The sequence below is a fragment of the Cryptomeria japonica genome, chromosome 5 (assembly GCF_030272615.1).
Source record: "Cryptomeria japonica chromosome 5, Sugi_1.0, whole genome shotgun sequence".
NCBI lineage: Eukaryota > Viridiplantae > Streptophyta > Pinopsida > Cupressales > Cupressaceae > Cryptomeria > Cryptomeria japonica.
In genome coordinates, this window is record NC_081409.1 from 777918359 (window position 1) to 778495074 (window position 576716).

Below are 576716 nucleotides of genomic sequence, written 5' to 3' on the forward strand. Positions count from 1 at the left end.
ATATGTAGCTCTAATCGAGCACTCTTTATTATTGCAGTAGTGAGGTTGTGGGTGCCATCCCCACCGCAGTTTTTCTCTCTAACCAAGAGTTTCTGCGTAACCAAAATATATGTGTTATGGAGTGAATCATGTATGATTGTTACTTATTTGTTTTAGCTTTATGTTTTGTTACATCAGTTTTTGGTTTATGCATAATAGTAAAGATATTGTTGATAAAAGGATTTGAAGTACTGATTCACCCCTACCCTCTTAGTACATTAGCTTTCCATATTGGGCCTAACAATTGGTATCAGAGCTTGAATCTTGGAAAAGGGTTTAATTGCCTAAAGAGAAAGATCTTATCAATGGAAGGCAACAACAAATCTTGGAGGATTGTGTATCTGTAAGAAGAATTGGATCATGCTAATCAAGTGATTGCAGACATGCAAAGGCAAATGCAAAAATCTCTGAAAGTAAGAAGAAGATTATCATATGACTTGCAGGATTCTCAAGAGTTAGTGGAACAAATTGAGACATCATCTGAGAACAGTATATCTGAAGAGACTGAAGAAATGATTGGAGCACTAAAAGAAAAGAACAAAGCATTGACTGATCAACTAAAAGCAATGAAAAGAGAACATGAACATTTTAGTACACAGATGATTGAAAATCTAGAATCATTGAGGATAGCTGAGGACAAAGTAAGAGACCTAGAAAGAGAGAAACAACAACTTGAAGCTCTAGTATCTGATAAGGATAATGAATTCATAAGGTTGACTAGGATTCAACAAAATCTGTCAGATCAACTAGGTTATGCACATCATGAAGCAAATCTAAAAGATGATGAGAATCAAGCATTGAAACTTGAAGTATCAAGGTTGAGCAATGAACTTGAAACAAAGAAGAAATCCAAGGAAACACTAAAGAAGAGTTATGAAGCATCAAAGATGTTGGATGAGCAACTAAATACAAGATGACCCTACAATGAAGGAGGACTCGGTTACAAAGCAAAAGACTCTACTGAGAAGGGAATCTGCACTACCGAGAGAGGAAAATCATCAAAGCAAGATGGAATCAAAAAGAACATCAAAAGAAAGAAGCCTATTTGCAACTACTGTGGAAATCAAGGTTATATTGCCAACATATGTCAAATTAGAAAAGGTAAGCAACCGAATGCCACTAAGACCAATGGTTATTGTTACAATTGCAATAAATATGGTCACACATCTAATCAATGTAGGACAAAGTCTATTAAGAATTATCAGAAGGCAAAATTCAAAGGGTTTTTAAAAAACTGCAATAGATATGGACATAGTACTGAGAAGTGTTGGTTTAAGCAAAAGAACCACTTGTGGTCTGCACATCGAGCAAATACTAGAGGTTACCGAACTCACACAGATCCTTACTGACAATATTCTGCAGTACCATGGGATTACAATACAAGGATATGGTGTGAATGTTGTGGAAGATATGGACATATAAGTGCCAACTGCTTTATAAGGTTTGGAATGAACAATCGAAGATCATGGAGAAATCCTGGTATGGCATGTTTTCATTGTCACAAAGTTGGACACTTGGCTAGAGATTGTAGAGATCAACCTAGAGAAGACACTAAGGAAATAAAAGAGAAATTAAAGATGATTTGGAGAAAGAAGGAAAGTGTGTCAAATAAAGAAAGCACCTTACCTACCGAGTTAGGTGCTCCCACTCCAAATTAATCGGTAAAGGTATGAAGGGACTGCATTCTCACAAGGTTAAATCTTAAACAATTCCTATTTTAGTATGTACTGAATTCAAAATCTGCATAGTAAGATGTAGTAGTAAGTTTGAAATTCTATCAACGTCTTTTGGAGCACTTTACAGGAAATCTGTAAAGTCAGTGAATTCAGGAAGCCTGTCAAGTCGGTATATGAAGGAAATTTGGTTACTCGGTTAAAGTGCAAAAAGGGAAAGAAAGTTAAGTAGAACCGAGTGCATTTAATGTCTTTGACCTAACTTGCACGGAGCTCGATAAGGTTTATTATGTACTTAAAGCATTCTTCAAGGTCATTTTCATTCACCAAGTTTTTGAGAAGCAGAGCAGAGCGAATCAAGGTGATCAAACCATCTTCAAAGCGAAATCTAAGGTATTTACATCAAATCTCATCGCATTGCTAAGCTGGTTTACCGAACTCATTAAGTTGTTATTATCTGCTGAGTGTGAAGCGTCTACCATTTGTTAAGTTCTCAAACCCTAAGGTTCCTGTGTCAATTTTTATCTAAAATCAAAATGGCACCTAAGATCCAAGACCCCATTGTTGTCAAGAATGTAGAGAAGCCTTCACTAAAATACTCTTTGACTCCCAAAATTGCATCTGAACTGGATGACAAAATTTCCTTTTCACTCATCCCGAATCGAGTCTTGTTAGTCGAGGATGTGAGATTCTTCACCAAATGCTGTGTTGAAGAACTCAGTCATGTTGAGATCAAAGATGCATATTATGAATTGTGCACAGATGGTAAAATGGATAGCAAGTATGAGCACATCAAAATCAAGGGATTGACTAAAGCCCTAACCTATCCCCATGTGTTCAAACCCCAGTGGGTCAAGTTTGTACTAAGCTGAGTGCATGATGATTTCATGTGGCTACAAGAGCAACCATTTAAGATCACTAAAGAAATCATTCATCTGATCACCAGTTATCCTATCTATGATCATGCCCGAGCACAGATAATGATATCACAGAAAGAATTGATCAATTTTACTGGAGTATAATCTGATTGTAGAGGTCTGAAGTTCAACAATGTCACTGATCCTGAACTCAAATTTGCCATTAGAGTAATTGGTTACTGTTTCTTCCAATCAGCAAGGGAAAACAGTGTACCCTGTGCAGCAGTGGACTTAGCATACAAAATTGTTAAGAAAGGCATGAAAATTGACTTGTGTGAAGTATTATTGAAGAACTTGTTTGAAAATTTGAACACAATTAGGAAGCCGAAGAAGAACAACTCAGAAAATACTCTAAAATTTGGATCACTACTTGTATGTATGTTTTTCTACTTTGAGAAGTTTTTTCCAACAGTTGGTAAAGTTGTTTGGGAACTACACCGACCAATCACCCATCAGATCAATGACTTCATCATGAAGTTAGGTGATAACTTTAATGATATAATGGATGATTACTTCAGCAAGTTCCAAGAGAAAATGCATAACAGGTACCGGATTCCACCCCATCTAGTAGAAAAATACAAAGATGAAATATGTTTTGAAGTCGACACCAATTACTGTTATGTGAATGTTGTGGAACCGAGGACTCAATCTTTGCCACCTATGGGTTATGAGGTTGATTTTGATATCACACAATAGCAAATTGATGCATTTATGACACTACCAAGGCATACTACCAAGCTGAGGTATGGAACCTATGAAGAGGTGAAAGAAAAAGTAAAGATGAGCATTGTAGAACCCAAAACTACAAGGAAGGCATCAAAGATGATTAAGGCATTAAATGAGAAATTCAGAGAAGAGTCTTCCTCCACACCTGTCAAAGGCATTCTTGCCATCACCGAAGAGGAGACAGAAGCCCAAGAAGCAGCCATAACACTTAGCATCGAATTGCCTAAGGGAAAAGTGTTGAAGAGAAAAAAAAATAGGACACTTCAATGGCCCTACCAACTCCTCCAACAAAGAGACCTAACACAAGGGCATCTACTGCATCACCGAGTAAGAAACAAAAGACTGTTGCCATTCCTAAGGTAACTAGAACTTACAAGAAATCTACTCGGAGACTCATTTTGCCAAAAGAGTCGAGTGATACTAAATCTGAAGATGCAAGTAAATTTCAGATTGTGAAAAGCAAGAAGGTAAATGTACATAGTGTAGAAATTTTTTGTAATAATCTAAAGGAATATGGTGGATTTGGTGGATTCAGATTTGTCAAGGGTGAATTCACAAAGCTGGTTCCCACTTTTGCCAACAAAGGAATTTGGCGAAAGTGGGAACTTCAATTTTCTAGGTGTTCGAGCGAAATAGTGGTATTCGCTCGAACTACCCCTAGGAGTTCGAGCGAACCACGTTGCAGACCTAGGTTCGCTCGAACCGCGAGTGACTTTGTACGGGTCAAAATCAAGCCTATTGGTTTGAGCGAATGGGGGTTCGCTCAAACCATAATGGATTCGAGCGAACCCCATTCGCTCGAAGTACTGTTCATTCGAACCCTCTAATTTGAGGTTTCTCCCAAAATTTTTTAGAATTTTGAAGAATTAATGACTTCGGAGCTCTGGTTCAAAGCATGAATTAAATAATATTGATAACCCAAAAATATTAGATTGTAGTACTCGGAGCAAGCTTTCCAATGAGTATAATTTTGTTATATTTTGAATTTATTATGTTCTTGTTTTTTTAATTTTATGGAAAATTGGTTTTTCATCAAACATGAACTTCTCTGTTCAATGCATTGGGAAAAATAAAAAACTAATTCAAAAAAATTCTAAAAAATATCTATGCCCCTGGTATTGATGTCTTCTTTCTAACAAAAAAAATAAAATTGAATTTTGATTTATATAGAACAAGTTATGTGTTCAAACGTAAACCTATGTCTAAATTATGACTAGTCAGACTTCAAAACTTTATAAAATGAAAAATATAGAACATATCACTATAAAACCAAATGCAAGACCTGGATATTGATGTTACAAACCAAAATTCAAAAGAATTGAGTTTTTATCATTTATAGAAAAAAAGTTATACGTTTCGGGAGGCAACTCACTCTTAAAAAATGTAGTTTGTTGTAAAAAACTACTTTTCGAGGGAGATGGAAATTTTTTTTAAAAATCCATCAAAAAAAATTGAAAAAAATGTATATAGAATCTACAAACAAAATGCTACAAATCACTAATTTACATCATCTTCAAATTTTTAATAGTGTAAAATTTATAGTTCTCGAAAGTTGAAGATTATTTTAAAAATGTACATCTCAGTGTCAAAAGTGGCAAAAAAGTGGGAACCATTATTGTGAGTTCACCCTCAAATATGAATCCAGATCTGCTGATGAAAAGACGCAAATTGAAGAAGTTGTCATTTGCACATTTTTAAAATTTTGAGTGGTCCCATTAGAAGTACGTAATTCTATTCCTAAGGAATTATATCCACATATTGAAACCAGATGGCAATATGCCCTAGACTCGGAGAAACAAATCAGAGAAAGAATTCTTGTGCATCTCTTTCTTGATATGTCGGTTGATAAAATAAAAGAACATCTGACAAACAGCCAAACACAATTTACAGTAAAACAAAAGGCCTTGAAATTGATGAATGGCCTGTATATAGAAGTGGAGAAGGAAACAAAAGAGCAATGGCAGGACATCTTTAGAAGAAAGAATGCTGGTGAACAATCTACAGTGGAAATAGTCGATGTCGCTGACCAAGAGCCTGATGTCGCCGACCAAGACCCTACTAACACCATTCAAATAGATGAAGATATCATGGATGCAGAGGCACTTGAACAAGAAATGATAGAAGGCAATGCTTATGCAAAACTTGTCTCCGGTGAATCTGTTTTGGAACAAGTTCAGCCTTACCCACCAATAAATCAACCTGCTACAACAGAAGCTCCTCAGGATACAGATGAAGGCACCGAAGGTCAAAAGTCTACAGCAGAAGGTACTTCACAAGAACAAACCTCTCAAGCACCTTCTAGCATGGAAAATGTTACAGCTGAGACACCAAGCACCGAGACACCGAAGGACACTACCGAGGCTAAAGAAACCGACCAAAGTGTTGTCTCTACCGAGCAACCTACCGAGGGTCCTCAAGCCTCTCAAGCTATTGTAGTGGTTCACCCAGTGAAAGGTAAACAAAAGAAGCTGAAAAAGCATAGTTTTAAAATAGATTTATCGAAACCGATAGTGTTGCACAATGTAGACATCTACAAATTGAAAGGGCAAGAACTCACTGAATTCGGTGAACTGTGCAAAGCAAAGGCCGAATAGGAGAAGCAACTAGCCATACAAAAGAAGAATAAAGTACTTCAGAAGGTAAAGACCTTACTATCAAATATGCTACCTTTAGCTACAGTATCAACCAATGCAGCCATCCATATTCAATTGGATGAACTCCTAAATCAGATTAAGACATCTGGAATAGATGCATCCGAATACTTGAGCAAACTAAAAGACAAGGAGCTAACTACTAAAATGATAGAGGATGTACAGAAATCCATTGTTGTTGGCAAGGTAAAACTTGTCAAATTTATTGCTGGGTTGTCCCCTCAACTCAAGCACATTCTTTCATTATTTCAAAAACTCTACACATTTTCATTATTCACTAAGGACATTAAGAATAAAACCGAAGCAATTGAGAAAGAGATCACCAATCTCTCAAATAAGTTGACCCCCGAGCCCAATTCAGTTCAGAATTTTTATACTTAGCTACAACAGCTCATGGCTCAATAGTTGGAAATGAGGAATGAAGAATACAAGATCAAGATGGACATAATGACACTTCAAACATTATTCTTTCCTCATCTTTCATCTATTCAAGAACAGCTCAACCGAGCCACTTACCTCTCTACTACACAAGAGGGAAGCACTTTTGATGGCTTAATTTCATTATTGGCTGATATTAATGCACATAATTCTTTAATGGATAGTGTAAAGGATGCACTCTCTATCGCTCTCACCGAAGCCAGGACAAATTACAAATCCATTTTTGATCAGTTGCCACCTCCAAATGGTAACTAAATTTTGATGTTTGTCAAAAAGGGGGAGTATATCATCAGAGTATATATAGCATCAAAGTACATAGGGAGAGTGTATAGTATTCAAAGTATCAAACAACCAGAGTGTAGTATACAGGGGGAGTATACCGAGCAGAATGAGCAGAATAAGAAGAGTATCCAAGAGTGGTGAACCGAGCCATGAACATAGGAAAGAACAGTGATTACAGAGTATTGATCACTGAGCACACATAATCAAAGTTTTGTACAACATATTGATAAGGGGAGTATATTTGATTATACTATTTCATTGACTAATGTATATACTGTATGTTTAGTCAAATTTTTTAAAGTATACAGATTTTTGAGTAATGACTTTGAAAGTAGTTTTGTCAAACATCTCAACTAATGTCAAAAGGGGAGATTGTTACTACTTATCAAATTGCCATTAGCTTTATATCTAAAGTCATTCTATATACTCTAGTCAGTTACAAACGGAAAATAGTCACAAAGCCCAGTATACACCGAGTTGTCTACCGAGCAGTAAAGATAATACACCGAGTTGATATACACCGAGTGAAACATGTTACAAAATTCATTGAACCTGGACACACATATGAAAATGTGTTACAAGATCGAGGCACATACAACCATTATCGCATTGGAAATTGCACATATAGATTTTGTATAATTTTGAGGTCATCTAACCAATGAAATATTTTGCATGGTTATTCATTCGAGAAATCATGTTTGTAAGATCGAAGCAATGAATCAAATCACCGACATAAGAAATCTATTTATATAGCATGAATTTAGGGTTAGACATATATATGTGAATGAGAGAAATGTGTGTGCATATGTGTATGAAGCAAGACTTATGTGATACATGAGAAATCACAAAGTATTATGACCGTTACAGAGACATAGAGGTCACCAAGAAGGTTTTTAGAGAACAATCAAAGAACGTAGTAAATAGAAGGGTTTACCGAGTTACTTTATGAGTTACCGAGGTATGCTATAGGCAAGGTAATCTTATTTTGAGCACATAGAATCTGCTACAGTATTTTAGATGTAAAGTTGAATATATTTGTAAAGTCTTGTTGTCATATTTTGAAGTTGTAAGAGAAACCTTTAATAGGGTAAAAGACTCTAATCAAGTCTATAAATTGTAAAGCCTCTACCCAGGTGCAGTATTTATATAAAGTGTTGTAAAATCCTTTAGCAAGGTAGATCTAACAAATCTTGTTACTCCTAACAGGGTAAGCTATCAAAAATAGCTAAATATGTAGCTCTAACCGAGCACTTTTTATTATTGCAGTAGTGAAGTTGTGGGTGCCATCCCCACTGGAGTTTTTCTCTCTAACCAAGAGTTTCTGTGTAACCAAAATATATGTGTTATGGAGTGAATCATGTATGATTGTTACTTATTTGTTTTAGCTTTATGTTATGTTACAACAGTTTTTGGTTTATGCATAACAGTAAAGATATTGTTGATAAAAGGATTTGAAGTACTGATTCACCCCTCCCCTCTCAGTACATTAGCTTTCCATATTGGGCCTAACAACCTTGTGGTTTTTCATGTTTGATCTTGTTCATTAGCATTTGATCTTTTTTGCAATGACCAAACCACTCTTGATCATATAAATTAATGTAATTGAGTATTAGAATTCATGCAAATACAACTTAGAAGATCTATCTTAAGATTTGGAGGTCTGGAGTTTTCTGATTCTGTAATTGAGCATGTATGTAGCATGCCAGTAAGTCGTATCTTGTAGCCCAGATGTTGTCGGTTATTTGTAATCATTTTTCATGATCTAATTCATTCAATTCTGCATTGCCTTCATCACCTTGTCTTTCTTTAATTGTGTTTACTCTTTCTGCACAGTTCGGATAGATCTTATTGAGGTCCCTCCTAAGCACGACTACACCAAGTGGTATCAGAGAAAGTTGTCGTAAAATTTTGTTGTGGGGTGGAGGATTGTGGATCCGACATGCAACTATAGAGGATTGCTGTGAAGATGGCACGAAGAGGAAATAGGAATGGTGGAGCAAAAGGGAATGCACACCCTGCTGTGATGGAAATGTTGAGAGGAACTACAGCCTAGTTCAAAGTTGTTGAAATAGCCCAGAGGAGAGGTTGATATATTGAAGATGTAAGTGAAGATGAAGAAGAAGAAACATCGGCATAACAAGTTGCAAACCCACCGGTGATTGATCCAGATGAAGAAAGGTTCTTGAAGGTTTTGAGTAGGGAGAAAACTAAACCACATTTTACCCCATCGAAGTATGATGGAAAGTTTGATTCAGATGAATTAATGGATATAATCTTAGAGATGGAGAAGTATTTTGATTTTGAGAACACCGTAGAAGAAAGAAATGTTAAGTATGCCTGTACTCGGTTGAAAGGTCATGCATCTCTTTGATGGGAACATTTGCAGGTTGGTAGACAGAGAAGAGGAAAAGAGAAGATCAAATCATGGGAGCGGATGGTTGCCAAGTTAAAATCAAAGTTAATGGCAGCTAATTATCAAGTAAATCTATTCTAAAAGTTACAGAACTTGAAGTAGAAAGAATCTAGTTTGAAGAAGTTGATTTTCCAATAATATCAGATCCAAACATGTGTATGATGAGGTTGAACAAGTTGTGAGATATTTGAATGGATTGTGGATGTCTATACAAGATGATCTTAGTTTGATCAAGTTGCAGAGTGTTGAAGAAGCTTACCAATATGCCTTGAAAGCATAAGAGAAGTTGAATGAAAGACATGAGTAGAGACAGAAAGGTAGAGGTGGAATTTTTTTCGAAGGAAGATTTCAAGGAGGAAGAGGATATTCCAGAGGAAGAGGAACCTGTAAAAATTAGAACAAGGACAGAGAAGTAAGCAAAGATGGTAATTCATACTGGAAAGATAACAAAAATTTTTACCAGAGAAGAGAACCTGATGGTTACTGGAATGAGGGTTTTGGAAAAGATGACAGAAGACAAGATAAGAGAGTGTTTAGAGGTACTTGATTTAAGTGTGGAGGAGAAGGACATCGTTCTTTCAAATGTAAGAAGGCAGAGAACACTGGGAGAACAACATTGGTAGAAGAAATCCCCACTAGATCAGCTAACAAACTAGAAGATGGAGAACTATTGATGATGAGGAGAGCTTTGTGTCAAACCGGAGAAGATGAAGAGCCCTTGTAGAGGAGAAATTTGTTCAAAACTAGATGTAAAGTATCTGGTAAGTGTTGTAAAGTAGTTATTGACAATGGTAGTTCGGATAATCTTGTTTTAGAAGAGAGTGTGAATAAATTGAAGTTGGAAAGATTGAAACACCCTAAGCCTTACCAAATAGCTTGGATTCAAGATGATCATAAGTTGATAGTGAGTGAGCAATGCTTGGTGAAATAGAAATTGGGAATTATCATGATGAAGTTTTTTGTGATATTATGCCTATGGATATTTTTCACCTTTTGTTTTGTAGACCTTGGCAGTTTGATATACAAGCAATACATGATGGGAGGAAGAACATATACACTATTGTGGCAAATGAGATGAAACAAACCTTGTTACTCATGGAGGAGCCCTACAAGAGTGAATCATGTATGAATGCTAGAATCTGTTTGGTGGATGAAATGAGACATGAGAATGTATGTTTTTCCTTACTTCCTAAGAAAATCGGGAACCCAGAGCACGAAGAAGAACGACCAGAAGAGATAAAGAGTTGTTCATAGAGTATGAAGACATCAATTCAGATAATGTGCCTGATGGATTACCACCTATAAGAATTATTAGTCATTGCATGGACCTGATTCCTGGAGCTAGTTTGCTTAACAAAGTTGCACACCGGCAGAGAATTAAGAATTGAATAGACAAGTGCAGGAATTGTTGAAGAAAGGTTTGATCAAAGAAAGTTTGAGTCCTTGTGTAGTACCAACAGTGTTAGCACCTAAGAAGAATGGAGAATGGAGGATGTGTACCGATTCCAGAGCAATAAATAAGATCATAGTGAAGTACTAGTTTTGTTTGCCTAGGATGGATGACATAATGGATTGTTTGAGTGGAGCCAAATATTATACAAATATAGACTTAAAGAGTGGATATCATCATATTAGAATCAGAGAAGGAGTTGAGCGGAAGACAACATTCAAGACAAATGGGGGATTGTATGAATGGTTGGTGATGTCGTTTGGGTTGACTAATGCACCAAGTACTTTCATGAGGCTAATGAATGAGGTATTGAAGAAATTATTTGGTATATTTGTTATTTTATATTTGGATGATATTTTAATTTTCAGTAAGACAAAAGAGGAGCATTTATTACATTTAAGACAAGTTTTGTAGAGGTTAAGAGAAGAGAAGTTGTTGATAAATCATAAGTGTACTTTCATGAAGGAAGAGTTAGTCTATTTGGGATTTGTGACATCTGCGGATGGATTGAAGATGGACCCTGAGAAGGTAAGAGAAATTGTTAAATGGCCTACACAAGAAAGTAAGAGGTAAGATCATTTCATGGATTGGCTAGTTTCTAGCAAAAGTTTATCAGAAATTTCAGTTCAGTTTGTAGCTCTATGAGTGAGACAATGAGAGGAGATAGGAAAGAATTCAAATGGACAACTGGAGCAAATAAGAGATTTGAATTATTGAAGCAGAAGGTCACTAAGCAACCTATGTTAGCTTTACCAGATTTCAACAAAGTATTTCAAGTAGATTGTGATGCAAGTTGGAATGTAATTGGAGCCGTGTTAAATTGGGAAGGAATAGTAGTAGCTTATTTCAGTGAGAAGTTGAATGATGCAAGAAGGAGATATTCGGTGTATGATCAGAAATTTTATGCCATAATTCAGGCCTTGAAGACATGGAGACATTACCTATTGCTTAAGGAATTTGTGTTGTATTTTGTTCATCAAGATTTGCAGTATTTGAACAGTCAAAGTAAGTTGAATCAGAGACATATGAGATGGGTAGAATTTTTGCAGAGTTACACCTTTGTGTTGAAGCATAGGAGTGGGAAGTCAAGAAAAGTTGTTGATGCATTGAGTAGAAGGAGGAATTTGCTGATAGACATGAGAGTGCCAGTATTAGGCTTTGAAGAATTGAAGACCTTGTATGATGATGACCCAGATTTTGTAGAACCTTGGAAAGCCTATAGAACACTGGTTATGGAAGATAGAAGAAAATGGTTGGATTATTTCATTCAGGATGGGATATTACTTAGAGGAGTTCAGTTGTGTATACCTAAGATTGCTATGTGGGAAAATCTAATATAGGAGAAGCATAGTGGAGGATTAACCAGACACTTAGGTGTTGACAAAACAGTGGCGTTAGTGAGTGAACATTAATTTTGGCCTCAGAATTATAAGGATGTTAGGAGATTTGTCTAGAGTTGTATAGTTTTTCAAGTTGCAAAAGGTAGTAGTCAGAATGTGGGACTATATAAATCATTGACAGTACTAAAGAGACCTTGCGAAGACATAAGCATGAATTTCATACTTGAATTACCTAAGACACAAAGAGGAAATGTTTCTATATTTGTGGTGGTGGACAGATTCTCGAAGATGGCTCATTTCACACCTTGTAAGAAAACATCAGATGCATTGCATGTAGCTAACTTATTTTTCAAGGAGGTAGTAAGATTACATGGACTACCTAAGATCATAGTTTCAAACAGAGACACAAAGTTTGTTGGTTATTTTTGGAGAACACTTTAGAAGAAGATGAACATAAATTTGAAATTCATTTCTACTTTTTAGTCATAGACTAATGGATAGATAGAGATAGTAAACAGGAGCTTGAGAAATTTGTTGAGATGCTTAGTTGGAGAGAACACTGGAAGTTGGGATTTGATTCTTGCACAAGCAAAGTTTTCCTACAATAATTTAGTAAATAGGAGTATTGGAATAACACCTTTTGAGATTTTTACCGGATCACACCTTAGAGGTATATCAAAATTGAGAGATATTAGTAATAAAGACAATCAGAGTGTCTAGAGGCAGAAGAATTTGCAGATCACATGAAGACCTTGCATACTTAGGTTAAGAAGCATTTGGAGGATATGCACAACAAGTATAAGGAGGAAGAAGATGAGAAGAGAGGACATAAGGAATTTGATGGTTTATTTGAGAAAAGAGAGATTTCCAGTTGGAACCTATAACAAGTTGTAGATGAGGAAGTTCGGACCTTGCAAAATCTTGAGGAAGTTCAGTTTCAGAAATGCATATGAAGTGCAACTACCAGATTGTTTGAGTATTTCACCTATATTCAACATTGTAAATATACACCAGTATCATGAATCAGAATTTAATGAGGGTAGTATTGCAGACTAGGAGAAGAAGTTGCCCCAGAAGGAACCAGATGAGATTGAAGACATTTTGGATAGTAGGATTGGGCGTAGTACCCAGAGCAGTCAGTACAAGGAGTATCATGTGAAGTGGAAGGACAGACTAGTTGCAGATTCATCTTGGATTTCGCAAGAAAAGGTGGACCACCTCAGTTTTCTTCTGACCCCAACAAAGTGAGCGACTCACTTTTTTAAAAACCCTAGATGTCTGATGTAGGAGCATCCCCAGTTCTTGGCAATCTTGCATCAACCAAAAACATTTATTTTTAGTTTGTTTTTTGTTTTGCAGTTTCAACATTTCTTTATGTATTCTCTTGCATTTTCTCATCGGATCTTGTGGAGCTAGATTTTTCTTGTGGACATGATCATCTTCCTTATTCTTAAATCGTGGGACATTTGGATTTTTTTCTAGAAATTTATCACTTCTAGATTCCAATATAGTTTTCTAGCTTAAGAACATCGGAACCACTTGGACCTATTTTCAATTGGAAAATATTATGGATCCTTTATGTAGCTTGTGGAGCTTCAGTTCAGTGATTGTAATGTTCCTTGACGTGTGGTCGACCTTCCCTTGGATCTGCACTTCATCCTTTGTATTTTTTGGAGGACTCTCCTTGGTGTTGGACGACCTTGTGGTTTTTCACGTTTCATCTTGTTCATTAGCATTTGATCCTTTTTGGGCTGATCGGATCACTCTCGATCATATAAATTAATGTTATTGAGAATTATAATTCATTCAATTAGATCTTAGAAGATCTACCTTGATATTTGAAGGTCTGTAGTAGGCTAGTGAGCCGAATCTTGTATCCTGGATGTTGTCGATTATTTGTAATCAGTTTTCATGATCTAATTCATTCAATTTTGCATTTCCTTCATCACCTTGTCTTTCTTTCATTGTGTTTACTCTTGTTGCATATTCTGGATAGATCTCATTGAGGTCCCTCCTAATTATGATTGCACCACTTTTAGATAGTTTTCTCACTACTTTCCCAACAATGTTTTCTCTTTCCACTTTTCCACCAATACCTCTGATTGCATTGACAACCTCCTTCACTCATTGCATGTAGCCTTCTATGTTCTCATCTTCAAACATCCTCAGTGTCTCAAATCTATTTTTTAGTTTCTACAATTTAGCTTGCTTGGTCTTCTCATTTCCTTCATAAATACTCTTCAACTTATCCCAATTTTTTTTTCCACAATCCATCCATCAATCTCAAAAAACATTGTGTCACTCAAACTACTAACAAGTATATTGATTTCTTGCCATTATTTTCATGATTCATGACCTCATCTAGAGTAGTAGGACCACCTTATGGAGCAGTATAACTAGTCTTGATAATGCCCTATATCCCAAGTGGCGAATAATTCAAATGATATTCCATCCACAACTTCCAAGAAAATTAATTTGTGGCATCAAACCTCAATACCTTCAAATAGACTTCCTACACCATCTCAAATATCCCTCAAGTTATTAAGTTTATCTCATAGGAACCTTACTCTAATCCCAATTGTTGAACACACCACAAGATTGAGATGGGGGGAGTGAATTAGTACGGACCTTAAAAGTGCTCACTTATAATCATTTAAACTTCATACCAAAACTAACTTACCTCTGCAAATATGAAACATGAAAGCACAAAGCACAATACACACAAGAACACTAGATTTACGTTGAACAAGGGAAAAACCATGGTGAGAATTACACTCACAATATGAGTAAGTGATTACAATATTTTAGGCTCAAGGCCACAGAGCTCACTACACCAGATTGGACTTACAAAACTAAGGCACACAACCTTAGGGTAATATACAAAGGACTTTCTATATTGAGACGCACAATCTTAGGACAAGATACAAAGAGTCGCTAAAGGACTCACTATCTTTTAGTAGGTATAGGGAATGGTAAATTGTAATGAACAAGATCTCCTAATCATGAAACTGCTATTGAATCACTATGTCAAGTAAACAATATCATGGAAAATATCTCTGACTTCATTCATTGTCTTTTGCATTGAAGATATGATCATCAAAGCTCATAACAAACTGAAATTTGCACTTTTGAAACTTGCATATCATTCACATCTAATTCACAATAATCCACACATATTCCATACCTCAACTTGTACATCTGCACATCAATTTATACAAGATTATATATTGAAACCATTAAAATTAGGTCGGCTATACATATAATAAATATGAATTACATAAATTTGGCCATTGAGACCAAACATACATAAAGTGGTCCACTCCAAGAGATAAAGGGGACCCAAACACATCACAACATATCTTCCAAAGTTGGTTCCAATTAACCTCACATTCTAGAACATCTCGAAATAGACATAAATTGTAACGTGTAGAACGAAAATGAAACATGTTAATCAATTGTCCCAAAACATGAGCCAATGCAAAATACTCAATGCAAATCTACACATGCCACTATGAGACCCATATCAAAATTTTATCTCAACCTCCAATGCATATCCTAACCAAAAGACCATGATTCAAATATGATACACCACTTGAGTTAGCGAAAGATCAACACAGCTAACAACACAGAACACTATAAAACAACATAACTTCACTTTCCAATCAAACCTACACTAGAAAAATGAATTGGAACACTACACAAACCATATAAATGTGTTCTCTAAGCTGAAACTTGAATCACCATAATGGAACAATGCAAAGCATTCTCCAGACTAGTCCTAACAAACAACCTTACTATCAACAACTCACCACAACTAGCTATATCATCAAAGCACTTGAGAACCTAGAAGAATTATAGGGAAGCATTCACAGAACATAAACATTATATCTAAAACCACTGGCCATGAACATGAAGAACAAGAGGAATGCATATTATTCTTCCATAAAGATATTTAAATATTGTTTCCTGCATATTGCGACTTCCACAACACTAGCCTTTTGGAGACACCTCATACTTACTCAACATCACCACAAAACAACATAGCAACATTTAAATACTCAGTTTTGAACCATTTACAACATCCACATCACACACAGTGACATCAATAAAAACACTAGACAGGTTGACATCAATGACAACATAAGCAACACAAGTCAAGTTTCCAACATTTATAAACTATAAACTAATAATGAAATTGATGTTAGATTGATTGTAATCTAGATTCATAAATTATGTAACTTTAATAGTTTTTTCTTGTATTATTTATTTATTTGATGATGCAATTATCCATGGATTCCCACCATTCTAATATTCTCACAAAATGAAAATATAATCAAATTTCTAATGATTTCCTATGAAAGTAGCTTGACAATGATCATGAATCTTAAAGTTATCCGCAAACAAAGAAATGATGGCATACAGAATAATGGCATAAAGCTTGGAAAATCTATGATTGATCATGATATTCTTCTCTTTATAGAACTAAGAGATTTTGGTCTAAGAAACATTGTTGTTCAGACAATTTTGAAACTATGAAATAATCAATAGTCATTTTCAAAGATACATGTACAAGGATATATCTTTTTGAGAATCTTCTTTAACAAACTCTTTATGGATTTGAGGTTTGGGGACATTCTCTCAATGGAATCAAATGGGCTTACTTAGAAAGATTATAAAGCTTACTCCTTGAAAAAATTATTCAATATAAAAATACAATTCTTAAATGCATTATACAAGATAAATTCAGGATAAATTCAACCACTCAAGTGCATTATAGTTTGACTTGCTATAGAAAATACCTCCTACTTATCAAGACAAATTCAACCACTCAAGTTGGTTAATATTTTTAAGGTTGTTATTTATTTGCACAAACTATGAGATTTTATAGGTTTTATGAAGGGTAACTTGAGCTATCCTAGTATGCTTATTTACACTCTTTGAAGTTCTTAGAATAGGAGAATTGTTTTTTAGTTGATTATTGTGAGATATCTTTTACAAACTATTAGTATTCGTGTTCATAAATTTCCATAAATTTTGGTTTCGGTGGAGGGACCCAAGAATAGGTTAGAAAGAGATGACAACAAATGTGTTTGAGAGGGCATTTATAGGATCTCCATCTAGCATACTAGGATTTATCCCCTTGGCCATTTAGTCCAAAATTGAATCATTATGCATATGTGTTTCTATAAATTGCAATGAAGAGATTATCCTCCTAAACTATTTATGAAACCATTCCAAGAGAAGAACATGTGTCTACTTTACTTTTCGGATCCAAAGATCTTAGGGATCATTTTATTTTCAAGTACACATGTTTTTATGAGATATAGAGATGATTTTGATGTTTCTTTATGGACTCAAATTAGTCTTTAGAAACTTTGTTTTAGATTTCAGATAAGAGGTGCTTGGAATTATACATTAGAAAAGTTTGCATGTTTAGATATTGTCACTTGACTAAAGGGTTCAAACAAATGGATGATTTTGCTAACATCAAAACTATAACCTCCCTCTTCAAACCAACTATCTTTTTTAATGGCTCAACACATCCATTTAATATTTCTTACATACTAGACATAATCAAAGATTGTGGCTTTTAAAAAATGATAAGAAGGAAAATTAAGTGTTCAACCAAGGGATAGTAAATTGTGAAATATATGTTCTAATAGAAATATTGATATATTGCAATTTGTTTCACAACTCACATAGCTTTGAGTTTCATATTGAAATAAATTACTTCAACTTTGTACAGATTGTTTTAAATTTTGTATAAAGACATTTTCAACACAATCTCTTAATTTATTATTCTAAACTTAATCTTTGATCTCATTATCATTTATGTCCATCTTTATAAATATTAATAATTTCAAGAACACCTACATTATAGAATAATATCAAAACACTTAACAACATATAAATCTATATAAATAAATATAATCAGTTGTCACATGCATTATATACTGATTATGCACATGCACAATACACCACTCGGATAATTGTTCTAATTAACTATAATACAAAATTATAATAATAAAAAGTCAATTCTCACGATTAAATTACATTGTTAGAAGGTTAATCAATCTCAACATTAAAATAATTTAGGGTTAAGAGAAATGACTTTAACAGCACTTTCTCCATTGTCTCAAAAGTTTGTTGATCTAACTTTGCACTTGCTAGATTTGTTGGGGCAAGCTGTTAGACTGAAAAGTTGCCAGCAAAATAATGTAGAAAAATTTTCCATTTGGACCATGCAATCAATAATGCCATCAATCTCAGAAACATCCTGAATAGAAATTGTAGCATTCAAATCAAAACCAGACGAAGTAGCCCAAAGATTACCATCAGGGACAGATGAAATAGCCGAAAGATTACCATCAGGAACAGATGAAGTAGCCGAAAGATTATCATCAGGAACAGAAGAAATGGCTGAAAGATTACCATCAGGAACACATTGAAGTAACAAATACAAAAGCAAACTAAAATGCAAATAACAAACACCCGAATTAGCAGCACCTGCAATTCGGTTGGGTGTGGAGCTGTATCCCGAAAAAGCTGCACTGAGGTTGGTTGTGGAACTGGAGAGGAATCTTGAACCAAGGAAAGTTCAACCAGTTCACGAAATTTTTGATATCTGATCTCCATATAGTGAGTATCATATTTATTGGGATAATACCCCAGCCAGATCTCGACCTCCACAAACCACTTCAAGGTTCCCCTCTTTAAATTTCTGTCAGATCTGAGCCGCCACATCATGGGTGGCCCGCACACATCTTGCTCAAATCTAACTCCTCCATCTTGTGTGAAGGGTCTATCCGGTTCCATTCCTTGTGCCAAAGCTTGACAAGCTTTGTAACCCTGGTTTCTGTTGCGTGGCTCAAAATCAACCACATCTTTTCCATAATTGTCACGCAGAGTAAACTCCAGAGTTGCTGCTGTGGTGGTGCTTCTTCGGTCATTGCGCCAATTTTTCCTTTCATGGTTCGATGTGATTGTACGGCCATCCCTGAACCCGAAACTCAGCGAGGACGTCACACCCAGTTGAAAATTAACGGCAATCTCATTACTTCTCGCTTCAGAACCACTTACACGAGGGTTTTGCGAAGATGTGCCCAGAGAAATGTCATGGACCCCAGAATTACAGTCTTCCTCTGGCCCCATTGTTATCCTGATCTTTGCCGGAAAATACCATTCCTTTTCCAGTTTCCTAGGAATTGCCTCATAGGAATCCAGCTGTAAGGATTTGCACTTCAGATTATCGATTTTGAGCTCAACTTTTATGCAATCCTCCATGCTCACAACACTGTCTAAGCTAAAAATGCATTGCAGCAGCTGATGATTCAGAGCGTATTCGAGACTCTCGTCTGCAACCCCATAAAAGCTCTTCCTCTCCATTTCAGAGCGTTGGCAGTAGCAGTGGATTCTCCAAGAGTTGCTAACCATTGAATCGCTAAGCCTTGAACAGTATGAAAGATTTAACCCATGAATGCTGAGAGAAGCCAAAGATTTCATCAGACTTTCTGTAGCCTCTGCTCCAATTTCATGGAGCATTTCATCCACTAATTCCTTCAACTTATGTTGGTGTTTGTTACGGATAAGACGAGAATGACATGCAGCATAAAAGAGAATGTTAAAGGCTGCCTCGTATACCCGTGCTTTGCTGATCTTCGATCGCAGCGACTCCTCAACTTTGCTGATCTTCAAGTGCATAAAATCTTCGTCGTTAATTCCGAGGAATGCATAAATGCAGAGCCTTGAGAATAATGGAAGCAAATTCTCTTGCATCTCCTCTTCACTGCATTCTTTAATAATACAGGTTCCTAAATCACCAAGGGGCACAGATTCATGCCACAAACCCAGAGAGACATGTTTTCCACTGAATAAAGCGCAGAGGGCAATCTTCTTTCCTGAGCTAAGCACATCCAGCTCAAGTTTTGAAGTGCTACCATTATTCAATTTAGTTTTCAGGGCATATATCCAACGATAAACATTCCCACGCTGCCTGCTCGATATTACTGAATCCATATCGTACGACAAACAGACTGGAGGGCGTGATGAAATCTTGGACGAGTTGTCCACAATTTTACTACACTCGCAACAAAACCTCAAAACTTTGGTTTAACATTATCGTCTATTCAACCTATTTATAGCCATTTTCCTACACAGTTTCTCAATCTTATGATATTGTTATCATATTCAACTGTATAGTTTTTGGTCAAATTTATTGACTTATGATTTATGAGTCTTGGGGAGCACTCATTGTATTTAGGTGATATTCAGAGAGAAGTGAAGCATTGGACTTTCCTGGGAAGGTCACTCATCCCAATACTATTTCAATTCAAGTACATTTAACCATGAAATTTACTCAAAAAGATTAAATCCACTCAGCTTACAACCCCATTTACAAACTAACAAATTTCCAACCCTATTTCCAACCAACCCCACTGTGTAGTTTCATACCTTGACAATAACTTCTTGGAAAGTTCCGTGTAGTTAGCCTCGACAATAACTTCTTGGAACGTTCCGTGTAGTTAGCTTCGAGGAATTTCCTTTCAGGTTGAATGTACGGAACAGTGTTCATTCATTCCAAGCCCAATGGAATGAATCTGCACCTTACACGTTTCGAATGCACGCCAAGCTCTCTTCTCACTTGATAGACATTATCTGCTGGTAGACAGACTCTTGAAATCGAATAAGTTACCTAATATTTCTTGGAAACTTCTATGCTCTTTGGATCCAACCGCGTAAGATTTGTTCTACGCTGTTGAATCCGAAAATCACGCACTAAATTATTAAAATCTGATGTCTCCTGTTTGACCATACAACACATATTCTTCATTTAACTGAGGTTTCATAGTACTTTCTTTGAACGTTCGGTGAAGCTATAGCTTTTAAAACTTTCCGTGTACAGTGCACCGCAATGAATCTGCACCTTACACGTTTGGAATGCACTCAGAGATTCTTCTGTGATTTTTAGATTTTACCGAGAAAGACTTGTTTTAAGCAGTTGATTAAAAAATCACACGCACTAAATTATAATAATCTGATGTCTCCTGTTTGATTTCTTCATATGACTGAGCTAGTTTCATATTTTGACTATTCCTATCAAATTGAATATACAGGACGGTGTACTTGTACCGCAATGAATCTGCGCCTTACACGTTTGGGTTCTTCTCTGATTTTTTGGAATCAGCAAGATTTGTTTTACCCAGTGCATTAAATTATAACATCTGATGTCTCGTGTTTGACCATACAAAACATATTCTTCATATCGCAGAAAGCTGCATTGATAATACTTTCTTGGAACGTTCAACGAGACTATAACTTCCATATCAAATGGAATGTATGGAACGATGAACGTTCACTGCAGCTTACACGTTTGCAATGCACACCGACCTCTCTTCTCACCGTCGGCCGCCCTAGTCCACTTGCACAGGACAAAATGTCTATACAGTTTATAGGATGACCTTTGACTGTATTTATTAATTAATTGAAAAGGTATTGTATTGTAATTTTTAATTAATTAATAAATATGATCAAAGATATATTCTAAATGCTCGATAATTGTTCAAAGAGAAGTACTTTAATTTCTAATTTATAAATTCTTAAATGTCTCATCTATCCCTACTTTTAATTGTGTTTATTAATTTTTAAAATTTAAAATATAAAATAATTTTGAATGTTAATTAAGTAATAATTATGATTAAATTTGCATTTGGAGTGTTGGGTAGATTTTATTGTAATATATAGTGTTAAGTTGATTAATTTGGAAAGAGGGATGAATATAAAAGATGTAGTGATGTATGTATTTTGAGTTTGCATTTTTCAAGTTTTTAAATGGTAAGCTAACATTTTATTAAAATTTAAATGTATATTTTTATATGTGGGGATAAAATCTAAAAAATATTGCTTGGAAATTTCAATATTAACATTATTACCACATGAGTTACTTTTTTGTTGAACTGTCTTTAAACATAAAAAAAAAAGAATAAAACATGTGCATCAAAGCATGTACAATTGATCATCTTAGTTGTCACCATATGGTTGGTTGTATATGACTTGTAAAATTAGAAAAAAAAATACCTTACAATAAATTTTACTATTACGATAGTAAAATTTTTAATCCTATGTTCATCCCTATTTAGTTTTGGATGAGAGGATGTCTAAATAGGAGTACATAGTTATACGTGTCACACTTTCACGATAATCTTAGTTCCTTCCTTGATCCCTATCCACCTTCATTCAATGCAGACATTTCCAAACCTATGACCTTATTCCCACTCTATCTACACTTATCCCCACATGTTCCCAATATTTATTTATTCATATTTACATATAATTATTCCCAAGCCCAAGATTTGGCATCACCTATCTTAAGTCATTTTCACAATGTATGGGAGTAATCTATAACACCATTAAGGAATCCTAGAGGATAAGAGAAAAATACACATAGAATGCATGGAAGTTTTTTTTTTGAAGTAATTAAGTGTCAACATGCATATTGTATACAATTATAATTCTCAACCTCAAGATAAGGTCAACTAATTTGGTAACGAATATACACATGTGGAAGGATAAACTCTAGAAACTCCAACCAAATTAACCCAAGTCACCTATAAGGATTCACTAACATCACTACCTTAGTAGCACATACGCGACTTGGCTAATAAATAGTGACCAACTAGGAGATGACTAAATCAACCTCCAACACTAAACCAATCACATTTACATTCATTTTGAAACACCAACTAAAATGTTCCTATGATAACATCATGATACATCAAGAGTGGATAAGCATAGGAGATTGTTCTTTGTGCCTGATTCCAACATCGATGCACATAAAGCAATACCAATCCATATCCAATAACAATTATTACAACCATCTCAAACTAGAGTATCCAAATTGTGTTTACATAATTACATTGCATTGAATATTTTACATAGCTTACAAGAACAAGAAATAAAGAGCATGAAAGGGGAAAGAGAGGGAGAGGAGATAAACTCTCAATTCCAATTATTCAAGTCAAGTCCTTCTATCCCTAACGGTGGTTGTCCATGCCGCCCGGCCATGTGGAACCCTTAGGTCCACCCCACAATGTTCATGGAGATAGTCACATGAGCCATAAAATCATACAAATCATAAAATAGTGAGTAATAGGCTTACGCAAATATAACATTCAAAAGGAGAACACATTCAACATGAGAAACTCAACCCAAAGTAAGAACAACAATGTAACATTTAAGAGAGGAAACACCATCAATACATTAATCACATCATAGAGAAATAGTCGAATATAAAAAAGGTGCTTAAGAAACAATAACCAACAACCCAAAGAGAGGAATAATCCTCAATTGAAAATAATAGGGACAGGGAGGCACCATCAAACACAACACCATATTTTCCTTAGGGCATAAATTGCAACAAGATAACCAAAATATCAAGCAACAATGAATCCATAGGGTGCTACTTAAACTATGAGGACCTATATTCTAGAGTACAAGTGTAGGAAGTTTCATCATGTGTGCTCAAATGGATAGAACCACACAGAACCAAGTAGTCCTATCATACTGACAAGGAGACTCAGTCATGCTAGATTAATGCCCCATGGATAAGCAAGCCTTCCCAATACATCCTTAGCCTCATACTAGCTCAAGGCATACAAGGGGCATCCAATTATCTTACCATTAATGTTTTATCCCAACCCAAATTTTTATTATATGTTATCACTCGTCTTACTCTCACTCTCCATCGAGTTACCCTGGAAGCCACATTGGGCTCCAAACCCATTGAGAACCACCCCTATAACCCACTCTAGTGCCTAGTGCTAGGGTTCATCCCATTAAACCAAATGAGGAATCAAAATAATATAATGTCACGATTCACTTTCCATAAACTCAATAACATCAAATATCTCTTTTACATAATGCCATTTCATCCAAATAAAAGGCATACTCAATTGCTCATACTACTAAGAGAACGAATCCAATTTGATCAGAATTTCTGATGCAGGAGCATCCCCGATCTATGAGAAATCTTGCATCAACCAAAAATATTTCCTTTCAGTTTAGTTCTTGTTCAGTTCAGTGTGCACTTTTATGTGTTCTTATTGGTAGGTACCGGTTATTGCTTTCTTTTCATTGTAGATCCTATACAAACCTGTGTCACACTTTTACAAAGGAAAAGGCTATCACAACAATAATTGTTCAATTTCGTCCCCATAAAAGTGTCATTTGTGTTTTGAATTTGAAGATGATGTGAACTGATTAAATGTGTAATTTTTTTTGAAATTTAAGTGTACTATTTTTCAAATAAAAATTGTCAATAATTTATATGTTTTTTTCGCTGTAAAGTCCATTTTTTTATTGTTGAAAAACAGGGGGTTTAGTTCCCACCTCAAAATAAAATGTATATCAACTTCTTCTTCTTCTTCTTCTTTTTAATTTTTTTTTTTTTATTTTTATTTTTATTTTTTATTTTTTATTTTTTATTCTGATTTTGATATCCGTTATAGATCACATATTTATACCGTGCATGAAAAAAATAAATTAATTTTTTATGTATATTTTCTTTGTTATAGCATTTGGAAGTCGAATACACCAAAATTTGACAGTTTTTGTCTCCCACCATAATTTGTCTATTTAATTTATGATAATAAAAAAACTAAAAATACTCTTTTGGAGAAGACTCTCTCTTCTAGTGAACCATATTTTTTTCAAATTTTTTTGAATTGATTCGATATATATATATTTTTTTCAAAGAAACCTATTATTGAACAAAAGAATACCTAGTTGTAGTATTTTTAATTTTTTAATTGTATCCCATTAAAAAATCCAAAAAAATCAAGTGTAAAAATAATAAGAGTATTTTTTGCAAAAATCATTTTTGTTTCTCAAATAAAGTGGCATTTTGGAGCGAGCAGGAAGATTATAAAGGGGCGAATATTTTTAATTTTATAAAGGGGCGAAGATTTTGATTTTTTTTCCGGAAGGCGTCTACCCTTTCCAAGTATGTTATCCAAGTATGTTATTTTAAATTATTTTTTCAATCATGCTTAATTTACAATATTAGATGTTTTTTTGGAAATTAAATATTTTTAAATTAAATTTAAAACTTTATTTTATTATTCGTTAATTGTGCTTCAATCATTTATTTTCAATTATATTATCTTTAATTATTGTTTCAATTATTGTTATTAAATCATGTTATTAATATTATTAAATCATGTTCATTGTACATTGCATAGTCAAATGTAGAATCCAAGTAAACTTAATTTCTTACTCTTTAGATCAATGCTCTTATTTCTTGAATGTTGTTTTCTCATTTTCTAAATTTACACATGTTTCATTTATTCAATTTAAAAAGTTTAAGAAAACAAAATTATTTATACATTTCATTAATCCCATTTAGTTAGTTAAGAACAAGGAAAAGTAACTAGATATAGCTTATTTACTATATGAGTAGATTAATTCTTATAAATTTACATACCTAAAATCTAACTAAATATTGAATTTGTAAAATATATTTAAACATTTTAATAAAATTGAGTACATATATTCAACACTATTTAGTATTGAATTATATTATATTTTATTTCCTAATACTTGATTCAAATTCTCTATATATTAGCTAAGTTATTTCAAGCAATTAATGATATAAAATCACATTCAATGTGCATTGCATATATTCAAATGTATCTAATTGAAGTATACTTAATTTCTTACTTTTTATCAATGCTCTTTAATTTCTTGAGCCTTATTTTTTCATTTTCTAAATTATAAAAATTTGACTTCAAGTCAAATGATCTAAATGGATGAAATTTAGACATGTTAAGTTTAAGAATACAAAATTATTTATACATTTCACTAATTACATTTTTTTTGTTAAGAACTGAGAAAAAGTAACTAGATATATAACCTTTTTAGTTCAAAGCACTAAATTTTGAAGATTTGCATATTTGCATGTTTTTGTTTTTAGGTTCAAAGAATGAAACTTTGAAGATCTAATTATTTTTTGCAATGAGGAATAAGAGGACTAGATCAAGGTTGTATGATCGTAAAAGGGATGATAAGATGAAAGGTCATACAAAACATAGTCAACAACAATCCGTTGTTGTTCAAGATCAACATGATGATGTTGAAGAAACATCTACTTAGGTACGATATGAATTTTTTTTTTGGTATGCAAAATTTGATGGAAATGGATGAGGATAGTCTTTTTAATGAAATTCCATCTAAAGGTATGATACCTGAAAGCACATTAAAATTGCACTGTAAGAAGTTGTGGGATGATTATTTTAAAAATAAGTCTATTATTGGAAGAGCACAATTATTTGCTAAGCTATTTAGGAAAAGGGAAATGAAACCTGTTTTGGAGTTGTTGGGTGTTGGTAATAAGAAAATTTATCCCGGTGCATTATTAAATAAACTATAATTGAAATTTTACAAGAAGCATTGAATTGTATTGACAACACAAGTCGAGGTGTTGATTTAAGTGCTACACATAGAGAATTGATGACTATGATTACTAGTAAGAAATTGACTTATAGAAAAAAAATTAATGCAATTTCTCAATTAATGCATGTATCTAGAAGAACTATTGAAAGATACATTAGGAAGAGAAATATGTTAGATGAAAACATTGAAAATAATTGGGTAAATATCTGTAGGGTTGCTAGAAAAGACAAAATTTCTGAAGATGTAAAAAGATGGGTCATTGATTATTGGACCAACCAATATTGTGTTTCTTCCAATAGAAGGGACACTATACATGTGATAGATTAAGATGGTAAAAATATTACACATCCAAAACATTTCTTAGATACAACACAAAGTGAATTGTTTGAAGCATTCAAGCAAGAATTTTCAGATGTAAAGATTTGCCAAAGGATGTTTGAGAGATTGCGTCCTTGCTTTGTATGCATAAATAAGGTACGTGAAACTTGTTGTTGTCAAAATCATGTTGAATTTAATCTATACTTGCAGATATATAAGAAGTTCATGGCAACAATTAGTCCAAATCTAGTCATTCCTACAAGTACAACATAATTTGTTAAGTCTATTTTATGTGATAAATTAGAAGATTCAGATGAGTTCAAAATACAATGTATAAAAGGTGAATGCAATGATTGTGGATTTTTGAGTAAGTTTGTGTTGCAAACTGAGAATATTGATATTCATGCACTAGTTATATGGAAGAGATTTGGATATGAGACATACCAAAGTAAGTCAAAAAAGTAATATATATATATATATATATATATATATATATATATATATATATATATATATATATATATATATATATATATATATATATATATATATATATATATATATATATATATATATATATATATATATATATATATATAAACATGCAAAGTAGTATGAAATGTAGATCTATTTAACACATACACATATATGTCTATCTATCGCATGTACACATGTATTAAATGTCTAGTACACATACACACATGAAATATGAAAAATAAATATCTAGTACACATACGCATATGAAATGTGTATAGTACACATGTACAAATATGAAATGTGTAGAAAATGTGTGCACATGCACCTATATATATTAACAATGGGTCACTCTGGGCCCTGTCCTGAACCATGTCCCGATCTATGCGCCTACAATAGAGTATGCACGCATAAAATCATACATTAAACATTTAATTAATGTACTAGAGTAAATTTTTTATGTAACATAGATTAAGAGCATTTGAACGTAGACAAACATACCTCTGAAGAGTCTCTAACATCACCACCATGTGCATGCAGGATTCTAGGACGTCTATGTGATGAGGAGCTCAACCTGAGTGATAGTGGTGCATTCAACAATGTTGAAATCTTGTTAGATATACATACACATATATTTATAACTTGGAACCTAACCCTTTAAATATAGAACTTAAATATTTAAAAGAAAATAATAATTTAAAGTTATAATGTATGCATGTGTCTCCTGATGAACAGGGTCGATGGCAATGTGCAAATCCTCAAACATCGCCCCATGCGCCTGCAATAGAGTATGCATGCATAAACTCGTATATTAAAAACATTTAATTTGAATACTAGAGTGAATTTTTTTAAGCAACATATATTAAGAGCATATGTATAGACAGACATACCTCTGAAGGGTCTATAACATCACCACCATGTGCATGCAAGATTCTAGGATGTCTATGTGATGAGGAGCCCAACCTGCGTAATAGTAGTGCATCTTGCAATGTTGAAATTTTGTTAGATATACATATACATATATTTATAACTTGGAACCTAACCTTTTAAATATAGAACTTAAATATTTAAGATTGAATTAATTTAAAGTTATAATGTATACCTGTGTCTCCTGATGAACAGGGCTAGTGGCAATGTGCAAATCCTCAAACATCGCCCCCTACACCTGCAATATAAATTACACATGAACTCACATGTACATTAATTAAATATTCATTATTAAGTTTTAAATATATATGTATATATATATAATTTATTTTAAAGATCAAATCGAATCTACTTGAACATGTACATGTACATGGTTGTAGATAAACATACCTCGAGGTCTCTAACAACTCTATCGCGTGCATGCTGGACTCTAGAATGTTTGCGTGATGAATGGCTCATCCTGCGCAATGCTCACTCATCCTAGACAATTCACACATTTTGTTTGATATATATATAATTTAAATCACTTGAAATTATTTAATCAACACCTAGATATCCATTTAAATAGAACTTAAAAAACAAAAAATAATAATTTAAACTTTATATATACCTATGTCTCTTGATGAACAACTAGGTCAGTGGCAACATCCAAATCTCCATACATCGACACTAATATGATACCCTATATAGTTCAAAAAATACAATCCAATATATATAATTAATTTAATCTATGCAGTTCATGTGTACAATCAAGTAGCTATATAAATTTTCTAAATTAAAATTAGAAAATTATATATTATAATTCATAACTCTCCTGCAACATGTAAGACTTGTCTGATCCTGTTGATGTCAGAATCATGCAAGGAGCCCACTGCAACATGATCCCCCTCACTGTCTGGCTCCATAAACATGGTAGTGAACATCCCCAAAAATCCAGTACTAGGTACTGTGGCTCGATCAACTGATGTATAAACAAAAGGAGGAGGTGTATCCTGACCAACTGTTGTATGCTAGGGCAAGGTAGTAGGATGTGCAGCAGTAGTAGGTTGAGAATCTATATGCTCATTACCACGGCTAGAAGAACCCAGTCTACCAAGTACATGCAGGTAACAAATGATGGGGAATCCTCTAGTGGGATCCCATACTCCATAGAAATGACCTGATATGAATCCAAGAGATCACTGGATAAGCATGCACTCATCTATCGTAAAGGATCTATGTCATGCTTGCGTACAACATCGATCAGTGATGGTATGTCTACTCGAACATATGGATCATCACTCACTGATGCCTCATGAATGCTAGTATGAGAGCACAACAAATATCTACTCATCCGATTTGATGTCTCCTTATCCACCTGTGTGGCTATAGTAGCAATATTGGAAAACATGGATTGTCGAGTGTCATTTGGTACACAATCTGCAGCATGTTCTAGGTCCGCACTCTTGGGAAGAACCACAAGGTTTGGACCAATCAATGCCCATTTATTAATGGGTGGGGGTGTACCTAGTCATCTAAACCTATCTGAAAATCTTCCCTTCCCTTGCCCAACATGTTTCCAAAAATCGGTGTAATCAACTTCATCCAACAAATGAAACTCTGCAAATAATTGTTTGCAGAAATAAAGGGGAAACTCATCCTTTTGGGGCCACCTATGATGAGTGGCTAACCATCTAGGATAGATAAAAGGTTCTACTAGTGCATCCGTGCACCTGGTAGGTATATAACCCTTCACCCTACCAAAGGCCTGATAATGAGGAAACATGGTTTTCACATCAGCTGTGAAAATCATATCATTCATTGTGTCCCATTTCTCCATACCACGTACTCTATGTGAAAGGGTCTATAGAATTCCTCTGTGTTGACCTCGTCATATGGATTATAATTGTCAACGAGGTCAATCATATGAAGTAGCTCATGTCTAATAATCTCACCCCTTTGTTTATTTGTTTGATCACGCATGTTTCCCAATGTGATATTTAAATTATCTAAGGCACATTGGAGTGCCTCTAATGTCTGATTGTAGAGTTGTTGTCTCTCCTATGGAGTTGTGGCAGACCTATGTGACGTCTGGTCACTCCCACGAGGATGAACACTAGGGTCAAAACTACTACTGTTATGTGATCCAGGCTCATCAGACATGATGTGAGTGGGTAATGTATATATATATATATATATATCTGCACATGTGCAAGTATGTAGTACACATTAAACAATAATTGAAAAAGTATACATACATTTAAATAATTTTAACAATATTCAAACATGTAAATTAAAAAAATTAGATATACACAAAAGAAATTTAAACGTCATAAATGCATCCAACTTAAAATTTTCTAGATATAAAGGCAAATTTAAGATAAATTTCTAGATCTATGCACAAAAGAAATTTAAACAACTATAAATTTAATTTTAAATTTCAATATATGTCTAATTTACAATTACATATATTTGCATACACAATAATTACTTTGAAAATTTATCAAATTACATATATTTGCTCCACCACTTGTGCTTTTCCTGTCATCTATATTGCCTGCCCAATCAACATCAGTATAAACTTTTAAATCAAAGTCATTTCCTTTATGATATACTAAGCCATAATCCTTAGTACCTTTCAAGTATCTGAAAATTTTCTTGATTGTTGTCATGTGTGTTTCCTTGGGATTTGCATGTGCTATATCTAGCCTGCTGTGAACAACATATTGCAACTTTCCAATCATAGATCGGTAAAGTGTCTCATCAACAGATGTAGATTCATCATTCTTTGATAGTTTACAGTTGGTAGTCATAGGAGTACTTACTGGTTTTGAATCCTCCATTCCAAATTTCTTCAAGATTTCCTTTATGTACTTGGATTGAGTAATGAAAATTTCATCTTTCATTTGCAGTATCTGTAGACCTATAAAATACTTTATCTCACTGATTAATGACATCTCAAATTCTTTGCTCATTTCATTTCCAAAGTTCTTGCATAAAGAGTCATTTCCACAAAAGATAATATCATCAACAAATATGGCTGAGATCAGTATTCCATTTTCATCATTCTTCATGTACATATTGTTGTTTTCACTTGTCCTTATAAAACCAATCTTGATTAAATAAGAGTGCAATCTTTCATACCATTCTCTCGGTGCTTGTTTCAAACCATACAAAGCTTTGTTCAATTTACATACCTGATCTTTATTCTCTCCTTCAACAAATCCTTTAGGTTGTTCAATAAAAACTTCTTCTAATATACCATTCAGAAATGCCGATTTGACATCCATTTGATATACTTTGAAATTCTTGTGAGAAGCATATGCCAACAATGTTCTTACTCCTTCAAGTCTTGCCACAGGTGCAAAAGTCTCACCATAATCAATTCCCTCTTCTTGAGCATAACCTTTGCAAACTAGTCTTTCTTTATTTCGAATGACCTCACCTTTTTCATTCAGCTTGTTTCTGAAAATCCACTTTGTACCGATTACATTTTTTTCCTTCGGTCTTGGGACCAGTGTCCATGTGTCATTCTTTTTGATTTTATCAATCTCTTCTGTCATAGTATTTATCCAATCTTCACTATTAAATGCCTCTTTCACTATCATTGGTTCAAATTCAGATATCAGACATGCATTTTGTCTCAGTTTATTCCTTGTCATCACTGGATCATTCTTATCTCCTATAATCTGACTTGATGCATGGTTTCTTCGTACATACTTGGCTAATATAGGCTCGGTAGATTCTGTATGATCTTCTTCATCACTCGGTAACTGGACATTCTCTTCACTTCCTTCAGCAGTGTTCTCGGTAGGACTTCTTGGTTGGACATATACAAATCCTTCATAATCTTCTGGTTCTTTGGAGTTTCCTTCATCATTTCTTTCTGCAAATTCATTAATTTTCACATTTGCACTTTCTACTATTTTGTTAGATGATTTGATCAGACATTTAAATGCTTTGCTTCTAGAAGAATAACCAAGAAATGTTCCTTCTTCACTTTTCTGATCAAACTTACCATTTATGTCATCTTTGTGAACATAATATCTACTTCCAAAGATTTTAAAATAACTTACATTAGGTTTCTTGTCATACCAGATTTCATATGGTATCTTCAAGGTTCCTTTCTTCAGTTGTACTCAGTTCAGGGTGTAAACTACAGTGCTGATTGCTTCTCTCCAAAATGTTTGAGGTACCTTCTTTTCTATCACCAAGGTTCTTGCACAATCCACAATTGATCTGTTTCTTCTCTCGGCTATCCCATTTTGCTGGGGTGTTCTCGGTGCAGATACTTGCCTCTTTATACCATGGTATAAGTTGAATTCATCAGAAGTGAACTCACCTCCTCTATTAGATCTAAGACATTTCAGTTGTCTTCCTGTTTCATTTTCAACTCGTGCCTTGTACCATTTGAACATTTGAAAAGCTTTTGATTTTTCTTTTAAAAACATTACTGACATCATTCTTAAGTAATCATCCACAAATAATATGAAATACTTATCACCATAATAACTCTGAACTTTCATAGGACCACAAAGATCGGTATGCACAAGATCTAAAATTCCCTTAGAAGTGTAGGACTTACTTGTAAAGCTTGATCTTGTCATCTTACCCATTTAGCATCCTTGACATATAGCATTCTCAGGTTTCTCAAGACTCGGTGGACCTCTTACTCGGTGCTTCTTACTTATTTTGATCGGATTATCAAAATTTACATGACAAAACCCTTTTTTCCATAACCAGGTATCATCTATCTTTGCATATAGACACTTATTCCAAGTTGAGTCAAGGTGAAATGTGTTACCTTTTGTTTGTATCCCGGTAGTTGCTAACTTTCCATGCTTGTCATGAACTTTGACAATTCCTTTCTGAAACTCTATTTGGTATCTTGTATTGTTTAGCTGTGCTACACTCAACAAGTTGTATTTCAAACCTTCAACCCAATAAACATCATTACATTTAGCATTGTCAAGAAGTGTTATAGATCCTTTACCTTTTACTAGACATGGTGCATCATTACCAAATCTTACATAACCTCCATCATAATCTTCTAACATAACAAACTTGTGTTTATCACCCGTCATGTGATGTGAGCATCCACTATCTATGATCCAAGAATCATTAGTATTTATGTGAGATATTAAAGCTTTTTCTTCGTACCTTTCTTCATCCGATCCATCTTTGATAGCCATATAAACAACTTCCTCTATATCAGTTTCATCTGATTTATCATCATTAGATTCCTCATCAGCTATTAGACATGTCTTTTTATCTCTTCTTCTGAAGTCTTGGTGTCCTCTGTAATGATTATCTTTCTGTCTGTCATCTCGGTAATCTCTCTTTTCATTGGATTCTTTGTCAGGACAATTAGAAGCCATATGTCCTATTCTATCACAGTTAAAACATTTCAAAGGCAACTTTCCTTTGTACTTACCTTTTCCTCTTGGTAGCCTTCTGGCTAATAGTGCTTCAAACTCTTCTTGCTTTCTGATTTCTTCATAAAGTTTGTGTACCTCCTCCATGTTTTTGTGAAATCTTTCACTTGCTCCACTATGATTCCCTTCAAAGTACTTATACTTTCTATCATTGTAATCATCAGATTCATCAAGATGAAAAGAACTAAATGCAGACTCAATTTTATTTACTGAAGACCCACTGTTATCAAAGTTACTTAACTCAAATGCATGTAGCTTACCAATAGTAGCATCCAAAGAAACTGGCATATTGGGTACAGACCTCAATTCATTGATTTGAGAGACTTGGATTGCATAAGCAGATAGAAGGGTTCTTAATAGCTTACTTGTGACATCCTTCTCTTCAATGGTTCCTCCTGCTCCTTTGATTTGATTGACAATCTCCTTTAACCTTGTACTGTACTGAGTTATGTTCTCACCTTCATTCATTATCATAGATTCAAGTTGTCCTCTTAGACTGTCCACTTTTGCTCTTTGAACATGTTCATCACCACCATACATAGATATGAGCTTGTCTCACATCACCTTGGCATCATTGCAGCCTTCTAGATCATTAAACTCTGAGTTGGTCAATGCAGATGTTATTTCAATCATTGCTTGAATATGTTCTTTCTTTTCCTTTATCTCTTCCATTGTCAATGGATAGGTGCTAGGTGTAATGAAATCATTCTCCAGATAATATACAACATATTCTCCAATTCCTGATAGGTGCAGCTTCATCCTTTTTTGCCATGTAAAGAAACTTGACTTGTTCAGCTTCGGTGCATCCCCCTTATACATCTTTGGATCTTTTTTCTCAAGTAGCTTTAAAATTTTCTTCTAGAGTCCAAAGCTCTGATACCAATTGATAGTTCTGATACTAATTGTTAAGTACAGATGCCAAGCTAACAAGATGAGAGGGGGGGGGGTGAATCATACAAACTTAAACTTCCATGAAATCAACAGATTCATCCTCAGTAGCTTTAACAGATATATGTAACCAAAACTGTAAAACATGCAAACTTAAGAACACATAATCATAACAACACTCATAACACCAGATTTAACGTGGAAACCCAAATAGGGAAAAACCACTATGGGATTTCGGACGCACTAAGAAATATACTCTTCTAGAGTATGCTCGGTTAAAAGCAAATCCTATTAATGATTACAAACACATTGCTAGATGTGACCCGGTTAAGGGATTTCCCTCAGATCTATTAGGATCTTCACCTTGTTAGAGGTGACCTTGTTAAAGGGTTTCAAACACTCAATCAGAATGTCACCTTGCTAGAGGATTTACAAATAAGACTGCTAAATCCACTCGGTTAAGAGATTTTTGATCACTTACAAATAAATAATAGTAATGAGTATGTTTGCAACTTTGCATCTAAAATGCTAAAGCAGATTCTTATTTGCTCAATACAATCTAATCATAAGACTTATCTTGTCCCTGTATTGGGCTCCTTGCTCTGTTATTCAAACAGGTCTTCAAGATTTTGTGCTCGATAATCACTATGTAGCATCCCTGTGCTTACACTTGCCCGCATACATTGTTTATCAACAGTACCTTATTTATAAACAATTTGCTAACCGCTTAATCTCCTTGATCACATTTCTCATGATCAATCATAGCCATCAGATCTTCAATCTTGACCAGGTTCAATTTTGATCGGAAAACATTTTACCTTGCCTTGGAACTTGCATACATTTCTTGGAACTTGTGCTAGGGTATTGCGGTTCATTCTGAGCTGTAGATCTTCCTGCAGAACTTCCATTGCCATAGATCCTTAACAAACTTCATACACGTTGTATCAACCATTTATTCATAACCAGCTCATCAACTTCCATCATTAAATAATGCATGTATACATCCAATGCATTCTTTTATTACTCAGTTGCAACTCGATAAATACTAAACTTCACTCAGTAGACATTATGCCTTCATTAACCGATAGCGATAACCTTAGGGTTTACCGACTAGGTTCCTTAGGGTTTACCGACTAGGTTCCTTACTCGGTAACATAGTATAGTATTAACCTTAAAAACAATAGCATATGTAGGATATCAAAACAATCTAAACAAGATGATCTTATCATTGTCTGACTCTATAATAGTTTCCCATTGAATAACTTATTCCTCCCCTTATTCATCACATTCTTTCTATGTCTTTTACCGACATCTTAATTCTCTTAGATATGGCAACATCATACTAAATCAGAAAATCAATTTCTTGACATCAATGACAAAATAATAATATGAAGATAGTAAACATCCTTAATCAGTTATATCCATAATTATCAATAACCTTCTCAATATCCTAATTGAAATGCCAACAATCTCTTATTGTCTGTTATAATCCCAACAATTTCTTATTGTCTGTTATAATGCCAACAACCATTTGGTCTTATGTGATCCTAATAGGTCCTAAAGGGTGCACATGTGTCGTAAGGGGCCTTGTATGGTCCTAAGGGGTCACCCATGTGTTAGAACACATGTGTGACCCCTTAGGACAACATAAGGCCCCTTGCGACACCATTTGGTCTTATGTGGCCCTAATAGGTCCTAAGGGATGCCCATGTGTCATAATGGGCCTTGTGTGGTAGTAAGGGGTCACCCATGTGTTAGAACACATGCCTGACCCCTTAGGACCACACATGACCCCTTTCGACACCATTTGATCTTATGTGGTCCTAATAGGCCCCAAGGGATGCATATGTGTCGTAAGGGGCCTTGTGTAGTCCTAAGGGGCTACCCATGTGTTAGAACACATGCGTGACCCCTTTGAAGCATATAAGATCCCTTTCGAAACCATTTAGTCTTATGTAGTACTAATAGGTACTAAGGGGTGCACATGTGTCATAAGGGGCCTTGTGTGGTCCTAAGGAGTCACCCAAGTGTTAGAACACATGCATGACCCCTTAGGACCACATAAGACCCCTTGCAACACCATTTTCTCTTGTGTGGTCCTAATAGGTCCTAAGGGGTGCACATTTCTCATAAGGGCCCTTATGTGGTCCTAAGGGGTCACCCATGTGTTAGAACACATGTTTAACCCCTTAGGACCACAAAAGACCCTTTGCGACACCATTTGGTCTTATATGCTCCTAATAGGTCCTAAGGGGTGCACATGTCTCATAAGGGGCCTTGCGTGGTCCTAAGGGGTCACCCATGTGTTAGAACACATGTGCGACCCCTTCGGACCACATAAGACCCCTTTTGACACCATTTGGTCTTATGTGGTCCTAATAGGTCCTAAGGATGTCTCGTAAGGGGCCTTGTGTGGTCCTAAGGGGTCACTCATGTGTTAGAACACATGTGTGACCCGTTAGGACCACATAAGGCCACTTGCAACACCACTTGGTCTTATGTGGTCCTAAGGGGTGCACATTTTTCGTAAGGGGCCTTGTGTAGTCCTAAAGGGTCACTCATCTGTTAGAACATATGCGTGACCCCTTAGGACCACATAAGACCCCTTGCGACACCATTTTGTCTTATCTTGTCCTAATAGGTTCTAAGGGATGGAGATGTGTCATAACAGGCCTTGTGTGGTCCTAAGGGGTCACCTATGTGTTAGAACACATGCGTGACCCTTTAGGACCATATAAGACCCCTTTTGACACCATTTGGTCTTATGTGGTCCTAATAGATCCTAAGGGGTGCACATGTGTCGTAAGGGGCCTTGTGTGGTCCTAAGGGGTCACCCATGTGTTAGAAAAGATACCTGACCCCTTAGGACCAAATAAGACCCCTTTCAACACCATTTGGTCTTATGCGGTCCTAATAGGTCTTAAGGGGTGCACATGTGTTGTAAGGGGCTTTGTTTGGTCCTAAGGAGTCACCCATGTGTTAGAACACATGTGTGACCCCTTAGGACCACATAAAAATGCTTGTGACACCATGTACTCTTATGTGGTCCTAATAGGTCCTAAGGGGTGCTTATGTGTGGTAAGTTACCTTGTGTGGTCCTAAGGTGTCATCCATGTGTTAGAACACATGCGTGACCCCTAAGGACCACATAAGACCCATTGTGATACTATTTGGTCTTATATGGTCCTAATAGGTCCTAAGGGGTGGACATGTGTCATAAGGGGCCTTGCGTGGTTGTAAGGGGTCACCCATGTGTTAGAACACATGCATGACCCCTTAGGACATCATAAGACCCCTTTTGACATGATTTGGTCTTATGTGGTCCTAATAGGTCCTAAGGGATGCAGATGTGTCGTAAGGGGCCACCCATCTGTTTTAACACATGCTTCACCCCTTAGGACCACATAAGACCCCTTGCCACACCATTTGGTCTTATTTAGTGCTAATAGGTCCTAAGGGGTGCACATGTGTTGTAAGGGTCCTTATGTGCTCCTAAGGGCTCACCTATGTGTTAGAACACATGCATGACCTCCTAGGAACACATAAGACCCCTTGCGACACCATTTGGTCTTATGTGGTCCTAATAGGTCCTAAGGGATGCAGATGTGTTGCTCAGGGCCTTGTGTGGTCCTAAGGGGTCACCCATGTGTTACAACACATGTGTTACCCCTTAGGACCACATAAGACCCCTTTCGACACCATTTAGCATTATGTGGTCCTAATATGTCCTAAGGGGTGCACTAGTGTTATAAGGTGCCTTGTCTTGTCCTAAGGGGTCATGTATGTGTTAGAACACATGTGTGATCCCTTAGGACCACATAAGACCCCTTATGACACTATTTGGTATTATGTGGTTAAAATAGGTCCTAAGAGATGTAAATGTGTCGTAAGGGGCCTTGTGTGGTCCTAAGGGGTCACCCATGTGTTAGAACACATACATGACCCCTTAGGACCACATAAAACACCTTGTGATACCATTTGGTCTTATGTGGTCCTAATAGGTCCTAAGGGGTGCACATGTGTCGTAAGGGGCCTTGTATGGTCCTAAGGGGTTACCCATGTTTTAGAATACACGTGTGACCACTTAGGATGACACAAGACGTCTTTCAACACCATTTGGTCTTATGTGGTCCTAAGGGATGCAAAAGTGTCATAAGGGGCCTTGTGTGGTCCTAAGGGGTCACCCATCTGTTAGAACACATGTGTCACTCCTTAGGACCATATAAGAATCCTCACCACATCATTTGGTCTTATGTGGTCCTAATAGGTCTTAAGCGGTGCACATGTGTTGTAAGGGGCCTTGTGTGGTCCTAAGGGGTCACCCATGTGTTAGAACACATGCATAACCACTTAGGACCAAATAAGACCCCTTGGGACACCATTTGATCTTATGTGGTTCTAATAGGTCTTAAGGGATGCAGATGTGTTGTAAGGGGCCTTGTGTGGTCCTAAGGGGTCACCCATGTGTTAGAACACATGTGTGACTCTTTAGGACCACATAAGACCCCTTTCGACACCATTTGGTCGTATGTGGTCCTAAGGGGTGCACATGTGTCATAAGGGGCTTTGTGTGGTCCTAAGGGGTCACACATGTGTTAAAATAGATGCATGACCCCTTATGACCATATAAGACCCCTTGCGACACCATTTGGTCTTATTTGGTCCTAATAGTTCCTCGGGGATGCAGATGTGTCATAAGGGGCCATGTGTGGTCCTAAGGGGTCACCCATGTGTTAGAACACATGCGTGACCCCTTAGGACCACATCAGACCCCTTGAGACAACATTTGGTCTTATGTGCTCCTAATAGGTCCTAAGGGGTGCACATGTGTCGTAAGGGGCGTTGTGTGGTCCTCAGGGGTCACCCATGTTTTAGAACACATGTGTTACCCCTTAGAACCACATAAGACCACTTTCGACACCATTTGGTCTTATGTGTTCCTAATAGGTCCAAAGGGGTACATATGTGTTGCAAGGGGCCTTGTGTGTTCCTAAGGGGTCACCCATGACTTCAAACACATCTGTGACCCCTTAGGACTACATAAGACCACTTGCGACACCATTTTGTCTTATGTGGTCTTAATAGGTCCTAAGTGATGCAGATGTGTCATAAGGGGCCTTGTATGGTCCTAATGGGTAACCCATGTGATAGAACATATGCCTAACCCCTTAGGACCAAATAAGACCCCTTTCAACGCCATTTTGTCTTATGTGGTCCTAATAGGTCTTAAGGGGTGCACATGTGTCGTAAGGGACCTTGTCTGGTCCTAAGGAGTCACCCATTTGTTCGTACACATGTGTCACCCCTTAGGACCACATAAGATCCCTTGCGACACCATTTGGTCCTATGTGGTCCTAATAGGTCCACACATGTGTCGTAAGGTGCCTTGTGTGGTCCTAAGGGGTCACCCATGTGCTAGAATAGGTGCATGACACCTTAGGACAACATAAGACCCCTTGCAACACCATTCGGTCTTATGTGGTCCTAATAGGCCCTAAGGGGTGCACATGTGTGGTAAGTAGCCTTGTGTGGTCCTAATGGGTTACCCATGTGTTAGAAGACATGCCTGAACCCATAGGACCATATAAGACCCCTTTTGACACTATTTGGTCTTATGTGGTTCTAGTAGGTCCAAAAGGGATGCAAATGTGTCGTAATGGGTAGTGTGTGATCCTAAGGGGCCACCCATCTATTATAATACATGCGTCACCCCTTAGGACCACATTAGACCCCTTGGCACACCATTTGGTCTTATGTGGTCCTAATAGGTCCTAAGGGGTCCACATGTGTTGTAAGGGGCCTTGTGTGGTCCTAAGGGGTCACCCATGTGTTAGAACACATGCATGACCCCTTAGGACAACTTAAGACCCTTTGCAACACCATTTGGTCTTTTATGGTCCTAATAGGTCCTGAGGGATGCAAATGTGTTGTAAGGGGCCTTGTGTGGTCCTAAGGTGTCACCCATGTGTTAGAACACATGTTTGACCTCGTAGGACCACATAAGACCCTCTTCGACTCCTTTTGGTCTTATGTGGTCCTAAGGGGTGTACATGTGTCGTAAGGGGCCTCGTGTGGTCCAAGGGGTCACCCATGTGTTAGAACACATGTGTGACCCCTTAGGACCACATAAGACCCCTTTTGATACCATTTAGTCCTATGTCGTCATAATAGATCCTAAGGGGTGCACATGTGTTGTAAGGTGCCTTGTGTGGTCGTCAGGGGTCACCCATGTGTTAGAACACATGCGTGATCCCTTAGGACCACATAAGACCCGTTACCATACCATTTGGTCTTTAATGGTCAAAATAGGTCCTAATGGATGTAAATGTGTTGTAAGGGGCCTTGTGTGGTCCTAAAGGGTCACTCATGTGTTAGAACACATGTGTGACCCCTTAGGACCATATAAGACCCCTTGTGACACCATTTGGTCTTATGTGGTGCTAACAGGTCCTACCGGGTGCACATGTGTCGTAAGGGACCTTGTGTGGTCCTAAGGGGTCACCCATGCATTAGAAAACATGTGTGACCCCTTAGGACCACATAAGACCCCTTTTGACACCATTTGGTCTTATATGGTCCTAATAGGTGCTAAGGGATGCAAATGTGTTGTAAGGGGCCTTGTGTGGTCCTAAGAGGTCACCCATCTGTTAGAACACATGCATCACCCCTTAGGACCACATAAGACCCCTTGCCACACCATTTGGTCTTATATGGTCCTAATAGATCCTAAGGGGTGCACATGTGTCGTAAGGGCCTTGTGTGGTCCTAAGGGATCACCCATGTGTTAGAACACATGCATGACCCCTTAGGACCACATAGAACCCCTTGCGACACCATTTGGTCTTATGTGGTCCTAATAGGTCCTAACAGATGCATATGTGTTGTAAGGGGCCTTCTGTGGTCTTAAGGGGTCACCCATGTGTTAGAACACATGTGTGACCCCTTAGGACCATATAAGACCCCTTTTGACACCATTTGGTCTTATGTGGTCCTAAGGGGTGCAAATATGTCGTAAGGGGCCTTGCGTGGTCCTAAGGGGTCACCCATGTGTTAGATCACATGCATGACCCTTTAGAACCACATAAGACCCCTTGCGACACCATTTTGTCTTATGTGGTCCTAATAGTTCCCAAGGGATGCAGATGTGTCGCAAGGGGCCTTGTGTGGTCCTAATTGGTTACCCATGTGTTAGAACAAACATGTGACACCTTAGGATCACAAAAGATGCCTTGAGACACCATTTGGTCTTATGTGGTCCTAATAGGTCCTAGGGGGTGCACATGTATCGTAAGGGGCCTCGTGTGGTCCTAAGGGGTCACCCATGTGTTAGAACACACGCATGACACCTTAGGAACACATAAGACCACTTGCGACAATATTTGGTCTTATGTGGTCCTAATAGGTCCTAAGGGGTGCACGTGTTTTAAGGGACCTTGTGTCGTCCTAAGGGGTCACCCATGAGTTCGAACACATGCGTGACCCTCTAGGACCACATAAGACTGCTTGTGACACCATTTGGTCTTATGTGGTCCTAATAGGTCCTAAGGGATGCAGATATGTTGTAAGGGCCCTTGTGTGGTCTTAAGGGGTCACCCATGTGTTAGAACACATGCGTAAACCCTTAGGACCACATAAGACCCCTTTTGACACCGTTTGGTCTTATGTGGTCATAATAGATCCTAAGGGGTCACCCATGCGTTAGATCACATGCATGACCCCTTAGGACCATACAAGACCCCTTACAACACCTTTTGGTCTAATGTGGTCCTAATAGGTCCTAAGGAGTGTATATTTGTCATAAGCGGCCTTGTGTGGTCCTAAGGGGTCCCCCATGTGTTAGAATAGATGAGTGACCCCTTAGGACCAAACAAGACCCCTTGCGACACCATTTAGTCTTATGTGGTCCTAAAAGGTCCTAAGGGGTGCCCATGTGTCGTAAGGTGACTTGTGTGTTCCAAAGGGGTCACCCATGTGTAAGAAAACATGCGTGACCCCTTTGTTACACATAAGACCCCCTTTGACACCATTTGGTCTTATATGGTCCTAAGAGGTCGTAAGGGGTGCACATGTGTCATAAGGGGCGTTGTGTTGTCCTAAGGGGTGACCCATATGTTAGAACACATGTGTGACCCCTTAGGACCACATAAGACCACTTGTAAGACCATTTGGTCTTATGTGGTCCTAATAGGTCCCAAGGGGTGCACATGTGTCGTAAGGGACCTTGTGTGGTCCTAAGGTGTCACCCATGTGTTAGAACACATGCGTGACCCCTTAGGACCACATATGACTGCTTGCAACACCATTTGGTCTTATGTGGTCCTATTAGGTCCTAAGGGATGTAGACGTGTCGTAAGGGGCCTTGTGTGGTAGTAAGGGGTCACCCATGTTTTACAAAACATGCATAATCCATTAGGACCACATAAGACCCCTTTCAACACCATTTGTTCTTATGTGGTCATAATAGGTCCTATGGGGTGCACATGTGTCGTAAGGGGCCTTGTGTGGTCCTAAGGGGTCACCCATGTGTTAGAACACATGCAAGACCCCTTAGGACAACATAAGACCCCTTGCAACACCATTTGGTATTATGTGGTCCTAATAGGTCCTAAGGGATGCAAATGTGTCGTAAGGGGCCTTGTGTGGTCCTAAGTGGTCACCCATTTGTTAGAACACATGTGTCACCCCTTAGGACCACATAAGACCCCTTGCCACACCATTTGGTCTTATGTGATCCTAATAAGTCCTAAGGCGTGCACATGTGTCGTAAGGGTCCTTGTGTGGTCCTAAGGGATCACCCATGTGTTAGAACACGTGCCTGACCCCTTAGGACCACATAAGACCCCTTGCGACACCATTTGGTCTTATGTGGTCCTAATAGGTCCTAACAGATGCGGATGTGTTGTAAGGGTGCTTCTGTGGTCCTAAGGTGTCACCCATGTGTTAGAACACATGCGTGACCCCTTAGGACCACATAAGACTCCTTTGGATACCATTTGGTCTTATGTGGTCCTAAGGGGTGTACATGTGTCGTAAGGGGCCTTGTGTTGTCCTAAGGGGTCACCCATGTGTTAGAACACAAGGATGATCCCTTAGGACCACAAAAGACCCCTTGCAACACCATTTGGTCTTATGTGGTCCTGATAGTTCCTAAGGGATGCAGATGTGTCGTAAGGGGCCTTGTGTAGGCCTAAGGGGTCATCCATGTGTTAGAAAACATGTGTGACCCTTTAGGATAACATAAGACCCCTTGAGACACCATTCAGTCTTATGTGGTCCTAAGAGGTCCTAAGGGGTGCACATGTGTCGTAAGGGGCCTTGTGTTGACCTAATGGCTCACCCATGTGTTAGAACACATGCGTGACCCCTTGGGACCACATAAGACCACTTGTGACACCATTTGGTTTTATGTGGTCCTAATAGGTCCTACGAGGTCCACATGTGTCTTAAAGGGCCTTGTGTGGTCCTAAGGGGCTACCCATGTTTTAGAAGACATGCGTGACCCCTGAGGACCGCATAAGACCCCTTGCGACACCAGTTGGTATTATGTGGTCCTTTTAGGTCCTAAGGGATGCAAATGTGCCATAAGGGGCCTTGTGTGTTAGTAAGGGGTCACCCATGTTTTAGAACACATGCAGGACCCCTTAAGAGAACATAAGACCCCTTTTGACACCATTTGGTCTTATGTGGTCCTAATAGGAGCTAAGGGTTGCACATGTGTCGTAAGGGGCCTTGTGTGGTCGTAAGAGGTCACCCATGGGTTAGAACAAATGTCTGATGCCTTAGGACCACATAAGACCCCTTGCGACACCATTTGGTCTTATGTGGTCCTAATAAGTCCTAAGGGATGCGTATGTGTTGTATGGGGCCTTGTGTAGTCCTAAGGGGTCACCCATGTGTTAGAACACATGCATGACCCCTTAGGACCATATACAACCCCTTTCGACACCATTTGGCCTTATGTGGTCATAATTGGTCCTAAGGGGTGCTGATGTGTCATAAGGGGCCTTGTGTGGTCCTAAGGGATCACCCATGTGTTAGATCACATATGTGACCCCTTAGGACCACACAAGACCCCTTAGAACACCATTTGGTCTAATGTAGTCCTAATAGGTCCTAAGGAGTGCACATTTCTTATAAGGGGCCTTGTGTGGTCCTAAGGGGTTACCCACGTGTTAGAATAGATGTGTGACCCTTTAGGACCAAACAAGACCCCTTGTGCCACCATTTAGTCTTATGTGGTCCTAAAAGGTCCTAAGGTTTGCCCATGTGTTGTAAGGGGCATTGTGTGTTCCTAAGGGGTCACCCATGTGTTAGAACACATGCGTGACCCCTTAGGACTACATAAGACCCCTTTTGACAAAATTTGGTCTTATATGGTCCTAATGGGTGCACATGTGTCATAAGTTGCGTTGTATTCTCCTAAGGGGTCACACATATGTTAGAGCACATGCGTGACCCCTTAGGACCACATAAGGCCAGTTGCAACACCATTTGGTCTTATGTCATCCTAATAGGTCCCAAGGGGTGCACATTTGTTGTATGGGGCCTTGTATGGTCCTAAGGGGTCACCCATGTTTTAGAACACATGTGTGATGCCTTAGGACCACATAAGACCCCTTGCAACACCATTTGGTCTTATGTGGTCCTATTAGGTCCTAAGGTATGTAGATGTGTTGTAAGAGGCCTTGTGTGGTGGTAAGGGGTCACCCATGTTTTAGAACACATGTGTGACCCCTTAGGACCACATAAGACCCCTTTCAACACCATTTGGTCTTATGTGGTTGTAATAGGTCATAAGGGGTGCACATGTGTCATAAGGGGCCTTGTGTGGTTCTAAGGGGTCACCCATGTGTTAGATCACATGCATGACCCCTTAGGACCACATAAGACCCCTTGTGACACCATTTGGTCTTATGTCATCCTAATAGATCCTAAGGGATGCATATGTGTCATAAGGGGCCTTGTGTGGTCCTAAGGGGTCACCCATATGTCAGAACACGTGTGTTACGGGCTTAGGACCACATAAGACCCCTTGCCACACCATTTGGTCTTATGTGGTCCTAATAGGTCCTAAGGTGTGCACATGTGTTGTAAGGGTCCTTGTGTGGTCCTAAGGGGTCACCCATGTGTTATAACACATGCATGGCCCCTTAGGACCACATAAGACCCCTTGCGACACCATTTGGTCTTATGTGGTCCTAATAGGTCCTAATGGATGCAAATGTGTTGTAAGAGTGCTTGTGTGGTCCTTAGGGGTCACCCATGTGTTAGAACACATGGGTGACCCCTTAGGACCACATAAGACTCCTTTCAACACCATGTGGTATTATGTGGTCCTAAGGGGTGCACACATGTCGTAAGGGGTCACCAAGGTGTTAGAACACATGCATGATGCCTTAGGACCACATAAGACCCCTTGCGACACCATTTGGTGTTATGTGGTCCTAATAGTTCCTAACGGATGTAGATGTGTTGTAAGAGGCCTTGTGTGGTCCTAAGGGGTCACCCATGTAAAGAATCTACAACATTCATCAAAGTTTCTATCATAACCATCTTCACCCTGCCATCTTTCCCTATCATCTTCAACCATATCTCTAACAAAATGATACTTAACATCAATGTGGTTGGTCTAGGCATGAGATGTCAGGTACTTAGCTAGGAAGATCACACTTTGACTATCATAATAAACTATCATTGCTCCTTGTTTTATTCGATTATTTGAACATGGACTCTTAAGCCCAATGGTTGTTGACATTTGCATGAACATTACATTAATGATTTGTTATGTTGTCATTGATGTCAATAAACTGGTAATGTTATTGTTATAATGATGTTTTGTAACCGGTAGGAAGAGCTAAGTGAAAGGAACTGTAACTAGTAGGTATGTTTGTGGAGTGAACAGGTATTGCTAAGTATTGGAGAGTTGAACCGGTAAGCTGAGCCTGTTGTTTTGATAAACCCTAACCGATTAAGTCTGGTCAATTGGTTATATTGGTTTATGATCTAATGATGAGTGGTAATTATTATCACACGTATGCATATTGTATGAGGAGAGTTTCAAAGATTTTTTGGCGCATTGAGTTAATGTTTTTTATCTTGGGAATGAGAAAGTATATTGAATGTAATGCAAAGTGCATGATGAGTTATTGAGTTTGACGAAGTGGTGATCAAGGAGTGATCAAGGCTTTTTTGAATAATGTGCAGAGATTGTTATGTAGTCCAACGGTCATACTTGAACCGACGTGTTTGTAATCTCTATGAGAGAATTAGGTTTTTGTTGTGTTACCAACCTAATTGATTTGTTTATAAGGTCAGTGACTTATTTTTGTTTAGTGTGTTGACAGAGTTGAATTGAGCGTGTGGTTTCCAAACCAGATGATGTATCTGCAGTTTACGTAAAGGTAGATAAGAGCATGAAAAGGATTTGAACAAGCAAGTGTAGTTCTATTCTAATAGATCAACAAACTTCTGTTGGTTTCTTACAATTACAGCAGTAAAATCCCCTAACCGGGTAAGCTCTAACAAGCTTTATGTTATTCAAATCCTCTAACCAGGTGATCCCTAACAAAGGTTACTCCTCATGAGGTATTTCTTCTAACAAGGCATCATATTCAATCCCTTAGCTGGGTGGTCCCTAAAAGGATTTGTTCTTAATGGGACCTTTTGTAAAAGTTTTAACAGGCTTGGCTCCTAACAGGGTGAACTTCAGAAGAGTTCAGATAGTTATGTTGTGAGTCTCATCTCACTATGGTTTTTCCCATTTTGGTTTCCACATCAAAAATATTGTGTCAAGTGGTGAATGTTTTTGTGGTTATGTTTCTATGGTTGAATTGCTTAACTACTTATTTCACTTTGATAAGTTATGTTAACTGGTAAAAATTTAAAATAAGGTTTTACTTATGTCAAGTAAAAGTATTTGGATGATTGCGAGTTTCAAGTTGTTTAATGTTATCTATTGTAATAGTCAACCAGTTTACCTTGACAATTTCATTATGACAGAGATATTGGATTTATAGTTCAGTGGTTTAACTTGTTAGTTTCTAAGTTTACTTGAGAGGTTATTTCTGAGTAAGGTGAAAGTTTATCAGTTTTCTATCTACTGATTCAACTTCCCCCCTCTCAGTAGTTGACCAGATCCTTATTCTTTCATCATACCATCAATTGGTATTATAGCACTTCTCATTTCCTCTGAGGTCTAAGCCTAACAACTTGAGGCAAAGATCTTGTTGAGAATGATGAAGAAGGAAGGTCTAAAGTTTAATAGAGAGAACTACAGAATATGGAGTGATGAAATGAAATTTTATATCAAGTCTTGAAAATAAATACTGGGAACATGTTAATACTCACTATGTTGTGCCTAGTGGGATTATGATTGATGATCAGAAGAAAGAGCAACAAGAAAAGAACCAAGCACTAGAGGCTATTATCAGTTCATGGTCTGATGCAGAATATGTTGATGTTCATGGTCTGGAGATTGCACATGAGGTATGGAAGAAACTTGAAGAGATTTACAGTGGTGATGAACATGTGAAGATTGCCAAGGAAGAGAGTCTAAGAGGGAAATTTGATGACATGTAGATGATTGAAGGTGAGAATATCCAATAGTATGGTCAGAGGATAAAAGAGATCATTGGAGAGATCAAGAGTGTTGGTGGTAAAATGGATGATGCCAGAGTAGTTAGTAAGGTATTGAGAACCCTGCTATTGGTGTACGTTATCCAAGTTGCAGCCATTCAGGAGCTAAAGTCTATTGACAAAACCAAGGTAACCCTTGACTCCATTATTGGTAAGCTTACTACTTTTGAACTAAATGGTTATGATGGTTGTATTCGGTAATCTAAATCAGCATTTAGAGATTTTGTTTCTAACCCATCTATGAGGAAAAGTAGAGATGTTAGTCACTATCATGAATATAGATCCAGTAGAGAAATTGATGATGAAGACAGTTTGGTTGAGATTGAAGCATTTTTGGCCAATCGATTGCCCAGAGGTACCGATAAATACAGAGGTAAATTACCTTTGAAATGTTTTGCTTGCAACAAGATTGGACACATAGCTGCTAACTATCCTAATGGTGATAATGAGCACAAGCGAGAGAAGTTCAAGAAGGACAAGGGAAAAAGAAAAAAAATTGTCTTATTGCAGTTGATGGTGGTATCAGTGATGAGGAATCTGAAGGTGATGCTAATGAAGACATTGTCTTTGTAGCCATTACATAGGAGACATCTGATAAGAAAGATTTAGTTTCTCGCATGGATAATTCTGATGATTGGATCATTGATAGTGTTTTCTCACATCACATGACCAGTGACCAGAGCAAATTTCTTTCTTTGAAGGAATTTGATGGTGGATTTGTAAGATTTGGTAATGACTCACCCTACATGGTTAAAAGTAAGGGAACTGTTTCTCTTAATGGGAAGAGCAGTGCAAGAAATGTCTAATGGGTTGAAGGTCTAAAACACAATCTTTTGAGTGTTGTTCAACTCAATGATAGAGGATACCCATTGGAGTTTAAGAATGATATGTATAAAATATATGGGAGAAAAGGTGAACTGAGTGCAACTGGCAAGCAGACTAAAGGTAACCTATTTCACTTGAATCCTAAAGTCAACAACTCATTAATTGCTAAAATGGATGATTGTTGGCTTTGGCATAGGATATTTTGTCATTTGAATTTTGACAACATTGTTAAAGTGAGTAAGTCCAAAACAGTGAGAGGTTTGCCTCAATTAGACAAACCGGTTAATGCACTATGTAAGGAATGTCAATGGGAAAGATGACATCCTCAACTTTTAAGAGAAAGTCTTTTTCAGAAGAGCATTTGTTAGATTTGGTTGATACAGACCTATGTGGACCAATAAGGACTAAAAGTATTAAAGGTGATAGATATTTCATGATCTTCACTGATAATTGCTCAAGGATGATGTGGGTCACATTCTTGAAAGGTAAAATAGAGGAATTTGGTAAATTAAAGGCATTCAAGGCCTTAGCTAAAAAGGAGAGTGGTAAGAAGATAAAGTGTCTGAGGACTGATCAAGGTGATGAATTTAGTTATGAAGAATTCACTAGATATTGTGAAGATAATGGTATCAAATGACAACTTTCTGCACCAAGGACACCACAACATAATGGTATTGCAGAGAGGAACAACTGGTCAGTTGTTGAAGCTACTAGGATGATGTTGATACAAGGAGGTGTAGCGAAAACTTTCTGGAGAGAAGCTGTGAGCACAACTGTCTCCACAATGAATAAGATTTTGGTAAAAAGAGGTAAGGATAAGGCTCCTTATGAATACTGGTATGGTAGATCACCTAATATTGGTTATTTTTAGATATTTGGTAGCAAATGTTTTATTAAGAGAGGTGACTATTTTAGCAAGTTTGAGGCTAAAAGTAATGAAGGTATATTTCTTGGTTATTCCACCAAGAGTAAAGCCAATAAATGCTACAACAACCAAACACAAAGAATCATTGAGAGTTTTGATGTTCGAGTGGATGAGTATCCCGAACTCTCAGGGGAAACCAGTGTGGAGAAAAAGGATGAAGGTCCTTGAATTTTGTTTTTCGAACTAGAACCTGTGAAACCTAAAACCGGTAAAGGAAATATTGATATACCGATTCAATCGGAATAGGTAGACTCAGAAGAAGAGGATGATAATGAATAAGATGAACCTGAAGATAATGTTCATATTATTATGAGGTATGTGAGACTCAATAACAATCTTGATGAGATTATTGGAGATAAGGATGCTGGAGCACTAACTAGAAGAAGAATTAGAGAGAATTCTTGCATGATCTCCACTATTGAGCATAGAACTGCTAAGGAAGCATTTGGAGATGATCATTGGGTTAAAGATATGGAGGAGGAGCTAGATCAAATTTAGAATAACAATACATGGACTCTAGCACCCTGACCAGTGAATAAAAATGTGATAGGTACAAAGTGTGTTTTCAAGAATAAGCTGAATGAAGATGGTGTAGTAGTCTGAAACAAAGCTAGATTAGTTTGCAAAGGTTATGCATAAGAAGGAGAAGATTATGGTGAGACTTTTGCATCAGTTGCTAGATTGGAAGGTGTCAAAACTTTACTAGCTTTTGCAAAACATGAGGGATTCAAAGTATATTAGATGGATGTGAAACCTACATTTTTGAATGGAATACTGGAAGAAGAAGTATACATTGAGCAGCTAGATGGTTATGCTTTAATTGATAAAAAGGACATGATATGTAATTTGCACAAGGCACTATATGGATTAAAGAAAGCACTGAGAGAATGGTATGAAAGGCTTCATTCACACCTAATGAGGATAGGTTTTCAGAGAACCGATGAAGATAGAAACATATATCTCAAATTAGAAGGAGATAAGATACTGGTTAGTGAAGTGTTTGTGGATGATATCATATTTGGTGGAAATGATGACATAAGAAATGACTTTGCAAATAAAATGAAAAGTGAGTTTGAAATGTCTCTAGTGGGAGAGATAAAAAATTTCATAGGTTTGCAAATACAGCAAATGAAGAGTGGTATTTTCATTACATAGTCTAAGTATGTGAAAGAGGTGTTAAAGACACTTGGTATGAGTGACTGTAAACCAGTTGGGACACCAATGGTTACAAGTTGTAAGTTTTCTAAGGAAGATGATTCCACATCTGTTGATGAAAAAAAGTACAGGTCAATGAATGGAAAATTGCACTATGTTGTTCACAGCAGACCGGATATAACTCATGCGATTGGTCTAGTTGCTAGATTTCAGAAGAATCCTAAGGAAACACATTTGATAGAAACCAAGAGGATATTCAGATATTTGAAAGGTATTGTTGACTATGGATTATGGTATCCATATGAAGGAAACTTTGACTTGAAGGTGTATACAAATGCATATTGGGCAGTTAATGTTGATGACCAGAAAAGCACAACCAGTGGAGCATTCTTTCTCAGAGGAAGAATTGTTTCATGGAGTAGCGAGAAGTAGAGTTGTATTTCACAGTCTACTACTAAAGCTAAGTACGTTTCTTCTTATATGAATTGTACCCAAGCTATTTGGATGAGACACATTTTGGAAGGTTTCAAGATGAAGTTTACAGAACCTATAAAGATCTTATGTGACAATACTAGTGCCATAAATATTTCAAAGATCCATGTCATGCATGAATGAACCAAGCACATTGAATTGAAGTATCATTTCTTCAGAGAAAAAGTGCAGAGTAAATATGTGATCTTAGAGCATGCTAATACCAAGGAGTAGCTTGCAGATATCTTTACTAAACCTCTGCCTAAGACTACTTTTGAGTATCTTAGAAGTCAGCTAGGGGTTGTACCCCTTCATGAGGTCAATTAAGCATGATGTAGATTACATTAGTCCTAAAGCTACTTGCAAAAAATTTCAGCAGGATTGGCGTAGGAGTGGAGTTATTCCACGGGGGGAGCATCAAGTTGCAGATTGTTGATGTTCATCAGTGAGTTTGACATTGTATATTTTACTTTCAATTTGGCATTGTTGTCAAAGGGGAGAATAACTATGTGATTTTTCGGAGGTGAAGAATTATAATGTAAACCAGGATTCCTATTCACATTACAAAAAACAATGGTATTGATATTTGTATTGCCATCAATGCTAAAGGGGGAGATTGTTGACATTTGCATGAAGATTGCATTAATGATTTGTTATGTTGTCATTGATGTCAATAAACTGGTAATGTTATTATTATAATGATGTTTTGTAACCGATAGGAAGAGCTAAGCGAAAGGAATTGTAACCGGTAGGTAAGCTTGTGGAGTGAACCGGTATTTCTAAGTATTGGAGAGTTAAACCGGTAAACCCTACCTGTTTTTTGATAAATGCTAACCGATTAAGTCTGGTGAACTGGTTATATTGGTTTATGATTTGATGACGAGTGGTAATGATTATGACATGTATGCATATTATATGAGGAGAGTTTCAAAGAGTTTTTGGTGTGTTGAGTTAATATTTTTTATCTTTGGAATGAGCAAGTAAATTGCATGTAATGCAAAGCGCATGATGAGTTACAGAGTTCAATGAAGCGGTGATTAAGGAGCGGTCGAGGCTTTCTTGAGTAATGTGCAGAGATTGTTATGTAATCCAACACTCATACCTGAACCAACTTGTTTGTAATCTCTATGAGAGAATTAGGTTTTTATTATGTTACAGACCTAATTGATTTGTTTATAAGGTCAATGACTTGTTTTTGTTTAGTGTGTTGGCAAAGTTGAATTGAGTAGTAAAATCCCCTAACCGGGTAAGCTCTAAAAAGATTTGAGTTATTCCAATCCTCTAACCAGGTGATCCATTAGCTTAGATTCTAAATCCTTTACATAGGTTACTCCTTGGAGGGTATTGCTTCTAACAAGGCATTATAGTCAATCCCTTAACTGAGTGGTCCCTAACAAGATCTATTCTTAATAGGACTTTTTGTAAAAGCTTTAACAGGCTTGGCTCCTAATAGGGCGAACTTCAGAAGAGTTCAGATAGTTATCTTGTGAATCTCATCTCACCATGGTTTTTCCCATTTAGGTTTCCATGTCAAAAATATTGTGTCAAGTGGTGAATGTTTTTGTGGTTATGTTTCTATGCTTGAATTTCTTAACTACTTATTTTACTTTGATAAGTTACGTTAATCGGTAACAATCTGAAATAAGGTTTTACTTCTGTCAAGTAAAAGTATTTGGATGATTGTGAGTTTCAAGTTGTTTACTGGTATTTGTTGTAACAGTCAACCGATTTATCTTGACATTTTTATTCTGACAGAGATATTGCATTTATAGTTCAGTGGTTTAACTTGTGATCAGTTTCTAGGTTTACTTGAGAGGTTATTTTTGAGTAAGGCAAAATTTTATCAGCTTTTCTATCTACTGATTTACCTCCCCTCTGAGTAGTTGATAGGATCTTTATTCTTTCATCATACCATCAATGGCTTCTTTAGCAGTATGAGTAGCTTCCATATACTCTATTTCAGTAGCGGACAAAGAAACCATGGCCTGTCGCTTACTCATCCAGCTAATTATACCACCAAATAAAGTCGATACATAAGTACTAGTGGATCTTTTGCTATCAATATCACCTGCCCAGTCTAGATCCACATAACCATGAATATCAAGGAAAATCATACCTCCAACCAAATTACCATGATAACATTAAGAATACTTTGAGGTACCCTTCAAATATCTGAAAACTCTTTTGACTCCATCCTAATGAACTCTACCAGGATTAGACATATATCTGGAAATAACTCCCACTTCTTGGGCAATGTTTGGTCTAGTAATGACAATAACATATATCAAACTTCCAATTGCACTTTGGTAAGGCACTTTGCTCATTTCTTCCATCTTCGATGGAGACATAAGACAATCTGCAACTTATAATTTCATTCCATCTATAATAGGAAAACACAACAGTCTACAATCCTACATGTGGAACCTCTGTAACACTGAATTCACATACTTTCTCTGGCCTAACCATGTCATTCTATTCACTCTATCTCTTTTAATTTCCATCCCAACAATGTGCTTTGCTACACCAATATCTTTCATTTCAAATTTAGTAGTGAGCTGAGACTTTAGTTTTGAAATCATACCTTTCTCTTTACCAATGAATAACATATCATCAATATACAATACAATGTACATGAAATGATCACCATCAGATTTATAATACACACAATGATTTGATTTAGAATGCTCAAATCCCAAAATCAATACATATGTATCAAATTTCGAGTACCACATCCTATGACTCTGTTTGAGATCATACAGAGATTTCTTTAATTTACAGAACAAATTACTTTTACCTTTCACCACATAGTGCTTTGGCTACATCTTATAAATATCCTCCTCCAAATCTCCATGAAGGAAAATGGTTCTTACATCCATTTTCTCACCCTCTAAATTATAATCAACAGAAATAGAAATAAAAAATCTAATGGATGTGATTTTTGCAACAGGAGAAAATATCTCATGATAATCAACACCCTCAACCTGAGACTAGCCTTTTGCAACCAACCTTTCTTTATACTTCTCAATGCCTCCATATGAACCAACAATTTTCTTGAACACCCATTTACAACCAACAAGTTTTCATCCTTCAAGAAATGGTACAAGATCCCATGTATCATTCTTTTTCAAAGCTGCCATTTCTTCTTTCATAGAAATCTTTCAGTATTCTACATCATTCACACCTAATGCCTCTTATACAGATCTAGGTTCATCCACATTAGTATTCAAAGAAAAAATACATCTCCAATAATCAGGTGAATACCTTCTAAGTGGTTGTCTATATCTTGTAGACCTTTGAACAAGATGAGTTGGTGGTTCTTCCTCCTCTTATAAAGATTCAGAGATGAATAATCTCTCCTCAACTTCTTGCCTATCTAGGGGTCTCAATTCAACTTTTTCAAGAATAGAAGTAATTGAATCACATCTTCCTATTTAGTTTGTTTTGTCTACAATGTAATAGAAGGAGACTTAATTTCTCTAAAAATAATGCTCCTACTATGTATTACATTCTATGCAACAGGTTCCCAAATCTTGTCTCCTTTCATACTATAACCGTACTTGATGAAAATACATTTCATAGCCTTGTTTTCTAGCATTGTTCACTTCTCCTTTGGCACATGTGCATACGTCTCTCAACCAAAAACTATAATATTTCTCAATGAAAGCTTATGACCCGACCATGCTTACATAGGCATTTTATCAATAAGAGTTGATGTAAGAGACCTATTAACTAGATAGAAAGCAGTGGCAACAGCTTCAACCCAAAACTTTTGTTCTAGACCATCACCACTTAGCATACTCCTAGTCTTCTCCATTAGTGTCATGTTCATTCTTTTTGCAACTCCATTTTGTTGTGGAGAATATGAAGTTGTCTTCTGTCTATTAATGCCACAGTCTTTACATAATCTATCAAAATCATCAGAGAAAAATCCACTACCATTATTAGTCGTCAAACATTTAATTTTCTTTCCATTCTACAGCTCAACCATTGCTTTAAATTCTTTAAATCGATTGAAAAATTAAGATTTACTCTCTAAAAAGTATACCCATGTCCTATTAAAATCATCAATAAATGAAACATAATATGTGGAATTTCTAATTGAAGGAATATTTCTAGGACCAAACACATCAGAATGAATAAGATCCAAAAAACTACAAGATTTATGATAACTCAAGTAAAATTGAACACGGTTTCATTTTTCATAAATGCAATGGTCACATAAATCAAAGTCTAGATTACAATCATTCAAACCTTCAACAAGGTTTTTATTTTTCAAGGTCCTTAGACCCTTTTCTCCAATGTGGCCTAGTCTCTGGTGCCATAACATAGTCTTCTCTATAGGTAAATTTTCTTAAGAAGAAAGAGAACATTTAGGTACCCAAAATCCATGTCCATCCACTGAAGGTGAAACCCTCAAATATTTCGACGAAGTATCCAAAGATTTACTTTTTATAGAAGTGTTATTACATTCAACAGTGTGTGCCTCTAACTTATACAAAGTGTCAAACTTGACACCTCTAACAATCACCATAGCACCCTTAATCATCTTGCTTCCTACATTAAAAAAGACCACCTACACACCCTCATCTATATGTTTTCTCATAGATAATAAATTGCATTTTAATCCAAGGATATGCAACACACTATCAATCCTTTTTATTCTACTATTAAAAAATCTAATCCTAACTTTACCACATCGAACAATATCTAAATGTGAATCATCACCCAAGTACACCTTACCTCCATTAAATTCTTCATATTCAGGAAAACCAATCTATTGTGAAGCAATCACTGGTTAGGAGGAACCTCAAAGTGATCAATCTAGACTAGTCAGCAAGAGTAAACACAATGGAAACACAAAGATATGATGGAGGCAATGCAGAACATATTGTATTATAACATAAAAATTAATTACAACCAACCAATAACAATCAGGTTACATCATAACCAGCTCATAGGCCTGCTAGAACATGCTCAATAGAGAATAGGTCACAACCGGGACCTTGAATCTTAAGATCTATCTTCTACGATTAGTCTAGCTACTTGATTCTTCGATTGATTAAATTATAATGTGCAATTGCAAATATATATACAATCCAAAGGATCCGGTCAGCCCAAAAAGGGATCAAAACCCGAAGAACAAGACCTAACATGTAAAATCAACAAGGTCGGCCTCCACGAAGAGATTCCTCAGGAAAATCCAAAGGATGAAATGTAGATTGTGGGAAAAGGTCAACCAAACACCAAGGAGCATCAAAATCAATTCCCAAGGCTTCGTAAGCTTCAGAAGGGGTCACGATAGATCACCAAAATAGGTCCAGGTAACCGATAATAGGAAACTATCAAGGAAACCGATAGCGATAACTTTCTAGAAAAATGATCCAAATGCGATGTGGTTTGAAAATAAGAAAGATGATCAAGTCTTCAATTAGAATCCCACTCCATAAGATCCGGTCAGCCAAAACTAGGACACATAGAAAGAAATGTTGAAACTACAAATAGAAAGAAAATGTTTTGGTTGATGCAATATTGATATGAATTGGGGATGCTCCTACATCAGACATCCGAGGTTATTGAAAAAGTGAGCCTCTCACTTTGTTGGGGTTAGAGGAAAACCAAGGTGGTCTACCTCTACCTAGGAAATCCAAGATGAATCTTCAATTGGTATGTCCTTCCACTTTGCAAGATACTCATTATACTAACTGCTCTGGGTACTACACCCAATCCTACTATCAAAAATTTCTTCAACCTGATCCAGTTCTTTCTTGGGAAACTATTTCTCCAAGTCTACAATACTGTCACTGAATTATGGTTCATGATACTCAAGAAGATTTGCAATGTTAAACACAGGTGAAATACTTAGACTATCCTGTAACTCCACTTCATATGCATTTCTAGAAATCAACTTCCTCAAAATCCTACAAGGTCCAAACTTCTTCATCTGCACTTTGTTATAAGTTCCAACCAGGAATCTTTCTTTTTAAAGATATACCATCACTTTATCACCAACTTTAAATTCTTTATGTCTCCTCTTCTCATCTATCTTTTCTTTATACTTGTTGTTCATTTCCTCCAAGTGATACTTAACTTGAATATGCAAGGCTTCCATGTGATCTGCAAAGTCTTCTCCTTTTGAACTTCTCTAGTCTTCACTATTGATATCCCTTAGTTCTGATATACCTCTAGGATGCACTCTGGTAACAATCTCAAAAGGTGTTCTTCTGGTACTCCTATTTACTGAATTATTATTGGCAAACTCTTCTTGTTCAAGGACCAAATCCCAACTTCTAGTTTTATCTCCAACTAAACATCTCAACAAATTTCTTAAGCTCTAGTTAACTACTTATGTTTGTCCATCAGTCTGTTGGTGAAAAGTAGAACTGAACTTCAAATATATCTTTATCTTCTTCCAAAGTGTTCTCCAAAAATATCCAACAAACTTAGTGTCTTTGTCTAAAACTATGCTCTTAGGTAATCCATGCAATCTAAGTACTTCCTTGAAAAATGGGTCTTCTACATGTAATGCATCTGATTTCTTCTTACAAGGTATGAAATGAGTCATCTTCAAGAATCTATCCACTACCACAAATATAGAATCATTCCCTCTCAGTTTTTTAGGCAATCCAAGTACAAAATCCATGCTTATATCCTCCCAAGGTCTTATTGGTACTGTCAAAGGTTTATACAATCCCACATTTTGACTACTACCCTTTGAAACTTGATAAACTCTACAACTTTGCACATATCTCTTAACATCCTTATGAATCTGGGGCCAAAAATACTGCTCACTCACCAATGATACTATTTTGTCAATGCCAAAATATTCAGCCAATCCTCCACTGTGTTTCTCATTTATCAGATTCTCCCTCATAGAACTCTTAGGTATGCACAACTGAACTCCTTTGAATAACATCCCATCCTAAATGATTTAATCCAACCACTTGCTTCTATCTACCATAACCGGTTCTCTACATGCTTTCCAAGGTTCTACAAAATCCAGGTTATCATCATACAAAGTCTTCAATTATTAAACTCCTAATACTGTCACTCTCATCTCTATCAGCAACTTTGTTAGATTTTCCACTTCTATGCTTCAACAAAAAGGTGTAACTCTGCAAGAACTCTACCCATCTCATATGTCTCTAATTCAACTTACTCTGACTATTCAAATACTGCAAAGCTTGATGATCTGTATACAACACAAAATCCTTAGGAAACAAGTAATGTCTCCACTTCTTCAAGGCTTGAACTATGGCATTAAAATCCCGATCATACACTAAATATCTCCTCTAGGCATCATTCATTTTCTCACTCAAATAAGCTACTTCTCTCCCTTCCTGAGTCAAGACTTCTCCTATTGCTATTCAACTTGCATCACAATCCACTTGAAATACTTTATTGAAATCTGGTAAGGCTCACTAATACATTTGGCCTAACATTCCGACGGAGAAGGTATATTGTGACCAAATTTAATTTTTTTTTTTAAAATGTCCGAATTCGTTGGAATTCCAGCAATAATTTCACATTTGGTTTCAACGGAGAGGGAATTACTAATGAAATTTGATTTTTTTGAAAAAAAGTGTCCGCGTTCGTCGGAATTCCGATGACCATGGGTATTACTTAAAAAAAAAAAAAAACCGCAATTCATTTTCTCAATCAATCCCACGCAAGCTTGGCGTCGACCTCTAGGAACCCTGCATGCAATCTCCTAGAAGGTTACGCTCTACTTCGTATGAATTTTGCATATGAATTTTCATTTTAAATTAAATCTTTGTATGCCTTAATCTTTCTATCTTGAATATACAAACCCTGGTGCCCAATTTGCTCAATCTAGCTACAACCACCTGACATAGTTTCTTCTGATACACCCACCTTAATAGATGCCTCCACAAATATAGTGGATTGAAATCAATTAAAGAGGGGAAGAGTGGATAGAGATATTTCTAGAGGAGATGGGGTTGTGGTGATCATGAGTCCATAAGAGCGAAGAGGAGAAGAGCGGACACATGATGGAGGAGGTCGGCAAGTGTCCCAACTAAGTGTTGGAAGAGTCAAAGGAAGAAGACTTTTGATGTACTTGAACTAGTAATGGGGTTATTATAGATTGTTTAGAACCTAGAAGAGTATTTCAACTATTTAACCCTATTTTGTCAGCCTATGCTCACAAATTTGCCTACCCATTGTGTCTGGTGCAAGAGCACCCGAGAAAAAAAAAACAATTGGCACCACCCAAAAATGATTTCCATTTGTTTTGAATTGTTTTTTTTGTGGTTTTATCATCTTTCTTTAACTTTCATAGTTTTTCGAAAGCGTGATTGATACAAGAAATTCAAACTGCAATGATTAAATCCACACAACTCTTATATGTTGGAATTCCATTGTTTATAGACTTTGTTTATCTCTTTCTCATAAGATTGGGAGCTTTCATATAGGGTATGATCATTCTTCGAAACATCAAAGAGAAATTATTTAGCTAATATTTTAATTGCACCTACACTATTGACATGTCTGTAAAATATGAAAGAAAAGATATGGCATGAAAGTTGCTCACGTAATGTCTTCAAAGAAATATATTTCAAGATTGCAGGATATGCACAAGATGGAATGACAATTGGTAGATGTAAAATCCATACTCCACAACCTTTGATAATATCCTTTCTTCCAGTGCCAAAATGTGAGGTTTGTAATACGATACGACATCCATCAAAGCATAATAGAGAGGAGATTTGTAACAAGATGGCAGATCAAACAATGTAGGAAATCATCGATTAAAAATAAATACAAGATTGCAGTTTATAGAGTTTAGTAAAAGGGGAAATAAACAAGCATAACACTACTTTGGAAGGCTGCAGAGATGGTGTGTGGCATAATATAGAGATAGGCTATACAAGAAACAAGAATTGAAAAGATGTAAGGTTGAGCCATAGAGTAGGGTATGATATCCATCAAAGCGCAAAGGTTTTTGAAACTCTACCATAAATATAATTTCCATGTGTTTGATCGAATCAATAACTATCTAAAAAATTGAAATTCTAGGGTAAGACATTAAATGTGAAGACAGAAAGCACCTAAAAAGGCATCGAAGGTGAAATGAACCACTAGAGGAATTATTGTAATTCAAAACATGAAAGGGAATCAAATTGGAGAAGATACAATATAAGAAGTATCGACCAAGGATGTGGAGGTGTGTGGACATCAGCCAAGATTTTCGAAGAGAGATAGAGGTATTGTAGAGGGGATTGATGTGCTTGGAGATTGTTAATTGCATATTTGAATAAATATTTTGTTGTAATCTTTATGTCAATTCAATTTGTGTGCAAAGAATCTATACATTTGTGCTAATTATTATTTAGTTTCTAAGTTAGGTAGAGGAATATTTATGTGCTTGCATCAAATGGTATAAGAGATTGAGATCTTGAGTGTGTAGATAACATTGAATGTCACAACTTATATTTTCCAAATTTCCTAACAAAGCCCTACAAACAGACCTAGGTGAATCTCTGTTGAAGGTCTCAGGAGATGTAATCTACACAAAAATATCAAGATATATATATATATATATATGCACCACTGGAGGAAATAAACCACAATAGCTTTGAGCCACTCCGAGGAGAGCTCTTGAAGAGAAATAATGATTATAAACTAGAATATGCAAGGGTTGCAGAGAAGAAGCTTGATGTCTTTAAGTATTTCTTGGACTTCACTCAAGAACATGAATGAGTCCACTTGTTTCTAAGCCACCTACATGATAAATTCCTATACCTAGACAAACCATAGAAGATCACAAAGAAATATAGTCAAGAGCTCATTGGGTTGACTACAGGAATTGTTGTTGGCTCTACTTAAACAACAATGTAAGCAACCCACAAAGGGAGTTTCAACTATTTTTTCTACAATAACATATTAGTACACAAAAACACTCTTCATAATGATAACCATAAAATTACAACACATTTTCACACATAACTATGCAAATGTATACTATCTATAATTCATAAAATGGCATAATTTAGTACTTATAAAATAGTCTTATCAGTTAGAAACTATCATGGTTTTAGAGTAAATATTTGCAGTAACTAGAGTATAAAATTCTATCAAGCCAAATAAAAGAGTCATTAAAATAGGCTCATAAAATTGATCGTGTGTTTCTTTATATGATTATCATTGAAATGTGGTGTTACATTGCAGAGTCAATATGTGAAACAAGGGTATTCTTGGGATGGACACACTAACTAAATTTGTCTAGCTAGATGTACTAAAATATATGAGATCTTGTTCCTTGTTGATAGGGAGAGTAAAACTAGAGGTAACTTGTCACACTTGGTAAGTAGAGACTGAAGATAATAATTAGGATTTGAATCAAGGACCATTTTAATTACTTGCATCCCTTTAGTATATTGTACAAATTCATATGTCTTCCAATATAGAAACTTGACGAAGATCTTTTATCAAAACCTTTGAAGATGAAAACAAAATATTTTGAGATTCCTCTAGAGATAGTAAATGTGAAGGCATTCCACACTTAAATTCCTCTTGACTTACCTCCAAGTTTTTCTTATGTTTTAATTGTATGGTCATAAAGTATAAATTTCAAGTTTACAAGTTTGAAGTTTGTTTCCAAGTGTCGTTTCAAGTCTAGTTTGTCCAAAAGTTTCCTATTTTATAGGTGTGAAGTCATGCTTGTGTGTCTGATTTGGAAGTTTTCTAAAAAAGAATGATATTGAACAAAAGCACAACTAGATTGTACAAAAGTATAGAAAAATAGTACGAAAGAATCATTCAAGGTTACAAATGCATAAAAGAATTGGACAAAGGAGAAATTCTAGGTTGCATATGTGCTTCTTCCCTTGAGACATTGAGCTTAAAATGCAACTAACAGCCCTCTTAGATGTGCCATCAAACGTTAAAATTAAATTATCCATTGGAGAAGGAATTCACTTGACCCTATTGTTGCTTTTGTACCACTAGTGTCTTATTCACCAAGCTTGAGAGATTCAATCAATTGCTGAGAATATCCATATCGTTATGGAGATGTTCCCTACTTATCGTATGATTCACCAAGGCATTTGTCTCAGCCAGAGATCTATTGATGATTCTATAGACATTATCTATTGGTTTCATGCTAATTTGGATTTTCTTTTAGTTCTTTCTAGCCAAAAAGATCCACAATCATTAGTAGAACTATTCTAGAGATAGCCTAAAGTGGAAGTGGTGTTGCAATGTAGAAAACATCTCAAGTCATCTTAATGGAAGTTATAGACAAGAGTTATGGCCTTGACAAATGGGGGTGCCAAATAAATAATTTTCCAACAAACATTTTCAATTTTCCATTAGCTTTGTCCTTATTTGAATGCTCATTTCAACTTCGAAGGACACTAGTTAGTATTAGGTGTGATGATTCTTTGGTTCCACCAAGATCCCTAATATACTACTTTTAGTAAGTTTTTCTTTTTTTCAAAGCTATATAGTGTTAGGATTCCAACAGATACTGAGAGGGGGGGGGTGAATCAGTATCTAACTGGTGAATTGAATTTCTTAACTTAAAACATGTAGAAAATATTATAACAGTGTACCGATATGCAAGAAATAATGCAATAAATAGAATTAAAGGCATCCATATGAAAAGCACACCATAACACAAGGATTTAATGAGGAAACCCGGTGTGGGAAAAACCTCGATGGGATTTCTGACCCACAATATTCACTTACTGGCCAATAAGAGAATATTACTTACAAGAGGGGCCTGCAAATGCAGAAAGGCCAACTGCCTAGAGCTCACTACTCAATGGGAAGTCTCACTAACTTACAATGTGGATTATACAAATCCAATATCTTGTACTTCTTTACAATAGCATCTATAATGCTTGATCCAGTACCGGTTTCTGCTCTATTCTTTACATAAAACCTTTAACCTATATTTCGCATAATAGGTCTACCTAATATCTTTTTCTCATCACTTCACTTCCAAAATGTCTAGAATGATCTCTCTTATATATAAGAGTCATTTTACATCTTGCCAAGTTGGCTTACAAAGTTTTTACAATAATAAAAAAAATTATAATATATCAAAAATCCTGTTGGCCTCTGTGCTGGTATGCTTCCTTTCTCTGTCGGTGCCAATGGTCTGAGTGCTGGTGTAGAGTCTGATCTTGCTAGTGTTGGTGTAGTGTAATGCCTTGCCGGTGCCATAGGATTGTAAGGTTGTCATCAATGACAAAACCTTCAATCACCTACAATGTATCATTGGAGTGTGCATATGCCAACATATAATGGTTGAATTTGAATCATGTAACAATAATAGAAGGCATTCATATCTACTACAAAGTTAACCCATTTTGTAAACACACACGATTAAAATAAAGATCATTTTGTTTAGCTATGTTGTAATTATCAATTTTGTGTTTTATTTTGTTCAATTTTTACAATTGGTACAATAAATTTCTCAACTAGTGTATTGATCCCCAAATTACTAGCCTACTTTAGATAAGTGCTATCACAACCTAGTTGCTCTTGCATGTACCATGAAATGCAGTCAGATATTGGATATTTGAATTAAAAATGAGATTCAATGATATTGAAGAACTAGCTACTAACTCCTCGAATTCCTTCAAGTTGTTGATCTAGGTGGCTTGAGGAAAACAAAGATCAAGGATGGTGAACCAATTTTTGTTGATGCTCTGAAGTAACCAGAATAAGTAGTGGGCCCCATTGGAAAGGTCATTTGGCAATTGGACTCCCTTTAGAGCCTAGGTAAGTTGTGACATCCCTAAGTTTGATGGGAAAATTGATGTACATGTTGTTGATGATTATATTTCTAAATTGGAGATGTATTTCTTTGTAATTTCTTAGATTAGAGAAAATTATGTCTGCCGTACTTAAATTAGAACTCCAGTTCAACAATATTTGATTGATAGCTTGCTAGCCAAGGAGGAGTTGAAGTAACTACACTTGATTTAGTGATGGAGGTGAATTTCAGTTTGGGTGGTTTCATGGAGGTCATCAAGGAATATTTTTCCAAAAGATACAAATGAAGAAAAGTAAATTTTGTGGCAACTGTGAGAGAAAATTTGTATTTGACTACATCAATACTTAACACACATTGTGTTCAAAACTTGGCATCAAGAACTCTAAGAAGCATTGGTTCTTTACAAATTGTAATGTCTAGCATCCATCATCAATACATCAAGATAAAAATGACATCTTTAAACGTCAAAATATTGGTTGAAGGTAAACTCAACCCCAAAGGTAAGAAAGGCCCTTTTGTGGGTGCCAAGGCAAAGGGAGACAACAACAATGGGTTTGTAGTCAGGCCATAGAGTAAGGATGTCTTGTCACATAAACAATCATAAAAGAAGATTGATAAGAAGAACCAAAAGGACATATGCAAGTAGTGCAGGACTAAAAAGAGCCCATGCATATTTATGACTTGCTCTAGGAAGAAGGCTAGCTTAGCATAGTCACAAGAGTTGGACAAATATTTTTACATCATTACTTGTAGATCCATTTGAGTAGAGAGAAGAAAACCAGATCATGGATATAGGTTCACATGCCATTGCAAAGGTCCTACAACTACAAGAAAAGGAACACTTATTCCACCTACAAATGTGGGTGAATGGGAAGGCCCCATGTCTCATCATTGATAGAGGAAATTAAAAGATTATGATCTTTGTTGAGACAATCAAGAGGTTGAAGTTACAAACAATACCTCATTTGCATCCATATGTCATTAGATGGGTGATTCAAGGAAGAGACATTTATGGAAGTTGATAGTGTTATCTATCCTATTTTATCAAATTCTTCAAAGGTGAGTTGATCTATGATGTGGCACTCTTGGATATCTATGATGGGGCAACTCTACATGTACAAGAACCATGTTGTTTCTAAGGCTAGAAATTTGAGTGTCATTGTCAAGCTATGCAAAAAGTATTGAAAACCAAATGTGTCTCCCACAAAGTTAGGGTTCCTAACTATGTGAAGTAGTTTTTATGAGTAATTGCTCAAATTGGGAGATTTTTCCTATTCATTATTAGACCTAAATAAGAATGGAAAGTTGCAATAGATACATGTGATCAAACACAAACAATAACTACACAATAGAAGCAGATGGAGCATATGCTCTCAAGGTACAAAGACGTGTTGATTTTGTTGATGGGTGAACCTTTGCATTGTTAGGTAAAGATTTCAATTGATAATATCCTTAGCACACCACTACTAATTTGGCCACCATATAAATGACCATTTTTTGACAATGATGATTTCTAACATAGTATGTAGGTACCTAAAATTTGATAAAGATTTATGCTATTGTTTAGGTCTGCATACAATGAGAGGACTACATATTGGAAGGAGACAATCATCCATATTATCACAAGCTTTTGCAGCTCATGTAGACTCAAGGTGAGTTGCAAAATGACCATCAAAGGTGCTCCATGTACCTATAATGGTGAGCCATTTCTAACATAGTGTCACCTGAGACTTTTTCTATTTACCATAACAAGATATTTTATAACATAGTGGGTAAGTACCTAAAATATTAAAAAGAGATATATGCTATCATTTAGGTTTGCATACAATGGAAGGATTACATTTTGGGTAAGGATATAGTCATGCATACTTATTGCAAGCCTCTCCAGTTCATGTAGACTTGAGGTGAGTTTTAAATTTACCATCATCAAAGGTGCTCCACGCACCTACAACATTTTTCTTCAATTGAACATTTGACACAAGAACGAGAGTATTGATAAAGTTGTTGACTACTTGACTTGTCTTTCATCTACAGATTTGATAACAACACTTGTTTCTTGCAAGCATGAAACATTATAATGACCTTAAATTAACATTAGAGATCTTGAATTATTTGACATATACCAAAAATTCATAGCTAGGTGGTAGGTTCTTTATTTTCACATAGAAAATGAGCTCCTATGCCACATGAGACACATTTTTATTCCCACTAAGGAACCACCAAAGATGATTTGGGACTTTCACTATACCTAGGTGAAAAGATAGTGCTACTACTAATTTTACAAAATTATTCCTATTGTCTACAATAAGGTCATAGAAAGTGTAGTTTCAATTGACATATGCAAAAAAAGAAATTGTAGATAAAGAGAAAAACAAATGACTAGGGCTAACCTCCTCCTCTTAGTTTTCTTGTTATAATTATTTTTTTGTTTTGAGCTTTTGTCTTGTTTGGACTTTGGGATGTGACTCTTTCCACTTACCTTTCTTTTTGTGAATATGAATAACACTATTTTGGAAATGATAATATAGATCCTCATCCATTAAAAAATAATTATAATGGTAAAATTCATAGACCTTGTGTAGGGTCCTCCAAGCCTAGAGTAAGGAGTTTGAAGCCTAGATACATTGATTTGCCCTTGTTGCCATCAATGAGTGTTGACCCAATAGAATTCTTGAGACTAATTTTTTGGAAGTGTGGCATTGTTGAGAGCCAACACTTGGGTGTGAACCCTGTCTTCACAAATTATGATCAGTTTCCATGATAATTGACCCTATCCTCATGGTGTTGGCTCAATTCATATTATTTTTCCCAAGCATAGAGGACAAGTAATGTATCCAAGGGTGTCTAGAAGAATGGAGTGTATGATCATTGAATTTGTATGTTGAAACCATTATACATGCCCCTCCATTGAGGGTATTGAGGAAGATTGGGAATAGTGTGTTTTGGTGAAGAAACTTGATGTGAGAAGTTTGATGCAAAGGCAAGGGTAGAAGTTAGTATTTCATATTAGGACAAAAACCACATTGATTAGGCAAGTCAAATAAGGTCTCTCCAATGTTTAGGATACACAAGGGCAACATTAGTCATGTAAGTATGCATGAGCATGGGAATGGATAGTTACTTTCCTTTTAGACTAACTTGGGTCTATGACTCTCAATGGTGTTCATCCCAAAATTATATATAATATCATTCACTTGCACCCAAGGTGTGACTGAGAATTTTGTCTTACTTGTCACTGATTTGGACAGTATTGAGAGGATCCTATAAGGATGACTATCACCAGACTCTCGATGACTTCACAACATTGATAATGAATTCAGATTAGACACTCATGGATTACCCCATTAGACATTAGTCAACTTAAGATATGATACAAGGATTGCATACCACAAAGCCATTAGCATATCACCTACTCTAAATCACCACAAAGCCATTAGATATGTTTTGAGATGAAAAAGAAGAGTTAAATGGTTCTGGTTCAATTTTCATTATTTCTATGTTCAAGTAACTTATTTTGGTATATTATATAGAAATGTCATTTCATAACTAACATTTCAACTTCTATATATAACTAGTTCTGTAGCCCGATTTTTTGCTTGTGAAGAAAGACCATGTCAAATAATATTAGTGAACAACAAAATAAGGAGACAATTGCTAGATTGTGGTCTAACTTGAAAATAAAATGTGATGGAAAATGTTAGTCCCTGCAAAATTTGTAAGGGATTAAAGACTAGAAGACTTCTAATCAAAACATCTGAAATATTGTAGGCTGCATGGTCACATTGAAGGGGGACATGATTATCATCCATTGGTAAGTTTTTCATTATATAATTTTAACAGTTTATATACATAAGAAATCACTTGATGATGATATCATGATCATGGTTTATTTATGTTGATCATTTTTATATAGGTCGAGAACCCCAGAGCACATGATATGGATCAACACAACCCGAATAATATGGTTTTCGAAGTGGAGGAACATGGATGTGTGAATATCGAAGCTGAAGATAATGATCCCATGAAAGATGATGATCATGAGACACAAAACACAATTGAAGATGATGGTACAAATACATTGATCCATGACACATTTAGTATTGGCGCAACTGATCATGATGATCAAGATGATCTTGATGTTTTTCATGATTTACCTATACTTGAGAAGCCATATGAGGCCCTTTGTGAAAGCTCCTAGACAACTCTTCTCTCTGTTGTATTTTTGTTGGTGAACTTGAAGGTTATGAATTGTTTATCCAACATAAAAATCTCATGTATGTTAAGGTATGTCATATATGTCATTATATTTAATAAATGGTGAATTATGTACCATTAATATTATTTATATTAACAAATTATATTAGTAGAGAATGAATACTCTTTATTCTTCAAACAAATATATAATTCATTAGTAGAGAGGTTGCAATCTCTAAAACTCAAGGTAAGTGGGGATAGCAATCTGATATTTTCTTTAAGGCCTAGCTCCTGCTCTCTAAAAGTAGCTGTAATACCCTAAAAATGGTCATCTAAACCATAGGCCCCTAATCTCGACAATGTCACCAAGGTCCTAACCAAAGGCAATTAAATTAATCTTGAGCACACAATTAATTCCTAAAATCATCAAATGTCACATGGCAAATCAATCACTCAATATTAATTAAATATTTATTTAATTAATTAAATCATTCCAAGTAAATCATTTTAAACAATTATCTTATTTATTTTAATTAAATATCTTAGCATATTTAATTAAATAAAGCAATTTGCCATAAATCTTCAAAAAAGGAAACACATCAAGAAAGAGGAATTAATTTAATTAAATAAAGAAATTTGCCATAAATCTTCAAAAAAGGAAACACATCAAGAAAGAGGAATTAATTTAATTAAATAAAGCAATTTGCCATAAATCTTCAAAAAAGGAAACAAATCAAGAAAGAAGAATTAATTCAATTAAATAAATCAATTGAGCACAAATCATCAAAAATGGAAATAAATCAAAAAAGGAATTAATTGACAAAAAAGAATTAAAATTTGAGAAAAGAAATCAATTGGAGATAATCTTGAAAAAAACAAATTAAAAATTGATAGATAATCTCAAAGAAAAGAATTAAAACAATTAAATATTAAAATTGAATGAAATAGAGAATAAATCAGTTTTTTCCTGATTTTAGTCTTAATTTTAGTTCAATTTCCTTTAAATCAGTTTTGTCTTGATTTAATCTTATTTTTAGTTCAATTTCCTTTAAAACTGAGAAAAGCATCCAATCACATCAATTCACTTGGATTGTACTTCCTCTTGGAAAATCTTGACCGCTCATCATCATTTGATCTCAACCATTGGTTTCTTTCTGAATTTTCTATAAATTCAGGCTCATCTCTCATTCAAAGAGAGGCTGGAGAATATATTGTTATTATACTGTTTTTGCTCTAGGATTTCATTGAATATTGCATATTAATTATTTCATATTAATTAAATCATTTAGTTTAATATTGCAAAAATATTGTTAGATTAATATTGCATCCATCTATCATTCATCATGTTCATATAGATAAAATCCTTCGTCTTGATGTTGTCTAGTCACTGGTATTGCTTATAATCTGAGAGCAATCTTATACTTGCATCTTTTAGAAGGCAATGGGTCGATTTGTTATGGTTTATTTATTCATTGATTATATCTAATTAACCATGCATGTAATGACTTAATTGAAGTGTTGTGTCTTGCAGATATAGATTCTCATACCACTTTTCACACACACAGTTGCAACATGATCTATCAACTCCTATACTTTAGGAAGATCAAGGTAAGTGGGGATAGAAATCTGTGCTCTCTAAAAATATCCACACATCTAATCAAATTGGCTCTATAGAATTTCATGTGTCATCTCAACAATCTCTACTCTCATCATGACTTGGTCTCACTCTCCCTTGAGTGTAATAACTTTCACCATGGGATGATATTTGTATGTAGTCATTGCCTACACATTTGATACTCTTTAATATTTTTTTAGAAATGAGTGTAGATAGCTTTATAGTCCTTTGACTCTATCACACCCTAGACTCCTCATATGTCACTCAAATATGTGAGATAGGCACAAAAATCTCTAGGTGTCGACCAACAATTTGTTGTGATGTATATTCAAGTTGCACTTCTCTCTTCAACTATATAATGGTGAATATCTTAGTGATGAGTCAATTGATAAACCTGAGCCACTCTCATTTCCTTATTACAAAATGTAAATAAATATTTGTATTGGTATATTATCATGTATCATAAGAACAATGCATGAAAGAAATTATATTCAAAACATACCATGTATATAAATAAAAACATCATAAATGGTATATCACATAGTTCCTTGATCTAAGAGTTTGGATCTTCAGTAAAAGGTGGCCTCAAAAGAGCTACAATGGTAGTCATAGATGATAGAGTAGAGGATCTCACAATGGTTGCACCGCTCGACCCCCCTCTCTCCATTTAGCTTAGCATGTTTGCCAATATAGATAGTGATATTAATCTAGGTTATAATATAGGCCTCTCATCTACTAGATTCTCCTTGTTGTTGACGCTCTACTCCTCACTGAACCCCTATGAACTAGGATATCATCTAGGATAATCCATGAAAAAATGGGTGTTAATCCAATAGTCTTCTTGTTTTTTTAAAAATAATTTGAACGTCATTGGAATTTTGACGGTAAAGACTGACGTGTCTGACGGGCATGCTATATGCCCGATGATGGGTGGAAAATACCCTCATAATTCTGACACTAAGGATGAAAACTTCCGACAGGCGTGCTATATGCCCGACGACATTGGCTTGTTGGAATGGCGGTCACATTCACCGTCGGACGTGTCCCGATTTTCTTTAGAATTTTGACGGCCTAGAGTAATGTCAGAACATTCGATGACAACCTTTTGACAACGATTTTGGTCGGTTGTCCGATGAAATGCAGTCAAAAATCTGATGAATTACCATCAGAATTCAACCCCAAATGTACTAGTGGCTAATACAGGTTTCTCAATCACTTTCTGCTTCAATAGTTCAAAACTTTTGTTTTCTTTGGTGGTCCACTTGAATTCCTTTCAATCTCCCCTCATGGTCTCAGTAATAGGGTTACAAACTGAACTGAAATTTCTGATAAACTTCTTGTAAAAACTAGCCAATCCATGAAATGATCTTACCTCTCCAATGGTTTCTGGTATAGGCCACTCAACAGTTGCTTTCACTTTCTCAAGGTCCATCTTCAAACCATCCTTAGATATCACAAATCCCAAATAGACTAACTCATCCTTCATGAAAGTACACTTCTTGATATTTATCAGCAACTTTTCTTCTCCTAACCTCTGCAAAACTTGTCTCAAATGCAACAAATGTTCCTCTTTTGTCTTACTGAAAATTAAAATGTCATCCGAATATACAATAACAAAATTACCCAAGAATTTCCTCAATACCTCATTCATCAGCCTCATGAAAGTACTCGATACATTAGTTAACCCAAAAGGCATCACCAACCATTCATACAGTCTTTCATTTGTCTTAAATGTAGTATTCCACTCATCTCCTTCTCTGATCCTAATCTAATGTAAAGTATTTGGCTCCACTCAAACATTCCATTATGTCATCCATCCTAGGCAAAGGAAACTGGTATTTCACTGTGATCTTGTTTATTTCTTTGGAATCAGTACACATTCTCCACTCTCCATTCATCTTAGGTGATAATACTGTTGGTACTACACAAGGGCTTAGACTTTCCTTGATCAAATCTTTCTTCAATAGCTCCTGCAATTGTCTATTCAGTTCTTCATTCTTTGTTGGTGTCATTCGATGTGCAGCTTTTTTAAGCAAACTAGCTCCAGGAACCAAGTCCATGCAATGACTAATACTTCTCACAGGTGGCAATCCATTAGGTACATTATCTGAAATGATGTCTTCATATTCTTTCAGCAAATATTTTCTCTTTCAATTGTTCTCCTTTCGGTTCCAGTTTCTCAGTCTTCTTAAGAATTAAGACAAAAAAACACATTCTCATGTCTCAATCCATTCAATAATTTCCTTCTATCTACTAAACAGATTCTACCATTCGTATAGACTTCATTTTTTAGAGGTTCCTCCAAAGGCAGCAAGGTTTGCTTCATCCCATTCGCCACAACAGTGTATCTATTCTTGCTCCCATCATGTACTTCCTTCCTATAGGACTGCCAAGATCTACCCAACAAAAGATGACAAATATCCATAGGCATAATATCACACAACTTCATCATGATAATTCTCAATTTTCAATTTCACCAAACATTTCTCACTTACTAACAACTTATGTTCATCCTGAATCCATGCTATTTGATAAGGCTTAGGGTGTTTCAATCTTTTCAAATTCAACTTATTCACCATCTCTTCTGAAATAAGATTATTTGAACTACCACTATCAATAACAACTTTACAACACTTACTGGATACCTTACATCCGGTCTTGAACAAATTCTTCCTCTGCAAGGGCTCTTCATCTCCTCCGATATGAAACAAAGCTCTCCTCATCATCAACAATTCTCCATCTTCTGGTCTATTGTCTGATCTTGTGGGGTTTTCTTCCACCATTGTTTCTCTTCTAGTATTCTCTATCTTCTTACACTTGAAATCATGATGTACTTCTCCATACTTATAGCAAGTTCCTATGAATGTTCTCTTGTCTGGTCTTCCAAAATTCTCATTCCGGTAGCCATCTGGTTCTCTCCTTCGGTAGAAATTTCTATCATCCTTCCGCTATGAATTACATTCTTTGTTCACTTCCTTGTCCTTGTTGTGATCTGTACAGGTTCCTCTACCTCCAGTATATCCTCTTCTTCCTTCAAATCTTCCTCCGGTAAACCTTCCACCTCTGCCTCTCTGCCTCTACTCATGTCTTTTGTTTAGCTTATCTGCTGCCTTTAGGGCATATTGGTAAGCCTCTTCAACACTCTCCAATTTGATCAAACTGATTTCATATTGTATAGACATCAACAATCCATTCAAATATCTTGCAACTTGTTCAACTTCATCATCAACATGTTTGGATCTAATATTCAACTTGTAAAATGCTTTGGTGTATTCCTTCACACTAGATTCCTTTTGTCTCAAATTCTACAACTTCAAAAACAAATTCACTTGATAATCAAATGGCATAAGCTTTGACTTCAACTTAGCAATCATTTGATCCCATGTCTTAATCTTCTCTTTAGCTCTTCTCTCTGTTGGTATTGTGGTATGGTTTTGCCATTGATGTCAACACCTACTAAAGCAATAGCACTCTAGAGATCCAGCAGCATTCACCAACAAACAAGTAACTATTGCACAGTTACTGGTATATGGTTCACCGACAGGATATAATGATCACCGACAAACAAGTAACTATTGCACAGTTACTGGTATATGGTTCACTTGTAGGATATAATGATCACTGGCACTTGGAATGATATGGAAGACACTTGGTAATGTCAAAGACATCATGTGGACACTTTGTTTTGAAGAATTAATCATTGGTATAATCATATTTGCATATTTGCTTTTACTGGCAAATAAGTCCAAGGTTACCTAGGGTTACACCGACAGGTTTATCTTTTCCAGATCAGCATGGCACGCTATGGAGATGATTTATTATTGTTGTAAATGCTTTAAGCCGACATGTTTAATTAGTTATTGCATTGGATATTATATTGTTTGTAAAATTTTTAATTGTAATATCTAGTATAGCCGACCTACTAAAATTGGTCTTAGGTTATGGTATAAATGTAAGATCTTATTTGTAAGATCAAATGTGGGAATGCGAAAAAGAACTAAGTGAAGGTATATGCAAGATTAAGTAGAGCTATACACGAACACATCATTTGAAGGAGAAGATAGGTTTTTGTGGAAGCATATCAGCATTACACTGGTACTGGATCAAGCATATGAAGATGCTATTTTGTGCAATACATTCTTATTAGATTTAATCATCCAACTGTAGTCAGTGTGACTCAGATTTTGTGATTGAGCAGTGAGCTCTAGGTTGTTGGCCTTTCTGCATGTGCAGACTCCATTTATGTGCACTTACTATCTGCATTAGTATCATCTGATTGTGGGTAAGGTTTCCCACCAATGGTTTTTGCCCTTACAGGGTTTTCACGTACAAATATTTGTGTTATGTGTTGTGGATGACTTTGTGTTTATGTTTCATGCATTAATATTTACTGGTATAGCAATTAACTATTAACACTGTCTATCAGCATACTTAACTGGTTTACTGGTATTAAGCATTAAGTTGGTTGAGTTGTTTTTGGTTTGAATTTATTAGACAATTGATTCACCCCCCCCCCCTCTCAGTTGTCTCTGAGACCTAACAATTGGTATCAGAGCCTAGTCCTCTTTTGCAGAAGTTTAACAACTTGAGGAGATCCAATGACTACTAATTATTTCAGGAAGGACAATCCTAAACTTGATGGAACCAACTATGGGATATGGAAGATTAGGATGGAGACACATCTGAATTGTATTGGTAAAGACATCTAGGAAGTTACAAAGAATGGTTATACTGATGTTGTAGCTGTTCAGACCACTCCAACTACCTTAGCTAAAGATGAGGAGAATGATTGCAAAGGAAGAGAAGCACTTTTGAGCACTTTATCAGATCAACAAATCATGGGATTATCAGATAGGTCTACTGCTAAAGCTATTTGGGATCATTTGGAAACACTGAATGAAGGAGATTCCACAATCAAGATTGCAAAACTTGAAAGCTTCCGAGTCAGGTATGAACATCTGAAAATAGAAGAAGATGAAAGGATTTATGCTTTTATGGAAAGAGTAAATAAAATTGTTTTGGGTATTAAATGTTGTGGAGGAACATTGAGTGAGGATGAAATTGTTTCAAAAAAATGAAGAGGATTGCCACCGTTATATAAAATGAAGGTTACTACTATAAATGAGTTGAGAACAATGCCTAATACATCAGTAACTAGGGATACATTAATTGGAAAACTTTCAGCCTTTGAAATTGAGGAATTTGGTCATGTTGCTACTATAAAGACAAATTTGGCCTTTAAAGCATCAACATCATCTGCTCCATCATTTGACAAATCAGATTGGAAAGCCTTTTATGAAAGAGAACTTGAAGAAAATAGGAAGGAGAATGAAGAACTCGAAGAACTTGAAGCACTATTTGCAAGGAAAATGCCAAAAGGTCCAGTTGGTAGTAAATATGAAGGTAAAGCACCCTTTAAATGTTTTAAATACAATAAGATTCGTCATATGGCTTCGAGATGCCCTGATAGACATGCTAGACTAAGAGAAGAAGTAGAAGAACATACAAGCCTAATGCTGAATATCAGAGATACAGATTTAAGAAGAACAAAGACAAATCTTGTTACATTACTGATGAAGGTGTAACTGATGATTCTTATGAGGATCCAACAGACAATGGATGGGTTTTTATTGTTATAACAGAAGATCAACTAACACCTACTGCTCAACTGGTAGAACAAGCCCTAGCAGCTAAAGTTGAAGTAAAGGATGAATGGATCATTGACTCAGGATGCTCACATCATATGATAGGAGACAAAGGTAAATTCTTGAACTTTCAAGAATACAATGGAGGTTTAGTAAGATTTGGAGATGACAAAGCCTGTTCAATCAAAGGTAAGGGTACAATATCTCTTGATGGTAAGCATAACACTGACAATGTCTACTATGTTGAAGGATTAAAGCATAATCTTTTAAGTGTTGGTCAATTAGTTGAGAAAGGATTTTAGTTACAATTTAAGAATGGAAAATGCAAAATCATGAATAGAACTAGTTTAGAAATTCCAACCGGTAATTAGACTAGAGGTAATATCTTTCATTTGAATAACAGTGAAAAGGCATGCTTAATTGCACATATAGATGAAAGTTGGTTATGGCATAAGAGACTCTGTCATGTAAACTTTGATTGCATGATAAAGATCAGTACTTCTAAGGCAGTTAAAGATCTACCTAAAATTGTGAAACCTCAGAATACAATATGTAAGGAATGTCAATTTGGAAAACATGTTAGAGCTAGTTTCAAAAGTATTCCAGAAAAATCCAATAATGCTCCTGATTTGAATCACACTGATTTATGTGGTCCAGCTAGAAGTAAAATATTACAAGGTGATAGATATTTCATGCTAATTATTGATGATTATTCTAGAATGTGTTGGGTTACTTTTCTCAGAGAAAAATCAGAAGCACTTGGAAAGTTCAAACTGTTCAAAGCAATGGTTGAAAATGAAACCGGTAAGAAAATCAAATGTTTAAGATCATATCAAGGAGGAGAATTCACATCTAAGGACTTTAATAAATTTTGTGAAGTGAATGGAATTAGAAGACAGCTATCAGCACCTCAGACACCACAGCAAAATGGAGTTGTTGAAAGGAAAACCATAACTATCTTGGATGCAGCAAGAAGTATGTTATCTGAAGCAAATTTACCATATGTATATTGGAGAGAAGCAGTCAGCACAGCTGTTTGTACATTCAACAAAGTTCACATCAAAGGTGAAACTGGTAAGACCCCTCATGAACTATGGTTTGGTAATACTTCTACCCTTAAGTATTTCATAATTTTTGGAAGTAAATGTTATATTAGAAGAGATGAGTATATTGGCAAATTTGATCCTAGAAGTGATGAAGGAATATTTCTTGGTTATTCATCTAAGAGAAAGGCATATAGATGTTTTAATAAAAGATTGCAGAAAATTGTTGAGAGTACAAATGTAAAAGTTGATGAACAATTCAGAGGAACTTCAAGGTATATAGATTCTGAATCGGAAATAGAAATTGTGACAAATGAACCTATAATAAATCCACCGGTACAGAATGAAGATTCTATTACCCCGATACCTTCAGAGGATTCCACAGTAATTGAAGAACAACAACAAACTAAGACACCCTGGTATGTAAAATTGAATCATTCTGAAGATCAGATAATTGGAAGAAAATTTAAAGGAGTTATGACAAGAGGAAGATTGGCAAATGAAGAGGTATGTCTTATTTCTCAAATTGAACCATCATCTGTTAATGAGGCATGTGAAGATAAATTTTGGATTAAATCTATGGAAGAAGATTTAGAACAAATTGAGAAAAATAACACTTGGACATTAGTTCCTCGGCCTAAAGATAAAAATATAATTGTAACCAAATGGGTATTTAGAAACAAACTCAATGAAGATGGTAAGGTTGTCAGAAATAAAGCAAGACAAGTGTGTAAGGGATATTCTCAGAAAGAAGGAGTTGATTACAATGAAACCTTTGCACCAGTAGCTAGAATTGAGGCAGTCAGATTATTCTTGGCTTTTGCAGCTCACAAGAACTACAAAGTTTATCAAATGGATATTAAATGTGCATTCTTTAATGGACATCTTGAAGAGGAAGTCTATATTGAACAACCTGGTGGATTTTCTTTAACAGATGACAATGATATGGTTTGCAGGTTAAGAAAAGCTTTGTATGGATTGAAACAAGCCTCAAGAGCTTGGTATGAAAGATTGGATAAGTATCTTTTAAAGATTGGTTTTTCTAAAGGAAATGTAGACAACAATTTATATTACAAAATAACTAATGATGATATCTTGATTATAGAAGTATTCATTGATGATATAATCTTTGGAGGAGAAGATGGATTATGTAAAGAATTTTCTATTAAAATGCAGCAAGAATTTGAAATGTCTATGATTGGAGAAATAAAATTCTTTTTAGGATTGCAAATTTCACAGACTGGCAAAGGTATATTTTTTAGTCAATCCAAGTACTTGAAAGAGTTACTAAAGAAATTTGGGATGGAGAACTCTAAACCGGTAAGCACACCTATGACTACAAATGACAAATTATCTCAAAGGGATGAATCTACACCTGTTAATCCAATTAGATACAAATCTATGATAGGAGGTTTATTGTATTTGACACAAACCAGACCTGATATTATGAATGCAGTATGTATTGTTTCTAGATTTCAAAGTAATCCTAAAGAAAATCATGAATCAGTAGTAAAAAGGATTTTTCGGTACTTACAAGACACTGCAAATCTTGGATTATGGTATCCTAGAGATGAAAATTTTGATCTATGCGCATACATAGATGCAAATTGGGTAGGAGATGTGGATGATAGAAAAAGCACCATCGGTGGAGCATTCTTTCTTGGAAAGAGATTAGTCTCTTGGTTGAGTAAGAAATAGAGTTATACATCTTTATCAACAGCAGAATCAGAATATGTTGCAGCAGCAACTAACTGTACACAGGTACTATGGCTTAAGCAAATGTTGAAAGACATAAAGGTAAAATGCAAGGAACCTATTACCATATATTGTGATAACACTACAGCAATTGATATATCTAAGAATCTGGTATTACATTCTAAAACAAAACATGTTTCTATCAAACTGAATTTTCTAAGGGAAAAAGTTGAAGAAAAAGAGATAAAACTTGTTTATGTGAATACTAAAGAACAATTTGCAGATATTTTCACAAAACCTTTGCCTAAGGAGACTTTTGAATATCTCAGAGATCAACTTGGAGTCATACCACCACCAGTAGAGACTTAGATAGCTGATGATTGTCATCAACTGACAGAATTAAAAGTCAAATCTTTTACTCTAGTCTTTGATGAGGAAGCTACTTCTCAGGGGGAGTAGTTGGTATATTGAATTGATTGGTATTTTGTATATGAACTTGGTATTATTATAGCTTTGGCATTTGATGTCAAAGGGGGAGAGATATCTATGGAAAAACACATTATCTTTTAAGAGAGCTTTGAATAACACACGTTGCTCCCAGGGGGAGAGATTGTTGTTTGAGAAAGACTATTACTCTCTCTATTCTAGTTATGATCTTTTTGGAGAGATTGTTGGTTTTTGGTTTTTGGCATTTCTGTTTTGGCACTTTGATGGTTTTTCCATCTTGTGTTGCCATCGATGCCAAAGGGGGAGATTGTTGGTATTTTGGTATGGTTTTCTCACTGATGTCAACAACTACTAAAGCACTAGCACTCTGGAGATCCAGTAGCATTCACCAGCAAACAAGTAACTATTGCACAGTTACTAGTATATGGTTCACCGGCAGAATATAATGATCACCAGTGCTTGGAATGATATGGAAGACACTTGGTAATGTCAAAGATATTGTGTGGACACTTTGTTTTGAAGAATTAATCATTGGTATAATCATATTTGCATATTTGCTATTACCGACAAATAGGTCCAGGGTTACCTAGGCTTACACTGACAGGTTTATCTTTTGCAGATCAACATGGCACACTATGGAGATGATTTATTATTGTTGTAAATGCTTTAAGCCGAGATGTTTAATCGGTTATTGCATCAGATATTATATTGTTTGTAAAATGTTTTATTGTAATATCTTGTAGAGCCGACCTACTAAAAATGGTCTTAGGTTATGGTATAAATGTAAGGTCTTATTTGTAAGATCGAAAATGGGAATGCGAAAAAGAACTAAGTGAAGGTATATGCAAGATTAAGACGAGATATACACGAAGACATCATTTGAAGGAGAAGCTAGTTTTTTGTGGAAGCATATCAGCATTACACCGGTACTGAATCTAGCATATGAAGATGTTATTTTGTGCAGTACATTCTTATTGGATTTAATCATCCAATTGTAGTCAGTGTGACTCCCATTTTGTGATTGAGCAGTGAGCTCTAGGCTGTTGGCCTTTCTGCATGTGCAGACTACATTTATGTACACTTACTATCTGCAGTAGTATCATCTGATTGTGGGTAAGGTTTCCCGCTGTGGTTTTTCCCCTTACAGGGTTTCCACGTACAAATATTTGTGTTATATGTTGTGGATGACTTTTTGTTTATGTTTCATGCATTAATCTTTACCAGTATAGCAATTAACTATTAACACTATCTACCGGCATACTTAACTGGTTTACCAATATTAAGCATTAAGTTGGTTGAGTTTTTTTTGGTTTGAATCTATTAGACAACTGATTAACCCCCCCCCCCCCCTCTCAGTTGTCTCTAGGACCTAACACTAGCTCTATCAACTTGAAAACACTCCCACCAAAGAGATGCATGACCTTTCTAATGGTATGATGAAAGAATAAGTATTTGGTAGAATACTGAGAGGGGGGGTGAATCAGTATATTGAAAAACTGATACAAAGTTCCCAAACTCAAACTCAGTCAAACAAAGTAAACATATCTTAGTCAAGATCAATATTCATAAGAATACATGACATCAACTGGTTTAATTGTTATGACAACTTTAATAGTAAACAACTTCAATCTTGTAAACATCAACAATGCTTAATCATAACTCAACATATTCATCTCTCAATGCTTCTACAAAACATGCCTTAGCATAAATTAACCAAATCAACAAGTAAGATCAGAACCACAAAAGCATTCACCACTTGACAGAAATGTTTATACATGGAAAACCCAAATAGGTAAAAACCACGGTGAGATGAGACTCACAATGATAGCTATCTAAACTCTTATGAAGTTCGCCCTATTAGTAGCCAAGCCTGTTAAAGCTTTACAATAAGTCCTATTAATAACTATTTCCGGTTAGGAATCACCTGGTTAAGAGATTTACAAATATGCCTTGATAAAAATCACAATATCCTGTTAGGAGTAACCTCGCTGGAGGATTTAAGAATCCAAGCTAATGGACCACCTTGTTAGAGCTTACCCGATTAAGGGATTTAACTTCTATTGTAATTGTTAGGAAAAAATAGGTTTTCTTGATCTGTCTGAGTAGCACTACATTTTCTTGATCAGATCCTTCTAAGCTTCATTTTTCCTTCACTCAAAGTGCAGATCCATTCACTAGTTAGGCAACTACACACTCAATAGGTTTTCATCAATCTTGCCAACAACATTTACAAACAACTTCATCGACCTTAAATTGAAATCAATTAGGTCGGTAACATAGCAAAAAACTAATTCTCATCATCGAGATTACAAACAAGTCGGTACAATCTTGATCATTAGAAATCATGACAATCTCTTCACATTCTTCAAGAAAATTCCAACTGCTCCATGATCATCGCTTCATCGGACTTTGTAACTCATCATGCGATGTGCATTAGACGCAATCCACTTTGCTCCTTCCCAGAACAAAAACAAACACGCCAAAACAATTTGAACATATCCTTGTACAATGATCAGACGTGTCTCCATCATTACCACTTATCAGATAATAAACCATCAAACTTGATCAGTTAGGGTTTAACAACTGATAGGGTTTACTGGTTACATTACATAGAAAGGTTTAACCCTTAACACCGGTTCACTGGTTCAACTCACAAACTTTACATACTGGTTTACAACATCTTCCACAAAGCTCTTCTTATCGGTTACTTGCCAATATCAAAAACAAAAATATCAGCAATAACATGAATACCATTACCGGTTCAATTGACATCAATGACAACATATGATTAATGCAATCTCTATGCAAAATAGTAACACACTCAAAATGCCAACATTATCCCCATTTGGCATTGATGGCAATACAAATATCAACACTGCTGATTGTTGTTGAGATTGGTGAATAGGAATCCTGGTTTACATTACCAAGTATTCACCTTGCTTTGTCTATCTTTAGCCTGCCGCTGGTTCACCTAATCAGACACATAATTCTTCTCCCCCTTTGACAACAGTGCCAAAGTGAAAGTAAAACATGTAATTATGCTCTCACTGTGTATGAACATCTTTCTGCAACCTGATGCTCCCCCTGTGGAATACATCCATTTCTTCATCAATCCATGTAAAATTCTTTAAGTGGTTCAGGGACTGATGCAATCAGCATCATGCTCAACTAACTTCATGAAGAGGGACAACCAGTGCCTCTAGACAGTCATTTTGCCAACAATGCTTCAAGTTCCACTAAGTTGTCTTCATCTTCAGCATCTCTGTTGGATATAGATTCATAGTTATGGCCGGTATATCTACTTCTCATAGATGGGTTAGAGACAGAAAATCTAAATGCAGATTTTGATTTCTGTACACTACCATCATAGCCATTTAGTTCAAAAGCAGTAAGTTTGCCGATAATAGAGTCAAGAGTTACCTTTGTCTTGTCAATGGATTTCAACTCCTAAATAGCTGGAAGTTGGATAGCATAGACCAGTAGCAGGTTTCTCAGTACCTTACTGATTACTATAGCATCTTCCACTTTCCCTCCTACACTCTTTATCTCACCAACTATCTCTTTAATCCTTTGACCATACTATTGGATATTCTCGCCTTTAGACATTCTCATGTCGTCAAACTTTCCTCTTAAACTCTCCTCTTTGGCAATCTTAACATGTTCATCACTGCTATAAATCTCTTCTAATTTTTTCCATACTTCATATGCAGTTTCAAGACCATGAACATCTACATATTCAGCATCACACAGGGAATTGATAATAGCTTCTAATGCTTGGTGATTTTCTTGTTGTTCTTTCTTCTGATCATCAGGGGTCCAGTAGGTGTAGTATACTTTTTTTTCTATATGATCGCAAAAATGACTACCAAGACTCTTAATGTAAATCTTCATTTTGTCACACCATGGTCTATAGTTATCTTTGTTGAACTTCAGACCTTCTTTCTTCATCATGATCTACAAGATCTTTTCCTCAAGTTGTTAGGCTTTTAGATTAAGAGGATGATAGGGAGGCTACCTTGTTTACCATCAATTTGGTTCTTTGATGGTTTGCTTCTATCCCTTTTCGGGTTCCAAGTCTACCCCTCTAGACATCTAAGGGCTTCCCTACCATTTTTTTGCTTATCTCACCTTTCTCAAGCTCACAAAGTAAGCTTGTTCACTAAATCCTTGCAGGGGTGAAGGACACACACATTCTTTCTCTCTTTGCAAAACCACCCATCTTGTTTGGTTTAGCAAACTTTCCCCCTTTGGTTACACAATGTCTCGATTCTAGGCTTGTAGCCTTCTAGATCTTCTTCCAGTTCTCAGTAGTTTCCTTCCCCTGCAAGTTATCTCCTTCAAATTACTAATACCTAGCCAGACTATCACCAAGATCACCTAGGCTCAGTATGCAGAAATGGCGATTGCCATTTCCTGGTCTCTTTCAAATGAAAACCTACTGTACATATCTGGGTCTGCTTGACAATCTCCAATGATCTTGTGGAGTTTCAAGTCAGAGCCATATGATTATTGAAAACAGGGAATAAAAACTTAAAGGGAAAGCTCTATTTACAATTCCCGAATTTATTCACGGGTTCAAACTAGTGACTAACAAAATAGAAAAAAGAAATAATTACATTAATAGCATTAGTGAAACGAATAGAAATTAAACTCTAATTTAAAACTAGAAAATGGATTTCTCTATTACATTTTAGCAAAACCAATGTGTTCTCCGAGGCAATTGACAAACAATGATCAATGATTAATGATTAACAATTCAACATTATCCTCTTACAGATGCCCGTTGGGTTTTTTATACATTCCATCCTCTATTGGGAACTCCTCCTATTAGATGAGATAAATCTCGTTGCCAATGGCTTTCTAATCGCAACTGTTTCACAGGTTCCATCGGAACATCGAGGTAACATCCAAACAAGGTTACCGATGTTCGATGAAAACCTCCAACTCTTCGCACTTCTTATCGGGTCTTTGGTGTAACACCAAAACAAGGCTACCGATGACCGATGACAACACACACCGCTTTGCACTTTCCATCGGATCATTGGGGAGACTTCAAAACCTTACTTCCGATGGCTGATGACAACTGTCCGTGCTCCACACTTCCTATCGGGTCATCAGGAAGACTTCAAAACCTGACTTCCGATGGCCAATGAAAACTTGGCAAGCGAGGCAGTCTCATCGGGTCATCGGTGTAGTGTGAAAATACTCTCCCCAATCTCCGATAACACCACCTTCGAATGTTCTCTAACTCCAATGCTTACTCATTGGGTCATCGGGGTAATGTGAACCCGATCCTTCCGATACCCGATGGCTCCACTCCACACCTATGATTTCTCATCGGGTTGTTGGAGTAACTTGAAACTACTTCCTGCGATACCCGATAACAATACTCCGAGCACTGATGACTTATCGGGTCATCGGGGTAAGTGTGAACCACTCCTGCTGATACCCAATACAACCACTCCAAACTCTGGCGAACTCATTGGGGTAAGACTTGTCGATCGAGGTAGGTCTTGCCGATAAGAAAATTTCAAAAACTGCAAATTAAAATAACCATACAAAATGGACTAGAGCCAGTCCTTATGTATTTACATGACTTCTGGAAGGTCTCACAAGCCAAAATTGGTTAATGACATTTCAACCCTTAGGTGCTCCTCCACCAAAGGATCTGAGACTCGGTGATAACAATTGATGGTATGATAAAAGAATAAGTATCTGGTAGAATACTGAGAGGGGGGGTGAATCAGTATATTGAAAAATTGATACAAAGTTCCCAAACTCAAACTCAGTCAAACAAAGTAAACATATCTCAATCAAGATCAATATTCATAAGAATACTTGACATCAACTGGTTTAACTATTATGACAACTTTAACAATAAACAACTTCAATCTTGTAAACATCAACAATGCTTAATCATAACTCAACATATTCATCTCTTAATGCCTCTACAAAACATGCCTTATCAAAAATTAACCAAATCAATAAATAAGATCACAACCACAAAAACAGTCACCACTTGACACAAATGTTTATACATGGAAAACCCAAATAGGTAAAAACCACGTTGAGATGAGACTCACAAGGATAGCTATCTGAACTCTTCTAAAGTTTTCCCTATTAGGAGCCAATCTTGTTAAAGCCTTACAATAAGTCATGTTAAGAACTAATTCTGTTTAGGAATCACTCGGTTAAGGGATTTACAAATATGCCTTGATAAAAAGCACAATACCCTGTTAGGAGTAACCTCGCTGGAGGATTTAAGAATCCAAGCTAATGGACCACCTTGTTAGAGGATTTAATGAGTAACCAAGCTTGTTAGAGCTTACCCAGTTAAGGGATTTAACTTCTGCTGTAATTGTTAGAAACAACAAGTTTTCTTGATCTTGCCAACAACCTTTACAAACAACTTCATCAACCTTAAATAGAAATCAATTAGGTCGGTAACACAACAAAAACCTAATTCTCATCATCAAGATTACAAACAAGTCGGTACAATCTTGACCGTTAGAAATCACGACAATCTCTTCACATTATTCAAGAAAATTCCAACTGCTCCATGATCATCGCTTCATCAGACTTTGTAACTCATCACGCATTGTGCATTAGATGCAATCCATTTTGCTCCTTCCCTAGACAAAAACAAACATGCCAAAACAATTTGAATATATCCTTATACAAGGATCACACGTGTCTCCATCATTACTGCTTATCAGATAATAAACCATCAAACTTGATTGGTTAGGGTTTAATAGCTGATAGGTTTTACTGGTTACATTACATAGAAAAGTCTAACCCTTTACATCGGTTCACCGATTCAACTCACAAACTTTAAATAGCGGTTTACAACATCTTCCACAAAGCTCTTCTTACCGGTTACATGCCAATATCAAAAACAACAATATCAACAATAACATGAATACCATTACCGGTTCAATTAACATCAATGACAACATATCATTAATGCAATCTCTATGCAAAATACCAACACACTCAAAATGACAACACTTTCAACCAAGTAAAGGCATATTTCACCTTCCTCTCTTATGCAGTGTTTTAAAAATTGAAATACTTCTCCATCTCCAAGATCTAATCCATCAATTCATTTGAATCCAACTTCCCATCATATTTTGGTCAAGTAAAATGATGTTTAGTATTCGGCTACTCAAAACCCTCAAAACCCTATTCTCATCTGAATCAACCACCGGTGGGTTTACTTGTTCTATCAAGGCTTCTTCTCCTTCATCTTCACTTACATATTCAATATGTCAGCCTCTTCTCTAGGTTGTCTCAATGGCTTCCAACTAGGCTTCTATACCTCGCAACATTTCCATCACAAGAAGGTCTACATTTCCACGTGCTCCACCATTCCTAGCTCCTCTTCACGCCATTGTTCGCACTAGTCCTTTGCAGCTGCAGGTCAGATCCATAGACTATCACCCTACAACAAAAATTTCAAGACATGCAACCTATGAAATGAAACTTCCCTCTAATACCACTTGAAGCAGTCACCGGTTAGGAGGGCTGTCAAAGAGATCAATCCATATTGGTCAGCAAGAGTAAACACAATGGAAACACAAATATATGATGGAGGCAATGCAAAACAGATTGTATTATAATATAAAAATTGGTTAAAACCAACTAGTAACAATCGAGTTATAGTATAATCGGCTCACAGGCCTTCTAGAACATGCTCAAAGTACAAAATAGGTCACAACTAACACCTTGAATCTTAAGATTTGTCTTCTATGCTCAGTCTAGATACTTGATTCTTTGATTGATTACATTCTAACATGAAATTACAAATATATATACAATCCAAATGATTTGGTCGACCCAAAAAGGGATCAAAACCCAAATAACGAGACCTAATGTGTAAAATCAACAAGGTCAGCCTCTACCAAGAGATTCCTCTAGAAAATCCAAATGATGAAGTGTAGATCATGGGAAAAGGTCAGCCACATGCCAAGGAACATCAGAATCAATGCCCAAGGCTCCACAAGCTTTGAAAGGGGTTCCTGTAGATCACAAAATAGGTCCAAGCAATTGGTAATAAGAACTACCAACCAGCAACAGGAAACTATCAAGGAAACCGATAGCGATAACTTGTTGAAAAAATGATCCAAATGCGATGCGGTCTAGAAATAAGAAAGATGATAAATTCTTCAAGTATAATCCAACTCCACAAGATTTGATTAGCCAAAACCAAGACACACAGAAAGAAATGTTGAAAGTACAAATAAAAACCAAAATAGAAAAAAAAAATTTTGGTTGATCTGCAATATTGCTATGAACCGGGGATGCTCTTGCATCATATCAAAAGATGCACCTAAGTCAATTAACCATGCATCATTACCTACATGAGTAGCCAAAGCCACAATGAGTGCATACCATCTTCCTTCTTAGACCCAGAATCAGAATCCTACTTATTTTTCTTCTTTTCTTCTTTGTAATCCTCATGGATGTTTCCTAGTTTACCATAATTCTAGAAAATTACTTTGGATTTTCTAGGATATTTTGATCTACCTTTGGACTTGGATTTATTATGCTTCTCATTATTCTTGCCTTTTTTCTTATGTCTTCCATGAACAATTAGGGCTTCCTTTGAACTAATGGATACCTTCCTTCACATATCTTCAGCAAGTAGGGCACCCACCATATATTCAGACTTTAGAACAATAGAAGTGCTATCGATAGCCATAACAAGAGAATTCCACAAATCAGACAAAGAACAAAGCAAGATTTGGCATTTCTCCTCTTTATCCATCTTAATAGCAGTAGATACCAATTGAACCACCAACATATGAAATTATTCCAGTTGGTCTACAATTTGTCCACCCTCATCCATATTCAAGGAATATAATTTCTTCCTCAAGAAAATCTTATTTAATAAGGATTTCTCTTGATACATCTCACCAAGTTGAGTCAATGGCTTCTGTGCAGAGTTCTCTTCATGGACATTCATCAGAACAAAGTCTACCAAGCACAGTCATATTAGACACTTGACTTTATAGTCCATAACATCATATTGAGTAGCTACAATAGGGTTTGAGGGTCTTGAGATATTCACATCAACAACATCCCACAACTCTCAACCTATTAATAGATCTTCCATTTTCAACTTCCACATTTCAAAACTACTTCCATTAAATTTCTCGACCTCTATTCTCCTTGGTGACCTAGCAATCTAAAACTTCATGCAAAAAGATCAAAAAGTGTCTTCTACACAATCTCCCAATCAAACCTAGATTAGTTCAGAAAGCCCAACAAACCACAACTGAAACCAAAGGTGATTGGGCTCTAATACTACTTGTAAGGAAGTTAAGTAGCATAACAACTTCCTACACTAACCTTGAGAAGATAATGATGCAAAAAAATTACATATTGTTACAACCATTACAGAAACTTAATAGGAATAGACATAATAATATTCATACCATAAAACAATGATTTATGTGGGAAAACCCTTTTGAGAGAAAAACCCCACACTCCAAAAGAAGCTCAATATATTATTCAAAAATCAATAACATATTAAAATATACTTGCAAAGAAAGCTCTTTTTAGGAGTACCACTAATTAGAGATTCAAAGGTAACTCAATAGCCATAAGACTCTTACACACAACCTCTATCTCATGCACCTCATATATAAGAGATACAATACATGAAACCATCAAATGGTATTACAAAACCATGGGCTAAAACCACCCAATAAAATATAGCTGACCTTATCTCCAATTTACATGCCCTATGACGTGTCAAAACATATATATACATGTGTCCCTCCCTTTTACAGCTCATTATGTGTCTGGTCCATTTTATATTTCTTATTTCAGGAGTCCAAACTTTTGGAGGCCATAACTTGTGAATCATGTGTCCGATTGACAAACCGTTTGAAGTGCTCGAAAGCTCATGAAGTACTCTATCACATCATAAATTTCTATTCCATTTATGCCCACTTTGAGGGTATTTTGAAGGGTCTAAAATCCTCAAAATTAAATTTAAATCTTTCATTACACTCCTTCAAAGTGGAAACTTAAATATATTCAAAACTAGTTGTGATCTTACGATGAAAATTTATCAGTATGCTTATCTAGCCAACTAGAAGCTTTGGATAGAATTTTGCACCATTTTGGACTCAAATGAAAACTTACTATAAATAGTAACCTCATGTAAATGCAAGGTTGAGACACCATTTTCCCAACACTACTATCATGGATTCTCTAGCTTTTGGTGCTCCCTTTCAACAAGGTAATGTTGCTTCTATTGGTGACCCTACTATTGGTGCGAAGGTCTCACTGATACCTTCCTTTTTTAAGGAACTTATGTCACGGAACAACTTTCTACACTAACATTGAGAGGAGAGTAATGCAAAAACTTTCACAGATTGTTACGATAGTTACAGAAACTTAACACAAATAGACACAACCACATGCATACCACAACACAACATAGTGATTTACATGGGGAAAACCCTTTCAAGAGAAAAAACCCACACTCCAAAAGCCACCCAATATATTATTCAGCAATCAACAATAGATTATAATATACTTGCAGAGAAAGATCTTCACGGGAGTACCATAATTCAGAGATTCTGAGGTAACTCAATAGCCATAAGAATCTTACATACAACCTCTATCTCATGCAACTCATATATAGGAGATACAATACAAGAAAAGATCAAATGATATTACAAAACTATGGGATAAAACCACCCAATAAAGTATACCTGACCTTATCTCCAATCTAGATGCCTTATGACATGTCAAAACACTCATCAACATGTGTCCCTCCCTTTTATAGCTCATTTATGTATCTGATGCATTTTATATTTTCCTATTTCAGGACTACAAACTTCTGGAGGCCGTAACTTGTGAACTGTGTGTCCTATTGACGAACCGTTTGAAGCATCAGAAAGATCGCAAAGTTCTCTATCACTTTGTAAATTGATACACCATTTACACCCACTTTTTATGTAATTTGGAACCTATAATTTCCTCAAAATTAAATTTAAACCTTTCAATGCACCCTCCAAAAATGGAAACTCTAATATCTTCAAATCTACTTGTGATCATGCGACGTAAATTTATCAAAATGCTTATCAAGCCAACAAGAATCTTTGGTGAGAGTTTTGCACCATTTCATGCTCAAACAAAAACTTATTATAAATAATTACATCATGTAAATGAAAGGTTCGGACAACATTTTCCCAACATTATCCCACTTTCCAAACACATTGCAAGAGCAAAGGGAGTATTCTAAATGTTAAACAAGTGAGGAAATCGTTGGTGCCTTCCTCATAATCCTCCCAACTTGCACTATCATTAGAGTATTTATTCCATTGGACCTTACATTGACTAGCTTCTATGTTATGTAATTGAAGCTTATGTACATCGAGCACCCTAACTGTCTTGATCATGACCACACCTAGGTCCTATACCTACAAATAATTCTAATAAATCATATTTGCAAAATCAAATATATAGTTTCTAATGTATAAAATATGAAATACATCATGCAATTGAGCAAGAGGTGGTGGTAGATAAATTCTACATGCAACTAGGTTGATTATTTCTAGTACCTCAAATGGTCCTACATATCAGACTGCAAGTTTTGGTGATTTCCCCAAAAAAATGGCAATTTTGTGGGGTTTAATCTATAGGAGTACTTTCTCACCCACTTCAAATGGTCTGAGAGTTTTCTTTTCATCTTCATAGATTTTTTGTCAATCGTTATCTTCTGCTAACTTTTTCTGATTAGCTTTACATTCTCTTCCATTTCTAAGAGTAATCTAGGATCGAGGGTTATCCTATCTTTTAGCTTGTCCCAATGTATAGGTATTCTACACCTCCTTACATATAGTGCCTCAAATGGTGCCATCTTCAAGGATGACTAGTAGGAGTTGTTGTAAAAAAAATCAGCTAAGGGAAGGTAATATTCCCATTTGTACTTTTGGTCCATGCAATACATTCTATGTAGATCTTCAAGAACCTAATTGACCATTCTATCTGGCAATTTGTTTCTAGATGATAGGTTTACTAATGATTAGTTGAGTACACAAGGTTGCAAACAAGTTTTTCCATAATCTAAATGTCATTCTAGCATCTCTATCCGATATTAGCTTTTTGGTTACTTTGAGTATTCTAAATATTTCTTGAAGAAATTTATAAATTATAGTGAGTGGTCCATCTATTAGGTTTCTTGGTATAAAGTCGACTACCTTGGTAAGCCTATCAAACACTACAAGTATAGCATTATGTTTGTTTCTAGACATGTTCAATCCTTGCACAAAGTCCATACTGATTATTTGCCACTTCCATTTTGGCACAATGTTGGGCTATAACAAACATGTGAGGTGTTGATTCTCTTCCTTGACCCATTGATATTCTAAATAACTAGCTAAAAATTCGGTAGCATCCTTTTTCATACCCTTCCCAAAATATAGATGTTAAATATCGACTAATATTTAAGTATTTGTTGGGTTTCCTGTGTATGGCGATGAGTGCACCTACCTGCATACTAGGTTTCTTAGTTCCAGGGATTCAAGAAGATTCATTATGACTTAATACTTTATTAATCCATTAGATTCAATTAAAAAATCCTCATATCTGAGGACTTGAGGTTTAATTTGTAGGGATTATTTTACCTACTAGTAATTTTTGTCACCATAATTTATCTACCGAAGCACTCAGTTCTTTTATATCTATATGAACTGTAGTCAAAACATTTATATGGCATCTATTTGTTAAACATTTTTTATGGCTCCTGCCCATTCTTTCACCCATTCTGGTTTGAACGCCCCTTGCACTCGTTCTACCCACCCAAATGTTGATATTTGGTGGCTACTCACTGTGATTTTTTTGGGGACATTCCCTCAATAGTTAGTGGCTTGAGTCCCCCTCCCCCTCGTATGGTTTGCTTTGCCCTAACTATGGATGGTGTGCTCTATCCCCCTCCCATGGATGCCCTTTCGGAGGGTGCTACTTTTAAGGAAGTTAAGTAGCGGAACAACTTCCTAAACTATCCTTGAGAATAGAATAGTGCAAAAATGTTTACATATCATTAAAACCATTACAAAAACTTAACAAAAAAAGACATAATAACATTCATACCATAACACAATCATTTACGTAGGGAAAACCCTTTTAAGAGAAAAATCCCTCACTCCAAAAGAAACTCAATATATATTATAAAGCAATAAATAAAAAATTGCAATATACTTGAAAAGAAAGCTCTTCGTAGGAGTTCCACGAATCAAATATTTAGAGTTAACTCAATAGCCACAGGACTCTTACACACAAACTCTATCTCACACACCTCATATATAGGAGACACAATAGAGGAAACCATCAAACGATATTACAAAACCATGGGCTAAAACCACCCAATAAAGGATTGCATACATTATCTCTAATCTAGATGCCCTATGACATGTAAAAACACACATAAACACATGTCCCTTCCTTTTACAACTCATTTATGTGTCTGATGCATTTTGTATTTCCTATTTCAGGAGTCCAAACTGTCGAAGGCCATAACTTGTGAAACGTGTGTCGGATTGACGAGCCATTTGAAGTACCAGAAAGCTCACAAAGTGCTTTATCACCTTGTAAACTACTATGTCATTTATGCCCACTTTTCAGAGCATTTTAAAGGTTCTAAATTCCTCAAAGTTTAAATTTAAACCTTTCATCGCACCCCTCCAAAATGGAGACTTTAATAATTCAAAACTAGTTGTCATCTTGTGACGAAACTTTATTGGTATGATTATATAGCCAACCAGATGCTTTGGGGATAATTTTGTATCATTTTGTACTCAAATAAAAACTTACTATAAATAGTAACCTCATGTAAATGCAAGGTTCAAACACCATTTTCCCAACATTGTCCCACTTGTCGAACACATTGCAAGAGAGAATGGAGTATATCAAGACAATAAATTAATTTCTAGGGGCCATGAGGCCCATAGACTCAGAACACCATCTAAAATTCTTTGTGCTCCTAGCCTTAGTTAAAGAATCTACAATATTCATCAAAGTTTCTACAGTAACCAACTTCACCCTACCATCTTCAACCATATCTCTAACAAAATGATATTGAACATCAATGTGTTTGGTCCAAGCATGAAATGCCAAGTTCTTAGCTAGGTAGATCGCACTTTGACTGTCACAATAAACTGTCATTGCTCTTTGTTTTATTCCAATATTTGAACAATCTCTTAAGCCAAATGGCTTCTTTACAAGCATGAGTAGCTTCCATATACTCTATTTAATAGTGGAAAAAGCAACCATAGCCTGTCGCTTACTCACCCAACTAATTGCACCACCAAATAAAGTAAACACATAAGCATTGGTGGATCTTTTGCTATCAATATCACCTACCCAGTCTAAATCCACATAGCCATGAATATGAAGGGATTTCACGTCTCTAACCAAATTGTTGGTATTTTGGTATGGTTTTGTCATTGATGTCAACACCTATCAACATATCAACTCTAGCACTTTGGAGGATTGAAAATGTTCACCAGCAAGCAAGTGACTTTATGCACAGTCACCAGTATCTGGTACATCGACAGGATATATTATTCACCGACACTTGGAATGACATGGAAAACATCTGGTTATGTCAAAGACATTTCTTGGACACTTTGTCTTGGAGATTTGTTCATTGGCATATTTGTATTTGCATATTTGTTATTACCCAAAAATAGGTCCAAGTTATACACCGATAGGATTATCTATTCCAGATTAGCATGAGACGCTATGGAGATGTTTTATTATTGTTGTAAATGCATCAAGCCGACATGTTGAATTGGTTATTGCATCGAATATTATTTTATTTGTAAATTGATTTTATTGTAATATCCTTTAGAGCCGACCTACTAAAATTGGTCTTAGGTTATGATATAAATGTAAGATCTTATTTGTAAGATCGGACAAGGAATGTGGTAAAGAATTGTGTGAAGATATATGCGCGAATAAGAAGAGCTATACATGTAGACATCATTTGAAGGTTGAAGGAGGGTTTTTGTGTAGACAATCAGAACTACACCGGTACTGAATCCAGCATAGAAAGATGCTAATTTGAGCAGTACATCCTTATTGGATTTAACCATCGAATTGTAGTCAATGTGATTCTTATTTGTGTTTGAGTAGTGAGATCTAGGTGCTTGGCCTTTCTGCATGTGCAGACCCCATTTGTATACACTTACTATCTGTAGTAGTATCATCTGATTGTGGGTAAGTTTTCCCACCATGGTTTTTCCCCTTACAGGGTTTCCATGTACAAATATTGGTGTTATCTGTTGTGGATGACTTTGTCTTTTTGTTTCATGCATTAATCTTTATCGGCACTGTAATTAACTGATAAAATTGTACCGGTATAAAAGACTGGTTTACCGGTATTAAGCATTAAAGTTGATTAAGTTGTTTTTGTTTGAATTTATTAGACAATTGATTCACCCCCCCTCTCAATTATCTTCGAGACCTAACAATTGGTATCAGAGCCTAGTCCTCTTTTTGCAGAATTTTAATAGCTTGAGGAGATCCAATGTCTACTAACTATTTTAGGAAGGATAGTCCTAAGCTTGATGGAACCAACTATGGCATAGGGAAGATCAGAATGGAGACACATATAAATTGCATTGGAAAAGACATATGGGAAGTTACAAAGAATGGCTATACTGCTCCTACTCAGAATCAACCTAATCCACCTAACTTGGCTAAAGATGAGGAAAATGATTGCAAAGAAAGAGAAGCACTTTTGAGCGCATTATCAGATCAGCAAATCATGGGATTATCAGATAGGTCTACTGCTAAAGCTATTTGGGATCATTTGGAAACACTGAATGAAGGAGATTCCACAGTCAAAATTGTAAAACTTGAAAGCTTCCAGGTCAGGTATAAAAATCTGAAAATGGAAGAAGATGAAAGGATTTCTGCTTTTATTTAAAGAGTTAATGAAATTGTTTTAGGTATTAAATGTTATGGAGGAACCTTAATTGAAGATGAAATTTTTTCAAATGTTTTAAGAGGATTGACACCGGCATATAAAATTAAAGTCACTACTGTAAATGAGTTAAGAACAATGCCTAATGCATCAGTAACTAGGGATACATTGATTGGAAAACTTTCAGCTTTTGAAATTGAGAAATTTGGTCCTGTTGCTACTATAAAGACAAATTTAGATTTTAAGGCATCAACATCATCTGCACCACCATGTGACAAGTTTGATTGGAAATCCTTTTATGCAAGAGAACTTGAGGAAAGCAGGAGAGAAAATGAAGAACTTGAAGAACTTGAAGCACTATTTGCAAGAAAAACACCTAGAGGTCCAGTTGGAAGTAAGTATGAAGGTAAAGCACCCTTTAAATGTTTCAACTGTAATAAGATTGGTCATATGGCTTCTAGATGCCCTGATAGACATGCTAGACTAAGAGAAGAAGCTAGGAGAACATACAAGCCTAACCCTGAATATCAGAGATATAGATTTAAGAAGAATAAAGATAAATCTTGTTATCTTGCTAATGAAGGAGTGACTGATGATTCTGATGAAGATCTGGCATACAATGGATGGGTTTTTGTTGCTATAATAGAAGATCAACCGACACCTCCTGTTCAATTGGTAGAATAGGCCTTGGCAGCTAAAATTAAAGTTAAGGATGAATGGATCATTGATTCGGGATGCTCACATCATATGATTGGTGATAAAAGCAAATTCTTGACTTTTCAAGAATAGAATGGAGGCTTATTAATATTTGGAAATGATAAAGCTTGTTTGATCAAAGGTAAAGGTACAATATCTCTTGATGGTAAGCATAATACTGACAATGTTTACTATGTTGAAGGTTTAAAGCGTAATCTTTTAAGTGTTGGTCAATTAGTTGAGAAAGGATTTCAATTACAATTCAAGAATGGAAAATGCAAAATTATGAACAGAACTGGTTTGGAAATTGCAACCTGTAATCAAACTAGAGCTAATATCTTTCATTTGAATAAAGTGAAAAGACATGCTTGATTGCACATATTGATGAAAGTTGGCTATGGCATAAGAGACTCTGTCATGTAAATTTTGATTGCATGGTAAGAATTAGTACTACTAAGGTAGTTAGAGACTTACCTAAGATTGTTAAGCCTCACAATCTAGTATGTAAGGAATATCAATTTGGAAAACAAGTTAGAGCTACTTTTAAAAGTATTCCAGAAAAATCCAATAATGCTCTTGACTTAATTCATACTGATTTACGTGGTCCAGCTAGAACTAAAAGTTTACAAGGTGATAGATATTTCATGCTAATAATTGATGACTATTCCAGAATGTGTTGGGTAACTTTTCTCAGACAAAAATCAGAAGCACTTGGGAAGTTCAAACTATTGAAAGCAATGGTAGAGAATGAAACCGGTAAGAAAATCAAATGTGTGAGATCAGATCAAGGAGGAGAATTTACATCTAAGGAATTTAATGCATTTTGTGAAGTGAATGGAGTTAGAAGACAATTATCAGCACCCCGGACACCACAACAGAATGGAGTTGTAGAAGGAAAAACAGAACTATCTTGGATGCTGCTAGAAGTATGTTATCAGAAGAAAATATACCACATGTATATTGGAGAAAGGTAGTAAGTACAACCGTCTATACATTCAACAAAGTTCACATCAAAGATGAAACCGGTAAGACCCCTCATGAACAATGGTTTGGTATTACTCCTACTCTTAAATATTTCAAAATATTTTGAAGTAAATGCTATATTAGAAGAGATGAGTATATTGGAAAATTTGATCCTAGAAGTGATGAAGGAATATTTCTTGGTTATTCATCTAAGAGTAAGGCATATAGATGTTTTGACAAAAGATTGCAGAAAATTGTTGAGAGTACAAATGTGAAGATTGATGAACAATTTAGAGGAACTTCAAGGTATATAGACTCTGAGCCGGCAATAGAAATGCTGACAAATGAACCTACATTGAACCCACCGGTACAGAATGAAGATCCAGTTACACCAGTATAATCTAAAAATTCCACTGTAACTGAGGAACCGCAGCAAACAAAGACACCTCAGTATGTAAGACCGAATAACTCTGAAAATCAGATAATTGGAAACAAGTATAAAGGAGTTATGACAAGAGGAAGACTGGAAACTGAAGAGGTATGTCTTATTTCTCAAATTGAACCATCATCAATTAATGAGGCATGTGAAGATAAACACTGAATTAAGTACTTGAAGGAGTTAATAAAGAAATTTGGGATGGAGAACTCTAAACTGGTAAGCACACCTATGACTACAAATGACAAATTATCACTAAGAGATGAATCAACACCTGTTAATCCAACTAGGCACAAATCTATGATAGGAGGTTTACTGTATTTGACACAAACAAGACCTGATATTATGAATGCAGTATGTATTGTTTCAAGATTTCAGAGTAATCCTAGAGAAAATCATGAATCAGTAGCAAAAAGGATTTTCCGGTACTTACAAGGCACTACAAATCTTGGATTATGGTATCCTAGAGATGAAAACTTTGAATTATATGCATACACAGATGCAAATTGGGCAAGAGATGTGGATGATAGAAAAAACACCACCAGTGGAGCATTTTTTCTTGGAAACAGATTAATTTCTTGGTTGAGTAAGAAACAAAGTTGTACATCTTTATCAATAGCAGAATCAACATATGTTGTGGCAGCAATTAACTGTGCACAAGTACTATGGCTTAAGAAAATGTTGAAGGGCATAAAGGTAAAATGCAAGGAACCCATAAGTATCTATTGTGACAACACTGCAGCAATTGATATATCTAAGAATCCGATATTACATTCTAAAACTAAACATGTTTCTATCAAACTAAATTTTCTAAAAGAGAATGTTGAAGAAAAGGAAGTAAAACTGGTTTATGTGAATACTAAAGAGTAGATTGCAAATATTTTCACTAAACCTCTGCCTAAGGAGACCTTTGAATTTCTTAGAGACCAGCTTGGGGTCATACCTCCACTAGTAGAGACTTAGATAGTTGTTTATTGTCATCAACCAATAGAATTAATAGAAAATCTTTTACGCCAGCTTTGATGAGGAATCTACTTCTTAGGGGGAGTAGTTGGTAATACTGAATAAGTTGGTATTTTGTATCTGAAAAATGGTTTTTATATTACTTTGGCATTTGATGTCAAAGGGGGAGAGATTGGTATGGAAATACACAAGGAAAACACATGTTACTCTCAGGGGGAGATATTGTTACTTCGGGAGAGACTGATTACTCTCTGTATCTAAATTTTGATTTCTAGTTACTCTTTTAGGAGATTGTTGGTTTTTGGTATTTGGCATTTCTGTTTTGTCACTTTGATGGATTTTCCATCTTGTGTTGCCATCAATGCCAAAGGGGGAGATTGTTGGTATTTTAGTATGGTTTTTTCATTGATTTCAACACCTATCAACACTTATCAACTCTGGCACTTTGGAGGATTGAAAATGTTCACCAACAAGCAAGTGACTTTATGCACAGTCACCGGTATCTGGTACACTGGAAGGATATATTGTTCACCAACACTTGGAATGACATGGAAAACATCTGGTTATGTCGAAGACATCGCTTGGACACTTTGTCTTGGAGATTTGTTCGTTAGCATATTCGTATTTGCATATTTGTTATTACTGGCAAATAGGTCCAGGTTATACACCAGCAGGATTATCTATTCCAGATCAACATGACATGCTATGGAGATGTATTATTATTTTTGTAAATGCATCAAGCCGACATGTTGAATTGATTTTTGCATCAGATATTGTTTTATTTGTAAATTGATTTTGTTGTAATATCCTTTAGAGTCGACCTAGTAAAATTGGTCTTAGGTTATGATATAAATGTAAGATCTTATTTGTAAGATCGGATGAGGATTGTGGAAAAGAATTATGTGAAGGTATATGCAAGAATAAGCAGAGCTATACATGCAGACATCATTTGAAGGTTGAAGGAGGGTTTTTGTGAAGACAATCAGAACTACACCAGTACTGAATCTAGCATAGAAAGATGCTAATTTGAGTAGTACATCCTTATTGGATTTAACCATCCAATTGTAGTCAGTATGACTCCTATTTGTGTTTGAGTAATGATCTCTAAGCGCTTGGCCTTTTTGCATGTGCAAACCCCATTTGTATACACTTACTATCTGCAGTAGTATCATCTGATTGTGGGTATGGTTTCCGATCGTGGTGTTTCCCCTTACAACAGTTCCACATACAAATATTGGTGTTATGTGTTGTGGATGACTTTGTCTTTATGTTCATGCATTAATCAATACCGGTACTGTAATTAACTGATAAAACTGTCTACCGGTATAAAATATTGGTTTACCGGTATTAAGCATTCAAGTTTATTAAGTTGTTTTTATTTGAATTTATTAGACAACTGATTCACCCCCTCCCGCCCCTCTCAGTTGTCTCCGGGACCTAACACAAATTACCTTGATAACACAAAGAATACTTTTAGGTACCCTTCAAATATTTGAAGACTCTTTTGAATCCATCCTAATGAACTCTACGACGATTAAACATATATCTGGAAAGAAGTCTCACTACTTGGGAAATGTCTAGTCTAGTAAATACCACAAGATACATCAAACTTCCAATTGCACTCTGGTAAGGCACTTTGTTCATGTCTTCCATTTGCGATCGAGACATAAGACAATCTACAACTGATAATGTCATTCCAACTGTAATAGGAACATACAATGGCCTACAATCTTGCATGTTGATCCTCTATAACACTGAATTCACATACTCTAGCCTAGCCATAGCATTTTGTTCACTCTATCTCTTTTAATTTCCATCCCAATAATATGATTGCTACACCAAGGTCATTAATTTCAAATTTAGTAGTGAGTTGAGACTTTAGTTCTTAAATCATACCTTTCCCTTTACCAATGAATAACATACATCAACATACAATGCAATGTACAGGAAATGATCACCATCATATTAATAATAAACATAGTGATCTGATTTAGAACACTCAAATCCCCAAATCAACACATATGTATCAAATTTATAGTACCACATCTTAGGACTATGTTTGAGCCATACATAGATACCTTACTCCACATCTCTTCACCAAGTAGGGCACCCACCACATCTTTAGACTTCAAAACAATATAAGTACTATCGATAGCCATAACAAGAAAATCCCACAAATCAGACAAAGAACAAAGAAAGATATGGCATTTCTCCTCTTTATCCATCTTAACAACAATAGATATGAATGGAAACACCAACATATTAAATTCTTGTAATTGGTCTGCAATTTGTTCACCTTCATCAATATTCAAGGAATACAATTTCTTCCTCAAGAAAATCTGATTTGATAAGGATTTCTCTTGATACATCTCACCAAGCTTAGTTCATAGCTTTTGTGTAGAGTTCTCTTCATGGAAATTCATCAGAATAAAGTCTACCAAGCACAGTCTTATTAGACCCTTGACTTTACAGCCCATAACATCATATTGACCAACCATAGTAGGGTCTGAGGGTCTTGAGATATTCACATCAACAGCATCCCACAAATCTCAACCTATTAACAGATCTTCCATTTTCAACTTCCACATCTTAAAATTACTTCCATTAAATTTCTCCACCTCTATTCGCTCTGGTGACCTAGCAATCTAAAAATTCTTGCAACAAGATCAAAAAGTGTCTTCTACACAAGCTCCCACTCAAATCTAGATTAGTTCAGAAATCCCAACAACTCACAACTAAAACCAAAGGTGATTGGGCTTTTATACTACTTGTAAGGAAGTTAAGTAGCAGAACAACTTCCTACACTAACCTTGACAAGAGAATGATGTGAAAACTCTTACATATCGTTACAACCCTTACAGAAACTTAACAGAAATAGACATAATAATATTCATACCATAGCACAATGATTTACATGGGAAAACCCTTTTAGGAGAAAAACTCCACACTCCAAAAGTAGCTCAATATATTATTCAGCAATCAATAATAGATTACAATATAATTCCAAAGGAAGCTCTTTGCAAGAGTACCACCAATCAGAGATTCAAAGGTAACTCAATAACCATAACTCTTACACACAACCTCTATCTCACACACCTCATATATAGGAGATACAATACAAGAAATCATTAAAAGGTATTACAAAACCATGGGCTAAAACCACCCAATAAAATATAGCCAACCTTATCTCCAATCTAGATGCCCTATGAAGTGCCAAAATACACATCAACATGTGTCCCTCCCTTTTATAGCTCATTTATGTGTCTGATGCATTTTATATTTCCTATTTTAGGAGTCCAAACTTTTGGAGGCCATAACTTGTGAAATGTGTGTCTCATTCATAAACTGTTTGAAGCACCCAAAAGATCATAGAGTTCTCTATCACATCATAAATTTCTACGCCATTTATACCCACCTTTTAGGGCATTTCAAAGGGTCTAAATTCCTCAAAATTAAATTTAAACCTTTCATTGCACCCCTTCAAAATGGAAACTTTAATATCTTCAAAACTAGTTGTGATCTTGAGATGAAACTTTATTGGTATACTTATCTAGGCAACCAGAAGCTTTGGAGATAATTTCACACTATTTCATGCTCAAATGAAAACTTACTATAAATAGTAACCTCATGTAAATGCAAGGTTGAGACACCATTTTCCCAACACTACTATTATGGATTCTCTATATTGTGGTGCTACCTGTCAACAAGGTAATGTTTCTTCTATTTGTGACCATTCTATGGGTGTTAAGGTCTCACCCAGACCTTCATTTTGTAAGGAAGTTTAGTAGCAAAACAAATTCCTACACTAACCTTGAGAGGAGGGTAATGCAAAAACTTTTACAGATCATTATGAGAGTTACAAAAACTTAAGAAAAATAGACATAACAACATATATACCACAACACAACAATAACAATGATTTACATGGGGAAAACCCTTTCGGGAGAAAAACCCCACACTCCAAAAGTCACCCAATATATTATTCAGCAATAAACAATAGATTATAATATACTTGCAGAGAAATCTCTTCATAGGATTACCACAAATTAGATATTCAGAGGTAACTCAATAGCCATAAGACTCTTACACACAACCTCTATCTCAGAAAGCTCATATAGAGGAGATACAATACAAGAAACAATCAAACACTATTACAAAACCATGGGCTAAAACCACCCAATAAAGTATAGTTGGCCTTATCTCCAATCTAGATGCTTTATGAAATGTCAGAACACTCATCCACACATGTCCTTCCCTTTTACAGCTCATTTATGTGTCTAATGTATTTTATATTTCCTATTTTTGGACTACAAGCTTTCAGAGGCCATAACATATGAACCATTTGTCCTATTGACAAACTGTTTAAAGCGTTGAAAAGCTCGCAAAGTTCTCTATCACCTCGTAAAATACTAATCCATTTACGCCCACTTTTTAGGGTGTTTCAGAGCCTCTAAATTCCTCAAAATTAAATTTAAACCTTTCATTGCACCCTCCAAAAATGAAAACTTTAATATTTTCAAATCTAGTTGTGATTTTATGACGTACCTTTATTAGAATGCTTATATAGCCAACCAAAAGCTTTGGGGAGAATTTTGCGCCATTTCGTGCTCAAACAAAAACTTGCTATAAATAATAACATCATGTAAATGAAAGGTAGAGACACCATTTTCCCAACATTCTCCCACTTTTCGAACACCTTGAAAGATCAAAGGGAGTATCAATGCAATAAATTAATTTCTAGAGGCCATGAGGCCCATAGACTTTGAACACCATCTGAACTTCTTTGTGCTCATAGCCTTAGTTAAAGAATCTACAACATTCATCAATGTTTCTACCTTAACTAGCTTCACCCTACCATCTTCAACCATATCTTTGACAAAATGATACTAAACATCAATGTGCTTGGTCCGGGCATGAAATTTTGGGATCTTAGCAAGGTAGATCGCACTATGACTATCACAATAAACTATCTTTGGAACTTGTTTTATTGTAATATATGTTCAACATAGTCTCTTAATCCAAGTGGATTATTTACAAGCATGAGTGGCTTTCATATACTCTACTTCTATAATGGACAAAGTGACTATAGTATATTGCTTACTCATCCAACTAATTCCACCACCAAATAAAGTAAACACATAAGCACTAGTGGATCTTTTGCTATCAATATCACCTACCCAGTCTGAATCTACATAACCATGAATATCAGAGGAATTCATGTCTCCAACCAAATCTCCATGATAACACAAATAATACTCTAAGGTACCCTTCACATATCTGAAGACTCTTTTGACTACATCCCAATGAACACTACAAAGATTAGACATATATCTGGAAAGAACTCTCATTGTTTGGGAAATGTCTATACTTGTAAATACCATAGCATACATCAAACTTCCAACTGCACTCTAGTAGGCACTTTTCTCATGTCTTCCATCTTTGATGGGGATGTAAGGCAATCTAAAACAGATAATTTTGTTCCAACTATAAAAGAAACACACAATGGTTGACAATCCTGCATGTTGAACCTATGTAATACTAAATTCACATACTTACTCTGACCTAGCCATAGCTTTCTATTCAGTCTATCTCTTTTACTTTCCACCCTAGAAATGTATTTTTCTAGACCAAGATCTTTCATTTGAAATTTAGCAGGAAGTTGATACTTTAGTTCTGAACTCATACCTTTACCTTTCCCAATGAATAACATATAATCAACATATAATGAAATGATCACCATTAGGTTTATAATAAATAGAGTGATCTAATTTATAACATTCAAATCCTAAACTCAACACATATGTATCAAATTTATGGTACCATATCCTAGGACTCTGCTTGAGGCCATACAGAGATTTCTTTAATTTACAAACCAAATTAATTTTACCCTTGACCACATAATGCTCTAGGTGTGTCATATAAATATCCTCCTCCAAATCACCATGAAGGAAAGTAGTTTTCATATCCATTTTCTCAACCTCTAAATCATAATCAGCAGCAATAGAAAACAAAAATGTAATGGATGCCATTTTTGCAATAGGAGAAAATATCTCACCATAATCAACACCTTCAACCTGAGAGTAGCCTTTTTCAACCAAGCTTTCTTTATACTTCTTAATTCTTCCATGTAAACCAATCTCTTTTTTGAACACCCATTTGCAGCCAACAAGCTTCCATCCTTTAGGAAATGGTAAAAGATCCCATGTATCATTCTTTTTCAAATATGACATTTCTTCTTCCATATAAATCTCCCAAGATTTTGCATAATTCATACCTAATGCCTCTTCTACTGATATAGGTTCATCCACATTAGTATTCAAAGCAAATATACATCTCCAATCACTAGGAGAATACTTTTGAGTTGGTTGTCTATGGCTTGTATATCTTCGAACAAGTTGAGTTGGAGGTTCTTCCTCCTCTTCTAAAGATTCAAAGATAGATGAGCTCTCCTCAACTTCTTTCCTATCAAGGGGTCTTGATTCAAATCTCTCAAGAATAGAAGGGAATTGAATCATATCTATATGCTTAGTTTATTGTGGCTGCAATGTAATAGAATGAGACTTAATTTCTCTAAACATAAGACTCCTACTATGTATTACCTTTTGTGCAACAAGGTCCCAAACCTTATATCCTTTCACATCATAACTATAACCAATGAAGATACATTTTGTAGCCTTGTTCTCCAACTTTGTTCGCTTCTCCTTTGGCACAGGTACATATGCCTTACAACCAAAAACTCTAAGATATCTCAATGAAGGCTTGTGACCTAACCATGCTTCTATAGGCATTCTATCAACAAGAGCTGATGTAAGAGAACTGTTAACTAGATAGACAGCAGTGGCAACAACTTCAACCCAAAACTTTTGTTCTAGACTAGCACCACTAAACATACTCCTAGCCTTCTCCATTAATGTTCTATTCATTATTTCTGTAACTCCATTTTGTTGTGGAGAATACAGAGTTGTCTTCTATTTGTAAATACCAAAGTCTTTACAAAATCTATCAAAATCATTAGAGAAAAATTCACTACCATTATTAGTCCTCAAACATTTAATTTTCTTTCCAGCGTGCAACTCAATGATTTCTTCAAATTCCTTGAAAGAACTGAAAACTTCATATTTACTCATTAGAAAGTATACCCATGTCCTTCTACTAAACTCATCAATAAATAAAACATAATATGTTGATTTTCCAATCGAAGGAACATTTACAGGACCAAACACATCTTCATCCAATTAGTTAAATAATTCATTAATTGTTTATTTAAGCTAATTAATCTTATTCTTCTAGTTTCATATATCCTCATCATCTTACTAATTATTCTATTTTCAATTCCATCATCATTTAATCATTTAAACCATTTTCTAATAATAATTAAATATTTATTATTTGATTAATTATGATTTTAATCCTTCAATTTAAATAATCTTTATTATTTAAATAAATTTATTTTCTATTTCTATCTCTATTCAATTAATCATTTAACCCTTTTCTAAATATTAATTAAATATTTATTATTTAATTAATTATTATTTTAATCTTTAATTTAAATAATCTTTATTATTTAATTAAATTCAATTTCTAAATAAATAAATAGTTTCTTTAAATTATTTAATTAGCTAATTCCTCAAATTTCAAATCCCCAAAATCATACTTCTTCTAATTTCGTTTAATTTCATATTTCTTCTAATTTTGTTTAATTTCATATTTCTTCTAATTTCGTCTAATTAAATTAATTCTTCTAATTTCTTCCAATTTCAAATACATGTGCATGATTTCAAAAATCAAATTGAAAATCAAAGTCATGTTCTAAATTTAGTCAAATAACAAATTGAATTTAAAATAAATTCAATATTTCAATTAAATCTCATGCAAGGATTAAATTGAAAATCAAAGTCAAAATGCAAGCACATGCTAAATTAATTAATTCAATTATCTTTTCAATTCCTATTTCTATCTTTTAGTTATCTTTTTCTAAATAAAGCTCTCAAAATGCTTTCAATCAATTAACTATTTCAGTTTCTTTAATTCTGTCCAATCATTCTTTTTCTATCTTCTAGTTAGCTTTTTCTAAATAAACGTTTCTTTGTCATCCTCTTTATTTCCTCCAATCATTCTTTTTCATCTTTCAATCTACTTTTTTCTTAATCAATTATCTCCTTTATCTATTCAATCTATTGAGTTTCACCTCCAAATCAACAGTTCAACTATCAATCAACATGTGAGATCACCTGAGTTCCACCTCTTGATCAATGTGTTCCACCTTTGAATCAATCCTCTCCAAAAATATATAAATTGAGCATTCAATATTCACTCTCAACAATCACGAACTTTGAATCTTTATGTCATTTGCAGGTTGCCAGCATGATATCTGAGAGCACCCATACCACAAAGAGAAGAAGAGCAATGGAAGCAATATGCAATCATGGGATAGGGAGTTTTTATTGATATTTTTTATACTCCTAATTGTTTGATTGTGTTATTTCATTGGTTTTTTTTAGGATTCTTTAATTAGGATAGTGATTCGTGATTTCCCTCTGATTTCTGATTGAATTTACATGTTGAATTTTACATACGATAGTATCCACCTCAATTTCCTCACTAGACAGATCAGATGGTGCAATAGGTTCCCACTCATATTCATGTGAATCAGTTTCCCAATCACTTTTCAGGACTATATTATTGTATCTAATAGGGATCTCATCCGGGTTGAAATGTTTGTTGATAGTTGGTGTAGTACTCGTTGTTACTTTTGAACCGGCTTGCGCTTGGTTCACTTTTGTTGTTGTACTAGCATGCATGCTATGGATCCTTTTGTATGAAGCCTCTTCCCTTTGAATATCTAGCTCCTCTTGTTGCTTTTCGTACTCTTTTTCTTCTTGTTTCCTTTTTACTTCTTTGGTTGCATAATGTAACCCTTCTTGCCATAGGTCGTCGATGCTTTCCGATCTCTTGTTTCTTTGCTGAGGTGGTCGATGCACCACGTTGTGTGTTGACTTTTTAATATTTTTTCTAATAGTACTTGCGGTGATCTTGGTCTTCTTCCGGAGAAGTGTGTTGTTTGTACCCTAGTCCTAATTTATCCTTTGCATCCTTAGAGTATGGTTGAATGGGTTCAATAATGCCTTCTTGACGCCTATTGATAGGACCTTTTCCCTTGTATCCCATCCTTTGCATGATGTCAAACCCATTACTATATTGTTCTATTGGGATAGTTACCTCTAAGGCCACTACTTGTGCTTCTTCCTCATCCTTGTATAGCCAACTAAGGATATCTTTGTGCTCTGGTTCTTCTACTAAAGTCCCTTCTTGAATGAAGGTACCATCAATTTCTTGATGGGTTGTGTTGATTGTTGTGTTAATGTTGAAGGTAGTCCATGTGATCTAGGTGATAAGGATAGAGTTTCAAAAGAATACTCCCCCATTCCTTTGTCCTTGATGTGCAGTTTCTTCTCAAAGTCTAAAGACAAGGACTTGATTCTATCTTGGTTATTTGATGATGTGGAGGCTAGAGATTCCCTATTGTGTGGTACAAGAACATTTGTGCCACTTTCTGTTGGCATATGGACACTCCAATGAGACATTGTGTGTGATTGAAGGTTTTGTCATTGATGGCAACCTTGCAATCCTATGGCACCGGCAAGACATTATACCAGCAAAGCATTACACAGGCAACCTTGCAATCCTATGGCACCAGAAAGACATTATACCGGCAAAGCATTACACAGGCAACCTTGCAATCCTATGGCACTGACAAGACATTATACCGGCAAAGCATTACATAGGCAACCTTGCAATCCTATGGCACCGGCAAGACATTATACCGGCAAGACATTACTCAAACAACAGTGCTCTGACATCAACAAAATCAATCTACACCAGCACCAGCATAGAAGATGTACACCGGCACAGAAGGAAATATGTATACCGACACAGAGGCCGACAGGATTTTTGATATATAATATTTTATTTATCATTGTAAGCCGACTTGGCAAATTGTAAAATGACTCTTGTATATAAAAGAGATCACTGTAGGCATTTGTAGGACATGGATAGAAAGCAATAAATAAATTATAAGGCAGACCTAATGTGTGAATTGTAGGTCAAGGGTATATGTAAAGAACAGAGCAAGAACCGGTACTGAATCTGGCATTGAAGATTCTATTGTAAAGCAGTACAGAATATTGGATTTGTGTAAATCCTCATTGTAAGTCAGTGTGACTTCTTATTGAGCAGTGAGCTCTAGGCAGTTGGCCTTCCTGCATGTGCAGGCCCCTATTGTAAGTAATATTCTCTTATTGGCCAGTAAGTGAATATTGTGGGTCACAAATCCCACCGAGGTTTTTCCCACACCGGGTTTCCTCATTAAACATCTTGTGTTATGGTGTTCTTTTCATGTGGATGCTTTTGATTCTGTTATTTGTATTAATTCTTGCATACCGGTATACTGTTACTTTATATTCTGCATATTCAATTTCAAGAAAATTTCATTACCGGTCAGATACTGATTCACCACCCCCTCTCAGTATCTGTGGGAACCCTAACACTTTCAATGTGTTGCATTACTAAAAGGTATTTGTGTCCACTGAAACAATTATTTCTTGCCCATCAAAAGAGAACTTGATGCATTGATGGTAGGTAGAGGGAACTGCTTGCATTTCATAGATCCATGGGCAACCCAAGAGGATGTTGTAAGGCAATTCTATGTCCAAGACTTGACAAACTATTTCTTTTAGTATTGGTCCCACTTGAATGGGTAGGACTACTATTCCCTTTGATGATATTTCCTCATCATCAGATGCCTTGATGGTGATTCTTCTTTTTGGATCAATTGCTTGCTTTGAGAAGCCCAATACATGGATTAGCTTTAGAGTACAGATATTTAAACCTGCTCCTCCATTCTTGTGTATTAGTACTTCAAAATGCAAAGGGGTATTATGTTGATGACTCAAAGAGACATCATCATGCTCTGAAAATGATAAATTATGAGGCACGGTCAAATGCACCACCATGGCTTGGAATAGATTGAGACCCAAATTTGTTGGGACCATGGTATCAAGATCTTTCTCTAAGATGTCTTTGTGTGCTGGTGAAATTTTCAACAGTTCTAAGATAGAGATTTGGGTTGGAGTCCTTTGTAGCTGATCTACCCGACTATATTGAGTTTTAGGAGGAGTAGTTGACCTTGATGTGCTCCCCTTTAAGACATAGTTTTGGGCTCTTGTTATTACATTTACCAGCATGTACTCTTGTTTGTCCTTGATGTTTGTGACATTCACTTGGTTGTCATATGCTGATATGTGATTGATAACATTATCATAGATATGATTGATGTGGGCCCCTTTATTTTTTGATGTTGATGCTCACCCCTTGTTGTGGTTGGGAAGGGGATCTTTGAATGTTGTGTGATCATTGTTAGTCTTGTGGCCATGCACTGTTATGTCTCCCTTGTCTAGCAAGTCTTGAACTAGGTTTTTCAACCTCATGCAATCATTCATTCAATGCCCCTTGTTGTGGTGATACTCAAAAAAGTGTGAATCATTCTAGCATGATGGCTTAACTTGTGGTTCATAAGTGCATATGGTTGGCAATGTGATGACTTTTTTTGCCAATAGTTTTGAAAATGCGGACTCTAGGGTATTCCCTAATGGTGTAAAATTTCTCCAATAAAAGGAAGATTTAGTGTTGTTTCCTTGATTATTGCTTCTTTGGTGGTTGTTGCCTTGGTTGGTGTTGTTGTTTTGGTTGTTATTACGCTGAAAGTTGTTGTTGTTCTGGTTATCATTTCTTTGATTATTGTTAGGAGGTGTAACACCTGACAAGTTGAGCACTGGTTGTTTGGGCTTGATATTATCTACAACACCATCATTCACCACATTCTTGTTTCTAGTCCAAAACATTGACTTGTCCGTGTTGTTATAGTGGTTGTTGTAGGTTTTATTGTTTGATGAACTGGTACCATCCTTAGAGAATTTCAAGGTCCCTTTTTGGATTCAAGCTTCCTCTACTTGAATGCCATTTTTGATTAGCTTCTGGAAAATTGGTATACATTGTAATTTTAGCTGATATCTCATTTCATCATTCAAATTGTCTATAAAAATTTCCATTTTCTCCTTTCCAGGTATATCACGTGGGTACCTTGAGACCATACGTCTCCATCTTTGTAAGAACACCATGAAGATTTCATTTTTATTTTTCTTTGTATTTCATATGTCAAGCATGGTAACCTCATGTTGGATATTATAGGAGTATGTTGGCAATCGACACTCAATTGGCTAGTTTCAATATGTTGTCATTGATGGAAACATGGCGACTTGTTCCAGCTTCATATTCTGGGTTAGTTGTGTATCAACAAGAACATCATAGACACTTCACCGACACCGGTAGGTTGGATAGATTTATGTGGTTGCTGGCAATGCAGGTCGACATGGTTTAGAATCAGGTTATCAGTATTGGAGGCTGACATCTTTTAGATCTGACATTGTCAATTTTTTTTGATATTCATGTATTTATGTTAACTAGCCTACATGTATATTTATATTGTAATTATCTTTGTAAGCTGACACAAGGCATGATAGATTGTAAAGGGTATATAGGCCAATTGATTAGATCATTTTGATATCATCATAGGAAAGTGTGTAAGGTTATGGAATGTAAAGGAGATGTGAAACATATGAGAGAGATCATGTATGTGAGGATATTTATGTAAGGGGTATTCCAGTAAAGGGTTTAGGGTTTCAGACTAGAACAAACAGAACTTAACCGAAACTATATTGAGCATAGAAGATGCTAACTTTATAGTTCAATCATTTCTCTGGATTGTAGTCTATATTTGTATGTAGTCAGTGATGCTCCTTTTGTGAATGAGCAATGTGCTCTAGGTTGTAAGCCTTCCTGCAAGTGCAGACCCCTATATTTTGTAATATCTCTTCATAAAGCCAGTGGATTGATATTATGGGTCACAAATCCCACTGTGTTTTTTCCTCTTTGAGGTTTTCCATGTATAATTTTATGTGTTATGGTATTCATTTGTGTGATTGGCCTATTGTTTACTTTAATTATTTCAATCTTATATGTATCTCTTTACCGTTTGGTGAATGCGTGTTTTAATAAGGGTAAAATTAGACATTCTGGTAGAACACTGATTCACCCCCCCTCTCAATGTTCTTGGATTCCAACAATTGGTAGCAGAACCATGTGCCTCGAAGGATGTTTAACAGCTTGAGGAAGATCCTGAATCCGGAATCCATGGATATGAGTTTGGAAAGACAAATTGAGGTAGCACTTGATGATTATGATGTTGAAAGGATGAAAAACTTGAAATTACAAGATGAATTGAATTCTGCTCAGGAATTCATTCTTGTCCTACATGAGAGGTTGTCATTTGTTCAAGCTAGGAGGAAGTAACTTTTGTAAAATCAAGATGATAAAGATAAAGATGCACTTAAGGATCAGTGTTAGAAGTTGAGTCAGGAGAACATGGTCATCAGAAATGAAATGCAAGCTATAACTATGAGAATGTCTAAGGAGATTCAAGACCTGAAGAAAAAGGAAGAAAATCTTGTTGTATCTCTGAAGAACAAATTTGAAGAATGTGGTAGGTTGGTTTATGAGAATGATATATTGAGAACTTATTTAGTACAATCTCAGAGTAAAGAACAAGAGCTTGAGAGACAAATGATAATTCTAAGAGAGGATCTAACTATTGCAAGTGAGTATAAAGAAAAATTCAAGATTAGTTCAGCACAACTAGATGAGTTATTGAATAGACAAAGGCGGAATGGAGATTCCAATGGACTTGGATTTGAACAAGGACAGAGTTCCGGTACTGCAAATAAAGGTCAAAATCATAAGGCATTGGTAAGGTAGTTTAATGCTTATAAATTTAATGGTAAATGCTTTGTTTGTAATAAATTTGGTCATATGGCTAGGCAATGTAGAAATACAGCAAATCAGAACCCTGATTCTACTCCCAATCAATGTTCTAAATGTAATAAGTATGGCCATAACACAAAAGATTGTAGATTGAATGTTAAATGTTATTCATGTGGAAAATTTGGACATATGCCTAATTAGTGCAGGTCTAGAAATTATACCAGTTTTAGCAAAGCAATTCAAAGGAACAATGTTACATGTTATGCATGTAATGTGGCTGTACATATTGCTAAATTCTATAAAAGCATATATCCACCAGTTGGTAATGGAGGATATAATGAGAAAGAGAAAGAAATCTAGCAAGATCATACCTAGAGATGGGTCAAGAAGTCAGAAGAACAATCAATAAATGCACCAGTTACTCAACCAACAGAGGAGGTTGCTTCTACACTGACATGAAGCTCAAATGGTAAGTAAGTTAGATGCCTTAGAGGTAGGCAAAATTCATGAAGATGTTGCATGTGCCCCGAGAAGAGGTTCTAGAAGATGTTCTAGACATTGTCCATATGCTTATTTGGCATGGAGATGTTTGATCGAGATCCAATATCTTCTACCAAAAGTTATTGATGTTAATGAAAGATTACGGTTTCTCAGAGGATAAAAGGTTGAATTCACTTCATTTCTGATCACTTTGCATTCAGAGAAATTTAGAGCGATTTAGAAGAAGTCTAAGGCAAATCAGTGTGATCGATATCATCTTGAGTGATTTAACCAACGATTGGAAGAGGTCTTTAGGGTCTTTCACTGACAACAACTCACAGGTATTTATCTACAATCTTGGAAGCATGGTCATCATTTGTACCTAAGTTTGTTTCAAATCCAACTATTTTTTAGGTCAAGGACCGTCCCAAACTGATTTTCAAGCGATATCTACATGTTGCTACCCTAGATGATTTAGTTGGTGCTTTTTCCCATGTTCCAGAAGGAATTGTGTATGTTGAAGATGTAAGAGCCTACATTCACTATCATATTAAGGATTTGGGAATGCCTGATATCACAAGCATGTACATGAATGATTTAATGGGAGATTCTCAAAATATTAAACCTTAATACCAACATATTGTTGATCTAGGGTTTACCGGTATCCTAGATATTCTAGAATTTGAAGATGAAATTGTTAGGTATATTTTAAGAAGAGTGCATAGAGATTTTCTCTGGTTGGATAGACCTATAATATTACAAAGGAGGCCATCAGGGCAATCATCGGTTTACCGCAGGTTGGACAATGTCTGGAGAAGAAAGTTTCAAATGATCAGGTTAACAAGATTACTAGTGCAACATCAGACAAAGGATCAAAAAGAATCAATATTATCACTGACACAGATATCAGATTCGGTAGCATGGTCATTGCTTATAAGGTAATTCAATCGAATTGACTAAATTTTGTTTCTAGCTCATGTATTCATGCAGCACATAAGATGATGAGAGAAAATGAGAAGTTAGATCTCTATGGATGGATGTTAGATGGGTTGTTAATTAACCTAGGTAAAATCAAAGGAAAAAAAAGGGGACATTCCGGTATGGGAATCTTATTGTTTGTTTAATGTTATTTTTCATCAATGAGACTCCCAATTTCGGGAAGAGAAAATGGGAATTTGGTATCCCAATAGGGAGGCAATTAAAATAGTCTATTGCTACATTTGGTAGTCAAAGAGATGACAAAGTATGGGGTTACTTTAAAACATTTCAAAAGGCTATGAATTCTAGGATGAGGGTTCCTAAGAACATTGTCAAGAAGTACTCAACCGACATATGCTTCATGGTCAAGAAAGATGAAACTTTGATGGAAGTTGGAAAACCCCGAAATATTTGGATTGAGGAAATGGGTTATTAAGTTGATGCACTTATCCTTGATGCTTATGCACAAATTCTAATTGAGGCACCTATTGATGAAACTATCAAAACTGTTGGCCCTACTAAACAAAAGAAACAAGATGTTGAAACTAAGTTCAACTTGAAGAAGATAGAGAAGCAGGAAGGAAAGGCAAGTAAATTTGTTTAAAAAGTTTCACATGACATTAAAAAATTGATTGATGTTGTTCCAGAGAAAGACAAGAAGAGGAAAGAAACAAAAATATTCATTGAGCCTATTGCAACAGAGTCTGCATCTGATCATGACATACCCTTGATATTCAAAAGGGTGATAAGGAAGAAAACTGAAGAAACTAAGGTAGAGGCTAAGAAACAACCGGTTAGGAAAGTTACTATCAAGGTATCAGCAGAGTAGATATCTCCAAAAGAAGCACCTTCAACCCCATCCGATACGGGAAGAAGGAAGAAGAAGGATGACATTGATCTTGCAATTGAATCTGGTAATGTAACTATTATTCCACCAAAAAATTGTACAGAGTTAGTTGATGAAATTACTAAAGATGGTATGTTAAAGAATGTACAGTTTTATTATGAACATTTGGATAATGATGAACAAAGAGAAGTAGAGGAAGCACTTTTGTTATATTTGGATATTTATAAGAATCCCTATTAGAAAATGAAGACTAAATACTGACACAGTTGTATGATATGTTAGATTATAGAAGACTATCATCAATGCAGGAGGACAACCATATAAAGATTCAAGAGTTGTTATATGTTTGTTTTTCTATTGCACCAGAGGAGATGAATAAGACACTTGAAGTTGCAGATAGGAAAATCTTTAACAACAAGCATAGACTAATGAGTCTTATGTTAGGAAGGGTCAATGAGATAATCAAAGAGACCCACAAGGCATGGGTTAAGTTCTTTGAAGAGAACAGTGGTTTTTATACTTCACCAGAATCTAAGATAGATACTGCAGACATCCCAGTTGAAGGGAAGGGTGAAGGTATTATGGGTACTTCTGATGGACTTAAAAAGCACTGAGAGGGGGGGGTGAATCAGTGACACCAAAACAAGCACTACTTCAAACACTAACTGATAGATGAACTTAACCAAGCATTTAAACAAAATACATTCTATCAAAAATGAAATAACAACATCCACAATAAGTAAAACATCCACCATGACACAAGTGTTTATACGTGGAAAACCCAAATAGGTAAAAACCATGGTGAGATGGAACTCACAAGTTAACTATCTGTAGTAATAGATAACTGACCAGTTAAGGTCTTAGAAAGTGCTCTACTAGGAGCGAATCCCATTAGAGATACCAAGATTTATTAGAAGCTTATACCCTGTTAAGAGTACTACCCTTTTAGGAGTAACCTTGTTGGAGGATTTGAGAATCCAAACTAATGGATCACCTTGTTAGAGGATTTGTACAATGAAGCTTGTTAGAGATTACCTAGTTAGGGGATTTGATTTTGTTGTAATGATTAGAAAAAAACAAGAACGGTTTGATCTGTTCTGAGTAGCACAATGTTTGCTTGATCAGATCATTCTAAGTACATTCAACACTGCGCTTCATCTTAACACTTATTGCTCTTCAACAAAAGCTTTCACTCTTTATGAATATATGTATTTGCTTAATCTCCTTTCTATTACTATCAGTTATCAGTTTCAAATTATTCACTAAGATGTCTTTAAATAGACATACAAATCTTATGTTGGCCTAAGGAAATCAAAACACAATTTCCTAGGTGCAATGCATCTAGACAAGTAAACATAACTCATCACAAAAATGACCGCCAAGAAAATGGTGTTGGTAACTCATCACAAAAACAGATACCGGTTAGAACAGTCAATACCGGTTGGAACAAAACATGTGAACCATTTTCCTAGAATCTTTCGCTTGATCTCCATCTTTATCATCATCTTCATTTTGATGCCAACTTAATGAAACCACTAGTTATCTCTTAAGCACATACTATTTGACACAGAGTACCTGTTAGAGATAAACCTTTAAACATACTGGTTGACAGTGTAAACCAATTGAAGTTACAGTAGTAGTCAATGTAATCATATGTGTGTGTGAGAGTGTTTCATCAATGACAACAAGTGATGAATACATTACAATTATCATCAGGCCAACAATCTCCCCTTTTGGCATTGATGGCAACACTTGGAAATTTTTTAGAGTAATAGAATACCGCTAAGTGTGCATACACAACATATTTACACATGTTCTCATACTCCCCTTTAATGAAATACTCCCCCTTAATGCATGCATAAATACAAAATTTACAAAAATACACATACATATTATTACTCCCCCTTTCACAACAATGCCAAAATGATAAAGTAAAATCTATACATATATAGAAAATCTATATCAAAGTGTTCAACATATATTACAACTTAAAAAAAGTTTCATGCATTGGCTAATCTCATAAAAATATCATTGAAGTTTTGCTTCATCTGGGATAAAGCATTTTCCCATGATTCCAGTATGTTAGCGGTATACTCAGATGTAGACACTAACTGGGAATATAATTATTCCATTGAGTCTGGCATGCAGGTTTCAGGAGTAGCAAGAATAGCTTCTGCATTGGAGTACGCTCTCTGAAGAATGTCGATCTATGAAGTGAGTTGACTCTTGAGCTCTTTTAGAGATCATAATCTATTAGCCTTCTCATTATAATTCTTGTTCAATCTGTCATGCAAGTCATCTACAGACTAGTTAAAGGAATGAATGGAGTCTTGGAGTGGGACATATGCCTTGCATAACCTTTCCAATTCTTGCTCGGTTTCAACTTGACTCTTAGAAATGTCAGAATAAAAAAAAGTAACATTGGAGGTAGAGGCAAGATACTTTCCTCTAGATTCAATAGCTTTCTTCAATAGACTTCCATTATTAGATAGAGCCATTTTGCCACTTTCAATGTTCTTTGCCAATTTATCTCCATATTTCTTCTTGTGGCTCTTCTCAGCAGACATTTGAGAAGCATCTTCAAGCGGCTTGATTTGATCAGATGCATCTACAACTAACTGACCAAGTGTGTTGATGGGTGTAGGAAGATGTGCAACAGCTATTTCCGATAGTAAACCAGACAAAATTTCTACTACATTCTAGATTGTCTCTGTTTCAATCCTTTTCTCTTTCAATCTCTTCTTGTGTGCTCGAGATTGCATAACATTAGCAATCTTCATCATTTCTGATGTAGTCAAGGTGTTCATGTGAATGGGTCCGGAAATACTTAAAGAATCATCATCATCATCTTCAAGTAGTTTCTGCTTTGCCAGTTCAGGGGGTACACTTTTAATGATAGCTCTCTCTATGTTCAACTCTGTTGTTTCTTTAGGTAACTGAGTGACAACTTTCTCAGTAGACTCCTTTTGAGTATTTTCAATGACCGGTGGAGATTGGGGTTTCTCTAGTTGTTCTATTGTCAGTTCATTGTCCACTGTTATTTGAATACTTGGTTGTTCAACTAATGAAACCTGTGCCTCAGTGATTGTAGTAGGCTCCATATCTGGTGTAGTGATGTCTCCAAATAGATCTACTCTATCCTGAACATATTCATCAACAAGAATAATGGATTCATCCTTCTTCTTGATTGGATAGACTATGTCAGCTTGAACAATCTCCTCTTCATCCATTTTCGGTCAAGGAACATCATCTGTAGTATCATCCTTATTGCTAGAATGGACAACTTCTTTCCTCTTTTTGATTACATAGGCTAGTTGATGTGTCTCAGACTCAATAACTGACCTTTTTGCATTAAGAATCTTCAATCTTCTCATTTTAAAATCAAAATATACTTTGTATTGCTCAACTAAAGCACTAATTTCATCTGATGATAAATTGGGAAAATATTGTACAAATATTTTATCCATAATCTTCTTTTCCAATTGAATTTCTTCCTCTCATTTATCTAAAAGAGTATTATACAAAGAGATTGAAATATCTTTTTCCAAGTCATGCAGAAATCTATTGTAATGACCCGAATAATTTAATATCTATTGGATTACTTGCTTCTTTTCATCTTTAGTGAAAGAATCAAAATATTCCTTGACATTGTCAAACCTATTTCTTCCTAATGTCTTCATTGTCCTCTCAAAAACTATGTCAAGTTTCTAGGTAGCAATATCTATAGGTGTAGTTGCCTTCGGCACTACTTTACCTTCTTGGGTGTTCATGTTGGCAATATTGCATTATAACAGACAATGAAATATTGTTGGCATTTCATAAGGATATTGAGAAGGTTGTTGATGATTATGGATGTAACTGATTAAGGATGTTTACTGTCTTGATATTATTATTTTTTCATTGATGTCAAGAAATTGATTTTCTAATTCAGTATGATTTTGCCATATCTTGAGAAGTATCATATGAAGAATAGAAAGATGTCGGTAAAAGAAACAGGAAAGAATATGATGAGTAAGGGGATAAATAAGGTATTCAATGGGCAACTATTACCGAGTCAGACAATGATGAGATCATGATGTTTTAGATTGTTTTAACATCATACATATGTTGTAAATTGTAAAGGTTAATACTATACTTTATTATCAAGCAAAGAACCTAGTCGGTAAACCCTAAGGAACCTAGTCGATAAACCATAAGGTTATCACTATCGGTTAATGAAGGCAGAATTTCTACCGAGTGAAGTTTAGTATTCACCGAGTTGTTACCGAGTTGTAACCGAGCTATAACAAAATGCATTAAATGTTTCCATGCATTATTTAATGAAGGAAGTTGATGAGCTGGAACTGATTAAATGATTGGTATGCCATGTATGAAGTTTGTTAATGAACCTAAGGCAATAGAAAGTCGGCATGAAGATCTATAGTGTAGATTGAACTGCAATACCCTAGCACAAGTTCCAAGACTAATATGCAAGTTCCAAGGCAGGGTAAAACGTTTTCAGATCGAAAGATGCATTGAACCTGAACAAGATCGAAGATCTGATGGCTATGATTGATCATGGGAAATGTGATCAAGGAGATTAAGCAGTTACCTAATTGTTTATAAATAGGAAACTATTGATAAACAATGGATGCGGGAAAGTGTATGCACAGGGATGCTACATAGTGATTACTGAGCACAGAAGCTTGAAGACCTGTTTGAATAACAGAGTATAGAAGCCCAGCAGATGGACAAGATTAGTTCTATGTCTAGATTGTATTGAACAAATAAGAATTTGCTTTAGCATTTTAGATGTCAAGTTGCAGATAGATTTTATTACTGTTATTTTGTGAAAGTGTCAGAAAATCTCTTAACCGAGTGGACTTAATAGTCTTATTTGTAAAACCCTCAAGCCAGGTGACATTCTGATTGAGTGTTTGAAATCATTTAACAAGGTCACTTCTAACAAGGTGAAGATCCTAACAAATCTGAGGGAAATCCCTTAACCGGGTCACATCTAGCAATGTGTTTGTAATCTTTAACAGGATTTTCTTTTAACCAAGCATACTCTAGAAGAGTATATTTCTTAGTGGGTCCGAAATCCCATAGTGGTTTTTCCCTATTTGGGTTTCCACGTTAAATCTGGTGTTATGAGGTTTATGATGTTTATATTCTTTTGAGTTTGCATGTTTAACAGTTTTGGTTATATTACTGAAATATATGTAACCGAGGTTGAATCTGATGTTTTTATGAAAGATTAAGTTTGTATGATTCACCGCCCCCCTCTCATCTTGTCGGCTATTGGATCTATACTTATATTAAGTAACATAACTATCAATTGGTATCAGAGCTTTGGACTCCAGAAGGAAAGTTTAAAGGCACTTGAGTTAAAGATCTAAAGATCTATAAGAGGGATGCACCAAAGTTGAACAAGTCAAGTTTCTCTACATGGCAGAAAAGGATGAAGCTACATCTATCAGGAGTTGGAGAATATGTTGTATACTATCTGGAGAATGATTTTGTTACACCGAGCACCTATCCATTGACTATGGAAGAGATAAAGGAAAAGCAAGAACATATTCAAGCAATGATTGAAATAACATCTGCATTGACCAACTCAGAGTTTAATGATCTAGAAGGCTGCAATGATGCAAAGGCAATGTGGGATAAGCTCATATCAGTATATGGAGGAGATGAACATGTTCAAAGAGAAAGAGTAGATAGTCTAAGAGGACAACTTGAATCTATGAGGATGAATGAAGGTGAGAACATAACTCAGTACAATACAAGACTAAAGGAGATTGTCAATCAAATCAAAGGAGCAGGTAGAACTATTGAAGAAAAGGATATAACAAGTAAGTTGTTGAGAACCCTTCTACTAGCTTATGCAATCCGAGTCTCTGCAATCAATGAATTGAGGTCTATACCTAATATGCCAGTTTCTTTAGATGCTACTATTGGTAAGCTACATGCATTTGAGTTAAGTAACTTTGATAACAGTGGATCTTTGGTAAATAAAGTTGAATCTACATTTAGTTCTTTTCATCTTGATGAATCTAATGATTTCAATGAAAGAAAGTATAAGTACTCTGAAGGAGATCATAGTGGAGCAAGTGAAAGATTTCGTAAGAACATGGAGGAAGTACACAAACTGTATGAGGAAATCAGAAAGCAAGAAGAGTTTGAAGCACTATTAGCCAAAAGGTTACAGAGAGGCAAAGGTAAATATAAAGGAAAGCTACCTTTGAACTATCCTAACAAAGATTCTACTAAAAAGAGAGATTACCGAGATGACAAACAGAAAGAAAATCATTACAGAGGACACCGAGACTTCAGAAGAAGAGATAGAAAGACATGTTTAATAGCTGATGAGGAATCTAATGATGATAAATCAGATGAAACTGATACAGAGGAAGTAGTTTATGTGGCTATCAAAGATGGATCAGATGAAGAAAGGTATGAAGAAAAATCCCTAATATCTCACATAAACACTAATGATTCTTGGATTATAGATAGTGGATGGTCACATCATATGACAGGAGATAAACACAAATTTGTTATATTAGAAGATTATGATGGAGGCTATGTTAGATTTGGTAATGATGCACCATGTCCGGTGAAAGGTAAAGGATCTATAACACTTCTTGACAATGCAAGATGTAATGATGTTTTTTGGGTTGAAGGTTTGAAATACAATTTGTTGAGTGTAGCACAGCTAAACAACATAGGTTACCGAATAGAATTTCAGAAAGGAAATGTCAAAGTTCATGACAAGAATGGAAAGTTAGCTGCTACCAGGACACAAACAAAAGGTAACACATTTCACCTTGAATCAACTTGTAACAAGTTTTTGCATGCAAAGATAGATGATACCTGGTTATGGCATAAAAGGTTTTGTCATGTAAATTTTGATAATATGATCAAAATAAGTAAGAAGTGTTGGCATTATGTGAACCGGTATAAGGACATAATTATATTGTATGTTGTCATTGATGTCAATATGTGATATGAAGTGAACCGGCATATGTGATATGTGAGAAGAGAGAACCAGCATATGTGTGAACCGGTATATATGCCAAAGTGAAGCGGTATATTTGTTCAAGATGAACCGGCACATGGAAGCACTGTGTGACTACCAGTTGGTAGGTAGTTTCCACTTCAAGATTTCTAGTTGGAGTACCTCAAGCCTGTGTGACTCAATCAGTGATCTTTGTGTGATGAGTTAGCAGTATAATGGAGAACAAGTCAAGTTGCCACGAAAGCTTTGTGCACGTGAAGGATCTTGCATGAAGAAGACTATTCCTATCTACCTCAAGAATGTGCGAAGTTTGTCAAACGGTGTTAACGCGTGATGGGTTATCAGCCGCCATGAAATCGGCGGATAATGGACGATGGAGAATGTATTGAGATCGATTCAAGATTGTTTCATTTAATGGAGTATGATTCAATGGTCAGGATTGAACCGCCTGAATTGCTTAACCTAACAGGTTTAGGGTTTAGGGTTTTTGCTACCGACCTGTATGTTTCCTATAAGGTCGATGTTGTGTTTCTTTCTAAGGTTGTTGGCAAAAGTTGTGAGTGTGTATCCAAGGAAAGTGATATGTGATTCTTGCTAGACCAAAGGAGAGAAGAGATACCTGCAAAGTGAATGTGCAGATGGTGAAGAGGAGCCAAAATGGATCTGCATTATCATTGAGTGTTGTTACCAGATCATTGTAATTCCTGTTGATCTCTAACCACTTCAATAGTCGTGAAATTCCTTAATAGGGTAGCCTTAACTGGCTTGATACAAATCCCCTAATAGGGTAGCTTTAATCAGCTTGATTCAAATCCCTTAACCGGGTAACTTGAAGTTAATGAGTTCTGGGTAGCTATAGAGCTCTAGAGATCCTTTATCTATTGAGTTCTTGAAATCCTCTAACAAGGTAACCCTAACCGGGTATTGTAGCCATCCCTTAACCTGGTGATCCCTAACAAGATTGGTTCCTACTACAACCTATTGTAATGTCTTTAACCGGACAAGGCTCCTAATAGAGCGGACTTCTAAAGAGTTCAAAAGCAGATTGTGGGTATTCATCCCCACCGTGGTTTTTCCCAGTTGGGTTTCCACGTGAAAAATATGTGTGTCATGTGTGATGCTTTTGTCTTGTGATTCTTTGTTATTACCTATTGAACATATGATGGTTCCATGTTTTATGCCTATCTATAAAACATATTGAACTAACTGTTGTGAAGATAAGATGATAGTTTACCTGTTCGTGCATGAGGGTGTAATGGTACTATAGTATTGAGCTAAGAGGAAAGCTCAGTGAGTGACCGCTTTATGATTGTTTTAGTTATTCTGGGTCTTACCGGTTGCACTCTGTTCCAGCCAGTATCACCGCTTGCCAGTCATTTGGAGTATTTGTTGTCAAACCAGTTTTGGACTGTATTTTTGTTTGTACTGATTCACCCCCCCTCTCAGTACCAGTTTGGTACTATTGGTTCATCATTGAGTTATCAAGAAGCACTGAGTAAGAGTTCTACCGAGTCTTGAAAAACCTGAGAATGCTATGTGTCGAGGATGTCAGATGGGCAAGATGACAAGATCAAGCTTTACAAGTAAGTCTTACACTTCTAAGGGAATTTTAGATCTAGTGCACATTGATCTTTGTGGTCCTATGAAAATTCAAAGTTATTATGGTGATAAATATTTCATATTATTTGTGGATGACTATTCAAGGATGATGTTAGTAATGGTTTTAAAAGAAAATTCAGAAGCTTTTCAAATGTTTAAATGGTACAAGGCAAGAGTTGAAAATGAAATAGGAATGAAATGTCTTAGATCAGATAGAGGAGGAGAGTTCACATCTGATGAGTTCAACTTATTTTGCAATGATCATGGTATTAAAAGACAAGTCTCTGCACCGAGAACTCCATAGCAGAATGGAATAGCTGAGAGAAGAAACAGATCTATTGTGGATTGTGCTAGAACACTAATGATTGAAAAGAAGGTACCACAAACATTTTGGAGAGAAGTAATAAGCACAACAATTTACACCTTGAACCGAGTACAATTGAAGAAAGGTACTTTGAAGACACCATATGAAATCTGGTATGATAAGAAACCCAATGTAAGTTATTTTAAAATATTTGGAAGTAGATGCTATGTTCACAAAGATGATAGAAATGGCAAGTTTGATCAGAAAAGTGAAGAAGGGACATTTCTAGGATATTCTTCTAGAATCAAAGCATTTAAATGTCTGATCAAATCATGTAACAAAATAGTAGAAAGTGCAAATGTGAAAATTGATGAATTTGCATAGAGAAATGATGAAGGAAATTCCAAGGAACCAGAAGATTATGATGAGTTTGTCTATGTTCAACCAAGAAGTCTTACCGAGAAGACTGTTGAAGAAAATGAAGAGAATATCTAGTTACTGAGTGATGAAGAAGATCATACAGAGCCTATCGAGCATGTATTAGCCAAGTATGTCAGAAGACATCATGTACCAAGTCAAATTGAGATAGAACACATGTTTGATATCTGAATTTGAACTGAGAATAGTGAAAGAGGCATTTAACAGTGAAGATTGGATAAATGTTATGACAGAAGAGATTGATCAAATCAAGAAGAATGACACATGGACACTAATCCCAAGACCTAAGGACAAAAATATAATCGGTACAAAGTGGATTTTCAGAAACAAGCTAAATGAAAAAGGAGAGGTCATTCGAAACAAATCAAGACTAGTTTGTAAAGGTTATGCTCAAGAAGAAGGAATTGATTATGGTGAAAATTTTGCACCTGTTGCTAGACTTGAAGGAGTAAGAACAGTGTTGGCCTATGCTACTTTCAAAAATTTCAAGTTATATCAAATGGATGTCAAATCTGCATTTCTGAATGGAATATTAGAAGAAGAAGTTTTTACTGAACAACCTGAAGGATTTGTTGAAGACAACAATAAAGATCAGGTATGCAAATTGAACAAAGCTTTATATGGTTTGAAACAAGCACCTAGAGCATGGTATGAAAGATTGCACTCTTATTTGATCAAGATTGGTTTTAAAAGGACAAGTGAGCAACAATATATACATGAAGAATGATGAAAATGGAATACTGATCTCAGCCATATTTGTTGATGGTATTATATTTTGTGGAAATGACTCTTTATGCAAGAACTTTGGAAATGAAATGAGCAAAGAATTTGAGATGTCATTAATCGGTGAGATAAAGTATTTTATAGGTTTACAGATACTAAAAATGAAAAATGAGATTTTCATTACTCAATCCAAGTACATAAAGGAAATCTTGAAGAAATTTGGAATGGAGGATTCAAAACTAGTAAGTACTCCTATGACTACCAACTGTAAATTATCAAAGAATGATGAATCTGCATCTGTTGATGAGACACTTTACTGATCCATGATTGGAAAACTACAATATGTTGTTCACAGCAGACCAGACATAGCACATGCAGTAGGTATAGTTGCAAGATCCTCTGCACATCCTAAGGAAACACACATGACAGCAATCAAAAGAATCTTTAGATACTTGAAAGGCACTGAGGATTATGGCTTAGTATATCAGAAAGGAAATGATTTTGATTTAAAAGTTTATACTGATGCTGATTGGGCAGGCAACATTGATGATAGAAAAAGCACAAGTGGAGGAGCTTTCTTTTTAGGAGAAAGACAAGTGAGTTGGCTTAGCAAGAAACAAGGATGTGTTTCACAGTCAACAACAGAAGCTAAATACGTTGCTGTAGCATTGACTTGTACCAGCATTGCATGGATTAAACAATTGTTGGAAGGTATAAATGAGAAAGCTACCGAGCCAGTAGCTATATTCTGTGACAATACTAGTGCCATTAATATTTCAAAGAATCCTATTATGCACTCTAAGACAAAGCACATATCTATCAAATATCACTATCTTAGAGAAGAAGCTCAAGAGAAGAAAGTGGTGTTGGAGTATGTTAGCACAAAGAAACAAATAGCTGATATCTTCACCAATCCACTATCAAGGGACACTTTTCAATATCTCAGAAGTAAGTTAGGGGTCCTACCCCTATCTTCTACTCACTGACCGAGTTCGGTGAAAGAATCAATCTGATGACTCTATCAAATATCTTTTAGGAGTTGATGCTGATTTATACACTTTAGGATGTTTTCTAAAGGTGTACAAGAATTATTCCAGGAAATAATAGAGGGAACAGGAACTGAAGACCAAATGCTCTGACCGAGACTGAATTGATACACAACAACAAGAAATCACTTCATACAGATAGAAATTATGTTTTAGTTATTTACTTTTTGGCATTGTTGTCAAAGGGGGAGAAGACTAATATCGGGGGAGAAGACTACAGATTGGAAAGAAGACTGAAGAAAGCAGGAGAAGTCTAATGTATGGGGGAGAGAATTTCAACATTTCAAAATCACAGCAATCCGAATCTTTTAAGGTCAAATCAATTGGTTTTGCCATCAATGCCAAAGGGGGAGATTGTTGGCATTTCATAAGGATATTGAGAAGGTTGTTGATGATTATGGATATAACTGATTAAGGATGTTTACTGTCTTGATATTATTATGTTGTCATTGATGTCAAGAAATTGATTTTCTAATTCAGTATGATGTTGCCATAACTTGAGAAGTATGATATGAAGAATAGAAAGATGTCAGTAAAAGACATAGGAAAGAATATGATGAACAAGGGGATGAATAAGGTATTCAATGGGCAACTATTATGGAGTCAGATAATGATGAGATCATGATGTTTTAGATTGTTTTAACATCATACATATGTTGTAAATTGTAAAGGTTAATACTATACTTTGTTATCAAGCAAAGAACCTAGTCGGTAAACCCTAAGGTTATCACTATCGGTTAATTAAGGCGGAATGTCTACCGAGTGAAGTTTAGTATTCACCGAGTTGTTACCGAGTTGTAACCGAGCTATAAAAGAATGCATTAAATGTTTGCATGCATTATTTAATGAAGGAAGCTGATGAGCTGGAACTGATTAAATGATTGGTATGTCGTGCATGAAGTTTATTAATGAATCTAGGGCAATAGAAAGTGGGCATGAAGATCTACACCGCAGATTGAACCACAATACCTTGGCACAAGTTCCAAGACTAATATGCAAGTTCCAAGGTGGGGTAAAACATTTTCACATCGAAAGATGCATTGAACCTGAACAAGATCGAAGATCTGATGGCTATGATTGATCATGGGAAATGTGATCAGGGAGATTAAGCAGTTACCTAATTGTTTATAAATAGGAAACTGTTGATAAACAATGGATGTGGGCAAGTGTATGCACAGGGATGCTACATAGTGATTACCGAGCAAAGAAGCTTGAAGACCTATTTGAATAACAGAGTATAGAAGCCCAACAGATGGACATGATTAGTTCTATGTCTAGATTGTATTGAACAAATAAGAATTTGCTTTAGCATTTTAGATGTGAAGTTGTAGATGGATTTTATTACTGTTATTTTGTGAAAGTGTCAGAAAATCTCTTAACCGAGTGGACTTAACAGTCTTATTTGTAAAACCCTCTAGCAAGGTGAAATTCTGATTGAGTGTTTGAAATCCTTTAACAAGGTCACTTCTAACAAGGTGAAGATCCTAACAGATCTGACGGAAATCCCTTAACCGGGTCACATCTAGCAATGTGTTTGTAATCTTTAACAGGATTTGCTTTTAACCGAGCATACTCTAGAAGAGTATATTTCTTAGTGGTTCTAAAATCCCATAGTGGTTTTTCCCTATTTGGGTTTCCACGTTAAATCTAGTGTTATGAGGTTTATGATGTTTATATGCTTTTGAGTTTGCATGTTTAATAGTTTTGGTTATATTATTGAAATATATGTTACCGAGGTTGAATCTGATGTGTTTATGAAAGATTAAGTTTGTATGATTCACCCCCCCCTCTCATCTTGTTGGCTATTGGATCTATACTTATATTAAGTAACAAAACTATCAGTTTGGTTGGTTGCTTTTTCTATCTTTGGTTCTTCTTCAGAATCTATACCCTCAGACTCTGGTTGCAAGATCAATTTCTGATTTATTTTCTTTGGTGCACTCTCCTTCTTTACATATACTTTAGGTGTCGATTCCTTCTTGGTTAGGACACTCTGAGTCACCCTTGTGGTCTTTTTCGCAAGAGATTTTTCATCAGACTTCTTTTTTCTTTCCTTTCACATTAGCTACAGGTGTGGTACCGGTTTCTGTTGGTGCAACTTGGACTACCACAATGTCCAATTTTGCCTTATTTTTATCTTTAGGCGATGCTAACAGGGTATTAGCATAGCCGACCAACAAATCATGATTAACCTCATAGCTCATATCTTCCATCTCTTCCTCTCTAGGTTCAATTGCTTGCATCAAGCAAAAGTCAATGGTAACAGTGAAGACTATGTCTTTTGCAAAGTGTTTTACCACATCTTCAGGTAACCTCACTCTCATGCTCATTTTTTTCTGAAATTCATTAAAATACTTATTCACGATAGTTGAAAAAGTATTCTTCATAGCCTTAATGTTGGTCTTGATCTGTGCATTGACCAATAGGTCTTTGGACCATTCAATGTCTCCAATACCCGGTAGGAAGTTCTGAAAATAGAAAAATAACCCAGCTAATAGCTGACCATATTTGAACTTTTGTGTGTTGTCCTTCTTAATCGATTGCAAATTTTGAAATACTTGCACTCTAATGGCTTTACAGAAATCAGAATCTGCATTATCAACAATCATTCTATGTGCTGTGTGAATTGCTACAGATGGAACACTGTTAAGTCTACTGGAGTAAAATACTTGGTAGCCTATCACCATTTCTGCTAGTTTCACTGCAGGGTCTCTAATATTGTTGATAGAAAAAGCACTCTTATCAGATATAGAACCGGTTAATTTGAAAACAATATCCTTTGAAATTCTTCTTAGCACAGGAATTTCACCAGTTGACAAATAACCCGTTACAGCCCTAATAGCTTCCTTGGTTATTGTATGAGTCCTATCCAAATATATATTCTCTCCATGGACTCAACTCAAAATGATTCGTATGTGTTCTTCCTCAAAATCTTCAAGAAAATAGGCGGCATTATGAAAACCCTAGCAAATTTTGTTTCAATGTTTCCGCTCTTATCACAAAGTGATTTCAACTATGTATAGATGTGTAGAGTTCCTAAATATTCTATCTTGCAATCTATATAGCTGGACAAGTCACCTTTGACCACAACACCGCTTGACACTTGTGACAATGAATTATAAAATATAATTTCATCTGCCTTTAGAGCTTCCTTAGGCTCAGCAATGATCATCAACCTCTCTATAGACTTAGAAGTAGATGCCATTCTAGATAAACAAGTTTCAAAGCGGTATACTCAAAGAAATACCTTGTACCTTGTGTGTCGCTCCGTTTCCCGATTGAAATGCCCAAATGCACACCTGTTCGCCTCTCTTCAACTTTTGATTCAACTTAATCTCTCTAAACACAAAGCAATTCACCAATTAACACCAACACAATTTTGTTTGGCTCTGCAATCACTTCAAATTTCTTTCTCCTAAGAGTTAGGGTAAGAAAGATAGATTAAAACTTGCTTTTATCCCTTTTTACCAACTGTAATAAATGCTTGTACTTTAGGTTACAAACCCTAATTTCATAGCTTAAGTGAAAAATCGGTTGATAACACGTCAACAAAAAGTCACCAAAATTCATTATTCAAAATTTTTTTCCCACTCATTTTACAAGGGGTCTGGAGATGTTTTACCATTGAACTCCCCTTAGTCATGTAAAACAGGCTTAAGTCACCGATGTTGGGTTTTCTTCACTAGGTGAAGGAACAGTTTCTTCTCCAGGTGAATCATCACCTTTCTTTTTCCAAATTTGATTCATATCTTCTCTGGTTTCCTCAACATCAACTTTCTGCTTGCCTTTCTGATCCTTGAAAGAGTTGACCGGTCTGCTATTTCTTGATCTACAAAACTTTGCTAAGTGCCTTGGTTTGTTGCAATGGTATCAAACCATACTAGATGATCTTTAGGGTCCTGCATTTCCTCTTCTTGTTCTTCTTTTGTAGTTCATAGCCACATGACCAAAGTTATTACAGAAGGTGCAAACAACATTTTTTACCTTCTCCATCTCGAATGGACTAAACTAGTTGCCATAGGACCTTTTCCAGTTCATATTTACCTGGTTATCAAAGTTCCTTATCTAGTCACCATTTGGTCTAGGATGCATGTGTGGTAAAGGATTGTTTTCTCCATATCTGCACTCAACATGTCTATGCCCATACATTCCACATGTGTAACAATGAACTTCAAACTTTCTAGACACATACCTAGCATTAGCATTGTAATATGTATTTCTATTAGGTTTGTCTCTACAGACATTTGCAGTATGACCATGCTTATGACAAACAAAGCATACAGGATTAAAAACCTTCTTACCGGTAGTCTTATTGACTTTAGGAGAAGTTTTGTTCTTTGTACCAGAGGATTCACCATTTCAGTTGTATGAAAACCAAGTTCAGAGATATCACCCTTCATTCTCTATGATTGAATTTTTTCTTCTAGCATGGTAGAAATTTTGACGAACTTCTCCACTTTCTCATTGGCTTTAGTAAGCTTTTTGACAAGATCTTCATTATTCTTAGACAGGTTCTCTTTTAGAGACAATGCCAACTCAAGGTCTAGCTTTAGGTTCTCCTTTTATTCTGTTTCAACAATCAAGTTCTCATGCATAGTGTCTTTTTCCTGTTTGATCTTTATGGTCTCTTGATCTCTTTCCTTGATAAGATCTTCAGTAGCTCTCCTAGCTTCCAGTTCCTGACTCATGCGGATCGTGAGACCTTCTAGCTCCCTTCTTAGATTCAGTTTCTCACCGTTCACCTTTTCAACTTCATCTGCTAAAGATTCAATATTGGCTTCATCTGAATAACTATTATCAGATAGCTCTCTCCTTTTGACTTGAGAGACTTTTTGTTTGCCCCTAAGGGATTCAACTTCATTTCTACTAGCTTCTACCTCTCTAACCATCTCAAAGTAGCTTTTGTCCCCCATGGTAGTTTCAAGACTCCCTTCTAAGTGGTTAGGCTTCAAAGAAGTTAGGATCTGATACCAATTGATAGACTTGAAAAGCACTAAGAGGGGGGTGAATCAGTGACACCAAAACAAACACTACTTCAAACACTAACTGGTAGATGAACTTAACCAAGCATTTATACAAAATACATGCTATCCAAAATGAAATAACAATGCCCACAATAAGTAAAACATCCACCATAATACAAGTTGTCATACGTGGAAAAGCCAAATAGGTAAACACCACGGTGAGATGGAAATCACAAGTTAACTATCTGTAGTAATAGATAACTGACCGGTTAAGGTCTTACAAAGTGCTCTTCTAGGAGTGAATCTTGTTAGAGATCCCAAGCTTGATTAGAAGCTTATACCCTGTTAAGAGTACTACCCTGTTAGGAGTAACCTCGCTGGAGGATTTGAGAATCCAAACTAATGGATCACCTTGTTAGAGTATTTGTACAATGAAGCTTGTTAGAGCTTACCCGATTAGGGGATTTGATTCTTGTTGTAATGATTAGAAAACAACAAGAATGGTTTGATCTGTTCTGAGTAGCACAATGTTTGCTTCATCAGATCATTCTAATTACATTCAACACTGCTCTTTATCTTAACACTTATCGCTCTTCAACAAAAGATTACACTCTTTATGCATATCTGTATTTGCTTAATCTCCTCTTTATTACTATCAGTTATTAGTTTCAAATGATTCACTAAGATGTCTTTAAAAAAACATACAAATCTTATGTCGGCCTAAGGAAATCAAAACACAATTTCCTAGGTGGAGCGCATCTAGACAAGTAAACATAACTCATCACAAAAACAGATACCGGTTAGAACAGTCAATACCGGTTTGAACAAAACATGTGAACCATTGTCCTTGAATCTTCCATTTGATCTCCATCTTTGTATTCATCTTTATTTTTATGCCGACTTAATGTAACTACAAGTTATCTCTTAAGGACATACCGGTTGACACAGAGTACTGATTAGAGATAAACCTTTAAACATACCGGTTGATAGTGTAAACCAATTGAAATTACACTGGTATTCAATGTAATCATATGTGTGTGTGAGAGTGTTTCATCAATGACAACAAGTGATGAATACATTACAATTATCATCAAGCCAACAACTTCACCCTCAATTTTGAAAAACATTAAGATAGTGTAAATTGAGCCCTTGGTAGATACAAATGTACAGACAAATTTTGAGATATCTGAAAACACAGAGAGTGTAAAGGTTGATAATGAATAGGTTACTAATGTTGAGGACAACAATTCTCTGAATCAGATTGTACAGGATGAGGATAAAGTTCCTAGGGAGGAACCAACAGTTACTGAGACTGCACCAAGTGGCGAAGCCACCGATGCAAGTCAGGAAGCTATAAAGGTTAAATCATTAGAGGAGAAGAAACAGGAATCCATCAAGGAACTGGTAGTGAGTCCATCATTGTTGTCAATTGACACCTTGCAGGTTGAAAAGAAAAGCATAACCGAGATGAGTTCTACTGAACTCATGATGATGGTTGCATAGAAAATGATGAAGGAAGGATCTATGGATAAAGGTGTTATTGATCAGTCTATCACTATTTTGCATAGACTTGTCCCAGAGTGTAAATTTAGCAATGAAGCGAGCCCATCCGATAAGCTTAAGATAATCACTAAACTCGTTTCAAAGGATTTTCAGTCTTTGTCACAGATATCAAACTAGCAAGCACTGGAGAGGTTCACACAGGTAAAGAGAGATACATTTGATCAAATGACTGAGTCTGAAAGGAAGGCAATCAATGACAAGTTGAAATTGATAGATAATTCCTTAAGGCAGTGTAAAAATATCTATAGAGAATGTTGTAGCATAGGTCTTCTCATAGCTGAGTCAGATAAAAAGATTAAGCACATTCAAGAGGGGATTATAGGTATAGCCAATTCTTTTGATGGATTGAATTCATTGACTACATCCATTGATGGTCAGATTATGGTTTTGGAAGCCTAAGTTTTCGATCTTGAGAGGGAGAAAGAAAAAATCATAAGAAGAGCCAGAAGTCTTAGAGGTTTGGTGAGTCCCCAGTTGGATTCACTAAATGTACATAAGAAGGAGTGTATAGATCTGGTTGGTAAGCCCACACCGACAGAGCTTAATGGGAAAGAGTCATTTACCCATATGATAAATGGACTTGTATCTATTTCTGACACTTTCAAATCTGGTTGGGATACCTATCTTGAGCTATTGGAGAATGCCTATCTAGATATTTTCAAATACATTCAACTTCGGTAAGGTATTTTTGGGATATTCATTGTACAATATTTTACATTCTTCGTCCCAGTTTTTGGTACTTTTTAGTATTTTTGATGGCATTGATGTCAAAGGGGGAGAGATATTAATGTGAAAAACAAAAAGAGGGAGTTGTATACATTAGGGGGAGTATAGGTAGAAAATATTCAAGATATTCAACTCACGGGGAGTAGGCTCATGATGGAACCGATAGTTAAAAACTATGATCATTTTTCACAAGAGTGTTTCCATCAATGCCAAAGGGAGAGATTTTTGGAAATTGACACTCAACTGGTTGGTTTCAATATGTTTTCATTGATGGCAACATGACAACTTGTTTCGCCTTCATATTTTGGGTTAGTTGTGTACCGGCGGGCACATCACATACACTTCGCCAACACCAACAAGTTGGATAGATTTCTTTGGTTACCGGCAATGCAAGATGACATGGTTTAGAATCAAGTTATCAGTATTAGAGGCCGACATATTTTAGATCTAGCATTAGAATTTTTTTTTGATATTCGTGTATTAATGTTAACTAACTAACATGTATATTCATATTGTAATTATCTTTGTAAACTGACATAAGGCATGATAAATTGTAAATGGTATATAGGTCAATTGACTAGATCATTTTGATATCATCATAGGAAAGTCTGTAAGGTTATGAAATGTAAAGGAGATGTGAAACATATGAAAGAGATCATGTATGTGAGGATATTTATGTAAGGGGTATTCTGGTAAAGGGTTTAGGGTTTCAGACCGGAACAGATAGAGCTTAACCGAAACTCCATTTAGGTATAGAAGATGCTATCTTTGCAGTTCAATCATTTCTTTGGATTGTAGTCTAGATTTTTATGTAGTCAGTGAGGCTCCTTTTGTGAATGATAACTGTGCTCTAGGATGTAAGCCTTCTTGCAAGTGCAGACCCCTATATTTTCTAATATCTCTTCATATGGCCAGTGGATTGATATTGTGGGTCACAAATCTAGCTATGGTTTTTCCTCTTTGAGGTTTTCCATGTATAATTGTGTGTGCTATGGTATTCATTTGTGTGATTGGCTTATTTGTTGGTTTACTTCTTTCAATCTTATATGTATTGGTTTACCGGTTGGTGAATGCATGTTTTAATAAGGGTAAAATTAGACATTCTAGTAGAACACTGATTCACCCCCCCTCTAAGTGTTCTTGGATTCCAATAGAGTATTATGTGATGAATTTGTTCACTAACTCATCAAATGACCTGATAGGAGGTGTAAGTTTTGATAGCCACTGCATTGTTTTTCCTCGCAAGCTTCTTGGAAATAACCTCATCATGTAGGTATCATTGTGAGAAAACTCCAAGCTCATAGTGCAAAATTCCCTAACGTGATCACGGGGATCACTATTAATATTGTATTTGTCATACTTTGATATTTATGAGCTTGGTGGGAATGGCACCATGTGTAACCTTCTATCAAATGGATAGGGACAAATATCCATTAAAGAATATCTCATTGTAGTCCCTCATCGCATGTCTTGTATTTTTTGTTGGAGGACTTGGAGTTGTTGCGTGAGGTGAGCTAAGGGAATATTTTAATTGGCGGTCCCTTGATGGTTGGCATCTTTTTGTTCACCATTTTTATCATGATCACGGGTATTGTCTTGATCAAGGGTGTCATCTTGATCATGATTGTTGTTGTCTCCTCCTAATGTGTCATTAAATGTATAGGTCCTTGACCTTGTTCTTGGAACTCTCTCATTAGAATTCCTTGAATTCTCCATGTCAAATTCCTTAGGAATATTGACTCCTTTACTAATCAACATGAGGAGGTATTTTTGTTTGTCGCACTCTATGAGCCTTTCCATGAGTTTTTGGAAAGTGGCGCTTTGCCAGAATTGCTAAACAAGGTCCTCGGTGATCTCATTTTCCTCCATTTGTGTGTACTCATAGAAAATATTGGGCTCTCTAAAATTGATTCTTTATTTCGGTTCTGAGTCCCACTCTTTATTCTTCTGAGATCTAGTGGAAACGAGCATTGGTACGTTGCTTAATAAAATTCCTCTATTACAAAGAGGATTTGTCCTTCTTCCTCTTCTCTTATAGGGATTGGTGGCTCTAGTTGAGCTTCATTGTATGCGATATAAATTTTAGGAAAGAAGGCGGGATTTATCTTTCCCCCTCTGTTGAGCTTTTGATTGAATGCAGTCTTTTGAGTGAAAGATCAACTCCTTAATGGTTCTTCATCAAATTTGGTAGATTTTCCTTGAGGATACAAGCGCATATGATGCAAAAATACTCTATGTGAGAGAAAGAGTTGGTGATTGATATAGAGAAATTTTCTCCTTTTGATAAGGGCCCTAGGACTTAGTTGTCTCTTCTTCAACTTAGTCTTTTGATGAAGACTTTTTCTTCTCAAAATGTGGGGAGTGATCATTTGATGTTGGATGTGGATACTTCATTTCTAAACTCAAGCTTACTTGTCAAGTAGAGGTATATTTTGATTTGCCCCCGCAACAAAGTGTGTCAAATGATATGAGTCAAGTTTCACGATGCAAAAACTTAATTTGACAACTTGAGAACCTAACTAGGCATTGCTTTGATAAGATTTGTTGGATGGTGGAACCTTTGATCACTCTACTTGATACTCCTTAATCTCGTTGGATGAAATCTTGGCTTAAGATAGTTGAAGATTTGATACCATTTCTAGGTGCTAGTTGGATTTGAAAATTCTCCTCTCTAAGCTTTCTCTTTGCTCTTTATTTTTGAAACTGATTGTTGTATTGGTTGATTTGTAACTTGCAAGATATTTCAATTTCCGTGACAAGAAGACATAGCACACATGAAAACAATAGCCATCCCTATGCTAAACATTGAGTGTATGTTCTTGTGAGGATGTTTTCAATCCTCAATTTTATCACTAGTTTGATTCACAATAAAAGACACATCAGATATACACTTTTTTCAAGGGTCATCAACAGTATCATAGTCCACTAGTCTCGATACTCTGTCAGCTCAAACAACCTTGTCCCCCCCTAGAGGGCACCCATTTTTTTGCCTTTTGCCAAAAAGTAACCCAAAGTAAATTGCTTCACAATTGGGTAGTTATCTTGGAATATATATGGTGAGTAATCTTGGGGGAGGGTTCTTCCCCACCCTTGCACTATGATATTGCCAATGTTTTGCAACTAACTCGGCTCAAAGTCTCTATTTCTATGGTGTTTAGTAAGGGCTTCCGTTTGAAGATATCCTTTGCAATCTAGTAAGCACGATTGAGGCCTATAGCCCAACAAAGTATCAAACAAGATGCAGTCACACAAGTGTGATTGAGACCTCAAGGCCCTACAAAGTGCTTGATATGAGATAACTCAAAAGAGAACTCAAATATTCTCTGTCCCCTAAGATTTTCATCTCAAAAGGTGATTTGATTATAGTGAGTTAGAATAATTGGCTTTAGCCATACTCACTTGGGTCATTCTCTTCTCACTAGCCCCCTCAAGGCGTTAGGGAAGACAGGCCCTCTAAAGGTTGTAAAATGCTTGAAGGTAAAGAAAGCATGCAAAAGAGTGGGTTTGGCTTTTTGGTCACCCAATTAAGGGGAGACCATATACCTACCACTCAAGACAAAGAAGACAAATTCCCTTTAACCTTCAAAGAAATTATTTTCTAGATCCTAATTGGAGATGCTACTCCAATCAAACATGGTGTTCTTTTTAATCTTGCAAGTAAATGTTGATTGTGAATTTTAACCTTTGCAAGAAAGTAGAAAGTTTGTCTTGTTCTTTTTAGAACCCAAATTGAAATGTGAACTTTAACTTGCAAAACAAATGTTTGAAGTTTGTTATAAATTTTATCCTTGCAAGTGTAGTTCTTTTTAATTTTCCAAATGAAAATATGTGGTTCTTTTTAGAGAACCAACTAAAGATTGTGAGGTTCTTTTTACCTTGGAAAGAAAATGAGTTCAATTGTAACCAACTTTGGGAAAAAAGTTAGAAAAACTAAAATCAAATCCTAATTTAACTCCTTCAAACCTGCAAGAAGAAAAAGTTAGTGAAATATTAAATCTTTTGGTGGGCTTGCACAAGCCTAATTTCAAATCTCAATTACAACTTTTTTTTTCACTCCTGATCCTGAAATGCCCTGAAATTTGACTGTCTTAAATTGGGAAGATCCTCCAAACACTAGATTTTGAATTATAACTCTTGGAGGTCTGAAACCCTTCTCAAACATCCTGACAATATATATGGAATATAACTTAAAGTATAAGTGATTCTTCTCTCACTTATACTTAAATGTTATATTCCATATATATTGTTCGTCCACAAGCCTAATTTCAAGCCTTGGTTCATATTTCTGGCTCTGTCTCAAATTCGCTAAAACAAAGATCAAATATGGTAATTCATATGTGCTAAAAGATAGACCAAATGTGCCAAAATACATATCAAATGTGCTACAAAATTAAACACACGTGCTAAAAGAACTATCAGATGCACCACGTAAAGGATTAAATGTGCTAAATAAAGTTACATATGTGCTCAAATATCTATCATATGCGCTACATAATTCATGATATGCACTACAAAATTGATCATATGAGCTAAAATAGAGGTTAAATGCATTAAAAGAGCTATTATATGTGCTCAAAAATGGATCATATGTGCTAAACTATGGTTAACATTTCTGCACATGAACTTGCTGAAAAATGTTAGAAATTTGAAATTTTTAGGGGTCTAGCCCCATGGTGGGAACCAATTAATGTATGCTGGAAATGTGGTCTTCCACCCGCAAGAGGGAAAACAGCTCAAACACACTAATGAAGAATTGCATTACATGGTTAGAAATCAAAACACATGAATAGATTAAAAACTCTAAAATTTCCTCATTGTCCTCTATCTCTAAAGATCTCTAAGATTCAAGGTGGCCCTCACTTGGAAGAGGACTTGATCCTCAAGATGACAACCTAGAGAATGAGTTATATGAAAAATGATACCAGAATCGAAATGGATACAACTAGGACTCTAGTGAGTGGCAAGAGTTGAATATGAAGATGAAGGATGCAAGCTAGGTGATTAAGATGATGCTAGATGAGTTAATTAAGCTATGTGAGTATGCAATGCTAGAAAAGATGTGGAATTAAGCTAAAAGATGAGCTAAAATGAATCTAAATGCTATGAGATGGATGTTTGATGCTAATGCTTGGATGCTTGAAGATGGAAAGATGAGCTCCTTAACCTACAAAATGACTATAATTTTGATGCACAAGATTGCTAGATTAATTGAAGAAGGAATGGGCTCTATTTATAGACAAAATAGAGAAATGGATGGTTGAGATTGAGTAATCTCAACAAGGGTTATGATTGAATGTTACCAATCCATGAGAGAGATTCAATCCAATCCCAAGTTGACAAATGTCAGCTTGAGATGGCTTGAGAGGATGCTAAGAAAGCATTAGGGATAACCTCAAGGAGTGACATCAATGGATAATGTGTTTAACCAAGGAGTCTTCCACACATTTGGAACACTTTCCCCATTTTTAGGGAAATTACTTCCCTAAATTTGGGGATGTGACAAGATTAAGGGATAAAGCATGATTAGGATGGGATTAGGAGGTTTCTAGAAGGATGATTAGAGGGATAATGGAAAATGTAGGATTTTGCAAGTGGGTGAGGGAAAATAAGACTTTAGAAAATTAAAATGATTTAATTTAGCCAAAAAGTGATGCAACTTGCATTTGTAGGGTTTTACAAGTGGGGGAACTATTCACAAATAAATAATGATTTGTTTATTTGCAAAGGGGATTTTTAATTAAATGTGAATTTAATCAAAAGGGGAAAAAAGGATTTTAATCAAATAAATAAGATATATTCAATCAAATGGCTAAGGGTACTTAATCAAACATAAGTTTAATTAATAGGTTAGGTTAGAACAAGGAGATTTAATCAAATCTTTAATTTGATTAAAAGGTCAATTAGAAGAATAGGGATATTAATTAAATCTTAATTTAATTAATTGGAAGAATTAGGGATAATTAAATGAATAAAATTCACTTAATTCACTATGCAACTTTTAGGTGTCTACATTTTGCCCCTCTTTGAGTTGACATGTGACCACATGTTGATTCAAAGAAAAATTCTCAATTTGTCATCAATACATTTTTGATATGATGTTGTTTCCCAAAATTGTCGATATGATGCCTCAGATATGAAAAACCGATTTAGATATGAGACGCTGATATGGAATTGATTGGATGATATGGAACTAATTATGATGATGCCCCCTCAAGAGATCATTTGGGCCTCAAGGGTATGAATGATCTCTTGAAAGAAGAAGAATCTTATACGAAAGATAGAATAGTGAATATATTGACAACATGCATGGGTTTGATTGGATTGATCAGATTGACCAAATTGATTGGATTGATAGAATTGATCATATTGATAAGAATGAGATCAAGTCTGGTTTCAATATTCTAGGGTTTGAAATGAAGATTTTAGGGTTTCAAACGAGCTATTTAGGGTTAAAATAATAGATTTTAGGTTTTCAAAGTAGTTGTTGAGGTTTTCACAATAGACATATAGGGTTTCAAATGAATCATTTAGGGTTTTAAAATAGCTCTCCATGGTTTCAATATAGTTATTTAGGGTTTGAAAATAGCTATTCAAGGTTTCAATTTTTTTTTTACTTGATTAAAAATATTAAATTTCAATATATTTTTAATCAATTGAAAAATCAATAAAAAGATATTGAATTATATTGTCATTGATATCAATAGTTGAGAAGATGCATTGGACAAAGCTGCAGAGATGATAAGTGTCATAGAGAACAAGTATAGCTTGACAAAGAATGTGCAAATTGATAGCCTCACCCACTAGATAGAGATGCAGAGACATTTTTTGGGTAGAGATGCAGGATGATTAGAGCCCTAGATGAAGGTCACATTAATAGAGATGGTATTGTCTCAGGTTGGAAAAGTTGAGCAAAGAAGAATAGTGAGAACAATACAAGCAAGCAGGACAAGCATGAAGTTTGCTAAGGTATTTAACAAAAGGCCACAAATAAGATAAAGAAGACAATTTGGGTAAGCTAATTGAAATTGCAATTGGATAAGTAAACAAAGGAAATAGAGCTATGAAGGCACTGGACAAACTGACTTGACTCAAAAAAAGTGTTGTTACAGTATATCATAACATAGTGCATTAGTCGCACACTATTCTAGGGATAGCATATGTAACATATTGTATTTATCGCCTCAATTATCATTGTTTCATGGGTCAATGGACTATGTTGACCAAGGTTTCTTTGTAGCTATGACCAGAGAAGTAGATAATAAAACACCACAGCTATCATTATTTCATAGGTCAAAAAACTATGTTGACCAAGGTAGCCGTGAAACCGCAACAAGTGCATAACACTCATTATCGTTGTTTAGTGGGTCAACAAACTATGTTAACAAAGGTGTTGGCAATATGATTGAATTGATTATGTGTTGCATTGATGTTTTGTCATTGATGTCAACACTATCTGTTATGGTTTGTGATCGGTAGAAGAACTTGTGTTGCCGACAGAAGGCACTATCAGTTTGATACGACCGACATATTTCATGTTTTATTTGATTCTTCTAGAGTATGTTTTTGTCAGTTGGTTTTGACTTGATGATTGGATGCTATCATACACTCTACTAAACCCTTACCAGTATGGTTTAAGGTTTTACCGTTAGAGCTTTTTACTGAAGATCTTTGACAGGATTCATAAGTGGTGTTGGTGCGGCTTCTAGATCGAATTCAGGATGCAGGAGATGATCTTTGTTCGTGCTTCAACTGATTGGAGACATTTCTTTGGCATGGTGAATATATTTGGGTTTGGTGCCTATCTAGGTTATGGATCGGTATCATGTTACGTGTTCTCTACACGTTACTAGGAGGATTTGTCGATTGGTTAATGTTGTTTTTGTCTTAAGCCGACATGGCATATCATTGTAATAAGGAAATATGTAATGATCTTATTGTAATATCTTTTTGGTGGCTGACCTAATTGTTTTAGGCCTTAGGGTTTGTATAAATAAAAGATAGAAACTCTTTGTAGAGTATTATGGCTATTGTAAGAGGTCATGGTCAAGGAATGTAATGTGTGAATAATGTAATATCATTCAGGCGGACGATTTGGTCGATCATTGGAGATCAAACTGGGTTTGTAAGAGGATTTAGTCCTCCTACATTGAGCTTAACTGGGACTGTAATCAGGCATGGTAAGTGCTATCTCTGGCAGTTCATTCTTTTGGATTGTTGTCCAAACATCTTGAGGTGGTTTTAACCTCTCGGTAGTCAATGAGACTCCTTTGTAATGAGCAGTACGCTTTAGGATGTGTTCCTTTCTGCAAAAGTATTATCTCACTATGGGTAGGCTTCCCACCGTGGTTTTTCCCTTTTTGGGTTTTCCACGTACAAATCATGGTGTTATGTAGTATGGCTGCATTGTGTTGATTCTTTGTTTTATTCTTAAGTTTTAATGCTTATCGGTATCTATTTATGTTATTCTGGTATGTAAGTTTATGTGCTCTTGTTTAAGGTTATAAAGTGTTTGGATTAATATGATTTGTTGACAACTGATCCACCCCCCCCCCCCTCCCAGTTGTCCACTGGTTATTCTAACAATTGGTATCAGAGATTTGGTCCTCTTTGTAGAATCTTGACCGCTTGAGGTAGATCCTATGGCAGCTAACACTTCAAATCCACCAGCAACTATTTTCAGAAGAGAAATTCCTAAGATTTATGGAACAAACTATGGGATATGGATGATCTGAATGAAGACTCATCTAATATGTCTTGGTAAGGACATTCAAGAGATCACAGAGAAAGGATATACACCTTATGATCTAGGATCTGGCAATCCTGCTCCAGCAAACTTGGATAAAAATATTGATAATGATTGCAGAGCAAGAGAAGCCCTCTTGTGTGCACTCACAGTTTAGCAAATCATGAGATTGGCTGATAAATCATCTACGAAGGTTATGTGGGATAAATTGCAAACTCTAAATGAAGGCGACCCTACTGTAAAACTTGCTAAACTTGATGGTTGCTGGGTAAGATATGAGAACTTGAAGATGGACGATAATGAAAGAATTGCTGCATTTATAGAAAGAGTAAATGAGATTGTCATGGGAATTCAATGTTGTGGAGGATCTCTGAGTGAGGGTGAAAGTGTTTCCAAAGTCTTGAGAGCCTTACCAATGGATTACAAGATGAAGGCTACTGCGATTAATGAATTAAGAACAATGGCAAACACTTTTGTTAATAGAGATATTCTAATTGGGAAATTATCTTCTTTTGAGCTTGAAGAATTTGGACCCTCTGGAGCTGCAAAATCTGAACCTACTTTTCATGCATCATCATCTACCAGAAAAAGTGATTGGAAAGCCCTATATGAAAAGGAATTGGAAGATATGAGGAAAGAAGATGAAGAATTTGAGCAACTTGAAGCCCTACTTGCTAGAAGAGTACCTAAAGGACTGACAGGAAGTAAGTATGAAGGAAAAACACCTTTTAAATGTTTTGCATGTAATAAGATTAGTCATTTTGCATCTAGATGTCCTGAAAGGAATGCAAGATTTGAAGAAAGATTTAAGAAATCATTCAAGCCTAATCAGGACAAATATAGATTCAAGAAAAACAAACTATGCTACATAGCGGATGAGGAAGGAGTAAGTGATAACTCTAAGGATGAACTGGCAGGAGACTCTGCTAGTGGTTCTGGCAAAGGAAAGGATTGGGTATTCTATGCTATGAAGGAAGATGAACCTGAACTTGTTATCATGAATGAGGAAAAGGCCCTGGCAGCATAATTTAAAGATAAGGATGAATGGGTAATTGATAGTGGATGCTCACACCATATGATTGGAGATAAAAGAAACATTTTGTCCCTACAGAAATACAATGGCGGTCAAGTCAGATTTAGGGATGACAAAGCATGTATGATCAAAGGTAAAGGTAATATTTATCTGGATGGAAAGCATAATACTGATAATATCTACTATGTAGAAGGTTTAAAGCATAATCTTTTAAGTGTTGGTCAATTGGTGGACAAGGGATTTCTTCAATTCAAGGATAGAAAATGCAAAATCATTAGTAGGTCTGGCTTGGAGATTGCAACCGACACTCAAACTAGAGACCTAATATCTTTCACCTGAACACTGGTGATAAGACATGTTTTATTGTTCATATTGATGAGAGTTGGTTATGGCATAAAAGGCTGTGTCATGTTAATTTTGATTGTATTGTTAAGATTAGTTCAACAAAGGCAGTTAGAGATATACGTAGGATTATGAAGACTCATAATCCGGTATGTAAGAAATGTCAATTTGGAAAGCAAGCTAGAAATTCTTTTAAGAGCATATAGGATAAAGCTAATGATTTATTTGATTTGATTCACACTGAGTTATGTAGTCCATCAAGGATCAGAAGCTTTGAAGGTGATAGATACTTCATGCTAATTATTGATGATTATTCTAGAAAGATGTGGGTGAATTTTTTAAGGGAGAAGTCTGAAGCTTTTGAGAAATTCAAGATCTTTAAGGCAAAGGTGGAAATAAAAACTGGATTGAAAATCAAATGTCTGAGATCAGTTAAAGGCGATGAATTCACATTTCATGAACTTAACAGTTTTTGTGAGACAAATGGGATTGGGAGACAGTTATCTGCACCCTAGACTCCTCAGCAGAATGGAGTAGTGGAAAGGAAAAACAAAACCATTTTGGATGCTACAAGAACTATGATGAGAGAAGCCAAATTGCCTCACCTCTATTGGAGAGAAGCAATAAGTAGAGGAGTCTACACATTCAACATAGTTCATATCAAAGGTAAAACCGGAAAGACTCCTATGGTGACAAGTGAGAAATTATCTATCAAAGACACATGTGCACTGATAAATTCAACAAGGCATAAGTCTATGATTGGTGGCTTGTTATATCTAACTCAGACTAGACAAGATATTATGAATACAGTAAGTATTTTGTCAAGATATCAAAGTAATCGTAGAGAAAATCATGAATGTGCAATAAAGAGGATATTCCAGTATTTGCAAGCAATAACAAAATATGGCTTATGGTATTCTAGAGATGACAACTTCACTTTATGTGCATATACAGATGCAGATTGTGCAGGAGATACTGATGACAGGAAGAGCACTTCTGGTGGAGCTTTTTTTCTTGGAAAGAAATTGGTTTCATGGATCAACAAAAAATAGACATGCATTTCTTTATCTACTGCAAAATTTGAATATGTTGCAGCAGCAACTAATTGCACTCAGGTCTTGTGGATGAAACAAATGTTGAAGGATATAAGGGTAAATTGTAGTGAACCAGTAGTTATCTATTTTGATAACTCTGCAAGTATTGATATGTCTAAGAATCCGGTATTTCACTCTAAGACTAAGCATATATCAATAAAATGCAGCTTTGGTTTTCTCATATTTTTTATGTCTATGTCATATCTTTGGCATTGATGTCAAAGGGGCAGAGTTATATGTGAAAAATAATATCATGTGGAGAGATTCAGATCAATTTCAGATTGGACTGTACTCCTCAAGGGGAGTTGATGGAATTTTTCAGTTTTTCATTATTATATCTTCTATAAGAGATGTTTGGCATTTCTTGGCACTTAGATGTTTTATTTTTCACATCTAGTGTTGCAATCAATGCCAAAGGGGGAGATTGTTGGTAATACGATGGAGTTGATTATGTGTTGCATTGATGTCAACACTAGTTGTTATTGTTGGTTACCGGCACCGACAGACAGATTTGGGTTATCGGTAGAAGAACTTGTGTTACCAACAGAAGGGACTATCAGTTTGATACTATCGACATGTTTCATGTTGGGTTTGATGCTTCTAGAGTATGTTTTGGTTAGTTGGTTTTGACTTGGTGATTGGATGCTATCATACACTCTAGTAAACCCTTACTGGTATGGGTTAAGGTTTTACCAGTAGAACTTTTTACTGAAGATCTTTGATAGGATGCATGAGTGGTGTTGGTGCAGCTTCTAGATGGAATTCATGATGTAGGAGATGATCTTTTTTTGTGCTTCAGCTGATTGGAGACGTTTCTTTGGCATGGTGAATCTATTTGGGTTCGATACCTATCTAGGTTATGAACTAGTATCATGTTATGTGTTCTCTACATGTTATTGGGATGATTTGTGGATTGGTTAATGTTGTTTTTGTCTTAAGCCAACATGGCATATCATTGTAATAAAGAAATATGTAATGATCTTATTGTAATATATTTTAGGTGGCCGACCTAATTGGTTTAGGCCTTAGGGTTTGTATAAATTAAAGGAAGAAACTCTTTGTAGAGTATCATGGTTATTGTAAGAGGTCATGGTCAAGGAATGTAATGTGTGAACAATGTAATATGATTCAGGCAGAGGAGTTGGTCGATCATTGGAGATCAAACTAGGTTTGTAAGAGGATTTAGTCCTCCGACATTGAGCTTGACTAGGACTGTAATCAAGCATGGTAGGTGCTATCTCTGGCAGTTCATTATTTTGGATTATTGTCCAAACATCTTGAGTTGGTTTTAACCTCTCTGTAGTCAGTGAGACTCCTTTGTAATGAGCAGCATGCTCTAGGCAGTGTGCCTTCCTGCATGTGCAGGCCCCTCATTGTATCACATACTTTCTGCAGAAGTATTATCTGACTATGGGTAGGCTTCCCATCGTGTTTTTCCCTTTCTAATTTTTCCATGTACAAATCATTGTGTTATGTGGTATGGTTGCATTGCATTGATACTTTGTTTCATTCTTAAGCTTTAATGCTTACCGATATCTGTTTCTGCTATTCCGATATTTAAGTTTATGTGCTCTGGTTTAAGGTTATAAAGTTGTTGGATTAATATAATTTGTTGACAACTGTCTCACCCCCCCCCCTCAGTTGTCCACTGGTTATTCTAACAAAAGGTAGCTACGAAAGTATGACAAGTGCATAACACTCAGTGTTAGTCAACTACCAAAAACACCATCTCATCACTACGCTCATAAGTCCAATATGGATACCTCCTTCACATTAATTTTTTGTATGCATAGGAGTAATCTAATGGGTCCCACCATCCACTATGTTGTTGAGTGAGTTATAAGGGTTAGGTGGACAGTTCTTTGTTGATAGGTCTATGTAGCTAAAAGGGCATGTGTATCAAAGAATATTTTTCAGTCTGAATGATAAACAAGAAAAGGAGTAAATGTTGAGTAGATTTGTAGTTGAAAATATATTTTCAAAATGGAGGTTGTGTGCAAATTCAAATCAGATTGTAGATATTGCTAAGCAAAGAAGGAAAGAGACATTTAATGTGGATGGCTACAAATCTGAAATGAGGAGACAAAATGAATTATTTGGTAGCTGGAGCATTTCTTAAATTTATTTTTGGAGGGAAAACCCCTGGGAATGTAGATTACCACTAAGTAAAGTTCATGGGCATGAGTATTTGTTGAATGAATGTGATTTGTAGGCATGCAAAGAGGTGGAGAAGTGTAAAAAAGTGCACGATACAAAATAGTGAAGAAGAAGAAGGCCACAGAGAAGCATATTTAGCACGTGCGCATAACACAATGCCAAAGTAGGCATAAACTTGAAGGAGGATACATGCTAAATGATCAAAGGTGAAGAGAGGAAAAGAGACAATTGAGAATGAAAGTGGAGAGCAGAGCAACAAAGGACTAAGAAGAATTATCGGATGCACTCTTTTTGAAGGTCAAGTGAATGGTGGTGAAGATAGTAAGCATCACAAAGGAGAGATCAAGAGGAAAATTTTTTGTGTGAGCAAAAAAGACACATAGAACAAGTTACAGAGAAAAGAAGTGAAGAAGGTGTTGTTATGCAAAGAGCTGAAAAAGAGGAGGAGTAGTGTGCAGAAAAGAAAGAGGGATGTGAATGATGAAAGTGAAGAGAAGGTGTGTAGAAGGGAGAAGAAGATACAGAAAAATAGAATATACAGAATAGAGTATAGAAAATAGAACACACAGAAGCAAATCTAGAACATTTGCATTGCACAAAGGTGTGTAGAAAATAAGGTGCTATTGTGCATAGAGAAGTGTAGAAAAGAATTGAAAGCGAAAACCATAGTGGGTTATACACACTGAGTGAAGAAGAGAGAAGGAAAAGGATAAAGACTTCATAACAGAGAGCAGAGAACTAAGAGAAAATATAGAAGCAAACAAAAGTGCAGAGTAAAGACTAGAGACTAGAGAGAAAAGACTAAAGAGTAGAAAACACAGAGGGTTATACACATAGACTGGACTAGAGAAAGAGGTCTAAACATACCAGAAATTAGAGAGTTGTGTGTAGAGAAAAGAAGAGGACAAAAAGCAGAGGATAATGATTGATAATGAAGACCAGAGAGTAGAGGATAAACAATGTGAGTTAATGATTCAAGACAATCTCAAGTGCATAAAATATTGTGGGTTACAAAACATCATTTGTAACAAGTTACTTAATTGTAACTAAATATTTAATTATTGTAATCGTCTGATTTGGTACTCAAATAGGGGGTTGGTGCTCCTTTGGGTTGGTGCCCAAAAATGTGTAATCAAAATTTTACTTGTGAGGTTGGATTAGATCAGTAGAATCTAGTAGCACTTTTCACTGAGGTTCCACATCGTGGGTTTTCCTTGTATATCATGTGTTATGAGTTTTCCTTGTCTGTGTGAATATGTTTAATATCTCTACTTATACTTTCTTGATTATTGTTATTAGAGATTTGGTTATTTAGAAATTTCAAGTTTTTGTTGCCACTAATTCACCCCCACCCCCCACCTCTCAGTGGTCCACTTGTGTTCCTTCAGGAAGACCTCCATTCATGGACACATGTTAGTTTGACTATAAATGATTGGCTCAAGACCCATGATTCCGCACTCTAGAAGTCAACAATGACCTAACTAATGTCAATATGTGATTCACTATTGAGCTCATTGGATGCAAGCCATGCTACAAGAAAGATGATGGAGAAAACATAGTCATTTCACTTTTTTCTTTTTTTATTCACTAATTTCAGACCTTTGTTCAAAACAAACTTGTTGGAGAATTTTGAGCACCCAACACCTTAAAAAATGTGATCTACCAAACATGGGACTCACTATTGTGGGTTCACTCCTACGCACCCTCGTGTTCGTTATTTTTCTTAAGAGTCAATTCATACATTGGATACATTGTCACCATGGTCTTATATACTCTAGTGTATAACATTCATTGCTATACCAGATTAAGGTTTTATACTCAAAGTTTCCATAACGCATCCTCATCGTCATTTTATCCATAATCATGCTTTTTGCAATTGTCTTTTAAATTTTCCTAATCCTTTTCTTTCATCATTTTCCACCTTCAATGTGAAATTTCCTTCATATCTCTTATTCTCAGAGACCACTCATGCTATCTTCACATGAATAATCTCTCAAAGAGGAATAACCAATTATGTTACTTTTCTAAATTATCATTCCTTAGCCAATTGATGGCATATCATCACCTTAAATCCATATAATATTAATTTTTCTTCTCAACTAGTTTTCTATTCTTTCAAATATTATCATTTCAAGCATTATCTCAAAGAAGAACATAATATAAACACACAAAGTATTCTACCGAACACCAACTACTAATCATACCATTAATTTAAATCTTTAATTCAAATCTATGATGTATCTGACTTATATATTTTTCATAGAATCTTAGATCTAATTCTCAACCTAATTTTAATTGACTCGTTACATCTGCATATAATATTTTAGTATAAAATATTGCTCAAGCACTTCTCGTCTCCACCCACCTTAACATAAATACTATATCTATGGAATAGTCTACATACGACATGGACCTGTGAGCAGACGGACAAATAATGTACTCAATATTATAATGCAACTGGGGTCTTTCAACCACTGCAAGGTAAAGATGGTAAAGACAAAAAATCTGTTGTTAGAGATTCGCACTTATCTTCAATATTATCGATCTGTTTATATATGCACTACATTGATTGACTGTTAACATCCAAGCTACTCTTAACATTTGTTTGAATATGTCTATGGCCTTGGCTCCAGAAAATCCGTATGGAATTGAGCTTGTTGAACATGATGGTTTCTTCTACCAGCCCAGAAGTCTGAAAGATGTGATGAACATGAAGACACAGTTCAAAGCACGGAAGGACGATGTGTTTGTGTGCTCTGGAATGAAAACGGGAACCACTTGGCTGAAAGCTATTGTTGCCAGCATTATGAGCGAAAGCAAGAGCCACGTTTTGAAGGAAAAGGGCGTCCATGACTTGGTTTACAACATAGAAAGAAGTTATATATCACGATCAATGCCTAATGCAAATACCTCCACTATAATCGCAGAAATGCCTTCCCCAAGGTTGCTTAGTACCCATCTGCCTTACTCTGCTCTTCCACCTCAAATCACGTCTTTGGGCTGCCGAATGATTTATATTGCTCGAAATCCCAAGGACACTTTCGTTTCCCACTGGAAGTACTTGCCTGCACTACAAGCTGTCTTCAATACTGAAACCACAGCTCCAGTTTCTAAGGAGGTATTCTTTGATTCCTTCTGTAATGGTGCGTCTCTCTTTGGTCCTTTTGTTGATCATGTCTTGAGCTTTTGGAATCCCAGTAGGAGACAAAGTAACATCTTGTTTTTGACATACGAAGATATGAAAGCAGATTCTTTGTCCCACGTCAAAAAGATTTCGGATTTCTTAGGCCAATCTTCTTTGACAGAGGAAGACATTCGTTACATAGACAGTCAGTGCAGCTTTCAATCTCTTTCCACTCTAGATGTTAACAAAAATGGCAAAACGACTTACAAAAATGCCAATGTAAACAATCGATCGTTTTATCGTAAAGGTGAGGTGGGTGATTGGAAGAATCATTTCACGCCAGAAATGAGTAGTCGTATCAATTTGGTAGTGGAAAATAAGTTTCAAGAAGCCGGCCTGTTCCTCAAGTATGAACTCTGACATCCAGAAACCGTCTCATCCAAGTGTGTACACCTTCTGCTCGGCTTGTCCATGTTTTTTTAGAGTGTAAATAAGTTATTCTAGAATGAATAACAATGTACCCTTTTTGTCTTTTTAACTACAAGAAAGCTTGGTCTATGTATCATACCGAATAATAACCTTTTTTAATTGTGAGTAAAAAAAATTTCTTATTTGTTTTTTATTTGATTGTGTTTGTATTTTTTCATCAGTATTTTGGGTCACACTAAGTGTTCCATCATTTTAATCTTCTAGCTTTCTAACATCCTGATGATGGATCAAGAGTGTGATCCAAAACATTGATGCAAAAATACAGACACAATCAAATCCAGAAAGAATAGCAAAACGCATAACGGATTGTGGAAAACTGATATCTTTGAGTAAAAATTTTGTTACATTACTTGTCTAATAATGAGAAAGAATATGTTTTTGAATTTTAGGCAGAGGTTAGCTCATTCAATACCTATTGATTCTCATTTTAAGTAGTCTATTTCATGGGTTGAACTCTTGATTTGTCAACAATATATCCATTGCACATTGTTCAAGTGATTATAAGAGGGCTTGCCATCTGAAGAGCTACACTCCCCTCTGCTTATCTCTCTCTCATTTTTTCTTGATTAAAAAGAAATAACTCAAATCTTTGTTAAAGATAGTTCCAATAAAATTTAAGACATTCATTGCTCCATGGTCATTAGAAGTGTGAAATTTCAATACATAATTATTGTTTTACTTACAATTTCCTTTCGCCATGTGTAACCATAGGCAAATTTAAAATTTACTCCTAGCAAATGAAAATTGATCCAATTTAATTATAATTTATTTCACAACCATCATCTTACAAGATTTCAACACATTTTTGTTATCAAAAAAATTTGTTCATGTACTTGCTAGGTGTAAAATCTATATAGTGAAATGATAAAGATCATTTTTCTACTTGAAAGGAGGCTACCCTTATGAATGTTCAATAAAAAATAATATAATAACACAATAAATATAAAAGACTCGTTACAATTTTTAATTTGAAAATGAGTTTTTCCCGATCCACTCACGAGAGCTAAGTGAATATTAAAATAATCAATATGAAAAGGAATCTACTCAACAAAAATATATAATATTATGATTTATTCCATAAACAACATTTAACAAGATTTCAACACATTATTGTCATCAACACTACTAATTATGTGTCTTGTTGTAAAAGCACACTATTAAATATTTTTATCTAATTTCATTTTTCAAAATAAACACAAGAAGTTGTACATATCTGAATTCTATTTATTACTTGTTTTCATGTAAGCCCAACACAGATAATAGTGGCGCTCTCTCCTCTCATTTGTATAGATTATTCTATTGTGTCTAATATAACAAATCTCATATGTTGATATAACTAATTGACATTCAACTCTTAGTTTTTTTTGGATCACTGAGATAGTATCTATCTCTGAATGTGTTTAAGCTTGTAATTCTTAATTAGTAACTTTATTAAGTAGTTTGAGTATTATTAATTCAATTTCAAGTGTACAATGACTTCCGAATTGATACAATTTGAAATGCGAAATGAATAAACCTACTTTTACAATTTACATTCCAATATGGACATCACACAAATCGTTCCAATCTCCAAAACTAAAGTTTCATTTCACCAAACTACTCTAGCCTTTAGCGTCACAATTTTCTCTTTGATACAGTCTGCATTTTCCTCTTTGAAAACACGAAAAGCTCCTTCCATAATAGCACCTCTCACAACATTTAGAATGGAGTCTTAAATCCTTCTTTAATCTACTGCAAATTTGCAATTTATTCAATCCAAACATTGCATGGTATCCCACTTCTACTGTCAAAAAAAAATCAAAAGTTTGTTTAAATCTGCATTTTAAACTTCCAATAAAGAAGGCATTAGAATCATTAATCTTCCCCTTTTTTCCCATCCTTGGCATTTCATTTTCTTGTTTTTATTATACATCTTTGTTTTTTCCAAAACTTAGTAAAGTCTTTCATTATATGGAGCCCATTTTCTGACTTCAAGCTTGGCTTTTCATTATCCCTAGCATAGGCGCCCAATCCCCTCTAAAATTTGTATTCTTTAATTCCTCAAACAATTCTAATCATGTTCTGGGAGCAACAATCAAATAGAAAATTGGTTCTCATTTCCTTCTATCTTGTTCTTTACATTGGCAAAACAATAAAATGATTCCAAGACCCACTCCTTTACATATTTCCTGGTGAATTGAAAGGCACCAAAATAAACCTCCAATGCCCTTTCTTGTAAGTTTTAACATATTTAATTTCGAGAAAAATAAATTATTTGCCACCATATTTCAATGCCTCCTAAAAAGATATTTTAATAGAGGAATTCTAAAAATATTTTCAGATATTTGTAATTCCCTCTTGTACATTTTTTTCGATGCAGATTGATTTTGGGTATAAGGCATGAGTTGGAGAAGTTAAATATTAATAATATCGAAATGTCGAAAAACCTCCAAGATAAGTTTTACCATAGCTCTTGAATGAAGGCTCATTTCCATCTAAAACCCAGTAAAGATAAGAGAAAATAACTTGTTGATAAGTTAAAGGAGAAAGAAAGTCAAAGCATTGATGAAGAAGCCCTGAAGTAGAAGACTGCAAAAGCACAAGCATATCTTTTCAATGGATTCATAACTCTCTTTGAGGATCTGTAGAAGGTTGGACAAATCACTTGAACACATTGAAGAACGCCTATGCAGATATCTTTAAATTTTTGTGAGATAAGTCTGTGTGTATATAGAAATCTTTGGCTTGAATTTTTGGGTTCCAGTATCCTACCTTTGCCATTGATGTCAAAGGGGAAGTGTATAGGAGTGAAAAATGTTGATCTAAGGGGGAGTTCTTTAATTCTTTGATTCTTTGGAATCTGGTGATTAGATTTCTAGTTGTAGTATATTGTTAATTGAGAGGATTTGGTTAATATTGAGAGGGGGGGTGAATCAGTATTAACAACAAACTGAAATCTTAAACCAAACTGGTCAATACTTCACCAAAACAAATCATAATCAGTAATAAACATTCACCATATGAACATGTTTTTCATGTGGAAACCCAAATAGGGAAAAACCACGATGGGAATTGGTACCCATAAAAATTGTGCACTCTTTCGGAATGCGTCATGTTAGAAGCCTAGCCCAGTTCGGAGCTTACAATGATGCCCGATTAGGACCAAACCATGTTAGGAGTCACCCGGTTAAGGGATTTACAATATGAGCTCTAGTAAAATCTTCGACCTGTTAGGATCGACCTCACAAGAGGATTTAAAACATAGATGATGAGCCACCCTATTAGAGGATTTACAATGTAATGCCTGTTAGGACCTACATGGTTAAAGGATTCTATCTACTACAATAGTTAGGAAACAATAGTGAATGATCTGGGTATAGCACTTAACTTCTTGCTTGATCAGATCCGATTATCCTCCAAATTTGCAACACTCTGGCAGACTTTTGACACTCTGGTTGAGCTTCCCAATCTTCTCAAAACCACTGACACAACAAACATCATCTAAACCAACATAAATAACTTTTATAACTAGGTTAGTTACTAAACCCTAGATACATCAAAAATTTACAATACATTTCATCTCGGATCATATCAGATCATCATACAAATCATTACAACATTTTTCAAGACAATATCAACCATTTAATGATCATAACATGACACCGCACTTCAATCTGGTAACTCATCAATCCCTTGTCACATTCTGCTAAGTAATTCACTGCTTCCCAAGAAATTTTTTCTTTGTACAAGCCAAAACAATATCTTATCACTTCACACAGATTAAGCAACGTCACCATTGACATATTAACATGAAAAATCTCACCACTAAACCATAAAACATCACCGGTTAGGATATCTTGTTACTGGTTCTTAAACCCTACTGACAATATAATAGTAAATTACAAATATGACTTCCGATCATTCAAACATGATGTGTTTCCGGTTATAAGCTCAATACAATGATATAAACACATGTTCCAAACCGCAACAACTTACTCAACATGGATCTATACTGCAACCATCTCCTTCTATGTTCCAGCTTACCGGTTAAAGTCATATTTGCCAGTTCGCTATCAACTTCATATTTTACCTTACCAACTCAATCCATTACCATTGTCTGTTAGTCTACACAAGTAAACCTAGATGACCGATGACAAAGAAAACATGGGGTGGCTGCAAGAAGTTGAGTCCCACTTTTGGGCAAAAAGTGGAAGTGTTTTCTCTATTTTTCATATTTTCTGTCGATTGATGTCAAAATTTGAGGCACGTAGAGATTGAATCTCATGAGACTTCACGAATAGAAAACGTAGTGTACAAAGTCTACTTTTCAAATATGTAATTTATTTCAATACCCACATGGTAAAAATTGCTTTTTAGTAGGCATGTTTATAAACCACTTTTTCAAAATGCCTGTTTCAAGACCATACCACACATGTACGACCACCATTTTTTGAAGCAAATAAATGAATTTTTTCAAATCCTTCTGGGAAAAGATACCTAAGATACCAAATATTGGTGAGAATATTTTTCCTTATATTTTTATTGAATATATATTTTTCAATTAATTTTTAATTGACTATAAAGTACATTTTCAAAACGTCAAGTGTACGACCACCATAATTTGATGAAAAATTCATATTTTTAAATTTATTAATTTTATACTTCAAAATATTGTATGTATATTGATTTCATCTAATTTATTTTTTTTAAACTTAAAAACAAAAAAGTTATTAAAGTTTTACTAAACCTCGGTATTTTAGGTTTAGGTACCACTTTTAATTAATAAATAATGCAAAAATAATAAAAATAATCTTATCACTATGAAATTTATATTTTTGAAATTAAGACACTGAGAAATTTAATGGGTTTTTGTTTCATCAAAAACTTCGATCAGGAAAGCCCTCAAAAAATTTAGGCAAGGCAAAAATATGATATTCTTTTGCCTTAGCCATTTTTTGGAGGTTCAAGCATAGGCTTCATCCCACCAAGCCTAACCCAAAGCCAAAACCGAGGCATAGGGTTTTTTCTCACTCCACCTTTTTTGAAACAGGCGCACGTTATTTAAAATTTAAAAACTGGGTACCCGTTTAGAAATTTATAGCATTTTAAGAAACATGTGCCCATTTTTAGAAACCTGCACCCATTTTAAAAAAATGTGTACCCGTTTTCAAAAACGTGTGCCCGTTTCTAAAATTCATGCACTTGTTTTGTGTGGGGGTTCGATCCTAAATGAGAACCCATTTTTCAAAACGTGCACCCATTTTATTTCTATGGTTCGAGGCCTCAAAGCTAAACGGGTGCTCGTTTCTTAAAAAACAAGCACTCGTTTCTTAAAAAACAAGCACTCGTTTCTTAAAAAATGGGCGCTCGTTTCTAGTGGCAAATTGTTTTGCTCGTGGACTTCCACATCATTGCGACCCAACTTCTTGCACCCAACCCATGAATAAACATAGTTGTCATAGTTTCCATCAATGACAACACAAATAACTAATCATGTCATTAAGTCAACATTCTCCTCATATATCAACAGTAGCTGGTCATCAACACATCTCATCATCAATTATGCCAATCATGCCAACATTCTCCCCCTTTGCCATTGATGGAAACACCAACATAAACACCAACATATTCAACTGTCAACTGCATTGTACTATTACACATCTTGTCCCCCTTGGGCTAATATATATCTTCTTCCCCTTTGACAACAATGCCAAAGGTGCATATGCATTGCTGGTCTTCATATATGTTGTTGTTGTTGTCTCCAACATCTCTGCTAACCATATCTAAGCTGCTCCCCCTCTGAAGTAGCCTGCATCTCATCAATTCTCGATGAAAAATATTCAATAAGTCCAATGGATTGATGCATCTCATGCATTCTAGTTTTTCTTGTGTAGGGGTCTAAACCCTAGTTTACCTCTGAGGTACTCAAAGGTTGTCTTCAACAAAGGTTTTGTAAATATGTTTGCTAGCTGCTCTTTTCTTATCACATATTCCATGTCGACTTGTTTCTCCTGTACTCTCTCCCTCAGAAAGAGATATTTTACTTCTATGTGCTTTGTTCTTGCATGTAACACAAGATTTTTAGAAATATTAATAGCACTAGTATTGTCACAATAAATTATTACCAGTTCACACATATCATGCTTGAAACCTTCCAAAACATGTCTCCTCCAAATAGCCTGTGTACAATTCATTGATGCAGCCACATATTATGCCTTTGTTGTTGACTATGATGCACAAGTTTTACCCTTTTTACTTGTCCAAGCAACCAATCTACCTGCAAGAAGAAAATCTCCAATGGTAGTGTTTTTCCGATCATCAACATTGCCTGCCCAATCTGCATCAGTAAATACTTTCAAAGAAAAATCACTTTTATAGGGATACCATAAAACATAATCTATTGTGCCTTTCAGGTACTAGAATATCCTTTTCACTGCTACCAAGTGAATCTCCTTGGGATTCTTCAAAAATCTAGAAACCAAACCAACATTATGTGTAATATCAAGACTATTGTGAACAACATAATGCAACTTACCAATCATGGACCTGTATTATTTTTCATCAATAGAGGGTGAATCATCTTGTTTGGATAATTTACAATTTGTCACCATTGGAGTACAAATCTGTTTACAATCTTCCATGACAAAAAATTTCAATACTTCCATTATATATTTAGTCTGATAGATAAATATTCCAGCATCCAGTTGTTGGACCCGCAACCCAATGAAAAATTTAATCAGATAAATAAGAGACATCTCAAATTCTTTCTTCATTTCCTCAGAAAAATCCATACATAAATCATCATTACCACCAAAAATTATATCATCCACAAAAACTTCAGCTGTCAACATTTTGTCTCCATTAGTCTTAAGATAATTGTTACTATCCTCACTAGTATGCTGGAATCCAATCTTGATTAGGTGTGCATGCAATCTCTCATTCCATTCTCTTGGTGCCTATTTCAAGCCATACAGTGCCTTGTGTAATTTCAAAACCATATCTTTATCCTCAGACAAAGCAAAATGAAGTTATGATGCTTGCCACCCTGCTGGTCATTCTCTATCAGAATGGTTAAAATATTATATGAAGAAATGATCCCTTCCAACTAGAAGACTAAAAGTCTAATCTTGCAGAGGAAATTCGATTGATTGGCCAAATACTTTTGGATCTTTACATCATTTTTATTCATCGAAGAATCAAAATCCCAGTTATCCTCAAACTCCATATTTGTCTAGACGATGTTGCTTTTCATTTGAACAATCCCTTTTTTGCCAAATTGTCTTAAGCTTATGCTTGAATAATCTGCTTTTCTATGTAAACTTATTCCTCAAGGATACCATTAAGAAAAGTTGGTTTAACATCCATTTGATAAACTTTAAAGCTCTTAAATGCATCATAAGAACGTAGCATTCTTATACCTTCCAATCTCGACACCAGTGCAAAAGTGTCTCAATATTCTTCTCCTTCTTTTTGTGCATAGCCTTTGCAAACAAGTCTTTCTTTATTCCTTACAACCGTGACTTCTTCATTCAACTTGTTTATAAAGACCCATTTTTGGCCAATAACATTCTTGTCTTCCAATCTAGGAACAAGTGTCCAAGTCTTGTTTTTCTCTATTTCATTTAAGTCTTCATTCATTGCATTAATGCGATCATCATCCTTCAATGCCTCTCTCACTGTTTTAGGCTCAATAGTAGAAATCAGACAGGAATTTTCTCTGATTTTCCTTCTAGTCAGTACACCAACATTTTTATCTCCTATAATCTGGTCTTCTAAATGATTTAGTCTGACATACCTTGGCATTATCGGTTCAGGTGTTGTGCCATCTGCTTCATGTTCATCATCTTCTTCATCACTTTCTTCATTTACTAGTTGAGCACCTATTTTTGCATCATTCTTTTCATCACTCTTCTGCACTTTTGGTTCTATAAACACAAGTTTTTCTTCATCATTTTTGGTTCAATTCTACTGGTCTCATCAGGTTTCTCAGAGAGTTCATCAATTTTAATATTTATACTCTCAATGATCTTAGTTCTCTTGTTATAACATTTAAAAGCCTTACTTTTTGTAGAGTAACCAAGAAATGTACCTTCATCACACTTTGCATCAAACTTTCTAGTGAAATCATCTCCCTTAATAAAACATCTACTCCCAAAAACGTTAAAGTAACTTACATTAGGAGTCTTGCCATGCCACAATTCATAAGGTGTTTTATCATTACCTTTCTTGTCAAGTACCCAATTCAAATTATAAACAACAGTGCTAACTGCTTCTCTCCAAAACATCTTCGGTACTTCACGTTGATTCAACATTGTTCTTGTTGTTTCAACTATAGTCTGGTTCCTTCTTTCTACAATTCCATTATGTTGCAGTGTCCTTGGTGCAGATAGTTGCCTCTTGATTCCATTCTCATCACAATATCTCACAAATTCATTAGATGTGAATTCTCCACCCTGAACAAATCTCAGACATTTTAAATTCTTGCAAGTTTCCTTCTCCACTAAAACTTTGAATGCCTTAAACCTGTTGAAAGATTCATACTTTTCCTTCAAGAATGTAATCCACATCATTCTTGAGTACTCATGAGTAAATATCATGAAATACTTATCACCATGAAAGCTTCTAGTCCTCACAGGTCCACAAAAGTCAGTGTGAACTAGATCAAGAATATGCTCAGAAGAGAAAGACTTACTCTTAAAAGATACATAAGTCATCTTACCCATCTGATAGTCCTTACAAAATACATTGTCTAGTTTCACAAGCTGGGGCATACCTCTCACAATACTTGATTTTCTAACCTTTATCAAATTGTCAAAGTTCACATGACAAAACCTCTTGTGCCATAACCAGCTATCCTCAATCTTAGCCACCAAACAACTATTCACATTAGTATTCTAATAAAAAAGATTATGTTTTGTCTTATTTCCAATAGCAATCAATTTTCCATTACTTCCAAAAATCCTGCACACTCCATTCTTATATTCAAAGTGATATCCTTTGTCATTCAACTAACCAACACTCAATAGGTTATGTTTTAATCCATCTACCCAAAAGACATCATCCACATTACTCTTTTCATTTAATGAAATAGATCCTTAACCTTTAACCATGCAGGGTGAGTTGTTACCAAATCTTACTACACCACCATCAAAGTCTTCAAGGGATATGAACTTGTTTCTATCACCGCTCATCTGGTGTGAGCAACCACTATCTATTATCCATTCATCACTGCTATCCATAAGTGATACCAAATATTTTTCATCAGTTAGATCTTCCTTCACAACAACAAACACTATCTCCTCATTGTCATCTTCTTCTGATTCTTCATCAATTACTCCTTCATCAACTGTAACATAGCATTGTTTCTTGCCTTTTCCCTTGAATTTCTTAAACTTCTCTTTCTTATCAATGCTAGGACAATTAGCAGCTATGTGTCCAATTTTATTACAAGAGAAACACTTCAAAGGTAATTTACCTTTATACTTATCGGTGCCTCTAGGAAATCTTTTATCCAATAGTGCCTCAAGTTCCATCAGATGATCTTCATCATCACCATCTCCTTTGCTACCGCTATGTAGTCATGATTATAAAAAATATCTTTTCCTTTCCTTACAGATATACTAGTTATAAAATCTTTAAAAGTGGATTCAGACGGTTTTGAAACACTATTATCAAAGTTATTTAATTCAAAAGAAGTCAATTTTCCAATAAGAAAATCAACAGTGACTTTATCTTTAGAAATAGATCTCAATTCTTGAATTGCAGAAACTCTAATAGCATATTATGGTAGGAGAGTTCTAAACATTTTACTAACAACAACATCATCATCAATCTTACCTCTGGCATTGTTAATACCACCTATAACTTCTTTAATCCTTTCACCATATTGTGAAATGTTCTCACCATCAACCATTTTCATATCATCAAATTTGCCTCTTAAATTTCTTCCTTTGCTCTTTGTACATGTTCATCACCTCCATAAATAAAATCTAGTTTCTCCCATACCTCATATGCAGTCTCTAATCTATGAACATCTATATACTCGTAATCAGATAAAGCACTTACAATTGCTTCCAAGGCTTGAATTTTTTCTTGTTGTTCTTTAAGCTCATCTAGTGTCAAGGGGCTGGTAGTAGAAGCAACATACTTGTTTACCACATGTTTCCAATACTCTGAACCCAATCCTTTAATTTATATATTCACTCGGTCTTTCCATATCTAGTAGTTGTCCTTGGTAAACTGGGGACCCTCCTTCTTCATCATCTTTCTTCAAGATCTTTCTCTCAAGCTGTTAAGCTTTATGCACACTAAGGACCAATGCTCTGATACCGATTTTTAATTGAGAGCATCCGATTAATACTGAGAAGGGGGTGAATCAGTATTAACAACAAACTAAAATCTTAAACCAAACTGATCAATACTTCACCAAAACAAATCATAATCAGTAATAAACTTATTTACTAGTACCTGTAAGCACTCATAACCATCTACTAAAAATATTTATCAAACTGCTCATTTAAGTGTTCATCAACATGTATAACCTGAAAGTAAATCATAACAACACAAAAAAAATATTCACCATGTGAACACCATGATTTTCACATGGAAACCCAAATAGGGAAAAACGATGGTTGGAATTGGTACCCACAAAAATTGTGCACTCTTTCGGAATGTGCCCTATTAGGAGCCTAGCCCGATTAAGAGCTTACAATGATGCTCAGTTAGGAGAAAACCCTACTAGGAGTCACCCGGTTAAGGGATTTACAATATGAGCTCTATTAAAAGTTTTGACTTGTTAGGATCAACCTCGCAAGAGGATTTAAAACTCAGATGATGAGCCATGTTGATAGAGGATTTACAATGTAAGGCTTGTTAGGACCTACCTGGTTAAGGGATTTTATTTGCTGCAATTGTTAGGAAACAACAGTGAATGATCTAGAAATAGAACTTAACTGGTTGCTTGATCAGATCCAATTATGCTCCAAATATGCAACACTCTAGCAGACTTCTCACACTCTGGTTCGGCTTCACAATCTTCTCAAAATTGTTGGCATTTTGCTTAGAGATTGCATTAATGATATGTTGTCATTGATGTCAATTGAACCGGTAATGGTATTCATGTTATTGCTGATATTGTTGTTTTTGATATTGGCTAGTAATCGGTAAGATGACCTTTGTCGAAGATGTCTTAAACCAGTATGTAAAGTTTGTGAGTTGAACCAGTGAAACGATGTAAAGGGTTAAACCTTTATATGTAATATAACCAATAAACCCTATCAGCTATTGTATATGGTGAAAATGGATAACAATAATAACAATATTGAAAGGCTAAATGAATTCAACCACAAAATCCTAGCCTAACAATCAAGAAAGATCCACCATAACATATGAAGATTACCTAAGACAATGCAAATCAAATGAAATCACAAAGATTATACCATTACATGTCCAATAGGGTTTTGATCTCCATTCTTCCTATCTCCATTGATCTTGCTTGATATATTTGCTCTCAGATTTTATGTGCACAAGAGCTCAACAAAGAACAGAATGTGGTTGCAAGTAGGATCGTAGTATAGTCAAGTCCTTAAGATCAGTGACTAGGATGATTGATTAGAATGCATCGAATGATTAGGGTTTGATAATGAAGGAAGCATCTCCTTATATAGAAGACACTATAAGAAATGGAGGGATAAGATTGAGAGGTGTAAAAGGAGGTCGGCTATGATTAGAGGGTAGGTAAAAGAAATAATAAAATAATGAAAAAGGTAGGTAGTGTATGAATTAAGAGATGAATGACATGTGTCATGGGTAGAAAAGGTTAATGAATTAATTAAATAAATAAAGATTTATTTAATTAATAGAAGAAGTGGGATCAATTAAATAAATAAGAATATTTTTTTAATTTAGGAAGAGGATAATTTCATGATTTCTAACGGTTAAGATTGTATCGACTTGTTTGTAATCTCAATGATCAAAATCAGGTTTTTGTTGTGTTACCGACCTAATTGATTTGTATTTAAGGTTGATGAAGTTGTTTGTAAAGGTTGTTGGCAAGATTGATTGAAACTAGTTGAGTGTGTAGTTGCCTAACCGGTGAATGGATCTGCACTTTGAGTGAAGGCAGATTGAAGCTTAGAAGGACATGATCAAGCAAATGTAGTGCTACTTAGACAAATCAAGAAAACTTGTTGTTTTCTAACAATTACAATAGAAGTGAAATCCCTTAACCAAGTAAGCTCTAACAAGCTTGGTTACTCATTAAATCCTCTAACAAGGTGGTCCATTACCTTGGATTCTTAAATCCTCCAGTGAGGTTACTCCTAACAAGGTATTGTGCTTTTCATCAAGGCATATTTGTAAATCCCTTAATGGGGTGATTCCTAATGAGAATTAGTTCTTAACAAGACTTATTGTAAAGCTTTAGCAGGCTTGGCTCCTAACAGGGCAAACTTCAAAAGAGTTCAGATAACTATCTTTGTCAGTCTCATCTCACCGTGGTTTTTACCTATTTGGGTTTTCCACATATAAACATTTGTGTCAAGTGGTGAATGCTTTTTTGGTTGTGATCTTATTTGTTGATTTGGTTAACTTCTGATAGGGCATGTTATGATGAAGCATTATTGAGGTTTACAAGATTGAAGTTGTTTATTGTTAAAGTTGTCATAACAGTTGAACTGGTTGATGTCAAGTATTCTTATGAATATTGATCTTGACTGAGATATGTTTAGTTTGCTTGATTCAATTTGAGTTTGGGAACTTTGTATCAGTTTTTAAATATATTGATTCACCCCCCTCTCAGTATTCTACCAGATACTTATTCTTTCATCATACCATCAATTGGTATTAGGGCGTGTCAGGTCCTCTTAATCTAAAAGCCTAATAGCTTAAGGAAAAGATTTTGTAGATCATGATGAAAAAAAAAGGTCTAAAGTTCAACAAAGATAACTATATAATATGGAGTGACAGAATGAAGATTGACATTAAGAGTCTTGGTAGTCAGTATTGGGATCATATAGAAAATAAGTATATTACACCTACTGGACCCCTGACTGATGATCAGAAGAAAGAACAGTGAGAAAATCACGAGGCATTGGAGGCTATTATCAGTTCCCTAGGTGATGTTGAATATGTAGATGTTCATGGTCTTGAAACTGCATATGAAGTATGAAAGAAATTAGAAGAGACTTATAGCGGTGATGAACATGTCAAGATTGCCAAACAAGAAAGTTTAAGAGGAAAATTTGATGACATGAGAAGGTCAGAATATCCAGCAGTACGGTCAAAGGATTAAAGAGATAGTTGGTGAGATAAAGAGTGCAGGAAGGAAAGTGCAAGATTCCGTAGTAATCAATAAGTTATTGAGAACCCTGCTATCGATCTATGCTATTCGAGTTGTGGCTATTTAGGAGCTGAAATCCATTGACAAGACAAAGGTAGCTCTTGACTCTATTATTGGAAAACTTACTGCTTCTGAACTAAATGGCTATGATGGTAGTGTACAGAAATCAGAATCTACATTCAGAGCTTCTATCTCTAACCCATCTGTGAGAAGAAGTAGAGATACCAGCCATAGCTATGAATCTAGATCGAGCAGAGATGTTGAAGATGAAGACATCTTAGTGGAACTTGAAGCATTGTTGGCAAAACGACTACTTAGAGGCACTGGTAAATATAGAGGTAAGCTACCTTTAAAATTTGGGCAAAACGACTACTTAGAGGCACTGGCAAAATGACTAGTTGTTATTGTTGGTTACCGGCACCGACAGACAGATTTGGGTTATCGGTAGAAGAACTTGTGTTACCAACAGAAGGGACTATCAGTTTGATACTATCGACATGTTTCATGTTTGGTTTGATGCTTCTAGAGTATGTTTTGGTTAGTTGGTTTTGACTTGGTGATTGGATGCTATCATACACTCTAGTAAACCCTTACTGGTATGGGTTAAGGTTTTACCAGTAGAACTTTTTACTGAAGATCTTTGATAGGATGCATGAGTGGTGTTGGTGCAGCTTCTAGATGGAATTCATGATGTAGGAGATGATCTTTTTTTGTGCTTCAGCTGATTGGAGACGTTTCTTTGGCATGGTGAATCTATTTGGGTAGGTACCTATCTAGGTTATGAACTAGTATCATGTTACGTGTTCTCTGCATGTTATTGGGATGATTTGTGGATTGGTTAATGTTGTTTTTTTCTTAAGACAACATGGCATATCATTGTAATAAAGAAATATGTAATGATCTTATTGTAATATATTTTAGGTGGCCAACCTAATTGGTTTAGGCCTTAGGGTTTGTATAAATTAAAGGAAGAAACTCTTTGTAGAGTATCATGGTTATTGTAAGAGGTCATGGTCAAGGAATGTAATGTGCGAACAATGTAATATAATTCAGGCAGAGCAGTTGGTCGATCATTGGAGATCAAACTAGGTTTGTAAGAGGATTTAGTCCTCCGGCATTGAGCTTGACTGGGACTGTAATCAAGCATGGTAGGTGCTATCTCTGGCAGTTCATTATTTTGGATTATTGTCCAAAAATCTTGAGTTGGTTTTAACCTCTCTATAGTCAGTGAGACTCCTTTGTAATGAGCAGCATGCTCTAGGCAGTGTGCCTTCCTGCATGTGCAGGCCCCTCATTGTATCACATACTTTCTACAGAAGTATTATTTGACTATGGGTAGGCTTCCCACCGTGTTTTTCCCTTTCTGATTTTTCCATGTACAAATCATTGTGTTATGTGGTATGGTTGCATTGCATTGATACTTTGTTTCATTCTTAAGCTTTAATGCTTACCGATATCTGTTTCTGCTATTCCGGTATTTAAGTTTATGTGCTCTGGTTTAAGGTTATAAAGTTGTTGGATTAAAATAATTTGTTGACAATTGTCTCACCCCCCCCCCCTCAGTTGTCCACTGGTTATTCTAACAAAAGGTAGCTACAAAACTATGACAAGTGCATAACACTCAGTGTTAGTCAGACTACCAAAAACACCATCTCATCACTACGCTCATAAGTCCAATGTGGATGCCTCCTTCACATTAATTTTTTGTATGCATAGGAGTAATCTAATGGGTCCCACCATCCACTATGTTGTTGAGTGAGTTATAAGGGTTAGGTGGACAGTTCTTTGTTGATAGGTCTATGTAGCTAAAAGGGCATGTGTATCAAAGAATATTTTTCAGTCTGAATGATAAACAAGAAAAGGAGTAAATGTTGAGTAGATTTGTAGTTGAAAATATATTTTCAAAATGGAGGTTGTGTGCAAATTCAAATCAGATTGTAGATATTGCTAAGCAAAGAAGGAAAGAGACATTTAATGTGGATGGCTACAAATCTGAAATGAGGAGACAAAATGAATTATTTGGTAGCTGGAGCATTTCTTAAATTTATTTTTGGAGGGAAAACCACTGGGAATGTAGATTACCACTAAGTAAAGTTAATGGGCATGAGTATTTGTTGAATGAATGTGATTTGTAGGCATGCAAAGAGGTGGAGAAGTGTAAAAAAGTGCACGATACAAAATAGTGAAGAAGAAGAAGGCCACAGAGAAGCATATTTAGCACGTGCGCATAACACAATGCCAAAGTAGGCATAACCTTGAAGGAGGATACATGCTAAATGATCAAAGGTGAAGAGAGGAAAAGAGATAATTCAGAATGAAAGTGGAGAGCAGAGAAACAAAGGACTAAGAAGAATTATCGGATGCACTCTTTTTGAAGGTCAAGTGAATGGTGGTGAAGATAGTAAGCATCACAAAGGAGAGATCAAGAGGAAAATTTTTGGTGTGAGCAAAAAAGACACATAGAACAAGTTACAGAGAAAAGAAGTGAAGAAGGTGTTGTTATGCAAAGAGCTGAAAAAGAGGAGGAGTAGTGTGCAGAAAAGAAAGAGGGATGTGAATGATGAAAGTGAAGAGAAGGTGTGTAGAAAGGAGAAGAAGATACAGAAAAATAGAATATACAAAATAGAGTATAGAAAATAGAACACAGAGAAGCAAATCTAGAACATTTGCATTGCACAGAGGTGTGTAGAAAATAAGGTGCTATTGTGCATAGAGAAGTGTAGAAAAGAATTGAAAGCGAAAACCATAGTGGGTTATACACACTGAGTGAAGAAGAGTGAAGGAAAAGGATAAAGACTTCATAACAGAGAGCAGAGAACTAAGAGAAAATATAGAAGAAAACAAAAGTGCAGAGTAAATACTAGAGACTAGAGAGAAAAGACTAAAGAGTAGAAAACACAGAGGGTTATACACATAGACTAGAGTAGAGAAAGAGGTCTAAACATACCAAAAATTAGAGAGTTGTGTGTAGAGAAAAGAAGAGGACAAAAAGCAGAGGATAATGATTGATAATGAAGACCAGAGAGTAGAGGATAAACAATGTGAGTTAATGATTCAAGACAATCTCAAGTGCATAAAATACTGTGGGTTACAAAACATCATTTGTAACAAGTTACTTAATTGTAACTAAATATTTAATTATTGTAATCGTCTGATTTGGTACTCAAATAGGTGGTTGGTGCTCCTTTGGGTTGGTGCCCAAAAATGTGTAATCAAAATTTTACTTGTGAGGTTGGATTAGATCAGTAGAATCTAGTAGCACTTTTCACTGAGGTTCCACATCGTGGGTTTTCCTTGTATATCATGTGTTATGAGTTTTCCTTGTCTGTGTGAATATTTTTAATATCTCTACTTATACTTTCTTGATTATTGTTATTAGAGATTTGATTATTTAGAAATTTCAAGTTTTTGTTGCCACTAATTCACCCCCACCCCCCACCTCTCAGTGGTCCACTTGTGTTCCTTCAGGAAGACCTCCATTCATGGACACATGTTAGTTTGACTATAAATGATTGGCTCAAGACCCATGATTCCGCACTCTAGAAGTCAACAATGACCTAACTAATGTCAATATGTGATTCACTATTGAGCTCATTGGATGCAAGCCATGCTACAAGAAAGATGATGGAGAAAACATAGTCATTTCACTTGTTTCCTTTTTTATTCACTAATTTCAAACCTTTGTTCAAAACAAACTTGTTGGAGAATTTTGAGCACCCAACACCTTAAAAAATGTGATCTACCAAACATGGGACTCACTATTGTGGGTTCACTCCTAGGCACCCTCGTGTTCGTTATTTTTCTTAAGAGTCAATTCATACATTGGATACATTGTCACCATGGTCTTATATACTCTAGTGTATAACATTCATTGCTATACCAGATTAAGGTTTTATACTCAAAGTTTCCATAACGCATCCTCATCGTCATTTTATCCATAATCACGCTTTTTGCAATTGTCTTTTAAATTTTCCTAATCCTTTTCTTTCATCATTTTCCACCTTCAATGTGAAATTTCCTTCATATCTCTTATTCTCAGAGACCACTCATGCTATCTCAAAGAAGAACATAATATAAACACACAAAGTATTCTACCGAACACCAACTACTAATCATACCATTAATTTAAATCTTTAATTCAAATCTATGATGTATCTGACTTATATATTTTTCATAGAATCTTAGATCTAATTCTCAACCTAATTTTAATTGACTCGTTACATCTACATATAATATTTTAGTATAAAACATTGCTCAAGCACTTCTCGTCTCTACCCACCTTAACATAAATACTATATCTATGGAATAGTCTACATACGACATGGACCTGTGAGCAGACGGACAAATAATGTACTCAATATTATAATGCAACTGGGGTCTTTCAACCACTGCAAGGTAAAGATGGTAAAGACAAAAAATCTGTTGTTAGAGATTCGCACTTATCTTCAATATTATCGATCTGTTTATATATGCACTACATTGATTGACTGTTAACATGCAAGCTACTCTTAACATTTGTTTGAATATGTCTATGGCCTTGGCTCGAGAAAATCCGTATGGAATTGAGCTTGTTGAACATGATGGTTTCTTCTACCAGCCCAGAAGTCTGAAAGATGTGATGAACATGAAGACACAGTTCAAAGCACGGAAGGACGATGTGTTTGTGTGCTCTGGAATGAAAACGGGAACCACTTGGCTGAAAGCTATTGTTGCCAGCATTATGAGCGAAAGCAAGAGCCACGTTTTGAAGGAAAAGGGCGTCCATGACTTGGTTTACAACATAGAAAGAAGTTATATTTCACGATCAATGCCTAATGCAAATACCTCCACTATAATCGCAGAAATGCCTTCCCCAAGGTTGCTTAGTACCCATCTGCCTTACTCTGCTCTTCCACCTCAAATCACGTCTTTGGGCTGCCGAATGATTTATATTGCTCGAAATCCCAAGGACACTTTCGTTTCCCACTGGAAGTACTTGCCTGCACTACAAGCTGTCTTCAATACTGAAACCACAGCTCCAGTTTCTAAGGAGGTATTCTTTGATTCCTTCTGTAATGGTGCGTCTCTCTTTGGTCCTTTTGTTGATCATGTCTTGAGCTTTTGGAATCCCAGTAGGAGACAAAGTAACATCTTGTTTTTGACATACGAAGATATGAAAGCAGATTCTTTGTCCCACGTCAAAAAGATTTCGGATTTCTTAGGCCAATCTTCTTTGACAGAGGAAGACATTCGTTACATAGACAGTCAGTGCAGCTTTCAATCTCTTTCCACTCTAGATGTTAACAAAAATGGCAAAACGACTTACAAAAATGCCAATGTAAACAATCGATCGTTTTATCGTAAAGGTGAGGTGGGTGATTGGAAGAATCATTTCACGCCAGAAATGAGTAGTCGTATCAATTTGGTAGTGGAAAATAAGTTTCAAGAAGCCGGCCTGTTCCTCAAGTATGAACTCTGACATCCAGAAACCGTCTCATCCAAGTGTGTACACCTTCTGCTCGGCTTGTCCATGTTTTTTTAGAGTGTAAATAAGTTATTCAAGAATGAATAACAATGTACCCTTTTTTTTTTTTTTAAAATACAAGAAAGCTTGGTCTATGTATCATACCGAATAATAACTTTTTTTAATTGTGAGTAAAAAAAATTTCTTATTTGTTTTTTATTTGATTGTGTTTGTATTTTTTCATCAGTATTTTGGGTCACACTAAGTGTTCCATCATTTTAATCTTCTAGCTCTCTAACATCCTGATGATGGATCAAGAGTGTGATCCAAAACATTGATGCAAAAATACAGACACAATCAAATCCAGAAAGAATAGCAAAACGCATAACGGATTGTGGAAAACTGATATCTTTGAGTAAAAATTTTGTTACATTACTTGTCTAATAATGAGAAAGAATATGTTTTTGAATTTTAGGCAGAGGTTAGCTCATTCAATACCTATTGATTCTCATTTTAAGTAGTCTATTTCATGGGTTGAACTCTTGATTTGTCAACAATATATCCATTGCACATTGTTCAAGTGATTATAAGAGGGCTTGCCATCTGAAGAGCTACACTCCCCTCTGCTTATCTCTCTCTCATTTTTTCTTGATTAAAAAGAAATAACTCAAATCTTTGTTAAAGATAGTTCCAATAAAATTTAAGACATTCATTGCTCCATGGTCATTAGAAGTGTGAAATTTCAATACATAATTATTGTTTTACTTACAATTTCCTTTCGCCATGTGTAACCATAGGCAAATTTAAAACTTACAATAAAATGATTCCAAGACCCACTCTTTTACATATTTCCTTATATATTGGTGAATTGAAAGGCACCAAAATAAGCCTCCAATGCCCTCTCTTGTAAGTTTTAACATATTTAATTTTGAGAAAAATAAATTATTTGCCACCATATTTCAATGCCTCCCAAAAAGATATTTTAATAGAGGAATTCTAAAAATATTTTCAGATATTTGTAATTCCCTCTTGTACATTTTTTTCGATGCAGATTGATTTTTGGTATAAGGCATTAGTTGGAGAAGTTAAATATTAATAATATCGAAATGTCGAAAAACCTCCAAGATAAGTTTTACCATAGCTTTTGAATGAAGGCTCATTTCCATCTAAAACCTAGTAAAGATAAGAGAAAATAACTTGTTGATAAGTTAAAGGAGAAAGAAAGTCAAAGCATTGATGAAGAAGCCCTGAAGTAGAAGGCTGCAAAGAGCACAAGCATATCTTTTCAGTGGATTCATAACTCTCTTTGAGGATCTGTAGAAGGTTGGACAAATCACTTGAACACATTGAAGAACGCCTATGCAGATATCTTTAAATTTTTGTGAGATAAGTCTGTGCGTATATAGAATTCTTTGGCTTGAATTTTTGGGTTCCAGTATCCTACCTTTGCCATTGATGTCAAAGGGGAAGTGTATAGGAGTGAAAAATGTTGATCTAAGGGGGAGTTCTTTAATTCTTTGATTCTTTGGAATCTGGTGATTAGATTTCTAGTTGTAGTATATTGTTAATTGAGAGGATTTGGTTACTATTGAGAGGGGGGGTGAATCAATATTAACAACAAACTGTAATCTTAAACCAAATTGGTCAATACTTCACCAAAACAAATTATAATCAGTAATAAACATTCACCATATGAACATGTTTTTCATGTGGAAACCCAAATAGGGAAAAACCACGATGGGAATTGGTACCCATAAAAATTGTGCACTCTTTCGGAATGCATCATGTTAGAAGCCTAGCCCAGTTAGGAGCTTACAATGATGCCCGATTAGGACCAAACCATGTTAGGAGTCACCTGGTTAAGGGATTTACAATATGAGCTCTACTAAAAGCTTCGACCTGTTAGGATCGACCTCACAAGAGGATTTAAAACTTAGATGATGAGCCACCCTATTAGAGGATTTACAATGTAATGCCTGTTAGGACCTACATGGTTAAAGGATTCTATCTACTACAATAGTTAGGAAACAATAGTGAATGATCTGGGTATAGCACTTAACTTCTTGCTTGATCAGATCCAATTATCCTCCAAATTTGCAACACTCTGGTTGAGCTTCCCAATCTTCTCAAAACCACTGACACAACAAACATCATCTAAACCAACATAAATAACTTTTATAACTAGGTCAGTTACTAAACCCTAGATACATAAAAAATTTACAATACATTTCATCTCGGATCATATCAGATCATCATACAAATCATTACAACATTTTTCAAGACAATATCAACCATTTAATGATCATAACATGACACCGCACTTCAATCTGATAACTCATCAATCCCTTGTCACATTCTGCTAAGTAATTCACTGCTTCCCAAGAAATTTTTTCTTTGTACAGGCCAAAACAATATCTTATCACTTCACATAGATTAAGCAACGTCACCATTGACATATTAACATGAAAAATCTCACCACTAAACCATAAAACATCACCGGTTAGGATATCTTGTTACTGGTTCTTAAACCCTACTAACAATATAATAGTAAATTACAAATATCAGTTCCGGTCATTCAAACATGATGTGTTTCCGGTTATAAGCTCAATACAATGATATAAACACATGTCCGAAACTGCAACAACTTACTCAACATGGATCTATACTGCAACCATCTCCTTCTATGTTCCAGCTTACTGGTTAAAGTCATATTTGCCAGTTCGCTATCAACTTCATATTTTACCTTACCAACTCAATCCATTACCATTGTCGGTTAGGCTACACAAGTAAACCTAGATGACCGATGACAAAGAAAACATGGGGTGGCTACAAGAAGTTGAGTCCCACTTTTGGGCAAAAAGTGGAAGTGTTTTCTCTATTTTTCATATTTTCTGTCGATTGATGTCAAAATTTGAGGCACGTAGAGATTGAATCTCACGAGACTTCACTAATAGAAAATGTAGTGTACAAAGTCTACTTTTCAAATATGTAATTTATTTCAATACCCACATGGTAAAAATTGCTTTTTAGTAGGCATGTCTATAAACCACTTTTTCAAAATGCCTGTTTCAAGACCATACCACACGTGTACGACCACCATTTTTTGACGCAAATAAATGAATTTTTTCAAATCCTTCTGGGAAAAGATACCTAAGATACCAAATATTGATGAGAATATTTTTCCTTATTTTTTTATTGAATATATATTTTTCAATTAATTTTTAATTGACTATAAAGTACATTTTCAAAACGTCAAGTGTACGACCACCATAATTTGATGAAAAATTCATATTTTTAAATTTATTAATTTTATACTTCAAAATATTGTATGTAGATTGATTTCATCTAATTTATTTTTTTTAAACTTAAAAACAAAAAAGTTATTAAAGTTTTACTAACCCTCGGTATTTTAGGTTTTGGTACCACTTTTAATTAATAAATACTGCAAAAATAATAAAAATAATCTTATCACTATGAAATTTATATTTTTAACATTAAGACACTGAGAAATTTAATGGGTTTTTGTTTCATCAAAAACTTCGATTAGGAAAGCCCTCAAAAAATTCAGGCAAGGCAAAAATATGATATTCTTTTACCTTAGCCATTTTTTGGAGGTTCAAGCATAGGCTTCATCCCACCAAGCCTAACCCAAAGCCAAAACCGAGGCATAGGGTATTTTCTCACTCCACCTTTTTTGAAACAGGCGCACGTTATTTAAAATTTAAAAACTGGGTACCCGTTTAGAAATTTATAGCATTTTAAGAAACATGTGCCCATTTTTAGAAACCTGCACCCATTTTAAAAAATTGTGTACCCGTTTTCAAAAATGTGTGCCCGTTTCTAAAATTCATGCACTTGTTTTGTGTGGGGGTTCGATCCTAAACGAGAACCCATTTTTCAAAACGTGCACCCATTTTATTTCTATGGTTCGAGGCCTCAAAGCTAAACGGGTGCTCGTTTCTTAAAAAACAAGCACTCGTTTCTTAAAAAATGAGCACTCGTTTCTTAACAAATGGGCGCTCGTTTCTAGCGGTAAATTGTTTTGCTCGTGGTATTCCACATCATTGCGACCCAACTTCTTACACCCAACCCTTGAATAAACATAGCTATCATAGTTTCCATCAATGACAACACAAATAACTAATCATGTCATTAAGTCAACATTCTCCTCATATATCAACAGTAACTGGTCATCAACACATCTCATCATCAATTATGCCAATCATGCCAACATTCTCCCCCTTTGCCAATGATGGCAACACCAACATATTCAACTGTCAACTGCATTGTACCATTACACATCTTGTCCCCCTTGGGCTAATATATATCTTCTTCCCCTTTGACAACAATGCCAAAGGTGCATATGCATCGCTGGTCTTAATATATGTTGTTGTTGTTGTCTCCAACATCTCTGCTAACCATATCTAAGCTGCTCCCCCTCCGAAGTAGCCTGCATCTCATCAATTCTTAATGAAAAATATTCAATAAGTCCAATGGATTGATGCATCTCATGCATTCTAGTTTTTCTTGTGTAGGGGTCTAAACCCTAGTTTACCTCTGAGTTACTCAAAGGTTGTCTTCAACAAAGGTTTTGTAAATATGTTTGCTAGCTGCTCTTTGCTTATCACATATTCCATGTTGACTTGTTTCTCCTGTACTCTCTCCCTCAGAAAGAGATATTTTACTTCTATGTGCTTTGTTCTTGCATGTAACACAAGATTTTTAGAAATATTAATAGCACTAGTATTGTCACAATAAATTATTACCAGTTTACACATATCATGCTTGAAACCTTCCAAAACATGTCTCATCCAAATAGCCTATGTACAATTCATTGATGCAGCCACATATTATGCCTTTGTTGTTGACTATGATGCACAAGTTTTCCTTTTTACTTGTCCAAGCAACCAATCTACCTGCAAGAAGAAAATCTCCAATGGTAGTGTTTTTCTGATCATCAACATTGCCTGCCCAATCTGCATCAGTAAATACTTTCAAAGAAAAATCACTTTTATAGGGATACCATAAACCATAATCTATTGTGCCTTTCAGGTACTGGAATATCCTTTTCACTGCTACCAAGTGAATCTCCTTGGGATTCTTCAAAAATCTAGAAACCAAACCAACATCATGTGTAATATCAAGACTATTGTGAACAACATAATGCAACTTACCAATCATGGACCTGTATTATTTTTCATCAATAGAGGGTGAATCATCTTGTTTGGATAATTTACAATTTTTCACCATTGGAGTACAAATCGGTTTACAATCTTCCATGCCAAAAAATTTCAATACTTCCATTATATATTTAGTCTGATAGATAAATATTCCAGCATCCAGTTGTTGGACCCGCAACCCAATGTAAAATTTAATCAGATAAATAAGAGACATCTCAAATTATTTCTTCATTTCCTCAGAAAAATCCATACATAAATCATCATTACCACCAAAAATTATATCATCCACAAAAACTTCAGCTGTCAACATTTTGTCTCCATCAGTCTTAAGATAATTGTTACTATCCTCACTAGTATGCTGGAATCCAATCTTGATTAGGTGTGCATGCAATCTCTCATTCCATTCTCTTGGTGCCTATTTCAAACCATACAGTGCCTTGTGTAATTTCAAAACCATATCTTTATCCTCAGACAAAGCAAAATGAAGTTATGATGCTTGCCACCCTGCTGGTCATTCTCTGTCAGAATGATTAAAATATTATATGAAGAAATGATCCCTTCCAACTAGAAGACTAAAAGTCTAATCTTGCCGAGGAAATTCGATTGATTGGCCAAATACTTTTGGATCTTTACATCTTTTTTATTCATCGAAGAATCAAAATCCCAGTTATCCTCAACCTCCATATTTGTCTAGGCGATGTTGCTTTTCATTTGAACAATCCCTTTTTTGCCAAATTGTCTGAAGCTTATGCTTGAATAATCTGCTTTTCTATGTAAACTTATTCCTCAAGGATACCATTAAGAAAAGTTGGTTTAACATCCACTTGATAAACTTTAAAGCTCTTAAATGCATCATAAGAACGTAACATTCTTATACCTTCCAATCTCGACACCAGTGCAAAAGTGTCTCAATATTCTTCTCCTTCTTTTTGTGCATAGCCTTTGCAAACAAGTCTTTCTTTATTCCTTACAACTGTGACTTCTTCATTCAACTTGTTTATAAAGACCCATTTTTGGCCAATAACATTCTTGTCTTCCAATCTAGGAACAAGTGTCTGTGTAGGGGAAAAAGCGAGACTAGGTTAACATGCCCTAATCCTACTTTTTGACACACATTACGGAATACGAAAGAGCATAGAGGTATCACACAATTGGCTACTTGTTTTTGTGAAAGAGAGAGCCATGGGCTGCCTATTAGGGTTTCTATTCCTTTGTTGTAATTGAAAGATAAAATGATGCAAGTTCAATCCTTAACCCCAAAGTGCAAGGATGAACTAATAACAAGATTGCAGAATTGAACTTAAACTATGGAAAGCTGTAAATACAAAGATAAGACAAGAATGCAAATGCGTACCCGAAGTCAAAATCTGAGTGGAAATGTTTGGGACGGGGGCGCGGGCGCCACTGTCCTGATTCTGCCTCTGAAACTGCCCCCGAAACTGCTGTTTTGCAACCTTGAAAACTGCCGGAAATGCCAAAAATTGCTGTCTGTCAAGAGGACCAGGGCGCCCAGCGCCTCTGTGCTAGGGACCAGGGTGCCCAGCACCCCTGTCCTGGCAGGACCAGGGCGCCCCACGCCCCTGTCCTGGTCTTCTGCTCCGAAACTTGGTGTGTGGTTCCGTCTCTGTCTGCTTCTTTCGGATCTGCAACTTGCGGCGTCGTCTGAATCCCGAAATCTGCACTTATATTTGAAAAAGGTTTTTGGGCGGCTATATAGGGTTTTGCCATAGTCAAAGCCCCGCTTCAGTGATTTCCACCTCCACGAATAGCCAAGTTGTATTGTAAATGTATTGTGTGTGCAGACCTTGTGTGTGTGCAAGATCCTAAAATGCAAGTAAGCAAACTAGAGCAACCTAGAAAGTAAACCCTAATTGCTTGTAAATGACAATGTAAATGCTCCAAATCAAGATGCCAAGTGATCTAAAGCATGAATGCAAGTGACATAATGAGGCTTATGCAAAGACATGAAAACAACATTAAATCATACCCAACCCCAAGGGAGGGGTACAAGCCAATCTTCTATCGGTGATCCCTTATTGCTCTTCAATGCCTTCAAAGCCCTAAGTGGATGAATGGATTTGATGAATGCTTAGAGGATGAATGTTGAGTGTTGCTAAAGTCTTCAAAGATCTGCCCTTTTGCTGCATATGAGGTTCCTGAAAACAAAATTCCGATCCCTTCAAATGAAGAAAGAGAGCTCTTATGTATGAAACCCTAGGTCTTAATTCCCACTTTTGGCCAACCTAGAGATTGAATATCCCGCCAATTTCTTGGGGTTAAGCTTTATTTTATGATTGGATCGCGCTCCTAAAATTTCGGAAAAAATGTCTGGGACTGTGTGCACTCCGGGCGCCACGGTCCCGACAACTTTTCACCAAATTTTCAGGGTCGTCGGATATGATGATTTTAGAGCGAATCCCAAAGTTACAGGTGATTTCGAGATGTTTTGACCCTCGAAATCAAGCCCCCAAGCTCAGAATAGGGCCTAATTAGGGTTTTTGATTAAGTGATGTATTGGAGGAATAAAATGAAAGGGGCACGCTTTAATGAAAGGGCCCGACTTTATGATGTGGAAGATGATGAAATAGAACCTTTAGACCTAATTAATTTGATTAATTAAGTGCTAAAGGGGAAATGCAATGCAAAATGCAACTGCGCCAAGGCGGGTGCTAAACTAGATGTGAAATTGTACTGCTTTAGCAAGTGCGTACAATTTATGATGTTACATTTAGCCCCCACTTTAGCGGTCATATGAGTACTACGTGTATATGCAAGCTAAAGTACAGAAAAGTAAACATTATTTGAAAAATGATATATCCATAAGTCTGTCGAACGAAGCCCCCAGTGGTATCTGTAGTACACAGTTAGGAACCGCACCCTACAAAACACACGTTAGATCACAAAATCACCTAATGCTTACTAAGGAAGGTGATGAAATTTGCGAGTAGCTATATGCCCCCCCCTGTTTCAGCTTGCTTATTAGGGAGGTGAAACAGGGTAACATGTTTACTTACGACAAATTGTGTAAGAGAGTATTGATGAGGGATGTTCACTAAAAAGGCTTCATCAGAGCACTTTTTGGAACATCCCGAGAGTAGGGGAATGAAAATACGATTCCTACGCAACAAACGGTTCAAAAATTGCATCTCCCAAACTCAAGTTATGATGAAATGAGTGAAAGAGGAAAATTAGGGTTTTGAAAGTAAAGGTAAAGGAATGAAAGTATATACCTTGAAAGTGACTATTGCTTTTGTCATTTTGTTGATTTCTGATTACTGTTCAGTGCAGTGGAGCCCACATAGCCATCATCATGCCTTCATGATGACCGGAGCATCCTGCGAGGATTGAGATCATGCGACAGGCCGTGATCGACGACAAGCGACTGGACGAGGTGAGTTGACTAAACGTTGACTTTTGATTTTCTGCATTTGACTTTCTGTGATCGTTTGCGGGCCCTGGAATCTGACTCTGGCCCCACCAAGGGTGCCATGGTCCCTGTGGGGCGCCATGGTCCCTTCAGGGCGCCATGGTCCCTGTGGGGCGCCATGGTCCGTGACAGGGCGCCATGGTCCCAATCAGGACTTGGCGAGAGATGTCAAGGTTAGCATACGATGTTCAACAGTTTGCTTGAATGATTTTGATGATTGAGTACTGATTATAGTTATGTTTTTGTGATGCAGGGTCTCCCGTACATGAGAGAGCACACGGCAGGGCAGATTCTTCGTAGTTTGCGAGATCAGATTCCTCGGCTTACTCAGGCAGAGAGAGATACATTGTCTATAGTAGGTTTGTGGTCTATGATTCTTATGCCGGCCATTCGATTTCATCCCGCGATGCTGATGGCACTCATGGAGCGATGGGATCCTGACACATGCACGTTCCAGCTTCCAGTAGGGGAGATGACGGTGACACTTGAGGATGTGTACCGCATTCTTTGCCTACCGATCAGAGGAGCTACCGTGACATATGCGGCCGATCCGTCAGTAGAGGACCATCAGAGGGAGCAGGTATATTTCATAGGGAGAGTCATGCCGAGTGAGACGAGAGGTCGCATCATGGTCAGCTGGCTCTTACATCCTACAGGAGAGGTACCCCTTGTGAGACGTCTTATGATAGCCATCATTGCACTAGCTGTCTGCCCTAATGGGCGAGGTACACACATGCATGGGGGTCTCACATGGTGCATCAGGGCTATGGAGAGACACAGGAGAGTATATGCCTGGGGTCGGAGTATGCTTGCACATCTCTATCATGACCTCGAGGAGTATGTTTTTGGACAGGGTTGCAGCTTGATGACATGCACACTTCTATAGGTGTGGATATTTGAGCACTTTATATGCACCAGGCCTGTCGGCTATCCGATGAGTGCGGCTAGCGAGCAACCTAGGGTATTTGCTTATCCACTTACCAGCGAGTGGAGATTTGGAGATCTATTGTATTAGAGAGTGACATTTGACAGATTGACAGCTGAGGTGACTGTGTGGAGACCATATCTGCGGATGCACAGATGGGATGGGATGGAGAGACAGTTAGCATGCTTACAGAAGAACCGTCTACTAAGAGGGTGATATCCACACATCATAGTCCCATTCTACTTTGACCGAGTATGGAGGCAGTTTGGGCTAGAGCAGTGTGTTCCAGCCGATGTACCCATCTACACTCGACACTCATGAGTCCTTCCCAGACCCAGAGCAGTAGCGAGACCGACGATGGACGATATCGAGATCACAGATATAGAGGGGTCCGACCAAGATGTGGTCACTAATTATGCCATAGATCCCGGGGCACAACGCAAGTATCTCTCATGGTTTATGAGATCATACCCGGGGCCTATCTTTCCACCAGATCACTCGACAGGCCATCCAGGTCCATGGAGGCATGGAGATCGAGATGAGGATCAGGGATCCAGATCGGAGGAGCCAGAGGAGGGAGAGGGTCATGAGAAGGCAGGAGGTCCTGATCCGCCTATAGGAGATCAGCCTAGTGCCGAGGAGGAGGAGAACGAGGATGACGAGGAGGAGGAGAGAGATGATGAGGAGGAGGATAGCGATGATGAGGAGGAGGATAGAGATGACGAGGAGGAGGAGTCAGATGCAGCTCCCCATCATTCAGGAGATGATACCATAGCCCTAGATCCCCCCGTTATTCCCCAAAAGGGGTAACACGAGGTGATACGGAGACCTATACCCATCGCCCACAGATCATTTGAGCGTGGGGAGCCTAGTAGTTCCCAGTCACAGATGCTACCATATCACGATCCCTACTGGCATGAGGGAGATCCAGGTATAGTAGGTTTATATTGAGTGATTTAATGTTTTGATAATATAAAATGGTACTAACACAAATTCTATTCTACTACTATAGCTAATGTGCAGGAGTGGCGTTCTCTGATCCAGCAAGCAGTGATAGATATCTCCACGATGGCACAGATCCCTAGTTCCTCACAGGTTGCTTATAGACCTCAAGGGAACGCGGGTCGGCATGATGATTTGTTTTCCCCATTTCGAGTACAGGTAGAGATATGGAGGGAAAGAGAGCGGGCTCTATCAGAGGACCTTCAGTGGGCACAGCATGATCTAGCAGCAGCTCAGGCCGAGGCTACCTCGTATCGCGCGATCCTTATGGATAGGGATCATAGGAGTTCCTCTCGGAGCCATTCACGATCTATATCACGGTATACCCCTATGGGTCCACCTGCACGGCCGGATCAGGAGGGAGCATCTAGTCGTCACTCTCCAGCCACCAGCCCTAGGGATAGGAGATGATCTTATGATGTAGGGTAGGTCACATTTTGGATGTATAGTGACCTACCTTTGTATATTGATCCACATATATATATATATATATATACATGCTTCTTTGTCTCAAACGTGTTATCTTAAATGCCTAAAACAATGTATATTTTGCTTTGATTAATGCTAACACATTTGGTAGATGTACATGTATGTTCTGAATTTAATTTCCATGTGATTGATTTCTCAATGCTCCATGATTAAATTGATACATGTGTGACTTAATTAAAATATTTGATCAAGTACTACATTGATGATAAGGAAGAAAGTATGTATTAAGCCTACGAATCATATAACTAATGTGATTTAATTTGAATTTAAACACAACATGACATGACTCAACTTAACACATAAAAACATTGTATAATATGTCAACATAATGAAAAATGTAAATCTTTTGCGATTTACATAAATGAATTCAAGACAAACCATAAAGTAAAGAAACACGCTTGTCAGGAACGAAGCAATATAGATTAAACAAAACATCATTTAATTCTATTTTCTCTAACAAAGATATGCTAACATATTATCCAATTTTGAAGAAGTGAGAAAGGAAATAGATGAATGATAAGGAATGAGGAACTAAGCATAGTATCTACGCAAATGCATAGCGTTTATAGGGTCTTTAAGAGGCGTACCGTCTACATCCGCTATTTTGTAAGCACCTGATCCATAATCTTCAATAACGATATACGGTCCAAGCCAATTAGGACTAAATTTTCCCTTTTCTTAAGGTAAGGCATTCACATTGCGTTGATTCTCATAGAGGACTAAGTCACCTACTGAGAAGGAACGTTGAATAACATTATCATTATAGCTTCATTGTAGAGTTTTGTGATACGCTTGAATATGCTCAAGAGCATTTATATGTTGTTCATCAAGCATCTCAAGCTGTTGAAGCCTTTGTTCTCTGTAAGAGTCATCATCTACTATACCTTTGAGAGAAACTCTAAGTGATGGAATCTCTAATTCTAAAGGCATAATAGCATCAACACCATAAACAAGATTATAAGGAGTAGTTCCTGTAGCAATTCGTACACTCATTCGGTAGGCCCAAAGAGCATAGATTAGCTGAGTACTCCAATCCTTACCATGCTTATTCACGGTTTTACGAAGAATTTGTTCAATTATCTTATTGGATGATTCGGCTTGACCATTTGATTGAGGATAGTATGGTGTAGAAAATCGATGTTTGATATGATACTTCTCGAGGAATCTCTTCACGTCCTTGTTCTTAAATGATGTCCCATTATCAGAGATTGTAGTGGAAGGTATCCCAAATCGAGAAATAATGTTTTCTAGAAGAAATCGACAAATCACTTCAGCAGTAGTAGAGCGAAGGGGAATAGCTTCTACCCATTTTGTAAAGTAATCTGTTGCGGTTATAATGAAAGTATGTCCTTGAGATGAAGGAGGAGAGATTTTACCGATAAGATCCAGCCCCCATGCAGAGAAAGGCCAAGAAGCTACATGAGAACGAAGTTCTTGGGCAGGAGCATGAATCAAATTATTGTGTTGTTGACATTGATGACATTTCTTAACAAATGAAAAAGAATCCTGCTGCATAGTTTGCCAATAATATCCCATATGGAGCAATCTTTGAACCAAGGATTTGCCTCCAAAATTCCCCCCACAGGCACCTAAATGCGCCTCTTCAAGAGCAATAGGGATTTCCGATTTGTTAAGACAATGAAGGAGAAGACCGTTATAACCCCTTCGGTAAAGAACATTAGAAAGAATGATATATCTAGCAGACAACTTGCGAACTCTAGCCCTGGTGTTCCTATTGGCAGAATCAGGAAAGGTACCATCGGTCAAGTATCTTACGATATGCGAGTACCATTCATCTGAGTCTATAAAGTCGCAACATGTCACTAGGATGGAATCTTTTACAATAGCTGGAGAAATAAGGTTGTGAATAACAAATTTAAGATCAACCACAGGGTCCTCTAAAGATACAAGATAAGCCACACATGCCATTGCGTCCGCATGTCGATTATCTTTTCGAGGAATAGGTTCTATGGTGTAAGAATCAAATTTTTGTAACAAAGAGATAGCAAGGTCTTTATATTGTGATAATTTGTCTTGTTTCGCTTGATACAGTCCTATTACTTGTCTTATAATCAGTTGAGAATCTCCAAAAATATGTATGTGTTTTATATTCAAAGCCAAGGCTGCCTTTATTCCTGCTATAAGAGCCTCATACTCAGCAATGTTATTGGTACATAGAAAATTGAGACGGTAAGATAAGGGAATGGACTTCTTTGTAGGAGAAATCAGAACAACACCTGCCCCCGATCCCGTACGACACTTAGAGCCATCAAAGTATAACTCCCAAGTTTCATCTTTCTCTGTACAAAGGATGAAGTCGTCAGGAAAAGACTCAGGGTTAGGGAAGGAGAAAGGTGAAGGGGCCTCAACCAAGTGATCGGTCAACGCTTGCCCTTTAATTGCCCTTTGTGAAACAAATTTAAGGTCAAATTCAGTTAACATCATAACCCACTTAGCTAGGCGTCCTGATAAATCAGTTTTAGAGAAAAGATGCTTCAAAGGATCAAACTTTACCATGACATGGACTTCTGAATTTAAAAGATAATGTCTCAATTTCTGAGTTGCAAACACCAAGGCCAAGCATTGTCTTTCTATCGTAGAATATCGGGTCTCATAATCGAGTAAGGTACGACTTATATAATAAACTAGACAGTCCTTACCATCTTTATCATGTTGTGCCAATAATGCTGCGAGAGCATGAGAGGAAGCAGCTATATAAAGAAGAAAGGGCTTAGAAGATTCGGTGGGTTGAAGGATAGGAGGATTAGCCAAATACACTTTTAAATCTTCAAATGCTTGCTGACAATCTTCATTCCATTGAAAAGTGATATTCTTTTTGAGAAGTTGAGTAAAAGGAAAAGTACGATCCGCAAGTTGAGATACAAACCTACGAATAGCTTGAATCTTTCCTTGTAAGCTTTTGAGTTGAGACACATTTCTAGGAGGTGGCATGTTGACAATAGCATCTATTTTCTTAGTATCCACCTCAATCCCACGATGTGAAACTATGAATCCTAATAGTTTTCCACTATCCACACCAAAAACACATTTTCGGGGATTCAAGCGCATGTGATATTTACAAATCCTTTCAAAGATTTGATGAAGGATCTTAATGTGATCTATGCGGAGAATGGATTTGGCTAAAACATCATCAACATAATCTTCTAAAATCTTATGCATGTAATCGTGAAAGATAAGGGTCATCGCTCGTTGATAAGTTGCGTCGGCGTTTTTAAGTCCGAAAGGCATCATTATCCAACAAAACGTACCCCAAGGAGTGGTGAAAGCGGTTTTGAATTGATCTTGAGGGTTAATGTAAATTTGATTGTATCCTAAAAAACCATCCATGAAGGATAACAAGGCATGTCCCACCGTAGAATCAACTATCATGTCAATGTTTGGAAGAGGGAAATCATCTTTTAAAGAAGCTTTATTTAAATCTCGAAAATCGGTACACATTCTTATTTTATTATCTGGTTTAGCCACAGCGACAATATTTGAAATCCACGGGGAATAATCAATAGGGCGGATAAATCCAGCCTCCAATAACTTTTCAATCTCAGCCTTAACAAGCAGAGCCACCTTAGGATTCATTTTTCGAATCTTTTATTTCACGGGCTTAGCATCAGGAACTAAGACAATATTATGAGTGACAATCTTAGGATCTATACCAGGCATGCCAGAATATGTCCAAGCAAAGATCTCAGGGAATTCACGCAATAAATCATCATATTGTTTTTGTTCCTCTTCATCCAAACATTTTCCAATTTTAATAACTTTTTCTTCATTGCAAGGATCCATCTTAACATCAGTGGTGTCACTTATGAGAAGATTACTTTGTTGAGGAGTATCCTTTAACTGAGGGAATTCTTTCACAATCTCATCATTATCAATCTCTTTTCCAAAGTAGGCTTCAGTGTTCAAACAATAAGGGAGTCCCCTATTGTGATGATAACGAGGAAGAGTATCATATGCTCCTAAAAACTCAGCTAAAGCATCATCGGTAAGAAAAACATCCAAAGCATAGGCACACGAAGGATCCTCATCAATATACTCGGGGTGTTGCATTGATAGAGATGTAGAAATAACATTAACACTAGTACATGGTCTCTTAGAAGCTTTAGTGCGCTTGCAGGGATTATAGCCAAGTCCAAAGGCATAATTGTGAAGATTATTCTCTAGAGGAACCTTTATCCCTTGTTTGTGAGCGCCACAACCATTTCCATGATACCCATGCTTAGCAAAAATGCGAAAACCACGACCATAACGATCAGCCATTTCAGAAAGAGAAGGTGGTTTTTCATAAGACAAAGAATCAAACCCTTTAGAATTGGAAGTGCGAGGAGAAGAAGTTTGAGAAGTGGCCACGAAGTTATTACTCATAGGTTCAGGTAATGTTGATTGATTTTTAGCTTCTTCCTCCTTTTCAGCTTTAAGCTCTCTAGAAGGAACCTTATATTCACCTACAAAGGTGGGATTAAAATCAAGAGATCCCCAATCATCTTCTGCGAGAACCTTCTCAGGATCAAAATCCTTCTTATGTGTAGTTTCAAGTCGAGAAGAGTCTTCTTCAGGAGCTCCAGACTCATCCAAAGAATTTTGATCATCAGAGAGCGAGGATTCATCGATAGGTATCTTGTTTAAAGAGTCATCACTAGACGAGGATGGCTTAGAAGAACCCCCTTTGGAAGTAGATGTTTGTAAACAAGCTTGGAAATTAGTATCACCTATCAAGGTATATGTCTTATTGTTATAGATAAATTTAACTTGTCTATGCAATGTAGAGGGGACAGCTTGCATACTGTGAATCCAAGGTCTCCCTAATAGCAAGTTGTATGTTGGATTTCCCGACATAACATGGATAGGAGTAGGCAAAGTAACAGGCCCCACTGTGAGAGGTAAGGTGATAATACCTAATGAAGTCTTAGCCACATTGTCAAAGCCTCGGATAGGATGAGAATCAGGCTCAATTAGGGATGTATCCACATTCATCTTATGCAAGAGATTAATGCTACGCACATTAAGACCAGAGCCATTATCTACTAGCGTTCATCTTATAGCAGTGTCATTTATGATAACCACAATCATCAAGGGATCATATTGATGTTGAATTTCACTAGTGGGCAACTCATCTTGAGTAAACACAATATGAGCTTTAGGATTCATCACAGAGTTAACCAAAGACACTATATTACTAGATGTATTCGGTGGAGGAACATTCAAATCTTTCAAAGCATCTTGTAACATTCTATGATGAGCAGAAGAAGTTTGAATCAAATCCCAAAGGGATATCTTAGCAGGGGTAGCTTTAAGTTGTTCTATGAGATCATATTCCTTACTAAGAACTTGTGAAATACGTGGAGCTTGTGGAAGAATTGGTTGAGGATTAGGAAGAGGAGCTGGAATAACCGGAGGAGGATTAGGTTGCCTATTGTTTCTAGTATGATAAGTATGAGCAACCACATGATAACTCTCTCTAGTTAATTGCTTGGCATAATTATAAGGACTTATAGGTTTTCTTCCTTGCACAGTGATGATAGGTTTATTCAGAGTATGAAAGGAATCATGATCATACCCTCCTTGGACAGTAAGGAGAGGTGATTTAGGAACTTGAAAGGTGGGAGAAGGACAAGCACCTTGGACTTCAAAGAGAGGCTTATTATGCTCATTCAAGTTTATCATGTTAACCAATTTAGAAGCCTTGTTCTTGTTTAAAGATTTCGATAAAGCCACAAAGTCATCAAGAGCATCATCCAACAAAGCATGATCATATCTATTAAAAGGTTTATCTTTTGATTCAAAAAGAGACATCTCCTCATAGAGGGGATTATTGAAAACAACCATGTTACTAGATTCAGTGGAAGAGTTGATAGGAATGTACCCTTGAGAGGAATCATTCAACTTATCTTTCTCATCACACCTAAATGGCATAGTAACAAGGTTTATGAGTCCTTGGTAAAATGAAGGTTTGGCATCTTTAGGGTTCAAAAACTCATCTAAAGCTTCATCTAATTCATCTTGGCTATACTCATAATAATCATCATAAGCATGAACATTTTGTAAATAAAAGTCTGACATTTTGAAATAAAAGTTGCATGAAATTTAAACACACAATGCAAAGAAACACACTCTTTTTTTTTCTTTTTAATGAAAATGAAATGAAAACACACTAAATCTAGATCTAGATCTAACAAATGCAATGCAAGAGGAAGCAATGATAGATTCACGTCAGGTTCACCAAAATGTGTAGGGGAAAAAGCGAGACTAGGTTAACATGCCCTAATCCTACTTTTTGACACACATTGCGGAATACGAAAGAGCCTAGAGGTATCACACAATTGGCTACTTCTTTTTGTGAAAGAGAGAGCCACGGGCTACCTATTAGGGTTTCTATTCCTTTGTTGTAATTGAAAGATAAAATGATGCAAGTTCAATCCTTAACCCCAAAGTGCAAGTATGAACTAATAACAAGATTGCAGAATTGAACTTAAACTATGGAAAGCTGTAAATACAAAGATAAGACAAGAATGCAAATGCATACCCGGAGTCAAAATCTGAGTGGAAATGTTCGGGAAGGGGGCGCGGGTGCCACTGTCCTGATTCTGCCTCTGAAACTGCCCCCGAAACTGCTGTTTTGCAACCTGGAAAACTGCCAGAAATTGCAAAAATCGCTGTCTGTCAAGAGGACCAGGGCGCCCAGCGCCTCTGTCCCAGGGACCAGGGCACCCAGTGCCCCTGTCCTGGCAGGACCAGGGCACCCCACGCCCCTATCCTGGTCTTCTGCTCCAAAAATTGGTGTGTGGTTCCGTCTCCGTCTGCTTCTTTCGGATCTGCAACTTGCGGCGTCGTCTGAATCCCGAAATCTGCACTTATATCTGAAAAAGGTGTTTTGCCTTAGTCAAACCCCCGCTTCGGTGATTTCCACCTCCACGAATAGCCAAGTTGTATTGTAAATGTATTGTGTGTGCAGACCTTGTGTGTGTGCAAGATCCTAAAATGCAAGTAAGCAAACTAGAGCAACCTAGAAAGTAAACCCTAATTGCTTGTAAATGACAATGTAAATGCTCCAAATCAAGATGCCAAGTGATCTAAAGCATGAATGCAAGTGACATAATGAGGCTTATGCAAAGACATGAAAACAACATGAAATCATACCCAACCCCAAGGGAGGGGTACAAGCCAATCTTCAATCGGTGATCCCTTATTGCTCTTCAATGCCTTCAAAGCCCTAAGTGGATGAATGGATTTGAAGAATGCTTAGAGGATGAATGTTGACTGTTGCTGAAGTCTTCAAAGATCTGCCCTTTCGCTGCATATGAGGTTCCTGAAAACAAAATTCTGATCCCTTCAAATGAAGAAAGAGAGCTCTTATGTATGAAACCCTAGGTCTTAATTCCCACTTTTGGCCGACCTAGAGATTGAATATCCTGCCAATTTCTTGGGGTTAAGCTTTATTTTATGATTGGATCGCGCTCCTAAAATTTCGAAAAAAATGTCCGGGACCGTGTGCACTCCGGGCGCCACGGTCCCGACAACTTTTCACCAAATTATCAGGGCCGTCGAATATGATGATTTTAGAGCGAATCCTGAAGTTACAGGTGATTTCGAGATGTTTTGACCCCCGAAATCAAGCCCCCAAGCTCAGAATAGGGCCTAATTAGGGTTTTTGATTAAGTGATGTATTGGAGGAATAAAATGAAAGGGGCACGCTTTAATGAAAGGGCCCGACTTTATGATGTGGAAAATGATGAAATAGAACCTTTAGACCTAATTAATTTGATTAATTAAGTGCTAAAGGGGAAATGCAATGCAAAATGCAACTGCGCCAAGGCGGGTGCTAAACTAGGTGTGCACTCTAGAAGTCAACAATGACCTAACTAATGTCAATATGTGATTCACTATTGAGCTCATTGGATGCAAGCCATGCTACAAGAAAGATGATGGAGAAAACATAGTCATTTCACTTTTTTCTTTTTTTATTCACTAATTTCAGACCTTTGTTCAAAACAAACTTGTTGGAGAATTTTGAGCACCCAACACCTTAAAAAATGTGATCTACCAAACATGGGACTTACTATTGTGGGTTCACTCCTAGGCACCCTCATGTTCATTATTTTTCTTAAGAGTCAATTCATACATTGGATACATTGTCACCATGGTCTTATATACTCTAGTGTATAACATTCATTGCTATACCAGATTAAGGTTTTATACTCAAAGTTTCCATAACGCATCCTCATCGTCATTTTATCCATAATCACGCTTTTTGCAATTGTCTTTTAAATTTTCCTAATCCTTTTCTTTCATCATTTTCCACCTTCAATGTGAAATTTCCTTCATATCTCTTATTCTCAGAGACCACTCATGCTATCTTCACATGAATAATCTCTCAAAGAGGAATAACCAATTATGTTACTTTTCTAAATTATCATTCCTTAGCCAATTGATGGCATATCATCACCTTAAATCCATATAATATTAATTTTTCTTCTCAACTAGTTTTCTATTCTTTCAAATATTATCATTTCAAGCATTATCTCAAAGAAGAACATAATATAAACACACAAAGTATTCTACCGAACACCAACTAGTAATCATACCATTAATTTAAATCTTTACTTCAAATCTATGATGTATCTGACTTATATATTTTTCATAGAATCTTAGATCTAATTCTCAACCTAATTTTAATTGACTCGTTACATCTACATATAATATTTTAGTATAAAATATTGCTCAAGCACTTCTCGTCTCCACCCACCTTAACATAAATACTATATCTATGGAATAGTCTACATACGACATGGACCTGTGAGCAGACGGACAAATAATGTACTCAATATTATAATGCAACTGGGGTCTTTCAACCACTGCAAGGTAAAGATGGTAAAGACATAAAATCTGTTGTTAGAGATTCGCACTTATCTTCAATATTATCGATCTGTTTATATATGCACTACATTGATTGACTGTTAACATGCAAGCTACTCTTAACATTTGTTTGAATATGTCTATGGCCTTGGCTCGAGAAAATCCGTATGGAATTGAGCTTGTTGAACATGATGGTTTCTTCTACCAGCCCAGAAGTCTGAAAGATGTGATGAACATGAAGACACAGTTCAAAGCACGGAAGGACGATGTGTTTGTGTGCTCTGGAATGAAAACGGGAACCACTTGGCTGAAAGCTATTGTTGCCAGCATTATGAGCGAAAGCAAGAGCCACGTTTTGAAGGAAAAGGGCGTCCATGACTTGGTTTACAACATAGAAAGAAGTTATATTTCACGATCAATGCCTAATGCAAATACCTCCACTATAATCGCAGAAATGCCTTCCCCAAGGTTGCTTAGTACCCATCTGCCTTACTCTGCTCTTCCACCTCAAATCACGTCTTTGGGCTGCCGAATGATTTATATTGCTCGAAATCCCAAGGACACTTTCGTTTCCCACTGGAAGTACTTGCCTGCACTACAAGCTGTCTTCAATACTGAAACCACAGCTCCAGTTTCTAGGGAGGTATTCTTTGATTCCTTCTGTAATGGTGCGTCTCTCTTTGGTCCTTTTGTTGATCATGTCTTGAGCTTTTGGAATCCCAGTAGGAGACAAAGTAACATCTTGTTTTTGACATACGAAGATATGAAAGCAGATTCTTTGTCCTACGTCAAAAAGATTTCGGATTTCTTAGGCCAATCTTCTTTGACACAGGAAGACATTCGTTACATAGACAGTCAGTGCAGCTTTCAATCTCTTTCCACTCTAGATGTTAACAAAAATGGCAAAACGACTTACAAAAATGCCAATGTAAACAATCGATCGTTTTATCGTAAAGGTGAGGTGGGTGATTGGAAGAATCATTTCACGCCAGAAATGAGTAGTCGTATCAATTTGGTAGTGGAAAATAAGTTTCAAGAAGCCGGCCTGTTCCTCAAGTATGAACTCTGACATCCAGAAACCGTCTCATCCAAGTGTGTACACCTTCTGCTCGGCTTGTCCATGTTTTTTTAGAGTGTAAATAAGTTATTCTAGAATGAATAACAATGTACCCTTTTTGTCTTTTTAACTACGAGAAAGCTTGGTCTATGTATCATACCGAATAATAACTTTTTTTAATTGTGAGTAAAAAAAATTTCTTATTTGTTTTTTATTTGATTGTGTTTGTATTTTTTCATCAGTATTTTGGGTCACACTAAGTGTTCCATCATTTTAATCTTCTAGCTCTCTAACATCCTGATGATGGATCAAGAGTGTGATCCAAAACATTGATGCAAAAATACAGACACAATCAAATCCAGAAAGAATAGCAAAACGCATAACGGATTGTGGAAAACTGATATCTTTGAGTAAAAATTTTGTTACATTACTTGTCTAATAATGAGAAAGAATATGTTTTTGAATTTTAGGCAGAGGTTAGCTCATTCAATACCTATTGATTCTCATTTTAAGTAGTCTATTTCATGGGTTGAACTCTTGATTTGTCAACAATATATCCATTGCACATTGTTCAAGTGATTATAAGAGGGCTTGCCATCTGAAGAGCTACACTCCCTCTGCTTATCTCTCTCTCATTTTTTCTTGATTAAAAAGAAATAACTCAAATCTTTGTTAAAGATAGTTCCAATAAAATTTAAGACATTGATTGCTCCATGGTCATTAGAAGTGTGAAATTTCAATACATAATTATTGTTTTACTTACAATTTCCTTTCGCCATGTGTAACCATAGGCAAATTTAAAAATTTACTCCTAGCAAATGAAAATTGATCCAATTTAATTATAATTTATTTCACAACCATCATCTTACAAGATTTCAACACATTTTTGTTATCAAAAAAATTTGTTCATGTACTTTCTAGGTGTAAAATCTATATAGTGAAATGATAAAGATCATTTTTCTACTTGAAAGGAGGCTACCCTTATGAATGTTCAATAAAAAATAATATAATAACACATTAAATATAAAATGCTCGTTACAATTTTTAATTTGAAAATGAGTTTTTCCTGATCCACTCACGAGAGCTAAGTGAATATTAAAATAATCAATATGAAAAGGAATCTACTGGACAAAAATATGTAATATTATGATTTATTCCATAAACAACATTTAACAAGATTTCAACACATTATTGTCATCAACACTACTAATTATGTGTCTTGTTGTAAAAGCACATTATTAAATATTTTTATCTAATTTCATTTTTCAAAATAAACACAAGAAGTTGTACATATCTGAATTCTATTTATTACTTGTTTTCATGTAAGCCCAACACAGATAATAGTGGCGCTCTCTCCTCTCATTTGTATAGATTATTCTATTGTGTCTAATATAACAAATCTCATATGTTGATATAACTAATTGACATTCAACTCTTAGTTTTTTTTGGATCACTGAGATAGTATCTATCTCTGAATGTGTTTAAGCTTGTAATTCTTAATTAGTAACTTTATTAAGTAGTTTGAGTATTATTAATTCAATTTCAAGTGTACAATGACTTCAGAATTTACATTCCAATATGGACATCACACAAATCGTTCCAATCTCCAAAACTAAAGTTTCATTTCACCAAACTACTCTAGCCTTTAGCGTCACAATTTTCTCTTTGATACAGTCTGCATTTTCCTCTTTGAAAACACGAAAAGCTCCTTCCATAATAGAACCTCTCACAACATTTAGAATGGAGTTTTAAATCCTTCTTTAATCTACTGCAAATTTGCAATTTATTCAATCCAAACATTGCATGGTATCCCACTTCTACTGTCAAAAAAAAATCAAAAGTTTGTTTAAATCTGCATTTTAAACTTCCAATAAAGAAGGCATTAGAATCATTAATCTTCCCCTTTTTTCCCATCCTTGGCATTTCATTTTCTTGTTTTTATTATACATCTTTGTTTTTTCCAAAACTTAGTAAAGTCTTTCATTATATGGAGCCCATTTTCTGACTTCAAGCTTGGCTTTTCATTATCCCTAGCATAGGCGCCCAATCCCCTCTAAAATTTGTATCCTTTAATTCCTCAAACAACTCAAATCATGTTCTGGGAGCAACAATCAAATAGAAAATTTGTTCTCATTTCCTTCTATCTTGTTCTTTACATTGGCAAAACAATAAAATGATTCCAAGACCCACTCCTTTACATATTTCCTTATATATTGGTGAATTGAAAGGCACCAAAATAAACCTCCAATGCCCTTTCTTGTAAGTTTTAACATATTTAATTTTGAGAAAAATAAATTATTTGCCACCATATTTCAATGCCTCCCAAAAAGATATTTTAATAGAGAAATTCTAAAAATATTTTCAGATATTTGTAATTCCCTCTTGTACATTTTTTTCGATGCAGATTGATTTTTGGTATAAGGCATGAGTTGGAGAAGTTAAATATTAATAATATTGAAATGTCGAAAAACCTCCAAGATAAGTTTTACCATAGCTTTTGAATGAAGGCTCATTTCCATCTAAAACCTAGTAAAGATAAGAGAAAATAACTTGTTGATAAGTTAAAGGAGAAAGAAAGTCAAAGCATTGATGAAGAAGCCCTGAAGTAGAAGGCTACAAAGAGCACAAGCATATCTTTTCAGTGGATTCATAACTCTCTTTGAGGATCTGTAGAAGGTTGGACAAATCACTTGAACACATTGAAGAACGCCTATGCAGATATCTTTAAATTTTTGTGAGATAAGTCTGTGTGTATATAGAAATCTTTGGCTTGAATTTTTGGGTTCTAGTATCCTACCTTTGCCATTGATGTCAAAGGGGAAGTGTATAGGAGTGAAAAATGTTGATCTAAGGGGGAGTTCTTTAATTCTTTGATTCTTTGGAATCTGGTGATTAGATTTCTAGTTGTAGTATATTGTTAATTGAGAGGATTTGGTTAATATTGAGAGGAGGGGTGAATCAGTATTAACAACAAACTGAAATCTTAAACCAAACTGGTCAATACTTCACCAAAACAAATCATAATCAGTAATAAACATTCACCATATGAACATGTTTTTCATGTGGAAACCCAAATAGGGAAAAACCACGATGGGAATTGGTACCCATAAAAATTGTGCACTCTTTCGGAATGCATCATGTTAGAAGCCTAGCCCAGTTAGGAGCTTACAATGATGCCTAATTAGGACCAAACCATGTTAGGAGTCACCCGGTTAAGGGATTTACAATATGAGCTCTACTAAAAGCTTCAACCTGTTAGGATCGACCTCACAAGAGGATTTAAAACTTAGATGATGAGCCACCCTATTCGAGGATTTACAATGTAATGCCTGTTAGGACCTACATGGTTAAAGGATTCTATCTACTACAATAGTTAGGAAACAATAGTGAATGATCTGGGTATAGCACTTAATTTCTTGCTTGATCAGATCCGATTATCCTCCAAATTTGCAACACTCTGGCAGACTTTTGACACTCTGGTTGAGCTTCCCAATCTTCTCAAAACCACTGACACAACAAACATCATCTAAACCAACATAAATAACTTTTATAACTAGGTCAGTTACTAAACCCTAGATACATCAAAAATTTACAATACATTTCATCTCGGATCATATCAGATCATCATACAAATCATTACAACATTTTTCAAGACAATATCAACCATTTAATGATCATAACATGACACCGCACTTCAATCTGATAACTCATCAATCCCTTGTCACATTCTGCTAAGTAATTCACTACTTCCCAAGAAATTTTTTCTTTGTACAGGCCAAAACAATATCTTATCACTTCACACAGATTAAGCAACGTCACCATTGACATATTAACATGAAAAATCTCACCACTAAACCATAAAATATCACCGGTTAGGATATCTTGTTACTGGTTCTTAAACCCTACTAACAATATAATAGTAAATTACAAATATGAGTTCCGTTCATTCAAACATGATGTGTTTCCGATTATAAGCTCAATACAATGATATAAACACATGTTCCAAACCGCAACAACTTACTCAACATGGATCTATATTGCAACCATCTCCTTCTATGTTCCAGCTTACCGGTTAAAGTCATATTTGCCAGTTCGCTATCAACTTCATATTTTACCTTACCAACTCAATCCATTACCATTGTCGGTTAGCCTACACAAGTAAACCTAGATGACCGATGACAAAGAAAACATGGGGTGGCTGCAAGAAGTTGAGTCCCACTTTTGGGCAAAAAGTGGAAGTGTTTTCTCTATTTTTCATATTTTCTGTCGATTGATGTCAAAATTTGAGGCATGTAGAGATTGAATCTCACGAGACTTCACTAATAGAAAATGTAGTGTACAAAGTCTACTTTTCAAATATGTAATTTATTTCAATACCCACATGGTAAAAATTGCTTTTTAGTAGGCATGTTTATAAACCACTTTTTCAAAATGCCTATTTCAAGACCATACCACACGTGTACGACTACCATTTTTTGACGCAAATAAATGAATTTTTTCAAATCCTTCTGGGAAAAGATACCTAAGATACCAAATATTGATGAGAATATTTTTCCTTGTTTTTTTATTGAATATATATTTTTCAATTAATTTTTAATTGACTATAAAGGTCTTTTTCAAAACGTCAAGTGTACGACCACCATAATTTGATGAAAAATTCATATTTTTAAATTTATTAATTTTATACTTCAAAATATTGTATGTAGATTGATTTCATCTAATTTATTTTTTTTAAAACTTAAAAACAAAAAAGTTATTAAAGTTTTACTAAACCTCAGTATTTTAGGTTTAGGTACCACTTTTAATTAATAAATACTGCAAAAATAATAAAAATAATCTTATCACTATGAAATTTATATTTTTGAAATTAAGACACTGAGAAATTTAATGGGTTTTTGTTTCATCAAAAACTTCGATCAGGAAAGCCCTCAAAAAATTCAGGCAAGGCAAAAATATGATATTCTTTTGCCTTAGCCATTTTTTGGAGGTTCAAGCATAGGCTTCATCCCGCCAAGCCTAACCCAAAGCCAAAACCGAGGCATAGGGTTTTTTCTCACTCCACCTTTTTTGAAACAGGCGCACGTTATTTAAAATTTAAAAACTGGGTACCTGTTTAGAAATTTATAGCATTTTAAGAAACATGTGCCCATTTTTAGAAACCTGCACCCATTTAAAAAAATTGTGTACCTGTTTTCAAAAACATGTGCCCGTTTCTAAAATTCATGCACTTGTTTTGTGTGGGGGTTCGATCCTAAACGAGAACCCATTTTTCAAAACGTGCACCCATTTTATTTCTATGGTTCGAGGCCTCAAAGCTAAACGGGTGCTCGTTTCTTAAAAAACAAGCACTCATTTCTTAAAAAACGAGCACTCGTTTCTTAAAAAATGGGCGCTCATTTCTAGCGGCAAATTGTTTTTCTCGTGGACTTCCACATCATTGCGACCCAACTTCTTGCACCCAACCCATGAATAAACATAGCTGTCATAGTTTCCATCAATGACAACACAAATAACTAATCATGTCATTAAGTCAACATTCTCCTCATATATCAACAGTAACTGGTCATCAACACATCTCATTATCAATTATGCCAATCATGTCAACATTCTCCCCCTTTGCCATTCATGGCAACACCAACATAAACGCCAACATATTCAACTGTCAACTGCATTGTACTATTACACATCTTGTCCCCCTTGGGCTAATATATATCTTCTTCCCCTTTGACAACAATGCCAAAGGTGCATATGCATCGCTGGTCTTCATATATGTTGTTGTTGTTGTCTCCAACATCTCTGCTAACCATATCTAAGCTGCTCCCCCTCCGAAGTAGCCTGCATCTCATCAATTCTCAATGAAAAATATTCAATAAGTCCAATGGATTGATGCATCTCATGCATTCTAGTTTTTCTTGTGTAGGGGTCTAAACCCTAGTTTACCTCTGAGGTACTCAAAGGTTGTCTTCAACAAAGGTTTTGTAAATATGTTTGCTAGCTGCTCTTTGCTTATCACATATTCCATGTTGACTTGTTTCTCCTATACTCTCTCCCTCAGAAAGAGATATTTTACTTCTATGTGCTTTGTTCTTGCATGTAACACAAGATTTTTAGAAATATTAATAGCACTAGTATTGTCACAATAAATTATTACCAGTTCACACATATCATGCTTGAAACCTTCCAAAACATGTCTCATCCAAATAGCCTGTGTACAATTCATTGATGCAGCCACATATTATGCCTTTGTTGTTGACTATGATGCAAAAGTTTTCCTTTTTACTTGTCCAAGCAACCAATCTACCTGCAAGAAGAAAATCTCCAAAGTTAGTGTTTTTCCGATCATCAACATTGCCTGCCCAATCTGCATCAGTAAATACTTTCAAACAAAAATCACTTTTATAGGGATACCATAAACCATAATCTATTGTGCCTTTCAGGTACTGGAATATCCTTTTCACTGCTACCAAGTGAATCTCCTTGGGATTCTTCAAAAATCTAGAAACCAAACCAACATCATGTGTAATATCAAGACTATTGTGAACAACATAATGCAACTTACCAATCATGGACCTGTATTATTTTTCATCAATAGAGGGTGAATCATCTTGTTTGGATAATTTACAATTTGTCACCATTGGAGTACAAATCAGTTTACAATCTTCCATGCCAAAAAATTTCAATACTTCCATTATATATTTAGTCTGATAGATAAATATTCCACCATCCAGTTGTTGGACCCGCAACCCAATGAAAAATTTAATCAGATAAATAAGAGACATCTCAAATTCTTTCTTCATTTCCTCAGAAAAATCCATACATAAATCATCATTACCACCAAAAATTATATCATCCACAAAAACTTCAGCTGTCAACATTTTGTCTCCATTAGTCTTAAGATAATTGTTACTATCCTCACTAGTATGCTGGAATCCAATCTTGATTAGGTGTGCATGCAATCTCAGACAAAGAAAAATCAAGTTATGATGCTTGCCACCCTGCTGGTCATTCTCTATCAGAATGGTTAAAATATTATATGAAGAAATGATCCCTTCCAACTAGAAGACTAAAAGTCTAATCTTGCAGAGGAAATTCGATTGATTGGCCAAATACTTTTGGATCTTTACATCATTTTTATTCATTGAAGAATCAAAATCCCAGTTATCCTCAACCTCCATATTTGTCTAGACAATGTTTCTTTTCATTTGAACAATCCCTTTTTTGCCAAATTGTCTTAAGCTTATGCTTGAATAATCTACTTTTCTATGTAAACTTATTCCTCAAGGATACCATTAAGAAAAGTTGGTTTAACATCCATTTGATAAACTTTAAAGCTCTTAAATGCATCATAAGAACATAACATTCTTATACCTTCCAATCTTGACACCAGTGCAAAAGTGTCTCAATATTCTTCTCCTTCTTTTTGTGCATAGCCTTTGCAAACAAGTCTTTCTTTATTCCTTACAACCGTGACTTCTTCATTCAACTTGTTTATAAAGACCCATTTTTGGCCAATAACATTCTTGTCTTCCAATCTAGGAACAAGTGTCCAAGTCTTGTTTTTCTCTATTTCATTTAAGTCTTCATTCATTGCATTAATGCAATCATCATCCTTCAATGCCTCTCTCACTGTTTTAGGCTCAATAGTAGAAATCAGACAGGAATTTTCTCTGATTTTCCTTCTAGTCAGTACAGCAGCATTTTTATCTCCTATAATCTGGTCTTCTAAATGATTTAGTCTGACATACCTTGGTATTATCGGTTCAGGTGTTGTGCCATCTGCTTCATGTTCATCATCTTCTTCATCACTTTCTTCATTTACTAGTTGAGCACCTATTTTTGCATCATTCTTTTCATCACTCTTCTGCACTTTTGGTTCTATAAACACAAGTTTTTCTTCATCATTTTTGGTTCAATTCTACAGGTCTCATCAGGTTTCTCAGAGAGTTCATCAATTTTAATATTTATACTCTCAATGATCTTAGTTCTCTTGTTATAGCATTTAAAAGCCTTACTTTTTGTAGAGTAACCAAGAAATGTACCTTCATCACACTTTGCATCAAACTTTCCAGTGAAATCATCTCTCTTAATAAAAAATCTACTCCCAAAAACTTTAAAGTAACTTACATTAGGAGTCTTGCCATGCCACAATTCATAAGGTGTTTTATCATTACCTTTCTTGACAAGTACCCAGTTCAAATTATAAACAACAGTGCTAACTGCTTCTCTCCAAAACATCTTCGGTACTTCACATTGATTCAACATTGTTCTTGTTGTTTCAACTATAGTCTGGTTTCTTCTTTCTACAATTCCATTATGTTGCAGTGTCCTTGGTGCAGATAGTTGCCTCTTGATTCCATTCTCATCACAATATCTCACAAATTCATTAGATGTGAATTCTCCACCCTGAACAAATCTCAGACATTTTAAATTCTTGCATGTTTCCTTCTCCACTAAAACTTTGAATGCCTTAAACCTGTTGAAAGATTCATACTTTTCCTTCAAGAATGTAATCCACATCATTCTTGAGTACTCATGAGTAAATATCATGAAATACTTATCACCATGAAAGCTTCTAGTCCTCACAGGTCCACATAAGTCAGTGTGAACTAGATCAAGAATATGCTCAGAAGAGAAAGACTTACTCTTAAAAGATACATAAGTCATCTTACCCATCTGACAGTCCTTACAAAATACATTGTCTGGTTTCACAAGCTGGGGCATACCTCTCACAATACTTGATTTTATAACCTTTATCAAATTGTCAAAGTTCACATGACAAAACCTCTTGTGCCATAACCAACTATCCTCAATCTTAGCCACCAAACAACTATTCACATTAGTATTCTAATAAAAAAGATTATGTTTTGTATTATTTCCAATAGCAATCAATTTTCCATTACTTCCAAAAATCCTACACACTCCATTCTTATATTCAAAGTGATATCCTTTGTCATTCAACTAACCAACACTCAATAGGTTATGTTTTAATCCATCTACCCAAAAGACATCATCCACATTACTCTTTTCATTTAATGAAATAGATCCTTTACCTTTAACCATGCAGGGTGAGTTGTTACCAAATCTTACTACACCACCATCAAATTCTTCAAGGGATATGAACTTGTTTCTATCACCGCTCATCTGGTGTGAGCAACCACTATCTATTATCCATTCATCACTGCTATCCATAAGTGATACCAAATATTTTTCATCAGTTAGATCTTCCTTCACAACAACAAACACTATCTCCTCATTGTCATCTTCTTCTGATTCTTCATCAATTACTCCTTCATCAACTGTAACATAGCATTGTTTCTTGCCTTTTCCCTTGAATTTCTTAAACTTCTCTTTCTTATCAATGCTAGGACAATTAGCAGCTATGTGTCCAATTTTATTACAAGAGAAACACTTCAAAGGTAATTTACCTTTATACTTATCGGTGCCTCTAGGAAATCTTTTATCCAATAGTGCCTCAAGTTCCATCAGATGATCTTCATCATCACCATCTCCTTTGCTACCGCTATCTAGTCATGATTATAAAAAATATCTTTTCCTTTCCTTACAAATATACTAGTTATAAAATCTTTAAAAGTGGATTCAGACGGTTTTGAAACACTATTATCAAAGTTATTTAATTCAAAAGAAGTCAATTTTCCAATAAGAAAATCAACAGTGACTTTATCTTTAGAAATAGATCTCAATTCTTGAATTGCAGAAACTCTAATAGCATATTATGGTAGGAGAGTTCTAAACATTTTACTAACAACAACATCATCATCAATCTTACCTCTGGCATTGTTAATACCACCTATAACTTCTTTAATCCTTTCACCATATTGTGAAATGTTCTCACCATCAACCATTTTCATATCATCAAATTTGCCTCTTAAATTTCTTCCTTTGCTCTTTGTACATGTTCATCACCTCCATAAATAAAATCTAGTTTCTCCCATACCTCATATGCAGTCTCTAATCTATGAACATCTATATACTCGTAATCAGATAAAGCACTTACAATTGCTTCCAAGGCTTGAATTTTTTCTTGTTGTTCTTTAAGCTCATCTAGTGTCAAGGGGCTGGTAGTAGAAGCAGCATACTTGTTTACCACATGTTTCCAATACTCTGAACCCAATCCTTTAATTTATATATTCACTCGGTCTTTCCATATCTAGTAGTTGTCCTTGGTAAACTAAGGACCCTCCTTCTTCATCATCTTTCTTCAAGATCTTTCTCTCAAGCTGTTAAGCTTTATGCACACTAAGGACCAATGCTCTGATATCGATTTTTAATTGAGAGGATCCGGTTAATACTAAGAAGGGGGTGAATCAGTATTAACAACAAACTAAAATCTTAAACCAAACTGATCAATACTTCACCAAAACAAATCATAATCAGTAATAAACTTATTTACTAGTACCTGTAAGCACTCATAACCATCTACTAAAAATATTTATCAAACTGCTCATTTAAGTGTTCATCAACATGTATAACCTGAAAGTAAATCATAACAACACAAAAAAAATATTCACCATGTGAACACCATGTTTTTCACATGGAAACCCAAATAGGGAAAAACGATGGTTGGAATTGGTACCCACAAAAATTGTGCACTCTTTCGGAATGTGCCCTATTAGGAGCCTAGCCCGATTAAGAGCTTACAATGATGCTCAGTTAGGAGAAAAACCTACTAGGAGTCACCCGGTTAAGGGATTTACAATATGAGCTCTATTAAAAGTTTTGACTTGTTAGGATCAACCTCGCAAGAGGATTTAAAACTCAGATGATGAGCCATGTTGATAGAGGATTTACAATGTAAGGCTTGTTAGGACCTACCTGGTTAAGGGATTTTATCTGCTGCAATTGTTAGGAAACAACAGTGAATGATCTAGAAATAGAACTTAACTGGCTGCTTGATCAGATCCAATTATGCTCCAAATATGCAACACTCTAGCAGACTTCTCACACTCTGGTTTGGCTTCACAATCTTCTCAAAATTGTTGGCATTTTGCATAGAGATTGCATTAATGCTATGTTGTCATTGATGTCAATTGAACCGGTAATGGTATTCATGTTATTGCTGATATTGTTGTTTTTGATATTGGCTAGTAATCGGTAAGATGACCTTTGTCGAAGATGTCTTAAACCAATATGTAAAGTTTGTGAGTTGAACCAGTGAACCGATGTAAAGGGTTAAACCTTTCTATGTAATATAACCAATAAACCCTATCAGCTGTTAAACCCTAACCAACCAAGTTTGTTGGTTTATTATCTGATAAGCAGTAATGATGGAGACACGTGTGATCATTGTATGAGGATATGTTCAAATTGTTTTGGAGCATTTATTTTTTGTCTAGGGAAGGATCAAAGTGGATTGTATCTATTGCACAACACATGATGAGTTACAAAGTCCGATGAAGTGGTGGTCATGGAGCGGTTGGAATTTTCTTGAAGAATGTGAAGAGATTGTCATGATTTCTAACGGTTAAGATTGTATCAACTTGTTTGTAATCTCGATGATCAAAATCAGGTTTTTGTTGTGTTACCGACCTAATTGATTTGTATTTAAGGTTGATGAAGTTGTTTGTAAAGGTTGTTGGCAAGATTGATTGAAATTGCATAACCGGTGAATGGATCTGCACTTTGAGTGAAGGCAGATTGAAGCTTAGAAGGATATGATCAAGCAAATGTAGTGCTACTTAGACAAATCAAGAAAACTTGTTGTTTTCTAACAATTACAATAGAAGTGAAATCCCTTAACCAAGTAAGCTCTAACAAGCTTGGTTACTCATTAAATCCTCTAACAAGGTGGTCCATTACCTTGGATTCTTAAATCCTCCAGCGAGGTTACTTCTAACAAGGTATTGTGCTTTTCATCAAGGCATTTTTGTAAATCCCTTAATGGGGTGATTCCTAATGAGAATTAGTTCTTAACAAGACTTATTGTAAAGCTTTAACAGGCTTGGCTCCTAACAGGGCAAACTTCAAAAGAGTTTAGATAACTATCCTTGTCAGTCTCATCTCACCATGGTTTTTACCTATTTGGGTTTTCCACATATAAACATTTGTGTCAAGTGGTGAATGCTTTTGTGGTTGTGATCTTATTTGTTGATTTGGTTAACTTCTGATAGGGCATGTTATGATAAAGCATTATTGATGTTTACAAGATTGAAGTTGTTTATTGTTAAAGTTGTCATAACAGTTAAACTAGTTGATGTCAAGTATTCTTATGAATATTGATCTTGACTGAGATATGTTTAGTTTGTTTGATTGAGTTTGAGTTTGGGAACTTTGTATCAATTTTTCAATATACTGATTCACCCCCCTCTCAGTATTCTACCAGATACTTATTCTTTCATCATACCATCAATTGGTATTAGGGCGTGTCAGGTCCTCTTAATCTAAAAGCCTAACAGCTTAAGGAAAAGATTTTGTACATCATGATGAAGAAAAAAGGTCTGAAGTTCAACAAAGATAACTATATAATATGGAGTGACAGAATGAAGATTGACATTAAGAGTCTTGGTAGTCAGTATTGGGATCATATAGAAAATAAGTATATTACACCTACTGGACCCCTGACTGATGATCAGAAGAAAGAACAGCGAGAAAATCACAAGGCATTGGAGGCTATTATTAGCTCCCTAGGTGATGTTGAATATTTAGATGTTCATGGTCTTGAAACTGCATATGAAGTATGAAAGAAATTAGAAGAGACTTATAGCGGTGATGAACATGTCAAGATTGCCAAACAAGAAAGTTTAAGAGGAAAATTTGATGACATGAGAAGGTGAGAATATCCAGCAGTACGGTCAAAGGATTAAAGAGATAGTTGGTGAGATAAAGAGTGCAGGAAGGAAAGTGGAAGATTCCATAGTAATCAATAAGGTACTGAGAACCCTGCTATCGATCTATGCTATTCGAGTTGTGGCTATTTAGGAGCTGAAATCCATTGACAAGACAAAGGTAGCTCTTGACTCTATTATTGGAAAACTTACTGCTTTTGAACTAAATGGCTATGATGGTAGTGTACAGAAATCAGAATCTACATTCAGAGCTTCTATCTCTAACCCATCTGTGAGAAGAAGTAGAGATACCAGCCATAGCTATGAATATAGATCAAGCAGAGATGTTGAAGATGAAGACATCTTAGTGGAACTTGAAGCATTGTTGGCAAAACGACTACTTAGAGGCACTGGTAAATATAGAGGTAAGCTACCTTTAAAATGTTTTGCATGAAACAAGATTGGTCATATAGAAAAAAATTGCCCTAATAGTGAAAATGAATACAAGAGAGAGAAATTTAAGAAGTAAATGGGTAAAGGAAAGAGAGATTGTCTTGTAGCTATTGAGAGTGGCATTACTGATGAAGAATCAGATGATGATGCTAGTGAAGATATTGTGTTTGTAGATATTAAGGAATAAATATCAAATCAGAAGGTACTAGTATCCTGAATGGATAACTCTCATGATTGGATCATTGATAGTGGTTGTTCACATCACATGACCAGTGATCGAAGCAAATTTTGTTTCCTGAAGGAATTTGATGGTGGTGTTGTCATATTTGGCAATGACTCGCCCTATATGGTCAAAGGTAAGGCAGTTATTTCTCTTAATGGGAAGAGTAGTGCTGACGATGTCTACTGGGTTGAAGGCCTAAAGAACAATCTTATAAGTGTGGCACAACTTAATGACATAGGATACCCACTAGAGTTTAGAAATGGAATGTGCAAAATCTTTGACAACAAAGGTGAATTGATTGCAACCAGGAAACAGACCAGAGGTAATCTATTTCATCTCAATCCTAAAGTTAGATACTATTTGATTGCAAAAATAGATGATAGTTGGCTTTGGCATAGGAGATTTTATCATATAGATTTTGATAATATTGTTAAAGTAAGCAAGTCTAAGATAGTAAGAGGTCTGTCACAACTAGACAAACTGGTTAATGCTCTTTGTAAAGAATGTCTGCTACGAAAGATGATTTCTTCAACTTTCAAGAGAAAGTCCTTCTCAGCAGAAAACTTGTTAGATTTAGTTCATACAAATCTATGTGGACCAATAAGAATAAGAAGCATTCAAGGTGAAAGATACTTCGGGATCTTCATTGATGATTGTTCAAGGATGATGTGGGTCACATTCTTGAAGGGTAAGAATGAATCTTTTGGTAAATTCAAGGCATTCAGAGCCTTAGTTGAGAAAGAGAGTGGCAAAAAGATAAAATGTCTAAGAACAGATCAAGGCGGTGAATTCACTTCTGTGGAGTTCACTAAGTATTGTGATGATAATGCTACCAAGCGGCAACTTTCTGCACCAAGGACACCACAACAAATGGTATATCAAAGAGAAACAATCGGTTAGTGGTTGAAGCTACTAGGACTATGTTGATACAAGGAGGTGTAGTAAAAACATTTTGGAAAGAAGTTGCAAGTACATATGTCTACACAATGAACCGAGTTCGAGTGAAAAGAGGTAAGGACAAGATGCCATATGAGTATTGGTATGGGAGATCACCTGATGTTAGCTATTTTAAGATATTTGGAAGAAAATGTTTTATTAAAAGAGGTGATTACATAAGAAATTTTGAAGCTAAGAGTGATGAAGGTATATTTTTTGGCTATTCCACCAAGAGTAAGGCCTATAAATGCTTCAGCAACCGGACATAGAGAATTATTGAGAGTGTTGATGTTCATGTAGATGAATGTCCTGAAGCTTCAGAAGGAACCAGTTCTAAGAAGAAGGATGAAGATGCTTGCATTTTTCTTTTGGAACTTGAAACTATTAAATCAGAAAACGATAAAGCAAATCTTGATGTACTTGTTTAACTGGAACAAATAAATTCTAGGGAATATGATAATGAAGAAACTGGACCTGAAGAGAATGATCATGTTATTCCTAGGTATGTGAGATTAAATCACAGTCTTGAACAAATAATTGGGGATAAGGATGTCGGTGTACTAACTAGAAGGAGAATAAGAGAGAACTCTTGCATGATCTCCACCTTTGAACCTAGAAGTGATAAGGAGGCATTTGGTGATGATCATTGGATGAAAGTTATGGAGGAGGAGTTGGATCAAATTGAGAAGAACAACACTTGGACCCTGGTACCTTGGCCGATAAACAAGAATGTCATAGGTACTAAATGGGTGTTTAGAAACAAATTAAATGAATATGGTGTTGTAGTTTGCAATAAGGCAAGATTAGTATGCAAAGGTTATGTGCAAGAAGAAGGAGAAGATTATGGAGAAACTTTTGCATCAGTAGAAAGACTGGAAGGTGTCAGAACATTACTTGCATTTGCAGCTCATAAGAAGTTCAAGGTATACCAGATGGATGTTAAGTTTGCATTCTTGAATGGGATACTAGAAGAAGGGGTTTATATAGAGCAGCCTGATGGTTATGCATTGAAAGATAAGGAAGACATGGTATGCAAATTGCATAAAGATTTGTATGGATTAAAGCAGGCACCCAGAGCATGGTATGAATGACTTTATACTCATGTGATGAAGATAGGCTTTACTAGAACCAGTGATGACAACAACATTTATCTCAAGTCTGAAGGAGATGAAATACTAGTCAGTGAAGTATTTGTAGATGACATTATATTTAGAGGTAATGATGACATGAGTAATTGTTTTGCAGATGAAATGAAGAATGAATTTGAGATGTCATTAGTAGGGGAAAGAAAAAATTCATAGGCTTATAGATACAACAGATGAAGAATGGTATTTTCATTACTCAATCCAAGTATGTGAAAGAGGGTTTGAAGACTTTCGGTATGAGTGACTATAAAAGAACTTTTAGATATTTGAAAGGTACTGTTGACTATGGGATATGGTATCCATATGGTGGAAATTTTGATTTGAAAGAATACACAGATGTTGATTGGGCAGGAAATATTGATGACCAGAAGAGTACTATCGGTGGAGCATTCTTTCTAGGAGGAATGCTAGTTTCATGGAGTAGTAAAAAGCAGAGTTGCACTTCACAATCTACTATTGAAGCTGAGTATGTAGCAGCTTATATGAAATGCACACAAGCTATGTGGATGAGGCACATTTTGGAAGGTTTGAAGATGGAAATCTTATAACCAATAAAGATTTTGTGTGATAATATAAGTGCAATAAACATTTCTAAAAATCCTGTTTTGCATGCAAGGACTAAGCACATTGAATTGAAATATCACTTTTTGAGGGAAAAAGTTCAAAGTAAAGATGTTATCTTGGAGCATGTTTCTACTAAGGAGTAGCTTGTAGATATCTTTACCAAACCTCTTCCTAAGACCACTTTCGAGTATCTTAGAAGTCAATTGGGGCTTGTCCCTCTTCATGAAGTTAGTTGAGCATGATGTTGATTGCTTCAGTCCCTGAACCACTTGCAGAATTTTACATGGATTGATGAAAAAGTGGATATATTCCACAGGGGGAGCATCAAGTTGAAAATGATGTTGATACATGGTGAGAGCAAATTTACAAGTTTTACTTTCACTTTGGTATTGCTGTCAAAGGGGCAGAAGAACTATGTGATTGAGGAGAAGAATTATGTGTCTGATTAGGTGAACCAGCGATAGGCTGAAGGCAGACAAATCAAGGTGAATACTTGTTAATGTAAACTAGGATTCCTATTCACCAATCTCAACAGCAATCAAAGGCGTTGATATTTGTATTGCCATCAATGCCAAAGGGGGAGATTGTTGGCATTTTGAGTTTGTTGGCATTTTGCATAGAGATTGCATTAATGATATGTTGTCATTGATGTCAATTGAACTGGTAATGGTATTCATGTTATTGCTGATATTTTTGTTTTCGATATTGGCTAGTAACCAATAAGAAGAGCTTTATGGAAGATGTTGTAAACCGGTATGTAAAGTTTGTGAGTTCAACCGGTGAACCAGTGAAAAGGTTTAAACCTTTCTATGTAATGTAACCAGTAAACCCTATCAGCTGTTAAACCCTAACCGATCAAGTTTGTTGGTTTATTATCTAATAAGCAGTAATGATAGAGACATGTGTGATCATTGTATGAGGATATGTTCAAATTGTTTTGGCACGTTTTTTTTTTGTCTAGGGAAGGAGCAAAGTAGATTGCATCTATTGCACAGTGTGTGATGAGTTACAAAGTCCAATGAAGCGGTGATCAAGGAGCGGTTGGAATTTTTTTGAAGAATGTGAAGAGATTGTCATGATTTTTAACGGTCAAGATTGGACCGACTTGTTTGTAATCTCGATGATGAGAATTAGGGTTTTGTTGTGTTACCAACCTAATTGATTTATATTTAAGTTCGATGAAGTTGTTTGTAAAGGTTGTTGGAAAGATTGATTGAAACCAGTTGAGTGTGTAGTTGCCTAACCAGTGAATGGATCTGCACTTTGAGTGAAGACGGATTGAATCTTAGAAGGATCTGATCAAGAAAATGTAGTGCTACTTAGACAGATCAAGAAAACCTATTATTTTCTAACAATTATAGCAGAAGTGAAATCCCTTAATTGGGTAAGCTCTAGCAAGCTTGGTTACTCATTAAATCCTCTAACAAGGTGGTCCATTATCTTGGATTCTTAAATCCTCCATTGAGGTTACTCCTAACAAGGTATTGTTCTTTTCATCAAGGCATATTTATAAATCCCTTAATCGGGTGATTCCTAACCGGAATTAGTTCTTAACAAGACTTATTGTAAAGCTTTAACAGGCTTGGCTTCTAACAAGGCAAACTTCAGAAGAGTTCAGATAGCTATCCTTGTGAGTCTCATCTCACCGTGTTTTTTACCTATTTGGGTTTTCCACGTATAAACATTTGTGTCAAGTGCTGAATTCTTTTGTGGTTGGGATCTTATTTGTTGATTTGGTTAACTTTTGATAAGGCATGTTATGATTAATCACTGTTGATGTTTACAAGATTGAATTTTTTTACTGTTAAATTTGTCATAATAGTTAAACTGGTTGATTTCAAGTATTCTTATGAATATTGATCTTGACTAAGATATGTTTACTTTGTTTGACTGAGTTTGAGTTTTAGAACTTTGTATTAGTTTTTTAATATACCGATTCAACCCCCTCTCAGTAATCTACCAGATACTTATTCTACCATCATACCATCAAAAACCACCAACACAAGAAACATCATCTAAATCAACATAAATAACTTTTACAACTAGGTCGGTTACTAAACCCTAGAAACATCAAGAATTTACAATACAAATCATCTTGGATCATATCAGATCATCATACAGATCATTACAATATTTTTTCAGACAATATCAACCATTGAATGATCATAACACAACACCACACTTCGATCCAATAACTCATCAACCCCTTGTCGCATTCTACTAAGCAATTCGTTGTTTCCTAGGAAATTATGTCTTTGTATGCGTCAAGACAATATCTTATCACTTCACAAGGATTAAGCCATGTCACCATCAACTTATGAACATGAAAAATTCACCGCCAAACCATAAAACATCATCGGTTAGGAGATGTTGTTACCATTTCTGAAACCCTACTAAAACCCTACTGGAAATATAACAGCCAATTACAAACATGACTTTCGGTCATTCATACATGATGCGGTTCTAGTTATCAGCTCAATACAATGATATAAACACATGTTCCAAACCACAACACCTAACGCAACATGGATCTCTACTGCAATCATCTCCTTCTCTATTCCAGCTTACCAGTTAAATTTTGTTAGTTCACTGTCAACTTCACAGTTTACCTCACCAACTTAATCCATTATCATTACCGGTTAGGCTACACTAGTAAACCTAGATGACTTAGATGACAAAGAAAACATGAATAAACATAGTTGCCATAGTTGCCATCATTGATAACACAAATAAATGATCATGCCATTAAGTCAACATTCTCCTCAATATATCAATAGTAACTGGTCATCAACACATCTCATCATCAGTTATGCCAATCACGCCAACATATATATGTTTTGGTTTTGGCCAATACTTAGTCATTTCTCACTAAGTGTTGCCATCAATTCTAAAGGGGGAGATTGTTGGGAAGAGACACTGCATGTATGTTCAGATGTTGTCATTGCTGGCAACTCATATCCATTTTGGCATCTTCACTTCATGTTCTCTTCATTCTGGAAGATTGATTCAGTTTGGTAAGGTCTTGTGAGAATAGTGTATCCAACAAAGTGTACAATTTTTGTTTGTGGATTATTTTGGTAAAGTATTTTGCCTTGCAGATCATGGAGATGCATTGTGGTTGTGTAATATGACTTATTCTAGGTTTGTGGCCTCTAGTGATGAGTTTTGTGTCAGTTGGAAGATCTGGTAGATTGGTTTTTTGTAAGAACGATGGTTATCAATAGTAACATGTGGAAACTCAGTATACGGATCTTACAGATCAATTTTTATGATTGATTGTATGTTCGAGCTTGATAAGATGACTTGTGGGAAGCATGTGGATAATTTATTTTGGTCTACATGGACTTTTTGATCAGAATGGCTTGACTTGTATACATGTTTCATCTTTTGTGACGTGTCCTTGAAGAGAACATGGTAGTGACCTGAATTAGTGATGTGGATATATAAGACAGGTTTAAATGATCATTTTTTATATTGGTAGTTTTGTGCGAAGTATATATGAGAGATTATGTAAAGTTTAACATGCACATGGTGAATATTTGTGCTCCAGTACAATACAAAATATCAGAACAAAATAGTGTTGCAGAGCAGAGTAAGTATATGTGTTTCTGTGCTTAACTGAAACTATTTTTGGCATTTGAAAAGGCTATTCTCTAGTTCAGAAATTTCGGTCATCAATTGTAATCATTTTTTAAGGTACTGAGCCTTCCCTAAGGGTTGTAGCTCTTCCAAGTTTTGTAATTGAACAGTGAGCTCTAGGAAGTGTACCTAAATGCATGTGCTTTCCCCTTATGTAATATTTTTATTCTTTTAGTAGAGTATATCAATATTGTGGGTTTGAATCCCACTGTGTTTTTTCTCTTAACCAAGTTTCCACGTAAAAATCTTGGTGTTATGGTGTTGATGATCTTTGCTTTGTGTTTCTGCACTTTACTTTTCTTCATATGCATTAAGTGGTTTAAACATCAGGTTAACAAAGTTGAAAATTGCAGAACAATGGTTCACGCCCCCTCTTAGTGTAAATTTATTCCAACAAAGCTCCCCTCTGAGAAATTTCATCTCATAAGTAATAAAATTTCATAATCAATATTTACTAAATTAGCCCAAAAAAATAGATAATTTTAAATTCTCCCAAAAGATGAAGAATCTTGATACAAAATTTGGTAAAATTGAGTGATATACGTCTACGAATATCTCTATAAAAGGATTTTGTAACAACTACAATGAAACTATAGAAATTATTTTTTTTATGAAACCACCAAATAATAAAATCTCCCAAATGGTGAGAAAATTTGACTTTTCTTGTGTTTGTCCATTAAAAAAAATAGAATTAAGAATTGACTCCTAAACATATTTTTTCTCATCTTTTATAGATCTTGAAATTTTGAATGTAGTGTAGTTTTCCCAATCATTGAACTTTCACTATTATTCTCATCATATGGAATAATGGATCTTTCACTATCATTTTCTTCTATGGATAAAAACTACGATTCTTCATTCGAGACAATACCATCTTCATCTTTAGAAGATTAGGTCTCCATTGTACAATAACCTCTTTTAGGGTAATCTTTGTCATCTACTCATTTTTTTTCTACCATCTCTCCTATAATTATCTTTTCTCTTATTATTATCATCTGACTTCTTATAGTTATCATCCTTGAAACTACATCTCAAAGCATGATGATCAATTCTTCCACAATTAAAATATTTAAAGGGAAACTTACCTTTGATTTTCCTAGATCCTTTCTTTAGTCTTCTCACAAATTTTGCTTCCACTTCATCCATGTCATTGAAATTTCTAGATTTAAGTTATCTTCAATCTTCTTGGTATCTTTGATTTCTAGTTCCTTCTTCTCATTGTGTTTCTCACAATCTTTTGAAATCTGAATGGTAGAGAGTGATCCATAAAGCTAATCCAAAGTATTTTTATTTAAATCATGACATTTTTTAATGGCAAACTTCTTAGGCTTATAGCTTTAGATAATTCTCTCACTACTTTTCCAACAACATTTTTTCCTTCCACTTTTCCACTAATACCTCTAATTGCATTGACAACCTCATTCACTCGTTTCATGTAACTTTCAATGTTCTCATCTTTAGACATCCTTAGTGTCTCGAATCGATTTTTTAGTTTTTACAGTTTAACTTGCTTGGTCTTCTCATTTCCTTCATAAATACTACTCAATTTATCTCAAATTTTATTTTCACTTCTGCATCATTAATCTCAAAAAAAAATTCTCACTCAAACTACTAACAAGTATATTGATTGCCTTGCCATTATTTTCATGATTCTTGACCTCATCCAAGTAGTAGGACAACATTATGGAGCACTGTAACTAGTTTTGATAATGTCTTATATCCCAAGTGGAAAATAATTCAAATGATATTCCATCGGCAACTTCCAAGCAAAGTAATTGGTGCCATCAAACCTCAATTCCTTTAAATAGACTTCCTACGCCATCTCAGATATTCCTCGAGTGATTAAGCTTATCCCATAGGAACCTTACTCTGATGTCAATTGTTGAACACACCACAGGACTGAGAAGGGGGAAGTGAATTAATACAAACCTTAAAAGGGCTCACTTATAGTCTTTTAAACTTCAAACCAAAATTAACTTACCTTTGCAAATATGAAACCTGAAAGCACAAACCACAATACACACAAGAACACTAGATTTATGTGGAAAACCCACCAAGGGAAAAAATATGATGAGAATTACACACAATATGAATAATTGATTACAATATTTTAGGCTCAAGGCCACAGAGCTCACTACACCAGATTGGACTTGCAAACTAAGGCACACAACCTTAGGTTAACACACAAAGGACTTGCTATATTGAGACACAATCTCAGGGCAAGATACAAAGAGCTGCTAAAGGACTCACTATCTTTTAGTAGGTATAGGGAATAATGAATTGTAATGAACAAGATCTCATAATCATGAAACTATCATTGAACAAATTTGTCAAGCAAACAATATCATGGAAAACATCTCTAACTTCATTCACTATCTTTTGCATTGAAGATATGATCATCAAAGCTCATCACAAACTGAAATTTGCACTTATACTGCTTGCATATCATTCACATCCAATTCATAACAATCCACACATATTACATACCTCAACTTGTACATCTGCACATCTATTTATACAAGATTACACATTGAAACCCTTAACTAGGTCTACTAGAGTTATAATAAATATGAATCACATAAATTTGGCCATCAAGACCAAAAATACACAATGTGGTCCACTCCAAGAGATAAAGGGGACCCAAACACATCATGAAACATCTTCCAAAGTTGGTTCCAATTAACCTCACATGATAGAACACCTCCAAATAGGCATTGATTGTAATATGTATAATGACAATGAAATATGTTAATCAGTTGGCCCAAAACATGACCCAACGTAAAATACTATAAGACCCATATCAACATTCTATCTCAACCTCCAATGCATATGTAAAATAAAAGACCATGATTCAAATATGATACAACACCTGAGTTACGCAAAGATCAACACAACTAACAACACAGAATACTATAAACAACATAACTTCACTTGCCAACCAAACCTACACTAGAAAATAGAATTGGAACACTGCACAAACTATATAAATGTGTTCTCCAAGATGTAACTTGAATCGCCATAATGGAACAATGTATCCAAAGCATTCTCTAGACTAGTCCTGACAAACAACCTCACTATCAATAAATCACCACAACCAACTATATCATCTCAGCACTTGAGAACCCACAGAGGCTTCACTTAGTGAACCTAGGTTATAGCATGTGTGTTCATGGCATACTAAAGAATCCCCCTATTTTCAAAAAATATTGCCCTCAACTCCTTTTTTTTTCACCCCCTCCCAATACACAACCCGAATTAAAAGCCCCCCTATTTTCACCAAATATTATATTTTTTCATACTCAAAATTAACAACGCCCCTATTTTCACCGATAGGAAATATATTGCACCCTATTTTTTTGGGATATTAAACTCCCCAATATGAATGCATGTGATATAATTTTCCCTAGACAATGAAGCCCCTATGTGAGAACCTAAAAACATGATAGGGAAACATTCATAGAACATAAACATTATATCTAGAACCATAGGCCATGAACATCAAGAACTAGAGGAATTCTGATCATTCTTCCATAAAGACATTTAAATATTGTTTTTTGAATATTGCAACTTCAAAAACACTAGCCTTTCGAAGACACCTCATACTTACTCAACATCACCATAAAAAAACATAGCAACATCTAAATACTCATTTTTGAACCATCTACAACATCCACATCACACACAGTGACATTAATGACAACATAAGCGACACAAGTCAAGTTTATAACATTTATAAACTAAAAACTAATAATGCAATTGATGTTGATTGATTTCAATCTAAATTCATATATTATGTAACTTTTATAATTTTCTCTTCTATTATTGATTTATTTATCGATGTAATTATCCATAGACTCCCACCATTCTAATATTCTCACAAATTGAAAATATAATCGAATTTATAATGATTTCCTTTGAGTCTAGCTTGACAATGATCATGAATCTTAAAGTTATCCACAAACAAAGAAATGACGGCATGCAAAATAATGACATACAGATTGGAAAATCTAAGATTGATCATGATATTGTTCTCTTTATGGAACTAAGATATTTTGGTCTAAGAAACATTATTGTTCAGATAATTTTGAATCTCTATGAAATAATCAATAGTCATTTTCAAAGATACATGTACAAGGATATATCTTTTTGACCATCTTATTTAATAAAATTTATGGATTTGAGGTTTAGGGACATTCTCTAAATGGGATAAAATGGGCTTACTTACAAATATTATAAATCTTACTCCTTCAAAAAAATTTCAATATAAAAATATAATTCCTAAGTTCATTATACAAGATAAATTCAAACACTCAAGTTGGATAATATTTTTAAGGTTGTTATTTATTTGCACAAACTATTAGAGTTTATTGATTGTATGAAAGGTAACTTGAGGTATCCTAGTATGCTTATTTACACTCTTTGAAGCTCTTCAAATAGGAGAAAAATTTGAGTTGATTAGTTTGAGATATCTTTTACCAACTATTAGTATTTCTGTTCATAAATTTCCACAATTTAGGTTTTGGTAGAGGGCCCCAAGAATAGGATAGAAAGAAATTGTAAAAAATGCATTTGAGACAGCATTTATAGGACCTCCATCTAACATACTAGGATTTCTCCCCTAGGCCATTTAGTCCAAAATTGAATCATTATACATATGTGTTTCTATAAGTTGGGATGAAGAGTGTTGGTATTTTGGTATGGTTTTGTCATTGATGTCAACACCTACTAATAACTTATCAACTCTAGCACTTTGGAGAATCAGCAACATTCACTAGCAAGCAAGTGACTCATGCACACTCACCGGTATATGGTACACCGGCAAGATATAATGATCACCGACACTTGGAATGATATTGAGAATACTTGGTTATGTCAAAGACATTGTGTGGACACTTTGTTTTAGAGTTTTGTTTAGTGGCATATTAGCATTTGCATATTTGATGTTACCGGCAAATAGGTCCAGGTTACGCTGGCAGGTTTATCTTTACCAGATCAGCATGACATGCTATGGAAATGATTAATTATTGTTGTAAATGCATTAAGCCGATATGTTGAATCGGTTATTGCATCAGATATTGTATTATTTGTAAAATGTTTTTATTGTAATATCTTGTAGAGATGACCTACTAAAATTGGTCTTAGGGTATTGTATAAATGTAAGATCTTATTTGTAAAATCAAATGTGGAAAGCGAAAAAGGATTGTGTGAAGGTATATGCGAGAATAAGCAGAGCTATACATGTAGACATCATTTGAAGATTGAATGAGGGTTTTTGTGAAGACAATCAGAACTACACCAGTACTTAATCCAGCATATGAAGATGCTATTTTGTGTAGTACATTCTTATTGGATTTAACCATCCAACTGTAGTCAGTGTGACTCCCATTTTGTGATTGAGTAGTGAGCTCTAGGCGCTTGGCCTTTCTGCATGTGCAGACCCCATTTATGTACACTTGCAATCTGCAATAGTATCATGTGATTGTGGGTAAGGTTTCCCATCATGGTTTTTCCTCTTACAGGATTTCCACATACAAATACTGGTGTTATGTGTTGTGGATGACTTTGTCTTTATGCATTATCACTAATCCTTACCAGTATAGCAATTAACTGTTAAAACTGTCTACTGGCATATTAAACTAGTTTACCAGTATTAAGCATTAAGTTGGTTAAGTTGTTTTGGTTTGAATTTATTTGACAACTAATTCACCCCCCCCCCCTCTCAGTTGTCTCTGGGACCTAACAATTGGGATTAGAGCTTAGTCCTCTTTTACAGAAGTTTAACAGCTTGAGGAGATCCAATGTCTACTAACTATTTCAGGAAGGACAGTCCTAAACTTGATGGAACCAACTATGGCATATGAAATATCAGAATGGAGACACATCTAAATTGCATTGGAAAGGACATCTGGAATGTTGCAAAGAATGGTTATATTGTTCCTACTCAGAGTCAGCCCACTCCACCCAACTTAACTAAAGATGAGGAAAATGATTGCAAAGCAAGAGAAACACTTTTGAGCACACTATCAGATCAACAAATTATGGGACTATCAGATAGGTCTACTGCTAAATCTATTTGGGATCATTTGGAAACACTGAATGAAGGAGATTCCACAGTCAAAATTGCAAAACTTGAAAGCTTCCGAGTCAGGTATGAACATCTGAAAATGGAAGAAGATGAAAGGATTTCTGCTTTTATGGAAAGAGTAAATGAGATTGTTTTGGGTATTAAATGTTGTGGAGGAACCTTAAGTGAGGATGAAATTGTTTCAAAATTTTTAAGAGGATTGCCACTGGCATATAAAATGAAAGTCACTGCTATAAATGAGTTAAAAACAATGCCTAATACATCAGTAACTAGTGATACATTGATTGGGAAACTTTCAGCTTTTGAAATTGAAGAATTTGGTCTTGTGGCTACTATAAAGACAAATTTGGCCTTTAAAGAATCAACATCATCTGCTCCATCATTTGACAAATCTGATTGGAAAGCCTTTTATGCAAGAGAACTTGAAGAAAGCAAGAAAGAAAATGAAGAACTTAAAGAATTTGGAGCACTCTTTGCAAGAAAAATGCCTAAAGGTCCAGTTGGAAGTAAGTATGAAGGTAAAGCACCCTTTAAATGTTTTAACTGCAATAAGATTGGTCATATGGCTTCGAGATGCCCTGATAGACATGCTAGACTAAGAGAAGAAGCTAGAAGAACATACAAGCCTAACCCTAAATATCAGAGATACAGATTTAAGAAGAATAAAGACAAATCTTGTTACATTGTTGATGAAGGTGTGACTGATGATTCTGATGAGGATCCGATAGACAATGGATGGGTTTTTGTTGCTATAACAAAAGATCAACCGGCACCTACTGCTCAACCGGTAGTACAGGCCTTGGCAGCTAAGGTTGAAGTAAAGGATGAATGGATCATTGATTCAGGATGCTCACATCATATGACAGGAGACAAAGGTAAATTCTTGAACTTTCAAGAATAGAATGGAGGCTTAGTGAGATTTGGAGATGAAAAAGCTTGTTTGATAAAAGGTAAGGGTACAATATCTCTTGATGGTAAGCATAACACTGACAATGTTTACTATGTTGAAGGATTAAAGTATAATCTTTTGAGTGTTGGTCAATTAGTTGAGAAAGGATTTCAGTTACAATTGAAAAATGGAAAATGCAAAATCATGAATAGAACTGGTTTGGAAATTGCAACCGGTAATCAGACTAGAGGTAATATCTTTCATCTAAATAACAGTGAAAAGACATGCTTAATTGCACATATTGATTAAAGTTGGTTATGGCATAAGAGACTCTGTCATGTAAACTTTGATTGCATGGTGAAGATCAGTACTATTAAGGTAGTTAGAGATTTACCTAGAATTGTCAAACCTTAGAATACAGTATGTAAGGAATGTCAATTTGAAAAACAAGTTAGAGCTAGTTTCAAAAGTATTCTAGAAAAATCCAATAACTCTCTTGATTTAATTCACATTGATTTATGTGGTTCAGCTAGAACAAAAAGCTAACAAGGTGATAGATATTTCATGCTAATCATTGATGACCATTCTAGAATGTGTTGGGTTACTTTTCTGAGAGAAAAATCAGAAGCACTGGGAAAGTTCAAACTGTTCAAAGCAATGGTAGAAAATGAAACTAGTAAGAAAATCAAATGTCTAAGATTAGATCAAGGAGGAGAATTTACATCTAAGGAGTTTAATACATTCTGTGAAGTAAATGGAATTAAAAGACAACTATCAGCACCTCAGACACCACATCAAAATGGAGATGTTGAAGGAAAAAACAGAACTATCTTGGATGCAGCAAGAAGTATGTTATCAGAAGCAAACCTACCACATATATATTGGAGAGAGGCTGTCAGTACATCAATCTATACATTCAACAAAGTTCACATCAAAGGTGAAACCGGTAAGACCCCTCATGAACTATGGTTTGGTATTACTCCTACTCTTAAATATTTCAGAATTTTTGGAAGTAAATGTTATATCACAAGAGATGAGTATATTGGCAAATTTGATCCTAGAAGTGATGAAGGAATATTTCTTGTCTATTCATCTAAGAGCAAGGCATATAGATGTTTTAACAAAAGATTGCAGAAAATTGTTGAAAGTACAAATGTAAAGATTGATGAACAATTCAGAGGAACTTCAAGGTATATAGACTCTGAACCAGCAATAGAAATTTTGAAAAATGAACCTACTATGAATCCACCGGTACAGAATGAAGATCCAGTTACCCTGGTATAATCTGAGGATTCCACAGTAACTGAGGAACGGCAGCAAACAAAGACACCCCGATATGTAAGACCGAATCATTCTAAAGATCAAATAATTGGAAACAAGTATAAAGGAGTTATGACAAGAGGAAGATTGGCAAATGAAGAGGTATGTCTTATTTCACAAATTGAACTATCATCAGTTAATAAGGCATGTGAAGATAAATTTTGGATTAAAGCTATGGAAGAAGAATTAGAACAAATTGAGAAAAAATAAGACCTGGATATTAGTTCCCCGGCCTAAAGATAAAAATGTAATTGCAACCAAATGGGTATTCAGAAACAAACTTAATGAAGATGGTAAGGTTGTCAGAAATAAAGCAAGACTAGTGTGTAAGGGATATTCTCAGAAAGAAGGAATTGATTACAATGAAACCTTTGCACCGGTAACTAGAATTGAGGCAGTCAGATTATTTTTGGCTTTTGTAGCACATAAGAACTATAAAGTATATCAAATGGATATTAAATGTGCATTTTTGAATGGAGATCTTGAAGAAGAAGTGTACATTGAACAACCTGACGGATTCTCTTTGACAGATAACAAAGATATGGTTTGTAGGTTAAGAAAAGCTTTGTATGGATTAAAACAAGCTCCAAGAGCTTGGTATGCAAGATTGGATAAGTATCTTTTAAAGATTGGTTTTTCTAAAGGTAATGCAAACAACAATTTATATTATAAAGTGAATAATGATGACATCTTGATTATAGAAGTATTTGTTCATGACATAATCTTTGGAGGAGAAGATGGATTATGTAAAGAATTTTCTATTAAAATGCAGCAATAATTTGAAATGTCTATGATTGGAGAAATAAAATTCTTTATAGGATTGCAGATTTCACAGACTAATAAAGGTATATTCTTGAGTCAATCCAAGTACTTAAAAGAGTTACTAAAGAAATTTGGGATGGAGAACTCTAAATCGGTAAGTACACCTATGACAACAAATGACAAATTATCACTAAGGGATGAATCTACACCTGTTAATCCAACTAGATACAAATCTATGATAGGAGGTTTACTGTATTAAACACAAACCAAACCTGATATTATGAATGCAGTATGTATTGTTTCAAGATTTCAAAGTAATCCTAGAGAAAATCATGAATCAGTAGTAAAAAGGATTTTCTGGTACTTGCAAGGCACTATAAAGCTTGGATTATAGTATCCTAGAGATGAGAACTTTGAATTATGTGCATACACAGATGCAAATTGGGCAGGAGATGTGGATGATAGAAAAAGCACCACTGGCGGAGCATTCCTTCTTAGAAACAGACTAGTTTCTTGGTTGAATAAGAAACAAAGTTGTACATCTTTATCAATAGCAGAATCAGAATATGTTGCAGCATCAACTAACTGTACACAGGTACTATGGCTTAAACAAATGTTAAAAGATATAAAGGTAAAATGCAAGGAACCTATTACTATCTATTGTGATAACACTATAGTAATAGATATATCTAAGAATCTGGTATTACATTCTAAAACCAAACATGTTTCTATCAAACTGAATTTTCTAAGGGAAAATGTTGAAGCAAAGGAAATAAAACTGGTTTATGTGAACACTAAAGAGCAGATTGCAGATATCTTTACTAAACCTCTGCCTAAGGAGACTTTTGAATATCTCAGAGATCAGTTTGGGGTCATATACCCACCAGTAGAGACTTAGGAAGTTGATGATTATCATCAATCGGTAGAATTAATAGAAAAAACTTATTTCGGCTTTGATGGGAAGCTACTTCTCAGGGGGAGTAGTTAGTATGGTAAATTGATTGGTATTTTGTATATGAACTTGGCTTGGTAAGAACTTTGGCATTTGATGTCAAAGGGGGAGAGATTGGTATGGAAAAACACAAAGAAAACACATGTTTCTCCCAAAGGGAAAGATTGCTATTTGAGAGAGATTATTACTCTCTGTATCTATATTTTGATTTCTGGTTATGATCTCTTTTCGAAGATTGTTGGTTTTTGGTATTTGGCATTTCTGTTTTGGCACTTTGATGGTTTTTCCATCTTGTGTTGCCATCAATGCCAAAGGGGGAGACTGTTGGCATTTTGGTATGGTTTTGTCATTGATGTCAACACCTACTAAAAACTTATCAACTCTAGCACTTTGGAGAATCAGCAACATTCACTAGCAAGCAAGTGACTCATGCACAGTCACCGGTATATGGTACATCGGCAAGATATAATGATCACCGGCACTTGGAATGATATGGAAAACACTTGGTTATGTCAAAGACATTGTGTGGACACTTTGTTTTGGAGTTTTGTTTATTCGCATATTAGCATTTGCATATTTTTTGTTACCGGCAAATAGGTCCAGGTTACACCGACAGGTTTATCTTTTCCAGATGAGCATGGCATGCTAAGGAGATGATTAATTATTGTTGTAAATGCATTAAGCCGCCATGTTGAATCAGTTATTGCATCGGATATTGTATTATTTGTAAAATATTTTTATTGTAATATCTTGTAGACCCGACCTACTAAAATTGGTCTTAGGGTATGGTATAAATGTAAGATCTTATTTATAAGATCAAATGTGGAAAGCGAAAAAGGATTGTGTGAAGGTATATGCGAGAATAAGCAGAGCTATACACGCAAACATCATTTGAAGATTGAAAGAGGGTTTTTGTGAAGACAATCAGAACTACACCGATACTGAATTTAGCATATGAAGATGCTATTTTGTGCAGTACATTCTTATTGGATTTAACCATCCAACTGTAGTCAGTGTGACTCCCATTTTGTGATTGAGTAGTGAGCTCTAGGTGCTTGGCCTTTCTACATGTGCAAACCCCATTTATGTACACTTACTATATGTAGTAGTATCATCTGATTGTGGGTAAGGTTTCCCACCATGGTTTTTTCCCTTACAGGGTTTCCACGTACAAATACTGGTGTTATGTGTTGTGGATGAGTTTGTCTTTATGTTTTATGCACTAATCCTTACCGGTATAGCAATTAACTGTTAAAACTGTCTACCGGCATATTAAACTGGTTTACTGGTATTAAGCAAATTAAGTTGGTTAAGTTGTTTTGTTTTGAATTTATTTGACAACTGATTCATCCCCCCCCCTCCCAGTTGTCTCTAGGACCTAACAAAGAGAACATCCTCCTAAACTATCTATGAAACCATTAGTCTAATCAGCTAAGGTCGACCTTGGCTAGATGAGAATCTAATCTTATTAACTAAAAATCAAGATAAGTCAGCCCATTCCAAGAGAAGAACATGTGTCCACTTTACTTTTTGGATCGAAAGATCTTAGGGATCATTTTATTTTCAAGTGCACATATTTTTATGAGATAGAGAGATGATTTTAGTGTCTCTTTATGGACTCAAATTAGTCTTTAGAAACTTTCTTTCAGATTTCAGATAAGAGGTGCTTGGCATTATACATTAGAGAACTTTGCATGTTTAGATATTATCACTTGACTAAAGGGTTCAAACGAATGGATGATTTTGCTAACATCAAAATTATATCCTCCCTCTTCATTCCAACTATCTTTTTTAATGGCTCAACACATCCATTTAATAGTTCTTACATATTAGACATAGTCAAAGATTGTGGCTTTTAAAAAATGATAAGAGGAAAAATAAAGTGTTCAACCAAGAGACAGTAAATTGTGACATATATGTTCTAATAGAAATATTGATACATCACAATTTGTTTCACAACTCACGTAGCTTTGAGTTTCATATTGAAATAATTTACTTCAACTTTATGCATATTCTTTTGAATTTTGTATAAAGACATTTTCAATACAAGCTCTTAATCTATTATTCTAAACTTAATCTTTGATCTCATTATCATTTATGCCCATATTTATAAATATTAATACTTTCAATAACACCTACATTATAGAATAATATCAAAAACACTTAACAACATATAAATCTATATAAATAAAGATAATCAGTTGTCACATGCATTATATACTGATTATGCACATGCACACTACACCATTCAGATAATTGTTCTAATTAACTATAATACAAAATTATAATAATAAAAAGTCAATTCTCAGACTTAAATTACACTGGTAGAAGGTTAATCAATCTCAACATTGAAATAATAATTTAGGATTAGGATAAATGACTTTAACAGCACTTTCTCCATTGTCTCTAAACTTTGTTGATCTAACTTTGCACTTGCTAGATTTGTTGGGCAAGCTGTTAGACTGAAAAGTTGCCAGAAAAATAATGTAGAATTTATTTCCATTTGGACCACGCAATCAATAGAACCATCAATCTCAGAAACATCCTGAATAGGAATTGCAGCATTCAAATCTAAACCAGACGAAGTAGCCCAAATATTACCATCAGGAACAGATGAAATAGCCGATAGACATCAGGAACAGATGAAGTACCCGAAAGATTATCATCAGGAACAGAAGAAGTGGCCGAAAGATTACCATCACGAACACATTGAAGTAACAAATACAAAAGCAAACTAAAATGCAAATAACGAACACCCGAATTAGCAGCACCTGCAATTCGGTTGGTTGTGGAACTGGAGGTGAATCTTGAACCAAGGAAAGTTCAACCAGTTCACGAAATTTTTGATATCTGATCTCCATATGGTGAGTATCATATTTATTGGGATAATACCCCAGCCAGATCTCGATCTCCACAAACCACTTCAGGGTTCCCCTCTTTAACTTTCTGTCAGATCTGAACCGCCATGTCATGGGTGGCCCGTACACATCTTGCTCAAATCTAATTCCTCCATTTGTGTGAAGGGTCTATCCGATTCCATTCCTTGTGCCAAAGCTTGACAAGCTTTGTAATCCTGGTTTCTGTTGCGTGGCTCAAAATCAACCACATCTTTTCCATAATTGTCACGCAGAGTAAACTCCAGCGTTGCTGCTGTGGTGGTGCTTCTTCGGTCATTGCGCCAATTTTTCCTTTCATGGTTCGATGTGATTGTACGGCCATCCCTGATCCCGAAACTCATCGAGGACGTCACACCCAGTTGAAAATTAACGCCAATCTCATTACTTCTAGCTTCAGGACTACTTACAGAAGGGTTTTGCGAAGATATGCCCAGGGAAATGTCATGGACCCATTGTTATCCTGATCTTTGCCGGAAAATACCATTCCTTTTCCAGTTTCTTGGGAATTGCCTTATAGGAATCCAGCTGTAAGCATTTGCACTTCAGATTATCGATTTTGAGCTCAACTTTTATGCAATCCTCCATGCTCACAACACTGTCTAAGCTAAACATGTATTGCAGCAGCTGATGATTCAGAGCGTATTCGATACTCTCGTCTGCAACCCCATAAAAGCTCTTCCTCTCCATTTCAGAGCGCGGGCAATAGCAGTGGATTCTCCAAGAGTTGCTAACAATTGACTCGCTAAGCCTTGAGCAGTATGAAAGATTTAACCCATGATGCATCCTGAGAGAAGCCAAAGATTTCTTTAGACTTTCTGTTGCCTCTGCTCCAATTTCATGGAGCATTTCATCTGTTAATTCCTTCAACTTATGTTGGTGATTGTTGCGGATAAGACGAGAATGACATGCAGCATGAAAGAGAATGTTAAACGCTGCCTCGTATACCCTTGCTTTGCTGATCTTCGATCGCAGCGACTCCTCAACTTTGCTGATCTTCAAGTGCATAATATCTTCGTCGTTAACCCCGAGGAATGCATAAATGCAGAGCCTTGAGAATAATGGAAGCAAATTCTCTTGCATCTCCTCTTCACTGCATTCTTCAATAAGACGGGTTCCTAAATCACCAAGGGGCACAGATTCATGCCACAAACCCAGAGACACATGTTTTCCACTGAATAATGCACAGAGGGCAATCTTCTTTCCTGAGCTAAGCACATCCAGCTCAAGTTTTGAAGTGCTATCATTATTAGTTCCTGCCTGCAGGAAACTATAGCGGAGGGTTTCTCCACTAACTGGTGATTAAACTCACTAAAAGCAACCAATCAATAATAGCTCTTTTTCAAATATTCCTTCATTTCCCTATGTTCACATTTTAAAGTTGCACATTTTTTACCTGAAATATCAAGGGCAAGTTTTTTGGCACCTGCTGAGTGGAGTTTGTGGCGGTTTGCAGAGGGCTGCTCAGATTTCGATGAGAGAGAACGCACGATTGCAGAGGCATGCACGACTTCAGAGGAGTCTACAGAAGCAGGGTTGCAGGTAACATTTGGCTGTTACGGTTATAGCTGTCTCTGCATGCTGGTTTAAAGTGGAAGATCGGGCATAGGGTGGAGCGTCGGCTCTAATTAAAAATGGGGCAAAACCTTTTCAAAATGCAATGGTGGTTAGCATAGATTGTGCTGGTTACTAGGGACGCACCAAATGTGAAATTCAGAGCAATAGTTCTAACTTCCTGGTATTGGATCAACTATCAAATAAACAACGGCGGAGATCAGTGGCGTCCCCTGAATTTTCATGCTCTCGTAGAAAATATCATTACAGAAAGAAAATGATAAAGAAGATATATTGTGCTTGGAACAGGCTCCGTGCAACTCATCAATGCTGCCATTCATAGCCTTTCACCCACAAATGCTTCAAATCTAGCAAAAGTTGCAGTTGTTGCACCCTTTTGCAGTGTAATATTTCAAATCTCTTTTATGAATAAACCCTTATTTTCAATAATTTAGTGATTTTCTTTCTTTTTTGTGTCAAGATTCAAGTCTACCCAAAAATGTACACAACGATTCAGTAAAGTTCAAAAATTTGAATTTTAAGAGGGGAATCCATAAAATATTTCTTTGGAAATTTCAACATATGAGACATCTTTGTTTGGTATCCAGGAGACGGGAGGGTTTTTACAAAATGAACAAAATGCTTCAATTCAACGACATTCATCAAATTTGTAACATCTCTGAACAATCCAGACACTCTTCTGGATGAGGCTATTTTTAAAGGCAAGAATGTAAAGACAGTTTACGATCATGTGTGTATTGGCCTCAGTTCATTGCAATTTCATGCCTAACAAATGAGGATATAATGCTTTTTCACACTTTTCAAACTTATTGGACACACAAGTAGAAGGCTAAGGTAAATTATTTCATTCATCACAGTTTTTGCAGTTTCATAACATATTGTTTAGCGTAGTGTTTTTCCTTTGCACGTAAATACACAGCAAAAATGTGCAGTAAGCAGCAAAAATTTCTAAGGATTTCTAGTTAAGGGGTATCTCTTTCCTTAATTCTCCCATGGATTTGATAGGACACAGCTAGGAAATGTTACACTTGCATCTTCTTGGACATTTGGAGAGATCGCATGCACCAAATTAAAGGTTTTGGTTAATTCTTTATATTATTAATGTTTCCTTGCAGATATGCAAGCATTTCCTCTTAGGGATGTGATTATGGCTCCATAGAAACCCTCATAAAGTTCTAACTTTGGCTGAGTGTTCCCAATTGCTTTGAATGATTCTATAATCTTTGCATTTGTCTATTTCAAATCTACATATATCCTCCTTTTCTTTTTACTGGTTTTTGGAAAATTTGTTTGTTCACTTTATGTAATGGTGCTTCTTATGTGAATATTTGAGATGAAGACCCTCCTAACATGTTATAAAGGTCACGTAGAGTTTACTGAGGGCACACCTTTGAATGTGCTCTTAGAAGGAAGTTGGGATGCTACAAAGCTTCTAAAATCAACTTGATTGACAGTTTCAGCAATTGGAACTGGCTATGGCTCTCGACTTGGAAGGTATGCTATCTGAATTATTTATGAGTCTCTCAAGTAGAATAGTATAGCCTTAATTATACTATTTACAATGATTTACTGAAAGATTACTTACAAAAATTCACTTCTCCCTGAAATTTATTTATAAGGAAATCAGTATATGATATAGGGAGGGGACATGTAAAGCCATGTCATTATCCCTTAGTTAATCTCACAAAAAAAGTGAATTACTCTACAGTTGCACAAATTTCCAGTCAAAAGTATTGTATGGGACAGTGTATATGCAGTCGGCGCTTTATGGAATGTCCTCCAAGATCTCCATTGAATATGCACATTACACGATTGAAAATTTGTGCAACATTAGTGAATTCCCTAAACAAAAAGATATCTGTTTACATTACTTTTGGGATCATATCTTGTGCACATTATCCAATTTAATATGTTTTACTTAAGCTAGCTCCAGAAGCATTAATTCTACCAGCTAGTCTTGTACACTACCATTGGATTCTTTCTTTCATCTTACAAACTAACAAAACTCATAATAATCTATAACCTTGCATGCACGTCTGCTCTTGTAACACACAGTCGGTCCACATTTTCAGTCACTTCTGAGTTTTTTTAGCTCATCAAGGAATTTTCAATTATAAATTCAAAATGTGATTATTGTCTAGGCCTTCCTTCCTTAATTCATCTATGCTTGTCATCATTTAAACTGTGGTCTTCAACCCATCACTCATGTAAAGTAAAATTCTGAAGGGAAGATGAAAGAAAGAATTCAATGGTAGTTCGAAAAACTGCCTTGTAGAATAAGTGCTTATGTGTGGAGTTCAGGTGGAACATGTTAGACTGGATAATGTGCAGAAGATATGATCCCAAAAACAATCTAAATAGACCTTTTTTAGGGTGTTTACTATAGATGGAACAAAGGTATGTACTGTTAGAGCAATAGTGAGAAATCCAAAGTATGTTTTATATTATCTATTATGTTTGCCTGTACTTGTTCTTCTTTACTGTATCTTAATTTATCAGAGGATTCTTTTTATCAAAACCTAGTTTGAAATAACATTCTTGAAAGTTGCTGACTAGTTTGGTAGACCTATAATATTCTTAAATGTGTATTTGTCCCATGTCAAGGTTGTGTTTGCAGTTTTTTTGAGTTGTAGGAGAGCAGAATAATTGCAAATAATTACTCAGTAATAGATTTTACTTTATCTTTTGAACAAAGAAAGATTTGGTGAGTCCAGACATCTTGTTTGTTTATATTCATTCAGAATGGTATGCTGTTATATATTATCTAGTCAAATGAGTTTTTACAGCTCATAAAAGATGGAATGTAATAGATATAAGATATATGTACCAGTCTCTCATGTGGAATAGTATAACCTTAATTATACTATTTGTAATGATTTACTAAAAGATTACTTAGTTTTTGTATAGGGTAACCGTGTACAAGATTATTGTTGCCTAATGTTTGGAGCTCTTCATATTGGAAATAAACAAATGCAAAGATCTAAAATGGGCATCATAATAGGATCAAAAATATTTAATTCTATAATCTGAAATGGGCATGTAGCCACAACAATCTGTGAGATGTAGAGAGAGGTAGGGCTTAGCTCAAGTATGAGGAAATAAAGAGGAATGTTGGTATAAGCAGGACATTATCGAGGTACTGTGCATATTTACACTTTAGCCCGATTAATTACCGTCTTTTGTAGAGAAGATGGAAACAAACATCTTTCAACATATGTTAGATGATATAGGAGATGAAATTGAGATTGTGTGTCTGGAAGCCATTCATTTTCAGCTACTCGCTCTTTTAATTTCTGTGGTGAATTGGTTTGCCAAAGTACACTTTAGTGCTTCTAAATTTTTATATATCTCCATTTCAGCTGCCATGTAAAAAGGCTACCAACCTTTTTGGAAAATCTGTTCAAGTCTCTATTGGGTGTCTCTACCTTTGGATCTAAACACTGGGTGGAGCAATATTCAAATGGTCTTAAGCAGGAAGTGTTTCAAATGATATCACCTCCTTTCTTTCACGGAGAAGGGTTTCTTTTCCAAGACGTCAGTCATTGCTTCAAAGTTTCAACTTGACTGCTCTAGCTAGACAATGTGAAGCAGCTGGATGCATGCCATTTATTCTAGCTTTAGTCTGTGCAATACTAAGGTGGAAAACATATTGTTCTGTCTTTAGCCTACCCCTGCTTTAAATATATCTTTTTTGGAAAATTAATTAAATTCATTATTTGATATCATCAAAAGTGGGATAATGAAGAGGAAAACAATGTAGCTGGATTGAATTTTTTAATGCCAATCATTGACAAATTGGCATTTGCATATTTTCAACTCCTTTGCTACATTGCATGACTATTTTCTTGTACTTTGTATCATTTAGGGTTTGATATGTGTGATGTTTCAAATACTAGGGTTAGATTTCCATCTCTATAATCAACAACTATCCTTTAATATGTATATTTTTTGCAGTAAACTTTATTTTATCCTATTTGGTCTTGTTATTCTTATTGACGATACAAGGGAAGTAGTTATGTACCCAAAAGGGCACTGGATTTTGTCTCTGAATATTGGCTTAGTTATTGATCAATACCTTTGGGCTGCAGAGGAAGTTTGTAAATTTGGACACCAAGCTACTTCGTTTTGCTAAAAGTAGATACCCAAGTATGTATATTGCATAGGTTCCAAAAAAAAAGACTCCATACAAGAAATCAAACTCTTTAGAAGAATTTAAGAAGAAATGATCTCTTAAAATAACAATACCAAGTTCTTGAGGTTTTGAATTGCTTACAAGGTCATGATACAGAGTTGACTAGCAGAGAAAGATACACAAGATTATGAGGATAATCAATCACTAAGTGACTCCTCTTTTCACAAAAATATTTCTAATACAAGGCTACAACACCTACTTTCATTGGAAATGGAGGAAGCAATAGATATTGCAACAAGTTGGCCACCACAATAGAAGTGCGAGAAACCTGATCTGTTAGTCGTAGAACAAGGGGCAAGTGCCATAATGGAAAAGTTGTGTTCTAGAACCATGTCAGTTATTGAGCTAAATATGCCACATATTTTTTTGTGTATTTTAAAAAAGTGGCCTATTAACCTTTTCTATTCATTAGCCATCTTAGAATGTCAGATCTTCCAAAGACATTGAATTGTTAAGATTAAGTTTACACAAGATACATTAAGCAATGTATTTGATTATGAATGGCATCACCATCTTTTTTACTACCAAAAAATGTTATAGTGATATATTATATTGGATTACTTAGATATATTTGGATGTGTTTCATTGATTGTATCTCCTTTGTGTAACATGTTCGAGTACCATAATTTCATCTTCTTTATGTTATTGTTCATATTCTTTCATTCAACAAGATAGATTTACAAAAATATCTCAATTTTTTTAGATTTAGTCCGTATGCAACAAGTTTGATATCTTCCATAGGCAAAAGTTTATAATTATGTATTCTATTAGCCAAACATCTACAATAGATGCTAACATTATTTATTGTTGAGATAGAATAATAGGTCAATGTTAAAAAAAAAATTCCAAATACAATACTCCAGACTCCGCCAATAACACAACAACAATACAAAAACTGCTTTTCCTACCAGCTTCTAGCAGGAACTTCGCTGCTTTGCAGCTCTTGTTCAGTTTAGTTTTCAGGGCATATCTCCAACGATAAACATTCTCACACTGTCTGCTCGATATTGCTGAATCCATATCATACGACAAACAGAGTGGAGAGCGTGATGAAATCTTGGACGACTTGCCCACAATTTTACTACACTCGCAACAAAACTTCAAAACTTTTGCTTAACATTATCGTCTATTCAACCTATTTATAGCCATTTTCCTACACAGTTTCTCAATGTTATGATATTGTTATCAGATTCAACTGTATAGTTTTTGGGTCAAACTCATTGACTTCTGATTTATGAGAGTACTAGTTCAAGGAATTCATTTCTCATGAGAATGAATGGTACACTTAGCACTCATCGCATTTAGGTGATGTTCACATAAGTGAAGCATTGAACCTTCCCGGAGAGGTCACCCATCCCTGTACTACTCCAACTCAAATGCATTTAATCATGAAGTTTACTCCAAGATTAAACCCACTCAGCTTGCAACCCCATTTACAAACTAACAAATTTCCAACCCTATTTCCAATCCCACTGAGCAGTTTCTTCATGCCTTGACAATAACTTCTTGGAACGTTCCGTTTAGTTAGCTTCGAAAATTTCCTTTCAGATTGAATGTACGGAACAGTGTTAATTCACTCCAAGCCCAAATGGAATGAATCTGCACCTTACACGTTTCGAATGTACGCCAAGCTCTCTTCTCACTTGATAGACATTATCTGCTGCTAGACAGACTATGCTCTTTTGATCCAACCGCATAAGATTTGTTCTTCGCTGTTGAATCCAAAAATCACGCACTAAATTATTAAAATCTGATGTCTCCTGTTTGACCATCCAACACATAATCTTCATATAGCAGAGGTTTCATAGTACTTTCTTTGAACGTTCAGTGAAGCTATATCTTCTAAAAATTTCCGTGTACAGTGTACCGCAATGAATCTACACCTTACACGTTTGGAATGCACTCCAAGAGATTCTTCTGTGATTTTTAGATTTTACCGAGAAAGACTTCTTTTAAGCAGTTGATCAAAAAATCACACGCACTAAATTATAATAACCCGATGTCTCCTGTTTGACTATACAACACATTTTCTTCATATGACTGAGCTAGTTTCATAATACGTTCAGTGAAGCTATAGTTTCTAAAAAAATTCCTATCAAATTGAATATACAGGACAGTGTACATGTACCGCAATGAGTCTGCACCTTACACGTTTGGATTCTTCTATGATTTTTGGAATCAAGCAAGATTTGTTTTACCCAGTGCATTAAATTATAACATCTGGTGTCTCGTGTTTGACCATACAAAACATATTCTTCATATCGCAGAAAGATGCATTGATAATACTTTCTTGGAACGTTCAACGACACTATAACTTCCAAAATTTTCCTATCAAATGGAAATGTATGGAACGATGAACGTTCACTGCAGCTTACACGTTTGGAATGCACACCGACCTCTCTTCTCACCGTCGGCCGCCCTACTCCACTTGGAAGATACTCGGTAGTTACAGGGCAAAATGTCAATACAGTTCATAGGATGTCTTTTGACTGTATTTATTAATTAATTGAAAAATTAAAAAGCTATTGTATTGGAGTTTTTAATTAATTAATAAATACAATCAAAGGTGTATTCTAGATGCAGCATAGTTGTTCAAAGAAAAGTATTTAATCTTTAATTTTTAAATTTTTAAGTGTAAAATATAATATACTTTTGAATTTTAATTAAGTAATAAATATGATTAAAATTGTATTTGGAGTGTTAGGTAGATTTTATTGTAATATATAGTGTTAAGTTGATAAATTTGGAAAGAGGGATGAATATGAAAGATTTAATCATGTATATATTTTGAGTTTGTATTTTTAAGTTTTTAAATGGTAAGCTAACTTTTTAAAAAAATTTAAGCATGTTTTTATATGTGGGAATCGTAGACACCTAAAATTGTCCTGTTTAATTAAATAAATATTTTACCTTTATTTATTTAATTAAATCATTTAACTTTTTGTAGCCCTTTCCTCATTTAAATAAATATTTTTATTTATTTAAATTATCTTTCCCTAAATTATATAAATATATTATTTATTTAATTGGTCCCACTTTTTCTATTAATTAAATAAATCTTTATTTATTTAATTAATTCATTAGCTTTTCCTCTATGACACATGTCATTTATATATTAATTTTCCTCTACCTGCCCCCTTCATTATTTTATTATTTCTTCTACCTACCCTTTTATTCTAGCCGACCATTTGTCTTTTCACCTCCTAATCTTATACCTCCATTTTCTAAAGTGTCTTCTATATAAGGGGATACTCTCATCATTATCAACCCTAATTAGTACTTTATGCAATCCAAACTTCGTGCAATCAACCGACTTCACAACCACAATCCATTCTTTGTTGAGCTCTTATGCATATACAAAATCTGAGAGAAAATATATCAAACAAAATAAATGTAGATAGGAGACAATGGAGATTAAAACCCTACTTGTTATGTGAAAGGTATTATTGTTCAATTTGTTGATTTGCATGTTCTTAGGTATCTTCATTGGTGTATGATGAATATTTTATTGTAGGACTAGGGTTTGTTGTAGTTGGATCTTTGTGATTTTGCAATAGTTTTTCATCATTTAAAAGGATAAAATCCTAAAAATATCATTTGGAAATTTCAATATTAACATTATTACGAGGATGAGTTAACAATAATGGTTCCCACTTTCACTCACGAAGGAAAAACATGATGGTGAGAAACAAAATTTGGAGGGTGTTTGTACAACTACCCTTTGGAGTTTGAGGGAATCCCCCACTTTGCTCAAACCTACCTTTTTGAGCGAAACCCCTTCAACAATTGTTTTTGTTGATTTTTAATTATATTGGGGGGCTTCACTCGAATCCCCCTTCGCTCAAACCCCTGTTCGTACGAACTACCTTTTCTGAGATCTCTCCCCAAATTCTTCAGAAAACTGAAATATTTGGGCCTTCAAACCTCTAGTTCAAAGCTCAAATGAAATAATCTTGATAACCAAAAAATTATAAGATGGTAGTTCCCAGAGCAAGCTTTCCAACGCGTATAATTTTATTACATTGTGAATTTATTATATTCTTGTTTTTTTAATTTTATGAAATATTGGTTTTTCACCGAACATGAACTTCTTTGTTCAACACATTGAGAAAAATAGGAAACTAATTCAAATAAATTCTAAAAAATATCTATGATGTAGGTATTGATGTCTTCTTTCTACCAAAAAAAACATATTGAATTTCGATATATATAGAACAAGTTATGTGTTCAAACCTAAACCTATGTCTAAATTATAACTTGTTTGACTTCAAAACTTAATAAAATAAAATAAAATTCAACATATCACTATCAAACCAACAAAAACCCCTGGAAATTGATGTTACAAACCAAAATTCGAAAGAATTGAGTTTTTATCGTTTATAGAAAAAAAGTTATGCTTTTCGGGAGACACGTCACTTTTTAAAAATGTAGTTTGATGTAAAAAACTGCTTTTTGAGGGAGATGGAAATTTTTTTAAATGTTCATCTCAGTGTCAAAAGTGGCAAAAAAGTGGGAAACATTATTGTGAGTTCACCCACCACATCAGTTATATCTTTGTTGAACTATCTTTAAACATCCAAAAAAATAGATTAAAACATGTGCATCAAAGCATGTACAATTGATCACCTTATTTTTTACCATATGGTTGGTTCTATATGACTTGTAAAATTAGATATTTTTATCTATTTTTAAATAGAAACGCAATGCTTACTAGCGTGTAACTTTACATATAATTTGTAAAAGTAAGATAAAGGGTCCCTATTATGCAACACCATAGCAACTATTAATGTCTAGGTCAATATTAGGATCTCTCCCCTAACATTTTTATAAATTTCAACTTATATAAGTATATTAAAAAAATAACTTAATTTAATGTTATAATGCTAAAGTAAAATAAAGGGCCCTTGTTGCTCAACACCATAGCAACTATTAGTGTCTTGGAGAGTATTGGCCCCTTTCTCTTGATGCTTTTAGAAATTTGATAACTTATTTATCTAAATTAGGAAAAAATACATTACAATAAATTTTAATTTTATGACAATAACATTGGTATTCCTATGTTCATTCCCATTTAGTTTTGGGTGAGAGAATATCTTAATATGAGTGCATAGTTATGTGCGTCACACTTTCGTGTTAATCTTGGCTCCTTCCTTGATCCCTATCCACCTTCATTCAATAAATTGCACACATTTCCAAACCTATGACCTTATCCCCACTCTACTACACTTATCTCCATATTTTCCCGACATTTATTTATCCATATTTTTATATAATTATTCCTAAGCCCAAGATTTGGCATCACCTGTCTTAAATTTTTTTCACAATGTATGGGAGTAAGATTTTGTAAAGCTACCAAGGAACCCTAGAGGATACTTGAAAAAAATACACATAGAATGCATGAAAAAATATTTGAAATAATGAAGTGTCATCATGCATATGATATACAATTATAATTCTCAACCTCAAGATAAGGTCAACTAATTTGGTAATTGATTATGCACATGCAGAAGAATAAAATATCAAAACTCCAACCAAATTAACCCAAGTCACCACTAAGGATTCCATGACATCACTACCTTAGCAATGTATCCAAGACTAGGCTAATAACTCATGACCAACTAGCAGATGATTTGTTAACACTATTTTTTCTAAATTAGACTGTGTGAGTATTTTTTTATATTAAAAAATACTCACAAAGTCTAATCTAGAAGAAATAGAACTAACAAATTATCTATGGATTGTGGAAATCTAATATTATTAACTTGGAGATGACTAAATCAACCTCCAACACTAAAGAAATCTTATCTACATTCATTTTAAAAGACCAACTGTGAATTAACTTCATGGTAGATCAAGAATAGAGAAGCATAAGAGATTGTTCTTTGTACTTGATTCCAGCATTGGTGCATGTAAATCCATATCCAGTAACAATTATGAAAACCATCTCCAACTAGAGAATCCAAATTGTGATAAGATAATTGCATTGCTTTGAATATTTTGCATAGCTTACAATAACAAGAAATGAAGAACAGGAAAGGGGAAAGAGAGGGAGATGAGATTAATTCTCGATGTCAACCCTCCAAGCCAAGTCCTTTGAGAAATGCCACTCGGCTGTGTGGAACCCTTAGGTCTACCCCACCATGCTCATCGGGATAATCAAATGAGTCATAGAATCATAACAAGCACAAAAGATAAACTAATAAGCTTATACAAATGCAACACTTAACAAGGAGAACACATTCAACATGAGCAACTCAACCCAAAGAAAGAACCACAATGTTAATATTCAAGATAGGAAACACCAACAATGCATTACTCACATCATAGAGAAACAGTCAAATATAATAAGATTCTTGAGCAACAATAAGCAGCAATCTAGAGAGAGAAAGCATCCTCAATTGATAAAAATAAGGACAAGGAGGCACCATTAAGAACAACACCAAATTTTCCTTAGAGAATAAATCAGAACAAGATAACCAAAAGCTCAAACAACAATAAATCCATAGGGTGTTCAAACTAGCAGGACCTACATACTAGAGTTCAATTTTAGGGAGTTTCATCATGTGTACTCAAAGGGATGGTACCACATAGGACCATGTAGTCCTCTCATAGAGATTAGGAGAGTCAATCATGCTAGATTAGTTCCCCATGGATAGTCAAGTCTTCCCAATACATCCTTATCCTCATACTAGGGCTCAAGGCATGAAAGGGGCATCCAATTATCTTATCATTAATGTTTGATCCTATAGCATCATAATTTGTATCTATATACAATTTCATCCTCACTTAGACCTCACCTTGGTGTTCTATCTTTCAGTGTCTGATATCTACTTTGATTCTACTCACACCTTCCTAAAATCTACATTTTCAACTCTCTTTTTGATCCATATTCAAATTTGAGTCCTAATTAACAAGACCAAGGCATTGAGGGCACCATTGTCCTAGCTCAAGACCATGGCCCCCCACCACCCTAGTTCTCCTAATTAGGACCCAAATTTGGTCCCATCAATAGTCACTTCAATTAGGTGGGAAGTTAGGTCCCGTATCAGCTTGCTCCAAAAATTCAAATAATTTTTGGATGATTAAGTATAAAAGGAGGCCTACCCCTCTCATTTGAATTCTAAGATGGATGGATATCTCTCTTAATTCAATTCAATTGAGAAAGCAATCAATCATCCATCCAACATTGAACAAGAGGTCAAGTCAAGTTCAAGGATTCAAGATGGCATCCATGATCAACCTTCCATGAAGAAATTCCACATGACATCCTAAAACCTTGACTTGAGGATTCAAGCAAGCTTCATCAAGCTATCAACTTCAATTACAAGAATTCAAATTCAGATCCAACCTTTCCCTCAAAAGGAAAGTATTCTGCTACAATTCAATTCTATTTCTATTTCAATTATCATTTCAATTTCAAGGTCAATTCCTAAACCTAGGTTTGAACCAAGGTAAACCCATGTCCACAACCCTTTTCTCTCTCTGTTTGTATAAAATTGATTAAGGTGTTGTGATCAAATATTTTGATGGAAAAGATAACAATAGGTAGGTTCAGCTATTATAAGCACTAAAAACAAAGGACCAGGTATCCCCACCACCCTAGTCCCTAAAATTTTGTCTTGTCTTCTAATAGTGGATTTTATGTGTCTCCCTAATCTAGAAAACATCCTGCTTGCCTACTTGAAAGTTGCAGGACTAGGTCACCCTACTCTCCTAGTTCTGACAATTCTACCCAAATTTTTGGCTATATGTTTTGATTCACTTTCTCTTCTTAGATCTCTGTCTATGGCTTTGTGTGAAGTATAGAAAATTATATTATCATTTTTTTGCTTCAATTGTCTTTTGTTTCACCCTAGAAATTTATAATTCAAATCCAATTTTGACTCCCTAAAAGGGGATATAATAAACAAGTCCAATCAACATCCTAACACTCTTCCCTAATTAAATTATGGCTAGATCTACTGGGTTCTCAATTTCCCCTTTCAAATGTAACTTTGATCTTATAAAATTGGTGGTCTTATTATCCTAATTGGTGAAACCCTAATTCCAACCTACATTACAAATCCCAACCCAAATTTTAATTATGTTATCACTTGTCTTACTCTCACTATCCATTTGATTATCTTGGAAGCTACTTTAGGCTCCGACCCTGAATGAGAGCTATCCCCAAGACCCACTCTAAACCAAATTTTTTCCCTAGCCCACAATGAGAGCCATCCCTATGACCCACTCTAGTACCTAATCCTAATGTTAATCCCATTAATTTGAATGAGGGATCAAAATAATACAATATCGCAATTCACTTGCTGCAAACTCAATAACATAAAATATCTCTTTCACATAATTCCATTTTATCCAAATAAAAGGTATACTCAATTGGTCATATTGCTTAGATAATGGATCCAATTCAATCCCAATTTTAAACTGCTTACAAAACCATTATTCTACAAACAGATTATTACCATTAAACTATCAAAATTCACCTCATTAAAATCGGTTGGACCAAAAGCTAGTCATGGAGGTCATCCAAGCTCTAAGAAAGAAATAGGGAGAACATAAGAATCAAATGTGTGATGTCGGTGATCAAAAACACATTATTGGTGATGAAAATTTCAACACTAGTTATCAAAAGCGTAGATCTGAGCATCAAAAGAACATATATAGGTGTCAAGAACACTGATTTAGACATCAATTGCAATTTTACAAGTAGTTTGAAAAAGAATAGCTTTAACCTTCCGAAAGTGAATCGTTAAGCATCAATTGCACAACTCAACACTAAATGACCTCTAAAGACCCCAAAAATTTAAAGTGATCAAATAAAAAATCCAAGAAAAACCGTTAGAAAAAATGTGCCCGACATCATATTTCTAAAATAAAATCCATAAAAACATCTCAAAATTATATTCAAAATTACCTTCCCCCAATCCAACAAAAATTTGATAGCATTTACACATGTAAAACTATATTTTCCAAAATTGAAGACATACAAGATAAGCAGTTAACTAGAAAAATTCAAGTTTTCAAAGAAATGCTTTAAACCATCCTACTAAACATTCAAAACAAATTAGAAGCCATTTCATTGAAAAACAAGGGAGAAATGTGAAATCCTAAACTCATTGGAAGGGAATTTTAACATTGCATGCATTCTCATATATTCGAATGATGTGATGTCATCCCCTTCACCTCTAATATCAATTAAAACATGATAATAATAACTTCATATAATTAATTGAATTAAATAACAACATCAATATTATTTCACTATGATAAACATATAATTATTCCCTAAACGGTCAACATCATAATCTCATCATCATGACAATGTAATGAATCTAAGATGAATATCACCAATTGTATCTATGAGCATTTAATCTATTAAATGAAATATAATAATGTAATAATTATTTGTTACTTCTAAATTAACCAACCAGATTAACATCACTTGAACTCATTCCAATCATTAACCAAACTAGCATCTCAAATATGGCAACAACTGCCAACAGATCTAGTAGCTAAATCAAATATGCAATAAACAATAGCACAATGGTTCTGATAACTAGGCACTGGAAGGAAGAACACATCTCAATGTAGCAGTATAAATCAGATCACCATGAATCAATCCAATACATCACTAGTCTAATACAATCATGGAAAATATATCGAAACAAATCATAAGATATACACTCAAAAACATATACTGCAACAATGAAGCATCCAAAATAAGATCAAAGCACCACAAGAAGATCCACACCTAAACTAAAAATGACACAACCACAAGAATGAAGCCAGATCCTCATCAAGAAGAATACAATGCAAAAAAGAAAACAAGAGGGGCATTATATAATCTCACACTATGAATCTAACTCAAAATTCAAAATTTATAATTCTAGTTTCCAACATAGTATACATTTCTAGGATGATTCATTATGTTTTGAGTATTGAAACATACTCATTTGGAAATTAATTTGTATCCTTGAATATCTTATAATATATGATTATAATGTTTTTATTGTAAGCATCAAAGGACATTCACCAGTAACACTTATAGTTGGACCATTATATGGAATATTGATTTTGCATTGTAATCTATGTTTATAGCACTTATACACATTTCATTGTTTGCCAATATTTGTCACATCCATGAATCTAGTTCCATGAAGTTTTATGTAAAAGAAATTGGCCCTTACAATCTAGCGATTTGTTATTATCCTTGGTTTCTTAACCTTTTTCACATGCACACACACATATTGTTTATGCATTTTAAGAACTCTCACTTTTTCTATTATAAGTTAAAATATATATTTAGTCCCATTATCGTTTTTGTCTATATTTGTGGATGTTAATTAATTTAAATTTAATAGTGACCACATCATTTAATAATATAAAAATACATAGCAACATAAAAGTATCTCTTAATAAGCATAGTCAATTGTTAGGTGCATTGTGCACCATTCAAATGATTATTATGATTATGTATGAATTCAAAATATTAATAACAATTCAATTCACACATTTAATCAAATTGGAAGTAGTTTAATTAATCTAAATATTAAAATAATAATTTCAGATCAATTAAATGCCTTTAAATATCAATTCTTACATAATGGACCAATTTTGTCAATCTAATTTTGTTGAGTATGTCATCAAAGTAAAAATTAGCCATTGAAATAACATACAAAAATTTCCCATTTGGATAAAGATGTAAAAATAAGTCATATGTTACAAGTAATTATACTCCCTATGAAGGTATTTGGATTGCCTTATCATCAATAAACTCTTGCAGTTTTAGACCTTGTTTCAAAAAAAGGTTGAAAGTGAGAGTTTTGTTGTAAACATCCCATGTAACCTTTCTTAAGATTCAATTGTTTGGAAGAAGGGTAACTCTTAGATCCATATGTACTATAATAGCATGGGGGAGAGAGGATTTGTGTTAAACCCTCATCCTATGATCTAATGAAGAAAAAATCTATCACTTGGCATATTTTAAGGAGAGAAAGGATAACTAATTTCATGGAGAGGGTCAATGGCTTTAGGCAATTTTTGTTGATAAAATTTTCTTGATCATGGAAGGGTCCAAAAGAGTTAATGTAAACTATATTAGCTTCAAGATGACAAAGGAATGTATAATATCTTAGGTCCCAGAGACAACTAAGAGGGGGGGGGGGTGAATCAGTTGTCTAATAAATTTAAACCAAAAACAACTTAACCAAACTTAATGCTTAATACCGGTAAACCAAACTTTATGCCGGTAGACAGTTTATCAGTTAATTGCAGTACCATTAAATATTAATGCATGAAACAAAATGGCAATGAAATCCACAACACATAACACTAATATTTGTACGTGGAAACCCTGTAAGGGGAAAAACCACAATGGGAAACCTTACCCACAATCAAATGATACTACTACAGATAGTATGTGTATACAAATGGGGTTTGCACATGCAGAAAGGCCAAGTGCCTAGAGCTCACTACTCAATCACAAATGGGAGTCACACTAACTACAATTGGATGGTTAAATCCAATAATGATGTACTGCTCAAAATAGCATCTTCATATGCTGGATTCAGTACCAGTGTAGTTTTGATATGCCTTCACAAAACCTTCCTTCAACCTTCAAATGATGTCTGCATGTATAGCTCTGCTTATTCTCACTTAAACCAAATTACAATCCTTCTCACATTCGCATACCGATCTTACAAATAAGATCTTACATTTATACCATAACCTAAGACCAATTTTTGTAGGTCGGCTCTAAAAGATATTACAATAAAAATGATTTACAAGTAAATCAATGACCAATGCAATAACCGATACAACATGTCGGCTTGATGCATTTACAACAATATTAAATCATCTCCATAGCATGCCGTGCTGATCTGGAATAGATAAACTTGTCGGTGCTTATCCTTGACCTATTTGCCGATAACAACAAATATGCAAACTCGAATATACCAATGAATAAATCTTCAAGACAAAGTGTCCCGACAATGTCTTTGTCATAACCAAGTGTTTTCCATATCATTCCAAGTGTCGGTGAACAATATATCCTACCGGTGAACCAAATACCGGTGACTGTGCATAAGTCACTTGCTTGCCGGTGAACATTGCCAATTCTCCAAAGTGCCAGAGTGGATAAGTGTTAATAGGTGCTGACATCAATGACAAAACCATATGAACACATCCAAAATACCAACAATCTCCCCCTTTGGCATTGATGGCAACACAAGATGGAAAAACCATCAAAGTGCCAAAACAGAAATGTCAAATACCAGAAACCAAAAACCAACAATCTCCCAAAAAGAGATCAAAACCAGAAATAAAAAATTTAGGTATAGAGTGTAATCAATCTCTACCAAAATAACAATCTCTCCCTCTAGGAGTAACATGTGTTTTTCCATATCAATCTCTCCCACTTTGACATGAAATGTCAAAGCAATACAAAAACCAAGTTCAAATACAAAATACCAACTTATTCAGTATACCAACTACTCCTCCTAAGAAGTAGCTCACCTCATCAAAGCCGGAATAAAAGATTTCTCTGTTAGTTCTATTGGTTGATGACAAACATCAACTGTCTAAGTCTCTACCGATGGGGGTATGGCCCCAAGCTAATCTCTGAGATATTCAAAATTCTCCTTAGGCAAAGGCTTAGTGAAAATATCTGCAATCTGCTCTTTAGTATTTACATAAACTAGTTTTACTTCTTTTGCTTCAACATTCTCTTTTACAAAATTTAGTTTGATAGAAACATGTTTAGTTTTAGAATGTAGTACCAGATTCTTAGATATATCAATTGCTGCAGTGTTATCACAATAGATAGTTATAGGTTCCTTGCAATTTACCTTTATGTCCTTCAACATTTGCTTAAGCCATAATACCTATGTACAACTAGTTGCTGCTGCAACATATTCTGATTCTACTGTTGCTAAAGAGGTGCAACTTTGTTTCTTACTCAACCAAGAAATTAATTTGCTTCCAAGAAAAATGCTCCATCGGTGGTGCTTTTTCTATCATCTACATCTCCTACCCAATTTGCATCAGTGTATGCACATAATTCAAAGTTTTCATCTCTAGGATACCATAGGCCAAGATTTGTAGTGCCTTGTAAGTACCGGAAAATCCTTTTTACTGTTGATTCATGATTTTCTCTAGGATTACTCTGAAATCTTGAAACAATACATACTGCATTCATAATATCAGGTCTTGTTTGTGTCAAATGCAGTAAACCTCCTATCATAGATTTGTACCTAGTCGGATTAACAGGTGTAGATTCATCCCTTAGTGATAATTTGTCATTTGTAGTCATGGGTGTGCTTACTGGTTCAGATTTTTACATCCCAAATTTCTTTAGTAACTCCTTCAAGTACTTAGATTGACTCAAGAATATACCTTTATCAGTCTATGAGATCTACAATCCTAAAAATAATTTTATCTCTCCAATCATAGACATTTCAAATTCTTGTTGCATTTCAATAGAAAAGTCTTTACATAATCCATCTTCTCCTCCAAAGATTATATCATCAACAAAAACTTCTATAACCAAGATGTCATCAATAGTCACTTTATAGTATAAATTCTTGTCAGCATTACCTTTAGAAAAACCAATCTTCAAAAGATATTTATCCAATCTAGCATACCAAGCTCTTAGAGCTTGCTTCAACCCATACAAAGCTTTCCTTAACCTGCAAACCATATCTTTGTTATATGTCAAATAAAATCCATCAGGTTGCTCAATGTAAACTTCTTCTTTGAGATCTCCATTCATAAATGCACATTTAATATCCATTTGATATACTTTGTAGTTTTTGTGTGTTGCAAAAGCCAAGAATAATCTGACTACCTCAATTCTAGCTATAGGTGCAAAGGTTCCATTGTAATCAATTCCTTCTTTCTGTGAATATCCCTTGCACACTAGTCTTGCTTTATTTATGATTACCTTACCATCTTCATTAAGTTTGTTTCTGAATACCCATTTTGTTCCAATTACATTTTTGTCTTTAGGTCGGGGAACTAATATCCATATGTTATTCTTTTCAATTTGTTCTAATTCTTCTTCCATAGCTTTAATACATTGTTTATCTTCACATGCCTCATTAATTGATGATGGTTCAATTTGGGAAATAAGACATACCTCTTCATTTGCCAGTCTTCCTCTTGTCATAACTCCTTGATATTTGTTCCCAAATATCTGATTTTCAGAGTGGTTCAATCTTACATACCGGGGTGTCTTTGTTTGTTGATGTTCTTCAGTTACAGTGGAATTTTCAGATGATACCGGTGTGACTAGATCTTCATTATGTACCAGTGGGTTCAATGTAGGTTCATTTGTCAGTATCTCTATTGCTAGTTCAAAGTCTATATACCTCGAAGTTCCTCTAAACTGTTCATTAATTTTCACATTTGTAGTCTCAACAATTTTCTACAATCTCTTGTTAAAACATATATATGCCTTGCTCTTAGATGAATAACCAATAAATATTCCTTCATCACTTCTAGGATCAAATTTGTCAATATACTCATCTCTTCTAATATAGCATTTACATTTAAATATTTTGAAATATTTAAGAATAGGAGTAATACCAAACCATAGTTCATGAGGGGTCTTACCAATTTCACCTTTGATGTGAACTTTGTTGAATGTGTATACTGTTGTTCTTATTGCCTCTCTCCAATATACATGTGGTAGATTTGCTTCTGATAAAATACTTCTAGCTGCATCCAAGATAGTTCTATTTTTCCTTTCTACAACTCCATTCTATTGTGGTGTCTAGGGTGCTGATAACTGTCTTCTGATTTCATTTACTTCATAGAATGTATTAAATTCCTTATATGTGAATTCACCTCCTTGATATGATCTTAGACATTTGATTTTCTTACCGGTTTCATTTTCTACCATTGCTTTGAATAGTTTGAATTTCCCAAGTGCTTCTGATTTTTCTCTGAGAAAAGTAACCCAACACATTCTAGAATAGTCATCAATGATTAGCATGAAATATCTACACCTTGTAAGCTTTTAGTTCTAGCTGGACCACATAAATCAATATGAATTAAGTCAAGAGCATTATTGGATTTTTCTAGAATACTTTTAAAAGATGCTCTAACTTGTTTTCCATATTGACATTCCTTACATACCAGATTGTGAGGTTTAACAATCTTAGGTAAATCTCTAACTACTTTAGTTGTACTAATTTTCACAATGCAATCAAAATTTACATGACAGAGTCTCTTATGCCATAGCCAACTTTCATCAATATGTGTAATCAAGCATGTCTTTGCATTGTTGTTCAAATGAAAGATATTAACTCTAGTTTGATTACCGGTTGCAATTTCCAAACCAATTTTATTCATAATTTTACATTGCCCATTCTTGAATTGTAACTGAAATCCTTTTTCAACTAATTGACCAACACTCAAAAGATTATTCTTTAAACCTTCAACATAGTAAACATTATCGGTATTATGCTTACCATCAAGAGATATTGTACCTTTTCCTTTGATCAAACAAGCTTTATCATCTCCAAATCTTACTAGACCTCTATTATATTCCTAAAAGTTCAAGAATTTACCTTTATCACTAGTCATATGATGTGAACATCCTGAATCAATGATCCATTCATCCTTAACTTCAACTTTAGCTGCCAGGGCCTACTCTACTGGTTGAACAGTAGGTGCCAATTGATCTTCTGTTATAGCAACAAAGACCCATCCATTATCTACCGGATCCTTATCAGAATCATCAGCGACTCCTTCATTAGCAAGATAACAAGATTTGTATTTATTCTTCTTAAATTTGTATCTTTGATATTCAGGGTTACGCCTGTATGTTCTTCTAGCTTCTTCTCTCAATTGTGCATGTCTATCAGGGAATCTTGAAGCCATATGGCCAGTCTAATTACAGTTAAAACATTTAGAGGGTGCTTTACCAACTGGACCTTTAGGCATTTTTCTTGCAAACAGTGCTTCAAGTTCTTCAAGTTCTTCATTTTCTCTCCTGCTTTCTTCAAGTTCTCTTGCATAAAAGGATTTCCAATCAGACTTGTCAAAGGATGGTGCAAATGATGTTGATGCCTTAAAAGCTAAATCTATCTTTATAGTAGCAATAGGACCAAATTCCTCAATCTCAAAAGCTGAAAGTTTTCCAAACAATGTATCCCTAGTTACTGATGTATTAGGCATTGTTCTTAACTCATTTATAGTAGTAACTTTCATTTTGTAAGCCTGTGGCAATCCTCTTAAAACTTTTGAAACAATTTCATCTTCCCTTAAGGTTCCTCCACAACATTTAATACCTAAAACAATTTCATTAACTCTTTTCATAAAAGCAGAAATCCTTTCATCTTCTTCCATTTTCAGATTGTCATACCTGACCCAGAAACTTTCAAGTTTTGCAATTTTGACTATGAAATCTCCTTCATTCAATGTTTCTAGATGGTGCCAAATAGCTTTAGCAGTAGATCTATCTGATAATCCCATGATTTGCTGATCTGACAATGCGCTCAAAAGTGCTTCTCTTGGTTTGCAATCATTTTCTTCATCTTTTCCTAAGGTAGGTGGATTAGGCTGACTGGGAGTAGGAGCAGTATAGCCAATCTTTGTAACTTTCCACATGTCCTTTCCAATGCAATTCAGACATGTCTCCATCCTGATCTTCCATATCCCATAGTTGGTTCAATCAAGTTTAGGACTGTCCTTCCTGAAATAGTTAGAAGACATTAGATCTCCTCAAGTTGTTAAACTTCTACAAAAAGAGGACTAAGCTCTGATACCAATTGTTAGGTCCCAGAGATAATTGAGAGGGGGGGGGGGTGAATCAGTTGTCTAATAAATTTAAACCAAAAACAACTTAACCAAACTTAATGCTTAATACCGGTAAACCGAACTTTATGCCGGTAGATAGTTTATTAGTTAATTGCAGCACCAATAAAGATTAATGCATGAAACAAAAAGGCAATGACATCCACAACACATAACACTAATATTTGTACATGGAAACCCTGTAAGGGGAAAAACCACGATGGGAAACCTTACCCACAATCAGATGATCCTACTGTAGATAGTATGTGTATACAAATGGGGTCTACGCATGCAGAAAGGCCAAGTGCCTAGAGCTCACTGCTCAATCACAAATGGGAGTCACACTGACTACAATTGGATGGTTAAATCCAATAATGATGTACTGCTCAAAATAACATCTTCATATGCTGGATTCTGTACCAGTGTAATTCTGATATGCCTTCACAAAACCTTCCTTCAACCTTCAAATGATGTCTGCATGTATAGCTCTTCTTATTCTCACATATACGGAATTACAATCCTTCTCACATTCGCATACCAATCTTACAAATAAGATCTTACATTTATACCATAACCTAAGACCAATTTTTGTAGGTCGGCTCTAAAAGATATTACAATAAAAACAATTTACAAGTAAATCAATGACCGATGCAATAACTGATACAACATGTTGGCTAGATGCATCTACAACAATATTAAATCATCTCCATAGCGTGTCGTGCTGATCTAGAATAGATAAACCTACCCGTGCTTATCCTGGACCTATTTGCCGGTAACAGCAAATATCCAAACTCAAATATACCAATGAATAAATCTTCAAGACAAAGTGTCCAGACAATGTCTTTGTCATAACCAAGTGTTTTCCATATCATTTCAAGTGTCGATGAACAATATATCCTATCAATGAACCAGATACCAGTGACTGTGCATAAGTCACTTGCTTGCCGGTGAACATTGCCAATTCTCCAAAGTGCCAGAGTTGATATGTGTTAATAGGTGTTGACATCAATGACAAAACCATATCAAAATATCCAAAATACCAACATAATAGAGGTCATAAAATTATATGTGGAAGGTTCAAAGGTTATCAAGGATAAAAAACCAAAAATAAAGAAGAAATAGAAGCTCCCTTGTGAGGAAAAGAGAATCTTATAAGACTTTAAGTGAACTATCTCAAAGAATCACTATCTAGATCTTGAGATGAGACAATTAAAGAAATATATTATTTTCAAAGGTACACATGTATTTGTTCCTAACATTTTACTTTCCTTAATCATTTCAAACATAGAAGGATTCTTAGCCTTCTATTTTACCTACTTATGTCCTTGGAATTTACTGTATTTGATGTTTGGCTAAATAAGGCTAGATCATTGCTCCATCAAAGCTTGATTTTCTTGGTTTATTTATTTGGTAAATTCAAAGTGGTGCCTAGGCAAGCTTCCATGAAGGTTAATATTGTGGAGTACTCTTATTATGCTCATGGATCCTCTAAATCATCTTTGGGAAAGGAAGGATCTATTGTAAAATACATCACTACTAAAATCCCCTCTAATAAGGAGGTGGATTATGGACCTAAGACTATGACTAGGAAGGGAAAGTCTAATTATGTTGGCTAGGCCTTCGATTGAAGGTTAGCTGTTAAAAATATTTTTAACTAAATACCTTTTTTCAAAAGCATCTTAAATATATTGTTAAATATTATTTTTAGGTGGTTGAAATGAGCATGACCTTTGTTTGAACCCCCCTTGGAAAACATTCATTCAAAGGGGTCCTAGGAGGCTCAAACAAAGATATGTTTATTCAAACCCCCTAAATTTTCTCATTACACCCTTTATCTTTAATTTTTAGCATATTTTTGGTGTTTGAGGCCCTGTTTGATTATCAAATTGGAATCAACTTGACAAACCCAACTGCAGGATCATAATTCTCAAAATAAGCTTTCTATCAAGTATGGTTTTCACATATTTTGATTTTATTATATATATATTTTTAGTTTAATTAAACATAGATTTTTCATCAAGCATCAAGCTCTCTATTCTGTGCATGTATAAAAATGGTAGATTAGCAAAAAGTCTAAAAAATACCTATGCAATTGGTATTGATGTCCTTGATCCAACCAAAAAAAAAATTATTTTTTGATAAATACAAAAAAAGTTATGTTCCATATAATACACTTATGTCTAAATTGTAACTGGTTTGACTTCAAAACTTAATTAAAAAAACAAAAGAAAAGATGTTATGAAACCAAATACAAGCATTAGATTACGTGGTTACAAATTTAAAATTGAAAAAAATAGAATTTTATCCTTCATAAAAAAAAGTTATGTTCCATATACTACACATCACTCTTTAAAAATGGTGTTTACTATTAAAGCTAGTTATCGAAGGAGATGGAAAAAGAAATTCATTTTGATTCCAATAATTAAAAATAAATAAAAATTAGAATCTATATACAAAATGTGACAAATCACTGGTTTGCATCATCTTCAAATTTGATCAGAAATAGTTTTGAAATATCAGAAAAAAAATATTTTCATATTTTTTTCTAGTTTTTGACATGTTAGTAATTGGGATTTTTTAAGGCCTTTGGGGCATTTTCAGCCCTTGAAATGTTGGTCGGTCCTTTATAGCATTACCATAGGCACACTCTTATAGGACTTGGCCTCCAACTCTTAGAGACCTTTCCAATGAGTTAAACGGCTCGCAGTTTTGAGGCCTGAGTAGAAAGTTAGGTCTAGTCAAAGTTAGGACAAAATTGATATAGTTTTTTGAAAATTTCATAGTTTTTTATTTTATTATGTAATAAGCAAATATGACTGTTGAGTTTCGATTCTCAAGGGGTTTTGGTAACCCTTGGAATCTCATGAATTGTTATATGTTGGATTTTTTAATAGAATGAACCACTTTTTGGCTTGCTTCAATTCCGTGTTTACCTTGTTTGTGTACGCAAATCTACAATACCGTAGGTTCTCACTGAGGTATTGTCATCTGGAATCCATAATTTGGATCAAAATTCCTCACGGTTTAGCAACTATTGATGTCTGAAAGTGAAGATTTAGTTCAAAATGTTTAGTTGCACTTACTAGCCAAACTTGACATTAAAACAAACATTTTGAACCAAATCTTCACTTTTAGAAACTTATAGCTGCTAATCCATGAGGAAGTTGAAAAATGATGCAAACTAGTGATTTGTCACATTTTGTCTATAGATTCTAAATATATTTTTCTTTAAATTGTTGGAGTCAAATTCTACTTCTTTTTCCATATATTTTGATAACTAGTTTTTAAAAGTAAACACCATTTAAAAAAAGAGTGATGTGTACTATAAACCGCATAACTCTTTCTCTATGAAAGATAGTTTTTATTTTTTTTCAAATTTAGATTTGTAACTACGATATGTAATGTATGCATATGGTTTTATAATGTTTTATTGAATATATTTTTAATTAAGTTATAAAGTTAAACCAATTACAATTTAGACATAGTTGTGCTATTAGGAGTATAAGTTTTTTTGTATGTACTGTAATTCAATTTTATTTTTTTGTTGGATCAAGAACAACAATAGAAATTGCATAGATATTTTTTTGAATAAAAATAATTGATAATTATTTTTCCACATGTGCAAAACAAAGAGCTTGTTTTCAGTGAAAAAACCTATGTTTAATTAAACTGAAAAAATATATTTTATAAAACAAAAATATATTAAAACTATTGCTGATGCAAAGGTTCCTTGAAATCCAAAAATTTGAAGAAAATTAAAGATGAAGGGGGCAAGGGGAAAATAAGGGGGTTAAAATGAGCACCCGTTCAAAGCCCCTTTAACCCCTTCATTTCAAATGAAAGGTGTTTCAAATAAATAGGTATTCATTTGAACCCCTAAAAAAAATATTATTATGCTCTTAAAGTTGTAGGGGGGTTTTGCATATATAATTTAGTTATTAAAGTGGATTATTTGAAGATGGAATATAATCTCCAAAATATTATCCTCAAATAGTTTATGAACAAAAAAGAGAAACTAAAAATTAGATTAAACCAACTACATCAACAAATTAATGGGATCTTCCCAATCTAGAGTTAGAAAGGAGTTTATTAAAGAGGATAACTAAAAAAACTCTTAAGGATGTATATGATTTTAAGAATTGTATAAAATATTTTGAATCGTATTTTTCAAGGCTAAAAAGAGGCAACAAATAATTTTAAGATATTTCTAAATAATCACATCTTCTTTACACCCATATCAAAATTTAATAGCTAGCATCATAATAATTGAAGAGAAAATTGACCCTCAAGAGGGACCAAGTAAGAGAACCAAGAGCCATTTGAAAAAATAAGGGCACAAATATTAGCTTGGATAATAAAATGATGGAGGAAAATTTAGAATTTTTTTAGGAAGGAACATAATACAATTAACTTCTTAAATGATATCTTATCAATCTAGCTATAAGCTTGGTGTTCCAATTGTTATTATGATGTCAAAAAAAAATTTGTTGGTTTTTATCTCCATTTCCTTTTTTCTTCTATTGAATTGTTATGTTCTTTTGTTATATGTAACCTTTCTTATTTATGTTTTGGCTATCATGTAATGGTTGAGGATCATTCAAAAACATAATTTTTTTGCTAATAAGAAAACTATTCTCCCTATAAAATATTATTTCGAAAAATAATTATAAAAAAAAAATATATATAAATAATAAACACTCACTTTAGAACGTATAATTGGTTGGATATAAAGTTGCGTCTCAAACAATCTACAATAAAGTTTGGATATGAGTATTGAACAAACTATGTCATGGTAAACTCACTATTTGTTTTCATTAGGATTGACTTTACCTTTTTATTCTTAGTATGTTTGTTATAATTTTGGTGGCATATGCATCTAGGTTTATTAGTATTGTTTCATTTTATAATGGTCAATATTGATCCCTTTGACAAGATCCTTTCATCATCCAAAATATGGTTTTATTTCAAATTTTACCATTCATCCATTTCTTGAATATAATGAATAATAGGATGTTGGAAATGTGTGGTATTTATTTTATCTTTAACCCAAAATGTTGATCAATTGATTTATTAATAAAGAAAACCTTCTTTATAGATTTTTATTGTGATGTTTAAAAGAGTATTTGAGTGGTGTTTTTGGTGTAGCAATTTTACTAGTTAGTAGAATCATAGAGAAGGTAAAGACACAAGAGCATAAATTGCGTACACTCTTCATATGTTTTGACCCCTTTCTAAGACCCATTTTCTTATCTTTATATTATTGTTGACCATTTCATATGCTTCTATTGTGCTCCTAATATTATAGTGTGTATTGGGTTATGAGTAGTTGGCTTGTGGCTACCTTAACTATGAAATAAGATATATAAATATATGTCTATGTAATGGTCCATCCTAGGGGCTAAATTATCTTGGGTTCTAGTCAAGACATAATTAGTTATATATAAGAGCTATTCAATAACTATTAGCATCATGTTGAGGATTATGTTCTTATTGAAGAATATTAGAGGCATCCCCCATAAAGCAGATTAGGAGCTTACCCCATCAAAAGTGGCATATTATTATCAAACATTTTTAGTATATTTTCTATTATATTCTTCTATTTAATAATTTATTTTTATTTCAACTTGTGGTATCAAAGTATGATCTTAGTATTGTAAAGACAAGTATTTTTAAAAAAAATTGGAGGCAATTTTAGGAAGCACATATATCTTTATGATTATAGAGAATTTTTTCTTTATTTATAAAGCTAAGTAGTTATTAGAAAATTAGGTTTATATTAGGGTGAGTGCTTAATTATTTCCAAAAGCTAAAAAAATAATATATAAAATATTATTAGGAAAAGTTGTATCCTACTAAAATTCATATTTGATGTCATTTTGATTATAATTTAATAATTTATTTTAAAATCAGGGTTTCCATCAGAATCACTACATAAGTTGTAAATTATTGAATTTAGTAGAGTTTATTTTGTGAAGTGAGGTCTTGACATTGGTACATTATTAAAAAGTAAGATTAATTTGATTTATTTTATATGAATTATTGTGAAATTATTTGTTAGACCATGGTGAAGAATTCAACAAGATGCAGAAGAGATGATCTCATCACTTTGAGAAATACTATTTATAAAGAGGATGGGTTAGTGGAAGATATGAAAACCATAATCATTGATATAATAAGAAAGTAATATAAAAACATGAAGGATCAAATCAAGTTAGTAATAGTGAATACAATGAAAGAGTTTGCAAAGAGTTTTATGAACTCTAAGAAAATGGATTCTCATCATATTATTTTTGAAGAATATGAAAAATAAGAAGAAGAAGGATAAGGAGAAGATAATGTAGAAATATAAGATCAAGAACATGAAAAATAAGTAAAAGGATTAGATGGAGAAGGAAGAGTAGCAGGGTAAAAAAATTGGTCAAATTGTAGTCACCTTAAATAACCAATATCCTAGAGCCAATAACATCTTTCCATGCATTATCACATATATGAGTAGTTGGTTTGTTGCCACCCTAACTCTAAAATAAGTTATACAATCAATATTATAATCATATATAGGTAGATAGGTCATCGTAAGTGCTATAGCTAAGAACATCTAATTAGCTTGGGTGGTACCCAAGGTATGATTAATATATATAGGAGCTAGTGGATAGTTATTGTTGTTGAACACTTTCAAATGTTGAGAGGGTGGGTGAATCAACATATATTAAAAATTAAAAAATTTAATATCATTTATCATTCATTCCATTTACCACATGTGCAAAAGTAAAGAACTAAAAATAATAATAGTAAACACACATGAACACCAAGATTTTATGTGGAAAATCCATAGTGAGAAATATCCCACTATATAAAAATAGGTTACAATGTTTTAGGCTCAAGGCTAAGGAATCTCATTGCTACTAATATGGACTTGAAAGACTAAGCAACACAACCTCGAGGCAAGATACATGGGAGTTGCATTATTCAGACACACAATCTTTAGGCAAGATACAATAGATACTTGGAAACACTAAATATAACTTCTAAAAGGCAAGTTACAAAGCATATGATTATTAAGTATAAATATGATTGAACTATTGAGAACCACATCACCTAATATGTTGATTGCACTCCATTATTAATACACATCTAAAACTTCCTCCATTACTACTCAACTATGCTTGTTCACCTTTATAATTACACAATATCACTCAATCACATCACAACTTCTTGTCTTACCTCTTCCAAAAATATTTCATCCTTAATATACCATTCATAGTCAAGATAACATCAATTAGGTTGACCTAATTTTATGTAACATGTAGATAAAAATAGTTGGCCCAAAAATAATCTTTAAGGCAATATGAAAGGTAGAATGAGAGATATGAAGAATTACCCCATGTTGAAACACCTTCCTATCCATCCCAAATCAACACCTATAGTTTTGCACATTACCGCATGGACCAAAACATCATGGGTCAACTCCAAGAGATAAAACCGTTAAAGCTCACTAACCAAACTAACTCAAAACATGATGCAAACCATCAAAAAAACTTTTTGAGGCACCACATAGCATCATCAAATAGATAATATCCAAATAATCAAACTACACCATCATAAATACTAAAGGAAGAGGAATGCAACACATTCTTGTAAGCTATCACTCAGTCACTGTACAAGTTGATACACATACCAACATAACTTTAACTATAGATCAAATGAGAACCTAAAAAGTGAGATATATCAAGAATTTACATCCACCAACATTATATTGAAACCACAACAATTAATGAAACAATGTGGCACAAATGTGAACCAAAATTATGAACATACTCTAACATAATATTTACTAGAATAATCATACTTAGTCAATACCAATTGCAGACCATTGAGTATTGGAATCAAGGAACACTGAGAGAGGGGGTGAATCAATGTTCTACCAGTTATTAAATTTTTTGACTTAACCTTCAACCACCGGAAGCATATAAGAATGAAACTGAAATACAGAAACTCAAAACAATCAACCACAAAATCATAATACCAGGATTTTCATGTGGAAACCCAAATGGGAAAAACCATGGTGGGATTTGAACTCACAATATTGTTCTATTATGGCCAATAGAAAAACAAAATTAGATGAGGGGGAATGCACAAGCATTCAGGCACACTGCCTAGACCTCACTGCTCAATTACAATAATTCCTACAACCCTAGAAGGCTCACTACCTTACTAATCAATTATAGTGATAAAAAAAATGAAAGAACTCCAAAATAGAATCTAACAATGCGTAGATGAGTTTCAGTTAAGTGCCAAATCTCTGACTGTATTTTCTCTGCAACACTACTATGTTTTTTGTCTCAGTCAGCTACCAGATCAAGAATGTGCACATGAAACTACACTAAAAATGATTCTCGATCACCACTTTCTCACATACAATCATATCATACACCAAAAAGATCTTCTACATCAGTCTTATATATCCACAATCACAAAATAAACAATTATCAAGTCAGCATGTTGATGTTACATGTAGAATTGAGTTGTCTTGATCGGATCACAAAAAAAAAAGTGGATCACCAAAAAGATGATAAGATGATGTCTCTATGTTGGCCTTATCATCCCATGTATGATTCATAACACCACAATCATCGGAAAGCTTCTAGACCAAAACTGCTCTGCCCAACCTAAAATATTGGTTAATTGGATTACTGGTTAATAAACCATAATAACTCCCGGATATCAAAATCCATGATTACTGGATAGGATTATCATGAAGAGTTTCCATCAATGACAACCCTAAACCATTAATCAAGCACCAAAATTCACCGGATGAGTGTCAATTGCCAAAAATCTTCCCCTTTGGCATTGATGGCAACATTTGTGAAAAATGACTAAGTGTTGAAACCTGTACACCAGATCAAAATTTCTATCAAAATTTCTAAGGCTCCCCCTTAGATTAAGAACTCAAAAACCTGTAACATTCTTTGTACATTTTTCACCTCTCCCCCCTTTGATAGCAATGCCAAAGATGGGGTTTTGTCCAAAACTTATATACAGGGATATCTATCGCACACTTTACACAAACATGAAGATATTAGAATAAATGATCTTAAAAAATCCTAAGTGAGTGTCCCACCCATTGTTCAATTTATCCAAAACTGTGATGAATGCACTAAAAAAATAGGCATGAATCTCTACATCATTCAATTTAGATGGAATAGGTTGTACTATAGCCTGGCAATCAACTTTATTGCCGATATGGTGTCCAACCGAGGAGCACTCAGATTCTAGAGTTCACCAACTCTCCTCAAAATCATATCCTTCTTTGCATTAAGGCTCAAGAGTTGATCATTGATATCCATTACCTACCCTTCTATACTGTTGGTTAGGGATATATTATTAGAATCAAGACTACAATTTAATACTAGCTAGTTTACCCTTACAAATATCAATTTTCTTATCTATATCCAGTGCAAACTTTGGAAAAATAAGATAATACTTATATATTTTATTGCCTTTAGTTAGTGCCTCAGAGATTGTCTACAAATGTTTATTCAATCTTACTCTATAATCCTCTATCATTTTCCAGAATGTTTGCATATGAACCTCCTTGAATCTATCTCTCGCTTAGTGGTAGACTTCCCCAAAGAATAAAAATTGGTATTCACATTGTTAATCAATTGCAATAATTTACCAGAGGGGATAGAATTGGGTTCTAGTTGCACACCCACAACCACCTTTCGCAATAAATCAACCGACATCAGAATAAGCTTTGTGTCTTCACTTTTTGGTTTGACTAGGTCTTCAATGGTCTGAGCCAGTACTGCTCCTATAAGCATCAACTTCTTAGCTAGTGACATTTGTCCAATATCAAGAGGAGCATCAAGATTGATTGATATTTGGGGTAAGGTTCATGTCTCTTTGACTGGAGGAGTGTCAATTGTCAGAGCATCAACAACTCTCTTTCCTTTATCTACCTCTATATCTCACACCTATGTCTTCTTTGGCTCCTATACCTCAGCATCATTCCCTTTATCATGTGCATCGGTGTTGCCACTAGGTGTAGTGTCATCTTTTTTAATCACAGAGACTTCTCAAATGTTCTCTACCACCGGAGGATTTACACTAATCTCAACATCAAGAGTTACATGGTCTTGATCCTCCGTATGTCCCTAAGTATGAATTTCATTCTTCTAATCACTAGAGACACCTTCCTTTACTTCCAGATGGGAAGTTTGAAGGGCATCACTATACAAAGGGTTGTTCTTCATGATCCTTCTCCAGATTTCTTTAGTTTCCTTCCTTACCTCTTCAACCTTGCCAATCATTAACCTGTTAACGTTGTTCCTACTTCTAAATTATTTCTTATTTTTTCTCAATGAGCCTTTTGGCTTCATCTTGGGAGATACAGGTGTAGAAACTAATCAATTCTCTCTCTTTCATTTCTTTATCTATCTTACTAGTTGTCAACCTCATCTCTTCAATAATATTATATAGATCCTTAGGGATACTACACTCCAATTCAATCAAGGATTTACTAAAGTTGTGCAAGGACAAAATGACAACTTCCTCAACTTTTCTCTAATCTACCTCGACTTAATTTTTATAGTATGCACCAATGTTCTTCAAATTTTCATCAATAATTATCTCATCAATCAATTGATCTATTATCAATGGAGAAAAAAATGTATATTTACCTTGCAAATCATCGAATTCAAGATAATCATCAAGTTTTGTTCTGATCTTCCTTCCCCTCTTGGGTCTTCCAGTAAGGGAAAGTTCAGATTTAGCTTTCTTACTCTGCACCTCACTATTGGATTGTGGTTTCCTAATAACCCTAACAAACTCTCATTTATTATTCTCCTTTTCTACTTCTTCATCTGATTCAGTCTCAGATGCTACCAGAGTTACAACAACATAGGTTCATTTGGGTTTCTCCTTTTTCTTCAAAACTCCCTTTCCAGATGAGCTTTGTCATGTAGATGGTATAATCTGAGTAGGGGCAGACTTGGTCTCTTTTGGTTTTTCTTTAGAGGGAACTAGTTCAACCTTAGGCTTCTTAGATTCCTCCTCGGCTTGCATCTGAGTATGCTTCTCCCTTTCTTGCTTCAGTGCATCTTGAGTAAATCCCATCTACAAAACCACTTCCTCAACCATTTTAGATACTTTTCTCTTTCTTGCAAGCTCTGTGAACTTCTTGTGCAACTCCATATCCTTCTCCTTAAATGCACCAAACCTTGGTTCATTGGGGTCCACCATTTTTCTCAAAAGGTGTTGAACATAAACTTCAAGGGTCTAAGAATCCACCTCATAACCCATCGATAAAATCTAGAGTATCCTGGACTCCAAAGCTTCCATGTGATGTTGGTCTTTGTCTACCATGAAGCAAGTAGTCTTCTCATACTTCTCAACAATCTCTTTGGGAATCCTTTCTCTATCTTTCATCCTACCTTGTAAAGTTTTGAGAAAGCTCCATAGGAAAGCAATCTGAGTCTCCCTATTTCCCAATCTTTGCAACCCTTGTTTGATCTAAGCAGACACTGGTAAATCAAATTCCCACTACACTCTTCCTATACTGAGAATTTGGTTCATGATGTATAGTGCTAGATAGACAATTAGAGAACTGAACTTAAATACATTCTTCTCATCTAATTTTATCTTCTTCAAGTTTCTCAAGAGCTCCTCAAGAAGAACTGAACAATGGTCGTACTGCATGTCCTCTTTCACCATCTAATGTGTTGCATAAATAGCTATTCTTGAGATTGAATTCAGTCTACCAGACTGGTAGACCTTGTAGCCAATGAGCATAGATAGAAATCTCACATCATGCTCTTAGATATTATCAATAGTCATAGATCTATTATCAAATTGTGGCATTGGTTGCCTTTTTCACAGTTATGTTACCTACCTTCCTCATATTAGGTTTGTCATCGGTTTGATGCATACATGTGACTGCATGAATGGCTTGCTTGGTGATTTTGTAAGGCTTGTCTAACTAGATAAATTCATCCCACACACGGCTTAGAATATATCTAACCCACTCATCTTAATTGAACATGGGGAAATGCACAAACTGCATGAAACCCTTCCTCTGCAATTGTACATATTCCAATTCAAGATTTCCATTTAGTCCCAGAGGTGTTGATTGTAAATTTCTAGAATCACCTCATTACTAGTTTCTTCAATATTGCAACAACTATAGGCTCTTACATCATCAACATACAAAACATCGTAGGGCACAAATGAGAAGGAACTATTTGGATCATCCTCAACTGACTTAAATGGGTGCTTCTTAAATTGCATCCTTTCTCTTTCAGAAACCTCTACTACCAAAGGAGTACTAACAGAAGATGATGACATTCTGATAAATTTTATTGTTAAGAGTGTTCTTCTGTGAATACCTCTTGTGTCTGTCAGATGCACAAATACTCTTTGTCGAATTTTCTTTAAGCTCTTAGATCACCTTGATAACTAGTTTTCCTTGCTCTGCTACTTCAACTATTCACTCGCATTGTGAGAAATGATTCACATTTGCCTTTTTAACTTCACAAACCCTAGTTTTTGTATGTGTGAAAAGTGAACCTATATCTACAAGCTGAAATACACAACACTTCAATTAAGTCATTAGATGCATGGTTAGTAAACCAATAATCAATGAATAATCAACCATTACAAAGTGAGCCATTGCCTTCTAGTAGATGCAATTTTAGATTGCTCTCAGATTGCTAAGCTATCTAGTGCTAGACAACACCTAAACGAAGGATTTTTAATCTATATGAGCTAAATGGATGCAAGATTTAAGCTAGATATGCAAGATTGATCTAACATGATTTAAGCAATATATGAATATTTAAGGTAAATGATTTAAGCAATATGAAATAACTAATATGCAATATCTCAATGCAAATTCTCAATGAACCTAGAGTAAAAACAACATAATAACAATATATTCTCCAGGATTTTTGAATGAGAGATGAGAGTCGAAATTTATAGAAAATTCAGATAGAAAAAAATGGTTGAGATCAAATGATGATGAGCCATCAAGATTTTCCAAGAGGAAGCACAATCCAGGTGAATTGATGTGATTGGGTGCTTTTCTCAGTTTTAAAGGAAATTGGACTAAAATTAAGATAAAATCAGGAAAAAACTGATTTATTCTCTATTTCATTCAATTTTAATATTTAATTGTTTTAATTCCTTTCTTTGAGACTATTTATCAATTTTTAATTTGTTTTTCAAGATTATCTCCAATTGATTTCTTTTCTCAATTTTTAATTCTTTTTTTTGTCAATTAATTCCTTTTTTGATTTGTTTCCTTTTTTGAAGATTTGTGGCAATTTTTATTTATTTTTCAAATTAATTCCTCTTTTTAATGATTTAATGGAAAATTGATTTATTTAATTAAATATGCAAAAATATATTTAATTAAAATAAATAAGATAGTTGTTTAAAATGATTTACTTGGAATGAATTAATTAATTAAATAAATATTTAATTAATATTGAGTGACTAATTTTGGCATGTGACATTGATGATTTTAGAAATTAATTGTTTGCTCAAGATTTATTTAATTGCCTTTGGTTAGGACCTTGGTGACGTTGTCGAGATTAGGGGCTCATGGTTTAGATGATCATTTTTAGGGTATTACATTTTCCCCTCTTTGAAGTAATGTGCGAGTAGCGCGTTGGTTCAAAAAAAATTTGATGTCTAGGAGATACCAGTTTTGAACTTGATTGATCAGGAACCAGATGAAGAGCAAGGTATTCAGCTTGTTTTGGAGCCCGATCCCGAACTTGATTTAACTAGGACTGATGAAGAGCACAGATACCAAACCTAAACTTGATTGATCAAGAAGTGGATCTTACAGATCTAGAACTTGATTAAACTAGACACAGTGAGCGAAGAGAAAAACCGATCTTGAACTTGATTGATCAAGATACGATGAGCGAAGATAAACTATCCAGCTTGATTCGATGCGATGAAACTAAAAACCTTCTTAGATTGAGTGTCATCAAAGATACTCTTTAAACCCTTGATTGAGTTTAAACGAATAATCAGCTTGATGAAAAGTGATAAAACTAATTAACGTTAAGAGACTGATTTAGACAAAGATAATGTCAGCTTGATATGAAGCGATAAAACTAATATGCCCCTAATGATTGATTTGATGAAGCTTAGCTACTTGACTTGTAACGAATATTTTTGAAATAAATTCTCGACTTTTAGGTAATGAGTATGCCCCCCTCGGGAGTGAAATCAAAAGATAGTGAGGGTTGCGCAATGACAGTAGGCAATTTTTTTTGTAGTGATGATAAGTTATTTGAGCACAAAGATTAATGTTGAAGATTAAAATTAGAGTTAAAGTGAGAATTAAATTGAGATTTAGCATTGATTAACGAGAAATTGAGCATAAATTGAAGAAGAGAATGAGCAGTTGATGAAAGCGCTCAGTGGTCAACATCGTGAAATTTTGATTAGAGAGTTGATGTCAGATTTTGATTTCGATCCCGAAAATGGACTCAGGATAGCCAATTTATGAGCTCTTGATTTGATTTCATCGTAATTGTGTTGATTTATTATGAGATGTTTTTCTATATGCTTTATTCTATATGTATGCATATATTTCTAGTATCATGCAAATGGAATATGGATGTTTATTTTTTCTTCTTTTTATGCAAATAAATGAGGAGAATGAGTAACTAGTAATGAAAATGTTTATTTTTCTTCATGCAATAATATGAATGCAAATAAGTGTAAAATGAAATGTATGGATCTATAGAAGATGCTCATTTATGAAACTAACATCTCAATACACAAGTACTCGATCGAAGAAACGATGATGAAAAAGCGACCACTTAGCTGAGGAATGGTGAAGCTTCAAACTCATTCAAAAGATAAAGAGATCATTGTTATCATGCCGAAATCACTCGAAATGCATAAAATTTAGAATGATTGCAACCTAAACCTAGTCACTAGATTTGGAATGCTTAATTTTCATTACTAAGTGTTTTACAAACATATCAGGCAAAATAGAGTTCCTTCCTTTTCATATGCAATATTAATTATCTTGTCCACAATGACCCTTTGTTCATTCATATCCTTGGACAGATTACGCATGCATCCGGATTGCACATTAAATAAATTCCCTCAAAATAGACAAAGAAATGACTCCAACCTTCCTATAGCATACAAATAAGTGGAGTCGAGGTATGTGTGGTGATTTCACCTTGATGTGAAGGCAATTATCATAGACACCCAGCTAATTAGATGTTTCCAGATCATCGAATTCATTCCTACAAGAAGAAAACAATGAAAATAATTATGCCTCCATGATGAATACTAAGAGGGGGGGTGAATTAGTATACCAAAAAATATTGAACTTAAACTTTTAAATAATTTAGCAGTTAACCGGTATAACAGATTTACCAACAAACTAGTTAAGACAAATGCAAGCCAAACAGCAAATAAAGCATTCACCCACAAGAGCACAATCACCATAACACAAGAGGTTTTGACATGGAAAAACAAATGGGAAACCACAGTGAGAAGAAACTCACAAGTAACTATCTGTAGAATAGAAACCAAACTAGTTAAGGTCAAACCGCTTAAGGTGATACAATGTTCTTCACTAGAATAGATCATGTTAGGAATCTAGATCTCTATTAAGAGATAAGTCCTATTAAAGACTACCTTGTGAGAGGATTTTAGATTCACAATTGTGAACCACCTTGTTAGAGGATTTACAAAGGCTTTGCCAGGCCTACCCAGTTAAGGGTTTCAGACTTGTTGAAGATGTGAGTAATCAACAAGTGAGTGATCTAGATACTAGCACAACATGCTTGGTTAGATCTATGATAGCTCATTGTTAATGCACATTTAGCATTACTTCAGTCTTCAATATCTCCACACTCTGTTTCTACACACAGGCCTAATCTTCTCTTCTATGATCTCACATACAAAAACCTCATCAATTACTAAAGCCTTAACAACTTCTAAAACCCTAGACATGATGTCCTTATAAAGGAATCTGATTTCATGTCGGTCCAATAGGATTACATTGCAAGTTCCTAGGTTTAGTGCATCTAGACACATTTGGTAACACGACACAAAATCACCTCCAAAGTGTCGGTGGATGATAACTCATCACAAAAATACCAGTTGGTAACTCATCGCAAAGTAATACCAGTTCAAACATTTTACAAATTATCGTTGTCAAAATGAAGAATGGGAAAAGTGTCAACTGCTGCTTTATTCCTTCGTTCTTCTTGAGATCCTTGAACCGCTTGAGGTCTTCATACCGCTTTGGGTGTTTAGTCAATTTGTGACCGGTTAACACCTTCTATAAAACACCGATAGTATAAAGAGTATAATGCATAATACCGATTGGAACAATGACCAGTTGAGCATAACTCATACACAAGGAAGTGATCATAAAACAAGTGTGTGTCCATCAATTACAATCACAACATCATCAAAATGCCAACAATCTCCCCCTTTCGCATTGATGGCAACACTTAGGAAAAAATTTGACATCTAAGTGTTTTACAACAAAAAAAAATGTCATAATCAAAATTACTCCCCCTAAGCATATACACTATCCCTTTTTGCAGAAAATACAATGTATACTACTCCCTTAAAGAGATAACATGCAAGTATACAGAACATTCATCAAAATTTTCAATACTACTCCCCCTTTGCCAACAATGACAAAGTAATGCATAACAGCCCCTGTTTCTCATTATCATTAAAATAAATAAGTCTTTATGACAATAATGAGTGAAACTTATCAAAAACTGATTTAAAATCTTGTATAAAAGTCTTCATGGATAATGACCATGACTCAAGTAATCAGGTAGCCACCTCACTTTCTTTCTACATCTGTGATACATGTTCTTCCATGGCATCAATTGTACTCATTTCTTGAGTTACCGTCAATGCTTCCAGATTGAGAAAGCACTTCTGAAGAATTTGCAGTCTAGGTAACAAAACTAGTTGAAGTTCCTGCAAATCTCTTGTCCTGTTGCTAGTCTCCAACTCAATCTTGGTAGACTAAAGCTGATACTAGTGAACGATTTGCCCATATGTAGTAAAATAATCATACGGGGTCTTAAAGTTGCTTATGTATGCCTGAAAATTGGATTGCAGTCTGTCCTTTAATTTTGTGCAAGCACATCATCACAAAATAGATGGGTTTGGCTTATTTTTCTCAGCAGTAGATTTCCCTCATCCATAGCATCTCTTATATCCTTCTGCTCTTTTTGAAGTTGAGACCGGAGCTCATTCAGTCTCTTTACTAAGGTAGTGTTAAGTGCCTTTTGATGCTTCTTATGTGCATTAGCTTCAGTAACATCCTCCAGGCATTGTACGTGATCCTCTACAACTGTACATAGAAGTTTTAGTTGGGCCAGAGAGGAAACAGTACCAAGAATCAAACTCGTAAGGGTGTCAATCGCAGTGTGAATGACATCCTACTCCTTTTTCCTTCTCAATGCTTCTTGTCTTTCCTATGCTAGCTTTATACCTTGCAGCAGCTCCGATTCATCGACAGATTGGAGGTCAAGAGGACTGGTGATTTCGATTGGTTTGGCTTGACCACCGGTTGCCTTTGGAGTCTCCGCTTGCTTGTTCTTTTCTACTTCCTTCTTCTCTTCCACTCTTTTCTTTTCCTCTTCTTTCTCCCTTTTCTTTGCTTGTTTCTTTTCCTCCTCTGCTTTCCTTGTCTCCTCTTCTTTCCTCTTCTCCTCTTCTTTCCTCTTCTCCTCTTCCTCTTCTTTCCTCTTCTCTTCCTCTTGTTTCCTCTTTTCTTCCTCTTGTTTCCTCTTTTCTTCCTCTTTCTCTTTGTCGGCCTTTTCCTTGTCCAATTTCTACTTCTCTTCTTTTTCTTTATCTTGTTTCTCCTTGTTTTCTTTTTCCTTATCAGCTTTTTCCGTTTCTACATCTGGAGTGACGTTTTCACCATCCAAAGCATCAACATCAATAATGTCCACCTGTTCAATGACTGGTTCTCCTTCACTGTCATATACCTCATCTAGTTTTCTACTTTCCAGTTCCTGTTCGGCCTTCTTGTTGGCCTTAGACACTTGATGCAACCAAACAGTAGCTTTGGCATGCAGATGAGTGTCATCCTCTACTTCAGAGGTTTTTCCTTCTAGCAACCTGAGTATTCTTCTTCTCATGAAGAAGAGACCTTTATGAGTGGCCATAATCTCATATAATTCAGAATTGGAGGCTTCAGGAAAGTACTGAGCAAATACTTTCTCCCTTATTTCCTGTTCTTTTTCTATGGCAATGTTGCATTTGTTGTCCAAAGAATTGTACAAAGAATCAGGTGCCTCTGATCTAATTTCTGATGGCGTCCGGTCATTTATACATAGATAATTAATGACTTCCTACTCTATTTCCTCTTTTTCACTATCGGTAAAATCATCAAAACACTCCTTCAGATCACTAAGCAATTTTCTTCTTACATTCTTGATAGTCCTTTGACAATGTGTCATTGACTTATAAGAAGAGATGTCAATATTTACCAGTGCAGATGATGCAGGTGTATTGCCAATAGTTTTTGCCTTCTTCCTTGTCTGCCTGGTCTTCTTAGGCTGCACATCTGATTATGTATCCTCAAACCCAGGTGAGTTGCTTTTATTCTTCCGCTTCCTTTCAAATACTTTAGCAGGTGCAACTTCCAGTTTCTTCTTGGCAAGTGACCACTTGGTCACTTTTGGGATGGCTGAGGTAACCAATGTCGATGTTGCTGGCACTACCTTTCCCTTTTTCATAGAAGGTTCTTCAACCGATGTTACACTTTCCAAGTAGGTGTCGGTTCGCTTATTCTTTGCATTTAAAGGAGAGGCAATCAGGGTAGAGGCATACCCATCCAACATGTCATACATTACCTCATATCCCATAGGTTCTACTTCTTCCTGTCTGGGCTCAACCACCTCCATTGTGCACTCATTTACTCTAATGGTAAAGTAGATGTCCTTTTCATACTTCTTAACAATATCGCCAGATATCCTCATCCTTTGGCTCATCTTCCGCTCGAATTCATCAAAATATTTATTCAAGAATTTAGGATATCTGGTTCCCACCACTTGGAGACTTTCCCTAATTTTTTTGGTGACCGGTTGGTCAACAGACCATTGAATATCACCGACTCCCGGGAAATAGCCTTGAAAGTAGAAAAACAAACCCACCAAAAGTTGTCCAAATTTGAATCTTAGGGCACTGTCCTGTTTGATAGACTTTAAGTTTAATAAAAGTTACTTCTGCAAACAGGTGCATAGATCAAATGAGGCATCCTCCATGATCATTCTGTAGGTGGCATTAACCACAGCAGCAGAGATAGAGTTTAATCTGTTGGCATAAAACATTTGGTATCCAATCACCATGCAAACATATTTATCCAATCATCCTTGATGGAGTTGATGGTCATTCCCTGTTGGTCGCTCAAAGAACAGGTGAGCTTAGTCATTTCATTCTTGATAACCTTCCTTAGAGTTGGCACCTCACCAATGTTGCAGAAACCGGTGATGGCATGAATTTCTTCAGGCATAATGTCATGCATCCTTTCAAGATACATCTTGTCACCATGTACTATGTTTAGGATGATGCGGATGTGGTCTTCCGTGAACTCTTCAAGAAAGTAAACCGCATTGTGAAGTTTCTTCTTCTCCAAAATGTTGTATTCTGGTTTGATCTTCTTGTCATCCCCATAAAACAGACTTAGCTAGGAATCAATCGCTAAGTATCCTAGGTCTTCTAATTTGTAGTCGATGTACCCTGAAATATCTCCTTCGACAATGACTCCGGTAGGTATTTGGGACAGGGCATTGTATTTCATCTTTCTTTGAATGAAATTAGATGAGTCCATAGGTACACTAGAGCCAGAGTGTGATGCAGAAGCCATGATTTAACTAATAAACAAAATTTTTGAGAAATACCTTCAAAATTTCAAAATTTAGGGCTTGACAAATGCAGCTCACACTACACCACTTCGGTTGCTTGGTTACTGCTTGGTGTTCTTTACTTGATTGATTGTAAATCTCTCTTGATTCTTCTGCAAGATTTGAAGTCTCTCTAAATCTCAAGTCGAATCGCCTTTTGTCGCTCTAGTTTTGAAAAAATCTTCGCTCAAAAACTGATAAGCGAAAATGACTTTGAAAATTCCTTTTAAACGAATTCTTCACCTACCATAATAAATTCTCCACTGCTAGGGTATAAACCCTAATTTTTCCTTTTACCACTTCACAATCTTCTACTAATTGATAGGTAATGTATGTTGGTTCAGGTCTTTTACTGATATAAACTGGGGGTTCGAAACATTTCACCGATTTGTTCCCCCTAAGCTTTTACGAAGCTCAGTTTGTCGATTCAGAGACTTCTGTACTAGGTGCATAAACTGGTTCATCTTGTGACACTTCTTCAGGTTTCTTTTTCCATGTTGTATTCATTCCTTCTTGAATGGTTTCAACATCAGTCTTCCCTTCTAGAGTAACCGGTATATCATCTAATAGGTTCTTTCTCATTCTACAGGTTCTGGCAGGGTGTCCCGGTTTGTTGCAATGATAGCATACCATTCCAAGTGTTCTCCATGATCCATTGTTCATTCTACCATTCTTCCTCCTGCATGTTGTAGTAGTGTGACCACTACCATGGAAAATCAAATAGGTTCCTCTCCAACTGATTGCCACTTGATAGCCACCACCACCTAACTGATGGTTATAGGCATTATACCAGTTTGGATTCTGATTCACAGATGATTTAGGAAAAACTCCTTGAGTCCTTTGATGATATCTCCCAGTGTTGTGCATAATAGACCTGCATTCAAATTCTCTATGCCCAAACTTTTTGCATGCATAACAGTTTCCATTGAATCTATTGGATCTAGGCTTATCATTTAGAAAATAAGGAAAATTATTGTAGGCCTTATTTCTACACACATTAGCAGTATGTCCTCCCTTGAGACAATTAAAGCAAATAGGTTTAAACTTTTGCTTACCCTTTGATGTTGGTTGCTTCTTTGATGCTCCATCTTTTGTTCTAGAGGTCTCACCTTCCTCATAACCAGAAAAACCAAGTCCAGTGGTATTCTTTACCGGTTTTGCTGATTCAAGCTTTTGTTCTAGCTTAATAGTACTCTTATTGAATTTGGCAAGTATTTCCTTTGACTCAGTGAGTTCCTTGGAAATAGTAGCATTGGATTCCTTCAAGGTTGCATTCTCAAAAATAGCCATGTTTATCTCACCATGCATTTCTTCTTTTTCCACTTTACTCTCTTGGAGATGAGCAGTAAGGATACGGATTTCTTGCTTCAGCTTGGAGATCTCATGATCTTTGTCTTTTACCAGATCTTCATCTTTCCTCTAGTTCTCAAGCTCTTGACACATTCTGATAGTTAGTCCTTCCAGTTCCCTTCTCAAGTTGGCATTAGATTCATTCAGTTTTTCAACTTCTTCAACTAGGGCTTCCACGTCTGCTTCATCAAAAAAACTATTTTTGGTAAGCTCCATCAATTTCTCAGCATGCTCTCTTCTTTTCATTAGAGAGACTTTATATTTGACTTTGAGTTCATCAAAAGTTTTCTCAGTCTAAGTGAGATGCTGAGTAAGTTCCCTCATAGTCTATTCCCCCTATATCTCCTTCCAAGTGGTTAAACTTATAAAACAGTTGGCTCTGATACCAATTGATGAATACTAATAGGGGGGGTAAATAAGTATACCAAAAAATACTGAACTTAAACTTTTAAATAGTTTAGCAGTTAACTGGTATAACAAATTTACCAACAAACCGGTTAAGACAAATGCAAACCAAACAAAAAATAAAGCATTCAACCACAAGAGCACAATCACCATAACACAAGAAGTTTTGACATGGAAACCCAAATGGGAAAAACCACGGTGAGTAGAAACTCACAAGTAGCTATCTACAGAATAGAAACCAGATCAGTTAAGGTCATACAATGTTCTTCACCAGAACAGATCCTATTAGGAATCTAGATTCATGGTTATGAACCACCATATTAAAGAGTATCTTGTGAGAGGATTTTAGATTCACAGTTATGAACCACCATGTTAGAGGATTTACAAAGGCTTTGCCAAGCCTACCTAGTTAAGGGTTTCAGACTTGTCAAAGATGTGAGTAATCAACAAGTGAGCGATCTAGATACTAGCACAGTATGCTTGGTTAGATCTATGATAGCTCATTGTTAATGCACATTTAGCATTACTTTAGTCTTCAATATCTCCACACATTGTTTCTACACACAAACCTAATCTTCTCTTCTATGATTGCACATACAAAAACCTCATCAATTACTAAAGCCTTAACAACTTCTAAAACCCTAGACATGATGTCCTTATAAAGGAATTTGATTTCATGTCGGTCCAATAGGATTACATTGCAAGTTCCTAGGTTCAGTGCATCTAGACACATTTGGTAACATGGCACAAAATCACCGCCAAAGTGTCAGTGGATGATAACTCATCACAAAAATACTAGTTGGTAACTCATCACAAAGTAATACTAGTTCAAACATTTTACCAATTACCAGTTGTCAAAATGAAGATTGGGAAAAGTGTCAACTGCCGCTTTATTCCTTTGTTGTGCTTGAGATCCTCGAACCACTTGAGGTCTTCATACCGCTTTGGGTCTTCAGTCAGTTTGTGATCGGTTAACACCTTCTACAAAACACCGATAGTCTAAAGACTATAATACATAATACTGGTTGGAACAATTACCGGTTGAGCATAACTCATACACAAGGAAGTGATCATAAAACAAGTGTGTGTCCATCAACGACAATCACAACATCATCAAAATTCCAACACCCCAATCCTTGCTCCTCTTAGTCAAGATATACTTCCTCGAGTTACTCAGAGGGAATAATAAGCAAAGCCAATGTAAAAGACAACACACAAAGAAAATTTCATGCACATCTCAAACAATTTAATGATTGTTTTCAATAATCTTGTTTTGCTTGTGTACTCAATGATAAAACTCTTCAGTAGTTGGGAGACAGGTGATTGACTCAGAGTGGATGACCAGGTACCACTGACCGAAAGATGACTTGGTTGATACTGCTTAGGATATATAAATTACTCAGTCGATTACCCTAAGACTAGGACATTGATTGGTTTCAATCCATGAGGGTTCTAAAAGAACTAGGATGTCATGAAAGTGACTAAAAGATATGTACAAGCGAAAGCAAAGATGCAGGAAAGCAGGAATGAAAATAGGAAATGCCAATGTTGCGTTGATAGATTGAGCGCTTGAGTACAAGACGCGTCTATTTACCAGGTTTTCACCTGCTTGGCAAAGGCTTTTTGTTTTTTTTTTAAGGACTTTTTCTAATTTTTAGGATTTTCTCCAGGACCTTTTCTGATTTTTAGGATTTCTTTAGGACTTTTTCTGGTTTTTTAGGATTTCTTTAGGACTTTTTTTTATTTTTTAGGAGTTTGTTCAGAATATTTTATGATTTTTAGGAGTTTGTTTAGGACTTTTTTATGATTTTTAGGAGTTTGTTCAAGACATTTTATGATTTTTAAGAGTTTGTTAAGGACATTTTATGAAAAAAAAAATTTAGGATTTTCTCAGTTATGCACCCAATATGCAGACCTATATGACATGATGATCTCTAGAATGCATGTGGAGACAAGGAATTTTCAATATGACCTATGTTAATGCAATATGCATGATGAAGATGCATTTCCTATTTGAACAAGGATGACCATGTTTGTTTAGCACTTTTTAATACATCAATTGAATTAGAGGTACAAAACATTTTATAGATAAGCGGTCAATTGATCCTTAAGGTCCCTTGGAACATCCAAATTAACACACTTATTGACTAGGATTTATATATGGAGATGCAGAAAACTTTCCCCATTGGTTCTTGAAACTTTGATCTTCTTTTGCCCATGTGAGTGCAAATGAGTTAATTCCTACTCTTGTGTTCACTAAAGATCCTTAGCATCCTATATGAATAGCTACATGGATTATCCTAACTTCAAAATCATCCCGAATAGAGCCTCACTGCCAGCAAGCTTTTAGAGCTCTGATGAGGTTATAGACTTTAATTTCTCGAATATTTCTCCATTGCTAGTAGGCGTCCATAGCCCTGATGAAGTTACTCGCATGTTCCCATAGTCACGCTTTTTGTCGCACTTGTATGTGTGATATTTCAATTATATATCATTTCTCTTTTGCCTTGAGATGAATATTTGGCATAGCACTTTTCTTTCTTTATTGTCTTGCCTTGACTTGTAAGTAATGAAACCTACTTAGGTGTGACAATTACAGCGGCGTTCAAGTAGAATATTAGATTTTTCACTAGTCATGTGATCAACTAGGTGTCTAGAATAAATTAGATATTTTATTAATGTGTTTGAGATATAGCAATTGATAGATTTTGGGTTAACAAGTCTCAAATAGTGAAATCACTACCCAACCATAAGTAAAGTGTCGTCATAGGGTAATGTTGAAAAATGAATAACCTTATGACCTCAAGGACTTCATGTCTGAATATTTAAGAAAGGAGACAACCCTTGTTTCTCTTGAATGCAAACAAATGATAAAATTGGACAGTTGCCTTATTTTATTGATGCTGCTATATGCAAATGCAAAAATTTTATGAATGCGATGCATTTGAAAAAGAAACTATATGCAATGCAGTGCTTTTAAGAAAATGATATGCAGTGCAAAAAGAAAAATTGAAACTAACCCAACCCTTAGATATATATCATTTAAGGTGCACATTGTTCATAGGGTCAGGGAGTTTTGTGTAGGTAGTTCACTGGTCTAGCATAAAGATGTCTTTCCAAGGACTCAGCTAAGTGTACATGTCCAGCATCTCCAATATTGATTTCCTTAATTTTTGGATTTTGCGATGAAACTAGGGTAAAGTCTTATGCAAAGGATTGTATAAGGGGTATGGAAGGATGAAAAGGAGGTATTGGATAATGGAGCAGATATTGAAAGTTTGGTGCATGAACGAATGGAAACATTTGTAGGACCACCATTGGTACACATCTTGAGGGATAGTGGATTGATGGATGAAAAGTGGATCTCAGATTTCGAGATTTGGATGGAGGAGCAACTAGGGATTTTTGGATATAAGGATCCAAAATGGATGAAAGAGGTGATGGGGAAATAGATTTGGAAGGTTTGGATGGAGAAACAAAAATCTCGGCTGTTGATTTGGATTTTTCTTTAGTCTATTGTGCTTCAAGGAGACACTTAGGGATCCACATGGTTTTTGACTTTTCATGCTTTTGTAATTTCTTGGAACGCATTGCTTCTACAAGTGCCTTAGGAATCCATATAGATTTTGATTTATCTTTCTTTTGCTTAGTGAGCCTTTGTCTCCTTCTAGATGGATGGAAGGTATTAGAAGATGTACGCTTTTGTTGATCTTGCACAAGGGATGGAGTCATATAGGGTCCTAAAATGAATGGAAGAGATGAAGGGGAAGGTGTGTACTTGTATTTTGGTTTAGTAGGGATACCACCATCTTGAGGAATGTCACTGAGGTCATGACCCTTAATATTGTCTTTGACATGGATGGTTTCTTGCTTGTGAAGGTCTACCCCTTTACGTTTATAAATATTTTAACTTGTAGGATCCTGAGAGGGCTTTGTAGGCATGACAGATCCTTGAGGTGAATGTGAAGGATTATGACAAGGGGATAAAGGGATACTTTGATCTTGACATGGAAGAGGACCATTGGATAGAGTAGGAAGAGTGTTTGAATCTTCATTTTGAATAGGATCATTTGAAAAGGTGGAAGAGGCCTCATGATCTTGCTCAGGAAGGATGATTTGCTCTTGATATGGAAGGGGATCACCTTGGAAGAAATGGAAAGGTATAATGGGGTCACCATGGGATTCTAGGGAGGTAAGATCCTTTTCAACCATTGGATGGGATTGAAGAGTTTTGGTGACTTGATCTTGATCTATGATAGGACTTGTTTCTTCATTTTTTAGATTATCCTCTTGACATGGAGGCACTTCTAAGGAAGGGGTGGGATTGTGCATAGGCATAGGGGATTCTTGGAAGGTCTCTATATTTTGGCATGATGGGGAAGTATTTTAGAAAGGGCCTTCCAGAGTGGGTATGATTGTAATTGGAGTGCATGATGGCATAGGATCTAAGATTTTAAAATCTTTAGAGGAACTTGTATCAATATTTCCATTAACCTGGATTTCCATAGGAGATAGCCCTTGAACATAAGCATGAGAAGTTTCATAGTTTGAAGGAGATGGTATGGATTGTTGTTGAGATGCCTTAGGAGATGGAGGCATCAAGGAAGAGATGGAGGATACATGTGGGCCATTGCTAGACATAAGTTCATGATTTTGATCATGCTTAGAAGTAGTTCCTTCTTTTTCTTTAGGTGAGTCATCGGGATCTTCAATTTTAATGACACCATTATGAATGAGATCTTGAACCTTATGTTTTAATTTGATGCATTTCGAAGTCTTATATTCATTTTGTCTATGATATGCACAATACTTACTCACAAATTCACATCCCCATGTGGTCTTTTTAGGCAATATGATAAGATTATTCTCAAGAATCTCTTTCAAAGTCAACTCAATAGATTGCCCCAAAGGTGTGAACTGTCTATCTAGAGGATATTTGGAGGAAATTTCTTTATGTCTTGGTGAAGTTTTCTTGTGAGCTTTTTTGAGATTTGGCTTTTGCTTGTTAATTATTTGTTGGTTTTCGATAGTCAAATCATATAATCATTTTACCATTCCTTGAAGTTTCTCACTCTTGATATCATGCATTTGTTTTTCAAATGGAGTCATTGATTTATTATGTTGGATTTTCATGTCATATATTTCCTTCTTGATATCTTGATCCTTTTGATCCAAGGTAGCCATGGGAATTGAAGCTAAGGTAGCCATTTACAGTTGATAGAGAGAGGTGTTACAGATGTCAAGGTAACATCAAAGCTAGTTGTTCATTTAGTGTAGTGATTGAGGGAAGTAACTAAGATCTAGTCTAGTTTCAAGAATGATTTACCCTATGTAAGACCTTATCTAAGTTAACTTAGGTTTGATAAGATTTTGTTTGAACTATCTTAGAGATGATCGACAAAATCATGAAAAGCAACGGCAAGGGTACACTATCAAGACTGTTTATGCTCAAGATGATGATAACTAGTTTTATGCTCACTATAGACTGGTTTAGGCAAGTTTGACTATTTGGTATTGATAAAATCAAGAATTTGTACGAAAGAGGATTGGACAGAGACAAGTTTCTGACAGACAGAGTTTTCAATGATTGTCAAGGACCAATTTTTGACAAGGGCTAAGTTTTTGATGACTGACAGGGACTAGTTCTAGACTAGAACATATTTTTGATCACTAAGTTGTTGATTTGTTTGATTTGTTTTCTGTACTTTCAGTATTTCAATTTTAGTTTCAGGAATGAAAACACATAAAACATGCAAGATTTATAATAATTCAATCACAGCACGCTAACCCTATAGAAGTTGGCTTAGAGAATAAAATATTTGCTTGTTGACTTAGGTACAAACCCAATAGCTTATCAGAATATGGCCGATAAGTCTCACGCAATGATCTATCATGTGTAAGACATTTGAAATAGATTAGAGATGATCGATAAAATCATGCAACACAATGATAGGGGTACACTATCAAGACTGTTTATGCTTGGGAGGATGATAACCAATTTTATGCTCACTGTAGACTGGTTTAGGCAAGTTTGACTGTTTGGGACTGATAAAATTAGGAATTCGTACGACAGAGGATTGGGCAGAGATGATTTTCTGATAGACAGAGTTTTCAATGACTATTGAGGACCAGTTTTTGACAAGGGCTAAGTTTTTGATGACTGACAGGGACCAGTTTTGGACTAGAATAGATTTTTGATCACTGAGCTGTTGATTTGTTTTCTACAGTTTCAGTATTTCGATTTTAGTTTCAGGAATGAAAAAACATAAAACATGCAAGATGTATAATAATTCAATCACAACACACTAACCCTATAGAAGTTGGCTTAGAGAAGAAAATCTTTGCTTGCTGACTTAGGTACACACCCAATAGCTAATCAGAATATGGCCGCTGAGTCTCACACAATGGATTCTCAATGCCATATTAGTCGACTCTAAATGCTAATGGGGACATAATATGCAAAGTGTCTTGGGAGAGTTACTATCTCTCTTGCACAAAGATTATCCCCCTTTTAGAGGTGAATCGAGTAGCCTCTATCTTATAGTTCTTAGTAAGGGTTTCATTCAAGCGTGATTTAGATACAAACCCAGTAGGATGTTGAAACCATGTAGTCACGCAAGCATGATTTAGACCGTGATGCCCTACAAGATGCTCAACATGAGACATTCCTCATAAATGAAGCAGTGCCACCGATTATTTTGTCTCCTGGGACTTTCACCCTAGAAGTGTTTTATTATAGTGAGTTGGATTCCTGGCTTTGGTCGGACTCACTTGGGGCATTCCCTCTCACCAAGCCTTAGGGGTTTCTTGGGACGCAGGCCCTCTAAATGTATCAATAGATCTCAAACTCTAATAGAAAAAACCTCAAGGTCTGGATTTCTTATTGTCAAAATGGACAAGAGCATACTCTCCTACTCTAGATTTCTCCCAAAAACACATAAAAAAAAGTTCTCTCCCTTATAGAAATTGAAGTGTTCCTAAAAAAAGTTAAGAAGACATAATGTTCGTTTGTATCTCTGGAGGCAACCTACAAAACAAAAATATCAATAGTTCAAGTTTAGAATCTTTGGAAATCATATGTTTAATGATTGTATTCTTTGTTAAGAGAACTTGCAAACATTAAAATCCCAAAATTAGTTGCCAAAATAACATTAAAAAAAAAAATCATCAAAAAAAAATTCTAGCATGCAAACTGTAAATTAAACTAATCTAACAAGAATTTTCATTTTTTATGACTATCCTAGTTATGACAGTTTTGATAGTACTGCACTCTATCATTTATAACTTTCCAACCAGAGATAATTAGGAAAATTTCTTTAGTGGAAATGTGGAAAACTTGGTTTGACACAACATATCAAAATTTGGTTTAGATCCAATTGTTAAATAAAAATTTATTCCCTTCGAACAGAGACCATGTTTTACTATCATAGCAGAATAAGTAAAATGATAGTACTACACTCTGTCATTAATAACTTTCAAATCAGAAATCCTTAGGAAAATATCTTTGGTGAAAATGTATAAAACTTGGTTTTCAACAACATATCAAAAATTGGTTTAGATCAAATGGTTCAATAAAAATTTATGCCCTCCAAACAGAGACCAATTTTGATTGTCACAAAAGAACAAGCAAAAGGAAAGATTTTTATTTGCAAATTTAATACATGTTTATTAGTTATAAAAACTAAGCATTAAATTTGTTCAAGAAACATCAAAAATATTGTAGTCTAGGGTTCGATCCCCATGGTGGGCGCCCTTAATGTGTGTGTGAAAAGTGAACCTATATCTGCAAGCTGAAATACACAACACTTCAATTAAGTCATTAGATGCATGGTTAGTAAACCAATAATCAATGAATAATAAACCATTACAAAGCGACCCATTGCCTTCTAGTAGATAATATTTTAGATTGCTCTTAGAAGGCTAAGCTATCCAATGAGTAGACAACACCTAAATGAAGGATTTTTAATCTATATGAGCATGAATATGAGCTAAATGGATGCAAGATTTAAGCTAGATATGCAAGATTAATCTAACATGATTTAAGCAATATATAAATATTTAAGCTAAATTATTTAAGCAATATGAAATAAATAATATGCAATATCTCAATGCAAATTCTCAATGAACCTAGAGCAAAAACAACATAATAATAATATATTCTCTGGATTTTTGAAACCAACGGCTAAGATCAAATGATGATGAGCGGTCAATATTTTCCAAGAGAAAGCACAATCTAGGTGAATTGATGTGATTGGATGCTTTTCTCAGTTTTAAAGGAAATTGAACTAAAATTAAGATAAAATCAGAAAAAATTTGATTTATTCTCTATTTCATTCAATTTTAATATTTAATTATTTTAATTGCTTTCTTTGAGATTATTTATCAGTTTTTAATTTGTTTTTCAAGATTATCTCCAATTGATTTATTTTCTCAATTTTTAATTTTTTTTCCTCAATTAATTTCTTTTTTTATTTGTTTCCTTTTTTGAAGATTTGTGGCAATTTTTATTTATTTTTCAAATTAATTCCTCTTTTTAATGATTTAATGGCAAATTGATTTATTTAATTAAATATGCAAAAGGATATTTAATTAAAATAAATAAGATAATTATTTAAATTGATTTACTTGGAATGATTTAATTAATTAAATTAATATTTAATTAATATTGAGTGATTAATTTTGCCATGTGACATTGCTGATTTTAGAAATTAATTGTGTGCTCAAGATTTTTTTAATTACCTTTGGTTAGGACCTTGGTGATGTTGTCAAGATTAGGGGCTCATGGTTTAGATGACCATTTTTAGGGTATTTCAGTTTCAGGTTGACATAAATGCATTGATAAGGTTCAATCAAATGCCCTGTTCAACATCAATCAACTCATCGGATGATCTAGAGATCTGAATAATCATCTGCAAGCATCTGGAATCAACCATGATCGATCACAAATCTCTCTAATGGGGTTCCTCAAGAATTTTCATGAAGATGTCACCCCCTAAGGCCAAATGCCTTAGTTACTGGATGAGGGTTCTGCACCAGATTCGGGAACAGATCCACTAGCTGATTCATCCTTTCTAACCCACATCTTCTCATGCTCATCTTTGATCTCCTCTACCTTCGCCTTTCCTTTATCATTAGTTGTGTTCTTGTCTACGGGAGCATTCTTCTTGATTCTACAATATTTTGCAATGTGACCTATTTTATTGCATGAACGGGAAACAAAATTCTATATAGGTCTAAAGTTCATCTTATTTGGTCTTGTCATGCACTAGTTAGAGATATGTCCAAACATCCCACAAGATTAGTATCTTTTATTATAAAAAAAAATTATTCATTACTACTCTGCACATGTTTGACTTGTGACCAAAATTATTTCACATTGATCGATAAAGGTAGGACTATTGTTCACATTATTCATTCCATTATTCATCTTACTTTTGTATTAATTTTTCATATGACCAAATTTATTGCAAGTAAAACATCTATGATTTAATTTATGAGCATTAGGTTGTCTTACCAAAGGGTTCTTACTTTTAGGTTTAGCATTGTCTAGTCCAAATCCAAGTCCTCATGTGTCCTTCCCATGTCTTTGACATTCCAGCATCTAATCAAGCCTTGTTGAGATAGAAATGAATTTGTCTTTGTATTCATTTGCAGTAGAAATTTTATCTCTTAGGGCAATAATTTGTCTTTCAAGTTCTTGACCATTATTCCTTGATTGTGTCAACTCCAGCTTCAACTGATCATTCTCATAGGTAATCCTGAAGCATTCATCTGCTTTGTCCTTCAATGATTGAGTCAAATTCTCTTCATTCTTCTTTTGATATTCAATCTTCTTACTCATCTTCATCACAATGGATTGCATCCCATTCTTCAACACAACAATCTCTCTCTCAAGCTTGTCAAGTTTGTCTCGATTCCACATTCATTGATCTTCTTTCTCGTTTAGTGTGTCCATCAGCTCCTTCCTCTTGTCTCTTGAAGTGTTCACTTGACCTTTCAAATCATTAATCAAGTCTTCTAATATATTCAGGTTTCTCTTTAAGGTATTGATATCATTTCTTGTTGTATCAAGATCCTCAACTGCCACAGAAAGTTGTTTCTGAAAACCAAAATCCATTGACTCAATCTTCCAAACCTTCCTAAAGTGGTTAGGCTTCCTCAAAGGAACAAGGCTCCAATATAAATTGTTGGAATCAAGGAACACTGAGAGGGAGGGATGAATCACTGTTCTACTAGTTATTAAATTTTCTGATTTAACGTTAAACCATCAGAAGCATAAGCATGAAACTGAAATTTAGAAACTCAAAACAATCAACCACAAAATCATAACACCAGGATTTTTATGTGGAAACCCAAATGGGAAAAACCACGGTGATATTTGAACCCATAATATTACTCTACTATGGCCAATAGAAAAATAATATTATATGAGGGGGAATGCACAAGCATTCAGGCACACTGCCTAAAGCTCACTGCTCAATTATAATAAGGCCTACAACCCCGAAAGGCTCACTGCCTTACTGATAAATTATAGTGATGAAATGCAATGAAATAACTCCAAAATAGCATATAACAATTCCTGAATGAGTGCAGATTATGTACCAAATCTTTGACTATATCTTCTCTACAAGTCTTCTTTATTTTATGTCTCGATCAGCTACCAGATCAAGAATGCACACATGAAATTGTGCTACAAAGGATTCTTGATTACCATTCGCTCACATACAATCATATCACACACCAAAAATATCTTCTACATCGATCTTATATATCTACAATCACAAAATAAATAATTATCAGGTCAGCCTATTGATGTAACCTGTAGAATTGAGTCGGCTTGACTGGATCACCCAAAAGATGATAAGATGATGTCTCTATGTTAGTCCTATCATCCCATGCATGATTCATAACACCATGATCACAAAAAATATTCTGAACCAAAACTATTGTACCCAACCTAAAATACCGGTTAACTGGATTACCAGTTACTGGACCACAATAACTCCCATATATCAAAATCTGTGATTATTGGATAGGATTCTCATAAAGAGTTTCCATCAATGACAACCCTAAATCATTAATCAAGTACCAAAATTCACTCGATGAGTGTCAATTTCCAACATTGAGATCTTCTCCAAATCTCTACAAGAGCCATAATACAACTGGAATAGAATTTAAATTATCCACAATTAATTTCCACACATTCACATTGTTAGGTCCCGGAGACAACTGAGAGGGGGGGGTGAATCAGTTGTCAAATAAATTCAAACCAAAAACAACTTAACCAATTTAATGCTTAATACCGGTAAACCAATCTTTTATGTCGGTAAATAGTTTTATCAGTTAATTGTAATACCGGTAAGGATTAATGCATGAAACAGAAAGACAAAGTCATCCACAACACATAACACCAGTATTTGTACGTGGAAACCTTGTAATGGGAAAAACATGGTGGGAAACCTTAGCCACAATCAGATGATACTACTACAGATAGTAAGTGTATACAAATGGGGTCTGCACATGTAGAAAGGCCAAGCACCTAGAGCTCACTGCTCAAACACAAAATGGGAGTCACACTAACTACAATTGGATGGTTAAATCCAATATGAATGTACTGCTCAAATTAGCATCTTTCTATGTTGGATTCAGTACCGGTGTAGTTCTGATTGTCTTCATAAAAACCTCCTTCAACCTTCAAATGATGTCTATGTGTATAGATCTTCTTAATCTCGCATATACCTTCACACAATTCTTTTTCACATTCCACATTCGATCTTACAAATAAGATCTTACATTTATATCATAACCTAAGACCAATTTTCGTAGGTCAGCTCTAAAGGATATTACAATAAAATCAATTTATAAATAAAACAATATCCGATGCAATAACCAATTCAACATGTCGGCTTGATGCATTTAGAACAATAACAAAACATCTCCATAGTGTGTCTTGTTGATCTTGAAAAGATAAACCTGCCAGTGTATATCTTGGACCTATTTGTTGGTAACAACAAATATGCAAATACCAATATGCCAATAAACAAATCTTCAAGACAAAGTGTCCAAATGATAACCAGGTGTTTTCCATGCCATTCCAAGTGCCAGTGAACATTATATCCTACTGTTGTACCAGATATCGGTGACTGTGCATAAGTCATTTGTTTGTCGGTGAATGTTGTTGATTCTCCAAAGTGCCAGAGTTGATAAGTGTTAGTAGGTGTTGACATCAATGACAAAAGCATACCAAAATACCAACAATCTCCCTCTTTGGCATTGATGGCAACACAAGATGGAAAAACCATCAAAGTGCCAAAACAGAAATGCCAAATACCAAAAACCAACAATCTCCCAAAAAGAAATCATAACCAGAAATCAAAATACAGATAGAGAGTAATCAGTCTCACCAAAATAACATTATCTCCCCCTAGGAGTAACATGTGTTTTCCTTGTCTTTTTCCATACCAATCTCTCCCCCTTTGACATCAAATGCCAAAGTAGTATGAAAACCATTTTCACATACAAAATACCAACCAATTCACTATACCAACTACTCCTCTTGAGAAGTAGCTTTCTATCAAAGTTGGAGTAAAAGATTTCTCTGTTAATTCTGTCAGTTGATGACTATCATAAACTATCTAAGTCTCTACCAGTGGGGGTATGACCCCAAGCTGGTCTCTGAGATATTCAAAAGTCTCCTTAGGCAGAGGTTTAGTGAAAATATCTGCAATTTGCTCTTTAGTATTCACATAAATGAGTTTTATTTCTTTTTCTTCAACATTTTTGATTGTTCTGATACTTAATGTAAGTACAGATCCAATAGCCAACAAGATGAGAGGGGGGGGGCTGAATCATACAAACTTAATCTTCCATAAAAACATTAGATTCAACCTCGGTAACATATACTTCAGTAATATAACCAAAACTGCTAAACATGCAAACTCAAAAGCATATAAACATCATAAACCTCATAACACCAGATTTAACGTGGAAACCCAAATAGGGAAAAACCATTGTGGGATTTTGGACCCACTAAGAAATATACTCTTCTAGAGTATGCTTGGTTAAAAGAAAATCATGTTAAAGATTACAAACACATTGCTAGATGTGACCTAGTTAAGGGATTTCCCACAGATCTATTAGGATCTTCACCTTATTAGAAGTGACCTAATCAAAATGTCACCTTGCTAGAGGGTTTTAAAAATAAGACTGTTAAATCCACTTGGTTAAGAGATTTTCTGTCACTTCACAAAATAACAGTAATAAAAATCTATTTACAACTTCACATCTAAAATGCTAAAGTAGATTTTTATTTGCTCAATACAATGTAGACATAGAACTAATCTTGTCCATCTCCTGGGCTTCTATACTCTATTATTCAAATAGGTCTTCAAGCTTCTGTGCTCAGTAATCACTATGTACCATCCCTGTGCATACATTGTTTATCAATAGTTCCCTATTTATAAACAATTATCTAACCGCTTAATCTCCTTGATCGCATCCCCCATGATCAATCATAGCCATCAAATCTTCAAACTTTGACTAGGTTCAATGTATCCTTCGATCTGAAAATGTTTTACCCTGCCTTGGAACTTGCATACATTTCTTGGAACTTGTGTAGGGTATTGCGGTTCAATCTAAGTTGTAGATCTTCATGCTGATTTTCCTTTGCCATAGATTCATTAACAAACTTCATGCACAGCATACCAATCATTTAATCAATTCCAGCTCATCAGCTTCCTTCATTAAATAACGCATTTTACAATTTAATTTATTATGTTATAGCTCAGTTACAGCTCGGTAACAACTTGGTAAATACTAAACTTCACTCGGTAGACATTCTGCCTTCATTAACCGATAGCAATAACCTTAGAGTTTACCGACTAGGTTCCTTAGGGTTTACCAACTAGGTTCTTTGCTCGGTAACATAGTATAGTATTAACCTTACAATTTACAACATATGTATGATGTTAAAATAATCTAAACATCATGATCTCATCATTGTCTAACTCAGTAATACTTGCCCATTGAATACCTTATTCATCCCCTTATTCATCATATTCTATTTGTGTCTTTTACTGACATATTTATACTCTTCAAATCATACTTCTCAAGATATGGCAACATCATACTGAATTAGAAAATCAATTTCTTGACATCAATGACAAAATAATAATATCAAGATAGTAAAAATCCTTAATCAGTTATATCCATAATCATCAACAACCTTCTCAATATCCATATTGAAATGCTAACAATCTCCCATTGTTTGTTATAATGCCAAATGCCAACAATCTCCCCCTTTGGCATTGATGGCAAAACCAATTGATTTGATCTTAAAAAGATTTAGATTGTTGTGATTGTGAAATGCTGAAATTCTCTCTTGCTGTCATCAGAATTCTCCCCCATACATTAGACTTCTCATTTTTTTCTCCAGTCTTCTCTCCTTCAGTTTCAGTCTTTTTAATCAGTCTTCTCCCCCTTATATTAGTCTTCTCCCCCTTTGACAAAAATGCCTAAAAGTAAAGAACTAAAACGTAATTTCTTCCTGTATGAAGTGAATTCTTGCTTTAATGTGTCAACTTAGTCTCGGTCAGAGCATTTTGTCTTCAATTCTTGTTCCCTGTATTGTATCCTGCATCATTTCCTGTACACCTTTAGAAAACATCCAAAAGTGTGTAAATCAGCATCAACTCTAAAAATATATTTGATAGAGTCATTGAATTAATGCTTTCACCAAACTCGGTTAGAGAGTAGAAGATAGGGGTAGGACCCCTAACTTACTTCTAAGATATTCAAAAGTGTCCCTTGGTAGTGTCTTGGTGAAGATATCTGCTATTTGTTCCTTTGTGCTAACATACTCCAACACCACTTTCTTCTCTTGAGATTCTTCTCTAAGATAATGATATTTGATAGAGATGTGCTTTGTCTTAGAGTACATAATAGGATTCTTTGAAATATTAATGGCACTAGTATTGTCATAGAATATAGTTACTAGCTCGGTAACTTTCTCATTTATTCCATCCAACAGTTGTTTGATCCATGCAATGTTGGTACAATTCAATGTTGTAGCAACGTATTCAGCTTTTGCTGTTGACTATGAAACACATCCTTGTTCTTGCTAAGCCAACTCACTAGTCTTTCGCCCAAAAATAAAGCTCTTCCACTTGTGCTTTTTCTATCATCAATGTTGTCTGCCCAATCAACATCACTATAAACTTTTAAATCAAAAACATTTCCTTTCTGATATACTAAGCCATAATCCTTTGTGCCTTTCAAGTATCTAAAAAAAAATTTGATTGTTGTCATGTGTGTTTCCTTAGGATCTATAGAGAATCTTGCAACTATACCTACTACATGTGCTATGTCTGGTCTGATGTGAACAACATATTGTAGCTTTCCAATCATGGATCGGTAAAGTGTCTCATCAACAAATGCAAATTCATCATTCTTTGATAGTTTACAGTTGGTAGTCATAGGAGTACTTATTGGTTTTGAATCCTCCATTCCAAATTTCTTCAAGATTTCCTTTATGTACTTGGATTTAGTAATGAAAATCTTATTTTTCATTTGCAGTATTTGTAAACCTATAAAATACTTTCTCACCAATTAATGACATCTCAAATTCTTTGCTCATTTCATTTCCAAAGTTCTTACATAGAGAGTCATTTCCACAAAATATAATATCATCAACAAATATGGCTGAGAGCAGTATTCCATTTTCATCATTCTTCATGTACATATTGCTATTCTCACTTGTCCTTATAAAACCAATCTTAATCAAGTAAGAGTGCAATCTTTCATACCATGCTCTAGGTGCTTGTTTCAAACCATATAATGTTTTTTTCAATTTACATACCTGATCTTTATTATTGTCTTCAATAAATCCTTTAGGTTGTTCAATAAAAACTTCTTCTTCTAATATTCCATTCAAAAATGCAGATTTGACATCCATTTGATATACCTTGAAGTTTTTGAAAGCAACATATGCCAACAATGTTCTTACTCCTTCAAGTCTAGCCATAGGTGCAAAAGTTTCACCATAATCAATTCCTTCTTCTTGAGCATAACCTTTGCAAACTAGTCTTGCTTTATTTCAAATGACCTCTCCTTTTTCATTTGCAGTATTTGTAAACCTATAAAATACTTTCTCACCAATTAATGACATCTCAAATTCTTTGCTCATTTCATTTCCAAAGTTCTTACATAGAGAGTCATTTCCACAAAATATAATATCATCAACAAATATGGCTGAGATCAGTATTCCATTTTCATCATTCTTCATGTACATATTGTTGTTCTCACTTGTCCTTATAAAACCAATCTTAATCAAATAAGAGTGCAATCTTTCATACCATGCTCTAGGTTCTTGTTTCAAACCATATAAATCTTTGTTCAATTTACATACCTGATCTTTATTCTTGTCTTCAACAAATCCTTCAGGTTGTTCAATAAAAACTTCTACTTCTAATATTCCATTCAGAAATGCAGATTTGACATCCATTTGATATACCTTGAAATTTTTGAAAGCAGCATATGCCAACAATGTTCTTACTCCTTCAAGTCTAGCAATAGGTGCAAAAGATTCACCATAATCAATTCCTTCTTCTTGAGCATAACCTTTGCAAACTAGTCTTGTTTTGTTCTGAATGATCTCTCCTTTTTCATTTAGCTTGTTTCTAAAAATCCACTTTGTATCGATTACATTTTTGTCCTTTAGTCTTGGGATTAGTGTCCATGTGTCATTCTTCTTGATTTGATCAATCTCTTTTGTCATAGCATTTATCCAATCTTCGCTGTTAAATGCCTCTTTCACTATTCTCGGTTCAAATTCAGATATCAGACATGTGTTCTATCCCAGTTTCTTCCTTATCATCACTGGATTATCCTTATCTCCTATAATCTGACTTGGTGCAGGATGTCTTCTGACATACTTGGCTAATACAGGCTCGGTAGGCTTTGTATAATCTTCTTCATCACTTGGTAACTGGATATTCTCTTCATTTTCTTCAATAGTTTTCTCGGTAGGACTTGTCGGTTGAACATAGACAAATTCATCATAATCTTCTGGTTCTTTGGAATTTCCTTCTTCATTTCTTTCTACAAAATCATCAATTTTCACATTTGCACTTTCTACTATTTTGTTAGATGATTTAATCAGACATTTATATGCTTTGCTTCTAGAAGAATAACCTAGAAATGTTCCTTCTTCACTTTTCTGATCAAACTTGCCATTTCTATCGTCTTTGTGTACATAGCATCTACTTCCAAAGATTTTAAAATAAATTACATTAGGTTTCTTGTCATACCAGATTTCATATGGTTTCTTCAAAGTACCTTTCTTCAGTTGTACTCAGTTCAGGGTGTAAACTGTTGTGCTTATTGCTTCTCTCCAAAATGTTTGTGGCACTTTCTTTTCAATCATCAATGTTCTAGAACAATCCACAATAGATCTGTTTCTTCTCTCAGCTATTCCATTCTGTTGTAGAGTTCTCGATGCAGAGACTTGTCTTTTAATACCATGATCATTGTAGAATAAGTTGAACTCATCAGATGTGAATTCTCCTCCTCTATCTGATCTAAGACGTTTCAGTTGTCTTCATGTTTCATTTTCAACTCTTGCCTTGTACCATTTAAAAATTTGAAAAGCTTCTGATTTTTCTTTTAAAAACATTACTGACATCATCCTTGAATAGTCATCCACAAATAATATGAAATATTTATCACCATAATAACTTTGAACTTTCATAGGACCACAAAGATCAGTGTGCACAAGATCTAAAATTCCCTTAGAAGTGTAAGACTTACTTCTAAATCTTGATCTTGTCATCTTACCCATCTAGAATCCTTGGCACATAACATTCTCAGGTTTTTCAAGACTTGGTAGACCTCTTACTCGGTGCTTCTTACTTATTTTGATCAGATTATCAAAATTTACATGACAAAACCTTTTATGCCATAACTAGGTATCATCTATCTTTGCATACAAACACTTGTTCTGAGTTGAGTCAAGGTGAAATGTGTTACCTTTTGTTTGTGTCCTGGTAGCAACTAACTTTCCATTCTGGTCATGAACTTTGACAATTCCTTTCTGAAATTCTATTCGGTAACCCTTTGTTGTTTAGTTGTACTACACTCAACAAATTGAGTTTCAAACCTTCAACCCAATAAACATCATTGCATCTTGCATTGTCAAGAAGTGTTATAGATCCTCTACCTTTCACCGAACATGGTGCATCATAACCAAATCTTACATAGCCTCCATCATAATCTTCTAACATAACAAACTTGTGTTTATCACCTATCATATGATGTGAGCATCTACTATCTATGATCCAAGAATCATTAGTATTTACATGAGATATTAGGGATTTTTCTTCATACCTTTCTTCATCTGATCCATCTTTGATAGCCACATAAACTACTTCCTCTATATAAGTTTCATCTGATTTATCATCACTGGATTCTGATAGTTCTGATACTAAATGTAAGTACAGATCCAATAGCCAATAAGATGAGAGGGGGGGGTGAATCATACAAACTTAATCTTCCATAAAAATGTCAGATTCAACCTCGATAACATATACTTTAGTAATATAACCAAAACTGCTAAACATGCAAACTCAAAAGCATATAAACATCATAAACCTCATAACACCAGATTTAACGTTGAAACCCAAATAGGGAAAAACCATTGTGGGATTTTGGACCCACTAAAAAATATACTCTTCTAGAGTATGCTCGGGTAAAAGCAAATCCTGTTAAAGATTACAAACACATTGCTAGATGTGACCCGGTTAAGGGATTTCCCTCGGATCTATTAGGATCTTCACCTTGTTAGAAGTGACCTTGTTAAAGGATTTCAAACACTCAATTAGAATGTCACCTTGCTAGAGGTTTTTACAAATAAGACTATTAAGTCCACTCGGTTAAGAGATTTTCTGTCAGTTTCACAAAATAACAGTAATAAAAATCTATCTGCAACTTCACATCTAAAATGCTAAAGTATATTCTTATTTATTCAATACAAACTAGACATAGAACTAATTTTGTCCATCTGCTGGGCTTCTATACTCTGTTATCCAAATAGGTCTTCAAGCTTCTGTGCTCGGTAATCACTATGTATCATCCCTATGCATACACTTGCCCGCATAAATTGTTTATCAATAATTTCCTATTTATAAACAATTAGCTAACCTCTTAATCTCCTTGATCATATTTCCCATGATCAATCATAGCCATCAGATCTTCAAACTTGTCCAGGTTCAATGCATCTTTCGATCTGAAAACGTTTTACCCCACCTTGGAACGTGCATATATTTCTTGGAACTTCTGCCAGGGTATTGTGGTTCAATCTATGTTGTAGATCTTCATGCTGACTTTCCTTTGCCATAGATTCATTAACAAACTATATTTACCTCATACTAATCATTTAATCAATTCCGGCTCATCAGCTTCCTTCATTAAACAATGCATGTAAACATTTAATGCATTTTGTTATAGCTTGGTTACAACTTGGTATCAGCTCGATAAATACTAAACTTTACTTGGTAGACATTCTGCCTTCATTAACTAATAGTGATAACCTTAGGGTTTACCGACTAGGTTCTTTGCTTGGTAACATAGTATAGTATTAACCTTACAATTTACAACATATGTATGATGTCAAAACAATCTAAACATCATGATCTCATCATTGTCTGACTCAGTAATGATTGCCCATTGAATACCTTATTCATCCCCTTATTCATCATAATCTTTCCTGTGTCTTTTACCGACATCTTTATATTCTTCAAATCATACTTCTCAAGATATGGCAACATCATACTGAATTAGAAAATCAATTTCTTGACATCAATGACAAAATAATAATATCAAGACAGTAAACATCCTTAATCAGTTATATCCATAATCATCAACAACCTTCTCAATATCCTTATTGAAATGTCAACAATCTTTCATTGTCTGTTATAATGCTATATTGCCAACAATCTCCCCTTTTGGCATTGATGGCAAAACCAATTAATTTGACCTTAAAAGATTCGGATAGCTGTGATTCTGAAATGCTGAAATGCTCTCCCCCATACATTAGTCTTCTCCTCTTTTCTCAGTCTTCTTTCCAATCTGTAGTCTTCTCAGTTTTCTCCCCCTTAAATTAGTCTTCTCCCCCTTTGACAACAATGCCAAAAAGTAAAGAACTAAAACATAATTTCTTCCTGTATGAAGTGACTTCTTGTTGTAATTTGTCAATTCAGTCTCGGTCAGAGCATTTTGTCTTCAATTCTTGTTCCCTATAATGTTTTCCTATAATATTTCTTGTACACCTTTAGAAAACATCATAAAGTGTGTAAATCAGAATCAACTCCCAAAAGATATTCGATAGAGTCATCGGATTGATGCTTTCACCGAACTCAGTCAGTGAGTAGAAGATAGGGGTAGGACCCCTAACTTACTTCTAAGATTTTCAAAAGTGTCCCTTGGTAGTGGCTTGGTGAAGATATCTGCTATTTGTTCCTTTGTGCTAACATACTCTAGCACCACTTTCTTCTCTTGAGCTTCTTCTCTAAGATAATGATATTTGATAGAGATGTGCTTTGTCTTAGAATGCATAACAAGATTCTTTTAAATATTAATGGCACTAGTATTGTCATAGAATATAGTTATTGGCTTGGTAACTTTCTCATTTATACCTTCCAACAGTTGTTTGATCCATGCAATGTTGGTACAATTCAATGTTGCAACAACATATTCAACTTCTGTTGTTGACTGTGAAACACATCCTTGTTTCTTGCTAAGCCAACTCACTAGTCTTTCTCCTAAAAAGAAAGCTCCTCCACTTGTGCTTTTTGTGTCATCAATGTTGCCTACCCAATCAGCATCAGTATAAACTTTTAAATCAAAATCATTTCCTTTCTGATATACTAAGCCATAATCCTCTGTGTCTTTCAAGTATCTAAAAATTCTTTTGATTGTTGTCATGTGTGTTTCCTTAGGATCTACAGAGAATCTTGCAACTATACCTACTGCATGTGCTATGTTTGGTTTGCTGTGAACAACATATTGTATCTTTCCAATCATGGATCGGTAAAGTGTCTCATCAACAGATGCAAATTCATCATTCTTTGATAATTTATAATTGGTAGTCATAGGAGTACTTACTGGTTTTGAATCTTCCATTCCAAATTTCTTCAAGATTTCCTTTATGTACTTGGATTGAGTAATGAAAATCTCATTTTTATTTGTAGTATCTGTAAACCTATAAAATACTTTATCTCACCAATTAATGACATTTTAAATTCTTTGCTTATTTCATTTCCAAAGTTCTTGCATAAAGAGTCATTTCCACAAAATATAATATCATCAACAAATATGGCTGAGATCAGTATTCCATTTTCATCAGTCTTCATGTACATATTGTTGTTCTCACTTGTCCTTATAAAACCAATCTTAATCAAATAAGAGTGCAATCTTTCATACCATGCTCTAGGTTCTTGTTTCAAACCATATAAATCTTTGTTCAATTTACATACCTGATCTTTATTCTTGTCTTCAACAAATCCTTCAGGTTATTCATTAAAAACTTCTGCTTCTAATATTCCATTCAGAAATGCAAATTTGACATCCATTTGATATACCTTGAAATTTTTGAAAGCAGCATATGCCAACAATGTTCTTACTCCTTCAAGTCTAGCAATAGGTACAAAAGATTCACCATAATCAATTCCTTCTTCTTGAGCATAACCTTTGCAAACTAGTCTTGTTTTGTTCCGAATGATCTCTCCTTTTTCATTTAGCTTGTTTCTAAAAATACACTTTGTATCGATTATATTTTTGTCCTTTAGTCTTGAGATTAGTGTCCATGTGTCATTCTTCTTGATTTGATCAATCTCTTTTGTCATAGCATTTATCCAATCTTCACTGTTAAATGCCTCTTTCACTATTCTCGGTTCAAATTCAGATATCAGACATGTGTTCTGTCCTAGTCTCTTCCTTGTCATCACTGGATTATCCTTATCTCCTATAATCTAACTTGGTGCAGGATGTCTTCTGACATACTTGGCTAATGCAGGCTCGGTAGGCTCTGTATAATCTTCTTCATCACTTGGTAACTGGATATTCTCTTCATTTTCTTCAACAGTCTTCTCGGTAAGACTTCTTGGTTGAACATAGACAAATTCATCATCTTCTTCTAGTTCCTTGAAATTTCCTTCATCATTTCTTTCTGCAAAATCATCAATTTTCACATTTGCACTTTCTACTATTTTGTTAGATGATTTAATCAAACATTTAAATGCTTTGCTTCTAGAAGAATAACCTAGAAATGTTTCGTCTTCACTTTTCTGATCAAACTTGCCATTTCTATCATCTTTGTGTACATAGCATCTACTTCCAAAGATTTTAAAATAACTTACATTAGGTTTCTTGTCATACCAGATTTCATATGGTTTCTTCAAAGTACCTTTTTTCAGTTGTACTCAGTTCAGGGTGTAAACTGTTGTGCTTATTGCTTCTCTCCAAAATGTTTGTGGCACTTTCTTTTCAATCATCAGTGTTCTAGAACAATCCACAATAGATCTGTTTCTTCTCTCAGCTATTCCATTCTGTTGTGGAGTTCTTGGTGCAGAGACTTGTCTTTTAATACCATGATCATTGCATAATAAGTTGAATTCATTAGATGTGAACTCTCCTCCTCTATCTGATCTAAGACGTTTCAGTTGTCTTCCTGTTTCATTTTCAACTCTTGCCTTGTACCATTTAAACATTTGAAAAGCTTCAGATTTATCTTTTAAAAACATTACTGGCATCATCCTTGAATAGTCATCCACAAATAATATGAAATATTTATCACCATAATAACTTTGAAACTTCATAGGACCACAAAGATCAGTGTGCACTAGATCTAAAACTTCCTTAGAAGTGTAAGACTTACTTGTAAAACTTGATCTTGTCATCTTACCCATCTGGTATCCTCAGCACATAGCATTCTCAGGTTTTTCAAGACTCAGTAGACCTCTTACTCTGTGCTTCTTACTTATTTTGATCAGATTATCAAAATTTACATGACAAAACCTTTTATGCCATAACTAGGTATCATCTATCTTTCCATACAAACACTTGTTACGAGTTGAGTCAAGGTGAAATGTGTTACCTTTTGTTTGTGTCCTGGTAGCAGCTAACTTTCCATTCTTGTCATGAACTTTGACAATTCCTTTCTGAAATTCTATTCGGTAACCCTTTGTTGTTTAGTTGTACTACACTCAACAAATTAAGTTTCAAACCTTCAACCCAATAAACATCATTGCATCTTGCATTGTCAAGAAGTGTTATAGATCATTTACCTTTCACTGGACATGGTGCATCATTACCAAATCTAACATAGCCTCCATCATAATCTTCTAATATAACAAACTTGTGTTTATCTCCTATCATATGATGTGAGCATCCACTATCTATGATCCAAGAATCATTAGTGTTTATGTGAGATATTAGGGCTTTTTCTTCATACCTTTCTTCATCTGATGCATCTTTGATAGCCACATAAACTACTTCCTCTGTATTAGTTTCATCTAATTTATCATCGTTAGATTCCTGATCAGCTATTAAACATGTCTTTCTATCTCTTCTTCTGAAGTCTCAGTGTCCTTTGTAATGATTATCTTTTTGTCTGTCATCTCGATAATCTCTCTTTTCAGTAGAATCTTTCTCAGGACAGTTAGAAGCTATATGTCCTATCTTATCACAATTGAAACATTTCAAAGGTAGTTTTCCTTTGTACTTACCTTTGCCTCTCGATAACCTTCTGGCTAATAGTGCTTCAAACTCTTCTTGCTTTCTGATTTCTTCATACAGCTTGTGTACTTCTTCCATGTTCTTACGAAATCTTTCACTTGCTCCACTGTGATCTCCTTTAGAGTACTTATACTTTCTTTCATTGTAATCATTAGATTCATCAAGATCAAAAGAACTAAACGCAGATTCAACTTTATTTACCGAAGATCCACTGTTATCAAAGTTACTTAACTCAAATGCATGTAGCTTACCAATATTAGCATCTAAAGAAACTGGCATATTAGGTATAGACCCTCAATTCATTGATTGCAGAGACTCGGACTGCATAAGCTGGTAGAAGGGTTCTTAACAACTTACTTGTTATATCCTTTTCTTCAATAGTTTCATTTGCTCCTTTGATTTGATTGACAATCTCCTTTAGTCTTGTACTGTACTGAGTTACATTGTCACCTTCATTTTGTTAGGGTCCCCACAGATACTGAGAGGGGCGGGTGAATCAGTATCTGACCGGTAATGTATTTTTCTTAAAACTGAATATGCAAAACATAAAGTAACAGTATACTGGTATGCAAGAATTAATGTAAATAACAGAATCAAAAACTTCCACATGAAAAGAACACCATAACACAAGATGTTTAACGAGGAAACTCGGTGTGGGAAAAACCTCGGTGGGATTTGTGACCCACAATATTCACTTACTGGCCAATAAGAGAATATTACTTACAATAGGGGCTTGCACATGCAGGAAGGCCAACTGCCTAGAGCACACTGCTCAATAAGAAGTCACACTGACTTATAATGAGGATTATGCAAATCCAATTATCTGTACTGCTTTACAATAGCATCTTCAATGCCAGATTCAGTACCGGTTCTTGCTCTATTCTTTACATATACCCTTGACCTACAATTCACACATTAGGTCTGCCTTATAATTTTCTTTATGCTTTTTATCCATATCCTACAAATGTCTACAATGATCTCTTTTATATACAAGAGTCATTTTACAATTTGCTAAGTCGGCTTACAATAATAAACAAAATATTACATATCAAAAATCCTATCGGCCTCCGTGCTGGTATACATATTTTCTTCTGTGCCAGTGTACATCTTCTGTGTCGGTGCCGATGTAGAGTGATCTTGCTGATGTCGATGCACTATCTTGCTTGAATAATGTTTTTCCAGTATAATGTCTTGCTGGTGCCATAGGATTGCAAGGTTGCCTATGTAATGCTTTGCCAGTATAATGTCTTGCCAGTGCCATAGGATTGCAAGGTTGCCTGTGTAATGCTTTGTCGATATAATGTCTTGCCGGTGCCATAGGATTGCAGGGTTGCCATCAATGACAAAACCTTCAATCACACACAATGTCTCATTGGAGTGTCCATATGCCAACAATCTCCCCCTTTGGCATTGATGGCAACACTCATGAGAAATTTCAAAAGATATCCAAAAAAAATGTGTAGACCAAAAATGTTACCAAAAATGTGAGAGCTCCCCCTGAGCATGTGATCCCTGTGTTTTGAATTTTCTCATCCTACTACTCCCCCTTTGGCATCAATGACAAAGGTTAGTAGATTTTGTAGTTGTACTAATCCATAACCTCAACCTTGTAGTTGGGTAGTTATTATCTGAAGAATATCTCCCAAAATTAAGTTTATACCATCCATAAACTTCTTACTGTCTTTTATTGTTGTCTCAGTTCTGTATAATGTACCGGTGAGATGCTGCAAGTGCTCTGCCGGTGTTTTGCTTCCCTGTGTTAGTTCCTCTAAGATTTCCTTCCGCAAAGATGCTAAATAGTCCAATCTTGGACTTAGTTCAGATCTCAAGAATTTTGCCTTGTTTATTATTTTCTCTTTCTCTCTTTCTAATTTGAGCAATTCTTCCTCAAAATTTGTTATCTTTTCCTAAAAAACTGATAATGTATCAGGTGAGTTAACAAAATTATTTGCATGTTTATTGATCTCTTCCTGTACCTTGCTCATCTTTTTGTCTACATCTATGGTCAAAAAGTTTATCTTACAAGTGTCTTTGTACAGAGTTTTGTACTCTTTCAATAAATTGCACAGTTCCAGTAGAAGTGTGTCAAATTCCCTATTACACTTCTTTATTCCTTCCTCAAATAATTTTTGTTTCTCTTTTTCTACAATTTCCTTTACAGATTCTACCTTTGTTTGCTCAAAATTTCCAGAAATATATTTACAAAGTGTATCCAACTGGCCTAAAGAATCTTTATTGTTTATATTACAATTAAGAGCTATTGATTTCAGAAATGGAATTGAATCATCTATTGCTTTATAAGCTTGTGAGCTATAATCAGTTATTTTCTTGATAGATTCAAGTAATACCTCAGTCACATTTGATGGTGACCCAACAAACTGAGTGCTGGTGGAAGTGACCATGCTAGCATTGACCTCTAGTAGGTTTGTTTGTGTTTCCATCTCTTTAAGCACTGGTTTTCCTGCATCATTTCTTACCAGTGGTATCTGTTCTGGAGCCTTTAGCTCTGTTGGTTGCTCTGTTTGTGTTTCAGATTCCATCTTTTTCTCTATATCTGTTGTCGGTTGCTCTGTGTTTCCTGTTGTCGGAGGCTCTTTGGCTATACCTGATTTATCTATTGTATCCTTATCTACCACTATGTTCATCTTCTGAGTATCAACATTCACAGTATATAGGACTTCAGGATTATGATTATTATCCTCTATATCCATACTCTCAGCTGTCGGTTGATCTTCAGTGATTGTTGTTTTTACCGGTGGAGTATTTAAAGGAGGTGGGGGTAAGTTGTCTCTAATCTTGATACTTGGTGGTCCACCAACTTTACCTTTCCCTTTGTCCTTCTGATATACCAGAATGGGCTTGGGATCCCTATATTCTTCTTGTTTTTCTTTTTCAACCAAGAATGTATCCCAATCATTTTCTATTTCCTTTGAAACTTTTGTAACTCTACCTACCATTAGTGAAATTTGCCAGTGTGCAATGGAAAAAACTGTCCGATTGGCCTGAGCTATCAGATCATCAATTTCCTTAGGTGAGTTAACCGGGTATACTGCAAGTAATTTTTCTATTTTAATTTTCTTATCCAACTCAATTATTCCTTGCCTTCTAGCCTCAAGTCTTTTATATAGATCATCAGGAATTTCATTTAGGACTTGCATCAAAAACTTTTTATACATGTCCATGTGTAATATAACACTCTCCTCAACTTGTCCTTTCTCATCATCTGATAGGGTGTCATAGATTTTCCCTATGTTTTTTAATTTACCTTCCTCTATGATCTCATTCAGTAATATGTCAAGAGGGGCCAAGTCAGTGTTTGTCTTCTTCTTCTTTTTGGGGGTCAGCTTCTTCTTAGGTTTGACTTTCTTGACCGGAGATCTCATGGCTTGTTGCTTCTATCTTGTCCTTCTAGGTGAAGGAGTGGTTGCCGGTGAGGGGTCTCTTTTCCTAAAAGCTCTTTTGAAATTTGCTGGCATATCTCCTTCTGAGGAAGTATCTACTGGTGATAGATGAGTTTCAGGTTGTTGGGCTGCCAACTCATCTTCAGTTATGTCGGTTTTCTTTAATATGTCTTCTTTTATGATTTTTACTTGTCTGGATCCTTTCCTCACAAATTCCTCAACCTTTTTCACTCTCTTCTTAGATTGAATTTGACTTTCGATGGTCTCAGCACTACCAAATACTTCTTCCTTTGGTTCATTGGGGGCTTTCAGAAGTGCTTTGGCATAAGTTTCCACTATGTGGTCATCTGTTTCATACCCCATCTCTGTTACCCAGGTTGTCCTTAGGATGACTGCTTCCATCCAGATCTCATCCTTTTTTATTACAAAACATATATCATCCTTGTATTTGTTGACAATTTCCTGTGATAGTCTGATTCTTTTATTCATTCTGACCTTTAATGCTTGATAATACTCATTGATATTCTTTTCTTTGTTTTCACCCATGTTGTTGAATAAGTTAGATAATTGTTTTCCTATAGGTATGTCAAATCCAAAATCTTTGTTGCTTATACTGGGAGCCTGTTTGGTTATATGTAGCATTAAGCATACAAGTAAATTTCCAAATCTAAAGGTTCCTTTCTTATCCTTCTTGATTTTTGCTAAATTGTCAATTAACTCATCCTTTAACCATTCACAGATATCAATTTTTACATTGTCCTTAACCATGTCATAAGCACTCTTTATGCATAAACTGGAAACTGAGTTAAGCCTATTAGCATGAGTTGCTTCGTAGCCTAAAATCATGCTAACAAATCTAACATTTGTATCGGTCACATCATTAACCCTCAATGATCTCTTGTCGGATGTTGCACCAGTTAAGTTTGTTATTAAGTCATTGGAGACCTTCTTGGTTTTGTCAGGTCTGTTACTGGTGGAAGGTAACCCTGTTACTACTTTCACAGCTTCCTTTGTAATTTTATGCACTGAGTCAAGCCAAAAGAATGAACCATGTACCCTGCTTAAAACTATCCTAATCACTTCCTTGGGAAATTCAGGAATGCAGAGGATTTTAGTGAATCCTAGGGTTTCAACAACTTTATGTTCAGGTTTCACATTTCCAGAATTGTCACATATAATAGACTTATACATGTTTTTGATTTCTTCATCACCTAATTCCTCTATGTTGCAATGAATATACATTCTAGGGTCTTCTGCATAAACAACACCTTTTGGAATTTGGGAAAAAGCACCTGTGTTGTCATCTTTCTTAGCTACTTCAGGAACTAGCTGAAACATGGGCCTAGGTCATTTTATAACTTTGACTACTATAGGGTTTGCTATGAATTCAGGTTCAGAGGAGGATGCCATGATGATAAATACCTTTTTCTGCCTTTGGATGGATTGATTGCTGAAGTGCTTTGCCTCTTTGCTCGGAATGCCTTAGCTCGGAAATCTTTGCGCTCTCTGAAAGTTTGAATTCACGATGAAATGAAATGGAGCCAAAAATCTTATTTTATAAAGTCTTTTCTGCTACCTACCACATTAATTGCTTGTCGGTAATGTATTAGCTTAACTTTATTTGCCGGTAATGAATGATTTTCAACTTTTTTTCTCTAACCGAGGGAATAATAGCACATGAGTCATTAGATTGCCAAACCCTCAAGATAATTTTCTTCAATTTGACGAAGAACATCCTGCCGGTGGAGCATTGTTCTGTCCTACCGGTGGAGCATCATATTGTCCTGTTGGGGGAGCATTTGTTGGTTCTACCGATGGAGGAGTATCCCCAATATTTAGATCACCTTTTCTAATCCATTGCTTAACCTCTTCAACCTTTTCTTTACCTTTCAAATAGTACTTTTGTTGTCTACCGGTGTACCTTTACTTCTACAAAATTTAGCAATATGACCAATCTTGTTACATGCATAACAAGTTACATTATTTTTTTGAATAGCTTTCCCATACCCTATGCCGGTTTGTGTTCTGCATTTATTTGATAAATGACCAAATCTTCCACATACATAACATCTTACATTCATTCTACAGTTTTCAGCGTTATGATCAATTTTGTTGCATTTGGAGCATTGACCAGTGGGAGGATTGATATTTTGATAATTCCTAGATCTACATTCATTTTCCCTATGACCATATTTATTGCAGTTAAAGCATTTTCCATTGAATTTGTAAGTATTAGAAGGTCTTACCGGTTTGCTGTGATCTTGGGTATTTGTAGTACCGGAGCTTTCTCCAACTTCAAATCTAATTCTAGAAGTGTCACCTTTGGGTTTTTGATTCTTCAATAAGGTACCAAGTTCTTCTGAGCTTTTCTTGAATTTTTCTTTGTGTTGATTTGCAGTTTCCAATTCCCTTTCCAAGATTTCTTTTTGTGTCATTAGTTCAATCGAGTCATCCTGAGTATGCATCAGATCTGTTTTCAACATGTCATTTTCATAGCTAAGTCTTGTGTTCTCATTTGCTACATCACTTAGTCTCCTGGTCAATTCTTCTTCATTATTCTTTCTGTCCTCAATCTCTTTGCAAAATCTCAGTCATATCCTGCATTTCATTTTTTGTTGTCATGATCTCTTGTTTCAATTTGCTTATCATATCATTTAGTGATTCATTTTCACCATTCTCATTTTGCAATTTTTCACAAAGTTCTCTTCTCTTATTTCTTGTAATAGTAAAATTTTCTTGAAGTGCCTGAATAATGTCCTGAGCTGCTTTTAAATCATCTTCTAATTTGATATTTTTCAACTTCTCTGCATCATAGTCAGTAAGAGCTCCTTCAAGTTGCTTCATCAGATTTTCCATCTTTACCAGTGTCAAGATCTTCCTCAAGCTATTAGGCTTCTGAAAAAAGAGGACCAGGCTCTGATACCAATTGTTAGGGTTCCCACAGATACTGAGAGGGGGGGGTGAATCAGTATCTGACCGGTAATGTATTTTTCTTAAAACTGAATATGCAGAACATAAAGTAGCAGTATACAGGTATGCAAGAATTAATGTAAATAACAAAATAAAAAACATCCACATGAAAATAACACCATAACAAAAGATGTTTAACAAGGAAACCCGGTGTGGGAAAAACCTCGATGGGATTTGTGACCCACAATATTCACTTACTGGCCAATAAGAGAATATTACTTACAATAGGGGCCTGCACATGCAGGAAGGCCAACTGCCTAGAGCACACTGCTCAATAAGAAGTCACACTGACTTACAATGAGGATTATGCAAATTCAATGATCTGTACTGCTTTACAATAGCATCTTCAATGCCAGATTCAGTATCGATTCTTGCTCTATTCTTTACATATACCCTTGACCTACAATTCGCACATTAGGTCTGCCTTATAATTTTCTTTATGCTTTTTATCCATATCCTACAAATGTCTACAATGATCTCTTTTATATACAAGAGTCATTTTACAATTTACCAAGTCGACTTACAATAATAAACAAAATATTACATATCAAAAATCTTGTTGGCCTTTGTATCGGTATACATATTTTCTTCTGTGCCGATGTACATCTTCTATGTCGGTGCCAGTGTAGAGTGATTTTGCTGATGTCGGTGCACTGTCTTGCTTGAATAATGTTTTGCCGGTATAATGTCTTGCTGGTGCCATAGGATTGCAAGGTTGCCTATGTAATGCTTTGTTGGTATAATGTCTTGCCGGTGCCATAGGATTGCAAGGCTGCCTATGTAATGCTTTGTCGGTATAATGTCTTGCCAGTGCCATAGGATTGCAAGGTTGCCATTAATGACAAAACCTTCAATCACACACAATATCTCATTGGAGTGTCCATACACCAACACATTCATCCTCATAGATTCAAGTTGTCCTCTTAGACTATCTACTTTTTCTCTTTGAACATGTTCATCTCCTCCATACATTGATATGAGCTTATCCCACATTGCCTTTGCATCATTGCAACCTTCTAGATCATTAAACTCTAAGTCGGTCAATGCAGATGTTATTTCAATCATTGCTTGAATATGTTCTTGCTTTGCCTTTATCTCTTCCATAGTCAATGGATAGGTGCTCGGTGTAACAAAATCATTCTCCAGATAGTATACAGCATATTCTCCAACTCCTGATAGATGCAGCTTCGTCCTTTTCTGCCATGTAGAGAAACTTGACTTGTTGAGCTTCGGTGCATCCCTCTTATACATCTTTGGATCTTTACCTCAAGTGCCTTTAAACTTTTCTTCCAGAGTCCAAAGCTCTGATACCAATTGATAGTTCTAATGCTAAATGTAAGTATAGATCCAATAGCCAACAAGATGAGAGGGGGGGGTGAATCATACAAACTTAATCTTCCATAAAAACATCAGATTCAACCTTGGTAACATATACTTTAGTAATATAACCAAAATTGTTAAACATGCAAACTCAAAAGCATATAAACATCATAAACCTCATAACACCAGATTTAACATGGAAACCCAAATAGGGAAAAACCACTGTGGGATTTTAGACCCACTAAGAAATATACTCTTCTAGAGTATGCTCGGTTAAAAGCAAATCCTATTAAAGATTACAAACACATTGCTATATGTGACCCGGTTAAGGGATTTCCCTCAGATCTATTAGGATCTTCACCTTGTTAGAAGTGACCTTGTTAAAGGATTTCAAACACTCAATCAGAATGTCACCTTGCTAGAGGGTTTTACAAATAAGACTGTTAAGTCCACTCGGTTAAGAGATTTTCTGTCACTTTCACAAAATAATAGTAATAAAAATCTTTCTGCAACTTCACATCTAAAATGCTAAAGTAGATTCTTATTTGTTTAATACAATCTAGACATAGAACTAATCTTCTCCATCTGCTAGGCTTCTATACTCTATTATCCAAACAGGTCTTCAAGCTTCTATGCTCGGTAATCACTATGTAGCATCCCTGTGCATACACTTGCCTACATACATTGTTTATCAACAGTTTCCTATTTATAAACAATTAGCTAACTGCTTAATATCCTTGATCACATTTCCCATGATCAATCATAGCCATCAGATCTTCAAACTTGTCCAGGTTCAATGCATCTGTCAATCTAAAAACATTTTACCCCACCTTGGAACTTGCATATATTTCTTGGAACTTGTGCCAGGGTATTGCGGTTCAATCTGTACTATAGATCTTCATGCCAACTTTCCTTTGCCATAGATTCATTAACAAAGTATATTTATGGCATACCAATCATTTAATCAGTTCTGGCTCATCAACTTCCTTCATTAAATAACACATGTAAACATTTAATGCATTCTGTTATAGCTCGATTACAACTCGGTAAATACTAAAATTTACTTGGTAGACATTCCACCTTCATTAACCGATAGCGATAACCTTAGGGTTTACCAACTGGGTTCCTTAGGGTTTACTGACTAGGTTCTTTGCTTGGTAACATAGTATAGTATTAACCTTACAATTTACAACATATGTATGATGTCAAAACAATCTAAACATCATGATCTCATCATTGTTTGACTCAGTAATAGTTGCCCATTGAATACCTTATTCATCCCCTTATTCATCATAATCTTTCCTGTGTCTTTTACCGACATCTTTATATTCTTTAAATCATACTTCTCAAGATATGGCAACATCATACTCAATTAGAAAATCAATTTCTTGACATCAATGACAAAATAATAATATCAAGATAGTAAACATCCTTAATCAGTTATATCCATAATCATCAACAACCTTCTCAATATCCATATTGAAATGTCAACAATCTTTCATTGTCTATTATAATGCTATATTGCCAACAGATTCCTCATTAGCTATTAAGCATGTCTTTCTATCTCTTCTTTTAAAGTCTCGATGTCCTCTGTAATGATTTTCTTTCTGTTTGTCATCTCGATAATCTCTCTTTTCAATAGAATCTTTGTCAAGACAGTTAGAAGCCATATGTCCTATCTTATCACAATTGAAACATTTCAAAGGTAGTTTTCCTTTGTACTTACCTTTGCCTCTCGGTAACCTTCTGGCTAATAGTGCTTCAAACTCTTCCTTCTTTCTGATTTCCTCATACAGTTTGTGTACTTGTTCCATGTTCTTACGAAATCTTTCACTTGCTCCATTGTGATCTCCATCAGAGTACTTATACTTTCTTTTATTGTAAGCATTAGATTCATCAAGATGAAAAGAACTAAATGCAGATTCAACTTTATTTACCGAGGATCCACTGTTATCAAAGTTACTTAACTCAAATGCATGTAGCTTACCAATAGTAGCATCTAAGGAAACTGGCATATTAGGTACAGACCTCAATTCATTGATTGTAGAGACTCGGATTGCATAAGCCGGTAGCAGGGTTCTTAACAACTTACTTGTTATATCCTTTTCTTCAATAGTTCCACCTGCTCCTTTAATTTGATTGACAATCTTCTTTAGTCTTGTACTATACTGAGTTATGTTCTCACCTTCATTCATCCTCATAGATTCAAGTTGTCCTCTGAGACTATCTACTTTTTCTCTTTGAACATGTTCATCTCCTTCATATACTGATATGAGCTTATCCCACATAGGCTTTGCATCATTGCAGCCTTCTAGATCATTAAACTCTGAGTCAGTCAATGCATATGTTATTTCAATCATTGCTTGGATATGTTCTTGCTTTGCCTTTATCTCTTCCATTATCAATGGATAGGTGCTCGGTGTGATGAAATCATTCTCCAAATAATATACAACATATTCTTCAACTCCTGATAGGTGCAGCTTCATCCTTTTCTGCCATGTAGAGAAACTTGACTTGTTCAGCTTCAGTGCATCCCTCTTATACATCTTTGGATCTTTGCCTCATGTACCTTTAAACTTTTCTTCCAAAGTCCAAAGCTCTGATACCAATTGATAGTTCTGATACTTAATGTAAGTACAGATCTAATAGCCAACAAGATGAGAGGGGGGGGTGAACCATACAAACTTAATCTTCTTCCATAAAAACATCAGATTCAACCTCGGTAACATATACTTCAATAATATAACCAAAACTGCTAAACATGCAAACTCAAAAGCATATAAACATCATAAACCTCATAACACTAGATTTAACATGGAAACCCAAATAGGCAAAAACCACTATGGGATTTCGGACCCACTAAGAAATATACTCTTCTAGATTATGCTCGGTTAAAAGCAAATCCTATTAAAGATTACAAACACATTGCTAGATGTGACCCAGTTAAGGGATTTCCCTCAGATCTATTAGGATCTTCACCTTGTTAGAAGTGACCTTGTTAAAGGATTTCAAACACTCAATCAGAATGTCACCTTGCTAGAGGGTTTTAAAAATAAGACTGTTAAGCCCACTCGGTTAAGAGATTTTCTGTCACTTCACAAAATAACAGTAATAAAAAACTATTTGCAACTTCACATCTAAAATGCTAAAGAAGATTCTTATTTGCTCAATACAATCTAGACATAGAAATAATCTTTTCCATCTGTTGGGCTTCTATACTCTATTATTCAAATAGGTCTTCCAGCTTCTATGCTTGGTAATCACTATGTAGCATCCCTGTGCATACATTTGCCTGCATACATTGTTTATCAATAGTTCTCTACTTATAAACAATTAGCTAACCGCTTAATCTCCTTGATCACATTTTCCATGATCAATCATAGCCATCAGATCTTGAACCTTTCACCAGGTTCAATGTATCCTTTGATCTAAAAATGTTTTACCCCACCTTGGAACTTGCATACATTTCTTGGAACTTATGCTAGGGTATTACAGTTCAATCTAAGTTGTAGATCTTCATGTCGATTTTCCTTTGCCATAGATTCATTAACAAACTTCATGCACGACATACCAATCATTTAATCAGTTTGAGCTCATCAGCTTCCTTCATTAAATAACGCATGTAACCATTTAAAGTATTCTTTTATAGCTCAATTACAACTCAGTAACAACTCGGTAAATACTAAACTTCACTCGGTAGACATTCTGCCTTCATTAACCGATAGCAATAACCTTAGGGTTTACTGACTAGGTTCCTTAGGGTTTACCAACTAGGTTCTTTGCTCGGTAACATAGTATAGTATTAACCTTACAATTTACAACATATGTATGATGTTAAAACAATGTAAACATCATGATCTCATCATTGTCTGACTCAGTAATAGTTGCCCATTGAATACCTTATTCATCCCCTTATTCATCATATTCTTTCTGTGTCTTTTACTGACATCTTTATACTCTTCAAATCATACTTCTCAAGATATGGCAACATCATACTGAATTAGAAAACCAATTTCTTGACATCAATGACAAAATAATAATAACAAGATAATAAACATCCTTAATCAGTTATATCCATAATCATCAACAACCTTCTCAATATCCTTATTGAAATGCCAACAATCTCCCATTGTCTATTATAATGCCAAATGCCAACAATTTTCCCTTAGAAAATTCAATTTGATAGAAACATGTTTGGTTTTAGAATGTAATACCGAATCCTTAGATATATCAATTGTTGCAGTGTTATCACAATAGATAGTAATAGGTTCCTTGCATTTTATCTTTATATCCTTCAACATTTGCTTAGGCTATAGTACCTGTGTATAGTTACTTGCTGCTGCAACATATTCTGATTCTGCTATTGATAAAGATGTACAACTCTGTTTCTTACTCAACCAAGAAATTGGTCTGCTTCCAAGAAAAAATGTTCCGCCGGTGGTGCTTTTTCTATCATCCACATCTCCTGCCCAATTTGCATCTATGTAAGCACATAATTCAAAGTTTTCATCTCTAGGATACCACAATCCAAGATTTGTAGTGCCTTGCGAGTACCAAAAAATCCTTTTTACTACTAATTCATGATTTTCTCTAGGATTAGTTTAAAATATTGAAATAATACATACTGCATTCATGATATCAAGTCTTATTTGAGTCAAATATAGTAAACCTCCTATCATAGATTTGTACCTAGTCGGATTAACAGATGTAGATTCATCCCTTAGTGATAATTTGTCATTAGTAGTCATAGGTGTGCTTACCGGTTGGTGTAGGAGCACCCTTCCAATCTCTCCCTCCTTCTTGTTTTGTTGGTATTATGCTTCTTATGAAGCCATTGTATATAAAATAATGAGCCAAGTGATCATAGGTCCTAGTTAGGGTCCTAGAGGAGATCTTAGGGGTCATAAGTCAAGAATGAGATTTTCTTGAAAATGGAGGGTATGTGTGTCTTTGTGGTGTTTAGGGGTCCTTCATAACATGGTGGTGTCCTTAGGTTGGCCCAATGTGGGTTTAGGAGTCATGAAAAGCAACATTGAGAAAGTTGCATGACAACTTTTAAAAGTTGTCAAGCAACTTTTCCACCAGGAGGTCTAAATCCTTAGTTTGGCATGGACAAACCTAATATGGGCACATAGACCAAGGCAAAGGTGGTATAATTATTTTAACACCCTAATTTAATGGGTTGGATGTCAGAGATTGTACAGCCCAAGTAAGAAAAGCTTGACTGTGATTGTTTGTTGGTTACCAGTTAGTTTGAATGAAGCTACTGAGCAAGTTAATGGATTGATTTGCATGAAAAACTATGTGAAATGTATTCTATGGTGTAAATACTTCCATTTTGGGTGATTATATTATCTTTTTATTTGTCGGTTGAGTGTGTTTGTAAATAGTTTGTAAATTGCAGTCTCACTGTCTAGTTTTGGACTGGTTTGTGCAAATGAAGTCATAACTCCATTCCCCATTGTGGAACCACCATGAAACCATGGGGAATGGAAGTGAAGACCCTATAATATAGTCCCATGCAAGAAGGGCCCTTGAAAATGCAAGGAATCCATTTGAAGACCCATTCCTAGGCGAGACTGGACAGTGCCCGGTTAGGAATGGTTGTTGGTGCAGAGGTCTTGGAGAGCAAGGTTGGTCAGAGGAGAGTGCACCCATTGGAGGAGGTGTAGAGGAGTGAGTGAAGCATCATTGGTGTGAAAGAGGAACCTCCAACAATCCAAAAAAGGTGGCTAAAACTCAAAACACTCACTGTGACCCAGGCAGACCCTAAAAACCCTCTCAAAAACCCTTGAAAACCTTAAAATTCACCTAGGATAGTGTACGGACACTTGGAGGCCTAAAACCTAGAAAATCCTTGAGTCCTTGCTAAATGAATTGCAGTCCATTTTTGGAGTTTGGGTTTTTTGTGCATCGTTTGTGAGAGGGAGCCCTAAACGACCAGGTAGGAGGCCTAATTGGCTCTAATCCTTGTAGCGCTATTTCAAGGCAAAAACCCAAATTAGTGAAATCGGTAAGGGGTTAGAATCTTGAAACCTCTTGGGGGCACATGAATGGGTGGAAAAACTATGAAATTGACTTGAAGTAACCTTGCTGAGACCTTGGAAGGTGTGGAACAAGCTTAGTCCTTATTAGCCATAGTAAGGGGTTTTGAGTCTCATGAGTAGGTGAGACCTTAGGAGTAGCATTTCAACTCATTGGTGGGTGGATTGGGAAAGGTCAAGGGATTCCACAAGCAAAGGAAGTCCTAGAGACCCTAGGGTGTGAAGAGAAGACCAAGTGATCCAAGAGAAGGATCCAAGAGCATAGACTGGGCTAGTCTATCCCAAACCCCATCCCATCATAGGTTTAGAGTTTTCCATCCCAAATTTCTTTAATAACTCCTTCAAGTACTTGGATTGACTCAAGAATATGCCTTTATCAGTCTGTGAAATCTATAATCCTAAAAATAATTTTATTTCTCCAATCATAGGCATTTCAAATTCTTGTTGCATTTCAATATAGAAGTCTTTACATAATCCATCTTCTCCTCCAAAGAATATATCATCAACAAAAACTTGTATAACCAAAATGTCATCAACAAAAACTTCTATAATCCATCTTCTCCTCCAAAGAATATATCATCATTTGTCACTTTATAATATAAGTTGTTCTCAGCATTACCTTTAGAAAAAACAATCTTCTAAAGATACTTATCCAACCTTGCATACCAATCTCTTGGAGATTGCTTCAACCCATACAAAGCTTTCCTTAACCTACAAACCATATCTTTGTTATCTGTTAAAGAAAATCCATCAGGTTGTTCAATGTAAACTTCTTCTTCAAGATCTCCATTTATAAATGCACATTTAATATCCATTTGATATACTTTGTAGTTCTTGTGTGCTGCAAAAGCCAAGAATAATCTGACTGCCTCAATTCTAGCTATCGGTGCAAAGGTTTCATTATAATCAGTTCCTTCTTTTTGAGAATATCCCTTACACACTAGTATTGCTTCATTTCTAATTACTTTACCATCTTCATTAAGTTTGTTTCTGAATACCCATTTTGTTCCAATCACATGTTTGTCTTTAGGCTTGGGAACTAATATCCAAGTGTTGTTCTTCTCAATTTGCTCTAATTCTTCTTCCATAGCTTTAATCCAGTGTTTATCTTCACATGCTTCATTAACTGATGATGGTTCAATTTGAGAAATAAGACATACCTCATCATTTTCTAGTCTTCCTCTTGTCATAACTCCTTTATACTTTTTTCCAATTATCTAATCTTCAGAGTGATTCAGTCTTACATATCGGGGTGTCTTTGTTTGCTATTGTTCCTCGGTTATAGTGGAATTTTCAGATGATACTAGTGTAACTGGATCTTCATTTTGTACCAGAGGGTTCAATGTAGGTTCATTTGTTAGTATTTCTATTGCTGGTTCAGAGTCTATATACCTTGAAGTTCCTCTGAATTGTTCATCAATCTTCACATTTTTACTCTCAACAATTTTCTGCAATCTTTTATTAAAACATCTATATGCCTTACTCTTAGATGAATAACCAAGAAATATTCCTTCATCACTTCTAGGATCAAATTTGTCAATATACTCATCTCTCCTAATGTAGCATTTACTTCCAAATATTCTGAAATATTTAAGAGTAGGAGTAATACCAAACCATAGTTCATGAGGGGTCTTATCAATTTCACCTTTGATGTGAACTTTGTTGAATGTATAGACCGATGTACTTACTGCCTCTCTCCAATATACATGTGGTAGGTTTTCTTCTGATAACATACTTCTAGCTACATCCAAGATAGTTATGTTTTTCCTCTCTACAACTCCATTCTATTGTGGTGTCTAAGGTGCTGATAACTGTCTTCTGATTCCATTCACATCACAAAATGCATTAAATTCCTTAGATGTAAATTCTCCTCCTTGATCTGATCTCAGACATTTGATTTTCTTATCAGTTTCATTCTCTACCATTGCTTTGAATAGTTTGAACTTCCCAAATGCTTCTAATTTTTCTCTGAGAAAAGTAACCCAGCACATTCTAGAGTAGTCATCAATGATTAGCATGAAATATCTATCACCTTGCAAACTTTTAGTTCTAGCTAGACCACATAAATCAGTATGAATTAAGTCAAGAGCATTATTTGATTTTTTTGGAATACTTTTAAAAGTAGCTCTAACTTGTTTTCCAAATTGGCATTCCTTACATACTGCATTGTGAGGTTTGATAATCTTAGGTAAATCTCTAACTTCCTTTGTAGTACTGATTTTTACCATGCAATCAAAATTTACATGATAGAGTCTCTTATGCCATAGCCAACTTTCATCAATGTGTGCAATCAAGCATGCCTTTTCACTTTTATTCAAATGAAAGATGTTACCTCTAGTTTGATTACCAGTTGCAATTTCCAAACCAGTTCTATTCATGATTTTGCATTTTCCATTCTTAAATTGTAACTGAAATCCTTTCTCAACTAATTAACCAACACACAAAAGATTATGCTTTAAACCTTCAACATAGTAAACATTGTCAGTATTATGCTTACCATCAAGAGATATTGTACCTTTACCTTTCATCAAACAATCTTTATCATCTCCAAATCTCACTAGACCTCCATTATATTCCTGAAGGTTCAAGACTTTACTTTTATCACTAGTCATATGATGTGAGCATCCTGAATCAATGATCCATTCATCCTTAATTTTAATTTTAGCTGCCAAGGCCTGTTCTACCGGTTGAATAGTAGTTGTCGGTTGATCTTCTGTTATAGAAACAAAAACCCATCCATTGTTTGTTAGATCCTCATTAGAATCATCAGTCACTCTTTCATCAGCAAGATAACAAGATTTGTCTTTGTTCTTCTTAAATCTGTATCTCTGATATTCAAGGTTAGGCTTGTATGTTCTCCTCGCTTCTTCTCTTAGTCTAGCATGTCTATCAAGGCATCTAGAAGCCTTATGACCAATCTTATTATACTTAAAACATTTAAAGGGTGCTTTACCTTCATACTTACTTCCAATTGGACCTTTAGGCATTTTTCTTGTGAATAGTGCTTCAAGTTCTTCAAGTTCTTCATTTTCTTTCCTGCTTTCCTCAAGTTCTCTTGCATAAAAGGCTTTCCAATCAGACTTGTCAAATGATGGTGCAGATGATGTTGAAGCCTTAAAAGCTAAATCTGTCATTATAGTAGTAATGGGAGCAAATTCTTCAATTTCAAAAGCTGAAAGTTTTCCAATCAATGTATCCCAAGTTACTGATGTATTAGGCATTGTTCTTAACCCATTTATAGCAGTAACTTTTGTTGGCATTTTGTGAACCGGTATGAGGACACAATGGCTTGTATGTTGTCATTGATGTCAATATGTGATATGTGAGAAGGGAGAACCAGCTTATGTGTGAACCGGTATATATGCCAAAGTGAAGCAGTATATTTGTTCAAGATGAACCGACATGTCAAGGTGAACTGGCATGTAGTTATGGGAACTAGCACATGGAAGCATTGTATGACTATTGGTTGGTAGGTTGTTTCCACTTCAAGATTTTTTGGTTGGAATACCTCAATCCTCTGTGACTCAATCGGTGATCTTTGTGTGATGCGTCAGCAGTATAACGGAGAATAGGTCATGTTGCCACATAAGCTCTATGCACGTGAAGGATCTTGCATGTAGAAGACTATTTCTATCTACCTTGGGAATGTGTGAAGTTTGTCAAACAGTGATAACGTGTGATGGTTATCAGTTGCCATGAGATCGGTGGATAATGGACGATGGAGAATGTCTTAAGATCGATTCAAGGTTGTTGCATTTAATATAGTATGATTCAACAGTCAGGATTGAACTGTTTGAATTGCTTAACCTAACAGGTTTAGGGTTTAGGGTTTTTGCTACCGACCTGTCTGTTTTCTATAAGGTCAATGTTGTGTTTCTTTCAAAGGTTGTTGGAAAAAGTTGTATGTGTGTATCCAAGGGAAGGGATACATGATTCTTGCCAGACCAAAAGAGAGAAGAGATACCTGCAAAGTGAATGTGCAGAAGGTGAAGAGGAGACAAAACGGATCTGCATTAGCATTGAGTGCTGTTACCAGATCATTGTAATTCTTGTTGATCTTTAACCACTTTAACAGTTGTGAAATCCCTTAACAGGGTAGCCTTAACTGGCTTGATACAAATCCCTTAATAGGGTAACTCAAAGTTATTGAGTTCTGAGAAGCTATAGAGCTCTGGAGATCCTTTAGTTATTGAGTTCTTTAAATCCTCTAACAAGGTAATCCTAACCGGGTATTATAGCTATCCCTTAACTAGGTGATCCCTAATAGGATCAGTTCCTAGAGAACCTATTGTAATGTCTTTAACTGGACAAGGCTCCTAACAGAGCAGACTTCTAAAGAGTTCAAAAAGAAGCTTGTGGATATTCATCCCCACCGTGGTTTTTCCCAGTTGGGTTTCCACGTGAAAAATTTGTGTTTCATGTGTGATACTTTTATCTTGTGATGCTTTGTTATTACCTGTTGAGCATATGATGGTTCTAAGTTTTGTGCCTGTCTATAAAACATATTGAACTAACTATTGTGAAGATCTGATGATAGCTTACCTGTTCACGCATGAGGGTGTAATAGTACTATAGTATTGAGCTAAGAGGAAAGCTTAGTGAGTAACCAGTTTATGATTGTTTTAGTTGTTTTGGGTCTTATCGGTTGCACTCTGTTTCAACCAGTGTCACTGCTTACCAGTCACTTGGAGTATTTGCTGAAAAAGCGGTTTTGGATAGTATTTTGCTTGTACTGATTCACCCCCCCTCTCAGTACCAGTTTGGTAGTAATCATTCATCATTGAGTTATCAATTGGTATCAAAGCATCCTCCAGGTCCTCTGTGTTTTAAGCTTAACCGCTTGAGGTAAAGGTCCCAGTGAAATGATGAAGAGGGAAGGTCCAAAGTTTAGCAGGGAAAATTTCGGTATATGGAAAGATAGGATGAAGATATTCATCAGAAGCATGGGTGCTCAACACTAGAGTTATGTTGAGAATGTCTATGTTGTCCCTACCGGTACTCTCACTGATGACCAAAAGAGAGAGATACAAGAAAATGGGCAAGTCATGGAAGCCCTTATTAGTAGTCTATCTGACATTGAGTTTATTGATGTTCAGGACAAGGTAAATCCCAAAGAAGTATGGGATGCTCTTGAAAATATCTATGGTGGTGATGAACATGTAAAACAGGCTAAGCAAGAAAGCCTGGGAGGGAAGTTTGAAGATATGCAGATGGTTGAAGGTGAGACCATTTAGTAGTATGGAATAAGGATCAAAACAGTTGTTGGAGAAATCAAGAGTGCGGGTGGGAAAATAGAAGATTCCACTATGGTAAGCAAAGTCTTGAGACCCCTGTTGCCAGTCTATGCAATAAGGATTGCCGCTATTCAGGAGCTGAGATCAATAGACAAGACTAAGGTATCCTTGGACTCCATCATAGCCAAGTTGATAGCCTATGAGCTAAATAGTTTTGATGGTAGTGTTCAAAGGACTGAATCAGCATTTAAAGCCTCTGCTCTACCATCCAGAAAAGGAAAAGAAGCTAGCACTAGTGATGAACCTAGACAAAGCAGAGAAATGAATGATGAGGAGATTGTGATGGAATTTGAAGCTCTTCTTGCCAGGAAGCTTCCTAAAGGAACCGGTAAATACAAAGGTAAGTTACCTTTGAAATTCTTTTCTTGTAACCGGATAGAACATATTGCTATAAACTATCCTAATGGTGATAACAAGGACAAACTAGAAAGTTTCAGGAAATTCTAAGGAGGAAACTGGAGAAACTGTTTTGTGGCAATTGATGAAGGTGTCACAGATGAAGAGTCAGAGGATGAAGAAAATGAAGACATTGTGTTTGTTGCTGTGAAAGAAGATGTGTCAAACAAGAAGGCTCTTGTCTCCTGGTTTGATAATTCCAATGAGTGGATCATTGATAGTGGTTGTTCTCATCATATGACAGGTGACTGGAGCAAGTTTCTATCCTTGGAAGAGTATGATGGTGGTGTGGTTCGCTTTGGTAATGATGCACCATGCATCGTCAAAGGCAGAGGGTCCATCTCTCTAAATGGAAAGAGTAGTGCTGACAATGTGTACTAGGTTGATGGTCTCAGACACAACCTTCTAAGTGTTGCCTAGCTAAATGATAGTGGCCTCACTCTTGAATTCAAGAATGGAGTCTACAGAATCAAAGGAAAAGATGGTGAATTGGTGGCCACCAGCATGCAGACCAAAGGTAACCTATTTCATCTGAATTCAAATATAAGTACATGTCTTATGGCTAAGTTTGATGATAGCTGGATATGGCATAGGAGACTCTGCCATGTAAACTTTGATAACATTGTGAAGGCTAGTAAGATCAAGGCAGTTAGAGGGTTGATGGTGCTAAGAAAACTAGACAATACCTTGTGCAGAGAGTGTCAATTGGGGAAAATGTCTTCCTCAACCTTTAAAGGTAAATCTTTCACTGCTGACAACTTGCTTGATCTTGTGCATACTAATTTGTGTGGTCCTATGAAAACTAGAAGTGTGCAGGGTGATAGGTACTTCACGATTCTCACTGATGACTGCTCAAGAATAATGTGGGTCACATTCTTGAAAGACAAGTCTGAAGCCTTTGTGAAATTAAAAGCTTTTAGAGAATTAGTGGAGAAGGAAAGCAGTAAAAGGATCAAGTATCTCAAAACTGATCAAGGAGGGGAATTCACTTCCGATGAATTCAACAAGTATTGTGAGGAATTTGGCATCAAGAGGCAACTATCTGCCCCCTGGACGCCACAGCAGAATGGCCTAGCAGAGAGGAATAACTGGACTATGGTTGAAGCAGCTAGAACCATGTTTATTCAAGGAAAGGTAGCTCACACCTTTTGGAGAGAAGCAGTGAGCACTGTAGTCTACACAATGAATTGGGTACTCATCAAGAAAGGTAAGGACAAAGCTCCATATGAGTACTGGACCGGTAAGACACCTGTGGTTAACTACTTTAGGGTTTTTGGTATCAAATGTTACATCAAGAGGAGTGAACATCAAGGCAAATTTGAAGCTAAATGTGATGAGGGAATATTCCTAGGATATTCAACCAAAAGTAAAGCTCTCAAGTGTTACAACAATAGGACTCAGAGAATTATGGAAAGTATCAATGCAAGAGTTGATGAATCCTCTAAGAAAACTAAGGAAACTGATAGTAAGCAAATTGTAAATGAACTGGTTGCAACCCTCCTGGGAACCAGTTGTCAGTCAACCAAGTACTAGCAATAGTGTTCCTAAACCGGTGATTGTTGATACTGATGAAGATGAGGATGAAGAGGAAAAGAAAGAAGAACTAGTAAAGACCATTCCTCGGTATGTCAAGCTAAATCATGATCCTAAGTAGATCATAAGAGATGAGGATGCGAGAATCCTTACAAGAAGAAAGATCAGAGAAAACTCATGTATGATCTCTGAATTTGAGCCTAAATCATTCAAAGAGGCTCATAAAGATGAAGACTGGATCAAGGCAATGGAAGAGGAACTTGACCAGATAGAGAAAAATGGTACATGGTCCTTGGTACCCAGACTAGAGCATAAAAATGTCATTGGCACCAAATGGGTGTTCAGAAATAAGCTGAATGAGGATGGCACAGTGATTAGGAATAAAGCTAGATTGGTGTGCAAAGGATATGCTCAAGAAGAAGGAGAAGACTATGGAGAGACCTTTGCTCCTATAGCCAGATTGGAAGGAGTTCATATGCTTCTTGCATATGCAACTTTTAAAGGGTTCAAAGTATATCAAATGGATGTAAAATCTGCATTCCTAAATGGTGTACTTGAAGAGGAGGTGTATAGTGAGCAACCAGATGGGTTTTCCTTATCTGAAGACAGTGACATGGTATGTAGGCTACATAAAGCCTTATATGGTCTAAAGCAAGCACCTAGGGCATGGTATGAGCACCTACATTCCCATCTTGTGAAGATAACAATATCTACTTGAAGTTTGAAGGAGATCAGATCTTGATCTGTGAGGTTTTTGTTGATGACATTATCTTTGGTGGAGATGACAAGATGAGTCATGAGTTCACTGATGAGATGAAGAAAGAGTTTGAGATGTCACTCATAGGGGAGATTAAGTTCTTCATTGGACTGCAAATCCAGCGGATGAAAGATGGAATCTTTATCACTCAATCCAAATATGTCAAAGAGGTGTTGAAGACCTTTGGCATGGAAGATAGCAAACCAGTTGGTACACCAATGGTGACTGGTTGCAAATTGTTAAAAGAAGATGATTCCGCACTGGTTGATGAGAAAGAATACCGATCAATGATTGGTAAATTGCATTATGTGATGCATAGCAGACTGGATATTGCACATGTAGTTGGCATTACTACAAGGTTCCAAAAAAGTCCAAGAGAATCCCACTTGGTTGCAGTCAAGCAGATTCTTAGGTATCTGAAGGGAACAGTTGAATATGGATTGTGGTACCCATACAACAATGATTTCATTCTAAAAGTATTCATAGATGTTGATTGGGTAGGAAATGTAGATGACTGGAAAAGCACAACCGGTGGTGCATTCTTTCTCGGTGGTAGACTGGTCTCATGGATGAGTAAAAAGCAGAGTTGTATCTCTCAGTCTACAGTGGAAGCAGAGTATGTTGCAGCTTTCATGAACTGCACTCAGACAATCTGGATGAAGCATGTTTTAAATGGCTTCAAAATCCCTGTATCTAAACTGGTAAGTATATTCTGTGATAACACAAGTGCTATCAATATTTCAAAGAATTCAGTTTTACATTCTAGAACCAAGCATTTTGAGCTCAAGTATCATTTCTTGAGGGAAAAGGTTCAGAATAAAGAGATTGCACTAGAACATGTTTCTAGTAAGGAGCAGTTAGTAGACATATTCACCAAGCCTCTCCCAAAGACTACATTTGTATGTTTAAGAGATGAATTGGGGGTATTGCCCTTTCAGGAGGTGAACTAAAAGTATTTGTTCCACATCAGTCAGATGTTGCATAGTGAAATTTTTGTTGACTGATGTGTTGAAGAATGCTACTCCTCAGGGGGAGCAGCATAATGGAATAGAGATGCTTGTGCCTCCACTTTGGCATTTTTGTCAAAGGGGGAGAAGGAGTGAAGCAGAAAAGATATCTGGAGAAAATGGGGGAGAATTTGTGAAGCGGAGAGATATCTTTGTATATTGCCATCAATGCCAAAGGGGGAGATTGTTGGCATTTTCTGAACTAGTATGAGGACACAATGGCTTGTATGTTGTCATTGATGTCAATATGTGATATGTGAGAAGGGAGAACCAGCTTATGTGTGAACCGGTATATATGCCAAAGTGAAGCGAAAGTGAAGCGGTATATTAGTTCAAGATGAACCGGCATGTAGTTATGAGAACCGACACATGGAAGCATTGTATGACTACTGGTTGGTAGGTTGTTTCCACTTCATGATTTCCAGTTGGAATACCTCAAGCCTATGTGACTCAATCGGTGATCTTTGTGTGATGAGCAGCAGTATAACGGAGAACAGATCGTGTTGCCATGTAAGCTCTGTGCACATGAAGGATCTTGCATGTAGAAGACTATTTCTATCTACCTTGGGAATGTGCGAAGTTTATCAAATGATGATAACACATGATGGGTTATTAGCTACCATGAAATTGGTGGATAATGGATGATGGAGAACATCTTAAGATCAATTCAAGATTGTTGCATTTAATGTAGTATGATTCAACGATCAGGATTGAACTGTTTGAATTTCTTAACCTAACAGGTTTAGGGTTTAGGGTTTTTGCTACCGACCTGTCTGTTTCCTATAAGGTCAATGTTGTGTTTCTTTCAAAGGTTGTTGGCAAAATTTGTATGTGTGTATCCAAGGGAAGTGATACATGATTCTTGCTAGACCAAAGGAGAGAAGAGATACCTGCAAAGTGAATGTGCAGAAGGTGAAGAGGAGCCAAAACGGATCTGCATTAGCATTGAGTGTTGTTACCAAATCATTGTAATTCATGTTGATCTTTAACCACTTCAATAGTTGTGAAATCCCTTAACAGGGTAGCCTTAACCGACTTGATACAAATCCCTTAACAGGGTAACTCAAAGTTATTGAGTTATGAGAATCTATAGAGCTCTGGAGATCCTTTAGCTATTGAGTTCTTTAAATCCTCTAACAAGGTAACCCTAACTAGGTTTAACCCTTAATCGGGTATTATAGCCATCCCTTAACTGGGTGATCCCTAATAGGATCGGTTCCTAGTAGAACCTATTGTAATGTCTTTAACAAGACAAGGCTCCTAACAGAGCAGACTTCTAAAGAGTTCAAAATCAGCTTGTGGGTATTCATCCCCACCGTGGTTTTTCCCAGTTGGGTTTCCACATGAAAAATTTGTGTGTCATGTGTGATTTTTTTATCTTGTGATTCTTTTTTATTACCTGTTGAGCATATGATGGTTCTGAGTTGTGTGCCTATCTATAAAACATATTGAACTAACTATTGTGAAGATCTGATGATAGCTTACCTGTTCATGCATGAGGGTGTAATGGTACTATAGTATTGAGCTAAGAGGAAAGCTTAGTGAGTAACCAGTTTATGATTGTTTTAGTTGTTCTAGGTCTTCCCGGCTGCACTCTGTTTCAACTAGTATCACTGCTTACCAGTCACTTGGAGTATTTGCTGACAAACCAGTTTTGGATAGTATTTTTCTTGTACTAATTCACCCTCCCCTCTCAGTACCAATTTGGTACTAATCATTCATCACTGAGTTATCAACTTTCATTTTATAAGCCAGTGGCAATCCTCTTAAAACTTTTGAAACAATTTCATCTTCACTTAAGGTTCCTCCACAACATTTAATACCTGAAACAATTTCATTAACTCTTTCCATAAAAGCAGAAATCCTTTCATCTTCTTCCATTTTCAGATTTTCATACCTGACCTGGAAGCTTTCAAGTTTTGCATTTTTGACTGTGGAATCTCCTTTATTCAGTGTTTCCAAATTATCCCAAATAGCTTTAGGAGTTGATCTATCTGATAATCCCATGATTTGTTGATCTAATAATGCGCTCAAAAGTGCTTCTCTTTCTTTGCAATCATTTTCCTCATCTTTATCCAAGTTAGGTGGATTAGGCTGATTTAGTGGAGTAGTATAGCCATTCTTTGTAACATCCTAGATGTCCTTTCCAATGCAATTTAGATGTGTCTCCATTCTGATCTTTCATATCCCATAGTTGGTTCCATCAAGTTTAGGACTGTCCTTCCTGAAATACTTAGTAGACATTGGATCTCCTCAAGCTGTTAAAGTTCTGCAAAAAGAGGACTCAGCTCTAATACCAATTGTTAGGTCCCAGAGACAACTGAGAGGGGGGGGTGAATCAGTTGTCAAATAAATTCAAACCAAAAACAACTTAGCCAATTTAATGCTTAATACCGGTAAACCAGTCTTTTATGCCGGTAGACAGTTCTATCAGTTAATTGCAATACGGGTAAGGATTAATGCATGAAACAGAAAGACAAAGTCATCCACAACACATAACACTAGTACTTATATGTGGAAACCCTGTAAGGGGAAAAACCATGGTGGGAAACCTTACCCATAATCAAATGATACTACTGCATATAGTAAGTGTATACAAATGGGGTCTGCACATGCATAAAGGCCAAGCGCCTAGAGCTCACTGCTCAAACACAAAATGGGAGTCACACTGACTACAATTGGATGGTTAGATCCAATATGAATGTACTGCTCAAATTAGCATCTTTCTATGCTGGATTCAATACCAGTGTAGTTCTGATTGTCTTCACAAAAACCTCCTTCAACCTTCAAATGATGTCTGCGTGTATAGCTCTACTTAATCTCGCATATACCTTCACACAATTCTTTTTTGCATTCCACATTCGATCTTACAAATAAGATCTTACATTTATATCATAACCTAAGACCAATTTTAGTAGGTTATCTCTAAAGGATATTACAATAAAATCAATTTATAAATAAAACAATATCCGAAGCAATAACCGATTCAACATGTCGGCTTGATGCATTTAGAACAATAATAAAACATCTCCATACCATGTCGTGTTGATCTGGAAAAGATAAACCTATCGGTGTATATCCCAAAACCTATTTGCTGGTAACAACAAATATGCAAATACCAATATGCCATTCCAAGTGCCAGTGAACATTATATCCTGTCGGTGTACTAGATACCGGTGACTATGCATAAGTCATTTGCTTGCCAGTGAATGTTGTTGATTCTCCAAAGTGCCAGAGTTGATAAGTGTTAGTAGGTGTTGACATCAATGACAAAACCATACCAAAATACCAACACACATGAATTGTAAACTAATCCTTTATTACTACACTAGCTAAACATGTATCTAAACCAAAGATATCAATGTTTGATAGCTAAACACACATCCAAGTCAACAAGTTTGACATTATTGATGGCACAAACTCACATTTACTATAATCTCTAGCTTTGTCATTGATGAAAACACTTGTGCCAACACAAAGCATATCACTTATCTTATCCCTCTATAATATATTCTCTCACCCTTTGACATCAAGGAAAAAGGGTGTCTCCTGAACACAACACAAACTCAAACAACAAAACTTCAATAATACTCCCGTATCTAAAACAATTCCTAAAAAATGAAATACAACTGAAAGCCAAAACTATACTCCAATCATCATGTAGTATTCATATATATACAAGAGAAAAAATATATTATTAATTGGATCTTAAGAACCTTGTAGAAGTAGAGGCATGATGCCTTTATAAATAAGCTTAAGCTGCATACAAGTTGTAACACCTTGCTAGGGAACTCTAGATAAATAACAACTAATAAAACAAAACACAAAAAATAATTCTTTTTTTAAAAGAAGACATGATACATCAACCATCTCTTAACTTAATACAACACTAAGTAAATTTAGTACATAATATAGGTGAATCATAACAATGTATAGTGGAAAACTTAATCACATCCTATAACAATCCTCTAAGGTTTCCCTAATGTCACTACTAAGAAACACTTACTAACATGCATTAAACACTACTAAGTTAATCACATGAAGATAATTTTACTCCATTATATTATTCTAAGTCACATAAACATTCCTAATAGGATACATCGACTTAAAACTTAATCAAATAAACTCCTAACCATTAATCATCTTATTCATCATATAAAGGCCTATGCTAAGTTTATTTTAAAGCACCAAATGAAAGATTCATGTAGTGTCCTAAATTGTACTCCCTTTCAATTTGGACTTAGGGCTCTCACCTTAGCGCCTACATCTTTGTGCTTGACAAAGACCTATTTATGCCCCCACCAAGCAATAATGGTCATATTATATCAATTTATCTTACCGGGCCCCTTAACCTTGGCCCAATTATGTGGTAGGATCAGGGCGTAGTGCCTTGGTCCTCCGTAATTGGGGCCCATTTTGAACTCTTTATATCCTATCCAAATTTTGGGCACAAAAGCTTTCCATGTGTCGGCCTATGTCAAAAAATTAACATAATTGATGATGGGCAAGTGCATAAGGAGGATTTCCCCTGTCAATTGGATATAAGAGGTATAAGTGGATAATTGGGAGCATTATTTTAGGTCCCATTTAAACATTTACATCTATATTCTTTTTTAATCTTTCCACACATAATACAATTAGGCCCTTTATCCTGAGTATACCCCTTTTTATTCCCTCAATTAATCAATTCATTAAAGCCATAATCATGTCCTTTTTTTATCTTCAAGGCTTGATTTCACATACCTAAACATATTTAATCATCGCACCCACTTGGGGATCACCTTATCGTCACAATACCTTGCATCCCTAAAAATTTGGAAAAAAGTTGCTTGAACCAATGTGAATCACATCGGTCCCTACTTTTTCTCCCTAATTTTTGGGATCATGTTTTGGTGGTATTATAATGTTTAAACCTGACTTAGTGAGAAGATATATCATTTCTAGGTTGGCCTATGATCAAAAACAAAGTTAGGGTTTCATATACATAGCCTTTCCTTTCCTCATTTGAAGGTAAAATACATAAGCAATTGAAGGAGCCTCTTGTGAGGTGAAAGTGTAGAGTATGTGAACTCTTCTGAAGCATTCATCAAGTCTACATCAACTAATTTCATTCAATCATTGTGGAGCAACTTTACATCATTCATTGTGTGTGTGTTAGGGTTTTGTCATGTGTGTGCCATTTCATACAACATATGTGATTACATTCAAGAAAAAAAGCATCATCATCATTCATTGTAGATCTGAGGTATACTTTTCCTTTATTTATTTCACTCATTTGCAATATTTCATTCAAGGTCGATTCCAAACTGGGGTTTGACTTAGGCAAACCCCTATTCCCAACCCCTTTTCTCTTCTTTCTATGTGTAGGAAATAGGTATGGAGTTGTACTGTTCAGATTAAGCTTTATTCATAGAGACATATCATCCCCCTTTGGCATGCAAAAAGTTCATAGGACTGATGCAATGTACCATGGTTTTGGCACTTTTGAGCAATTTTGAGGAAGTTTTGATTTCCCTTATATTACTCAGATCCAAGTGCATGGGAAAATCCAACATCTGTAGCTCATTGTTTTCATGTTTTTACCTCCATTTTCAAAATTTTATCTAATTTCAGCACTTCAACTTACAAAAGGGGAACAAACATTCAATCCAAATTCACTTAGGATTTAGTCTTGATTTGATTCGTGACTAGATATAGTGAATTCTTCATCTTCTTTTGAATGTAATGTCCCTAAGTGAAAAATCTAGTGGCTTCCATTCCTTGGGTGGAAACCCTACTAATTTTTTTCATATTGCAATTCCTATGATAACCTAAATTCATTAAGAATAAGAACATACATATAATACACATGAGTATATTGACTTACAAGTTATCCATTAATACAAATGCATATATCATAATAGTACTTTTACACTCTTTTCCACTAGGAGTATCCAATTACAAATATCATTCAATTACAAGTATAAACATAGAATAACATATCTTTTTCATCACTTCTAGAAGACACATATCCAATACAATTATGATGGTAGAACAATCTGCATTTGAAAGTTAAAACACTAGAATACAAGATAAAATCCATCCAGGTGCATACCAACAAGAACTCCAAAAATAATCAATAGATGGTAAACACTACCACCGAACCATGTGGAACCCAAAGCTCCACCCCCCATGCTAGAGATAGTCACAAGGCCTCAAACAACAAGAAATGAGGTTAGGGATAATAGAACTTAACATACACCACAACCGAGATACACAAGACATAATTGCTCAAGATAATAACATAATGGATAACTACCAAAAAGACTACCAAATAACTCCCAAAGGCTTCTGTAGAAAATTTGGTACAATAGGATACTAGGATACATTAGGAGAGAGGATCATTGCATAGCCTCAACATGGTTTATCTTAGTACTCTTACCCTCTCCTAAATCTAGACCCTGGTACCCATTGATAACTCATGTGGTACTATACAATTCTTTCCTAATGACAAGGTATTGCAGATTCATGTCGATTCCAAACATCTCTTCAGATAGACAAGCCTTCCCAATCTCATCCTCTATCTATACAAGCATACGAGGCTATGAGTGGGGCACCAAAAATTATCTTATTGGTGTGTAAAACCCAACCCAAATTTTTATTAATGTTATCACTTATTAATCAACTCTCCTATGGGCTATCATGGCTACCTCTTTGCGCCTCAACCCCCATAGAGAGCCACTCCCCCTTAATGCACCTAGATAACCTATCCTCTATGGCTCAAAATAAGAATCACAAAACATATGATATACAAATAGGAACATCAATGTAACAACAAAAAAATAGGGTTTCCACCATAGAAAGAAGAAACCATGAATTTTGACCTAAAGACAATTACATTCAAAAGATACTTCCAATCCAATAGATCTAGTCACAAACCGACAAAGATTGAGACTAAGAATTATGATTCAATTGGGGGGGAGGGTTAATGATGTGAGTTAAGAAGCCCTCTTTTGTAAGTTGAATTACTAAAATTAGGTTAAAAGTGCTAGAAATGAAGGTAAAAATATGAAAATAAGCTACAGTCATCAGACAGAGCCAAAAACCTAGATTTGAGTAATGTAAGAAGATACAGACCTATTACTAAAAAGAGCCCCTACAATGTTGGGATCATGATGCTTAATGCCCTAGTCCTCTAAACTTTTTAGACTCCAATTAGGAATTGATTTGTCACTGTAAATAATACTTATTCTGAAGATCACAACTCTGTACCTATTTCCTACACACAGAAAGAAGGGGAAATAGGTTGGAAATAGCGAATTTCCTAAGTCAAGCCTTGGTCTAGGAATTAACCTTGAATGAAATATTACAAATACTAAAATAAATGATTGAAAGATATACCTCAAATCTGCAGTGACTGATAATGATGCTTTGTTGCTTGAATGTAACCACATATGTTGTATTAAATGGCATGAACATGACAAAACCCTAATCACACACACATTCATTCATATAAATGATGTAATGTTGCTTCACAATGGACAAATGAAGAATATGCAGCCTTGAAGATCTCTACAAATGCTTGATGGTGAATGCTTTAATACTAGAATGATAGATCACTTGATGCCTTGTTATTTTAATTTTGTCCTTCTATGATTCCAAAATGAGAGGGGAAGGCCTCCTTATATACTTGCTCATTGAAAAAATCTTAATTTTCCAACACTGACTGACATGGAGATCAAGTTCCGGCTAGCTCATTGTGCCCATTAAGAAGGGCTAAATTAAGGTCCTATTTGAGAGGACCAGGGCTCCACACCTTGGTCCTACCCCATTTTAGGGCTAGAATCAAGGGACAATGTGATGTGTAAAGTGAAAATGAGGCTATAATTGAATGGTATGATCAAAATTAGGTACTAGTCTAGCTTTGGGACATGAACGCTGAGAGGAGGGCCAAAATGTGGACTAAACTGTAAGGGAGCACAATATAGGATGCTAGATTTAGCCTCCACTTTAGCGAGAGTATGAGACTATGCAAATACTCACAGTAAAGTAGATGAAAGAGAGGAGAAATTAGGAGCATGATCGCAAGGAGTATAAGACATCACTAATTTTGAGGGACCAAACCCCCAATCTTAGGATCTTAACTTTCTCAAACATATGCAAGGGCATACAAAATAGGACAAAAATAAAAAACACAAAAAAAGGCTAACAAAGAAACAAGGACAAAAGGGCGAAAGACACAAAAGATAAAGACCAAAGACAAGACCTCAAGTCAACTAGCCGAAGAGACCTCGATATCAAAATGTCTCAACCACTAATATCATTTTTGAAAAATGACATCTCAAGAACACAAGTGACCACATAAAAGATCAAAGAATGCATCATCCATGAACCATCAATAGCAATGCTATGAGCTCATAAGATGAAGGAAAGAGACATGGATACATTCTAGATGTGTTTTCTAGGTAATCCATGAGAATAATGTTGAGAAAGGACATAGATACCTTCCCCTAGATATGTTTTTCTAGGTGATCCATGTTGGGGAGGAGATTGTGAATAGTCTAGCCATGTTCTGCTAGTTCCACTCATCCATGTGTGTGTGTGAGAGTAATGTGTGGTTTCAAGTGTATAACACCTTGTATAAGAGTGTGTTTCCTCTGGTTTCAAGCATGCTTCAACCTATTTAAGACATATAATGCAAATGCAAATGCCAAGGGGCGAATATGTAAATGTCAAGGGGCAAATGTTTTGTTTCGAGAACATCTCATTTTTTAGAGTTATTCTCTAGTTTCAATAATGTGTAACCCCATCTAATACAAATACTTGCTTGGTTTTGAGGACATCCTATTTAAGGGTTTGTTTTCTTTGGTTTCGGGAATGTACACCTCATCCAAGACATATAACAAATGCTATGTCTACTTTCAAGCATGAAGCATCTCGTTTAAGAGTTTGTTTTCTATAGTTTCAAGAATGAAAACCCTATCTAATACATACAAAAATATAATACAATATGGTACAAAGAGGGCAATATGGTACACCCCCTTAAGATGTCACCATAGCCCTATTTTGATGTCTTAAGGAAGCTAAAAAAAAGTCTAGTCACTTCAACACAAAGGGGATATCCTTTAGGCAACAATGTCATGAATCCAAGATAAAGAGGGAATACTCTTATCAGCAAGGATAAGATAGTTGAAAAGAGATACCTTACAACAACTATAAAGATGATCCTTGGAGGAGAGGAGATCTTTTCTCAAAAGACATCTATCTCCAAGAGGAGTTTCTTCAACAAACATAGTGTCTTCTAGCAAAAGAAGGGAAGGAGAACAAGAATACATACCTTCACCCTATTTCTAGGTGAAAGTGATTCCTAATGAAGGATGACATACTTTTGACCCAATGTGAGAGGGTAAGTTTATATAAGATATGCATTTCTAAGTGAAGGAGAGGTTACAACCAACAACTTACACCTCTTATATAAGAGAGAATCCTTGAGAAAACAACAAATTTACACAAAGAAATGACATCAAATCATAAGCAAACACCACTCAACAAAGGAAAAATAGATCCCTAGAAAGGAGAGAGAGAAAAACAAATCATTGCACCCCAAGTGTTGTTAGGACTGCAAAAATTTTGCATTTTTCTTGTCTTTTCATAAGGAGTTTGTTAGTAGGTTATCAAAATTAAGTCCATGGATTGGGTTTTATTTTTTTATTTTTACTTGCAAAGGGTTTTTGCTAAAGTTGTAATTATTTCTTTTATGGTCCCTTTGTATGTGTCCCCTAGTCATATTGTTTAAACAACCTCCTGGATCCTTGTTTTAATTTACATATGGTCAATTTAGTGCATTATGTTTCATGTCCTACTTCCCCATGGGTTGATTCTGTGCCTCAGTATTCATATGGTGGGCTTGCGGCTACATCCTAAGTGTTTCAAGTTAATCCCATAGCCCTGCATTATGTTATCCCTTAAGCATTGTAGTTATGTGGGCCTGTGGAAATCTTTAATGAGTTACCTATTAAAGTAACGCTACATCCCCGTGAGGTCATTTTGCATAGAGACTATCAATCTTCGAACCTGCGAAATGATGAGTTGATGTTCTCCTTGTTGGAATTACATGAAGATTGCATTAATGAAGTATAAGTGTTGTCATTGATGTGAATTGTAACCAGTAATAGTGTTGTATTGCAACTAGTAGTGATGTTGTAATGCAACCGGTAGTTGACCAGTGAAGGAAACGGGTATTACTATTGAAGCAGTGAGATCAACTAGTAACCCTAACCGATAAAGTTTGGTGAATTGGTTGTGTTGATCTATGATCGAATGGTGATCAGAGGTGATTGTGCCATGTATGCATGATACACATGATGACTTTCAAAGTGGTTTTGGCACATAGAGATAACTGTTTTATCTTGGGAATGAGCGAGTGCATTGCATGAAGTGGAAAACACATGATGAGTTACAAGATCCAATGTGTGGTGATCCAGGAGTGGTCAAGGTTGTCTAGAACAATGTGCAGATGATTACTATTTAACCTAACAGTCATGTTTGAACCAATTTGTTTGTAATCTCTATGAGATCTTAGATTTTGTTATGTGTTACCAACCTATTGTTTTTCTTATAAGGTTGATGAGTTGTTTTGTAGTACTATTGGTAATTTTGGTTAAGTGTGTTAGTGTGATTGATTGTCGAACCAGAAAGAGTATCTGTAGAATGTGTGAAGGCAGATATGAGCATAAAAAGGATCTGATCAAGCAGAGTAGTGCTATTACTAGATTACCAAAGAGCCTATTGTTCTCTAACAATTACAACACTTAAATCCAGGGATAACTTTAAGAAACCACCCCTCATGCAAAATTTTAAAATCCTAGCGAATCAGACATTATTTTTGCGGCAAAAATTTCAAATTGATGGCGATTTTTTTTTCAAATTTGGAAAAAAAAATTATTTGTATTAGCGATTTTATCTTTGGGGTTTGAAAATTCCATAAAATCCTGGTGAATAATTCATTATTGTGTGGGGAAAATAAATAATGGAGGAGGCAAATGTTTTTTATTTATAGGAAAAAATAAATGTGTATGGGCAAAAAATTCTACTTCGAAAGAAAAATTATTTAAGTGTAGGCAATTTTCGTTATCTATTAATAACCATTTTTGTTATCTAATTAATGCAACATCACGTCGAGTCCATAATCTACATGATATATTGATAAGCGTGACTTTATCAACACGTCACACATACCTAAAATCCCTCAATGATTTAAAATAATTCAATGATCGCATATCAATGGCTGAAGTTTTATTTCAGCCCAAATTTATGAAGAGAAATTAGTTCTCCAAAAAGTCCTCAAAGTGGAATTGGAGATAGTAGGCACGAATCAAATCTTATCCTAATAAATTATTGACATTTATTAACATCTTGTCACTAACATTCTCTAACTACGATCCACTCGGCACGCACGATTTCCAATCTGGTAATTGGTAGTGGTTTACGGTTGTTTCCAATTTTGCACACTCATGCATTTATGAGAAAGATTTACTAAGAGATATGCTTTTGCAAAATAGTAGGTGAATTGATTCCTCCTAGCCAATAAATATTTATATGGCTATTGGTGAATTATGTTCATCTATTAAGACAACCTCGGAAAGTGTAGGCGAAAATATTGAATTTACCGTGTGGGAAATGTAGATTCAATTGGCAAAATCTTGATAGAGATACAATTAAATACATAAAACAATGGGCAATTGGGTCATGCATTTTATGAATATTTATAAAGTTTGGGCGACATGGCCACCCCCGATCGATGCAATATATTTGCCATTTTCTAGGTCGCCGACGTGAAATATTCGCCATTGGCGAATATTCGCCACTAAAGTAAACCCTGCTTAAATCCCTTAATCGAGTAAGCTTTAATAGGATTGGTGTTTTCTAAATACTCTAACCAGGTGATCCATTATTGTGGATTTGAAATCCTCTATTGAGGTTACTCCTAATAGGGTATTGCCTTTACAGGGTATTGTAGTCAATCCCTTAACCAGGTGGTCCTTAACTGGATTTGTTCCTAACAAGACATTTTTGTAAAGCTTCTAACAAGGCTTGGCTCCTAACAGGGAAAACTACAGAAGAGTTCAGAATACTTGTGGGTGTAGACACCTAAAATTGTCCTCTCTAATTATATAAATATATTTATTTATTTAATTACTTTAGCCTAATTCTTCTATTAATTAAATAAATCTTTATTTATTTAATTAATTCATTTATCCTCTTCTAGCCTTATTTCTCATTTAAATAAATACATTTATTTATTTAAATTATCCTTTTCCTAAATTAAATAAATACTCTTATTTATTTAGTTGATCCCACTTCTTCTATTAATTAAATAAATCTTTATTTATTTAATTAATTCATTAACCTTTTCTACCCATGACACATGTCATTCATCTCTTAATTTCTACACTACCTACCCTCTCATTATTTCCTTATTTTCTCTACCTACCCTCTAATCCTAGCCAACCATTTATCTTTTACATCTCTTAATCTTATCCCTCCATTTCTTATAGTGTCTTCTATATAAGGAGATGCTTCCTTCATTATCAAACCCTCAATTATGCACCCGACTACTCTATGCTTTTGAACTTTTATATGCAATCAAGCCTACTTGCAACCACATTTCTATTCTTTGTTGAGCTCTTGTGCACACATAAAATTTAAGAGCAAATATATCAAGCAAGATCAATGGAGATAGGAAGAATGGAGATTCAAACCGTATTGGACATGTGATGGTATAATCTTTGTGATTTCATTTTATTTGCATTATCTTAGGTAATCTTCATATGTTATGGTGGATCTTTGTTGTTGTTAGGCTAGGGTTTTGTGGTTGAATTCATTTAGTCTTTCAATATTGTTGTATCCATTTTCACCATATACATTTTGGCATGCCCATGGGACTCTTGTCCCTTTTACATTTAACATCTTTTGTTGTAGATTTTGTGCTTTTGAAGTTACAGATCTGACATTTCCAGCATTTCAACATTTTTGCATCTGTGCACTTTTGGATCGCGTTTTTGATTTTTTGTTGTGTTTGTGACGTCTGGAATCGCGTCTGTGTCTTCGACATTATTTTATTTTTGTAGATTACAAAGCCACGTCTATGTTCCCTAATCGCGTCTGAGAGGCATCTAGACACGTCTATGTTTGCGAGTTGTGCTTGTGTTCAGGAGCCACGTCTATGTCATATCTAGGCGTATTTGTGTATTTTTATAGCTTTTATGTTACTGATAACTGCATCTATGTTTAGTTTTTGCATTTCGGTTTCTTTGATTTAGTTTTTTGTTATTTGGGTTTCAGATCTGGTTTATTTTGAGCTAACATCTTCAGATCTACCTAACAAAATTGGTGCAGCTTGTCTTGAAAGCAAAATCATTTGGTCGAAGGCCCCTATTTCACAAAGTCTTTTGGATCTGAAAATTTACGTAGCTTGTGTGCTTGCAGGAAGGGGTGATCATTTGAAACAATCCAAACTACTAATAGATCTTTGTTGTAGGACCTTGGCAAGGGTTTTTTATCTTTATTATGTGTCTTGTTTTCATAGACTATCAAACACTTCAATTGGTGCACTAAAATTGAACCAGTGTCTTTTGTGTCTTGGGAAATAGGCTCTTTTTGTTTAATCTCTAGAGGGCTTGTCTCCTCGTGTGGTCATTAGGACTACTAGTGAGGAGAGAACGACCCAAGTGGTAGCAAGGAAAAGCCATCCTCTTTCAAACCACTATAAACAATTGTATTCATGGTGAAAACTATGGATAATGTGTGATGATTAGTTCATACCGACACTATGTCTCCCCATAAACCCGTTTGATCAAATTTATTTGATCAGTTGTAGGGCGTAACCCCTATCAGCTGGGAGCCTTCTGTATTTACAGAGCTGAAAGTGCCACATGTATGGCCACATGAGCAGATGCCCTTACTAGCACCTTTTTGTTTTAGAAGCCAAAATCCTTCTAGTTGTTGGGTCAGGAGGTCGGACCTCTGGAGCGACCCACACACATACGGTTCTTAGTAGAGATACAAAGTTCACCACAGGGGAGTTTTCATGGGGACTGATGCTTGGCTGCCCCAAGAAGTGAGTGTCAAGGGTGGAGCTAGTGGGGTCAAACATCTAAGTATTCGCTCTGAATATCGTAGCCTTGAGGGAAACCCCATGTGGGATCAACAACTATTGTCCTAGCCAACCATAAGAATTATGCTTGTCTTATTTTGAACAATCAAACATTCAAGACCAAACATCAAAAAATTGTGTCTTTTGTATCTTCAAGTGTATGCAAAACAATTTTACATCAAACAACACACTTTTCTTTGAGTCATTTTGAGTTTAAACACTTGCAAACATTGAGTTTTCATCAACACTGTGTCCTCTTGTCATGAAAAATAGTCAAAAATTTCAGATTTGGTCACAACAAGTCACTTCATAGATTGGAAAAATTGCACAAATTTTTCAGAAATGCGTCTGTGTCTGACAGAACCATGTCTGTGTCATCTAACCACGTTTGCGAAGGGCAGAAATGCCTGTGTTGTCTTGAGAAACATCCATTTACAAAATCTCAAAAATGCATCTGTGTCTGACAGAACCACGTTTGTGTCATTTAAGCACATTTGTGAAGTATATAGACATGTGTCTGTGTTTAGAATTGAAAAATTTTTACAATCCAGCAAACTAGAACAGTTAGTTTCAGACTTATTGAGCTTCCTAGGTTATCTCACTGGGTTTCACAAAATCCATCATTGCTTTACACCTTACATTACATTCACATTTGTCTAAACTTGAGTCAAAAGGTCACTTGCTTGTCCTCATCATACTTTGTCAACACACTACATACAACAAAATTTTGCTAGGTGGTCCCTCATCAAGGTCTATCACCTTTGGGTCTCATTTGGTCTTACTTAGAGTCAAGGTCAACTTACCTCATCAAGAGAAACTATCATCTCTTTGGAAGTCACACCTACTCTACTACATACATACTTGGTCTTACACTTTGGACATTGCAAGTACACTTCAAATTCATTTACATTCCATCCAACTCTTGGTCTTCCATACTATTTACATCTTTCATCTAGTCTCACACATCTTGGTCAAGACCTAGTTCATGGTTGAAACTCATTCCCAAAAATCTAGGAGAGAAGATAACGAGGCTCAAGAGTCCACAAACATGAGTTCCTATGAGTATGACAATGATATCTTTTTCAATTCCGATCATACTACATTAACTGACATGGATGCTTATAGAAACATTCCAAATATTGAGAACATGAAAAACACAAACAACAATGACACAAACAATGACAATATGGACAACATTTTAGTACATTCAGCAAGAGTGGAAGACTCCATTATGGATCCCTATTTTAATTGATTGGTTGAGGAAATAATGAGGAGAGATAGACAATACTTCTTACAAGTGATGGCACAAAGTGGAGCCAAGATCCCTCATGATTTTGACATGTCTCAAATAATGGAAAATCGACCTTTGCAACAACCTTACCTCAACATGGATCAAAGGAGGCCTAATAGTGGAGGCAATAGAGGACCACATCTTGTGCCTAAATCACCATCATCTTTGTTTCAAAAACCTTGAGGTCCTATACACACATGGTCAAGCATATGATACTCACCTTCGCAGACCATTATAGAAGTCTTATGCAGAAAAATATACTCAATCACATGCTAATGCTAAAGACCTACCACCAAAGCAATTAGATATTCAAAGGCATGCTCAAAATTTGGACACAAGGAAACCCCGCATCAAATTTGGGGGCAACACTGTAGAATAAACTCATGACATGCCTATAGAGTATGGTATACATGGACAAAGTAGATATTCCATTCCTCACGATGACTCTATACCAAGTGGTCCTTATACGCATACGCAACAACATTATAGACCTCCTCCATATGAACATGTGTATGATCAATAGCATCCATATATGCAAGATGCTCCTCCTCTAGCCAGTGGTTCAGGCATGGGGTATGGTCCAAGAAGTCAATCTCCACCTAAGAACAATTTGGAACAGTAAATCAAGGACTTACAAAAGAAAATGGAGGACACAAATACATTGAAGCCAACTTACACAATGAGAGACATATGTCCCTATCCATTTGACAAAAGCATTCCAATGCCTCCATTTCCTACACACTTTGTGACACCTAAGTTTGATAAGTACAGAGGAAAAGGGGATCCTAAGGCACACATAAGACAATTTTTCACAGCCTACATTGAGGTAGCAGCAAAAGAGACATATTTGATGAGATTATTCCCACAGAGCTTAGGTGATCAAGCTATGGAATGGTTCTCCTAGCTTCCACCTGGAATTAAGTCTTGGGGTGACTTAGCAAAGGCATTTATCCAACATTTGTCATACAACATAGAGATAGACATATCAGTCACCAATTTGTGCAACACCAAGCAAAAGGATGGAGAATCTTTTTCATCATTTTTTACAAAGATGGAGAAATCTAGCTAGCAGATGCTCTTGTGAAATTCCACAAAAACAAATGGTAGAGATGGTCACCCAGAATGTTAACAAAGGCATTGGTTATGACCTAAGAAAAGATTGTTTTTCCACATTCAAGGACATTATTGAAAAAGTCTTAGCAACAGAGAAAGTCCTAATTGAGCAAGGCATTGTCAAAATATTCAAAGAAAACAAAGAGGACTTTAAAGTAAAAGACAAGCCAAGATTTTGGAACAAAAACAAGAACACAGTTAATGATGGTGTTGTTGATGCCATACAATGTGACCTAAAATCATTTTTTGGGGATCAAGCTCTACAAACAATCAAGTGAATACTCAAACAACTTCAAAATCATGAAGCAAGTACACCCCATTGGGAGAACCACTGGAATCAGTTTTCAAGAAGCTAGTGGCAAACAAAATAATAACGATTCTAGATTTGCCTCCATATGAGCCAAAGGTTAAACAAAATTGGTGGAATGATGATGAGTATTGTGAATTTCATAAGAGAAAGGCTCATAAAACAAGAAATTATCATCAATTGAAGAACATCATACAGGATCTCATTGATAGAGGTGACATTGAGATTGAGGGACACTCATCCAATAAAGAACATGAAATGTTTAAAGAACCATTCCCAAAGCATGACAAGGGAAAATCTAAAGCCATAGATGACCAAACCAATTATACCAGAGCATCCTATAACTATGATTCAATGGTCAATCACATTTCGATGGACAATTATTTCTCTACCATTATCACCAAGGACAAAACACCTAAGAATTCTACCCATAGACCTAAGATTGTCCTAAAAGGCATTAGATCTTCTTCTGAACCTACCTTTGAATGTAATGTTACAACTTGTCAAGGTAAATACACTTTGCAAGGTGCTCCAGCTAAAAACACAGCTTCGACATCAGCCAAACCTAAGTATGACCTTGTAGAAAAGTTAGGGAAGACACCCACACTTATTTCCATCCTAGAGCTTTTATGCATATCCCCTGCACATAAAGCTATTCTTGACAAAATCTTGAGAGACACTCCTATTCCTACTGATCTGAACGTGGACCTGTTTCAATCCATGGTGGGATACCTTTTCATTCTACACTCCCTGACATTCACAGAAGCTAATGACACCTCCATGAGCCAACCACATAATGCACCTTTACACATTGAAGCCTTCCTACACAAACATCAAATAAAATGAGTCCTGATAGATGGAGGAGCTAGTCTCAATATATGTACTTTGAACACAATAATACAATTGGGATATTCTGACAATTTGTAACTGCTACAGACAAAATTACCATCAAGGCATATGATGATGAAGAACGCTCATCCAAGGGCACAATCACCTTACCTCTCAGAGTTGGGCCAGTTACAAAGGATGTGGTTTGTCAAGTCTTAGATCTGGATCTCACATACAATATATTACTAGGACATCCTTGGATTCATGAAATAAGGGCAGGCCCATCTACATATCACCAATGCATTAATTTTTCTTACAATGGAGTTGAAATAACATTTAATGGTGATCCTAATCCATTCATATACTGCAATAACTTAAGACCAAAAACTGAGACAATCATTCCAAGTAATAGGGAAGTTGTCCCTTCTTCTACATACATTGATCCTAAATCATTAAAACCTTTGACATCAAAACAAGGTGAGCTTGAATAGAAATTTTAGGACAAGGGCATGGGTGAATACACTTTGAATCAAACCATGTGCTTACAACAAGTTATGAGTTCACCAAAAGAATATGGATGACCACATCCTACTAAGTAGGTATCTATCATTATACTCAAATGGGATCCTACTATCTTCCAAAAGTGGGGTGAAATGGAAGAAGAAGACTTATACAAAATTCTTTACAAAGACCCTAAAAATGATACACAAGATCACATCAACATACCATGTGAAAAGTATGGCAAAGGATTCAAGATCCTACAAAAATTTGGGTATGATGGTAAAAGTCCTCTTGGCTTAAGAAAGGAAGGCATCATTGAACCTTTACAACTAGAATGAACATTCAAAAAGGAACGCTCAAAAGGACTTGGTTTCATGTCTTCCAAGGAAAACATTCGAAAGACAAGAGAAGCATTACAAATCAAAGCTACCAGAAATCAACAAGAGAATCACTATTCCACAGACTCCAATGAATGGAATGAGATTCAGACAAATCCTCTAGTGACTATGAACTCACCGAGACATTTAGAGAACCAGGTGAACCCATAGAAGAAGGGGAATTTTATAGAAAATTCAAAGTTGGTCAAGAAACAACCCCTGAGGATCCCACACAGTCCTTGCCTCTAGGTTCTAGGTCGAAATCACAAAGAATGAGAACACCTATACCGGAATGTGCTACTAGTGATGACAATTTGGATTTGTTCACAATCGAGACAAATGAGGAGAGTGCCAATGATGACCTCGATAACTACCTCGACATACCTGAATATAACTATATCTTCACCCTTAGCCCCACTAACTTCGAAGACATCAAAGGCCTTCCCCTTGTTCACCACCAACTTATTGACTGGGACCATGAAGAACCTGCACAGTTCGACACATTTAAAAATGATGAAGCCTTTATTGATTATCTAGGCATATGACATGATCTTCTCCCTGGGGACCATAAGACAGGATACACTATAGAACTCAATAGTGTGGCATATTTTGGTAAGGGTGTTGGGCCTTCTTGTCACAAAAACATAAAAATAAAAACAAATCAAGGGTCTTATGGTGAAAACCACATTGTGGCACTGTCTGACCCCAAAAAAGTAAAAAGAAAGGACATGTCTGAGGGAGAAAACCTCTTTGAGGCACCTAAGGATGGAAGGCTCGACATTCTCCCAGCATCATATGAAGAAAAATCATCTATGTTGGTAGAGGAGACCATCAAAACAAACATTGGTATAGAAGAAATTCCACATAACATATTCCTAGCTCAATCCCTGACAGAGACAGAAAGATCAAAGTTCGTAAATTTCTTCATAGAGTGATAAATCAATTTTGCATGGTCATATGCTAATATGCTTAGATTGGATCCAGATTTGGTAATGCATCATTTGACAGTTAAACCGGGGGCAAAACCAGTGAAATAGAAATTAAGAAAGATGCATCCACAAGTGGCATTATTAGTCAAAGTAGAGCTTGAAAAATTATTGAATGTCGGATTCATATGCCCAATTGATTATCCTGAATGGATCTCCAACTTAGTGCCTATCAATAAACCAGATTGTAGCATTAGAATATGTACAGATTTCAGAGACATCAACAAAGCTTGTCCTAAGGATGACTTTCCATTACCAAATATTAACTTGATTGTAGATCTCATAGCAGGTCATGTGATGTTATCTTTGATGGATGGATTCTCTAGTTACAATCAAATAAAAATCGCATCTGAGGATCAGCACAAAACAACATTCATTTGTCCTTGGGGAACTTTCTATTGGAATGTCATGCCCTTTGGGCTAAAAAATGCAGGTGCTACATATCAAAGAGCCATGACTACTATCTTTCATGATCTCATGCATGTTACTATGGAATATTATGTTGACGACCTCTTGGGCAAATCAATAGACAGAGATACACATTTGGATATACTTTCAGTCATTTTTGATCAGTTGGAAAAATACAAAGTAAGATTAAACCCCAAGAAATGTGTCTTTGGAGTAACCTTCGAGAATCTCCTAGGATACATTGTCTCAAAAAGAGGAATCAAGGCCCATCTAGCAAAAGTCAAGGCCATCCTAGAGATGCAACCACCAAGAAATATCAATCAACTTTGATCTTTGCAAGGGAGACTCCGGTCTATATGAAGATTCATAGCACAACTTGCAGATAAATGTAATCCTTTTCAGCACTTGCTACACAAAAACATCAAATACTCAAAGATTATCTTTTGAATCCACCAGTATTGATGCCACCAATTCTAGATCAACCTCTATTACTATACATATCAGCTATTTCAATAGCACTGGGGGCACTCTTAGCACAACAGGTTGCTGAGGGCAAAGAAAAGGCAGTCTACTACATCAGTCGCACATTGGTGGGATATGAGCTAAACTACACACCAATTGAGTGTGCATGTCTCATTTTGGTCTTTGCTTCATAGAAACTATGAAATTACATGCTAACTCATAAAACTAAGTTGGTCACAAGGATCGATCCATTGAAATACCTTCTCAATAAAGCAACACTTACTGGGCGACTAGCCAAATGGGTGATGCTCCTGAGTGAATTCAACATTGAATATGTGGAAAGAAAAGTAATAAAAGGATAAGCTATCGCAGAGCAATTAGCAGATGCTCCCATGATAGATGATGTTCCTCTAACTTTGGAATTTCCAGATGAATCCATCTTAACAGTGTCACACACAAAGCCTTGGCAGCTATACTTTAATAGCTCATACACACAGCATGGTGCAGGAGCTGGCATCCTCTTCATAACTCCTCAAGGGGATTCCATACCAAAATTATATCGATTATCATTTCCTTGCACTAATAACATAGAAAAATATGAGGCATTAACAACTGGATTATGGATTGCAGTTCATTGGAAGATCCAGGAACTTCATGTTTTTGGGGACTCTCAACTTGTAATTCATCAAGCAACTGATGACTACCAAACAAAGGATGAGAAATTAATGCCTTACAAAAGAATGATGGATGACCTGAAACAACATTTCATGAAGATAGACTTTGAGTAGATTCCAAGAGAGCAAAATCAAGCCGCAGATGTCGCGGCTACAATTGCTTCACTAATTGATCTACCACAGAATGAAACTTGCTATGAGTTCTTGGTGGATAAAATTTTGGTTCCCTCATATGAGATCACTCCTACTAAGATGATATGTGTCGTCAGTCCTGATTCCCCGTTATATGGTTCCATTTTCATATAGCTTCATGACAATACCCTTCCTCCTGACTTATCCAATAACCAATGTCGCACTTTCATTCACCAATCATCTCAATACATCATTTTAGTTGATATCCTATACCATTGAGGTCTAGATGGCACTCTTCTTAGATGTTTAGAAAGGGACAAAGCTCAGATTGCGTTACGTGAAGTTCATGAAGGGATATGTGGTCCACATTCTAGTGGTCCTACCTTAGCCAAGAAACTCATCAGGACTGGATATTACTGGCCCAATATGAAAAAAGACTCATATTAGTTTGTCAAGAAATGTAAGTAGTGTCAACTTCATGGAGACCTCATTCATGCGCTAGCACAAGAACTTCAACCAATTGAGACTCCTTAGCCCTTTTGTCAGTGGGGACTTGATCTCATAGGCAAGATTCATCCTCCTTCCTCCAATGGTCATAAATTCATCATCACTACAACAGAGTATTTCACAAAATGGATCAAATTCATGCCTCTTACACAAGTCACTGGAAAACAAATTGTTACATTCATTCTCAACTATATCATTTGTCGATACCGTATTCTTGTTTCCATCATCACCGACAATGGGTGTCCCTTCAAAAATTAGAATGTTCGTGAACTTTGTGATCACTTCCATATTACCCATCGTTTCATCACACCTTATTACCCCCAAGGTATCAGTCAAGCTGAGGCGTCTAATAAAATAATCCTTAAAATCCTAAAAAAGACAGTCGACGACACTGGCTACAATTGGCATATCCAACTTAATCCTGCACTCTGGGCTTACCACACAAGCATCCACACACTTATAGGAGCTACCCCTTATTCACTTATCTATGGTGCTAAAGCTATATTTCCTATTGAGGTCAAGTTACCTTCTTTACGAGTCTCTTTGTAAAACTTTATCAGTGATGAAGACTACAGGGTCTCTCGCTTACAAGAACTTAACCTATTGGATGAACGAAGACAAACAGCTTTAAATCATCTCAAGGCTTATCAATAACGAATGAGTCATAGCTACAATCATAAAGTCAAGCCTCGCACATTTGAGGTAGGTAACTTGATTCTCAGAGAAAATCCTAAAAATCAGCAAGATAAAGAGAAGAAGGTCAAGTTCAAACAAAACTAGCTTGGTCCTGACATCATCACAACAACATATGGATCTGGTGCATATTAGCTCTCAACCACAAAGGGTGAACCTTTGGAGGATCCTATTAATAGCATTCACCTTCACAGGTTTTACACATAGCTCTTCAGAGTATCCTAATTCAAAAATACAAAAAAAAAATGAAAAAAGTTTCCAAAATACAAAAAAATCATAAAAATAAAAAATCGTTACTTGGTGAAGACCTAGCAAACAGGAGCCTTGTGACACAAAAAAAAATCAAAAAATTTGATTAAAAAAAAAAACAAAAACATTTTGTCCAACAGTGAAAACCACTTCGATGGCGCCCTGGGCAAGTACCATGGTGAAAACTGGGTCACCAGTGCCATGTGTAGAGACATTGCTCCTCCCTCCTTCGGGATTCACTTTCATCCTTTCACTTTGCACACACTCACAACCTATTCATCCACAATAAACTTAACACATTCCCATCATGGCTTGTTATTTATCTACCTAATATTGGTTAGCCATTCATAATAAACCTTCCTTTTCACCCTTTTCCATCCATAATAAATCAGCTCCTATCTGTGGCTAAGGCAAATCCTACGTCTAGTGATGGGTGTGGAACTGAGAGCATCACATGTTCTGAGGAGTACAATTTCTTCTAGTTTTCTTCAGTCTATCCATGCACAATCTGCAATAAAGTAACATTTGCATCACCAATCCACAATAAAGTTTCATCTTCTCCGCAATAAAGTATTAGTTTCATGGATTCAGTCAGTTTTAGATGAGACACAGTAGAAACAATGGGCTTCAACAAATCAAATCTTTCAATAGACTCAGACAACATTATGATTCAGTGTTGTCTATCCTTTTGTGAAAGTAAATATTGTGACCACAATCAAATAGACTTATACAAGTGACAAGAGACACTAAACTTGAGGACTACAGTAGATGTTGGTGTCGAGTCTTGCTTTTCTTTTGATTTTAATTTTCTGGTGACATGTCTTTTAGCTTTTCCATGATGTCTCTGACTAGAGATTCTATCTCCAGGATGTCTTTGACTAGAAAGGCAAGGATTGGGTATCGTTACCTATTTTCTTTGTTGTCTGTGGATTGTCTCTTAGTAATGCTATGACTTGTCCAAGGATATGAGGACACTGTAAGTCTAGTGTGAACTGGGGCATTCTATGTTTGTGACTGTCTAATCTCCATGCAAACAGGTACAATGACTTTCTGGGTCGAACACATGCCTTGATCATCATAACCTATTTTCCATAATAAAACTCAATAATGATAATGCACAAGAAGCTCTTTCACTTCCATATCTTCTATCTTTCATCCCCCTTTCTTGATTGACTTCCATCATCCTTCCTGAGTCTGTGTAGCCTTCTATCACATGACTGAGTATAATGACACACCAAAAACATTTGCATTTCATGTAGTTGCACCTGCACTACCACATGTTAGCATTTCATACATACATTTAGATATCACAATTCCATCATATCCTGCACACAACACATGTTAGCACATTTTACATTTTCATCATGTAAATAGTCATTTGCATTATCGTATTCATCTGCATTTCATACATCCACAATTTTATATGCATAACATATAAAAAACATAAAAAATAAAAAATATTGCATTTCATTATGTACATATTCGCATCCATATCATAAGCATCACATAGAAACATACATCATGAAACATCTCATCACATAGATACACATGCATATAGTTGTTGCAAAGATGAATCATCTCATATATATATAATCATAAGTGTCATAATACAATGATGTCAAAATCATATGGCTACAATCACCTGAAGGTGTCATCATACAAAATGGTACCAAAACTGATACATAGGGAGCCCTCTAAGGCTATGATGAACTCCCTCCCTCGGAGCCGCCTAGCCTCAACAGAGTCTGATCCCTGGAAGGACCTACCCTGGGATCATCTCTCTTGTCCCCTCTATCTAGTGGTGGAGGAGGACCCATGACCCCACCGCTCAATGCCTGTCTCCTGTCCCTCCCTCCAGTGGTCGTCGCTGTCTGCGATGGTCTACAGAAGCTCCTATTCCACTGCTCTAGTGGCACAACCCCATAGTATATGTCTCTCTAGTAGCCTATCTCCTCCTCAGCTAGAACATAAGCATATCCATCTCGTGTGACCTCTATCGCCTGCCTCCCTGCCCTTAGTGCTGTCTCAGCCTCTGTGTAACTCTGGATAGCCTGATCTCTCTCCTGCTCAGTGTCCCTTAGCTATCTCCTTAGCCTATCCCTCTCCCGCTTAAGATCCTGGATCTCATCTACCTATCCCTGGAAAATCTCCCTCAACTCCAATAGCTCATCCTCCTCCTCTCCCCCTGTACCTATGGTTGTACCTATGGCAGCCCCTACCCTTATACCTGTGGCTGCTCTTGTGGCTACCCCTACCCCTAGCCCTGTCCTCATCCCTGTCCTTGTCCCTGTACCTGTCTGGGACCCTATGTTGCTGGCACCTGTAAGGGAAATCCACCTCTGCCTCTCACCACACAAGTCTATCTCTCCTCTCCACCCTCTCTCTGTAGAGCCACTCTCCTCTCTCCTATCACACCCTGCCTCCTCCGTCGGCCTCTACCTCCGCCATCTCCATCATCATCCTCATCACCCCTACCATCTCCATCTATCTGCTCCCCTGGGTCTGTCAGTCATGGAAATGGATGCTCATCCCAATAAGCAGTATACTCTGCATCCATCCATGCATCCTCTATCTCCACCCACATATCCCAAGGCAAGGGAGTCATCTCTGCCAGCTACATCACTGCCTGATCATATGACAATAATGGCCCAAAGTGTGCCTAATCCCTCACTATCCGAGCATACATCCTGGAACCCCGTGGCATCCACTGAATCCTCCCAAATTGCCTGCAAACCGTGTCAACCAACTGCCTCTCTAGTACATAGGGTGTCTGCCCAATCAGATACCTGCTCCTGAATGTGTATGGTAGCTCCATGGCATCATCCTCCCACTCCTCACACTCTCGGTGTGGTCTCCATACCATAGTTTCAATCTCATCGATGACCCAGTGCTAGTACTCCAATCTCCCGATCCATGGCTGAGATGTAATCATATCATATAAATGGACAAAACTACGCCCATGGCCCCTACCTCTGAAATGAATCGGTCGGGTAACTGGCAGATGCTCATAAGCCCATACCTACAATAATGCCACTCCGCAGCCCAATCCTACGGATCTATGGTATACAAACTGATGAAGCTCATAGTACAAATGTGCCAACACACACGGTCCCCAGGCATATCTGGTATGCTGTGTCTCCAATGTGCTCCCCCAACCCACAGCAAATCCTCATGTCACCCTATCTGGACATAGGAACCCACTAATCACTCCTTCCAATACTGCTACTAGTGCCAATCCAGTCTATGTCATCGTGTCCCAAGCCACATGTCCTGCCCTCATCTCTAGTCCTATATCTTGAAACACTCGTCTTAGTGCATCCTTGTCTCCATCTCAATCGTAAGGAACAACTCCCCATCAATTGGTATCCTCAGAATCCTATAAACATCCTCTAAGGTGACTGTCATCTCACCCATTGGCAAATGGAAACTACAAGTCTCTGAGTACCATCTCTCAGCCAACGCAGTTAGCAACCACATGTTCACTTAAAACTCAGGCACATACAAAATATGTCGCAGGCCCATAGCCTGAACTGCTGCTCTCTCCTCGACTGTCAGCTCTGCTCGCAAATTCTGAGTCGATGAGAATCTCTCTCATGACTCTAGGATAGGTAGGTCCTCCTACAGTCAAGCAAATCAATGGTGTCAATCATAGTGGCATTCCCTGTTCATCACAAAGTGTTTCTTTTTATCCTAGTGGCACTCCCTATTCATCATAAAGTGTTGTTTTTTATCCCAACGGTACTCCCTATTTATCACAAAGTACTACGTGTTTGCACTCCCTAGTGTATCCTCTTGAATAGTTTCCTAATTGGCAACATATGTTCTATCACAGAATTGTCAATCCTAGCCCTATTTTCTATCCTAAGCTTCCCTAGAGGACCTGCTTGAGTGTATCCTCTCAGTAGCTTATCTAATCGACAATGTATGTTTATCATAGAACTGTCGATTTGACCTAGAAGACATAAACACGCTTTCATGACACAAACACGCATTCATGATGCAGACATGCCTTAACATTTTTAGCCTACTTGACATTTTTTCTAGACATACCTAAATGCGCATTTATTTCTCTACCTAGCATGCATTAATGACAACATTTATTGCAACAAAGTACAAAGAGGTTTTGTGGTACTTACCGGCTCTCCTGCATCTGCTAGCCTCTGAAATTGGCGAATGCAATTGAATCTGTGCACCAATGCCATCGCTACTGACTGTTGACTGCTCTCGGCTCTCTCTCTGCACTCTGATCTCTTGGATTTGTGGATGACAATGAGGATGTTTTTCCCTTGTAGTTTATTTTATAGACTACCCTAGCCCTAGTCTCCCAAGTCAGCCTTCATTATCCCGTGACTCTGTCACTTTATCCAGTCAGTCCATTCTAGCCTTTCTTTCTTATCGAGAGATTTTCTGTGATCTTTCCAGACATTTTCATCCAATCTCTTGAGGGGGCATATCATTCCCATCTTAGGGCAACTTTCTATTAGTTCATCTTATCTTCTTTGAAACAACCCAACAAGTTGCATTGTCTCAAAGAGGGGCAAAATGTAGACACCTAAAATTGTCCTGTCTAATTAAATAATTATATTTATTTATTTAATTACTTTATTCTAATTCTTCTATTAATTAAATAAATCTTTATTTATTTAATTAATTCATTTATCCTCTTCTAGCCTTATTTCTCATTTAAATAAATACATTTATTTATTTAAATTATCCTTTTCCTAAATTAAATAAATACTCTTATTTATTTAATTGATCCCACTTCTTCTATTAATTAAATAAATCTTTATTTATTTAATTAATTCATTAACCTTTTCTACCCATGAAACATGTCATTCATCTCTTAGTTTCTACACTACCTACCCTCTCATTATTTTCTTATTTTCTCTACCTACCCTCTAATCCTACCCGACCATTTATCTTTTACACCTCTTAATCTTATCCCTCCATTTCTTATAGTGTCTTCTATATAAGGAGATGCTTCCTTCATTATCAAACCCTCAATTACGCACCAGACTACTCTATGCTTTCAAACTTTCATATGCAATCAAGCCTACTTGCAACAACATTTCCGTTCTTTGTTGAGCTCTTGTGCACACATAAAATCTGAGAGCAAATATATCAAGCAAGATCAATGGAGATAGGAAGAATGGAGATTCAAAACCTATTGGACATGTGATGGTATAATCTTTGTGATCTCATTTGATTTGCATTATCTTTGGTACTCTTCATATGTTATGGTGGATCTTTGTTGTTGTTAGGCTAGGCTTTCGTGGTTGAATTCATTTAGTCTTTCAATATTGTTGTATCCATTTTCACCGTATACAGTGGGTATTCATCCCCACTGTGGTTTTTCCCATTTAGGTTTCCACATCAAAATTCATTGTGTCAAGTGGTGAATGGTTTTTTGGTTATGTTTTGATATGGTTAATTTGTTTAACTAGTAAAGCCACTTAGATTTTTTAAGATGACCGGAAGTCATCCAAAATGTACTATTACTAATGTTAGTAAAGTGGTTTGATATTTTAGTTAAATGGTATATGAGTTTCAGATTTGTTATACTATTATATTGGTATTCTAGTTAACTGGTGAACTTGACAATGCAGTTGCAGTTTATAGTACAGTGTTTAAACCGATTAGTTTAGTGATTGATTTATGAGTTGGGTTTGAGTTTGGTGAAAGTTTAGTTTTTTTTCTATCTACTGATTTAGCCCCCCTCTCAGTATTTGACTAGATCATTATTGATTCATGATATCATCAATTGGTATTAGAGCATTTCATGTCCTCTTGTGTATAAGCCTAACAACTTGAGCTAAAGATCTAGAAGAACATGATTAAGAAAGAAGGTTTGAAGTTCAATAGGGAAAACTGCAGAATCTAGAGTGATAGGATGACGATATATATCAAAATCTTAGGAAGTCAATATTGGGAACATGTTGCTACCAAATATAGCTTGCCTAGTGGGATTTTGTCAGATGATCAAAAGAAAGAGCAATCGGAGAATAATCAAGCATTGGAGGCCATAATCAATTCCTTGTCTGATTCAGAGTATGTTGATGTCCATGGTTTGGAGATTTCTTATGAAGTGTGGAAGAAACTTGAGGATATCTATAGCAGTGATGAGCATGTAAATATTGCCAAAGAGGAGACTCTGAGAGGTAAATTTAATGACATGCGGATGGCTAAAGGTGAAAATATTCAGCAGTATGGTCAAAGGATCAAGGAGATAGTCAATGAGATCAAAAGTGTTGGTGGTACAATGGAGGGTACCATAGTGGTTAGAAAGGTGTTGAGAACCCTTCTACCAGTCTATGCTATCCGAGTTGCAGCCATTCAGGAACTTAAGTCTATTGATAAAACAAAGGTAGATCTTGACTCCATCATTGGTAAACTAACTACATTTGAATTAAATGGTTATAAAGGAAGTGTTCTGAAATCAAAATTTTCATTTAGAACTTCAGTTTCTCAGCCACTAGTAAGGAAAAGTAGAGAAGCTAGTCATAGTCATGAGTCCAAATCCAGTAGAGAAGTTGATGATAAAGACAGTCCGATTGACCTTGAAGCATTGTTGGCCAAGCGGTTACCGAGAGGTACTGGTAAGTATAGAGGTAAATTACCTTTGAAGTGTTTTGCATGTGACCGGATTGGACATATTGTTTCTAACTATCCAAATGGAGACAATGAGAAAAAACGTGAGAAGTATAACATTTACAAAGGCAAAGGTAAAATAGATTGTCTCATTGCAGTTGATGGACGAATAACAGATGAGCAATCTGAAGAAGATGCAATTGAGGACATTGTCTTTGTTTTCATTAAAGAAGAGACATATGATTAGAAGGCATTAGTCTCTCACATGGATAGTTCTGATGATTGCATTATAGACAGTGGTTGTTCACACCACACGACCGGTGACCGGAGTAAGTTTCTTACTTTGAAGGAATTCGATGGAGGTGTTGTGAGATTTGGAAATGACTCACCCTGCATGGTAAAAGGAAAGGGAACCATCTCTCATAATGGAAAGAGCATTGTAGATGATGTCTACTGGGTTGAAGGATTGAAACACTATCTTTTGAGTTTTTCTCAACTCAATGACAAAGGTTATACACTGGAATTCAAGAATGGGATGTGCAAAATCTATCGAAGCAAAGGTGAACTAATTGAAACTGGCAAGAAGACAAAAGGTAACTTGTTTCACCTAAATTCTAAAGTCAATAGCTGCTTAATTGCTAAAGTAGAAGATAGTTAGCTTTGGCATCAAAGATTTTTTCATGTAAATTTTGATATTTTGTAAAAGTCAGTAAGTCCAAATTGGTAAGAGGTTTACCTTAGTTGGACAAACCGGTGAATTCTCTGTTTAAGGAATGTCAGTTAGGGAAGATGGCATCCTCAAATTTTAAGAGAAAATCTTTCTTAGCGGAACATTTGCTAGATTTGGTTCATACAGACCTCTATGGACCAATAAGGACTAGGAGTATTCAAGGTGATCGGTATTTTATGATCTTCACTGATGATTTCTCAAGAATGATGTGGGTCACATTATTGAAGGCATTTAGAGCCTTAGTTGAAAAGGAAAGTGGAAAGAAGATAAAGTTCTTAAGAACTGATCAAGATGGTGAATTTACTTCAGTGGAATGCACTAGATACTATGAAGACAATGGAATTAAGAGGCATCTTTCTGCACCTAGGGCACCATAGCAGATTGGTATTGTAGAGAGGAACAATCGGCCAGTTGTTGAAGTTGCAAGAACTATGCTAATACAAGGAGGTGTAGCTAAGACTTTCTGGAGAGAAGATGTCAGCACAGCTATCCACACAATGAACTAGATATTGGTTAAAAGAGGTAAGGATAAAACTCCTTATGAATATTGGTATCGTAGATTGCCTAATGTCAGTTAATTTAAGATTTTTGGGAGTAAATAATTTATCAAGAGAGGTGACTATGTTGGTAAGTTTGATGCTAAGAGTGATGAAGGCATATTTCTTGGTTACTCCACCAAGAGAAAAGCCTACAAATGTTACAACAACCAGACAAAGAAGATCATTGAAAGTGCTAAGGTCTGAGTGGATGACTATCCTAAATATACAGGAGAAACTAGTGAGGAGAAGAAGATAAACCTTACATTCTAATTTTGGAGCTAGAACCGGTGAAGCTAGAAGTTGGTGAAATAAATAATGTAGCACTAGTTCAACTAGAACAGGTAGATTCTATAGAAGATGAAGATGGTGAGGAAGAAGAACCTGAATCATGATCATGTTATTCCAAGGTATGTAAGACTCAATCATAATCCTTGTTAGATTATTGGAGATAAAGATGTTGGTGTATTAACCAGAAGAATAATTAGAGAGAATTCTTGTATGCTCTCCATTATTGAGCCTAGAATAGCAAAGGAAGTTTTTGGAGATGATCATTGGATCAAGGCTATGGAAGAAGACCTTGACCAGATTGAGAAGAATAATACATGGACCCTAGTACCCAAACCGGTGAACAAAAATGTAATAGGTACTAAATGGGTATTCAAAAATAAATTGAATGAAGATGGAGTAGTAATCAGAAACAAAGCCAGACTGGTATGCAAAGGATATGCACAAGAAGAAGGAGAAGACTATGGCGAGACATTTGTACCAGTTGCTAGATTGGAAGGTGTTAGGACTCTACTTCCATTTACAACATATAGAAGATTCAAAGTATATTAGGTGGATGTGAAGTCAGCATTTCTAAGTTAAATACTGAAAGAGAAACTCTACATTGAACAGCTAGATGGTTATGCTTTGACTGAAGGAAAGGATATGGTGTGAAAACTACACAAGGCACTATACGGTTTGAATCAAGTACCTAGGGCATGGTATGAAAGACTACATTCTCACTTGGTGAAGATAGGATTTTAGAGAACCAGTGAAGACAACAATATATATCTCAAGAATGAAGGAGATAAGATACTAGATAGTGAGGTATTTATGGATGATATCATATTTGGAGGCAACGATGAAATGTGTGATGACTTTGCAAATGAGATCAAAAGTGAATTTGAGATGTCTCTGGTAGGAGAGATAGAATTTTTTATAGGTTTGCAAATTCAATAGATGAAGAATGGCATTTTTATTATAGAGTACAAATATGTGAAAGAGGTATTGAAGACAATTGGAATGGGAGACTGTAAACCAGTTGGGACACCAATGGTTACAAGTTGTAAACTGTCTAAGGAGGAGGATGTTGCATCCATTGATGAAAAGGAGTAAAGTCTATGATAGGGAAACTACATTATGTTGTTCACAGCAAACCGGAGATTGCTCATGCAGTTAGATTAGTTGCCAGATTTTAGAAGATCCCGAAGGAGACACACATGGAAGAAACTAAAAGGATATTCAAATATCTAAAAGGTACTATTGATTATGGATTATGGTATCCATATGTAGGTAACTTTGATTTGAAAGTCTATACAGATGTAGACTGGGTAGTAAATGTTGATGACAAGATGAGTACAATCAAAGGTGCATTCTTTCTTGGAGGAAGGCTTGTATCTTGGAGCAGCAAGAAGCAAAGTTGTATATCACAGTCAACTGCTAAAGCTGAATATATTACAGTGTATATAAATTGTAGCCAGGTAATCTAGATGAAACAAATTCTGGAAGGTTTTAAATTGAAAATATTAGAACCGATAAGGATTTTCTGTGATAACACTAGTGCAATGAATATTTCAAAGAACTCAGTGTTGCATGCTAGAACCAAGCATATAGAGCTTAAATATCATTTCTTGAGAGAGAAAGTGTAGAGTAAAGATGTGTTACTAGAGCATGTATCTATTAAGGAACAACTAGTGGATATCTTTACTAAACTATTTCCTAAGGCTACTTTTGAGTATCTTAGAGGTTAGCTAGGGGTTGTACCCCTACATGAGGTCAATTAAGAAGATGTGGAAGACATCAGTCCCAAAGCTTATTGAAGATCTTGAAGAAGGATTGTTGTAGAGTGGAGCTACTCCATAGGGGGAGTAGCTAGTTGCAAAATAGTGAAGTATGACATTGTATGTTTTACTTTTACTTTGGCATTGTTGTCAAAGGGGGAGAAGAACTATATGATTGATAGGGAGAATAACTGTATCTAGTTACCACCTAAAGACATCAAGACTCAATTGAAGGAGAGTACATGGAAAAATGTAGACTGGGATTCCTATACCTATGTATGTGCAATACTCTCAATCATCACAATCAAATGGTATTGATATTTGTATTGCCATCAATTCCAAAGGGGGAGATTGTTGGCATCGCATGAAAATTGCATTAATGAAGCATGAGTGTTGTCATTAATGTCAATTGTAACTGGTAATAGTGTTGTATTGTAATCAGTAGTGATGCAGTAATGCAACCAGTAGTTGAGCAGTGAAGGAAATAGGTATTACTATTAAAGCAGTGAGATCAACCCATAACCCTAACCTTTTTATATGTTGAACCCTAACTGATGGAGTTTGGTAAATCAGCTATGTTGATCTATGATCGAATGGTCATAGGAGATGATTATGCCATGTATGCATGATGCACGTGATGATTTTCAAAGTGTTTTTGTTATGTGAGATAATTGTTTTATCTTGGGAATGAGCGAGTGCATTACATGAAGTGGAAAATGTGTGATGAGTTACAAGATCCAATGTGCAGTGATCTAGGAGAGGTCGAGGTTGTCTAGAATAATGTACAGATGATTACTATGTAATCTAACGGTCATGTTTGAACCAATTTGTTTGTAATCTCTATGAGATCTTAGGTTTTGTGATGTGTTACTCACCTATTGTTTTGCTTATAAGGTCGATGAGTTTTTTTGTAGTAGTGTTGGCAATTTTGGTTAAGTGTGTCAGTGTGATTAATTGTCGAACCAGAAGGAGTATTTGTAGAATATGTGAAGGCAAATAGGAGCATAAAAAGGATCTGATCAAGCAGAGTAGTGTTATTACCAAATCAACAAAGACCCTATTATTCTCTAACAATTACAACAGTTAAATCCCTTAACTTGGTAAGCTTTAACAGGCTTGGTGTTTTCTAAATCCTCTTACCAAGTGATCCATTAGCTTGGATTTGAATTCCTATATAGAGGTTACTCCTAACAAGGTATTGCCTTTAATAGGGTATGTAGTCAATCCCTTTACCAGGTGGTCCTTATTAGATTTGTTCCTACCAAGACATTTTTGTAAAGCTTCTAACAAGACTTGGCTCCTAACAGGGCAAAATTCAGAAGAGTTTAGAATACTTGTAAGTATTCATCCCCACCGTGGTTTTTCCCATTTGGGTTTCCACATCAAAAATCATTGTCTCAAGTGGTGAATGGTTTTGTGGTTATGTTTTGATATGGTTAATCTATTTAACTGGTAAAACCACTTAGATGTGTTAAGATGACCGGAAGTCATCTGAAATGTGCTATTACTAATGTTAGTAAAGTGGTTTGATGTTTTGGTTAAATGGTATATGAGTTTTAGATCTATTAAACTGTTATATCGATATTCTAGTTAACCAGTACACTTGACAGTGCAATTGCAGTTTATAGTACATGAGAAAAGATAGACATGAAGGCTAGTGTCTAATCAAATGTAGACTCAATAATCTAAAGGGAAGTTTGACATGAGTCAATCAGAAGGTCAGGAGATTGGAGGAATAATATTTACGACATGAGGAAAATAAAATCATGGAAAAATCTCCTATTCAGTATAAACCTGGGATGAGAGTGAAAAGTTTATGTTAGCCTTAGGAATAGGGAATTCAAAGTAGCAATGGATCAAGTTGCATGAGTATGAATGGTTAGAATTTTCTGAATTTGTGGTTGGGAAGTATGAGGGGGATTTTAAAGCATAAATCCTAAATTATAGTTTGCATGTGTGAATAGCTCGGGATAGACTTTTGTTATAATTCCTTAGGGTTCTTATAAATTTGGCAAGTTTGCATTTCAACCATTGGACATAATGAAGATTATTCTGTAAGATTGTTTGGAAATAGTTTTAGAGTTAAGAAAGTCATTTGTTAAGAAAGATTGTGCATTCATCACGTATAGATTTTGTGATACCGAGTGGAGAACATGTCATTGAGCCTTTTTATAACCAGGGGATTTTGAAAATTTGTTGAATAACTAGGGGGGTCTTGAAATGCTTTTTCAATCACAAGGAACCTTTCAAGGGTTATCCATATTTTTTTCCTTCACCACCAAATGGAAATGAGGTAGCAGAAGAGGGGATAGAGGTGATAAAAGCATGAGGTGGATGGTTCAAATGTAGTACTTTGTTGATTATGAGAGATTATGGAAGTTGCGACCCTTCCTCTGATTACAATATTTCTCTGTAAGCTCATCTTTCCATTTGGATGGCTTCCAGTCTAGAAGTATGAGGTCCTCCTTTAGTTTTGGGGATGCTCCACTTCTTTTGTCATGGAACTCCTCTTCAAGGGTGCAGAGTTCCTCTGGTAGTTGAAATGGTGCAAATCATGCCTCCATTGAGACATCTACAATGCAATGGTGACACATCTTAAAGATGGTTAAGCTGCAACAATGTGTATTCTCCACCAAATGATCTTGGATGCACAAGATTATTCTTTGTCTTGTTTATATTGGTATAAAATTCTCTTTTCCATGATGGGTTGAATGATGTGTCAAATGAGAGAATAGCCAAATTTAAATATCCTATAAGTTGTGCATTCCTTTCTTTCCTATAAAAGGAATACCAATATTGTCAATTTAGGGTTCTAATATTTTCACATCTTAGGGATGGGTAGTGATAGTCTACTATCAATTTAGGGTTCTATGAGTAATGCTATAGAAAAAGAGATATAACTCGTACTTTGTAAACTTCAATTAGTAATGAAAAAATATTTTTGATTGTTACATATTATGTCTCCTATATGTTTTCTCAAATTCATGTAAGTTGATGTATTAAGGATGTGTTGGTCTACCATAATATTTTCTATTTATATATAAGCTTTCTTATGGGCATCCTTCAAGGAATGAATTAAATTATATGTGTAGATTGAAATGAATTTGTAGAAGACTTGTGGGACTAACAAGAACGAGAGTGTGACAAATTAATGGGATTGTGTTAATGTTAGGCATTAGCATATTGTAGGTTCCCTAATTTGATTTTTTCTTAATAGATGCGGGTGTGGTTTTATCCTCAATATGAGTCAATACCTGAAGATAGGAACTGGACTATAGTTTATCCCATAGATGTCTCAGATTTATCCTACCAATCAAATTAATCTTTCTATTAAGCCTTTCCTCCCTTATTAATTATTCTAAATTTATTTGTTTTTCAGCTTTTCTCAAAGAAAAAGTGAGTGGTATTAAGCTTGAATCTGAAGTGATGCATAAAGTGTTCTAATGAATCTAAGAATAATCCATCTTCCATAAGTTTATAGTTCATTATTTTTAAAAGGCTATTATTAATGCAGACATGGAATTAGGAGTACCCTCTTGAGTATGATGGAGCTTTAAGTGAAGAAGGCTATGAAAGCCTTGTCATGTTCTATTGTCTTTAGTCTGTCAATAGTACAGGTTATGAACTCTAGGTTTTCTATCATATATCCTAGAAGTTTTATTTCTCCTTAGGACTGGAGGTATCAAGAAAAATAGGCAACAAAATGGTGACTTTGCTGGGGAGATAAGTGACAAATTCATTTGGCAAGGAGTCGGTAATGTTTAGAAATCTGAAATTTATTCAAGATCTGAAACTTTCAACTTGGACAAGGTTATATTTTCAGCTGATTTGGAGAAGAACATGTGACTCTGTTGCTATGAGAGACCCAGAATGAAGATGTGCTTCATATGGCTTCAAGTTGTTTGAAAATTTTCCTCTACAAGGAGGTGGCAAATCTAAAGAGAGAAATTTTTATTTGAAGAATATCCTCATTATTTCCATTTCGAAAAAGGACTAGTAAATTGCTACAAACTTCTAGGTACTCTCAAAAAAAATTAAGAAATGGATGTTTTGTTTGAGAATGTAAGATGATAAATGTTCCCTTCAAGTGAATTTAGCACCAAGTTAGGGAGAGAATAAAAATAGTTGTAGCATACTCCTGGATTGTTATTTTCTTTCATTGTATCATGAGAAGAAGTGTGTATGTTTAGTATATTTATATTATTGAATGAGGTCTTAAAGTCATGTTTTATATATCATGCAAATTTAAGACCTCTTGATTGTATGGGACAATTATAAGAGCATTAGTTAGGGATCCATACATTATTCTAAGTGCAACCATGGTTTGTAATTAGCCTCCATTATGTAATATAAAAATATATTTCAAAATTAGAAGATACAAGGCCTTAAAATTTAATGGTATCCATGGTTTTCCAAATCCCATACCAACTGAAATCAGAAATGAGCTACCCAAGTTCGGTGGACCAAAGTTTGAGATTGTAAAGATGCATCTTCAGTGGTTCAGTGACTTAATGGATGATTATGAAATAGGCTATGGGGATGTGATTATGAGATTATTTGTACAATCTTTGAAGGATGGGGCCAAAGATTGTTTTTCATATTTGTTACCAGATCAATCATCACATGGCAAGAGTTCAATTTAGTTTTTAGTGATCAATTTGGTGAAATAATTTGTGAGAGTTTGGTTATCAATGAGTTCGTGGATATCCATATCAGAAATAGTGAATTAGTTCTTGATTTTAACTTGAGATTCATGATGACACTAAAGAGGATTCCTAAGAAGTGCATACCTTAGGATGCAATGGCTCTATGTGTATATTTGGGTGTATTTGATAACCTAAAATGAGTTATAGATTGAGGAACGAAGATAAAACAAGTTGGCATGGTGCCTTTCAGATTGTTATGAATATGGAGATGGTTTCCAGGTTTGGGATGATTAGATGGCTCAAGCCCATGAACAAGTCCTTGTATGCAAGTGAAAAGTGCAACCCAAAGGTTGTAAATAATTTTTAGAATATTGACCAACTTACTGTCCCAAATTTAGTCCCATCTCAAAGTGTTGGTAGTCTTTTATCAAATGATGCTCAAGGGCCACAATATGGAAAAGCATATGTTGATGGAGAAAATATGTCCCAAGAAACACTTTTTTTCTCATATGCCTAATCAAAATTGTGCAAATAATCAGCAACCCAATGTTTATGTGTTTGAAAGAAATTTTCTAGATGAGTGTCAGCTTATTGTTTCCAATCAAATAGAATCCATTAGCACAATTGAGAATGGCTATCAAGTCTTGTGTCACCAGTATGAAGCTCTTGTTGATTACATGGTACATATGAAAGAATTGATTTATGAAGAGACAAGGAGGTATGCGAGTAATGAACGTGTTGCATCAATTTAAATTTAGGGGCAGTAGTGTGTTGATAGTAATTCATGTGAAATGTTCAAATATGTGATTGCAATGAAAAAATGCATACATTTGAGTCTGGATAGGAGTTGATAAGTGGTAAGCTAGTAAATGTCTATGATGAGATCCTTGATTTTGATATTATTGATACATCTTGTGTGCCATTACATACTAATGAAACTCATGATTTTTGTTCTTCCAGTATGCACAACACTTGAATTTAAGAAACATATAGGAGACAAAATATGTAGCAATCATAAATATTTTTTCATTACTAATTGGAGTTTACAGAGTACAAGTTATATCTCTTTTTTTACAGCATTACTCAAAGAACCCTAAATTGATAGCAAACTATCACTACCCATCCGTACGATGTGAAAATATCAGAACCCTAAATTGAGAGCCTTGGTATTGTTTGTATAGAAAAGAAAGAAATGCACAATCTACAAGTTGTTTACATTTGTCTATTCTCCCTTTTGACACATTATTCAACCCATCATGAAAAAGAGAATATTCTGCTAGTATAAACAAGACAAAGAAGAATCATGTGTGACCAAAATCATTCTAGTGGAGAATACACTTTATTGTAGCTTAACAGTCTTTGAGCCATGCCACCATTGTGTTGTAGATGTCTCAATGGAGGCATGATTTGCATCATTCCAAATAGTAGAGGAAATCCACACCCTTGAAGAGGAGTTCCTTGACAAAAGAAATGGAACATCCCCAAAACTAAAGGAGGAACTCATTCTTCTAGATTGGAAGCCATTGAAATGGAAAGAGGAGTTTATAGAGAAATATTTTAATCAAAGGAAGGGTCATAGCTTCCATAATCTCTCAAAATCAACAAGGTGCTACATTTGAACGATCCACCTCATTCTTTTATCACCTCTATCCCCTCTTCTGCTACCTCATTGCCATTTGGTGGTGAAGGAAAAAATATAGATAACCCTTGAAAGGTTCCTTGTGAATGAAAAGGACTTTCAAGACCCCCCTAGTTATCCAACAAATTTTTAAAACCCCTTGGTTATAAAACAACTCAATGACATGTTCTCCACCCGGTGTTACAAAATCTATATGTGATGAATGCACAAGATTTCTTAACAAATTAATTTCTCATCTCTAAAACCATTCCCAAAAAATTTTGCAAAATAATCTTCATTATCTCCATTGGTTGGAATGCAAACCTACCAAATTTATAAGAGCCTTCAGGAACTCTAACAAAAGTCTATCCCAAGTTTTTCACACATGCAAACTATCTTTTAGGATTTATGATTTAAAATCCCACTCATACTTCCCAACCACAAATTCAGAAAATTCTAACCATTCGTACTCAAGCAACTTGATCCACTACTACATTGAATTCCCTATGCCTAAGGCTAACATGGACTTTTCAGTGACTCATCTCAAGTTTATGTTGAATAGGTTATTTTTGCATGATTGTATTTTCCTCATGTCATAAAGTTCATGCCTCGAAGCTCCTCACCTTTTGATTCACTCACGTCAACCTTCCCTTTTGATTATCGGGTCTGCATTTGATTGGACACAAGCCTTCATTTATGTATTTTCTCATGATAGCTATTGAAATCATGAGGAACTATTTTTGCAATTTAAATTTCAATCATTGATTCCATCCATGCAATTCAATCAAACAAAATTGATAGCTTTGAAATCCACGTGGAATTCCACTAATATATCTGGGATGCCATGCTTTTAGTTTGAAAAGTCACAAGAATCCTACCGCATGCCATCAAGCCCTTAATCTTCTTCAGTGTTTCCTTTATGGGGGTGTGAGATACACATTTCCTGACTTTGATTTCACCCATGGCCCTTTGATCTCCTCAAGTTTGATAGAATTCACATGTAGGGTTGTGGGATGCAAAAGCCCAATTCGATTTCATGCATTTTATTCATTCCGCAAACCCGTTGACTACATCTCCTTATGCTATGCCACTCTACAGGAGTGGAGAGTATCATATTCCTAGGTTAATGCTTGGACGATCTTTACCCTGCATGCCCACTTCCTAAGAAAAGGATCATAAAGGTAAATGGTGGTAATGTGGGTTCATCCTTGTTTCCGTGCCTCTTCATTTCCTACTTCTTCTAACCCCGCAGAGATGTCGGGTACATCAACTCATCATTCTGCAGGTCTGGAGCTTGACATTCTCTATGTAAAATGACCTCATGGGGATGTGAGGTTACTTTACTAGGTAACTCATTAAATATTCTCATAGGCCTGCAAAACTACGATGCTTGAGGGAGAAGACACTGTGGGGCTGCGGGGTTAACTTGAAACACTTAGGATGTAGCACCTAGGCCCTCCATATGGATAGTGAGGCATAAAAGAAACCTATGAGGAAGTGGGACATGAAACATAGTGCACAAAATCTACCACATGCAACTTAAAACAAGGGTCTAAGGGGTTGTTAAAACAATATGGCTAGGGGACACATACAAAGGGACCATAAAAGAAATAATTACAATTTTCGCAAAAACCCTTTGCAAGAAAAAACTTAAAAAATAAAACCCAATTAATGGACTTATTTTTTACAACCTACTGACAAACTCCTTAGGACAAGACAGGCAAAATGCATAATTTTTGCAGTCCTAACAGTGGCTTTTATTGGGGACAATTGGGAGGGAAAGGTAGAGGATTTAGAGTCTGGTTCAAGATAGACCATGTGCATACTCCATTGGGCTCATAACCATTGTGTATATTTCAGTTTGGAAATCTAACATCAATGTTCATTGGGTGGCCCTAGGCCACCAAATATGTAGAGCCAAAATTTACCTCTATCAAAGGTATGATTTTCATCATATAGCAATATGACCAATCAAAAAGTGTCATTACCAACACTTACCCATACACATTACAAATGACACCATTCATCCACCTACAATACTTATCATTGTTAGCATAATTAGCCTCAATGGGTGTTATAAATTTTTGCTCATACTAAAATATATTATATGAGATATACTTTTCATACCCACAAGTCCATGCAAATTCATACTCAATGTGGAGTTCTTAATTTTCATTAGCACTATCATGCCTTATGAAATTTTCATCTAGCTGATCTAAAAACTAAAAGCATTCAAGTTCCACCACATGAATAGGATCATTAGACTTTACCTCATTGAATTCATCCTTGTTTTCTCCCATCTCACGAGCATACTCATTATTGACCCTATCTCCTTCATACAAACCATCTTGGGCAAGGGTGCATATATCTTCTTGGTCAACTCCAAGGCATCCATCAGTGTAAAAACTAGATTCAAGCTTGTACGCATCATGCTCATCTCTATTAGATTCAGTACCACAATCATGATCAAGATCATAAAAAAATGACAAATGTGACATGTCAATTTCGTCAACATCATTATCCCTTTCACACAGTAAGATAATATTTCCACCATCTGAAAATGCCTCATCCTCATATAATGGATTTGTAAAATGATGAAAAATTTCTTCAACTGCTACATGGCAAGACATTGTATGACTTATTTATGTGGTTTCATCAAACAAAGGATTTGAAAAAAATTAAAAATCATTCTCAGATTCATCATGACAAGGTACAATTTGATCCTCTTCTATTATCTCTTCATAAAGTGAATTTGAAAACTCTTGAAATTAACCTTCAGGTGCACACAATGCCATTATTTTCTAATCACAAAATTCATCCTCACTTGTATCAAGTGACACCTCTCCTTGAGACACATTTATCTCCTCTAGTGGTATGTTGTCATAACTTTGAAAATAAGATTCATTACCGACATAATCAACATCACAAGCAGAAAGGATATGAGGGAGTTGAACATTCTCATCCATTTGCATTATGTTATCATCTTGACATTAGAGAAACACTCATCATATCCCATCTCATTATCCTCACAAGTAGGAATGACATTAAGAGTCTCATGACTTCTATTCTTATTACCAATGAGGCCTTCAACATCACAATTACACTCGGGGATTACAAATGACCTCGAATCTAATTTATACAAAGCTAATGTATTAAGGATGTGTTGTTTTACCATAATATTTTCTATTACTTTGTAATTTTGCCTATGGGTATCCTTCAAGGAAGGAATAAATTCTATTTACAGACTACAATGTATTTCTAGAAGACTTATGGGATTAACAAGAATGGGAGTGTGACGGATTAATGAAACTATGTTAAAGTTTTGCATTAGCATATTGTAGGTTCCCTAATTTGAGTTTTTCTTTATAGATGCAGGTGTTTTTTAATTCTCGGTATGACTTTGTACTCGAAGATAGACACTAGACTATATTTTATCCCAGAGATGTCTCAGAGTTATCCTATCAATCAAATTAATCTTTCTATTAACCCTTTCCTCTCTTCTTAATTATTCTAAATTTATTTTTTTTCAAATTTTCTCAAAGACAAAGTGTGTGGGATCAATCTTGAATCTGAAGTGATGCATAAAGTGTTCTTATGAATTTCAGAATAATCCATCTTCCACAAGCCTATAGGTCATTTTTGTTAAAGGTTATTATCAATGCAAGTGTAGAATTAGGATTTCCCTCCTGAGTATGATTGAGCTCAAAGTGAAGAATGCTATGAAAGCCTTGTCATATTGTATTTCCTTGTCTTCAGTTTGTACATAGTGTAGGTTATGAACTCTAGGTTTTCAATCCCATATCCTAGAAGTTTTATTTCTTCTTAGGACTAGAGGTATCAAGAAAAATAGGTAACAAGTGTAAGGACAATGATAAGAAATACACAACCTCTAAGGAGAGATTAAACATAATCAAATTCACATTGTACTTACATGAAGGGATATTCAATGCAAGAAAATATATTTATATATGTAAAATGCAACTCTAAAGAAGAGGTAAATTGTGCAAGACCACCATGACAACTTCATGCCTCCATGAGGCAAATCTTGGGTTGTGATTCAATTTTAGTGTTTCAACATTGTACTAAGGTCTAAAAGACCATTTAAAACATTCTTGTAGTGATTTGGAGTCTTAGAGAGTCTTTTAGGGTCAATTTTGTAAAAGTTGCAAAAATCTTGTCAATGTTGTCATAGGGATATTAAGAATCGGTGAATTACTCCCAATGGAATTTAATCATTGTATTAAGGTCTATTATACTTCTTTAAATATATATGTAATTCTTTGGAGGCAAAATATTCTTCGTTATGGTCATTAGCAAGTTTTGTTAAAAGTTGTCAATGCCATTTTGAAGCAATTTTTTAGAAAATGGTTGGAAAAGTTAGGTTTTGGTGGTTGGAGGTTGTAACCACTTGAATAGTAATAAATAAGCTTGGTACATGCCATCCAAGGTTGGTTGGTGGATGTATTGAAGGAAATAATAATAAACCTGTTGAATTCCCTACGTTTTTACTATTTTTTGGACCTTTCAGTTTGATTCTTTGTACTCTTCATTGTGAAACTCATCATAATTTGATGGGAAGTCAGCTGAATGTGATAGGGAAGTGAATTAAATTTATTTTGTCTTTAGTGGTATTTAATTTCATTTTGTTTTAAAAAAGATCATGATTTTTCTAAAAACTGTCAAAACCCTACATAGGGTTTACTGACAGGAGTAAATAATCAATAATTTAGTTTCCCATGCATAAAAATTCACCCAAATGTATGGGAATATTTTTGTTCATGCTATAAATCATATTATTTTGTGTGTAGGGCTCCAAATAGGATTTGTCATGTGTTTGGGCATGAGGACAGTTTGATATCTCCTTGTATTAGATAGTAGAAGGGCAATAAGGGTGAAGAAGTTGGTTGGAAGACCAAGTGAATAGTTTTGGTGAATGGTTGGTGGTAGAGAGAGGAATGTTAGGACCCTACAAATCCTTTGGAAATGGTTGAAAGGCATAACAAAAATAACTAGGCTATATTGAAATGATAGTCTTAAATGTTGACTGTCATAGTCACAATTCTCAGTCATGTGTCTGCCACAAAAAGTGAACTAGTAGAATTTAGTAAAGGTTGAAGGTCTATATCGAGTTTTCAAGGGTCCTAGAGACTCATTCCATCTAGATTTGGGAGATTGCAACAAGTTTTTGAGTCATTATTGATGATTGTCCTACTAGGACAGAGTTGGTAGTTTCAATCACTTGAGAGCAATCCTAGTTGATGGTGTTGGAGACACTTTGAAAACCCCTTGGTGTGTTTGGTTGTGATTTGGTAATGTATTATTCCCACATTAGAGTGAATTCATCAATCTTTGTGATCCATGTTTATGAGTCTCAAAAGAATCAAATAAGAATAGTCAATTAGGACAATCAATGTCATGTTTGGTTCCCTTAAAGTAAATGTTGTTCAAAGTTGATGCTTGTGATCTATTGAAGTATGGTGACCTTATGAGGGGTAATTTAGAGTTTGAGGAGAGTGATAGTGGAGATATGAGCCCACTATTGTGAAATATGCCTACACTGTACTGAGTTAAACCCTACCTACTGCATTAGTAATTTTCGAAGAGAAAGAGAGGGAAAGAAGGAAAGATCATAGATTCCCCTAAGGAGGGATTATTCATAAGAGACATACCATTTAATGCAAGAAAGGATATCAAAAATATGAAAAATGAAACCCATAAAGGGAATATTGATACTTTAGATAGAGAGAGGAGGATAAGATTCTTTCTCCCCAAGTATAGAGGAAAGAATGGACCATGTTGTTGCCACTAGATGTTTGGAATTAAAAAAAAAAGTATCACCTCTTATGATGAAAAGCCCCTAATTAATTTAAATACTTGTTTCATAGGGTGAGAAGAAAAATGGAGGTTGAGAAGAGTGCTAAGGAACTCCTTTCTCACGAAGAAAGAGAGAAATATCAATGGAAAGATTTATTTCAAGTTTATCAAATTGTCCTTGAACAAATTTCTTAAATGCTTTATATTATCCAAGAGAATGACAATATTTATGATGAAAAAGACAATTCTCATCACCTTATTTATTCTTTTTTCTAAACTTTACATAAGGGAAAATAACATTCTTGTCATATTTCAATCTCCAAAAGATGTTGGTAGCTAATTTCTCTTTGTCATCAATAGGATTAGGCTTTGTTTCTTGTGATGTAGAATTAGGATTGTTAGAAGAAGAAGGATTGTCATCTATGATTTTAAATTTGCCTCTATAAATGAGTCATTTTATTCCATTCTAAAAATTAGCACAATCATTGGTAGTGTGATCAGTAGTTTGGTGATATGAACAAAAATGAGGTTTTGAAGAAGAAGCACTTTTAGAGTTGCACGAATGGCTTCTTTTCTTGCAAAATGGTCTTTTAAGTCTTGAATCCTAAGGAGGTTTCCCATAGGAGATTAATGATCATTTCCTAGGCCATATGTGGTTATTTGTGCAAGTGGGTTTATAGGGACTTGAATTCCTTGTTCAAATTTTCCAAGTCCTTGTCCTCTAAAACCTTGTTTTGATATTATGTTAAAGCCACTCCTATAAGAATATTTTAATTAAAAAGGCAGAAGAACATTATAATAAATTTATTTGAAGTTCATAGTGTGTTTTTAGAGGGAACAAAGGGATTTTTAGATGAAGAAGGAATATCTTGTAGAGAAGGATTTTCCTTTCTTTCATCATGCATATCTTCTTTGGTAGATTGGGGAGGAAGATCCTTATCATCTAAAGCCTCATCTTTACTTAATGTTATGTTAGAATATAGATCAGGAATAAAATACATAACATCATATTTTCTAAAAATATTTTTATAATTAAGATAGGCTCTAGGAGAATAAGGAGAATCTAGAGAGATGGAAACACCAATATTTTGATCTTGCCCTCCTCGCACTCGGGTATGTGTATTACTATAAGATGTTTCCATGTTTCTCTTCAATGCTTGTACCCTATTAGAGAGATCATTGATAGGAGTATTATCTTGTTCTTCATTCACATTAGATACCCTAGGAGGGGTACAAGTATGAGGATTTTCATTAGCATCTCTAGAATTGGGATCTACAAAAGCTTTGAGGTGATCTACATATGAAATAAATTTTCCCAAAAACATGATCATAAGAAAACATGAACTATAAATGAAATCTTTGAGATCGAATTGATTAAAAGGAAGGAAATTTTAAACTCAACAAAAATAATATGACAAAGTGCTATGAATGAAACCAAGCAATGTGAAATGAAAAAAGCCATTATCCAACACATGATTTTAATAAATATAAGTAAAAAGTAAGGTAATAATATATGAAATAGAAAATAAATTAGATCTATCTTGTGCCATTATGAATGTTCTAAAATTAGATCTAAAAATTGATGTGAAGAATGAAGCAATGCACAAATCAAATTAACCAAAAAAATAAGGGTTTTCATGAATTAAACTTCTAAATTTATGAAATGAGATCTATGAAATTGAATTTGAATTTTGAAATTTTTCTAAGTCAGCTAAAAAAATTAATCCAATTTAAACAATCCACAAGCTCAATTTTAGAATTCAAAATTAGGGGTTTTGTGAAATTAACCTCTAAAATTTTGAAATTCAATTGGAAAATAAACTTGTAAATGTAAATTTTAATTTTAAATTGCATAAGCACTCAAATCTGAAAACACGAATCAAAATTAAAGGTGTGAGGAGTTGGGTTCACCAAAATGTAATGGTGAAAAATTAGGGTTTCCACCATAGAAAGAAGAAACCACTAATTTATGACTTAAAGACCATTATATTCAAAAGAGGGTTCTAATCTAATAGATCTAGTCAAACCAGCAAATATTAGGACACACAATTTTAATTGGATTGGGGGGGTTGATGATGTGAATTAATAAACCCTTTTTTGTAAGTTGAATTATTTAAATTAGGGTTAAAGTGTTGGAAATGAAGGTAAAAATATGGAAATATAAAACTATTATCATCAGATTGAACCATGAATGTGGATCTGAGTAATGTAAGTAGATTCAAACATGTTCCCAAAAAGAGCTCCTAAAATGTCAGGACCATGGTTCTCGGCGCCCTCATCCTCTGAACTTTTGGTACTCTAATGGGGGATTGATTTGTCATTGTAAAAAAATTAATTTCTAAATATCACAACTTCGTACCTATTTCCTACATAGAAAAAGGGGAAATAGATTGGGAATAGGGGGTTGCCTAAGTCAAACCCCCATTTAAGAATTAACCTTGAATGAAATACAAAAATGAATGATGAAAAGATATACCTCAAATCTACAATGACTGATAAAGATGCTTTGTTTCTTGAATGTAACAACAAAAATATGAAATGGCATGAATATGATAGAAACCTAATCACACTGACATGCTTGCATATAAATGATGTAATGTTGCTCCACAATGGACAAATGAAGAATATGCAGCCTTGAAGATCTCTACAAATGCTTGATGATGAATGCTTGAATGCTAGAATGTTAGATTGCTTGATACCTTGTGATTTTAATTTTTTCCTCCTATGATCCTAAAATGAGAGGGGAAGGCATCCTTATATACTTGCTCATTGAAAACATCTTAATTTTCTAACATGGGTCAAGATGAAGATCAAATTCTTGCTAACTCATTGTGACCATTGAGAAGGGCCAATTTAAGGTCCTATTTGAGAGGACCAAGGTGCCATGCCCTCGTCCTACCACATTTGAGGGTCAAAATCAAGGGGCCATGTGATGTGTAAAGTGAAAATGAGGCTAGAATTGAATGGTATGAGCAGAATTAGGTCCTGCTCTAGCTTTGAGACATGAATGTTGCTTGGAGGGCCAAAATGTGGACTAAATTGTAAGGGAGTACAATTTATGATTCTACAATTAAGAATCCATATACATGAATATATTGCACAATGGCAAATAAGACTTGTAATCAAAGACCAATCACCAGGTCAAGTCCTAAAATGAATTATAACCTCAAAATCATTGTTCCTTCTTATAAGACAAATCAAGAAAGGGCATATGAACACCAATCTAGCCAAAATAAGTTTAATCAAACATAAAAATCCAAAATTGATAGGGTCCACAATCCCCCTAAGCCTCTGGAACCGACTGGGAGTCAAAATTGGCCAAAATTGCAAACCAAATCAAAGCCAAAAAAACCTGCATAGTTGCTCGGAAATGCAAAAAAATAAAGAAAAACATAGCATAAAAGTCAAAATTGAATTCTGACAGAAATCCATTTGAAAAAGACCTAATACCATCCTAGAAACATAAAAAAAAGAAACATAGGGAACCATACAACATTTTCAATCAAGCATAGAGTAAAATTGATCAACTAAAACAATCAATCCCCACACCCAATTTAAGCATATAGCACTCTTCTCAAAACATGAATAAATAAATAATTTTAAACAATAAATATAATCAAAACAACATTCTTAAATCCCCCTTTATAATATTTTGTAAACAAAACTATAAATAAAACTGAATTCAAAACTTGGAGATAGAAACCATGGGGGCTCCACTTAGTGAACCTGGGTTATATCACGTGTGTTCATGGCATGCAACATACTCCCCCTATTTTCAAAAAAATATTGCTCTAAACTCTTTTTTTGTCACCCTCTCCCAATACACAACCTGAATTAAAAAACCCTGTATTTTCACCAAGTATTGTATTTTTCATAGCCCGAACTAAAAACCCCCTATTTTTACCAAATAGGAAATATAATCTTTTCAATTTTCTGGATATTAAACCCCCCAATATGAATGCATGTGATATAATATTGCCTAGCCAGCAAAGCACCCGTGATAGAAACCTACTTGAAACCTATGAAGAAAGATAGAAAAGAAAGAGAGAATTTACAAACAAATCTCTGAAACATGAATCCTCTTCTAATCAACAACAAAATTTCATCAATCAAGCCCAAATCAATCCAATCCAAGATCCAAGAAAAACTCAAAAAGGCAATCCTCCAATTAAAATAGAAAAATTGCAAACCCTTCTCAAAAATTCACCATCCAAAATTCTCCTTCAAATTCTCCACAATTTGCAATCATAATTCTTCTTTGAAAACTTCGTGAAAAGAAAACATAAAATAAAATTATATATATATCAACCTAAATAGAGCTTCACAAAAACATGCACAAATGAAAAACAAAAACCTAATTTAAAAATCATATAAAATATCACCTAAAAATATTAAATCAATAATATTAAATTAACTTCCAAATAAAAAACCTCATTATAAAACAATTGAAGAGTAATATTTAATATTAAAACAACAAAAACAGGAAAATAAATAAATAAATATTCTACGAATTTTCACATGCGATGGGTGACAGAAGGAAGATGGGCTCATGGGAAGATGTGGCTTGGGATGATCCACCACATGTTTCGCAGTGGGTGTATACCAATGGTAGATGGGAGGATAGGGCATTACAGGTAAAAAGGAATGGGGATTTTAATTTGTTTCGGCCGGTCTCGAGGTATTTTCATGGTTTTTTCAGAATAGATGCAATTTTTTCAGTGGAGACAAAATAATAATGGGAGGAGAATTACTCAAGGTCGGTTCAATAATGGGGTAATGCAAGGAAAGGTTGTAAAAATGTTTAAGGGGAAATGGGCTAAAGGTTTGGGTGAGAAGTGAATATTTGCTCAAGTGGTTGGTTTGGCGAATGTAGAACATGCAGTTAGGGCTTATGTTTCTTCACAACAAGTGGGGAGGAAGGTAAATCTAAACCCTAAGGAAGCTAGTCTGGAGAAGGAAAAGGTAAGTATGATTCCTATTGTTCCTATCCAGCCTAGGGTTTTATCATCGTAGGTTTGGGCTCTGATTCCCTGCATTGATCTTTTGGGTTCTTTTGTGGACAAGAAAGTGTTTTGCTTACACACTAATGCTATTTCTGGGGAAATTTGGGTTGACCAGATAAGCCTGTTAAAACATTATCATAAATTGCAAAAATGAAGGGCAGATATGCATTATTTTCAATTATTGATTGCAAATACTTTTATTATTGTTTTTTATTCTTCTTCTGTTAGAGATAAAGTTTTGAGATCTTCGCATCACTGGTTTGGGAAGCACTTAATCTTTGTTTCGGCTTGGAAATCCTTTTTTGTTCCTCCTTCATCTGGTTTTAATCTTATACCGAGGTGGTTTGGTTTACCTAAAATTCCCTTTGAGTTTATGGACCCAAATGTCCTCGAGAAAATTGGGACTACATTTGGGACTTTTTTGACTTCTAAAATGGACTTTGTGGAGGGGGAGGTTCTAGTAAAAATTTGTGTTTTAACTAACCCTAATAATTTGTGCCCCCATACTTGTAATATCAAATCACATGATGGTATTTAGCGTCAAGCTATTGATAAACTGGATTCGGAGCTTTGTAATTCTCCTATACTTTTGGATTCTCCTTTCCTTATGGATTTTAAGAAAAACTTGGACACGTGTGGCTCAACCCCTAAACCTTCTAATAAAATTTCAAATTTTGGGGGTTTGGAGGTAGGAGTTGATCATACACCGACTGTGTTTTGTCTTGAAATTTTTAAACAACACATATAGGTTAATGACAATAATACTCATAAGGGGGATTCGGAAACTTTTGAACTTGTGAATTTAGATAAAAATGCAGTGGTTTTGGAAATTAATAAAGAGGCACCCACCATAGTTCCTAATGATGCTTTTTTAGCTCAAGAAATTTAAAATTTAGTGTCTAATAATTCATCGTAGAAGGTTGAAGTTAATGTGGATAAGGACAATGTTTTAGGGATTAGTGGCATGCTTGAGGTTATTATACCAGATGAAAATATGGTTCATCAATTCTCTAAAATTTTTAATAATCATGTGCGTCAGATAGATGAGGTTTTCACTAATAGGGTTATCTGTTCAATTGAGAACGATCTAGAGGGTATAACCTCGACTTTCCCAATCTAAGCTTTGATTAATCCTTTTGATATTTTGGCTACTAAGGAATGAGGTTCTGATGATAACCCATCCATCCTAGCTTTTCCTCAGTCATGTAGGAGTTTGTCAATTGTCCAAACCAATTTGCTTCTATCACCTTCATTGGTTTCTCCTAGGAGGAGTAGGCCTTCGAAGAGTCTTAAGACTCAATTGGAAATTGATGCTAGGATACAAAAGACTTTGTCTCTTTCTCCTAGTGATCAAGGGAAGCAGCTAGTCTCTCTGGGAAGACCTAATAAATCAAGTTTGAATCCTCCAAGCGTTCAAACTAAAAGGAGTAAGAAATTTGTGACTAGTCCTCCTGTGACTAGATCAGGGGTTGTGAAGCATAACTTGTAGGGTTGCTTTGGGGAAAGCAAAAATTCTCCAAATCATGGGAAGAGGGGAGCTTCGGTGTTCCCTCGAGGACAATGAGAATAATTTCCTAGAATTTTAGGGGCTTAAATACCCCTAACAAGGAACACTTAATTAAGTCTCAGATGGACTTAGTTAAGTTTTATATTGCTATGTTGCAAGAAACAAAGTTGTCAAAGGAGTCTGCTCCTTTGGATTTTTCCTCCTGGAAAAGGTAGAGTTTTCATTCTTCTCCAACTTCTGGGGCTTCTGGATTTTTGGCATTGCTTTGGAATAATTATGATATTGAGGTATAGTTAGTAGCATTTGCTACAAATTAGATGTTGTGTTTAGTGGTCACTAAGGTTTCGAAGGTTAAATTTTGGCTATTTAATATCTATGCTCCATCAGGTATTCAAGGTAAGTCTAAACTATGGGGTGAATTAAAGAGAATTTCTTCTCCTTTAAAGCATGGGCCCTTGGTCATCTTTGGGGGAGATTTTAATGCGATGATTGATTTGGGTGAAAAAAGAGGTGGGGTGTTTCCTAATAAAAGAATTATGGATGATTTTGGGAATTTCATTTTGGATATGAGTCTTTTTTACTACAAATCTCAAAATGGGATTTTTACTTGGACAAATATGAGAAGGGACTTCTCTCAAATTGATGAGAGATTAGATAGGTTTTTTCTATCTGAGAACTGGATAGATTCAAATTTTTAAAAAAATTCTTCTATTCTCCCAATTTTGGGTTCTGATCATTTTCTACTTTCCCTTATTGTTCTTGTAGATAGGGCTCCTTTTAACTCTTCATTTAAGTTTGAACCCATGTGGTTTAGGGATTCTTCTTTTTTGCCATTGCTTATGATTGGTGGAATTCTTCTCCCTTCTGTTCTAGGTCTCGTATGTTTCAGCTTGTCAAGAAGTTAAGCATTGTGAAGAAGAACATTAGGGAATGGAATATCATGCACTTTAAGAACATTTTTCAGGAGAAACAAAGAATTCAAGATATGATTGAATGTCTTAATTCTCATGTTCTTCAACATGGCATGATGCCTCCTATGTATGATGAATTCAAGTCTCTGAAAGTTGAGCTTGAGGAAGTGTTATCCAGAGAAGAAATCTGTTGGAGACAAAAATCTAGGGAGGTATGGCTTTCGAATGGAGACAAAAATACAAAAAAAAATCATTCTTCAACAAAGATAAAAAGATGGAGAAATAGGATATCTTGTATTGAGTGTCTAACTGGGAATTTATTGATAGAACAAGAGGATATTGCTTCTGAGGCAATGAGGTGTTTTAGGTCATTATTAACTTCAGAACATGGAAATCTTGAAAATGATATTATTTCTAATATTCATTCTTTAGTCTCATTGGAGGAAAATAAGATGTTGATGTCTCCTTTTTCTTTGGAAGAAGTTAAGAATGTTGTCTTTGCCATGAACCTGAATAAAGCTCCGGAGCCAGATGGTTTCACTCCTTTATTTTTTAGAAGTGTTGGGATTTTGTGGGCAATGATGTTTTATTGGCCCTTGAGGAGGATAGGTAGGTTTGTTTTAAAAGAGCTTAATACTACATTGATTGCAATTATTCCTAAAAATGAGGTTACTAAGGCATTTGCTGATTTCTACCCTATTGCATTATGTAACACTTTATATAAGATATTTACTAAGGCAATTTCCCTACGATTGACTAAAATTATTCCTAGGATTATTTCTTTCGAGAAGGGTGGTTTTGTTCCCGGAAGAGAGATGGCAGAGGGTACAATTGTGGCACATGAGGTGCTGCATTCTAGCTCTACCCAAAGAATCTTGACCATGATACTTAAACTAGACATGATGAAGGCTTATGATAGAGTTGAATGGGGGGCTTTATGTGTTCTTCTTGAAAAATTAGGTTTCTCCAAAGCTTGGGTTAAATGGATTTGTGCATGTATTTCTTCTACAAGATTTTTGGTTTTAATCAATGGCTCCCCTTGTGGCTTTTTCTCCTCCTCTCAGGGTTTGAGATGGGGGGATCCCCTTTATCCCTTCTTGTTTATTCTCCTTGCTAAGACTTTTAGTTGGGCTATTAGGGCTACTAAATTGGGGGGCTTTGGAAGGGAGTTAGGATTCAGAATGTTCCACAAACTATTTCCCATTGTCTATTTGTTGATGATACCCTGTCATTTGGTCAGGCTTCGTTGGGTGAGGCTAATGTTATTAAGGGGATAATTTAGAACTATGCATCTTTTTCTGGTCAAAAACTAAATGTTGATAAGTCAAAGATTTTCTTCCTTAATACATCACCACTGGTTGAACATAGATTGCAGTCTTTTTGGGGATTTAAATCTGGAAATCTTCCTTGTACTTACCTTGGTATTCCCTTTTTTATTAAGCAGGATAAGGTTGATTTTTGGGATAAGATTATTTCGGTTATTTCTAAAATAATTCTATCTTGGAATCATAGGTGGTTAAATTTGGATGGTAAAATTGTTCTAATCAAGTTTGTTTTGAATGTTGTTCCCATTTATCTTATGTCTATTTTGAAGTCTCCAAAAAAGGCTATTGTTAAGTTGTAGGATACTCTTAGAGATTTCCTTTAGAATATTAATAAAGATGGAAAGAAAAAACTCCCTTTAGTAGTTTGGGATAAGGTATTTTGCTTAAGGAGTTGGGGGGTTCAGGTATTGGGAGCTTGGAAAATCAAAATTTAGCCTTAGATGCTAAGTTGGTATGGATATTCTATGATAAACCTAATTCCTTTTGGGCTCAACTTATGTTTGCTAAATACTTAAATAATGGACCAAGAGAGTATATTTTTAAAGTTTCAAGTTTGCCTTCTAGTTTTGCTATTTGGAATTTTCTATGTAAGTATAGATCTGTTATTTTGCCTCGTCTTTCATGGGTTGTCCATAATGGTAGGAATGCCAGATTTTGGGATGAAGTATGGAATGGACACACTCCTCTAGTGAACATCAAGGATCATTCTCCTCGAATTACTATTCTTTCTTCCCTATGGGGTGTCTTTGTGGCAGATTATTTTGAGAATGTGTCTAGTGGACATGTTAAGATAGCTAGATGGAAGTCTATTGCATTTTTAGATGTTGGCCAAAATGTGAAGTTAGAATATGAGAAGTTGTTGGGAGGGAGAATGGTAATCCTTTCTGATTCTGAGGATGAACTTATTTGGTCAAGGAATATCTCTGGTAAATATATGGTTAGAGAGGGGTACAACTCTCTTATGGTTGCTAAAAATATATCTTCTTGGCCATACAAGTTATTCTAGCATGTGTCTTGTCTCCCAAAAGCTGGGGCTTTTGCTTGGTTGGTTGTTCAGGATAGGGTCCTTATGGGTATGAGATTGGGCAGGCTTAGTATTACTACAGTATTCCCTTGTGTCCTTTAGAACAAAAACTTAGAATGTTCCTCACACTTGTTTCTTCATTGTGATTTTGCTTATGAGTGTTGGCATTGGTTGTTTGAAAAGTTAAATCTATCATTTGTTATTAGTAAGGATTTTATCTCCCATTTTAGATCTTAGCCCCTCCTATTTGCTTCATCTTTTTATCCATGTCTTTGGGTTATTTCTCCTTCTATTGTAATTTGGAATATTTGGTTAGAACGAAATAACAGGATTTTCAAAGAAACAAGCTCTCCTGTGGATGAAGTTTTATTGAGAATTGAATCTTCTATTTCTAAAGTTGCATTGTCTTATATTTACAAGAATCTAGAAAATCTTACTTCTTTTTCACATTGGGATAGTAGGGTAACTAGGGTTTGGAAGATGTCAGTTTTACCTGTGCATGGTTCAGTTTTGAAAAATAATTATGCTACATGTAAGATAAATTCATCTTGTTAGAAACCTCCTCTGCAAGGTCATTTTAAATTGAATTTTGATGGAGCCTCTCATGGGAATCCTGGTCGGGTTGGGGTAGGTATGGTGATTTTTTATCATAACTCATGATTTATTTAGGCTTAATGCCATGCAATTGGTTTTAAGACTAATAATTTTGCAGAATTTCATGCTTTATCTTTTGGATTGGATTTGGCAATATCTCTAGGAATTAAAGATTTAATAATACAAGGTGATTCCATGGTTACAATTCAATGTGTCATGAAGAAGAAATCAAATTATTGGCAATTACAGTATACTCTTGATCACATTTTACAAAAACTAGATTTTTTTATTCCTTTGTTATTTCTCATTGTTTTAGAGAAGTGAATAAAGTTTCGGATTTCCTGGCTAATCTAGCCATTGATAGTAATACTAATCTGCAAAAGCTATGCTTTGAATAAATTCCATCGGTGGTCTTGGAATTTTAAATTTTATAGCTTTTTCCCGCTTTCCCCTTTCTTTGGAGGTAGTCATGTTCACTGACCTACGTGGAGGTGTTCAGTGTACATTTTAACTGATGGCTTTATCCATCTTTTATGATGTATGGTTTGTACTTGATGTAGGCAATATGGATGGGTATCTGCAATGATTGGGGGTGTTGACTTGGTGTTGTATTCAATGGGGCTTGTCTTGTCATTTATCGCTTGCACGATTGGTAACATTTCTTTGGTTTGAGGTAAGTGATGGGAGCTATCATTATTCGATATGTCAGGATCCTTTTGTATGTATTTGGGATTCTTTTTTATTGCTACGATGTTGGGTTATTTGTGATATACTTTTAATCAGTGGATTTGGTATGTTGTTGGCACTATAGCATTGGATATTTGGTACTATTTTGTTTTTATCAGCCCCCATTTTATGTTTACATCATGGTTTGAGGTGCCTTCATTTAAAAAATTTTAGTTTTTACACAAGCTGGTCATTTAGTGCTTTGGAAGGGTGTTTTTATCATGATTATTAGGAAATGGCTATTTATTTTCATATACAGTGCATTTTGGGTCTATAGTTTTGTCGACAGTAGTTTTTATTTGTTCTTTCTTTTCTTTGCTTCTCATCTGCATCGGTGGGGTTTTTTTTTCTGAAGCTTTGGCCAACAACAAAGGTAATTACTATTCATGTCTTCTCCTTTATTTGGGTATCACATTCATTTTGTGTCTCCATTGGCAGAAGTAGTGGATAATTATGGGTATTGTTTTGAAAAACTTGCTAGAGTTTTTGTTTTGCATTCTACAGAATTGGAGTCTGAAATTCATAGGGTGGTGGGGAATCATTGGCTGTGTTCTCATGCTTATATCTATTTCTCTGAAGTTGTGTCTAGATTTCTCACTATATGTTTTGATGTATTATTGGATAAAAAATTGGTTCGGCTTCTAGGAGCTAAATTCTTGGCTCCTGCATTTCATAATTTGGGTATTATTGAGCCAGCTTTAGATAATTACTTGTTTGATATGGGTTCTTTCCCTTATGGTGGTTTTCTTTTTGGTCAAGATTTATTGGATAATGGGTGGTGTGGGGAGTTTTTATTTGAAGTTAGAATGGGTTTAATTTGTGGCAGCATTGATGATGCTTTGAAGGCTTTGGAAAGGTTGGGAGTGTTTGTTCCTTCTCAGATTGTGAATAGGGCTCTTGATGTGCTAAAGGCATTACATGTTTTGATTAATTTCTATTTTTTTATGTCTTCCCCTCCTCTTCCTATAGCTCCACTATAGGTTGTTGTTCCTTATGCATTTATAGGCATTCCTCCGAAGGAGAGCTCGAGCTCTTGGAATTTGGTATAATGTTATATTGGTGTTTTTCTCCATGGGTTTTTTGATATACTCTTTTTGCAAGGAGGATGATATTTGGTTTCTGGTGCTTGGAATTCTCTTTGTTTCCTTTGATTGGTATCGGCTATGGGGTCTTCATTCATATATGTAACTGATTAACTCAGCCATTGGGCTCTATGTAACTGATGAGTTTTGCTATGACCACACCTTGCTGGCAAATTTTGGGTTGGGGACTTTGGTATAAACTGATGTGTGAGATATTATGGGTTTATTTTATGGTCCTTGACTGGAGGTTTTCTTGCCAGGGTTCTTTCCTCCAGTATTCTCTTTGAATCCTGTGTAAAAAAATAATAATAAAAACAAAGTTTAGTGGAATTTTCCACTTTTATGGAAAAATAATATATTGAAACAATAAAACCCTAATTTAAAAATCATAAAAAATATCACCTAAAGACATTAAATCAATAATATTAAACTAATTTCCAAATAAAAATCCTCATAAAAGAATTAAAATTAAAAACTCCCCTAAAGTCCAAGGGGTTGAGCTTAATTGGTTAAAACACTGGGTTCTCACTATGGAGACGCAAGTTCAATTCTCAATAGGGGCATCTAAAATGAATTCTAAGTTGTGACTCTTGGCCTTCCATAAAAATGGGGAAGGTCTAGGGTCAATCTAATCAAACATAATAATAATAATAATTCAAAAGACTGCAGCTTCGGCCTATTGCCTACCAAAAAACAATCCCCTAATTCCACTAAAATAGAACAATCAATTCCACAATAAAAGCATCATTTCCACTCAAGATAACTCTCACACTAAAAATATTCACATGCACAATAATAAATCATCTAATAAATTATATCCAATAGTAGGAATATATTTATTAAATCAAATACAATTAAAACAATAATAATTAATAATTAATTATTAATAAATTTATAACACTCAAGTTATAACTAATATCAATAATCAAGTTAACATAAAATCTCACACACTTATGTAAATCATAAAATAATACCAATATCAAAATAAGACTTACAACAGACATCAAGGTGATTAGGTATTTTCTATATGACAAATCTGACAGGATAAAAATATTTAGACTAGATAATTGCCCCTAGGTTAGGACAATAGCTAGGGCTAGATCTACATTTTGGGCATTGTTTTAACTCCTATACCATCATTGGGATTTAAATACATACTTAGACTTGTGGAAACAGGTGGAGTCGATGTTTGGTACCTGCAACCTACACAAAACATTTTGCATACAAACACACATGTACACACACACACTGTCATGCCCAAACTTTTGGGCAAAAATGGAACAACAATTTTTTTTTAAAACATCCTAATAAAACTAAATGTGCTAAAATAAAGATGCAATAATTAAGTCTTGTCTTAACTATGATTTAACTCTTGAATTAAAAGAGTTGTTTACTAAAGTTAATCTAATTAACTTAATCATGCATGCCAAAATAATTAAATGCGGAAAAAAACTCTCCAAAAGTATCAATACTATTCCATTAATTAATATCTTAATTTAAAGAAATAGTCTTTAACTAAATTAGACAAGAGATATAAAAAATCTCAAATAATCATTTAAATGCTCTAGGAATTAATTAAATTAATTCTAGCACTTAGATTATTAAATAAAAGGAACAATAGAGCAAGTGATAATAAAACAACTAAATTCGACTATAAGATGTTAACTAAATCCAATAATAAAAAGTTTCAATAATTAGTGTTGACCAAATAAATAATTCCCCTATAGGCTAAATGTTTTCATGAGTTTGTTATTAATACTTGTTAATAAAAGTAAACCAAAAGAATTTAACTTAAACGTCTTATACATATATATACATACATGTTTGTATATAGCATATAAAATATATATATAAGCATAGATATACTTGAATTTAAATCTAAACATACACATTCATATATATATATATGAACTATTAAAATTAATTTATTTAAGATTAATGATTAGATAAAACTATAATCATATAATTCCCAAATATACATGGGGATACCCTATTCAAATTTTTAATAGGGTTCCCCCCCTTTTTATTTACTTAAACATTAAAATATACACAAGAAAACCTAAATTAAAAGTTATAAAACTAAAATTCCATCCTATATCTTTTAACTTCTTATCTACCCTAATTTCTACCCTAACCCGAATCGGGTAGGGTTTTGTGTTATGTAGGTTTCAGGATGGAGCAATGGTGGAGGGGCAAATTAAATCGCAGTGGCTGCGGGAGGGATTAAACACAGAGGGCGGTTTGTGTAAAGCAGAAAAATCGAACCCTAGTCGTTCTCCCCTCCCCAACTCCAAGGAGAGAGAAGGGAGAGTCACTAGGATTGATGGTTTTCACTTAGGAAGGACTTTACATTCAAAAGAGGGGTTGAAACCCACAAGATCCAATCCCATGCAATGCAAGATTGGATTCTATATGAGTTTCAAGGGTTGTGACAGCAAGGCTACCCTCTTTTGTAAAGAATGTAGATAGAAAGATTGAACTAGGAATGCATGTAGAAGCAAGAAAGATTCACTTATAAATAGAGATAGGGATATGATTTGAAGCTGCGGACCTGGAATTAGCAGTAAAATGTCGAGACGGCGCTGTCCTGCAAATTTGAGCAAAAGTTGATGGGACAATGGCGCCCGACGAGCACACGGTCCTCCGAAAAATCCGCGAAACGAAGGGGGATCTGTTCGTCTCTACACAAGGATTCCAGATCTTCAATTACAGCCGCATACCTGCAACCTTGTTGTAAGGATGTTTGTATCCTTATATGCGAAGGTATAGATGTTGTTGTATGTTGTATGTTGTATGTTGTAGTATGTAATGTGTTGTAAGTGATCTCCTCTTCAATGGTTGAATCCTTGTCTTGAATGCAACACTTAGCCTTGAATGGAGACTTAGAATGATCAATTGCTTGAAGGAATGCTTGAATGCTTGAATGCTTGAATGCTTGAATGTCGTTTCCACCTTTTTCCCCTCTTACCAAAATGGGAGAGGAAAAGTAGTTTATATACTTGCCAATTAGGGTTAAAAGACTGATTTTCCCGACCTTAGGCCGACCAGGAAATGTTATTTTCCAATTTGCAAACAAAAAGGCCCGAAGTCTCATAGGAGACCGGGCCCAAAATAGGGCCAGGGACCAGGGCACTGGGTGCCATGGTCTTGGGGGACCAGGGCGCTGGGCGCCATGGTCCTGGGGGACCAGGGCACTGGGCGCCCTAGTCCTGAAGGACCAGGGCGCTGGGCGCTCTGGTCCCACCTCCCGGGATAGCAGGGTGCAAGGAGGATCAGGCCAGGGTGCTTGAAAAATGCAGTTTTTGGTGTCGTGAGCAAGTTTTGGGGTCTCCATTCTGTAAGGAAGTTAAGTAGCGGAAACAACTTCCTACACTAACCTTGAGAGGAGGGTAATGCAAAACTTTTTCAGATTGTTACAACAGTTACTGAAATAGAAATAGATATAATAGCATTCATACCACAACACAGTGATTTACGTGGGGAAAACCCTTTCGGGAGAAAAACCCCACACTCCAAAAGCAGCTCAATATTTTATTCAGCAATCAAAAATAGATTACAACATACTTGCAGAGCAAGCTCTTCGCAGGAGTACCATTAATCAGAGATTCAGAGGCAACTCAATAGCCATAAGACTCTTACACACAACCTCTATCTCACACACCTCATAAATAGGAGATACAATACAAGAAACCATCAAACGGTATTACAAAACCATGGGCTAAAACCACCCAATAAGGTGTAGCCGACCTTATCTCCCTTCTAGATGCCCTATGACATGTTAAAGCACACATCAACACGTGTCGCTCCCTTTTACAGCTCATTTATGTATCCGATACAAATTATTTTTCCTATTTCAGGAGTACAAACTTCCGGAGGCCATAACTTGAGAACCGGGTGTCCGATTGACGAACCGTTTGAAGCGCCGGAAAGCTCGCGAAGTGCTCTATCACCTCATAACCCGCTTCATTGGTTACGACCACTTTTCAAGGCGTTTCAGAGCCTCTAAAGTCCCCAAAATTAAGTTTAAACATTTTATTGCACCCCTCCAAGACGAAAACTTTAATATCTTAAAAACTAGCTGTGACCTTGCGACGCAACTTTACCGGAATGCTTATCTAACCAACCAGAAGCTTTAGGGAGAGTTTTGCACCATTTCGTGCTCAAATGAAAACTTACTATAAATAGTAACCTCACATAAATGCAAGGTTGAGACACCATTTTTCCCAACAAATCTCCCACTTGTCGAACACCTTGCAAGAGCGGAAGGGAATGTCAACACAATGAATCAATTGCTAGGGGCCATAAGGCCCATAGACTCTGAACACCATCTAAACTTCTCTGTGCTCACAGCCTTAGTTAAAGCATCTGCAACATTCATCAAAGTTTCCACCTTAACCAGCTTCACCCTACCATCTTCGACCATATCTCTAACAAAATGATACTGAACATCAATATGTTTGGTCCGGGCATGAAATGTCGGGTTCTTAGCTAGGCTAATTGCACTCTGACTGTCACAGTAAACTGTCACTATACCTTGTTTTATTCCAATATCTGAACACAGTCTCTTAAGCCAAATGGCCTCTTTACAAGCATGAGTAGCTGCCATATACTCTGCTTCAGTAGTGGATAAAGCAACCACAGCCTGTCGCTTACTCATCCAACTAATTGCACCACCAAACAAAGTAAACACATAAGCACTGGTGGATCTTCTGCTATCAATATCACCTGCCCAATCTGAATCCACATAACCATGGATATCAAGGGAAGTCATGTCTCCAACTGAATTACCATGATAACACAAAGAATACTCTGAAGTACCCTTCAAATATCTGAAGACTCTTTTGACTGCATCCCAATGAACTCTACCAGGATTAGACATATATCTAGAAAGTACTCCCACTGCTTGGGCAATATCTGGTCTAGTATAGACCATAGCATACATCAAGCTTCCAACCGCACTCTGGTAAGGCACTCTGCTCATGTCTTCCATCTCCAATGGGGATGTAGGACAATCTGAAACAGATAGTTTCGTTCCAACTGTAAAAGGAACACTCAATGGTCTACAATTCTGCATGTTGAACCTCTGTAACACTGAATTCACATACTTACTCTGGCCTAGCCATAGCTTTCTGTTCACCCTATCTCTTCTAATTTCCATCCCAAGAATGTGCTTTGCTGCACCAAGATCTTTCATTTCAAATTTAGCAGCGAGCTGAGACTTCAGTTCTGAAATCATACCTTTCCCTTTACCAATGAATAACATATCATCAACATACATTGCAATGAATAAGAAATGATCACCATCAGATTTATAATAAACACAGTGATCTGATTTAGAACGTTCAAATCCCAAACTCAACACATATGTATCAAATTTCTGGTACCACATCCTAGGACTTTGTTTGAGGCCATACAAAGATTTCTTCAATTTACAAACCATATTACTTTTGCCTTTCACCACATAGTGCTCTGGCTGTGTCATATAAATATCTTCCTCCAAATCACCATGAAGGAAAGTAGTTTTCACATCCATTTGCTCAACCTCTAAATCATAAGCAGTAGCAATAGAAAGCAAAAATCTAATGGACGTCATTTTTGCAACAGGAGAAAATATCTCACCGTAATCAACACCCTCAACCTGAGAGTAGCCTTTTGCAACCAACCTTGCTTTATACTTCTCAATGCTTCCATCTGAACCAATCTTTTTCTTGAACACCCATTTACAACCAACAGGTTTTCGTCCTTCAGGCAATGGTACAAGATCCCATGTATCATTCTTTTTCAAAGCTGCCATTTCTTCCTCCATAGCAATCTTCCAGGATTCTGCATCATTCATACCTAATGCCTCTTCTATAGATTTCGGTTCATCCACACTAGTATTCAGAGCAAAAATACATCTCCAATCATCAAGTGAATACCTTTCAGGTGGTTGTCTATGTCTTGTAGACCTTCGAACAAGCTGAGTTGGAGGTTCTTCCTCCTCTTCTGAAGATTCAGAGCTAGACGAGCTCTCCTCAAATTCTTGCCTATCTAGGGGTCTCGATTCAACTCTTTCAGGTGTAGAAGGAAGTTGAATCACATCTTCTTTTTTAGTCTGTTCTGGCTGCAATGTAATAGAAGGAGACTTAATTTCTCTAAAAATAACACTTCTACTGTGAATTACCTTTTGTGCAACAGGGTCCCAAAGCTTGTATCCTTTCACACCATAACTATACCCGATGAAGATACATTTCACAGCCTTGTTCTCCAACTTTGTTCGCTTCTCCTTTGGCACATGTGCATATGCCTCGCAACCAAAAACTCTAAGATGTCTCAATGAAGGCTTGTGACCTGACCATGCTTCCATAGGCGTTTTATCAACAAGAACTGATGTAGGAGACCTGTTAATCAGGTAGCAAGCAGTGGCAACAGCTTCAGCCCAAAACTTTTGTTCGAGACCAGCACCACTCAACATACTCCTAGCCTTCTCCATCAGTGTCCTGTTCATTCTTTCTGCAACTCCATTCTGCTGTGGAGAATACGGAGTTGTCTTCTGCCTGTTAATTCCACAGTCTTTACAGAATCTATCAAAATCATTAGAGCAAAACTCACCGCCATTATCAGTTCTCAAACATTTTATTTTCTTTCCAGTCTGCAACTCAACCATTGCTTTAAACTCTTTAAAATGACTAAAAACTTTAGATTTACTCTTTAGAAAATAAACCCATGTCCTTCTACTAAAATCATCAATAAATGAAACATAATATGTGGATTTTCCAATCGAAGAGACATCTATTGGACCAAACACATCAGAATGGATAAGATCCAAAACACCACAAGTTTTATGAGAACTTGAGTAAAACTGAACGCGGTTTTGTTTTCCATAAATGCAATGCTCACAGAAATCAAAGTCAAGATTACAATCATTCAAACCTTCAACAAGATTTTTATTTTTCAAGGTCCTTAGACCCTTTTCTCCAATGTGGCCAAGTCTCTGGTGCCATAACATAGTCTTCTCTGTAGGTAACTTTGCTTCAGACAAAAGAGCACCCTTAGGTACCCAAAAACCATTTCCATCTGCTGAAGGTGAAACCTTCAAATCTTCCAATGAAGTATCCGCAGATTTACTTTTTACAGAAGTGCTATTACACTCAACAGTGTATGCATCAAGCTTATACAAAGTGCCAAGCCTGACACCTCTAGCAACTACCATAGCACCCTTAATCATCTTACATCCTGTTTCAGAAAAGACTACCTGCACACCCGCATCTATCAGTTTGCTCACAGATAACAGGTTTCGTTTTAATCTAGGGATATGCAGCACACCATTAATCCTTTTTATTCTACCATCAGAAAACCTGATTCTAACTTTATCTCGACCAACAATGTCTAGATGTGAATCATCACCCAAGTACACCTTACCTCCATTAAATCCTTCATATTCAGAAAACCAATCTCTATTGGAAGTCATATGAAAAGATGCACCTGAGTCAATTAGCCAGGCATCATTACCTGCATGAGTTGCCAAAGCCACAATAAATGCATCGCCATCTTCCTTGTCGGACTCAGAATCAGAATCGAACCTTTTCTTTTTCTTCTTCTTCTTTTCTTCTTTGCAGTCCTTACGGATGTGACCCGGTTTACCGCAATTCCAACAAATGACTTTGGACTTTCCAGGAGATTTCAATCTCCCTTTGGATTTGGACTTGTCACGCTTCTCATTCTTCTTGCCTTTCTCCTTAGGTCTTCCACGAACGGTTAGGGCTTCCTTTGAACTGATGGATACCTTCCTTTGCATCTCTTCACCGAGTAGGGCACCCACCACATCTTCAGATTTCAAAACAACAGAAGTACTACCGATAGCCATAACAAGAGAATCCCATGAATCAGGCAAAGAACAAAGCAAGATCTGACATTTCTCCTCCTCGTCCATCTTAACACCGACGGATACTAATTGAGCCACCAACATATTGAATGCTTCCAGGTGGTCCGCAATTCGTCCACCCTCTTCCATCTTCAAGGAATACAATTTCTTTCTTAAGAAAATTTGATTTAATAAAGATTTCACTTGATACATCTCACCAAGCTTAGTCCATAGCTTCTTTGCAGAGTTTTCTTCATGGACATTGATTAGAACAGAGTCTGCCAGGCACAGTCTGATTAGACCCTTGGCTTTTCGGTCCATAACATCATACTGAGCTGCCGCAGTAGGATCTAAGGGCCTTTGGACATTTGCATCAACAGCATCCCAAAGATCTCGATCTATTAGCAGATCTTCCATCTTCAGCTTCCACATCTCAAAATTACTTCCATTAAATTTCTCCACCTCTATTCTCCCTGACGAACTCGCCATCTGAATATTCCTGCAACAAGATCAAAAAGTGTCTTCTGCACAAGCTCCCACTCAAATCTGGATTAGTTCAAAAAAACCCAACTGCCCACAATTGAAACCAAAGGTGATCAGGCTCTGATACCACTTGTAAGGAAGTTAAGTAGCGGAAACAACTTCCTACACTAACCTTGAGAGGAGGGTAATGCAAAACTTTTTCAGATTGTTACAACAGTTACAGAAATAGAAATAGATATAATAGCATTCATACCACAACACAGTGATTTACATGGGGAAAACCCTTTCGGGAGAAAAACCCCACACTCCAAAAGTAGCTCAATATTTTATTCAGCAATCAAAAATAGATTACAACATACTTACAGAGCAAGCTCTTCGCAGGAGTACCATTAATCAGAGATTCAGAGGCAACTCAATAGCCATAAGACTCTTACACACAACCTCTATCTCACACACCTCATAAATAGGAGATACAATACAAGAAACCGTCAAACGGTATTACAAAACCATGGGCTAAAACCACCCAATAAGGTGTAGCCGACCTTATCTCCCTTCTAGATGCCCTATGACATGTTAAAGCACACATCAACACGTGTCGCTCCCTTTTACAGCTCATTTATGTATCCGATACAAATTATTTTTCCTATTTCAGGAGTACAAACTTCCGGAGGCCATAACTTGAGAACCGGGTGTCCGATTGACGAACCGTTTGAAGCGTCGGAAAGCTCGCGAAGTGCTCTATCACCTCGTAACACGCTTCACCAGTTACAGCCACTTTTCAGAGCATTTCGGAGCCTCTAAAGTCCCCAAAATTAAGTTTAAACATTTTATTGCACCCCTCCAAGACGAAAACTTTAATATCTTCAAAACTAGCTGTGACCTTGCGACGCAACTTTACTGGAATGCTTATCTAACCAACTAGAAGCTTTAGGGAGAGTTTCGCACCATTTCATGCTAAAATGAAAACTTACTATAAATAGTAACCTCGCATAAATGCAAGGTTGAGACACCATTTTTCCCAAAACATTCAGGTTCAGTGTTGCGTCGCCATCGTGAAGACCCAAATGCGGTCAAAATTGCAAGTGTCGCAATTTTAGGACGCTACATTTAGCCCCCACTTTAGCGGGAGTATAAGCATACGCTCATACTTCTGGTAAAGTACAAGGAAACAATATTGAAAAACTTTCACCACGTCAAGGAGGCGAGATACACCAAGCCCCCAGTGGACTAAGGATCTTACGACTTCAATTGACAAAGTAAAAGGGAAGATCACGAGGGAGAACCATGACTATCAGTAGTAAGGTTCCCTCACTATGAGTCATCCAAGAAAGATATCAAAAATTTTCAAGGCAAAGCTAAGTTCGCCAAGAAATTTTCAAGTATCTTGAAAAGATATGAACAGGATGTATGCCCCCCTACGTTAAAGCGATCGCACACGCCTCATCGGGGGTGATAGCTTTAAGGTAGTGATACATATAAGAATGAGAAAGGAGCACGTTATCACAAGGATTTAGCCCCCAAGTGTGAGATAAGCCCAAGGATAATGGACACAAAACACAAAGAACAAGGTGACTTCGCTTTCCTCGGGGTCAGTATGTTGTATGATAAGTCATGTATATCATATGTATGTATGCATAATTGTTCTTCATTCCCCAATCAAGGAAGGTCACCTAGAAGAAGGGAACACATGTGTCTTTTGAGTCAACATGAGAGAGACCAAAAGAGATCTCAATGTTTTGCATCGTCCTCAAGTAGACAACACTAAGGACAACAAATAGAAGAATGAGAATAACATATAGAAGAAGTAACAAAAGAAATAGAGGAGAGAATCTGCTATGCTAATGAAACTAGTCTAGCACGTCATCTACCCCCCGATCTTGCTGATCAATGTTTCGGGAAGGTAGGGAACATGCTAGAGGAGGAACATCCAACATAGCAGATGGAGCTATCACAAGATCCAAACAAGGGCTATGTTCATATCCCAAGCCACGGTGTTCTTGTCTAGGAGCTAGGATAAGTGCTTTAGAAAATGCGTTAGATAAATGGTTATCAGTATCAACAAGTTCATATTCACTATCAGAAGCAAGAGAAGTAACATTTTCATCATGAATAACATTTTCATCTATATCATCATCAAGATTTATAAAAATAGGATCTTTAACTCGTACAGGATCAAGACCATCATGCATCTTATGTTTAGGAGATTTTGGCTCAATTTCCGGCTGAGGAGAAAATGGAATAATACTTGTTGAAGGTGTTTTTTGGGATTGCAAAGTTTGAGAGGCGGCTACCTGAGCTCTAAGATGACGCTTTCATCGGCGTTCACGTGCAGAACAATTTCATCTAGTCTTAGTAGGAAGTTGCAAAGATTGAGGAGGAGGAATGTTCTCATCCTTATCACTTGGGTGTTTAGGTTGTGGTCTCTTAGGTTGAATAATAGGAGAAGAGGAAGGTCTCTTCTCTCTATAAAAGGAAGGAGGAGGAACTGCTCCATATAAGGGAGGAATATTTGGTTTAGGAAGGAGACCAATTCCATCATGACGAGGAGGTATAGGTCTACCTCTAGAAGGTTTATTAGATATAGGCATAGTCACATCCATAGGAATAGGTTGGGAATCTTCTTGAGGCAAGACATTAGTTTTATCTTTCAAAGGAAGAGCTTCCTTCTCAAGAATGATAGGAATGTCAAGTTTGGGTGTTCTAGGTTCACTTAGAGATAGGATCATATCTTTTTTCCACTTTTGATAAGATTTGAAAAGATGATCACTTCGCGGAGGAAGAGATTGAAATTGTTTAGGCCAAAAATAATCAATAGGAACGCTAGAAGTTCTCTCAGCTGGTTTAAAGAGACTATGATTGACAGTAACAACTTCACCATGATGGGGAAATTTCAAACACTTGTGAATAGGAGAAGCAATAGCTTTCATGGAAGATAACCAAGGATAGCTAAGCTTCGCACGAAATTGTTTGGAAGATGGAATAATAGCAAAGTTCACATCAAGGGATTTGTTACGGACCTCAATAGGTAATGTAATAGAACCAATTGCAGGAGAAGAAAATGCATCAAATAGTTTCACAACCACATTTGCTTCATCATAGATCACTTGATTCAATTGCAAAGTAAAAAGAAACTCTTCAGTAATGACATTAACCATGCAAGAAGGATCAATAAGCACTCCACGGCAAGGTGTATTTTTGACTTTTGCAACTATATATAAAGGACCGTCAGGTGCCCTGATAGTTTCACTAGAATCAAATGTGATGGAAGGTTCTTTAGGGATTTTCTGCTGCTCCACAAAGTTAATCACATTCGGAGTCATAGACACAAGATCATCAGGTGAGACAGAGGAATCAGTAGTATCAATTGCATTAGAGGTATGAGAAGGCAATGGATCAGTAAAAATCTGAAGATTTTGGTTAGGAGGAGCTACAGATGTATTGCCTTTATCATTCACTCCAGAAACAAAGATAGTATTATTATCAATCAAATCTTGAATTTTACCCTTTAAAGCAAAACATTTTTCAGTATCATGCCCAGGTTGACGATGAAATTGACAAAAAAATTTGTTATCAAAATAGGGTGAAGTAATCTTTGCAGGATCTATTTGCCTTATAGGAGGAAGAGTAAGCACATTTTGTTTCAATAACTTGTTCATAATACTATGCAATGATTCATTCAAAGGAGTGAACTTTCTTTCTTTCTTGAAAAACTTAGAAATAGGAAGCACACCTGATGCTGCATTCACATTGTTGTTGATGATGTTTTCATTGAATTTAATGGACTCTCTGTTCGGTTTAAACTTCCCAAATGGTTGTTGACTACTATCACCCTTATCACTCGAAGCCATAGGATTTGCTTGTTCCATTTGGCTCACCGTCAGTTGATAATTGTGAAGAGTCACGTACAACTGTTGGAAAGAAGTAAACTCAGAAAACAGGAGTTTTTCTCTAATGTCTTTTTGTAAATTAGAAATAAAGATTCTTTGAATGTCATTGTCAGGCACTGGAAAATAAATTTGAGCATACAAATGCTTATATTTACCAATGAAATTAGTCACTTTTTCTTTAACACCTTGTTTACAATGCATTAAATCAATCAAAGTAACTTTAGGACTTATATTGTTTTGAAATTGTTGAATGAAAGCATTTGCAAGTTGTTCGAAAGAAGTAATAGAATAGGAAGGCAACGAGCAATACCATTGTAGGGCTTTGTCTCTTAATGTTCTAGTAAACAATTTTGCAAGCAACCTTTGGTCATAAGAAAAATCAGTACATATTGTTTGAAAGGTCTTAACATGTGTTAGAGGATCACCCTTACCATTATAAACCTCCAAACGCAGAATTTCAACATGTTTAGGGGGAATAGCTCGAACAATGTCAAAAGAAAGTGGACTCGCAACATCAAATGTGGGCACACTAAACTTAGATTGATTCATAGAGGCAATTTGTTGCTGTAAAGAAGAGACAGTTTGTGCAAGATTGTTAATGGTCGCTTCAGTCGAAGAGTTCATATTAGACGTGTTAGATTGTGATGGAGGTGTTATGTTATTGAAAGAAGGTAAAGAGTAAGGTGGTGGGACACTATGATAGTTAGTCATAGGAGATGATTGGACAGGAGGAACACTACAAGGAGGAATGGAATGATTAAATGAATTGCCCCCTTGCGTCATGTTCATTTGTGGAGATATAATAGGAATACTCACTGAAGGAATGAATGAAGAAGTTGGATTGAATGAAGGAAGAGGGTTGATTGAAGAAGAAGGATTACCCCCATGATTAGTGATCATAGGAGGAATGTCTTGTATTGAAGTAGTCATTATGTTTGATGTAAAAGTAGGTATACTAGCAATAGGAGTCGTCAAAGGAATAGAATGATTGTCTTGAGTAGGAGGTTGTGTATAACCTAAGGTTTCGGCACAACTTTTCATAGGCATCACATTTGAATCCACAATGTGTGCAATACCACGCAAAATATCAATTCCATTCTTATCACTTTGAAGCATACGTTTTAGACCCTCAATTAAAGGAAGAGCTTGACTATCAGGGTATTCTTGAGACATCCACTATTGAAAATCGTCAAATTGGTTATCCAATTTTGAAAGTTGTTCTACAGAAACCTCATGGAGAGCTTCTTCATCATTAAGAGGATTAGAGGAATTACCCATGTCCTCGTTAAAAAGACCATTCAAATTAGGTTCCATCTCCTCAGTAATTAAACCTTGGAAGGACTTAATTCTAAGGCTTCGTCTAACGGGAATAGTGTAAGTAGGGCTTATCGTTGTAAAACTCATGCACTAAAGAGAGAGAGAAGATTTTGAATTTTAGAGGTAGCAAATTTCAGTAAAATCAGCCAATCTCCTAGATTTATGCTGTTAAATACAATCAGGACAATCTCCTGAAATTTCGGAAAAAATGTTCGGGACCGTGGCGCTCGGGGTGCACATGGTCCTCGCAACTTTTTTCCAAATTTTCAGGGATGAAAGATATTGTGATTTTATTGCAGAATCCAAAGTTACAGCCGATTTGGAGATGTTTTGATCAGTGAAATTGTCGGACAAAGGTTGAATCAAGAGGGTTTCAAAAATTAGGGTTTTGACACTTAACCACTTAATTTTCAAAATTAACGCACAAATATGAATTGATAATTTGTAATAGAAGGGCAGATCTGAAACAAGCATTAACAATTAAACATTTCACAAGTTTAATTACTTAAAAAGAAAATTTAGGGTTTTTATGCAATTAGCCTCTAAAATTTTGCAAAAGATCAAACATGGAAATGTAATCAAGGAATCCAATTTTCAGATCTAACTATGAATAATCAGAAAGGATGTTCACGTCGGGTTCACCAAAATGTAAAGCGGAAAAATCGAACCCTAGTCGTTCTCCCCTCCCCAACTCCAAGGAGAGAGAAGGGAGAGTCACTAGGGTTGATGGTTTTCACTTAGGAAGGACTTTACATTCAAAAGAGGGGTTGAAACCCACAAGATCCAATCCCACGCAATGCAAGATTGGATTCTATATGAGTTTCAAGGGTTGTGACAGCAAGGCTACCCTCTTTTGTAAAGAATGTAGATAGAAAGATTGAACTAGGAATGCATGTAGAAGCAAGAAAGATTCACTTATAAATAGAGATAGGGATATGATTTGAAGCTGCGGACCTGGAATTAGTAGTAAAATGTCGAGACGGCACTGTCCTGCAAATTTGAGCAAAAGTTGATGGGACGATGGCACCCGGCGTGCACACGGTCCTCTGAAAAATCCGCGAAACAAAGGGGGATCTGTTCGTCCCTGCACAAGGATTCCAGATCTTCAATTACAGCCGCGTACCTGCAACCTTGTAGTAAGGATGTTTGTATCCTTATATGCGAAGGTATAGATGTTGTTGTATGTTGTATGTTGTATGTTGTAGTATGTAATGTGTTGTAAGTGATCTCCTCTTCAATGGTTGAATCCTTGTCTTGAATGCAACACTTAGCCTTGAATGGAGACTTAGAATGATCAATTGCTTGAAGGAATGCTTGAATGCTTGAATGCTTGAATGCTTGAATGTCGTTTCCGCCTTTTTCCCCTCTTACCAAAATGGGAGAGGAAAAGTAGTTTATATACTTGCCAATTAGGGTTAAAAGACTGATTTTCCCGACCTTAGGCCGACCAGGAAATGTTATTTTCCAATTTGCAAACAAAAAGGCCCGAAGTCCCATAGGAGACTGGGCCCAAAATAGGGCCAGGGACCAGGGCGCTGGGCGCCATGGTCCTGGGGGACCAGGGCACTGGGCGCCCTAGTCCTGAAGGACCAGGGCACTGGGCGCTCTGGTCCCACCTCCCGGGACAGCAGGGTGCAAGGAGGATCAGGCCAGGGTGCTTGAAAAATGCATTTTTTGGTGTCGTGAGCAAGTTTCGGGGTCTCCATTCAGGTTCAGTGTTGCGTCACCATCGTGAAGACCCAAATGCGGTCGAAATTGCAAGTGTCGCAATTTTAGGACGCTACAGTTTGATGCAGGGGTGGGCTACTTTTAGAGGTGGCGGGTAGCACCACCCGTAGCGGCACCATGGGCACCACTATGGTTCACGGCCTGCAGTGACGCCATGGCGTCCCTACGAGACGTGGCTTGCAGTGGCGGCCATAGCCACCCCAGCGGGTCGCGGCCCGCTGCGGCACCCTTGTGGACCTCGACACCTCTGTGGGTCATCACCCACAGAGGGCCCGCGCCACCCAAGGAGCCTGTGGGAGCCTCGGCTTCGAGATAACCCTCGAGGGTTGTTGCATTAATTTTTTTATATATTTTTTTTTGGTTAAGTTTTGTTTGAAACAACAATATATCAATACATATATATTTATATATATGTATATCAATACATACATATATATATATTCTCATTTTAAAATGTATATATTAAAATATACAGGGGTTTTAAAAGACTGGTAAATAAATAAGGAAAAATAAAAGATATACATTTCTCTTTTAAATAGATTTAAAATATGATCCATTTAAATATGGATACATTAGATTTTCTACTAATACAAGGCATTTTAAACTATCCATATTTCTTTTTAAACTTAGAAATATGAATAAGAAATATTTCCTTTGGTCTAAATCCTATTTTTCTATAAGCATTAAGGAGCTTATAAAATATTAGAATAAATGTATTTCTTTTTTTTTTTTAGACCTATAGTGAACTTTAGAGAGGTTAATTTATCTAGGTTTATTTTTTGCATTATTGAAAAGGAAAAATAACAGAAATAAATAAATTACAGCAGCAACTATAATGCCCAAAAATTATTTAAAACATTATCACCATGTTAAATGTAATATTATTAATCACACTAAAAAGGATATGCTTGCCAGTGCATAACTTGGACCTATTTGTTGGTAACAGCAAATATGAAAACCCGAATAGACCAATGAACAAATCACCATAACAAAGTATCCAAACAATGTCTTCGACATAACCAAGTAGTCTCCAAGTCATTCCAAGTGTCGGTGAACAATATAACTTGTCGGTGAACCAATTACTGGTGACTGTGCATAAGTCATTGACTTGCCAATGAACATAATCAAGTGCTGATAAGAGTGGACAAGTGTTGATAAGTGTTGACATCAATGACAAAACCATAACAACATATCCAAAATACCAATAGGTTGTAGGATATTAAAAATGAAGTGGTTGGCACTCATTTCTACTGGTATTCCTTGCTCATGCTCATGCACGTGTTCTTATATTGAAATGCGGATTACTTTGAAGGCACTGTGAACCTCACAATAACTATTGACAATAATGAAATTCCAATACAACTTTGGAGCATGGATATGTCTTGGGACAGACGGGAGGCAAGCTTTGTGAGGTTTGAAAACAACTTTTCTTCTAGGTTGAGAAAAAGATTGATAGTGAACCCACCAAGGATCCCCATGGAGCTGCATGATTTTGTGAGACCTAAGAAGAGGTTGCCACTTCTGAAGATTGAGCACAATTGAAGGGATTTTATCCCTTATCCTGTTAGCACTGTTATTAGAATTTATGGTTTCTCTAGTCAACCACATGTTTTCCCTTTTAATGTTCCTTTAAGGATGGGTTTTACTAAAGTAATGTTGCAGATAGGGTGCATCCATGATAAGGAATCAAAGGGAAGAAGCAAAGGAACAATTTTCCCTGATTATACTATCTTCCATATTTTGTGATTTTAAAAGGAAGATGTGAGCATTTAGACAAGTTTTTTGCACCATATAATTTAGGGGTTAGCATAGGCAGACATAGTGACTCAGAGGGGTTTTACAACATATTCAGGATGAGAATAAAAGGAGGCCCTTTTCCCCATGAGCATAATTTTCTTGAGGATATAACAAGAAATGAGTTTTATCTCATGATGCAGGATTGGAGGAAAGAGAAATGGATATCTTTAAGGAAGCTATGGGTTGTAGTTCAAAAAATGGATCCAAGTTATGATCCACTAAAAAATTTCACTCCATTTTGTGCTAAAGTTGATTTTGTTATGAAAAATTTTGACAAATTGATTATTGCATTAAAGGAGAAGAGGGAAAAACTTGAAGAAGTCCATGGTCGACAAGTTGAAACAAGATATGTACAACATCCAATGCCTATCACATCAGAGGAATCAGCCTTGATTCATCAAATGAGAATGTGACAGCTAGGCCCACAACCTCCTCTACCTCAAAGAATAGATGGCCTAAGGGAAAAAAGACATGTTGATGAGCCCTCTCAAAAGAGAGTAAGGGAAGAAACAAGTAGTGAAGAATAGAGTAGCAGTGACAGTGAACAATTGGTGAGGAGAAAAGGTAAAAAGATAATGAAGCTAGAGCCTCTCCCAAAGGTGCAAGTTAAGCCTTTTAAAGGAGTTAAGATCATTGATCTTGAATATTCATACAGAAGTATTTCACCATCACCTGTGCCCTCTTCACCTCTAAGGAAGGTTGAAGAACAAATAAAGGAAGATATTTTTATAGTAACAAGTGCAGAGATGCAAATTGGTATTCATCTTGTGCCTCCTAGTCTGGAGTTGGACCTCACTCCCTTGGATATTCAGGACAGAGCTTTTAGGAATGTAAGGAAGGAGGCATGTGATAAATTTCTTGAGGATGATGATTTTGTGATAATCTCGGCCTTTTTGCAATTAGTATGGAAAATGAAAATAGAAGAATTTAAGAAGAGAAGTGTTGAGAGAAAATGTTAGAGGCCTGATAGTTCTAAGCATGAAAATTAGGGAGAAGTCAAAAATGAGATGATGGAAGAGTTCAAGAGAATTACTGCAGATGAGGGCTGGATGATTGTAAATTAGGTTGGAGTCTTAATTTTACCAGAATGGAATATAACAGATGTAGTGGCCTTTCATGCAATTAGGAAATCAAAGGACCAACGATTAGGAACAGAGGAAGAAGCAAGGTTTCCATTAAGAGGATCGGATTTTGTAGATGATTATGCAACTTTGGCTATATGGGCATTAGAGGAAGGACCTAGAAAGCCTACTATTAGTGACATAAATCCCAACTTAAAAGGAGGCCTTATCATAAAAAGAGCATTTGAAACACCAAGTGTGAAATCTACAAATTTGAATATTGATGTCTCCAAATTGGCTCCTGAGTCTACAAAGAGGGAAGCCTTGGAAAAGGCAAAGCTAATGAGAAGATTTGATAAGCTTTTCAATGATTATAATGCAGTTCAACAAAGGTGTGTAGAGTTGCAAAACAAGGTGCAACTTATTGAGCAAGGACATATTGGAGTATCCTATTTTGCACTTACAGGGACATCAACACCATCAACATCCAGATCTTCACCTATTACCCATGAAGAAGTAGCAGTTCAATTAGGTAGCAATGTTGATGTTCCCAATATATCATTAGTATGATGATGAAGAGCCTGAATCAACTAGATATATTGAATTAGAAAATAAGCTTTTGGAGAGGATTATTGAGTTAGAAAATAAGCGAAAGGAATTAGGAGATAACTCATCTTGTCAATAAAAGGAGATAGTTAGCTCAGTGCTAACTCATTTAAATGAAAAGGTTGATAGTAGACTTAATAGCATCCATTTTTTGTATTCTTTATTGTTTGATGCTATTCAGAATTTTGATAAAGATAAAGAGATGGTGGTTCCCTTGTTCACAAAGTGGTTGCAAAGAGGAAATGAGCTTAGAATAATTTTTATGGCTTCCAAATATCATGCTAAGAGGCCACGTACACTCAAGCCAACTAATTTATTGGTAAAATCAATGCAGGAGGCCAAAATTTTGCTAGAAAATATAGAAAGGAAGATAATAGAGCTTATGAGAAATTTCAATGAACTGAATGAAACACTTCTTCCAGATATTGAGGATGAAAATGGGGCAGTTAAGCCTCTACAATTTTGGAAAGAGGAGGTAGAGAGAGTCATCAACACCCAAGTGGAGTTAATTTATGAAGGGTTGAACATTGATATGCTGGAGGATAGCATGGACAAAATAATTGCCATAGGAACATTTTTTGAATCTTTTGAAAGAGAGGCAAATCAAGTAGTCATTAAATACACTCCATATAGGGAAAAAGTTGGTGCGGTCATGAGTTATAAATGGCCATTTGATGAAGAATACAACAGATGGAGTAAGACATATTTCAATGAGGAATAAGGGTTGTAAGTTGTTTGATATAGCTGTTTGGTTGAACTGTTTTTGTCTTTTAGTGGCATTATTTTTTGAACCAGAACAATAGCAAGGGCAGTAAAATGCATCAAGAATATCAGAGAAGCAGATGCAGATTTTGATATTGGTTACAAGTCTAATCGAGTGGAATATTTTTGTAACAAGATTCAAGTATGTTTGATCTTTTTGATGACATGTGTCTCTTGGCTTGAATCTTCTTTCTCCCTTATTTTTATAAAATGGAAATCAAGACCAATAGAGGGGGTTCCAAAATTTCTTAATAGGGTCTCTTGTGTAGGTTCGGTCTACAGGATTAGGTTCCAGTTTTGAGAAGTCATGAGTAAAATAGCAGAGAATTGTAATGTCATTTTGCAGAGCAAAATATAAGATAGTTACCAATTTTAAATTTCAAGTGGGTTTTTCTGTAGATGAAATATATTCAGTTATCTAATAGAAGATATCCTTTAAAGTTAATACAAATATAATTTCAAATCCTTACTCTCATGTGTATTATTTTATCTTATTTTGAGTTAATGGAATCAAGGGTTTCATCTACTTGTTGCATTGTTATGGTGTATGTAATTTTTCATTTCATGCTTTAATCCAAGGGGTTAATTAAAATGCTTGAATGAGATTATAGAAAGATAAAGCTTTTATGAGGATTTGATAAGTAGTTTGGGTAAGAAATTACAAAAGGGATGATATTGTAAGGCAGCATCATTTAAGATTTAAACAACTATAAGATAAATTTCTATCAAATTTCAGTAATATTTCATAGACTCAGAACCCAATGGAGTAAGGCACTGGTCTTTGCTAGCATGTGTCATATATTTAGCAGTTTTCTGTCTGTTTCACTTGTGGTTTTTCACAAATCATTAAAATCAAGACATATTTCCAAGTTTTATGTATGTTTGAGTTGTCCCACTATCTCATGCTCCAAATAAGGTTGAGGATCACTGAAGAATTCCCCATTCTTGATCATTCTCCCTATTGTTGAGCTTGTATATGAGATCATCTACTTTAATTGTAACATAATTCATGAGTGAGGCACAGAGGTCACAAATTTTCTAAGGGATCACCGTCTCAGGTCTTGCAGAGCCCAAAGTGTAGAAGGATTAGCAAAAATCCTTGTCACTTGGTCCAAGTTCTTGAGGATTTTAATAGTTGGAGTTGGATTCTCCATGAGTATTTGAAGAATGAATGTTGTTTCCGTCTCTCGCAATGTAAACCCATTTGGGAACCAACAAACTCTTCTTTAGCCTCAATTGCTACATCTTTAGTTTGCTTGACCATCCTATGACAGTCATTCAAATCCACTCCCATTATGATGTTTACTCTTTCTTTTGTTCTAAATTTTATATTAAGAGCCTACACAATCTTGGTTCTATTCTCCTTAGATAAAGAGATTCTCACCATGTATAATGTCTGTGTCATCACATTGGACTCTTTTATCATTGCATCCATCCATCTTGCTATCATACCTTCTAATAATTGGTACGGGAGCACTTGAGAAATTTTTTTGTGTAGGTTCTAGGAGTTTGAAATCATGTGATTTTGGTTTTTAATAAGGTCAATAGGTTTTTTAATATGTGCTCAGATGTTGTAAGGACCCTAGGAGTTATTGTTTGGCCAATGTTGGCCTATGGGCTCTTAAGGATGCCAGATAGAGCATTTGGTAGAATAAGTTGGTATTGTGTTAGAATAGGTTGGTTTGATGAATTTTAGGAGGTTTATAGGGTCATTTAAACCTTTTAGGAAGTGACCTAGGTTTGATTTTGGCAAAAGTTTCTTAACTATGTAAAAGTTGTAAGAAGTTGCAAAATTTGCTCATAGCAACTTTGCAACATTTGCATTTTCCAAACACCAATGGCTAGTTGGTTGTCTTTTTCAGTTAAAGACATTTTTAACCAACCCAAGGCCAATATAAGGCCTGGGAAAACTGATGAGAATGTAGGTTTAAAGATTTGAATGAAGAAATGCAAGTTTAGCCTTTCAAAAATTATGTTTTCAATGAGTAGAAGTTGAGTTTAACTATATTTGTATGGTCTGTATGGTTTTTCAAGCCCAGACCAAGCCATGAATTGTTAGACCAGAGACATACCTTTCATTTCATGGTGATTTGAGGTTTTTAAGTGTTATTGTTTGTAGGTTTTATCATTTTTGTTGCAGGCGGGTCTTATAGACCTTAAAACAAGGGTTTTGAAGACTCTATGGCTCATACCTAGCATTCCATGGTGGAACTCCATACTGAAACCTTGTGGAATGCTAGGAGGAATTGTAAAGTATGCTTTCAATTTTTTATTAAGTCAAGGGATGCTAAACTCCATATTTTCCACCATACCCTAGGCTTGGCACGTTGAGTTGGCAAGCAATGGGGATCATGGACAACAAGCCCTAGATGGGTAAATCCATTGGATGGATTTGATTCCATGTTGGATTGGACATCCTCATGGGTGTACAAACCTAAGACAATCATCAGAATCCTTGGCCATTTGGACTAGTGAAGGCATTTGAGCAAAACCCTATTTTGTAGGCTTAAAAGAAGGGAATTCGGCCTAAAAAGGGTTAGGTGGGTTAGAAACCAAACCCATATCCAATTTTGTGATATTGTATGCTTCCAAAAGGGTATCTTAAAGGCTAAATATTTCATATTGATGTTTAGGACTTCGGGTAGATAATTGCAAAATACCTCACCGGTAGGGCTAATTGGTCTAGGTCTCCTAGTAGGCCTTAAAGAGAAAATTGGTCCTTAAGCTTGGAAACGGTAATCTCCAAAGACCTAGATGAAGGGATATGGTTAGAAAAAAAAAAAAAAAAATCAACCCTATGTGAGTTGGGAATGTGTGAGAGAAGACCCTAAGGTAGAGGGGGTTGGCTCTTGGTGAAGGTGTGAGAAGGTGTTGAGTAGGAGAATCTCAATTAAGGAGTGTTGGACACTCATAAGACAAAAGGTGGTCACCATAGACTAAGGACCTTGGGAAGGTCATTAAGGGTGCGCCCTACAACCGTTGGAAGGTTGGGATAGTGTGGAACCATTGGATGGTTCAAGAGACTACCTAGGCAGACATCAAGAATAAGAAAACCCTGTAAGAGTGGGCATCCCCTCTACAATAGATTGATATTAGAGCCACTTGAGTAAATAAAGTGGTGTATGTTAGACCAAGAGGTAGAATCAGAAGCCAGTAGCATGCCACCTAAGGCAATGAGTCAAGAGGTTATTAGGAAGTTGGTCCAAGACATGCTTAGTGAAGATTGGGAGCAAGACAGCAAGAAAGGTAAGGGCAAGATCATAGAGTGGGGTGATGAAACTAATGATGAAGATGCAGATGTGATAGGAGTGGTGATAGAAAAGAAAGAGTTGGAGAAAGATCAGCAAATCTTCTTGGATGCCCTTAAATCACTCAACAAAGATAGCTTAGATGGTTTACCAGTCTAAAGTGGAATCCTAAATGGAGAAGAGCTATTGGATTGGATAGAAGCTTTGAGCAATCATTTTGAATACAAGGAGGTCACAGAAGAAAAGAGGGTCAGTTTGGCTAAGACAAAGTTGAAAGAATCAGCTCTAGTGTGGTGGAACATGATGCAATAAGAAAGGAAACAAATCGGGAGAAAGAAGATCAACTCTTGGGAGAGAATTAAGATTAGAATCAAAACTCAATTCCTACCTCTAGATTATGAGGTGCATATACACAAGAAGTTTATGGGTTTGAAACAAAGGGAAATGGATGGGAGTACTTACACAGAGGAGTTCAATAAACTAACTCTAAGAGCAAGGAAACAAGAGGAAGAAGTGGAGAGGATAGAAAGATACCTAAATGGCCTTAGACAAAACATTCAAGATAAAATTAGCATTATGGCACCTGAGATAGTTCATAAGAGTTTTCAGTTGGCCTTGAGAGCAGAGGAAAAGATCAAGAGGAAAAGTGAATTCAATCAAAGAGGAAGAGGTGGTAGATGATTTAGAGGAAGAGGCACCTTTGGAAGAGGACATAACTCTGGAAAGAGTGAATAAATCAATCAATCTGAACATAGTGGGGATAACTTTAGAAAGCATGGTCAGTTCAGAAGCAACTCTAGAGGAAGAAACAACCTTAGGGTAGATTTGGTACTCAAGGAAGAGGACCCACAGTCTTCACTGGTAAATTCTTTCATAGTCATCAAGTGGGCCACAAAATGAACCGGTGTCCTGAAAAGACTTCAAGTTATTATGTAGGTGAAATGAGAACTCAGTTTGTGTAGGAGAAAGACAATCAAAGTGTTACCTCACCAATTAGCAAAGTCAGACCAGTTCTAGATGGAGAGAACCTGATGTTAAGGAGAACCTTGTTGAAGGTATCACAGGCCAAAGAACCTACTCAAACAAATACACTCTTTAAAACCACTTGCAAATCATATGGTAAGATTTATAGGGTCATAGTGGATTCAGGATCTACTGAGAACATTGTAGTAGCTTAGATGGTTGACAAAGTCAAGTTGAAAAGGTTTCCACATACCAATCCTTATAAGGTATCATGGTTGAGTAAAGGACATCATGTGTTAGCTGATGAGCAATCTTGGATAGACTTTGAAATTGGAGAGTATAAGGATAGAGTAATATGTGATATACTACCCATGGATGCATTCCATTTATTTCTTGGACACCCTTGGCAATATGATGTCAAAGCCATACATGATTGGGAGAAGAACTCTTATGTTATCACCAAGGAAGGGAGGAAGTTCCAAATGTATGCTTTGGTTGTTCAAGGAGAAGAAAGACATGTAGGTTCAAGTGTTATGTTACTTAGTGGGAAGGAGTTCCTAAAAGAGTTGAAGCATGAAGGGAGCCAAGGATGTGCCATCATAGTGAAAACAAAAGAAGAGGCAAAGACTGAACCCAAACCAGTAGTACCTCAAGAAGTGAAGACCTTGTTGGACTGGTATAAAGACATTGTTGTAAATGAGATACCAAATGCTTTACACCATTAAATATATGTGAACCATCAGATAAACCTCATACCTGCAGCTATCTTGCCAAACAAAGTTGCTTACAAAATGACACCTACTCAAAATGAAGAAATAGAAAGACAAGTGCAAGAATTTATAGATAAGGGGTTGATAAAGAAGAGTTTAATCCCATGTGTGGTACCTACTATTTTGGTACCTAATAAAGATGGCAAATGGAGAATGTGCACCGACTCAAGAGCCATCAACAAGATTACCATCAGATATTGGTTTTCAATGACAAGAATTGAGGACCTAATGGACTACTTAGGAGAAGCTTGTTACTTTTCAAAGGTGGATTTGAAATCAAGCTATCATCAAATAAGGATCAAACCTAGAGATGAGTGGAAAATAGCCTTTAAGACTAATGAGGAGCTCTATGAATGGTTGGTGATGCCCTTTGGGTTCACAAATGCACCTAGCACCTTCATGAGACTCATGAATTAAGTGCTTGCAAAGTTTATTGGTAAATTTGTGATTGTTTATATTGATGACATTCTGATTTTTAGTAGGTTAAGGGAGGGGCATATCAGACATTTGGATCCTCTTGAGGAAGCTACATCAATAAAAGTTGATGATCAACTTAGACAAGTGTGAGTTCTTCAAAATTGAACTAGTATATCTTGGTTTATTAGTTTCTCAAGGTTATTTTAAAATGGATCCAACAAAGTTAGATGCAATAGTTAATTGGCCTACTCCTAAGCAATAGGAGATGTGAGAAGTTTTCATGGGTTAGCTTCATTCTATAGGAAGTTTATTAGAGGGTTTAGCCATGTATGTGCACCCATATTGATAACCATCAAAGGAGGAATGAAATGTCAATTTAAGTGGACTAGTGTAGAACACAAGGGGTTTGAAGTCTTGAAACAAAAAGTAGTAGAACTACCTTATCTTAGGCTCTCTGATTTCAATCGGCTCTTTACAGTGGAGTGTGATGCTAGCAAGTTGGCAATAGGAGTAGTTTTGAGCCAAGAAGGTCATTCGGTAGTATTTTTCTGTGAGAAGCTCAATGAGGCAAAACAAAAGTATTCTACCTATGGCCTAGAGTTGTATGCCATTGTAGAAGCCCTTAACAAATGGTGGCATTATCTACTTCCCAAGGAATTCATAGTTTATATTGACAACCATGCACTTAGCTTCTTGAATGGACGTGAGAAGTTACATCAAAGACACATCAAATGGGTTGAGCACTTGCGGGCCTATACCTTTTCCATCAAACACAAGAAAGGAGACACCAATAAGGTAGTGGATGCCTTAAGTAGAAGAGTTCTTACCATCCAAGAAGTGCAGCTCCAAACTATGGGATTAAATGATCTCAAAGACCTATACCAAGGTGACAAGGATTTTGGTGAAGCATATGAAGTTTGCACCAAGTTTACTAATGTTTGGCATGTTGCATATTATGATTTCATGTTGCATGAAGGCCTTTTGTCTAAAGGACACTTACTTTGCATACCTCGGTGCTCTATGAGAGAGAATATCATCAAGGAGAAGCATCAAGGCAGCTTAGGAGGACATTTTGGTCTTGACAAGACCTTAGAGTGAGTTGGATGATTTTATCATTGGCCTAAACTTCAGTCAGATGTTAGAAGGTTTGTGGAGCAATACCCCATATGTTAGAGAGCCAAGGGAACCTCCAACAAGGTAGGTTTATATCAGCCATTGGCCTTACCAACCAGACCTTGGGAATGTTTGAGCATAGACTTTGTACTTTGTTTGCCGAGGAATCCAAGAGGGTATGATAGTGTTTTTGTCATAGTGGACAGATTCAGCAAGATGGCACACTTTGTGCCTTACAAATGCACAAATGATGCCACTTACATAGCAGGGCTATTCTTCAAGGAAGTTGTGACGATTCATTGCTTACCACTTAGCATTGTGAGTGACAGAGACACTAAATTTGTAAGTCACTTTTGGTGAACCTTATGGAAGAAACTAGGCACAAAAATTTCCTTTCCATCAGCATACCATCCACAATCAGATGTTCAAACTAAAGTGGTTAACAGATCCTTAGGTAACTTATTGAGATGTCTCACCAGACAATATAGACAAGCTTTGGATCTAGTATTGGGTCAAGCGAAGTATGCCTACAATGACTCAGTTAATAGAAGCACAGGTCAGAGTTCCTTTGAAATTGTTTATGGATGTCATCCTAAGGGTATCTTAGAACTTAGAGACCTCAGTCCTATGGACCATAGAAGTGCACAAGGGGAAAACTTTGTAGAGAATATAAAAGAGATACATGAGCAGGTCAAGAAGACATTGCAACAACACAATGAGAAGTACAAGGCACTAGTAGATAATAAAAGAAGAGAAGTACACTATAAGGTTGGTGATCTATTGTTGGCCTACTTGAGGAAGGAGAGGCTACTAAAGGGACAATGTAGCAAGCTATGCATGAAAAAGATTAGACCTCTTAAGGTGATGCATAAATTTGGCAATAATGCATATGAGTTAGAGTTACCTCCAAACTTAGGCATATCCCCAATCTTCAATGTATGTTATTTGTATCCATACAAAGGGTCTCAAATAGCTACAAATCAAGAAGAACCTACTTTTATAGAAGATGTAGACTGGTTACAAGATTTACCTCCAAGCCAACCGGTCACATTGGAATGCATTTTGGATTCTAAGGTTGTGAAAAAGACTAGGAGAGGAGTCTATAAAGACTATCTTATCAAATGGGTAGGGCTGCCAGTGTCAAAGGCTACATGGATGTCAGAGAGAGACAACATACATCATGGTACCATTGTCCAAGCTTTATCCACTCAAGAGACTTGAGTTCTTCTTACCCCCGGAGCATGGTGTAGGAGCACTTGAGCAATTTTGTTGTGTACTTTCCAAGAGTTTGGAATCATGTGATTTTGGTTTTTAATAAGGTCAATAGGTTTTTGAATAAGTGCTCAAATGTTGTAAGGACCCTAGGAGTTACTGTTTGGCCAATGTTAGCCTATGGACTCTTAAGGGTGCCAGATAGAGCATTTGGTAGAAGAAGTTGGTGTTGTGTTAGAATAGGTTGGTTTGATGAATTTTAGGAGGTTTTGAAGGTCATTTTAACCTTTTAGGAAGTGACCTAGGTTTGATTTGGGCAAAAGTTTCTCAACTATGTAAAAGTTGTAAAAAGTTGCAAAAGTTGCTCATAGCAACTTTGCAACATTTGCATTTTCCAAACACCAACATCTAGTTGGTTGTCTTTTACAGTTAAAGATATTTATAACCAACTCAAGGCTGATATAAGGCTTGGGACAACTGATGAGAATGTGGGGTTGAAGATTTGAATGAAGAAACACAAGTTTAGCCTTTCAAAAATTATGTTTTCAACGAGTAGAAATTGAATTTAACTATTTTTTTACAGCCTGTATAGTTTTCCAAGCCTAGACCAAGGCATGAATTGTTAGAGAAGAGATATACCTTTCATTTCATGGTGATTTGAGGTTTCCAAGTGTTATTGTTTGTTATTTTTGTTATTTTTGTTGCAGGCGGGTCCTAAAGACCTTAAAGCGAGGGTTTTGAAGACTCTATGTCTCATACCTAGCATTCCATGGTGGAACTCTGTACTAAAACCTTGTGGAATTATAGGAGGCCTTGTAAATTATTCTTTCAATTTTTTTTTAAGACAAGGGAGCCTAAACTCCATATTTGCCACCATACCCTAGGATTGGCACGTTGAGTTGGCAAGCAATGGGGATCATGGACAATAGGCCCTAGATGGGTAAATCCGTTGGATGGATTTGATTCTAGGTTGGATTGGACATCCTCATGGGTGTACAAACTTGAAATAATCATCAGAATTCTTGGAAATTTGGACTAGTGAAGGCATTTGATCAAAACCCTATTTTTTAGGCTTAATAGGAGGGAATTAGGCCTAAAAAGGGTTAGGTGGGTTAGAAACCAAACCCATATCTAATTTTGCGATATTGTATGAAGCTTCCAAAAAGGGTATTTGAAAAGATTAAGATTTCATACCAGTGTTTAGGACTTCGAACAGATAAGTGCAAAATACCTCACCGGTAGGGCTATTTAGACTAGGTCTCCTAGTAGGCCTAAAAGAGGAAATTGGTCCTTAAGCTTGGAAATGGTAATCTCCAAAGATCTAGATGAAGGGATGGGGTTAGAAAACAAAATAAAATCAACACTATGTGAGTTAGGAATGTGTGAGAGAATATCCTAAGGTAGAGGGGGTTGGCTCTTGGTGAAGGTGTGAGAAGGTGTTGAGTAGGAGAGTCTCAATTAAGCAGTGTTGGACACTCACAAGACAAGAGGTGGTCACCATAGTCTAAGGACCTTGGTAAGGTCATTAAGGGTGTGCCCTACAACCTTTGGAAGGTTGGGATAGTGTGGAACCATTGGATGGTTCAAGAGACTACCTAGGGAGACATCAAGAATAAGCAAACCCGGTAGGTGTGAGCATCCCCTCCACATCAATAACTCCTTAGGCAACGTGTTAGTAATATCACTAATAGTTTTATCAAAAGTGATCAAATTTTTTATAATAGCCTTTTCTATAAATTCTCTTTTCTACTAGAGGGACATCATTGTGTAATCCTCTAATTATATCTAAAGAATCTTGTACACAAATAGTATTTACAAGATTGTCAATGTCAAGCAGTTAATAATCAGCATCAGCTGGAGGGGTTGAAGTCTTCTTCTTCTTTCCCTTGGTCTTCAGAGGTTCTTTCTTTTTCATTTTCTTTCTCCTCTTGGTTGGGCTCTCTATTAAATAGACCAAAGTTATCTTCCTTTGACTAAGAAGATCAATGTCATCTTCTCTCCCATCATCTTCAATTTTGTTTTTTTTCCTTGCAGACCTCTTCCTAATTACAAACTTGTCTTTTTCAACTTCTTCATATGTACTGTTACTCTTGACTTCCTCAAAAACAATCTCTAATCCTTTTTCTAGTTCTTTGTCCTTTCTTTTCACATGTCACAAATATAGAAGAGGTTTCAAAAGAACCAATATTTAGTGGAGGAGAGGCAGAAATTGACCTAGTCCTCCTCAGTGTCTGTTTTCCAAACACTTCTTCAACTATAGTCTGATTTATCTTTTGGTAAATACTCTCCATTCTATTTGCATTACCTTTCTCAACTGTCTACTCAAAGTGATTATTTTGTTCAAGATCTATGTAGAAATTATAAACCTCTCTTTATTTAGATCAACTGTAACTTCAATAAAGTATCAAATTATACAATCCTCAGTTTAATAATCTCTATGTGATAGTAGTCCCTATTCACCAAAAAAATGATTTCATTTGTGTACTTCTTAATCAATTCATCAGGGATCCTCTCTCTAGCTTGCATCTTGATTTGAAATTTTTTGAACCAGCCCCAATATTACTTGTTTTTTTCATCTAAATCATTGTTAAAGCTTCTAATAGATGATATTTGATTTTCACTCCAATAAGATGGAAGTTGTCCCACAACTTATTCCCTATTACCCAGAAGCTCATTCGTAAACATTAAATCCAAAAATATGATCAAAGACCCATACCTTAATGGGTACATTGCACTCTTGGTCTTCTCAAAGTTGTATAGTGATTGTAGTCTCAAAAGTTCACATAGATTGAAATTATTACCATGAACCACCATTTGATATATTGCATAGATTGCCATGATGGTAGCAGAACCCTCCTAGTTCTAAGAATCTTATATGTCACTCCCTTAGTAACATAATTGACACCTGGATCAATTATATCTTTCAATCTCATAGATCTCTTGTTAAATACTGAGCCAGTCAACTATGCTACCATGTTATCTTCATCATATCCATTACTAAGATAATACCAGAGGAGCACAATATAGTCAAGGCCCTAATGGCATCCTTCATGATTCTATGAGGCCAGTTAAGAAATATCACATCACTGTGAATCTAACTCAGTTTAATCTAAATCCATGCATGCTCATAGTTGAGGTGAAGGAATTATTTCTAAATGTTCAAACCTAACTTTGAAATATGCTTTTACTGGGGCTTGAATGTCATCAAATCATCCTCTACTAACTAATTCCACAAATCATTAAACTTTAAATTGCATACCGATGTCATGGGCACATGGATATAAGCCTTAATATCTTCAGTGTAAACTACATCAGTTGAGACCATTGAAAAATCTCATTCCTTGTCTCTTACCATAGCCACAAATGGATAAGGCTTGAATATCAATTATGGCTTCAAATGTGGATAAACAACAATTATTTTAGTCATTTTGTAGCACACAAACTAAAACTAATAACTTGGGGCTTGTAGAAAAAACCTTGAATCACATAGAATAGCTCTCGAATTCACAAGATCACGAGTGATCAAAATGAATTCAAAAAGTCAATTTGTCTATTGCATCCACCTACTTAGGATATTTCAACATAAATGCATTTTATTGTTACACTCAAAAATCTGATACTCTATTTTTCCAAAAATCTCAAACATCTTTGTGATAACCATAGCCATTCAAAATGCTCTAAAAATGTCTTCACACCATCTTCCAAGCTGAAACTAATTCAACATCCAAATTACATTAGATAATGCATATTCTCTAGTTTCTGGAGGAAGGATCTACACCACCAGTAGGTACAAATCTATCCATATCCTTTCCTTCCACATTGCTATCAAATTTATTCACATTCTGACCTACTTTGATACTAAAATGAACATTTTGAAAAAAACCTTCACTTTTTGACACCTATAACTACTAAACCATAAGGAGTCTGAAGACGATTTAAACTAGTGATTTGTGAAATTTTGTCTATATATTCTAAATATGACATAAACTAGTGATTTGTAAAAAAAATATTATATATTCTAAATATATATTTTTCAAAGAAAATTGAATCAATAGGTATTCATTTTTCGATCTCCTTCAATAACTAGTTTTTAATAGCAAACAACATTTTTTCTACAAATGATAAAAACTTGATTCTTCTAAATTTTGGTTTGTAACATCATTACCTAAGGCATGCAATTAGTTTCATAATGATATGTTGAATATTTTTTATTTTATTAAGTTTTAAATTCTAACTAATTATGATTTAGACATACGTGTATGTTTGAACTCATAACTTGTTCTCTATATATCAAAATTAAATTATTATTTTTTATTAGAAAGAGGATATCAATACCTAGGGCATAGATATTTTTTAGAATTTTTATGAATCAGTATGTACTATTCTTCCAAATGTGTTGAATAGAGAAGTTGATGTTTGGTGAAAAACCTATGCTTAGTAAAATTAGAAAAAAAAATCATAATAAAATCAATATGTAACTTTTAAATTCTAACTAATTATAATTTAGACATACGTGTATGTTTCAACTCATAAGTTATTCTCTATATATCAAAATTAAATTATTATTTTTTATTAGAAAGAGGACATCAATACATAGGGCATAGTTATTTTTTAGAATTTTTATGAATCAATATGTACTATTCTTCCAAATGTGTTGAATAGAGAAGTTGATGTTTGGTGAAAAACCTATGCTTGGTAAAATTAGAAAAAAAATCATAATAAACTCAATATGTAATAAAAATATAGTAATTGGAAAGCTTTATTTGAGAACTACCATTGTGCATTGTGGGTTGTTAATATTGTTCCATTTGAGACTTCAACCAAAGGTGTCAAGGCTTAAAAAATATTAAATTTGTAGATATTGCAAGAGAGATGTATAGAAAGCATGTTTTCTCAAACACCCCTTTGGCCGAAGGGGGTTCGCTCGAACTCTATGGCCTTTGATCAAACCTGTGTTCAATCAAACATCTCTGACATAAATATTTTTGTAATGGACGTGTTCATATGAACATTTCTTATTTTAACTACCAACATTCGTATGAACATGGTGTCTACAACGTAAAAAACATTTGGGTAGGGTGATGGTAAAGGGAAATGAAATGGATGATAGGATGGAATGGGGAAATAATTTATGCAAAGGATTGGATGAGAGGGATATGATGATGGTACATAGGTGTTGGATAATGAATATGATATTGGAAAATTTGTGCATGGGTGGATGGAAATATTGTCAAGATCAATGTTGGCACACACCTTGAGGGGTGGTAGAGTGATCGCTCGTATAAGTGGGTTTTGGATTTTGAGATTTTGATGGACGAGTAGTTATGGATTGAGGGAAATGAGGACCCAAAATGGATGAGGGAGGTGATGGAGATCTAAGATAGTGTATTTTGGAACATATACCCAAAATAGATTTGAAAGGTGAGAGATATTTAAATGGAGGAATGAAGGAAGCCTTTGGAATAGCATGTTTGGATGCCAATTTTAATTTTCATTTACGATACAATGCTTCTATGAGTGACTTGGGAATCCAAATGGGTTTTTTTTGCTTTCTTTTGTGGTTCTTTGAAATGCGTTGCTTCTATGAGTGACTTAGGAATCCATATACTTATTAATTTTTTATTTTTTCTTGATGGGCCTTTGTGGCCTTTTGAATATTTCTTTTTGCTTTTGGATCAAATTTTTCTTTGAATTGATATGTATTTTAGATTGAACATGTTGATCCTTGGATGTATGTGGATTTTTGGAATTATGGATTTAATGCTTGGCATCCAAATTACTTCCAAGAGGAATGGGATTCATGAATAGATAGGAACGATCTATGAAAGCATTCAGAATGGGTTCATGTAGATGGATGGTTTGAAGTTTCTCAACTATGTGTGCTTATTTTGATATTGTTTATGATAGAGTAATTGGATTGTGAGCCAAGGGTCATATGGATAGTGGATGGAGGGATAGAGGGTCCTAAGATGGATAGAAGGGAGGAAGGCTTTGATTTTGGGATATAAGGACCCAAAATAGATTTTAAGGATAGGGACTATGTATGCTTGGATTTAGATGGAGGAATGTGGGATTTAGTAGGAGCCCCAATGATTTGAGAGTGATTTATGTAGCCAAGGCCATGGGAATCAATATTTCATTTGATATAAAGGGGTTCTACGACACCTTATTCATGTAGGCCTTACCATTTGCCTTGATAATGTTTATTTTGACAAATCCTTTTAGAAATGAAATGATTGTTATTTTTAAAAAAATATGCAAGTCCATTTTGAGAGAGATATGGTATGGAAGGAACGACAAGATTATGAAGTAGATTGAATCAGATGAAAGTGGAGGAACCCATTTGATAAGTGAGGGATTCATGACTAGCTTGGGTAGAGGTGATAGGATCTTGAGGAGGAATAGGGTCATGAGGTGGATATGAAGTGATACCTTGATATTGACCTGGAAGAGGGTCATTGGAATTCATACTTTGCTCTTGATTTTGAATTGGATCATTGGAGGGATGGAAGAAATATCTCGATCTTTCTTAGTAGGTGGATTATAAATGGGACTTGGAAGGAGACTTTTATCTTAAATTGGAAGAGGATCATTATGGATAAAATACAAAAGGATGAGGGGATCTTCATAAGAATCTCTATAGGTGGGATCTTGATCAAAAATTGGATAGGACTCGAGAGTCATGGTATCTTGATCTTGATTTACACTGCGACTTGTTTCTTTTGACTTTTGATTATCCTCTTGACATAGGGTATGAGTTTGGATATGTGTGGGACATTCTTGGAATGAGTCCATATTTTGGCATGATAGTAATGGATTTTGAATGGGACTCTCTGGTATAGGTTTGGCTAGGAATACTATGAGACAAGGGGTACATAAAGCCCACCCACCCCCTTAAATATATATTTTCTAGTTTTTTATTTATTTTTAATAAATAAATTTATTTTAGCAAAGTTTTTTCTAATAAATTTATATATTTGATGACTATATGACCATGCAACCTAGGGAATAGGGGAGAAATTATATTTTTTTAAAGCAATCAAAATAGGCCAAATTTTATGTCAATCATCGCTTCTTGGGCCACTTGGATCAAGTGGTGAGGTTTTTTTTGTCCCAAGGGGTAATCTATGATACTTCTTGAGCCATAAAACCCTCATGATGAACACCAAAAATAAACTATTTTTCAAAACTTCGATTCAAACCCTAGATCTACAAAAATTGACCATAAATAATATATACCCAATTATGGAAAACAATAATGTACAAAATGTGTCTCATACCTTGAAATGTCTAAAATATTGCATCTATTGTTATGGATTCAAATTTATATCAAATCTACTCAAAAAAAGGGTTATTGCAAAATAGGAACCTCTAAAACCCCATAACTATAATCATGATCTAATATCGAATGTTAAAAAAAATGTAAAAGATGACCAATCAATTTCCTACATAGCCCCATGAGAGACAAGAATCCATGCAAGTTTACAAACTAACCATATGTAAATATTAAAGGCATACACAAGATATACCTTGGGAAAATAGTCATAGAGGCAAAAGCCCAAACTCCAAAAGTATTTATGCTTAATATATTATTCAGCAATAAAAATATTACATTATACTTACAAAGTTTGTGAATAATTTTGAAACATGAACCCTCTTCAATGCATCCTCCATTCATCCAATCATGTACATCCACACATCCAATGTCATGCTTCACATATGCTCCTTAGAAGAAAGCTCAATACAATGATAGCCAAGCCAAAATTGCCAGTAACCAGTTGACCTCAATCAATAAACAAGTATTTTAAATGTACTCAAACTCACACAAATATAACCAAGTAGTAATATAAAACCATGTGACCTAGAGCCACAAGTACACAATACCATTGACCCCACATTTAATTTTTTGGTATTAAGTTTCCTAACTATTAAATATTGTCTACTATAATGGAAGAAATATTCTACCTCAAGGATGATGGATCCTCAAGGACAAACTATCCATCTAATACCTCCTCGAACTGGTGCTAAGATGAGCCAGGGAATAAAAATAAGAGATTTAAGCAGTTAACCACAATCTGAGGCTCTCAAATGATTCTGTCAGTTAACCACAATCTGAGGCTCTCAAATGATTCTGTCAAGTCTTTGTCCAAAGGAAGAGCGTGCAAGCCTAGGACACCAATGCAACACGTTGTCCTCCTGTATGGGTGAGGTATAGAGTTCATACACAAAATTCCAAGTGCGATTATAATACAATAAAAATACATAAAATAATGAAGCTAAGATAGTAAATGCGATATACAAAATAACCAAGATGAAATGGAAGGAGAAAAGGGAAGGAAATAGACAAACAAGAGTTCCATACTATGAAGCCTCCCGCAAGTTAATCTCCTCTTCATAGTGTTTTACCTACACACATGCAAGAAAGAAAAATGTTGGGGGTTGTGTTTTGGAGCCTATCTAATTCAAACCCTATTTTGGTGTTTCCACCTTCACAGATAACCCAAGAAACCACAGAAATAATAAAGTGATAAAGGTAATTGAAAATATGCAACAAGAGATTGGTAAAAGATATTAGAAAATGAAAGAAAGGGATTAAGAAAACTCCCCTTCCATAAACGATTGTTGTAAATGCTAGCATAGAGTGCTTGAAATACTACAACAATGGTAATGCTTGTAGAATGTTGTCCAAAGATAACCTCCAAGAGCTTCAACCTACAAAAGATCATTAGATTTCCAAGAGAATTCTCCCAAATGCCTTTGAAATTGATAGATAAAGGTCTTGGAAGGAAACTAGATGTCGATGGGCGCATACAGAGGTGTTACGATTCTTTCTGGGCATAGGTGTAATGCTCAAATGGCCACCTACAGACTCTCAGATTTGCAAGACACTAGCGCACCACATGGACGTCTCCAGGCTATTCCTATGTCCTTCGAGGTAACAGGTTGGCGGCATCGGTGATACTTTGGCCAGAGCTGACAAGGATGGTTTAAATGGACAAAAGGATAGGATGGTGAAGCTCGACCTCCAATGGAATGGAGGAAGATGCCATTTGTCTCACTAATCACAAGGGATAATATTTTTGACATTACATTTTGCCCCCACATTAGCAAACATGCCCTTGTCAAGGGATGCAAAGCTAAAGTAGAGGAAGATACAGAAAAAGTCGCAACAGGGAGGCAAATTTTCATTGATCAGATGAGGTTACCCCCATTGAGATGATGCTAAGATTTAGAATAGATATTGGTACTTGGTACATCACAAATATGCTAGTTGTAGACTATCCTGATGGATGGTAAGGTAAAGGAAAGGATAAGATAACGTAACAGAAACAAACCTCACCTTGGAGAAAAGTCCCTAGTTGCGGAAACATCCGAGATAAGGAGAAATCATTGGTATAAGATACGCTGGTATGGGTAGAAAAATTCGTTATGCTAGATGGACATACGATAGGGCGAGATATGCTAGTATGGATAACCATACGATAGGGTGAGATGATTGCCAGCATGGATAGCGACATTCTAGATGACCATGCAAAAGGGCAGATAGGAGATAAATTTGTCAGCATGGGTAGCAACATACTAGATAGCCATGTCATAGGGCAAATAAATTTGGTAAGTAGTAGATTGGCCCCTACAAAGGAAAATAGGAGAGAAGAACAAAGAATGGTTTGGCCCCCATTTAGGCGATCTTGGAAAAAGATCAAGTGGTTTGGCCTCCACCTACGCAAGCATTAAAAAGAAACTATTAAAGGAAATAAATGCAAGAGCTGAAAGATAAAATGCAGCTATGGTGGCCCCCCCTAGAATTATATGCATGGAAGGCATGTAATTCTAAGGAGAAGAGAAGTTGTGGCATGTCAATATAGCGAGATGTTCCCATGGAATGCCACCAAGATAAAGTGGCAAATAGATATCCACAACATCAAAAGATGCAATGCAAGAGGACAGGGGGATTCGATAGTCTAGCATCAAAACCCACAACAATGTCAAAAGGATATATAATATCACTGCGAGATGGGTGTATCATCACAGTGCCAAATTTCTTGGATCTAAAGAAGAGCACATGAAGACAAAGATAAAATAAAAATTTGTGTCAACATGGAAGAAGGAAAAGAATGCCCCCAACTCTTAGCGTCATTCCCAAATGGCGATTTGCAAATACAACAAATAGAAGAAGGAGATAGACAAATAGAGGAATGTGTATGATAGAAAATCCCTTGTATTCGAGCACCTACCGAGTAACTCAGGTCCTTCAAGGGAGCACAATGGATAAAGACAATCAACCACCCATATCCAAGTACCTACAAAGTAACTTGGGTCCCACAAAAGGGAACAAATAGATAGAGCTAGCATGAGGGAACACAATCACGTAAACATGCAAATAGATGTAGAGAAAAGATAAAAATCCTAATGATCAACCATTAGGAGGGGATCGTACTACAAGAGATCATCATCCTCCCAATCTAGATCATAGGGAGAAGGGGGGTAGGCTCGAAGAGGGACTCGCAATGGCCACACTAGGCAACTCACTAGCAGCGAGAGAAAGAGACAAAGCAGCAGCGACATCTTCATCTATAGGCTCAGAGGAGGCAAGGGTCAACGATTGCGTGAAGATTGTAGACAAGGAGGGGATGTCCTCCAAGGAGGCAAACATGCAGGCTTCTGTGGAGGAATTAGGCAACTCACTTGGAGAGGATGAAACAAGAACAGGACTACCAACCTCTAGAAGACGGGCAATAATAAATTCATGAGAAGGTGGGGCCTTCTTGATGATGCACATAGAGACAAGCAAAACATCTGACACTGAGTCAGGCAGAGGAAGGGAGGAAGAACATACTTGTGAAGACTTGCATCATCAAAACTTGGGGATAGGGTAGTGTTTGAAGTTGTGCTTACATAGGATATGAGTGTCAAGCCTCCTATCAACTATAGAAGGCTGAAGAATCCCAAAAAAACTCGGATGTTAGAGCGGTGGAAAAATAGATGGGGCAGAAAAATTTGTGCTAGGCACCACCTTCATGTGCAATATATTAAGTGGTCAAGACAAGGGAGGCATGTCTAACAAAGAAGGGATGAGAGTTGGCTCCAAGGAAGGAGTGAAGAAGACTTATAGTCGCTTAGGGGGAGGTTGGTCAAAAGAACCTAAAGCAGCAAGGAGAGAGACAAAACAGATGTTGAGATGAGAGAAACCGAAGGGATAGGCACTGAAGCAACAACATTGGGTATCAAGGCCACACCAGTAGACTGCAAGGCAGCATCACGCTCTCGATCTTGAGTCCATCAGAAACATTTACGCTCACATGTATGTTGGCTCCAATGGATGTGAGGACCACCAATCAAAGCCAAAGAGGGTTCAGGAGCATCATGATCCATAGGAGAGGCCTTCAGAATTGTCTCAAGGATGGGAGAAGGCCTAGCCGATGAAACAAGAGGTCCATCCTAGAGAGGCACCACATACATAGCAACAGGCACCCAACCTTGTTTCGCTCAAGGAGTGATCAGAGGAATAAAGGGTGTTGATGTGGGATGTAAAGAAGGTGCAAGTGGAGATGAAGAAACACAATAAGAGTGTTTCCCTTTCCCATAATGAGAGGGTCTAGGAATATCATCCATTCTTAAGAGCTCGAAGGGAGGGCAAGCTACGGACTTCAACAACATGGGCGCCTTTCCCTTGGTTGTGCTAGGTGTAGTTGTAGGAATAGTAGACATCGTTGGAGGCTATGCAGTCTTAGGCAGACACGAAGGTCTATTCGAGGGAGAAGGTTTACCTTTGGCCCCCGATGATAAGGAGACATGAGGCACTACCCGCTCCAAGACCAGAATCCATGGAGGAGGGTTTGATGCAAGAGGTGGTGATGAAACACTAGGTTGCACAGATGTAGGGGCCAACTCCCCTATCTTATACTGATAGTAAGCATAGTACATTAAATCTCCATAGGGAAGCATGGGCCCCACCAGAGCAGGCCAAAAGTTATCAAATGAAAAATCCCCATGGACGATCAAGGGTCAATATCCAGTAGCCTGGATGACATGCACCATGCTCTCATGGGGAACTTAATATATTTATGGACAACGAAAGGGACTGCCTCCATGATAATAATAAACCAAGGGATACCGAGCTTAACTTGGAAGAGGTTCAACTCGGGGATGATCACAAACACAGAGGACACCACCTTAGGTCGTACGTGAACCGTCAAGGTGATACTACCCAATGGGGAGATAGAAAACCCATCATGCATCCTCAAGGTTGTGCGACAATCATCACATGACATCCTATGCCAACCATTCACAAAGAGAGTCTCCTATGTGATAATGTCAACTCCACTTGATGGATCAACCATCACTCCTATGACAGTTTGACCATTCGACTTGGCAAGGACATAAAGAGAAGCAAGTTCTTTGGAATACGAGGCATCCAAAGGGCTGAATGACAAGGACAAACCAAATAACTTCCTCTTCTGGGTCGGAGGTGTATTGATGGTGGTGATGGTGACCATATTCACATATGGACCATCATCTAAGGAATGATCTAGTGTAGAGATAAAGTTTTCAAAATATGGAGGGAAAGGATCTATATAACTTTGCAAGTTTCTATTAGTTTTATCAGCAAACTTATTTGATTTGTGCTTCCACGCATCCACCTTGATTTCACCACTGTCGATGTTGTCTTGGATAACATGTCAAAGATGATAACATCGCTTAGTATCATGACCAAGTACATCGTGATAATGGCAGAAATTCAATCCGTCATACCAATGGGGGTAGGGTCGACTATGAGACAACAGTTTAATTTCCAGAAGGGTGATGAAGCTATATTTCAACAATAGTTACATTATGCTCAAGTAAGAGTCATTCAACTTAGTGAAAACTCTATTTTGTTGTGGGGCTTGTGCAGTAGCCATTGAAGGAATATCTGCAACATTAGCGACAACTATATTCTTTTGGGACCCATCCATGGACGTGCCTACAAAGGACCCACTATGAGGGTTTGAAGAGGCATCTCTAAACTGTCACAGAGTGTGCTAGTAGTCAGTGAGAGCAGCACCCATGTTAGAAAAGTTATGATATCAATTAAGGGATAGTTTATCCCTCGATGTCAGTTGCAGATTGCCAATAAAAATCCTTTGTAGATCACTATCTGGAAAGGAAAAGGGGATCTTAGTGGAGATATCTTGATAACTCAAAATGAAATATGTGATCTTCTCATTAGGTTTTTGTTTACAATGAACAAGGTAAGCAATAGTGACCCTGCTGCTGATATTCGCCTGAAACCACTTGAGAAACAAATCCATAAATTGATCAAAGGTATGAATGGAATGGTCAGGTAGTGAGATATACCATTCTAACACTATCCCCTTGAGGGAACATGAGAACAACTTCAACAGAACAAAGTCTAGATAATAGCAATCACTACACATAGTCATGAAGGAATCTATGTGCACATTCAGATCTCTATAACCATTGAACCTATTAAACTTCATGGACTCAGTGATAGTTGGAAGGATAGTATTCAAAATGGTAATTTCAAGGGGAATATTCCTGTAAGATGCAAGCACAAATGATTGACCAGAGGCAGAGGCTAAGTTCATCAATTGCAACTCCAACTACTCCATGTTCTTCAAGATTGTATTCGGGGTAGGATTAGAAGGCGGAGGAGGTGGAGGTGGGTCAGATCCACCGCCACCTCCACTGGAACCTCCAAAAGGACCAGTACAATAGTGATAGCAGAATCATGATCAACAACAAGAGGAGAAGGTGGCAGAGAGTTTGTTGGGGAATTTTTTTGGGAACTTGCGGTTGAAGAGCCACCCATCAAAAGGGATCCTAAGAGTACGGAAAGTCAGAAACTCATTCGAATTAGGGAGAGCATCTTTATTCATCATGTCAAGTAGAGGAGGACTACAACAATCAAGGGTAAAGCTCCTCCTAGAAGACCTCCTAACCATAGCTCCTATTACAGTTTAAGTCGTAAAGATCATAGACAAGTTACACAACATTCAGGACCACACCACAGGGACACGGAAAAGTTGGAATGATAAAGATGGTTTAAGTAAGATGCAAATGCCAAAAGGAAATACATAAATTTTAGCAGATGCAAATGCTTGTTTTTGTTTTTGTTTTTTTAAATTAGATTTGTAAACTTTTGAAAAAAATAAAAAGATTAATGCAACTAGATGAAACAAAAATTAAATGATGCAAAGGACAGTAATGGTTCACGTCGGGTTCACCAAAATGTAATGGAAGAAATTTGCTACCTCAAGGATGATGGATACTCAAGAACAAACTATTGTATGTGTGAAAAGTGGATCCATATGTGTATCTATATCTGAATACACAATACCTTAATTAAGCCATTAGATGCATGGTTAGTATAACAATAATTAATAATGAACAAAAACCATTACAAAGAAACCTATTGCCTTCTAGTAGATGTGAATTTAGTCTTGCTCTCCAATTTCACATACAATACCAGTGACTAGACAATATTTAAACGAAGGATTTAATCTATATGAGTATGAAATTGAGCTAAATGAATGCAACATTTAAGCTAGATATGCAAGATTAATCTAACATGATTTAAACGATATTAAGCTAGATGATTTAATAAGTATGCAATAACTAATATGTAATATCTCAATGCACAAATCTCAATGAACCTAAAGCAAAAATAGCATGATAACAATATATTCTCTCGGATCCTTGAATGAGAGATGAGAGCTTGAATTTATAGAAAATTCAGAAAGAAACCAATGGGTGAGATCAAATGATGATGAGAGATCAATATTTTCCAAGAGGAAGAACAATCCAAGTGAATTGATGTGATTGGCTACTTTTCTCAGTTTTAAAGGAAATTGAACTAAAATTAAGATAATATAAATAAAAAACTAATTTATTCTCTATTTCATTCAATTTTGAAATTTAATTGTTTTAATGGCTTTCTTTGAGATTTTTCTTCAATTTTTATTTTGATTTTCAAGATTATCTCCATTTGGTTTCTTTTATCAATTTTTAATTATTTTTTCCAATTAATTTATTTTTTGATGATTTAATGGCAAATTGATTTATTTAATTAAATGTGCTAGGATATTTAATAAAATAAATAGGATAATTGTTTAAAAAAGATTTTCTTGAAATGATCAATTAATTAAATATTTATTTAATTATTTCAGAGTGATTAATTTGCCATGTGACATTGGTGACTTAAGAAATTAAGTGTGTGCTCAAGATTAATTTAATTGCCTTTGGTTAGGACCTTGGTGATATTGTTGAGATTAGGGGCCCATGGTTTAGATGGTCATTTCTAGGGTATTACCCCTCTTTGAATTAATGTGTGAGTAGTGCGTTGGTTCAAAAAATAGTTGATGTCAAGGAGATACCAGTTTTGAACTTGATTGATCATAAACCAGATGAAGAGTGAGGTATCAAGTTTGTTTTGAAGCAGTGAAACCGAATGGAGTTGATTAAAGTGAAGTTGATCCCAAACTTGATTGAACTAGGACCGATGAAGAGCAAAGATACTGAACTTGAACTTGATGGATCAAGAAGTGGATCTTACTGATCTAGAACTTGATTGAACTAGACACAATGAGCGGAGATAAAACCGATCTTGAACTTGATGGATCAAGACATGATGAGCGAAGAAAGACTGTCCAGCTTGATTTAATGCGATGAAACTGATTAATGTTACAAGACTATTTCAGATAAACACAATATCAGCTTGATTTGATGCGATAAAACTGATATGCCCCTAGAGATTGATTTGATTTAGATGATTGAGAAATATCAACTTGATATGAAGTGATAAAGCTAAGATACCCCTGGCAATAAGGTCTTGTTTGATGTTCCGTAAAGATTAGTTGCTCGACTTGTAATGAAGATTTTGAAAGAAATACTCGACTTTGAGGATGTAACCACTGATGATGATGTCATGAGTATCCCCCTAGGGAGCAAAATTGAAAGATCCGCAGGTTGCATAGTGATTTTAAGAAATTTGATAAAAATATGAAGTGATTAATTATGTGAGCGCAAAGAATGATTCAGAGGGCCTTTTGAAGATTTAGCATTGATTGAGAAAATTGAAGAAAAGAATGAGCAGTTGATGAAAGCGCGAAGTGGTCTTAGTTGTGCGAAATTGACTAGGAAGATGATCTTGGATTTTAATTTTGATCCTGAAAATGGAATGAGGATCATCAATTTACCTTAGGGTACAAGTTTGGTGTTCATCAGAGCAAGTTAAAAAATTAGGGTTTTGGCTATATAAGGGATCCATGTGTCATTTTCAAGTCATTTTCACCTTTCCAAGTTTGAAATTTTAAAAGCCCTCTGCTAAGAAAAACGGTCATTCTGATCCAAGAGCATCGTTTTGAGCACCAGAGAAGACATAATCGACCACGGAACTACGACCCGGCGGTAAATGATCAATCTTAATCCTGTTTGATTTCTTAAATTTTGAATTTTGGTTGATTTTTTTGCATTTTAGAGTCATTTAAAGTCATGTGCCTTGGTTTATCATGCAGGCTAAGACCACTTTTCATATGATAAACTGTCCCTTTTGTGTTTTGTCGTATGGGCATATAGGGTTTATCATCTAATGTGGGCCCATGTCTCATACGAAAATGTGCTTGAGTGCCCATTTTATCATGTGATGTATCATGTTTTATCGTATGGTGATAGTTTATCGTGCTATGTGTAATCTTGATTCGTATAAGTTTCTTCCTATCTGTGAAAACTTGTATGAAAAAAACAAGCATGTTTGAGGGTCACAACATCAATTTTTGAGTTTGCATTTTGTATATTTGGATTTGCAAACATGTTTAGCATATTTTTAGCACAATTTGGATCACGTGCTGACACTGTTTATGTTTGATTTTGAAGATTTAGTTGCCAAATATCTTGTTTCGATGTGTTTATCCATCGACGATGGGGTTAGTTTGTAGTTTATCAGACGCAGATAAGGCATGTATTGATTTGTGCAGATTTGGATACCTTCTTCACATGCCAAATATCCATGTGAATCATGGGATGCTGACTACATTAGTAGAGTGGTTTCATTCAGAGAATAATACCTTTCATCTACCCGTGGGAGAGATGATGATCACACCAGAGGATGTACATCAGATTCTCAAGATTTCATTTGTTGGCGACAAGGTCGATTATGATTCTGCTCAGTGGTTGGGTATCTTAGCATTGAGATGGATATTTCACAATGAGACTATCCTTGAGCGGGCTATCACATGGGATGTTATGATGAGCAAGTATAGTAAGAATTTTCTACTGGCATGCATTTTAGCAGGTATCATTGGTTGTTTTGTTATGCCGGATAGGGGACAGTAGGGTTTTCTTTGTGGCTAGGCGAGGATTCTTAAGAGGTTGTTGACTCATCTTGAGAGAGTAGGGTGGGGATCTTGTTTGCTGGCCCACATGTATCATGAGATACACAAGGTTGTGTATCGAGAGGGGAAGAGCATGGCAGTAGGTGTTTTATTTTTACAGATATGGGCATGGGAGCACATCCCAATATGGAGGCTGATAGTAGATGATTCTAGAGAGCCGCACCATCTCATTGTTTATTGTTATGCAGGATACGTTACTCAGCCCCATCTGGCCAAGATGAACTACTGGAGGAGACAGTTGGATGATTTGATTGTGGTAGTATGGAGACCATATAGGGGTCTAGAACTGTGGGGTGACTGGAGAGCATAGAGGAAGGACATTTTCATAACTAGACCTCTCATCAACCGATCAGTGTCTATTATTGAGTGGTTCATAGTATTCAGGGTGATGAGGCAGTATGGGAGACCACGGGGTATATCTCCAGAGTTCACAACCTATGCTTGGTATGGAGAGGAGGAGAGACAAGGATGGGCTCTGAGGTTATCATATGCGCTGAGAATGCAGGAGTTAGTCCGTTTACAGTGACAGAGATGGGATTATTTAGAAGATGTTGTAGATGTGGGGGTATTGCCCCAATACAGGGATTGGTTCTAGTGACATCCATTTCCTAGATTCATAGATCCCACAGAGCATGTGCCTCTCATAGACAAGGCTGAGGATGAAGCACTAGCATAGGTATAGGTACCACATCAAGTATAGGGATGAGGATAGGTGCAAGGACTGAGAGAGGATGCACCTAGGCAGGCAAGATGTGATCTTGGTGCTAGTAGCAGTAGGGTGTCAGTTGGAGTGAGACAGTGGCAGAGAGGGGAGGGTGGATCTCTAGGGGTTGTTAGTGTTGAGGCTAGCAGTGCCAGGGCGAAAGAGGGTGGAGGTGAGTAGGAGAGAGAAGCTCCTAGGTAGGTGAGGCAGTGGAGGGATGAGCAGGGAGGCGAAGAGGGAGGCAGAGAGGCTGGCGGAGAGAAGGGGTACCAGATGTAGCACGGTTGTTGAGATCAAGGTTGGTAGGCTTGTAGTCACAATTGACAGTGGTGTAGACACAGCTGGTAGAGCAAGACCAACAACTTACAGAGGTCAGAGCAAAGTGTGATCGTCATCTTGCTGAGGTCAGAGCAGAGCATGATCAATGACTTTCTAAGTTTAGAGCAGAGCGGGATGCACTTCAGGAAGAGGTGTTACATCAGACAAGATGGGCAATGTATTATGTTGTATCTTATAGTGTAGTGGTCCCAGTAGCACAACGGGTTGTCTCGTATTTGCAGTATATGGCTTGATCTAAGGGAGCTAGGGTACCCAGATAGGACGTCAATCATCAGGCACCACCTCCTCCACCCGGCGATGAGGGAGAGGCAGAGAACTAGGTTTTTATAGCTCCTATATTTTGTTATATACCCCAGTTTTTGTAGCATATATGATTCTTGCTCTGATGAGACATTGTATATGACAGTGGACATCACTTGTACTCTAAGACATTGAGATTATGCTGACATATACGAGATCTTGATTTGATTTCATCATACTTGTGTTGATTGATTATGAGATGTCTTTTTATATGATTTATTCTATATGTATGCATATCTTTTAAGTATGGATGTATGTAATGGAGATGAATATGGATGTTCATTTTTTTGTTTCTTTTTCATATGCAAATGAATGATGAAAATGAGTAACTAGTAATGCAAATTTTTAGTTTTTCATGCAATAATATGAATGCAAATAAGTAATAATGAATTGTATGGATCTATATAAGATGCTCATGTATGCAACTAACATCTCATTACACAAGTACCCAATCGGAGAAAAAATGATGTAAAAGAGACCACTTAGCTGAGAAATGATGACTGCTTCAAACTCTCATTCAAAAGATAAAGAGATCATTGTTATTATACCAAAATCACTTTAAATGCATAAAATTTAGAATAAATGTAACCTAAACCTAGTCATGGATTTGGTATGCTTAATTTTCATCACTGAGCATTTTACAAACACAGTAGGCATAATAGAGTTCCTTCATTTGTATATGCAATATTAATTATCTTGTCCGCAATGACCCTTTTTTCGTTCATATCCTTGGAAAGATTATGCATGCATCTAGATTGCACATTAAAGAAATTCCCTCAACATAGAAAAAGAAATGACTCCAACCTCCCTGTAGCATACAAATAAGTGGAGTCAAGGTATGTGGCGATTCCACCTTGATGTGAAGGTACTTATCATAGACACCCAGCTTAATAGATGTTTCCAGATTATCGGATTCATTCCTACAAGAAGAAAATTAAGAAAAGTATTATGCCTCCAATCCTTGCTCCTCTTAGTCAAGATAGACTTCCTTGAGTTACTCAAAGGGAATAATAATTGAAAACCAATTTAAAAGATGACACACAAAGAAAATTTCATGCACATCTCAAATATTCTAGTGATTGTTTTCACTAGTCTTATTTTGCTTGTTTACTTAGTGATAAAACTCTTCAGTAGTTTGGAGACAGGTGACTGACTCAAAGTGGATGACTGGGTACCACTGAAAGAAAGATGACTTGGTTGAATTACTTAGGACATGTAAATTGATCAGTCGATTACCCTAAGACTAGGATATTGATCGATTTCAAGTCATGAGGGTTCCAAATGAACCAGGATGTCACAAAAGTGATTAAAAGTTATGTACAAGAGAAAGCAAAGATACAAGACTTCAGTATAGGAGGTAAGACTAACCCGGACAAAATATAGCAGCCATACAGATCTATGTCATTATTTTGATTTGTGTGATCATTGATAGGAATGTCTGGTTTCAAAGAGTAGGTACCCTGTATAAGACCGATCTATCTGGTTTTGAGTCTACCCTTCCTTGTATAAGACATGTTGATGTTTGATAGAGTTTGATAGATTGATTAACATGACATGTGATAAGTTTGATTGCAAACCTTGAGAGTTTGTATGTGGTTGATTTGGTTTGAAGGATAGTCTATTCTTTCTTGCTTTGATTTTTTAGTTTTTTTATTTTTATTTTGTGAGTTTTTTATTTTTAGGATTTTGTTCAAGACATTTTATGATTTTTATGATTTTTTCAGTTATGCCCCCAGTATGCAGACCTATATGACCCCCAGTATGCAGACCTATATGACATGATGATCTATAAAATGCATATAGAGACAATGATTTTTTGATATGATCTATATTAATGCAATATGCATGATGAAGATGCATTTCCTATTCCAACAAGAATGGTCATGTTTGTTTAGCACTTCTTAATACACCAATTGAATTGGAGGTACAAAAAATTTCATAGATAAGTGGTCAATTGATTCTTAAGGTCCCTTGGAACATCCAGATTAACACACTTAGTGACTGGGATTTATAAATGGAGATGCAGAAAACTTCCCCATTGGTTCTTGAAACTTTGATCTTCTTTTGCCCATGTGAGTGCAACTAAGTTAATTCTTGCACTTGTGTTCACTACAGATCCTTAGCAACCTAAATGACTATCTACATGGGTTATTCTAACTTCAAAAGCATCCCGAATAGAGCCTCGCTACCAGCAAACTTTTAGAGCTCCCATGAGGTTATAGACTATAATTTCTCAAATATTGCTCCATTGCCAGCAGGCATTCATTTCCCTGATGAAGTTACTCGCATGTTCCCATAGTCAAGCTTCTTCTTTTTTTCACATTTGCATGTGTGATATTTCAGTTATATCTCATTTCTCTTTTTCCTTGAGATGAATATTTAGCATAGTATTTTTTCTTTTTTTCCTTGACTTGTAAGTAATGAAACCTACTTGGGTGTGACAATTACAACGGCACTGAAGTAGAATGCTATATTTTACACTAGTCATATGATCAACTAGATGTCTAGAATGAATTAGAGATTTTATTAATCTGTTTGAGATATAGCAATTGATAGATGTTGGGTTAACAAGTCTCAAATAGTGAAATCATTACCCAACCATAAGTAAAGCGTCATCACAGGGTAATGTTGAAAATGAATGACCTTATGACTTCAAAGACTTCATATCTAAATATCTAAGGAGATGACCCTTGTTTGTCTTGAATGCAAATAAATGATAAACTTGGAGAGTTGCCTTGTTTTATTAATGTTATATGCAAATGCAGAAATTGTATGAATGAGATACATTTGAAAAAGAAACTATATGTGATGCAGTGCTTTTAAGAAAATGATATGCAGTGCAAAAAGAAAATTCTAAACTAACCCAGCCCTTAGATATGCTATCATTTAAGGGGCATGTTGTTCATAGGGTCAAAATTTTTTGTGTAGGTAGTTCATCTATCTTTGCTTGAAGAGATGGATAAAGATGTCCTTTCCCATAGGAAATAAGGACTCAGCTAAGTATACATGTTCAGCATCTCCAATGTTGATTTCCTTAGTTTTGGATTTTGCGATGAAACTAGGGTAAAGTCTTATGCAATGGATTAGATAAGAGGTATGGAAGGATGAAAAAGAGGTGTTGGGTAATGGACCAAATATTGAAAGTTTGGTGCATGAGTGAATGGAAATGTTTGTGGAATCACCATTGGCACACATCTTGAGGGATGGTGGATTGATGGACGAAAAGTGGATCTCAAATATTGATATTTGGATGGAGGAACAATCAGGGATTTTGGGACATAAGAATCCAAAATGGATGAAGGAGGTGATGGGGAAATAGATTTGGAAGGTTTGGATGGATGAACAACAATCTTGGTTGTTGATTTGGATTTTTCTTTAGACTATTGTTCTTCAGGGAGACGCTTAGGGATCCACATGGCTTTTTATTTTTCATGCTTTTGTGGTTTCTTGGAACACATTGCTTCTACAAGTGCCTTAGGAACCCATATAGCTTTTGATTTTTCTTTCTTTTTCTCAGTGGGATTTTGTGTCCTTTTAGATGGATGGAAGGTACGCGAAGATGTATGCCTTTTTTGATCTTGCACAAGGGATGGAGGAATATAGGGTCCTAAAATGGATGGAAGAGATGAAGGGGAAGGTGTGTACTTGGATTTTAGTTTAGTAAGGGTACCAACATTTTGAGGAATGTCACTAAGACCATGACGCTTAATAGTTTCTTTAACATGGAGAGGTTCTTGCTTGTGAAGGTCTACCCCTTTGCGTTTATAAATATTTTGACTTGTTGGATCATGAGAGAGATTTATAGGCATAATGGATCCTTGAGGTGAACATGGAGGATTATGACAGGGAAATGAAGGTATACTTTGATCTTGACATCCAAGAGAACCATTGGATAGAGTAGGAATGGTGTTTGACTCTTCATTTTGAATAGGATCATTTGAAAAGATGGAAGAGGCATCATGATCTTTCTTAGGAAGGATTATTTTCTCTTGAGATGGAAGGGGATCATCTTGGAAGAAATGGAAAAGTATAGTGGGATCCTCATGGGATTCTAGGGAGGTAAGATCCTTTTCAATCATTGGATGTGATGGCCCTTGAGATATCCCTTGAGGCTCAACATGAAAAGTTTCATCATTGGGTTCATTATTTGAGGGATATGATATAGACTCTTGTTGAGAAGCCTTAGAAGATGGAGGCATCATGGAAGAGATGGAGGCGACATGTGGGCCATTTCTAGGCACAGGTTTATAATTTTGATCATGCTTGAAAATAAAATTTGGTTTCTCCTTAGGTGAATTTTTAGAATTTTTAATTTGGGTAAGTGCACCAAGATGGTGATCAAAAAGGGGGGTATAAGTGGCCACTTTTTTTCTGAAAATAGGTAAACCTGAACTTCAAAGAGCTATTTGAAGGTCATGCACTCAAAACTAGGAGTTGAAAAAATAATAAGAATTGTAGTACTCTCAATCTAGTTTCTAAACTACTAATTTTTTTTAAAATTGGATAATATTAAGAGGGTCAAACAATTTATGCATGAAAAACTGTTCAAGATTTTTTCAGAAAAATATAACATAGCTGTTTTCGTGCGCTGCACAAAATATATAGTTAAATTTAGTATTTTGCAAAACCCTTTGGTAGGATGATAGGTAAGAGTCTGATCTAGAAGTTGTGTATTTTTTTGTAATTTTTCATTGAGTATTTTACTTTTTATGATTTTTCAAAGTGACCGCATCCTGAACAATTTGGTACTTGTTCGTGTGCTGGGCATAACTTGCATCAAAATAATCAAAAATGCAATTTTTTTTTTTTAAAGTGTATAGAATCTAGTGTAGAACAATAATATATAACTTATTTTGAATTTGGTCAAGTATATCAAAATTTATTAAACAAATGGTAGACATATGTCTGTGAGGACTGTCAAGGCACTGATAAAGAAAATTAAAGTTTACTATGCTAATGTTGTCCAAAAATTTAAAAATTTATTTGGTCAGAAAACTAAGAAGATGTGTGAGATTATGGTGGTAATTTTAGAGATACCCACTTCATCATTTGTAAACCTAATACAATGAAGTCAAGAAATCATGGTGGAGGATGAAAAAATGTGTAAAGGAACAAAAAAGGGGGGAAAATGGGCTTGCAAGCCTTAGGGTCATTTTCCAACCCTCTTACCAAGCCAAAACCCGCATGGGTTTTGCAGAACTAAAAGTACTATTCACAGTTCTTCATAACCCATATGGGTTATGAAGAAATAGAAATATTTGTTTTTGTTTCACAAAACCCGTACGGGTTATGAAGAACTAAAAACATTTTTTTTTGGTTTCACAAAACCCGTATGGGTTATCAAGACATAATAATGTATGCTTGTAAACTTAGCATTTACTACACATGTTTTAGACATACCTAGATAATATGTATTTATGTATATATATATGCATATCTATAGTTATATATACATATATTTATATAGATATCTGTATATATGTTTGTATACATGCATGTACCTCTTCTTTTCCTCTCTCTATCTCATCTTACTTCCCCCATCATTGTCTTTGTCTATTCTGAGCCCTAATTATCTTCCTTGTGTTCTATCTCATCTCTCTCCCCCTCACACTTCTCTATTTTTTGATTCTCTCACCCTTTTCTCCTTCTTGTTCTCTCTCTACCTCATCTCTCTCTCTCTCTCTCTCTCTCTCTCTCTCTCTCTCTCTCTCACTCACACACACGCGCACACACACACACACACACATTATCCTATCCTATTCTTAACCTCTCCCCCTTCTCTCTCTTTCTCTCCCCCTCCCTCTCCCTCTCCCCTCTCTCCTTCCCCCTTTCGTTATCTTAAATCTCTCTTTCTCTCCCTCTCTCTCTCCTATACTCTCTCTCTCTCCCTCTCCCTCTCTTTATCCTATTCTCACCATCTCTGCCCTCCCTCTCCCTTCCTCTCTCCCTCTCCCCCTATCCTTTTCCCAATCTCCCTCTCTCTCCCTCTCCCCCTCTCCTTTCCCCAATCTCCCTCTCTCCCTCCCCCTCTCCTTCTCTCCCTCTCCTTTTCCCAGTCTCCCTCTCTCTCCCTCTCTCTCTCCCCCTCTCCTTTTCCCACTCTCCCTCTCTCTCCCCTCCCTCCCTCTCTTTATCCTATTCTCACCATCTCTGCCCTCCCTCTCCCTTCCTCTCTCCCTCTCCCCCTATCCTTTTCCCAATCTCCCTCTCTCTCCCTCTCCCCCTCTCCTTTCCCAAATCTCCCTCTCTCCCTCCCCCTCTCCTTCTCTCCCTCTCCTTTTCCCAGTCTCCCTCTCTCTCCCTCTCTCTCTCCCCCTCTCCTTTTCCCACTCTCCCTCTCTCTCCCCTCCCTCCCTCTCTCCCTCTCCCTCCCTCTCTCTCCCTCTCCCCCTCTCCTTTTCCCAATCTCCCTCTCTCTCCCTCTCCCCCTCTCCTTTCCCCAATCTCCCTCTCTCCCTCCCCCTCTCCTTCTCTCCCTCTCCCTATCTCCCTCTCCCTCCCTCTCTCCCTCTCCCCCTCTCCTTTTCCTAGTTCTACATAGCCTGTACAGGTAGAACTAAGGCCAAAACTTATAGTTCTACATAACTCGTATGGGTTATGAGAAATTGTGAATGTTGACATATAGGGTTTCCATAATTCGTACGGGTTATGGGAAAATCTTTATATATTTTAGTCCCAACGGCCTAAAAAATAGCATTGCAAGTTGTTTGAAGGCCCCACTACTTTTGCACATGATTTTTTGGGACAGTAACAATCAGGTTTTCATATTCTTTTGTCACTTTTGCTTTGGAATGATTGATTTTTAAGTTATTTTATAATTGTTACTTTAGATAATAACAAAATCATGATCATTTGTTGTTTTTTTGCTTTGATTATTATTTATTTGTCTTGTATTTTGGTTTTTTTTAAAGTTATTTTATTATTGTTACTTTAGATTATAACAAAATGATGATCATTTGTTGTTTTTTTGCTATTTGATTGTGGATGGCCATCATGATGTTATGTGTAGGACAATGGGAAAGAATAAGAGAGTAACAAATGAACAAAGAGAGGTAGCAAAGGAAAGAGAAAGGGAGTGTATGAAGAGATTACGTGAAGGTACGTCATCTAATGCACCTAATGAAAGTGATGAACATTCAACAATTGAAATTGATATGATTAATGCACCAAATCAAAATGATCAACATATACCAATTCAAATACATATGATGAATGCACCTAATAAATGCAATGAACATAGACCACTTGAAAATGATTCGGTGAATGCACATGTTAATGAAATTGAAGAACATTTACCATTTAAATTTGATGTGATCAATGCACATAATGCACCTAATCAAAATGAAGCGCATGCACCAATCTTAAAACCTCTTAGAATAATTTGTAGAAAACCAAGGTTCCTAATAGATATTGATGAAAATATTGTGAAGCCAATGCATGATAAAATTTCCGAAAGAGCTTGTAGAAGAATGGTTAGAAGAATTTGGAATAACTATTTTGAAAACTTAAATCAAAGTGGAAGATGCCAATTAGTTGTTGAAATGATTAAAAATCTGAAATTTAGAGAGACAATGAAAATTTTGGGGTTAAGAACATCCGAAAATAATAGTGAAAGAACCATTGTGAGAAATCTTTTTGATGCATACCAAGCCATTGATTCAAAATCACGCACTAAAGATGCTAATGTTACTCGTCGTGTCCTCACATCAACCACAATGGGAAAGGAAATGAAAAAATCTCATTTAATAAGCAAAACAAGCAAGTCATTAAGGATAAGTAGAACCACATTACACTATGCCTTAGAGAGGCCAGAGAAAATTGAGGATCCTAACAATAATTCTCTTTGGGCTTTCTCTGGTAGACTCCCACGCAAAGACAAGGTTGTTGTTGATGCACTAAGAACATTAATTGAGAGATTTTGGCATGACAACACAAGGGTTTCACCCAACCAAAGAGATGTTGTTAGAAGGCAAATTGGAATTAGTAATCATGAGCCACATCCAAAACACTATTTAGATACAACTCAAACACAATTTTATGAAAGGTTTCTTCAAAGCTTTCCTCAGATTAAAATTAGTCAAAGATTTTTTGAGATGACAAAACCATTTTATGTTAAGATTAATCATGCACGTACTACATGTTGTTGTAGGGTCCATGTTGAATTTCCCATGCATTATGATATTTATCGCTATATCTGTTGTACTTTGCACACTAACGATGTTTTGCAGGAATGTGGTCTACAAGCACCTCCTTCGTCACCGAGAGAATTTATTTCAAGTGTACTATGTAGATGAGATGACGGGTGCATTTATTATAAGATGATGTGTTTGAGAGGTTTTTGTCCTACATGTGGTGGTTTGCAACAGTTGCATAGATGCCTACATCTAGATAGCACACATGAAATTGGTAAGGAACTAGTTTCTATTGGAAAATATAAGTCAGTAACATATGGTGTTAAAGATGGAAAAGAATTAAAGAGGTGTGAGTTAGTGAAAAGGGATATATGCGTAGCTGATTTTATGAAGATGTTTCAAGAGAAACTAGTATATGAGTACATAGGTCACACACATAGAGCTAGATGGTTAGATGAGCAATTCAAGTTGTGTAAGGACACTTTCCCCCTCGGCACTATTGTCTCTATCATTGATTTTGCTGAGAACTATACACTAAAGCCGCAAAATGAAGTACAATCTATGTATTACCACTCTACACAAGTTACAATTTTTGTACACATAGTATTCATGCATGCACATGATAGCACCAAGGAGGATAGAAAGGTTATAAGAGAATAAAAATTCTATATCAGCGATGATCGTACACATTCCTCAGAGTTTGTGCAAGGATGCTTTACAGTCTTCTATGATAGCTTAAGGGAAAGAGATATAAGATACAACCAACACTTAATATGGTCGGACAATTACACCGCACAATTCAAGAATGCAAGGATGTTCTACAGGTTGACTAGGATGCATGTGACAAGTGGTGTGCAACATTTTTGGAATTTCATTGAGGCAGGGCATGGAAAGGGAGAGCATGATGGTGTGGGAGCATGTGTGAAAAGAGCTCTTACCAGAGAGGAATTGAAGTATGAAGGTGGTGCAATGTTAATAGATGCAAAAACAATTGTGCAATGGTGTAGCTCTACGATGGGACCAGGTAATGCAGATAAGTCTATGGTTTCTAGATATTTTTGGTTAATAAGTGAATCTAAAATTGAAAACTATCTAGATTGTTGTACACTTACTGGATCAAGTGACATGCATTCATTTAGAAGTTCAAATGCAACATCACTAGTTATTTATACTAGACATATTGCATGATTTTGCTCTTTGTGTATGCATTTGTTTGTGGGATGAATGTGAATCAAAAGAGTGGGTTGACCAATGGTCTTGTAGACCTTTGCAAACCCTAGATACATATCAACTTCCTAGAGCACTACAAATGAACCGGATTGAAGCATCCATGGATTTTGACCATGTATCAGACATAGTTGAACCAGGTAACTTAGGTTGCAATTTGCTACAATTTTAAGCTTAATTTATTAGTATTAACTTATGTTGATTTTGGTATTAACTTATATCCTTCTATTAAATGTAGGTCATGTATATGCAGTTATTGGGGATGAGAACAACGAAGAAGGAACAGATTACTTTTTGTGTCGTTGTATTGAGGCCAAAAAGAAATTGACTTCTACAGTGGTTGATGGAGAGGGTATTGAGTACCCAATAGGATCCGTTGTTGTGACAGGGACATGGCTTAGAAGATACCACATTGTTGTGTCGAGTTGTATTGAGACCTCTTAAACTCATTTATTTAGCAATCGTTGTATTGATTTTGGCATTATTCTTCTATAAAATGCAAGTACCATATCAAAAATTCTAATGCCTGGTTGTTTGAGGACTTTGAGACACATAGACATATTCTTCATTACTCAAACCTTCTTGTTGCAACAAATATTCATTTGATTAAATATCGTGGTATACCTCTTAACAAGGATTTGTGGAAAGTTCATGAATTAGACCATGAGGCAATACTTGAGACAATAAGGGTTAGAGCTGATCCAGAAGGTTCACTTGATTGATTTTGGGCCATCTAGAAGAATAATTCTACAATATGGTAGAATAATTTTGACAATTTTGTATATATCTTTTGCGAAACGTTGTAACTTCACTTTTTTGGATGTACTCTACATGCATATGAGCTGTAATATGCATATGAGCTATAATGTTCATATGTAGATGCCAAATTTTGTATATAAAAACATCAATGAGTTGTAATGTGCATATCTAGATGCTAAAATTTGCATAAAAAAACAACAATGAGTTGTAATTTGCATATCTAGATGCTAAGTTTTGTATAAAAAAATAACAACGATATGTAATTTTCATTTTTACATGCAAAATTTTGTAAATATAAATAGTAATGAGCTTGATAGTTTATATAAGATGCTAGATTTTATATATGAAAGTGTCCATGGGGCTGATTTGCAAATTTTCAATATGAATATGCAATTTTTTTTTCCAAGTGTTTTGGGAAAGTTTTGAGTTATTATTGAATTACCTGATTTGAAGGGATAGTATGAATGGTCTAAATCTGAGATAGGATTTTGGTAGGTAGTGACAACACAACCCCATAGGTTCAAACAGATCATCCATAAGTGCCACGGTCTCCGAGTTACGCTACGTCAAAGTTTGACCATTTTTTTCGCTTTGAGTGCTCAAGAGAAAACGTCGCTATGAGGTGGCTCATAACGATCAGACATCTTGGGGAGTAAGACAAGGGCACACCTAGCATAAACACGGCCACCTAGATGTGCTCACCCTGATGGTTCATTCCCACAACAAGCAGAACGAAAGATGCACTATTTTGCCACCTCTCACTAACGGTTTTTTATGCGACAGAAAAAATCTCACCACAAGAAAATGAAATGGAGTTGCCCAAAACTGAGATAGGATTTTGTAGGAAGTGATAACATCACCCCATAGGTTCAAATGGATCATCCATAAGTGCCACGTTCTCCGAGTTAGGCTACGTCAAAGTTTGACCATTTTTTCCACTTTGAGCACTCAAGTGAAAACATCGCTACGAGGTGGCTCGTAACGATCGGATGCCTTGGGGAGCAAGACAAGGGCACGCCTAGCATAAACCTAGCCACCCGAATGTGCTCATGCTGATGGTTCTTTCCCACGACAAGCAAAACGAAAGATGCACTATTTTGCCACCTCTCACAGACGGTTTTTGATGCGACAGAAAAAATCTCACCACAAGAAAACAAAATGAAGTTTCCCAAGATTGAGATAGGATTTTGTAAGCAGAAATAACATGACCCCATAGGTTCAAATGGATCATCCATAAGTGCCATGGTCTCCGAGTTAGGCTACGTCAAAGTTTGATAGTTTTTTCCGCTTTGAGCGCTCAAGGGAAAATGTCGCTACGAGGTGGCTCGTAATGATTGGATACCTTGGGGAGTGAGACAAGGGCACACCTAGTATAAACCCAGGCACTCAGATGCGCTTGCACTGACGATTCGTTCCCACGACAAGCAAAATGAAAGATGCACTATTTTGCCACCTCTCACTAACGGTTTTTGATGCAACAGAAAAAATCTCACCACAAGAAAATGGAATCGAGTTGCCCAAAACTGAGATAGGATTTTGTAGGTAAAAATAACACAACCCCATAAGTTCAAATGGATTGTCCATAAGTTCCATGGTCTTCGAGTTACGCTACGTCAAAGTTTGACCCTTTTTTTTGCTTTGAGCGCTCAAGGGAAAACGTCGCTACAAGGTGGCTCGTAATGATCGGACTCTTTAGGGAGTGAGACAACAAAACACCTAGCATAAACCCAGCCACTTGGATGTGCTCGCACTGAAGGTTCATTCCCACGACAAGCAGAACGAAAGATGCACTATTTTGCCACCTCTCACTGACAGTTTTTGATGCGATATAAAAAATCTCACCATAAGAAAATGGAATCGAGTTGCTCGAATTCAAGATAGGATTTTGTAGGTAGAAATAACACCACCCCATAGGTTCAAATGGGTCATCCATAAGTGCCACAGTCTCCGAGCTACTCTACGTCAAAGTTTGACCATTTTTTCCACTTTGAGCACTCAAGGGAAAACGTCACTACGAGGTGGCTCGTAATGATCGGACGCCTTGGGGAGAAAGACAAGGGAACACCTAGTGTAAACCCAGCCACCCAGATGTGCTCACACTGATGGTTCATTCCCACAACAAGCAGAATGAAAGATGCACTATTTTGCCACCTCTCACTGACAGCTTTTGACGGTTTTTGATGCAACAGAAAAAATCTCACCATAAGAAAATGGAATCGAGTTGCCTGAAACTGAGATAGGATTTTTTAGGCAGAAATAACATGACCCCATAGGTTCAAATGGATCATCCATAAGTGCCATGGTCTCTGAGTTACGCTACGTCAAAGTTTGACCATTTTTTTCGCTTTGAGTGCTCAAGGGAAAACGTCGCTACGAGGTGGCTCATAACGATCGGACGCCTTGGAGAGTGAGACAAGGGCACACCTAGCATAAACCCAACCACCTAGATGTGCTCGCACTGACATTTTGTTCCCACGACAAGCAGAACGAAAGATGCACTATTTTGCCACCTCTCACTGACAGCTTTTGATGGTTTTTGATGCAACAGAAAAAATGTCACCATAAGAAAATGGAATCGAGTTGCCTGAAACCAGGATAGGATTTTGTAGACAGTGATAACATGACCCCATAGGTTCAAACATATTGTCCATAAGTGCCATGGTCTCCGAGTTAGGCTACGTCAAAGTTTGACCTTTTTTTCCACTTTGAGCGCTCAAGGGAAAACGTCGCCACGAGGTGGCTCGTAACGATCGGATGCCTTGGGGAGCGAGACAACATGACCCCATAAGTTCAAATAGATTATCCATAAGTGCTTCAACTCTTCTTTTATAGGTGATGAAATGATGAACTTCACTCCATAAGCATGAAATGATGAAATTAAGCATGAAATGTCTTAATTGGTTCTTGAAATGATGAACTTCACTCCATAAGCACGAGTTTATGAAATAATAACTTCACTCCAATCTCTTCGCGCACAAAGGACTCAAAGAAAATTCACTCAATCAAAATACAGAATATCAACATTACCGGTATCAATACTTGGGTATACATAATATGAGCAATAGATAGTTTAAAAGTATATGCCATATGAGTTACAAGTAATGAACAAATTGGATCACATTTCAAGACATATACACGACTAACAAATGTGATCACATTTCAATAGCAAATAACTAAGTTTCAAGAATATCATGTTTCATATATATCAATGAAAAAATTGGATTGAATATCAAGTTTCATATATATCAAAATGAACAATGATCAAGTACATATATCAAAAAATGGCATAGATGCCAAATCAATAATAGTTACAAAAATGTACCATGTGCCATGTCGGTCAAAGTCGATATATACATATACAAATGTTGAATATATAAAAAATTGGCTCTTCAATGACCACAACTATAACTATATGTCTCTATCCATATCTATGACTATGGCAGATCATCAAAATCGAGCCTCTTCGAAGCAGTATGTGGCTGAAAAAGGACAATTCAAATGTCTAATCAAATATATTTTCTCAATATAACATCAAAATAACTAAATACTACTCTCTAAATTGTTTGAAGTTGAAATGTTGATTACCTCATCTTTGTCTTCTACAATTCGGTGAGGCTGAGGATCCATGGGATGTCCTGCAAGAGACTGTAACTAGTAAAACAACATTAATACATGTTAATGACATATATGTCAAATAACACATAATAACTAAAAATGAATAGACTAAAAAACTAAAGCATACCAAAGCCTCAGATGGATGTGTTGTGGTCGTAGAAGGCAAAGTCACAGATGAATTAGTTGCGACCATTTCCTATATCCATGGTAAGTGATCCAAAAGGAGTTAACTAGACGGTTTCAACTCCGTTGTGCACTTAGTGAAAAGGAGTTGATCTAAGACAGACATACCTTTTCCCTTGGTTGTGTTGGATCCCATAATATACGTGTAGGACTTCTACTAAAATGGAATGGTAGAATAATAGTAGGAAGTTTGCAAGGGGCCTATAATAGTTTAAAGACAATCATACAAGTTAATAACCCAAAGTTGTTGACAAACTAGATAAAACAAATATTTTTAACATATGTAGAAAAAATGCACACCGAAGCCTCGTATAGTTCTCCTGTAACCTTAGGAGGCCTTGTCGAATCTAATGCAGCTATTACCATTTCCTGTATGAAAAATGATAACATATGATATAGACGTAAAAGGATTTAGTTATTTTAAACAAGCAAGAATGCAATCCAAAGTGAATATGAAGATATCACCTCTTCCCTCTACTAAACCTCATTGACATCAGGTGCATTCATTAATTCTGTAAACCCCATATGTTTCTATATATAGAAAAAATAAATTAAGTGCATTTATCAATATCTACATATACATGTTTAATCATAATACATTTCAACAATTGAATTTAAATTGTAGTGAATTACCTTCTGTCGTTTGGGTGTCCGAGAGGATATCTTTTTCTGCCTTGAAGTGCTAGAGGATGGCTTTCTCACACGAGATGTCCTCGAGGCACGTGGGGTAAACTAATGGAAAAAATTAACATAAGGAAAAAGAGCATGTATTTAATATATCACTTAAGTAAAAAATATATAATCTAAATGGTACCGCATAGCTATCTTGGCCAAAGTCAATGGCTGAAAGCGTGATATCATCAAGTTGGGACATCTCAGCCACTGATAAGCCCTACAAAATACCAAGTAATGATACATATAATTAACAAAATATATTTTGAATCCAATTTATTATTATATTTTTAACAAATTTACAAATCTTTACCTCTGGTGGCGAAACTACTCATGACCGCGGAGTCCACTGAATAGTATGTGGTTTACTCCCACCACCTATTGCACCCTGCAATGCATTTTATTTATATGTCACTTTAAATTGTTCTAAAAATAAAAATTCATTTCTTTTTATAAGATTTAGTCACTTAATTGATAACATGTCATAAACAGAATTAAACACACCTATGTCTGATAGAGAGGGTACAACATATTGAGAAGTTCGTCAGTGAGGGCCACATCCTCTATAGTGGAAGCATGGCATCTACTCTCGCAACATGTACATGAATGAGATGTCCCACCATCCTCATTTGCGTCAGTGTCTACACTAGAACATACACCCTGGTAGGTGGGGCACATATGTTGAATGGGTTGGCTCGTGCCAAATGATGCATGAGGTGCTGCTGATGAAGGAGGTGCCGCTAAGGAAGGGAGGTGATGCTGATGAAGGACGTGTCACTGATGAAGGAGGTGTTGTAGGTGCTGGTACATCCTCTGCTCCAACTAGCTATGTCCCATGCTGAACAATGACATCAGTCAATGATGCAGCTGCCTAAAGAGTCTGTAATTCCATAGAATCCTTCAAGGATATAGGGACAGTGACATGAACCATGGGTTTAGGAGTTGTACACCTCCTATGTTGTGGATCTACCACCCTATGGGCCCCAGGTCTATCCTACGCAGAGCCTCTCCCTCTACCCTAAAATTGTCAGATGTCAAAGTAATTCGGCTTCTCACAAAGGATAAACTCACAATACAACTTTCTCAAAAAATATAGAGGCACCTCCCAATTATTACAAGGTGGTTGGTCAAAGACCATATACCACCTATCCCAAAAATCATCTTTCAACCTAGCATGAACACACCAATGTATAGGAAACTGAGTCGTATTTAGTTCTAGGTTGTTACTGGTAACAAGATCGGTGAAAAGAGCACATATGTCAGCTTTAACTATGCCCTTTTTCTTCACTTGATCATATGACAACCCATCTGCATAAAATGTTCAACATCTATCCCTCCATGAACCCCATTTCATAACCTCCCTAGATACCTCATTTGCACTATTAGCCATTGTTTCTAGTGTTCTGGCAAGGGTTGAGTGGTGCTCAAGATTAGAGGTCCTCAACCTATTCACCAATATAGAAATTTGGGCACTATTTTGTGTAAGGCGATTGATGAGATCCTCTTGTGTGGTATCTACATGATCTAATGGAGGACGTGGAGGGTTTTGGGGTGGTGGTGGTTGTTGAGGAGCAGAATTTTCAGAATTTTGAGGGTTTTCTTGTTGCTCTTGTGCAATGTTAACATGGTTTTCTTGTGTTGCTTGTGCAGGAGGAGGTCTTTGTTGTCTATTTCATTTTTCGGGATTGCTTGAAGAATCTGACATCAAATTAATAAAAACAAAACTTAAATCAATTAAAAAACCCTAATTTAATTAAAATACAAAGAAAAATAATCAAACAAATCAAATCTTACCTGTTCAATGGGGCGCCATTGTTGAAAATTGCTTTTGATGATGGGAAAATAAAAAATTGTTGCAAACCCGTGTGGGTTCGATGCTTTTTTTGGCTTCTCCTTGCTGTTGTTCCATGGGTTTTGGCATTGAAAATGGCCAAAACCCGTGGCCTAAACAAAAGAAATATGTTTCTCAAAACCCGTATGGGTTTTGAGAAACTTTAAAATTGTTTTTTCTCTAGGCTTGGTGTTACCAAGCTTAGCACGTTTTTGAAATTTTAGAACCTGTACGGGTTATGAAAAATTTTGTTTTTTTTTTGGCATGTGGCCACTTTTCTGTTCACCATCTTGGTGCACTTACCCATTTCAATAACACCATCATAAAGGAGGTCTTGAATTTTATGTTTTAATTTCATGCACATTGAAGTCTTACGTTTGTTATGCCTATGATATGCACAGTAATTACTCAAAATTTTACATCCCCATGCGGTTTTGTTAGGCAATATGATAAGATTATGCTCAAGAAGCTCTTCCAAAGTTGCCTTGATAGATTGTCCTAAAGGTGTGAATTATCTATCTAGGGGATAAATGTCTCGTGATCTTGTATGAGATTTGGATTTTGATTTTCAATTACTTTTCATTCCACCTTATGTAATTGTTTTAGCATTTCTTGAAGTCTAGTGTTCTTAATATCATGAATTTTTGTCTCAAGAGGAGTCATTGAATATTTTCATTGAGCTTGAATGTCATATATTTCTCTCTTGGGATCTTAAATTTGTTGTGCTAAGGCAACCATTTGCTTCTTACTTTTGTCAGAATTTTTAGAAGAGCTTTTGGTTTGAGCAAGCATTTACAACCGACAGGATCGAGAGCTAGATGTGATGCAGAAGTCAAGAACAAAATGAAGCTAGTTGTTCATTTGGCGTAGTGATTTGAGAGAAGTGACTAAGACTCGGTCTAGTTTCAAGAATGATCTATCCTGTATAAGACATGATCTAAGTAACTTAGTTTGATAAGTAGTTGATTCAACTAGCTGAGAGATGATCGACAAAATCGTGCAACACAATGGCAGGGGTACACTATCGAGATTGTTTATGCTTAGGATTATGATAACTAGTTTTATGTTTGTTGTAGACTGATTTGGGTAAATTTGACTAATTTGACTGACAAGATCAGGAATTCATGCGACAGAGTTTTCAAACTCAGATGACAGTTTAGCTGTTTCTAGATGATAAAGACAATTTTTTGTATGAGTTGCTGCCTGATTTCATACGATAGTTGGGCAAACTCTAGACGATAATCTACTAAATGTGATGTATATTAGTACAATAGATTGTAAAAGGCCAGATGACAGTTCTTTGGACTCGTATGACAGTTTTAGCAGAGCTAGACAACAAACTATTAAGATCAATGAAGACTCGTACGACAATAGGTATGTAGCAGGATGACATTCAGCAGACTCGTACGATAGAGGATTGGACAAAGATGAGATTCTGATAGACAGAGTTTTGATGATTGACAAAGACCAGTTTTTGATAAGGACTGACTTTTTGATGACTGACAGAGACCAATTTTGGACATGGATAGAGTTTTGATCACTAATTTTTTGATGTTTTTGATTTGTTTTCTCCAGTTTCAGTATTTCAGTTTTAGTTTCAGTTTCAAGGATGAAAACACAATAAACACGCAAGATGTATAATGACTTCAATCACAACATGTTAACCCTACAGAAGTTGGCTTAGAGAAGAAAAATTTTGTTTACTGACTTAGGTACACACCCAATAGCTAATCAGAATATGGTTGTTGAGTCTCACACAATGGATTCTCAATGTCGTATTAGCCTACTCCAAACACTAATGGGGGCACGCTATGGCAAGTGTCTTGGGAGAGTAACTATCTCTCTTGCACAAAGATTATCCCCCTTTCGGAGGTGAACCGGGAAGCTTCTATCTTATAGTTATTAGTCAAGAATTCCATTCGAAATTACCCCTTGGAGTCATGCAAGCATGATTGAGGCCTATATCACAATAAGGTACTGAAACAAGTTGTAGTCACGTAAATGTGATTGAGACCGTGAGGCCCTACAAAATGCTTGATATGAGAGTTCTCAAAGAGAAAACTCAAATAATCTCATCCTCTGAGACTTTAATCACCAAAGACCTATTTATTATAGTGAGTTGGAATGCTCAGGTCCATTTGTACTCACGTGGGTCGTTCTCACAGGGTGTTACTTTTTCCCACTGTGACAGGCCCGCTAAAGATACACAAATCTCAAAACTTAGAAAAATATTTGAGGGTCTAGATTTATGATTGTCCATAAAAGACAAGAGCATACTCTCCTACCTCTTGGATTTTTCTTCAAGTACAAAAGACAGATTTATTCATTAACTAGATATCAATTTAAGTGCCTAAAAAATTAAACTTTAAAGAATACATGATATTTGGTCGATTCTTTTTAGGCAACCTGCAAGAACAATGCATTAGTAGTCATTTTGCTTTTGATTCTTTGACAGGCGTATGTTTGGTTGATAGATTCTTTGACAAGCATTCTACAGAAAATCAGTTAAGCTTTAAAAATCTTAGGCAGACAGAAGACAGACGAGGGTTAGTGTTAGTGTTAGTAAAATCCAAATTTAATTCGCGAAAAACCTTGGAAAGTATACTATTTTTGAAATGATAAAACAGAAATCTGAATGACAAAGTATACCTTCCCATACGAGAATTCTCATAGACCTGAACGACAAAACACAGAGTCAAATAATCAAAGCAAAAACTTGTACGAGTATTCTAATAGGACCACACGATAAAAGACAGGTCTTGATAGAATGTCGTACGATGAAGGACATATACTCATACGATATTTCGTAGAGATTGTACGAATGAGACCTGAAATATAAAAATGTGATTTTGAGGCCGAAGGATTGAATTATGAGCCCCACGGTGGGTGCCAAAAATGTGTGTGTGAAAAGTGGATTTGTATCTATATATGTATCTGAATACACAACACTTTAATTAAGTCATTAGATACATGGTTAGTAAATCAATAATCAATAATGAACAATAAACCATTACAAAGTGACCTATTGCCTTCTAGTAGATGCGAGTTTAGTCTTGCTCTCATATTTCACATGCAATACCAATGACTAGACAATATCTAAACAAAGGATTTAATCTATATGAGTATGAAATTGAGCTAAATGAATGTAAGATTTAAGCTAGATATGCAAGATTAATATAACATGATTTAAACGATATTAAGCTAGATGATTTAATAAGTATGCAATAACTAATATGTAATATCTCAATGCACAAATCTCAATGAACCTAGAGCAAAAACAACATGATAACAATATATTCTCCAGGATCCTTGAATGAGAGATGAGAGCCTGAAATTCAAAAAGAAACCAACTGCTGAGATCAAATGATGACAAGCGGTCAAGATTTTCCAAGAGGAAGCACAATCCAGGTGAATTGATGTGATTGGCTGCTTTTCTCAGTTTTAAAGGAAAATGAACTAAAATTAAGATAAAATCAGAAAAAACTGATTTATTCTCTATTTCATTCAATTTTGAGATTTAATTGTTTTAATTATTTTCTTTGAGATTTTTCTTCAATTTTTAATTTGATTTTCAAGATTATCTCCATTTGATTTCTTTTGTCAATTTTTAATTCTTTTTTCCAATTAATTCTCTTTTTGATGATTTAGTGGTAAATTGATTTATTTAATTAAATATGCTACAATATTTAATAAAATAAAGAGGATAATTGTTTAAAAATGATTTTATTGAAATGATCAATTAATTAAATATTTATTTAATTAATTCAGAGTGATTAATTTTCCATGTGACATTGGTGACTTAAGAAATTAATTGTGTGCTCAAGATTAATTTAATTGCCTTTGGTGGTGATGCTGTCGAGATTAAGGCCCCATGGTTTAGATGACCATTGTTAGGGTATTACAACTATCCCTTTGATACCTCCTCGAACTGGCGCTAAGGTGAGCCAGGGGATAAAAACAATAGAGTTAAGCAAATAACCACAATCTAAGGGTCTTGGATGACTCTGTCAAGCCTCTGTCCAAAAGATGAGCATGTAGGTTTGGGACACCAGCACAACGTGTCGTCATCCTATACAAGCGAGGTACAGAGTTCGTACAATAAATTCCAAGTGTGATTATAATGCAATAAAAGTATAAAAAATAATGAAGCTAAGCTAGTAAATATGATATATGAAATAACCAAGATGAAATGGAAGGAGAAAAGGGAAGGAAATAGACAAACAAGAGGTCCACGCTATGAATCCTCCCACAAGTTAATCTCCTCTTCACGGTGGTGTACCTACACACATGTAAGAAAGGAAAATATTGGGGGTTGTGTTTTGGATTCTTCCTAAGTCAGAACCCCATTTTGGTGTTTCTACCTCCACGGACAACCCAAGAAGCCACAAGAATAATAAAGTGATAAAGGTAATTGAAAAGATGTAACAAGAGATTGGTAAAAGATATTGGAAAGTGAAAGAAAAGGATCAAGGAAAGTCCCCTTCCAAAAATGACTTCTGGAAATGTTGGCGTAGAGTGCTTGAAATATTGTGATAATTGTAATGCTTGTAGAATGTTTTCCAAAGATAACCTCCAAGACCTGCAAACTACCAAAGAGCATCAACTTGTCAAGAAAATCCTCCCAAATTCCTTTAAAATTGATAGATAAAGTTCCTAGAAGGAAACTAGACGTCTGTGGATGCATACAAAGGCATTACGATTCCTTTCGGGCACAAGGATAATGCTCAAATGGCCACCTACAAACTATCAAATTTGTGGGATACTAGCGCGTCACGTGGATGTCTCCACGATGCACCTATATTTTCCCGAAGGTGACAGGTTGGTGATGTTTGTGATACTTCGGCCAGAGCTGACAAGGATGGTTTGAATGGACAAAAGGACAGGATGGTGAAGCCCAACCTCCAATGACATGGAGGAAGATGCCATTTATCGCACTAATCACAAGGGATAAGATCTTTGACATTACATCTCCATGTGAAACCCACACATAAATATCTAACCCAATGTTAATTTTTAAGTGGGCACAAATAAATACTTAATGTAGCTACACATCTCCTAAATGCACTACAACAAAATATTTATTTGACATAATCAAATTAAACCAATATTATGCAAGTTGTACATCACTTATTCCTTAAAAATATGGCTTTAATAAATCATTTCCAAAATAAATTCCAAACTATCTCAACCTATGGGAAAGTACCTAACTATTTTAACAAAAATATTAAATAATAATCACAAATTCTCTAAGATGAATTTTTATTACAATCTGTAAAGTCTATATTCTAGCAACCCCTTGTAAGGTTTATAGTAAAAATGTAGAACATGGAAGAAAAAAAATTTAATTGAAGGAAACAAGCACACATTCTCGAAAATATTTTTGTTTTTAAATAGTTCCTAAACTAGTTAGAACTCCATCAAGATGAATTGTAACATTCATGAGGGTGTAGCTTTTAAGTTGAGTTCTCAAGTTCCTAAACTACCATCTCCTTGAGCTCCTAAATTATAAAACAACAATCCATGTCAATATAAATCCATGATGCTCCATCAAATTGTCATGTGACTGAGTGTAATATTCAAGATCCATAAAATCTTAAACTATTTGAAAAAATATTAATATTGAGTTTACAAAATATCCTTTTCATCTTGAAAAAATAAGCTTCATGCAATATATGAATTCTTTAATGTTTTTAACATTTAAAGAAAATAATACAAAAATAAAAAAAATCATAAACATCTCTTAATAAGAAGTTAGTAGTGAAGAGCTATTAAAATAACTATTCATCCCTAGTAACTTTAAAACAATTATTTTTTAACACAAGTTAACTTCATTTAATTTATTTTATATTTTTCTTTTTGAGAACATAACTAACTCACATTCTACGAGTCCATGTTACCCTTTTTATATAATAATAACATTTAATTTTACCTTTAATTATATATATATATGATCTTATTACATTTCCTTTATGAGTATAATACATTCTCGAGTTGAGAATTTACTTATATATCTTCTACATTTGTTCTTTTCTCTTTAGCTTTAATATCTAAAATAAAACTTAATAGAGTTTAAGAAATAATTTGACTAGGATTAGAAATAATATTATTGTATTTAGAAAAAATATTGTTTAATAAAATATCTTTATCATTATTGTGTATCAGTCTTTACTTCTACTTGTTATCTAGTTAGATACCTCAAATTGCTTATATGGTTTGGCATGGTGATTATATCTCTCATCTTCAATCTCAAATAGATGAAGCTCTTGGAATAACTTTGTGTTGATTGCTTTTGCTCCAAAAATAATATTCAAATTATTCTAAATTGTTGCTAGCTATTTTTTTAGATCTACAAGATATAATTGGGAGTCAAAAATTAAAATGCCAACAATAACTTTGACTTTATAATCTCTATTATGTCAATCCAAAAACTTATTTGCATCTATAGGTGCCTTCTCAATACTAATTTATATTTCCCCTAAACTTTTAGTTATTAGTTGTACTTTAATTTTTACCTCTCAAGTATGAAAATTGAATCCAAAATATTTGTCTAATTAAATCTTCATTCTTAAAAAAAATCAACAAAATAACAATATGATCAAATTAACCTTATTTTCATTAAATCTAAAAATTCCAACTAGTTGCCCTTTAATAAATACAACATTCCTTTTAAAATAAACTTCTTAAACATTATGGTCTACAATGTATTAGTCCTCTTTATGAACGTTCATATTCAATGTAATAGAGATCACTATCGGTTATTTTATATAAGATGATATTTATTTATGAAATACGCCACATTCTCTTCACATTTGGAAAACCCACAAACATTAGATAGTCATAGTGCATGGAAATAACAAACCAAAGGCAATTAAAAACATTGATTGCACCTTGTAAAAAGAATGCACACCTCAATTTAGAATTTGAAGTGACTAGAAAATTCTACATCGTTGGGCAAGCAATGATTATTTGTCGTGCTAAGAGTATCTCATATTATATCTCAGTTTATAGAAAAATAATAACTATTTTAGCAATAAAACAAAATAATAAACTACTTGAAATCAATAAGATGACACACTAATATTTTGGTTGTGATATTCATCACTTGACCAGCTTGTTTAACTTTAGAAAAATGCTTCTTACAAGAGACTATAAATATACCTTAATAATAATGCCTTCTAGACACAAATTTAAAAGACAATACCCTCGGGACCCATCCATGGACGTTCCTACAAAGGACCCACCATGAGGGTTTGAAGAGGCATCTCTAAACTGTGACACATTGTGCTAGTAGTCAGTGAGAGCAGAGCCCATGTTAAAAAAGTTCTAATATCAATTAAGGGATAGTTTCTCCCTCAATGTTGGCTGTAGATTGCCAATAAACATCCTTTGTAGATCATTATCTGGCAGGGAAAAGGGGATCTTAGTGGAGATAGCTTGATACCTCAAAATGAAATCTGTGATCTTCTCATTAGGTTTTTGTTTATAATGAACAAGATCAGCAATAGTGACCCTGCTACCAATATTCGCCTGAAACCACTTGAGAAATAAATCAATAAGCTAATCGAAGGTACAAATGGAATGATCAGGTAGTGAGCTATACCATTCTAACACTATCCCCTTGAGGGGACGTGAGAACAACTTCAGCAGAACAAAGTCTAGACTATGGTAATCACTCCACATAGTCATGAAGGAATCTATGTGCACATTCAGATCTCAATCACCATCGAACCTGTTAAAATTCATGGACTCAACGATAGTTGGAAGGATAGTATTCAGGATGGTAATTTCAAGGGGACTCTTCCTGTAATACGTAGGCATAGATGATTGACCAGAGGCAAAGGCTAAGTTCATCAGTTGCAACTACAACTACCCCATGTTCTGCAAGATTGTATTTAGGAAAGGATTAGAAGGTGGAGGAGGTGGAGGTGGGTCAGATCAGTTGCCACCTCCACTGGAACCTCCAGAAGGACCAATGCAATAGTGATAGCAGAATCATGGTCAACAACAAGAGGAGAAGGTGGCAGAGAGTTCGTTGGGGAATTATTTTTGGGAACTTGCAGTTGAAGAGCCGGTCATTAAAGGGATCCTAAGAGTACGGGAAGTGAGAAACTCATTCAAATCAGGGAGAGGATCTTTATTCATCATGTTGGGTAGAGGAGGACTATAATGATCAGGGAGAAAGCTCCTCTTGGAAGATCTCCTAACCATAGCTCCAATTGCAGTCTGAGTCATAAAAATCATAGATGAGCTACACAACGTTCAGGACCATACCATAGCGACACAGAAAATTTGGAATGATAAAGCCAGTTCAAGTAAGATGCAAATGCCGAAAGGAAATACATAAATTCTATTGGATGCAAATGCTTTTTTTTGTTTTTGTTTTTGTTTTTTTTAAATTAGATTTTTTAACTTTTGAAAAATTTAAAAGATTAATGCAACTAGATGAAATAGAAAGTAAATGATGCAAAGGACAGTCATGGTTCACATCAGGTTCACCAAAATGTAATGGAAGAAACTTGCTACCTCAAGGATGATGGATCCTCAAGAATAAACTATCCCTCTAATACCTTCTCGAACTAGCACTAAGGTGAGCCAGGGGATAAAAACAACAGAGTTAAGCTGATAACCACAATCTGAGGGTCTTGGACGACTCTGTCAAGACTCTGTCCAAAGGACGAACATACAAGTCTAGGACACCAGTGCAACGTGCTATCATCCTGTACGGGTGAGGTACAGAGTTCGTACAGGAAATTCCAATTGTGATTATAATGCAATAAAAATACAAATAATAATGAAGCTAAGCTAGTAAATGTGAAATATGAAATAACCAAGATGAAATGGAAGGAGAAAAGGGAAGGAAATAGACAAACAAGAGGTCCACGCTATGAAGTGTCCCACAAGTTAATCTCCTCTTCACAGTGGTGTACCTACACACATGCAAGAAAGGAAAATGCTAGGGGTTGTGTTTTGGATTCTTCCTAAGTTAGACCCTTTGTTTTGGTGTTTCCACCTCCACGCACAACCCAAGAAGCCACAAGAATAATAAAGTGATAAAGTTAGTTGAAAAGATGCAACAAGAGATTGGTAAAAGATATTGGAAAGTGAAAGAGAAGGATCAAGGAAACTCCCCTTCCATAAAAGCTTATTGGAAATGCTGGCATAGAGTGCTTGAAACGTTGCAACAATGGTAATGCTTGCAGAATGTTTTCCAAAGATAACCTCCAAGAGTTTAAACCTGCAAAGGATCATCAACTTGTCAGGAGAATCCTCCCAAATTCCTTTGAAATTGATAGATAAAGGTCCTAGAAGGGAACCGGACGTCAATGGATGCATACAGAGGCATTACAATTCCTTCCAGGCATAGGCATAATGCTCAAATGGCCACCTGCGGACTGTCAGATTCGTAGGATGCTAGCGCGTCACGTGGACATCTCTCTGTCATGCCTATGTCCCCAAAGGTGACAGGTTGGCGACGTTGGTGATACTTCAGTGAGAGCTGATAAGGATGGTTTAAATGGACAAAAGGACAGGATGGCAAAGCCCAACCTCCAATGACACAGAGCAAGATGCCATTTTTCACACTAATCACAAGGGATAATATTTTTAACATTACATCTCCATGTGAAACCCACACATAAATATCTAACCCAATGTTAATTTATAAGTGGGAACAAATAAATACTTAATGTAGCTACACATCTCCTAGATGCACTACAACAAAATATTTATTTGACATAATCAAATTAAACCAATATTATGCAAGTTGTACATCACTTATTCCTTAAAAATATGGCTTTAATAAATCCTTTCCAAAATAGATTCCAAACTATCTCAGCCTATGGGAAAGTACCTAACTATTTTTAGCAAAAATATTAAATAATAATCACAAATTCTCTAAGATGAATTCTTATTACAATCTGTAAAGTCTATATTCTAGCAACCCCTTGTAAGGTTTATATTAAAAATGTAGAACATGGAAGAAAACATTTTTTATTAAAGGAAACAAGCACACATTCTCGAGAAGATTTTTTTTTAAATAGTTCCTAAACTAGTTAGAATTATATCAAGATGACTTGTAACATTCATGAGGGTGTAGCTTTTAAGTTGAGTTCTTAAATTCCTAAACTACCACCTCCTTGAGCTCCTAAATCGTAAAACAACAATCCATGTCAATATAAATCCATGATGCTCCATCAAATTGTCATGTGACTAAGTGTAACACCCAAGATCGATAAACTCTTAAACTATTTGAAAAAATATTAATATTAAATTTACATCATATCCTTTTCATCTTAAAAAAAAAAGCTTCATGCAATATATGAATTCTTTAATATTTTTAACATTTAAAGAAAATAATACAAAAAGTAAAATAAAAAAAGGATGCTTCTAATACAAAGAACCATCTCTTAATAAGAAGCTAATAGTGAAGAGCTATTAAAATAACTATTCATCCCTGGTAACTTTTAAACAATTATTTTTTAACACAAGTTAACTTTATTTAATTTGTTTTAGATTTTTCTTTTGAGAACATAACTAACTCACATTCTACAAGTCCATGTTACCCTTTTTATATAATAATAACATTTAATTTTACCTTTAATTATATATATGATCTTATTCCATTGCCTTTACGAGTATAATACATTCTGGAGTTAAGAATTTACTTATATATCTTCTACATTTGTTCTTTTCTCTTTAGCTTAAATATCTGAAATAAAACTTAATAGAGTTTAAGAAATAATTTGATTAGGATTAGAAATAATGTTATTGTATTTAGAAAAAATATTGTTTAATAAAATATCTTTATCATTATTATGTATCAGTCTTTACTTCTACTTGTTATCTAGTTAGATACCTCAAATTACTTATATGGTTTGACATGGTGAGTATATCTTTCATCTTGAATCTCAAATAGTTGGAATAACTTTGTGTTAATTCCTTTTGCTCCAAAACTAATATTCAAATTATTCTAAATTGTTGCTAGCTATTTTTTTAGATCTACAAGATATAATTGAGAGTCAAAAATAAAAATGCCAACAATAACTTTGACTTTATAATCTCTATTATGTCAATCAAAAAACTTACTTGCATCTATAGGTGCCTTCTCGATACTAATTTCTATTTCCCTTAAAATTTTAGTTATTAGTTGTACTTGAATTTTTACCTCTCAAATATGAAAATTGAATCCAAAATGTCTGTCTAATTAAATCTTCATTCTTAAAAAAAAATCAACAAAATAACAATATAATCAAATTAACCTTATTTTCATTAAATCTAAAAATTCCAACTATTTGCCCTTTAATAAATACAACATTCCTTTTAAAATAAACTTCTAAAACATTATGGTCTAGAATGTATTAGTCATCTTTATGAACGTTCATATTCAATATAATAGAGATCATTATCGGTTATTTTGTATAAAATGATATTTATTTATGAAATACACACCAAAAACATGTAGAATGAAGCTACACCACATACTCTTCACATTTGGAAAACCCACAAACATTAGATAGTCATAGTGCATGGCAATAACAAACCAATCTACATAGTTCTTCATTACTTCACCACTCAACCAAGCAATCTATGTGCATATTTGTTGGTTTTTTAAAACTATTAAGCCTTCCCATAAAATAGCCTTACACCAAAGGCAATTAAAAACGTTGATTGCACCTTGTAAAACGAATGCACACCTCAATTTAGAATTTGAAGTGACTAGCAAATTCTACATCGTTGGGCAAGCAAAGATTATTTGTAGTGCTAACAGTATTTCCTATTATATCTCAGTTTATAGAAAAATAATAACTATTTTAACAATAAAACAAAATAATAAACTACTTGAAATCAGTAAGATGACACACTAATATTTTGCTTGCGATATTCATCGCTTGGCCAGCTTGTTTAAGTTTAGAAAAATGCTTCTTACAAGAGACTGAAAATATACCTTAATAATAATGCCTTTAAGACGCAAATTTAAAAGACAATACCCTCATTACTGTCAGCACAAGCCCCACAATGTCAATAACCACATTGAATCTGCTTAGAGGGACAAATTTTCTGGCATATTAACCATTGAGGAGTCTGTTAATCCCATTTGTAGCTTCAATGTGAAGAATAATTTTCTGGCATATTAACCATTGAGGAGTATGTGGCAAGAACTATACTGATAAGCCTAATCACAATGATCATTAGCAAGTTTTACTTCACTAAATATGGTTAAAATGTCCTAACATCATGTATAGATGCCCATCATTTTAGCCCAAGATGCTAAATATTTTCTTTACCCTGTGGTTTGGAACATCTTAGAAAATTGTAATTTTGTTGTCATTTATTTTCTGCTCATAAGCTCAGTGTTACTGCTGAAATATTGATTCCATTCTTTTTATTTTATTATGGCAGAGAGCGGAGCACAAGATACTGTCATCTAAAAATGGGCGCCCTGAGTAACCAACTTCTCCAGTTCTATTCCAGTGCAATTTTTTTATTATAGGGAACCATATGGAAATTTATGTTCCTCCTACATTCTTCCACCTCTTGGATCAAATGATCCTTGTGGCTAGTTTTATTCCTCTGCATTCTTTCACCACTTGGATCAAATCATTTTTGACTATATGCCCAAGGGTTTGATTTAAATGATCAAAAATACCATTTTGTCCCTGAGCTTTATCAAAGTTTAATAGGAGAATAATTCTTTTAAGATCCTCCTTAGTTACTGCGTTTCTTGGTATAGGATTTCCTGGGCTTGAGTTGCTTCATGCTAGTTGTTGTCAGTGTTCAAGGTTGACCTGAAATAGTCTATTGGTTGGTTGTCATCTTTTATGGATTTGTCCATTGTTAACAACATTATATACATTGGCATTAATATGATCTTTATTCACAACTGTAGATACAAACCATGTCGGCATCTAGTCTATTTAATAATATTGAAAATTTCATTATTCTTTAATTTTGTATTGAATAAACGTCTATATTACTATTTAAAAAATATTAAACATATATTAAAAAATGAATTGAAATAGTCACTCCTAGAGTTCATAGGAGACAGCAGTCTGAAGTATAAAAACATAAACAAAATCACTGGGTGGTGAGAATAGTAGCAGAGGGAGGAGCAGGACTCCAGTTTATTTCATCGGGCAGGGTCCAGAGGGTCTATGGGAGAGCCTCACCCATTGTTATATTTATCTTTATCTTTTGCTTAAGTAATATGAATAGACAAAATTGCAAGAGTAATTCGAGAGAATTTGTTGTAATCAAATCAGTTAGAAATACTTATGCCAGGTCATCCAAAATTTTGAATATCAAGAATTTTATTATATTTTTTTTCAAAAAACTTATATGTAACATGTCTTATATAAAGCTTAATGTATGTGAGATTTAAGCCATCTGTGTATTCTATGATCCAAAAGTTCACCGATAGCAATTATCTCATCGAATTTTGGAAGTGTTAACCGTGACAAACCAATTATAAATGCAGAATGCTATCTATTATTCTTGAATCAGGACACTTCTCATCAATCAATATCATATCAAATTTTGGAGCTATATGTTTGTTGGCTTTTTCCCTGATGTTCCACACGTGAACAATCCTTCAGTAGACTCCCTCACTATCATACCTACTGTCTTGATAAGATATGAAAGAACATATGTTCTCTCAGTGTGTACTGATCACTTAGCTAAGGCAAACACAACTACAGCACAAAATTAATTGAAAGGGAAACACAATCTCAGATGAGATTTCTTCATCCCATGTCTCAATCTTGCATGGAGAGAGAAACTCATGCATGTTTTGGAAAACCCCCGCAACATAGAGCAAGTCTTTTTCTCCATCAAGAAACATAAACATCAAAATGGCCGACAAGTTAGCAAACAATGCTTTTCAAGTAAAGAGCACTGTACCTGTCACATTTTTGTTGACAAAACTTGCCTTTATCCGCACATCCAATTGATGTTGGCATTGCAGCAAGCAACCACCCAACATAATTCAATTGATTAAAAGCCAAGACCTTTTCTAAGGTACATTTTCCCATGTATAAGTGATCATGACCCTCGAGCCTTTTTTCACCATTTAGCCCCCACTCAACGATGGACAACGTACACTACATCTATATCCATCACTTCTTCCTATCACCTTTTTACTTCTTGGTATATATCTTATCACATTTTTCTCGCTATTTTCATGTAAACCTTACACTTTTTTTAATCGTATTAAGATTAATTTTATTAATATGTATATGTAAGAAAAATATATCAAAATACAATATGTAGGATAAGACCTCACACATCTACAAATAAGTAGGAACATATAATTTAAAACGTCTAATGTTACAAACTATTCTTGGATGCCATCTGTAATGCCCTACATTTTTGCTCAAGCTATAAGTGTAACAAATGAATTAAAATATTTTTTTATTATCAAAACCAACACATGCATGTCACTATTGGCACTAATAAACTATTTAGATTTTCAAAATGACAACATTACAACTAATTTCTAAGGTTACAATACCTAATGTGTAACTCAACTAAGTCTAATAACCAAACATAGACCAATATCAGTGAAAGACTTACACTACTATTGAGAGCATTGGTGCTTGAAGTTGTAGATTCTTAAAACCCCAAAGATAAGTCATATCTAAGTACCAAGGGTGTCAAAATTATGATAGATAGCTTACAATTGATGAGCAAGAAGTAACAACAATAGACCACTTCATAATGAGGGGCGATTCCATCTTTGGCTTCAATTTCTAGTAGGCTTAAGGAGATAATCCTTGAGGTGTTATTCTTAAGATAACTAAAGAGAAATTGTCAAACAATGGACCTAGAGATAAACCATATACAATGTATAAGAAACTTCAATTTGACTACCACTAATTACCTATATAAGTATAGCCTATCATAAACAAGGACTGCACACCTCTATATGAAAATAAACAAATAATGTAGAGACCAGAGATGCATTTTTCTTAACCCTTTGATATTTTCAACCTTTAATCTTACTTCATACATGGATGTGATGAGAACAACAATGTGCATCTCATTGTGAATGATATTTGTAAGGAACGCGTGTGATTTATACTATTAAAACAATGAGATCATGTAATATTAAAGTTCAACTAACACTAAAATGGTTAAGGACTAGTGTTTTGTTATTTTGAATTTTCTACGATGATGGCATGTTGAATACATAGAAGATGGGTGCCTTTATTTTGTATGAGAGTCTATATTTTAGAACTAAAAGATAACACAAGATTAACCTAAGGGAAAAAACCTTGATGAAGATGGCAACAAAGAATATATTTCACAATCATATATATAAGCTAGGTTCTATTGGCATTACGGATGAATTGATTATGTGTTGCATTGATGTTTTGTCATTGATGTCAACACTAGCTGATATGGTTGGTTACCGGCAAACAAGTTCTGGTTATTGGTAGAAGATCTAGTGTTACCGGTAGAAGAGACTATCTGTTTGGATTAGTGAAGTATATTTGATTTCATGTGTTATATGCTCCATGAGCATGTTTCAGTCAGTTGGTAATGGCTTGGTAATTGGATGCTATCATACACTTTGGTAAACCCTTACCAGCACTGGTTTAAGGCTTTACTGGTAGAGCTTTCATTGAGGAATCATGACACGATGCATAATTGGTGTTGCTGCACCTTTTTCATGGATTTCAGGATGTTGAAGATGGTCTTTGATCGTGCTTCAACTTCTTGAAGACATTGCTTTGGCATGGTGGACCCAGAATAGGTTTGGTACTGTAAAGCGGAAAATAATCGAACCCTAGTTGCTCTCCCCTCTTCCAACTCCAAGGAGAGAGAAGGGAGGTTACTAGGGTTGATGGTTTTCACTTAGGGGAGACTTTACATTCAAAAGAGGGGTTGAAACCCACAAGATCCAATCCCACACAATGCAAGATTGGATTCTAAATGAGTTTCAAGGGTTAAGACAGCAAGGCTACCCTCTTTTGTAAAGAATGTGCATAGAATGATTAAGCTAGGAATGCATAGAAAGTGAGAAAGATTCACTTATAAACTGAGATAGGGATATAGGATGAAGCTGCAGACCTGGAATTAGCAGTAAAATGTCGAGACGGCGCTGTCCTGCAAATTTGAGCAAAAGTTGACGGGACGATGGCGCCCGGCGTGCACACGGTCCTCCGAAAAATCCGCGAAACGAAGGGGGATCTGTTCGTCTCTGCACAAGGATTCCAGATCTTCAATTTCAGCCGCGTACCTGTAACCTACACACAGAAAAGCGAAGACGATTGGGGGGTTAGGGATTAGGGGTTTGCCCTTAGGTCAAACCCCGGTTTTGGAATTAACCAAGAAATGAGAAATGCTGTAAAATGTCAATGATTGTAATGTAAAACAAGTACTAATACCTTGTTCTAAGGACGTTTGTATCCTTATGTGCGAAGGTATAGATGTTGTTGTATGTTGTATGTTGTATGTTGTAGTATGTGATCTCCTCTTCAATGGTTGAATCCTAGTCTTGAATGCAACACTTAGCCTTGAATGGAGACTTAGAATGATCAATTGCTTGAAGGAATGCTTGAATGCTTGAATGCTTGAATGTTTGAGTATCGCTTCCACCTTTTTCCCATCCATCCAAATGAGAGAGGAAAATGCAGTTTATATACTTGTCAATTAGGGTTGATAGACTGATTTTCCCGACCTTGGGCCGACTAGGAAATGTTATTTTCCAAATTGCAAACAAAAAGACCCGAAGCCCCATAGGAGACCGGGCCCAAAATAGGGCTAGGGACCAGGGCACTGGGAGCCATGGTCCTGAGGGACCAGGGCGCTAGGCGCCCTAGTCCTGAAGGACCAGGGCGCTGGGCGCTCTGGTCCCACCTTCCAGGACAGCAGGGTGCAAAGGAGGATTAGGCCAGGGTGCAAGAAAATGTAGTTTTTGATGTTGTAGACAAGTTTCAGGGTCTCCATTCAGGTTTCGTGTTGTGTCGCCATCGTGAAGACCGAAATGCAGTCGAAATTGCAAGTGTCGCAATTTTAGGACGCTACATTTAGCCCCCACTTTAGCGGGAGTATAGGCGTACGCTCATACTTCCGGTAAAGTACAAGGAAACAACATTGAAAGACTTTCACCACATCAAGGAGGTAAGATACACCAAGCCCCCAGTGGACTAAGGATCTTACGACTTCGATTGACAAAGTAAAAGGAAAGATCACGAGGGAGAACCATGACTGTCAGTAGTAAGGTTCCCTCACTATGAGTCATGCAAGAGAAATACCGAAAATTTTCAAGGCAAAGCTAAGTTCGCCAAGAAATTTTCAAGTATCCTGAAGGGATAGACAAGGTGTATGCCCCCCTACGTTAAAGCGATCGCACACACCTCAATGGGGGTGATTGCTTTAACATAGTGATACACATAAGAAATAAGAAGGGAAAGGAGCACATTATCACAAAGATTTAGCCCCCAAGTGTGAGATAAACCCAAGGATAATAGACACAAGACACAAAGCACAAGGTGACTTCGCTTTCCTTGGGGTCAGTATGTTGTATGATAAGTCATGTATATCATATGTATGTATGCATAATTGTTCTTCATTCCCCAATCAAGGAAGGTCACCTAGAAGAAGGGAACACATGTGTCTTTTGAGTCAACATGAGAGAGACCAAAAGAGATCTCAATGCTTTGCATCGTCCTCAAGTAGACAACACTAAGGACAACAAATAGAAGAATGAGAATAACATATAGATGAAGTAACAAAAGAGAGGAGGAGAGAATCTACTACGCTAATTTAACTAGTCTAGCACGTCATCTACCCCCCGATCTTGCTGATCAATGTTTCGGGAAGGCAGGGAACACGCTAGAGGAGGAACATCCAACACAGCAGATGGAGCTATCACGAGATCCAAACAAGGGCTATGTTCATGTTCCAAGCCACATTGTTCTTGTCTAGGAGCTAGGATAAGTGCTTTAGAAAATTCATTAGATAAATGGTTATCAATATCAACAAGTTCATATTCACTATCAGAAGCAAGAGGAGTAACATTTTCATCATGAATAACATTTTCATCTATATCATCATCAAGATTTATGAAAATAGGATCTTTAACTCGCACAGGATCAAGACCATCATGCATCTTATGTTTAGGGGATTTTGGAGAAAATGGAATAATGCTTGTTGAAGGTGTTTTTGGAGATTGCAAAGTTTGAGAAGCAGCTGCTTGAGCCCTAAGACGACGCTTTCGTCGGCGTTCACGTGCAGAACGATTTCGTTTAGTCTTAGTAGGAAGTGGAGAAGATTGAGGAGGAGGAATGTTATCATCCTTATCACTTGGGTGTTTAGGTTGTGGTCTTTTAGGCTGGGTAATAGGAGAAGAGGAAGGTCTCTTCTCTCTATAAAAGGACGGAGGAGGAACTGCTCCATATAAAGGAGGAATTTTTGGTTTAGGAAGAAGACCAAGTCCATCATGACGAGGAGGTATAGGTCTACTTTTAGAAGGTTTATTAGGCATAGACATAGTCACTTCCATAGGGATGGGTTGGGAATCTTCTTGAGGAAAGACATTAGTTTTATCTTTCAAAGGAAGAACTTCCTTCTCAAGAATGATAGGAATATCAAGTTTGGGTGTTCTAGGTTCACTTAGAGATAGGATCATATCTGTTTTCCATTTTTGATAAGATTTGAAAAGATGATCACTTCGCGGTGGAAGAGATTGGAATTGTTTAGGCCAAAAGTAATCAATAGGAATGCTAGAAGTTCTTTTAGCTGGTTTAAAGAGACTATGATTGACAGTAACAACTTCACCATTATGGGGAAATTTCAAACATTTATGGATAGGAGAAGCAATAGCTTTCATGGAAGATAGCCAAGGATAGCCAAGCTTTACACGAAATTGTTCGGATGAAGGAATAATAGCAAAGTTCACATCAAGGGATTTGTTATGGACCTCAATAGGTAATGTAATAGAACCAATTACAGGAGAAGAAAATGCATCAAATAATTTCACAATCACATCTCTTTTGTCATAGATCACTTGATTCAATTGCAAAGTAAAAATAAATTCTTCGGTAATAACATTAACCATGCACGAAGGATCAATAAGCACTCCACGACAAGGTGTATTCTTGACTTTTGCAACTATGTATAAAGGACCATCAGGTGCCCTGATAGTTTCACTAGAATCAAATGTGATGGAAGGTTCTTTAGGGTTTTCTCGCTGCTCTACAAAGTTAATCACATTCGGAGTCATAGACACAAGACCATCAGATGAGAAAGAGGAATCATTAGTCTCAATCGCATTAGAGGTATGAGAAGGTAATGGATCAGTAAAAATCTGAAGATTTTGGTTAGGAGGAGCTACAGACATGTTGCCTTTATCATTCACTCCAGAAACAGAGATAGTATTATTATCAATCAAATCTTGAATTTTACCCTTTAAAAGAAAAACATTTTTCAGTATCATGCCCAGGTTGACGATGAAATTGACAAAAAGCTTTGTTATCAAAATAAGGTGAATTTATCTTTGCAGGATCAATTTGCCTTATAGGAGGATGAGTAAGCACATTTTGTTCCAATAACTTATTCATAATACTATGCAATGATTCATTCAAAGCAGTATACTTTCTTTCTTTCTTGAAAAACTTAGAAATAGGAGGCACACCTGATGCTGCATTCACATTGTTGTTGATGATGTTTTCATTGAATTTGATGGAATCTCTGTTCAGTTTAAACTTTCCAAATGGTTGTTGACTGCTATCACCCTTATCACTCGGAGCCATAGGATGTGATTGTTCCATTTGACTCACAGTCAGTTGATAATTGTGAAGAGTTGCACACAACTGTTGGAAAGAAGTAAACTCAGAAAACAGAAGTTTGTCTCGAATATCTTTTTGTAAATTAGAAATAAAGATTCTTTGAATATCATTGTCAGGCACTGGAAAAGAAATTTGAGCATACAAATGCTTATATCTACCAATGAAATCAGTCACTTTTTCTTTAACACCTTGTTTACAATGCATTAAATCAATCAAAGTAACTTTAGGACTTATATTGTTTTGAAATTGTTGAATGAAAGCATTTGCAAGTTGTTCGAAACAAGTAATAGAATAAGAAGGCAACGAGCAATACCATTATAGGGCTTTGTCTCTTAATGTTCTAGTAAATAGTTTTGCAAGCAACCTTTAGTCATAAGCAAAATCGGTACATATTGTTTGAAAAGTCTTAACATGTGTTAGAGGATCACCTTTACCATTATAAAGCTCCAAATGCGGGATTTCAACATGTTTAGGAGGGATAACTCGAACAATGTCAAGAGAAAGTGGGCTCGCAACATCAAATGTGGGCACACTAAACTTAGATTGATTCATAGAGGCAATTTGTTGCTGTAAAGAAGAGACAGTTTGTGCAAGATTGTTAATGGTCGCTTCAGTCGAAGAATTCATATTAGATGTTTTAGATTGAGATGGAGGTGTTATGTTATTGAAAGAAGGTAAAGAGTAAGGTGGCGGGACACTATGATAGTTAGTCATAGGAGAGGATTGGAAAGGAGGAACACTACAAGGAGGAATGGAATGGTTGAATGAATTGCCCCCTTGCGTCATGTTCATTTGTGGAGATGTAATAGGGACACTCATTGAAGGAATGAATGAAGAAGTTGGATTGAATGAAGGAAGAGGGTTAATTGAAGAGGAAGGATTGCCCCCATGACTGGTGATCATAGGAGGAATGCCTTGTATAGAAGTAGCCATTATGTTTGATGTAAAGGTAGGTATGCTAGCAATAGAAGTTGTCAAAGGAATAGAATGATTGACTTGAGTGGGAGGTTGTGTATAACCTAAAGTTTCAGCACAACTCTTCATAGGCATCACATTCGAATCCACAATGTGTGCAATACCATGCAAAATATCAATTCCATTCTTATCACTTTGAAGCATGTGTTTTAGACCCTCAATTAAAGGAAGAGCTTGACTATCGGGGTATTCTTGAGACATCCATTGTCGAAAATCGTCAAATTGGTTATCCAATTTCGCAAGTTGTTCTACAGAAACCTCATGGAGAGCTTCTTCATCATTAGGAGGATTAGAGGAATTACCCATGTCCTCGTTAAAAAGGCTATTCAAATTAGGTTCCATCTCCTCAGTAATTAAACCTTGGAAAGACTTAATTCTAAGGCTTCGTCTAACGGGAATAGTGTAAGTAGGGCTTATTGTTGTAAAACTCGTGCACTAGAGAGGGAGAGAAGATTTTGAATTTTTAGAGGTAGAAAATTTCAGTAAAATCAGCCAATCTTCTAGATTTAGGTTGTTAAATGCAATCACAACAATCTCCCGAAATTTCGGAAAAAATGTCAGGGACCGTGGCGCTCGGAGTGTACACGGTCCTCGCAACTTTTTTCAAAATTTGCAGGGATGAAAGTTATGATGATTTTAAAGCTAACCTGAAAAAATTGAGTGATTTTACGATTTGTAGATAAGCCAAATTAAAGTTGCAATCTCAAAATTGAACCCTCCCCAGATTGTCGAAAAATGCAAAATTTGAATTTTGAAAAAGAGAGGGAAACTGAAATTTTGAATTTTATGATTTTAGAGGGAATACCAAAAGCAATGCAAGTTTTGAATTTTAAAAGTTAACTCAATTTCACACAAAATTCAATTTTGAAAGCGGAAATCAAAGTTGTTTTAATTAAGCACTTGATTTCAAAAGTCACAAATTGCAAGAATTTGAGTAAAGTACTGAAATTTTGAATGAACGCCAAAATGAACACCAACACACTTTTCAAATTTAGGACAGTAAGAAACACAATTTCGACATGAATTTCAATTTCAACAATTTTTTGAATGATTAGGAGCCTTAAACCAAGCAATCACTAGACCAACTTTGACTATAATTTTGAAAGTGTTATAATTGATAAAATCAGCCAAAATTCTGGATTTTAGCAGAAAAATACAGTAAGATCTAGCTCCTGAAATTTCAGAAAAAATGTTGGGGATGATGGCGCTCGGAGTGCACACGGTCCTCGCAACTTTTTTCCAAATTTTTCAGGGATGAAAGATATTATGATTTTGTTGCGGAATCCAAAGTTACAGCTGATTTGGAGATGTTTTGATCAATGAAATTGTCGGACAAAGGTTGAATCAAGAGGGTTTCAAAAATTAGGGTTTTGACACTTAACCACTTAATTTTTAGAATTAAAGCACAAATATGAATTGATAATTTGTAATAGAAGGGTAGATCTGAAACAAGCATTAACAATTAAACATTTCACAAGTTCAATTACTAAAAAGAAAATTTAGGGTTTTTATGCAATTAACCTCTAAAATTTTGCAAAAGATCAAACACGGAAATGTAATCAAGGAATCCAATTTTCAGATCTAACCATGAATAATCAGAAAGGACGTTCACGTCGGGTTCACCAAAATGTAAAGCGGAAAATAATCGAACCCCAGTTGCTCTCCCCTCTTCCAACTCCAAGGAGAGAGAAGGGAGGTTACTAGGGTTGACGGTTTTCACTTAGGGGAGACTTTACATTCAAAAGAGGGGTTGAAACCCACAAGATCCAATCCCACACGATGCAAGATTGGATTCTAAATGAGTTTCAAGGGTTAAGACAGCAAGGCTACCCTCTTTTGTAAAGAATGTGCATAGAATGATTAAGCTAGGAATGCATAGAAAGTGAGAAAGATTCACTTATAAACTGAGATAGGGATATAGGATGAAGCTGCGGACCTGGAATTAGTAGTAAAATGTCGAGACGGCGCTGTCCTGCAAATTTGAGCAAAAGTTGACGGGACGATGGCGCCCGGCGTGCACACGGTCCTCCGAAAAATCCGCGAAACGAAGGGGGATCTATTCGTCTCTGCACAAGGATTTTAGATCTTCAATTTTAGTCGCGTACCTGCAACCTACACATAGAAAAGCGAAGATGATTGGGGGGTTAGGGATTAGGGGTTTGCCCTTAGGTCAAACCCCGGTTTTGGAATTAACCAAGAAATGAGAAATGTTGTAAAATGTCAATGATTGTAATGTAAAACAAGTACTAATACCTTGTTGTAAGGACGTTTGTATCCTTATGTGCGAAGGTATAGATGTTCTTGTATGTTGTATGTTGTAGTATGTGATCTCCTCTTCAATGGTTGAATCCTGGTCTTGAATGCAACACTTAGCCTTGAATGGAGACTTAGAATGATCAATTGCTTGAAGGAATGCTTGAATGCTTGAATGTTTGAGTATCGCTTCCACCTTTTTCCCATCCATCCAAATGAGAGAGGAAAATGCAGTTTATATACTTGTCAATTAGGGTTGATAGACTGATTTTCCCAACCTTGGGCCGACTAGGAAATGTTATTTTCCAAATTGCAAACAAAAAGACCCGAAGCCCCATAGGAGACCGGGCCCAAAATAGGGCCAGGGACCAGGGCGCTGGGCGCCATGGTCCTGAGGGACCAGGGCGCTGGGTGCCCTGGTCCTGAAGGACCAGGGCGCTGGGCGCTCTGGTCCCACCTCCCGGGACAGCAGGGTGCAAAGGAGGATCAGGCCAGGGTGCAAGAAAATGCAGTTTTTGATGTTGTAGACAAGTTTCAGGGTCTCCATTCAGGTTCCGTGTTGCGTCACCATCGTGAAGACCGAAATGCAGTCGAAATTACAAGTGTCACAATTTTAGGACGCTATCAGTACCTATCTAGGTTATGGACCGGTATCATGCTAACGTGTACTCTACACGTTACCGAGATGTTTCAAGATGATTTATGGATTTTTTATTATTGTTTTGGTCTTAAGCTGACATGGCATATCATTGTAATATGGAATCATGTAATTATCTTATTGTAATATCTTTTAGGTGGCTAACCTAATTAGTTTTGGCCTTAGGGCTTGTATAAATAAGAGGTAGAAACTCTTTGTAAAGTATCATGGTTATTGAAAAGGTCATGGTCATGGAATGTAATGTGCGAATATTTTAATATCATTCAAGCAGAGGAGTTGGTTGATCATTTGTGATAGAATTGGATTCACAAGAGGATTTAGTCCTCCGGCACTAGGTTTAACCGGGACTGTAATCAGGCATGGTAGATGCTATTTCTAGCAGTTCACTCTATTGGGTTGTTGTCCATTTATCTTGGGATGGTTGTAGCCTCTTTGTAGTCAGTGAGACTCTTTTGTAATGAGCAATACGCTCTAGGCAATGTGCCTTCCTGCAAGTGCAGGCCCCACATTGTAACACATACTTTCTATAGAAGTATCATCTGACTATAGGTAGGCTTCCCACCGTGGTTTTTCCCTTTCTGGTTTTTCCATGTACAAATCATGGTGTTATGTGGTATGGTTTCTTTGCATTGATTATATGGTTAATTGTTAAGTTGTATTGTTTATCGATATCTTTCCATATCGGCATTTGTATGTGCTTTACTGGTACTTGATTTGTTTAAGGTTGTATTGTGGATTAAAAGTTATAATCTGTTAACAACTGATTCACCTCCCCCCCCTCTCAGTTCTTCACCGGTTATCCTAACAATTGGTATCAGAGTTCTGGTCCTCTTTTGCAAAAGATTAGCCGCTTTAGGTAGATCCTATGGCAACTATTTTCAAAAGAGAAATCCCTAAGATTGATGGAACAAATTATGGGATATGAAAAATTTGAATGGAGACTCATCTTAGATGTCTTGGCAAGGATATTTGGGAGAACACTAAGAAAGGATAAACACCTTATGATCCAACATCTGGCAATCTTGCTCCTGTAAACCCGGATAAGAATATTGAAAATGATTGCAGAGCTAGAGAAGCCCTCTTGTGTGCACTTACTGATCAGCAGGTTATGGAATTGATTGACAAATCATTGGCTAAGGTTATGTGGGACAAATTGCAAACTTTGAATGAAGATGATCCTACTATCAAAATTGCTAAACTTGATGGTTATCGGGTAAGATATGAAAACTTGAAAATGGAAGATAATGAAATAATTGCTTTGTTTATGGAAAGAGTAAATTAGATTGCTATGGGAATTCAATGTTGTGGAGGATTTCTAAGTGAAGATGAAATAGTTTCCAAAGTCTTGAGAGCCCCTCCACCGGCTTACAAGATGAAGGAAACTACTATTAATGAGTTAAGAACAATGGAAAAAACCTCAGTTAACAGAGACATTCTGATTGGGAAATTATCTGCTTTTGAGCTTGAAGAATTTGTATCTTCTGGAGCTATAAAATCTAAACCTTTTTTTCATGCATCATCATCAACATCTACCAACAAAAGTGATTGGAAAGCCCTATATGAAAAAGAATTGGAAGACATGACGAAAGAAGATGAAGAACTTGAGCAACTTGAAGCCTTATTTGCTAGAAGAATACCTAAAGGACCATCTGGAAGTAAGTATGAAGGAAAAACACCTTTTAAATGTTTTTCATGTAATAAGATTGGTCATTTTGCATCTAGATGTCCTGAAAGGAATGCAAGGTTTGAGGAAAGAGTTAAGAAATATTTTAAGCCTAACCAAAATAGATATAGATTCAAGAAGAGTAAACACTGCTACATAGCAGATGAGGAAGGAGTAACTGATGGCTCTGGAAATGAACTGGTAGAAGACTCTGGTAGTGGATCTGGAAATCGAAAGGAATGGGTGTTTTATTCTTTGAAGGAAGATGAACTGGAACCATCTATCAAGAATGAAGAAAAAGCCTTGGCAGCAAAAGTTGAAGATAAAGATGAATGGGCAATTGATAGTGGATGCTCACATCATATGACTGGAGATAAAGGAAATTTTTTTGTCCCTACAAGAATACAATGGTGGTCAAGTCAGATTTGGAGATGACAAGGCATGTATGATCAAAGGTAGAGGTATTATTTATTTGGATGGAAAGCATAACACTGATAATGTCTATTATGTAGAAGGTTTAAAGCATAATATTTTGAGTGTTGGTCAATTGGTTGATAAGGGTTTTCAACTTTAGTTTAAAGATAGAAAATGAAAAATCATTAACAAGACTAGTTTCGAGATTGCAACTGGTATTCAGACAAGAAGTAATATCTTTCACTTGAACACTGGTAATAAGACATGTTTGATTGCTCATATTGATGAGAGTTGGCTATGGCATAAGAGGTTGTGTCATGTTAGTTTTGATTGTATTGTTAAGATCAGTTCAACTAAGGCAGTTAGAGATATACAGGTAAGATTATGAAGCCTCATAATCCGATATGTAGGGAATGCCAATTGGGTAAGCAAGCCAGAAGTTCTTTTAAGAGCATACATGATAAATCTAATTATGTACTTGATTTGATTCACACTGACTTATGTGGTCCAGCAAGGATTAGAAGCTTTCAAGGTGATAGGTATTTCATGTTGATTATTGATGACTATTCTAGAATGATGTGGGTGACTTTTCTAAGGGAGAAGTTTGAAGCTTTTGAGAAATTCAAGATCTTTAAAGCGAAGGTTGAAACTGAAACTAGATTGAAAATCAAATGTCTAAGATCAGATCATGGCGATGAGTTCACTTCTCATGAATTTAACAGTTATTGTGAGACAAATGGAATCTATAGACAACTATCTACACCTAGGACTCCTCAGCAAAATGGAGTAGTTGAAAGAAAGAACATAACCATTTTGGATGCAGCTAGGTCTATGATGATGGAAGCCAAATTGCCTCATATCTACTGTAGAGAAGTAGTGAGTACGGCAGTCTACACATTCAACAAAGTTCACATCAAAGGTGAAACCAGTAAGACCCCTTATGAACTATGGTTTGGACATACACCTACTGTTAAGTATTTCAGAATTTTTGGAAGTAAATGTTATATCAGAAGGGATGATTCAATTGGAAAGTTCGATCCTAGATGTGATGAAGGGATATTTCTTGGTTATTCAATTCAAAGCAAAGCATATAGATGTTATAACAAAAGATTGTAGAAAATTGTGGAGAGTGCTAATGTGAAAGTGGATGAACAGTATAGAAATCATTCTATATCATATGACAAGGAACTGGTAGTGGAAATGATCATAACTAAACTAGCAATGCCTCAACCGGTACAAGAAGATGAGACAGTTACACTGGCACAATCAAAAAATTCAACTGTGACTAATGATCAGAGTAGTGAACCTGAAGTTCAAAAGACACCTAGGTATGTAAGATTAAATCATTCTGAAGATCAAACTATTGGAGATAGAAACAAGGGAGTTATGACTAGAAGAAAACTGGCAAATGAAGAGGTATGTCTTATTTCTCAAGTTGAACTGGCAACTGTTATTGAAGCTTGTAAGGACAAACATTGGTTAAAGGCTATTGAAGATTAATTAGATCAAATAGAGAAGAATGAAACTTGGTCTTTAGTTTCCCGGCCTAAAAATAAGAATGTTATTGGAACTAAATGGGTTATTAGGAATAAACTGATAAGGATGGTCAAGTTATAAGGAACAAGGCTACATTGGTTTGTAAAGGATATTCTCAAATGGAAGGAATTGATTATGGTGAGACATTTTCACCTGTAGCTAGAATTTAAGTTGTCAAACTATTTCTTGCCTATGCAGCTTATAAAAACTATAAGGTTTATCGAATGGATGTTAAATGTGCATTTTTGAATGGTGAGATTGAGAAAGAAGTTTACATTGAGCAACCTGATGGATTTTCACTAACAGATGATAAAGATATGGTTTCCAGATTGAAGAAATCTTTATATGGATTGAAACAGGCTCCTAGAGCTTGGTATGCAAGGCTGGATAGATATCTTTTGAAGCTTGGTTTTACTAAAGGCAGTGTTGATAGTAATCTATATTATAAGATCACTGATAATGATATTCTGATTATTGAAGTTTTTGTTGATGATATCATTTTTGGAGGAGAAGATAAATTGTGCATGGAATTTGCTAACAACATGAAGAATGAATTTGAAATGTCCATGATTGGTGAGATAAAATTTCTCTTAGGTTTGTAGATTACTCAAACTGACAAAGGCATCTTTATCTGGCAAACTAAGTATCTAAGGGAAATGTTGAAAAAGTTTGGTATGGATAATTCCAAACTGGTAAGTACTCCTATGGCTACAAGTGAGAAATTATCTATCAAGGATACTTCTACACCGGTAAATCTGACAAGGTATAAGTCTATGATTGGTGGTCTGTTATATCTAACATAGACTAGACATGATATTATGAATGCAATAAGTATTGTTTCAAGATATCAAAGTAATCCTAAAGAAAATCATGAATGTGCAGTAAAGAGGATATTCTGGTATTTGCAAGGAACAATAGAATATGGTTTATGGTATTCCAGAAATGATGATTTCACTTTATGTGCATATACTGACTCAGATTGGGCAGGTGATACTAATGACAGGAAGAGCACTTATGGTGGAGCTTTCTTTCTTGGAAAGAAATAGGTTTCATGGATCAACAAAAAATAGTCATGCATTTCTTTATCTACTGTAGAAGCTGAGTATTTTGCAATAGCAACTAATTGCACTCAAGTCTTGTGGATGAAGCAAATATTAAAGGATATCAGGGTAAATTGTAGTGAACCGGCAATTTTCTACTGTGATAACTCTGTAGCTATTGACATGTCTAAGAATCTAGTATTTCACTCTAAGACTAAGCATATTTCAATAAAGTATAACTTTTTGAAGGACAAGGTTGAAGCAAAGGAAGTCAAATTGGTTTATGTGAACACTAAAGAACAGATTGTAGACATATTCACTAAACTGTCATCTAAGGAATCATTTGAGTATTTGAGAGACAGGTTATGGGTTTCTGCCCCTCCATCAGAGACTTGATTGATGAATTTTGTCATCAGTCTAGCATGGATTACAAAAGACATTATTCATTTTGGCACTGATGAGTGGTGCTACTACTCAGGGGGAGTAGTCAGCTTTGAGATTCAGAGGTTTATATATCATTGCTTTGATATTTTTATCATATTTTTGGCATTGATGTCAAAGGGGGAGTGATAGTAATGTGAAAAATAATTCAAAACCTTACAGAGATATCATTCATAGGGAGAGAGCTATTGATTTTTGGTTGTCTTCCACGGGGAGAGACTTGTTTGGCATTTCTTGGTACTTGGATGTTTTTCACATCTAGTGTTGCCATCAATGCCAAAGGGGGAGATTATTGGCATTATGGATGAATTGATTATTGATGTTTTGTCATTAATGTCAACACTAGCTGATATGGTTGGTTACTGGCAAACAAGTTTTGGTTACTGGTAGAAGATTCAGTGTTACCGGCAAAAGAGACTATCTGTTTGGATTAGTGAAGTATATCTGATTTCATGTGTTATATGCCCCATGAGCATGTTTTGGTCAGTTGGTATTGGCTTGGTAATCAGATGCTATTATACACTTTGGTAAACCCTTACCAGCACTGGTTTAAGGCTTTACCGATAGAGCATTCATGAGGAATCATGATAGGATGCATAGTTGGTGTTGGTGCACCTTCTTCATGGATTTTAGGATGTTGAAGATGTTCTTTGACCGTGCTTCAACCGCTTGAAGACATTGCTTTGGCATGGTGGACCTAGAATAGGTGCAGTAGCTATCTAGGTTATGGACCGGTATCATGCTAACGTGTACTCTACACGTTACCGGGATGTTTTGAGATCATTTATGGATTTTTTATTATTGTTTTGGTCCTAAGCTAACATGTAATATGGAATAATGTAATGATCTTATTGTAATATCTTTTAGGTGGCCAACCTAATTGATTTTGGCCTTAGGGTTTGTATAAATAAGAGGTAGAAACTCTTTGTAAAGTATCATGGCTATTGAAAAGGTCATGGTCATGGAATGTAATGTGTGAATATTGTAATATCATTCAATCAGAGGAGTTGGTCAATCATTGGTGATCGAATTGGATTCACAAGAGGATTTAGTCCTCTAACATTGAGCTTAACCAGGACTGTAATCAGGCATGGTAGATGCTATTTATAGAAATTCACTCTATTGGATTGTTGTCCATTTATCTTGAGATGGTTGTAGCCTCTCTGTAGTCTGTGAGACTCTTTTGTAATGAGCAGTATGCTTTAGGCAGTGTGCCTTCCTGCAAGTGTAGGCCCCTCATTGTAACACAGACTTTCTGCAAAAGTATCATCTAACTGTGGGTAGGCTTCCCACCGTGGTTTTTCCCTTTCCAGTTTTTCCACGTACAAATCACGGTGCTATGTGGTATGGTTGCTTTGCATTGATTATCTGGTTAATTGTTAAGTTGTATTGTTTATCGGTATCTTTCCATACCGGCATCTGTATGTTCTTTACTGGTACTTGATTTGTTTAAGGTTGTATTGTGGATTAAAAGTTATAATCTGTTAACAACTAATTCAACCCCCCCCCCCTCTCAGTTGTTCACCAGTTATCCTAACAGGTTCTATGCATATAGATTGTGGGTAGATAAAACTATAATATAAAAATAGTTGAACATATCTTAATAATACATAAATATTTACAAGTGTAAACTTTCTATGTTATTTTGATAAGATGTCTTGCAAAGGATTTGTGAGGAGTTTTAAATTACTCTAGCTAATAAGCTAGTCAAGAGAAACATTTAGATTAGAAAATGTGACCAAGAAGATCAGTAAGACTATCTAAAGATTGTACAAAATGTTCATGAAGAAAATGCGATGGTTAGAAATTGCATGTTTAATCAAATGTGTCCACTGATCATCAAGATGCATATCCAATATGTAGAGAATACAAAGTCAAGACATTGATGAACTAGGGAAAATATGCCTAATTTACATTACAAGGGTAAATATGTCATATCCTCGTAACTATGAATGAGAAAGGACACCCAATAATGTGTATAAATGTGAAATTAAGTGTGAAGCACTAAGGCACAACAACAAATTAAATGCAATAGTTAATGTGCAACTAGACTAATAAAGAAAATTAAAATAGGAAAACTGCATTGTAAGTTCACACAAGGCTTAAGGAAAATAATTGAATCATACTCAATTATTGCAAATTTACAAAATAACATTAGATACTTAGACATAATCTTTTAATTTTGAGTAGAGAACTGACTACCATAGGGATAGCCATAAGTCCACACTTCCAAATATAGATTGGAAATTTAAAAATGGAGTTTGGCAATTAGGTGTATAATGTTTGTTGGGTAAGTTGTTCAAAATCTATTTTAGCACATGTGTGTCATCCATAGAAAAACATTGATGATCATATGTGTAAAGTGAAAAATTCAAGGCTTAGCAAATTCACCACATGGAAATGGGGGAATCACTAAGCCGATTTTCACTTGGAGAACTTTACTTTCAAAAGAGGGGATGAATCTACTAGATCCAATCCTAAATGATGCAAGGACTTAATACTAAGTAGATTGATTGTGTTTGGAATGTTTTTGACCCTCTTTTGTAAGTTGAATAAGGTGCTAGAAATGAAGACAAAATAAGTGGAAACAATGAGCTACAAATTTAGGATTTCGTCATGCACCTAGATCTGAGAAGTTTGAGATGATTCAGAGCTTCTCTATGAAATCTACCAAAAGTAGCAGGGACCGTGTGTTTGGACCAGGTCACCCACCCTCTTGGTCCTTTGAACTTTCCGCGTGTCAAAAAGGGTTTTTCTGTCTCTACAAATAAAGCTTAATTCCAGAGGTACATCTGTGCACTTGCTTCCTGCACATAGAAAGAAGAAGAAAGGAATTGGGAATAGGGTTTTGCCTAAGTCAAACCCCGGTTTGGAATCAACCTTGAATGAAATACTATAAATGCTTGAAATAAATGATGGAAAGGTATACCTTTATATCTGCAATAGATGATGATGATGATTTGATTCTTAGATGTAATCACATGTTTTGTATGAAATGGCATGAACATGACAAAACCCTCACACACACATGCTTGCAAATGAATGATGTAATGTTGCTCCAATGGATAGATGAAGAATATGAAGCCTTAAGGAATGCTAGATGATGAATGATTGATGCTTGAATGCTTGAGATCCAATTCTGCATTCATGAATGTATATCCAAATGAGAGAGGAATACCTCCCTATATACCTGTCTGTCATCAAAATTATTAATTTTTTGACATAGGCCAACATGAGGAATTAATTTTCCTCTCAAATTGAGGATAGGGCCTAGGGGCCAAAATAGATCCCAATTAGGGAGGACCAGGGCGTTGTCTGTCATCAAAATTATTAATTTTATGACATAGGGCAACATGAGGAATTAATTTTCTGCTCAAATTGAGGATAGGGCCTAGGGGCCAAAATAGGTCCCAATTAGGGAGGACCAAGGTGTGGCGCCCTGGTCCTACCCTAATTTAGGCTAGGAACAAGGGGCTATGCAAGGTGCAAGATGAAAAATGAAGCTTGGTTTCATGGGGGAGGCATAAATAGGTCCCAATCAAGCATGGGGATTAAGACCGGTAAGGTGAGGGCCCAAAATATGGTCAAAATTATGAAGGGTGCAATTTTAGGACACTGTATTTAGCCCCCACTTTAGCGGGAGTATAAGATTATACAAATACTCATGGTAAAGTAGAAGAAAATGAGGAATGCAGAGAAAAATCACAAGGAGTATAAGATATCACTAATTTTGAGGAACTAAGACCCAAACCTTAGGATCTCAACTTACTAAAACATATGCAAGGGAACACAAAACAAGACAAAAATACAAAAAAAGGCAAAGACACAAAGGCACACAAGACCCAAAAGCTAAAGGATAAAACCAAGACCTCAAGTCAACTAGCCGAAGAGACCTCAATATCAAAACATCTGAACAACTAATATCATTCTTGAAAAATACCATCTCACGAACACAAGTGATCACATAAAAGAGAAAAGAAAGCATCATCAATGAACTATCAATAGCAAAGCTACGAGTTCATGAGAGGAAGAAGAGAGAGCATCAATACACGCTAGATGTGTTTATCCAAGTGATGCATGAGAAGAATGATGAGAGAGGGCATGGACTACTTGCCCCTAGATATTTTTATTGAGGTGATCCATGGTGAGAAAAGGACATGGACAACTCACCCCTAAATTTTTTTATCTAGGTGATCTTTGTGGGGAGGAGAGTAAGAATAGTTTAGCTATTTTTAGCTAATTTCGCCCATCCTCATGCATGTGTGCAAGTGATGTCTAGTTTCAAGTGTATAGCACCCCATGTAAGAGTCTTTTCTCTATTTTTTAGTGTGCTTCAATATGTTTAAGACATGTAATGTAAATGCAAATGCCAAGGGGTGAGTGTGTGTGTGTGCGCAAATGTGTAAATTCCAAGTGGTGAAGATACATATTTGGTTTTGAGGCCATCCCATTTAAGACTTTGATGTTTTCGATGATGTTTAACCCCATTTAAGACATATATCAAATGTTGTGTTTGTTTTAGAGTGTGAAGCATCTCTCTCTAAGAGTTTTTACTTTGGTTCTGAGAATGAACACCTCATTTAAGACATGCAAAAATCATATGCAAGAGTTATAGTACAATATGGTACAAGGGGAGTGATGTGGGTGCCCCCCCTTAAGATGTCAACATAGTTTTATGTTGATGTCTTAAGAAAGATAGAGACAAGGATACCTTACCTTCAACACCAAAGAGATATCCTTTAGGCAATAATGTTATAAATCCAAGCTAAAGAGGGAATACTCTTCAAGAAAGGATAAGATAGTTGAAAAAGAGATATCTTGCAAAAAGTGTAAAGGGAATCCTTGGAGGAGAAGAGATCTTTTCTCAAAAGACATCTACCTCCAAGAGGAGATATCTTGAACAAACATAACATCTACCAAAAGAAGGGAAGGAGAACAAGAATTCATACCTTCCTCCTATTACTAGGTGAAAGATATTCTTGATGAAGGATGACACACTTTTGACCCAATGTGAGGGGTAAATTTATGATAGATATACATTGCCAATTGAAGAAGAGGTTGTAGTCAAGGACTTACACATCTTGTATAAGAGAGAATCCTTGAGAAAACAATAAATTTACACAAGGAATGACACCCAATCATGAACAAACACCACTCCACAAAGGAAAAGTAGATCCTTAGAGAGGAGAGAGAGATGAGGAGAAATCAATCATTGCCCCCCAAGTGTAAGGACAATGAGAAGAATTACACAATCTTTGAAGGAGAGATTAAGCATAAGAAAATGCACAATAAACTCACATGAATGAATATCCAATGCGAGAAAAGACATAAGTTTATGTAAAATGCATCTCAAAAGAAGTGGTAATCTTCAAAGAGAGAGAGAGAGAGAGATCACATATTCCCCTAAGGAGGGATTATTCATAAGAGACATGCCATTGAAAGAAAGGATATCAACAAATGAAAAATGCAACCTCTAAAGGTAATAGTGATATATTAGATTGAAAGAGAGAGGGTGAAAAATTCATCCTTTCCCCCAAGCAAGAGGAGAAATGGGAAAATTACACATCTTCTAGAGAGAGGTTATTCATAAGAGATGCATCATTTCAAACAAATAATAGGTCCTAAGCAAGGGAAAAACATGTGCTCGCATGAAGGATAACTCTATGCAAGAAAGGATATAAGAAATATTATATTACATAAAATATAATAAATATAACTACAATTATCATTTTTAATATTGATTATTTTTTGTAGAATGGCGGCATTTGAAGGCAGCAAGAGCGACAGCGACAGTAGGAGTAGGGATGCCGATATGCAAAGTTTGGGTGTTTAGGCTACGAAGATTCCTAATCAAGACAAAGTCACCCCAAAGATCAGTTCATGGAGCGATGAAGCAGATATTTCCTTTCCCATTGAAGTAGGTAGGTTTCAACCCTCTCAAAAACAGGCTAATTTTGGGAGAAAAGGCATTTTCCATGGAGACAAATATTCTAGACTGCAGATGAATTATGGAAATCTGTATTCGAGTGGCAACCAGTGCCCTATTGATCCACTTAAATGGAAGGAAAATGGTTTCATCTAGAATAACAAAGGTTGGTTTCGCAAGGCCAAGTATCCTGCTTCCGAGTTCCCCCGAAACTGGCAACCATCACCTGAATCTAGCATCCTTGGTGCAGCAATCGAGCACAACAATCCACATTATGAACCCACTCTGGTCCCTCTAAAATCTCATGGTAAATTCCAAATGCAGAATAGGCGCTTCGGGAAAAACAACTCTAGGGCGGACCATGCCAAGTTTTGGAGATCCAACTTTCATCCTAAAAATTGAAACCCTTGTTCGGATCAAGTGGGAAACCCTAATTTCTGATGATGGACCTTTCCTCCTCTTTGTCCCCATCATCCTAAACTAGTAATAAAAACTTCAAGACCTACTATCTTTTTGGATGAAAATAGAATTAATTCTGCTAGGTCGAATTTCCTTGAGTTTTGCTTTTTCATCAAGTGGGGTGGTGGAAAACGAGTTAACGGTAACTTTTAATCCTAGTGTAGAGCACAATGGGGAAAGGATATTAACATCAATATTCTCTCAAATGACTTCTATATGATCAAATTTATGAGTAATGAGGAGAAATGGAAAGGTAACAATAAAGGTCCATATATCTTGGATGGCATTGAAGTTCACATCATTGAATGGCAACCCAATTTCAATCCTCGGACTCGTATTACCGGACAGTAAGGTATGGATAAGATTCTATAATTGTCCCTCATATTACTAGCATATTGATGTCATTAAGGATATATGCAAAGATCTTGGCACATTTGTATCGATGGATGACATTTTGGAGGACAAAATATGGGGAAGCTTCCTTAGAATATGCATTTGCACAAATCAAATCACCAAGATCCCCAATGAAGTTAAAATTATTGGTGTTGGGAAGTTCTGGGTCCAAAAGATTGATAGAGAAGATCAGTTGCATATTTTCCCTAGATGCTTCTCCTTGGATCATACCGGCTTAGGTTGTGATGTTTCGGCTATGATACAGAGAAGTTATTCTTGTATGCAAGTTCCTATTGAAGAAAATCTGCAATCGGAACCTCCTATCTCCACTGATACTGGGGAGGATTTTTGTAATGAAATTCATAAAAATGAGAATATTCCATTGACTGAGGAAACTCCTTTGAACAAAGCTCCTCCCTCACCTGATCAAAGGGAGAGCCAACAAGATCTTCTCATGCTTCTGGAAAAGACTAAAACCTTACAGGCGGATATTGAAACTAAACTAGTGGATTTGCTACCACCCTCTCCTCTTGAGACTGGGAGTCAGCTAGTAATTGAAGACTGCAAAATTCACACTCAGGAGAAGGATGCTACTAGAAATCTAGGGGAGATGGGAGATAATATTTTCTCTTCATTGGGTATTGAATTGGAAGATGGTGAAATTGAGTCTTCCTCCTTGAAGTGGGAAGAAGACTTTGAACCTGACTCTGATCTTATATTGGAGGATTCAACAAAAGGTTTTGGGAAGTCAAATTCAGCCATTGACAAACCAAACTTCAAGCCAAAAGGAATGCAGGGGTGCAAGTCAAAAAAATAATGCTAGCAATTGCTAGTGTAGCTAGTGGTCAAACCAAACTTAATTTAGGGAAGGGAAATGCCCTTCCCCAAGAGAAATGAAACTCTTATCTTGGAATGTCAGAGGCATCAATGCCCCTAACAAATGGCACTTGATTAAGCACCAGATTGATGACACCAAAGGAGATATTTGGCTACTACAAGAGACTAAATGGAGTAAGGCTGAGATTAATGCAAAAATGAGAGTTTGGAAATAGTGGAATGGTCTGTTTAGGCAATCGGATGGAGCCTCTAGTGGCTTGGGAATCATTTGGAATCCCATGAATGTTAGGATCTATCTTGTTGGGGAAGATAAGTATTGGAAACATTGTTTGGTAACTATCCTAGGATGGAATGATAATTTCAATCTTTTTAATATTTACGGACCATCTTCTGCTGGTGATAAACGTGCTCTCTAAGATCTTTTAGCCATCAGACTTTGCAGTATTACTGAAGGCAGTTGCGTGGTTGCTGGAGACTTCAATGCATTCCTTTCTGGTAATGAAAAAAGTGGAGGCATTTAGAGGACTGGTAAGTCCTAGAAGGATTTTTTAGAATTTGTTGAGAAGAATCATCTAATAGACATTGTTCCTAAAAATGGAATTTTCACATGGATGAATAGGAGATCAGGATTTACTAATATTGTTGAACGGTTAGACGGGTTTCTTGTTACGGGTGATTGGCTAGGACAAAATCTTGTATTAGAGTCTTCGATTCTCTCACTTATTGGATCAGATCACTACTCGATCTGTCTGGAGGTCACCAAGGGACAATCAGAGGGAGGTACCCCTTTCTAGTTTGAGAAACTATGGTTTAGAGTGCCTGAGATATATGATCTTATATCTATTTGGTGGAATGAACCGATTCTAGGGAATAATTAAAGATTATTCATACTCAATAGGAACCTCAAGTATAATAAGGTTAAGATCAAAGATTGGAATATGAGCCATTTCAAGAATATTCATATGGATAAGTTAAGAATTAAGGCTGAGTTGGAAGATGTAACCAATTCTATTATTACTTCAGGAATGAATGAGGATTTATTTAACAGAGAAAAATCCCTCAAATCTGATCTAAATGAAATTCTCCAGTGTGAGGAAATCCATTGGCGACAAAAATCAAGGGAGTTATGGCTTAAGGAAGGTGACAGAAACACCAAATTATTCCATAGATCGGCCATTGCCATTCGCAATAGAAATAGAATATCGGAAATTAAGAGACCAGATGGATACATTATCAGGAACTATGAGGACATTATGCAAGAAGCTGTAAGATTGTTTGAATGTTTAATGAATGGTGCTCACCAAAATGATCATGAAGCAAGAGTCAGACTTCTTAACTCAATCCCATCCATAATATCTGATAGTCAAATGCAACTCTCTTTAATCCTATTTCAATTGATGAAGTAAGGAAAATTACCTTCCAGCTGAATACTGATAAGACTCCTGGCCCTGATGGCTTCCCTGCAGCTTTCTTCCAACAATTTTGGGATATCGTCGCTCGAGATCTACACCTAGCACTAGAAGAATCAAGAAAGAAAATGACTATGTTAGGTGCTATTAATCATACCTTTTTGGCTTTAATCCCGAAAAAGAAAAACCCTCAACAGATGAGTGATTTTAGGCCCATTGCTTTATGCAAAATGGTCTATAAGATTGTAACAAAGATCATAGCCAACAGATTGAAGCCCCTCCTTAAACACATCATATCAAATGAACAAAGTGGCTTTGCCTCTGGAAGATCCATTGTGGAAGGCATTATCATTGCCCATGAAACGCTTCACACAGCTAGGAAAACCAAGGATTCATGTATGATTTTAAAACTAGATATTCTGAAAGCTTATGATATGGTGGACAGGGGTTTCTTGATTGATGTATTAAATAATTTTTGTTTTTGCAAGGAATGGATCACATGGGTCACGAGTTGTTTATCATCCCCCAAATTCTTCATTTTGGTTAATGGCTCATCTCATGGCTTCTTTTCCACATCAAGAGGAATACAACAAGGTGATCCAATGTCACCATTTTTGTTTATTATAATGGTTGAAGCCTTAGGTCGATCAATAAGAGCTCTTCAACAAGATGCTCGATGGCTTGGAGTTAATGTGGCAACAGGGGTTGAAAAAATGACTCACTTGCAATTTGTCGATGATACCATTCTATTTGGCTCGGCTTGTAGGAGAGAGGCAAGGACAATTAAACCATGCCTTGATGATTATTGTATGGCTTCAGGGCAGAAAATCAATTCTAACAAATCTAAAGTGTTTTTTGTCAACACTCCAATTAACTTGCAAGGTGTCTTATCAAGGATTCTTAATCTCAAATTTGCAAACTTCCTAGGGAAATTTCTTGGAACCCCCCTCTTCATTGGTAGTAACAAAACTTGCTATTGAAAGCATCTTATTGATAAATGCAAATCCAAGCTTGCAAATTGGAAAGGCAAGTGGTTATCTTATGCTGGGAAACTCACTATGATAAAATGGGTCCTCTCTACGCTACTGGTTTTTTCCATGGCATGTTTGAGATTACCGATGGCTATTGAAGATGAATTGATCTCTATAATGAGAAATTTCCTTTGGAATGGCTAGGATGACAAAGGTAAATTTCCTCTAGTAGCTTGGAAAAAGATTTGCCAACCAAAAAAGGCAAGGGGTGCTGGCATTCGACAAATTTTGATTATGAATTTAGCTATGGGTGCTAAACTGGTTTGGGAAATTTGCAGTGGTGGTAAACAAAAATGGGCAAGGATTCTAAAACATAAATATTTGGACTCCCTGGTGCCAAAAAGGATTCTCACTATAAACAACCCCCCCAGAAGTTCAGCCATCTGGAATTTTATTGTGGAAAGCAGGGAAATCATGAGTGATCAAGTTACCTGGGATGTTAGGAATGGGAGGGATGCCTCCTTTTGGATTGATTCTTGGGCTGGTGAAGCTACCTTGTGTCTCAACCCTTCTCTTCATCCTATCATGGTTAAAACTTGTCGCCTCTGGGGTCACAACTTCTATGATTATGGTTACCCTATCCAAGAAAATGGCATTGCTAAGTGAAAATGAAACTCCTTGGATCCCTTGGACTTAGATCAACACCAGAAAGACTTGTTTTCCGACATTCTTGACAAAAGGGTTATTTTCCCTTCCCCTGAAAAAGGACATTATTAGGTGGTGTGGTTCCTCTGATGGTAAATACAAGGTATGTTTTGGTTACAAATTGAAAGAAGCGGCTATAGACAAAAAAGATTGGCCTATTAATCTTTTTTAGCATCGACATCTCCTACCCAAAGTAGGTTCATTTGCCTGGCTAGCTTGTCAAAGAAAGAATCTATTCAATGGGCATCAATGGACCTAGTAGATTAATTTTATGTCAAGAGAAAGAAGAGATTGTGGATCATCTGCTTCTCCACTGTGTGAGGCCCTACCCCGACTCAGTTTGACATTTTCAGTTATTTGCATATTGAGACTATTATGGATGCCTTATTTTATGCTTTATGGACTTAGAACTTATATGATTCCATGATTTGGATCACACTGACATTGTTGATGTTTTATTTCATGCATGATGATTATGAAACTTTAGATATGTTACTAGAATAGAATTACACTATGATGGTGAATGTCATTATTGGAAATTTGCAGGACTTCATTTTGATGATAGAAAAATGATGCTTATCTATGAATGGTTCAATTTTGGGAAATTATGTTAATTGCTTATGTGAAATCGAATTTGAAACAAATGAGATATTGAATTATTGTTGTCAAATGTATGAGTATTTGATGTGTAATGAAATCCGTGTATTTGATTTTGTATAATTGTGATTATTTGGAGTACTAATGTGTTAATTGAGATGCGCAGGAAAATTATCCATGTGACCATGGAATTTAATGGAGAACCAAGCCTAGACCAATGTACGTTTGTTAAGCCGGGAGTTGTCTATTTGGAGAGACAACACCCCTTTGTAATGTATTTTATTTGTGAAGTGTATAATGCTTGAGTGTTAAAATTAATTTGTATGTATATGTGTAAACCTACAAGAGACAAATTCCATGTGTGATTTTTATATTGTATTTTTATTGTGTCACTTGACACATGTGCTGATTAAGTGTCATTGATTTTGACTTGTCTCTTGGAGGGAGTTTTGTTTCTACCAAATCCATTCAAAAACATGAGTGTGGTCCCAAATTTGCCTTGGGTAGGGAGTCTTGGGAGTGGTCAACTCAAGTTTGACCCGTAGGTAAACTTCAGTTGGGTTTCCAAAGGGTTTAATGGACTCCTAAGGTCAGTTTTAGGGCTTTTCCAAAGGTCCAAAGGGTGTACCTATGGGTTAGGGGTATTTTGCAACATGTGGCTTCTCCCATGTGACTATTTAATCACTTCAAAAAGTGGTGTTTCCAAGATGAACGAAAATTCAACTTAGAAAGTTCCTCCTAGGATAGAGAACCTTCCCTTTAGAAGTCAAACTCTCTTCCCCATCTTCTTCCACCTTTTCCCTTTCCAATTTTGGTAATGTGTAAGAGTTTGGGAAGGGCAACCAATGGGAACTCACACCTCACCCAAGGGGTTGGGAAGTGTGTGAGAGGCCTTCTTAGGCAAGAATTTGGAAACTTAGTGAGTAATCACCCACTCTCCATTCTTGGAGATTATGCTTGTTTGAAAAAGTTAGTAGGAGATTTAGCACTTTTGGTGGAATTTGGAGAAAGTTAGTGTGGAATTGGGCAGCTCATCCCCAACTAATTTTAGCAAACCTATTGGCAGAATAAGGTTGGTTACTTCTTACTTCCTCTTATTATGTTGTATGTGTTAGTTTATGTTGTTTGTAAAAGAAAAGAGTTGCTTGTAATGAGAGTGTTTTATGAAGTATTTTGTTGAAGTTAAGAAAGTGTAGTTTTCTTTTCTATGTATTTTGTTTTGTGTTCTTGTTGTTTTGGGAGTGTCCAAGATCTCCTACTCTTGGGAGGGTAGGAAGATCTTGGGGTGGAAGGAGTATGACAGCCATGGGTGAGAGGCTCTCCTTATGGAGAGTGTTCTCAAGGGTGTCCTTGGTGACCCTTGATGCATAGCCTTGTGTATGCATTTGGGGGTCATAAGGGGAGCAAATATGGCCTTGAGCCTTTTGGGGGGCATAAGGATTGTGGAAGTATTTTGCTGCATTTGTATTGCCATGAGGTGGCTTGTGTAGTTTTTTTTGGCATGCATTCTCCCCATTGGTACTTGGTCCACTTCCACCCATGGAAGAGTCACCATGAAAGTGGTGAATGTGCAGCTTGGGAAGGGAAAGTTGAATGTAAGTGTCTTCCTATGTTTGTTGTGGAGTTGCTTGTTTGTAACCCGTCTAGTGCTTGGTTCTCCAAGCTCGGGGGTGGCTTCTAGTAAGCCTAGGCTGGGAGGTGAGCTTCCCATGGTCAAAAATGTGTTTTATTGCAGGTTGCATGGGAATGGGAAAAGATGGATTAAAGAGCTATGTGGTTGTTTTATGTTGCAGAAAGAGTTACTAGGACAATGTATTCACTATTGGGGGTTTGTAAAGGGAAGAAAAAAGTGAGCTAGATTGTGTGTATTTACAAGGAAAGAATAATTTTTGTAACCAATATTAGCTTGTAAAAGAAAGAGAAAGTCATTGTGTGGTTATTTTCAAAAAAAAAGGGAATGAAGCAATGTACTTCTATTATCATGAAAAGGAAAATGCAGTTTTAAATTTCAAAACCCCTTTGTAACCATGCTCATTTGTATTTATATCTGTTAATGAAATACATAGTATTTTTCCCTACTTTGGTAGTATTGCAAAAAAAAAAAGAGAAAGAAATGTGTTAGTTGCATTTAAATCTTCATGTTTTTCATTTAAAAAAAAAAATATATATATATATAGATGTACCTTTGTGAAACCTGAAAATAATATTAGTTGTAAATCCATATTCCTTTTAGTTGAACATGCTGCTGTAAATTTATTTAAAAAACAGTCTTTTATTTTTCTGTTTATTGCAGCAAAAGAAATTTAATAAGAAGTCTATTTCTTGTAATTAGTCTTAGTTATTTGGCTTTCAAAATAGGATATATTCTCCTTATTTTAATTTCTGCAAATCTCATTTGGAAAAAAAAATATCCTTGTACTTAGAGATACACCAAACAATAATATTATTCTTAAAAGGAAAGCCTATATGGATCTTAGTTTTAAAGAGTGGCAAAAAATATATATATATATATATATATGTTTATTTATTTTCATTTATTCTCCTTGCATGCTATTCTGTTATTCTGTTAGGTAACAGATAAAGAAACAAAAAAAAAATGTGCCTTACTAAATCTATTTCACATTTTATATATATATATATATATATATAAAGAAATAAAACTGAATCATGTCTGATAAGAAATTTTATTGCATATAAATCTGTTATAGAAAGAAGATTCAATGATATACACATAAAAACATACATATATATATATATATATATATATATATATATATATATATATATATATATACAAATACAAATACATATTGATGCCCTCCTAAATGGCACAATGTTAGCTTAAGATCAAACAACACAAAAACATACAAGACGTTAGAGTTAATCAATCAAAAACTAAACACAAATGAAGGCATTCCAAGAGAGATACTAAAAACACATGCTAATGAATCTAACTAAAGAAGTAAAACAATGAGACATCTCCAACTGTCTCCTAGCATGGCCTTAGCTTCTTCTCCCTTTTTCCTCTCCTCTCCAAGTTCCAAAATAGTGTAGCTCTCAGCAGCTTTTTGCACTATGGATGCTTATGGAGGATTGAGATTTATAGAATAGCTCCAAACATGAAATGAAAAGCTATTTTTAATGCTAAAATGATTGATTTTACCAAAAAGACAAGATTTAGTTATGCTATGCTAAATGCTCTCTAAAATGGCTATAGTCTAAATGCTTACAAGTTTTCAGGATCTGGATTATGAAGGAATGGGCTCTATTTATAGGAAAAATGGAGCAATGGATGGCCAGGATTGAAAGGTTTAATCAAGGGTCAAGCTTGAAAGTTGGGGATCCATGTGCACAATTTGCACCAATGAAATGGTGACAAGTGTCAAAATAAGATTGGGTTGAGAGAAAGGGGTTGGAGGCATTGAATGCCTGAGAAGACCTCATGGTTACCTAGAAGGTAAGGGTCAAGCCTAAATTAGGATTACCCACTGGATTAGGAGTTAATGCAAGGATAAACCTTTGTGCAAATGATTAAGAGATAATCATGGTCAAAGCATTAAAGGCTTGATGAGACCCTTGGGTAGGGTAGAGGTTGAGTCAAAACAAATGTTTTAACCATGTGGGAGGGTTGAATTAACCATTAATGGTTATTGGAGACTTTAGGGATTAAGTGGTTGAAAGTTGGAAGCCTTCAATGGTTTTCAAAGACTTTGAGGATTTAAGTGGTTGAAGGTTGAAAACCTTTAATGGTTATCAAAGACTTTGGGCCATTTGAGAAGTGACTCCATTTTGCTTAGGAATGTGACAATAATTAGGGGATGGATTAGGCTAATTAGGAAGGGGTTAGAAGAATCTAGAAGGGGATTAGATTTTGCAAGTGGATTTGGTGGGTGAGGGAAAATAGGATTTTATTTAAAATAAAAATTCATTTATTTCAAAATGTGTGCAAGTTGCATTTGTAGGAAAATGCAAGTGGGGTGGGGATAATGATTTAAATAAATGTTTTATTTAATTTATTTAAAAGAGGAATAGGGGGATTTAATTAAATAAATAGATTTTATTTATTTAATTGATTGTGAATTTGATTTTAATGAATTAATTAAAATAAATTGAATAATTTATTTAATTAATAGAAGAATGTTTGGGGATGAATTAATTAAATATTAATTTAATTATTTGATGGCTAGTGGATTTTTAATCAAATAAATACGAAATATTCATTTAATTAAGCTGGACAGATTTATGTGACTACATTTGCCCCTCTTTGAGACGGTGCGGTTTATCGCGTCGTTTCAAAGAAAGAAAAACTGGTGTGAAGAAATGCCCCATAAAATGTTAATTTAATGGGTGGTATGCCCCCTCGAGAGATGGGCCGAAAATTTTTGAAAAATCGGGCGATCTCTCGAAAAAGAATGAAAAGTGGAGGGGAGGTAGAATAGAAGAAATTAGCAACAACAGTGAAAGAATGGAAGAAAAATAGAGTGAATACGTAGAAACAACAAGCCAGCGAGTACCCTGAGGTCATGCAAGAGATACATAGCAGATGTAGTGTGGGGTTTGGATTGATGCTATACAATTGATCAAAATTGTTTGGACAATCTGGTGCAATCGGTTTAATTGCCCCGGTCAAGTCAAAGCGTGACAGTTGATGTCAGTTGGTCGCTTGGACATGATAAAGTCTTAGTAAGTGAATCAAAGTGACCTGATGTGACTTAGACAATTGATGTAATTGCCCGATGAAGTCAAGGTATATGAAGCAAAATACTCGTTGAGACGTAGACAATTGATGTAATTGTCCGTTGGATTGTGTTTGATTGGTTGATCAATTGATAGTGTGTGCATGTGATGGATGGTTGTGGGGAATCATGGCAGCCCCGTTGAGACTAGGTCATTATGATAAATGCCTGATGTAGTCTAGGATTACCATAATCGATTACCTGTTGAGACCCGAAGATACTTGATCAAAGTATCTGTTGATAGTCTAGGTGTGTGTGAGTCGATGTATCTGTGTAGATAGAGTAACTGGCTTGGCTTATTGGATGACTGAGGATGGGAAACACAATCCCTCCTATTTAGAGATGGATGGTGATGAACGTGGCTTGATTAGGTTGATTGAGAAACGATGTAAGGTATGTGATGCTGATTATCGAGATGGGGAGGGTGAGGGGGGGGGGTTCGATGTTAGATAGAAGAAATGGAGAACCTATGACTCATTCCTATGGAAGAAGAGGAAAATAGAGTATGCATTATTATGACTATGTATGCATGATATGTAGCTATTATGAATGTATGGATGGGTGGAATGCAACGAAATGCAATATATACAGATGAGATGAGATGACGATCCATAGTGCTCTTTTTTTCATCATTGAGCTTTAAAATGTTGGAAGAGAATACAAGCATCTTGACATAATGATTCAAGATGACCTGAGTATTCCTTTCATGGATTTTATATAGCAAGTTAATACAAGCGACTTGATATAAGGGATCAAGTCGACCAGAGTATTGCTTGCGGAACAGACAAGGATTATCTCCTTTCGTGTATGACTTGGATCGTCCTCCTTGATCTTAGGTTGATCAGATCCTGAGACAAGCTCATACCGTACTAAGAAAATAAAACCTTTATCCAATTTGGAGGAAGAGGAACCAAAGAATGAGCATTGTACCTGCAACCAAACAGTATATACATAAAGAATAAAGAATAAGGATCCTTGGTAATGGTTCATGCTCATATGGTCGAGGTATACGCTGTAGTCAGCAAGCCGTAATGATCTATGACTACATTTGGCATAAGATCACGTAGCTTGGTGAACTTCCCACGTAGACACCATTAGTACATGCCCCAGAACTTCATCGGAAATAATGCGCAAATGATACAAAACAATGCTGCAAGATCCCGATACAGATAAACAAATGATTGTACTCATAAATCAACCAAGTATTTGATAGCTTAACATAATTTTCTTGTCAAAGAAAATGTCACTTTTGTCTTTGTTTTGGTAAGGAATGATGCATCCTTGTTTAAGGACAGTTTCTGATTTGTTGGATGTGGATTGTGTGGTCGATTGATAAATGGTCATTGTGTGAGTATTGTGTTAATGTTGGTTTTGCATCTGCTCGAATGAATATGTACAAGGTGTTGTCATGTTTTTTGGGTGATTTTCGATGGTTTTTCGATGTTTTTGGATTTTGTGTAATAGTTTTTGAATGTTTTTTGGATTTTGTGAGTCATTTTTGAATGTTTTTGATATTTTCTGGGACATTTTTGAATGTTTTTGATATTTTTGATGATTGCCTGAATGAAGAGCGTAATGACACATAAGACAATGTAGAATCCACTTCCATCAATAGGTTAAGGGTATTGCCCCCAGTTTTTAGACCTGACTATGAAAAGGTGGGATGCTAGACGCATGGAGTACTTTCTTAATGACAGATGAATAACAAGCCATGGCTTTGGATGGATGGATGTATGTATGAAGTAAATGTGATCGCAACAAGTCTGAAAAGATAATGGAGCCATAGCCCTTACGAGTGGCGTCTGTTTGCCAGGTTTTCACCATCGTACTTACCCAAGGTGCCACCGAAGTGGTTGTTCACCGTTTGGATGCATGATTTTTCTTTACTTTTTTTTGTTTTGAATGGTTTTGTATTTTCTTTAGGACATTTTCTGAATGTTTTTGATATTTTCTGATATGTAGGGGAGCCTGATGCTCTGTATACCTTAGGTATAAAACCGTTTGAGGTGCATGCTATTGATTGGATCTGCGAGCGGTTCTCCGTCTGATGTAGCCAACTGATATGCCCCGGACCCGAATACAGCAGTGACAACATATGGGCCCAACCAGTTTGATTCAAACTTGCCTTGATGTTCTCTGTTTGGTTGGTTGCGAGGATTTTCTCGAAGAACAAGATCACCTACCTCAAATGTACGAGATCTAACTCGGTGATTGTAGCTTCTACTCATGCGCTGCTGATAGGCTTTGAGGTGATTGTATGCAGCTTGTCGCTTCTCATCTAGTAACTCTAAGTCCTGAAGACGAGATACTCTGTATGCTTCATCATCGATGAGATTGTGCAATGAAACTCGTAAGGATGGTATCTTGAACTCAATAGGTAAGATAGCTTCAGTACCATAGACCAATGAATAAGGAGTTGCACCTGTAGGGGTCCGAATGCTAGTTCGATATGCCCATAGCGCTGGATTCAATTGAACATGCCAATCACGGCCGACATCATTGACTGTCTTCTTTAGGATCCTCAATATGTTTTTATTGGATGCTTCGGCCTGACCATTGCCTTGTGGGTAATAGGGAGTGGAAAAGCGGTGTTGGATATGAAATTTCTCACAAAGCTCACGGACATCCTGATTTTTGAAAGGAAGACCGTTATCTGTGACAATGGACATGGGCACACCATACCGGCAGATGATGTAATTGAGGAGGAATGAGGCGATCTTCTTGCCGGTGACTTGGGTAAGTGGAACAGCTTCGATCCACTTGGTGAAATATTCGGTGGCGGTAATAATGAATTTATGGCCATTGGATGAAGATGGATGAATCTTACCCACAAGGTCAAGGCCCCATTGACAAAAAGGCCATGGTGTTGTGATTGGTTGCAGTTCCTGGGCGGGTGCATGTATCAGGTCACCATGAATTTGACATTTCTTGCATTTCCTGACAAAGTAGTAGGAATCCTTTTCCATAGATGGCCAATAGTATCCAGCTCGCATGATCTTCTTGGCTAGTGATGGACCACTTGAGTGAGTCCCACAAATTCCTTCATGTACCTCTTCCAAAACCATTGTTATCTCATCCTGTTCCAGACATCGAAGGAGAGTACCATCAAGACTACGTCGGTATAGGGTTTCGGCAATAATGGTATATCGAGCAGTTTGGCGAATGAAGGTTTTTCGTTGGTTATTTGATTGGTTGGGAGGAAGGGTATGATCGCGGAGATAGGTGTAGAACTCACCGTACCATGGGGATTCGGAACCAACAAGGCGACATATAATTTCAAATTCGGGGATATCATAAGCGGGGATCCAAAGCTGTTCTACCAAGAACTCGTAGCATGTTGAATTATGTGGAAGATCTAGTAGAGATGCGATGGTAGCCATGGCGTCAGCAGCTCAATTCTGATCTCTTGGTATCTGCTCAAAAGTGATAGTAGTAAATGATGTCTTTAGAGTGTCCACCATTTGCTTGTATGGCATGAGTTTATCATCTTTGGTCTGATACTCATCTGTTGCTTGTCGAATGACTAGTTGGGAATCGCCATATACTTGCAATTCTTTTAATTTCCATTGTATGGCTAATCTGAGTCCTGTGATCAAGGCCTCATACTCTGCTATGTTGTTTGTGCATGGAAATGTGAGCCTGTAAGACTTCGGGATGCTATCACCTTGAGGTGTGATAAACAGAATGCCTGCCCCCGAGCCGTGCCTAGTGTATGAACCATCAAAGTATAATTTCCATGGTTGTACTTCTGTGATCATGAATATCTCTTCATCTGGAAAATTGGAAATGAGAGGATGATCGCCTATGAGTGGTGCATCGGCCAACTGATCTGCAATAACTTGACCTTTGATAGCTTTACGATCCACGTACTCGATGTCAAATTCACTTAGAATCATCACCCATTCGGCCAAGCGACCTGTCAATGCTGCTTTGCTAAGTAAATACTTGAGTGGATCAATCTTTGCAATGAGTTGTACCTTGTGTGTTAATAGATAGTGCCTCAGTTTAGTGGCTGCCAAGATTACTGCTAGGCAAGCTCGCTCAATAGGTGTGTAATTGAGTTCATAGCCCACCAGTGTGCGAGAGATGTAGTAAATAGCACACTCTTTTCCTTCTGCATTATGTTGTGCCAGTAGTACACCCAATGTTGTACTTGTTGCTGAGATATAGAGCAATAATGGTCTACTTGGATCTGGTGGCATCAGCAATGGTGGATTCATGAGATAGTCTTTAAGCGCCTGAAATGCTTGTTGGCATCTGTCATCCCATTGAAAGTGGATGTTCTTGTGTAGCAGGTGTGTGAATGGGTGACACTTATCAGCCAATTGTGCAATGAATCTGCGGATAGATTGAAGCCGTCCTTGTAGTGTTCTTAGCTGACTGATATTCTTTGGAGGTGGCATGTCCATGATTGCTTTAACCTTTGCTAGATCGACCTCAATGCCTTTGCTTGAGACAATGTATCCTAGAAGCTTCCCGGAGGTCACTCTGAAGACACATTTCTTTGGGTTGAGTCGAACATGGTATTGTTCCAGTCTATCAAAGGATTTATCTAAGATGTGAAGATGTCCTTCTCTAGTAAGTGATTTTGCTAGTAAATCATCCACATAATCTTCCATTATAGTATGCATCATGTCATGGAAGATGGTGGTCATTGCTCTTTGATAGGTCGCTCCTGCATTCTTTAGACCAAAAGGCATTACATTCCAGCAGTATGTGCCCCATGGACATGTGAAGGCTGTCTTATGTTGGTCCTCTGGTGCGATCTTTATTTGATTATATCCTGAAAAGCCATCCATGAGTGAAAGCATGGCATGTCCTGCTGTCAAATCTACTATAATGTCGATATTTGGTAGAGGGAAGTCATCCTTAGGACATGCCTTATTCAGATCTCTGAAGTCTGTACAAATGCGGATGCCCCCTTTTGGTTTGCCAACTGGTACAATGTTGGAGATCCATTCTACATAATCAATTGGTCTAATGAAACCAACATCCAGGAGTTTCTTGAGTTCTGTTTTGACTAGCATGGCAATCTAAGCATGCATCTTACGAAGCTTCTGCTTGACAGGTTTGGCTCCTTTTGCTACTGTGAGATGATGCATGACTAAATCAGGATCAAGCCCAGGCATGTCTGCATATGACCATGCAAAGTTGATCTGGTGCTGCTGGAAGAACTCGATAAATTGAGGTTGTTCCTCTGGAGTGAGAAGAGATGCCAGATGTATTATATGAGGGTTTTCAGGAGTCCCCACATTGTATTCTTTGGTCTCCTCAATGAGGATCGTTGATCGTTCCTGTTGTGTACTAGCAGGGAGAATGTCAAACCCTTCATCCTCAAGTGCCTCAGAGAGGTTTTCACCATTGGATACGCTCTTTCTTTTTACTTTTGTTGGATCAAACAGTGCCACAGTGTGGTTTTCACTGGAAGATCCATGTTTTAATGTTATATTTTTGTAGCTGAAGGGTTTGGCATCCGCCCCGAAGTATGCTGCGCTATTAAGTTCAATGGCGAATCCAGCTTTGTGATCCCCGCTTGGTAGATTATCCCTTAATTCCAAAAAGTCAATGATAGCCTCATCGTTTTGGAAGAGGTCAAGACATGGGGGATTTGGTTGGTTCCATTCGATGAGTTCAGGGTGGATAATGGGCATTACTTCATCGATTAAGTTAAGTGCGGGAGATGTATCAGTGAGGGTTAAGACAGTGTGGTGAAGGTCGTTGATGGTACTCTCCCTATCAGAATCCGGCGTAGGATGATACGTAGGGTCTGTGGAAGATGTTTCCAGCTCAGGTACCCAAGTGGTCTTTATCTGTGCTTCTCCGTAAACAGGAATGTCTTTGCGTGGCGGAGGTGGTGACGTGTCTTCCTCATCTGAAGTGTTAAGCTGTACAGAATCAAATTCCCACTCATGTGAGTCGGTCTCTGAATCACTTTCCAACATCCGATTGCTATACCATACTGGGATGTCGCTGGAGTTGAATACTGCAAGTGTGATTGGTTTATGTACCTTTGAGGTGATCGGTGCTGCAGGAACTGTGATGGGGTTTAAAGGTTTTGTCACTGGAAGTATCGACAGTGTTGATTTAGTGGCTTCTATTGGAACGGCTGGTGCCATAGATGCTGCTACGGGTTCCAATATAGTTGCTGCTATGAATGGTTTTATTGATGTGATGACTGCTGTGGATGGGATTACTAGTTCGATTGGTGGGATTTTTGGTACTGATGACAGTTGCGGTGGGTTTGTGAGCCTCGATGGGGTAGTGACAATATTGCTTGATGGTGCTTTGATTATGAAAGGTGTCCTCTTTACAGTAGGCGGGCAAAATGGTTTGCTAGGTTTTCCTTTGAATCTGAGTTTAGGAAGGATCTCTTTTTCAAAACCTAGGCTTGTATTACCTTTGGGCTTGAATTCCGGCAGCAGAGGTTCATGTCGTCCTTGTTTGCAGTATCCCAAAGCACTCTGACCATCATATCCCATTCTTTGCATAATGAGGAGGCCTTTACCATATTGTTCCGTAGGAAGTGTAACTCGCGGTATGTCAGTGGTGATGGGATCCTTATAGATCCATTCCGCTAGGTCCTCATCTTGTGTCTCTTCCTCTTGACTCTTTCCAAGGATGAAAGGCGTCAAGGCACATGCAGGCGTGATTAGTGGTTGCTGGAGTAACTGTTGTGGTTTACCATGTGTTCTAGGAGAAGTAGGCATTCGTCCCACACAAAAGAGCTGACTCAAGTTGTATTCTCCAGGACCTTCCTCTGCGACTTTCATCTTAAGCTTTTCTTGCTTGGGTATAGGGGTGTTTGAACTGGCAAGAGAGGCGGGATTTACATATGATGTGGAGGAAATGGCTTCCCTATTATTAGGAACAGTAATCTCTGGTTGATGGCTGATATTATGGCAAAATGCAAAGGGATTTGCATCGCCCAGGATTGTGATCTCTGCACCATTATGTGGGAACTTGATACATTGATGGTAGGTAGATGGAACGGCTTGCATGGCATGTATCCAAGGTCTCCCTAATAATAGATTATATGACAGAGGAAGGTCCAGAACCTGACAAATGATGTGCTTTACCACGGGGCCTACTCGGATTGGTAGTACCACAGCTCCTTTGGATGAACGCTCTGCATCATCATAGGCCTTGATGGTGATCTTCTTGCGAGGATCCACTGATTCTATTGCATATCCCAATGCTGTGACCAACTGTAGTGTACAGATGTTTAGGCCTGCTCCATTATCTATCAAGACTCGCTTGATCCTGTGTTGGTTGACAAAGCCTTCAATGTGGAGTGAGGCGTTATGAGGTTGTTGGAACGAAGAGTTGTCACTTTCGGAAAAAGTGAGACAAGGTGATGACTTTAGATTTCCAACCATGGCTTGAAATTGGTCCGTGTTCAGGTTTGCAGGGACTGACGCCTCTTGGAGTGCTTGATCCAAGATTGTTTTATGAGATGGTGATAGGCGCAATAGCTCCAAAATGGATATGAGCGCAGGCGTTTTATCTAATTGTTCCACAAGATTGTACTGCTTTGGGATGGAGGTGGTGCCTTGTGGAGCTTCCTTTATGGTGACCTTGCCACGACGTGTAACAACATTGCAATTTGAGGTGGGATTTTTGAAGGTGATAGTTGCAATTTGTTCACTGGCATCATACAGGTGATTTACAATGTAGTTATACGCAGCCTGCGTATAATTAGTGGTATCAGGACCTCGTCTGGACGTGGAAGGACCCCTTTGATCTTGTGATGGAAGTGGATTCTTGAACATCTGATGATCATTATTGGTTGTTTTTGGGTCATGTCCTTCAATCTCAATTTCTCCTTGATCAATAAGATCCTGAATGAGATCTTTCAATCGGTGACAATTACTTGTCTTGTGTCCTCTTCCTTGATGGAACTCACAATGTTCAGTATCCCTCCACCATGCCGGTTTGACTTGAGGCTCATAATTTGATAGCTTAGGTAGAGTGATCAAATTCTGAGAAATGAGTTGTCGCATCACTGTTTCAATGGGTTCCCCTAAGGGAGTATATGTGCGTTTTTGTTTTTGTGGACGAGGTCTTGGTTCATCATGAGATGTGATGCGACTTTGATTAAGAGGAACATTTGTGTTATTTTGAGGTGGAGGATTTTGTCCTGCAAATCAAACCACAGGTTGTGCATTTTGGACAGTTCGAGCATCCACAACCCCATCGTTGACGATATTTTTATTCTTGTTCGAGAAGTTTGGTTTATCACTATTGAAGCGCGGACGAGGACCATCTTTTGGTTCATTAAATATTTTGATGAGTCCTTTCTTGATGAGTGCCCTTTCACATTTTATACCCTTGGTGATCATATCGTTAAAAGAATCTGTATCTTTGACATCCAGGTGAAATTCCATTTCTTCGTTTAAGTTGGAAATGAAAATTTCCACTAGTTCTCATTTAGGTAACTGAAGAGAACGTCTGCTAGACATTTGGTGCCATCGTTGCAGGAATACTGAGAATAATTCACCTGGTTTTTGTTTGGTGTTGCATAGATCAGCCATGGTGATGTCGCGTTCAATATTATAAGAGTAATGAGATAGGAACTTCTGGATGAGTTCCTCAAATGTTCTAATGCCACCTGGTAGTCGGGAAAACCATGATGTGGTTGTTCCTCCCAAGCTTTGGGGAAAAAGGTGCAATAGGTATGTGTCCTCATAAGCTACTTCAAGACAAGCAGAATGAAATTCTCGGACATGATCACGGGGATCTCCCTTTCCTCTATATTTTTCAAATTTGGGTGTTTCGAACCCGCGTGGAAAGGGTGGCATATAAAGATTCCTATCAAAAGGATAGGGACAGATGTCGTTAAGTGAGAATTGATTGGTCTTAACACCACTATGAAGTTGTTGGGTGAGATTCTCGACTTGTTGCCGCAACATCTCTATTTCATTTGGAGGAGGAGGTGGTGGGTTACCTCGAGGGATGTTATATCTGATGGGATCTCTACGCCTTTCTTCCTCATGGCGACTTTGTCTTTCTGATGCTTGTCTTAATTGGGCAAGATCAAAGTCTGAGGGGAGTTTGGTTCCTTCTTGAGCGAGTCTTAAAAAGTGAGCATCCGCATTGCTCCTTAATATTTCATCAAATAATCTGTTAAAATGAGGGTTATGTTGAACCCTTTCGATTGTTGAAGGAGTGGGAGTACTTGGGTTTTCATCATTCACATTTCCTCCAAGTGCTTCTTGAAATTCATTGAGGTTGTCCTCTTCTTCCTCAATTTCTATTTCTCGTTGCCTTGATCGTGATCGGGTTTGAGCCATTTTGTTTGCAAGTTTGTTTTGAAGTTGATTGAAGATGATGATGAGTTGGTGATGAAATGAAAGATTGATGGTTGGTGGATTGTAGATCTCTAGCACTCTAAAGGTAAATGTAACCAGAATTCTTTCTTTGAATTGCTTGTTTGTTTTGATGATTTTGGATGTGATAAGGTGTAGAGAAATCTGAGATGTGTTATAGATTTTGACTACCTAGTAATGAGAGGATTCACTCATGAACTAGTTTTAACCTGTGTAGATGTGTCTCTTAGGATGAGCTTATCCTAGATGTAGAAACAATCTAAAAGTGATGTGATGTGTTTGATTTCAAGCAATATCTAAAAAGGAATCGTGGGACAAGAACCTCTTAATGTTTTGAGAGTTGGGATGGATTGATGATGAAGTGATGATGTATGAGTGGGATGATGGATGAAAATGTTTTCAACTTTCAATAAAAACTTTGTGTCACAAATGGGACAAACTCTTCTTCTTCCCTTTCAGACGTTGGTGGCACTTCTCGAGCTGTGTTGTAGGTGATATAGATGTTTGGGAAGAAATTGGGATTAATCTTTCCTCCTTGATTTTTGTGATAACTCAGAGCTCTATATTGCATAAAAGCTCTGCGGTTCAATGATTCTGAATCAAACTCATTTGTTTTACCTTGAAGGTATAGACGCATGCGATGTAGAAAGACTCTATGGGAGACAAAGATTTGTCGATTGATATAGAAGAATTTCCTCCTTTTGATTAAAGCCTTTGAGCTTAGTGGTCTCCTTTTCAAGGTGATACTCTGATGACACTTCTTCCTTCGCAAGATGTGAAGAATGGTCATAAATTTTTGACTCTTTGTTTGTTTGCACTTTGTTTTTGGTATTTTTGGTTGTGTTGATAGATGTTGGATGAATACTTTGTTTTTGGGATTGATTTTCTGATTTTTATTTGACAAGAAAACAAAGCAAGCACACAAACACAAGATTGTAGCCTCAAAGGCACAAATGAGTATGGGTCTAGATCAGCCCAATTCTTGGACTTGTTTTTGACCCTTCCTTTAAATTTATTTTAAAGTGTATTTCCAAAGCCTGAAGTCGGCTCAATTTGCACTAGGTCTGTAAAACGAACACACTTCAAACACTTTTTATCCCTAAAGTCAAATGGCCAGTTGTGATAAATTTAGCCCACATCTTGATATTTCTTCGACTTTGGTACTACATACCTTATGAATCCCGCCGTGGCAGGTAAGGATGTGATATACTAAGTCTTGCACGAGCATAACAAATAGATGATCCCTATGATGGGGGAGTCACCACTTTTATCAAGCCACAAGTGACTTTTCAAAAAGCTATGTTTCTACTCAAGGAAATATGTATGGTGAGTATCTTGGGAGCAAAACCATCTATGCTCTTGCACTAAATTATACCTCAAATATCCTCAATCAATAGAACAGGTGGGCTACTACTTAAAGGTGTTTAGTCATGTTCGATGTTTTTGGACATAAGTTCATTCTGCAGTGACTCACTTAAGAGCCTTGTAACTGGTGGTGGGGCCCATTTGTCCTTTCGGCCAGTTACACTGTAGGAACAACTATACCCAAGGCTACAGCTTTCACTCTCACCTGATTTCTATAGCGGCTCGAAGGATTTACCGCTCGAGGTCGTTCCCAAGAGTATCGATCCCTTGGCAGGCCTCTCTTAAAAAGATAAAATGTGAGTGTTACTAACACTTTTCTCTTGCACCTAGGACCACAAGAGCCAAGGGAGAGGATAGTGTGTGTTAGAAGTAGGTCCACTCGACTGACTTTTGTGCACAAGCGTGCCAAACACGAAATTCACTTTTTCTTTTTAATCCAACATTTGCAAAGATGATCTAACTATTTGGAGATGTTGCTCCAACAGCCATGGTGTTCTTTTTAACTTCAAAGGCAATGTGTTTTGTAATCTAGAATTTTGAAAATCCTAGTCAACTTAATAAAAAACACGTTTTGCATGAAGTAAAATTGCTTTAAAAATGAGACAAGTTGATTGTGAATTTTATTTGCACCAAAAATGGAAGTGTGGATTGTAAGTTTTATCTTGATGCAAGAAATAAAATTTGCCTTGTTGATTTTAAGCACCAAAAGAATTTGTTCCTAACTTTGCAACAAAAAAATTTGCGTGTTTGTTTTTGTGATTCTTTTTAACTTTGAACAAGTGTGATTCTTTTTTAGAGCTCCAAACGAAAGATATGGTCCTTTTTAAAACTCCAAATGAAAGTGTAGTTGATTTTAACCCAAAAGGAAAATGAATTTATTTTATCCTAACTTGAAAGACAAAGTTAGCAATATGAACAAATTTATTTCCTAAGCTAAAATTGCTAAAAATAATGCTATTGTAGGGTTTAGTTAAAACCTGCACAAAAGATAATTAGTTAGAAAAATCTGCATGTTTTGGTGGGCTTCTACAAGCCTAAAATTTTTGGTTTTCGGTTACAAGGAATTTTCTTACAACTCTTTGTTACAATAGCTCTACTCTGTGTGAAAACAGAAGTGCTATTTAACATGAAAGAGCAACATTATAGACAATAGCGTTAAAGTATCAATTTGCGAAGGTGCTAAATTGAGAAGAAAAATGCAAGAGAATGACCTGTGTGTCAATTAAAACATTCAAAAGTTAGTAGTCTTCAAAATGATTGCTCTTTGATTCACGTCGGGTTCACCAAATGATGCCCTCCTAAATGGCACAATGTTAGCTTAAGATCAAACAACACAAAAACATACAAGACGTTAGAGTTAATCAATCAAAAACTAAACACAAATGAAGGCATTCCAAGAGAGATACTAAAAACACATGCTAATGAATCTAACTAAAGAAGTAAAACAATGAGACATCTCCAACTGTCTCCTAGCATGGCCTTAGCTTCTTCTCCCTTGTTCCTCTCCTCTCCAAGTTCCAAAATAGTGTAGCTCTCAGCAGCTTTTTGCACTATGGATGCTTATGGAGGATTGAGATTTATAGAATAGCTCCAAACATGAAATGAAAAGCTATTTTTAATGCTAAAATGATTGATTTTACCAAAAAGACAAGATTTAGTTATGCTATGCTAAATGCTCTCTAAAATGGCTATAGTCTAAATGCTTACAAGTTTTCAGGATCTGGATTATGAAGGAATGGGCTCTATTTATAGGAAAAATGGAGCAATGGATGGCCAGGATTGAAAGGTTTAATCAAGGGTCAAGCTTGAAAGTTGGGGATCCATGTGCACAATTTGCACCAATGAAATGGTGACAAGTGTCAACATAAGATTGGGTTGAGAGAAAGGGGTTGGACGCATTGAATGCCTGAGAAGACCTCATGGTTATCTAGAAGGTAAGGGTCAAGCCTAAATTAGGATTACCCACTGGATTAGGAGTTAATGCAAGGATAAACCTTTGTGCAAATGATTAAGAGATAATCATGGTCAAAGCATTAAAGGCTTGATGAGACCCTTGGGTTGGGTAGAGGTTGAGTCAAAACAAATGTTTTAACCATGTGGGAGGGTTGAATTAACCATTAATGGTTATTGGAGACTTTGGGGATTAAGTGGTTGAAAGTTGGAAGCCTTCAATGGTTTTCAAAGACTTTGAGGATTTAAGTGGTTGAAGGTTGAAAACCTTTAATGGTTATCAAAGACTTTGGGCCATTTGAGAAATGACTCCATTTTGCTTAGGAATGTGACAATAATTAGGGGATGGATTAGGCTAATTAGGAAGGGGTTAGAAGAATCTAGAAGGGGATTAGATTTTGCAAGTGGATTTGGTGGGTGAGGGAAAATAGGATTTTATTTAAAATAAAAATTCATTTATTTCAAAATGTGTGCAAGTTGCATTTGTAGGAAAATGCAAGTGGGGTGGGGATAATGATTTAAATAAATGTTTTATTTAATTTATTTAAAAGAGGAATAGGGGGATTTAATTAAATAAATAGATTTTATTTATTTAATTGATTTTGAATTTGATTTTAATGAATTAATTAAAATAAATTGAATAATTTATTTAATTAATAGAAGAATGTTTGGGGATGAATTAATTAAATATTAATTTAATTATTTGATGGCTAGTGGATTTTTAATCAAATAAATACGAAATATTCATTTAATTAAGCTGGACAGATTTATGTGACTACATTTGCCCCTCTTTGAGACGGTGCGGTTTATCGCGTCGTTTCAAAGAAAGAAAAACTGGTGTGAAGAAATGCCCCATAAAATGTTAATTTAATGGGTGGTATGCCCCCTCGAGAGATGGGCCGAAAATTTTTGAAAAATCGGGCGATCTCTCGAAAAAGAATGAAAAGTGGAGGGGAGGTAGAATAGAAGAAATTAGCAACAACAGTGAAAGAATGGAAGAAAAATAGAGTGAATACGTAGAAACAACAAGCCAGCGAGTACCCTGAGGTCATGCAAGAGATACATAGCAGATGTAGTGTGGGGTTTGGATTGATGCTATACAATTGATCAAAATTGTTTGGACAATCTGGTGCAATCGGTTTAATTGCCCCGGTCAAGTCAAAGCGTGACAGTTGATGTCAGTTGGTCGCTTGGACATGATAAAGTCTGAGTAAGTGAATCAAAGTGACCTGATGTGACTTAGACAATTGATGTAATTGCCCGATGAAGTCAAGGTATATGAAGCAAAATACTCGTTGAGACGTAGACAATTGATGTAATTGTCCGTTGGATTGTGTTTGATTGGTTGATCAATTGATAGTGTGTGCATGTGATGGATGGTTGTGGGGAATCATGGCAGCCCCATTGAGACTAGGTCATTATGATAAATGCCTGATGTAGTCTAGGATTACCATAATCGATTACCTGTTGAGACCCGAAGATACTTGATCAAAGTATCTGTTGATAGTCTAGGTGTGTGTGAGTCGATGTATCTGTGTAGATAGAGTAACTGGCTTGGCTTATTGGATGACTGAGGATGGGAAACACAATCCCTCCTATTTAGAGATGGATGGTGATGAACGTGGCTTGATTAGGTTGATTGAGAAACGATGTAAGGTATGTGATGCTGATTATTGAGATGGGGAGGGTGAGGGGGGGGGGGTTCGATGTTAGATAGAAGAAATGGAGAACCTATGACTCATTCCTATGGAAGAAGAGGAAAATAGAGTATGCATTATTATGACTATGTATGCATGATATGTAGCTATTATGAATGTATGGATGGGTGGAATGCAACGAAATGCAATATATACAGATGAGATGAGATGACGATCCATAGTGCTCTTTTTTTCATCATTGAGCTTTAAAATGTTGGAAGAGAATACAAGCATCTTGACATAATGATTCAAGATGACCTGAGTATTCCTTTCATGGATTTTATATAGCAAGTTAATACAAGCGACTTGATATAAGGGATCAAGTCGACCAGAGTATTGCTTGCGGAACAGACAAGGATTATCTCCTTTCGTGTATGACTTGGATCGTCCTCCTTGATCTTAGGCTGATCAGATCCTGAGACAAGCTCATACCGTACTAAGAAAATAAAACCTTTATCCAATTTGGAGGAAGAGGAACCAAAGAATGAGCATTGTACCTGCAACCAAACAGTATATACATAAAGAATAAAGAATAAGGATCCTTGGTAATGGTTCATGCTCATATGGTCGAGGTATACGCTGTAGTCAGCAAGCCGTAATGATCTATGACTACATTTGGCATAAGATCACGTAGCTTGGTGAACTTCCCACGTAGACACCATTAGTACATGCCCCAGAACTTCATCGGAAATAATGCGCAAATGATACAAAACAATGCTGCAAGATCCCGATACAGATAAACAAATGATTGTACTCATAAATCAACCAAGTATTTGATAGCTTAACATAATTTTCTTGTCAAAGAAAATGTCACTTTTGTCTTTGTTTTGGTAAGGAATGATGCATCCTTGTTTAAGGACAGTTTCTGATTTGTTGGATGTGGATTGTGTGGTCGATTGATAAATGGTCATTGTGTGAGTACTGTGTTAATGTTGGTTTTGCATCTGCTCGAATGAATATGTACAAGGTGTTGTCATGTTTTTTGGGTGATTTTCGATGGTTTTTCGATGTTTTTGGATTTTGTGTAATAGTTTTTGAATGTTTTTTGGATTTTGTGAGTCATTTTTGAATGTTTTTGATATTTTCTGGGACATTTTTGAATGTTTTTGATATTTTTGATGATTGCCTGAATGAAGAGCGTAATGACACATAAGACAATGTAGAATCCACTTCCATCAATAGGTTAAGGGTATTGCCCCCAGTTTTTAGACCTGACTATGAAAAGGTGGGATGCTAGACGCATGGAGTACTTTCTTAATGACAGATGAATAACAAGCCATGGCTTTGGATGGATGGATGTATGTATGAAGTAAATGTGATCGCAACAAGTCTGAAAAGATAATGGAGCCATAGCCCTTACGAGTGGCGTCTGTTTGCCAGGTTTTCACCATCGTACTTACCCAAGGTGCCACCGGAGTGGTTGTTCACCGTTTGGATGCATGATTTTTCTTTACTTTTTTTTGTTTTGAATGGTTTTGTATTTTCTTTAGGACATTTTCTGAATGTTTTTGATATTTTCTGATATGTAGGGGAGCCTGATGCTCTGTATACCTTAGGTATAAAACCGTTTGAGGTGCATGCTATTGATTGGATCTGCGAGCGGTTCTCCGTCTGATGTAGCCAACTGATATGCCCCGGACCCGAATACAGCAGTGACAACATATGGGCCCAACCAGTTTGATTCAAACTTGCCTTGATGTTCTCTGTTTGGTTGGTTGCGAGGATTTTCTCGAAGAACAAGATCACCTACCTCAAATGTACGAGATCTAACTCGGTGATTGTAGCTTCTACTCATGCGCTGCTGATAGGCTTTGAGGTGATTGTATGCAGCTTGTCGCTTCTCATCTAGTAACTCTAAGTCCTGAAGACGAGATACTCTGTATGCTTCATCATCGATGAGATTGTGCAATGAAACTCGTAAGGATGGTATCTCGAACTCAATAGGTAAGATAGCTTCAGTACCATAGACCAATGAATAAGGAGTTGCACCTCTAGGGGTCCGAATGCTAGTTCGATATGCCCATAGCGCTGGATTCAATTGAACATGCCAATCACGGCCGACATCATTGACTGTCTTCTTTAGGATCCTCAATATGTTTTTATTGGATGCTTCGGCCTGACCATTGCCTTGTGGGTAATAGGGAGTGGAAAAGCGGTGTTGGATATGAAATTTCTCACAAAGCTCACGGACATCCTGATTTTTGAAAGGAAGACCGTTATCTGTGACAATGGACATGGGCACACCATACCGGCAGATGATGTAATTGAGGATGAATGAGGCGATCTGCTTGCCGGTGACTTGGGTAAGTGGAACAGCTTCGATCCACTTGGTGAAATATTCGGTGGCGGTAATAATGAATTTATGGCCATTGGATGAAGATGGATGAATCTTACCCACAAGGTCAAGGCCCCATTGACAAAAAGGCCATGGTGTTGTGATTGGTTGCAGTTCCTGGGCGGGTGCATGTATCAGGTCACCATGAATTTGACATTTCTTGCATTTCCTGACAAAGTAGTAGGAATCCTTTTCCATAGATGGCCAATAGTATCCAGCTCGCATGATCTTCTTGGCTAGTGATGGACCACTTGAGTGAGTCCCGCAAATTCCTTCATGTACCTCTTCCAAAACCATTGTTATCTCATCCTGTTCCAGACATCGAAGGAGAGTACCATCAAGACTACGTCGGTATAGGGTTTCGGCAATAATGGTATATCGAGCAGTTTGGCGAATGAAGGTTTTTCGTTGGTTATTTGATTGGTTGGGAGGAAGGGTATGATCGCGGAGATAGGTGTAGAACTCACCGTACCATGGGGATTCGGAACCAACAAGGCGACATATAATTTCAGATTCGGGGATATCATAAGCGGGGATCCAAAGCTGTTCTACCAAGAACTCGTAGCATGTTGAATTCTGTGGAAGATCTAGTAGAGATGCGATGGTAGCCATGGCGTCAGCAGCTCGATTCTGATCTCTTGGTATCTCCTCAAAAGTGATAGTAGTAAATGATGTCTTTAGAGTGTCCACCATTTGCTTGTATGGCATGAGTTTATCATCTTTGGTCTTATACTCATCTGTTGCTTGTCGAATGACTAGTTGGGAATCGCCATATACTTGCAATTCTTTTAATTTCCATTGTATGGCTAATCTGAGTCCTGTGATCAAGGCCTCATACTCTGCTATGTTGTTTGTGCATGGAAATGTGAGCCTGTAAGACTTCGGGATGCTATCACCTTGAGGTGTGATAAACAGAATGCCTGCCCCCGAGCCGTGCCTAGTGTATGAACCATCAAAGTATAATTTCCATGGTTGTACTTCTGTGATCATGAATATCTCTTCATCTGGAAAATTGGAAATGAGAGGATGATCGCCTATGAGTGGTGCATCGGCCAACTGATCTGCAATAACTTGACCTTTGATAGCTTTACGATCCACGTACTCGATGTCAAATTCACTTAGAATCATCACCCATTTGGCCAAGCGACCTGTCAATGCTGCTTTGCTAAGTAAATACTTGAGTGGATCAATCTTTGTAATGAGTTGTACCTTGTGTGTTAATAGATAGTGCCTCAGTTTAGTGGCTGCCAAGATTACTGCTAGGCAAGCTCGCTCAATAGGTGTGTAATTGAGTTCATAGCCCACCAGTGTGCGAGAGATGTAGTAAATAGCACACTCTTTTCCTTCTGCATTATGTTGTGCCAGTAGTACACCCAATGTTGTACTTGTTGCTGAGATATAGAGCAATAATGGTCTACTTGGATCTGGTGGCATCAGCAATGGTGGATTCATGAGATAGTCTTTAAGCGCCTAAAATGCTTGCTGGCATCTGTCATCCCATTGAAAGCGGATGTTCTTGTGTAGCAGGTGTGTGAATGGGTGACACTTATCAGCCAATTGTGCAATGAATCTGCGGATAGATTGAAGCCGTCCTTGTAGTGTTCTTAGCTGACTGATATTCTTTGGAGGTGGCATGTCCATGATTGCTTTAACCTTTGCTGGATCGACCTCAATGCCTTTGCTTGAGACAATGTATCCTAGAAGCTTCCCGGAGGTCACTCCGAAGACACATTTCTTTGGGTTGAGTCGAACATGGTATTGTTCCAGTCTATCAAAGATTTTATCTAAGATGTGAAGATGTCCTTCTCTAGTAAGTGATTTTGCTAGTAAATCATCCACATAATCTTCCATTATAGTATGCATCATGTCATGGAAGATGGTGGTCATTGCTCTTTGATAGGTCGCTCCTGCATTCTTTAGACCAAAAGGCATTACATTCTAGCAGTATGTGCCCCATGGACATGTGAAGGCTGTCTTATGTTGGTCCTCTGGTGCGATCTTTATTTGATTATATCCTGAAAAGCCATCCATGAGTGAAAGCATGGCATGTCCTGCTGTCAAATCTACTATAATGTCGATATTTGGTAGAGGGAAGTCATCCTTAGGACATGCCTTATTCAGATCTCTGAAGTCTGTACAAATGCGGATGCCCCCTTTTGGTTTGCCAACTGGTACAATGTTGGAGATCCATTCTGCATAATCAATTGGTCTAATGAAACCAACATCCAGGAGTTTCTTGAGTTCTGTTTTGACTAGCATGGCAATCTAAGCATGCATCTTACGAAGCTTCTGCTTGACAGGTTTGGCTCCTTTTGCTACTGTGAGATGATGCATGACTAAATCAGGATCAAGCCCAGGCATGTCTGCATATGACCATGCAAAGTTGATCTGGTGCTGCTGGAAGAACTCGATAAATTGAGGCTGTTCCTCTGGAGTGAGAAGAGATGCCAGATGTATGATATGAGGGTTTTCAGGAGTCCCCACATTGTATTCTTTGGTCTCCTCAATGAGGATCGTTGATCGTTCCTGTTGTGTACTAGCAGGGAGAATGTCAAACCCTTCATCCTCAAGTGCCTCAGAGAGGTTTTCACCGTTGGATACGCTCTTTCTTTTTACTTTTGTTGGATCAAACAGTGCCACAGTGTGGTTTTCACTGGAAGATCCATGTTTTAATGTTATATTTTTGTAGCTGAAGGGTTTGGCATCCGCCCCGAAGTATGCTGCGCTATTAAGTTCAATGGCGAATCCAGCTTTGTGATCCCCGCTTGGTAGATTATCCCTTAATTCCAGAAAGTCAATGATAGCCTCATCGTTTTGGAAGAGGTCAAGACATGGGGGATTTGGTTGGTTCCATTCGATGAGTTCAGGGTGGATAATGGGCATTACTTCATCGATTAAGTTAAGTGCGGGAGATGTATCAGTGAGGGTTAAGACAGTGTGGTGAAGGTCGTTGATGGTACTCTCCCTATCAGAATCTGGCGTAGGATGAGACGTAGGGTCTGTGGAAGATGTTTCCAGCTCAGGTACCCAAGTGGTCTTTATCTGTGCTTCTCCGTAAACAGGAATGTCTTTGCGTGGCGGAGGTGGTGACGTGTCTTCCTCATCTGAAGTGTTAAGCTGTACAGAATCAAATTCCCACTCATGTGAGTCGGTCTCTAAATCACTTTCCAGCATCCGATTGCTATACCATACTGGGATGTCGCTAGAGTTGAATACTGCAAGTGTGATTGGTTTATGTACCTTTGAGGTGATCGGTGCTGCAGGAACTGTGATGGGGTTTAAAGGTTTTGTCACTGGAAGTATCGACAGTGTTGATTTAGTGGCTTCTATTGGAACGGCTGGTGCCATAGATGCTGCTACGGGTTCCAATATAGTTGCTGCTATGAATGGTTTTATTGATGTGATGACTGCTTTGGATGGGATTACTAGTTCGATTGGTGGGATTTTTGGTACTGATGACAGTTGCGGTGGGTTTGTGAGCCTCGATGGGGTAGTGACAATATTGCTTGATGGTGCTTTGATTATGAAAGGTGTCCTCTTTACAGTAGGCGGGCAAAATGGTTTGCTAGGTTTTCCTTTGAATCTGAGTTTAGGAAGGATCTCTTTTTCAAAACCTAGGCTTGTATTACCGTTGGGCTTGAATTCCGGCAGCAGAGGTTCATGTCGTCCTTGTTTGCAGTATCCCAAAGCACTCTGACCATCATATCCCATTCTTTGCATAATGAGGAGGCCTTTACCATATTGTTCCGTAGGAAGTGTAACTCGCGGTATGTCAGTGGTGATGGGATCCTTATAGATCCATTCCGCTAGGTCCTCATCTTGTGTCTCTTCCTCTTGACTCTTTCCAAGGATGAAAGGCATCAAGGCACATGCAGGCGTGATTAGTGGTTGCTGGAGTAACTGTTGTGGTCCAGTCACTGTTGGTGGCATTTCATGGGAAAATTGAGAACCTTTGGCCCCATTCCATCAAGGTTGGATGAGTGGTTTCTGCAATGGCCTAAACTGGAAGGAAAGGCTATATTTGTTGATTTACTTTATATTTTACCATCCCTTCTGATTTGGGAAATTTGGAAAGAAAGGAATCACAGAATTTTCCAGGGTAAAGAGATGAGCTTAACGACTCTATGTGGGAAAATTGAGAACCATCTGACTAAGCTCCTGAATGAGGCTACTCAATCCAAATCATTAAAGAAAAATATATATACGGACTAGGATTGGAAAATTAAGCTGGCACTTCCAAATCTACTCATTCCACCACTTTTTGGCAAGGGATCCCTGGTGGATCGGGTCAATCCAAGATTGGGTGTTAAATGGGAAGCGCCAGAGCCTGGGTGGTTTAAGGTTAACTTTGATGGTGCTTCTCTTGGAAACCCAGGTCAGAGTGGTATTGGGTGTATATTGAGGAACTTTGATGGTATTTGTATAAAATAAATCTCTGAAAAGATTGGAGTTGCCACTAACAATGAAGTTGAATTCAGAGCGGCTTTAAGAGGACTATAGCTAGGGATGGAGTTTGGGGTGCAGAGAATTCATCTGGAGGAAGACTCGCTAAATGTGGTTAATGTAGTCCGCTATAACAACACCCCTAGTTGGCACCTTAACTAGTGGCTCCAACCGATTCTAATGCTACTAGCCATCTTTGGTGAATTTTAGATTAGCCACATCTATAGGGAAGGCAATGGAGAGGCTGACAAACTCTCTAAAATGGTGATTGCCAATGGTGACCCCCCCTTGGCACTTTGATTGGGTCTTTCTGACTAGTTTGTAATCCCAGTTGATCTTCCACTAGTTGATATGGTCCAATTATCTTGACAGTAATGGTGCTTTCCAATTGAGTTTGTTGTTTGAGGTCTCAACTGATTGTCTTCTCCTTCTAGCTAATATGTTTCTCTGATTATCCTACCAGTGATGGTGCTAACTGGTAGTATTGTCTCCACTGGTTGATATGGACTCCCGACTATCTCATTGGTGGTGGTGCTCACCGGTTGACTTACTTGCTACATACGTTCTCCATTTGTCCTTTTGGTTGAGATGTTTCTCCAATTGAACTACCGGTTGTGGCACAAACCGGTTCCATTGCTTCCCCGGTTGCCTCTATATTTTTTACTTAACCTAATGGTTGTGGCTCCTGGTGGATTGATTGACTGATTGATTTGTTCACCAGTTAAGGTTTCTTCTTACCACCAAGATGTGGCTCTCTGCCATCATTATTGGTCTATGTCGGTTTATGCCCCATGGCAATTAGACATGTGTGTACTTTAAATTGATATCTAGTTACGACTAGATCCTAGCAGGATGTACATATAATTACTTGATGGATAAAGATGATCGACATTAAGTTGATGAACTTTGGCTCATAAGTTGATTGGATACTATCACTTCACATGTGTGTGTATTCAATAGGCATGAGCTACTTTCCTGGTGCCCATATCCCCTGGTTTGATGACTTGCTACTTAACAATGGAATGCCCTCATTTTTCATCAAACATTTTATTTTTTCACTTGGTGACTTGCTATGGAATCCCCAATTCTCCTTGAAGCTACTTGTCGATAGATGGCCTTCCTAGGTGAAATCACTGACAAGTGTTTGCAAGAGGTCCTCTACTCTCGACACCCTCTTATTCTTCACAACCTTAAAAGGATACTAGGGAAGGAATTCCTTATGGCTCATCATAGATATAGAGCCAATGCTGATATCCCAACCTTTTTCCTTGCAATGGTGATATATATGGGGGCTAGCAAGCAGAAAGCAAAGCTTTTAACTCATATAGTGTTTAAACACCACCTGTTGGGGGAAATTGATGCTGCATTGGACAATATTGATCGCAACCTGAGAATTTCGCTTCCTCAAAATTACTATATTTCCTTGGGTAACAGGGCGGAGGTGAGAAAGTTTGTGATTCAAAACTCTCTAGACTTTGATGCTCTTCAAGAAACCTGGCCTGCCATTACCAAGAATATTGAATTTCTACTTAAAGCGGCAGGCATTCAAAATGGCTTCATGTTGGAATGCAAGGAAAAATATCTTCGAGATGAAGGGTTAGTAGGTGCAGAAGGTTTTGGTATTCTGGAGAATGGAGATTTGGTTGATGGCAATGTCTGGGGGTTTGGGCTTGGTGAGGAGTGGTTCCCAAATGACTACCGGCTCCCTAGGGAGAAGGCTCAATCGGCAGCTCACTTGACCTATGGCACTGAATGCCCTATAATCCTGGATGTGGCCCATGCTCCTGTGGATGATGACTCTGAAGACTCCCATTGATTCCGATTGTATCACCTTTCTTGAGTTTCTTTGTTTCTGGTTATTATTTTTTCTTTAAAGGCCTCTGGCTGATTCTGTTATCTATTTCCAGCAGTTGTCGACTAATGTTTTGTACTTGTCCAGCCTCCATTGTTGGTTTCTTTTTGTATAAGGAATAGAACTAGGGTAGGGGGTTTTCTTCCTAGTTCTTTCCCCCTATCGCTCTCACTGAACCAGGCCTTGTATTCTCCTATTTTGATTAATACAAGGGTGTTGCCCCTCTACAACTATTTAATTATTAAAAAAAAAACTCTATGCAAGAAAGAACATCAATTTATGAATAATGCAATCACAAAGAAAATAGTGAAACTTCTAGGAAGAGGAGAGAAAGAGGGGAAATCATATTTCTACCCCAAGATATTTGATTTTGAAGAAGTGTCACCTCTAATGACAAAGATCCCCCAATTAAGTTAACTTCTTATGTCATAGGGTGAGGAGAAACATGAGGGTGAAAGGAATACATTAAGGCACTACCCTTTCACCTAGAAAGACAGCAAGATCTGTTGAAAGACATATACGAGCACGATCGTATTATTCTTGAACAAATTCCTTAAATTCTTTACACTTTCTAAGAGAATGAGAATAACAATTATGAAAAAGACAATGTAAATCACCTTTCTTATGCTTATAAATGTAATTAGGTCTAATGAAAGGAAAAGTTGTTGGCATTATGGATGAATTGATTATGTGTTGCATTGATGTTTTGTCATTAATGTCAACATTAGCTGATATGGATGGTTACTGGTAGACAAGTTTTGGTTACCGGTAGAAGATCTAGTGTTACCGACAAAAGATATTATATGTTGACACTTCCGGCATGTTTGGATCAGTGAAGTATATTGGATTTCATGTGTTATATGTTCCATGAACATGTTTTGGTCAGTTGGTATTGGCTTGGTAATTGGATGTTAAAATACACTCTGGTAAACCCTTACCAACACTGGTTTAAGGCTTTATCGATAGCACTTTCATTGAGGAATTGTGACAGGATGCATAATTGGTGTTGGTGTAGCTTCTTCAAGGATTTCAAGATGTTGAAAATGTTCATTGATCATGCTTCAATTTCTTGAAGACATTGCTTTGGCATGGTGGACCCAGAATAGGTCTGGTACCTATCTAGGTTCTGGACTGGTATCATGCTAGTGTGTACTCTACATGTTACCTGGATGATTCAAGATTATTTATGGATTTGTTATTATTGTTTTGGTCTTAAGCCGACATGGCATATCATTGTAATATGAAATTATGTAATGATCTTATTGTAATATCTTTTAGGTGGCCAACCTAATTGGTTTAGGTCTTAGGGTTTGTATAAATAAGAGGTAGAAACTCTTTATAAAGAATCATGGTTATTGGGAAAGGTCATGGTCAAGGAATGTAATGTGTGAATATTGTAATATCATTCAGATAGAGGAGTTGATCGTTCATTGGTGATCAAATTGGATTCAGAAGAGGATTTAGTCCTCTGGCATTGAGCTTAATCGAGATTGTAATCAAGCATGCTAGATGCTATTTCCAATAGTTCACTCTATTGGATTGTTGTTCATTTATCTTGAGAAGGTTGTAGCCTCTCTGTAGTCAGTGAGACTCTTTTGTAATGAGCAGTATGCTCTTGTAAAGCGGAAAATCTCAATCGAACCCTAGTTGCTCTCCCCTCTTCCAACTCCGAGGAGAGAGAAGGGTGGCTCGCTAGGGTTGATGGTTTTCACTTAAGGGAGAGACTTTACATTCAAAAGAGGGGTTGAAACCCACAAGATCCAATCCCACACAAGGCAAGATTGGATGCTAAATGTGTTTCAAGGGGTTAAGAAAGCAAGGCTACCCTCTTTTGTAAAGAATGTGCATAGGAGAATTAAGCTAGGAATGCATAGAAAGTGATAAAGATTCGCTTATAAACTGAGATAGGGATATAGTATGAAGCTGCGGACCTGGAATTAGCAGTAAAATGTCGATACGGCGTTGTCCTGCAAATTTGAGCAAAAGCTGTCAGGACGATGGCGCCCGGCGCCACAGTCCTCCAAAAAATCTGCGAAACGAAGGGGGATCTGTTCATCTCTACACAAGGATTCCAGATCTTCAATTTCAGCCGCGTACCTGCAACCTACACACAAAAAAGCGAAGACGATTGGGGGGTTAGGGATTAGGGGTTTGCCTTTAGGTCAAACCCCAGTTTTGGAATTAACCAAGAAATGAGCAATTGCTGTAAATGTAAATGTCTGTAATGTAAAACAAGTACTAATACCTTGTTCTAAGGATGTTTGTATCCTTATGTGCGAAGGTATAGATGTTGTTGTTTGTTGTATTATGTTGTATGTTGTAGTATGTGATCTCCTCTTCAATGGTTGAATCCTTGACTTGAATGCAACACTTAGCCTTGAATGGAGACTTAGAAGGAATGCTTGAATGCTTGAATGCTTGAGTGCTTGAATGTCATTTCCACATATGTTCATCCTCTCTCCAAAATGAGAGAGAAAATGTAGTTTATATACTTGCCAATCAGGGTTAAAAGACTGATTTTCCCGACCTTAGGCCGACCAGGAAAGTTAATTTCCAAATTGCAAATAAAAAGACCCGAGACCCCTTAGGAGACCGGGCCCAAAAATAGGCCCAGGGACCAGGGCGCTGGGCGCCATGGTCCTGGGGGACCAGGGCGCTGGACGCCCTGGTCCTGAAGGACCAGGGTGCTGGGCGCTCTGGTCCCACCTCTCGGGACAGCAGGGTGCAACGAGGTTCAGGCCAGGATGCTTGAAAAATGCAATTTTTAGTGTCATGAGCAAGTTTCAAGGTCTCCATTCAGGTTGCGTGTTGCGTCGCCATCGTGAAGACCGAAATGCAGTCGAAATTGCAAGTGTCACAATTTTAGGACACTACATTTAGCCCCCACTTTAGCGGGAGTATGTATGCTCATACTTCCGGTAAAGTACAAGGAACAATCATTGAAAGACTTTCACCACGTCAAGGAGGCAAGACACACCAAGCCCCCAGTGGACTAAGGATCTTACAACTTCGATTGACAAAGTAAAAGGGAAGATCACAAGGGAGAACCATGACTGTCAATAGTAAGGTTCCCTCACTATGAGTCATGCAAAAGAAATACCGAAAATTTTCAAGGCAAAGCTAAGTTTGCCAAGAAATTTTCAAGTATCGTGAAGGGATAGACAGGGTGTATGCCCCCCTACGTTAAAGCGATCGCACACGCCTCAACGGGGGTGATTGTTTTAACGTAGTGATACACATAAGAAATAAGAAGGGAAAGGAGCACATTATCACAAAGATCTAGCCCCCAAGTGTGAGATAAACCCAAGGATAATAGACACAAAACACAAAGCACGAGGTGACTTCGCTTTCCTCGGGGTCAGTATGATGTATGATAAGTCATGTATATATATCATATGTATGTATGCATAATTGTTCTTCATTCCCCAATCAAGGAAGGTCACCTAGAAGAAGGGAACACATGTGTCTTTTGAGTCAACATGAGAGAGACCAAAAGAGATCTCAATGCTTTGCATCGTCCTCAAGTAGACAACACTAAGGACAACAAATAGAAGAATGAGAATAACATATAGAAGAAGTAACAAAAGAGAGGGGGAGAGAATCTGCTATGCTAATGTAACTAGTCTAGCATGTCATCTACCCCCCGATCTTGCTGATCAATGTTTCGGGAAGGCAGGGAACATGCTAGAGGAGGAACATCCAACACAGTAGATGGAGCTATCACAAGATCCAAACAAGGGCTATGTTCATGTTCCAAGCCACGTTGTTCTTGTCTAGGAGCTAGGATAAGTGCTTTAGAAAATTCATTAGATAAATGGTTATCAATATCAACAAGTTCATATTCACTATCAGAAGCAAGAGGAGTAACATGTTCATCATGAATAACATTTTCATCTATATCATCATCAAGATTTATAAAAATAGGATCTTTAACTCGCACAGGATCAAGACCATCATGTATCTTGTGTTTAGGAGATTTAGGCTCAATGTCCGGCTGAGGAGAAAATGGAATAATGCTTGTTGAAGGTGTTTTTGGAGATTGTAAAGTTTGAGAAGCAACTGCTTGAGCCCTAAGACGACGCTTTCGTCGGCGTTCACATGCAGAACGATTACGTCTAGTCATAGTAGGAAGTGAAGAAGATAGAGGAGGAGGAATGTTCTCATCCTTATCACTTGGGTGTTTAGGTTGTGGTCTTTTAGGCTGGATAATAGGAGAAGAAGAAGGTCTCTTCTCTCTATAAAAAGAAGGAGGAGGAACTGCTCCATATAAAGGAGGAATTTTTGTTTAGGAAGGAGACCAAGTCCATCATGACGAGGAGGTATAGGTCTACTTTTAGAAGGTTTATTAGGCATAGACATAGTCACATCCATAGGGATGGGTTGGGATTCTTCTTGAGGAAAGATATTAGTTTTATCTTTCAAAGGAAGAACTTCCTTCTCAAGAATGATAGGAATGTCAAGTTTGGGTGTTCTAGGTTCACTTAAAGATAGGATCATATCTGTTTTCCACTTTTGATAAGATTTGAAAAGATGATCACTTCGCGGAGGAAGAGATTGGAATTGTCTAGGCCAAAAGTAATCAATAGGAACACTAGAAGTTCTTTCAGCTGGTTTAAAGAGACTATGATTGACAGTAACAACTTCACCATTATGGGGAAATTTCAAGCATTTATGTATAGGAGAAGCTATAGCTTTCATGGAAGATAGCCAAGGATAGCCAAGCTTCACACGAAATTGTTCGGATGAAGGAATAATAGCAAAGTTCACATCAAGAGATTTGTTATGGACCTCAATAGGCAATGTAATAGAACCAATTGCAGGAGAAGAAAATGCATCAAATAATTTCACAACCACATCTGTTTTGTCATAGATCACTTGATTCAATTGCAAAGTAAAAAGAAATTCTTCAGTAATAACATTAACCATGCATGAAGGATCAATAAGCACTCCACGGCAAGGTGTATTCTTGACTTTTGCAACTATGTATAAAGGACCATCAGGTGCCCTGATAGTTTCACTAGAATCAAATGTGATAGAAAGTTCTTTAGGGATTTCTTGCTGCTCTACAAAGTTAATCACATTCGGAGTCATAGACACAAGACCATCAGATGAGAGAGAGGAATCATTAGTCTCAATCGCATTGGAGGTATGAGAAGGTAATGGATCAGTAAAAATCTGAAGATTTTGGTTAGGAGGAGCTACAGATGTGTTGCCTTTATCATTCACTCCAGAAACAGAGATAGTATTATTATCAATCAAATCCTGAATTTTACCTTTTAAAGAAAAACATTTTTCAGTATCATGCCCAGGCTGACGATGAAAGTGACAAAAAGCTTTGTTATCAAAATAAGGTGAAGTAATCTTTGCAGGATCAATTTGCCTTATAGGAGGAAGAGTAAGTACATTTTGTTCCAATAACTTATTCAGAATACTATGCAATGATTCATTCAAAGGAGTATACATTCTTTCTTTCCTGAAAAATTTAGAAATAGGAGGCACCCCTGATGCTGCATTCACATTGTTGTTGATGATGTTTTCATTGAATTTGATGGAATCTCTGTTCGGTTTAAACCTCCCAAATGGTTGTTGACTGCTATCACCCTTATCACTCGGAGCCATAGGATGTGATTGTTCCATTTGACTCACAGTCAGTTGATAATTGTGAAGAGTTGCACACAACTGTTGGAAAGAAGTTGATTCATAGAGGCAATTTGTTGAAGAGGCAATTTGTTGAAGAGTTGATCAAATGTGGGCACACTAAACTTAGATTGATTCATAGAGGCAATTTGTTGCTATAAAGAAGAGACAGTTTGTGCAAGATTGTTAATGGTAGCTTCAGTCGAAGAATTCATATTAGATGTGTTAGATTGAGATGGAGGTGTTATGTTATTGAAAGAAGGTAAAGAGTAAGGTGGTGGGACTTTGTGATAATTAATCATAGGGGATGATTGGACAGGAGGAACACTACAAGGAGGAATGGAATGGTTAAATGAATTGCCCCCTTGCGTCATGTTCATTTGTGAAAATGTAATAGGGACACTCATTGCAGGAATGAATGAAGAAGTCGGATTGAATGAAGGAATAGGGTTAATTGAAGAAGAGGGATTGCCCCCATGACTAGTGATCACAGGGGGAATGTCTTGTATAGAAGTAGTCATTATGTTTGATGTAAAGGTAGGTATGCTAGCAATAGAAGTTGTCAAAGGAATAGAATGATGACTTGTGTAGGAGGCTGTGTATAACCTAAAGATTCAGCACAACTCTTCATAGGCATCACGTTCGAATTCACAATGTGTGAAATACCATGCAAAATATCAATTCCATTCTTATCACTTTGAAGCATATGTTTTAGACCCTCAATTAAAGGAAGAGCTTGACTATCGGGATACTCATGAGACATCCATTGGTGAAAATCGTCAAATTGGTTATCCAATTTCGAAAGTTGTTCTACAGAAACCTCATGGAGAGCTTCTTCATCATTAGGAGGATTAGAGGAATTACCCATGTCCTCGTTAAAAAGGCTATTCAAATTAGGTTCCATCTCCTTGGTAATTAAACCTCAGAAAGACTTAATTCTACAGCTTCGTCTAACGGGAATAGTGGAAGTAGGGCTTATTGTTGTAAAACTCATGCACTAGAAAGAGAGAGAAGATTTTGAATTTAGAGGTAGCAATTTTCAGTAAAATCAGCCAATCTTCTGGATTTAAGCTGTTGAATGCAATCACGACAGTCTCCCGAAATTTCAGAAAAAATGTCCGAGACCGTGGCGCTCGGAGTGCAACACGGTCCTTGCAACTTTTTTCAAAATTTGCAGGGATGAAAGGTATGATGATTTTAAAGCTAATCTGAAAAAATTGAGTGATTTTACGATCTGTAGATAGGCCAAATTAAAGTTGCAAATTCAAAATTGAACCCTATCAAGATTGTCGAAAAATGCAAAATTTGAATTTTGAAAAAGAGAGGGAAACTGAAATTTTGAATTTTATGATTTTAGAGGGAATGCCAAAAGCAATGCAAATTTTGAAATTCAAAAATTGACTCAATTTCACACAAAATTCAATTTTGAAAGCGGAAATCAAAGTTGTTGTAATTAAGCATTTAATTTCAAAAGTCACAAATTGCAAGAATTTGAATAAAGCACTGAAATTTTGAATGAATGCAAATACACTTTTCAGATTTAGGACAATAAGAACACAATTTTGACACAAAATTTCAATTTCGATGATTTTTGAATGATTAGAAGCCCTAAACCAAGCAATCACAAGACCAACTTTGACTGTAATTTTGAAAGTGTTATAATTGATAAAAGTAGCCAAAATTCTGGATTTTAGCAGGAAAATACAGTAAGATCTCGCTCCCGAAATTTCAGAAAAAATGTCGGGGATGATGGCGCTCGGAGTGCACACGGTCCTCGCAACTTTTTTACAAATTTTCAGGGATGAAAGATATTGTGATTTTATTGCGGAATCCAAAGTTACAGCTGATTTGGAGATGTTTTGATCAGTGAAATTGTCAGACAAAGGTTGAATCAAGAGGGTTTCAAAAATTAGGGTTTTGACACTTAACCACTTAATTTTCAAAATTAAAGCACAAATATGAACTGATAATTTGTAATAGAAGGGCAGATCTGAAGTAAGCATTAACAATTAAATATTTCACAAGTTTAATTACTAAAAAGAAATTTTAGGGTTTTTATGCAATCACCTCTAAAATTTTGCAAAAGATCAAACATGGAAATGTAATCAAGGAATCAATTTTCAGATCTAAGCATGAATAATCAGAAAATATGTTCACGTCGGGTTCACCAAAATGTAAAGCGGAAAATCACAATCGAACCCTAGTTGCTCTCCTCTCTTCCAACTCCGAGGAGAGAGAAGGGTGGCTCGCTAGGGTTGATGGTTTTCACTTAAAGGAGAGACTTTACATTCAAAAGAGGGGTTGAAACCCACAAGATCCAATCCCACACAAGGCAAGATTGGATGCTAAATGTGTTTCAAGGGGTTAAGAAAGCAAGGCTACCCTCTTTTGTAAAGAATGTGCATAGGAGAATTAAGCTAGGAATGCATAGAAAGTGATAAAGATTCGCTTATAAACTGAGATAGGGATATAGTATGAAGCTACGGACCTGGAATTAGCAGTAAAATGTCGATACGGTGTTGTCCTGCAAATTTGAGCAAAAGTTGTCGGGACGATGGCGCCCGGCGCCACGGTCCTCCAAAAAATCCGCGAAACGAAGGGGGATCTGTTCGTCTCTGCACAAGGATTCCAGATCTTCAATTTCAGTCGCGTACCTACAACCTACACATAGAAAAGTGAAGATGATTGGGGGGTTAGGGATTAGGGGTTTGCCTTTAGGTCAAACCCCGGTTTTGGAATTAACCAAGAAATGAGCAATTGCTGTAAATGTAAATGTCTGTAATGTAAAACAAGTACTAATACCTTGTTCTAAGGATGTTTGTATCCTTATGTGTGAAGGTATAGATGTTGTTGTTTGTTGTAGTATGTTGTATGTTGTAGTATGTGATCTCCTCTTCAATGGTTGAATCCTTGACTTGAATGCAACACTTAGCCTTGAATGGAGACCTAGAAGGAATGCTTGAATGCTTGAGTGCTTGAATGTCGTTTAAAAATGTAGTTTATATACTTGCCAATTAGGGTTAAAAGACTGATTTTCCTGACCTTAGGCCGACCAGGAAAGTTAATTTCCAAATTGCAAACAAAAAGACCCGAGACCCCTTAGGAGACCAGGCCCAAAAATAGGCCCAGGGACCAGGGCGCTGGGCGCCATGGTCCTAGGGGACCAGGGCGTTGGGCGCCCTGGTCCTAAAGGACCAGGGCACTGGGCGCTCTGGTCCCACCTCCCGGGACAGCAGGGTGCAAGGAGGTTCAGGCCAGGGTGCTTGAAAAATGCAGTTTTTAGTGTCGTGAGCAAGTTTCAGGGTCTCCATTCAGGTTGCATGTTGCGTCACCATCGTGAAGACCGAAATGCAGTCGAAATTGCAAGTGTCGCAATTTTAGGACGCTACAGCTCTAGGTAGTGTGCCTTCTTGCAAGTGCGGGCCCCTCTTGTAACACATACTTTCTACAGAAGTATCATTTGACTGTGGGTAGGTTTCCCACTATGGTTTTTCCCTTTCTGGGTTTTCCATGTACAAGTCATGGTGTTATGTGGTATGGTTGCTTTGCATTGATTATCTGGTTAATTGTTAAGTTGTATTGTTTACCGGTATCTGTCCCTACCGGCATTTGTCTGTACTTTTTCGGTACTTGATTTTCTTAAGGTTGTATCATGGATTAAAAGTTATAATTTGTTAACAACTGATTCACCCCCCCCCCCATCTCAGTTGTTCACCAGTTATCCTAACAAAAGCAATATTCTTATCATACTTCAATCTCCAAAAGATTCTAGTTGCTACTCTTTCTTGATCATTAAAAGATATAGGTTTATTATTTCGAGATTGAGGACAAGATTTTTAATTAGAATAAGAAGGATTTTCATTCATGATTTTAACTTTACCACTATCGATAAGTTCTTTTATTGAATTTTAAAATTCGGGAAAATCATCGGCATGGTGATTATGAGTTTGATGAAATGAACAAAAAAGAATTTTTGAAGAAGAAGCTCTTTTAGCCTCTTGACGCATCCTTTGTCTTGCAAGATGATTTTTTAAGTCTTGAATCCTAAGGGGATCATTCATAGGAGATTTATTATCATTTCCTAGGCCTTATGTGGTTATTTGCGTAGGAGTGTTTATAGGGACTCGAATTCCTTGTTCAAATTTTCCAAGTCCTTGTCCTCTAAAACCTTGTTTTGATATTATGTTATTTGCCACTCCTATAATAATATTTTAATTGAGAAGGTGGGGGAACATTATAATAAATTTCTTTGAATTTTGTAGTGTAAGGATGTTTAGAAGGAATGAAAGGATTAGTAGATGAAGAAGGAATATCTTGTAGAGGAGTATTTTCTTTTCTTTCATCATGCATATCTTCTTTGGTAGATAGGGAAGGTAGATCCTTATCATCTAAGGCCTCATCTTTGCTTAATGCTATATGGGGAGAGAGATCATGAATGAAATGCATGATGTCATCTTCTCTACAAATGTTTTGATGTTTAAGATAACCTCTAGGAGAATAAGGAGGATCTAGAGAGATATAAATACCAATATTTTGACCTTGTCCCCCTTGCGCAAGGGTATCTAGATTGGCCATCCGTGCAGGGGTGAATGCATGCGTATGAGAAGAAGATGGGGCCATGTTTCTCTTCAATACTAGCTCTCCATTAGAGAGATCATTGATAGGAGTATTAGCTATTTCTTCATTCACATTAGATACCCTAGGTTGGTACAAGTATTAGGTTTCTCATTGTCATTTCTAGGATTAGGATCTACAAAAGCTTTTAGGTGATCTATGTATGAAATGCATTTACCCAAAAATATCACCATAACACAACATATATGAAAAATGAAAGCTTTGAGATCTAATCTATGAAAAGGAATCAACTTGGAAATCCAAAGAATGCAATATGTCCAAGTGCAATGAATGAAAAGAAGTAACATGAAATGAATGAAGCCAATATCCAACACATGATTATAATAAATGTACATAAAAAAAAATGTAATCATATGTGAAATAGCAAATAGATTAAGTCCATTAATTGCCATGATGAATTTTGAAATTTAAGTCCAAGCAAATTATTTGAAATAAATTAGAATTTTATAAATAAAACCACTTAATTTATGTAAATTGATGAGATTCAAATTTGATCTTTTTCTTTAATTTTGAAAAATGTGAAATGAAAATTTGAAATTTGAAATTTGAATAGTTCAAAATTTTAGAAAAATGATTATTGAATTTTTATTTTTTTTTGAAAAATTATGCAACCTCCTAGGAAACATAAATTTGTCATTAGGGCCTTGAAAATGACATCTTAATTTATTTTTAAAATTACCCACTAGAAGATTTTGATTTTATCCAATAAAAATTAAATTTTAAAATTAGGGATTTGTTAAATAACCTCTTCATTTTTAAAAATTTAAATTTGAAATTTCCACAAGAGAATTAAATTTAAATTAGGGTCTTATAGAAAGAACTACTTAATTAAAAATTTAAATTTGAAAATAGATCTAAGATTGGAAATTTTTGGAATTTGGAAAATGCACAAGATTAATTTAAATTTATAAATTAGGGGTTGTTTAATTAACCTCTTAATTTTAAAATTTAAATTTCAAATTGAAATTTGATCTAAGGTTGCAATTTTGAATTTGAATTTTAAATTAGCAACCAAATTTGAAGAGGGAAATTCAAAATTTAAACAACCCACAAGCTCAATTTAAAAATTTAAAAATTAGGGATTTTGAAATTAACCACTTTTTTTTTAAAATTGATTGTGAAATTTGACTCGTACATGAAAATTTGAATTTTGAAATTGAATGAATGTTCAGATCTGAATTAATTAATCCAAATTAAGCAATTCACAAGCTCAATTTTGAATTTAAAAATTAGCGCTTTAGTGAAATTAACCTTTAAATTTTTTCAATTTGCAAGGAAATAAAACTTGTAGATGAAAATTTGAATTTCAAATTGCATATACTGAGATCTGAAAACAAAAAATAAAATTAATGGTGTAAGGAATCGGGTTCACCAAAATGTAAAGTAGAAAATTTGAGGCTTAGCAAATTCGCCACATGGAAAGGGGGGAATCACTAAGCTGATTTTCACTTGGAGAACTTTACATTCAAAAGAGGGGATGAATCTACTAGATCCAATCCTAAATGATAAAAGGACTGAATACTAAGTAGATTGATTGTGTTTGGAATGTGTTTGACCCTTTTTTGTTAGTTGAATAAGTAAGGTGTTGGAATTGAAGACAAAATGAGTGGAAATAGTGAGCTACAAATTCAGGATTTTGTCATGCACCTAGATCTAAGAAGTTTGAGATGATTCGGAGCTTCTCTGTAAAATCTACTAAAAGTAGCAGTGACCTCGCATCCAGACCAGGTCACCCACCCACTTGGTCCTCCAAACTTTCTACGCGTTGAAGAGGGTTTTTCTATCTTTGCAAATAAAGCTTAATTCCAGAGGTACAACTACACACGTGCTTCCTACACACAAAAGAAGAAGAAAGGGGTTGGGAATAGGGGTTTGCCTAAGTCAAACCCCAGTTTGGAATCAACCTTGAATGAAATACTGCAAATGCTTGAAATAAATGATGGAAAGGTATACCTTCAAATCTACAATAGATGATGATAACACTTTTCTTCTTAGATGTAATCACATATGTTGTATGAAATGGCATGAACATGACAAAACCCTTACACACACATGCTTGCAAATGAATGATGCAATGTTTCTCCAATGAATAGATGAAGAATATGCAGCTTTGAGGAATGCTCAGTAGAGATGATGAAGGCTTGATGTTTGAATGCTTAAGATCCAATTCCGCCTTCATGAATGTATATCCAAATGAGAGAGGAAGACCTCCCTATATACTTACCTACCATCAAACTTATTAATTTTTTGACATAGGCCGACAAGAGGAATTAATTTCTTGCTCAAATTTGGGATAGGACCTAGGGGCCAAAATAGGTCCCAATTATGGAGGACCAGGGCATGGTGCCCTGGTCCTACCCTAATTTAGGCTTGGAACAAGGGGCTATGCAAGGTGCAAGATGAAAAAATGAAGCTTGGTTGCATGGGGGAGGCATAAATAGGTCCTGATCAAGCATGGGGATGAGACTGGTAAGGTGAGGGCCCAAAATGTGATCAAAATTGCAAGGGGTGTAATTTTAGGATGCTACAATATGGTGAATGAAACATTTTATAAGTATGAAATCTTATAGGGGACACCATTAATTGATGATTGACAATAGCATATATTACTACACACAAAAACAATTATCATATGGTGTGCAAAATCCATCAAAAGAAAACAAAATCCAACTAGTGGGAGCATGAGAACAAGAAGTGTTGGAGGAGCACACTTTAGTAGAAGGGGTAACAGTAATGAATAAATTTCATGTAGCAGAGAGACCACATGTAAGGATGAAGAAATATAATTTTTAAGTACATGTGGCTATCAAAAAAGAAGCTAGGCATAGTGTTGACCATTATACGTTAAGAAATCCATGTGACCCAAGGCTTGAACATAATTCATAATAGAAAGATAGTACCCATTGCAAGCATGACTTTGATTTTATAAAGTTATGCTAATACCACTATCACAAAAATGGATAAGTGCACCAAGATGGGGGACCAAAAAGAGGTCTTAAGATGCCAAGATGCCACTCTTTTTTTCTGAAATCAATTAAGTTTGAACTTCGATGAGAAAATGAAGATAGTTACACTCAAATTTACAAGATGCAACAAGAACAAGAGTTGTAGTACGCTAAATCTACTTTACAAACTACTAATGTGTTTTGAAAATGATGGAGACTAAGGGTTTATGAAAGTGGTAGCACACAAAGTGGTCCTATTTTTTCAAAAAACATAACATAGCATCAGGTGTGCGTCCCCTAAAATGTCAACCTCTTTTTAGAATTTCTAAAATCTCTCTAGTGGAAAATTAGCTAACACCATGTAATTTATGCTAGATTTTGTGCCTAATTTTTAAATGAATAAATAATTTTTTACTAATTTTCAAAGTAGACACATCCTAAAAAACAATAATTTGAGCATTCTCCCTACTAAAATTTTTTATAGCTAATAGAAAATCATTTTTTTTCAATGTGTAGAATGGAGTTTAGTTTCTGAAAAATGTAATTTGTTTTGAAATTTGATAAACGAGTAAAAATCAATGCCAAAAATAACCCATGTTGGTTTTTTACATTAATAGACACATTAGCAAAAGAAATTAGAGAGAAAACCTTAACATAGTCAAAATGTAAAAAAAAGTATGTGGCTGGATAGCTAGGAGAGAGCTTAACATCATCATGGTGTTTATTTATTCTTGAATTGAAACACATGAAAACCTAATAGAGAGAATGACAAAAAATGTAAGAAATTTTTTCATCTTTTAAGAAAAACATCTCGGGCCTGAAATGGTCAACGAAACCTTTGGCCTTCTCCACCTCTCTCCCTACCTCCTTACCCCTCTTTCACTCTTATAAATTTTTCAAACTTAGTCAAATTCCAATAATCAATCTGCTCCTATCAACATTCTCTCTCTCTCTCTCTCTCTCTCTCTCTCTCTCTCTCTCTCTCTCTCTCTCTCTCTCTCTCTCTCTCTCTCTCTCTATATATATATATATATATATATATATATATAGATATATATATATATATAGATATATATATATATATAGATATATATATATATATATAGATATATATATATATATCTATATATCCCTCTATTCATCTTTACCTCACTACCTCACCTCTATCTCTACCCTTAGATATCTTACCTCTCTCTCACTCTCCAAGCTCTAGGTCTCTCACCTCTATATCTCTCCCCTTTCTAGTTTTTTCCCTCCCTCTCCACCTCTCTCCCTACCTCCTTACCCCTCTTTCACTCTTTGTGAACTTCTCTCTCTACCTCTCCCCTCTCTACTTCTCTCAGTTGGTCTTTATCTACCTCTCCCTCCCTCCCTCTCTCCTTATCCCTCTCTTTCTCTTTGTTCTAATTTCTCTCATTTTCTCTCTCCCTCCACTCTCTTAATCATTTCCTCTCCCTCCCTTGTATATAGTTTAAGGAATAGGATACATAGGATATATGGTCAAGAGGGTTGAGGATATTAGTATAGGGTTTAATGTACAAGATTGACAGTACATGGTTTAGCGTACATAAGGTTGAGTATTACGCATATTGATACTTCCATATATCTCTCCCTCTCCCTCTCGCTCACCCTCTTCTCTTTCTCACATCTCTCTCCCCTTTTTAGGTCTCTCCCTCCCTTTCTTCATCTCTCTCTCTCTCTCTCTCTATCTCCCCTCCATCATTACCTCATATCTATTACCCCTCTCTCTCTCTCTCTCTCTCTCTCTCTCTCTCTCTCTCTCTCTCTCTCTCTCTCTCTTTCTCTCTCTTTCTCTCTCTCTCAGCCATCACATTTCTACATCTCCATCCATTTATTATTACCCACCTCTCTTTGTCCCCCTACCTATCTCACCCCCCTCTTCCAATCTAGGCCTCTCACCTCTCTCTCCCCCTCTAGGTCTCTCACCTCTCTTATGCCCCCTCTCTAGTTCTCTCCCTCCTTCTCCACCCCCTCTTACCCATCTCCATTTACAAACACACACACACACAAACTCTCTCTCTCTCTCTCTCTCTCTCTCTCTCTCTCTCTCTCTCTCTCTCTCTCTCTCTCTCTCTCTCTCTCTCTCTCTCTCTCTCTCTCTCATATAGGTCCCTCACTCCCTCTTGTGTCTACCTCTTCCTCCATTCCTTCTTATCCATCTCTCTTTTTGCTTTCATCTCTTCTCTTCTCCTTCCCTATCCTATGTAGGTCATTACCTCTCCTTATTCTTTATATGGGGGTAAGTGCACCAAGATGGTGAACAGAAAAGTGGCCACATGCCAAAAAAAAACCAAATTTTTCATAACTCATGCGCGTTCTAAAAATTCAAAAATGTGCTAGACTTGGTAACACCAAACCTAGCCAAAAACAATTTAAAAAACCAAAAGTTCCGGGTTTTGAGGAACATTTGGTTTTTAAATTAAAAAATTAAAAGTTTCTCAAAACCCATACAAGTTTTGAGAAACATTTTTTTTTTGTGTGTAGGCCATGGGTTTTGGCCATTTTCAATGCCAAAACCCGTGGAACAGCAGCAAGGGAAAGCCAAAAAACCATAGAACCCGCACGAGTTTGCAATTATTTTGGATATTCCCAACATTGAGAACAATTTTCAACAATGACACCCCATCGAACATGTAGATTTGATTGGTTTGATTATTTTTGTTTGCATTTTAATTGAAGTAGGGTTTTTTAATTGATTTAAGTTTTGTTTTTATTTTAATTTGATGTCAGATTCTTCAAGCAATCCACAAAAACAAAATAGACAACAAAGACCTCCTCCTGCACAAGAAACACAAGCAAACCCTATAAACATTGCACATGAGCAACAAGAAAACCCTCAAAATCTTCAAAATGTTGCTCCTCAACAACCTCGGCCACCCTGAAACTGTCCATGTCCTCCATTAGATCATGTAGATCCCACACAAGAGGATCCCATCAATTGTCTTACACAAAATAGTGCCCAAATTTCTATATTGGTAAATAGGTTGAGGTCATCTAGGCTTGATCACCACTCAACCCTTGCCAGAACACTAGAAATAATAGATAATAGTGCAAATGAGGTATCTAGGGGGGTTACAAAATGGGGTCCATGGAGGGATAGATGTCAAACATTTTATGCGAATGGGTTGTCATATGATCAAGGGAAAAAAAAAAAAAAAAGGCCAAAGGCAAAGCTAACATATGTGCTCTTTTCACCGATCCTGTTACCAGTAACAACCTAGAACTAAATACAGCTCAGTTTCTTATACATTGGTGTGTTCATGCTAGGCTGAAAGAAGATTTTTGGGATAGGTTGTATATGGTCTTTGACCAACCACCTTGTAATAATTGGGAGGTGCCTCTACATTTTTTCAGAAAGTTGTATTGTGAGTTTATCCTCGGCGAGAAGCCAAATTACTTTGACATCTAGCAATTTCAAGGTAGAGGGAGAGGCTCTATGCAAGATACACCTGGGGCCCATAGGGTGGTAGAGACACAATATAGGAGGCGTATAGCTCCTAAACCCATGGTTCATGTCACTGTCCCTATATCCTTGAAGGAGTCTATGGAATTATAGACTCTTCAGGCAGCTCCATCATTGACTAATGTCATTGTTTAGCATGGCACACAGTTGGTCGAAGTAGAGGATGTACCAGCACCTATGACACCTCCTTCATCAGTGACACCTCCTTCATCAGTAGCACCTCCTTCATTAGTGACACCTCCTTCATCAGCATCACCTCATGCATCATTTGGCATGAGCTAGCCCATTCAACATATGTGCCCCACCTGCCAGGGTGTATGTTCTGGTGTAGACACTAACACAGACGAGGATGATTTGACATCTCATTTGTGCACATGTTGCAGGAGTAGATGCCATGCTTCCACTATAGAGGATGTGGCCCTCATCAACGAACTAATCAATATGTTGTACCCTCCCTATCAGACACAAGTGCGTTTAATTCTGTTTATGACATGTTATCAATTAAGTGACTAAATCTTATAAAAAAATGAATTTTTATTTTTAGAACAATTTAAAGTGACATATAAATAAAATGCATTGCAGGGTGCAGCAAGTGGTGGGAGTACACCACATACTTTTTAGTTGACTCCACGGCCATGAGTAGTTTCGCCACCAGAAGTAAAGATTTGTAAATTTGTTTAAAATATAATAATACATTGGTTTCAAAATATCTTTTATTAATTACATGTATCATTACTTGGTGTTTTATAGGGCTTATCAATGGTTGAGATGTCCCAACTTGATGATATCACACTTTCAACCATTGACTTTGGCCAAGATAGTTATGTAGTACCATTTAGATTTATATATTTTTAACTTAAGAGATATATTAAATACATGCTCTTTTCCCTTATGTTAATTTTTTTTCTGTTAGTTTACCCCACCTGCCTCGAGGACATCTCATGTGAGAAAGCCATCCTCTAGCACTCCGAGGTAGAAAAAGCTATCCTCTCGGACACCCAAATGATAGAAGGTAATTAAATAGAATTTAAATTCATTTGTTGAAATGTATTATAATTAAACATGTATATGTAGATATTGATAAATGCACTTAATTTGTTTGTTCTATATACAGAAACATATGGGGTTTAAGGAATTAATGAATGCACTTGATGTCGATGAGGTTCAACAGAGGGAAGAGGTGATATCTTCATATTCACTTTGGATTGCATTCTTTCTTGTTCAAAATAACTAAATCATTTTATTTCTATATCATATGTTATCATTTTTCATATAGGAAATGGTAATAGCTCTACATCAGATTCAACTAGGCCTCCTAAGGTTACAGGAGAATTATACAAGGTTTTGGTGTGCATTTGTTCTACATATGTTAAAAATATTTTTTTTATCTAGTTTGTCAACAACTTTGGGTTATTAACTTGTATTATTTGTCTTTAACCTATTACAGGCCCCTTCCAAAATTCCTATTGTCATTATACCATTCCATTTCAGTAGAAGTCCTACATGTATATTATGGGATCCAACATGACCAAGGGAAAAGGTATGTTTGTCTTAGATCAACTCCTTTTCACTAAGTGCACAACAGAGTTGAAACCCTCTAGTTAACTCCTTTTGGATCACTTACCATGGATATAGGAAGTGGTCATAACTGATTCATCTGTGACTTTGCCTCCTATGACCACATCACATCCATATGAGGCTCCGGTATGCTTTAGTTTTTTAGTCTATTCATTTTTAGTTATTATGTGTTATTTGACATATATATTATTAATATGTATTAATGTTGTTTTACCAGTTACAGCCCCCTTTAGGACATCCCACAGATCCTCAACCTCACCCAATTGCAGAAGATAGAGATGAGGTAATCAACATTTCAACTTCAAACAATTTAGAGTTCAGTATTTAGTTATTTTGATGTTATATTAAGAAAATATATCTGATTCGACATTTGAATTGTCCTTGTGTAGCCACCTATAGAGCCATGTACTGCTTCGAAGAGGCTCGATTTTGATGATCCACCACAATCATAGATACCGATAGAGACATATAGTTATAGTTGTGGTCATTGAAGGACCAATTTTTTGTATATATTTGATATTTATATATGTATATATCAACTTTGAGAGACATGTCACATGCCACATTTTTGTAACTATTATTGATTTGGCATCTATGCCATTTTTTGATATGTACACGGTTATTGTTCATTTTGATATATATGAAACTTGATATTCGATCCAATTTGTTCATTGATATATATGAAACTTGATATTCTTGAAAATTAGTTATTTTCTATTTAAATGTGATGAAACTTCTTCATTGTGTATATGTCTTGAAATGTGATCCAATTTGTTCATTACTTGTAACTCATATAGTGTATACTTTTAAACTATCTATTGCTCATATTGTGTATACCCAAGTATCGACACCGGTAATGCTGATATTATGTATTTTGATTAAGTGAATTTTCTTTGAGTCCTTCATGCATGAATAGATTGGAGTGAAGTTATTATTTCATAAACTCATGCTTATGGAGCGAAGTTCATCATTTCAAGAACCAATTAATACAAGATTTGAATGCACAAAGCAGATTTGAAATTTATCTAAGGATGAGTCAGCTTAGGTAAGGTTTTCATTTAAATTTTATTCCATAACAAGTCGGCCTTAGGGTAAGAGACACACCTATTCATCCAAATCACCTATAAAAGAAGATTTGAAGCAATCATTTTAACATCAAATCAAACCATTTATCTCTTCTTTCATCAAAAAACGTCAGTGAGAGGTGGCAAAATAGTGCATTTTTTATTTTTCTCATTGTGGGAATGAACCGTCAGCACAAGCACGTCCAGGTGGTTGGTTTTATGCTAGGTGTGCCCTTGTCTCTCTCTCCAAGACGTCTGATCATTTAGAGCCACCTCATATGTAGGGATGTTTTCCCTTGAGCACTCAAAGTGGAAAAAATAGTCAAACTTTGACATCGCGTAACTCGGAGACTGTGGCACTTATGGATGATCTGTTTGAACCTATGGGGTCATGTTGTCTCTACCTAAAAAATCCTCTCTCAGTTTCAAAAAACTCAATTCTATTTTCTTGTGGTGAGATTTTTTCTGTCGCATCAAAAACCGTCAATGAGAGGTGGCAAAATAGTGCATCTTTTGTTCTGCTTGTCATGGGAATGAACCATCAGTGTGAGCACATCTGGGTGGCTAGGTTTACACTAGGTGTGCCCTTTTCTTTCTCCCCAAGCCATCCGATCATTCAGAGCCACCTCGTAGTGACTTTTCCCTTGAGTGCTCAAAGTGGAAAAAATAGTCAAACTTTGACATCACGTAACTCGGAGACCATGGCACTTATGGATGATCCGTGTGAACCTATGGGGTCATGTTGTTTCTTCCTAAAAAATCCTCTCTCGGTTTTGGACAAATCAATTTTGTTTTCTTGTGGTGAAATTTTTTCTGTTGCATCAAAAACCGTCAATGAGAGGTGGCAAAATAGTGCATCTTTCGTTCTGCTCATCGTGGGAACGAACCATCAGGATGAGTGCATCTGGGTGGCTTATTTTATGCTAGATGTGCCCTTGTCTCTCTCCCCAAGACATCTGATCATTCTGAGCCACCTCGTAGCGATGTTTTCTCTTGAGCGCTCAAAGTGGAAAAAACAGTCAAACTTTGACGTCACATAACTCAAAGACCATGGCACTTATGGATGATCCATTTGAACCTATAGGGTCATGTTGTCTCTTTCTAAAAAATATTCTCTCAGTTTCGGACAACTCAATTTCATTTTCTTGTGGTGAGATTTTTTCTGTCACATCAAAAACCGTCAGTGAGAGGCAAAATAGTGCACCTTTCATTCTGCTCATTGTGGGAATGAACCATTAGTGCGTGTGTGTTCAAGTGGTCAAGTTTATGCTAGGTGTTCCCTTGTCTCACTCTCCAATATGTCTGATCATTCGGAGCCACCTCGTAGCGATATTTTCCCTTGAGCACTCAAAGTGGAAAAAATGATCAAACTTTGACGTCGCGTAACTCGGAGACTGTGGCACTTATGGATGATCCATTTGAACCTATGGGGTCATGTTGTCACTGCCTAAAAGGGCCTCTCTTAGTTTCGGACTATTCCTATTTGCCCTTCAAATTGGGTAATTCAACAATAACTCAAAACTTTCCCAAAACACTTGGAAAAAAAATTGCATATTCAGATACCCATTTCCAAGTTATTTAACATATGTCAGAATCGGACACAGTTATTTATAATCAAATAGTACAAATTTATAATCAAATGATACAATTTTATTACAAATGTATTTATAATCAAATGGTACAAATTTGGGCTCTCAAAATTTGTAAATCAGCCCCATGGACACTTTCATGTATAAAATTTGGCATCTCATATAAATGATCAAGCTCATTATTGTTTATATTTACAAAAATTTGCATCTAAATATGCAAATTACAACTCGTTGTTGTTTTTTTATACAAAATTTAGCATCTAGATATGCACATTACAACTCATCGTTGTTTTTTTATACAAAATTTAGCATCTAGATATGCACATTACAACTCATTGATGTTTTTATATACAAAATTTGGCATCTACATATGCACATTACAACTCATATGCATATTACAGCTCATATGCATGTAGAGCACATCCAAAAAAGTGAAGTTGCAACATTTCACAAAAGATATATACAAAATTATCAAAATTATTCTACCATATTGTAGAATTATTCTTCTAGATGGCCCAAAATCAATCAAGTGAACCTTCTGGATCAGCTCTAACCCTTAGTGTCTCAAGTATTGCCTCGTGGTTAGACTCACGAACTTTCCACAAATCCTTGTTAAGAGGTCTACCATGATATTTAATCAAATGAATACTTGTTGCAACAAGAAGGTTTGAGTAATGAAGAATATGTCTATGTGTCTCAAAGTCCTCAAACAACCAGGCATTAGAATTTTTGATAGGGTACCTGCATTTTATAGAAGGATAAGTTAATGCCAAAATCAATACAACGACTGCTAAATAAATGATACATGGTCAAAATCCACTGATGCTTCAATCTGGTTCATTTGTAGTGCTCTAGGAAGTTGATATGTATCTAGGGTTTGCAAAGGTCTATAAGACCATTGGTTAACCCACTCTTTTGATTCACATTCATCCCACACAAAATGCATACACGAAGAGCAAAAACATGCAATTTGTCTAGTATAAATAACTAGTGATGCTGCATTTGAACTTCTAAATGAATGAATGTCATTTGATCCGATAAGTGTACAACAATCTAGATAGTTTTCAATGTTAGATTCACCTATTAACCAAAAATATCTAGAAACCATAGACTTACTTGCATTACCTGGTCTCATCATAGAGTTACACCATTACACAATTGTTTCAGCATCTATTAACATTGCACCACCTTCGTACTTCAATTCCTCTCTGGTAAGAGCTATTTTTACACATGCTCCCGCACCATCATGCTCTCCCTTTCCATGCCATGCCTCAATGAAATTCCAAACATGTTGCACACCACTTGTCATGTGCATCCTAGTCAACCAGTAGAACATCCTTGCATTCTTGAATTGTGGGTGTAATTGTCTGACAATATTAAGTGTTGGTTGTATCTTATATCTCTTTCCCTTAAAATATCATAGAAGACTGTAAAGCATCCTTGCACAAACACTGAGGAATGAGTACGATCATCGCTGATATAGAATTGATATTCTCTTATAACCTTTCAGTCCTCCTCAATGCTATCATGTGCATGCATGAATGCTATGTGTACAAAAATTGTAATTTGTGTAGAGTGGTAATGCATAAATTGTACTTCATTTTGCGGCTTTAGTGTATAATTCTCAGAAAAATCAATGATAGAGATAATAGTGCTGAGGGGGAAAGTGTCCTTACACAACTTGAATTTCTCATCTAACCATCTAGCTCTATGTGTGTGACCTATGTACTCATACACTAGTTTCTCTTGAAACATCTTCATAAAATCAGCTACGCATTTATCCCTTTTCACTAACTCACACCTCTTTAATTCTTCTCCATCTTTAACACCATATGTGGCTGACTTGTATTTTCCAATAGAAACTAGTTCCTTACCAATTTCATATGTGCTATCTAGATGTAGGCATCCATGCAATTGTTGTAAACTGCCACATGTAGGACAAAAACCTCTCAAACATATCATCTCATAGTAAATGCACCCGTCATCTCGTCTGCATAGTACACTTGAAATGCATTCTCTCAGTGACTTAGGAGGTTCTTGTAGACCACATTCCTACAAAACATTGTTAGTGTACAAAGTACAACATATGTACTAATAAACATCATAATGCATGGAAAATTCAACATGGACCCTACAACAACATGTAATACGTGCATGATTAATCTTAACATAAAATGGTATTGTCATCTCAAAAAATCTTTGACTAATTTTAATCTGAGGAAAGCTTTGAAGAAACCTTTCATAAAACCATGTTTGAGTTGTATCTAAATATTGTTTGAGTTGACTAATTAGATGATGTACCTTTACATAATCTCTTCATACGCTCCCTTTGTCTTTCCTTTCCTGCCTCTCTTTGTTCATTTGTTCCTCTCTTGTTCTTTCCCATTGTCCTACACATAACAGCATGATGACAATCCACAATCAAATAGAAAAAAAACAACAAATGGTCATCATTTCTTATAATCTAAAGTAACAATTATAAAATAACTTCAAAAAAAAACCAAAATACAAGACAAATCAATCATGATCAAAGAAAAAAAATAACAAATGATCATCATTTTGTTATAATCTAAAGCAACAATGATAAAATAAATTAAAAAACAATCCAATATACGAGACAAATCAATCATTTCAAAGCAAAAGTGACAAAAAAAAATGAAAACCTGATTATTACTATCCCAAAAAATCATGTGCAAAAGTAGTGGGGCCTTCAAACAACTTACAATGCTGGTTTTTAGGCCATTGGGACTAAAATATATTAATATTTTCCCATAACTTGTACGGGTTATGGAAACCTTTAATGTGAATGTTCACAATTTCTCATAACCTGTACGAGTTATGTAGAACTAGGAAAAGGAGAGGGGGAGAGAGGGAGATTGGGAAAAGGAGAGGGAGGGAGAGGGAGATTGGGAAAAGGAGAGAGAGAGAGAGAGAGAGAGAGAGAGAGAGAGAGAGAGAGAGATTAGGAAAAGGAGAGGGGGAGGGGGGAGAGGGAGAGAGGGGGAGATTGGGAAAAGGAGAGGGGGAGAGGGAGAGAGGGGAGATTGGGAAAAGGAGAGGGGAGAGAGGGAGAGGGAGAGAGAGGGATATTGGGAAAAGGAGGGGGAGAGTGAGAGAGAGGGAGATTGGGAAAAGGAGAGGGGGAGAGGGAGAGGGGGATAGGGAGAGGGAGAGAGGGGGAGATTTGGAAAGGAGGAGAGGGGAGAGCGAGAGAGAGAGGGAGATTGGGAAAAGGAGAGGGAGAGAGGGAGAGAGTGAGGGAGAGGGAGATTGGGAAAAGGAGAGGGAGGGAGAGGGATATTGGGAAAAGGAGAGAGAGAGAGAGAGAGAGAGAGAGATGGATGGAGAGGGAGAGAGAGGGAGACTATGAAAAGGAGAGGGGGAGAGGGAGAGGGAGAGAGAGGGAGATTGGTAAAAGGAGAGGGGGAGAGGGAGAGAGGGAGATTGGGAAAAGGAGAGAGAGAGAGAGAGAGAGAGAGAGAGAGAGAGAGAGAGAGAGAGAAGGATAAGGAGATGGGGATGGATGGAGAGGGGGAGAGAGGGAGATTAGGAAAAGGAGAGGGGGAGAGGGAGAGGGAGAGGGAGGAGAGAGTGAGATTGAGAAAATGAGAGGGGGAGAGGGAGAGAGAGGGAGATTGGGAAAAGGAGAGGGAGAGAGAGAGAGAGAGAGAGAGAGAGAGAGAGAGAGAGAGAGAGAGAAGGATAAGGAGAGGGGGATGGATGGAGATTAGGAAAAGGAGAGGGGGAGAGGGAGAGAGAGGGAGATTGGGAAAAGGGGAGAGAGAGAGAGAGAGAGAGAGAGAGAGAGAGAGAGAGAGAGAGAAGGATAAGGAGATGGGGATGGATGGAGAGGGAGAGAGAGGGAGATTAGGAAAAGGAGAGGGGGAGAGGGAGAGGGAGAGGGAGAGAGAGTGAGATTGAGAAAAGGAGAGGGGGAGAGGGAGAGAGAGGGAGATTGGGAAAAGGAGAGGGAGAGAGAGAGAGAGAGAGAGAGAGAGAGAGAGAGAGAGAGAGAGAGAAGGATAAGGAGACGGGGATGGATGGAGATTAGGAAAAGGAGAGGGGGAGAGGGAGAGAGAGGGAGATTGGGGAAAAGGAGAGAGAGAGAGAGAGAGAGAGAGAGAGAGAGAGAGAGAGAGAGAGAGAGAGAGGAGAGAGAGAGAGAGAGAGAGAGAGAGAGTAGGATAAGGAGAGGGGGATGGATGGAGAGGGGGAGAGGGAGAGGGATAGAGAAGGAGATTGGGAAAAGGAGAGGGGGAGAGGGAGAGAGAGGGAGATTGGGAAAAGGAGAGGGAGAGAGGGATAGAGAGAGAGGGGGGGAGGGGGTAAGAGAGAGAATACGGGATAAGAAGAGAGAGAGAGAGAGAGGGGGGTAAGAGAGAGAATAGGGGATAGGAAGAGAGGGAGAGAATAGGATAAGGAGAGAGAGAGTAGGATAAGGAGAGGGGATGGATGAGAGGGAGAGAGAGGGATATAGGAAAAGGAGAGGGGAGAGGGAGAGGTGAGAGAGAGGGAGATTGGAAAAGGAGAGGGGGATATGGAGAGAGGGAGAGAGAGAGGGGGGAAGAGAGAGAGAGAGAGAGAGAGAGAGCTGAGAGAGAGAGAGAGAGAGAGAGAGAGAGTAGGATAAGTAGAGGGGGAGGGAGAGAGAGGAGGAGAGATAGAGGATAAATTGGGGAGAGGGAGAGGGAGGGCAGAGAGAGTATAGGAGAGAGAGAGAGGGAGGGTAGAGAGAGAGTATAGGAGAGAGAGAGAGAGGGAGGGAGAAAGAGAGAGAGAGAGAGATAAGATAATGAGAGGGGAGGGAAAGGGGGGAGAGGGAGAGGAGGGGGAGAGAAAGAGAGAGAAGGGGGAGAGGGTGAGAATAGGATAGGATAATGAGAAAGAGAGAGAGAGTGGGATATGAAGAGAGAGTAGGAGGAGGAGAGGGTAGAGAGACATGAGGTAGAGAGAAAGAGAAGGAGAAAGGATGAGAGAATCGAAAAAGAGAGAAGTGTGAGGGGGAGAGAGATGAGATAGAACTCAAGGAGGATAATTAGGGCTCATAATAGACAAAGACAGTGATGGGGGAAGGAAGACGAGAGAGAGAGAGGACAAGAAGAGATACATGCCTGTATACAAACATATAACATATATCTATATAAATATGTGTATATATAACAATAGATATGCATATATACATACATAAACACATATTATATAGGTATGTCTAACATATGTGTAATAAATGCTAAGTTACAAGCATACATTATTATGTCTTCATACTCGTACGGGTTCTGTGAAACACAATTTTTTTTTTATAGTTTTACATAACTCGTATTGGTTATTTAGAACTGCGAATAGTACTTTTTGTTTTCAAAACCCGTGCGGTTTTGGCTTGGTAAGAGGGTTGGAAAATGACCCTAAGGCTTGCAAGCCCATTTCCCCCCCATTTTTGTCCCTTTACACATTTTTTCATCCTCAAACATGATTTCTTGACATCATCGTCATCAGGTTACAAATGATCAAGTGGGTATCTCTAAAATACCACCATAATCTCACACATCTTCTTAGTTTTCTGACCATATATTTTTTTCTATTTTTGGACAACATTAGCATAGTAAACTTTAATTTTCTTTATTAGTGCCTTGACAGTCCTCACAGACATATGTCTACCATTTTTTAATAACTTTTGATATACTTGACCAAATTCAAAATAAATTATATATTATTATTCTACACTAGATTTTATACATTTAAAAAGAAAATTTGTATTTTTTATTATTTTGATGCAAGTTATGCCCATCGCACGAACATGTACCAAATTTTAAGGATGTAGTCACTTCAAAAAATCATAAAAACAAAAACACTCAATGGAAAATAACAAAAAAATACACAACTTATAGATCTCACTCTTACCTATCATCCTACCAAAGCGTTTTGCAAAATACTAAATTTAACTATATATTTTGTGCAGCGAACGAAAATAGCTATGTTATGTTTTTCCTAAAAAATCAGGAACAATTTTTCATGCATAAAAGGTTTGACCCTCTTAATCTTATCCAATTTTAAGAAAATTTAGTATTTAGAAACTATATTTAGAGTACTACAATTCTTATTCTTTTCTCAATAGTGCATGACCTTCAAATATCTCTTTGAAGTTCAGGTTTACCTATTTTCAGAGAAGAAAAAAAAAAAAAAAGTGGCCACTTATACCCCCCTTTTTGTTCACCATCTTGGTGCACTTACCCATGGTATAAGGTATAGGACCGTATATAAATTGTTTGGGGTACAATTTTTTGTGAATAGAACATAGGATATAGGGTTTATGGTATAAGGTTGAGGGTTGAGGGTATTGGTATAGGGTTTAGGGTGCAATATTGAGGGGACATGGTTTAGCATACATATGGTTGATGGTATTGTTTGTGTTGATAGTTCCCTCTATCTCTCCCTCTCCCTCTCTCTTCTCTCTATCTCACCTTTCTCTCACCTCTCTAGGTATCGTCCTCCCTTTCTTTCTTTCCCACTCTCTATCTTCCCCTCCATCCCTACGCCAATCTCTCCCTCCCTTACCCATTGAACTGTATTCTCTCTCTCCATTATCTCTCCTCTTCTCCCTCCCTCCCCTCTCTAGGTATCTCCCTCCCTTTCTTCCCCTCTCTCTCCCTCCATATGCTCATATTTCTATCCCTTACCTACTAACTCTCTCTCTCTCTCTCTCTCTCTCTCTCTCTCTCTCTCTCTCTCTCTCTCTCTCTCTCTCTCTTTGTTGTTTAGGTTGTCTCCTTTCCCTCCCACCCTCTCTCCCCCCCCTCTAGGTTTCTCCCTCCCTCTCCACCTCTCTCCCTTCCTCCTCACCTATCCCTTTGTGAACCTCTCTCTCTCTCTCTCTCTCTCTCTCTCTCTCTCTCTCTCTCTCTCTCTCTCTCTCTCTCCTCTCTCTCTCTCTCTCTCTCTCTCTCATTTTATTCTCTTTATCCCTTACCTCTCTACCTCTACCCTTTATAATTTCTCACTCACTCCCTATCTACCTCTCCCTCCCTCTCTACCTCTCTCTCTCTCCCATCTCAACCCTCTCTTTCTCTTTGTTCTTCTCTCTCTCTTCTCTCTCCCTCCCCTCTCTAGGTAATCACTTCTCTCCTCTTTTATCCCCCTCTATCTATCTCACCCCTCTCCACATCTATGTCTCTCACCTCTCTCACCCCCTCTAGGTCTCTTACATCTCTATCTATCCCTTCTCTAGTTCACTCCTTCCATCTCAACCTCTCTCTCTCCCTCCCCTATCACCACTCTCCCTTTATGAACTTTCTCATTCTCTTCTCTCTCTTCTCTCCCCTCTCTATCTCCTCATTTCCTAAGTCTCACACTCCCTTCATCCCATTCCCTAAAACCTATACCCTAAAAAGTTTATATATACTCTAAACCCTATAGCATATAAATTAGAGGGAGATGTTATAACATAGAGAGGGGAGAGAGGGAGAAGAGGAGAGACAAGAGAGAGAGAAAGATAGAGAGATAGTGAGACAGGGAGAGAGGAGTAAGAAGGAATGGAGGGAGTGAGGGAACCAAGGAAGAATGAGATAAATAAGTGAGGGGAGAGATAAGAGAAGGAGATAGTTTCTAAAGGAAGAGGGGTAAAGGGGGTGGGTGAGATAACCATAGGGGGAGAGTGAGGTGACAAACTTAGATAAGGAGAGAGGGGTGAGATAGATGGAGGGGGATAGAGAGAGGTGGGTAATGAGACCTAGATGGAGAGGTGGAGAGGTAGAGAGGGAGGAAGGAAGAAACCTAAAGAGGGGAGAGAGAGGGTGGGAGGGAGAGGTGATGATGTAGACAATGGATATAGAGAATAAGGGAGTGGTGAACGGAGATAAAGAGGGAGAGATGAAGAAAGGGAGGGAAAGACCTAGAGAAGGAAAATAGTTGAGGAGAGAGATGAATATGGAGAGATACAGGGAAGAATTAATATGAGAAAAACCCTCAACCCTATGTACCTAAACCATTTGCCATTAATCTTGTACCTTAAACCCTATACTTAAACCTTATATTATACACCCTATTACCTAAACCTTATGCAAGTGAGGAGAGGTGATGACATAGAGAGGTGAGGGAGAGAGAAGAGGAGAGAGATAGAAGAACAAATAGAAAGAGTTCTAGGAGAGAGGAAGAGAGTCATTGAAAGGCCTAGATACGGGAGAGGTAGAGAGGTGAGTGAGTGAGAGAGAAAAAAAATGAGAGATATAAGTTCACAAAGAGATAAATATGGGTAAGGAGGTAGAGCAAGAGGTGGAGTGTTGAAAAATGCACACTCCAATGAGAAATTGTAGGTGATTGAAGGTTTTGTCATTGATGGCAACCTTGCAATCATATGATACTGGCAAGATAAAGATACCGACACTAACACCGACAGACAAACTCTACACTGGCACACAGAACACCGGAAGTGAAAGGGGGGATACCGGCACCTTGGCCGACTTCAATTTTGTTTAAAATGTATTTTGTAATTAATTGTAAAATCATTGTAAGCCGACATGGTGAGTTGTAATATGACTCATATATGTATGAGATCATTGTAGATCATTTTGTAATAAGGTGATAGGTGAAATTATGCAGACCTAATATGTGAATTATTGGTTAAGGGTTTATGTATTTAGCAGAGCTTAAACCGGTACTAGATCTGGCATAGTAGATGTTAATATGAAGTAGTACAAGACTTTGGATTAATATGATCCATTTTTGTAAGTCAGTGCGACTTCTTTTGTAATTGAGCAGTGAGCTCTAGGCACTTGGCCTTCCTACATGTGCAAGCCTCTAATGTTAAAGTAATATTCCCTTATTGGCCAGTAAGCGAATATTATGGGTCATAAATCCCACCGAGGTTTTTCCCACACCGGGTTTCCTCATTAAAATACTGTGTTATGGTGTGCTTCTCATGTGGTTGTTGTTATTCTTGTTTACTGCACTATTTCTGGTTTATCGGTACACAGTTTTAATATGCTTTTCATGTTTTAAGTCAAGTAAATTTACATACCGGTTAGATACTGATTCACCCCCCCCCCCCTCTCAATATCTTTGGGAATCCTAACAATTGGTATTAGAGCCTGATCCTCTATTTTCAAAAGCCTAATAGCTTGAGGAAGATCTTGTCACTGGTAGAGATGGAAAACTTGAGAAAACAATTGGAAACAGCTCTTACAGACTATGATGCAGAAAAGGTGAAAAATATCAAACTTAAAGATGATCTAAAGGCTGCTCAGGATATTATTCAAGCACTTCAAGATAATTTTACTATTGCAAGGAGCAAGAGAAGAGAACTGTGTGAAAAAATGCAGAATGAGGAAAATGAAAAGGAAACTCTTAATGATCTGGTAAACAAGCTAAGACAAGAAATCGGTACAACAAAGAATGAGATGCAGGATATGACTATGAGATTTTGTAAAGAAATTGAAGATAGAAAGAAGAATGAAGAAGACTTGGTTAGAATACTAAATGATGCTGGAAATGAAAACATAAGACTCGGTCATGAAAATGATATGTTGAAGACAGATCTAATACACACACAAAGTGACAGAACTGAACTCATGAGACAGAAAGGAATATTGGAGAATGAACTGATTGTTGCAAATCAACACAAGGAGAAATTCAAGAAAAGTTCAGAAGAACTTGGTGACATGCTGAAGAATCAGAAACCTAATGGTGATACAAATGGCCTTGGCTTTGAAATTGGTGAAAGCTCCGGTACTACAAACAATCATGATCATAACAAACTGGTAAGACAACCTACTACTTACAAATTTAATGGCAAATGCTTTAACTGTAACAAGTATGGTCATAGAGAAAATCAGTGTAGATCTAGAAATTATCAGAACACTAATACACCCACTGGTCAATGTTCTAAATGCAACAAAGTTGGTCATAATTCAGAAAATTGCAGAATGAATGTAAGATGTTATGTTTGTGGAAGATTTGGGCACTTATCTAATCAATGTAGAACACATACCAACATAGGATATGGGAAAGCTATTCAGAAGAACAATGTGACTTGTTATGCCTATAACAAGATTGGACATATTGCTAAATTTTGTATAAGCAAGTCCTCACTGTCAAATAACAAAGGTCCTAGTCTGAAAGGTAAAGAAAAGGTTGAAGAGGTAAAGCAAGAATTCTCAAAACAATGGATCAGAAAGTTAGATCAGAATATTGATGGGAATACTCCTCCACTGGCAGAACAGAGTAACACTCCACCGGTAGGAGAATCTTCATCTAACTGAAGCAAATCTTTTGGGGGTTTAGCAACAAAATGAAAAACATGTTATTATTCCCTCGGTTGATGGTGAGAAGTTGAAATTACTTCTATACCGGCAGATGAGTTAAGTTGTGACTTAATCAATGAGCATTAAATGTGGTAGCTAGCAAAAATAACATTATAAAGCAAGTGTTTTTGCTCCTTTTTCATTCACCAAGCATTCAAATCTTCGAGAGCGTGAAAATTCCTGAGTGAAGGTATTTCAAGCGAAGAAGTGAAGCAATCCATCAAATCATTCATCCTTAAGGCAGATTGAGGTATTTATAGCTATGGCATCTTCATCCACTCCTAAATTTATTGCAAACCCTACTGTTGTTGAAGTTGTTAAGTGACCTAGACCTGTATTCCAGCTAGTTCCTGAAATTGCAAAGAAAGATGATAGCATAGGTGCATTTTCTCAAATCCCTAAAGGAGTAGTATATGCTGAAGACCCTAGGATGTATATACATTGTCATATTGATGAACTAGGTGATGATGAGATTAAAAATATGTATAAGACTATGATTTGTGATGAATCTGGAAATGTCAAACCTAAACATAAGATAGTAGAAACCCTAGGTTTCACTAAAATTCTTAGTATCCCAGATTTTCCCAAGGATATCATAAGGATTGTGTTAAGCAGAGTACATGGTGAATTTTTCTGGTTAGACTCTATTCATAAAATCACAAAAGAAGCAGTAAAAGTTGTATCAGGGTTACCCTCCACTAGCAACAGACCTGACAAAACAAAGAAGGTCTCAAATGACACAGTGATAAACCTAACTGGTGCAACATTTGATAAGAGATCTCTAAGGGTAAACGTTGTAAAGGATATAAATGTTAGATTTATCAGTATGATCTTAGGTTATAAGGCTACAGATGCAAATAGGTTAAACTCAGTTTCTAGCCTATGTATCAAGAGTGCCTATGATATGGTCAATGATAATGCAAGGATAGACATATGTGAATGGCTTAAAGATGAGTTGATAGACAATCTGGGTAAGATCAAAAGAGACAAGAAAGGAACATTCAGATTTGGAAACTTACTTGTTTGTCTGATGTTGTACATAACCAAACAAGTACCCGGTATTGGTGCTAGAGATTTTGTTTTTGACATACCGGTAGGAAAACAACTATTAGATCTATTGAACAATATGGGAGAGAACAGGGAGAAAAATATAAATGAATACTTTCAAGCACTGAAGGCTTGAATGAAAACTAGAGTAACACTATCACAAGCTATTATGGATAAGTATCAAAAGGAAATATGTTTTATGATCAAGAAAGATGAAATTTGGATGGAGGCAGTTATCCCTAGAACCATCTGGCTAACTAAAATGGGTTATGAAACAGATGACAACATCATAGAAACATATGCAAAATCCCTCCTTGAAGCTCCAAAGGAACCAGAAGAGGAAGTTTTTGGAAATGCTGAAACAATAGAAAGTGGAATTCAATCTAGAAAAAGGGTTAAGAAGGTTGAAGCAACTGTAAGGAAAGGAACCCGGTTGGAAAAGGCAATCAAGGAAGATGTGTCCTGTGACAAACTGGTATAAGTGAAAGTGAGTTGGAAGCACCTCAACTGGAAACTCATCTTTCACTGGTTGGAACTTCTTCTGAAAGTGATATACCTGATGTATTTAAAAGGGTTGAAAGGAAAAGAAAACCCTCACCGACACCCTCTCCTACACCTAAAAGGACAAGACAGAAGCAACAGGCAGTAAAGCCTCCGGCAAAGAAGATGACTCCTAAGAAGAAGGTGAAACAAACTATTGCTCCTATAGACAAACTTCTTAGCGAAATAACAAAAGATGGTAAGCTGAAGAACATCAACAAAATATACAATACACTATCAATTGATGATAAGGAAAGTATAGAGAATAGTGTAATTTTACACTTAGATATATACAAGAAATTCTTAATGGAAGTTGTCGATGAAATTCCAAATGAATTGTATAGGAGATTAGAAGCTAGAAGATTAGCTATTGTTGAACTGGATAAAAAGATTAAGATTGAAAAATTACTGGCAGTGCATCCAGTTAACTCACTTGATGAAATAGACAAATTAATCAGTGAGGCTAACTGAATAGTATTTTCTACTACTCACCAACATGTAGCATCAATGGCTGGTAGAGTAAATGAAGTATCTAAGGAAACAACAGATGGATAGGATATATTCTTTGTGGAAAAAGAAAAAGAGGAAGAATTACTTAGGCCAAAAACTATCAAAGTATATCAAAAGGACAAAGATAAGGGAAAAGGTAAGGTAGGTGGACCACCAAGCCTAAAAATAACTGACAATATGCCCCCAACTCTTTTAGATACTCCACTGGTAGACACTATTGAAAATCAACCAGCCACTGAGAGTATGGAGACTCTGGTAGAAGATACAAATCCTGAATCGGAAATTTTGTATACAGTAAATGTAGACACTCGGGAAGTTAATGTTGTGGTTGACAGAGAAACCAGTGAGGATAAGGAGAAAAATGTGACTACTGAGTCACCGACTGCAGAGATTGAAACAAACACAGAAAAACCTACATAAGCAGAGCAACCGACAAAGGACACCACTGAGAAACCGATAGATACAACAGATAAACCATCTAAAGAACCGGCTAAGAAAAGTTCAAAGGTACAAACTGAGATTACATCTGAGAAATCGGCAATTGAAAACTCAGAGAAACCTTCTGAGACACAGTTAGAGAAACCAAAATCGGTACAGGTTGAAGCTCAAGTACAGATAGAGACAATACCACTAGCCCAAATTGAAAAACATAAACCTATGTTTGTAGAAATGCAAACACAGATAGACCTACCAGAGGTCGAATCAAGCAAGAAAATTACCACAACCGGTAGCATGGCTATTGTAAAAACTATTGTACAAACATCTGGTACAACTATATCAGAATTCAGACCTACTAATGTAATAGAGGTCCTATTAGATTCAATAAAGAAGATCACCAAATGCAATGCACAATCCTATAAGGCTATTGATGATACAATACCAATTTTTAAATTGATAGCACCAAAGTGCAGTGTTGAGAATAAAGATTCTTTAGGTCAACTAGACACATTGTCTAAGTTCATCACTGACAACCTATTGACTGTTGATCAAATGAATGAGGATACATTCAAGGAGAGAATGATAAAAGAAAAAGAGAAATTATTTGAGGATATTGTAAAGAAAAACAAGGAAGAAATGGACACCCTTTTACTGGAACTTGGAGAAATAATCTATGACTTCAAGAAACTGTACAGGGATACTTGCAAAATGAATGTATTAATAGAGGATCTTGACAAGGAGATCAGTAAAGCACAAGAGAAGATAAATAATATTTCTGACAATCTAATAGGTGCATCAGATTCATTTTTGGAGTTAGAGAAGAAGATTGCAGAACAGGAAGAGAAAATTAAGAAACTGGAGAATGACAAACAGGGAATAAAGGATAAGGCAAAGGACTTGAAACGCAGACTTAGTCCAAGACTAGAGTATCTTATTTCCTTGAGAAAAGAAATATCTAAAGCTCTGGTTCTGAGACTGAAGACACCGGAAGAGAAAATGCACATACTCACCTATACAGTGCAAAGAACACAAGAGGCAATAAAAGATAGCAAGATATTCAGCAATGGTATAAATTTGATCTTGACGGATATATTTCAGATTGTAACCCATCGGTTACAAGAATCCATGCAAGACTCCATTGACACCGAATGACAACCTTTGTCATTGATGTCAAAGGGGGAGTAGTGGGATGAGAAAAATGGTCAGAAGAAAGGACATCATCTGCTTAGGGGGAGCATACAGTTTTGGAAAGACAATTTTGGCAGACTATTTTTGGATATCATTTTGGACACTTTTGATTTTTCTCATGAGTGTTGCCATCAATGCCAAAGGGGGAGATTGTTGGAAAATGCACACTCCAATGAGAAATTATAGGTGATTGAAGGTTTTGTCATTGATGGCAACCTTGCAATCATATGATACCGACAAGATAAAGATACCGACACCGGCACCGACAGACAGACAGACTCTACACCGGCACACAGAACACCGGCAATGAAAGGAAGGATACCGACACCTTGGCCGACTTCAATTTTGTTTAAAATGTATTTTGTAATTAATTGTAACATCATTGTAAGCCGACATGGCGAGTTGTAATATGACTCATACATGTATGAGATCATTGGAGATCATTTTGTAATAAGGTGATAGGCGAAATTATGCAGACCTAATATGTGAATTATTGGTTAAGGGTTTATGTATGTAGCAGAGCTTAAATCGGTACTAGATCTGGCATAGCAGATGCTAATCTGAAGCAGTACAAGACTTTGGATTAATATAATCCATTTTTATAAGTCGGAGTGACTTCTTTTGTAATTGAGCAGTGAGCTCTAAGCACTTGGCCTTCCTACATGTGCAGGCCCCTAATGTAAAAGTAATATTCCCTTATTGGCCAGTAAACGAATATTGTGGGTCACAAATCCCACCGAGGTTTTTCCCACACCGGGTTTCCTCATTAAAATACTGTGTTATGGTGTGCTTCTCATGTGGTTGTTGTTATTCTTGTTTATTGCACTATTTATGGTTTACCAGTACACAATTTTAATATGCTTTTCATGTTTTAAGTCAAGTAAATTTACATACCGGTTAGATACTAATTCACCCCCCCCCCCTCTCAGTATCTTTGGGAATCCTAAAATGGAGATGATGGGAAAGAACTAGAGAAGGGAGTTATATAGAGGTGAGAGACATAGATCTTAGGGAGAGAGGGGTGAGATACCAAGGTTGAGAGAGAGAGAGGGAGAAAGATCTAGGTAAGAAGATAGGGAGGGAGAGACCTAGATGTGGGAAGGGAGGGTGTTAGGGAGCGAGAGGAAGTGATTGAGAGAAGGGAAACAGAGGGAGAGAAATAATGTGTGTGTGTGTGTGTGAGAGAGAGAGAGAGAGAGAGAGAGAGAGAGAGAGAGTGAGAGAGAGAGAGAGAGAGAGAGAGAGAGAGAGAGAGAGAGAGAGAGAGAGAGTGAGAGAGAGAGAGAGAGAGATAGGGGTAAGGAGGAAAGGTGAGGTTTAGAGAGAGGGGGGGTGGGAGAGACCTAGGGAGAGGAGAGAGTAGTAAGAGAGAGATAGGTCTATAGTTTTGGTGAGATAAAGAGAGTTAGAGAATGCTAATTGGACTATGTTGATTATTAAAATTTGATTGTCTAAAAAAATTATTTGATCTTCTAAAACCTAGAATCTGAATTATAACTCTTAGAGATCTAAAAACACTCTCAAACATCCTATCAATATATACATAAAATATAACTTAAATTATAAGAAAGAAAAAAAGACACATGTATTAAAATGTGACTTATACTAAAAATTTACATTTTATGTATATATTGCACTGTGTGTGTGTGAGAGTGTGTGTGTGTGTGTGTGTGTGTGTGTGTGTGAGAGAGAGAGAGAGAGAGAGAGAGAGAGAGAGAGAGAGAGAGAGAGAGAGTTGGTATAGGCAAAGTATTTGGTGCTCACCAAATGCCTTGATGGGGGTCAAAAATGAAAGTGGCATCTCTTTGGTTCCCCATCTTGGTGCACATATCCAAACACCCGACAAAGTGAAAAATATACCACACAATGAGTAAATAGACTGCATCCCCCAAAGATAAATTACCCAACATTGCGTAGATATATTGCTAAATAAGTTCATTAAGATGTGGTCTACTTAAATTTTGAGGACATACCTGCCACAACATCATAGGAGAACTAAGCTAATTTATCTCTCTCACTATTACAAAAGTTCATGAAGGAAAAAAGGAGGTTGCTACAATATAGGAATACTTGTAAGAACGTATGTAACCATCACAAGATCATAAAATTAATTGTTGCACAACTATCCCTTCAAAAGAATGTAGTAAATATAAGTCATTAGATTATGCTACTTGGATAGTGAGAATAATTAGTTAAAGTGAATATGTAGTATTAAATAGTGGGAGCAAGTGACAAAGGCATCATAGGATAATAGTGGGTTCCATATCATAAGGGATGCAAGCAATGAGAACATAATAGTGCATGTACACAATATTTTAATCGAAAGAAAACACATTTGCAAAATTTGTAGTGAAAAAAATACAAAAGGTGACTTGTAGATGACATTCATGCAAATAGGGAATGACAAAGAAAAAAAAACATACAAAACACACCACTATCATAAAAAAAACCATAGTTGCACAAAGACAACAAAAGAAAATGAATATATACAAGCGATTAAAGTATTCCTCCCATCAAGAGAAATAAAACTAGAGGTGTTGACCATGGGTTGGCAAGAAATAATACACGTCCTTCCTTGATGTTGCAGACACTTGTATGCTCAATGTTCTTCTCTACATTGGAAATAAACTCCATGAAAGCCTCCTCTTCTAGGTTCTCATCTAGACCTTCCTCTTCCTCTTTGGTGACCATTATTTTTCTCATGAGGGTTGTAGGAATTATTTCCTTTCTACTTTTGGCTGCTTCTAGTTTCCCCATTCTTCTTTTGATCTTCATTTCATCCTCTATATTATCCTTCATCAATCCTTCCACTATGACATCTTCCACTTAGCTTTCTTTCAAATTTTCTATTTAGCTTCTCTTCTACCTTTAGGGCAAACTGATGAGCATATTCAATAGTAGTCATGCTAATCAAACTTAGCTCCTTTTGAATACTTGGCTTCAATCCATTTATAGAATAGGCTACCTTCTCCTTGTTGGCCTCAAAATGGCCTGTTCTGATCATGACCTTCTAGAACTCTTCAATGTACTTTGTGACGAAATTACCTACTTGCTTCAAACCTTGCATCTTCTTGAAAAATTCTAACTCATAATCAACGAGAATGAAGTTCTGTCTATTCAATTTTTCTACCATCCCATCCAATCTTGTTATTTTTTCTTTCCTTCTATTTATTTTAGCAATACTTCCTTCCACCAAATATTGGCATGACCTTTTAGCTTGGTCTTTGCAAATTCAACCCTCTCAGGATCTTCCACCTCCTCATACTCAAAATTACTCCTCCATAATAATGATCCAATGAATCAATTCTTCTTGGTTAAGAACCCCCAAAATGTAGAAATATAACTCTTTGAACTCTTTCCAATCTTGGAGATGCCTTTAATAATCTTGCTTGCTTAGGATCTACTACATCTTGTTCTTCTTCAAACTATGCATCTTCTCTAATGTCATCTTCACTCTTCTCTCCTATTCTCGACTCAAAAACTCTATGCAACTCCTCTTGTGCTGCCCTAGCTGGTGATGTCTTTGTAGGGATCTAAAATCCTCACCCGTCACAACAACATTTCTTCCACTGCCACTATTTCTTAATAAAGACATACTAATCACTTTTCTCACAAACCCACAACCACAAGTCCTAGTGTGAATTGTCTCATGTTTAGTGACCTGTTTACACACTCAAGAACCCTAATTGTAATACCCCTTGATGCAGAAATACTCCACCCAACAATCACGCATAGCACTACAACAAATATTAACACAAAAAATGCAAGAAAAAAACAACTCACTTTTAATTTTTTCAATGAAAGGGAGTAATAGATTTAGAATTACAATGCTATAGCCACATGGGCTTAATTCATTACAAAGAAAATCAACTCTTTAAGAAACCTCTAAAATTTAGAGCTACAATCTGCATTGATGGAGCAATCCTCTGTAACCTCTCTTTATTTGGCACCAATAACCCCCTTAGAATGTTTTGGAAAGTGTAACTATTCATTTTCTTGTATGGGAAGTGTAGTCACATAAATCTGTCCACTTAATTAAATGAATATTTAGTATTTATTTGATTATTTAACCATCAAGTAATAATTAATTAAATTAATATTTAATTAATTCATCTTAACCCTCTTCTCCTATTAATTAAATAAATTATTCAATTTATTTGATTTAATTCACTTAACCAAATTCAGACCATTAATTAAATAAATAAATCATATTTATTTAATTAAATATTCTCTCACATTTAAATAAATTAATATTTATTTAAATCCCCCAAAATCCCACCTCTCACATTTAAATAAATTAATATTTATTTAAATCCCCCAAAATCCCACCTCTCACATTTAAATAAATAAATCATTTATTTAAATCACCTTTATCCTCCACCCACTTGTATTTTCCTACAAAAGCAAGTTGCACAATTATTTTAAATAAATAATTTATTTAAAATCACCTTTATCCTCCACCCACTTGTATTTTCCTACAAAAGCAAGTTGCACAACTATTTTAAATAAATTATTTATTTAAAATCCTATTTATCCTCACCCACTTGAAACCTTTAATGGTTTCCCTTAAAGTAGTCAAACTTGATGGCTTTAAAGTCTTCAAACTTGATGGCTTCCTTCTATAGTCTTCTTAAGACTTTAATGGTTTTCCTTAAAGTCTTCAAGCCTTTAATGGTTTCCCTCAAAGTCTTCAAGCATTTTAATGCTTTATCTTCATTTTTCTCATTTAAATAAATTAATATTTATTTGAATATTTATCCAAATGCAAATTACACCATTTAATTGAAATAAATGATTTTATTTTAATTGAAAATACCAAAATTTCTCCCACTTGCATTTTCCTACAAAATCCACTTGTATGCCTAAACCCCTTCTAGATTCTTCTAAACCCTTCCTAATTAGCCTAAATCCATCCCTTAAATATTGTCACATTCCTAAGCAAATTGGAGTCACTTCTCAAAGACTCCAAAGTCTTTGAAAAGCAATTAATGCTTTGTGTGTTCAACAAATTAACCCTCAAAGTCTTGGATAACCTTTGAAAGCTTCCAACCTTCAACCACTAAATGGCTCAAAGTCTTTGAAAACCATTGAAGGCTTCCAACCTTCAACCACTTAATCCCCAAAGTCTCCAATAACCATTAATGGTTAATTCAACTCTCCCACATGGTTAAAACATTTGTTTTGACTCAACCTCTACCCAACCCAAGGGTCTCATCAGGTCATTAATGCTTTGACCATGATTATCTCGTAATCATTTGCACAAAGGTTTATCCTTGGATTAACTCCTAATCCAGTGGGTAATCTTAATTTGGACTTGACCCTTACCTTCTAGATAACCATGAGGTCTTCTCAGGCCTTTAATGCCTCCAACCTCTTCTCTCAACCCAATCCTATGTTGAAACTTGTCACCATTTTATTGGTGCCAATTGTGCACATGGATCCCCAACTTTCAATCCTAACCCTTGTTAAGATTGCTCAATCTTAACCCTTCATTTCCCTATTTCTTCTATAAATAGAACCCTTCTCCTCAAGCAAAAGGAGAAGCATTTTAGAGTATTGTTGTTATACTAGCATTAGCATAGAGCTTTTTCATAGCATCACTATCTACTCTTGCATAGTATTTGCTTATCATATTCAACCATCTTGAATCTCCATATGGCATCCATGGCTAGTGCTAAAAGCTGAGAGCTACACTCATTTGGGACTTGGAGAGGAGAGGAACAAGGGAGGAGCAACTATGAGCATCTTGATTAGCTATTTCATTTTATGTTTATATGCTTTCTATTTCATGCTTAATATCTCTCTTGATATGCCTGTTTAGGATAATCTTTTGTTGCTAACACTAACGTTTGTTTCTTGTGCTCTTGTGTGTGTTGCCATCAAACAGATTTTCTAATCCTTTTTGCAGAGCATCATTTGGTGAACCCGACGTGAATCGAACACGCAAAAAGAGCAACTTTTTTTTTAACCAATAACATGTTTGAATGTTGAAAATGTCACACAGGTTGCGCTTTTGACACTGTTTTGGTGCGTTTGACATTATTTTGGCGCTATTCACTCTGTTTCAGTGCTTTTCCCTTCTCTGTCTTTCCCTTTCTTTTAGTGCGTTTGTGTTAAATAGTGCCTCTGTTCAAACGCAGACTAGCGCTATTGTAACAAAACGTTGTACAAATCACCTTGTAACCAAAAAAAAAAAAAAAAATTTAGGCTTGTAGAAGCCCACCAAATAGGCAGATTTTACTAACTATTTTTCTCTTTTGTGCAGATTTAAATTAGATTAAAGAGTAGATTTATATTTTTTACTAACTTGTTTTTGAAGTTGGTTTTAAAAATGAATTCACTTTTTATTTTGGTTTAAAATTAACTTCACATTTCAAATTTGGGCTTTTGAAAAAGAATCACACATTTGTTTGGGGCTCTTAAAAAGAATTTCATTGTTCAAAGGTAAAAAGAACCACAAACTTATACAAAAACAACTTTATTTTTTTTTTGCAAGTTAGGAAACAAACTTCGTTTTGGTGCTTAAAATCAACAAGGCAAATTTTATTTCTTGCATCAAGATAAAACTCACAATCCACACTTCCATTTTTGGTGCAAATAAAATTCACAATCAACTTGTCTCATTTTCAAAGCAATTTTCCTTCAAAGCAAAACGTGTTTTTCATTAAGTTGACCAGGATTTTCAAAATTCTAGATTACAAAACACATTGCCTTTGAAGTTAAAAAGAACACCATGACTGTTGGAGCAACATCTCCAAATAGTTAGATCATATTGCCATGATGGATTAAAAAGAACAAGTGAATTTCATGTTTGGCACGCTTGTGCACAAAAGTCAGTCGAGTGGACCTACTTCTAACACATACTATCCTCTCCCTTGGCTCTCGTGGTCCTAGGTGCAAGAGAAAAGTGTTAGTAACACTCAAAATTTTATTTTTTTAAGAGAGGCCTGCCAAGGGATCGATACTCTTGGGAACGACCTCGAGCGGTAAATCCTTCGAGCCGCTATAGAAATCAGGTGAGAGCGAAAGCTGTAGCCTTGGGTATAGCTGTTCCTACAGTGTAACTGGCCGAAAGGACAAATGGGCCCCACCACCAGTTACAAGGCTCTTAAGTGAGTCACTGCAGAATGAACTTATGTCCAAAAACATCGAACATGACTAAACACCTTTAAGTAGTAGCCCACCCGTTCTATTGATTGAGGATATTTGAGGTATAATTTAGTGCAAGAGCATAGATGGTTTTGCTCCCAAGATACTCACCATACATATTTCCTTGAGTAGAAACATAGCTTTTTGAAAAGTCACTTGTGGCTTGATAAAAGTGGTGACTCCCCCATCATAGGGATCATCTATTTGTTATGCTCGTGCAAGACTTAGTATATCACATCCTTACCTGCCATGGCGGGATTCATAAGGTATGTAGTACCAAAGTCGAAGAAATATCAAGATGTGGGCTAAATTTATCACAACTGGCCATTTGACCTTAGGGATAAAAAGTGTTTGAAGTGTGTTCGTTTTACAGACCAAGTACAAATTGAGCCGACTTCAGGCTTTGGAATTACACCTTAAAATAAATCTAAAGGAAGGGTCAAAAACAAGTCCAAGGATTGGGTTGATCTAGACCCATACTCATTTGTGCCTTTTGAGGCAACATTCTTGTGTTTGTGTGCTTGCTTTGTTTTCTTGTCAAAGAAAAACCAGAAAATTAATCCCAAAAACAAAGTATTCATCCAACATCTGTCAACACAACCACAAATACCAAAAACAAAGTGCAAACAACACAGAGTCACAACTTTTATGACCATTCTTCACATCTTGCGAAAGAAGAAGTGTCATCAGAATATCAACTTGAAAAGGAGACCATTGAGCTCAAAGGCTTTAATCAAAAGGAGGAAATTCTTCTATATCAATCGACAAATCTTTGTCTCCCATAGAGTCTTTCTACATCGCATGCGTCTCTATCTTCAAGGTAAAACAAACGAGTTTGATTCCAAATCATTGAACTGCAGAGCTTTTATGCAATATAGAGCTCTGAGTTATCACAAAAATCAAGGAGGAAAGATTAATCCCAAATTCTTCCCAAACATTTGTATCACCTACAACACAGCTCGAGAAGTGCCACCAACACCTGAAAGGGAAGAAGAAGAGTTTGTTCCATTTGTGACACAAAGTTTTTATTGAAAGATTGAAAGTTGAAAACAAAAACATCCATCATCTCATTCATACATCATTATTCCATCATCAATCCATTCCAAAAATTCTCAAAGCATTAAGAGGTTCTTGTCCCAAATTCTCTTTTTAGATATTGCTTGAAATCAAACACATCACATCACTTTTTAGATTGTTTCTACATCTAGGATAAGCTCATCCTAAGAGACACATCTACGCAGGTTAAAACTAGTTCATGAGTGAATCCTCTCATTACTAGGTAGTTAAATCTGTAACACATCTCAGATTTCTCTACACCTTATCGCATCCAAAAATCATCAAAACAAACAAGCAATTCAAAGAAGGAATTCTGGTTACATCTACCTTTAGAGTGCTAGAGATCTACATATCATACAATCCACTAATCATCCATCTTTCCTCAAAACAACTCATCATCATCATCAATCAACTTCAAACATAAACTTGCAAACAAAATGGCTCAAACCCGATCGCGATCAAGGCAACGAGAAATAGAAATTGAGGAAGAAGAGGACAACCTCAATGAATTTCAAGAAGCACTTGGAGGAAATGGGAATGATGAAAACCCAGGTACACCCACTCCTTCAACAATCGAAAGGGTTCAGCATAATCCTCATTTTAACAGATTATTTGATGAAATACTAAGGAGCAACGCAGATGCTCACTTCTTAAAACTCGCTCAAGAAGGAGCCAAACTCCCCTCAGACTTTGATCTTGCCCAATTAAGACAAGCATCAGAAAGACAAAGTCGCCATGAGGAAGAAAGGCGTAGAGATCCCATCAGATATAACATCCCTCGAGGTAACCCACCACCTCCTCCTCCTAATGAAATGGAGATGTTGCGGCAACAGGTCGAGAATCTCGCCCAACAACTTCATAGTGGTGTTAAGACCAATCAATTCTCACTTAACGACATCTGTCCCTATCCGTTTGATAGGAATCTTTATATGCCACCCTTTCCACGCGGGTTCGAAACACCAAAATTCGAAAAATATAGAGGAAAGGGAGATCCCCGCGATCATGTCCGAGAATTTCATTCCGCTTGTCTCGAAGTCGCATATGAAGACACATACTTAATGCGCCTTTTTCCCCAAAGCTTGGGAGGAACAACCACATCATGGTTTTCCCGACTACCAGGTGGCATAAAAACATTTGAGGAACTCATCCAGAAGTTCCTATCTCATTACTCTCATAACATTGAACGCGACATCACCATGGCTGATCTATGCAACACCAAACAAAAACCAGGTGAATTATTCTCAGTATTCCTGCAACGATGGCGCCAAATGTCTAGCAGACGTTCTCTTCAGTTACCTGAACGAGAACTAGTGGAAATTTTCATTTCCAACTTAAACGAAGAAATGGAATTTCACCTGGATGTCAAAGACACCGATTCTTTTAACGATATGATCACCAAAGGTATAAAATGTGAAAGGGCACTCATCAAAAAAGGACTCATCAAAATCTTTAATGAACCAAAAGATGGTCCTCGCCCGTGCTTCAATAGCGATAAACCGAACTTCTGGAACAAGAATAAGAACATCGTCAACGATGGAGTTGTGGATGCTCGGACTGTCCAAAATGCACAACCTGTGGTTCGGTTTGCAGGACAAAATCCTCCACCTCAAAATAATACACATGGTCCTCCTAATCAAGGTCGCATCACATCTCAGGATGAACCAAGACCTCGTCCACAAAAACAAAAACGCACTTACACTCCCTTAGGGGAACCCATTGAAACAGTGATGCGACAACTCATTTCTCAGAATTTGATCACTTTACCTAAGTTATCAAACTATGAGCCTCAAGTCAAACCAGCATGGTGGAAAGATACTGAACACTGTGAGTTCCATCAAGGAAGAGGACACAAGACAAGTAATTGTCACCGATTGAAAGATCTCATTTAGGATCTTATTGACCGAGGAGAAATTGAAATTGAAGGGCATGACCCAAAAACAACCAATAATGATCATCAGATGTTCAAGAATCCACTTCCATCGCAAGATCAAAGGGGTCCTTCGACGTCCAGTCGAGGTCCTGATACCACTGATTATACGCAGGCTGCGTATAACTACACTGTAAATCACCTATATGATGCCAGTGAACAAATTGCAACTATAACCTTCAAAAATCCCACCTCAAATTGCAATGTTGTTACGCGTCGTGGCAAAGTTACCATCAAGGCAGCTCCACAAGGCACCACCTCCATCCCAAAGCAGTACAATCTTGTGGAACAATTAGACAAAACCCCTGCGCTTATATCCATCTTGGAGCTTTTGCGTCTGTCGCCATCTCATAAAACAATCTTGGATCAAGCACTCCAAGAGGTGTCAGTCCCTGCAAACTTGAATACAGACCAATTTCAAGCCATGGTTGGAAATCTAAAGTCATCACCTTGTCTCACTTTTTCTGAAAGCGACAACTCTTCTTTCCAACAACCTCATAACGCCTCACTCCACATTGAAGGCTTTGTCAACCAACACAGGATCAAGCGAGTCTTGATCGATAATGGAGCAGGCCTAAACATTTGCACACTTCAGTTGGTCACAGCATTGGGATATGCAATAGAATCAGTGGATCCTCGTAAGAAGATCACCATCAAAGCCTATGATGATGCAGAGCGTTCATCCAAAGGAGCTGTGGTACTACCAATCCGAGTGGGCCCTGTGGTAAAGCATATCATTTGTCAGGTTCTGGACCTTCCTCTGCCATATAATCTATTATTAGGGAGACCTTGGATACATGCCATGCAAGCTGTTCCATCTACCTACCATCAATGTATCAAGTTCCCACATAACGGGGTCGAGATCACAATCCTGGGCGATGCAAATCCCTTTGCATTTTGCCATAATATCAACCATCAACCAGAGATTACCGTTCCTAATAATAGAGAAGCCATTTCCTCCACATCATATATAAACCCTGCCTCTCTTGCCAGTTCAAACACCCCTATGCCCAAGCAAGAAAAGCTAAAGATGAAAGTAGCAGAGGAAGGTCCTGGAGAATATAACTTGAGTCAGCTCTTTTGTGTGGGACAAATGCCCACTTCTCCTAGAACACATGGTAAACCACAGCAGTTGCTCCAGCAACCACTAATCACGCCTGCATGTGCCTTAACGCCTTTCATTCTTGGAAAGAGTCAAGAGGAAGAGACACAAGATGAGGACCTAGCGGACTGGATCTATAAAGATCCCATCACCACTGACAAACCACAAGTTACACTTCCTACGGAACAATATGGCAAAGGCCTCCTCATTATGCAAAGAATGGGATATGATGGTCAGAGTGCTTTGGGATACTGCAAACAAGGACGACACGAACCGCTGCTACCAGAATTCAAGCCCAAAGGTAATACAGGCCTAGGTTTTGAAAAAGAGATCCTTCCTAAACTCAGATTCAAAGGAAAACCTAGCAAACCATTTGGCCCACCTACTGCAAAGAGGACACCTTTCATAATCAAAGCACCATCAAACACTATCCCCACTGCCCCATCGAGGCTCACAAACCCACCACAACCATCTACAATGCCAATCATCCCACCAAACGAACCAGTAATCCCATCAATAACACCAATAGCAGCAGCAACTGTATCAGAACCCGCTGCAACATATATGGCGCCAGTAATTCCAGCAGAAGCCACTGAGTCACCATTACCAATACTTCCAGTAACAAATCCTTTAAACCCCATCACGGTTCCTGCAGCACCGATCACCACAAAGGTACATAAACCAATCACACCTGCAGTATTCAACTCCAGCGACATCCCAGTATGGTATAGCAATCGGATGCTGGAGAGTGATTTAGAGACTGACTCACATGAGTGGGAATTCGATTCAGTGCAACTTAACACTTCAGATGAGGAAGACACATCACCACCTCCACCCCGCAAAGACATCCCTATTTACGGAGAAGCACAGATAAAGACCACTTGGGTACCTGAGCTGGAAACATCTTCCACAGACCCTACGTCTCATCCTACGCCGGATTCTGATAGGGAGAGTACCATCAACGACCTTCACCACACTGTCTTAACCCTCACTGATACATCTCCCGCACTTAACTTAATCGATGAAGTAATGCCCATTATCCACCCTGAACTCATCGAATGGAACCAACCAAATCCCCCATGTCTTGACCTCTTCCAAAACAATGAGGCTATCATTGACTTTTTGGAATTAAGGGATAATCTACCAAGCGGGGATCACAAAGCTGGATTCGCCATTGAAATTAATAGCGCAGCATACTTCGGGGCGGATGCCAAACCCTTCAGCTGCAAAAATATAACAATGAAACATGGATCTTCCAGTGAAAACCACACCGTGGCACTGTTTGATCCCACAAAAGTAAAAAGCAAGAGCGTATCCAACGGTGAAAACCTCTTTGAGGCACCTGAGGATGAAGGGTTTGACATTCTCCCTGCTAGTACACAACAGGAACGATCGACGATTCTCATTGAGGAGACTAAAGAATACAATGTGGGGACTCCTGAAAACCCTCATATCATACATCTGGCATCTCTTCTCACTCCAGAGGAACAACCTCAATTTATAGAGTTCTTCCAACAGCGTCAGATCAACTTTGCATGGTCATATGCAGACATGCCTGGGCTTGATCCTGATTTAGTCATGCATCATCTCACAGTAGCAAAAGGAGCCAAACCTGTCAAGCAGAAGCTTCGTAAGATGCATCCTCAGATTGCCGTGCTAGTCAAAACAGAACTCAAGAAACTCCTGGATGTTGGTTTCATTAGACCAATTGATTATGCAGAATGGATCTCCAACATTGTACCAGTTGGCAAACCAAAAGGGGGCATCCGCATTTGTACTGACTTCAGAGATCTAAATAAGGCATGTCCTAAGGATGATTTCCCTCTACCAAATATCGACATCATAGTGGATTTGACAGCAGGACATGCCATGCTTTCACTCATGGATGGCTTTTCAGGATACAATCAAATAAAGATCGCACCAGCGGACCAACATAAGACAGCCTTCACATGTCCATGGGGCACATACTGCTGGAATGTAATGCCTTTTGGTCTAAAGAATGCAGGAGCGACCTATCAAAGAGCAATGACCACCATCTTCCATGACATGATGCATACTATGATGGAAGATTATGTGGATGATTTACTAGCAAAATCACTTACTAGAGAAGGACATCTTCACATCTTAGATAAAATCTTTGATAGACTGGAACAATACCATGTTCGACTCAACCCAAAGAAATGTGTCTTCGGAGTGACCTCCGGGAAGCTTCTAGGATACATTGTCTCAAGCAAAGGTATTGAGGTCGATCCAGCAAAGGTTAAGGCAATAATGGACATGCCACCTCCAAAGAATATCAGTCAGCTAAGAACACTACAAGGACGGCTTCAATCTATCCGCAGATTCATTGCACAATTGGCTGATAAGTGTCACCCATTCACACACCTGCTACACAAGAACATCCGCTTTCAGTGGGATGACAGATGCCAGCAAGCATTTCAGGCGCTTAAAGACTATCTCATGAATCCACCATTGCTGATGCCACCAGATCCAAGTAGACCATTATTGCTCTATATCTCAGCAACAAGTACAGCATTGGGTGTACTACTGGCACAACATAATGCAGAAGGAAAAGAGTGTGCTATTTACTACATCTCTCGCACACTGGTGGGCTATGAACTCAATTACACACCTATTGAGCGAGCTTGCCTAGCAGTAATCTTGGCAGCCACTAAACTGAGGCACTATCTGTTAACACACAAGGTGCAACTCATTGCAAAGATTGATCCACTCAAGTATTTACTTAGCAAAGCAGCATTGACAGGTCGCTTAGCCAAATGGGTGATGATTCTAAGTGAATTTGATATTGAGTATGTGGACCGTAAAGCTATCAAAGGTCAGGTTATTGCAGATCAATTGGCCGATGCACCTCTCATAGGTGATCATCCTCTCATTTCCAATTTTCCAGATGAAGAGATATTCATGATTACAGAAGCACAATCATGGAAATTATACTTTGATGGTTCATACACTAGGCACGGCTCGGGGGCAGGCATTCTGTTTATCACACCTCAAGGTGATAGCATCCCGAAGTCTTACAGGCTCACATTTCCATGCACAAACAACATAGCAGAGTATGAGGCCTTGATCACAGGACTCAGATTAGCCATACAATGGAAATTAAAAGAATTGCAAGTATATGGCGATTCCCAACTAGTCATTCGACAAGCAACAGATGAGTATCAGACCAAAGATGATAAACTCATGCCATACAAGCAAATGGTGGACAATCTAAAGACATCATTTACTACTATCACTTTTGAGCAGATACCAAGAGATCAGAATCGAGCTGCTAACGCTATGACTACCATCGCATCTCTACTAGATCTTCCACAGAATTCAACACGCTACGAGTTCTTGGTAGAACAAATTTGGATCCCCGCTTATGATATCCCCGAATCTGAAATGATATGTTGCCTTGTTGGTTCTGAATCCCCATGGTACGGTGAGTTCTACACCTATCTCCGCGATCACACCCTTCCTCCCAACCAATCAAATAACCAACGTAAAACCTTCATTCGCCAAACTGCTCGATATACCATTATTGCCGAAACCCTATACCAACGTAGTCTTGATGGTACTCTCCTTCGATGTCTAGAACAAGGTGAGATAACAAAGGCTTTGGAAGAGGTACATGAAGGAATTTGCGGGACTCACTCAAGTGGTCCATCACTAGCCAAGAAGATCATGCGAGTTGGATACTATTGGCCATCTATGGAAAAGGATTCCTACTACTTTGTTAGGAAGTGCAAAAAATGTCAAGTTCATGGCGACCTAATACATGCACCAGCTCAAGAACTGCAACCAATCACAACACCATGGCCTTTTTGTCAATGGGGTCTTGATCTTGTGGGTAAAATCCATCCATCTTCATCCAATGGCCATAAATTCATTATTACCGCCACCGAATATTTCACCAAGTGGATCGAAGCTGTTCCACTTACCCAAGTCACCGGCAAGCAGATCGCCTCATTCATCCTCAATTACATCATCTGTCGGTATGGTGTGCCCATGTCCATTGTCACAGATAACGGTCTTCCTTTCAAAAATCAGGATGTCCGTGAGCTTTGTGATAAATTTCATATCCAACACCGCTTTTCCACTCCCTATTACCCACAAGGCAATGGTCAGGCCGAAACATCCAATAAAAACATATTGAGGATCCTAAAGAAGACAGTCAATGATGTCGGTCGTGATTGGCATGTTCAATTGAATCCAGCGCTATGGGCATATCGAACTAGCATTCGAACCCCTACAGGTGCAACTCCTTATTCATTGGTCTATGGTGCAGAAGCTATCTTGCCTATTGAGGTCGAGATACCATCATTAAGGGTTTCCTTGCACAATCTCATTGATGATGACGCATACAGAGTCTCACGCCTTCAGGACTTGGAGCTACTTGATGAGAAGCGACAAGCTGCATACAACCATCTCAAAGCCTATCAGCAGCGCATGAGTAGAAGCTACAATCACCGAGTTAGACCTCGTACATTTGAGGTAGGTGATCTTGTTCTTCGAGAGAATCCTCGCAACCAACCAAACAGAGAACATCAAGGCAAGTTTGAATCAAATTGGCTAGGCCCATATGTTGTCACTGTTGTATTTGGGTCCGGGGCATATCAGTTGGCTACATCAGACGGAGAACCGCTCGCAGATCCAATCAACAGCATGCACCTCAAACGGTTTTACACATAAGCTGTACAGAGCATCAGGCTCCCCTGCCTATCAGAAAATACCAAAAAACATTCAGAAAAATGTCCTGAAGAAAATATAAAAACATTCAAAAAAGTAAAGAAAAATCATGCATCCAAACGGTGAACAACCACTCCGGTGGCACCTTGGGTAAGAACGATGGTGAAAACCTGGCAAACAGGCGCCACTCGTAAAGGCTATGGCTCCATTATCTTTCAGACTTGTGGCGATCACATCTACTTCATACATACATCCATCCATCCATCAACCATGGCTTGTTATTCCTCTGCAATTATGATAGTACTCCATACATCTTGCATCCCGCTTTTTCATAGTCATGTCTAAAACTGGGGGCAATGCCTTTAACCTATTGATGGAAGTGGATTCTACATTGTCTTATGATTCATTAAGTTCTTCATTCAAACAATCATCAAAAATCCAAAAACATTCAAAAATATCTCGCAAAAATACCAAAAACATTCAAAACAATTCAAAATCCAAAAACATCGACAAAACCATTGAAAAATCACACAAAAACATGGCAACACCTTGTACATACTCATCCATGCAGATACCAAAACAAACATTGCGACAAACTACTCACACAATGACCATTTACCAAACAACCACACAATCCACATCAACAATCCAAAACTGTCTTTAAAACAAGGATGCATCCTTCCTTACCAAAACAAAGACAAGATGATGTTTTCTTTGACAAGAAAATTCTGTTAGGCTGTCAAATACTTGGTTGATTTGTGAGTAATTCATTTGTTTATCTGTATCGGGATCTTTTCAACATTGTTTTGTATCGTTTGTGCATTATTTCCGATGAAGTTCTGGGGCATGTACTAATGGTGTCTACGTGGGAAGTTCACCAAGCTACGTGATCTTATGCCAAATGCAGTCATAGATCACTACGGCTTGCTGACTACAGCGTATATCTCGACCATATGAGCATGAACCATTACCAAGGATCCATATTCTTTATTCTTTATGTATATATTGTTTGTTTACAGGTACAATGCTCATTCTTTGGTTCCTCCTCATCCAATTTGGATAAAGGTTTTTATTTCTTAGTACGGTATGCACTTGTCTCAGGATATGATCAACCTAAGATCAAGGAGGACGATCCAAGTCATGCATGAAAGGAGATAATCCTTATCTGTTCCGCAAGCAATACTCAGGTCAACTTGATCCATTATATCAAGTTGCTTGTATTAACTTGCTATATCAAAATCCATGTAAGAAATACTCTGGTCATCTTGAATCTTTATGTCAAGTTGCTTGTATTTTCTTACAACATTTTAAAGCTCAATGATGAAAAATAAAGCACCATGGATCATCATTCCATCTCATTTGTATATATTGCATTCCGTTGCATTCCATCCATCCATACATTCATAAATAGCTGCATATCATTCATACATAGTAATGACAATGGATACTCTATTTTTCCTCTTCTTCCATAGGAATGTAATAGGTCCTCCATTTCTTCTATCTAACATTGAACCCCCCCCACCCTCCCCATCTCGATAATCACCATCACATACCCTACATCATGTCCCAATCAACCTAATCAAGCCACGTTCATCACCATCCATCTCTAAATAGGAGGGATTGTGTTTCCTATCCTAAGTCATCCAATAAGTCAAGAAAGTTACTCTATTTGCACAGATACATCGACTCCCACACACCTAGACTATCAACAGATACTCTGATCAAGTATCTTCAGGTCTCAACAGGTAATCGATTATGGTAATCCTAGACTACATCAGGCATTTATCATAATGACCTAGTCTCAACGGGACTGCCATGATTCCCCACAGCCATCCATCACATGCACACACTATCAATTGATCAACCAATCAAACACAATCCAACGGACAATTACATCAATTGTCTACGTCTCAACGAGTATTTTGCTTCATATACCTTGACTTCATCGGGCAATTACATCAATTGTCTAAGTCACATCAGGTCACTTTGATTCACTTACTCAGACTTTATCATGTCCAAGTGACCAACTGACATCAACTGTCACGCTTTGACTTGACCGGGGCAATTAAACCGATTGCACCAGATTGTCCAACCAATTTTGATCAATTGTATAGCATCAATCCAAACCCCACACTACATATGCTATGTATCTCTTGCATGACCTCAGGGTACTCGCTGGCTTGTTGTTTCTTCATATTCACTCCATTTTCTCTCATTCTTTCATCATTAGTTCTAATTTCTTCTATTCTACCTCCCTTCCACTTTTCATTCTTTTTCGAGAGATCGCCCGATTTTTCAAAAAAAAATAAAATTCGGCCCATCTCTCGAGGGGGCATACCACCCATTAAATTTACATTTTATGGGGCATTTCTTCACACCTATTTTTCTTTCTTTGAAACGATGCGATAAACTGCACCGTCTCAAAGAGGGGCAAATGTAGTCACATAAATCTGTCCACTTAATTAAATGAATATTTAGTATTTATTTGATTATTTAACCATCAATTAATAATTAATTAAATTAATATTTAATTAATTCATCTTAACCCTCTTCTCCTATTAATTAAATAAATTATTCAATTTATTTGATTTAATTCACTTAACCAAATTCAGACCATTAATTAAATAAATAAATCATATTTATTTAATTAAATATTCTCTCACATTTAAATAAATTAATATTTATTTAAATCCCCCAAAATCCCACCTCTCACATTTAAATAAATTAATATTTATTTAAATCCCCCAAAATCCCACCTCTCACATTTAAATAAATAAATCATTTATTTAAATCACCTTTATCCTCCACCCACTTGTATTTTCCTACAAAAGCAAGTTGCACAATTATTTTAAATAAATAATTTATTTAAAATCACCTTTATCTTCCACCCACTTGTATTTTCCTACAAAAGCAAGTTGCACAACTATTTTAAATAAATTATTTATTTAAAATCCTATTTATCCTCACCCACTTGAAACCTTTAATGGTTTCCCTTAAAGTAGTCAAACTTGATGGCTTTAAAGTCTTCAAACTTGATGGCTTCCTTCTATAGTCTTCTTAAGACTTTAATGGTTTTCCTTAAAGTCTTCAAGCCTTTAATGGTTTCCCTCAAAGTCTTCAAGCATTTTAATGCTTTATCTTCATTTTTCTCATTTAAATAAATTAATATTTATTTGAATATTTATCCAAATGCAAATTACACCATTTAATTGAAATAAATGATTTTATTTTAATTGAAAATACCAAAATTTCTCCCACTTGCATTTTCCTACAAAATCCACTTGTATGCCTAAACCCCTTCTAGATTCTTCTAAACCCTTCCTAATTAGCCTAAATCCATCCCTTAAATATTGTCACATTCCTAAGCAAATTGGAGTCACTTCTCAAAGACTCCAAAGTCTTTGAAAAGCAATTAATGCTTTGTGTGTTCAACAAATTAACCCTCAAAGTCTTGGATAACCTTTGAAAGCTTCCAACCTTCAACCACTAAATGGCTCAAAGTCTTTGAAAACCATTGAAGGCTTCCAACCTTCAACCACTTAATCCCCAAAGTCTCCAATAACCATTAATGGTTAATTCAACTCTCCCACATGGTTAAAACATTTGTTTTGACTCAACCTCTACCCAACCCAAGGGTCTCATCAGGTCATTAATGCTTTGACCATGATTATCTCGTAATCATTTGCACAAAGGTTTATCCTTGGATTAACTCCTAATCCAGTGGGTAATCTTAATTTGGACTTGACCCTTACCTTCTAGATAACCATGAGGTCTTCTCAGGCCTTTAATGCCTCCAACCTCTTCTCTCAACCCAATCCTATGTTGAAACTTGTCACCATTTTATTGGTGCCAATTGTGCACATGGATCCCCAACTTTCAATCCTAACCCTTGTTAAGATTGCTCAATCTTAACCCTTCATTTCCCTATTTCTTCTATAAATAGAACCCTTCTCCTCAAGCAAAAGGAGAAGCATTTTAGAGTATTGTTGTTATACTAGCATTAGCATAGAGCTTTTTCATAGCATCACTATCTACTCTTGCATAGTATTTGCTTATCATATTCAACCATCTTGAATCTCCATATGGCATCCATGGCTAGTGCTAAAAGCTGAGAGCTACACTCATTTGGGACTTGGAGAGGAGAGGAACAAGGGAGGAGCAACTATGAGCATCTTGATTAGCTATTTCATTTTATGTTTATATGCTTTCTATTTCATGCTTAATATCTCTCTTGATATGCCTGTTTAGGATAATCTTTTGTTGCTAACACTAACGTTTGTTTCTTGTGCTCTTGTGTGTGTTGCCATCAAACAGATTTTCTAATCCTTTTTGCAGAGCATCAGGAAGAATTTACATTTTCATTTGAATTTTGGTAGCACAACTTCCGAAAGCCATAACTCTCAACTTAGGCATCCAATTTGCTATTATAATATATATTGTTAGAAAGCTTGTAAAGAGATCTACAATGTTTAAAGATTATTTAGTCCATTTTCTTGAGCTTTTACAAGGCTTCTAAGGGCTTCAAATTTGAGTCTAAAATTTTATAGGATAAATGTTGTGGGACAAAATCTTTAATATCTCCCAAACGATACAAGATATTGAGATGATTCTATCACCATCCACTTCAGGTCCATATGCACTTGTTTAGGTCCACTTACTAAAAATAGTAGGTTAAACTTTTTAGCCTTTTAAAATTTTCAACTGTCCTATACCATTGAAGTGTCATTTTAGGCTCCAAAACAACTAAAGATGCCTACAAAACAAATTTTTTTTTTTTTTTTATGGTGATGTAAGATAGTACACCTTAGATGCTCCTCCATCAATTAAATAAAATTAGAGGATTCTCTCCTCTAATATGCCATTTAATAAAAAGATTAAAATAAATTCTAGTATAATTTTTAGAATTTTCAATCAGCCTTATCTTTGATTATAATTACTTTGTAGTTGTAAATAAAATTTATATTCAGGGCTCCCAGCCTTTGTAAATAAATAAATATATAATTAATTAAATAAATAAAACTTTTAATGCATATACACATATATGAAAAAACTGATTAACAAAATAAAACTTAAAATGCATACACATGTATATGAAAAAACTGATTAACAAAGTAAAACTTAAATTTCAAACTTCTAATTGAGGCACTCCTAGAAAGAAATTGATGTTTGCTTTTAATTCTGACCTGCAATCAGGAAAGAAAACCCTCGAGGGGGGGGTTTTCACTTTCAGGACAGCGCACAGACAGAGATCTGCTCCAAACATTGCTCATCGCCCGGGGACAGAAAGGCTCTGGGCAGGCGACCAGACAAACAGACCTTGCGCCTGGTTTATTTACTGCTACTCCTCATTCAGGAAAATTCAAAAGGTTCTACTCAGAATTACGCCAGGAGCTCCTCCCATTTGAAAGGGACCATGCAGGAACTCTCACACCAAAGTGGCGACTACTATACCCTAGATCTGCTCTAGCTGGTGATGTCTGTAGTAGGCAGCCATTAAACCCTATATCTGCCCTAGCTGGTGATGTCTATAGCAGGCAGCCATTAAACCCTAGATCCATCCTAGCTAGTAACCTCCTCTGTAGTAGGGAACCCATTACAACACAGCGTCATTCATACCAGGGGCAGTGATCGGACTGGGTGGACTGGCATCAGTCAACAAATGTAGCATTTTGATCAATGGGCCACCTCAGACCAGATAACTACATACCAGGGGCAGTATGGTTCAAATCAGCCTCCACAGCGTTTGCAAACAGCCTTGCCTATCCGGTGATTGATCTACAACTGATTAGTGAGGTGTTCTTACTGAAATCCACTTGTTTCTTTTGTGCTCAATGATGTTAATGGCGATTTTCAGTTTAGCAGTTTGTATATGCTCCTGAGTGTTTTAATTTTAATAAAATCAGTTATTTTCCCTTATCACTGCATGTTCTTATTTGTTAAGTCAATCAGAACTGATAATTGAATTAAATCCCACCGGGGATTATTGCACTTCTGGAGAATAGTTGGAAGAAAGAAAAAAACATATAAAATATTCAAAATCTCACTGGCAATGAGATACAGCCTCGCTCAAGTAACGGGAAACGAGCCTTGGTTCGTATACCTTGCAGATAGGCTTGTAGTTTCATGCTTCTGAATTGAATATAGCTTAAATTTTAGGAAAAGCAAATGAGGAAAAGAAGATAAAATGGCATGCGGTAATGCATTCTCTTCCATAAAAATCTTGTTGGTCCAGTAGTATAAATGAATGTCGAATAAACTTTCCAGCCATATGTAGGTAGTCATAAAACGAATGTCTCCCCAGGGTGGTGCTGTAGGTGAAATAAAATTAAAAGTACCACAAGTTACATTCTTCATGATGAAATTCCTATATCATCCATCCTAGAGATGGACCTTCAATTCATATGTTTCAGGACATTGAGCACAAACAAACTCTTTTCAGCAAAATAGCCATTCGACCTGGAAAAATTGACTGCTCATTGTGATATGCCAATTTGTCCTGGTTGAATGATTGTTTTTTCAATACAAGGGCAGCAGATAGTAACAGGGGTCAAGTGTGTAACTGTCTGGGTTCAACACGGCGTTGCATGCTCTGTCTCTAAACTATATAGATGTGTTTTGCATGTTGCTCACAACAATATAACAGATGGTGGTAAGAGCAGCGCGGGCTCTGTGCTGGATGGTGATACTGGTACTGCTCAGCCCCTGTTCTGATGCTTTTGGAAATTTATTTTCTGTGTCAGATGAATTTTGCTGGTGTTTTCAAGGAGGAAAATGTTTGTTGTCTAATTTTCTACCATTTAGTTTTTCTTTGAAGGTCCTCTAATATTAGAGTGGTTCAGAAAGAGATGAATGCAAATGCATTCTAGTAGACATTTCCAGGGATTTCATCCAATATACTTGGATTTTATCTCTAGATTGTTGAGTTCAAAATCGAATCATTATACATTTCTCTGAATTGTGATGAAGACATTATCTTTGAAACCATTGGTCTCACAGACTTAGAGTTTCCCCTCGTCTACATGTGGGTCGTCACTCATCAACTGAAAATTGAGATAAATAATCATATTTCAAGAGTGAAACACGTATCCAGTTTACTTCCCCAAGTCAGAGATTGGGGATTATTTTATTTTCAAATGCACATTTTTTTATGAGATATATAGAATATTTTGGTCTCTTTAATGCGACAAGTTAGTCTCTGGAAACTTTCTTTTGATATCAAGAACAAAACTGACAAAACTGCTTGGCATTGTATATTAGAAATGCTTACATGTTTAGACTTTAAAAAAATGAGTAAGAGGAAACATAAAGTGTCAAAACAAAGGAGCTGTAAAATGGGACATAGGTGCTCTATCAGGAATATTTGTATTATAGATTTATTTTGCAACTGACTTATTTTGGAATTTAATTATCATCTGGTTACTCAATCTTTTCTGCATATCTTTTTAATGAATTTTATATAGAAATACTTTCAATATCAAGATCAAAAGTGCTTGGTATTGTCCATTATAGAATCTCACATGTTTAAACATTGTCCCTTGATTGTGGGGTTCAAACAAAAGGATATTTTGCTAACATCAGAATTGTAACATTCTTCTTCATCTCAACAAACTTTTTTAGTGGCTCAATACATCTATCTAGTAGTTCTAAACAGTAAAAAAAATAATCTTCCAAACAATGGATAAGAGGAAACATAACATGTCGAAACCGAAGAGCCACAATGTGATATATATGTTGAATTCCATTATTGACTTTGATTATTTTATTTTCAATCCCATCATCCTTTATATTAAATTTCAATAACAACATTATACAATAATATAAACACGTAACACATAAATCAACCTAATTAAACAACTGTAACCTGTATTACATACCAATCCGATAATAGTTCAGTTAACTATAATACAAAATTATAATAATAAAAAATCAATGCTCACATTCAAATTTCACTGGGAGAAGGTTAATCAATCTCAGTATTAAAATTAAATGAGTTTTTAATAGCACTTCTCAAAAGTTTGTTGATCTAACTTGGGCAAGCTGCTAGACTGAAAAGTAGCCAGCATTAAACTGTACAAAAAATTGCCATTTGAACCATGCTCTCTACTCCAAGGAAGTTTCATCCAAAAACACAAGTATAAAAGTAACATAAGATGCAAATAACAAACACCCAATTTAGCAGCACCTGCAATTCGGTTGGATGTGGAGCTGTATCTTGAACAAGCTGCATTGAGGTTGGTTGTGGAAGTGAATCTTGAACAAGATGCATTGTGGTTGGTTGTGGAGCTGTATCTTGAACAAGCTGCATTGAGGTTGGTTGTGGAAGTGAATCTTTAACTGACGACACCAATGAAAGGTCCACTCGTTCACGAAATTTTTGATATCTGATCTCCATATATTCAGTACGATATTCATTGGGATAATAGGCCAGCCAAATCTCAACTTCCACAAACCATTTCAAGGTTTTCCCATCTAAATCTCCTTTGAGCCACCACGTCATGGGTGTCTCGCACATATCTCCTTCGAATATAATTCCTCCATCTTGTGTGAAGGGTATATCCGACCCCACTGCTTCTGCAAAAGTTTTAATAGCTTTGTAAAGCTTTGTGCAGCATGGCTCATAATTAAACACAGACTTTCCGTAAAAATTGTCATACAGAGTCCACTCCAGCCTTCCTTGTGTAGCCCTGGGCTTCGATCGATCACAGTGCCAATTTTTCCTCGTATGGGTAGAGGAGGTTGTACGGGCATCCTTGAACCCCACATTCAACAGGGGCATCCCTGAACCCACTTGTACCTGTAAGGCAATCTCATTAGTTTTGGCTTTGGAAATACTTGCAGAAGGATTTTGCGATGGTGCGCCCAGGGAAAGGTCATGGACTCCAGACTTACACTCTGGTCCCATTGTTAATCTGATCTTTGCTGGAAAATACCATTCCTTTTGCAGTTTCCTTGGAAGACTCCGGTAGGGATCCAGTTGTAATGCTTTGCAGTGCAGATGCCCGATTTTGAGCTCAACTTTTATGCAGTCCGCCTGAATGTTCACAACATTGTCTAAGCGAAGCATGCATTGCAGCAGCTGATGACTCAAAGCGTATTCTAGAGGCTCGCTCGCATCCCCATCATAGATCTCTCTCTCCATTTCCAGGCGCGGGCAGTAGCAGTGGATTCCCCAAGAGTTGTCAAGGCTTGAGGTGTATGAAATTTTCAACTCATCCACCTTTCCACCTTCGTAGTCAGAGAGAATTCGAGTGTACTTAGAAACCAGAGATTTCATCAGGCTTTCTGTAGCCTCTGGTCCAATTTCTTGGAGTATTTCAGCACCTAATTCCTTCAATTTAACTTTGTGATATTCAATTTCATCAGCTTGCTGAATCCGATGGATTAGACAAGAATAACTCACAGCATAGAACAGAGTGTTAAACGCTGGCTTGTATACCCCTGGTTCAATCGTATCTGGCTCGATTTCCAATCGCAGCAACCCATCAATTTCTTCTTGGCTGATCTTCTCCTTCTTCCTTCCTCGGATCTTCAAGTCCACAATATCCTTGTGGGTAACTCCGAGGAATGCATAAATGCAGAGCCTTGAGAACAAGGGAAGCAAATTCTGTCGCATCTGCTTTTTACTGCATTCTTCAATAAGACATGTTCCTAATTCACCAAGGGGCACAGATTCCCCAAAGCCTACAGATTCAAGCCACAAACCCAGATAGACATGTTTCCCAATGAATTCGGCACAGAGGGTAATCTTCTTTCCTGAGCTAAGCTCTAATAGCTCAAGTTTTAGAGTGCTGCCATTACTAAATTCAGCTTTGAGGCCACATATCCAGCCAAAAACATTCTTCAGTTTAACTAAACCCATAGTAGAGGACAATCACACTGGTCCTGAGTTTTATTACACCCACAAAAAAAGAAAACTGTTGTTTAACTGTATTATCTGTCTAACTTATTCGAACTCAGAACCCTTTAGTAGTTGTTTGTTCGTAGACACTCTTCTCTTTGACTATGCTACACCGATTCTTCTTATCAAAGAAAGCTAACTTTGCTAATTTTTTTATTGGAAGAAGCTTTAAAAAATTACAAAGTATAACTTTGCTATACTTTAAGAGTGTCTTGGAAAGGAAGCTAACTTTGATAATATTTTTACTTTAAAAGTGTCGTGGAAAGGAAGCTAACTTTGATAATATCTTTTAAGTGTCTTGGAAAGGAAGCTAACTTTGATAATATTTTTTAAGTGTCTTGGAACGTTCAGTGAAGCTGTAAAGCTTAGAGAACTTTCTATTAAATAGAATAAGGGGACGGTGTATATGCACTCCAAGCTAAATGGAAAGAATCTACACCTTACACGTTTGGTGTGCTCTCTTCTCCACTGATTTGGAAGGTACCCACTCGGAATTACTCTCCTACTGTGAAACGACTGTTCATTTCTTTCTCCTCAAGTTTCCCACGGCTCCGCATTTGATGACTTAGTCGTTACGGACTTTGTCATTTCAAATGCATATGTCATATTCTGTAATCGAAATTTATGAAGATGACCAATAATTATTCACTGTCTTACATGGATAAGATTTATTTATTAGGTAAAGCACCGTTCCCCTAAGTTTAGGAAATAACTTGTATCTTGTCCAAGGAAAACTCCAGCCCATGAAGTTGTACCATATTGTCTGTCTCGGTGAACATTTTGACATTGTATTTGCTAATTGAAATTTGAAAATTGAATTTTAATTAATTATAAATATAAGTGAATTCAAATTGTTAGATAAATTATTGTTGTTTTTATTTTTAAATTGAATTAATTTGAAGGGATGAGTATGAAGGGGAGTAATCATGTATTTTGAGTTTGTTTATTTTAAGTTTTTAAATTGTAATTTTTTTTTTAAATTATGTTTTTATTTATTGGTTGTGAATTTGTACATATTTTTAAAATATTTTGCATAAATATTATTGTCACACCAAAATGTCTTAAAACACCTAAAAAATTAGATTAAAACATGTGCATCAAAATATGTATGATAGATCACTTTATGTATCAACATCAAGTTGGTTCTTTCTTTAATATGACAGTTTATCTATTTTTGAGAGTAAACACAATGATTACTAGTGTAAAACTTTACAAGCAATAGATAAAAGTCTCTCCTAGGGAAGGGTCAAATTTAGTAAAACCTTAACTTGCTATTTAAATTTCTCAAACTAAGTTATGTTTTTAGTAAATCTAAAAATACAATTTGTCAGATCTTGGAGCCTACAATCTTACAATACGTATGTTTTAATTAATTATATATTATTTTTTAATAATTTATTACCACTAGTCATTATAATTTAAAATAAAGATTGATTGAATTTAAAAAAAAAAAAAGCTAAAACAATGTATTTAAAATTAAGAAAAATATGATAACTAAAGGAGTCTCCATGTAATAGCTATTCAAGTTAGGTAAGTGGGAAAGAAAAAAATCAAGCAATTTTTTTTAATCCAATAAAAGTAGAGGCTTGTCAACTTTTTTTAAAAACTTTTTTAGTAATTAAAATATATATCTAAATAAATTATTATTTTTTTTATAACCACTTTTAGGTGCTTAAAGTTAACCATTTTAAAAGTGGGATAGTTTCAAACTTTCATCCTTGAGTTCAATTTCACATATAGAGCCTATTCATACCACGTTTGCCTCATTGACTTCTTTTTTTGTCTTTGCATTTTCTCTTTTTATGGCCTCTTTCTTGTAGAAGCCTTCTCTTTAATTGTGGTTGATTGCTAACTAAATCTTGTGCCATATATACCAAGTAAACATATAGAAAATTATATAGTGGTGAAATGTGATTCACAAAGTGTATTTATTTAATAATAAATCTTATTTCTCATTATAAAACTAAATATATTCATGTTTAGTATCATTTTTTGAGGAAAGTTGACAACAAGAAAGACTAGATGGAGAAATTTACGCTTAGATTAATTGTTGATTCTCTAACAAAACCTAGAAGTAACAAAACATATAAGTCCTAATAATGTAATATGGTGTGAATATGAGATGGGTTTATCTCACTCCTAGTCATGAGTTTAATCTTGGTTTGAATACTACACTCTCTCGTGTTAAATATTCATTGGGAAATTGTTGAAATGTCGATGATATTCACCTGTAAGGAGTTTTTCTAAGGAAATTTATCTATTGAATGCAATATGATAAGATGCAATGAGTTTTGGTTGTTATGATACATTCATAGTGGTTTATGCACATGCTAATAATATAATAACAATAAGTAATTCAAAGGAAAATTAACAACCACATACATAGAAAACAATGTTACTAGAAGAATGAATGGTTATAGAGGAGCACTTGTGATAGAGTTAGTGTTCATGCAAAATAATTTATGAGCGGGATAATATACAAAAGATGAGAAAAAAAATATTACAACAAGTCAAAAGTGATGTAATGTTTGTATTTACTATCCCAAGCATGAAGTTGGGAGTAGTTGTTATATAGAAAAATCTAAATTCATCAATGATGTTAATGGTGTAACTATTGATTCATAGTATGCTTCAATGGTTTTGTATACAAGGCGATTATCTATATGAAGACATCATGTTTGGTGATATATGAGATATACTAACACCTTTATGACTCTTGGTTCCAAGTGTTGGTTGGACAATTAGACAAATTATTTTGTTCTTATCTTTATGTATCATCTTGTATGAAGGCATTCAGATTGGATGGTAGTACAAGATTAGTATAAGATTGAACATTGTTGGCATGGCATTGGAGAATTGGTAGAAGATTTATACTCTAGATTAAAATGCTATAAAAGGTATTATTATACTGAATCGAATCATTGATTATAAATGGTATAATTGTAAACATCATTTGGTGTTGGGTTTTCTTTAGCAAGGATTTTTTACTTAAATATTCAAGCCTTGTGTAATATTTTATATGTATAGCGTTTCGTTGATTTCAATAAATATAGTTAGATAGATTTTCTAAATAATATTTTATTTTAGTGTACATAATTTCAAGTTTATTTAATCACAATCTATCAATTATCTTTGATAGGAGAATACATCTCCAACAACTAACACATTATATATGTTACTCCAATAAATTCCTTCAACCTTATATTTTCCTCCTATTTTTTCTCCACACAATCCTTTAAACAATTATTTTCATCTTGGATGTTTCTTCTCACCTTTATCCTCCTACGGTATTATTCCAATTAATTCAATCTTCCGATGCATCCAATCTCAATTTGTGTTATGCATCCATTTAATTCAGAAATTTGATAGATATGTGTTGAGTTTGGGATATGACTATTCTAAAGCAAATCACTATGTTTGTTATAAATATGATGGTGATCATTTCCCATTCATTGCATTATTTGTTGTCAATATGTTATTCATTGTTAAAGATGAAACATCTTGGTGCAACTAAACACAATATTGGAAGAGATAGAGTGAACAAAAAACTATTGCTAGGCTAGAGTAAGTATATGAATTCAATTTAATAGAGGTTTAACATTCAAGATTGTAACCCAATATGTATTCTTTTTATTGTTGGAATAAAGTTATCTGCTTAAAATTGTCTTACATCCCCATTATAGATGGAAAACATACATAAAGTGCCAAACTAGAGTTTAGTTGAAAGTTTGATGTATGTTATGGTCTACACTAGACCAAACATTTCCCAAGCAATAGTAGTTCATTCCACATGTATGTCTAATCCTAGTAGAGTTTATTGGGATGCAGTTAAAAGAGTCTCAAGTATTTGAAGGGTATCTTATAGTATTGTTTGTGTTATCATGGTAATTTGATAGGAGACTGGATTTCCCTTGGTATTTATGGTTATGTAGATTTATATTGGATATGTGATATACATATCAGACAATCCACTAATGCTTATGTGTACACATACTAGTTGTACAACCAGTTGGATTAGTAAGTGATAGTTCGTGGTTTTGTTTTCCACTATTGAAGATAAGTATATGGTAGCTACTCATGCTTGTACGAATCCATTTGACTTTAGAGAATGTAATATTGGAATAAAACAAGGTGTAGTGACAGTTTATTGTGATAGTTGAAGTGTGATGTTCCTAGCTAAGAACCCAAAATTTCATGTTAGAACCAAGCAAATTAAAGTTTAGTACCATTTTGTTCAAGATGTGGTCAAGGATGACAAGGTGAAGTTGGTTAAGGTAGAGAATTTGACGAATGTTGTAGATTATATAAGGCAAGCTACATGAGCACAATGAATTTCATTCAACACACCACAAGATTGAGAGGGGGAATTAGTCTGGACCTCAAAACACTTCATTTCTTATCTATTAAAATTTAAATCATGATTAGGTAATTATTACAATTATGAAACATGAAAGCATTGAACACAATAAACAAATGAACACCGGATTTATATGGTAAACCCTAAATAAGGTAAAACCACAATGAGAATTACACTCACAATATGGATAAATGATTACAATGTTTAGGCTCAAGGCTAAGGACTTGCAAGACTAAGGCACACATTCTTATGGCAAGATACAAAGGGTTGCATAAACTACCAAAAGAAACACACCTTCTTTTAACAAGTCCAAAGATCAATGAATTGAAATGAATAAGATCTTCTAAACATGAAACTATCCTCGAACCATTATGTCAAGTGACCAATATCATGACAAACACATTTGATTGCAAGCATAGTTTCAACTTTCTTCCGAATTGTCAGTTTGCTTGTACATCAGTCACAAGAATCGGTCCGAACCTCAAAAAACTTCACTTTTGATCTATTAAACTTTAAACCATAATTAGCTTATTATTGCAATTATGAAACATGAAACCATAGAACACAACAAACACGTGAACACCAAATTTATGTGAAAAACTCTAAATAGGGAAAATCCACGGCGAGAATTAAACTCTGAATAAATTATTACAATGTTTAGGCTCAAGTCTAAGGAGCTCACTGCTCCTAATAGGACTTGCAAGACTAAGGTACACAACCTTAGGGAAAGATACAATTGGCTAAACAAACTACCAAAAGGAACACACTTTTTGATTGGTGTAAAGGATCAATGAATTGAAATGAATAAGATCTTCTGATCATGAAATCGTCTTTGAACCACTATGTCAATCAACCAATATCATGAAGAACACATTTGATCACAAACACTATCTCAAATTTTTTCTCAATTATCTTTTGCACTTTTGCAATATCAAATATGCTTGCACATTAGTTATATAGACTTAACATCAAATCATATTTATTCCTTACTCAACTCATACATTCACACTCCTATATACACAAGATAATCAATTAAAACTCTTTACTAGGTTGGCCATAGACATAATATATAAAACTGCATAAATTCGGCCACTCGAACCTGTAACATTCATTTCAGACCACTCTAGGAGATAGAGGAGACCCAAAAAAATCACAACACATCATTTCCAATTGATTCTAATGGACTGCACATGCTAACACATCCTCCAAGGTTGATACCAAATGAAACATGTAGTAAAAACAATGTAGTACACCAACTAGTCAACCCAAAACCATTCTCCAATGCATAAAACATAATGCAGATCTACACACATTATGGTGATACCCATACCTTCATTAAAATTCAATCACCAAAATATGTCTAGACCAAAAAGGCATGATCCAAAAAGAACACATCACCTCAGTCAGCTAGATACCAAATCAATTGATAGAATTGAACTTATAACATCATAACTTCAATTCCAAACCGAACCATCATTAGAAAAATGAACTACAACATTGCTCAAATCAAATAAACATGTCCTCCACACCGCAACATAGAAAACCACATATCAAAGAATTGCCAAGCATTCTTCAGATTAGTTCTAATAGAGATTTCACTGTCAAAAACAACAACTATCTCAAACATCTGAGCAATAAAGGAGCTCTAAAATTGATAGTACAATATACATTAATCATAAACAGTATATCTAGAACCACAATCCATAAGTTTCACATGCTGGGGGAATGCAAAATATTCTTCCACCGAGACATTAAAAAACCTTTCCTACATAAATATTGTTTCCTACATATTAAACCTTCTACTAAACCCGTCTTTCGAAAACACCTCATATTTATTCAATATCCTTACCAAACTACTAAACAACATTACAACATACTTTTTTGGACCATTTGTAACACTTAGTGACATTACTGTCAACACAAAATAAATTGACATTAATCACAACATAACATAACAAATCATCTGCAACATATGATTGTTGGCAAATGCACTCTAATGAGAAATTGTAGGTGATTGAAGGTATTGTCATTGATGGCAACCTTACAATCATGTGATACTGGCAGGCAAGCACAAGCACCAACATTGACAAACTCTATATTGGCATACAGATTATCGACACCAAAAAAGATGGTTACCAACACCATGGCCGACATGAATTTTGTATAAATGTATTTTGTAATTAATTGTAAAATCTTTTGTAAGTCGACATGGCGGATTGTAATATGACTCATATATGTATGAGATCATTGTAGATCATTTATAGAGCAAAGTATGAGAAAAAATATAGCAGACCTAATGTGCGAATTATTAGGATAAGGGTTTATGTATATTGCAGAGCTTAAACCGGTACTGAATTTGGCATAGAACATGTTGAGAAGTAGTACAAGACATTGGATTTGTATAATCCAATTTTGTAAGTCAGCGTGACTTGTTTTGTAACTAAGCAGTGAGCTCTAGGCACTTGACCTTCCCGCATGTGTAGGCCCTTGTTGTAAACAATAATATTCCCTTATTGGCCAGTAAGCGAATATTGTGGGTCACAAATCCCACCAAGGTTTTTCCCACATTAGGTTTCCTCGTTAAAATATTGTGTCATGGTGTGCTTTTCATGTTGTGCTTATTGTTTTTATTTACTGCATTATTTTTGGTTTACTAGTACACAATTTTAATATGCTTTTCATGTTATAAGTTAATAAAATTATCCAACCGGTTAGATACTCCTCGTTAAAATATTATGTCATGGTGTGCTTTTCATGTTGTGGTTATTGTTTTTATTTACTGCATTATTTTTGGTTTACTAGTACACAATTTTAATATGCTTTTCATGTTATAAGTTAATAAAATTATCCAACCGGTCAGATACTGATTCACCCCCCCCCCTCTCAGTATCTTTGGGAATCCTAACAATTGGTATCAGAGCTTGGTCCTCTATTTTCAAAAGCCTAACAACTTGAGGAAGATCTTGTCACCAGTAGAGATGGAAAACTTGAGAAAGCAACTAGAAACAACTCTTTCAGACTATGATGCAGAAAAGGTGAAGAATATCAAACTTGAAGATGATCTGAAGGATGCTCAGGATACCATTCAAGGACTTCAAGAGAATTTCACTATTGCAAGGAACAAGAGAAGAGAACTTTGTGAAAAGATGCATAATGATGAAGATGAAAAGGAAACTCTTAATGATGTGGTGAATCAACTGAGACAAGATAACTGTACAATGAAGAATGAGATGCAAGATATGACTATGAGGTTTTGTAAAGAAATTGAAGATAGAAAGAAGAATGAAGATGATTTGGCTAGAAGACTAAATGATGCTACAAATGAAAATCTAAGACTTAGTCATGAGAATGATATGCTAAAGACAGATCTAATTCACTTAGAACATGATAAAACTGAACTCATGAGACATAAGGACTTCTTGGAAAATGAATTGGCCACTGCAAATCAACACAAGGAGAAATTCAAGAAAAGTTCAGAGAAACTTGATGACATGCTGAAGAATCAGAAACCTAATGGTGATACAAATGGCCTTGGCTTTGAAGTTGGTGAAAGCTTCGGTATTGAAAACAAACATGATCATAACAAATTGGTAAGACAACTTAATGATTACACATTTAATGGGAAATGCTTTAACTGCAACAAGTATGGTCATAGAGCAAATCAATGTAGATCTAGAAATTATCAGAACACTAATACACCCACCAATCAATGTTCTAAATGCAACAAAGTTGGTCATAATTCAAAAAATTGCAGAATGAATGTAAGATGTTATGTTTGTGGAAGATTTGGACACCTATCTAATCAATGCAGAACACATAATAGCATAGGATATGGGAAAGCTATTCAGAAAAACAATGTGACTTGTTATGCTTGTAACAAGATTGGTAAAGAAAAGGTTGATGAAGTAAAGCAATAATTCTCGAAACAATAGATCAGAATGTTGATGGGAATACTCCTCCACTGGCAGAATAGAGTAACACTCCACCGTCAGGAGACTCTTCATCTAACTGAAAGAAAATCCTTTGGGGGTTTGGCAACAAATTGAAAAACATGCTAGTATATCCTCGATTGATGGTGAGAAGTTGAATTACTTCTTTACCGGCAGATGAGTTAAGTTGTGACTTAACCAGCAAGCATTAAATGTGGTAGTTGGAGAAAATAACATTATGAAGCAAGTGTTTTGGCTACTTTTTAATTCAACAAGCATTCAAATCTTCGAGACCGTGAAAATTTCTGAGCGAAGACATCCTTAACAAAGAAGTGAAGCAGTTCATCCAAGCACTCATCCCTAAGGCAGTTTGAGGTATTTATAACTATGGCTTCCTCATCCACTCCTGAATTTATTGCAAACCCTACTGTGATCAAAGTTATCAAGTGCCCTAGACCCATATTCAAGTTTGTTCCCGAAATAGCAAAGAAAGATGATACCCTAGGTGCATTTTCTCAAATTCCTAAGGGAGTAGTATATGCTGAAGACCCTAGGATATATATACATTTTCACATAGAGGAACTAGGAGATGATGAAGTCAAGAACATGTATAGAACTATGATTTGTGATGAAAATGACAATATCAAACCAGAACACAAGGTAATAGAAACCCTAGGTTTTATGGATATTCTTAGCATTCCTGATTTTCCTGAAGATGCGATAAGAATAGTCCTAAGCAGAGTCCATGGTGAATTCTTTTGGTTGGATTAAATTCATAAGATCACCAAAGAAGTCGTTAAGGCAGTAACAGGGTTACCTTCCACCGGTAGCAGACCTGACATAACTAAAAAGGTCTCAAATGACACAGTGATAGCCCTAACCGACACAACATTTGATAAAAGGTCTCTAAGGGTAAATGATGTGAAGGACATCAATGTCAGATTTGTTAGTATGATTTTAGGCTACAAAGCTACACATGCAAATAGGTTAAACTCAGTATCTAGCTTATGTATCAAAACTGCATATGACATGGTAAATGATAATGCTAGAATAGTTGTGTGTGAATGGCTCAAAGATGAATTAATAGACAATCTGGAGAAGATAAAAGGAGATAAGAAAGGAACCTTTAGATTTGGAAATTTACTTGTATGTTTAATGCTGTACATTACTAAGCAAGTAGCCGGTATTGGTAGAAAAGATTTTGGCTTTGATATATCGGTAGGAAAGCAACTATTGGATCTATTAAACAACATGGGAGAAAACAGAGAGAAAAACATAAATGAACATTTTCAGGCACTAAAGGCTCGAATGAAGACAAGAATAAGACTGTCACAGGCAATTGTGGATAAATATCAGAAGGAAATATGCTTTGTAATTAAAATGGATGAAATCTGGATGGAGGCAGTTGTCCCTAGGACTATTTGGGTAACTGAAATCGGGTATGAAACATATGATAACATTATTGAAACTTATGCAAAAGCCCTCCTTGAAGCACCAAAAGAACCCACTGAGAAAGTCTTTGGTAGTGCTGAAACAATAGAAAGTGGTATTCAGTCTAGGAAAAGAGTTAATAAAGTTGAACAAACAGTAAGGAAAGGCACTAGACAAGCAAAAACACTTAAGGAAGATGTATTGAAGCAAAACTGGTATCAAGGAAAGTGAGTTGGAAGGACTCCAATCGGAAACTCATCTTTCACCAGTTGCAACTTCCTCTGAGAGTGATATACCAGCGGTATTCAAAAGGGTAGAAAGGAAAAGAAAACCCTCACGGTACCCTCACCCACTTCTAGAAAAACAAGACAAATGCAACAGGCAGTGAGGCCTCCAGTTAAGAAGTTAACTCCTAAGAAGAAGAAGAAGAAGGTAAAACAAGATATTGCTCCATTGGATAAACTCTTAAGTGAAATAACAGAGGATGGAAAGTTGAAAAACATTAGCAAACTGTACAACACACTTTCTGCTGATGACAGAGAGAGCATAGTAAATAGTATAATTTTACACTTGGATATTTACAAGAAATTTTCGATGGAAATTGATGATGAAATACCAGGTGATTTGTATAGAAGACTAGAAGCTAGAAGGGTAGCCATTGTTGAGCTGGACAAGAAGATAAAAATTAAAAAATTACTTGCAGTACATCCAGTAAACTCATCTGATGAGATAGACAAATTAATCAGTGAGACAAACTAGACAGTATTTTCAATTGCTCACCGACATGTAGCACCGATGGCAAGGAGAGAATGAGATAAAAGAAGAAACTGCGGATCAATGAGACATATTCTTTGTTGAAAAAGAGAAACAAGAAGAGATACCAAGACCTAAGACCATCAGGGTATACCAAAAGGACAGAGATAAGGGGAAAGGTAAGGTAGGTGGACCTCCAAGCCTAAACATAACTGATAACTTACCCCCACCTCCTTCAGATACTCCACCGGTAGAAACTATAGACAATCAACTGGCTACAATGAGTACAAAGACTCCTCAAGAGGATACAAATCCTGAGTCCAAAATTTTGTACACTATGAATATAGATACACAAGAAGTAAATGTTGTGGTTGACAAAGAAACCACTAGGGATAAAAAGAAAGATGTGACTACTAAGTCACCAACTGCATATGTTGAGGTTGAGGTTAATGATACTGTAAACACAAGCATAGAAAAACCTACTCAGACAGAGCAACCAACAGAAGACACCACTGGTAAAACATTAGAAGAACCGGTAGATAAAACTGAAAAACAATCAGGAGAACCGACAATGGACAGTGCAGAGGTACAAACTGAGAAACCGAAAGTGCATACAGAGACTACATCTGAGAAATCGACTGTTGAGAGCTTAGAAAAACCTTCTAAGACACAGATGGAGAAACCAAAATAGAAACAAGTTGATGTACAGGGTCAGACCGAGTCAGTACCACCGGCTAAAACTGAAAAGCCTAAACCTTTGCTAATAGAAATGCAAACACAAATTGACCTACCAGAGGTCAAAACAAGCAAGGTTATCACTACAACCGACAGCATGGATATTGTGAAAACAGTTGGGTAGACATCTAGTATTTCTATAGCAGAATTTCAGCCTACAAATGTAACAGAGGTCTTACTGGACTCAATAAAGAAAATCACCGAGTGTAATGCACAAGCCTATAAGGCTATCGATGACACAATTCCTATTCTTAAATTGGTAGCACCCAAGTGCATTGTGGATAATAAAGATTCTTTAAGTCAATTAGACACATTGTCTAAATTCATCACCAACAACATTTTGATAGTTGATCAAATCAATGAAGACACATTCAAAGAGAGGATGAAGAAGGAGAGAGAAATTCTTTGAGGAAATAGTAAAGAAGAATAAGGAACAAACAGAAACCTTATTACCGACACTAGGAGAAACAATTTTGGATTTCAAGAAATTGTACAGAGATACATGCAAAACTGACATCTTGACATAGGACATAGATTCCGAGATCAGCAAAACACAAACTGAGATTAACAATATTGCTGACAATATAATAGGCACATCAGATTCATTTTTGAATATAGAAAAGAAAATTGTAGATCTTGAAGAGAAAATTGAGAAGTTAGAAAATGATAAAGAGAAAATAAAGGATAAGGCAAAGAGCTTAAAATGTAAACTTGGTCCCAAACTAGATTACCTCATTTCTTTGAGAAAATAAATATCTGAGGCTCTGGTTCTCGGACTCAAAACACCTGAAGAGAAAGTGCACATACTCACCAGTACAGTTCAAAGAACACAAGAGGCATTAAAGGATAGCAAAAGATTCAGCGACAGTTTGAATTTGGTTTTGACAGATATTTTCCAGATTGTAACCCACTGGTTACAAAAATCTAGACAGGAATCACACACCACTGACAACAAATGACAACCTTTGTCATTGATGTCAAAGGGGGAGTAGTGAGATGAGAAAAATGGTCAGAACAGGACATCACCAGCTCAGGGGGAGCATACATTATTGGGCACACAATTTTGGTAAAACAATTTTGGTAGATTCCTTTTTGGACACCATTTTGGACACTTTTTGATTTTTCTCATGAGTGTTGCCATCAATGCCAAAGGGGGACATTGTTGCCAAATGCACACTCCAATGAGAAATTGTAGGTGATTGAAGGTATTGTCATTGATGACAACCTTACAATCATGTGATACTGACAGGCAAGCACAGGCACCGACATCGACAGACTCTACACCGGCACCAAAAAAGAAGATTACCGACACCATGGCCGACATGAATTTTGTATAAATGTATTTTATAATTAATTGTTAAATCTTTTGTAAGCCGACATGGTGGATTGTAATATGACTCATATATGTATGAGATCATTGTAGATCATTTATAGAGTGAAGTCTGAGAAATAATATAGGAGACCTAATGTGCGAATTATTAGGATAAGGGTTTATGTATATTGTAGAGCTTAAACCAGTACTAAATCTGGCATAGAAGATGCTGATCTGAAGTAGTACAAGACATTGGATTTGCATAATCCAATTTTGTAAGTCAGTGTGACTTCTTTTGTAACTGAGCAGTGAGCTCTAGGCACTTGGCCTTCCTGCATGTGTAGGCCCCTGTTGTAAACAGTAATATTCCCTTATTGGCTAGTAAGCGAATATTGTGGGTCACAAATCCCATCGAGGTTTTTCCCACATCGGGTTTCCTCGTTAAAATATTGTGTTATGGTGTGTTTTTCATGTTGTGGTTATTGTTCTTATTTACTGCATTATTTTTGGTTTACCGGTACATAGTTTTAATATGCTTGTCATGTTATAAGTTAAGAAAATTATCCAATCGGTCAGATATTGATTCACCCCCCCCCTCTTAGCATCTTTGGGAATCCTAACAATGATGACATCAATGACAACAAAAGTTAGGTTGACATTAATGACAACATAACACTTGAAAACTCATGTTTCCAACAAATTTTAGATAGTATTTGGAGTTTTATGAGACTCTCAACCCCTAGAAATTAAAATATGATGTATGTACCCCTCTCATTGCTCTTGCAAGATGCTTGAAAAGTGGGAGAATGTTTGGAAAATGCTGTCTCAACCTTATGATTGTAAAATGTTAGAGTTAATAAATAAGCTAAGCATTTCAAGGTGGGGCACCTTCCTTATGAGGTCCAAGGGGGATGTTCCCTTGGTGGGGAGTTTGGAGGCCACACGCCCTTGCAGGGGTTTGGGGGTAGCTCCCACGAAAGACACATTTTATTCATAATTTATCATTGTATATCTTGATTGTTTATTATTTGGTCATAGATCTAACAATGATACAATGTGTGCTTTGTTTTCCCTAGAAGGAAACCCTAATTTTATTAGGCATTTTATTACTATTATGTATTGTGAGAGCCTAATAGCTAATGAGTTGCCTCTTGATATCTAGTTTGTGATACTCTTTTGAGATATTTCTCTACGTATGTATATTATAATTTGTTGTTCGTTTCTAAATAATATATTGGGTGGCTTTTGGAGAGTAAGGTTTTTCTCCCAAAAGGGTTTTTCCCACATAAATCATTGCTTTTTGGTATGCCCACTATTTATGTTTCTTTTTGTTAAGTTTTTGTAATTGTTTTAAATATTTGAAAATTTTATTTAATTACAATCCTCTCAAGATTAGCATAGGAATTGTTTTTGCTACCTTAACTTCCTTTCATATAAACCACCTCAATAACTTGATAAAAGAGAAACATGATTCCTCATTTCATAGATAAATTATTAGACCTCCCATTGATTGTTTACCAATAGGGCCTAAGTACAAAAGTATTAGATAATAAATAACAATACCAACACATATGTCAAACCTTGCTACCTTTTGATATCAAAGATGAGAAGAGAAGTTCCCCCAAACCCTAATAAGCATGGAGACCATATCATTAGAATGCAAGGAGCCCTATTGTATCACATTTCATTTAGGCATTCTAGGGAATTTGCACTTAATATTTTTCAAAATGATATAGGAAGCTACTACATCTATGAAGATAACCAAGGGAATGTACCCAAACACAAAGTTTTTGCAAAAAAAATCATGAAACCTTAGCACTCCTCTTATCAACCTTCTACACTAAATCTATTTTAGTACACCCACTTGCAATTAGTGATCTTTCTCCCATAAAAAAAAATAACAAGATCCTAGGTGTCTAAATTTTCTAAGGCCATCATCTCCTATTGCATGGTTGTATCTAAGACTCTTTTTCCTTCAAAGAGATAATTTTCCTAAAACATCTAGGTTCAATGTTAGTACTTAGCAAAGCAAATATAAAATGGAAATTATAAGCATATATACTTGTAAAAAAAATTCATTTTCTTATGGATCTCCTCAACATATGAGTAATTGAATTTATGTTTTCTTTCACATAATCAACAAGAACCTCTTCTTCCTCTATCTTTTGATCCATCTAATTGTTCATCTACAAGTGCATCTTCCCACTTTTCTATTTTTATCTCAGAGTGTTCTATTTTTGTTCTTTATTTTTATTTTGGTTGGTATTCACCTAAAATGATCTATTTACTCTTTGAAAATTATATCTGAACAAATCATTTTCAAAGTTAGAGGATTCCAAATCTTATAAATTTTAGCATTCAAATTGTAACCAACAAAGATTCATTTCAAATCTTTTAAATCCAATTTAGATCATTTTTCCTAAGATGCATGAACATAAGCCTCACAACCAAATATCCTTAAATTACAAACTAAAGGTTTCTTAGCCATTCACAATTCACAAGGAGATTTACCAAAAAGCACTTAATAAGAAAATCAATTAATCAAGTAACAAGGATCAAGTGCTCACAATGTTTACCTAAAAACAATAATCTAGTTATGTGCAATTTAGCATAGTTCTCGAGATCTTTCCATTAAATTTTAGTTTATTTTCTCTTTTACCATATTTTGTTTGGAGAGTGCAGGGAATATTCTTTTGTTAAACAATACCTACATGCTTAAATTTTTTATCAAACTCCTTAGAGTAATATTCACTACCATTGCTAGATTTTAATAGGTGTGCCCTTATCTTATAATCCATTTTCTTTTCAATTGAGGTTTTGAATTCATTAAAATTAGCAAAAAAATTAGATTTTGAAGACAAAATAAATCTAGGTGTACTTAGAATGACCATCAATGAATGTAACATAATAACAAGATTTATCATAAAAATCACATCCACTAGACCAAACACATATAAATGATTGATTTTAAACAATCTATTAGCTCTACTATTTCTAATAAGAATTAATGATAGTCCTATTTTTCAAACACAAATTGCTCACTAAACTTATTTAGCCAACAAATTAATCAAAAAAATTGTCAACCAACTTTTCAATAATAATAGTCCTAAGACCCTTTTCATTTATATGACCGAAATGTGAGTTCGATGACATATTTATTTTCAATGTCATTTACATTAACAAATACAAAATTTGGAAGAATTAAGCATAAATAAGATCTCAATAAAAAATCCTTTAGCAACAACCAAATTCACTCTTACCAACCTACAACCATAACTCCCAGAATGTCACTTACACACCATAATCATTTAACTTGGAAAGAATTCCTTACTAAAACATAAATGTCCCTTTATTTTATCAATAATTCATTTAGTACTATTGAATCCAAGGACACTCTTCTTTATCATAATCCAATTTGTAGAAAACTCCTTGTAAGGAGTCATATGGTAGGGAGTCATATGGTAGGATAAATATCAATCGATAAGCCAAATATCACTAAGAGTCTTGGTAATTTTTTAAAAAATATCAAATTATCACTATCATCAAAAAGAATATTTTGCAGAGGATCGTGGGCTCTTTCTATTATTTCTACATTCCTTCTTTGGATGTCCTCTCTTGAACCATATTTCCAACGCTTTATTTCTCTCTTCCTTGGACTTTTAGAAAATTCTTTAAACTTTGGTCCATCGTTTTTCTTATTTTCTTTAGGTCGTCATTTTCCTTTCGACCTTCCTCGTAAATGTAGCTATTTTTTGAGCCTTCATTCATGGATTTCTTTCTTACACCCTCTAAAAGAAAAGTAGCAATAAATTTGCCCATTTTTTTCTCTATACCACTACCACTTTTATTTTTTACAAGTTTCAAATAAAGAATAAAGATTAAAGTACAATAAATGTATTTATCCTCTTTTTCCATCTTAATAATATATAGAAGTGCAAACTAACCCAAAACAAAATTAAACACATTTAAATAGTTTGTATTGAAATCAACTTTCCTTTTTAATAAATATTACCCTCTTTTTTAGATAGAACTTGTTTTAATATGTTTTTTTCTTTGA

At 36.1% G+C, this 576716-nt stretch overlaps 3 protein-coding genes across 3 annotated transcripts; all 3 read left to right on the forward strand.

Moving 5' to 3' along the window:
- The first annotated feature begins 148320 nt into the window (after positions 1–148320).
- LOC131031312 (cytosolic sulfotransferase 5-like) lies at positions 148321–149247 on the forward strand. Its single transcript, XM_057962403.2, has one exon. The coding sequence runs from the start codon at positions 148321–148323 to the stop codon at positions 149245–149247; it is 927 nt and encodes a 308-aa protein (XP_057818386.2).
- Positions 149248–167129: 17882 nt separating this feature from the next.
- LOC131876158 (cytosolic sulfotransferase 5-like) lies at positions 167130–168092 on the forward strand. The gene has a single exon (XM_059220976.1). The coding sequence runs from the start codon at positions 167130–167132 to the stop codon at positions 168090–168092; it is 963 nt and encodes a 320-aa protein (XP_059076959.1).
- A 19985-nt stretch (positions 168093–188077) lies between these two features.
- Positions 188078–189040, forward strand: LOC131031310 (cytosolic sulfotransferase 18-like). Its single transcript, XM_057962401.2, has one exon. It carries the CDS (start codon positions 188078–188080, stop codon positions 189038–189040), a length of 963 nt encoding a protein of 320 aa, XP_057818384.2.
- Positions 189041–576716: the final 387676 nt, after the last annotated feature.

Bases quoted from the DNA above. Each gene is read 5' to 3' on its own strand.
- LOC131031312 (XM_057962403.2), top strand. From the start codon at position 148,321: ATGGCCTTGGCTCCAGAAAATCCGTATGGAATTGAGCTTGTTGAACAT.
- LOC131876158 (XM_059220976.1), top strand. From the start codon at position 167,130: ATGCAAGCTACTCTTAACATTTGTTTGAATATGTCTATGGCCTTGGCT.
- LOC131031310 (XM_057962401.2), top strand. From the start codon at position 188,078: ATGCAAGCTACTCTTAACATTTGTTTGAATATGTCTATGGCCTTGGCT.